At 38.2% G+C, this 576716-nt stretch overlaps 2 protein-coding genes, 1 long non-coding RNA gene, 1 other non-coding gene and 1 pseudogene across 12 annotated transcripts; 3 read left to right on the forward strand and 2 right to left on the reverse strand.

Moving 5' to 3' along the window:
* The first annotated feature begins 19307 nt into the window (after nucleotides 1-19307).
* Nucleotides 19308-20421, forward strand: LOC470637 (alpha-endosulfine-like; annotated as a pseudogene).
* A 28818-nt stretch (nucleotides 20422-49239) lies between these two features.
* BARD1 (BRCA1 associated RING domain 1) lies at nucleotides 49240-133457 on the reverse strand. 5 transcript variants are annotated; one of them, XM_526019.7, is made up of 11 exons: nucleotides 132961-133457; nucleotides 120579-120635; nucleotides 115806-115954; nucleotides 104089-105038; nucleotides 92732-92812; nucleotides 90979-91151; nucleotides 75915-76023; nucleotides 69215-69347; nucleotides 68556-68648; nucleotides 54008-54105; nucleotides 49240-52605 (listed from the first exon to the last, which is right to left on the reverse strand). In XM_526019.7, exons 1-11 carry the CDS (start codon nucleotides 133116-133118, stop codon nucleotides 52273-52275), a joined length of 2334 nt encoding a protein of 777 aa, XP_526019.3. In that variant the 5' UTR covers nucleotides 133119-133457; the 3' UTR covers nucleotides 49240-52272. The 5 variants fall into 5 exon arrangements, 3 of the variants coding, with proteins under 3 accessions (XP_526019.3, XP_063646806.1, XP_054535295.1); XR_010149871.1 differs by having other exon boundaries at nucleotides 51896-52605; nucleotides 53832-54105; nucleotides 132961-133363; XR_010149872.1 differs by lacking the exon at nucleotides 49240-52605 and adding an exon at nucleotides 61594-62608 and having other exon boundaries at nucleotides 54080-54105; nucleotides 132961-133363.
* A 130-nt stretch (nucleotides 133458-133587) lies between these two features.
* LOC112208398 (uncharacterized) lies at nucleotides 133588-288712 on the forward strand. Of its 3 annotated transcripts, none has more exons than XR_008546686.2 (6): nucleotides 133588-133982; nucleotides 157555-157671; nucleotides 170192-170287; nucleotides 286472-286537; nucleotides 287043-287240; nucleotides 288460-288712. It is a non-coding gene; the product is annotated as an uncharacterized LOC112208398 (long non-coding RNA). The 3 variants fall into 3 exon arrangements; XR_002942862.3 differs by lacking the exon at nucleotides 170192-170287 and adding an exon at nucleotides 285616-285760 and having other exon boundaries at nucleotides 133666-133982; XR_002942863.3 differs by lacking the exon at nucleotides 170192-170287 and having other exon boundaries at nucleotides 133666-133982.
* On the forward strand, nucleotides 174405-174539 carry LOC112208479 (small nucleolar RNA SNORA70). Its single transcript, XR_002942957.1, has one exon. It is a non-coding gene; the product is annotated as a small nucleolar RNA SNORA70 (small nucleolar RNA).
* Nucleotides 258331-465009, reverse strand: ABCA12 (ATP binding cassette subfamily A member 12). 3 transcript variants are annotated; one of them, XM_016950439.4, is made up of 53 exons: nucleotides 464590-465009; nucleotides 438359-438452; nucleotides 390875-391028; nucleotides 381378-381469; nucleotides 379292-379389; nucleotides 376435-376620; nucleotides 372642-372820; nucleotides 363756-363868; nucleotides 358630-358705; nucleotides 353646-353764; nucleotides 352499-352605; nucleotides 346115-346371; nucleotides 345911-346023; nucleotides 344583-344707; nucleotides 342071-342244; nucleotides 338564-338728; nucleotides 338033-338243; nucleotides 336925-337064; nucleotides 334326-334445; nucleotides 330805-330895; nucleotides 328159-328338; nucleotides 327306-327621; nucleotides 324297-324411; nucleotides 317322-317651; nucleotides 316173-316242; nucleotides 315950-316084; nucleotides 314258-314404; nucleotides 313152-313338; nucleotides 310278-310496; nucleotides 308819-309015; nucleotides 307132-307292; nucleotides 305458-305694; nucleotides 304970-305120; nucleotides 302435-302687; nucleotides 301427-301513; nucleotides 300595-300688; nucleotides 296918-297045; nucleotides 295364-295451; nucleotides 293500-293605; nucleotides 285679-285733; nucleotides 284932-285109; nucleotides 283325-283440; nucleotides 281871-282030; nucleotides 280520-280773; nucleotides 277534-277738; nucleotides 275711-275820; nucleotides 275267-275408; nucleotides 274094-274228; nucleotides 271666-271769; nucleotides 269584-269676; nucleotides 264189-264294; nucleotides 260756-260893; nucleotides 258331-259420 (listed from the first exon to the last, which is right to left on the reverse strand). In XM_016950439.4, exons 1-53 carry the CDS (start codon nucleotides 464656-464658, stop codon nucleotides 259313-259315), a joined length of 7788 nt encoding a protein of 2595 aa, XP_016805928.3. In that variant the 5' UTR covers nucleotides 464659-465009; the 3' UTR covers nucleotides 258331-259312. The 3 variants fall into 3 exon arrangements, with proteins under 3 accessions (XP_016805928.3, XP_063646805.1, XP_063646804.1); XM_063790735.1 differs by lacking the exons at nucleotides 363756-363868; nucleotides 372642-372820; nucleotides 376435-376620; ... (3 more) ...; nucleotides 438359-438452; nucleotides 464590-465009 and adding an exon at nucleotides 358907-358998; XM_063790734.1 differs by lacking the exons at nucleotides 363756-363868; nucleotides 372642-372820; nucleotides 376435-376620; ... (3 more) ...; nucleotides 438359-438452; nucleotides 464590-465009 and adding an exon at nucleotides 358907-358998 and having other exon boundaries at nucleotides 314249-314404.
* Between the last annotated feature and the right edge of the window lie 111707 nt (nucleotides 465010-576716).

Genomic DNA, 576716 nt, shown 5'->3' on the forward strand with positions numbered 1-576716 from the left:
AAGTTAAACTTAATACTATATAGTCTGTCCATTTCAAGGTCAAAATGCCATCTATCTTGATGACTACCTTACTAAAATGCTGTCCCAGTAGGAGCCAGTGAATTATGTACTTAGGGAATTTGACTAGCATGAGATAGTCACTTGCCTAAATATCAATACTTCAAGTGTCTTGTAAAATATAATCTTATATATTATAAGGTTTTTTATAATGTAAAATATTATATTTGTATTCCCAGCTATATATTATCCAAATTGCCTTCATCAGTGATTCTCTTTCTCTATCTCTGTCTATATATATACACACACACACACACACACACACACACACATCTATATATATAGTTTTAATATATGGGATGGGTGATATTCACATGTTCACATTCCCATGGTTACACAGATTTTGATGAAACAAAGAAACAGCTGGGAACTAAAGCATTTCTAAATAGTCCTATGGATGTAATGTAGATGTAAGATTCACATTCCTATTTACATTTTCTTTATAATTTTCTTCCTTATCATAAATTTATCCACTTGGTAAAATAAAAAATAATTAAAATTGCAACTTAAAAGAATTTAAGTGATTCATAATCCCTCAAGTATTATCAGTACATTAATAACAGTTGCATTCCATGAAGACTGAATTATGAACAATTTCCATCTAGCTAACTAATTATAACTCAGTCGTTTTCCTTCCATACCAGAAAACAAATGAGAGAGACATACTTGGATCCACCTTAAGTTTTAACAAAAGGTATCTCATTTATAAAACTTCAGTATTCTCATTAATAACAAATGACCATACCTTGGTTCACAACCTATTTTATCACATACATATAAGTGTGGCTTGGCATCATTTTTGAGAACTGTCTATTAAATGCAAACTAGTGTGTGTTTGTAAAAGAAAAAATGTTCAATTTTATATGTTTGTGCTTTTGGTTAAAAAAAATGTGCTCAGCATAGTAATTCTGAGTCATTATAGAACGTGCATTTGGAAAGTAGGGTCAGTATATATTAATAATTTTTATTACTTTATATCTCCCAAAGTCACTGCATTGATTCTACCTATGGACTAGAATTTAACGGGAATGTGAAATGCTATTGTAGAAGAAACTGCATAAGAAAATTCATTTTTTATGCAGATCCTTTTTTCGGTCTCATTATGACCTTGATATGCAATTGCTAATGTTCCTTGTGCCTGGTGATACACAATGGTAGGGGGCAGGACAGTGGGAAGAAGTACCTTAAAGGACTTAGGGCTATGAGTTGATAGTAAAGCTCAATGAGTCAACAGTGGCAGGAGGCAATCAAAAAGATAGCACACGTTCTTTATTAGAAACGTAATATCCAGAATGAATTCTCTTCTCTGCCTCTCAGACTATGCTTTGATTAATATGTGCTGTCTGAACTCCACTTTCTTGAATGGGCTATGAATAAACAGTTTTCAGAGAAGAATGACTGAGATTGGGAAGGAGCTAGAAATCCTGTTATAAAATAAACTGCTTGAGGACATTAAGTGAAGTAAAATGAGCCGGTCACACACAAAAAGAGAGAAATTATTCATGATTCCATTTATTTGAGGTATTTAGAGAAATCAAAACATAGAGACAGAAAGTAGAATGGTGGTTGGCAGGAGCTGGGGGTAGGAGGAATGGGGAGTTGTTGTTTAATAGGTATAGAGTTTCAGTTTTGCAAGATAAAATGATTTCTGAAATTGGATATTAGCGATGGTTGCGCAGCAGTGTGAATGTACATAATAAAACTGAACTGTGCACTTAAAAATGGCTAAAATGGTAAATTTTATGTTACATATATTTTACTGTAATTTAAAAGATTTTAAAAAGAAGCTGCTGAAGGAAACTGCTCAATCAGAAAAGAGAAGCAACTATGGGGTGGAAGATAAAGAAAGGGGAAAGTATGCTAATGAAGACTTACTACATGGAAAATAATTATCTTTATTCTTGTTTCTTCAAGGAAAATCCAGCACCAACCAGTGTTAGCTACTGGGCTACAAATTTCAGCTCAACATAAATAAGAGAAATTCAACAGTCAGAATGTAAGACTGAAAGATACATGGAATGAACTATTGATACAGGATCTGTGGTCCATGGTATTAGTGACCCTGGGATAATATATGTTCTAGGAACCAGTCAGTAGCAAGACAGGGGTAGTGTAATACAAAAGAGAATTAGGAGGGAGTCAGAAGCCCTGAGTGTAAGTCTATCTTCCCCACTCATTAGCCATTTTCTTTGCTGTTTCTTAATGTCCTTAAGACAAGAGCTTGTCTCAATTAATAGCTTGTCTATTCATTTGCCAGGACTTCCATAACCAAGTACCACAGGCTGGGTGGCTTACATAACAGAAATTACACAACAGAAGATATAATTGTTAGATGGTTTTTTAAAAATCTAGAGATAACTAGTATAGCTACTGAGTGTCTTAGTGCCTTTCGGTACAGCCCTCCTGTTTCTGACACTTGACAAAAATAGGCAGCTCCCTTAACACTCAGGCTGAAAGAAGCCTGGTGTTACTAACTCTACCCATAAACAGAGTTCCTACCCAATAATCCCTCTTAGATATTAAATTTGATTCAATATCCAAGGTCACCAGAAAATGAGAATAATATATAACATTAAAGAAGAAAACCAAAATAAGCAAACAGGAAAACTGACCCCAGATGAAACTGAAACTATTTTGTATCTTCAAAGATAGAGAAGAGGATATTGCCTGCATAAAACAAGAAATTTGTAACATTTGGAAAACAAGAAGAGTGCCTAGAAATCAGTTTTTGAAATAAACTTTTAAATAAAAAAGATAGAAATAAAGCAAGGAAATCTCCCAGAAGGTAAACTAACAGACAGAAGTTTGAATAATTTAAGGAAAACTGTTTTTAACAAATAAAAAAATAGCTGGGCGCAGTGGCTCACACCGTAATCCCAGCACTTTGGAAGGCTCAGGTGGGTGGATCACGAGGTCAGGAGATGGAGACCATCCTGGCTAACACAGTGAAACCCCGTCTCTACTAAAAATACAAAAAATTAGTCGGGCGTGGTGGCAGGCACCTGTAGTCTCAGCTACTCGGGAGGCTGAGGCAGGAGAATGGTGTGAACCCGGGAGGCGGAGCTTGCAGTGAGCCGAGATTGCGCCACTGCACTCCAGCCTGGGTGACAGAGCAAGACTCTATCTCAAAATAAAATAAAATAAAATAAAATAAATAAAATAAATACATAAGTAAAAATAAAAAATAAAAAAAATAAACCCAGTAGTTCAAATTTTACTATCATGCCTTGTGCAGTGGCTTGAATCTGTAATCCCAGCTACTTTGGAGGCTGAGGTTTTTGAGGCCAGGAGTTTGAGACCAGCCTGGATAATATAGCCTGGGCAATATAGTAAGATGCCCATTAACATTAAACATATATATATTTATTTAAATACATGTACACATATATATTTACTATCAGGTATATAAAGGAAAAAAACAGAGAAAATGTGTATATACTGGATGGAATTTTTTAAAATACAGATTTGTGTAACTTCAAACTCAGAGATTCTGATTTAAGAACTCAAGGTCAGACCCTGATAACTATAATTTTACAAATGTCTCATATGATTTTCATTCCAGTGCAGTTGCTGAAGAAAGCTGATGCTACTTGAAATTACCTTCAATTAGAAGGTTGGGTAGGAGAAGGCATAGAGAACAGAAGGAAATTGGTGAACCAGAAAAGCTGAGTACTCATCTCAAAAGCATTTCTCTTCTGATCCTCTACCCATATATCCTGTAAAACTTGTACCATAAGGAAACAAAAAAGCTTATATTTCACCTCAAGGCTAAAGAGAGGTGATCCAATATCCTGCAGAGTTTATGCTTTATTTTTCTGAGAAAGATCTCTCTGCAAAAGGACAAGACTTGAGAAGTGCATTTTGTTATAGAAGATGCAGAGTTCCAGGAAAAGCGAAATATGGTGGAGAGGTTAGTTAGTGGAAGAGAGTAGGAAGTGTGCCCTCCTGGAATCATATAAGGATGCATCCCATTCATTAAAGGCAACCCAAACCTTTGGAAAGATATTGATTGTCCTGTGCTTGATTAAACAAGGAGAAATCAGACCCTATTAAGTTGACGAATCTCTTTTCTAGCCAAATATTCTAAATTCTTCTACTATGGCATGCTGCCAGACACCCAGAATTTATAAAAATTTCTTCAAGAAAAGCTATGAATGTGATAGTAAAAAAGTGAGAGGATGGTAGGATGCTAATGGTTAATCATGCAGAAATTCTTTAAAAAATATTAGAATACTAACTTCCAGCTTATGCTCTTACTGAAAGAAAATTATATGTGAATCATAGTGACTGACTTAATGGATAATACTAATAAGAGAAATAAGCGTTAAAGCTGTTGAACACTGTATGCCGAACTCTGACGAAGCATTTTACATGTGTCTACTTATTTAAGTTCACAATAACCGTGTAAGGTAGGTTTAAGTGGTAAAGTAACATCCCCAGGTTCTTACATTTCGGGTCAGTTGTCAGAGAAAGAATTTGAATCTAACAGTCTGGCTTCAGAATCCATCTTTTTTTTTTTTTTTTTTCCACGTTTAACCTACTTTTATTCATGCTTGCCTTGGGATGGTAAATAGATCACTCAGTAAAAACATACAGTAAAAACAAAATGTCTTATTATGTACAACCTTTAAACTACAATAATAATGTACCTTAATTACTTCTATGCACACCAGAATCCATCTTAACCACTAAACTTATAAGCTTTACGCTGACCATGGAAATGGAGAAAACACCATAAAAATATGACAAGATAGGGAAGGTCAACAGCTAGGACAAAAAGAATAAGAATAGGCGAAGGATAGAGTAAAATGATAGGAATAATACTATTAACTTCAAATCTACTGGGATACAACATGAAAAATAACAGGCATAGGATTTTACAGCAAAATTACAGACGCTATCTTAGGTATCCCCAAGATATGGTGGCATGTAAATCATGGCCAGAATGTGGATAATGCAATAAACAGATCTAATAGAAAGAAGAATTATAGTATCAAACACTCTGGAAACCAACACATTTTAAAGTGGATCATCTGGTGGAGAACATTTAGTTGAGAATTAACAGATAATTAAAAAGTAAAAACTTTGAGAAAGTAAAGAAAGATTGTAGAGCCTGACATAGCTACTATGTTTCTAGTGCTAATTATAAAACTCCCCAAATCTAGCAGTGATGGGCCTTCTTTGCTCCTCAGGAAGCAGATGCAGTGGAAAGAGTATGAGCACTAACATAGCACAAAACTGGGTTTAAATCCCATGTCTATCATTTATCATTTTGACTTTTTGCAAAACTACTGACATTTCCTGAGTCTCAACTGGAAAATGGGAACAATTTTCTTTACCATATTCTTTTGAAATAATTAATTCAAAATAACACATAAATACATCACAGGTCCACTAAATGTCAGTCTTCTTCTGCTGGAACTCTTGTTATGCTGAAAATAGAAAATATAATAAATGTTTGACTTTCTTTGCTAACCACACGGCCTCCTGAAGATGAAGGAGAAAAACCACCGTGTTGCACTGATTGCTGAACAATTAGAGAAACTGAAATTGAATCAGAAAAAATAAAGGATATTGTAGGTGGTGAAAACATAATGAAAACCTTGAGAAGATCTACCCACACCATCTTGGAATATGTGATAATAAACACAGGCGTGAGGTGAAAATGAGCAATGGTATGTTCTATTAAATGCAAGTAATTTGTTTTCAGAGTAGGACCTACTTCACACTATAAATTATTAAAATTTCCTTTCAATATTTTCCCCAGTATACTATAATTTGACATCAATGGTAGGCACCCTCCTAACTAAACAATGGATCAAAGAAGAAATTTCAAGGGAAATTAGAAAATAATTTGATACTAATGAAAATAAAAACACAATGTACCAAAACTTATAGGATGCAACTAAATCAATACTTAGGGGGAAATTGATACCTGTAAATTCCTATATGAAGAAAAGAAAGATCTCAAATCAGTAAGTTAACCTCATAGCTTAAGAAACTAAAAAAGGATGAGCAAACTAAGTCACAAGCAAGCAGGAAGGAAATAATAAAGATGAGAGTGGATATAAGTGAAAGAGAGACTAGAAAAACAATAGAGAGGGAGGAGCTGGTCTACAGCTCCCAGCGTGAGCAACGCAGAAGACGGGTGATTTCTGCATTTCCATCTGAGGTACCGGGTTCATCTCACTAGGGAGTGCCAGACAGTGGGCGCAGGTCAGTGGGTGCGCGCACCGTGCGCGAGCCGAAGCAGGGCGAGGCATTGCCTCACTTGGGAAGCGCAAGGGGTCAGGGAGTTCCCTTTCCGAGTCAAAGAAAGGGGTGACAGACGGCACCTGGAAAATTGGGTCACTCCCACCCGAATACTGCGCTTTTCCGACGGGCTTAAAAAACGGCGCACCAGGAGATAATATCCCGCACCTGGCTCGGAGGGTCCTACGCCCACGGAATCTCGCTGATTGCTAGCACAGCAGTCTGAGATCAAACTGCAAGGCGGCAGCGAGGCTGGGGGAGGGGCGCCCGCCATTGCCCAGGCTTGATTAGGTAAACAAAGCAGCTGGGAAGCTCGAACTGGGTGGAGCCCACCACAGCTCAAGGAGGCCTGCCTGCCTCTGTAGACTCCACCTCTGGGGGCAGGGCACAAACAAAAAGACAGCAGTAACCTCTGCTGACTTAAATGTCCCTGTCTGACAGCTTTGAAGAGAGCAGTGGTTCTCCCAGCATGCAGCTGGAAATCTGAGAACGGGCAGACTGCCTCCTCAAGTGGGTCCCTGACCCCTGACCCCCAAGCAGCCTAACTGGGAGGCACCCCCCAGCAGGGGCACACTGACACCTCACACGGCCAGGTACTCCAACAGACCTGCAGCTGAGGGTCCTGTCTGTTAGAAGGAAAACTAACAAACAGAAAGGACATCCACACCAAAAACCCATCTGTACATCACCATCATCAAAGACCAAAAGTAGATAAAACCACAAAGATGGGGAAAAAAACAGAACAGAAAAACTGGAAACTCTAAAAAGCAGAGCGCCTCTCCTCCTCCAAAGGAACGCAGTTCCTCACCAGCAACGGAACAAAGCTGGATGGAGAATGACTTTGACGAGCTGAGAGAAGAAGGCTTCAGACGATCAAATTACTCCGAGCTATGGGAGGACATTCAAACCAAAGTCAAAGAAGTTGAAAACTTTGAAAAAAATTTAGAAGAATGTATAACTAGAATAACCAATACAGAGAAGTGCTTAAAGGAGCTGATGGAGCTGAAAACCAAGGCTCGAGAACTACGTGAAGAATGCAGAAGCCTCAGGAACCGATGCGATCAACTGGAAGAAAGGGTATCAGCGATGGAAGATGAAATGAATGAAATGAAGCGAGAAGGGAAGTTTAGAGAAAAAAGAATAAAAAGAAATGAGCAAAGCCTTCAAGAAATATGGGACTATGTGAAAAGACCAAATCTACGTCTGATTGGTGTACCTGAAAGTGATGGGGAGAATGGAACCAAGTTGGAAAACACTCTGCAGGATATTATCCAGGAGAACTTCCCCAATCTAGCAAGGCAGGTCAACGTTCAGATTCAGGAAATACAGAGAACGCCACAAAGATACTCCTCAAGAAGAGCAACTCCAAGACACATAATTGTCAGATTCACCAAAGTTGAAATGAAGGAAAAAATGTTAAGGGCAGCCAGAGAGAAAGGTCGGGTTACCCTCAAAGGGAAGCCCATCAGACTAACAGCAGATCTCTCAGCAGAAACCGTACAAGCCAGAAGAGAGTGGGGGCCAATATTCAACATTCTTAAAGAAAAGAATTTTCAACCCAGAATTTCATATCCAGCCAAACTAAGCTTCATAAGTGAAGGAGAAATAAAATACTTTACAGACAAGCAAATGCTCAGAGATTTTGTCACCACCAGGCCTGCCTTACAAGAGCTCCTGAAGGAAGCACTAAACATGGAAAGGAACAACCGGTACCAGCTGCTGCAAAATCATGCCAAAATGTACAGACCATCGAGACTAGGAAGAAACTGCATCAACTCACGAGCAAAATAACCAGCTAACATCATAATGACAGGATCAAATTCACACATAACAATATTAACATTAAATGTAAATGGACTAAATGCTCCAATTAAAAGACACAGACTGGCAAATTGGATAAAGAGTCAAGACCCATCAGTGTGCCGTATTCAGGAAACCCATCTCACGTGCAGAGACACACATAGGCTCAAAATAAAAGGATGGAGGAAGATCTACCAAGCAAATGGAAAACAAAAAAAGGCAGGGGTTGCAATCCTAGTCTCTGATAAAACAGACTTTAAACCAACAAAGATCAAAAGAGACAAAGAAGGCCATTACATAATGGTAAAGGGATCAATTCAACAAGAAGAGCTAACTATCCTAAATATATATGCACCTGATACAGGAGCACCCAGATTCATAAAGCAAGTCCTGAGTGACCTACAAAGAGACTTAGACTCCCACACATTAATAATGGGAGACTTTAACACCCCACTGTCAACATTAGACAGATCAACGAGACAGAAAGTCAACAAGGATATCCAGGAATTGAACTCAGCTCTGCACCAAGCGGACCTAATAGACATCTACAGAACTCTCCACCCCAAATCAACAGAATATACATTTTTTTCAGCACCACACCACACCAATTCCAAAATTGACCACATACTTGGAAGTAAAGCTCTCCTCAGCAAATGTAAAAGAACAGAAATTATAACAAACTATCTCTCAGACCACAGTGCAATCAAACTAGAACTCAGGATTAAGAATCTCACTCAAAACCGCTCAACTACATGGAAACTGAACAACCTGCTCCTGAATGACTACTGGGTACATAACGAAATGAAGGCAGCAATAAAGATGTTCTTTGAAACCAACGAGAACAAAGACACAACATACCAGAATCTCTCGGACGCATTCAAAGCAGTGTGTAGAGGGAAATTTATAGCACTAAATGCCCACAAGAGAAAGCAGGAAAGATCCAAAATTGACACCCTAACATCACAATTAAAAGAACTAGAAAAGCAAGAGCAAACACATTCAAAAGCTAGCAGAAGGCAAGAAATAACTAAAATCAGAGCAGAATTGAAGGAAATAGAGACACAAAAAGCCCTTCAAAAAATTAATGAATCCAGGAGCTGGTTTTTTTGAAAGGATCAACAAAATTGATAGACCGCTAGCAAGACTAATAAAGAAAAAAAGAGAGAAGAATCAAATAGATGCAATAAAAAATGATAAAGGGGATATCACCACCGATCCCACAGAAATACAAACTACCATCAGAGAATACTACAAACACCTCTACGCAAATAAACTAGAAAATCTAGAAGAAATGGATAAATTCCTGGACACATACACTCTCCCAAGACTAAACCAGGAAGAAGTTGAATCTCTGAATAGACCAATTACAGGAGCTGAAATTGTGGCAATAATCAATAGCTTACCAACCGAAAAGAGTCCAGGACCAGATGGATTCACAGCCGAATTCTACCAGAGGTACAACGAGGAACTGGTACCATTCCTTCTAAAACTATTCCAATCAATAGAAAAAGAGGGAATCCTCCCTAACTCATTTTATGAGGCCAGCATCATTCTGATACCAAAGCCAGGCAGAGACACAACAAAAAAAGAGAATTTTAGACCAATATCCTTGATGAACACTGATGCAAAAATCCTCAATAAAATACTGGCAAAACGAATCCAGCAGCACATCAAAAAGCTTATCCACCATGATCAAGTGGGCTTCATCCCTGGGATGCAAGGCTGGTTCAATATATGCAAATCAATAAATGTAATCCAGCATATAAACAGAGCCAAAGACAAAAACCACATGATTGTCTCAATAGATGCAGAAAAAGCCTTTGACAAAATTCAACAACCCTTCATGCTAAAAACTCTCAATAAATTAGGTATTGATGGGATGTATGTCAAAATAATAAGAGCTATCTATGACAAACTCACAGCCAATATCATACTGAATGGGCAAAAACTGGAAGCTTTCCCTTTGAAAACTGGCACAAGACAGGGATGCCCTCTCTCACCACTCCTATTCAACATAGTGTTGGAAGTTCTGGCCAGGGCAGTTAGGTAGGAGAAGGAAACAAAGGGTATTCAATTAGGAAAAGAGGAAGTCAAATTGTCCCTGTTTGCAGACGACATGATTGTATATCTAGAAAACCCCATTGTCTCAGCCCAAAATCTCCTTAAGCTGATAAGCAACTTCAGCAATGTCTCAGGATACAAAATCAATGTACAAAAATCACAAGCATTCTTATACACCAACAACAGACAAACAGAGAGCCAAATCCTGAGTGAACTCCCATTCACAATTGCTTCAAAGAGAATAAAATACCTAGGAATCCAACTTACAAGGGATGGGAAGGACCTCTTCAAGGAGAACTACAAACCACTGCTCAAGGAAATAAAAGAGGATACAAACAAATGGAAGAATATTCCATGCTCATGGGTAGGAAGAATCAATATCGTGAAAATGGCCATACTGCCCAAGGTAATTTACAGATTCAATGCCATCCCCATCAAGCTACCAATGACTTTCTTCACAGAATTGGAAAAAACTACTTTAAAGTTCATATGGAACCAAAAAAGAGCCCGCATCACCAAGTCAATCCTAAGCCAAAAGAACAAAGCTGGAGGCATCACACTACCTGACTTCAAACTATACTACAAGGCTACAGTAACCAAAACAGCATGGTACTGGTACCAAAACAGAGATATAGATCAATGGAACAGAACAGAGCCCTCGGAAATAACGCCGCATATCTACAACTATCTGATCTTTGAAAAACCTGAGAAAAACAAGCAATGGGGAAAGGATTCCCTATTTAATAAATGGTGCTGGGAAAACCGGCTAGCCATATGTAGAAAGCTGAAACTGGATCCCTTCCTTACACCTTATATAAAAATCAATTCAAGATGGATTAAAGACTTAAACATTAGACCTAAAACCATAAAAACCCTAGAAGAAAACCTAGGCATTACCACTCAGGACATAGGCATGGGCAAGGACTTCATGTCTAAAACACCAAAAGCAATGGCAACAAAAGACAAAATTGACAAATGGGATCTAATTAAACTAAAGAGCTTCTGCACAGCAAAAGAAACTACCATCAGAGTGAACAGGCAACCTACAAAATGGGAGAAAATTTTTGCAACCTACTCATCTGACAAAGGGCTAATATCCAGAATCTACAATGAACTCAAATAAATTTACAAGAAAAAAACAAACAACCCCATCAAAAAGTGGGCGAAGGACATGAACAGACACTTCTCAAAAGAAGACATTTATGCAGCCAAAAAACACATGAAAAAATGCTCATCATCATTGGCCATCAGAGAAATGCAAATCAAAACCACAATGAGATACCATCTGACACCAGTTAGAATGGCAATCATTAAAAAGTCAGGAAACAACAGGTGCTGGAGAGGATGTGGAGAAATAGGAACACTTTTACACTGTTGGTGGGACTGTAAACTAGTTCAACCTTTGTGGAAGTCAGTGTGGCGATTCCTCAGGGATCTAGAACTGGAAATACCATTTGACCCAGCCATCCCATTACTGGGTATATACCCAAAGGACTATAAATCATGCTGCTATAAAGACACATGCACACGTATGTTTATTGCAGCATTATTCACAATAGCAAAGACTTGGAACCAACCCAAATGTCCAACAATGATAGACTGGATTAAGAAAATGTGGCACATATACACCATGGAATACTATGCAGCCATAAAAAATGATGAGTTCATGTCCTTTATAGGGACATGAATGAAATTGGAAATCATCATTCTCAGTAAACTATCGCAAGAACAAAAAACCAAACACCACATATTCTCACTCATAGGTGGGAATTGAACAATGAGATCACATGGACACAGGAAGGGGAATATCACACTCTGGGGACTGTTGTGGGGTGGGGGGAGGGGGGAGGGATAGCATCGGGAGATATACCTAATGCTAGATGACAAGTTAGTGTGTGCAGCGCACCAGCATGGCACATGTATACATATGTAACTAACCTGCACAATGTGCACATGTACCCTAAAACTTAAAGTATAATTTAAAAAAAAGGAATGAAATGAAAAAAGAAAAACAATAGAGAAAATCGATGTAACCAAAATTCATTGTTTGAAAGGACTAAGAAAATTGGCAAAAATTTGCTTAGCTTGACTAAGAAAAAAAAAGAGAAAAATATATTAAAATCAGGAATAAAAGAGGGGACATTGCTACTGAGTTTATAAAATTAAAAATCATTATAAGGAAATACTAGGAACAATTGTATAACAAAGAATTAGATTAACCTAAATGAAATGGACAAATTTCTGAAAAAAACACATCTCTGAAACTCACTCAAGAAGAAATTTTAAAATCTTAGTAAACTTTTAAGAGAAAAGAGATTGAACTAGTAATCAAAAAAACTTCCCACAAAGAAAAAGCCTGGGCCCAGATGGCTTCCCTGATAAATTCTACCAAATACTTAATAGACTAACACCAATCCTTTGCCAACTTTTCCATAAAAAATAGAAGAGGAGGAAAAACTTTCCAACTCATTTTATGAGTCCAGATACAAAAACCAGACAAAGACATCACAATAAAACAACAGACCAACATCTCCTATGAATATAGTCAGAAAAATCATTAACACAATACTAGTAAACTGAATCCAGAAACATATAGAAAGGATTATATATCATGACCAAGTGGCATTTGTCCCAGGAATCAAGAGTCTTTCTAATATATGACAATCTATCACTGTAACACATTATGTTAATAGAATAAAGGACAAAACCCACATAATCATCTCAATAGATGGAAAAAAAGCATTCAACAAAACCCAAAACCTTTTCATTATAAAAATACTCAGCAAACTAGGTACAGATGAGAACAGAACTTCTTCAACTTGATAAAGAACATGAATTTTTAAAAAACTCACAGCTAACATCAGACTTAGTGCTGAAAGATTGAAAGCTTTCACCCTAAGATAAGGAACAGGACAAGAATGTCCACTCTTGCCACTTAATTCAACATTGTACTGGAGGTTCTGGTATGGTCAATTATGAAATAAAAATAAATAAAAGGCATCAGAGTATAAGAAATAAGTAAAACTGACTCTATTCATATCCAACATTATATTGTATATAGAAAATCATAAGAAATCCACAGAGAAACTATTAAAACTAATAAATGAACTCATCAAGGTTGCAGGATACAAGATCAATACACAAAAGTCAACTGTATTTCCATACGTTAATAATAAAAAATTAGAAAATGAGGTTAATAAAACAATTCTATTTACAGTAGCATCAAAAATATTGAGGAATGAATTTAACAAAAGATGTATCAGACTTATACATTGAAAAAGCTATAAAACATCATTGAAGTAAGTATTTAAAAACTAACTAGGCCAGGCCTGGTGGCTCACCCCTGTAATCCCAGCACTTTGTGAGGCTGAGGTGGGCAGATCACTTGAGCTCAGGTGTTCAAGACCAGCCTGGCCAACATGGTGAAACCCCATTGCTACAAAAATACAAAAATTAGCCGGGCATGATGTTGGGTTCCTGTAATCCCAGGTACTCGAGAGGCTGAGGCCGGAGAATCACTTGAACCTGGGAGGCGGAGGTTGCATTGAGCCGCGATCATGCCATTGCACTCCAGCCTGGGCAACAGAGTGAGACTCCATCTCAAAAAAAATAAATAAATAAAAATAAAAATAATAAATAGTAAATAATAAATTAAAAAATAAAAGGTAACTAAATAAAAAACCCATCCTATGTTCATAAATTGGAAGACTTAATATTGTTAAGATAGCAATACTCCCCAAATTGATTTACAGATTCAATGTGATTCCCAAAAAAACTCCACCTGCCTTATTTTTTTGGCAAAAATGGACAAGCTGGTTCTAAAATTCATGTAGAAATTCAAAAGACAGAATTGCTAAAACAATATAATAAAAGAAGAACAAAGTTGGGAAATTAACATCTCTCAATTTCAAAACTTACTACAGACTTCAGTAATCAAGGTAGTGTGATACTGGCATAAAACTAGTCATATAAATTAAGGAATAGAATTTGAGAGTCCAAGAATAAACCTTTACATTGATGGTCAATTGATTTTTGACAAGGATGCTAAGGTCGTCCAGTGGGGAAGGAATCATCTTTTCAACAAATAGTGCTGGGACAACCAGATATCCACATGCAATAGAATTCAGCAGAATTCCTATCTGAAACCGTATGCAAAAACTAACTCAGAGTAGATTATAGATCTAACCATAAGGGTTAAAACCATTAAACTTTTAGAAGGTATTATAGGAGTAAATCTTCATGTCCTCAGATTAGGCAACAGTTTCTCAGATATGACACCAAAAGCACAAGTGGCAAAAGCAACAACAAAAAAAAGATAAATAAGACATCATCAAAATTTAACAGGTATTGTTTCAAAGAATACCATCAAGAAAGTAGAAATACAACTCACAGCATGGGAGAAAATATTTGCAAATTGTATATCTGACAAGGCACTTGTATCTAGCATATACAAAGAACACTTACAACTCAATAATAAAAAGGCAAACTACTCAATCAAATCATGGGCGAAGAGGTGAATAGGCCTACCTCTCCAATGAAGATAAACAAATGGTCAATAGGCACATGAAAAGATATTTGACATTATTAGTTATCAGGGAAATGTAAATCAAAACCACAATGAGAGGCTGGGTACCATGGCTTACACCTGTAATCCTAGCACTTTGGGAGGCCGAGGTGGGTGGATCACTTGAGGCCAGGAGTTCGAGACCACTCTGGCCAACATGGGGAAACCCTGTCTCTACTAAAAATACAAAAATTAGCTTGGTGTGGTGGTGCATGCCTGTAATCCTAACTACTTGGGAGGCTGAGGCATGAGAATTGCTTGAGCCTTGGAGGTAGAGGTTGCAGTGAGTGGAGATTGTGCCTCAAACAAAACAAAACAACCCACAATGAGATGCTACTTCACATCTATTAGGATGTCTTGAATCAAAAAGTCCAGTAGTAAGTGTTGTCAAGGATGTAGAGAAATCAGAATCCTCATACTCTTCTGCTGGCAATGTAAAATGGTACAAGCACTTTGGAAACCAGTCTAGTAGTTTCTAAAATTATTAAGCATAGAGTTACTATATGACCCAGAATTTTACTCCTAGGGATATACCCAAGAGAAATGCAAACATATGTCCTGACGAAGATTTGTATACAAATTTTCAGAGCCATTTTTAAATATTTCTATTTATATAAAATGTTGTAAAGTTTTATTTGTATCAACCATTGATTACATATTAGTCATAGTAATGTTAAAGTATTTAACTTTTTACTTGATTTTTATTAGACTTACTCATTTCTTGCTTGAGATTCTCAATAGTGCCCTGATAATCAAAACAATAGACATAAAAGAATTCACTTATTTTGGTGTAGCTTTTGGCCAATTAGTACTTGGCAAACAACAACCAGAATATTATCTGAGGTCAGCTTTAACAATTCTTTAATTTTCCTTGCATGTAAATGAGTACATGTGCACACATACAATATTTCTTTCACTGAAGCCACCAAGTAAGTGGCAGGCCAAAAAGAAAAGAAAAAAGGAAAAAAGGCAAGAATCATGTTTAAAACATCACCCATAGAAAAGATAACTCTCAAAATTGACTATATTTTCATTAACTTCAGAATAGAGAACTTGCTTAGCAGGTGAATCAGTTTGGATTAGGCGTGGCTCCTTACAAAAGCAGTGACAACAAAAATCCCAAATAAAAGTAGCTAGACAAGCAGAAGTTTATTTTTCTCACATAAAAGCAATCCTGAGGTTGGCAGTCAAGGGCTGGCATAAGTGTTCCACAATGTCATCAGGAAACCAGACTATTTTCAGCTTCCCACTCCATATCTGGATGTGATCCTTGTTCAGCAGTATTATCTACTTTGAACAGTAAAATAAAAGAAGACAAGAAGGGCTCACCCAACACTTCTTATGACTGATCACCAGCACTTAGTCATATAACTAACTGCAATGGACACTTGGAAGTGTAATCCTTTAGTTAAGCTAAAAATACATAAATCTACACTAAGGAAGGAGGAGAGAGTGAAAAGGAGGCAATACCTAGAAATCTCTGCTATAAGAGTGGTGTAACAATCATCAAAATTTCTGTCATTTCGAGTCTAACCTAGCAATGAGCATAAACAAGTTATACTTATAAACTGCACTTCGAAATTTTCAATGAGCTTCCATAAATTAAATGTAAACTTTTAAGTTTTTCTTCTACTTTTATGTGCCAATGGTAATTATCCTGCAGCCATGTTACTTATATATATTTTTCAAAAGCTGTGTGCCAGATCAAAAAGTTATAATGTTCAATGCACACAATGAACTCTGTTTTCAATCACTGTGCAAAAAGGAGCAATGTTTAGAAAAAGCAAGTAATCACTTAAGTAATGGCAGAGTCTGAAACAGATTATAGGGTACCATGTCAACTTCTCACCAAACATGGAGACTTTTCCCCTGTAGGTGCTTGAAGATGGCTAAAAATTATTTGATTCTTCCTTCTATTGAGGCTGGATTCTACCTCTCTTCTCAGTAACCTGGCTACCCCTGTAATATGTATCCATTAACAGAATGCAGTACAGGAAATGCTATGTAACTTCTGATGCTAAGTCCCAAAGGATTTGCAGTGTTTTCCTTCATTGCTTGAAATACTTTCTTTTGGAACCCAGTTGCCATATACTTAGAAGTCTAAGCCAAGTTGAGAAGCCATGCGTAGAAGGAACAAAATACAAGCCAATGCTAACTGCCAGTCATGTGCATGAATTATATTGGATGATGGAGCCCAGTCAGATCTGCCCTCAGCTGAGATAAAGAGTAAATAGAGTAAAACAATCCAGATGAGCCTGTCAAACCTTATGAAATATGGTACATTTTTTGGGCCACTAAGATTTCTTATACAATAATATATAACTGACACACACACAAAACTGACACACACACCCTCCCACATTAAATCAGTGATAAAATACAATTTGTTTTCATATGGCGTTAGATTGAAAATATTTGTTGTCTTTCTAAAATAATGATTCTTAAACTTGTTAAATCATTAGGAAATGCCAATTGCTCCTTATGAATCAAGACTATGCCTTCTCACCTTTAAATCCATACTGCATGGACTAGTAGTAGACTGAGTCACATGTAAATATTTATTTAATAAAAGATGCTTTTCAAGAAATACACATTTATAATGTCAAAAGTAAGTGAGGTATAAATAATGAAAACTTTTTGATAAGCAGTGTAAAAATCTCAATAAAAGATTTATTCTTTTGGAAATTATTTTGAGCGTTTTAAGGAGAATGACATTTACGGATAGAATGTTTTCCTTCAATAAAAAAAGGAAGGAATAAAAAAGAAAACCACTTTTGGTAATCTCTCATTTTGTTAGGCATATTAAATTGACCTTTGATTTCTGGCTATTTTTCAAAACATATTTCCTGTGCTGTTTGTAGAGTTCTGCAAGTTTAAAGTTCAGAGCCAAATTTGTATTTCATGTATTTCTACTACATTGTAAAGAACAAGACTTTAGACTACAGACATTTTTTAGATCCCCCTCATGTGATTACTTTGTGAATTTAATAGTCTATACGATTTAAATCTCCCCTTTCTAATTCTAAAAGGTGATATGGAGTCTATGCATGACTAAGAATTCAGTGTAAAGATAAATTTTAATTATAATTTATAATTCTTCTATACTACTGAGAGTATGTAATTATGAAAAACAGCTCAAGAGAATATTCTTTATATTCTTAAAGTTATAAAAATTATGTGGCTTAGAAATAAAGACATTTCATCTAAGAATATCTCCTTATTTAAGAATGTAAATAATTTATTTCAAGAAATTAATTTCTTGAGTAAAAGAGTATGAGTAATATAGAAATTACTCATACCTTAAAACCATATAAAAATATAATAAAGAATATGAACTATTATCAGAACTACATAATCATTGTACCTTTGTATACAACAAACGTATTCCATGATTTTAATAGAATTTCAGGCATGTATTAAAGATATCACTGATTGCATGGCGTCTATAAAACATTTCAATTTAGATAGCTTCGAAATGGCTGACTAAAGGTACCTAGCACTCACCTCCTCCACAAAGAAGGACAAAAGAGCAAGTAGATAGCCCCATGTTGAATGTACCTTCTATGACAGAACACAGGAATTCAGCAAGGAAATGACAAGAAACCTCTGAATCACCAAAGGATAGAGAATCAAAGCAGTCAGCCTAGTCAGTATTGGCTTGGAGCCAGGAGAAACTCCTCATTGAGGGGAAAAGGTAAGCAAAATATCCCCAGTGAGCCACATTCCCATGCAAACTCTGGCAATCCAGCCAAGGGAGAGCCTCTCAGCCCTCATGGGCCCCAAGACTAGTATAGGGAGCTGCCTGGAGTCCACACAAGAGCTTGGTTCCAGAGAGGGACTTTGCATTGGGTCCCACACACTATCGAGACCCAAGCAACTGCAGCACAGCACCATTTTGAGACCCCACCTTCCACCTGACTACATCTTGCTCTACCTGCATCTCCACAACCCTGGAGACCCACTGACATCCCTCAGAGGGTTGCAGTGTTATGATGCCAACTGGACCCAGCAGTACAGCACATTGTCCAGCACTCTAGCCACACAATATCCTAGACCCCAAAGAACAGGAGGTGAAATGCAACAAGGAGGCTGCCACTGGGACAAGGGGAGCTAAAGCATGCACCTCCCAGAGCCTGAGAGCAGCATGCCCAGGGCTGCTGCTACCACTGTAATCAACCACCCTTCCTCTAGCCGCAAAGCCACCGCTCATGTCTTCAAGGGGCCTGGGTACTGGCATGAATGAGCATGTCATCCAGGTGCCCAGGGATAAATCTGCCCCACTTGTGGCCTTCAGTACCTGCACACACTACTGGGGGTGCTGAGGACAGTCCCACTCCATCACCACTGCTGTCTGTGCATGCTCCTGGGGGCCTGGGGGTAGGCCTGCCCTGCTGCTGCCACCAGTGCACACATGCACTGTCCAGGGACATAAGAAATGAGACCACCTTACCCACACTACCAGTACCCGCATGAACCTCCCTAGGGCCTGGTGACCAGCTCATCCAGCCTACCACCATCACTGCTGGCACCTGTGCATGCCACTCAGCAGAGCTCATGTACCACCACCAATGCCATGCATGTCATCCAGGAACACAAGGCCTACCTGGCCCACTACTGCCAGCACCCAAGCAAGCTGCTTGGAGGCCCACGGACTGGTCTGCCTAGGCCCACCATTGCTGGCACTCACATACACTACTCAGGGGCCCGAAGACCTGCACACCCAGCTCGCTGGTGCCACCACTAACACCCAAGGACTGGCCCTCCTGGCATCCCTGCCTTGTGCAAAACCTCACCATAGCCTCTGCTAACCACTGCAAGCTAAGCCACTGAAGAACTCACAGATGCTGATTATAGTGAAAAAAATTATACAGACACTATACTACTGCAGCCACTCAGAATCAAAGCCAAAACATCCTACCTAACCAATGCTATAAATACATGAAAAAAGTCTTTCTCTACAAAAACCAATCCATAAAATTTGAAGGAGTAACTCATACTAAATGCACAGATATCAACACAAGGACACAATAAATATATAAAAGCAAGGAAACATGATGCCTCCAATGAAAAAACAACACTTCTCCAGTAAAAGATCCCAAAGAAAAGAAAATCTATGAAATGCCTGAAAAATTATTCAAAATAATGATATTAAAGAAACTAAGTGAGATGCAAGAGAACACATATAAGCAATACAAATAAATCAGAAAAAACAATTTATGGCTATTTTGACTGAGCAACCCTAGTGACAGGAGCCAAAGCAGCAGGATAGGTTGTCCCCATTTCCCTTCCCCTTTCCCTTGTCAGGTGGACTATATGGGCCCTCCTATGCTCCAGAGACTCAGTCCTACCACATCCCATTAACAAGAAAGAGAGAACCCTGTGGAGAAGACCAACAAGGAGAAACGAAGATGCAGGATAAAGAAGGTATTCTCTCTGAGAGAGTTGAGGAGCCAAAGCTAAAGTCCAAATACCTAAGCCTAGGACAAAAGCCTGGAGGCTCCAACTTCCTCATGAAGAGATTACAGAAAGGGAAAAGGTACTTTGTCTCAGGAGACTACAACATGGCCAAAGCCAAGATGAAGAGTAAGCAGCTTCCAAGTGCAGAACCAAAGAAGAACCTGGTGACTGGTGACCACATTCTGCCCCAGAGAAAGTCCTTGGTTATCATCAGCAAGCTTGCAGGGTAACCCAGGCTGCCCTCTCCTCCTACTCCTCAGCCCACTGGATGTTTATGTATTATAGGCAGGGATGAAATGGACACCTAGTCAGATCTCAGTTACTAGGCAGAAATGACTATGATTCTCCTAGTGGCTTCTGAGAAGGTAATGTAAGTTGAAGGGGGACTCTGAGTCCATTTCTTTGGTTAAATTGAGACTCCTACATCCTCCCTATAATCCACGTAGGGCCCAGAAATAGGAAAGACTAGGACTGGATAATGCTGCAAATGCTTTCTCTTTTGTGAGAAACTGGAGAGATGTGATTTCTCCTTTTGGAGGAGAATATCCCAAAATCGATTAAGCTGAGCCTTGGGAATAATATGGCAGGTTTAACATCCAAAAGCTAACCTGACATAGTTGGGAAAGGTAGATTAAATAAGACATGTTTTTGTGCTTCTAAGTGTTTTGTCCCTTATGCTGCTATTGCTTCATGTTTCCATTACGGCAGGTTTAGAAAATCCTTACAAAGAAAGACAGACTTGCTTGCCTAAAACTACAATGTCCACTTAGCCCCCTTTACTTAGTATCTCTTGCAGTTTGCCCTGGCTCTCAAATAATGTAAAGATTGATGAACATTACTCACAGAAAATGGGCACTTTTTCTCTCTCTTCCAGCATGTTGCTTTTGAAAATGTCGTGGGATAATGGGAAAAGCACTGGTTTAGGAGTCAAGGCATCTGGGTTCTAGTTCTACTTCGTCTCAGCAGAGCTCATGTATAACCTTTAAGTCATTTAGCATCTCTGGATTTCCATTTCCTCATCGCTAAAATAGAGTTAAATATATATAAAATTGATTCTGATTCTAAAGCCCTATAACTTCCAGCAGAAAAACGCTGTATTGATCACTGTAAAATTAAAAGTGAGGAAGGCCAACAGGTGATGAAGTAATACTGTGGTGCTATGAAATACTGGGAAAGTATTACACAGGGGAACCATTTGAGGGCTACATGAGGAGAGAGAAAGTTGAGATTTGGGAGTTACAAATTCAGGCAAGTGAACCTGAACCTCATATAGGGCATGGTCTTCAGAGTCCAAAAAAAAAAAAAAAAAAAAAGCAGCAGCAGCAGCTACCCATGGAAGCTTCTTGCCTCTGACCCAGTCCACTTTTCCAGTCTACATCGCGGCCTTAGCTTCTTAAAAGCTGCTCTGGCAGCAGAACTGTGCACCTGGGAAGACATGCTCAATCATGCCTGCATATGTGCTGACCCATGGGTCAGATATAATATGATGCCAGGTGTATTTTGGGAAAAAAGGAAGAAAAGGGATAAACTAAACTAGCCTTTGGGGCTTATTACTACAGGGGAGCTGGATGAGGAGGTACTTAGGAGATGATTCACCTTGGAAGAAGCTGGGGAAACTGTTTAGGGAGACGAGGAAGACTGAGAAATCTCTGCCTTCCCAGAACTCAGCAACCCAGCTCTTATGTGATGTGGAGAAGCAGCAATGCTGGTGATTCATGAACAAGAGGAGGAAAGGACTTGAAAGGGACCAGCATCTACAATCTAGTTCGCCAGTTTGCACTGAATCTTACTGAATACAACCTGCTAGTTATAACAGAGAAGGCCAGGGTGAGAACTAACTATTCAAGAGAGCAAGATTCTGTAATCCTCCCTTGCCCCCTTACATCACAAATTCCAATATACTAAACATTTGGCCCAGTGAGAATGTCTGATGAACTAGCTGATGGGCATGTAGGGGGATAAGGTGTGTATGTACTTCTCTTCTGACTGGCCATTCAATTGTCAGGCTGTCATTCAGATTGGACATGAGAAAGTTGGTAAGGAAGGAATGAAGAGAGCAGGATCTCTGGAGTCCCTGGCCCCTAAACTCCTTGGCTGTCACTTGTATATAATTTTTGTATTTCTGGCTCCATTTCCTCATGCTATCATCCTTAATCGAAAGTCCATATGGGAAGGGGAAAATGCTGAGCATCACTGTATAGTTTCTTCAATGGTCCTAGCAATGTTGCACATAGATATGTCATATTATTACATATATAAACTTTAAAAAGTCATGATCTAGATGAGAAATTCAACAAAAGTTATAAAAAAGCTAAACAGAAATCCTGGAACTGAATAATTTAATCAATGAAATTTTTTAAATGCACCTGAGAGCTCAACAATAGATGAAGTCAAGCAGAAGCATTTTTGACATTGAAAACAGGTTTATAGAAACAAATCAGACAAAGAAAAACAATTTTTAAAAAGAAGAAGAAAGCCAAATAAGATATGGGACACTGTAAAGTGATTAAATATTCAAATTTGGGGTGTTTTGGAAGAAGAAGAGATGATCAAAAGTACAGAGAACCTATATAATTAAATAATATCTGAAGACGGCTGGGTGCAGTGGCTCATGCCTGTAATCCCAGCACTTTGGGAGGCCAAGGTGGGTGGATCACGAGGTCAAGAGATTGAGACCATCCTGGCTAACACAGTGAAACCCCACCTCTACTAAAAATACAAAAAATTAGCCAGACGTGGTGGTGGGTGCCTGTAGTCCCAGCTACTCAGGAGGCTGAGGCAGGAGAATGGTGTGAACCCAGGAGGCGGAGCTTGCAGTGAGCGGAGACTGCACCACTGCACTCCAGCCTGGGGGACAGAGCGAGACTCCGTCTCAAAAAAAAAGATACAAATAATAATAACAATAATAATAATAATAATATCTGAAGATATCTGCAATAGATATAGACATCTGGATACAGGAAGCTCAAAAATTCTTAAATAGACTCAACTCAAAAATCTCTTCCCAAGGCACATCATCAAACTGTCAAAAAAAGATAAAGATTTCTAAAAACAAGAGAAAAGTGTTAAGTCTCATATAAAAGAATCCCTATCAGACTAACAGCAGATTTCTCAACAGAAAACTTAAATAAATCCAGTAGAAACTGGAATGATATACTCAAAGTGCAGAAAAAAAAAAACCTGTCAGCCAAGAATACTACATGCAACAAATCTATTCTTCAAAACCGAAGAAGAAATAAAGTCTTTCCCAGACAAGCAAAAACTGATGGAATTCACCACCATTAGATCAGTGCTAAAAGAAATGCTTAAGAGAGCCTCTCTTAGTCCATTTGTGCAGCTATAAAGAAATACTTGAGGCTGGATAATCTATAAAGAAAAGAGGTTTATTTGGCTCTTGGTTCAGCAAGCTGTTCAAGAAACATGACACTGGCATCTGCATCAGGTAAGGGACTCAGGCTGCTTCCCCCAGTGGCAGGAAACAACAACAACAACAACAAAAAACTGGCATGTGCAGAGATCACATGGTGAGAGAGAAAGAGTGAGAGCAAGTAGATGCCAGGCTCTTTTTAACAACCAGCTCTCACAGGAACTGGTAGAATAAGAACTCACTCATTACCATGAGGATGGTACCAAGCCATTAAGGAGGGATCTGCCCACATGACCCAAACACCTTCAGGCCCCACCTCCAACTTTGAAGATCAACTTTCAACATGAGATTTGGGAACAAACATCCAAACTATAGCAGAGTCATACACGTGGTTGCAAAAAAACAATATCTACTATCTTGAAAACACACAAAAGTATAAAATTCACTGGTAGAATAGATACACAAATGAGAAAGAGAAGGGTCTGAAATGTTACCACTGTGGAAAACCACCAAACTGTAAAAGTAAACAGTAAAAGAGGAAGAAAGAAACAAAGGATATTTTTAAAAATTAGAAAAATTTCAACAAAATAACAGGAGTAAGTCCTCACATATCAATAACAACCTTCAATGTAAATGGTTTAAATTCCCCAACAAAAAATATAGACTGGCTGCATGGATTAAAAACAAAAACAAGACCCAACTATATGCTGCCTACAAGAAACTCCCTTCACCTCTTAAGACATAAACTAAAAGTAAAGGGATGGAAAAAGATATTACACACAAACGGAAACTAAAATTGTATAGAAGTAGCTATACTTACATCAGACAAAATAGACTTTAAGTCAAAAAACATAAAAAGAGACAAAAAAGGTCATTACATAATGACAAAGGGATCAACTTAGCAACAGGATATTACAAATGTAAATATATATGCACGCAGCACTGAAGTACCCAGATATATAAAGCAAATATTATTAGAGTTAGATAAAGCATAACATAATAATAGTTGAGGACTTCAACACCCCACTTTCAGCATTGAACAGATCATCTAGACAGAAAATAAACCAAAAAATCCCATCATATTTAATCTGCACTATAGACCAAATGGACCTAATAGACATTTATAGGACATTTCATCTAAAGCTGCAAAATACACACTCTTCTTATCAGCACATGGAACATTCTCCAGGATAAGCTACATGTTGGCCTACAAAACAAGTCTCGACACATTTTTAAAAATCTAAATCATATCAAGTATCTTCTCAGACCTCAATAGAATAAAACTAGAAATCAGTAATAAGAAAACTTTGGAAACGATACAAATACGTGGAATTTAAACAAAAAGCTCCTGAATGATCCCTAGGTCAATGAAGAAATTAAGGAAACAGTGACAATGGAAACACAACATACCAAAATTAATAGGATACAGCAAAAGCAGTGTTAAGAGAGTTTATAGCAATAAACACCTACAACAAATAAGTAGAAAATTTTCAAATAAACAATCTAACAATACGCCTCAAAGAGCTAAGAAAGTAAGAACAAACCAAACCCTGAGTTACTAGTGGGAAAGAAATAATGAAGATTAAAACACAAATAAGCGAAATAGAGTCTAAAAAAGACACAAAGGATCAGTGAAACAAAAAGTTAGTTTTCGAAAAAGATAAAATTGACAAACTGCTAGCTAGATTAACCAAGAAAAGAAGATCCAAATAAATAAATTCAGAAACAAAGAAGGAGATATTACAACTTATAACACAAAAATACAAAGGATCATTAGAGATTATTATGAACAACTATCTGCTAATGAATTGGAGAACTTAAAAAATGAATAAATTCCTAGAGACATACAATATACCAAGATGAAACCAGGAAGAAAGAAAATCTGAACAGACCAATAAGGGGTAATGAGATTGAATCAGTAGTAAAGTCTATCATCAAAGAAAAGCTCAGGACAGGATGGTTTTACTGCTGAATTCTACGAAACCTATAAAGAAGACCTACCACCAATTCTTCTCAAACTATTTTTTTTTAAATTAAGGAGGAGGAAATCCTATTTTATGGGACCAGCATTACTCTGATACCAGAACCAGATAAGAGCACAACAAAAAAAGAAAACTACAGGCTAATATCCCTGATAAACATAGATGCAAAAATCCTCAACGAAATAACACTAAAGCAAACTAAATCCAACAATACATCATAAAGATAATACACCATGTTCAAGTGCAATTTATCCCAAGGACACACGGATGGTTCAACATAGATAAATCAATAAATGTGATATATCATATCAACAGAATGAAGGAGAAAAACCATATGATCATCTCAATAGATGTAGAAAAAGCATTTGGTAAAATTCAACATCCCTTTATGATAAAAACACTCAACAAATTAGGCATAGAAGAAACATACCTCAACATAATAAAGGCCATATATGAAAAGCTCATAGTTAACATTATACTGAATGGGGACAAATTGAAAAGCTAAGAACTGGAATGAGACAAGGATGCCCACTTTCACAACACTTATTCAAAATACCACTGGAAGTCTTAGCCAGAAAAATCAGGCAAGAAAAAGAAATAGACATCGAGACAAACAAATCAAAAAAGAGACATCAAAATTGGAAAACAGGAAGAGTAACTGTTCCTCTTTGCAGACAACATGATTTTATATATTAAAAAAACTAAAGACTCCACCAGAAAACTTTTAGAACTGATAAATGAATTCAGTAAAGTTGTAGGATACAAAATCAACATATAAAAATCAGTAGCATCCCTATACACCAATAACAAACTAGCATAAAAAGAAATCAAGAAAGCAATCCCAATGATAATAACTACAAAAAAAACCCCACAAAATACCTAGGAATAAATTTTACTAAGGATGTGAAAGACCTGTACAATGAAAACTATAAATCATTGATGAAAGAAATTGAAGAGAACACAAAGGAATGATACCCTATGCTCCTGGATTACAATAATTAATATTGAAATGACAGTACTACCCAAAGCAATCTACAGATTCAATGCAAACCCTATCAAAATACCAATGGCATTCTTCAAAAAACTAGAAAAAAAATCCTAAAATTTTTATGCAACCACCAAGAACTATAACTGGCCAAAGAAATACTGAGCAAAAATTAAAAAGCTGGAGGCATCACACTACCTGACTTCAAAATATACCACAAAACTATAGTAATCAAAGTAGCATGGTATTGGTATAAAAACAGACATATAGACCAACGGAATGGAATAGAGAACCTAGAAATAAATCAACATATTTACAGCCAACTGATTTTCAACAAAGGCACCAAGAACATACAATGTGGAAAAGACCTCTTCTTCAGAAAACGGTGATGAGAAAACTGGGTATCAATTTGCAGAACAATAAAACTAGACCCCTATCTCCCACCATATCAAAAAGGATTAAAGCCTTAAGAGTAAGATCTGAAACTGCAAAATTAATAGGAGAAAACACTCCAGGACATTTGTCTCATCAAAGATTTTATGGCTAGGACTTCAAAAGCACAGGCAACAATATAAGAAATAGACAAATGAGACTATATTAAACTAAAAAGCTTCTGCACAGCAAAGGAAGCAATCAAGAAAGTGAACCTGTAAAATGCGAGAAAAAATTTGCAAACTATTCATCTGACAAGGAGCTAGTATCCAGAATATACCAGGAACTCAAACAACTCAACAGCAAAAACTCAACTAATCCCATTAAAAACTAGGCAAAGGATCTAAATAGACATTTTCCAAAAGAGGCATAGTAATGACCAATAGATAGGTGGAAAAATGCTCAACATCACTTACCAGGGAAATACAAATCAAAACCACAGTGAGGTATCATCTCACCCCAGTTACAATGGCTATTATCAAAAAGACAAAAAATAAATGCTGGTGAAGATGTGGAGAAAAAGGAACTCTTATATACTGTTGGTGGGGATGTAAATTATTATTGCCATTATGGAAAACAGTATGGAGTTTTCTCTATAAACTAAAAATGGTACTACCATATGATCTAGCTATCCCACTACTGTGTATTTACCCAAACGAAAGGAAATCAGGATATCAAAGGATACCTGAACCTCCATGTATATTGCAGCACTATTCATATAATAGCCAAGATATGGAATCAACCAAAGTGTCCATCAATGGATGAATGGATAAAGAACATGTGGTATGTATACAAAATGGAATACTATTCAGCCACAAATAAGAATGAAATACTGTCATTTTCAGCAGCACAGATGAAACTGGAGGTTATTATGTTAAGTGAAATAATCCAGGCACAGAGAGGCAAATATCACATGCTCTTACATGTGAGAGCTAAAAAAGTGAAACTCACAGACGTAGAGAGTAGAATGACGATTACCAGAGGGTGGGAAGTGGGGTAGGGGTGTAAAGAGAGGTTGGTTAATGGGTACAAACATACGATTAAATAGAATAAATAAATTCTAGTGTTTGATAGCATGGTAGGGTGATATACAGTTAACAATAATGTATTGTATATTTCAAAATAGCTAGAAAATAAGATTTTAAATGTTCCCAACACAAAGAAATGATGAATATTTCAGGACCGAATATCCCAAATACTCTGATTTAATCATGCATTGTGTGCATTTATCAAAATGTCACATGAACCCCATAAATATGTATACTTATGTATCTAATAAAAAGTGTTAAAATATTTTAAAATTTAGGTAGGTTGTAAATATTCTGACAGTAATATTATAATTATTGCAAGTCTACATCTCAGAACTAGGCCGTTTCTGAAGATGCTACTCACCTCTAAGATGTCAGATTTATTTTAAGTCAAAAATTCTTCCTGTTTCTCATGACAGCCAAAAACTGTTTGCCTTGGTCAAGTACATCCATCAGCTTTTTTGTCCTTAGGTAGAAAAGCTCCGAATAATGGATAGTTCGGTGTCAAAAATGTCCTAAATTATAATCCTGTATGTCCATGGAGGACCTAATAATTTATACAGGTATTATCTTATTTGATGTTCAAAGTAACCCCCACAAGATGGTTAAAGATTATTATTTTTGTAATATAAGTCAAGAAAATGAGACTCTAAAAAGCCTTGTTCAAGTTGACAGTAAATGACCCAGTGGGGACTCAATCCAGAACTTCCAAAACCTGCAGCTAATGCACTTGCTGCTATATCACTCTGCTTCCGATCACACAATATACTTTAACTTGAGGGATTGATAGCAGAACCTCAACTGCTGTCTTTAAAAGGAAAGTATAAATGTATTTTATGGTGTATTAGAAATTACAGAATATTGTAAAGGACAGAGATATAAAGTGTGGTTATTGTCAAAAAGAGCCTTTGCAAAACAGTGTCTCAGAAGAACATTTATTTCCTTCCCATGTGTCTTCTGATTCACATCTGCTTAGTTTACTCAGAAAAATAAATATTTTACTACCGTCTGCCCTGCAGAACCAATATTACTACAGAAGAGCAAAATACATGCTATTCTGCTTCATAAATCAAAAATATCGCTGACTAAATTCTGATTGCAGTCACCATTGTTGGCAATGAAATACAAGGCAAGAGGAATCCTTTTTTTTTTAATGTTTCCAATGCTATGTTCTTAATGTAAAGAATACACATAAATATTTGGCAAAATGTTACATTTGAACCCTGTTTCAGAAATACCTGAATTTATCCTGATAGAGACAAAAATGTTTGACATCTCAAGTAATGAATGTGGGAGTGTGCTCTGATATGAGTGGCAGTCACAGATCTCATTATTAGGAGATAGAGATTTAATTTAAAAATCCTTGATTTTTATGTGACAGTAATATGCAGCAAGTCTCCAAGAAATTGAGAAACATTGTACTGGTCCAATCATGCCTAACAGCGATTTGAAATTAGGTAAAGTAGAATTCTTCAGCCACAGAAAGTACATCTACATAAATATCAGAAGCCTCTGCAGGATTGCGTCAGCTCTTATCTTTATAATGGCAAAGACCCAGCAGCTGAAGCCAGCAAAGTCAATCAACACCACAGTGAAACTGGCTCAACTGTTAACTGCAGGACACAAATGCCTATCTTCCTCCAAGGGCAATAATGACTCTTAAACCTGCAACATTAAAGGCTTGGTGAGGAACTTTTGGTACAGTTCAGACAAGATCAGGCACATTCAGGGTGGTACAGACGTAGACAACTTTTGGTACAATTGAAAGGCAACCCAGCATTTAAATAGTTCTCCAAATTTTTGAATGTTCTTTTGCATCAGATAGAAATTTTTGCCTCCTTTCTACATTCTTTTGTCACTAGTACATTTAACTTAATAAGCAAGAATCTTCTCTGAAATGTCCTATCTTGTGAAATGGCAAAAATGAACTTTATCAGACCAGAGGCACAGAAGCAAAAAAAAAAAAAAAAAAAAACCTCACAAAAAACCCGTTGAATCCAGGCCACTCTCCTCTCTTAAATTCGGGCATATTAAAATCACATTACTTTCATATTTTAAAGCAGATGGGGGAAAATCATAGTTTTATTTTTCATCCAGTCCATTCACCTGAACATTATAAGATATCTACTCTTAGCAGTGAACCTGGACACTATCCTTCATGGCTATATTTCTGTTTCATTTGTCTTCCATCAGAACTCCTGAAGATTCTTTTTTTAAAATCCATTAATTTTACAATTACACAGTTATTAAAAACTCCATTTATATATTGTTTACCATCTTACATATTAAATATTGACAACTGGATTTTTCAAATGAAACTCAGTATCATTAAAAAATTACCTTGTTCTTAGAGTTGCCATTTTCTTGTTTATCTCAACCTTAGAAATGTGCTTGGAATAACTGTATCTGCATATGTCCTCACATGAATTCAACTTTGCCAAACAAAATGATACCAAAATGCTATCTATCTAAATGTACTCCAATCATGCATTCAAGGTTAAATTAACCTTTGATTATATACTTGGTCTGAACAATGGAGTCTGAGCATTGAAAGTCTTTATTTTCCACTGCAGATCAATAAAGCTAATGAAATCAACCATTTGCAGGTGAAATGCCAAGTAATTCACCAGATCAACTCAGGGTTAAGGAGACCTGTGAAGTGAAAGGGTCACTCCAGTGTGCAGCGGGCTGATGACAAATGGGCCCCCTATGATGGCTCCCACACTACAAGCCAACTATGTCAGCCCATCACCATATACTAACTCTTGTCTTTTAGAGAGGAAATGATGCGATCAGCCATTTTCTATTAAGTGAGTGTTCTATAGTTTTGGTTTGCTTTTCCCCTGGGAGTGGAAAAGCACTGTTGAGGTTGAGAAAAACAAAAAATACAAATTATTGTCTGGACTTACCCTCAAAGGGTAAGAGGGCAGGTAATTAGTACCTGCAGAGTCCAAGCCCAATACAGAGGCTTTGTTATCACTCTGTCTAACCAATTAAGGTAACTTCTTAAGACCTGAACGTGACCTTCTTTTATATATTTGCATGCCATTCTTTTGAAAGGGCCTAGCTCATATTTTCCTGTCTTAAACATATTTTAATGTATGTAGCAGGAACATCTCATTCTCCCTCCAGCCTTTATTAGCTGCTTAGGATTGCTACTGGTGGTAGGCCCTTCTCTTTTTCCCCATTTTGTGTTTGTTCTTTCTGCTCCTTCTTTGGTATATAATACACACATATAATCACCATGTAAACACACACACACACACACACACACCTTCTTTCTCACTAATAGTCACATTTCTTGTTGTTAGAGTCAACACTTTGATGTTAGTGATCATGTGCCTTTCTAGCCAATAAGATATAGAAAGTAGTTTTTGGGTGTGGCTGACAGAACTAGTGGGCTCTTTTGTCTGCCTCTCAGTCTCAAATGACGTGATGGTCAGAGTGTCAGTGGACACCATGTAACAATGATACAAGGTAGAAAATGGGAGCCACTGCCCTAGCCTCTAGACTTCATGTTACAGAAGAGAAAAACAATCCCCTACCTGCTTTAGGCTGCTGACTTTCAGATCCATGCGACTGATCTGAGATACACCAAGTATTTATTGCCCTCCTTACGCCAAGCACTTTATAGGTTCCCATTTCATCTTCATAGCCCTTCGAAATATCACTTTCCCCATTTTACAGATGAGGAGACTGAGTATCAGATGTGAAGCTGCTTGTCACAATCATGCAAGTTAATTTTTCTAACAAAGTTAGCCCAGTATTAAACACTATGGTGTGTGGCCTCTGACACTGCCTTTCATAGTTAGTTCTCGTTAGATGTTGCTTCAGGGAGATCAGGGGCTGATTCTTTGTGGCAGACTCTTTCCTAACCACATCTAGGTTCAAAATTGTTGTGGAAGGATAAAGTGGTAGTCAACAGTTTGGGCTCTTGAGTCAGATAATCTGGGCTCAACTCTCAGCAAGACAAGGACTACCTGCGTAACCCTGAGAGCTAAGTTACTTAAACTCTCATCTTTAAAACGGGACAAAAACACTACTAAGAAAATTAAGGCTGTTGTGAGAATTATTTAATACATATAAAAGAGTGAAAACAGTGTCTATTCATACTAGGCAGGCAACAAGAAAGCATTCGTTGCTATCTATGATTACTATACAGTACGAGCTTTAAGGAGTTTATACAAATTAGAGCACAGTTGCTTTACTAATAAAAGACAAAGGGCCATTTACTTTCAACACTAACTGGAAATAAAAATTTTCCTAATTTTTTGATAGTGACAGTGAGTGAATGTTGAAGTAAAAGCCAAATTCTGGGGGCAAGGAGGGGAGAAGAGAGAAAGAAAACAAGCTAATAATGTAAAGGGCAAATGGAAAAAAAAAAGTCGTGTTGCATTCATTGAAGTGGATGAACTTCTGATGGCTTATAAAATAGGCAATTCCAAGAATTCTGCAGAATATTTTTTTTTCCTGTGAGACGACAAAGCTGGAAAATAACCAGAGAGCATCTAAGCTCAGAGATTTTAAGACTGAATGCCATTGAAGGGTCAGTAAGGGGTAAAAATACATAGCAAGGCAGGAGAATGGTGGTATGGGGTGAATGGAAGTCCAGCACCAGCAGAAAAATAATAATGGTAAGCCAAAGACAATGTGATGAGCCTTTTGTTCAAGATGCTAAGACAGGGATGAAGGCAGAAACCCTTCTATGAGGGAAGACCCTATTAAAAGCAAGAAGAAAACACCCAAATTTAAGATGGAGAAAAAAGGAAAATCTAATAATCAAGGGAGAAAAAAAACTTTGAGCTCCAATTCTGTAGCCTTTTAGCTTACATGTGATATAATATTTAAAATAAGAAGACAACGGAAGCAGGCTGTTATCTTTAGTAATCCTGATGACCACCTACAAATGCAAAAGATTTATAAAGAAACAAAATTTTGGAAAAGCTTCAAAACAAGAGAAGGAAATGGCTCAGGATTGATATTTTATTTCACTGTTTCCTGACACTAAGCACATGCTGAAGATTTTAGTAGGCATGATCCCATTGAGGACAGCAAACTCTTAAATTCCTTTTTTTGTTACATGAATTCTTTTCCTTCAAATATTATAATATTTAAAATATTCCCCAGAGGTAACCACCTGAGTATAATATTTCTATAGATTATTTACTACTCAAAGAAGGATAAATGGTTTATTGTCTCTAATTCCCACAATGTACAGATATAATGAAAATTGAACAGCTGTATTTCCTTGCAGATGAAAAAACCACAAAACCACAAGCTTATCTTTCAGTGAAGCAAAATAGCTTACCTGTCAATTCTTAAGAAATTATAGAATAACATAAAAAGACATAAAGCAATTATTATATATACTTCCATTTGTTTGTTCTTTCTTCCTCTTTCGACTACGGTCATAGGAAATTGGTTGGATTTCTACTTGATATCCGCTCCCCCCAAATGTCTAATTGATAATCATCAATTGATAGCCTTATATTTTTGTATCATAATTAACATGGCTTTTAAGAGTATATTCTTCTTATGCCTTTTAAAAAATCCCCATCACCCCCTCTACACCTACATGGCTTACATTTGCATTTTAGCAGATTTCCTATGAATACTGCCTTTACTTGTGGGTTATAATACCAAGATTTTTATACATCTCTATAGCATTACCAAAAAGAGAGTGTCCGGCCAGGAAACATTACAAAGACTTGCTGCTAAAAAGATTAACTATCAATGTACAGTTTTTTTGGTATAGAATACTATGGATACATCAGTAGCCATTTGGGCAGGGGATGACTAGTCATTTACAGTGATCATTCACAAGCCCACGTCTCATTTGGAAAGGAAAATGCTTACTAAGTTTTGTCTGCAAGTTGTCCCAAGCCTCAAATGACCAAGTTGCCTTATTTTATCAACTATTCCTTTCAAAGGGCCAGGTTACACCATTTTAAACAAGTCTATGCCAATTATTTTCAAATGGCAAATGTAATCCAATGCACCATTTTATACAGATAGATAGATAGATAGATAGATAGATAGATAGATAGATAGAATGAGTTTCTGGTTTTCAGAAGAATGGGTATGGATGCTAAAGGTGTTGTTCCCATTGACTGTTCCTTTCTCTGCCTGAAAACCACAGTAAAATAACATGATGAACAACCTGATGTAACTCTCAATACAACATATGATGAGTGAAAATGACTTAGGTGGAGGTACGGTCAAATCCAAGTGCCAGCATTGGGAACATAGACCATAAGGAAGAAGCTGATTCACCCCTCAAAACCCCACTAAGAGGAAACAACTGCCACCTTATAATTGCCAAGCCAAACAGTCAGGTGTGATGGCCAAATGAAAACCTTTTGCAGACAAAATATTTATTGATTGTATTCTTTCTTACAAACCAACTGATACACTCCATCAAAATATACATGTAAAGCAGAAAACAGCGAATCCAATAGAGAAGAAAAGCAACAGGGTTCCCAGCAATTGGGAAAGAAGGGGAGTCCCAGGATGAAGGTGAGCTGGCAGGTCTCACTGGCAGCCAGTCCAGATGGGAGTGGGAAGGCATGGGGGTGCCAGGAGAAGTATTTCCAGGAAAAAAAAATGAAACTATTCATCTACTGCCTGAATAGGTTTGTCTTGCAGAAAAAAATGTATTGTAAGACTGTGAGACTTTTTAGAAATATCAAAGCCATGGAAGATTTAGACATGAGTTCAAAAATTTAGACAAATTTTAGCCTCTCCCTCTCCCTCTCCCTCTCCCCACAGTCTCCCTCTCCCTCTCTTTCCACGGTCTCCCTCTGATGCCGAGCTGAAGCTGGACTGTACTGCTGCCATCTCCGCTCACTGCAACCTCCCTGCCTGATTCTCCTGCCTCAGCCTGCTGAGTGCCTGCGATTGCAGGTGCGCACCGCCACGCCTGACTGGTTTTCGTATTTTTTTGGTGGAGACGGGGTTTCGCTGTGTTGGCCGGGCTGGTCTCCAGCTCCTAACCGTGAGTGATCCGCCAGCCTCGGCCTCCCGAGGTGCCGGGATTGCAGACGGACTCTCGCTCACTCAGTGCTCAATGTTGCCCAGGCTGGAGTGCAGTGGCGTGATCTCAGCTAGCTACAACCTCCACCTCCCAGCCGCCTGTCTTGGCCTCCCAAAGTGCCGAGATTGCAGCCTCTGCCCGGCCGCCACCCCGTCTGGGAAGTGAGGAGCGTCTCTGCCTGGCCGCCCATCATCTGGGATGTGAGGAGCCCCTCTGCCCGGCTGCCCAGTCTGGGAATTGAGGAGCGCCTCTTCCCGGCCGCCATCCCGTCTAGGAAGTGAGGAGTGTCTCTGCCTGGCCGCCCCATCTGAGAAGTAAGGAGCCCGTCCACCTGGCAGCCACCCCGTCTGAGAAGTGAGGAGCCCCTCCACCCGGCAGCCACCCCGTCTGGGAAGTGAGGATCCCCTCCACCCGGCAGCCACCCCGTCTGGGAAGTGAGGAGCGTCTCCACCCGGCAGCCACCCCATCTGGGAGGGAGGTGGGGGGCAGCCCCCGCCCAGCCAGCCGCCCCGTCTGGGAGGGAGGTGGGGGGCGCCTCCGCCCGGCCGCCGCCCCGTCCGGGAGGTGGGGGGCACCTCTGCCCAGCTGCCCCTTCTGGGAAGTGAGGAGCCCCTCTGCCCGGCCACCACCCCGTCTGGGAGGTGTACCCAATAGCTCATTGAGAACAGGCCATGATGACGATGGCGGTTTTGTGGAATAGAAAAGGGGGAAAGGTGGGGAAAAGATAGAGAAATCAGATTGTTGCTGTGTCTGTGTAGAAAGAAGTAGACATGGGAGACTTCATTTTGTTCTGTACTAAGAAAAATTCTTCTGCCTTGGGATGCTGTTGATCTGTGACCTTGCCCCCAACCCTGTGCTCTCTGAAGCATGTGCTGTGTCCACTCAGGGTTAAATGGATTGGGGGCGGTGCAAAATGTGCTTTGTTAAACAGATGCTTGAAGGCAGCATGCTCGTTGAGAGTTGTCACCACTCTCTAATCTCAAGTACCCAGGGACACAAACACTGCGGAAGGCCGCAGGGTCCTCTGCCTAGGAAAACCAGAGACCTTCGTTCACTTGTTTATCGGCTGACCTTCCCTCCGCTATTGTCCTATGACCCTGCCAAATCCCCCTCTGCAAGAAACACCCAAGAAAGATCAATAAAAAATAAAAATAAAAATAAAAAAATAAAAATTAAAAAAAAATTATAGACAAATTTTAAAAACTAATAAAAATGAAGAAAAACAAAGTTTACAAAAGTGCAATTATTGCAAATGACTTGGAAGAGCAATGAATATTTCCATAGTCATTGTGGTGAAAACCCCGGAAAGAGATTTAAATTACCCACTAGGAAGATGGGGAGAGGGAGACAGAAGGAATCTGAGTGCCAAAATCATCATCTACTCCAACAGGGAATCAATAGATGCTTAAAATGAATGAGTCAAGAAAATGCAGTACAGACATATTTACTAAGTAGAAGGTAAAATACTGAAAACTGTTACAGGAGTACTAAGTGTTTCTGGGCAGAAGTTGAGAGAGCTAGAGAAGGCATGCATTTTAGTCTAAATCTTTTAGCAATATTTGAATTTTTAAACTACATGCACGAATTGCTACAAAATAAAAAGATTTTAAATGCCAATAATCCGTTTTAAAAACCTCTTTGACATAAACAACCACCCTCCCTTTTTTTTCTTTGAGACAGAGTCTCCCTCTGTCGCCCAGGCTGGAGGGTAGTGGTGTGATCTTGGCTCCCTGCAACCTCCGCCTCCCAGGTTCAAGGGATTCTCCTGCCTCAGCCTCCTGAGTAGCTGGGACTACAGGCACGCGTCATCATGTCTGGCTAATTTTTTGTATTTTTAGTAGAGATGGGATTTCATCGTGTTAGCCAGGATGGTCCTGATCTCCTGACCTCAAGATCTGCCTGCCTCAACCTTCCAAAGTGCTGGGATTACAGGTGTGAGCCACCGCCCAGCCAAAAAAAACAAAAACAAACAAACAAAAAACCCAAAAAAACCCTTTCTAATGACTACATCTGACTTTATAGAAAACCAGCATGAATATTAAAAAGACACATTTTTTTAGAAAGGTAGATGAAATAAATCTGGATAGATTTAACTACTGTTTAAATTATCTTCAGATTAAATTTGCTAACTTAGCAAATTAAATACGGACGGCAAAAAAATCATTTCCCATTCATGGTTTCAGCAAACTGCATTTCCTATTTCTGACTTGAATTCCTAATTTTTTTAAAAAAAGGGCTAATAAAATATTGATAAAATGCCATTCTCTTCTGCAAAAGACTAGAAGTACCACTCAAGAGGAATCAAACAATGTTTAGTACATAAGGTGAATATTAACTCATCCGATCCTAAGATAAATCCTAGATACCTTGCCAAAAATTACCTGATTATATCCAGAGCAAACACTGATTTGGTTCTTTTAACAAGTGAGTCATGTGTAGCAAGGTAGACTTTGTTGAAACACAGCAATACCCGCTAGCAAGAAGGTCTCCAACATGATGTTTCTCTTGGACAGGAAAAGTAGGGGCCTGCCTTGCCAAAAACAATACCTGTGCAATCATCCGTTTATTCGTTTGGCTCTTCTACTAGAGTCTAGTAAGCCCATTGAGGACTGGGGCTGTATCTTATTCACCTTTGTTCCTCCAGGTGAGCAACACAGTCTGATACCCAGTAGGTCCTCATAGTCAATGAATCAACATAGTACAAATTACTGGGTTAATTAGTATCAGATTCTTTCTCACCCTCTTAAAATGTAAAGCCAGATCTTTAGGAAGGAAAAGGATAAAATGCATATGTATCACTGCAAGTGAATCTTTGCATAGCAGTTTAAGTAAGAGGATACTTACTGAAAAAGTCAAATGCCTAGTCTTTGTGCTTTCTGTTACATATCTGCAAAAGAAAGGTCAATAGAAAAATAATATCTCAGCCAGGCCCAGTGGCTCACACCTGTAACCCCAACACTTTGTGAGGCTGAGATGGAAGGATTGCTTGAGGCCAAGAGTTTGAGACTAGTCTGAGCAACACATGAGACTCCATCTCTGCAAAAAATACAAAAGTTAGCTGGGCATGGTGGCATGCACCTGTAGTCCCAGGTACTTGGGAAGCTGAGGCAGGAGGATTGCTTGAGACTAGGAGTTCGAGGCTGTGGTGGGCTGTGATCGTGCCACTGCACTCTAGCCTGGGTGACAGCAAGACCCTGTCTAACAACAACAACAACAACAAAATCAAAAAACTCAACAGACTTCATTAATTTTTCAGAATGTACTAATTTTATTTTAATATAAATGCCATAAGTGTTAATCCTTAGTTCTACAGCCCAGAAAATTAATCTGAATTTACTACCAGATGCCAAAATTTCAGCACTTATAGAAAAAAGGAAAGAATTATTACAAAGAGGATGGTAATGTCTTTAAGGCACATCATCTTATTCTACATCCCTTAGCTTTAGAAATGTGTGTGATGGGTAATCAGACACATTGCATACATAATATATAGTTAGAGTTAGTCAAACACACATACACACACATACATACATACTTCTCACATCACAATAGGTGCTAAAATCAAAAATACAATTTCTGAATGGTGTGATGATGTCACAAGTAAATTCCAGCAATAAATGGTGCTAAAGCAGTAGTGACTTGAAACTGTGGCAAATGCAGGCATAAAAATCACCTAGATAATTTTTTTGAACCATATTCCTTCTTTCCACTCTCCTTCTCTTACCCTTTGATGGTGTTTTTTCGTTTGTTTTTACCCCTTCTATCCTCGACTAGGAGGGCGTAGCCTTCCAGTTGAAAATCACTTGTACTGAGCCACAGTTACTGACTGGAATATCATTAACTGGAAAATTACATACTTCTAGTCTGCTGCAGAGGAAAGCAACACACACACACACTTAAAAATTACTTGAGTTTTTAAGCATGGCTTAGTTTAGAAATGGTAAATGTATTCCAGCTGATAAACCAACTTGACCAATTAGATGTGGTTGTCTGAAACAAAAATTGAGAAAGATCTCAAGATCCTTTGCAGTCTCAAAAACAAAGTACAGTGATTAGTAATGTCTGCTGAGGTAGAGGTGGGGTTGCCCCAAGTGTGGGACAGACAGTCTTCCCTTATGGTTGTCCTAGAACAGTCCAGTAAGTTCATTCGAGTAGATATCAGATCAAAGGCTCTATTAAAGCATAACAGCAAATGCTTTAATAGCCTTAAAGACACAGGTGCCCCAGGGGGTAGTATGGGATAGAGAAAAAACACAGGCATTTGTTGTAGGTCCTGCCATTTGTGAGTAGAATGATCTTGGGTGAGTCACTAGTGAGTTCTCTGGACCAGTTTCCTCATCTTAACAAAATAACTTCTCACAAGCAAGATAATCTCTGAGGTCTCTACCAAAAAGCAGATTGTTTCTCTTTTTTCTTTTTATGGTTAGTTTTTAACCCATAAGGTGTTTTTAATCACACAGGTAAAGTTTCACCAACTCATGAGAATCACAGCAGTCAGTTAAGGCTCCTTTTCTAATTGTTGTATTTTAGGTGTAACTGCAGGTTATAATTTAAATATGTAGGCTATGCACCACATTCTGCAGAGATGGTAGCCATGGATACCGACTTAGCTTGACCTTTTAAAGAAACTTTGTCCCCTCCCACTCCAAATTTATTATAAAGATAATAATACTCAAGACCATCCTGGCCAACATGGTGAAACACTGTCTCTACTAAAAATACAAAAGTCAGCTGGGCATGGTGGCAAGTGCCTGTAATCCCAACTACTTGGGAGGCTGAGGCAGGAGAATCGCTTGAACCCGGGAGGCGGAGGCTGCAGCAGTGAGCCATCGAACCACTGCACTCCAGCCTGGGTGAGAGTGAGACTCCTTCTCAAAAAAAAAAAAAAAAAAAAAGATAATAATATAGTAATTGTTTCTATAATAGAAACAATCCAAATATTCAACACCAGGGATTCAGTTAAATAAATCATGATACATCTTGTTGATAGGATACTACTTTTTGAAATTGTGTATAAGAATACTTAATTACATGGAAAAACATGGAAAATAAAAGCATACACAGAGTTTAATGCCTTAGTTATAAAACCTATATATGTGTGCTTAAATAGGGGAAAAAAAAAAAAAGATTCAGAATCCTATTTCCCTAAAAAGGAAAACAAATTCTCGGATCATCATGGTGGGCGGGAGGCAGGACTAGGTTGCAGCTCTGGACAGAGCAGCATGCAGAGGCTCACATCATGAATTTTAGCTCCAGGTGGACTGCAAGAACAAACCAGCAATCCCGAGAAGACCCACAGACCCTCAGAAGGAAGAGAACTGCTCCTGCAGGACCCGGAGACACCCCAAATACTGTGAGTGCCCCAACTGTGGAAGTGGGAAAGGGAGACCCTCCTCTCCTGAACACACACCCCCACTGGAGAAGCTGGAAGTCTGTTTGTGGGAGAAGTTACCGACTTTACTTGGAGCTGAGTCAATTTGGACGGCCAAGTGAAATACAGGGGTAGAGGAAGCAGCAGAAAGACCCTGGGAGCTCACTGGGTCCCCAAACAGCCCATTCCTGCCTGGCTAAAACAGGGATCCATACCGAAGGCAGCCAGAGAAGCAGGGGCTAAAACTCCACAGGGAGAAGGAAATCTCCAGCAGAACGTTGTAAAAATTTGAACAGGGTGAGAAACCTCCTGGCCAGAACTTGGGGGAGGGTGCAAATCTGGTGTGCAGATGCCATAGGTGGGGATAGAACCAAACCCTTTTCTTTCCCAGCTGGGAGGCGGGTAGCCTGGGGCAGATTTTCAGGCCTGTCTAGCCCTCCACCTGGAAACAGACTCAGGGCTGTTCATCGGGGGACACAGTGGGAGTGAGACCAGACTTTCAATTTGCGTGGGAGCTGGGTGAGGCCTGTGACTGCCAGCTTTCCCCCACTTCCCGGACAACCTGCATGACTCAGGAGAGGCAGCTATAATCCTCCTAGGTATACAACTCCTAGGTATACGATTCCCAGTGACATGGGAATCTCATCCCCATCCCCAGCCGCAGCAAGACTTGCCCAAGGAGAGTCTGAGCTCAAACACCGGATGGTCCTACCCACCCTGGTAGCAGAAAACAAAGGGCACACAATCTTGGGAGTTTTAGGGCCCCGCCCACCACTGTTTCACCCACTCATTACCACAGCTGATGCTCTCTGGAAAGTGCCACCTCCCGGCAGGAAGCCAACCAGCTCAAAAATAGAGCATTAAACCACCAATGCTAAGAACCCTCAAGGAGTCTATTGCACACACTGCCCTCCTCCCATCCGCCACCTCCACAGGAAAAGGCACTGGTATCCAAGGTAGAGAGACCCATAGACTGTTCATATCACAGGTCTCTGTGCAGACAGCCCCCAGTACCAACCTGGAGCCAGGCAGACTTGCTGGGTGGCTAGACCCAGAAGAGAGACAACAATCACTGCAGCTCGGCTCACAGTGTGTCAGGAGTTGGTTCCTTCTGGTAGGTTCTTGGTCTCACTGACTTGAAGAATGAAGCTGTGGACCTTCATGGTGAGTGTTAAAGCTCTTAAAGTTGGCATGGACCCAAAGAGTGAGCAGCAGCAAGATTTATTGTGAAGAGCGAAAGAACAAAGCTTCCACAGCGTGGAAGGGGACCCGAGCGGGTTGTTGCTGCTGGCTGGGGTGGCCAGCTTTTATTCCCTTATTTGTCCCTGCCCACATCCTGCTGATTGGTCCATTTTACAGAGTGCTGATTTGTGCATTTACAATCCTTTAGCTAGGCACAGAGCATTGATTGGTGCGTTTTTACAGAGAGCTGACTGATGCATTTACAATCCTTTAGCTAGACACAGAGCGCTGATTGGTGCATTTTTACAGAGTGCTGATTGGTACATTTAGAATCCTTTAGCTAGACACAGAGTGCTGATTGGTGCATTTAAAATCCTTTAGCTAGACACAGAATGCTGATTGGTGCGTTTACAATCCTCTAGCTAGACAGAAAGTTCTCCAAGTCCCCACTCGACCCAGGAAGTCCAGCTAGCTTCATCTCTCAACAGGAAGACACATCCACAGGAAAAGGTGGAGAGTACTACATCAAGGGAACACTCCATGGGACAAAAAAATCTGAACAGCAGCCTTCAGCCCTAGACCTTCCCTCTGACAGAGCCTACCCAAATGAAAGGAAACAGTAAAGCAACCCTGGTAATATGACAAAGCAAGGCTCTTCAACACTCCCCCAAAAAATCACACTAGTTCACCAGCCAGGGATCCAAACTAAGAAGAAATCTCTGATTTACCTGAAAAAGAATTTAGGAGGTTAGTTATTACACTAATCAGGGAGGGACAAGAGAAAGGCAAAGCCCAATGCAAGGAAATCAAAAAAATGATACAATAAGTGGAGGGAGAACTATTCAAGGAAATAGATAGCTTAAGAAAAAATAAAAAATTCAGGAAACATTGGACACTTTTAGAAATGTGAAATGCTCTGGAAAGTCAGCAATAAGACTGAACAAGTAGAAGGAAGAAATTCAGAGCTCGAAGACAAGCTCTTTGAATTAACCCAATCCAACAAAGACAAAGGAAAAAGAATAAGAAAATATGAATAAAGCCTTCAAGAAGTCTGGGATTATGTTAAATGACAAAAGCTAAGAATAATCAGTGTTTCTAAAGAAGAAGAGAATTCTAAAAGCTTGGAAAACATATATGGGGGAATAATCGAGGAGAACTTCCCTGGCCTTGCGAGAGACCTATACATGCAAATACAAGAAGCACAAAGAATACCTGGGAAAATCATTGCAAAAAGATCTTTGCCTAGGCACACTGCCATCAGGTTATCCAAAGTTAACACAAGGAAAGAATCTTAAGAGCTGTGAGACAGAAGCACCAGGTAACCTATAAAGGAAAACCTATCAGATTAACAGCAGATTTCTCAGCAAAAACACTACAAGCTAGAAGGGATTGAGGCCCTATCTTCAGCCTCCTCAAACAAAACAATTATTAGCCAAGGATTTTCTATCCAGCGGAACTAAGCATCATATATGAAGGAAAGATACAGTCTTTTTCAGACAGACAAATACTGAGAGAATTCGCCATTACCAAGCCACCACTACAAGAACTGCTAAAAGGAGCTCTAAATCTTGAAACAAATCCTTGAAACACAGCAAAACAGAACCTCTTTAAAGCATAAATCACACAGGACTTACAAAACAAAATACAAATTAAAAAGCAAATACAAAAAACAAACCAAAAAAAAAAAAACAATGTGTACAGGCAACAAAGGGCATGATGAATGCAATGGTACTTCACATTTCAATACTAACATTGACTGTAAAAGACCTAAATGCTCCACTTAAAAGAACCACAGAATGGATAAGAACTCACCAACCATCTATCTGCTGCTGAGACTCACCTAACACATAAGGACTCAAAGAAACTTAAAGTAAAGGGGTGGAAAAAGGCACTTCATGCAAATGGACACCAAAAGTGAGCAGGGGTAGTTATTCTTATATCAGACAAAACAAATGTTAAAGCAACAGCATCTAAAAGAGACAAAGAGGGACATTATATAATGGTAAAAGGCCTTGTCCAGCAGGAAAATATCACAGTCCTAAACATATAAGCACCTAACATTGAAGCTCCCAAATTTATAAAACAATCACTAACAGACCTAAGAAATGAGATAGACAGCAACACAATAATAGTGGGGACTTCAATATTCCACTGACAGCACTAGACAGGTCATCAAGACAGAAAGTCAAAAAAGAAACAATGGATTTAAACTATACCTTGGAACAAATGGACTTAACAGATATATACAGAACATTTCATCCAACAACCGCAGAATACACATTCTATTCAACAGTGCCTGGAATTTTCTCCAAGATAGACCATATGACAGGCCATAAAATGAGCCTCAATAAATTTAAGAAAATTGAAATTATATCAAGCACTCTCTCAGACCACACTGGAATAAAACTGGAAATGAACTCCAAAAGGAACCTTTAAAACCATGCAAATACATGGAAATTAAATAACCTGCTCCTGAAAGAGCATTGGGTCAAAAACAAAATCAAGATGGAAATTTAAAAATTCTTGAAACTGAATGACAGTAATGACACACCCTAACAAAACCTCTGGAATACAGCAAAGACAGTGCTAAGAGGAAAGTTCATAGCCCTAACTGCCTACATCAAAAAGACTGAAAGAGCAAAAACTGACATTCTAAGGTCACAGCTCAAGGAATTAGAGAAATAAGAACAAATCAAACCCAAACCCAGCAGAAGAAAGGAAATGAGCAAGATCAGAGAAGAACTAAATGAAACTGAAACAAAACAAAACAAAAAATACAAAAGATAGATACAAAAAACAAAAAGCTGGTTTTTTGAAACGATAAATAAAGTTGATAGACCATTAGCAAAATTAACCAAGAAAAGAAGAGAGAAAATCCAAATAACCTCACTAAGAAACAAAACAGGAGATAATACAACTGACATCATGAAACACAAAAGATCATGGAAGGCTACTAACACCTTTACACACATAAACTAGAAAGCCTAGAAGGGATGGAGAGGTTCCTGGAAAAATACAACCCTCCTAGCTTAAATCGGGAAGAATTAGATACCCTGAACAGACCAATAACAAGCAGCAAGACTGAAATGGTAATTTAAAAATTACCAACAGAAAAAAGTCCAGGACAAGATGGATTTTCAGCAGAATTCTACCATTCAAAGAATTGGTACCAATCCTTTTGACACTATTCCACAAGATAGAGAAAGAAGGAATCCTCCCTAATTCATTCCATAAGCCAACATCACCCTAATACCAAAACCAGCAAAGGACATAACCAAAAAAGAGAACTACAGACGGGTATCCTTGATGAACACATATACTAAAATCCTTAACAAAATACTAGCTAACCAAATCCAACAACTCATCAAAAAGATAATCCACCATGATCAAGCAGGTTTCATACCAGGGATGCAGGGATGGTTTAACATATGCAAGTCATGATAAATGTGATACACCACATAAACAGAATTAAGAACAAAAAACACATGATCATCTCAAGAGATGCAGAAAAAGCACTCAACAAAATTCAACATCCCTTTATGATTAAAACTCTCAGCAAAAATGGCATACAAGGGACACAGCTTAATGTAACAGCCAACATAATACCGAATGGGGAAAAGTTGAAAGCATTCCCTCTGAGAACTGGAACAAGACAAGGGTGCCTACTCTCACCACTGCTCTTCAACAGAGTACTGGAAGTCCTAGCCTGAGCAATCAGACAAGAGAAAGAAATAAAGAGCATCCAAATCAGCAAAGAGGAAGTTACACTGTCACTGTTTGCTGACGATATGATCATTTACCTTGAAAACCCTAAAGACTCCTCCAGAAAGCTCCTAGAACTGATAAAAGAATTCAGCAAAGTTTCTGGATACAAGATTAATGCACACAAATCAGTAGCTCTTCTATACACCAACTGCGACCAAGCGGAGAAGCAAATCAAGAACTCAACCCCTTTTACAATAGCTGAAAAAAAATAAAACACTTAAGAATATACCTAACCAAGGAGTCAAAAGACTTCTACAAGGAAAACTACAAAACACTGCTGAAAGAAATCAGACGACACGAACAAATGGAAATGCAGCCCATGCTCATGGATGGGTAGAATCAATATTGTGAAAATGACCATACTGCCAAAAGCAATCTATAAATTCAATGCAATCCGCATCAAAATACCATCAAAAAACCATTGTGGAAGTCAGTGTGGTGATTCCTCAGGGATCTAGAACTAGAAATACCATTTGACCCAGCCATCCCATTACTGGGTATATACCCAAAGAACTATAAATCATGCTGCTATAAAGACACATGCACACGTATGTTTATTGCGGCACTATTCACAATAGCAAAGACTTGGAACCAACCGAAATGTCCAACATTGATAGACTGGATTAAGAAAATGTGGCACATATACACCATGGAATACTATGCAACCATAAAAAATGATGAGTTCATGTCCTTTGTAGGGACATGCATGAAGCTGGAAACCATCATTCTCAGCAAACTATCGCAAGGACAAAAAACCAAACACTGCATGTTCTCACTCATACGTGGGAATTGAAAAATGAGAACACATGGACACAGGAAGGGGAACATCACACTCTGGGGACTGTTGTGGGGTGGGGGGAGCGGGGAGGGATAGCATTAGGAGATATACCTAATGCTAAATGACGAGTTAATGGGTGCAGCACACCAGCATGGCACATGTATACATATGTAACTAACCTGCACATTGTGCACATGTACCCTAAAACTTAAAGTATAATAATAAAATTAAATTTAAAAAAAACCATCATCATTCTTCACAGAATTAGAAAAAATAATCCTAAAATTCATATGGAACCAAAAAAGAGCCCACATAGCCAAAACAAGACTAAGCAAAAGGAACAAATCTGGAGGCATCACACTACCTGATTTCAAACTATACTATAAGGCCATAGTCACCAAAACAGGTACTGGTATAAAAAGAGACACATAGACCAATGGAACAGAATAGGGAACCCAGAAATAAACCCAAATACTTACAGCCAACTGATCTTAGACAAAGCAAACAAAAACATAAAGTGGGGAAAGGACACCCTTTTCAACAAATGGTGCTGGGATAATTGGCTAGCTACATGTAGCAGATTGAAACTGGATCCTCATCTCTTCACTTTATACAAAAATGAACTCAAGATGGATTAAGGACTTAAACCTAGGGCCTGAAACTATACAAATTCTAGAAGATAACATTGGAAAACCCATTCTAGACATGGCTAGACTTAAACCTAGGGCCTGACACTATACAAATTCTAGAAGATAACATTGGAAAACCCATTCTAGACATTGGCTTAGGCAAGGATTTCATGACCAAGAACCCAAAAGCAAATGCAATAAAAACAAAGATAAATAGCTAGGACCTAATTAAACTAAAGAGCTTTTACATGGCAAAAGGAACAGTCAGCAGAGTAAATGGACATCCCACAGCACGGGAGAAAATCGTCATAATCTGTACATCTGACAAGGACTAATATCCAGAATTTACAATGAACTCAGTAAGAAAAAAAACAATCCCATCAAAAAGTGAACTAAGGACATGAATAGACAATTCTCAAAAGAAGATACACAAATGGCCAACAAACATATGAAAAAATGCTCAACATCAGAAATGATCAGCAAATCAAAACCACAATGTGATACCACCTTGCTCCTGCAAGAATGGTCATAATTAAACAATCAAAAAACAGATGTTGGCATGCATGCAGTGAACAGGGAACACTTCTACACTGCTGGTGGGAAGGCAAACTAGTACAGCCACTATGGAAAACAGTGAAGATTCCTTAAAGAACTAAAAGTAGAACTACCATTTGATCCAGCAATCCCACTACTGGCTATCTACCCAGAGGAAAAGAAGTCATTACTGGAAAAAGATACTTGCACACCCATGTTTATAGCAGCACAATTCACAATTGCAGAGTCATGGAACCAACCCAAATGCTCATCAATGAGTGGATAAACTGTGGTGTGTGTATATATACATATACATATGTGTGTGTGTGTGTGTGTGTGTGTGTGATGCAATACTATGCAGCCATAAAAAGCAATGAATGAAGAGCATTTGCAGCGACCTGGATGAGATTGGAGACTATTATTCTAAGTGAAGTAACTCAGGAATGGAAAACCAAACATAGTACGTTCTCATTGATATGTGGAAGCTAAACTATGAAGATGCAAAGGCATAAGAATAATACAATGGACTTTGGAGACTTGGGAGGAAGAGTGGGAGGGGGGCGAAGGATAAAGACTACAAATATGGTGCAGTGTACACCGCTCGGGTGATGGGTGCACCAAAATCTCACAAATCACAACTAATTTACTCATGTAACCCAATACCACCTGTACCCCAATAACTTATGGGGAAAGAAAAAGAGACAAGAATGTTAATAGTTGTTGTTCCTGAGTTGTGGATTAAGGCAATGTTTCCAAGGCCCAACTAAAAGAATAAATGTAAGGGGTGAGACAAGTGGTGAGGATGTGGTGAATGGAAGCTCATGTCCCCTGTCAACAGCATTTGATGTACTTTCAACACTATGAAGGCCACACAAAATAGTTTGTCAGTTTAATGGTCCCTGGATTTTGTGCCTGTTTTCTTCCTTGTGCTTTTGTATTCTGCAGAAATTCTTTTTGTATTTCTGAACTATGTAATATTTTTGTAAACAGATTTGTTTAAAAGCTCAAACATTTACAGTAGTAAGATTCAGAAAAAGACCTTTATTTTTAGGTTACATTATCTTACACAGCAGGCAAATGAGGTGTGTTTTGACAAATTAGTGGTATTAATGAAAATATGAGTCTCACAAACTATGAACTAAGGCAGAAAAGATAAACATCCTTGTTTTAGGCCTCAAGTGGAGGTGGCGGAAGGGTTTATGATATTATGGTAACTGTAGAAGCTTTGCCAGTGCTGTCCAAGGTGCCCCACTTCTGTGTGGAGGCCTAAGCAATCTTGGTATCCACAGTAAATACACTGAGGGGATGAAAGCTAAACATTTTAGTTAAATGAGCAGGAGTGGCTACATAGATGGGCAAACTTTACCAGTGCAGATGGGATGGTGAGAAGTCAGAAATAAGAAACTAGGGCCTGGCTCTGGTTGTTGTTCAGGCTAAAACCAGTACAGTGAATACAGAAGGACACCCAGCAGTCTTGTGCATGGGATACAAGAGCCAGGATACTCAGGACTGACACAAGCTGTGCTACCAACAGTCACTTTTTCATGAGCTTGCTCACAGGGGTCCTGGAAGGCAAGTTGTGAATGCCTACAGTGTGCTAAGCACTTTCACACATCTTTATACTCAGGTGAAATGAACCATATTCCCCCCCTTTATCACTGATGATACAGGTTAGATTGTTAACAAACCCATGTCTAACTTCAAAGCCAATTCAGGATCCTCCCTGGAGCTGGAGTATTAGTCATTAACCCTTTAAGCCTAGTCAAAGAACATGCTTTTCCCACTTCTCTCACATCACCATTCTAATAGAAACTTACAGGTATCAGAAAGTGCACCTTGTGCCTTAGAAAGCTACACAAATAATCAACAATCCCTAATTCATAAGAATGTCTGCAGCTTAATTAGCCAGGCATAAGACTATTAGTTGACTAAAAAAAAAAAATTACAGCTCTTAAACGAAGACAACTTCTCAATATTTATTTATTCATTCATTTAGTTTGATGTGCATATCTTTGAAAAGGGTTGACTTATAAAGACATACATGAAGTTTACAATTTGTAGCTCAATCTATCTTCAAAGAAAATGGTGGCTTTTAGTAATTAAATAAGACAAGCATTAGTTCCATTTTAATGTGTTCAGGGTAGGAAACAGAATAGACAATTGTGACTGTAATGAGGTCCATGAACGTTTAGAATATGATTAATGCATTTTCCACACTGACCCATGGAAACAATAACAGCTAATGTGGCCCCACTCTCACCTGTGAATCGTCTTATTCCCACAGGAAACATCAAACCTCCCCAAATATCATCCTCTAGGCAGAGGTCGCTTAACTATTAAATTTACAAGGCAGGTGCAAAAAAAAAAAAAAAAAAGGGGGGGGGGGCACCGATGAAATAAAGGAAAAATTCTATTTACTAAAAATTCAAGTAGCTAAACTACCTTTTAGGTGAAGTCAGTGAAAACCTTCACACATTGCTCATTTACCCTTATTTCAATCATAATTCTAATATACTTCCCATCTGGTTTCTATTTTTCAGCAAGTCAAAAGAAAAAACAATTGAGATAGATATGGTAAAGTATTAGCAGAGACAGAAAAATAGCTACAAAGTGGCAGCTGTCAAGGAAAAAGGGAAACAGTTATAAATTCAAGTAGAACTAGAAAATAGCCATGAGAATGTGGAAAAGCTACCAGCCTCTCACTTTTATAGAGACACAAAGGAATCAGTGTGTAATTGTTTCTTAATGACTATTCCAAACTATCAAAGTTATATTGTATTCGGAATAATCTAAGGTAATAAAGTATCTTGTACACTTTAGAAACATTTTTATTCAAAATTAATTAAAAAGCTTTATGTTAAAAAAGATAAGCTTTTGTTAGTTAATAGACTTCCTCACCAAGTCATGTTGAGCCTCATTCAACAGCACAGAATAAGCCAATTTTATACAAGACACAGATATATGGAAACACAAATTAATGATTTGTGGTAAAAAAGAAGGAAGCTTGAATCTATGATTGAAAAATAAAAAATAATTACATGTATATCTACACAGAAAGTACAATCACAAGTTTCAAGAGCTTAACACAAACTAACTGCTGTCAAATATTTAACAAAAGCAAAGATGAAACTGCTTAACAGTCAGGGAAAAACAACAAAAAGAAGGGAGGGGTGATAAACCAAGAAAATGAATGACAAAAACTAAGCAAGAGACCTCAAAGGTGTCTTTACAATCAGCAATTCAGATGCAAGGAACAGACACAAACCTGTCTAAAATGTGACCTATGAGGCAACAGAAAGTGACTTAAAGTCCGTTATAAATAAAAAATGACAACCAAAATCCTGGAGAGTCTTAAATTATTTAATCCAGACATTATCTAACGCCTCGGATTTTTGTTTGGTGCTATGGTGTTCATTTTCTATCAGAATGAAATGTGGGACAAATGCATTACTGGTTGTAGAGAGTGTTTCAGAGCTAATTCACCCAGCAAGGTCAGGGTCAAAAGGTTATTATTTTGTTCATGTATTTCTTGATATGAAAAAACAACATGTCAAAGAAAGAATTAAAGCAAAATGTGTTTTCAAATGATAAACAGAATCTCAAACTTTCAAGTAAGTGCATCTTAAGATGTTGATGAACTTCAGAGATTCTCACTATTTTAAAACTAGGGATATTCTATTCTGGTAGTTATCAAACTGTCCTCTTTTGTTCATGAGGAACCAAACTGGCAGGTCTCTCAGTGTCTCCTTCCCCAAGTCTTTAATTTTATAAGTATATTCAATGTCTAGGAAGGAATTATTAAAGAATTCTGCTTCTTAAAAAAATGTTTCAAAATAATCTAATGTAACCTTGTCGATTCGTGAATGAGAGCACCCAGAGCAGAGTAACCTCCCCAGATCTGGCCACTCTCAGGTGGTATCCTGCCCACTCACTGAGGCCTTGCCTATTTGATATTAGTAAGCCCTCCCCATACCTACTTCTATACTTACTGTATGGCCTTTTGTATGATCTGGAAAAAATCTGTTGTAAATCAAGTAATCACCAACTTCTGCCTCCATGCCAACCTAAAAACTTTAAAAAAAAAACTTTTCCTTTTACAAAGGAAGAAATTAAGACCTTCAAAATTATTTTACAAATACCAACAAGGTTTACCAGAAGAAGACTGCTTCTTAATTTAAAGTAATGACGTTGGACTGACAATTTGCTAGACTGGTCAGACCTTTTAAAAAATACTAACATTAAAATGTGTTAGAGAAAATGCTCTAAGTATATATACATATGTAGTAGATAAACATACAAGCAAATGTACAGAATAAAAATATGTACCATGAGCCTAGTGTTGATTTTACCACACACACAAAAAACCAATGTTAATGATTAAATCACAATTTCCTGATGATATACAAGATAAAAAACAGGGATAAAAGTGTAGAAACACACAACAAAGTAAATTACTAAGAAAAGAAATGAACACAATATAGGGATAAAGACAACTGCAGATAGGAGAATTTAACACCTATGGTGGCACATTTAGACCAAATACTCTTTTTTCAATAAAGCCAAAATAAATTGTTTGATAATATTCTGTTTACCAAAAAAAAAAAAAAAAAAAGGCAAGTTTTTTCACTGGTGGCAGGTATGGATTTTATTAAAAAATATTAAAAGACTCAAACAGTAATGATACCACTTGTCTATTTAACCAAGATTCTGTTGTCCTCATTAATCTTTGATACCCAATAATCTCAATAGAAAGACATGATAAATCAAAAACATGCCAATTTTAAAAAGAAAAACCTTTAAAAGCAATCCCAGCTTCTAAATGGTAAACACAACATGAATTCCTAATCTGGCATTAGATTTTTTTTTTTTTTTGATTCAAAGACAAATATGAATGACGCTACCTATTTGTAAAAATGTGAACATTAAAAACAGTACAATGACTGGGCTCTCACAAACCATGCAAATTCAATTTGAAATGTTCATCTGGTATAATATTCAGCTGTCAAGAGGAAGCAACTCAAAGGACATCACACAGTCTATGAACCAGCTCGAAGGAGCCTTCCAGACTTTGCCCTGCCGAACCCTCTCTGGGTGATAATTACACAAATCTTCATAGATGATATACTGTGTGCAGAAGCGCTGATCAGAATCGGGTCTCGCATGGTATGCGACTGTATTCATGGTCTGAGTCACGTCACTGTCTGGCTTGGGCTTTCTACTGAGGATCTGGCCCCCACCTGCAGTGACGAGCTTAATAAGGTTGTCCTTTGGATGGTGTTTGAAGGTTCCCCACAAATAGAAGTAGCATCCATCAAACAGCTTTGGCAACTGAAATAATGAGAAAACATTTGTTAAAGGCAGATCAAAATACTGTATTCAAAAACACTGTATATGAATGAGGAAAATAAAAATACAAGTTGAGTATCCCTTACCTGAAACATTTGGACGAGAAGCATTTCAGATTCAGAAATTTTTTGGGTTTTGGAAAATTTGCATATACATGAGGTATCTTAAGGATGAGGCTCAAGCCTAAACACAAAATTCGTTTGTTTCTTGTACACCTTATGCACATAGCCTGAAGTAATTTTATACAATATCTTCAGTAATTTTGTGCATGAAACAAAATTTTGACTGTGTTCTGACCGTGACCTGTCACATGAGGTCAGGTGTGGAATTTTCCACTTGTGGCATCATGTCAAAGCTCAAAAAGTTTTGGATTTTGGAGCATTTTAGATGTTGGATTAGGAATGCTCCATCTGTAACAATTATGAGCAGCTAAGAAGCTACTTAATGAGGTGCTGGGACAAGTTATATTTCAAGCATACTAACTGGATCAAGAAAAATACTTAGGCAAATAGGGGCTTCCTATTTACAATTTTTTCCCTAAGATTCAGTCACCATCTCGGTTCCTTTTCACTCTTCTAAAATTTTAGATATGCTTGGTATAAAGAAAAAAACAAACTATTCATCAAACTTTTTTCATCAGGATGTTTATGCTTATTTGGTGGGACTTAAAGCCTCCACAACTCCTAGCTTATTTGAAATAGGCTTCAGAGACACCAGGCCAAACATTATTAAATTACAAGAGTAACATCTTTTCCGTGGACTTTTATCCAATTCTGCCCATCCACATTCAGGTCCTTACTTATTACCAACCTAAGGTCTCCAGGGCAGCCACCATGGGGGTGTGCCCTCCAGGGTTCCAGAAATGTATTCACGGGGCACAAAAGATTTTTGTGCTGAGGCTAGGGATCCAATTAGCTATGAAACATACTTCTGTATGCTCATTGGAAATAAAAAAAAGTTTCATAATTCCCTTCTATGGAAATTTTCTTTGTCACTTCTAATATACTTATATATATCAACAGGATAATGCGATATTATCCATTAAAGCTACAATATGTGGCCACAGAGACATATGGTAACTAAATCCAAGCAGCAGCTGTAAGTCTTCTTTCAAGCTACTTCCTGTATCTGAGATTTACCTCAGATTCTGAAAGGTTTATGGCAATGTTCAAGATGCCAAAAATCCATTAACAGTATGAAATTATTACCTTCTGGATTTTACTGCTCATCGTGATCATCTTTCAGAATCAAGTGCTTGAAATAAGCACAATTAAAATTTTAATCAGTCACCTGTAGCTGTTGAAAGGGCAGAAGTTCTTCCTGATGGTGATAATAATAGTATGTCATAATAAGAACAATGAAAGTTGTATTAAAAGAAAAATACCAGCTGTTCTCTGTTGAGCCTGCTTCTGCGTGGACCTTCAGGAATTTCATACTTTTCTTCCTGTTCACATACTTTTCTTCGTAGACATGCTTTTACCCCTGACAAAAACACAAGAATTAAAGCAAACTAAGTATCAAGTGAGCATTATATCTCTCTCATTAAAATCAAGCAATTTACCTAAGTGGTTTTTCTTCTTCATGGCAGTTTTTAAGTATTATTCTAAAATGCAAACAGAAATCTTACTTATGCCAAAACAAAACGTAATACAACTGGTTTTCCCATATAAAGAAAATATTTTAAAAAACTCTTTCTTTGGAGGATTAAGCCATAAGTTAGTACTGAACACTAACTGTAATTTTAATCTCCTTTCTGAAAAACCTAAGCCAGGATACTATTTCAAAGACAAAAATAAAAGTCTACATTTCCACTCATAGCAATTACCCAAAATTAAGGTGAATAAAAAGTCCATGACACAATAACCTAAACTGAGCACTTACCATCTATACTGCTCATTTTGACAGTTATACGTCTAATCGTCTGTTAAACTGTAAGTGATTTGACATGAAGGAATGTGCTTTAGTCTACAGCACCAAGCTCAGCTAGCCACACAACAGGGGTTCAACAGTGCTTGCTAAAATAAACAAGCAGAGAGCTTGGGATAGGTTTGGCATGTGACAGGTACACAACTGAGGTTGCTAGTCTAGAGATGATTTGATTGGGCTTTGCAGGAAAAAAAAAAAGCATTCTTTTGATGGCTTGAGTAAGTCTGTTCATAGCTTCAGGTTAAAAAGCAAAAGCAATAGAGACAGCTCAGCCTGGCACTGTTTAGAGTCATTCCACTGCTTGGCACCTGGGTGGGGGATCCCTAAGTAGGGCCACTGGCTGGCAGCCAGTACCAATTGTCTCGCTAGGCTCTAGAAATGAAAGGAACCCTTGGGATGCCCAGGACCAATCATGAAGGACATGGTCAGCTTCAGCTAGAGACAACATCTTGGATAATGCCTGTTCACCACCAAGCGAGGGAACTGATGGCATGTATATATATTTATCATGCTTCTGTTCTGATGGCACATAACTAAACTAAATTTGAGATTTGCAGTTGAAGGACTTGGCTATCCCAATTACTTGTTCTGGAAGCTTCCTTGCCTATGGAAATAAAAAATGAAAACAATGTTTTTCACCGGGCTTCTGTGGATAAAATGCAAGAAGCATTCTAAAAACTAGATACTACAATGAATTATCTTCATCATAAAAACAAACCCTCCATACAATTTCCTATTTGTCTTTGAGGTTGTTTTGCTCAATACTTCATTTTATCACTGAGGGTAGGAACCATATATTATTCACCTATGCGTTCTTCAGAATTTCATACACTTTCCCATAGAACAGGAGTTTAATAGCAGAGGGTATCGGGAAAGTTGGAACAATAACTCAGGTATCCCCTTCACTGTCTAGTGTTGTTAACATAAAGGAACAAAAGTTTTTAAAAATTCACTATGGACACAGCATTGACAGATTGTATCCACATCAATAAAAATAAATAATTATATAGCACCTGTAAGAGTTCAGAGTTACACATAGTTTTGAATATCAAACTGTTACATCCTGTTATCACTTGATATCTAATGGCTTAAAATGATCAGAAAAAATCTATGGCTGCATAAACATATACTTTAGATTGAGGATTAGACATATATGTTGGATATACTACCCTGTTTTGGAAACCTCTTGAAAAATGCTAGTGATAAAGTTTTGTCCAGCTGATCCCTACAGTTAATCTGCTACCCAGAACTGTCCTGCGATTGCATCTAATATAAATTAAGATTCAGTTGTGTATGAGTAAAATGTCTTTTGACCTCTGATGATTTTTTTTTCTTTTTTTTTTTTCTGAGACAGAGTCTTGCACTGTCACCCAGGTTGGAGCGCGGTGGCGCAATCTCGGCTCACTGCAAGCTCCGCCTCCTGGGTTCACACCTTTCTCCTGCCTCAGCCTCCCAAGTAGCTGGGACTACAGGCGCCCGCCACCATGTCTGGCTAATTTTTTGTACTTTTAGTAGAGACAGGCTTTCATCGCGTTAGCCAGGATGGTCTCAATCTCCTGACCTCGTGATCTGCACACCTCAGCCTCCCAAAGTGCTGGGATTACAGGCGTGAACCACCACACCCTGCTGACCTATAATGATTATCTTGAGCAAAAACTTATACTGGAGAAGAAAAAGAAATGCAATGTTTTCCAAGAGTGAGTAATGGTCCACTTTAGACTGACTCAGACTTTATGGCATAATCGGTTTTAAACTTTCTTCTTTATTACCCCACACTGACACAATAACAAAACTTCAACTGTTTCCAGGAGCCACATCTGCAGAATTTGGAGTAAGCGACAGAACTGAAAAAACTGGTACTTTCTGAGGGAAAAAAAATGTGTTTGAGTCCTCTTTATAAAATGTTTTATTTATTCTAATCTTGTAACTTGAATTTTGAAAATACCTAGAATCAAATAACTTACGAGGTAGAAAAGACCCTGAAGAGCTAGTCCTACCTTCTTGTTTTAAAGATCTGCACAGTCAAGTGCAGAAACATAAAGTGACTTGCTAAGATCACTAATAGCAAAGTTAAAGTGAACCACTTCCTAAAGCAACAGACTTCCACTTCGGCGCTCTTCCTATATCATATTTATAGGCCAAGTATCCCTTATCTGAAGTGTTTGAAACCAGAAGTGTTTTAAAATTCAATTTTGTTTTGGATTTTGGAATATTTGCACGTACATAATTAGGTATATCTTGGCAACAAGACCCAAGTCTAAAAAAGAAATTCATTTATGTTTCATATACGCTTTATACAGGTAAAGCACATATGAAGATAATTTTATATACTATCTTTAATAATTTTGTGCATAAAACAAAGTTGTGTCTGCGTTTAGACTGTGAGCCATCATGTTAGGTCATGTGTGTTGTGCTGGCACTCAAATAGTTTAGTATTTTACAGCATTTTGGATTTTCAGATTAGGAATGCTCAAACTGTGTTAAACACCTATTATGTACAAGAGAAGTCATAATCTCTTCCCTAAGAAGAAAATTCCTGCTGTTTCCTGTCACTTTATTTCAATAATCTAATCCTGAACTTTCATTAATATTGTATGCTCTATCTCAGAGTGCTTAATTTTAAATGAAATTTTATTGCTTTATTTTCCTCTGTCAACAAGCAATCCACTATCAAATTTAATTTTTCAAGCATATTTAAAATTACATCCATGTTTTAAAGATATTAAGGATGACACTGAGATAATCTCAATCATGGTATATCTAATAACAAGAAAACTCCCTACTCTTGTCCAGAAATTCTAAGAACTTCACATTACGTAAACTTCTGTTACAAAGTCAGTGAAAGAGAAAAGGTTAATAGCTTATACATAGACAAACATGAGAAGATTCGTTTTTCAGATTCAGCTTTTCCCTTTTTTCCTACTTAAAATGGCTAACCTTTCAAAGAATAACAAATGTGGGAGCAGATTTGATTGCCAGAAAGATAATAAAATATTCTTTTATATTTTGCATGTATTTCAATGTTAAAAGCAAAGATAATAGGTTTTTTGAATAAAATGTTTGAATGCAAAGTTGTTTCTGAAAATAATGGAGGACCAATATATTTTAAATATTAAAAAAATATATTCTGGAAGTATTAATGATTTACATGTATTAGTGAAGTGGTATTCAAAAATACTAATAAAGCAGGAAATAATACACAGCCAGAGTTTTAGCCATTTATAGCTCTTGTTAAACAAATATGAAATCACAATATTAAATATGAAAAGAAAAAGTAGAATATCACTAAGAAAATATGGAGTAAGTTGTTCCATTGTTACTTCTCTGGGTTTAAATTGAGTAGAACCTGAGTAGAATTTATTTGATTGTATATAAGTTTATTTTACACCTGTAAATACTATCAGACAGAACTCTCTTCTTATAAATTAATAGAGAACCATGAGAGCAGTATCATTTTATAAAAACTATGAATGCTATGTTACCTAATATTCATCCAATGAGCAAAATACTTTACTATAGATTGAACGTGTACATTGTGCAGTGCTCTGAAAACTTTAATTTTTCCACAATCTAGAATAAAATACTCATAAATCATAAGGCCTAACCAATCCAATGCTAAAAATCACACACCAATATTTTCTGGTCAAAGGAGAAAAAAAAATTCTTAAAATACCAATTTATTCTATTCTGTTTTCTTTTTACTTTTCTAACTTTAAATGACCAAGGACACAACTGTTTGTTCTAAGAAAAGATCCTGATCAAAATTACTGTGATAACAGCTACCAAAAGTACTTGTATCCTTCCCCAAATCCAGCAAGAGTAGTATAGTCAATGCTCATTATCTACAGTAGTTATGTTCTATAAAGATGCTATGAACACCGATTAGTGAATAATGAAACACTGCTGTTAAAGGAAATACAGGGTTACATTTCTGTGGGCCTGTGGCTCCAGCATTTCCATCAACTGATCAATACTTAACTTTGTTTTATGTATGTTTCTGTTTATACACATTATTTATTGTATACTGTTGACTCATTAAGATTAAACTTAGGGCCAGCAGTACTACAATTAAGGCCTTAACAAAGCTTATCCTACACAGTATTTAATATTTTCCCTGAAAGGCACATCACCATCTTCTTGAGCTTAGACACACAAAACAGCACTTCAGCACTGTATTATGAGGCCATTTTAAATAATAAAACCAGCAACAAAAACACAAAAATGCAAAAAACATGGCATCAACAGACTGTGAAAGGTCCACTTGTTTACAGCATGAGAGCTGAAAAGAGGAGGCAAAGTATCACCTTGTTTGACCTCAGCTGGGGACACACTTGTTTGTCAACTAAAGTTCTTCACTACTCTGTACATGTCTACAAAAGCACTGTGAGTATTGATTTGGGGATTACAAGAAAAATTTTAGCAAGTAAGAAAACTCACAAACACAGAATCCACAAACAATGAGGATTTACTGTTTATTACTTCCAATTCAGGGGAGGGAACTGAAATGCTAAGAAGTCAACTTGCTTAAAGCTGAATGCAGCCATTAAGTGGCAGAATGGGAATTTGAACCTAAATCTGCTTAGTTTTCTAAAGGCTGTGTATTTCACACTGAAATATAACTTAGTGGTACACAAGATAAACCTTGGGTATTATCTTAGCGTGATGTGAATATGTCAAATGCTTAAAAGCTGCTTAAATTGAGTGTTCTAAGATGTTGTTTATTATAAAAAGGTCAGAAGACTAACAACTGAATACTCCATCTCTCCAAAAGCAGAGGTTTGTCAAGACACTGAGTCTTTCCTGAATTGGGTCATTAATGCAAATTCAAATTCAACACTCACACTCAGGACATCTATGATTACCCATCATGTCAATGTTAATTTGTTAGTTTTATCTGTGTTTTATTTGGCTCTCAGATCTCTCTCCCCCATTTTTTTAATATAAAAGTCATATTCACCCAAGGTTGCTAAGCTGAATTTCTGAATCTTATAATTTTAAATTATCATAAATGTGCTTTGAAAATTGTTTACATATAATAAAAATTATACTCTAAAAAAGGCATAAATTTTAATAACGACTCACTGAATTAAAAACCTTTCTAATAAAGGTAATATAAATATTAACTTTATTATACATTGAAAATGAGACTCAAAATTCTTGACTGGGTCAAAATACCATACTAGAAGCACTGCCAGTGTGCTGGAATTATGTCATATATTGTTTCTATATTAAAAATCAAATCAAAAACCATCAGGAATCCAGTGAAATGGTTAACTCAAATTCACTACTTTATATGTAATTTTTTTATTTTCCTCATTACGTAAGCAGGTATTCCCCTTCCCAAATCTCCTTCCCAATGGTACTTACAGAGTATTCATAATTGTATCTTTAACTGCATATGGTGGCATAGAAAGCCAAGGACTGAACATTCTTATGATATCTACTGTATCGAATGAATGGCTAATGTCTAATTGCAGAATTAAGTAAGCTGTGCTTGTGCCAGCTGCTTCTCCATTTTATGGGTTTATTTGACTGATTATTTACAAGAAACACATTAAAATGGCATCTATTGCTCCTGAAAACATGCTGGCATTAGTCAATCAACAGAATTTAACCTTAATAGATACTACAGTCCAGTAAGTATGGCAATCAAGAAAAATGAGATGGCAGATACCAACAGAGCAGCATGGTACTTCCATGAGAAGGAGCCAGTGTAAGTCTTAATTCATTAAATATTCTGTTTCATGGGAGTTACGTAGTAAGTTTCTGTAAAGTAAAGCAAATCCAATGCTCTAGTTACAATGATTGAGTTAAACAAATACATTTCTCTAATATGCTTTTACTCCAAGCAACAATTTGCAGAATCCTGTGTCACCTAAGACTAACTAAGGAAGAATGAAAGTAGCTCTTTTTCTTTTCCTGAAAACAAAGGATGTTTCCAGGTCTACAACTACATTTGAAGGGTGGCAAAGTGTTTTGTTAAAGTTGCTGTTATAGCATAGAAAATCTCTAGAATTTTTTCAAAGCTGGGAGTGACAACTACTTCAAGGATTGCGACTCAAATGCCTACAAAAGCCAGGTAGATTACATAAATGTGTGAAGAACCTGGTGTGAGGTGCAGAAGCTATGCAGACTGTAACAAACATCATACCTAAATATATAAAAATTAATTATGTTAGACAAAACCAGACACTGTATTTCCTTCAGCCCTCAGAGTCCTCAGCCTGCCAATTTGAAACTTTTGATGCTTTGTCTAATCAACCTCTTTTATAGATAAGGAAACTTAAGTCCCAAGAGATTTAAGTGGCTTTCTCAGTGACATAACTGAGATGAGAACTGAAATATCCTCCATGTCACAGATCAAGTTTTTTTGTTCATCTTTATTTTTAGTTGGATCAATGTGCTTACTCAATCCGACATGCTAAGGTTGCCACTGTCTAACTTGTTATCTGAAACTGTGAGTTTCAGAATGATGACCTACTCCGGAGACAATACCACAGTTACAAATTCATATCAACTTCCTACTGAACCTTTTTTTAAGACAAATCAATTGAGTTGATTTACTGAAAAGTAAATAAGAATGAAATGCTTTAAAATAAACTTTCAGCAATTCGAATGGTGATACATTATCAATGCACTGGAAGAATCTACCAGCCAAACATTACTTAATTAACCCAAGCCTAAATAATGACTAACATTTTAAGGTTTTATTTACTGAATAAAAGTTAAGCAATCTGCAGCAAGAATTCTTAACCTATTTTCCATTTAAAACACAGTTACATTTTAAGATTTAAACTATTTTATATTTGTAATAAACAGTTAATAAAGTCCATAATTATTCCATCAGTTTAGTAGAAAGATGAACTCTTCTACTTCCTTTTGAAGAAAAAAAAAGCAAAAATACAAATGTAAGACCACATTTTAGTTAGCTTTCTTGGCTAATAATTTCCTTACTAAAATCACCTTGCATGAGTAAGTTTACGTAAACATAACTTTTGCATATGCCAGAATGATACATACTTGAAAATGTGTCAAGCCACTAACCTTATAAAATGTATGCTTTATTTCATCTTTGTTACTTTTCATATGTTCCTTTATAGTTGAAGATTTTGACTGAAGCTATCACTTCGCAGAAACAAATGGATGAACTACTTAGCTATTAAAACTAGAGATTCTTTTAGCCCAGGTGTATTCCTGATCATGTTCTCCATTTCATGTAACCTTTCCTTTTTTCCTGAGATCTTATTAATTTTTTACATATAGGTAAGCAGCCCCATTTCTAAAGTACTGATTAACCCAAAGTCATTAAGGTAGCTCTGTCTACCTTAGCAAAGCCTGGAATTTTTGCATAATAATGAAGCTTATGAATTCCAGGGCTACAACACTTTTCTATAAAGAAACTTGTACTGTACAGAAGGTATTCTTTTATTCTAAATTGCTAATAACCACTCTCTCCTCCTACCTCATAAAAGCATATACATCAGTAGATGTATATTTCTGTTTTAGCTGCATGGACCACTGATGATGGTCATGGATTTATATTAAGCTTACTTTTCCTATAATAAAAAAAGATAACACAAATGCAAGGAAATTAAAAAAAGGAGGGGTGTTCCTGAATCCACAGTTATACAAAAATGATGAGAGAATACAATGAAGATGGAAGAAAACTTCAAAATGGAGATCTGTTAAATGTCCAAAGGAGGAGACGATTATTAACTCTGCATGGAAAGCCATACTTAGAATTTTCTCACTCTTCAAATCCCAGAGTAGTAAACAGATCCACATTTTAAAGAATTTTTAGGCCAGACCTGGTGGCTCGCACTTGTAATCCTAGCACTCTGGGAGGGTGAAGCAGGAAGACCGCTTGAAACGAGGAGTTCAAGAACAGCCTGGGCAACAAAGTGAGATCTTTGCCTCAACTAAAAAGAAAAAAAAAATTAGCCAGGCATGGTGGTGAGTGCCTGTAGTTCCAGCTACTCAGGAGGCTGAAGCAGGAGGATCACTTGAACCCAGGAGTTCCCGGCTGCAGAGAGCTATGATTGCACCACTGCACTCCAGCCTGTGTGACAGAGTGAGGGAGGGGAAAAAAGGGTTGTTATTCTTCTGGAATTAATGGCTATTTGTAACTGAAATAGCTTTGGGAATCAGAATTAACCACTTTTAGTCAATACAAAATATCCTAAAAAAAAAATTAAAATACAGAATCAAACATCACTATTCTATATGAAAACAAATGCTCTAATACAATATGTCATTAGATCTAAACTAAAGATGTTTAAATTAGGGATGTGTGTCACTCAAGATAACAGTATGTAAGTAAAATAAAAATTAAAGAATTTCCTTTGATTCTATTAAAAATCAACACCCAGATTGTAAAAGCAAAACAAGTGTTTTGCAAATGATTATATTTTAGACTTTTTAGTCGAGTAAACTATAACAGCACTAAACTTTAGTAAAAAGGGAAATCACAATAGGCAGCCTACAACAATGACAAAAATGAAAAAACAGTAGCATACTATCACTGCAATTTTTGGAAAACTTAAGTAGAAGAACAGAGAAATGAGTTTGAAATTTGAAACTTCCATAGCGAAAAGTGAAAGGACAATGAAATAAAGGCTGAAAATATAAAATAAAGGCTAAATGTTTCCATTTAAGATTTGAGATATCTCATTAAATACTGTCGACAGTCATTAAATTCTGGCTCCATATAAATATCATTTAGCAATTATTTATTTTTGACATTTTAGTAAAAATTCTGGCTATCAGCATATTTATATGTAGAAATATATTTCTTCACATTACAAGATGTGTAATTTGCTATTTTACTTAATGCACTGAGAAGCAGGTTAAATTCTATTGCTAAAATATATTATTATATCATAAATTTTTCTTAGGCAAAACTTGGGTATCAATTCTAAGACCTTGTATTATGCATAATAATATCAAAATATCAAAATAGTCTGTCTCTTATATTATGAATAATATCAAAATTGTCTGTCTCTATATAGGTATGGTTAAAAACCGAACACAGTCTAACGTCCAAAAATTCTCCTAATTATTAGAAAACTCATGCTCAGTGTTCTTTTGAAGTCATATATTAAAAGTTCAAATTTTTATGTAAAAAATTCTGTTCTGATTAGGACAATCACCATATTCAAATGTATTTGCTGGGTATCCATTAAACAGGTATAAAAGACCTGTTGTATCAGATGCAAGGAATAAATACATGCAGGTTCTAATTTCCCTAATTAAGACCAAAGCCCTTCCCTATCCAATTAATCGTTAGAAAAGTGAAAATACTTCCAATTATTATTACAACTTGAAAATTTCAACGTATTAATTTATTCCTAGAGAACTTAAATTTGATCTAACAGGCACACACTATTTTTAAAACTGTTATAAACAAATAGCCCTCTTCAGTAACCCACCAATTTACTGCTCTTTGATTATTTTTTTACCCACATGCATGCACACATTTATATATTGTTGAAAGTGAAGATATAATTTGGATGTGTTTAAAATTTAAACAATTCTATTTTTCATAATCTTTTAGTCTTAATATTTATCATATTAAAAATATGCATTTTTTCCAGAGAGTATCTTCAGGCATTTCAGAATTTTCCTAATCTTTCATATGTAGGTTATATTCTCTACTTCTTGCTGTTAGAAGTAACACTGCAAATACTTTTTCTTTCATCTGTATTTCTTGCGTAGGATAAATTCTCAGAACTGGGACTATTAGATCAAAGGATGTTATTTTTTTTTATTCTTAGACAATCTTTGGTGGAAGCCTTCTGTCAGCATAAAGTTGCCTAATCAATCTTAATTTATACGAATGTTTTGTTTTTTTTTAATAATTAGCAAAGTTTGTATAGAATAAAAGTTGCATTTAATTTTAAAATTCCATAGTACTCTCAGTATCCATTTAAAGAAGCCAATTTGTTAGAATTTGTTTGAAAAGAATTAATGTGTTAGCCTGATTATGAGGTTATTTATTAAATGATGATGTAATGATTGTCTTCTAGGGTCCATCTCTCCTCAGCTAAAACAAAAATGAAAAAATACTCAATTTAGCCCTTCCCCATCTCACAGACATAAATCCAGTGTAAAATGTCTGGCACATTCCTTCAGTAATTCCCTTAGGTACTGGGGAATTTTACAACTTCTACAGCTGCAATTTTATTTAAACTTAGATGAGAGTGGGGAAGAGGGAAAGATTATTAAAGAAAAGATGACAGCCATCTGTTCTCCCCTTCATAATGAGATAAGAAAAGAAGATGTAGAATTAAATTTATTTTAGAAAAAAAGGCTAAGATACAAAAAAATTTTGAAAGCAGTGTACTAAAAGAATAGGTCAGTAGAAAACATTTTATCTTGGCCTAGTTTGCATCTTTAGGATACAGTTTCATCTTATTCATACTCTATGAGATTAGTAAGATGACTTATTTATATACCTTCTATTCTTTCATTCTTATCACCTCTTTAATACCAAAATCAACCTTGTATGAGGGTGGTGCTAATGGCCTGTGAGAAATTAGCACCCAGACTAGGACTAAAGTAGAGTCTCCCTCACCATTTTGATGTTGAAGGAGGGACTTTTCTTATCTATAGCTCCTATTTCTGTAAAATATAAAATAAGTATCATTCTGTAAAATATCTGTAAAAGAAATATAAGATAGACTGGATGGTCTGTAAAATTATGGCTTAGTCTCAGAATCCTCATGCTAAGTTCATTAATTATGGCACTGTAAGATACTCTGGATAAACAATGTAGGAAAATAAGAGATATTAACCAACTAAGACAGAACACTTCAACAGAAAACTTCTCATAGTTAAATTTGGACCCAATGGATCCAAATCTTTTGTATAATTCTTTTTGTTAAATGGTTTAGTTTATAAAATGTGTTGATTATCTATAGAGAAAATTACAAATAAAATTCTGCTTGAATCTATTTGGTTTATGAGAAATCCCATGAAAAGTTAATATGAAAGTTCCCTAATAGTTAATCCTGAAGTTTTGTCTACCAGCAAGTTAATGGACAGACTCAAACATGAGACCTAGTTTTAAAAAGTCATAAATCTTTAAAATTAATTTTGAAAGCTTTGGTCCACCTATCATCTTTTAATATGAATGGTTTTCAAATAGTTTTAAATAGCTCTGAAACAGTTTTAAAAATCAAACTGAGCCAGGTGCAGTGATGTGCACCCGTAGTACCAGTTACTCAGAAGGCTAAAGCTGGAGGATTGCTTGAGTGACACCTCATCTCTTAAAAAACAAACAAAGAATCAAACTGAGATGCTTAACACTGAGAACAGTATAGAAACTATGAGAAATATATATTAGGAAAGAACTATTTGAAGGTTCTTGCCTTCTTTTTGTAAACCCAGTGACTATTTAAAGGAAGTATCTCGAACTTTGAATCTGTTTCTCTTTGTACTCTATATTAGAAAATATGACGATATGAACTTCAGTAAGGGATTCCATCCATCCTTTATCCTAAAAGAACCATTGATATTAGAGGATGTTATTCACTACTGTCAGAATCACCAAATAGCACACGATTAAGTTAGTCCGAGTCCATCAGTGGTTCTATAAAAATGACACGGCCAAGATACTAAAGTGACAAAACCCACATTTCCCAAAGAAGGCATATTTTATGGAAATAAATCATGTAGCCTGTATATGTAACCAAATGCCACTTCAGCATATTCACAAGAACTAGACTCAAAAGTTAAGTGGTAAATGTCTTAACATTCAAAATTTCGTATGGCTTCTTTATTACTGCGACCTTACTATGATGAAAATCTATTTCTTCTTATAACCACTGGAAAGGTTTCTGGCACAGGTTTGATACAAAAGCATCCCTAATCATGAAACCATTTTAAATGAATGTTTTAAACACTGAGGCTCAATAAGACTTTCACAGATTTAAAAGGAAAAAGAAAGTTCAAAACTAAGTGAGACAAATTAGTCCAATTACTTATACTTCTCAAACTCGTCATAACTAGGAGGGACTAATTAATAGGGATTGATGAGAACAGATGAAGTGGCATTGCTAGTCACAGCCTCTTAGCTGGATCAGACTGCATTGGTTGAGACAAGCATCACAAGAAAAGAAGTGGTAGCTGTATTTGAAAATGACATGAATACCAATTGATGAAAGGAAACTGTTTTACAAACCAAATCAACTTCAAACTACAGATTAAATTAATAACATAATTAAGATCTTGATAAATCAGGCATTCTACCATAAAACCTTCAAAGCACAAAGCCATAAAACCATTTTTATAAACTAATTTTAATCCATCAGTTGCTTCATAAAGAGTTTCAATAAATATACCCACTGTTCTTTCTTAACATCTTATTTAAAAATAATTACAGTCACAGGAAGTTTCAAAGGAATGTACAGAGATGTCCCACGTACTTTTCCTTCAGTGTCCAATGTTAACATCTAACACCGCTATAACATAATACCAACAAATTGAGTTCAATACGATCCATAGAGCTTATTCAGATTTCACTAGTTATTTATTTTTTTTTGAGATGGAGTTTCACTCTGTTGCCCAGGCTGGAGTGCAGTGGCGCCATCTCGGCTCACTGCAACCTCCACCTCCCGGGGTCAAGTGATTCTCCTGCCTCAGCCTCCCAAGTGGCTGGGATTACAGGCATGTGCCACCACGCCTGGCTCATTTTTCTATTTTTAGTAGAGAAGGGGGTTTGCCATGTTGGCCTGGCTGGTCTCCCTGCCTCGGTCGCCCAAAGTGCTAAGATTACAGGCATGAGCTACCGTGCCTTGCCTGATTTCACTGGTTATAAATGCACTTGTTTGCATAATTTTATCTCAGGTAGTCTTGTGTTACATGAACACCACTAACATCAAGATACGCAACTGTATTGCTCCCCACATTCCTCCGCTGTAACCACTAATCTTTTGTAACTACTAATCTTTTGTAAACAATTAATAAACAAAAAAAGGTCAATCCACTGTTCTATGTTAGCCATAGTATCAAAAGTAGATATGTTAACTATTAAGGAGTAGAAAATAATCGTGTATCAGCTTTCTTTTCATTTTAAGTCCCAAGAGAATCCAAGTAGAAATGTAAATGAGTGACAGCAGGGAAGGTGACAGGCAGCTCTGAAGGTGATGGTGGGTTGACTATCAGCAAGAAGAGGGGAACAGGTATACATTTTCAGTGGAGGTTGAGATAGCTGGTATAGTGACTCCAACTAAAGTAGTAAAAGGCAGTCAATTTCCCAACGGCTTCCTAAAAATACTGGATTAAATTAACTAAGACCAAAAGGGTGTTATGCAGGTAATCATAAAGGAAAAGCAATAAATTGCTTTCATTTCACAGACATGTCATGCAGTATATTTAAAACATGTGTTATTAAATTCAATATATCATTTAACAGTAACATGAATCGCTTAGGCTTAAAAGTATACTATGTACTCCATTTACTTTTCATTGAAATAGTTGGTATTGTAGGAAAAAAGACTTTAAAACCAGAACATATGTATATACATTTACTAAGGACATCTAAATGACACCATAAATATGAGAAGCTTTTTCTTTTTTTCTTTTTTTTGAGACGGAGTCTCATTCTGTTGCCCAGGCTGGAGTGCAGTGGCGTGATCTCGGCCCACTGCAAGCTCCACCTCCTGGGTTCACACCATTCTCCTGCCTCAGCCTCCCGAGTAGCTGGGACTACAGGAGCCCGCCACCATGCCCGGCTAATTTTTTTGCATTTTTAGTAGAGATGGGGTTTCACCGTGTTAGCCAGGATGATCTCAATCTCCTGGCCTTGTGATCTGCCCGCCTGGGCCTCCCAAAGTGCTGGGATTACAGGCGTGAGCCACTGCGCCCGGCCAGAAGCTTTTTCAAAATGCAGTGACTAACCAGAGGTAAGAAAATTAACATCAAGTTCCTTAATCACAGGCATTAATAACCATGAAAAACAAAACTAGTCTAATTCATTTCTTAATTTTCTCAAATCCAACACTTACATTCAAATTTTAGAATCCAGCATCCATTGAGAATCCCAAGCATACACTTCAAGGTACTTTGAACTGCATCACCAGGAACAACAACATGAGTTACTAAAATACAAAAAAAGCAGTGAGAGAAAGAAAGATATAAGCCAAAGTATTTCTTTGGCCTGTTTTTATAACTAATCTGTATTTTGTAAGCTTATATCTGAATCTTCAAAGGTAACAATTTTTACACTTAAGTGTAAGACTACTTCTATTTAGTATCTAGTTCTCTAACCTGGCCATCAATCTGAAAAATCAGATCATAAACCATATATCTTAAAGCCATATTGGCAAACACAAATTTTTATTTTATTTTCAAATTACAGCTAAGGGATTATGACATTACACTGCACAACAATTTATTTGTCATTAGCAAAAGTCACAAATTTGCTCTTCTGAAATACTGTCTTGTCCTAAAATATATGCAAACCTTTAAACTTTACATTTCCTAACTACGCTGTTGTCTATAAGTAGTTTATTACTGAAAAAAAATTTAGATTTATTACAAGATGCAAAGTATACAGCCATCTCCCAATGGTTAAAACATATGTAAATTATCAAAGGTAGTTCTCCAAAAGGATCATCTATTTAACATTTTTTCTACCCCCCATCCCAAAATTCAAAATCCTCACCTGTACTGTCAAATTCAGTATATTTTTTAGCCTTAAGAATTGCTGCAAGCTCACTGAGCATTTTCTGTTGTTCTGAAGACAGCCCACTGCCTATAAGTACAAGAGGTCCATCCCTACGCTGCCCAGTGTTCATCTGTTAATATAAAAGGAGATGCCAGTGTTAAAAACATTAGACGACTAGACAAAGACATTAAACAGACTGTTACTTGATATAAGCTTGAATTTCATTACTTAGTTTACTCTAATAATTTTCAATAATTTCCATTGAATCTACACCCAGAACCTTTTAAATAATTTTTTTCTCTTTATTTTTCCCTCAAGAAAATGTCAATTGTGATAGCTCTCTATAGCCAGGGCATCTCATTTCTTCAATTTTAAATTGGGTCTCTCTAGGGTTTTACTTCATTCTGTCACCAGTAAGTCTTTTTCTTTTCCCAAGTAACTTAAAATATCCACTTAAAATCAGCAATTCCCTATTCCACCTCCACTAACTTGTCCCAATAGAGTTAAAATCAAACTTGGTCTGTTTAGTTTAAACTGAGATTATCTGAAAAAACAAAGAATGCCAAGGCTTCTAGAACAGTGCTGACCTCAAAAATAGAAAACAAATTAGCATCAAAATAGTAACCCCTCAAAACTAGGAAAAGATAAAAACAGACAAGTTAATTCAAAACTTAGGAGATCAGATGCATAAATAGTAAGAAGTCCATGCAGCTCACGACTAAGAAAGAAGTGCTGTAACAAAGACTAATAGTTTCACTTTAAAATCTAGACTTAGAATTCACAGAAGACAAAAAAGACAAAAATAAAGAGAAGGTAAGAGTGGACAGCATTAAAGCTGAGAAGTGAAAGACTCAAGGAAACAATATATGTCCATATATATATATTTCCATAAAAGTGTTTGTAAATGACAGAATTCAGCACTTAAAAGTTCAGCTCATCTTTCCTAGTCACTAAATTGTTAGATGATGTAACCACATCTAACCTAAACGCTATAAACCCTCCTCACATAGACCTAAAACCATTAAAAACCCTAGAAGAAAACCTAGGCATTACCATTCAGGACATAGGCATGGGCAAGGACTTCATGTCTAAAACACCAAAAGCAATGGCAACAAAAGACAAAATTGACAAATGGGATCTAATTAAACTAAAGAGCTTCTGCACAGCAAAAGAAACTACCATCAGAGTGAACAGGCAACCTACAGAATGGGAGAAAATTTTTGCAACCTACTCATCTGACAAAGGGCTAATATCCAGTATCTACAATGAACTCAAACAAATTTACAAGAAAAAAACAAACAACCCCATCAACAAGTGGGCGAAGGATATGAACAGACACTTCTCAAAAGAAGACATTTATGCAGCCAAAAAACACATGAAAAAATGCTCACCATCACTGGCCATCAGAGAAATGCAAATCAAAACCACAATGAGATACCATCTCACACCAGTTAGAATGGCGATCATTAAAAAGTCAGCAAACAACAGGTGTTGGAGAGGATGTGGAGAAATAGGAACACTTTTACACTGTTGGTGGGACTGTAAACTAGTTCAACCTTTGTGGAAGTCAGTGTGGCGATTCCTCAGGGATCTAGAAATAGAAATACTATTTGACCCAGCCATCCCTACTGGGTATATACCCAAAGGATTATAAATCATGCTGCTATAAAGACACATGCACACGTACGTTTATTGCGGCACTATTCACAATAGCAAAGACTTGGAACCAACCCAAATGTCCAACAACGATAGACTGGATTAAGAAAATGTGGCACATATATACCATGGAATACTATGCAGCCATAAAAAAGGATGAGTTCATGTCCTTTGTAGGGACATGGACGAAACTGGAAACCATCATTCTCAGCAAACTATTACAAGGATAAAAAACCAAACACTGCATGTTCTCACTCATAGGTGGGAATTGAACAATGAGAACACATGGACACAGGAAGGGGAACATCACACTCTGGGGACTGTTGTGGGGTGGGGGGAGGGGGGAGGGATAGCATTAGGAGATATACCTAATGCTAAATGACGAGTTAATGGGTGCAGCACACCAACATGACACATGTATACATACGTAACAAACCTGCACGTTGTGCACATGTACCCTAAAACTTAAAGTATAATAATAATAAAATAAAATAAAATAAAAAATTTAAAAATTAAAAAAGGAAAATATTCAGTGTACTTTATGGATTGTTCAATTACTCTTTGATAATATTTAAAAACACTACAGTATTTCAAAAATTCTTACGTTACACAAATACCATAAAAATAGCTCTAAACAGAACACATAACTTCTCAATTTATATAACTCCACTTCAGCTACATTAGTTCTCTGCACAAAACACAAGAGTGAAAAAGATATCATTTCTAAATATAGCATATGATACTATTTCTACCAACCCAAGGAAAGCACCAAAGTGGGTCAAGTATTTTCCTATCATACTTTTAAAAATTTGCATAAAAAATAGAAACTGGCACTAATTTCTCACAGTTAAAGAGTGCTATAATAAAACACAAAGCAAACAGCTGCCAAAGCCACATGTCTGATTTGGGGTGAGGTGGCATGGGGGCTGGGGATTTGACTTGAATAAGCATAGGTCTCTGACCCATGAGGCTCAAAAGAGGTACAAAAAACACCCCAAAGGTTTAATACCCTGATTTTATAGAGATTAGATACTATGTTCATTAGCATTAAATTCAAAGGAATAATTAAGTAGGGTACTTTTTCTTAGATAAAATCATTAGTTTTTCTTAAGTTCATCAAAAATGGGGTTAAAAAATCTAGAAAAAAAATTAAAAAGATAAACATGCTGCTTAAAATGAATCACAAACAGAGAAGTCTCAAAATGAATGAATGATAAGGAGTTTTTTAAATTTTTAAAAGATTAGAGGTTGCTTCTCAAAGCAGATTTCCAACAGCCACTAAATTTTACTTAAAATACAAAAATTCTAAAGAGAAAGGAGAGAAATTCAAACCCCTTCCTTTAGGGAAGCAGTGAGCTGCTTCCCTAAAGCAGCTCACTGGAGATCACTGATTTAAAGGGTTCCCAATGACGCTACCAAGCACTTGTGCTTGTTTCAGAGGCAGGTATGTATCATAAAGAATACTCTAATGCTCCTTCATGCATTCAGCACACACTTACTGAACACTCAGTATGTGCCAAACACTGTTCTCAATGCTAGGGCTACTATAGTAAACAAAAGAGCCAGCCCCTGCCCTCACACAGTTTATATTCTAGTTGAGAGGGGAAAATAACACAAGAAAATAAAAATACATTACATCAAATGAGAAATAGTATGGTACAACACACCAGGGGAAGGGGGTTAGACAGCACTGGGAGGTTGCTATTTACTATGCAGTGGCACAGAGTCCTCTCTGCTAAGACAATGCTAGAGCTGGGTCTGAAGGGTGTGAGGAAGCTGGCCATGGGAACATCTAGTTCCTGGAAAAAAAAAAAACTAAACAAGTGGTGCTGCACACCTGAAATGAGAGTATGTTTGGTGCACTCAAGACACAGTAAGGCAGCCCATGTGACTGAAAAAGAGTGAGTGAAGAAGAGACTGGTAGTGGCCGGGGGAAGGTACATTCCAGAGGTTCCATCTTTAAGGACTGCACATTAAGAAACTACCCTTTAAACCTGAAGGACTTGATATTATCTTTTCCTTAGCCAAGTACCAACCATTAAGACAGTAAATAGTAATACTCAAAAGGCCATGTCTACATGACATGCCCGAAGTATAGGTCTCTTCCATGTAATAAAAACCCTCCTTTTCTGAAAGGCACTGCCACCCCCAGACTCCAAGAATACCATAAAGATATCTTTATTCTTGACACATTTAGAATAATCATTTTCCAGCTTTTACATAAAAGGAACATCAGCAAAGGACAACTTGGTTATGCTATGCTCTGTCAGACTTCAAGTACAAATGAAGAAAACAAGTCAATTTATAGTTGCTGAGTACGGTGGGACTGAATTGAGTACCGACCTAAGTTTTAAGAAATGTGAGTTCTAACTGGTCCATTAATAAAGAAAAAAAAACCTTTTTTTTTTTTTAAATGGCTGGTTAACCCTGGGGCAAATCATAGCCTCTTTAGGTCTCACTTTTCTCATTTGTAAAGTGAGAAAATTAAACTGCTGATTTCTAGCTTCTCTTCCAATTCATTACCAAAACTATAGTTTGGAACAGATTTATAAGGCTGAAGTCTAAAGCAGAAGACATAGGGTTTTCAAGATATGAAAGCAACTAGCTCATGAAAGCATCTATGAGAGTATCAAACTGTAGCTACCTTAGGCTACCTCCTTATCTTAAACAGTGGCATCTACTACTACTCTTGTTAATGATCCTTGACCTCAGCTCCTCCCTTTCTGTTACTTTCCCCCATCTGAGCAGTACTGGGATCTGGTGAGTCTACCAACTCTCTCTAAAACTCCTCTTCTTCTCTCCATCCCCACATAACTACCATCTATAATTCCAGTCCTCAGCATTTCAAACCTGGTCTCCACTACTGCAGCCTCCCAATCAGCCTTCAGTCTCTTCCCACTCCCAGATAGCCTGCAGACAGTCCTATTTCAGTTATAAACACACTGAAGGTGCCCTATTAAGTCTAAACTCGTATCAGGGAATTTAAGGCTTTTCACAATCTGGTCCCAACCTAGCCCTTTACCCTGAATCCCTCTTAAACACACGTCATACTCCTCTCACAGTAAATGCTACAGTTTCTCAAATTCCTAAGGTCCTTTATGCCTCCTTGTCTCTGAGCAGCTGTTCCTTAGATTTGGGCTGCCATTCTCACTTTGTACACCTGATTGCAGTGGGGAATGTTGGCTGTTACACTCAAAATCTATTGCTCACTTCCTCCACACTAACAGAAGCCCAGTTTTGTTCAGGTAGCCTCCCTTTCAAAGACTGACCCTATCCTCCAGCCCCAGGAGGGGCTGTCAAAATCAATTTCTGACAATAAGACACAGGGGAAGTCCACGGAAAGGCTTCAGGGAAAGACTTTAGTGTCTCTTTTTCAGTTGGCCACTGTCATATCTAGAATTGTGGCAATCATTCGACAACCATTAAAGGAAACTTCTTACTGAGGACAAATCCCCCAAACTGAGGATGGCAAGGTAAAGAGATACAAAGAATTTGGTTCCTTGATGCAACCACTAAGTGCTAAATTAAGCAAATGCAGAGCTACCCTGCATTGGGATTAATTCTATATAAAGTAATAAATTGTCTTCAAGCATTTGAGAAAAGGTTTTCTGTTACTGGCAGCCAGCAGCATTCTATTAGACACTCTGCTAAAATGTTTACCCTGAAAGACTTAGGACACCTTTCTCTGTGAAATTCTCTGTGTGTATACATATATATATACACACATATGTGTGTGTGTGTGTGTGTATATATATATATATATTTTTTTTTTGAGACAGTCTTGTTCTGTTACCCAGGATGGAATGCAGTGGCGTGATCTCGGCTCACTGCAACCTTTACTTCCCGGGTTCAATCAATTATCGTGCCTCAGTCTCCCTAGTAGCTGGGACTACAGACGCGTACCGCCACACTCAGCTAATTTTTGTATTTTTCATAGAGATGGGATGGGGTTTCACCACGTTGACCAAGCAGGTCTCAGACTCCTGACCTCAAGTGATCCACCCACCCCAGCCTCCCAAAGTGCTGGGATTACAGGTGCGATCCACTGCACCTGGCCTTTCTGTGAAATTTTTCCTGACATCTCCTGTAGTTTCTACTTACTTTGATTCTACTGTATATTTTTATAGCTTATTTTGCAAATTTATTACAATGTACAGTAAAAGTTTTTATATCTGAAATCCCTGCTAAGCTATGGGTTCCTAAGAAACAGGCATTCTTTCCACTTTATCTCTAGCTTGTACCTCTCTCCTAAGCTCCAGACTTTCATATGCAATGATCTATTCGATATCTCCCTTTCATGTTTTACAGACATCAAATTGGCACATAGAACTATTGATTTCCTTCTCCATGGCAACAAATGGCATTACCATCTACTTCCCTGCTAAGGTCATACTTATTCCATTCTTTTCCCACACTTCATATGTAATCTATCCGAAAGTCCCGTTTAGATGCTCGCTAGTCTCCAGCAATAACAAACTTCTTTCTAACCTTCCAACATACCAGCCTCATTCACTGAAGGGCCTATACACTGTGTCCTCCAGATAGTCACCTGGCAGCCTCCTCACTTCAACATTCAGGTTTCAATTCAAATCAGTGCTTTAAGGCTCCACTCTGTGACCCTAGCTAAAGCAATGGCCTTGCAGAAGCCCACTACCTCCATCCAACGACACTCTACAACATCTTCGAAACACTCATGTCTAAGTGTCTGAAATTATTTTATTTATATTAGTTCAATATTTACAGTTTGTCTCTTTCCTACCTCTCACCAGATGGTAAGCACCTCCCTGAGAATAAGAGTTCTACCAGTCATATTCATTGTTTTATGAATGCTGCCTAAAATACAGAGCGGGCTCAATAAGTATTTCTAGATGGTCGTACTGTGATTATGTCTTTGAATCCACAGTAGCTAATACTCAGGAAGTGCTCAATAATTGTTTGGTGAATGTAAGCAATTGGTCAAATGGAAATTTTTCTATTATGTTCCTTTCATAACCAATTTTAATAAAATATATAAATGTCCCAAAGCTAAATCCATACTTACTACTGAGCAGTGGCTAGCTGAGGATGATTCATTCTTCTCTGGTAGCAGCAATAGCGATTTCATACTTTCATCGTCTGTATAATCGACAGGCCGCAGACCAAATATATTACTGGTAAAATAAGTGCAGATGTGTTTAAGTAAGTCAAATGTGTGACTCGACTCAATTTTTCAACATCCTTAATAATATACAATTTTAACTAAAATAAATTACTCAGAACTCATATTAGGCAGAAGAATCTAGAATCAAAAGCTGCTGAACTCAAAGGAGAAATGATGTAAAATTTCAGTTTGACATCAGATTATAGGGATTGTTTTTATTGAATATAGTATTATGAATTTTTCACAACTGTATTTTGCATTCTTATTCATATTAAAATATGGCTTCATAATCACCAATCACTATGAGTGACAGACTTTCAAATGCCAATAAAAATCATTTACTATAGCTATTATAGGCCATATAGTCTTTATAAACCAATAAAAAATTAGATAAATTCACAGGACAGGGATTTTGTTCTACTAGAAGGAAAATTATGCCACATAACAAACAGTTTAATAATATAGTGAACAGGGTACTTTAAAAATTAATTTAAACATGTGTGCATACAATAACCTATAATAATCACAACCATCGCAGAACAAAGTATTATGGCTCAGAGAGATACAAACTTCTCAGCATGTACTAATTCACAAGTCACAGAATGTTACGCTGGAAGAGATTTTAGAGATCCCAGTTTGATCCTGTTCAAGATAAGAAAAAAAAGAGAGAAGAACAAGTTCCAATGGCTTAACTAAGGTCATATTCTCCTTGGTCAATTTCACTGAAATTAAATATTGCCCAGCCTAAAGTCTTTCAATTATAAGTAACTTGTTAAAACTAAAGGACTTCTGTCTACTATTCTGTTCCTTACATATGGTTTCAGAATATGATTTAAATACACTATACCATGGCAATAAGTTTTCAAAATGAGCAATTCTTTTATAGTCTTCTATGTTTTTTTTAAAGATTATGCTATATTCATATAATGGCCACAGAAGTTCATGTGAAAATCCAATGCGGTAAATGGGACATGAAGTTATAAACATGGTATAATACTAATTCTGTAAATTGTATCAAATGTATAGAGAAAGATCTGGAAGGAAACAGAGAGAAACATTAGGGGAAGTGAAAGGTAGAAAAATGCCAATTCCGTTTGATGCTGCAGAGAGATCATGTAGATGAGGGATATAAGCATCTACTGAGTTCACAGACAAGGTCACTAATGACCTTGGTGAAAACTGTTTTGATGGCAGAGTGGGAAAAGAAAGCTAATGTATTAGAATAAGAAATGAACCACAGCAAATGTTTCTCTAATGACTGCAATTCGTGACTATCAGGTCCAATTGCTTTCTTCTTTGGATAGTCCTGGGTAAACACCGACAAGTTTGTATTCTGACTCTTCTTTATGTCCAAGTCCAACAACCTTCCTCTGGCAACAGTCTTTCTCCAGCCAAGATATAATACAGTGGATTGCATTTCAGCTTTATAATTTAAAACAAAGTGACACATGTCACAGTATACATTTACAGCAGACAATCTCAGGGTATTTTAAAAGAAACTCATCCACTATTCTTGATACTTCCTAATTCATTCTCTAAATTATTATGCTCATATACCAACTACACAATCTCCTCACCCACATATGCTATACATATGACAATCAAAAAATAGAAATCTGAGTTGAAGAACCAATGTTCTAGGTCTTAAACCACCAAGTGCAAAAATGAATAAACAAAACAACAACAACATATAATGGCCACATTATATGCCATCCAAAAAAAATAATAATAACTGCATAGCCATGATTGCACCATGGTACTCCAGCCTGAGCAAGAGATACTGTTCCAATGAAAAAAGAAAAAATGAGAAAAAAAAAAATCCATGCACACACTAGGACTTTTTGACAGAGACAAACATAGACCTTACACCTCAAAAAAATAAAATCTAAGAGCCCAATCAAGTGCACTTTAATGCACAGCAACTGAATCACATTAGCATAGTTATTTTACACATATTTGAAAAAAAGTGCATGATGACAACATGAAAAACTGTTCAAGTGCTTCTCAAAGTACCACCATCAGCAAGGGAGGAATATAAACCAAAAATCAACCAGTAAAACATGGTCTAAGCCAGTAAGATGATTTTACAAAGTGACTACCAGAGTTCCAATTTACATTTAGGATCCTTACTATACAAAGCTTATTATGTCATATGGTCTTAAAACATGTGGTTTCTCTGCTTGGATTATGGATGGCTTCTGCTCACACACAATTCACTAAACTCTTAGCCCTCCTGTAACGCTAATGAACTGAATGGCACATTACAAGTGCTACAGATGGAAAGATAATCAGTTAACCTCAGTCCTGCATCATGGGAAATAGAGCCTATTAAATCCAGTCATGTTGCTTCTGCTTTGTCATGAACCATTAAAATTTGGAAGTAGACGTAAGTTTACATGTGGGACATTCAAAGACCATAGCAAGAGAAGATGGGGCATGTGTAAGATTTCTTATTATTTGGGCACAATAATGTGTGCTTTCTTCCCATTGATGTATTTTAACAGACTAACACTTTAGTTAGAGAATTAGTGCGAAAAATCAATTTAAAATACACAGAGGTGGATTTTATTTACATTGTAAAACTAATAGGTACTACATACAGGAAAAGTTATGTTGAAACGTATCTCAGGAACTATTAACATGACTTATTACTAAATAGAGAAGTCAGTGATAAATACATTATTCTTCATCACTATACAAGGGAAGAAGACTCTTTTTTAGATTTACTACATCATGGACTCAAAATAGACATCAATAACTTGATTTGATATTTATTAGAATGGGTTACTGGGGAAGCTTATAAAATGGCTTTTTCTAAACACACTTAAATATAGTAAATTCTCTCTTTTCTAGCATGATTTAACCTAAAGTTTTACCAAACTAGGTGTTTTGGAGGGATACATAAGACTTAGAAAAACATTGTCCTTGCCTATAATCCTACTGAGGATAAACGTTCATTCAACAAACAGGTATCAAACTGATAAAGTATAAACCCAAACAAGTAATGAGGTGAAATAGAAGATAAGATTTAAATGGCCTTGATCCCAGGACTAGAAACTGGAATATGGTGGTTAACTGTTAAGGGGCCGTGTAGGGAATAAGCAACATGATTACTGAAATGGATGCAACTGATGGAAGAAAGCTTTCTATCAAACCTTCTAGGCACTGTGTGCTCATGTGTAGAAACCAAACACAGTATGAAAAACCAATGAAAAAATCAGGTATAAAGCAATGAACATTACAGACACAAAGTGTATGTTGCTGTGAAAATGGAAAGGCACGTGTCTACTAGCTAAATGACGTGGGTCAATGCAACACCAAAATATTTAAAACTATTTTGGAATATATGAAAATGTCGAGATCTTAACTGCTGAATTTACATCTAGTACACGACAGTATATTAATATCTTTTACATGTACCACTTTCGACAGTCAGTTCTTTTAATGCCTTATCAACGGACAGTCGCGAATTCAGTGAATTACAAATGATTATATGTAGATAATATACTTTACCTATACTGATAAGGTTTCGATTTGTGTCCCTGCCCAAATCTCATGTCAAATTATAATTCCCAATGCTGGAGGTGGGGCCTGGTGGGAAGTGACTGGATCATGGGGGCGGATTTCCTCCTTGCTGTTCTTGTGATAGTGATTGAGTCCTCACCAGATCTGGCTGTTTAAAAGGGTGTAGCACTAATGACCAGGAAAATGCAAATCAAAACCATATTGATACCACCTTACTCCTGCAAGAATGGGCATAATTAAAAAATAAAAAAATAACAGATGTTGGCATAGATGTGGTAAACAGGGAACACTTCTACACTGTTGGTGGAAATGTAAACTAGTACAACCACTATGGAAAACAGTGGAGATTCCTTAAAGAACTAAAAGTAGAGCTACCATTTGATCCAGCAATCCCACTACTGGGTATCTACCCAGAGGAAAAGAAGTCATGATATGAAAAAGATACATGCACATGCATGTTTATAGCAGCACAATTTGCAACTGCAAAAATGTGGAACCAACCCAAATGCCCATCAATCAATGAGTGGATAAAGAAACTGTGGTGTATATATACAATAGAATACCACTCAGCCATAAAAAGGAATGAACTAATGGCATTCACAGCAACCTGGATGGGACTGGAGACTATTATTCTAGGTGACGTAACTCAGGAGGGAAAATCAAACATTGTATGTTCTCATTCATAAGTGGAAGCTAAGCTATGGGGATGCAAAGGCATAAGAATGACACAACAGACTTCACGGACTCAGGGGGAAAAGGTGGGAAGGTGGTGAAGGATAAAAGACTACAAATTGGGTTCAGTGTGTCCTGCTCGGGTGATGGGTACACCACAATCTCACAAATCACCACTAAAAAACTTACTTGTGTAACCAAATACCTATGGAAATAAAAAAATTATAATAAATAAATAAATTAAAAGGCTGCAGCACCTCCTCGCCTCTTCCTCCTGCTCTGACCACGTAAGATGTGCCTGCTTCCCCTTCATCTTCCACCATGACTGTAAGTTTCCTGAGGCCCTTCCTGTATAGCCTGGGGAGCCATGAGCCAATTAGACCTCCTTTCCTTATAAATTACCCAGTCTCAGGTGTTTCACAGCAGTATGAAAAGGGACTAATACATATACTGAATCCTAAAAATTCGAAGGTTCTAATTTTTTTTCTGTTCCTTGACAACACAGTACACTGGCAGATTTCACCAGTTTTTTTTTTTCTAATGTACTCTTGCGCTATTCCTTTACCTATGATTTTAAATCATAATGTGGAAAATATGCTTTATAAAATCTTTAAAGATATGACTGGAGATTTTAAATTTTAAAATCTTGAACAGACAATCCAGGTGTTCATGTGTCATTGCTTTTTGCTATCTAAAATGTAGTATGAAATACTGGATGATTTGTTACTGATGTTGATAGATCCTATGTGAAAATGGATATATGTATTAATATACATAATGCATGATATATATATTGCATATATCAAAAGTAGCAATAATCGTTTATTTATTTAACACACATGGAATGAATATATTTGTATAAACAAGTAGGGGGAAAAGTCACAAACTCTGTTTTGCAATTAGTTTGGAAAATAGTCATCATTCAGCAAATACTTTGAAAAAAATGTACCAACAACTTTTGGCACTATAGAAACAATGTCCTCACAGAACTCAGAGGAGGAAAGCAGAGAGGCACACAGAAAAGGTTTTGCAGTCTGGTAAAGCTCCCCAGACCTGAAAGGGTAAGGAAGAAAAGCGGGTACACAAACAGAATAAGAATATCCTAGCAGACAGAAAAGTGTGTGAAGGACTTTAAGTGAGATAGCACTTAGAACTTTTTAGAACCACCAAAAAAAAAAAAAAAAGGAAAAAAGGGGGGAAAGGGAGAGTGAGAGAAAGAGAGGGAATGTACCACAGGAATATGAGGTACTCTCGAACTGTAAGCTATGGACAGATTATATAAGAACAAAGAGGAGGTGTTAAAGAGTTGGACTTCCTTCCAAAGGCAATAAGAAACCCTGAACAGCTTCCTAAATCATTGTAAGCAGGAGGGATGGCATCAACGCAGCATGGTAGTTAAGAGTTGGGGTTACCGAATAAGACTGTCTGAACTTACATTTCAGCCCTGCCACTCAAAAGTCTTATGACTTTACATGAATTACTTAAATCCCCTGTGCCTGTTTCCTCATTTATAAGATGGAAATAATAACACTACCTATTTTACAGGATTGTTGCCAGAATCAAATGAATACATCAAAAGCATTTAAAACAGTACCTAGCATATACGAACAGCTCAATAACTGCCATTATATTACTGTATTGGATTTGCATTTTTGGGAGACAGATACAGAATGAAGATAAGGGAACAAAATAAGTTATGTCTGGAGCATTAACCTCTTATCTTCATTTTCCCCAATTTTATGATACAATTGATGCATGTTTTTCATGATAATCTGGAAGTTTACTAAGGGAAAGTATAGAATTATGTCTTCTTAACAACATTCTAAGAGTAGATTTTCATTTTCCCATGTGGCACTACCTAAAGAGTATGAACCACATAACTCTGAAAATCCTTTTCCTAACTAGGAATCTTTCTGATCCTGAAGATGAGGAAAAGGAAGTACTTATGAAAGGGCTAAACTGTGGTGTTCAATGTTTCAGTTTTGTCCCAAAGGCCACATTCAGGATGCAGTATAACCTTTTAATATCCTTTTCCCCTCAGTAATAATATGGCAGACACCTGCCTACAATGGTGATCTGAATTCATTACACCACTAATAAAAGAGAGAAAGGAGAGATGGGCAAATTTAAACTTGTACTTGAATGTACAGACCATCCAAACTGCAAAAACATACGCAAAAAGGCATTTTTACTAATACTAAATCTATCACGCATGACAGGATACCAAGAGAGTTCATGAATGAAACCCTTCATGAATAACTACAAAACTGCAAACATGTAGATTTAATTTTTCAAGTCACTTTGCTTGCTATGGAGCAGGATAAAGCAGAGTAATTCAAACTAGCAACATGGGTTTTTAAAGCTATAAAACAAATTATCTCTGGCAATTAATTTTTTAAAATTAACCTAGGGCAGTGGGACAATTAATAGGTCCAATGGCCCATGTAATATTTTCTACTTCAGAATTCAACATCCTTCCAAGGAAAACTGTTAATGGCAGATCAAGTATCACATTCTAAAATCCTACATATCCATTAAAAATAAAAAAAAAGAAGCACATGTTATTCGCCACACACTCAAAATGGTTCTCATGTGACCGTAAGAGCTGTGGTTCTAGCTTCACACTGGGATGTACAGAGGGCAGTGGGGAAGATAGATTACCAATGATGTTTTGAACAGTTATAAATATTCCCAGACAACAAAGATTATAAATCTTTTTTTCATGATCTAGGGTTAAAACAGAACTGACTTTCTTATTGTTTTAGCTCACAAAAGGTACTTTTTTTATGCAAAAAAAAATTAAGGGTTAAATGACTTAATACTGTTATTTAAATGCAAGACATATAAAAACAGTAAGTTGCCAGAATATTAGAGTTAAATCAAAACAAAAGAGAAAGTCTGAAGTAGATATATGACTTTCCACTGTACATTCGAATCCTCCATAATTATAAAGATTTAGGGCCCAAAAACATTGCAGTAGGAAAATTAATAAAGAACACAGCCTCTATGGGAAAAAATAGGATTGGGAGACTTCACTGGTGAACTATAAAAGCTCGTTTATTTTAAAATTAAATAGTGAAGATGGCAAATAAAGAGTATCATTGACTTTAAATTCATACCACAATATGGTTAATTATTAGCTATTTTGCCTTGCCTTATAAGGTTTCAAGATTTCCCTCCACCAATATTCAATAGGATGCTTTTAAATTCACTTGGCTTTGCAGCAGATAATACTCCATTCTTTTTCCTATGTCTAGTCTTCCACACACATTCAATGTCTAACTTATATGACTGAGTTGCTTACTGTCCCCACTTCCTGGGCTACAAAAAAAGCTCTCAGTTATCTTTATATTTTATATGTCACTACTGAAAAGGTACTTCTTAAGCCTGGTCTCCAATATTTAAAGTCGCATCTTACTTAGCACCATTCATGATACATTATTATTATTATTATTATTATTATTATTATTATTATTATTTGAGACCGAGTCTCGCTCTGTCCCCCAGGTTGGAGGGTGGTGGCACGATCTCGGCTTACTGCAACCTCCGCTTCCCAGGTTCAAGCGATTCTTGTGCCTCAGCCTCCCGAGTAGCTGGGACTACAGGCACACGCTGCCACACCCGGCTAATTTTTGTATTTTTAGTAGAGATGGGGTTTCACCATGTTGGCTAGGCTAGTCTCGAACTCCTGACCTCAAGTGATCCACCCGCCTCGGCCTCCCAAAGTGTTGGGATTACAGGCATGAGGCACTGCGCCAGGCCCATAACTTATTAACAATGCCAGAACATGTATCAGGATAAAACCTGGATTACTTAGCCCTCTTATACAAGCCTTCCTCTCTCCCAGTGACATCCGAGACTAACTCTACGGCTGGATTTTGTCTTAAGTTTTTCTTCTCTCTCCTAGGGCTGCATTACAAAAATATTTACTCTTCTAATTCAAACTAATATTCTTACAGTAACAGGAAAGTTATAAAGTTAATCAAAATCACAGCCTCAGATAAAACGTCAAAATAGGTAAAAGTTTTACAGTTCACAGGGACTTTTTTTTTTTTTTTTTTTAGATGGAGTCTCGCTCTGTCGCCCAGGCTGGAGTGCAGTGGTGCGGTCTCGGCTCACTGCAACCTCCGCCTCCCGGGTTCACACCATTCTCCTGCCTCAGCCTCCCGAGTAGCTGGGACTATAGGCGCCCACCACCACGCCCAGCTAATTTTTTGTATTTTTAGTAGAGACGGGGTTTCACCGTGTTAGCCAGGATGGTCTCGATCTCCTGACCTCGTGATCCACCCGCCTCGGCTTCTCAATCCACAGGGACTTTTTAAGGATGAACTTGATGGGATAAAAAAAAAAAAAAGTCCATTTTCTCTTTAGTGTCTGTATTTTATTATGAATACACTGGTATATCAGAGTGATCACTACTAATAACAAAACTAGAGAGATCTCCAAAAATTATATAATATGTGAGTTATCAAAATAGATACTGTTATGCTAAGTTGGCAGGGGGCAGGATATTTCCAGAAGATATTCTCTTCATGTTCCAGAGAAGAGGAAAGGTAAAAAGAAAAAAAAAAAAAAAGCATTCTGATTACTTTTTAGAAACTATGAGTATAATTTTGGTATCAAAATCCGAGGCAAAAAAATGAAAGATAAAAATCACAAATCACTCTAACTTATAATCATAAATGCAAAATTCCTAAAACCCTAGCAAATTCATGTAAAATTTGTGTTTAAATGATACACAACACCAAGTCAAGGTTATCCCAGGAATACAAGCATTATTTAATATTTTTAAATGTATTAACAACATCAATAGTCAAAAAAGCATAAGCTTTGGGAGGCTGAGGTGGGAGGATCACTTGAGCCCACGAGTTCAAGACCAGCTTGGGCAACACAGTGAGACCCTATCTCAAAAACAAAAACGAAAAAAGTATAAGATCATCTCTGCAGAAGCTGAAAATCATTCAATAAAATAAAATACAGTCTTGTTAGAAAATAATAAAGGGAAGAAAGCTTCCACAGGGCAATAAAGAACATTAATCTTTGTATTTAATATGGATATTAGTATTGACTATAACTCTATGGGTCAGTACTTTTTTAAAAAAGGAAGAACGAAACAAGCAAGCCAACTATCACCATTATTGTATCATTCTGGAAGCACTGACAAATGCAATAAGAAATAGAAGCTAATAAATGATAATTAGATCTTTAGAATTAGGTGTTGACTGGATAGAAATGTACTAAATCAACAGCTCTCCTATATATCAAGAATAACAAATTATATTTATTAACACAATATCGAGTTTACTAGCAACAAATAATCAAATACTATACAGGTTGAGCATTGCTAATCCAAAAATCTGAAATTTGCAACGCTCCAAAATTGGAAACTTTTTGAGCACCAACATGACACAACAAGCGGAAAATTCCAAACACAGTACTTAAAAAACCATTTTAATGCATAAAATTGTTTAAAATATTGTATAAAATTACCTTCAGGCTATGTGTATAAAATGTTTATGAAACACAGATAAATTTCACATTTAGTCTTGAGAACCATCCCTAAGACATCTCATTACGTATATGCAAATATTCCAAAATCTGAAAGAAATCCCAAATACTTCTGATCCCAAGCATTTTGGGCAAGGGATACTCAGTCTATACCTAGAATAACCTCAATTAATAGGTATATGCATGTGTATACCTACATACATATATATGAAACAGACTAAAAACTTTACTAAGATATATATAACAGAATGCTTAAACAAATGGAGACATGCAGCTTGGTCCTGATTACTTTTTAGAAGCTATGAGTCTAACTTTGATATCAAAATCTACCGACAAGAAGTGAAAGATAAAATCACAAATCACCCTAACTTTTAAAATGCAAAATTCCCAAATAAAAACCTAGCAAACTGATGTATTCATTTAAAGAATAACACACGACATGAAGTTTATCAATCGACTTGATAGAAACCAACTTTATTAATCCACTGTATATACTTACCAATTTCAATCAACATCCTAATCGGTACTCCACTAGAATCTATGTACGTACCCAACTTCAAAACATCCTAATATGGTATTTTTGAAACAGTACAAAGTAAATCAAACTTCATTTGAAAGAATAAATTAATAAATATGGCTAATTCTCCACCCCACCCCCCTCCCACCACTACTGTCACTACTTTGATTTGACTCTCATCACTCCTTTCCTGGATTACTGGACAAACCTCTTAACTGAGTTCCCTCCCCAGTGTGAAGGAGGAGCTTTTCAACTTAAAATCAGCACTCTGTTTAGCACACACAGCCTTTCAAAGACCCTGCCCATCTTCTCTGGCCTCTCATCCTCCTCCATCCTTTTATTCCACTTACATCACTAACGGAAGTTCCTAGAATGAATGAAGAAGCAGTCTGGCCTTGAGTACCTTAGCACCCATATCTTATCTTTCTCAAAATCCCATCCTCCCTTTCTATTTTTTCAAAACTCGAAGTTCTTCTTCTTCCAGAAAGCCTTCTGTGACTTCCTCTGGTCTTACTTTCAGCCCTAGTTGAGACTTTCATACTACTGTGAGCACCGTGCTATGAAGGCATACCTCACACCATTCTATAATCAGTACTTTAACAGACTGTTCACTGTTCACTCCTACTAGAACAGAAGCAGGCAGACAACTGAGGAGATGATGAGGCAAAGGAGCAATGGAGGGACTATGAGAAGACTTAAGAAGAAAGGAAGGCATCTAAGAGAAAACTTCAACCTTGAGGTGATGAAGAACACAGCCAAAATGTCTATGCTAGAGCTAAAGGAGGCCACTTAGAAATTTACAGTAAGCAAAAAGGACTTTACTTCTTCAATCAGCCAAAGTAGCAAACCCTAAAGAGGGTCAGACAGAATGGTGTTTGCCCTTGCTGGTTCTTACCCTTCTTCCATGGGAAGAGTTTAGGCCTGGTTATTGAGAAAAGAGTTCCACCAAGAGTATAAGAGATACAGTAAGCAGAGACAGAAAAAGTTTGTTTGCCAACTCAGATTCCAGAATTTGAGATGTTAATGGCTTTTAAGGAGTAAGAGCTTCAGGAAGAAGTAGAAGAGTAGTAAGAATCCCATAGTCTCCATGCTCCAGACCCCCTTCCCATGATCTCCTTAAGAAATGGAGGAAAGGGCAGGAATAAATTTCATCTATTCTCACCTGTTACTACCTAATTCTAGAAGACAGTATCTAGAACATTGAGACAGCATGCACTTAAAAGTCAAGGCTATAGGAATTACTTTGGGTAGCCACAATCCCACAAAAAGTAACATGCCATGGATGCCAATTGGGCAAAAGCTGCCAGGAACCAGTTCAACCACCTTAGAAAAGGCACAGATATGGGAAACTTGGTTTTAGACATCTTGTCACACAGTAAAGATAGTGGCAGAAGGAGGCAATTCCCATTTTCATGTCATCTGACCTTTTATCAAAAAAGAGGAAAAAGTATACCATAATCTTCATTCATTCAAACACTAATTCACTCTACAAACAAATGTGGATACAGACTACATTAGGCACTTGGCAGAACTAGGGAGGGCAGACATGATCCCTGGCCCATACAGCTTACAGCCTCACAAGAAGGGAGGAAACAGTAAGTCCTACGACTGGGGAGAAGTACCACATCAGGAAAGGTGGCCAAAAGGACAGGATAACCCAGGTGAAACTCAAATGAGAAACTGGCTACCAAAAACAAATATTCTAGACAATGCAAAGACATGTACAAAGGCTAGGAGGTAAAAGACCCTACATATTTTAAGGAAACAAAAATTCAGAAAAGCTGGTGCAAAAAATGCTTGAAGGAAAGGGGGAAAGGAGAAGCTGTGGAAAGACTGATGAGAACAGAGAGGAAAGTAGCACCAGACCATCCAGGGTCTTATAAACCATATTTTGGGATTTAACCTTTATTTTAAAAACATTAAGAGGAAGCCACGGAAGGATTTTAAGCAAATAAATGACTTGGCCAGACTCGTGTTCTTCTGCAGGTGCTCTGGCTGCAGGATGGAGAGTGAAAAAAGAAAAGTAACCTGAAAAGGAGGAGAACAGTCAGGAAATTTGTAAAGCCAATCAGATGAACAACAATGACTACGACATGTTTTTAAGAGGCAAAAAACACAGGAAAAAAGTATGAAGACCAATAGTCTGGAAAGGAAATTTTTAGAAACAGCTACCATACTCTTGTAACCTAGGATTAAATCTGTCCCTTCATCTGCCCTACTATCCTTTATCCAATATCAATCCCAACCTCTTGGGTGAAATAAACCCTACTTCCCAACTACCCAGCTGTATCAACCAGCTGTCCAACACAGTAGTCACTGGCACATATGGTTAAAATAAAATACATTTTAAAATTTATTCCTTGGTAGCAATAGCTAATTTTCAAGTGTTCAATAGTAGAGGTGACTAGTGGCTACTGAATGTCCAGCATAGATATAAACATTTCCACCACCACAGAAAGGTCTACTGGACAGTGCTGAGGAACAGATATACCTAAATTTGCCACTTCACTAGGTAGTCCTACTTAAACCAACATTGAAGGCACCTGTGAAGGCAGACTCACTCACTGTCTCATGCCACTCCTTGTATATTAATAAGCCCTCACAGCGCAGTGACGAATCATGGTGTACAAACCACAAGACAGGCTCTGTGTTTTGGCTCATTAATCCTCACTACGCTCTGAAGAAATAGAAACGCAGCAGGCATCACCCATGTTTTATAGGTGAGGACACCAAGGCACAGCAATTAACCTGCCTGAAGCTATAAAGTCAGTAATGGAGTCACAAATAAAAGCTAGATTCCCTAACGCCCTGACCAGTGCTCCATCCATTAAAGTAGTCATGGCTGATTTAAGAACCCTAGAATGAAAACTAGTCAGTTTCACCTGACCCAAGCAATAATTTGCTTTACCAAATAGCTTGCAACACATATGGGAGGGTCATATCGGTTAGGTCCTTACAAAGAAATAGGTCCATGTATATGGAGACACACACAAACACGCACGTGTGTACACACACACACACACACACAAATAAAAACCGGAAGAATATACACAGCCCCTGAATTTGCCCCAATTATCTTATAACCTGTGATGAGAGATAAAAGAGATTAGACACATTTACTGAAACTAACAGCACTAAGGTATGGTACATTCTTGCATTATTAATTTGGTTTTCAATTATGTTAAATAGTTACCAATAAAAAATTACAACCTAGAAGCCCTGCATTTTATAATTCTTATTTGCATCTGTTACCATTGAAAACTTAATTTTTTTGTGCCCTTTTCAAACCTATAGAAGCAACAAGGGCAGAGACGCAATACCTGCATTTTCATTTCAACTACTTAATTAACTGGAAAGAATAAAATACTACATAGGGAGACATGAACCAAGTTACAGATTAAAGATACAAAATCTACATACAGCATTTGCTTGTGACACTCTTGACAATGCCAATTTTAAAATCCAGCTGCTGGCATTCACTAATGCATCTCTGTGTCCTGACACTGCAAAAAGTTCACCCAGAACCTCATGTGAATGATGTAAAAAATTTAAGAAATAATTCAACTGCCCCGGCCCAATATTTAAATTCTTATATGCTTTACCTGTTGTAATAGTAAATACACAGAAAAAATAAAATGGGAATGAAATATTTAAAATAATTCCGAACTATTAGGAAGCATACAAAATAATTATTTCTACAATAACTGCTTATTAAAGTGTAAATCAATCTACAGAATATAAACACTAAGTAAATTTTTCCATTAAATGAAAGCTTCCAAAACTGACAACTGTTTCTGAATTAAGAAAGTAAATCTCCCCCAAATATGTCAGCACAGTTATCCCCATTGCTATCCATGGGGAATTGGTTCCTCAACCCCTGTGATGTCAAAATGTGCCGCTGCTCAAGTTTCTTACAAAAGATGGCATAGTATCTACTTGTAAACTACACACATCCTCCCGTATACTTTAAATCATCTCCAGATTACCTGTAATACCTAATAGTATGAAATGCTGTATAAATATTTATACTATATTGTTTTACCTATATTACTTATTATCGTAGTGTTACTTTTTTTTCCCTTTTTAAACTTTTATTCTAGGTTTTTATTTAAGTTGTGAAGGTTTGTTATATAGGTAAACTTGTGTAACGGGGGTGTGTTGTACAGATTATTTCACCACCCAGGTATTGAGCCTAGTACCTAATAGTTACTTTTTCTGCTCCTCTCCCTCCTCCCACCCTCCACACTCAAGTAGACTCTGGTGTCTGTTGTTCCCTTCTTTGTGTTCATGAATTCTCATCATTTAGCTCTCACTTATAAGTGAGAACATGTGGTATTTGGTTTTCTGTTCATGCGTTAGTTTACTAAGGATAATGGCCTCCAGCTCCATCATGTGCCCACAAAAAAACATGATCTCATTCTTTTTTGTAGTTGCATAGTATTCCATGGTATATATGTAACACATTTTCTTTATCTGATCTGTCATTGATATTTCGCAATTATTTTTGATCTGCAGTTGGCTGAATCCTCAAGTGTAGAACCCAAGAATATGAAGGACCAACCGTATCATAAAGAGAAAGGGCATGAATGCTGATTATGAGTGCAGAATGTGATGATCACATCTAATTTTAGTTGTGAAAGTGAAGAAAGCCATCAACTTGACTATTAAAGTCTGCTTTATCACACACCTTGATTCAAGAATATAGGTCAATTTTAAAAATAATTTTTACGTTGAACTACTTACACAGCATTTCTGGAGGCTCCATAGGAAAGTAACAGCTTGACTATATCCACATGCCCATTCTTGGCTGCATCGTGAAGTGGTGAGTCATTTTGATACCCGGTGGTGTTCACCAATGCCTTATGCTGGAGCAATAATTCCACTACCTTCAGGTGCCCATGATTGCAAGCTTCATGCTAATTAAATTTTTTGAAAAAGAAGTGAAAGAAGTGATAAGAAAGAGCAATGGATGATATTATAATATCACACTTTAGAAAAATAAATGTAAACGTCAGGCAGTAAATTTATTGTTACCTAAATACTCAAAAACACTGTAAGTTGCTGACAGAGTGAAAGTTACTATTAATAATCTTTCAATCAAGATCTGTGTAACTCATAAAAAAAGAAAGGCTATTCTCATTTGAGCCTTGGGTCAAGCACTTTTCTTTTTTTTTAGAAGAAAATGTAGTTTTAAACCAACGGTAGCTCCTTAAATGTTCTACAATAAATGTAACACATTAAGAAAAAAAGTCTACATATTTAATAACAAGATGATACATAAAATCTGTACCAGTACATACACATATCATGCAACAAAGTAAGTATCCGTGAAGGAATGCTTTTAAGACAAGCTATTTGCTGAACCTACAAAATGCTGTATGGCTGCTGTTATTGATAAGAGAAATAACACGAGTAGGAATACAAAAAGAGCTTGCTGAATGACAGAAATGGCAACAATGGAGTGTTCAAAGATGCCTTACATCCAAATCTTTCCTTATGTCTAATGAACTACAAACAATGCTGTATTCTAATAAATCTCTGGCATTCTATACTTTTTAAGTACATCAATTTCAATTCATAATAAGTGATATCACACTCAACATCTGTAGGTCTATTTTTAGGAGAAAGGAATCCAAATTAGGCACTAAACCCTCTAAATCACTAACCAATCTTTACTACAACTTGCCTTAGTGGCTTTGAAGAAAAAAATAAAATTAACCTTTCTTTGAAAAGGTTAGCCAGCCAGTAGAGTCCAACCAGCAAAGCGACTGATCTAGACTAAACTCTCCCAGCTTTCTTGCACCTAGCCTATTGAGAGTCTCCTAATTTCTGGGCTGAATTTCTCGTTTACAGGATGAAGGCATCTACTTCATTTGCTGACACTTCTGTGGCTGCATTCAAATCTCATGTTTGTCCTAATGTAATTGGCCTACATACCAATTGTTTCCAAGTATTTGTGTCATTCTGTTTCCAGATTATGCTTCACACTTTTTTAGTAATAATAAGCAAAGACCTTTAAAAATGTTTAATGTAAGCAAAGATTTCTACTGCCTTATATATCTACAATTGGATAGGGTATAAGTGAGGCTAAGATAGACCCTCAGTGAGAATTACTTCCTTGTGATCATCTTCCTATACTCAGTTCCTCCGACCTCTTTTTGTTCCAAGAAATTTGGTTCCAGTGACATGCAGTGCTACAGAATGGAGCCTGATGTCAGCTGTAGCTGTTACCTCTAGACATTAGCTAAATTCTGCAGTACAGTACAAATGGATTCCTAAATCTAAAGGTAGTCTGTCAAAAGGTAACCAATTTCTTGCCTGTCACAAATGAAAAGCTAGAAGGAAAGTAATCATGTTCTCATACTTGATGAAAACATAAGTTCTTCAGACTAAAAAGAGTGTATGTGGCAGAGGATGATATATAGACAACTACATAACTATAAACTATAAGAACTGTAAAACACAGAAAGAATGAGAATAAAAACCAGACAACTACCAATGGTGTCCATCCAGCATGGTCTTTAACATTTGGATCACTTCCATTTTGTAAAAGGTATTCAACAGAAGGTATGTCGCCCTAGAAAAATGAACAAAACGGAAATTAAAAAGCATTAAGAAAGGAAAATATTGAGTTTTTTTAAATGCTGTCTTCTTCAATATAAAGTAAAACTTAAATCGTTTTCTCTTAAGGCTACTGTTCATGAGTTAATAAATTATTAGGCCGGGTGTGGTGGCTCACGCCTGTAATCCCAACACTTTGAGAGGCCGAGGCGGGTGGATCACCTGAGGTCAGGAGTTTGAGACCAGCCTGGTCAACATGGTGAAACCCCGTCTCTACTAAAAATACAAAACTAGTCGGGCATGGTGGTGCCAGCCTGTAATCCCAGCTACTTGGGAGGCTGAGGCAGGAGAATCACTTGAGCCCGGGAGGCAGAGGTTGCAGTGAGCCAAGATCATGTCACTGCACTCCAGCCTGGGCCACACAGCAAGACTCCGTCTCAAAAAAACAAAACAAAAAAGAAATTGTCTGCGTATAAATTATTCTGAGAGATCAAGAAGTACAGTCATGCTTGAATATAGACTAAAAAATCTATTAGAAAGCCATATTCAAAATTCATTTCAGGTACCAAATAAAGGACACTGGCCAAAGATCATGTGCTCATAATGAAGTTTTAAAAGCCATAATTTCACTTGTGAAAAAAACAATTTTTGAGCATTTGTAAATGGCTTCTGAGTATTGTTTAAAACAACCAAAACTGTTTAGCCCAGAAGACTACTCAGTGAAACCAAAGTTAAAAAACAGCCAAAAACTGCCATTTCATTGGCAGTTACTCCATCCTACTACATTTAGTTTATATTCACCTTATTTGTTCAACATTTTCTAGGAAGCAACAGTTGCTCTGTTTAAAATGGCAAAAAAAGAGATCAGTACAAACCTATTCAAATCAGCCCACACAATCAGCATTAAATTTTTATCCCCCTGCTCCCCGCCCAGTTCAAGACTAAAATCACCACCCATTATCAACTAATTCAACTATATGAAATAGAGCTTCTGTGATGTAGCCTTACAAGTCTTTTCTAACAAGTGGTTTTCAATTTCTCTATTTCTCTATTCCAGTACTCTGGAGAGCTATGCAACAATGTTGTAACAGTAGCAACAGTAGCACACTGATGCAATGGAGAGAGAAGGCAGATGAGGAATAGTAAGAAATACAATAACTTTACTTTAGAAATCACAACCTCTTTTTAAATCAGATGAACAAGATCTGGGGAATAAGTGAATTAAAATGAGGCACAAGGCAAGGAAAATACTCTGAAGGCAGACAATATTAATTCGACTTTCATATTAAGACACTGTCAATTATTAAATAGCATTAAAATTGAAGACCCCTTCCAGTTTTGAACTTTCTGTGTCTTGTGTGTCATGATCCAACTAAATCCTACTATAAATGAGTAGACTTTTAAGGTCACTTTAAAGCTGTCTTGAAGTAAGAAAAAAAAATAGCTTCCCTCTGCTGCCAGCCTCCAGCGAAGGTAGACTGTGGCAAAGGAGTTCTGGGGAACTGGTCTCAGGTAGTCTGCCCTCCCACTCTTCTTTTTTATTCATTTTCCTAGAAGTGAGAGATAATAATCCTCCAGCTATCTAATACCAGGGTCTCTTAAATTTGGCCCTTCATGTAATGTGGAAAGATCTGACATCTATCATTTATGTTTAATTACATATTACGTTTTAAGTATCCGTTAACTCTTAAAGCCTTTTTAAAAATCTCTAGCTGTAATATAAAAGATACTGTCCCTTTGTAAAACAATGTCAGGCTTTAGGAAGAAGGAGGCATTTATGCAGCGGGATGAAGGTAAAAATTTTCTTGAAATTACATTATTATCACCACTCACTGCAAATGTAACTAATCAGTTCTTTTAGGATAACAGGACAGGGTACAGTACCTAAGTCCATGAAGATAAAGCAAAAATATCTAGCAGAGCATACTCTCAAAAAAGACCGAATAAAAAGCTATAGACAGAAGTTACATGCATAACATTGTGTTCAATGAGTTTCGTGAGTGCTTCTTTAGTGAATAAATCTCTCCCCACCCAACCCCTCTCCCAATACTTTTTTCTGAAATTTTTTTCCTCTGTTGGTTTGATAATGTAGAAATCACTAATTCTCCTAAATATAATATTTGATTTTTTTTTCTTTTTAAAAAATTTTGCTGGCCAGACGTGGTGGCTCACACCTGTAATCCCAGCACTTTGGGAGGCTGAGGCAGGCAAATCATGAGGTCAGGAGTTTGAGATCAGCCTAGCCAACATGGTGAAATCCCGTCTCTCCTAAAAGCACAAAAATTAGCCAGGCATGGTGGCGCACGCCTGTAATCCTAGCTACTCAGGAGGCTGAGACAGGAGAACTGCTTGAACCCAGGAGGCGGAGGTGGCAGTGAGTTGAGATCACACCACTGCACTCCAGCCTGGGCGACAGAGCGAGACTCTACCTCAGAAAAAAAAAAAAAATGCTTTTTATATCTAATTGTCTCTGTTTCTGTGCTCTGGGCTGTTTCTCAAATCTTCAGTTTTCTAAAAAAGTAAATTCTCATGCAACATACATTTTTATATTCCTAAATTAACAAAATGACCTTAAATGCTCAATGGGTCTAAAAGGATTGTAGGTTTCAAATTAATTACCCCAGTTTCAAGAAAAAAAAAAAAAAAGCAACATTTTCCCAGATTTCTTAACAGTGCAAATTCTACTTCTAGAGCAAGTTATCATGTATTTAGCAACTGGAGTGCAATGGCATGATCATAGCTCACTGTAACTTCAAGCTCCTGGGCCCAAGCAATTCTCCTGCCTCAGCCTCAGCAGTATGCTACTGCTAGGCATACATCACCATGCCCGGCTAATTTTTTTTTATTGTTTTGTAGAGATGGGGGTCTCACTATGTTGCCCAAACTAATGGACTCAAGCAATCTCCTGCCTTAGCTTCCAAAATTACTGGGATTACAGGTGTGAGCCTCTGCAACTTTTGCTTTATATTCATAACGGTTACAAATGAATGCAGGAATATCTGCCAAGATACAAATTTGATTTTTTTTCCAAAACAATCCTGTAACAAGTGAGCAGATAAACTGCCAGAACCACACACATTCCCTATCTTTAACATGAAAGTACTCACACACAAAAACCTTCTCAAAGATTTCCCCATTCTAATTCTACATGGTAATGCAAAAAATATATATATATATTAAAGAAGCTTAAAAAATAATATAAACACAATTGTGAAATGGAAGAGTCTCATGGGAATAGTCAAACAGAAACGGAGTGACAATTTAAAGAATACAAGTAGACTCTCTTTTAAGGTTGTTAGACGGTTGCTATTTTTCTTTCATGTCACCTCTTCATATTATCAAAGTGTCTTCTGTTAACATTCTCCCCACCCCTGAACTGTATAGCTGATTAGCAAACGGCTTGCTTTTTATAACCAATCTGCTTTCTCCTCTCTAGTACTTGAAAGTTTTGTCATATTTTCATCTTTCTACTTCATGTAAATGTAATGTCATGCGCATAAATAAAATTATGATAATTAGATAGAGTCTACAGTAACTGGAATAGCTTGGACTGATATGAAGTAGCCAGGAAATAAATTAAGTTTTGATTCTGGCTTGTTTAAATTACTTTCAAGTACTCACTTTTGGGCTCCTCACAACTTGAAAGAATAATTGAACTTTTCTTAAACCATAGCAAAAATAATTTATCTAAGGAAAGTATTTGCCAAGGCTTATTAAAAATTTTAAATGAATTTGGTATTTTCAAGTAATACACTGAAGGCTGAAAATAAGAGTGCGTGTGTGCCCCATTGAATCTTTTATTGCTAATCTTTCAATCAAAGGAAAGATCCTTCACACATTTGTACATATTGCAGATCCACACATATTCCAGCAATATAAATTAACTTTCCAAAAACACACAAACAAAATTTTTCCTTATTATAAATGTTAGCTCTTCTAAAATACCATTAATAAACATATTCATAAAAACAATACAGAACATTACAATTAAGTATAAGACAAATGACTTGCCTAGCATGGTTAAGCCTTTCCATGTAAATGAACTGACCAGGAACCAAAGACTTCCCTTCTTGGCAATTAGATGCCATTAAAACAAACAAACAAAAATGAACCATCTGGAATGAAGCTCTAAAATATGTTAAATATCTCTCTAGCTTCTTAGAATTTACTGAATAAAATACAGGCATATCTCGGAGATACTGTCAGTTCAGTTCCAGATCACTGCGATAAAGCAAATATTGCAATAAAACAAGTCACACGAATCTTCTGGTTTCCCAGCACATATAAAAGTTATATGTGCACTATACTGTAGTCTACTAAGTGTGCAATAGCATTATGTTTTTAAAAAAAAATGAACAGACCTTAATTGAAAATAACTTTATTGCTAAAAAATGGTGACAATCGTTTTGCTGGTGGATGGTCTTGCCTTGATGCTGCTGGCTGCTGGCTGCTGACTGAGCAAGCAGGTAGTTGCTCAAGGTTTGGGTGGTTGTGACAGTTTCTTAAATCAGGACAATAAAGTATGCCACATCCACTGACATTTCATGAAAGATTTATCTGTAGCACGTGACGCTGTTTGGTAGCATTTTATCTGCATAGAACTTCTCTCAATATTGGAGCCAATCCTCTCAAACCCTGCTGCTGTTTTATCCACTAAGATGATATAGTTTTCTAAATCCTTTGTTGTCATTTCAACAGTGTTCACAACATCTTCACCAGAAGTAGATTCCATCTGCAGAAACCACTTTCTTTCTCATCTATAACAAACAACGCCTCATCCATTGAAGTTTGATCATGAGGCTGCAGCAATTCAGTTACATCTTCAGGCTCCACTTCTAATTCTAGTTATCTTGCTATTTCTACTACATCTATAGTTACTTTCTCCACTTAAGTTCTGAACCTCTCAAAGTCATCCATGAAAACTGTAATCAACTCTTTTCCAAACTACTGTTAACATTTGGACATCCTCCCATGAATCATCAATGATATTAATGGCATCTAGAATGGTGAGTCATTTCCAGAATCATCTGTGGAATCCCCATCTACAACAGCTATAGCCTTACAAAATGCATTTTTTTAAGTAACAAGACTTGAAAGTAAAAGTTACTCCTTGATCCATGGGCTACAGAATTGATGTTTTGTTGGGAGACATGAAAACAGCATTAATGTCCTTATCTTCATCAGAACACTTGGGTGACTAGGTGGCACTGTCAATTAGTAATATTTTGAATATCTTTCCTGAACAGTAGGTCTCAACAGCGGGCTTAAAATATTTAGCAAACCACGCTGTCAAGATGTGCTCTCACCCAGGCTTTGTTGTTCCAAATGGTAAATGAGCACTGGCTTCCACTTCAAGTCACCAGCTGCATTAGCCCCTAACAAGAAAGCCTGTCCTTTGAAGCCAGGCATTGACTTCTCCTTTCTAGCTATGAAAGACACAGATGGCATATTCTTCCAACAAAAGGCTGTTTCAACTTCACTGAAATCTGTTGTTTAGTGTGCCACTCTCATAATTATCTTGGCTAGATCTTCTGGATAACCTGCTGCAGTTTCTCCATCAGCACCTGCTGTTTCAACTTGCATTGTTATATTATGGAGACAGCTTTTTTCCTTCAACTTCATGAACCAACCTCTGCTAGCTTCCAACTTTTCTTCTGCAGCTTCCTCACCTCTCTCAGCCTTCACAGAATTGAAGAGATTTAGGATCTTGCTCTGGAGTAGGGTTTTGCTTAAGGAAATGTGGTTGGTTTGATAATCTATCCAGACCATTCCAACTCTCCTCATATCGGCAATAAGGCGGTTATCCTGTCTTCTCATCTCATTTGTGTATTCAACAGGGTAGCACTTTTAAATTCCTTAAAGAACTTTTTCTTTGCATTCACAAATTGGCTGTTTGGCAAGAGACCTAGTTTTTGGCCTATCTCAACTTTCAACATGTCTTCCTCACTCATCATTTCTAGCTTCTTATATAAAGTAAGAGATGAGTGACTCTTCCTTCCACTTGAAAACTCAGAAGACATTGTAGGGTTGTTAGTTTACCTAAATTCAATATTCTTGTGTCCCAGGAAACAGGGATTCAAAGGGAGAGAGATGGGAGAATTCTCAGTAAGTAGAATAGTCAGAAAAGACATTTATCAATTAAGTTTGCCATGTTACATGGCCAGGGTTTGTGGTGCCCCAAAGCAATTACAACAGTTACATCAAAGATCACTGATCACAAATCACTGTAACAGATACAACAGCAGTGAAAATATCTGAAATATTGTGAGAATTACCAAAATGTGACACAGAGACACACTGAGCATATGCTGTTGGAAAAACAGCACTGACAGACTTGCTCAATGCAGGATTGTCAAAAAACACAGAAACAAAACTCTCTGCAAAGCACAAAAAAGTGAAGTGCAATTAAATGAGGTATGCCTGTAATTCAACAGATAATTCTGATAACCTGGTCAATGGCACAATAAATTACTGGTATTACAAAAGCAGACTTATACATACGTGGTGAGTGACAGAGAAGAAAAATAGATACTGCCTCCAGGAGGTGTTTTAGAAATTAAACTCTTGAAAATATCACATATGCCAAGGCTGCTTTTGTTTCCTTTGCTACCTTCTCATGAAGCTACTATGAAGGATACATAATTTCACACACAATATAACATGACTGTGTTCAAGTATAATAAACTACAAAGTTAAACTCTAAATGAGACTCCTCACAAGGGATCTTCTCTCTCTCCAGGGGATCTTCATCACCTTTGTTATGTTCTAAGCATACCATGCCTTGTAAGTTGCATTCAAAACATTATCTATTATGTCTACATCACTAATAAATCGTGGCATGCCAGCTTCAAGCCATTCTTCTATTCCGCAGTAAGTCATTGCTGTGGCATAAATTATGAGTAATCATTGCCATTTTAAGAATTTTGCTAGAGAACTTGGTAGGGGGGTGTGGGGGAAGAAAAGGGGAACGTCGGTATGGCACAAATTCTCAAGCAAAGCTGACATAATAGAAAATAAAAAAATTTTCTCTATATCCTTAGTATTTTGTTTTCTATTGGGTTGGTGCAAAAGTAATTGTGGTAATAAATCAGAAGAATAAACAATGAGTATCTTAGTTTCTACTTAGGCACAAAGCTTTCTCATAAACTCTTCCATTCATGACACAGTGTTCTCAATAGCAGTTTAACATAGGTGATGCAGACATTCAAATAGGAACATGAGTTATGAAGATATTCAAATAGGAAGAGGGGTATAAAAAAGACTTACTGATAGGAGAGCAGAGAAATGATAATTTTGATTTCGGTCAGATTACTCTGGCTGTTACATAGAGAACTGAATGCAGGAAATACAAAGGGAAATTAGGAAGCTACTTCAGTGGTGTGGTCAAAAAATTACGACCTCCAAAAATGTCCACATACAAATAATCCCCAGAACCTGTGACTATGTTACCTTACGTGGTGAAAGGGACACTGCAATGTAATTAAGTGGACACACCTTGAGATGGGGAGATTATTCCGCATTTCTCAAGTTGCCCAATTTAATCATATGAATTCTTAAAAGCAGAGGGTCTTTCTGGCTATGTCAGAAAGATAAGATGTGAGAAGGACTCAATCTGCTGCTGCTGGATTTGAAGAAGAAGAGGACCACGAACTAAAGGAATGTGACAGTCTCTAGAACCTGGAAACAACCCTCAGCTGAAAACCAGCAAGAAATCTGGATCTCAGTCTTACCACAGGAACTATGAAGTCCCTGCCAACCATCCAAGCAAAAATGAAATGGGTCCTTCCTGGAACCTCCTGAAAACAGCTGAAAACATGATTTTAGCGTGATGAGACCCATACTAGACTTCAGGTGTACAGAACTGTAAGAAAATTAATTTGCATTGCTTTGAATCACTAACTTTGTGGTAGTTTGTTTTGGCAGCAATAGAAAACTAATGCAAGTGGTAGGGGCAAGAAAAGAGAAGTAGCTGCCAGTAGGGTGGTATCTATGGAAAGGTTATGGCCAATGATGATGCCCAGAGGTAGTTTGGGGCAAGGTATTATACAATGTTTATTAATAATGTTTCCAAGCTCAGAAATCAATCAGTAAAGCCCTACCTGCAGTGGGGGAAGGTAACTAGTGCAGGAGAACAAACTCCTGCTGGGTTCTCTGCCCTCGGTGCATACACCAAGGATGCTCAGCGCAAACATGTGCTCAAACTGTAGAAACTGCAAGTTTACCAACATGCTTAAGAAACAATACAATGCAAGTCTAAATAACTTTAGAGCTACTTGAAATCCTTTTCTGAAGTAGGTGGGTACAAAACATAAATAATCACCACCAAAAAAGATGCATTATCTTTTGACAGCACAAAACCTGGTCCTTCCCCTTATTTGCTTTGGCTGCCTTAAAGGTCACCAAAACTAAATTCACTCCAGTTGTAGTAACTCTTTCCTCTTTACCAACTCCTTGTTCCATTTTATAGTAGCTTTAACTTTAGAGCCACTTCAAATCCTTTTCTGAAGCAGGTGGGTGCAAAATATAAATAAGATAGCAGAATTGCAATATGTGTACACATAGATTTATTCATTCTTGGCTGCAAATGAGAAAATTAGGATAGGAATGAAATGAAAACTGTTTCTAAAAAGATTGGCCAGGTATGGTGGCTCATGCCTGTAATCCCAAGACTTTGGGAGGCCGAGGAGGACAGATCACCTGAGGTGAGGAGTTCGAGACCAGCCTGGCCAACATGGTGAAACTCCGTCTCTACTAAAAATATAAAAAGTAGCCTGGCGTGATGGCAGGTGCCTGTAATCCCAGCTACTCGGGAAGCTGAAGCAGAAGAATTGCTTGAACCCAGGAGGCGGAGGTTGCAGTGAGCTGAGATTGTGCCACTGCACTCCAGCCTGGGTGACAGAGCAAGACTCTGTCCCCTGCCCCTCCCCCCACCCCCAAAAAAGAAAAAATATATAAATATATGAGAATATATTTATATAAGCAAATCTGATTTTAAGGATATGTCTATTAAAATAAAGCTAAGGCGAGAGGCATACATTCAACTCACAAAAAAATTTAAAAGGACACTATTAATTGGTGATTTTAAAAACAATAAAAATTAACTTTTAAAAAATGTACCATAACATAATCTGACAACTGGTGACAATAATTGCATTTAATAATTAAGTTCAAGGAAATAAAAATGGATTTAATAATTCCGGCAAAACTCTAAGTAAACTGACAAAACTCATATGAAGTAATCTTGAACGTATTAATAGAGAAAATTCACCAAGACAGGAGCATGCCATCATTTTATCCTGACTTAATATTCTATTACGGTTTCTTCACATGCCTACACCAAGAGTAGGCAAACTATAGCCTATGGGCCAGTCACCCAATTTTGTACATAAGTTTTATTAGTTTGCATATTGTCTATGGCTACTTTTGCACTAAGAAGGCAGAGCTGAACAGCTATGATAGAGATTTCATGGCCTGCAAAGCTGAAAACGTTTACTCTAACTGCCCCTTTAAGAAAGAACTTACAAAACTCTGGCCTAGACCCTAGGGATCCTCATTAATAAAGATAAATTATTCTTATGGTTAGAAGAAAAAGTCGCCACCAATATAAGTAAATGCTTGCCTGATAGTCCAAAAATTTCCCAGAAAGCAAAATATATAAATTACTATGTATTAGCCAGCAAAATGAACAAAAATAATCATTACACTAGCTACTTATGTCTATAACTTTATGTTTACAATAGCTTATATGTACATATAATATACATATATATAACAAAGATGACAAAAAATGTCTAATTTTGTAAGTCAGGCTTTGCAAAAATCAAACTAAAACACAACCAGAGCCAAGTGCAAAAATTCAACATGTCCAAAGGATATGTGGTCATGTTGTAAGGTCCCTGCCTCATTGGTATCAGAAATAGAGTATAGTCATCCCTCAGTATCTGTGGCGGATTGGTTCCAGAATCCCAGCAGATACCAAAATCCACAGATTCCTCATATAAAATGATGTATTTGCAAATAACCTACACAGATCCTCCAGTATACTTTAAATCATCTCTAAATTACTTATAATACCTAATACAATATAAATGCTATGTAGATAGTTGTTATATGATATTTTTTAATTTGCATTTTTCTATTGCGTATTGTTATTGGCTTTTCTCCCAAATATTTTTGATTCGCAGTTGGTTGAACCCGTAAACATAGAACGCACAGATACACAGAGCTGACTGTATTCCTCATTAATCTGGAAGAAAAGCAAGGAAAACAAACCAGCAGCAGCTGGGATAAGCTCAGTTTATGCTATTCCCTTTCTCCACACAGAAATACAGGAATCTTTGGACCACACTCAATGTCTACTCCATGTTCTTCTCAAATGTTTTATGTTGCCCACCAGCCTCATGTTTGTGGGCCTCCAAGTGGTTCCTCCCAGGTGTCCCAAAGTTCTCTACCCATCCAGAAGACCAAAGGATTTCCTGGGTGAACTGACTACGTACAGTCGCTGAGACTGCACAAAAGCTATCCTAATTTAGTACTAAGGTCTACCATACCATACTTTCCTAACACTTGCATGAAATCACAGAGCAAAGCTTATAAAGCTATGGTGCCTACTGCTCTATTTCACATGTACTGTTTGTGTCAATTTCAAAGATTAACCACTGCCAAGTGTTCAGAAAACAGGCCAGGTTCCATAAAACGCTGCCACATCTCAGGTGTTGAGGCAATAATTAAAGAGAATGAACGTCAACGAACAGGTCGGTAAAAGGAACGGCTGATTGTAGGGCAAAAAGCAGCTCCTTTGTGGTGAACTGGAGGAGCCATTTCTGATAGTCAAATGCCCCGGTCATTGGAGAAATGTACAGACCACATCTTTCAACCTTCCAAATTTTGGTTGAATTTGGATGGTAAATATGGGCTTTTTTACTAAGTAAACATTGTTGCCTGTAATAACTTAGCAATTGTCTACATTCATAAAGCATGAAGACAGGTAAACAAAATGATAAAAACTGAAGGTAAAATAGACAAAAGCAAAAGCACTTGGCAAAATAAAAGTTGAAATATTCAAATATTGGTTTTCTCCTACAAGATCATGCTGCCCAGACTCAGGGGCCACTGCTCCAACTGAAGTAGAGATGCTCTCCCTGTGAATCTGGCTTCTCTGGTTCAGAGGAAGTATCATGTCTGTGAAAAGTTAATTATCCTAGTAATCCTATGCCATTTTTCACAAACTCCAAAGAAATTGCTTTATAGTTGGCCTCATTCTGAGATGGTATTTCAGAGTAAGCATCCTACCTTAATAGAAGCAATATGGAGCAAAGTCTCTCCTCTATGATTTCTTTTCACAGCCATATTGGGCAACAGCTTCACTGCTGAGGGACTAGACATCACTCGCCTGTAACTTGAACTACTTAATGTAGAAGGTGGTGTACCTGGTGAAAGACTAATGAATTCATCGGACATATTACTGTTTTTCCTCCCTGATGTACCACCAACTTTACGTTTGCATGAAGGTGGTGAAGAACATTCAGGCAATGGTATATTTTCTGAGGGCACCGTTTGCTTAACAAAATCTCCACTGGTGCTCAGAATGCTGGTTCTACATCTCTTAGAAATGGGACTGGAAAGTCTACTGTGATGGCCACGTTTTCCATTATTTTCTAATGGCAAAGATTTCTTAGATGTAAGATAATTTTTGCAGACCTTCTCAGGAGTCACTACTTCATTCCTGCTCTTAGTGTCTGGAGACTCTATTTGCTCAGCCAATGGTAAAGAGACTTCAGTTAAACTTCCAAAACATTCAGATTCTGTCAAGGACCCACTTGCTAGTAAGTCTATTTCACCATTTATCTGAGGACTGGAGATAACAGATGGTTGGCTACAGAAGGATACCAGCTTTTGCTTAGATTCCTCTTTGGAGTCAAATTCACCATCTTCTTTTTCTGCCTCTAAATTCCATTTTTGGTTGATTTCAGCTAAAGTTTTCTTTTTTTGCTTTTTTCCAGATCTTGCAGAAGCCTTTTTAGCCCTCTCAGAAACATCTGCAGGAGGACTTGGGGAAACAAATTCATATGAGTCTTGCTGAGCACTTGCATCTTTTTTTATTGCAGGCTGGGTTTGCACTGAAGCTTTACTCACAACATATCTGACTTTCTTACTTCGAGGGCTAAACCACATTTTAATTGAATTCTTCTTGTTTCCTGCATCATTAAACAAACTTTTCCTAGGTTTATCTTCTTTCAAATCTGACAGAAAAAAAGAAAAAGAAATCTGTTACATGAAATTTATTGCTCCCACATGGAGCTCCCGAAGAATTTTGTTTACAGTTCCCCTAAAGTGTATCATCTTTTAATTATGTACTTCTTTCTCAGCTCCTAGAGTGTGAACTCTTTGATAGCAGATATTCACTCATTCAATACTTACTGAATCCGACTTTGTGCCATATCCTAGAGACTGAAGATATAGCAGAGAACAAAACATGAAACTTATATTCCAAATATAGTACCCAAAAAAACCCATAAAATACTAATCTAACAGAATGTGTAAGTTCTGTTTGCTAAGAATTACAAAATACTTATTAAAGAATTCTACACAAATGGAGAGATATACCATGTTCATGAACTATAACAATATTGTTAAGATGCCAATTGTTCCAAACAGATTTACAGATATAACAAATCCCAATGTAATTTCCAGTAGGCTTGTTTGTAAAACTCGACAAGCAATTATAAAATTTACACGGAAAAAGAAAGGTATAATTTGAAAGGCAAAAGACTTAGAATGACCAACATAATACTGAAGAACCAAGTTGGAGGACTCATACTATATGATTTCAAGACGTATCTCTGACAAAATGAATAAAGGGGATTAAAGACAATAGTCATGACCCTTTAGGTATCATCTAATATTAACGTCAAGCTGTATAACCAAAGATTAGTAAGAATAAATGAACAATAACTACATATTCAAACATAATCTCTTAAGCAAAATAAACTACATACACATTATATGTTTTCACTTACATCAAATATAAAACAGCCAAAACTAATTTAATGTGTTAAGTCAGAATAGTAGTTGGTTACCCCTATAGGGAAAAGTAGTGAATGAAAGGGAGCACAAGAGGGGCCTCCAGAGTATTGTTTTTGTTCTGGGTGAGTTCAGTTTGTGCAAATTCATTAAACTATATGGTTAGAAAATATATATTTTTTCTACATATATATATAATACTTTTTTAAAATTTGAAAAATATAGATTTATAATCAAGAATTAAAACACAAAGATTCCATTGAGGGTAGACAGAATATACAAAGATTCAGCAGAGTTCTTAAAAAGAAAAAAAATTGTCTCTATGTACACAAAGTGCCAGATTTTGTGAGAGATACTCTTCTTTACAATCACCTGCTACTTTAATTAAGGTCATCAAGGAAGGCATCAAGGAGAAGTTGATTTTTGAGCTCAGATGTAAATGATGTAAAGGAAACAGTCCTGTGGATCTCACATCCAATGCAGAAAAGGGATACAATGTTTTATATTGTAGAATTACCACTCTGACTGCCATGTGGAGGAGGAACTTTGGAAAGAAAAGAGTAGAAACAATAGCCAATTATGTGGCTATCATCCAAGAGGAAATATATTGGCTCTGACAAGTGTTACAGTAATAGAAATGGTAAAAAGCATTCTAAAAGATCACAAGTTACCAAGAGGCAAGAGCAAGATGATAAAATGTTCAAAGGCCCAATAGCAGAGAGCATATACAGTTGTTCCTCCATATTATCAGGGGACTGGCTCGAGAACTCCCTTGGATACCAAAATACCCACACACTCAATTCCTGTACTCACTCCTGGAGAAGCAGAGTGTAGAAAAAGTCAGCCCTCTGTATACTTGGGTTTTGCATTCCATGAATACTGTATTTTCCATCTGCATTTGACCAAAAAAAATCTGTATATAAGTGGACCCATGCAGCTCAAGCCTATGTTATTCAAGGGGCAACTGTAATAAATTTAAGGAACTAAAGGATGGCCAGTATACCTCACTTACAGAGACCACGGAAGAAAGTGATTTTTAAAGAAAATGTGGCACATATACACCATGGAATACTATGCAGCCATAAAAAAGAATGACTTCATGTCCTTTGCAGCGACATGGATAACACTGGAAGCCATCATTCTCAGCAAACTAACACAGGAACAGAAAACCAAAAACCACATCTTCTCACTTATAAGTGGAAGTTAAACAATGGGAAGACATGGACACAGGGAGGAGAACATCACACACCAGGGCCTGTCAGGGGGTGGGGGGCAAGGGGAGTGAGAGCATTAGGACAAATACCTAATGCATGTGGGTCTTAAAACCCAGAAGACGGGTTGATAGGTGCAGCAAACCATCGTGACACAGATATATAGACCAATGGAACAGAACAGAGCCCTCAGAAATAATGCCACACATCTACAACCATCTGATTTTTGACAAACCTAACAAAACAAGCAATGGGGAAAGGATTCCCTATTTAATAAATGATGTTGGGAAAACTGGCTAGCCATATGCAGAAAACTGAAACTGGACCCCTTCCTTACACCTTATATAAAAATTAACTCAACATGGATTAAAGACTTAAACATAAGACCTAAAACCATAAAAATGCTAGAAGAAAACCTAGGCAATACCATTCAGGACATGGGTATGGGCAAAGACTTCAAGACTAAAACAATGTCCTGAAGTCTTTTACTGCAATGGCAGTAAAAGCCAAAATTGACAAATGGGATCTTATTAAACTAAAGACCTTCTGCACAGCAAAAGAAACTATCATCAGAGTGAACAGGCAACCTACAGAATGGGAGAAAAATTTTTGCAATCTATACATCTGACAAAGGACTAATATCCAGAATCTACAAAGAAATTAAACAAATTTACAAGAAAAAACCAACCCCATCAAAAAGTGGGCGAAGGATATAAACAGATACTTCTCAAAAGAAGACATTTATGTGGCCAACAAACACGAAAAAAAAGCTCATCATCATCATTAGACAAATGCAAATCAAAACCACAATGAGATATCATCTCACACCAGTTAGAATGGCGATCATTAAAAAGTCATGGAAACAACAGATGCTGGAGAGGATGTGGAGAAATAGAAACACATTTACACTGTTGGTGGGGGTGTAAATTAGTTCAACCATTGTGGAAGACAGTGTGGCGATTCCTCAAGGATCTAGGACCAGAAATACCATTTGACCCAGCAATCTCATTACTGGGTATATACCCAAAGGATTATAAATCATTCTACTATAAAGACACATGCACATGTATGTTTACTGTAGCACTGTTCACAATAGCAAAGACTTGGAACCAACCCAAATGCCCATCAATGACAGACTGGATAAAGAAAATGAGGCACATATACACCATGGAATACTATACACCCATAAAAAGGATGAGTTCATGTCCTTTGCAGGGACATGGATGAAGCTGGAAACCATCATTCTCAGCAAACTAACACAGGAACAGAAAACCAAACACTGCATGTTCTCACTCATAAGTGGGAGGTGAACAATGAGAACACGTGGACAGAGGGAGGGGAACATCACACACCGGGGCCTGTCGGATGGAGCGGGGTCAGGGGAGGGATAGCATTAGGAGAAATACCTAATGTAGATGACAGGTTGATGGGTGCAGCAAACCACCACGGCACGTGTAAACCTATGTAACAAACCTGCATGTTCTGCACATGTATCCCAGAAATTATAGTTAAAAAAAAAAAAAAAAGAAAGCCATTTGTTCTTTCCATAGAAGCCTTTTCTTCCCTCTACCTCTTCCCCTTAATTTAGGTTTATAAGCTCCCATTTTTACCTGTTTGAAGAGTCACATTTTTCTGTGAACTCACATGTATATTCATAAATAAAAATCTATCTTTTCTCTTGCTAATCATTTTACAGTTTAATTCACAGGCCTCCATACAATGAACCTAAGAGTGTAGAGGAAAAGTTTTTCTTCACTGACAAATCATACAAGTCATCCACTTTTCTGATTTTGACGATCAACTACCTTCAAGTTGTCTTATGTTGTTTTTGTCTATGGGATATTCATTTTCTTCAAGAAAAAAAAAATTGCCTTAAAATTCTCTCCCACCCCATGAAAACATAGGTAAAATCAACCCAGCTCAGCCCAGCACAGTGGTGAGCACATGAATAGACAGTACTCAGTAAGTACTAGTGAATAAATTATTTGATATTCTCTTAAATCTTTCCAAATGTTTATGTAAGAGATGTTAGAATTAATTTTAAGAGCTAGAAGAAAACTTGAAAATAATTTAGTCTAATTCTTTCATTTTAACAATGAAGGACTATAGTTAAAACAAAAAGAAGGAGTCCCCTAACTCCCAATCTGGCGCTCTATCTCTCCACACAAACTGGATTAGCAAAAGGTAATTTCAGGCCCAGAAAAAAAAAGAAAGAAAGAAAAAGAAGAACATTAGAAACGGAGGAAAGTTGGAAAAATAACAATAATCTGATAAGATTAAAAACAATAATAACAAATGATTTCATGCTGCCTGACAAACATTCTCCTAATTAACATAGACAATCTCCTCTGACCAACCAGGCTTCTTACAATATGTTTTGTTATTCCTATTTTAAAAAGAAAGAGAAGAGAGACAGAGACAGAGAAAAAGAGAGAAAAAGAAACTACCCAAATTTTGTTTTCCTCCTTAAAAGTCACTCTTCATTCAAATCGAAAAGAACTCTGCATAAAACTTTACCTACATTACAGAACCAAAGAAAACTTTTAATGGAATGGAGTTCTAAACCTAAGGTACTTTAAGAAGAAAACCAGCGGCCACTAGTCTTATTCCTAAGGGATATAACATCTACCATATAGGAAATAAACATCTGATGTTACAAGGTGTTCAATAACATTTTCAAATGGTGATTATTCTTGAGAACTTTTAATACTTAAGAGATACAACATTATTTTCATTTTCTTACGTTTTGGGGAATAAATTTCTTTTCAACATTCTCATGACTTTATTAGCAAAAGAAAAGTACATCATCGATTATTTTTTATTTCCTTTTAGTCATTTTTTATCCACATAGAACAGCTTGTTTTATTGTTTTACCAGCTTAAAATTATTAATACACCAGAAGATTGTTAATGATCATCTCAATTCTTTCAAGTTCAAAATTGCTTCTTCTGCCTATTCTTTCACCTCATATTTCTTGAGTACAAAAGTCCTATCTTCAAAAATATATTTACCTGGTAAAAGAACCTTAAACAGGTAAGAAGAAATGGGAAACAGGCTTCGAAAAATAAAATAATTAGTACTTAACTCTAGAAATTACAGACATGGTCCCTCTCTAGCAAAAGAGTAAAGATTTTCTACTCCAAAGTGTACCATCACTTCCTGCAGATGAAATGGAAGCACTACACTGAAAAGGCAGTAAAATGATAAACCTACTGAAGGCAGGAGTATGTATATGAATAAGGGCAGATTCTCCTTCATAAACTTTTAAATATCATAGCTGAACACGACCTGGTCCACAAAGTGTTATTAAGACAGGATCTTGGAAAGTATCAGAATGACGTATCCATTCACATAGAGACTTTATGTCTAGATTCAACAAGGTCTTTTCTTTGCAATGGTAAGTAGATTTCAAAACCCAGTCACTTCTGATATAATCTCAAGTCTATAGGAAAGGTCAAAATGAAATGTTACCAGGATTACTTTTCAAGAAAGACTCAGGATTACAAAGACATAAAGGTTAATCCTCTGATAGTCTGTAATAACTTGTATTTGATTTTTTTTTAAATTATTTTAAACACAGATGACATTTTCAATTAAAACCATGTCAAACCCTGAGGTTCTCAATTTTTGAAAAACTTTAAAAATGTAGAATTGAGCTTTTAAAGGAAAATTAAGGCTTATATATAGCAGCAACATACTCAACTGACTAAAAAACCTCAATATAAAAAGAAGAAATTTCGTACTCAGGTGTACATATTTCCTACCTTATAAATGAGTAAATGAAGATAATATACTCAATGTAATTGATATGAACACAATTTTACTATTCATCTGGTAATAATTTTACTCAAAAGATTTTAATTATGTATCTTGCATAACTAAGCAAGGAGCACAACAAAGATGACTGTATATTCTGAATTTTATTAGATATTCTGAATATCTAAGATAATATTCTAAGATAAAACTGTAAAAAGCAAAACACTATTGCTGGAACATAAATCACATTATTAACAGCTACCAACAATTTTTATGGGTGAATGCTTCTCAGCATGATAAATCAACATATTCATTTCATGAAGAAAAATACTGGTCCTTCCTCTGCACAGAAAATTCCTTAATGATAATATTTAAAAGAATTCCATTCTCTGAATTTCAGAGTACATCACAAAATATTGAGGAACAGAGATGCATGTGTTACTAAGGAGCTGCTTGGCCAAGTTTTTTCTTACAATTTAATAATCAACTATAGAAAAAAGAGGCAATTAGAAAATGTGATTTAGCTATCATTAATCTACATCAAAGGATTATAATCATGTACACTGTGTGCCTTTCAAGTTATTCTCTATTATAGGTTTCACAACAGAAGTTGAGAAATCTCTTTGACGAACCAGTCCCTTATTAAAAATCAAAGGAAAGTCCTTTGCTACCATCTGTGCAACATTAACGCCTTCACTGAAGAATGATTATTTTGTAAGTTAGGAAGCATTTAGTTCTATTTAAGAAAAACAACAGCAACACAGCTATTCAAACATTCATCTTCCTCTATTATAAAAAAGTCATAGCACATATGAAACACTATGTAATCGTTACAGAAAGACGAGCATCTCTCTCTAAAGCAGAAAATAGAAAAGGAAATTGTAATACTATAAAAGCATAATCAAAGTATTTTTTTTTTAATGTCACCAACACCGACATGTTTCACAGAACCTGACCAGCACCTGCAAGGTCTGACTTAATATGATAGGGTTGAAGAGAAAATAAAAACTTTTAAATTTAACTCCATTAGTAAAAAGAAGATCATGTTATAAAGGATAAGGTAAAATTATCCATAAATGGTTGTCAGCAAAATTTGACAATCTCCTCTTCAAAGTACACTGAACCAAGAAAAATCTGTTCAAGTATTTAGAAGCTCATTTTAGAAAGTATTACTACAAATTAGGCTTCTTTATCTCCAGTATACCATACACTATGTCCATGATTTGACAAGTTCTTCCTAATTGCCCACCTTAATTACAGTAATTATATATATTATAGTAAATGCAAGTAACAAGGTTCATTTGAAAGATAAATTGTGAACTACAGGGTTTTTAAAAGAGAAAATGTGAGAGATGTTCACCATTCCACTTAATTCATCATCTTCTACACATGACCATTTAACAGAATCATACAATTTTGGAGAGACAGCTTAGGAATCACTTAATCGAATACCCTTATCCTAATGAGATCATTTTCCAATCTCCTTATTATTATAAAGAAGACCAACTGTCATTTGTCCCCAACTATCAGTTCCTGGTATATAGCTTACCTTCTAACCTTTTAGTTCTAGAAGTACTTACTAGATAATCAATTACCACAAAGGTACTGCATAAAATACACTGAATAGACAAAGTATAAAGAAACAAAGGGAAATGTTCCAGAAAAAAATCTCAAATGCCCTTCAAGGCTAGTTTGTTTTGGGAAGAATTTGGGATGAAAAGGTGGGGGTCTATACAACTTATATTAAAGTAGAAAAAGCTCTACACCATGGAATTTAGAGATCTGGACAGAAGGTTATAATTCAGTATGTTTATACTCTAAATTTATTGTCATTTCCTATCAAAGTAGCAAAGAAAGATACTACCATTATAATTTTTTAAGAAGGCCTATGAATGCATAGATGTTATCATTATGAAATGAAATTATTTAAACCAAATTCTAAGAATGTATTTTAAAATTATTTTAATTAGGTCAGGCACAATTAGCTCATGCCTGTAATCCCAGCACTTTGGGAGGTCGAGGTGGGAGAATCATTTAAGCCAGGAGTTCAGGACCAGCCTGGGCAACACAGCAAGACCCTATCTCTTCTAAAAAAAAAAAAAAAAATTAATTGGCAGGGTATGTGGTGGTGAGTGCCTGTAGTCGTAGCTACTTGGGAGGCTGAAGTGGGAGCATCTCTTGAACCCAGGAGTTCAAGGCTTCAGTGAGCCATGATGGCCCCAATGCACTCCATCCTGGGTAACAGAGCAAGACACTGTCTGTCTCAAAATAAATAAATAAATAATTTTAATTAAGTTTAGTCTCTAGCATATAAATTAGCACTGTCAATTTTTATCCAACTCAATTCAACAAACATAATGAATACCTACACTTCTAACCAAAAAGTTGTGTAAAATAGAAAAACAGTAAGAAATTTACAACACAACTGCCCTGTGTAGCCTGGGTCCTCAGTTTCCTTACCTACAGAATAACGGGATTAAAGATGACCTTCATGTTCCTAAATTTCGGATTATGTGTTATCTAAACAGGGAACTTCAACTCAGTTTAATATAAGTAACGTAGAGGGCAGCAGTGCTTAAGTCTGGTAAGGACTAAAATAATTATTCCTAATTATAATAAGGAAAACAAACACAAAATGGCCTTTGGGAAATTAATCAGTAGAATTATCTCTCCAATCTCCAACTCTACTTAGATGAGAAAGACCGCATTCTTAAAGGCCTCAGAAACTTGTTCTAAACTCAATTTTCCTAAATATCTTTAATGATGAAATATGAAGAAAGCATTTCATATTCCATAGTCCTCAAAATATAAATGATTCAAACATCACTAGCTAGAATAAAATTTCTGGAAAGGAGTCTATCTTACTCTTTTTTGCACCCCTATGGTATGCCATAACTGACAACGGTAAATCCATCAAGGGTTACCCTGCTCTCCATTTATCATCATTAAAAATGTTATATTGTTATAAATTGTGTTCCTCCCCCACCAAAATTCACATGTTGAGGTCCTAACCCCCCAGTAACTTAGAATGTGACTTTACTTGGAAATAAGGTCATTGCAAATGTAACTAGCTAAAATGAAGCGATACTGGAGTAGGGTGGACCCCTAACGCAATATGACTCCTGTCCTTTAAAAAGGGGGAGACTTGACACAAACAAGGAGAAAACCATGTTAACATAATGATGGCCATCTACAAGACAAGGAGACTGGCCTAAAACAGGTTCTGTCTCACATACCTCAACAAATAACCAACCTTGCATACACTTTCATCTCAGACTTCTAGTGTCTGGAATTGTGAGACAATAAATTTCTGTTGTTTAGGCCACTCAGTTTGTGATACTTTGTTACAGCAGTTCTAGCAAATGAATACATTACTATACAGCAACTGGTGAAGAACCAAATCAAAATATCATCATAGCCACAAATCCCAAAGTAGCACTCCAAATTTCAATGCAAAGCCAATAATCCTAACAGACCACACACTCCTAAGAATCTAACAGAAGTCACTTTCACACAAACATGAACAGTTTTCATACTGCACAATTAACTCAAGAAGCTCACTGATCCCTTACCCACTTCAACTCTGAACACTGCCAAAGGTGCATGGGCCCTTGATTAAGAACCCCTGCACTGACCCTTGGTATCTATGTGGGGACAGAAAGCTAGATCACACACCAATCTCTTTTAACTAGAAAATGAACATTGTCAGTACTGTCTTTAAATAAGAAGAGTTCAGATGAACTAATGACACAATTTTTCTTCAGTGTGTTCTTAAAGAGGTTTACAACTACAATATCATTTTTAAAAAAGGGCAACTTTTAAAAATGTGTGTGTATAGTTACATCTGAAAGTAAGAAAAACTTCTGCACTACAGCACATTTTATCATAAAAGAATGGAGTTGAATACAATGATGCAGATAACTAGCTGAAGGAAAATTTTCATAGGTATAAAGTGATGTAAGTTCTAATTCTTAAAAATATGGACCTGTGGTAAGACTCAAAGTTTGTGCCACATTTCTTTATTTTGTATAATCAACTTCATCTTTAGTTGACAGTAAGACATCATGGCAGGATTCTAAGAACAAAAGATTTAAAAATAGAAATCTAACAATTTTATATGAGCATTATCAATCATCCATGGCATCCTGCCAGTCAAGAACAGGTTCTTCTACAAACACACACTAAAATAGCATGATCTGGTCAATAAAAAGACAACTCTAATATCCAATTATGAAGATACAAAACATTTTACTTTCTTTCCACAGTTAATTAGTTCTCAGCAGAAAGCACAATGGAAAGATACATAGTTAATACACAGAGTCTAAGGACAATTTGAAAAACGTTAACCCCCACTTAAATAGAAAAGAAAATGAATATTAGATTTCTGCTCTTTCAAAATGTGCTCATCTAATTAATTCAGTCTAGAAAAGTGATCCATGGAAAAATGTCGTATTCTATCTTGGGAAAGGGTATTTAAGTGAGTTAAGTGCTATTAAGGCCAAAATCACTATTCCATATATATTCTGCAGAAGTTATCATAAATGTAAAAAGCAGGCAGTGTAAAGCAGCAAAAAAGTTCCTGGATTTACAGTCAGAAATAGACTTTATTTCTCCAGCTTCTAGTACTAACTACACATGCGGCTGTAGGCAAGGTTATTTCACCTCTCTGGACCTTGATTTCTCAACTATAAAATAAGGGGGTTAGACTTTAATTATCTCTATGGTTCCCGTCATTTCTCAAAATGATCTTCCAAAAAACCACCGGGTGTGTCACATGCATGTACCAGGGAGGCTGAGGTGGGGGGAATCCCTTGAGTGCAGTTCAAGTCCGGCTTGGACAACATAGAGAGACTCAATGGCTAGTAAAAAAAAAAAAAAAAAAAAAAAAAACCCTACAGATTTTAAAATCTGAAATACGTATTCCAGAACTCCAGATAGATGTTTTATATACTTTATCAATATGAATTCATCAGTTTTTAACTGATGAATTTAACTAAGAGAGATAGGGATAGTTCTTACCTGACAGCTCATTGTCATGTAGCAAATTTCGAAGCTTACTACAAAGTTGAATCATGCTGTCCAGTTGTCTATTTATCTTCAAGTCTTGTATCCAGGCCGGGGTGTAACACACTGGACATCCAGTTCCAATGCAGTCACTTACACAATTACTTTAAAATAATTAAAAAAAAAAAAAAAAGCAACCCATTCAGCAGAATTTAATTCCAAAAACTAAACAGTTTGAACAGAAATAAATGGAGCAGAGGTTATTCTAACATACAATGGTCAATTGTAATATGCTTGTTGAATACTGTTTTAAAGAGTAAAATACATACATCAAATCTAAGGTTGCTCATGTAATTTGCTATGAAGAGACTTTACTTAGCCTGATATTAGTCTGCATAATTTTCCCTACAAATAAATCTGTAGCTTCTAAAGGTTACAGATATGTAACAGAAAGACAGAATGCCTAATGCATAGTAGTCGTGCATCCTAACTTTTTCTATGTTAACATTCCATGAAAATATCCAAAACTACTGCAGACTGGGAAAGACCTTTTGTTTTGTTTTGGGACTAGTATCTCAAGGCTTTAAAGTAGCTTTTGGGAAAAGATCTTTGACTTTTTCAGACAATTTTAAAACCTGTAGACTCAATTACCTGGGTTATCTAAGGACTAAAGTTTCAGAGTTACAAGAGTTTTTCTAATTTTGGGGTTTATAGACCTTTTGCAAATCTGATGAAAATCTATACATACTCATGTAAAAAGAGGGATTCACGATCCCCCCCACAAGCCCATCTGTGAATTCCAGAATAAGAATTCTATAAATCTCCTCCTTCATTGGCCTCACCAGATGGGTTCCAGTAGGACTGAGTAAGTAATGTAACAGTTGAAAAGCCACATCTTCCCCAAGCACCACAGGACATTCCTTGTTACAGGACCCAATCCTCTGTAGGCAGAGAGGATTCTTACTCAATATGAACTATCTTCAGACAAAACCTATGCCATTTCTAATTTTTGTATCCTTGGCTTCTAGCATGATTCCTGACAGAATGTAACTCAAAAAAAAATTGTAAAATGAATCTGTAACCCATACCAGAGCTGGAAGAGACTTTTGGGACCATCTAATTCAAAAAATGTCACTGGGGTCAATAAATGTCAACTTTCTTTAGCAAAAGATCTTCTGTACATTTGTTTGCTAGTAGTTAAGAACTCTAACTTGGAACCCCAACACAAAAAATTATGTAAAACTGATTACTCATGCAATTTAAATCATTTGTGCAATACTTAATTGTCAGTAAAATACAATCTGAAATCAACTCATCAAGAACTACCACCTCATTTTTGGATGAAGAAAATGAGATCCAGTTATTTAAGTTACTTGTCCAGCACTGCACTAGTACTCAGATCAGACTAGTATTTTATATTTCTATAACATTTTATAAACTATTCCCAAATTATTTTATATACATTAATTCGGAATTCTGAAAAAAATGTCATTTTTCAGTGGATCTGTATAGCTCAGTGAGTATTTCTCAAATGACCCATGTGTGATGTCATAAAATCATGCTGAGTAAAAGATAAATTCAAAGTACTAGATAAACCAATGAAATTTCATGTAACAGAGTATAAAAATTTATTGATATAGTTTCAGATTCCACACTGTGATGAACCTAAAGAAAACAGCACTTGTTGGCCAGGCATGGTGATTCATTCCTGTAATCTCAGCACTTTGGGAGGCCGAGACAGGAGAATCGCTTGAGCCCAGGAGTTCAAGACCATCATGGGCAACACGGCAAAACTTTGTCTCTACAAAAAACTACAAAAATTAGCCAGGCGTGGTGGGGCGCACCTGTAGTCTCAGCTACTCAGAAAGTGAGATTGGATGATCACCCGAGCCGAGAAGTTGAGGCTGTAGTGAGCCATGATCGCGCCACTGCACTCCAGCCTGGGTGACAGAGTGAGACTCTTGTCTTCACAAAAAAATAAAAATAAAAAAGCACTTGTCAGGTTTTGGTGTAGTATTAAAGAAGAATAGCCACAATTATCTAAAAAAGCTACTGAAAATACTTCAATACTTCTTCCAACTACAATTATGTATAAAGCCAAATTTTCTTCAAACAAAAAAAATCACAATAGACTGAATATATAAGTTGAGAATGTAGCTGTTTTCCATTCAGCAAGACAGAGATTTGCAAAAATGTACAACAGTGCCACTCTATTTTTTTCTTTGATTTGTTAAAATTGTTATTTTTCCTTACAAAGTGTTGTGTTTGTATTTATGGGTTTATTATTTTTAAATTAATTCTTTTTTTAAAAAGTCTCAGTTTTGTACAGTAAATGCATGAACACACAAAAGCTCTTTATGGTTCTCAATTCTGAAGAATGCAAAGTGGTCTGAGACCAAAATGTTTGAGCACCGCTGCCACATGTCTTAAATTGTATCTTAGAGAGTAGATGAATTACTTTTATCAGTTGAACTGAGCTATGTCAAAATCATTTTAAAACCTCATTGCTGAGCAGTTTTAACTCAAAATCTGCATGAATAAAAACAGCTACCATAATTTTTGGCATTATATAATCAAAACAAATCAAAACTGCACTGAATGAATTCTTTCCTATGTTCATGTCATATACACATAATCATTTTCTCTTTTAAGATGTTCTCGTGTCTCAAACCTTTTATTGGTTGTTTTAAGTCACAGAGTCCTTTAGAATCTGATTAAACGTATGGATCCCCCACCCCACCACACACACACACCAACTTTGCATAAAATGTCATGGAGTTCATTATGCTCTAGCAGCTTTGTGACTGACCTATTGTATACAGTGAGCAAACCCATCATCCGTCAGCTGAAACAAAATACATCTGCTTGCTACAGAGTGGGGACAGGGAGTGGGCATAATTTCGTAAGCAGATCCATGGGAGGCGTTTTGGAGGCAGTGACATTTCAGCTGATATATAACTGGTAAAAAGTAAGCCTCACAGAAATCTGGCATAAGTACATTTCACGTGGAAGAAATAGCAAGTGCCAAAGTCCTGGGGCGGGAGTGAATTTGGTATTGAATGAGCTAAAAGGAGAAGTGCTGGAACAGTGTGAGCCAGAGGTAAATGACGTCCAAGAGGAAGACAGGTTCTAGGTCCCATACAGGGTTTTGCAGACCAGAGGGCAGAGCTTGGATTTTATTTTAACTGCAATAGGAACCCACTAAAGAGTTTAAGCAGGGTAATGATATGGATATTATCGTGATTTTTCAAAGATCACTGTCAAGAATGTAGAAAATGAGGAAGGGGTGATGATGCCAAAAAGGGAAGACCAGCTATGAACCTATCACAATAATATGAGCAGAGATAATACAATGATGGCTTGGAACAAACTATAAACTGTAGAAAATTCAGAAAAAAGGTGGAAAAATTCAAGATTCAGGATACATTTTGAGGCAGAACTGACAGAACTTAGTGATGTGGGATAAGCAACCTAGCAGTAACTGGTACCATTTACTGTGATGAAGATTACCCAGGCAGGAAAAGGCTGAAGAGGAGGATGATCAAGAGGTCAGCTCTGAACACACCAACTTTAAAATGCCTTTTCTTTCATCATCCAAACAGATGTATCTGGTAGGCAACAGGTTCCATCTCCTACCCCCCGTCCTCCTGCTGGATATCCCTCATATAACAGAACTGTTTTTCCAGGAACAAAATTGGGACCCAAAACATAGCTGCCTCCCAGACAACCTTAGCCCTTGAAGTAATACACAAGGTTATTTTCATATATGCTCAAATTTCCGAATGTATTTGTTCATGCCAGACAGTAACATACTCATAACTGGAAATAATTAAAAGATTAATTCAAAGGAGACTATATTTTCCCTGTCTCATAGGCAATTAAACTAAGACACTTAATCTCTCAACTGATTTCTCCTGAACAAGAAATAAGAGATAAAAATCTAATCTTCTGACCTATAAGCCAGGGCCGTCACATGGATATAATTTCACAATAACTGTTATGCACTGAATTGTGTCCCCCAAAAAGATGTTTGAGTCTTCACCCCTCAGTTACTGTGAATGTGACCTAATTTGGAAAAAGAGGCTCTAGACGATCAAGTTAAGATGAGAACATTAGGGTGAGCCCTTAATATAAGTGGTAATCGTATGAAAAGACGAAATTTGACACAGAGAGAAGCAAGCACTCAAGGAAGAATGCCAGGTGTACATGAAAGCAAAGACCAGAGTGATGCATCTCCAAGTCAAGGAACAGCAAAGATTGCTAGGGGAAAGGCAAGGAGCAGATTCTCCCTCACAGCCCACCGAAGGAACCAACCCTGTCATCATCTTGATCTTAGACTCCTAGCCTACAGAACTAGAGAGACAATACATTTCTGTTGTTCTAAGCCACCCAGTTTTTGGTTCTTTGCTATGGCAGCCTTAGGAAACTAATATAATAACTGTAAGACCTATACTTTCACAATTTTGAGTCTAGATTCAAAATTTAACTGGAAAATTTAAAAACATCTATTTGAATTATATAAAAGGTATTAATTTTTTTCCTCCAATTTGGCAAAGCTGTCTACTAAGCTTTGTAACTTGGACAAGTCATCCTCTTTGAGCTTTGGTTTTCTTATTTGTGAATTAAGACACAGTTTTAAAGATCAAACTAAGATAACGTACAGTAGGTTACTTTGCAGACTTTGAAAGTTACACAAACATCAAGTACCATTATTATCAACAAGATTACATGATTGTTATCTAGTAAAAAATACAGTTGTACTATATACATCAAACCGTAATTACTTACCTACAGAAGATGTGCTCACATCCTCCTAAACACACAGGCTCTCTCAGAATGTTAGTACTGTTTGAAGAAATTAAAACAATCAAGATTTGAGTCATTGTTAGATGAACATCTCACACCCAATATTTCATCCAAGGCCCAACACTACCATATTTCTCACTTTCTCAAAGCAGAAGGTATTAAGGATGCATTCATTTGAAAGGCTGTTACTCCCTGGTTAAATATTATACCATAACATACCTGCTGATTTTAAATAGTAACTACCAAACTGGGTACAAGTTGTAATACATTTTAAAATGTATTTTCTAGAAAGTTGGAGAAAGGAACAATTTTGTTCAAGTATCTCTAAACCTCTTAAGGCAAAACCAACTACTGGCTACTTCTTTCAACTACTAAGGTGTATCTTCCCCTTATGATTCAAAGTGTAGACCATATACCTCAAAATGTGACCCACACGTAGAATGACCATATAACGTATCATCCAAATGAGAAAACTTCTGAGAGTGAAGAGGAGTGATAATTGAATAGGATGCTGGGACAACAGGAATAAACCAGGACTGCCCCAGACAAACCAGGATATCTAGTCATTTTGACTGTAAGAATCCAAGGTTTCCCAATTAAAAAAAACATGTGTTTCTTACTACTGTAAAGTAGCCATCAATTTTTCACAGATATATTGTGAAAAATGCAGCCATTCTTTCAGTTCACAGAAAGTTAATTGTTCTTTAAGCAAATGTAAACAGAAATCATCAGATTAGCAGTGTGTCTGCAGATAGAATGAAGTTCCCTGCAGTGAGTGAGCAAAGAGACACAGAAACAAAATATTTCTAATACTGTCCATCAAAATACCTGCTACATTTGTTAATCCTAACAAGGTAATGATACTAATAAATACACACCAAGACATTATACTCAATGGATGTAATGTACCCAGAGAAGTAAAGCCTTTTAAATGACGAGCACTTTTTGTGCTTGGTTTATTATACTAACTCTAAAACCTTTAGATATTTACACCATTATTATTAAATTACCTCTGTACACATACCACATATCAATAAAAACAATTCTTCACATTTCTTGAAAGATTGAAAGTATCACACTGCACATCTTAATAGATATGAACATTCAAGTGAAATTGAGATTTTCAGAAAGATTGCGAAAAACAGAGTACACACCCACAATGTTATTCTCAAGATACTGAAAATGGTGCTCACCGACATTACAAAACCTATTACTTTTTAAAAACTCACCATGTCTGATTTTTGTATCACAGTATGTAAAACGTACAGATAAAAATATGACTTGTGACTCTGCCAATTAACATGATCTCTTTTAACATTCATACTGTGTCTATAATTTTTGTTATTTGACCTACCAAACCTAACCTCCTTTTCCCCATCAAGTGTACTGAATTCTATTTCGTGGCAAGCTCCTCCTATCATAATATCCTTCCTTTACCTCTTTTATTACATCGCCCTGGCCAAACCTCCACCTTCAGGTTGCTCTCTACCTTGAAAGAAGTCCATTCAGTTTCCTAACACCTTGGATTCCCTATCCAGCCCAGGCCAGAGTTAACTATTTCCAAGCCACCTTCACCACTACCTAATTGTGCTGACCTCTTAGACACTCATGGATGCCAATCTATAATGCTAGATAGGCCCCAGAGTCTACTTCTTCCCTGCCCACTCAGGCTGCGAATAACCACTGTTAAAAAAAGAAAAAAAAAAGAAAAAAGGAAAGATGTATAAACTTCTCTCTATAAATTCATTTGGTAGCAACTGGGTACTGAGGCTCATGCCTGTAATCCTAGCACTTTGGGAGGCCGAGGCGAGAGGATCACTTGAGGCCAGGAGCTTGACTGGCCTGGGCAACATGGTAAAACCCTGTCTCTACTAAAAATACAAAAATTAGCCAGGTGTGGTGGTGCATGTCTGTAATGCCAACAACTTGGGAGGCTGAGGCACAAGAATCACTTGAACCTGGAAGGTGGAGGTTGCACTGAGCCAAGATTGAGCCACTGCACTCCAGACTGGGTGACAGAGCGAGACCCTGTATCAAAAATAAATAAATAACATTTTAAAAATATAAAAATTAGCCAGGCATGGTAGTGCACGCCTGTAATCCCAGGAACTGGGGAGGCTGAGGCACAAGAATCACTTGAACCCAGGAGGCACAGGTTGAGGTGAGCCGAGATTACACCCCTGCACTCCAGCCTGAGTGACAGAGCCAGACTCTGTCTCAAAAATATAAAATAAAATAAAATAAAATAAAATAAAGACATAAAATTTATTTGGTAGCCTCTTCATTTTTGTATCTCTACCAAAGTCATGTATTCGATATTCTATAAGTAAACAAACAAATGAACAGATAGATGGCTATTCAAAACAATCTCTATGCTTCCTCATCTCATTAACTTTACTGGAACTTAATGGTGTAAGTTTTTTAACACCTAAATACATTTTTATCTCTTCACCAGTCATCTTACCCCTTCCTAGAGTCTAAGAGGAAAATTCGATCTCCTTTAGTCACTCTTCCTAAAATGTGCTACTCTATCTCTAGTTCCCATATCTTTTCTGCCTCCCAAAGCACTAGATATTCATAATAGTTGCCTTTCTTCTCTCATTTGCATCTACACATGAACAGGTAATCTCTCCTTTGATGCAGAAAAAAACACTGTTTTGATCATACCTCCCATTCTACCTCCTGCTCCATCTCTTCCCTTTCTTGAACAGACAAAAGTTCTTAAATGAGTGCTCCATACCAGCTACTCCCATCTCCTCACCTTCCTAGCTTTAACTCCCTCCACTCTGCTGAAACTGTTCTCCAAAGCATTTTTGGTCCCCTTCTCTCTGACCACTCTGGGAAACAGCACTGACCTCATCTTCTTTCCTGAAACCTTTCCTTCCACCACATTTTAATATTTTTATACACATTGATCTGCCTATTTCAGCATTTCCTTAGCTGCTTTTCCTACCTCTCCATGTAGGCATACCCCCAGGATGCAGTCCGTAGCCTTCCGGCTTTCTCTGGCAATACTTGACTCAACGCCTTGATTCTGTTTCTCAACTTTAAATTTCCTTCCTAAGATGACTGAACTCTTTAGCTATAGTTCTTAACCTTCACTCTAGCAATAAGGTGCTATCACATATTAGTAATGATTTAACATGTGGGAATAATTGATCAGTTGTACTAATTATTCTAATTAGTGAGTTAGAATATATATTTGTGTTGCTGTTAACGGATAAGGAAAGATAATGGAAATGTGAATGAGAAGTATGTGCACTTGTGTGTATTGGCGGAGGGAACAAGAAGGAAGTGTGTGAGCCAAGCTGAGAGAGAAGGGAGTGCCAAATTCAGTGGCACATGCCTGCAATCCCAGCTACTCAGGAGGCTGAGGCAGGAGGATCGCTTGAGCCCAGGAGTTCAAGGCTACAGCGTGCCATGATCGTGCCCGTGAATAGCCACTGCGCTCCAGCCTGGACAACACAGCAAGAACATGTATCTTTAGAAAAATTTTGTTTAAAAATTATTACAACTAGGAGATACCTATCAAGAATATAAATGCATCCAACTTTAACTCAGCTATTCCACTGCCAGGAATTTATCTTTCAGCAACACTAGATACTTGGAAAAATGAAACTTTCAAACATCAAAGATACCTAGACAAGATTCTAAAACCTTCCAGAGATTTAAGAAATAATAAAATTAAATGTCATACTTTTTTTTAAAAAAAGGAATCAGGATAGCCTAAGACTTCTTAAGGGTAATAAGAGATGCTACAGAACTGTGGAACGAGGCCTTCAAAATAATTATTGAAAATTACTTTGTACTTTGAATTCTACATCCACTAACTTCCACTGTCAAAGTTAACAGTAGTAAGAAAATTCATCTTTGAGAATAGTTAGGAAGTTAATAACATCTAAAATAGAAAAAAAATAGCAATATAAACATATTTGGAAATGCAGAGGTACATGCTTGTAAAACTAAAAAAAAGACAAAAGATGTTTCTGATGCATAGAACTCAGGGGTGATGAAGGATGAAGCAAAGAATGTTTTCATTAATAGTCTGTCCTATTGACTCTGTCAACTATTCATGTATAACTTTATTTAAAAACATTTTAAATGTAAAGGCACATGACATCAGTATCACTCCAGCACTGCTTGTTACAGCAAAAGACCACAAACAACCTACATTTTTCCAATAAAGAAATGGTTAAATGAATCATGCAACAACTACATGGTGTTTAGTATCTGCTTATCTGAGGCAGTACAATGCTTATATGAACACAGAACCTCTTGAAGGATACACAAGAAACTGATAATTATGAGTTACTGAAGAAGATTCACACTTATCTGTCGTTCATTTAACAAATACTGAATGGCCATATACTGTGTTATTTTAATTCTTTTCACATACTGTTTACCATTAAAAAAAATTTACTATTAAAAAATTCTTCACAATTTGTAACACCTAAGCCATGCAACCTTTTCTCTCATTGCTCCTCAACAAAAACTCTGCTGTGGTCAGGCCAGTGTCTCTTACAACTATTATTAGCCTATGTCCAACTCTTGGATTTCAGTCTCCAGCCATCACTTCTGCAAAATTCATGCCATGTAACATCTAAAGAACAAAGTTGACTGTGTTCCACTCTTTTCTAAGGGACTTATAATCTGGCCAATTAATTATATAAACCAAATTAATATGACTTAAAAGATGTACAAAATGCTGTAAAGTTACAAAGAAGTGAGCATCTAGTTGGGGCTCTGGGATTCAATGTTGAAAACCAAATATTTGGCGGTGGTGGGGGGGGGGTTGTTTTTGTTTTTTTGAAACAAGATCTTGCTCTGTCACCCAGGCTGGAGTACAGTGGCATGATCACAGCTCACTGAGCTTTGAACTCCTGAGCTGAAGAAATCCTCCCATCTCAGCCTCCCACATAGCTGAGACTACAGGTGCACACCACCATACCTGGCTAATTTTTTGTAGAGGTGGGGTTTCGCCATGTTGCCCAGGCTTGAAAACTAAATATTTTGTACAGATGATCCCTGACTTACAATGGTTCGACTCGCAATTTTTCAGCTTTATTATCCTGCAAATGTAATACACATTCAATAGAAACCACACTTTGAATTTTGATCTTTTCCCAGGCTAGCAATATGCAGTACAATGCTGGGCCACAGCAGGAAGTCATTCTGTTTTTCACTTTTAGTATGGTATTCAATAAATTACATGAGCTATGAAACACTTTATTATAAAATATGCTTTGTGTTAGATGATTTAACCCAACTGGGCTAATGTTAGTGTTCTGGGCATGTTTAAGGTAGGCTGGGCTATGCTATGATGTTTGGTAGGGTATGTATATTAAATATATTTTCGACATACAATATTTTAAACTTACAATGGGTTGATCCAGACATAACCCCATCTCAAGTTCAGGAGCATCTGTATTTTAACTTCCTGATTTTCTATTTCTCTTGTCTTGAAATTAGACTCCAGCCCTACAGACAAGAGATCTTAACTTTCATTTTTTCTGAGCTCCCCAACCCACCATTACCTACCTAGCATGGTGCTAGATTAACTGCAGGATTGCAATAAGTTCTTAGTGAATGAACCAAATGGAAGCCTAGATACAAAAATGCATTTGTATTAACAATTCCATTTTATCCTTACCCTATTTTCTGTTTGATATACATATATATTAGATAGAAAAAATCCAAACAAATAAGAGAAGACATTTGCATGGTAACAGGATTTCTGTACCTCGAAAATTCAGCTACTCTACTTTTTCCCCATCTACAGTCATACTTCTGTAACTTTACATGTAGTTGATTTAGAAAGATCAGTGCGGGGAAAAGCAAGAGAGATCAGATTGTTACTGTGTCTGTATAGAAAGAAGTAGACATAGGAGACTCCATTTTATTCTGTACTAAGAAAAATTCTTCTGCCTTGAGATTCTGTTAATCTATGACCTTACCCCCAACCCCGTGCTCTCTGAAACATGTGCTGTGTCAAACTCAGGGTTAAATGGATTAAGGGTTGTGCAAGATGTGCTTTGTTAAACAGATGCTTGAAGGCAGCATGCTGGTTAAGAGTCATCACCACTCCCTAATCTCAAGTACCCAGGGACATAAACACTGCGGACCTCTGCCTAGGGACCTCTGCCTAGGAAAGCCAGATATTGTCCAAGGTTTCTCTCCATGTGATAGTCTGAAATATGGCCTTGTGGGAAGGGAAAGACCTGACCATCTCCCAGCCCCACACCCGTAAAGGGTCTGTGCTGAGGAAGATTAGTATAAGAGGAAGGCATGCCTCTTGCAGTTGAGACAAGAGGAAGGCATCTGTCTCCTGCCCGTCCCTGGGCAATGGAATGTCTCGGTATAAAACCCGATTGTACGTTCCATCTACTGAGATAGGGAAAAACCGCCTTAGGGCTGGAGGTGGGACATGCGGGCAGCAATACTGCTTTGTAAAGCATTGAAATGTTTACGTGTATGCATATCTAAAAGCACAGCACTTAACCCTTTACCTTGTCTATGATGCAAAGACCTTTGTTCACGTGTTTGTCTGCTGACCCTCTCTCCACTATTGTCTTGTGACCCTGACACATCCCCCTCTCGGAGAAACACCCACGAATGATCAATAAATACTAAGGGAACTCAGAGGCTGGCGGGATCCTCCATATGCTGAACGCTGGTTCCCTGGGTCCCCTTATTTCTTTCTCTAAACTTTGTCTCTGTGTCTTTTTCTTTTCCAAGTCTCTCGTTCCACCTTACGAGAAACACCCACAGGTGTGGAGGGGCAACCCACCCCTTCAGATCAGTGCTGTCAGAGGATAACTTAGGGAAGAATTAAGTAGTGAGAACAATTTTTTTTTAAAGTTCTTACTGATACAAAATTTTCTTCGAAAAGAAAAAAAGGTAAATCCATCTGAGATTATAATACCAAGGCAGATCTATTTCTTAATAGAATGGCTCCCCTATATCTCCATGAAATATCAACTGCTATTTAATATTAGGCAAGACAGCTCCCACAATGCTCTTACATTTTAAAGAATCCTCAAGATAATTTTAACGTGTGGACCAACATGTTGAACACCTAAATGTGCAGGCTCACCAAGCCAATTAAACAATTTTTCTTGTGTTTATCTTTAGAAGAATAAAGTGTTTAACAAGTAAAGTATATGGATAATGACATGGAACCTATAGGGGATTCTTAGCGATTCATGTAAATTAACTAGGTCTTCTGGTATTACCACTTGCAAAGGCCCTTCAAATGTGATCCTACCTTAACCTAAGTTCTTTCATACATCAATTTAACATACACTAAGAAACTATGTGTCTGGCATTGTGGCTACAAACGTGAACCTAGTTTTACTAAATATATAACTGAAGGAGACAGACATCACTCAAAATATTCCATAAATAAATAAATCTCACAAATAAATTCTAACTTGGAAGATACGATACAAGCTGAACACCAGCGATTTGTGCCTTTTCTGTATGTATGTTAAACTTCATCCAGTGGACACAAATAACTATGAAATCTGCAAACTGGAGAGAACTTTACAAATCAACGAGTCCATTTTCCCCATTTTATAGATGAGGAACCAGAGTCCAGGAAAGCTATACAAATTGCTCTCTTTAGGAAGTTAACTATGTAAACCAACTGAGTATTCTGTTGTTAGGCTACTAATCACTGATTTGACCCTGTCTTAACTCTCTGTTCACCTGACCCAGTCCCCCTTTACCCTATAATTCTTTATAGCTAGTTATTTGCAAATAACACCCATCACCCCAGCTCCCTGCAACCTGGCTCCATTTTAAAAATCTATTCGCATCTCGGCCTGGTGTGGTGGCTCACGCCTGTAATCCTAGCACTTTGGGAGGCCAAGAAGTGCGGATCACAAGGTCAGGAGTTCGAGACCAGCCTGAGCAACATGGTGAAACCCCGTGTCTACTAAAAATACAAAAATTAGCCGGGTGTGGTGGCGCTCACCTGTAATCCCAGCTACTCAGGAGGCTGAGGCAGGAGAATCACTTGAACCTGGCAGGCGGAGGTTGCAGTTAGCCGAGATCACGCCACCGCACTCCAGCCTGGGTGACAGAGGGAGACTCCGTCTCAGAAAAAAGAAAATCTATTCATATTTCAATTTAAAAGCCCACGAAGCTTCCTTCCACTGGCCCTACCCAAGTACTCTTCTCAGCACTATGTCGACCTGCACGACAATTTACCCTGAACTTGTATTTATTTTATCCCTTATAATTAAGCATACACTCCTTAAAGGCAGAAGTAGAAAATGCATCACCTTATCACCCCTTACACAGTGTCTCAGTGATTTCTTGTTATTCTAATGAATAACCAGTGCCAGGGAGAAATCATTCCATTTGGGGATCACTGCTCTGTGAGAATGCCTCTGAACATTCAAAACTCATGAAGAAAGGCAAAAGCTGAACCCGAAGTCAGAGAACCTATCCTTTATTTCACAAATATTCATATAGTATTTAGTACATAACAGACACAGCTCAAGGCATCTTATGAATATCAACTCATTTTGTGCAGATGAAGAAAAGGAAGCATAAAAAGATAAAATAACCTAAATAATGGAGCCAGGATTTGAACCCAGGGAATCTAACTCCAGATTCCACACATTTAACATCTACACTATGCTGCCTCAAAGTATGAGAGAATACAAAATTAAGCTTGATCATCTCCTAAACAAGAGCTCAGAAAAAAAAAATACCTATCATAAAGGTTAAAAGATTACTTTCTAATTTTTCATAAAAAGTTGATTAAAATGGCCCACGTTACAATTGTCATAGATGTCTAATCCCACTCTCACCCTCAAAAATATGCCAAGAGGTACCTATTAATTCACAAAACAGTGTTATATGACACCTGGGGCTTCTACACTGCAGCTCCTATTACCATTTCCTGCTTCCTTTAGGAACACATTATTACTGTGCTTTCTGCCAGCCTCTCAAATAATATGGTCTTCCTGTCTCATTTTTCCAAATCCTTAAATAGCTTCTTTCTGGTTGTGAGGCTTGGTCCTAATATAAATGTCACATCTGGCCTCTTGAACACTTTCATCGGCTTCACCTTGAAGCCAGATTCATGTTAAAGGTCAAGAAAGGATGCCCGGTTATGTACCAATCCACCCTCACCAGCAAGTAATGCTTGCTGCAAAACAGATCCATGTGCAACACAAGACAGATGTCAGCTGCAAGCTGAATGTGAGGGTAATCGGGGTAATCACTAGCCCACTGGGTAGAACTCTGAAACTCTGTAAAAGGACATACTGACACAATTTCAAATAATATGACACTGCTTTTGAATGGAGGGTAGCAAATGGAAGAAGCAGACCATTCTGAGTTGCTCCTTGCCAGCAATGTCAGGAGGCTACCAGGGCAAAGGCAGAGGTAGGAACAATGCTTTTCCTCCTTGAGTAAGGTGCAGCTGGCCATGCTTTTTTCACTATAGATAGTGCCAAAGTTGCAGAGACATCTACAGAGGAAAGCAAAATCATTTCTAAATATTAAAGCCCATGTAAAGGCCAGGCATGGTGGCTCACGCCTGTAATCCCAGCACTTTGGGAGGCTGAAGTGGGCGGATCACTTGAGGTCAGGAGTTGGAGACCAGCCTGGCCAACATGATGAAACCCCGTCTCTAGTAAAAACACAAAAATTAGCCGGGCATGGTGGCATGCACCTGTAGTTCCAGCTACTCAGGAGGCTGAGGCAAGAGAATTGCTTGAACCCGGGGGAACGAGGTTGCCGTGAGCTGAAATCATGCCACTGCACTCCAGCTTGGATGACAGAGTGAAACTTTGCCTAGAAAAAAAAAAAAAAAAAAAAAGGCAGCCCATGTGATATAAAATTGTATACCAAAAAGGATTTTTAAACTTGAGACATTAAGTTTATCAAGACTTTATCGACAGTTTAGCAACTATTGCCTGTGGGCCAAACCAAGCCAGCAGCCTGTTTCTGTACAGCCCTTAAGGAAAGAATGGTTTTTACATTTTTAAGAGATGTAAAAATAAATAAGAATAAAAACTATTTGCGGGCAGAAAGGCCTAAAATATTAATTACCTGGCCCTTTACCGAAAAAATTTGCAGACCCCTACGTGAAAACATGCAGTCTAAGAGTTAAGATTCAGTTCATTCATAGAGGTTCGGATTAAAAAAAAAAAAATCAATAGCATTCAATAGCATTCTGTAGTCAAATGGGTGAGCCATGCTAAAAGTCTGGGCCTGGTTACTGATGTCTGTTTACACTCCGTTGCCTCTTACTGTCTACTCACTTCAGTTAGAAACCGGAAAAATATTTGGTAGGGGATAAAAAGTGAAACCGGCTTTGTTATTTTTCAGGACAACATATATTCATACATATTATCTATTTTGTCTCTCCCAAATCATGTAGCAAGCAAACACCACATTCTTTTAGATTAAGACACACATTATTTATCATTTATTCTATCACAACCACCAAACTCAATACTTTACATACATGTAAAATTTCATTTTGTTTCTTCCATAAAAGCTCCCTAAGAGATGGAATTTATTGTCTGCTTTGTTCACTAACAAATCCCCAATACCCAGAATAGGGTCTGGCACTTTATGGGTGCTCAATAAATTTATGATTATTAATGAATCCTCACAAGAAAATAAGCTAATCATTAGTATTACTCATATCCGGAAAATGAGGCTCAAGAGAGATGAATAACTTGGCCTACTCAATAGTGACAAAGCTAGAACCTGAACTCAGGCATTCTGACTACAGTCCAAGTGAAGCCCTATGCTTCCACATAGGTATGTGCCAAGGGAATGTCTAACTTTCGTTGGACTATCAAGGTGTGAACTATAATGCTTCTGTTATTGCAACTAGCAGTGCCAGTTTTAAATTTCCTATTCTCAGATGACCCATGTGCTACAGGAAAACACACACACAACTCAAATGTCTTCATGTACTCACTTATCTGAGTGTCACTTTTCTAAGAAGTGCAATGTCATTTTGTCACAGATATTAAAAGTTTTCGTCGAAGAAAATATAAGTGCAAAACTCTGACAGTTAAGTCCTTTTCATTTTTAAAGAAAAAGTTTGGCCGGGCACCGTGGCTCACGCCTGTAATCCCAGCACTTTGGGAGGCAGAGGCGGGCGGATCACGAGGTCAGGAGACGGAGACCATCCTGGCTAACACGGTGAAACCCCATCTGTACTAAAAATACAAAAAATTAGCCGGGCATGATGGCGGGCGCCTGCAGTCCCAGCTACTTGGGAGGCTGAAGCAGGAGAATGGCGTGAACCCGGGAGGCGGAGCTTGCAGTGAGCCAAGATCTTGCCACTGCACTCCAGCCTGGGCGACAGAGCGAGACTCCGTCTCAAAAAAGGAAAGAAAAGAAAAAGTTGTGTTACTTATACTTTATGCAACTAGGTAACTTAAGTTCTGCAAGTTAGAAATCAAAGGGGAAAAAAAGTCCAAAAAGGATATAAACTTTTGACAGCTACAAATAACAAAAAAACTGCCAGTGATCTTCATACAGAAATACTTAGCTGTACCCACAGCAAGTGCTCAATAAAAATGCTTTTTAGAAGAAATGAAAATGAGACAAACCTTTCTTGGGTTTTACAAACCTTCTTGGTTTGTATACTAGAAAGAGCTACACGAAAAAAAGCAAGAAGTAACACTCATGAAAATGTCTTTGGACGGAATGAAAACCCTGAGAGGACTCCCATAATGTGACAGCATGAAGGAAAACAATAAACAGCATCACTAAGAGCGGGGACACCAGACATACAGTCTTTTGAGCAAACTAAGAAAATGAGAAATTCCGTGCCATCTTCAATCTACAACTATGGTAGATATCCGATGCTCCATCCCATCTCACTCGAAAAAGCTGGCACGGAGAAAATGTCAAAAAGGCCAGTTTAACTTAGAGTGGCAGCTGCTTCTAATTTAGAGGGTCTCCGGGGCGGCCCGCCAGCCCAATGCGCCACAGCTCCCGGAAAGCAGCGGGGTAATCCAGGGCCGGGTAAAAAATGCAGAAGCCTCAGCCCCACCCCAGCCCGATTCAAACTCTGGAGGCGCGACCGGGATGAACATTTTTTTAGCCACACCTCCAGACGGTTCTTCAGCCCGCTGAAGTTCAAAAACTACCGTTTCAGGTGGATTCAGGGCAAGGGGAGGCTGGTAAGTCGCCCAAAAATAAAGTGAATGAGAAGCAGAAGTTGTTAATACTATATCCCCGGGCAGGTGCTAACCGCAGGCCGACCCGACTGCAGCGCGGGAACGGAAGGAGGAAACGGGAGATTTGAAAAGATTCTCCCGCCCCCAGAAACTGGGCGACCCGTGCCCTCGCAGCCACCCCCTCGAGGCTCCGTCTTTACCAACGCGAGCAGCGCAGCAGCTTCTCCAGGCGGTCGAGCGCGGCGCGACTGTGGGCCCAGGCACCGCGACCATCCGGTTCCATGGCGGGCGCGGAACGAGGCTCGTTCCCGGAGCGGATCCTCGGCTGCCGGTTCCTCGGCTGCCGATTATCCGGCATCGTCCCGCCTTCGGATGAAAGGCTCCTCGGAGAGCGGGAAGCAAGGAGGCCTCGGGAAACCACCGGGAAGCTGCAGGCCAGCGACTCGAAACCGGCCAAGCTCTTCCCGCGTCTGGGACGGCGGGCCGCCAGAGGGGCGGGGTGCGCGGGGCGGGGCGGGGCACGGCGGCCGAAATGCTCCCAAAATAGGGACGCGCAGGGCACAGGGGCGGGGCGGCGAGGGCCAGCCGCTGGCCGAGTGGGCGGGACCTAGGGGTGGGGCTGGAGGCTGAAACTTGCCAATGTCCCGGCGCGTGGGACTCAGGGGCGGGGCCGCGAGAGCCGTGGGACCGAGGGGGCGGGGCCGGACGGCTGAAACTTGCCAAAGTCCCGGCGCGCGGGTCCTAGGGGCGGAGCCGCGAGAACACGCCGCGGGACAGAGGGGGCGGGGCCTAGGAGCCTCGGGGCGGGACAGGACGGTCGAAACCGAAGTCCTGGCGCGCGGGGCCCAGGGGCGGGGCCTAGGGGCCTCAGGGCAGGACAGGACGGCTGAAACCGAGGTCCCGGCGCGCGGGGCCCGGGCGCCGTGCAGTGAGAGCACGCCGCTTGACCGAAGGGGCGGGGCCTGAGGGCTGAGCGCAGTCGCGAGGCTGTAGTTGGCAGGAGAGCGGGCGGGGCCTGAAGCCCCTCTGGGCTGCCTGGACGGATGAAGTCCAGGTGGAAAGCCAGTCGACGTTTCCCGGGAGCTACGACTCCAGGGACCCTCATCCGAGCTTAACCGTTGGAACAATCACAAACCCAGAAACTTTTAGCTGAGTGTTATTTATAAAAAGCGCTGTTTTGACTACTGTTGGACTTGGAAAAGCTTTGCCCACGATACTGAAGGTACTACTCTTTGTTCCTAAGAAAGCAACCTTTTCTTTCCTCTCACCTCAGCTGTGGCGTATATTGTAACTGAGTAAAAATAAGGAAAGTTTCTAATTCTAACTAGTTAACAAATATCAGCTCAAAGGCATGTCTGAAAAGATCTGGTTTACTTTTAAAATATTGGTATAAAATTTCAAAAAGGGTTTTTTTGTTAGAGAGTGTGTCCACCTTCCTCCTCCAGATCTTTCACTGATCGCCGTAATTTACAGATAAGACCTACAGAGCAACCCGTCATGCCTTCCTGCCGCTCCCCAAGTTCATTTCCAAGTCCTTGCATTTTTCCCCCTAACTTGTCTCGAACGCACCCATTTTCTCTCCGTCTCTGCTCCACAACATCCCCAGTTGCCTCGTCCTCGCCTGGTTTCCTGTCGTAGCTTCCTAGCTGATATCCAAGTGTCTATCCAGGTCCCAGCCAGTCCCGAGACTGCGGTGTGGCCGCCTAAAACATTTTGAAACACAAAACTCATCGTGGCACTTCCCTTTCTTAAAACTCTTTAAAGTTTTTCTCTGCTCTTTGACTAGCTTCTTGTCAAAACCTCCTCTGGCCATCATGGTCCCAACCCCACAGTGCGTTCCCTTAGGTCATTAAAAGCCCCTGCACCTTGCTGCCTCATGGCTTTTGCACAAAGATTCACTTTGGAACCTGGAATTGGCCTCCTCTCCATTCCTCATCCTTCAGAATACAGCTGAAATATCACTCCTTAAAGGTTTTCCTAGTTCCTAGACTGGATTCTCTCAGGTGCATCGTATCACCTGTGTATGTAGATACACACACATACGATTATGTGCGTGTCCCCTTCTAGTTCAAAACCTCCAAAAGGCCAGAGGTTGGCTGCACGTGACTCATTTCCCAATATAGCTTCATGTGGCACATGCAGTGCTTGGCTCCAGGTAGGTGCTCAGTGTTTGTTGAATCATTGAACTACCTACCCAAGCCAGACCCAGCTTTAAGTGCTTTCCTATGTTAATACCTGCCTTAAGCCTTATAGGGACCGTATGAAATGGGCATTAGTATCTGTAGTGTCACTCCCAAATTCATATATTAAAAGTTGTAACCCCAACGTGATAGTATTTGGAGGGGACCTTTGGGTGGTAGTTAGATTTAGATGGGGTTATGAGGGCAGAGCCCCCATAATGGGATTAATGACCTTGTAAGAAGAGAGAGTTCTCTCTCTCTCCACCACATGAGGACACAGCAAGAACGCAAAAGAAGAGGGCCCTCCCCAAAACCCAGTCATACTGGCACGCTAATCTCAGACTTCTAGACTCCAGAAATATGACAAATTTCTGTTGCTTAAGCCATCTAGATTATAGTATTTTGTTATAACAGCTAAGACAGTGCTCTTTAATAAGAGGAGGCAGGTGTGGCTCAGAGATCTTAATTTACTTGCCCAAGGGGCTCAGCACATGCCTGTAGTCCTAGCTACTTGGGAGGCTGAGGCAGGAGAATCACTTCAGCCCCGGGGTTCAAGGCCAGCCTAGGCAACATAGCAAGACCCCCATCTTTAGAGAAAAGTAAGATTTGTAAAAAGAAAAGCATACTTGTCCAGGATGGAGGCACAGATAACAACAGTGGCAGAATATTAACCCAGATCTTTTTGATTATTAATGGCCCCAGTAAATTATATTTTTGGTCTTTTGGGGGGTTTTTGAGACAAGGTCTCACTCTGTTGCCCAGGATGGAGTACAGTGGTACGATCTCAGCTCACTGCAGCTTTGAACTCCTGGGCTCAAGTGACCCTCCCACCTCAGCCTCCCGAGTAGCTGGGACCTGTGCAGGTGCACCCCACCATGCCTGGATAATTTTTTTTTTAATTATTTGTAGAGACAGGGTCTCTCTATGTTGGCCAGGCTGCTCTAGAACTCCTGACCTCAAGCAATTCTTCTGCCTCAGCCTCCCAAAATGCTGGGATTACAGGTGTGAGCCACTGTGCCTTGTAGCTCCACTAAATAATGAAAACTCAAGGAGTTTAAATGATTTGGCCAAAATCACACACTTGGTTAGTTAGAATAAGCACAACTAAATAAGGCTTTATTAAATGTTTTAACTGAAACTATGATAGCACACAAACGAACCAATTTTTTTTTTTTAACTCAGAGGCACCTAAGAAGTTAGTCCTTATTAGTCCTGTTAAGCCAGTGCTTACTCTTTGTTGAGCGTGGGAGAAATCAAGTTCTAGAAAACTTAAAATGGGTCAGGCAAGGTGGCTCACACTTATAATCCCAGCACTTTGGGAGGCCAAGGCAGGTGGATCACTTGAGGTCAGGAGTTCAAGGCCAGCCTGGCTAACATGGTGAAACCCCGTCTCTACTAAAAATATAAAAATTAGCCAGGTGTGGTGGCATGCACCTGTAATCCCAGTTCCTCAGGAGGCTGAGGCAGAAAAATAGCTGGAAGCCAGGAGGTGAAGGTTGCAGTGAGGCGAGATGGCGTCGCTGCCCTCCAGCCTGGGCAACGGAGTGAGACTGTCTCAAAAAAAAAAAAAAAAAAAAAAAACACAAAAGGAAAAGAAAGAAAAAGAAAAAGAACGAAAACTTAAAACGTTAAAACCTGGAGAGATACTATGGTGTTAATGGGGTAAATTGAGGATTTCAGGAGATAGATTGTCCTACTTATAATCCCACTTTCACTAAATAATTGTGTGATTTAAACCAAGCCTTAAGCTCTCTGAGCATTAGTTTCCTTGCCTGCAAAATGGGGATAATATTTATCGGGTAGATTTGGAGGACTGTTAAATAAGATTAAATGTAAAATCACATACACCATAAGTACTCAATAAATGGTAACTGATTGAGGATGATTATATATAATCAGTACTGTTAATGCTTTATTTACTAAAGAATAACACTGAACATTTTTATCAATTTTTTTTTTATTAAGGGCACAGTTGTTTTTTTTTTGCGGGGGGGCGGGGGAGACAGAGTCTTGCTCTGTCACCCAGGCTGGAGTGCAGTGGCACAATCTCAGCTCAGTGTGGCCTCTGCCTCCTGCATTCAAGGGGTTCAAGCGATTCTCGTGCCTCACCCTGCCGAGTAGCTGGGGCTACAGGCGTGCGCCACTATACTTAGGGCACAATTTAACTGTGATCACAGTAAATGAAAATTTCACATTTTGGTAAAATGATTTGGGACCAAACATTTATAACTGGCGTATTCATACCATGCTATTAAATGAATTATGATGCAGATACAATTAGTTCTTTCTACTGTTTATTTGCTTTTTTCCTTTCTTCTGCCATTGTCCTGTTCCATCTCCCCAGGGGTCATGACATTCATGGCAGCTGTTTAATAGTGGCCATAATGAAACTCATAAAGAGAATAAGCAGGGTTACTCTCCGATGTGCAACTTCCCATTCCATTTTCTTCCTTCCAGCCTTGCTTTTCTACAGCTTAGCTTGCTGGTGCTTTGCCTTTAGTGGAGATGAGATGTTTGTTTTGAACCAACTCTTCCTCTTAACCCTGGATCCTGAGTTTCAAGGGCAAATTCCTTCTCCCATGGGGTACACCCAACAATGTGTAAAATCCTGGAATTCTTGTCCCAGAGAAAAAGTTCTGCAGGGAACTCCAGCCATCAGCAGGGTCTCAGTAAAGCCATGGTTTAGGACATGAACAATGTCCTCCTCTTCTCACTTTAAAAAGGGCTAAATGGTATTATTTCTTTTTCAGAGTTTTCCCTGCAAGGACCTCCTGTGTACATAAAAGTTTAGACTTGTTGCTCCATTTCACTCCTAGTCTGTTCTCTTCCTAGTAAGCAGTATTCCCAAGTATCCTAGACTCAAAATCATCCATCCCTCCCCCACTGTAACACTCTAGTCCTGGGTGGATTCTGAGGCGTGCAGATAAGCTTGCTTCAGCCTTATTTACCCATCCTCCTCTCTCCAGGCCCACTTAAACCCTCATCCCCCTGACTGCTTCAGTTGCCCTCTGTAGTGTTACCATGCTATGAAGGCATCTCCAGCCTTGATTTCTTTTCTGATCTTCAGGCTTATATAATGGTTTGTTGAAAACAGTCAAAATGCTGTTTTCTCTTCTGTTGTGTTATGGAGTGTTTTACAAAGAGGTAAATCTTCCTCATATTCACTTGGATAAACATATATAACAAGCAAAATGGGATATCCATAATACCCAGACTCTACTCCCAAGGAGTGTAAAGATATCTCACAAATTCTTACCTTTATATTAATTCTTCTCTGATTTTTAATTATGGTATTATGCACTGGAATAGGCCACTTCGACTTCCTGAGAGCATTCTTTTTGTCAGATACAAATTTTGTTTGCAAGCACCCCTCTATGAAGTATAGTCCCCCCCAAAAAAAATGCAGTTTGAAACATTTGATAAGGAGCAATTGAATATGGTAATTGATGGAATAGAGCAGACCATCCCAGCATCTAGGACTGTGGTGTGTGCTCTGCACATTTGACTGAGCTTGCCTTTATATGACGCTATTAAGGTAAAGTCATATGCTTTGTGCTGTTTTTTTTCTGAAATTCAATGTGGCGTAATGATTAAGTATACGGTGATCTGGAGTCAAGCAGAACTGAATTATAAACCTAGCCTTGACATTTCCTACAATTTTGTCCATTGTGTAACCCATCTTGGAACTTAGTTTCATCTTTTGTAAATTTAGGATTAATGTATGTCTATCTCATACTCAAAGGGTTGTGGTGAGAAAGGAATTACAGTTTATGAAACTGTCCTAAACCAGAAGTGCAGCACAACCAATGGACATCCCTTTGCAATGGACTGTCCTAAACTTTAATATATATATTAAAGCTTAAAACACAATAAGTGCACAACCTATTTTTCCATTGTTAGGACTGGCATTGTTGAGTTGCATGAAGCCAGCTACACTTGCTTATGATTTCTCCTATGAAAGAGTACGTATTCTAAGCAAAGAACCACTTATTCTGTGGCTATTGGAACAGAGATACTTGCAGTAGCAATTCCTATGCAAATATAATGCAATCACCTTGAAAGGAAGCTTAAATCCTATTTACTGATTATAATCTCTTTTAGTATCATCTCAGATAAAGTATCTACCTGATTCCTAACACCATCGTTGGCATAATATTAGGACGTGACAATGAAAATGTTTATAATTTTGTTTCATTAACTTAAACATCTTTTATTTACATCATTTTGTTGCTCATTTAAGAACAAAAAAAAGGCTAAGCAATTAAAAACAGTAATTTTGTCCTATGTACTAGAGACAGCGTATATGAAGCAAACAAACCACCCATGAATATCATGATTAATGTGTATTTCAATCAGTTCAATTGTGTGTGTATGTATTGATCAAGTTATTGGCTGCAGTGTACTGTACTGAACCGTTTTAGCATGCCACAGTCTCTTTGACTAGTACATACAAACTCAGTCCCTATGTCATGTACACGTTGGCATTTAGTTTAGAATTACCCAAGTCTCTGGAAGCATCTAGATATTTTAAGATTGTTTTTGAAAGGATGTTAACTCCATTCTTGTGGGCACCTGCCAAATTTCTGTCACAGGCTTAAAAGTAACTAGTCTAAGGACATAGTTACATTACTATGACCCCACAGTAGTTGTTTTAAAGGTTTTGGTATCTTCTGTACTTCCTGATCATTTATCAAATTCAGTCTGACACAGATATTTCACTGGTCATTGTTTTTTGTTCGATAGACTTCAGAGTTCAGCCCATTCCACTGCCTTTTATTGCTTGCTATTTTTAAGGAGACACCTCAGTAGAAATCCTCTTTTTCTGTACAGTGTAATTACTGAAGCACATAAAGTGGTTATAACAGGAATTTATCACTTTCAGGTGGAAATACTTCCAGCCAAATAAAAGATAGAGTAGGAATGCCAGAAGCAATTTATAACAGGCTCACTGACATTTTGTGTTGAGAAGCTCTACCACTGAATAAGCATCAAGTCATAAATCTCTGTAAACGTGATTAAAGCAAGCAAGTTATACTTTGAGGGGATACTATAATAAAAGGATGCTGTGATGCAAAGCAGGAAAATTCTGTTGACAAAAATCACCAAAAACAGCTGTCAGTAAAATTTACAAACAGCTTGTTTTATATTCTGTTGGATTCTAGCAGCTGTTTGTTTGCACATAAAATGTTCATTTAGGAAATGAGCATTGGCCCTAGTTTGGGTTCCATTGTGTTTCAAAATTCTGTAATCAGTTTAATCAAAATTCATGCAATAATTTAAATTTCATTCAAAGCACAAGTGAGAAGTAACCAATATATTTAAATATGCCTCATATACAATTTGTGTTCAATAAATATGGGTATAAAAAAAAAGAATGACTATATACCATTATCTGTAAAAGCAATGATCAATTACAACATGCATTTCAGCTTAATTTTTCTTCATCCATATATATTCTTTTAGAAATTATGCCTTGTTCATATTGGACTCATTTTACTCTTATTGGTAATAATCCTTAAGAGCCCTTCAGCAATATATTTAGAATTTAGAAAGCTGACTTAAAATTTAGTTACAATTATCAGACATAGTCTATTAAATTTCGCTCATGCCTTTAGTTACTTTTCTCACTATCTCAAAATATAGCTTACATATTTTTTCATCTGTAAAGTAGGGATAACAGAAAATACTTTACTGCTATTATATGGATAAAATAAGCTAATACACTTAGAAAAGTGCTTGGAACATATTAAGTTCCTAATAAATGCTAGCATTTACCACTGTACAAAAAACTCTAGGTTCAAGAATAATAAATTGATCAGAATTTTTTTTAGGTAATAAGAGCATGTGTGTATATATATGTATGTGTGTGTGTATATATGTATATATAAGTGTGTGTGTATATATGTATATATGTATGTGTATATGATATGGTTTGGCTGTGTCCCCACCCAAACCTCACCTTGAATTGTAATAATACCCACATGCCAAAGGTGGGGACAGGTGGAGATAATTGAATCATGGGGGTGGCTTCCCCCATACTGTTCTTGTGATAGTGAATAAGTCTCATGAGATCTGATGGTTTTATAAACAGGCATTCCTCCACACAAGCTTTCTTGCCTGCTGCCATGTAAGAAGTGACCTTGCTCCTCATTCACCTTCTGCCATGATTGTGAGGCCTCCCCAGCCGTGTGGAACTGTGAGTCAGTTAGACCTCTTTCCTTTATAAATTACCCAGTCTTGGGTATGTCTTTATTAACAGCTTGAGAACAGACTAATACAGTATATGTATACACACACACAATACACACATACCATTTTTAGGTATTAATTTGGGAAATTTGGAAGCCGAGTCAAACCAAAAAATACAATCATAAAAATAAATATAACGTTGTGTTCTCTTTATTCTTAAACCAAACACCATGATCATCTTTCCTTCCCTGATTTTACTCACATCATTGAGAAAAATATATTGCTTTGGTTATATTTTCTAGAAAAAAGTCTGTATAATCCAGATTCATCATATAATCCTAACAATCACCCAGTAGTATAGACACCATTACCCCGTTTGACAGAAGAGGAAAAGGGACTTCAAGCTATTTAGTGACTTTCCTAAAAACATATAGCTTACAGATAGCAGAGCAAGGAAATAGTTCCAGGTTTGCCTGACTCCAAAGCCCAAGCACATAAGTAGCACATAACCTAGTTTTAATTACGTTCAACTTCAGAAAAGGATGTTATTTAAATCCCAATCAGTTGAAATACGAGTTCATACCCATTTTCAGCACAATTATACATTGTTAATTACAGAAAAAGTTTGTTATAATCTTTCCTCTCAGAGAATTTAGTTCCTAGTTATTAAGACTATGCAAGACACAATATAAATAATGTGAGACATTATAATTAAGTGTTCAATTCTGTGATCCACATAAAGTATCACAAAAGGTCATGGGAGAGAATCCTTACAGTTGCTTAATGAAGATTGGAACGATCATGGATATCTGTGGGAGAGGTGAAAGTGGGAGTTAAGTCTTAGGTTTGAGTAGTAGAAGGGAGGAGGAAAATTATTTTAGATGGGCAAAATCATAGGAATGCAGACACACAGATGATAGGGGAACATCACTACCAGTTTGACTAGAGCAAAAGTGTTGATTGAAGCATATAAAATTACTGGTTTTGTAGATCAAAAATGGTCAGACAACAACAATTTCATCTGGCTCAACCTAATACCTATTATATAGTAGTGATTATAGTTAGTACACAGCTAAATGTAATAACGAACTCCTAGAATTTGGGGAAGGATCAGTGAAAAGTCACTTTCTGAGAGGGAAGCTAGCAGCTATCAATAAATAATGGCTGAGATTTTTATCTGTTCATATATGCCACCCTAAGAGATTTGGAAATATGGTGCTTAGCTATTCAAAGAAAAGCCCCGTTGCGACCAAGCAAATAGAGTAAAATTAAAGCCCTGAAATATTTTTTTAAAAGCTTGCCTTTCAGGGCAACTTGAGCCAGGGAGTAAATATTAAGTCACATTATTAATAACAACCCACATTTATATAGCTTTACCATCCACCAGTGGTGTGTGCTAGCTGGCATGTTTAGGCTCACAAGAGCCATTTATTAAATTTTCAGGAATTTTTAGGAGTTTTGCCAGCTGTTTGTTAAATGTTGTCATTATTTAAAATTATATTATGTGAACTTAGAATAACTTTTTTAAAACAAAGGTAATATTAAAAACTCACTTCCTAAATATTTTACTGCATTTACTTATTATCTATGCTCTTGAAGTTATTTACATTTTTTTCTGTCCCTATAGTAGAAATGCTATAGTATATGATAGTGTGCTCTTGCACATCTTATCAACTTCACATTCAGTGACATCACTTTGGTAGCTTGAAATCAGCCACAGTGAGAGTATTTACAACAGGAATATCTGTGTAAGGCTTAATTAGGGCTTAATATATTCTTTCGTTGATTGTTTATTCCAGACATAGATGAATAAAATGTAATAATACAGAATACATTTACTTCAGTATCTTGAAAGCAGCCATGGTGAGAGTATTTACACCAAGAATATTGGTGTAAGGCTTAATTAGGGCTTAATATATTTCATTGATTGTTTATTCTAAACGTACATGAGAAAAATGTAATAATGCAGGTTACTTTTAAATATATGTCCTGTCTGCCATGGCAAAAGAAATATATTATGGACTTTGGGGACTCAGGAGGAAGGTGAGAGTGGGTGAGAGATAAAAGACTACACATTGGGTACAGTGTATACTGTTTGGGTGACGGGTGCACCAAAATCTCAGAAATCACCACCAAAGAACGTATTCATGTAACCAAAACCACCTGTTTCCCAAAAACTATTGAAATAAAATAAAATACATTTTAAAAATGTTTAGAAAGTATGTCATGTCTATAGATGTTGTATTGTGAATAGGTACAAAAATTGGTGATATATATCTATATCTATCTATATGGGTAGATATAGATATAGGTATTTTTGAGAGGGAGTCTCACTCTGTCGCCCAAGCTGGAGTGCAGTGGTGCCATCTCGGCTCACTGCAATCTCCGCCTCCTGGGTTTAAATGATTCTCCTGCCACCACCTCCCAAGTAACTGGGATTGCAGGCACCTGCCACCACACCCAGCTAATTTTTGTATTTTGGTAGAGACAGGGTTTCACCACGTTGGCCAGGCTGGTCTCCAACTCCTGACCTCAAGTGATCCGCTCACCTTGGACTCACAAAGCACTGGGATTACAGGCATGAGCCACTGCACACAGCCTAAAATTGGTGACATATTCTTTCAGTATTCAACTTGCAAGCAAGTCACATCATTGATGAACAAGTTTCACTTCTGTCTGACTCTAATACAAATATCAACCAACATATATGTTGCAACTACACTCAGAATGCTCATTGTTCAACATTTACCAGCATGTCAGTGCATCTACCTATTATGTCCGATTGTGTCTACCCTGCCTACCACCGTGTGGAAATCTCAGGCTGTGTTTGACATTTAGTCGCAAACACAGTGCTGTTGGCACAACATGGGATCCAGACTTTGCCTCCTCTCAGGATCTGTCACTGAGCTCCATAGTGATGTTTACTGCCTAGACTCAGAAGCTTGGCATGCTGGCTGGGCACAGTGGCTCACGCCTGTAATCGCAGCACTTTCGGAGGCTGAGGCAGGCGGATCACCTGAGATCAGGAGCTCGAGACTAGTCTGGCCAACATGGTGAAACCCCGTCTCTACTAAAAATACAAAATTAGCCGAGCGTAGTGGCGTGTACCTATAATCCCAGCTACTCGGGAGGCTGGGGCAGGAGAATCATTTGAACCTGGGAGGTGGAGATTGCAGTGAGCCGAGATCATGTCATTGCACTCCAGCCTGTGCAAAATGTGAAACTCCTTCTCAATAAATAAATAAATAAAAGAAGCTTGAAGCTTGGCATGCTCTGAGGTCATGAGCTCCTCACTCCTTCAAGCCCCTCAACCCCTCCAGTCCAAAACTCTCCCTAGGTGCTGCCTTTACAAGGTACTCCATTTCCACACAGCTCTACTAAAATAGGGATTGTGGCTTTTCCCCATTTTTGTGTCTACTCAAATAATTTAGTGCTGCCAATGCCTTCATTATTTCTCAGAAGCGTGCAAAATTGGCTCTTATGGTTTTGTGCTTTTTCCATTCATATCACAAATCCATGAGGGGCTGGTTTGGAGGAACACTTTCTACCCCACTTTTCCTTCTTTATGTGTTTCACCAACTCGCACATTATATATTTCACTTGTGTAATTTATTATTTATATTTATTTATGCAACACCTGCTTCAAGAAAGCATCAATTGTTGTCTGTACATTGCTATATCCCCCGTACCCAGGACAGCACCAGGGATGTAATAGGTGTAGGAATGAATGAATGAGGACAGAGTGAAGACACATGCCGTAATCAAAATCAGCTTGGCCCTTAGATGCTAAGGTATTATTTCCAGACCAAAATTGCTCTTTTCTCTTAGGAGAAGGCTTCCCCACTGCCCCCAGAGATTTCCAGATAGCCAACCCTTTTTGGGATGGTTTGTGCCCTTTAAGTTCTCTAAAATGACTAAATTTTTCTGGCTCTTGGTGAGTATTGCTTAGGTTTGTATAGGTGGAGAGAAAGCTTCCTCTCCACCTGCTGAAGTTTCACTGCAATAGACAGATTAATAGGATAAAAAGGCATACAAATTAATTGAAAATGCATAAACATAGGAAACATTTAAAGTACGAGATTCAAAGAAGAGCCAGATGGTTGATACTACCCTCTTCATAACAGACAAGGAAATATGAGATATAGTCAATCGTGAGGAGTAATAAATGATTTTCAGGGGAAATTAATGAACCCCAAGAACAATGGCCTGGAATGAAGTTTCTCAGAGTTCTGGGGGAGGTGGCAGGATGATGAGTGGCTGAACTTCACTGGGAAAATATGCAAATAGTCTTGTAGGTAAGTAATCTCTTGGAGCTGCCGTCAGAGAAGAAATGAAAAGCCTAGGCATGGTGCTGACTCCCAGTCAGTTCTCTTCTTCAATGGTTGAACTTTCCTGGTCATTTGATGAGATTTGTAGGAAGTGGGTCTTAAGACAATTGCATTTCTGTTGGAAAGAAGCTTCCTTAGTCAGATAAGGAAATCTTAGAATCTCTCTTGGTGCTTTGAGCAAGGAAAAAGGTCAGAGAGAGAGGGTGGTTGGGGAAGGTCAGAGAGAGACCTTAGTTCTGAGGCTTATTTCTGAGGCCTTTCAGTTTTCTTTAATTCAAAGCACTTAGCTTGCCAATGGGGCATATTTTAGGGTATTGTTTTCTGCACCCCAATAGATTCAATCTACTTCTTCTCTTCCCATTGTCTGAAGAAAAATAAAACCTAGGAGTGTATAAAATCAAAAGTTTAAAAAAATTCATTTTCTTAACATGTCAGACCAGATTTCTTTTGTGAGATGGTTTGGGAAAATTCTTGATTAGATGCTTGGCTAAGGCTGGGTGTGATGGCTCACACCTGTAATCCCAGCACTTTGGGAGGCTGAGGTGGGCAGATCACAAGGTCAGGAGTTCGAGACCAGCCTGGCCAACATGGTGAAACCCCGTCTGTACTAAAAATACAAAAATTAGCTGAGCATGGTGGTGGGCACCTGCAATTCCAGCTACTCGGGAGGCTCAGGCAGGAGAATCACCTGAACCGGAAGGTGGAGGTTACAGTGAACCAAGATCACGCCACTGCACTCCACTTGGCCAACAAGAGCAAAACTCCATCTCAAAAAAAAAAAGATGATTGGCTAAGAGGGGAATTAGCAGAACCCAAAGTAACTTTCCATGAGGCAAAGAGAGAAATTAAGTTTAAGCCATGGGAAGGAGGAAGAGAGGAAAGAGGGTGGTGGGGCAGAGAGAGGAATCAATATGTCATAATCATAGACTGGACTTGAATCGATTAAAATCAGCCAGGGAAAATCCCAGGACTGGGGTGGCTGAGAACTTTAAGAACAAGAGTCCTTAATTATGGAATGTTTTATAGCAGAATATAGGATTGCTATGGAAACAAATCTGAAGTCTATGGATTTATGAGGGCTGGCCCCTGGAAAATGCCATGTTAGCCATGTAACTGAGTGTAAAGGTGAAGATGTTTCTTGCCTCACCAGGCCTCTTTTGTACAAGTGAAGTAGCTGTATACATTATATATAGCTCATCATGATGTGATGAAAGAAAGGAGGGAGGGAAGGAGGAAAGAAAAGAAAAGAAAGGAGGGAGGCAGGACCCAGCAATCCAGAACCTGGAAATAATTGGGAAAGTAATATTGCCAGCAAAGATGGTGCCTGCTGAAAGCTCAGATTTGTGAGAGCCAGGTTTGAAATCCAATCTTTTGTTTTATCTCAGTAAGACTGGGTGAAGGCTTCTATTTTTTTGTTATGTTTTTTAATATCAGAAAAACAATACATCCTGCTCCCAAGGGGAAACGTTTTGCTCCCAAACAAGGTGGGCAAGATAGATATGGTACGAGGTGTTTCAGGTTTCTATTTACCTCACTCTCCAAACTGCCCAGCCAGCCTGTGAAATGCATGCTTATCATTCCAGAGGCAAGACATGACAGTCCTTATGGGTAAAACATATTACCTGAATTTGTTTCTGATCATATGATCTTCTCAATAGAGTTCTGTTTTCACACTCAGTGGCTTGATGTCGAAGATTTTCACATGTTTCCAGCTTATTGCTTTAGGTGAAGGAGGATGCTGTGATAACAGTAATTATAAAAACCAAGAACAGAAAAAGGAAAAATATTCTTTGTTTTCCAACTATTTTTAATGGTTAGGAGTATTTAAAAATAAAAGGAAAAATACATTTTAAAATGTATATGTTTTTAAAAGAATTTATAAGCATTTTGAGGGGGACAAAAGAGAAACAAAAGGGATGGGATAACTACTAATGAGTAGGAAAAAAAAGAAAAACTAGGGCAGCAGTGTTCTTGGAGCTGTAACATGTTTATTCAAGCCCTGGCCCTCCCATTTACTTTTTTTTTTTTTTTTTAAACCATTAAAAGTTTTATCAGGTGGAGCGACCTTGGCAAAAAGAAAAAGTCTTAGCATTAAAAAGCCATTTAATGCTAAAATCTTTCCAATTAATCTCATGCATCAAATAGTTCCTGAGAGCTTATCATACGCCAGTTGCTATATTAGGTGCTGGAATTAAAGGGGCGAATAAGACTGACCTGACCCTGTCCTCATAGAGTTCACAACCTGTGCTTGCCTTTTATTAACTCTAAAATGGAAAAAATAATAATTGCCTTCTCATAGTGTTGCTGTGAGGATCAAATGAGAATACCTATGTAAAAGTAGTCTGTAAAGCGTACATGTGAGAGGTTATTATACTTCTCTTTGTCCAAACTCAAAATAAGAGGTACTCAGCCAACCTCACATTTGTTAAAATTAAAACAAAATTATTAACTTCAATTGTCAGTGCACAATTGCCTCCGTAGAAAAGAAATACCTTCTTTAAAAAACCTACCAAGGTTTTGAGTAATTCCCATTATGATCAATAGATAATGTGGCTTGCTTTGAAATTTCTCCTCTATATTTCATTTCCAAGTAGGAATTAAATTTCCTTTCTTGAATTATAGGGTGCCCGAATAAATGGTTGAAGCATTGGGTGAGAATCACAAAATCTAGCTCATTCTGTCCCAGGAGGTAAACTGCAGCCAAAAAAAAAAAAAAAAAAAAAAAAAAAAAAAAAACCTATAATTTAAATAAAGATGTCCTAAGACTTAAGGTAATTTTTTTTATCATACAACATCAGTACAAGATGGTAAAAAATCCATATCTAAGGATAATTTCTTAAAATATTGAATTAAAATAACCATTTTATCTGCCCATTCAGAGGATAATTTTAATATTGGATCAAACAGAATCATAGCTCTATGTCCCCTTCTAGTCTCATTTATATACTACGTGTCTTTCAATCAAATTACAGCAGTAATATGTTCATAGATGAAACAATTTTGACAAGCTTAGCTCTGCTAAGTGTTTGTAATTATTCAAAAATTGTGAAGTGTTACTTGAGTATTTCTTGAATGTCAAGTTTTACTTGTTGACAAGCCACACCAGTTTTGAAGTAGTGGTGATACCAGCTTAAAGGGTATTTGATTCATTAATCTTCTAAATAAAGTAATTAACTTTTGAAAATAAAGGATACAAATATAGACCTCGCAAGACAATAAAATAGATAAATACATCATCTTCTTTTACACAAGCTGAAATGTTTGTAGTTTTTGTCCATAAGTCAATTCATAGATGCATTTCTCTGTTGTACTTTACCTAAGTTTATAAGTAAGCCCAGAACAAAACCACTATACATTACAACTAAAATCAAATGTATATAAATATAATAGGGCATACATACAAATATATTATTATACTAGGATATAAGGTTAAACTGACTCATTCTTAAATTTATAAGATTAAAGAGTCACAGATTGTAGAACTAATAGGAGTTTTTCTGCAGTAAATAATTGCGGATCACAACATTCTGAAGTGCAAACAACTTGGTCCATGCAAGCATGAAAAATAAACAGATCATTAAATTTGGTTTATGCGGTGTTTAAACACAAGTAATGCAGTTTTTTACTTTATAAGACAAGTGTATTTTAAAATCAATTTGTAATGTGACAAAGCTAGTAAAATAGTTTTGGTAGTGATATGATATATTTTGATAGCTTACTTCTATGCAAACATGAATCAAGACTTTCATGTTCTGTCAGAGCAACAAAGAACCTCGCCTTGCTAAGAGAGAAATATGAATTACCAACAATACACTTCTTTTTCTTTCCCTGACTACAAAATCCCAATAAAGACCAAACAATGTACTTCCTAAAGGAAAGACTTAAGGTGAAAAATGCCACCATGCTTTATGGAAAAGAAGGGAAGTACAACGATATTCCGAGTACTTGCACAGCAGCCTCTATGTTGTAAAATAACTCCGCAGGTTATGTTTTTCATGTGATACTTAGTACAAATGGTTTATTTATTAAAATACCTACAAGAGACTTCAAATAAAAATATAGTATTCATTATTTTACAAGTTTTGGCATTTTTTTAATATAAGTTGAAAATGTGAAAATCAATATTTTAGCTCACAGAAATTCAAGTACAGAAAGAATAACTTTAAAATTGTGAATTTGTTTTTAAAATGATAAACCTGGGCCGGCCGGATATGGTGGCTCACACCTGTAACCCCAACACTTTGGGAAGCCAAGGCAGGAGGATTGCTTGAGACCAGTTTGAGGCCAGCCTGGTCAACATAGTGAGACCCTGTCTCTACAAAAGAAAACTTTAAAAATTAGCAGGGTATGGTGGCATGCACCTATAGTCCCAGCCACTGGGGAGGGTAAGGTGGGAAGATCACTTGAGCTCAGGAGGTCAAGGCTTCAGTGAGCCATGATTGCACCATTGCACTTTAGCCTGGGCAACAGAGCAAGACACTGACTCAAAAAAAATAAAATAATGAACAATTTTTAAATTGCTTTCTGACATGACTTTAGAGAGGATGACAGCTCCTTTTCCACAACACATTACTCATATTCTGCATAAGTGAAATGAAGAATATCATGAAACATTTTTTAATCACAGTTGATGAACTACATTTTACCTAATTATTTAAGTTAAATATAATTTTTAAATCTTATAAGGCATGTTTTTGTAAAGAGTAATCATTTCATATTTGGAGCTATATTACTGGTGAGATTTTCTTTAAAATAATCTATTAAGATCAACTGTAAAGTGTCTGAGGAATACAGTTTACAAATATAGGTCCTCAAGTTTCAAACTTAGCCTAAAATTTATGCCTAATACTCATGTCTATTAGGCATCTATACTAGAAGCAGAGATGACCAGAAGGGCAAGTACTAATTACCTATAGTTCATTAAAATGAACTGGGAAGATATGTACCAATATTTTTTATTCCTCACTTTTATGGATGGCATTGGCTGAATCATAATTAACAAGGCTGTTCAGTCATATACCGCTTTTCAATTACTCAAGCCAGAAAGAAACTGAAAATTTATTCAGGCAGTGGGGTTCTCTGATACCTAGACTTTTAAAAAAATAGTAATACATTGGATAGGGAAGAGATCAAGTTTCAAACCTAGAATGAAAGAGATTTGTTTTAATACACCACAGAGTAATAATACAATAAGAAATGCCTTCTGAGATTTTTGCACATTATACATGTTAGATTGGTTAAAAACTTGATTTTTTAAAACAAAAAAATAGGATTTTTTGTTTGTTTTGGTCAGAAAGTGTTTAGAAAGGTCTCTGAAATGATAAATAAGCAATTCAAAAGCATGGTTTCTGATTTCTAGGACATTCCAGGAGAAAGTATGCAGAAAAGGAAGGGCAAGCACTTTCAGAAACACCTACTCCTATTTAGGAGATTGGATGGAGCAGCATGATCATCTAAGAGAACATCCAAGAGATGTTGATTCAAAAGAAAAAAACAGAGTGATGGCTCACAACCGTAATTCCAGCACTTTGGGAGGCCATAGTGGGAGGATCACTTGAGCCCAGGAGTCCATGACCAGCCTGGGCAACAAAGCAAGACCCCATCTCTATTAAAATAATAATAAAGTTAAAAAGATTAAAAAAACTTCATTCAAGGATAAGCCATAGAAGGAATATTCTTTAGGCTTGAAAACCCTTATTTTGAAGAAGACTTGGGATTTTAGGTGAAGAAGATGGTGCAGGGAGAAATAGACTGAAAATGTTTACTGGTTATATTTTTCTTTTTAAAAGGCTTTCTCCTCCAGTGATAAGACAGCTTAGGGATTGAGAACTGAGAAAAGGCCACAGAATTTGGAGCAAGTATAATTATTTCTGTCCCAAAGGTGTCTGCTCTTTCATCTTTTTCCAAATATTGAGATTCCGGATGGCTCTGGCTGATTTCCTTTTTCCGATTTTGCACAGAAGTTCCTCATGATCTGACACTATTTGGGACTGGGAAAAGCTCACTTAAGGTGGACCATCTTAACTGCTGGGCCAAAATTTTATATTAAATACTGGAGAAAGCGAATGGGAAAAGAAGGAACAAGAGGAGAAGAAGGAAGGACAAGAAGATTTTAAAATATTTGATAGCTCTTTAGCTTGAAAAAGGAAATAAAAATTGTGAAAATGAATTACATTTAATAATATTCGGCTTATAACTGCAATTATGTATTGATTTTTAGAATGAATTAAAAATGAAATCTCATAGTTTGGGAGTGTAACATTGCAAAACAATGTTTTTTAATTTTTTATTATTATTATTATTTTTTAAGACAGAGTCTCACTCTGTCACTCAGGCTGGAATGCAGTGGGGTGATCTTGGCTCACTGCAACCTCTACCTCCCGGGTTTAAGAAATTATCTGCCTCAGCCTCCCGAATAGCTGGGACTACAGGCACCCGCCACCATGCCCAGTTAATTTTTTTGTATTTTTAGTAGAGACAAGGTTTCACCATCTTGGCCAGGCTGGTCTTGAACTCCTGACCTTGTGATCCACCCGCCTCAGCCTCCAAAAGTGCTGGGATTACAGGCATGAGCCACTGCACCCGGGCAAAACAATGTTTTTGATAGTAAGACATGACATTCTTAATCCCCATTTTCTTAAGGGCCTCTCTTAATCTTCTGATACTCAAATTATTATCTTTTGATGCTCCTAACTTGTCATCATGGCTCTTGCATTTCTCTTTAGTTGTTGAGTGGTTTAATTCTTATTTGCTTATGATTCTAATAATTCTCCATATCACTTTCAATGACTTTAAGAAAGTTTGCATCTTGTGCAATATTTGTATTTTGAACTTTGAATTTGATTTGCATTGTATTTTATATCATACTGTCCAGGTACTGGTGCTTTAAGCAATGAGAATTATAGAGGCTAATGAGAGGCAGAGAGTATTCCATGTTATTTGATGACTGATTTTGTAAGTGGCCAGTTTTGTATTATGTTTTATAAATCCAGGAATTTGATTATGAAAACTCACTCTGATCTCTGAATAGTCAAGAATGGCCTGTTTCCAAACATCCTATAAATAACTAAATTTTTATATGAAAGAAACACAATCTTTTAGAAGTATGTTTTGATTTTACCCTTAGAGATTTTACCTTCCTAAACTTTGTTATATGTATATATAGGGAAAACATAACTATAAATTAAGACAATTTAAAATGTAATTATGATCTTATAATTATAGGAGACCAGAATATGCCACCTCAAAATATACTCCTTTGGCATAAGGATTATTTTGAGCTGATGGCATTTGAGAAGAAGCAGATATAAGAAAAGCTCTTTGCCCTTCCTTAATTTGCCTAAAAGCAAGACATAAATTTATAAAGACAAAAGGGTCTTCTTCCTTTCTCAACCAGGAATGATTAAAGTTCATCACTGAAGACAACTTTAGAATATGTATATGTATGAATTATATAACACACACACACACACACACACACACACACACATAAACTTAGTACATAAAAATTACCGAATGATTTAAAAGTTCCCAAGGAGGATTGAAAAATTGTATATTACTATGAGAGGTGCATGAAAAAAAAAGATTATGAAAATTCTGGACCAAAGTAACTGCCATGTCTTTCCTCCAGACAATCTCTACGGATTGCAAACAACCACTGACATTTTTTTTTTTTTTTCTTTTAGGAGTGGAGGTTTAATAGGTAGAAGAGAAGAGAAAGAGAAACAGCTTCCTCTGTAGAGGAAAGGGTCTCTGAGCGGAAAAGACCTCCTTGACATTTTACTCTACCTCTCTGAAGCTTTCAAATTCATGACCATAAAAATAGCAGGCATCAGATTATGATGGAAAGAACCCTGAATTGTGGATGTGGATTCTGGGGTTTCAAATTAGGCTTCCACTCAGAGAAGTCACCATACTCAGAAATTTCTATTGAATCTTCACATCTGCTTTGCTCCAACTTAATTTGTTTGCATAAATTGGACAAATTGCAATTTGGTCTTTCTTAACGTGATTCTCTCACTTTTACTTGATTCTGCATTTATTCCTACCCCCAGCCCTTTCCCCCTCCTTTCCTCCAAAAGGGAAGAACCTTAACTCCTGCAAGAAAATCAATAGAGATATAAAAACTCATTGATAGTTTTCCTAAAGTCAACCTACCTTCCTCTTTACCCTAAGCACTTTGCAATCCTCTTAGCCTTGCTGTATACAGCTGTAACTGATAATGAATAAGATTTAATGAATTTGGGTATTCTCCCTTGGATTTATCATATTTCCTCAATTGTAATTATTTGTACCCTTATTATTCTATAGGCTCATAGAGTCAAAGAATCCATTCTCCTTTCACTGAAGAAATTATGCAATTAAACTTGCAATTAGACTGCCCACCGCTGAGAAACTGCCTACCAGGCCCAGAGCCTCTTTTTAAAAGGCACTTCTGTAGGAAGTTCTTTATGTAGAACTAGACCTTCTGATTCTCATTCTGTAACTGTTAGACCAGTCCTGGGTGCCTGCCGATAATGTGATAGTCTGAAAAATCAACTGATACAAACATGTTATGGATCACTGGGATGGCTACCTTATAGCTGAGCGCCATCACACAATTTCATGCTAGGTCTATACCGTAGATCCTGTGTGCCTGTGGGTTCCATGTCTGAACCATGGGTTGATTCACACAACCATGGATTGAAAATATTCCAAAAAAAGCTGCAATAATACTAATAATACAAACTAAAAAAAAATACAGTATAACAACTATTTACCTAGCATTTACATTGTATTAGGTAATATAGGTACTCTAGAGGTGATTCAAAGTATGTGGGAGAATGTGTGTAGATTATAAGCAAATACTATGTCATTTTATGTAAGAGACATAAGTATCTGACGATTTTGGTGTCCACAGGGATCCATTAAGGGATGATTATATTTACTTTTTTTTGTTCCAAGATTACACGATATAAATTCAAGAAATACGAGATGATGGACTATTAATACATGGTGTTGTTAGATGTCAGAAATATAAACTCCATAATCCTGACTCATGTCTGAAAACTCAGCTGCTTTATCGCCCCCTCCAGGAAGTCTTTCTGTGCTCCCAAGTTCCCCTAATGAGCTCTTCCTTTATACTCTCATGTTACCTGTCCTTGCTGTGCTATTTCGCCAGTAAACAGTGGGGAGAGGATGGGGTTAGTGTTTGGTTCTTTTAGATCTAATCACTATCTCTATTGTCTCGAAGGCAAGCCCTCCTTTTCCCCCCATACCAGCATGCCTAGTATATAGTAGGCACTCAGCGTTTGTTGAAATGAGTCTAGCTTCTGAAAGTGCTACATTCTGGCAGGAGGTGTGCTTTTAGAGAGGCACTTTCTCAGGGGCAACTCAGAAAATGTCAAACCTTTTAAACTGCTGCTTAGAAAAGTCTGACTCTGGTGACATTAACCTTTAGAAGCCATATTAGCATTTACTTTAAGGCCATGTTTTGCAATGAACAACAGGCTACATCTAAGTCTAATAACTTGTAACCTAATAACACAGATTTAATAAAAGTATAAAATGGATTGAGAAATTATCAGAAACCATAAGCTCCCAGATTATAACTGTATAGCAAGGAACATATTCTCTTGTTAATCTTCCACTTCCCGGTGATCTGTGTTCACTTCATCATCCCTAGAATTCAGTCAGATTAGTTATAGCACTAATTCTTATGGCTTCCAGACAGAAATATTCTTCATCTGCCCAAATCCCGATGTTCACTTGTGGATCCAGGTTTCATTGCATCACCTGGTGAAAGCTTATTGAAAAAGTGACATTTTTGTTGAGAGATTTGCCTGTTTGAAAAATGGAAAAAAACAGCAGGCTTTGAATAACAAGTAGTACAATCAAACTTAATCTGTGTCTATTAAGCCGTTATCTATGCTCACCACTTTGCTAAGCCATGGAGCCTATAAAAGAGGGACAAGACACCAAACTTTATGTAGCCCTATGGCACAATCATGTTGCAAAACATTTAATAACATTGTAAAGCAGACTGTGATTGTCGAAATGAGACACAGTCAGACAGTTCTTCTGAAAGACATCTTCAGATATCTTCTGCCTTAAGAGGAAGATGTCAGCAGAGCTCTAAGGTAGTTAGCCCAAGGCAGATGCAAGACATAGATTGTTACCATGAGACAATGGACTTGGGTAGAAGACAGCCTTGGGGAACTCTGAGCAACCAAGGTAGCATGAGCACAATCAGAAGAGGGTGAAGAATAACTTACAAGGAGAAAATGAGAGAAGAGAGAGCTAGGAGGATACTAGAGAACTGTCTTTACTTCACAGTTACTCTTCATTTGGAACAAATATGTGTCCGTTAGTATTACTCCTGTTACAGTTTACTATCATTTCTTATTTATTTATTGCTCAAGGAATTTTAGGTGGGTTATAAAAAATGCAGGCAATAAAATAGGCAACTACAACTGAAACATAAAGAGTCTATCATTTCATAGAATGGAAGAAATAGCAGGAATTTTAGAAGGTCAAGACCAAGGAGCAAAATCAAACTGAAAAGTAGACATTTTAGGATTTTACACAATTATTATTTTAGAGCCACAGATCTGGGTCTGAGCTTCCTGGCAGTTAAAGAAAAAAAGAGACATCAGTATAATATTTTAATATTGTATTTGTTTAACCCAGGGATTCTTAAGCTGGGTCCATGTAATCCTTAACAGTTCATGAACACCCTTCAAGGGGCCCATGAATATCCTGAAATTTTATCCAAAATGTCACTTATATCAAGTTGTTTTGAGGAAAGTATCCATAATTTCATCAGAATCTTGGAAAGGTGTGTGACCCAAGATGTTATGAACCACCGAAAAAATGGTGTTTAGTTTACATAGCACTGTCACATAATTACATCATCTGAGGCCTGGGAAGATTAAGTCCAGGTCAGAATTAGGAATCCAAGAGCCAAATTTGGCCAGGTGGCATTTTCCGAATAATGGAATCACCAGTGTTTAAAAGTCTTGAAAAATGGAAACATCTGGCAATATGGCACTCTCAATCCAATGTGATAATGACTGAAATTGCTGAGAAATATCTGCTCCTGAACCAAGCAAGTGTCCTCTAGTTTAGTCCATGCTCAACACTCCCAATGGTTCCAGTACCTTTGCTCAGCTATTTCCTGACTGGCTGCTTTAGACATTTGTGTTTCAGAGTCCCAAATTAAGTAATTTGTGTAGAACTGATAACTGAATCTAGTTTTTACTACAGTTCAGAATGAATTATTTTGTCCGAGTGATTCTCAAACTATATGTCTTCCAGAAGCCTGCTGTTACAGGTTCACCATTGCTTTTTGCTACCATTTGTCTAATAATCAAGTGTTATTAACACATCTCTAAATAGTTTATGATGCGTAGTTGCCTTTTTCATGCCTTTCATGAGCATATGTACCCAAAATTTTGTATTTTATACATCTTTGCATTCATTCAGCAAGTGTTTCTTGACAATATACTATACTAGTATATATTAAAAGTGCCAGGCACTTTTTAGATTTTATATATATATATGATTAAGGTCATGAGGTCAGTTGGTTGAATTTGAAAAATGATTGATTGGCCGGGCGCAGTGGCTCTCACCTGTAATCCCAACACTTTGGGAGGCTGAGGCAGGCAGATCACTTGAGGTCGGGAGTTCGAGACCAGCCTGGCCAACATGGCAAAACCCCATTTCTACTAAAAATACAAAAATTAGCTGGGCGTGATGGTGTGCACCTGTAATTCCAGCCACTTGGGAGGCTGAAGCAGGAGAATCACTTGAACCCTGGAGGTGGAGCTTGCAGTGAGCCGAAATCCCACCACTACACTCCAGCCTGGGTGGCAGAGACGTTGCCTCAAAAGTAAACAAATAAGTAAATAAATAAATAAATAAATAAATATAAATTTTAAAAAGAGAAAGAAAAATGATTGATTATTCTTAAGGGTATCATTGTGAGAAAAACTCAGTGGCTTATTTGAGTTGTGTTCACAGGGTATTGCCTAGCCACGTAAGCAGCCATACTCTTGCCTAGTGTATATCAATTTAGTAGAAAATAACTTTACAGATTTTTTTATTTCTTTTTTCCTAGCATAATTAGCTGCCTACTTTTCAAAATTATGTGATGACTTCATGGGAAAAGAGATTCACAAGAACCAGTAACAGGAAAGCTTAAATAAGCTTGGAAATCTTTAAACTTTCAATATGGGTAAGCAATGATCATTTTTAATCATCCAAATTCATAAGATTTGATCAAAGGAAAAATGTAGTATTTTGGTGATATGCAGGAAGTATGAAATGCATGCTACTAATGATTGAACAGTACATCTTTGATATGGCAGAAAAATGTAGTTTTATTTGTTTTGTTTTTGACTTAAGGTATGTCAATCTTAAATAATGAGAGTCAGAAAAGATTATTAAGAATAGCATTTATTCCAGTGCAACGCTTAAGGATAGCCATCCAGGAGACACAACTCCAAACAAATGAGATCAGTGTTTTAACGTGGGAAAGGTAAAGTTTCATTTATATAGGCAGCAAGAGAAATTTTAGCAGGTTACATGCTTCATGTGAGACCAGTGCATATGTTACAGTGATTTGATTGGTTATAGATTGCTACATTCTAAGGAAGATTACTTTATTATTTCCTAAGGATGGGTGGACAGTGATCTGAGGGACTCTAATCTCTGGCACTCTTTGGTCATAGTTATTTACAGGAAAAAAAAAAAAGTCAGAAGTTGCAGCTGCATGCCATGTGACTCAGACTGCATAGCCACATCTCTCTCAAAGCTCAGAATAATTTAAAGTTCCAACAGCCTTAAGTTTGAATTTCTTAATTTCACAGACTCTAGAGATCAGTGCAATTCAACTGTAAGAAATAATAAGTAAAACCTTTTCCCCTAATTAATTAAAAGATAATGGTGGATTTAATTCATTTTCATTGAAAATGAAGAGATGAGTTATTTTAATATCACATTTTAGCTCTTGGGGCAGAGAGAAAAAATATTTTAAGTTATACAGACAAATAAAATGCTCTATAGTGCAAAAGTAAGAAAAACATAGACGATTCCCCTGAGACAAAAGATTTTGAAAAAGATTACAAGAAAAATTATTGCAAGACATAGGTATTGTTTTATTCTTAGAGAAATATGCTTTCTTACTTTATGAAACTAGTCTGAAACTGTCTGTAAATCTACATGGAAGTATACTGAATGCAGCAACTTAGAGAGATCCAGGCATTATGAATAAAGGGTGTCCAGATTTGCCTTGAATGCCAATGGATGTTAAGTTGGTAAAACTTAACTAATAATAGCAATAGCATTTATGTAATACTTTGTAGACATTTTCAGATACATTATCTCGTTTAGTTTCCAAAGTAATTGTTGGGAAAATCAGAATACATGCAGCATTATTTTACTGATAGAGAGAGGTTGGGGCAGGCCCAAAGTCACTTAATATTAAACTGCAGTAAGTAAAATCCTTCTTCCTGCAGCTTAACATCACTTTATTTGGGAACAAAGTCTCTCATTCCACCAGAGTATCTTGGCTTAGCCTGAATAGCCCAGGAGACTTAACACATTGATTTACATTTGCACTAAGATGGAAATGAGCAATTAATGATCCTTTTCTGTGGGAAGACTTTGGGAAAGGGTAATGGAAAGGGTCAGGAGCCCACAACCCTTGAAAAGGTGGATGCCTTTAAGAAGAGGAGGTTGCAGGAAGGAAGTAGGAACCCCTGAAGGGAAATCTCTCTTTATTTGCAGGTCTTGGGAGGCCACTCTCTCCTTAATTTAAGCTATGGTAGTGAATATCATATATGAAAGTATATTTATGTTCTTGAAATCTTTCATCTGTGTTGATTCTTTGAAATAATGAATTAAGGCATAGTTTAAATTTGCTAAGTGATGTTTAACCTAAGATATGAAGAGTAGGAGGTAGCCAGTTAAAGAGGAGGGGCAAGCAGCATATTCCAGGAAGAAGCAGCAGTATATGCCAAGGCCAGAGGCAAGAGATGGTATGATCCATTTTATTACTGTGTTCCAGAATAATCCACTGAAATATGAATTTGTGTTTTGTTTGCACAGCTTAGGCATGTGAGAAACACAAGAGGTCTTTATTTTTCTCTCTCATACCCCTTTGTCTCAGTTCAGCTTTAGGGTGAATGGAGATCTGGGGCTTGTCTTACAGAGTTAAGAAAAGTTTGTAAAAGAACACAGTCCAGCCAAGGAGATGGGCTTTGGGACTCTAAGATCAGGAACCAGACATGACAAAAACTGAAAAAGGTTCCAGATCTTGAAGGGTTGGTGATTAGAGGTTCTGGAAGCAGCAAATTTGTACTCCATCTCCTTGTGGCATCCCAGGGAGGTGTCAGGGGCTCCAAGAATGACTGGACCCAACTACCAAAGCTGCCACCCTCCAAAAGGATGTCAGTGCATGAGCGTGTTACCAGCACAGGGGAAGCAAACTTACCTCTACCCATCTTGAGGTTTTCTTTTTTTTTGAGACACTGTCTCTCTCTGTCACCCAGGCTGGAGTGCAGTGGCGCGATCTCAGCTCACTGCAACCTCCACCTCCCAGGTTCAAGCAATTCTTCTGTTTCAGCCTCCTGGAGTAGCTGGGACTACAGGCACACGCCACCACACCTGGCTAATTTTTGTATTTTTTTTAGTAGAGATGGAGTTTCACCATGGTCAGGCTGGTGTTGAACTCCTGACCTTTGGTGATGCACCTGCCTCGGCCTCCCGAAGTGCTGGGATTACAGGTGTGAACCACCGCACCTGGCCACCCATCATGGGTTTTTAGCTGGGACTCATTAACCAAAAAGACAGATTAAGAAGAGAAAAACAGTTTATTATAATGCATGCAATGCACATCACACAGGAGAAACCTCAACAGAGTAACTCAAATCAGTGGCTTAGAACTCTGGCTGATATACCATCTTCAAACAAAGAACAACAAATTTGTCAAGAAATGACAGGACAAAGAAAAGTGGTTTTAGGCTTCCAAGGGTGGCAAACAGTAGGAAGGTAAAAATATGTGAGGAAATGAATGAAGTAAGGTTTGTTTGCAGATTTCTCTGGTGTTATCTCTAGGCTGGTTTAAGTGTCTAGAGCTGTTTCTGGTAAAGGAGAATTTATATCTTTCCTTTAGGCAGGAAAGGGGGAGGGTAGAGAGAGCTTTTCCTGCATTTGCTGCTGCTTAATTACCTTCAGCTCAAAATAATTTTTATGTAAATTAGGCATATTTTGGGGTGACATATTCTGGTTTCCTTCACCAGCAAAGCCTCCTTCCAAAGGAAATTAAGACTTGGAATATAAGCTGTGCCCTGGGTGGGCCAAAGGTAAGACCCAGTGAATCTAAGAAAGATGGAGATGGGATTGAGAGGGGGATATATGTTTTGTTTTTCTTAGAAGCGTGCAATTGCTATAAATACTCATGTCTTCGTCCATTTGTGTTGCTATAAAAGAATACCTGAAGCTGGTACTTTGTAAAGAAAGGAGGTTTATTTGACCCATGGTTCTTCAGGCTGTACAAAAATCATGGCACCAGCATCTTCTTCTGGTGAGGGCTTCTGGCCGCTTCTGCTTATGGTGTGTAGAGATCACATGTCAAGAGAGGAAGTGAGATGGAGAAGAGGAGGTGCCAGGCTCTTTTCAACAATCAGTTCTTGCGAGAACTGAGAGTGAAAACTCACTTACTGAACTCAAGAATAGCACCAACCCATTTATAAGAAATCTGTGCCCATGATCCAGACACTTTCCATCAGGCCCCAGCTCCAGCATTGGGGATCAAATTTCAACATGACTCTTTTAACAAACCTTATCCAAACTATAGCATTTCTCCCCTGGGCTCCCAAATCTTATGTCCTTCCCACATTGCAATCATTCTGTCCCAGTGGTTCCCACAAGTGTTAACATATTCCAGTGCCAACCCAAAAGTCCAAAATCTGTTCTGAGACTCAAAGCAAGCTGTAAGTCTGTAAAATCAAAATCAAGTTACATACTCTCAAGATACAATAGTGCAACAGGCATTGGGTAAACATTCCCTTTCCAAAAGGGATAATTTGACCAAAAGAAAGGGGTAACAGGCCTCAGGCAAATCTGAAACCCAGCAGGGCAGACATTAAACCTTAAAGACCCAAAATAATCTTTGACTTCATGTCCCATAGCCACACTAGTTCACTGGGTGGGCTCCCAAGGCCTTAGGCAGCCGTGGCCCAATGGCTTTGCTAGGCATAATCCATGTGGCCACTCTCACTGGTTAGAATCCAATGCCTGTAGCTTTTCCAGGCTAAGATTGTAGGCTACTGGTGGCTCTACCATTCTGGAACCTGGAGGACAGCAGTACTGTTTCATGCGCGTCCGTGTGAAGAGACCACCAAACAGGCTTTGTGTGAGCAACATGGCTGTTTATTTCACCTGGGTGCAGGCGGGCTGAGTCCGAAAAGAGAGTCAGCGAAGGGAGATAAGGGTGGGGCCGTTTTATAGGATTTGGATAGGTAAAGGAAAATTACAGTCAAAGGGGGTTTGTTCTCTGGCGGGCAGGAGTGGGGGTCACAAGGTGCTCAGTGGGGGTGCTTTTTGAGCCAGGATGAGCCAGGAAAAGGACTTTCACAAGGTAATGTCATCACTTAAGGCAAGGACCGGCCATTTACACTTCTTTTGTGGTGGAATGTCATCAGTTAAGGTGTGGCAGGGCATATTCACTTCTTTTGTGATTCTTCAGTTACTTCAGGCCATCTGGGCTTATACATGCAAGTCACAGGGGATGCGATGGCTTGGCTTGGGCTCAGAGGCCTGACATTCCTGCCTTGTTGTATTAATAAGAAAAATAAAACAAAATAGTGTTGAAGTGTTGGGGCGGCGAAAATTTTTGGGGGGTGGTATGGAGAGAGAATGGGCGATGTTTCTCAGGGCTGCTTCAAGCAGGATTGGGGCAGCGTGGGAACCTAGAGTGGGAGAGATTAAGCTGAAGGGAGATCTTGTGGTAAGGGGTGATATTGTGGGGTTGTTAGAGAAACATTTATCGTATAGAATGATTGGTGATGGCCTGGATACGGTTTTGTATGAATTGAAAAACTAAATGGAATAAGAGAAGGAGAAAAACAGGTATAAAAGGTCTAAGAATTGGGACGACTCAGGATATCTGATTAGAGAGTGCCTAAGGAGATTCAGCATAGCCCTGCCAGCAAAGATTATTTATTTACTTCAAGAGCTAAGAGTGGCAGTTTGGGGATAGCACCAGGAGATATCAGCTGTGATGGCTTGGAAAAACAGTGTAAACCGACAGTGTAAACAAGAGCAGGGCATGTATGAGTAGTTGAGAACGGTGAATAGGAGTATGACTAGACAGAAGATAGTAGGGATGACAAGTTTTTTGGGGCACAGTCTAAGTTGGTCTGGTGTCTGGAATGAGACTGGGGCCTAATAAAAAGGAGCATCTATACAGGAGCTTAAATGGGCTGTACCCTGTAGCATTCCGAGGACAGGCCTGAATTCTGAGAGGGGAAAGTGGTAAAAGTATTGTCCAGTCCTTTTTGGTGGCTGAGCTTGGTGAGGTGTGTTTTTAAAAGACCTTTAGTCCATTCTACTTTTCTTGAAGACAGAGGACCGTAAGGGATATAAAGGTTTTTTCATATGCGTCCGTGTGAAGAGACCACCAAACAGGCTTTGTGTGAACAATAAAGCTGTTTATTTCACCTGGGTGCAGGCGGGCTGAGTCCGAAAGGGAGATGGGGTGGGGCCATTTTATAGGATTTGGGAAGGTAATGGAAAATTACAGTCAAAGGGGGTTGTTCTCTGGTGGGCAGGGGTGGATCTCACAAAGTACATTTTCAAGGGTGGGGAGAATTACAAAGAACCTTCTTAAGGGTGGGGGAGATTACAAAGTACATTGATCAGTTAGGGTGGGGCAGGAACAAATCACAATGGTGGAATGTCATCAGTTAAGGCTGTTTTTACTTCTTTTGTGGATCTTCAGTTACTTTAGGCCATCTGGATGTATACGTGCAAGTCACAGGGGATGCGATGGCCTGGCCTGGGCTCAGAGGCCTGACAGGTTCACTGAATACTAAGAGCCTGAAAAACTGCTTGGCTGATTTGACTAATAAAGGCTCATCTGTTATCAGACTGTTATCTGTTATCTGTTATCATCTGTTATCAGAGGTGAGAAGGCTTAACTGAGGAATTATGTCGGAGAGAATGGAAGAAATGACTGTGGTGGCCTTCTCAGACCCTGTAGGAAAGGTCTCTACCTATCCAGTGAAGGTATCTACCTAGACTAAGAGGTATTTTAGTTATCTGACTCAGGGCATGTTGAGTAAAGCTAATTTGCCAGTCCTGGGTGGGGCAAATCCTCGAGCTTGATGTGTAGGGAAGGGAGGGGGCCTGAATAATCCCTGAGGAGTAGTAGAATAGCAGATGGAACACTGAGAAATTATTTCCTTCAGGATAGATTTCCACGATGGAAAGGAAATGAGAGATTCTAAGAGGCGGGCTAGTGGCTTGTACTATAGCATAACATGCCTTTGCTGGTGTGTGGCGATTAGGCCTGGTGGAACCGCCATCAATAAATCAAGTGTGATCAGGGTGAGGAACAGGAAAGAAGGAAATTTGGGGAAATGGGGTGAACGTCAGGTGGATCAGAGAGATACAGTCATGGGGGTCAGGTGTGGTATCAGGAATAATGTGGGAGGCCGGATTGAAGTCTGGGCCAGGAATAATGGTAATTGTGGGAGACTCAACAAAGAGTGAGTATAGCTGAAGGCGCCGGGAAGCAGAAAGTATATGTGTCAGGTATGAGGAAGAAAATAGATTTTGGAAGTTATGAGAACTGTAGAGAGTGAGTTGAGCATAGTTTGTGATTTTGAGGGCCTCTAAAAGTATTAAAGCAGCGGCAGCCGCTGCACGCAGACATGAGGGCTAGGCTAAAACAGTAAGGTCAAGTTGTTTGCACAGAAAGGCTACAGGGTGCAGTCCTGGCTCTTGTGTAAGAAATCTGACCGCGCTAACCATGCCTAGGAAGGAAAGGAGTTGTTGTTTTGTAGAAGGTGTTTGGGTTTGAGAGATCAGTCAGACACGATTGGCAGGGAGAGCACGTGTGTTTTTATGAGAATTATGCCGAGATAGGTAACAGATGAGGAAAAAATTTGGGCTTGATTGAAGTAATGGGGGCTGTTTGTGAAGCTTTGTGGCAGTACAGCCTAGGTAATTTGCTGAGCTTGATGGGTGTCAGGGTCAGTCCAAGTGAAAGCGAAGAGAGGCTGGGATTAAGGGTGCAAAGGAATAGTAAAGAAAGCATGTTTGAGATCTAGGACAGAATAATGGGTTGTAGAGGCAGCTATTGAGGATAGGAGAGTATATGAGTTTGGCACCATGGGGTGGATAGGCAAAACAATTTGGTTGATAAGGCGCAGATCCTGAACTAACTTTGTAAGTCTTGTCTGGTTTTAGGACAGGTAAAATGGGGGAATTGTAAGGAGAGTTTATAGGCTTTAAAAGGCCATGCTGTAGCAGGCGAGTGATAAAAGGCTTTAATCTTTTTAAAGCGTGCTGCGGGATGGGATATTGGCATTGAGTGGGGTAAGGGTGATTAGGTTTTAATGAGATGGTAAGGGGTGCATGATCGGTCGCCAAGGAGAGAGTAGAGGTATCTTATACTTGTGGGTTAAGGTGGGGATGTTACAAGAGGAGGACGCAAAGGAAGCTTTGGATTGGGAAGGAGGGCGGCAATGAGATATAGCTGTAGTCCAGGAATAGTCAGGGAGCAGATAATTTAGTTAAAGTGTCTCAGCCTAATAAGGAAACTGGGCAGGTGGGGATAACTAAAAAGGAGCGCTTTAAAGAGTATTGTCTAAGTTGGCACCAGAGTTGGGGAGTTTTAAGAGGTTTAGAAGCCTGGCCGTCAATACCCACAACAGTTATGGAGGCAAGGGAAACAGGCCCTTAAAAGAAGGTAATGTGGAGTGGGTAGCCTCCGTATTGATTAAGAAGGGGACGGGCTTACCTTCCACTGTGAGGGTTACCCGAAGCTCGGCGTCCGTGATGGTCTAGGGGGCTTCCGAGGCGATCGGGCAGTGTCAGTCTTCAGCCGCTAAGCCGAGAAGATCTGGGAAGGAGTCAGTCAGAGAGCCTTGGGCCAGAGTTCCAGGGGCTCTGGGAGTGGCTGCCAGGTGAGTTGAACAGTCCGATTTTCAGTGGGGTCCCACACAGATGGGACGAGGCTTAGGAGGAATCCCAGGCTGCGGGCATTCCTTGGCCCAGTGGCCAGATTTCCGGCACGTGTAGCAAGCTCCTGTGGGAGGAGGTTCAGAGGAACGCCTGGCCGCTGCGGTTCAGGCGTTTGGAAGTTCTTGTGTGCTGGAAATGTGGTTGGGGTTTGTCTCACAGTGGAGGCAAGGAATTGCAACTTTTTTCTATTATTGTACACCTTGAAGGCGAGGTTAATTAAATCCTGTTGTGGGGTTTGAGGGCGGGAATTTAATTTTTGGAGTTTTATTTAATGTTGGGAGCAGATTGGGTAATAAAATGTATATTGAGAATAAGACAGCCTTTTGACCTTTTAGGGTGTAGGGCTGTAAAGTGTCTCAGGGTTGCTGCCAAACAAGTCATGAACTGGGCTGGATTTTTATATTTGATGAAAAAGAGCCTAAACGCTATCTGATTTGGGATAAAGAAAAAGGAGCATTAACTTTGACTATGCCTTTAGCTCCAGCCACCTTTTTAAGAGTAAATTGCTGGGCAGGAGGGGGAGGGCTAGTCACGGAACGAAACTGTAAGCCAGACCAGGTGTGAGGAGGGGAGGTGATAAAAAGATTATAGGGTGGAGGAGCAGAGGCTGAGGAAGAATTGGGACCTAGCTCGGCCTGGTGGGGAGCAGCCTGGGGAGGAAGGGAGAGGTCAGATGGGTCTGTAGAAAAGGAAGATTAGAAAGACTCAGCGACGCTTGGGGTTGGTACTGAGGGGACAGGCGGGAGGGAAAGAAAGAAGATTTGGGACGAGTTGCACTGGGTACAGAGACTAGGAAGGGACTGATGTGTAAAAGAATGCCTGGACGTCAGGCACCTTAGACCGTTTGCCTATTTTAGACAAGAATTATTTAGATTTTGCAGGACGGAAAAATTCAAAGTGCCATTTTCTGGCTATTTGGAACTACTGTCGAGTTTGTATTGGGGTCAAGTGGCATTGCAGAAGAAAATAAGGCATTTAGGTTTTAGGTCAGGTGTGAGTTGAAGAGGTTTTAAGTTTTTGAGAACACAGGCCAAGGGAGTAGAAGGAGGAATGGAGGGTGGAAGGTTGCCCATAGTGAAGGAAGCAAGCCTAGAGAAAAGAGAGAGTAGAGAAATGGTGGGAAGGGGTTCGGGGGTTCTTACCTTCCAGAAAAGTGGGAAAAGGGGTTGGGGTGCAGAGATAAGAGGTCGGGGTACAGAAATAAGGGATTGGGGCACAGAGATATAAGAGGTTGGGGCGTGGAAATAAGGGATTGGGGCGCAGAGATATGAGGTTGGGGCGTGGAAATAAGGAATTGGGGCACAGAGATAAGAGGCCGGGGTGCGGAAATAAGGGATTGGGGCACAGATATAAGAGGTCGGGGTGCAGAAATAAGGGATTGGGGCACAGAGATAAGAGGTTGGGGCATGGAAATAAGGGGTTGGGGCGTGGAAATAAGGGATTGGGGCACAGAGATAAGAGGTTGGGGCATGGAAATAAGGAATTGGGGGTTCTTGCCCCATAGAAAAGTGGGACTTGCCGCTAAGGGTGAAGGAGAAGGGGTTGAGGGGTACTTGCCCCTCTCCCGGAAAAGCGGGACTTGCCGCTAAGGGTGAAGGAGAAGGGGTTGAGGGTACTTGCCCCTCTCCCAGAAAAGCAGAGAAGGGGTAGAGATAAGGAGAGAAGGGGTTGAGGTACTTGCCCCTTCCCCAGAAAAGCGGGACTTGCCGCTAAGGGTGAGGGACCAAGGCAGGCGTCCTTGCGTGGTCTGACACCCTTGAAACATGGGTGTATAATCAGAGAGGCATCCCTGCAATGATTAAACACCAAGGGAAGCCTGCCTTCCCAGTCCGTGACCGGCGCCGGAGTTTTGGGTCCACAGATAAAACGTGTCTCCTTTGTCTCTCCCAGAAAATGAAAGGAATTGAAATTAAGAGAAGGGAGAGATTGAAGAGTGGAAAGGAGAAAGTGGTTGAGGGACAGTGAGAGAGGTTGGAGAAGAGAGTAAGAAGAGGCCGCTTACCTGATTTAAAATTGGTGAGATGTTCCTTGGGCTGGTTGGTCTGAGGACCTGAGGTCATAGGTGGATCTTTCTCATGGAGCAAAGAACAGGAGTACAGGGGATTGATCTCCCAAGGGAGGTCCCCCGATCCGAGTCACGGCACCAAATTTCATGCGCATCCGTGTGAAGAGACCACCAAACAGGCTTTGTGTGAGCAACATGGCTGTTTATTTCACCTGGGTGCAGGTGGGCTGAGTCCGAAAAGAGAGTCAGCAAAGGGAGATAAGGGTGGGGCTGTTTTATAGGATTTGGGTAGGTAAAGGAAAATTACAGTCAAAGGGGGTTTGTTCTCTGGCGGGCAGGAGTGGGGGTCGCAAGGTGCTCAGTGGGGGTGCTTTTTGAGCCAGGATGAGCCAGGAAAAGGACTTTCACAAGGTAATGTCATCACTTAAGGCAAGGACCAGCCATTTACACTTCTTTTGTGGTGGAATGTCATCAGTTAAGGTGTGGCAGGGCATATTCACTTCTTTTGTGATTCTTCAGTTACTTCAGGCCATCTGGGCGTATACGTGCAAGTCACAGGGGATGCGATAGCTTGACTTGGGCTCAGAGGCCTGACATACTGGTCCCACACTGCCCTAGTAGAGGCCCTCTGCAGTGGCTGTGCCCCTGTGGCAGACTTCTGCCTGGGCACCTAGGCTATCTGATAGGTCCTATGAAATTGAGGTAGAAGCTACCAAACCTCCACTACTCTTAAATTTTGCATACTTGCAGAGTTAATATCACATGTAAGCTTCCAAGGCTTATGGCTTGCACCGTCTGGAGTGGCAGCTAGAGCAGTATCTGGGGCCCTTTCAACCATGGCTAGAGTCAGAGTAGCTGGCATGCAGGAAGCAGCAACCTAAGGTGGCATCTGGCAGTGGTGCCCCAAGTGTGTACCCCAAACAATTCTGTCCTCCTAGGCCTCTGGGCCTGTGATGGGAGGGGCTGCCTCAAATATTTCTGAAGTGGCTTTTGGGCCTTTTTCCCACTGATTTGACTGGAAGCACCCAGCTACCTTTTATCTGTGCTGATCTCCCTAGCAAGTGGTTGCTTGTTAACACCCTTGGATTCTTCTCTTGAAAATGCTCCTTTTGTTCTCTACCACATGGCAAGACTGCAAATTTTTCAAATTTTTATGCTCTGCTTCTCATTTAATTATAAATTCAAACTCCACATCATTCCTTTTCTCCCACATCTGATCATAAGCTGTTGAAAGCAGCCACATCACTTCTTAAACACTTTGCTGCTTAGAAATCTCTTCTGCTGGATACTGTAGATTGCCACTCTAGGGCATGCATGCAATGCATCCAAATTATTTGCTATATTGTAACAAAGGTGACCTTTGCTCCAGTTCTTAACAGTTTCTACATTTCCACCTGAGACCTCATCAGCACAGCCTTAACTGTTTATATGTCTTTCAGCATTTTGGTCACAACCATTTAACCAGTGTCTACGAAGTTCCAAACTTTTTCTTATCTTTCTATTTCTTCTGAGCCCTCCAACCTTTTCCAACCTCTGCTCATTACCCAGTTCCAAAGCCTCTTCCACATTTTCAGGTATCTTAATAGCAACACCTGACTCCTGGGACCAAATTTATGTCTCAGTACATCTGTGTTGCTATAAAGGAATGTCTAAGGCTGGGTACATTATAAAGAAAAAAGGTTTATTTGGCTTGTGATTCTTAAGGCTGTACAAGAAGTATGGTTCCAGTATCTGCTTCTGGTGTGGGCTTCAGGCTACTCCTGCTCATGGTATGTAGAGATTGTATGGCAAGAGAGAGAGCAAGAGATAGGAGGAGGTACCCGGCTCTTTTCAACATCCTATTCTTGTGGGAACTAAGAATGAGAACTCACTCACTCTCCCAACAATGGCACTAAGCCATTCATGAGAGATCTCCCCCTACAATCCAGACACCTCCTATCAGGCCCCAGCTCCAACACTAAGGATCAGATTTTAACATGAGACTTGGCGGAGCCAAGCAAAGCCTATCCAAACTATAGCAGCTCACTTGGGAGATGTCAGTTGCTTAGCTTAGACTCAGAGATCCTAAGACTCTGAGGTCTGGTCCAAGCCTTTAGAATGTGAATGGCTCATACTTACTCTCCTCTCCAGAATTTGTGGGATTTCCGAAGGTTTCAGGATTATTATTTCCTACACATTCATACATTTAGAATTAGAAGTATAGGCCAAGTGTGGTAGCTCATACCTTTAATCCCAGCACTTTGGGAGGCTGAGGTGGGAGGATCACTTTAACCCAGGAGTTTGAGAGCAGTCTGGGTGATATGGTTTGGCTCTGTGTCCCCACCCAAATCTCATCTCTAATTGTAATCCCCATGTGTTGGGGAAGGGGCATGGTGGGAGGTATTTGAATCATGGGAGTGGGCCTTCCCCTTGCTGTTCTCGTGATAGTGAGTTGTCACAATATCTGGTTGAAAGTGTGTGGCACTTCACCATTTATTCTCTCTCTCTCCTGCTTCAGCATGGGAAGATGTGCCTTGCTTTTCCTTCGACTTCCTCCATGATCATAAGTTTCCTGAGGCCTCCCAGTTATGCTTCCTGTTAAGCCTGCAGAACTGTGAGTCAGTTAAACCTCGTTTCTTCATAAATTACCCAGTCACAGGTAGTTCTTTATAGCAGTGTGAAAATGGACTAATACACTGGGCAACATAGCAAGAACTTGTCTCTATTTAAAAAATGAGCCAGGCCTGGTGGTGCATGCCTATAAGGCCCAGCTACTCAGACTGAGGCAGGAGGATCCCTTTAGCCCAGAAATTTGAGACTGCAGTGAGCTATGATCACATAACTGCACTTCAGCCTGGGCAAAAGAGTAAGATCCTGCCTCAAAATAAATAAATAAATAAATAAATAAATAAATGAAGGGGAAGGAAAGAAAAAGAAAAAGATTAGAAAAATCCATGCTCACAATGGTTTGTTAAGTTCCATATTTTTTATAGTCACAAGTAACAGAAACTCATGTAAAGATAGGCCATACAAAAGTAAAACCTGATGGAGTTCAGGAAATACTACCCCTAAACATGACACCTTAGCATTTGAGAAATCAGCAGAAGGAAAATCACCTTTACCTTCCACTCACCCTTCTCTGCTGAAGCAGGTCATAAAACCTGGAAAAGTCACCCTCTGACCTTCTTTCACTATTCTCCCCTGCAGCAGATCATAAGACCTTCATTTCTGAGGTACCCTTTCTATAACTAGAGCAAAGGAACATATTTACCTCTGAAGCACAGACATTCAGAAAAGAATCTGTACAAACAGCCTTTGCTAAGTTCTCCCCAGTTTATTACCATTAGATCATACCCCTTTTTGTTCCAGTCATATTTGCCTATGACGGTACACTCATCATCAAACCTAAGCATAAAAATACACACATTTACCTGTTTCTTTGAGTCTTCATTTCCTTACAAAGTTTCCTGTGTTACATAAAACTTATATTAAATCATTTGTGTGTTTTTCTCTTGTTAATGTGTCTTACGTTATAGGACCCTCAGCCATGAACCTAACAATGGATGAGGAAAAGAAATCTTTTCTCCCCCTAAACATTTATCATGTAAAACGAAAACAAGAGGTAACACTCATATGCAGAGCACAAGCTCTTTTCCAAGTACCATCCTAAGTGATTTAGCTAGATTAAGTTCCATGATCTTTTTAACAATCCTATAGGTAGATGCTGTTTTTATAACAAGTATGACTGTTGGCAAGGGAAGGATAGTGGATGAAAAAATGCAAACACTGATCAGGCAACATTTTCCATCAGGAGAGAAAATGACACTGAGCACTGGTGAAGTAAGCTAAAGGTAATTGCTAGACCCAAATCAAATGCTATCATAAGAGAAGAAAAAAATCTATTATTTGTAACAAAGGTAAAACTAGCCACAGAACAACTTTTCGCCAGAGAGAGAACAGATGAAATGGACTTATTTTTGCCCCCTACCTGTCTGGGAGTCAGTTGCTTTTTGTGTATAAGGCTTTTTTGGCATTATCTCTCTTGGGCTCTCATTGAACAATTAGGGCTTACTGACAGATAACTTTCAGCATTACTGTCAGGTGGCTGTACCAGCCTGAACTCAGCCATCATTTGGGCCTCCCGTTGATTATAACAAGCCAAAACACTGTGCAGTTGGAAATTGTAGGTACTGTTGTTCAATATAATCTACTGTCTATTTTACAGCAAAATTATCACAAAAAGCATTCAGTAAATTAACTAGTTTGACTGCCAGGAGATTCTAGTATTATTGTATTTTTCCCACCAGGGCACCCAGGGGAGTTTGCTCATCTGTAATATTATTATTATAATCATATTATTTCCAATGTTTTATTGCCAATGTCATGGCTGACCTTTGGCAAAATTGCAAAGTATCCAAAGTTCATTTTAAGAGTTCTTTTCATGCATACCTTCCCCCATCTTTTTGAGAAAGGCTGCATTGTATTCAGCCTCAGGAATGCTCAGATATTCACTGAACCTCACTGGAATTAATGAAGTGTACTTCATAATATCTTTGAACACCAAAAAACATGTCCCTGGGCTTCAGCTGATCTTCCCATCACTAAATCCACTCATAAATTCCCAGTCCTTATTTGATCTGACATATCAGCAAACCTTTAAAAAACATGTGATCACATCCTTTTTTATATACCGTATTTTTTGGTCCCATTAGCCTCCTGGATATCCCATTTCCTGGGTTTTCTTCGTATCTCACTGATAGAATTTTTAAAATCTCGTTTGTCTGTTCCTCTCCTTCTTTCCAGCTTTCAACATTGGAGGGGTCCAGTGCTCAGGCATTGGTCCTCTTCTCTTTCTCTCTACATTTACTTTTTGGGTGATCTCATTTGGTCTTATTGCTTGAAATATCATCATATGCCAATGAGTCCCAAATTTATATCTCCTGTGTGAGCCTTCCTCCTGAGCACTAGACTCATGCACACAGACTGCCTACTTCAAAGCTTGTCTTGAATATTTACTAGGTATCTCAAACTTAAGCTGACCAAAATTGAACTCCGTATCTTCCCCAGAAAATCTGTTCTTCCTGAAGTCTTTTTCCATCTCACTTGAAAGAAACTTGATCATTCCAGTTAATTCAGGCAAAAGCTTTGGAGACATCCTGGACTCCATCTTTCTCTCATCACACATCCAACTTCACACCTCTAACTTCAAAATACATCCAAAATTCAACCACACTTGACCACATCCAATTACCTCCAGTGTGTTAAAAGACAAATCTTGGCACGTTAAAATTTTTTAAAGTTTATTTGAACAGACGACAATTCACAAATGGGGCAGCTCAAGACTGCAAGCAATTTGGGGCTCCAACAAATGGGCATAAGGGGAAGGCTTTTAAAGGGTAGACGAGGCCGGGCACGGTGGCTCACGCCTGTAATCCCAGCACTTTGGGAGGCCGAGGCGCTAGGATCGCAAGTTCAAGAGATCGAGACCATCTTGGCCAACATGGTGAAACCCTGTCTCTACTAAAAATACAAAATTTAGCCAGGCGTGGTGGCATGTGCCAGTAGTCCCAGCTATTCTGGAGCCTGGGGCAGGAGAATCACTTGAACTTGGGAGGCGGAGGTTGCAGTGAGCCCAGATAGTGCCACTACCCTCCAATCTGGTGACAGAGTAAGACTCTGTCTCACACACACACAAAAAAGGTAAATGAGGAAGCAGGGTAAAAAAATTGATTGGTTAAAGTGATCTAGTTAGAAGTTAGTTAGATGGTTTCAGTTGGTTATGCATAAGTAATAGAATGTTCTTCTTATATATGTATCTATCATATATACATATGTATATATGTATAAGTAATAGAATGTTCTAATGAGGACTTAGACTCATTATACCCACTGTGAGATAGACTTGAGATAGGAAACCCATTTGTTACCTTGCCTCCATACAGCCACACTCTAACAGGGGCCATCATGACCTTATGTGTCCTCCTAATATCAGTGTCATCTTTTTCTCTATTTTCAGAAGCCCTTGAAAGATCTGTATTATCCTTTCTCCAGTGTACAGTTAATAAGATGAAAGGCCCAAGGTTCTTTTGATTAAGATTAGATGTTAGTTGACAGTTTCAGATTGGTTAAGAGTGTTTACACTGAAGTAGGTTTTGGTTTGCTTAAGTGGGAATCCATGGTGCTGGAGCTGCCTCATTCTAATGGCCTCCCAATTTCTTATTGGTGCTTCCACCTTCATTCATACATCATCATCTCCTGCCTGGATTATTGCAATAACTTCGTAAATATTGTCCTTGTTTTTACCTTTATCCACTCTCTTGGTTTAGGTTCCTCCAATAGCAAATCCTGAACAAGGATTTCAGTGTAACTTATTTAGGAGGTGATCTCAGGGAGCATTGTAGAGAGTAGTGCAGAGATAGGAGTAAGGAGAAAAGCCCATTAAAGATTTAGTGTTAATGAGGTGGTTACTGTTGTAGACAGCCAGGCTCGATCTTGCTAGGGAACCTCTGAGAGACTGAGTAGAACATGTCTCTGAATTGTGACACCAAGGAGCACAAGAAACTTGAGACAGGGAACCCAAGTGGTAGAATATCTCCCATATCTAAAGAGAACTGAAGCACTCTGCCTTTTTCTTTAATATAGGAGGTGCATGGTGTAATAACTTGTCCTTTACATTGAAGGAATGTCCTAGTTTGCCTCAAAACATGGACTATAAAAATGTCACTAATGTTCTGCAGCCAATTAAGCCAACTGAGTTCCTTTCCTTGTGGGGGCCCAGTGTGCAATGGCTGCACACAGCAGCTTCCTTGGTAGTGTACACAGCCTGTTGGTTGTATGGGTTGCTCTAAGGGACCTTGGAGACAGGCCTTTCCAATGGATGTTCATGTTTCTGACCTTGCGCTACCCCAATGTAGGCTCCAAACGGGCATGCGAGGTGCCTTTGGAATGCCCCAGGGCACTGTGGCCAGGGTTCACATTGGCCAAGTTATCATGTCCATCCGCACCAAGCTGCAGAACAAGGAGCATGTGATTGAGGCCCTGCGCAGGGCCAAGTTCAAGTTTCCTGGCCGCCAGAAGATCCACATCTCAAAGAAGTGGGGCTTCACCAAGTTCAATGCTGATGAATTTGAAGACATGGTGGCTGAGAAGTGGCTCATCCCAGATGGCTGTGGGGTCAAGTACATCCCCAATCATGGCTCTCTGGACAAGTGGCAGGCCCTGCACTCATGAGGGCTTCCAATGTGCTGCCCCCCTCTTAATACTCACCAATAAATTCTACTTCCTGTCAAAAAAAAGTCACTAATGTACCCTAAATTTTCTTTTTTATTTTTATTTTTTATTTATTTTTTTTTTTTTTTTGAGATGGTATCTTGCTCTTTTGCCCAGGCTGGAGTGAAGTAGCATGATCTTGGCTTACTGCAACCTCCACCCCCCAGGTTCACCCTATGATTCTCCTGCCTCAGCCCCCTGAGTAGCTGGGATTACAGGTGCCCACCACCAGGCCTGGCTAATTTTTATATTTTTAGTAGAGACTAAATTTTCTATGGTTTATCCACCTTGCAGTTCACATATGGCTTGTCAGAACATCTGGAGCATTTGCTACTTCATGCTCACTAGTTTGATTAATATAATGTCATTTAACTCGTGGACCAGCAGATTCTGTGGAGTGTCCCTTTAGACTCTATTGCAACAGAAAGCAGCAGAGTTAACATAGACCTGGGGCAACTCTCTGAACTTGCACTGCTGTCCAATCAGGTAAATGCTAAGGGCTTTCAGTCCTTTTTCCTGATAACAACTTTTAAAAATTCATTTTCCAGTTTAATAGCAGCTGTGTTGATTTGTTCTGTTAGCAGTACTACATACAACATAGCAGCTATGATTAACACTACCACTTGGTCAATTTTATGGTAGTCCACTATTGTTTGCTGTGATCACCCTGATTTTTGTAGGGGCCATATCAGTGAATTAAATGGGAATATGATGGGGTCTGTCATTCATCAATCTTTTAGACTTTGAAGATGGCACAAGTCTCTGCCATTCCAACTGACCCATAGATTGCTTTTGATTTATTATTTTGGCCAGGTTGCAACGGTGATTTCAGAAACTTCCACTTGGCTTTTTCTATCACTGTGGCACTTATCTAGCTGGTGAAGGAACTAATGTGAGGCTTCTGCCAGCTACTAGGAATATCCAATTTTGCATTTATAACTAGGAAAATATTCATCTTGAAGGCCTTAGACTCATTAGACCCACTGTGAGATAGACTTGAGATAGGACACCCATTTGTCACCTTGCCTCCATAGAGCCACACTCTAACAGGGGCCATCATGACCTTATGTGTCCTCCTAATATCAGCGTCATCTTTTTCTCTATTTTCAGAAGCCCTTGAAAGATCTGTATTATCCTTTCTCCAGTGTACAGTTAAGAAGATGAAAGGCCCAAGATTCTTTTGATTAAGGATTAGTGAAATATTTATTTCATATACTTGCTATAGCATTGCAAAGTCCTTTTGAAGGGGAACCTGACCTCTTCTTTCTCAATTGATGAGCCGTATGACTAAGAATTGGCTCAGATCTGGACAGCAGATAAGGGAGCATGATTTTCCATTGCAATGGCCATTGCAGTGGCCGACGCCAACCATTTGCTTTCCAGCTCTTGATTATTTATGTTTATAGAAATCAAGGAATAACCTTTATTAGTTGATAACTTATTTAACCCCAAGGAACACCCTGGTCAATTTGCCATTACCACAGACCCCTGTGGGTCAAGTTTCCTTGGTGACATTATGGCCTGTGTCTGTTATAGTAATTATGTCAGCCTTACCTCTGATAGTTAAGTGGTGCCACCTGGCTTCTGTTATTTCAGAATCTTATAACATCTCCATTATCACTAGGAAGCTCAATTTTATAGCCATCTCCTCTCCTATCAACCCTGGTCTAGAGATGACATCTATCATCATTCATTTTTAAATGATGCCAGCACTCCCTCGTTAGTGCATTCCTTGTAGTTTTAGGGGAGTGCCTACCCAGGTCCTTCCAGGTAAGAATCAGCTAGTGTGTTCTCAGGTCTTACGAAATGAGCCCATGTCTTTAAGACCCCTTCCTCAATACTCTGCCAAGGCAGTGCTGGCATCTCCACTATAGACCATCCTTATTTCCAGACTTCAAGGAGCCAGCCAGCAGTGTATTAGAACTGACTCCAGGCAACCTTGTCAAGGTATTATCATCTAAGTCTCAGGAGACTATCCGATATCAATGAATTCCCTATATTCTGTCCCACCTCACCCCTCATTCCCCATTCAACACTCTCAGCTTATATATATATGTATGTGTGTGTGTGTATAGATAGATAGATAGATAGATAGATAGATAGATAGATAGATAGATAGATAGATATCTCACATATACTCTGCTTGTTCTTGCTAATACCCACTAGCCAGGTTCTGAGACTTTGGGGGTAAATTATCTATTTACTTAAATAACAGGGACAGTAATTCCCCACTTGAACCATGCTGAGACCTGACCCCAGTCATTTGTCTAAAAGCAATGAGAGGAGGTGAAAGGAGATCTTGAGGAGGGCAAACATTGTTTTGTGAAGCCCCAGGAGAGATTTTTCAGTGGTCCTCAGGCAATGGGATGCAACAGGGAGAGGGTTGTCCATACCAGCCAGAGATGCTGAAGAGTTAATGCCAGTAGTATTAATACAATTCTCAGCAAATAAGGGAAGGGGTTGCTTGGGACTCACCTCTTAATGGCACAGTTCTGAGGTGTATTATACACATTCTCTGAGAAAGGCCACAGCAACACTGAACTCTGTTTTCTGAAAATGGTTACCAGTTGATAATGGTGCTGAATAAGCGATATACATATGCATGGCATTCTGGGCACCTGTGCTAAGCATTTTCTAAGAATCACTCCTTTTATTCTCCCAAGGAAGGAAGGAAAGTCAATAAAAGGTATATTACCACCAGATATTTGCTCCTAAACACAGAAAATGAAGGTGATTTTCTTTTCTTTTTTTTTTTTTTTTGAGATGACATCTCGCTGTGTCACCCAGGCAGGAGTGCAAGCTCCACCTCCCAGGTTCACGCCATTCTCCTGCCTCAGCCTCCTGAGTAGCTGGGACTACAGGCGCCCACCACCACGCCCGGCTAATTTTTTTTTTTTAATTTTTAGTAGAGACGGGGTTTCACTGTGTTAGCCAGGATGGTCTCAATCTCCTGACCTCGTGATCTGCCCGCCTCAGCCTCCCAAAGTGCTGGGATTACAGGCGTGAGCCACCACACCTGGCCTGAAGATGATTTTCAAAATGGCTTTGGGTTTATTTACATTTATTTTTGAAAATAGTATTTCATAATCTTGTTTTTACTTTTAATTTGAAGATTTAAGCTAGTCTGTAATCTCTTAAAGTGCTGGGTTCTATGAATCCTTGTCTGTGCAACAGCTAGCCCTTAACCTGGTTCATTGTTGATTTGAGGAACAAGATGTGGGAAGGTAGATGTTAGAAAGGCAAGATCATTTATTTCAAGTTATATGTGGAATTTTAAAATATTTTAATTGACCACGTTAAAATTCTATTATAAATAAAATACATATTTTATGTACTAGTATTTGAAAAATTATCAATTCAAAAATATTTATTGATAATCTGCTATTTGCCCCAAAATGTGATATAAAATATTAATTAGATACAAAATATTAATTCTTACAATCTGTGTCAGTGGAAGTTTCCAAGGTAGTTAATTCTATTTCTGTCTTTCTTTGTTTTCCTTCATAACATCATTCTAATAGAGAAATGATCCATTCTCAAGAGATTTGCCACAGAATTTTTTCTAGAGAAATGTCCCCATATCTGTGATAGAAGTTCCAGAAATTATGAAAGAAAAATTGCCTACTGAGAGTTTTAGTTTTTGTTGTTACATGTTCATAAATTGTATTTTACCAGATGGTTGTCCCTCATGGGACACCACTGAGTTATACAGGAGAGCATTGATGTTTTCTACCTCTGTTCTCCATTAGCTGCAAAAACTTGCCCCTTCACAGACTCCATGAGGGGAAAGATACCACAGAAAGAGACTGCATACTATTTTACTTTTCCTTGGACTCTGAAAGTCGAACTTTAGCAAAGTAAACTTACCAAAGACATAGTTAAGATAAATGAATGTGTCCAAAGCAAATCGGAAAAGGGTGGAAGATTGCTCATCAAATGCTTTAAAAGAAGTCCTAGCTATAATTCGTTTCTTGGCCTTGGATGGCCTCTCAGGAAGTGGTGTGTTGGAGCCAGTTCTTACCTGCTCTTGCTGGTCACATGCATCTCTTCCCAGCTCTTCATTCGGTGACATCAAAATTAGTAGGTTGAAATTAGCCATAGGTGAGAAGTATTTACACCATGGAGATCTAGCAAATGTTACAAACTCTGACCTTTTTTTCCAGTTCTTAGACATTTACTAGCACACCACTGAGACCCATTATTTACCAAGTATGAGTGGTTTTGGTCCCTTGAAACCAAAAAACTTACTGACAAGAATCAGAGTTCTAGTTACTTATCACTTGGCCAAGTTACTTATTCTCTGCAAAGCCCATTTCCTCATCTGCAAAAAAGAAAGGATGATACCACTCTATTTACTCATCTACATTATTTTATTGTGAAAAACTCAGAATATAATAATTTTATGAGAATATTTTAAAGCTATAAGGCACCCTATAAACAAATGATGAAACAGGGATTGATGGCTGTATTTCTGAAGCATTATATTTCTCATGGGGATAGGAGATATATATATATATATATATATATATATATGTATGTATGTATTTATTGTGAAAAATTGGCTCATGTGTTTATGGAATCTGAGATGTCCTATAACCTGCCATCTGCAAGCTGGAGGCCCAGGAAAGCTGGTGGTGTAGTTCCAGTCTAAGCCTTGGGGTCTGAGAACCAGGGACCCAATGGTGTTAGTCTCAGTTTAAATTTGAAAGGCTGGAAAAGAAGGAATGCTGATGTCTAAGGGCAGGAGGAAACAGATACTCCAGCTCAAGCACAGAGTGAATTCTTTCTTCCTCCGCTAATTTGTTCTAGTTGGTCTGTCAAGGGATTGGATGATGCCTGCTGGCATTGGTAAGGGCAATTTTCTTTACTCAGTTGACTGATTCAAATGCTCATCTCTTCCAGAAACACCCTTACAGACACACCCAGAAAAATGTTTTAACAGCTATCTGGACACCCCTTAGAGAAGTCAAGTTGACACATAAAGTTAACCATCACATGGGGTAACTCAATTACCTGGCAGACAACTTGTTCTGAGTTCCTCCCACAAACAAAAAAAAAAACAGAACAACTGCCATGAAGGCATTAATTGGAAATGTAAGATTTAACATTGATTTTATAACAGAGCTGGAGGAGTTTTACTTTATATGTCACTTAGCCAACAATTCAATAATACTGTCTTAGAAGTTTGTCTTTTCCCCAAAGCCTGTTAGATTGGGCTCTTCTTTGTGGAAATTTGCCTTCTCAGCTCCTAAGCTCTTCCCCTCCCTTCATATTATTCAAATTAGCTTTTTACCAATAAAACTTGGAGGCCAACAGGAAGCTTCTTTGGACTTTACTACTGACATCTCTCTAAGAAATCTGTGTCTTTTCTTGTGATGGGATTCTCCTAACAGCTACTGAAAAACATGTTCTCTAGTTACTATATGTTCCCTTGAGAAAATATTGGCTATCCTGACAAATAATTATACTAACTCTCTCCCTTAAGGTCGAATGAATGGAAGAAAAACACAAGGCTTATATGTGGTTCTCAAGTCTTATTCAACTCAGGGCTCAGCCACTCCTCCTAAGATGGGCAAATATGTAGATACAGGAAATATTTTCACCTCTTTTTGTTGGGCATCTTCCCCACCATGATCCTTCCCAGTCTGGAGAATATGGAATGCATAATAAGTTTTTATTGGTTCATCACAGGTATCCTGGGACACAAAGTTGTCTGGGAGAGTAGGTGCAAAGCCTAGGCTGGATCTTCAATTACCCCACACCCAGGACTCTTGTCTCCATGATCCCCTCCTTAATCCCCATTTCTGTTGTCTCTGAGGGTCATGGTCTTCTTATACCAGCTCCTACCTCAATTTCTGGAAGACTAGGGTAGAGTTTGCCTCACAGATATGCTCTACTTTGAGATGCCTATCCTTCCCACAGTAGAAACAAATCCTGATGTTACTTTCAGCAGAGTCCCCAGTACTCCTTCATTTCTCTCTTTTTTTTTTTTTCGAGATGGAATCTCACTCTGTTGCCCAGGCTGGAGTGCAGTGGTGCAATCTAGCTCACTGCAAGCTCCGCCTCCTGGGTTCACACCATTCTCCTGCCTTAGCCTCCCGAGTAGCTGGGACTATAGGTGCCCACCACTATGCCCAGCTAATTTTTTGTATTTTTTAGTAGAGACGGGGTTTCACCGTGTTAGCCAGGATGGTCTCGATCTCCTGACGTCGTGATCTGCCCATCTTCGCCTCCCAAAGTACTGGGATTATTTTTCTTGGAAAACCAGGTATTTGTGTCTCCCTAAAATTCATAATTTGATATCCTAACCTCTTATTTGATGATATTAGGACATGGAGCCTTTGGGAGGTAATTAGTCATGAATGGGACTAGTGCTTTTAAGAGAAGAGATATGAGAGCTTATTCTTTGCTCTCCAACATGTGAGGACACAGCAGGAAGATGGCCATTTGCAAACCAGGAAGCAAACCCTCACTAGGACCGGATCTGTCAGCACCTCGACCTTGGACTTTTCAGCCTTCAAAACTGTGGGGAATAAATGTTCATTGTTTAAGTTACCCAGTCTATGATAATTTGTTATAGCAACACAAGCGAAGATACCAGGAAACTGGTTCTTAGTGTTTACCTATCCTGTCAGTGAATAGCCAGGACTACACTACTTGAACATTAGTGAGTAAAGCAAACCAGGTCTGAAGCTTTTTCTGTGCATCCTTCTGGGGCTTGCTTTTCCTCTCTTTCAGAAATCTTGTGGGGAATTGGACTGGAGCTAGGAGAATGAATCATAACATGCAACCCTCGTTCCCCAAGTCTGGACTAGTAATTCTCTATGCAAACTACTTTTTTGGTTTTATAATGGAAAAGCAGCCAGAACTCTCCCTTTCTCTTTGTCCTTCTAAATTACCTTCATTAATAGTGAAATTTTGGCAGACTTCTTTCCCACATTGCTTCTGCTGCTTAGGGAATCTGAGCTTCCTCAGAAAAATTTCACTATACTTCTGCAAACTACTGTCTTAGTCCATTTTGTGCTGCTATGAAAGAATACCTGAGACTTGGTCATTTATAATAAACAGAAATTGGTTTGGGGTCCTGAAGGCTGGGAAGGCTAAAATCAAGGGACTAGTATCTGGTGAGGGCCTTCTTGCTATGTCATCCCATGGTGGAAGGGCCAAGAGAAGGTGAGAGAGAGCAAGAGATCAAACTCACAGCTTCAAGCCGTTTAATAATCAGCATTAATCCATTCATACAGGTGAAGCTTTCAAGACCTAAACACCTGCCATTAGGTCCCACCTCCCAGAACTGTTGCGTTAGGGATTGAGTTTCCACCTCAAGCTTTTTGGGGAACACATTAAAACCATAGCAACTCTCCACAGCTATTGGGATTATCTTTCTGACTTTGTCTCATAGCATCTGGGTTTGAATCCATATTGACAGTCTCTCTAGTTCTGGTACATGGGCTGAGGTCTTGTTTCCTTCTTCTAATTGCATAGTCAGAATTGGCATACCAGTCCTGGGAAATTCCTGTATTCCTGGATATCTGTATCCCCAGATACCTGTTTGAAGTAGTAGGAGGCATTTCAGGCCTTGAGATCTTTAACAATTCTGAATGCCAGGCCTTGAAATTCTTATTTTAATCAAAAAACCATTCCTTCAGTCCCTGTCCTAGGTGCCTTGAATATGCTTATATTTTCAGTAACATATAGCTTTGGCTTAATAGATAATTGCTGTATAGTCCTATTTCAGCTGCTGAATAACAGAAAATATTAGATTACCAATCTCATTATAGTTTCCATGATCATTATAGTTTCCAAATTGTGGAATTTGGAAGGGTGTTCTAAGAACTGACAGTCTCCTTGAACTCTTCATTGTGAGGAGTTTAGAGTTTATCTGGAGAGGGTACACTTCTGACTCATTTCCATGAAAGCATCAGGTCTCATGGAATAGTCACAGAAGAAAAGAACTCAGAAACAGAAGCATTCTGTTCCAGCTTTAGCTTTGTAACTAATTAAATGGTGTAACTAAAAACAAGCCACTTAACATTTTGTGTCTCATTTTCCTCATATATCAAAAGAAAAATAATAACAACTAGATTTGTTGTGAGACAGAATTCAATAAGGGGAAAGTGCTTTGAAAAATATGAAACTGTACCAGAGTAAGGTAATTTTATTATTTTATAGCCTAAGTTGCTTTGGTCTTCCAATTTTAGTTGAAATTGTACAATTGAAGATGAAACATCAATTTCATAGAGGGAATATAGCAGAATGAACAGTAGTAGAAAGATCAATTTAATCTAGACTTCATATTTTTATTATGTGAAATCACTTAAAAAGTAACAGCATCTTTACTCATAATTTTAGTGTAAGAAAGAAAATGTATTGCAGCAATTGCAAAGAACAGGGCCATTAATTTTATTAGATTTTTGACATCATTTAAATGTGCTCCAAAAAGGGTTATGTTTGTTTCATGCTACAGAAATGATAAATTCAAATGATAACATCACATAAGCAAAATCTAAAAGGGGGAACCTCTCTTAAAAAATATTAGTACTGTTAAAAGATCTTTATAAATTTGCCTGTGATCTATTACAAGGTACAAGAACATCAAGTAATAGTTTTTATATTTATAATTCATTATGATTAGATAATTTTTAATTCAGTTTTTAATTTTTTCTAAGTACACATTTCAACTGAATTTTTAACCTCTCCCCCTTCCTGGTTGTTGCCACAAGTTTGGAAGCCTGCAGTCAAGGTGGTGATTCAGCAACTCTTCTGCTTGCTTAAAATGATTTGAATTCCATTCACAATCACCAGGGTGAACAATCACAGTATAAAGAAATCCCCAAACAATCTTGTTTTCAGGCAGCCTTCCCATCTTAATGCCTTGTATCACTGGGATCAGAACACCTCCTCAGAGCAGCGTGGGCACGTTGTGCTATGCCAGAGTTTTTCTGTCAGGCAGGATATGCAAACAGTGTGTTTTTCCAAGTGAAATATACCATTGTTTCCAAATTTGGTGGAAGAATGAAGTGAATAAGAAAATTTAATATGTTTATAGTTATTTTATGTCTTAAAAATGAAGAAATTAGGCTTTATTAGTAACAAAACACCTTTTGACACTGGTGTCCTCACGTAATAACCAGTGCAGCATTTCATATATTTCGGACCTGAAAACACACATACAACAAAGGGAGAGTGCTCATATATTTTTATATTAATAGATAGGGCCGTGCTGCCGGCATATTTGGAGTTCACTTATTCAGAGCACTAGGAAACTTACTTGATGACTGGTGAGAGTACATAGAAACTTACACTTTTAATTTCTCCCCTTTTCCCTTTCCTGTCATCCAGGTTCTCAAAATTCTGAACAATTCAGCTTTGTATATGACATTCAGCAAAACAAAAGGCCTGTAGTTAACTTACTGTACCCTCTTGAGGAGATATTTCAGGGACCATCTCATTCTTTTTTCTTTTTTTTTTTGAGAAGGAGTCTCGCTCTGTCGCCCAGGCTGGAGTGTGCAGTGCGCAATCTGGGCTCACTGCAAGCTCCATCTCCCAGGTTCATGCCATTCTCCTGCCTCAGCCTCCCGAGTAGCTGGGACTATAGGCGCCTGCCACCACACCCAACTAATATGCCATTTTCATAAAGGGTAATATATGCCTTACTTTTAGACAGATAAGAGGAGAGCACAGAACCCTTCCTGTATTTGTTTATGCTTAATTACCTCTAACTCCAAATAATCCTTAGGCCAAAGAGGCATATTTTGGAGTGGCATATCTTGATCCTTTTCACTATCAATATCTACAGTGGATCAGCATATTTAACTTCCAGGTAGACACTCTGGTCAAATGATCCACCAACATTTCCCCAAGCCCTCTCCCTACTCTTCTTCCATATAGGGTGGTGAAAGCTAAATACTCTTTTCCCAGGATCCCTTAAAGCTGGAGCAGCCATATTTTTAATAGTAGATAGTCAGATATGTGCAGGGCAGGAGAGGACCCCTCCTACCAGAAATGTCTGGTGCCCATCAGGTGATGGTCAGGTGGTTGTTACACTGTCTCTCTAAAATAGTATTAATAATTGGTTGCAGCCAGTGCCAGGGAAAGGCAGTCTCCCAATAGATAGAAACACCTGAATCTGGTGATCAGCAGCTTCCTGATAAGATCTCAGGAGCTGAGCAAATGGGCTCAAGCATGTGCACCAAGAGGCAAAATGGCAGAGTTTAACTGGTAGGTGACCTTTCTCTGGGAACACTGAACGGGAAAAATGCCTCAAGTGAGCATGTGCACAACTTCAGTAAACACACTGCGCATTGGGCCCCTCTCAAGTGCTGGCAGACCACTGTGCATGTGGACAGCCCACCCCAAGGGAAGAATCAAGGGAGAAGAGATGCAACCCCCTAAAAGCTTGCCAGTGTATAAGACCCCAAGTCAAAGGTCAAACAGCGCACTTGAATCTCTTAAGATGCCCGCCTGGTGTTCTTCCAAGTATACTTTACTTCCTTTCATTCCTGCTCTAAAGCATTTTAATAAACTTTCACTCCTGCTCCAATATTTGCCTCTGTCTCTCTCTGCCTTTTGCCCCTCAAATTCTTTCTTCTCAGGAGGCAAGAACTGAGGTTGCTGCAGACTCATATGGATTTGCCACAGCTAACAACATGACATGAATTGGGGTCAATAAGGCATATTAGAAATCTTCTCTGGCTTTCATACTATGAGAGACAGAAATGACTTGCCATCTCTTCTTATTGTGATAATCAACATGGCTATATCATCAGAGGCAGCAACAGGCATCCTCACAACCATGAAATGCTAAGCCTGAGAGAAAGGCCAAGAGAATTGTAGAAACACTTGTTCTGACATATCAAGTTTCTGGATCAATATCCAGTAACTTCTTTCCTCCAGAATTGTTATGAAAAAAAAATTCCCTCTGTGAGTTGGATTTCTCTAGTATTTGAAGCCAAATGTGTTTCTTAATTATACAGCCTCTCCTTGAACAAGACAATAGTTTGCTGTTAGTTACACCCTACATTCCTTTCTCATCATTTCCCATGGTCAAATTAGCTTTTTAAAATATTGTACAGTAACCATTCAGGCGTCTTTTCTTACCTCTGTGAAATGGAATTATGTATTTATTTTCTCTTACTGGAATTTCCCTTTAGGAATTCTTTCAGAAAGAACTTGTAGATAGTAACTTTTTTGAGCCTTGTATGTCTGAAAAAAAAAGTCTTTATTTTGCTCTCACACTAAATCCAGTGAGTATAGAATTCTAGATTTGAAATAACTTTCAGAACTCTGAAGTCATTGCTCTATTCTCTAGCTTTTATTGTTAGCAATGACAAGTCAGGCTGGAGTGCCATATTCTGCAACTGCAGGAGGGACCGTCTACTTCGGTGTCTTGTTGGATTGGCCTCTCGGCAGCACAGTGTGAATTCTGCATGATGGGGATTGTAAAATTGTGGGGACCATGAGTCTGACACTAACTTGATTTTCATTCCTTCATAGATACATGTTTGTTTTCTTTCTGAAAATCATTGAATGCTTTATTTTATACTTAGGGCTTTGACATATTTTTAGAATGTGTCCGTATGTGTTTTGTTTGTTTGTTTTTTTGGTAGACAGAGTCTTGCTCTGTTGCCCAGGCTGGAGTGCAGTGGCGAGATATTGGCTCACTGCAACCTCCACCTCCCGGGTTCAAGCAGTTCTCATGCCTCAACCACCCAAGTAGCTGGGATTACAGGCATGCACCACCATGCCCAGCTAATTTTTGTATTTTTAGTGGTCTCAGCATGTATACCCCGTGGTCTCAGCATGTTGGCCAGGCTGGTCTCGAACACCTGACCTCAAGTCCACCCACCTCGGCCTCCCAAAGTGTTGGGATTACAGGCATGAGCCACTGCACCTGGCCATGTGGGGTTTTTTTTAACATCAGTACTCAGACACATGGTGGACTTTTTACCTGTGGAAAGTTACCTTTTCCTCCACCCTATCTCCTCCGTTTCCTAACCTTTTTTCTCCTTGCTTTTCTCTTTTTCTTCCTTCTCCCCTCTCCTTTTAAATGTAATTTTCTCCCATTTATTTCCTCTTCCTTCTCTTTCTGGAATGCTGTGGGAACATCTGAATGTATTCTCCATTCTTAACGTTTCTATTGTACTTTCTGCTGCTTCATTCTCCTGAACTTCATGAGAATCATATAGATCTCAAATCACAAATTTAAAAATGCAACTTAGCCAAAAAGAAAAATTGCATAATTTCACTACCCAGAGACAACCAATATTAATATATTAATATGTATGTTTTAGAGTATTCTGTTGATATTTGTTAAAACAAAAACAGAGTAATTGAAAACCTATTTATGTGTAATGAACATTTAGTAAGTAACAAGTGCAGGGATGGTTGAAAGAATGATAGGTCAGTTGGCCCCCTCAGTAAGTCAATCTTTATTTGTTTCCATCCTCCTTTGCTAGACTGCCTCTCTAATGAATGTTTTATTTGAGGGATCATATTTTTCATTTCTATGATCTCTACTCATTCTTTGCATAGTCACTTAGTCTGGTTTTCTCTATGAACTGTACCTTTGAATGTGAGTTTTTCGTTGAATCTTGCACCTCTAGTTCATGGTTTTTTTCCTTAAGTGTTTTATAATTCTGTTTTTTCCTCTATGCTAATATTTGAAAATTCTTATTTTCCTTTTTGGTGACTGTAGGTTCCATTTACAGAAGCTTGCCTCTGGTGATTTTAGGGGAGGGCAGTACCTGAAGCCAGGCTAGGCACATGGGGATGGTTTGGCATCAGAGCTTTGAGTGTGCATTTCCCCCAGAGATCCTCAGTTACCAGGACATTGGCTTCCTCCTCCATCTCTGGTACCCACTCTGTGCACCTCCTATTTGAACATTTCTACTTTAGAAAATAACACGAATAGTTGAGTTTAGACTAGGGAGAAGTCAAATTCTCTCTCACTTTTTCTTTAGTCCTGCTGTTCTTGTAGAGGACTATGGGTAACAAAGAGTTACCTCTCTATCTTTCTTCACCCTTAGCACTCATACCAGGAAAATGTCTGAGCATACAGTTTGCAAGGTTTAGAAAGCAGTTATCAGAATATTGCCTGGAGAGCAATATCCATTCTTTCCACTGCTGTTCCAAACACAGTTAATTAATACCCTGATGATATTTCTATGCCTTCCCATTCTCTTTGTATTTGCTCACTTTAAGCTTGGAACATCTTTGACTTTCTCTTATTTCTCCAGATATTTCTTCTTGAACATGTTTTTTTCAATCTTGTTTCTCTGTCAACATGATCCTGTCTGTTTTCTATTACTCAGGACTTTCTGTTCCACTGATGACACCCTTGTTTTCTAGCACTGTGATGGAAATACATTTTTTTAATAAATTACTCTTATTTGGGGGCATAGATAGGCTCTCACTCTGTGGCCCAGTCTGGAGGCCAGTGGTGTGATCTAAGCTCACTGCAACATCCATCTCCTGGATGTGATCTTCCTGCTTCAGGCTCCTGAGTAGCTGGGACTACAGGTGTGTGCCACAATACCTGGCTAATTTTTGTATTTTTTGTAGAGACAGGATTTTGCCATTTTGCCCAGGCTGGTCTTGAACTCCTGGGCTCAAGTGATCTGCTCACATTGGCCTCCCAAAATGCTGGGATTATAGGCATGAGCCACCACACCCAGCCGAAATACTTTTTTAAAGATGCATTTTCTGTTATCTAGAAGAATTCTGGACAGGAAGATAAGTGGATGCTATGATTAGTCTTGATTTTAGTAGTCTTTAGTAATCTGTTACTAATCTTTTCTGGTAATTAATTACAAATTTGAAAATGCAACTTAGCCAAAAAGAAAAATTACATAATCCCACTACCCAGAGACAACAATATTAATATATTAATATGTATCTTTTAGAGTATTCTGTTGATATTTGTTAAAACAAAAACAGAGTAATTGAAAACCTATTTATGTGTAGTGAACATCTAGTAAGTAGCAAGTGCAGAGATGGATGAAAGAAATTTAGAGATATGATGAGGATGCAGACAAAAAAATTTATCTGCTTTCAAGTAGCTCTTAGTTCAGTGGATACAAAAAAAAGTAAACCATTGGAGGGGCAGAGCAAGATGGCGGAATGGATGGTTCCACTTATTGTCCCCCTGCAAGGACACCAATTTAACAACTAATTACACAGAAAAAGCACCTTCACAAGAACCAGAAGTCAGGTGAACACTCACAGTACCTAATTTTAACTTTTGTGTGTGCGTGTGTGTGTGTCTATGACTATTTTATTTTATTTTACTTTATTTATTTCCATGGGTTTTTGAAGAACAGGTAGTATTTGGTTACATGAGTAAGTTCTTTAGTGGTGACTTGTGAGATTTTGGTGAACCCATCACCCAAGAAGTATACACAGAACCCAATTTGTCATCTTTTATTCCTTACCCCCTTTCCTCCCTTTTCCCCTAAGTCTGCAAAGTCCATTGTATCATTCTTATGCCTTTGCATCCTCATAGTTTAGCTCCTACTTATGAGTGAGAACATATGATGTTTGGTTTTCCATTCCTGAGTTACTTCACTTAGAATAACAGTCTCCAGTCCCATCCAGGATGCTGCGAATGCCATTAATTCATTCCTTTTTGTCGCTGAGTAGTATTCCATCATATATAAATACAGTTTCTTTATTCACTTGTTGATTGATGGGCATTTGGGTTGGTTCCACATTTTTACAGTTGCAGATTGTGCTGATATAAACATGTATGCGCAAGTATCTTTTTTGTATAATGACTTCTTTTCCCCTGGGTAGATACCCAGTAGGGGGATTGCTGGATGAAATGGTAGTTCTACTTTTGGTTCATTAACGAATCTCCACACTGTTTTCCATAGTGGTTGTTCTAGTTTACATTCCCACCAGCAGTGTAGAGTGTTCCCTTTTTCACTGCATCCACACCTACATGTATTTATTATTATTATTATTATTATTATGGCCATTCTTGTGGGAGAAAAGTGGTATCACATTGTGATTTGGATTTACATTTCCCTGATCATGAGTGATATTGAGCATTTTTTCATATGTCTTTTGGTCATTTGTATATCTTCTTTTGAGAATTGTCTATTTATGTCCTTGCCTACTTTTTGATGGGATTGTTTTCATCTTGCTAATTTGTTTGAGTTAGTTGTAGATTCTGGATATTAGTTCTTTATCAGATGCATAGATTGTGAAGATTTTCTCCCACTCTGTGGGTTGTCTGTTTAGTCTGCTGACTTTTTCTTTTGCCATGCAAAAGCTCTTTAGTTAAATTAAATCCTACCTATTTATCTTTCTTTTTATTGCCTTAGCTTTTGGGTACTTGGTCATGAAGTCTTTGCCTAAGCCATTGTCTAGAAGTGTATTTCCAATATTATTTTCTAGAATTTTTGTAGTTTCAGGTCTTAGGTCTAAATCATTGATCCATCTTGAATTGATTTTTATATAAGGTGAAAGATAAGGATCCAGTTTCATTCTCCTATGTGGCTTGTCAGTTATCCCAGCACCATTTGTTGAAAAGGGTGTCCTTTCCCCACTTAATGATTTTGTTTGCTTTGTTGAAGAAGAGTTGGCTGTAAGTATTTGGGTTTATTTCTGGGTTGTTTATTCTGTTCCACTGGTTTATGTGCCTATTTTTATACCAGTACCATGCTGTTTTGGTGACTATGGCATTATAATATAGTTTGAAAGTAGGTGGTGTGATGCCTCCAGATTTATTCTTTTTGCTCAGTCTTGCTTTGACTATGCAGGCTCTTTTTTGGTTCCATATGAATTTTAGGATTGCTTTTTCTAGTTCTATGAAGAATGATGATGGCACTTTGATCGGAATTGTATTGAATCTGTAGATTGCTTTTGGCAGTATGGTCATTTTCACAATATTGATTCTACCCATCCATGAGCATGGAATGTGTTTCCATTTGTTTGTGTTGTCAGTGTTTTGTAGTTTTCCTTGTAGAGATCTTTCACCTCCTTGGTTGGGTATATTCCTAAGTATTTTATTATTTTTTTCAGCTGTTGTAAAAGAGGTTGAGTTCCTGATTTGATTCTCAGTTTGGTCGCTATTGGTGAATAGCAGTGCTACTGATTTGTGTACATTAATTTTGTATCCTGAAACTTTGCTGAACTCATTTCCTAGAACTCCTAGAACTCAGTTCTAGGAGCTTTTTGGAGGGGTCTTTAGGGTTTTCTAGGTATACAATCATATCATCAGCAAATAGCGACAGTTTGACTTTCTGTTTACCGATTTGGATAATAAAAAGGCTTCCAGCAAAGAAAAGCCCAGAACCTGATGGCTTCACTGCTGAATTCTACCAAACGTTTAAGGAAGAACTTATACCAATCCTACTCAAACTAGTCTGAAAAACTAGAGGAGGAGTGAATACTTCCAAATTTATTCTACAAGGCCAGTGTTTCTCTGATACCAAAACCAAAGACACATAAAAAAAGAAAACTACAGACCAATATCAACTAAGGAATAGTGATGCAAGAATCTTTAGCAAAATACTATCTAACAGAATTCAACAACACATTAAAAAGATAACTCATGACAACCAAGGGGGATTTATCCCTGGGATGCAATGATGGTTCAATGTATGCAAATCAATCAATGTGATACATCATGTCAACAGATTGAAGGATAAAGGCCATATGAGCATTTCTACTCATGCTGAAAAGCATTTGATAAAATTCAACATCCTTTCATAATAAAAACCCTCAAAAAACTGTGTATAGAAGGAACACACCTCAACATAATAAAAGCCATATATGACAGACCCACAGCTAGTATCATACTGAATGGAGAAAAACTGAAAGCCTTTCCTCTAAGACCTGGAACATACCGAGGATGCCCACTGTCTCCACTGTTATTCAACATAGCACTGGAAGTCCTAGCTAGAACAGTCAGACAAGGGAAATAAATAACAAGCATCCAAATTGTAAAGGAAGAAGTCAAGTTATCCTTATTTGCAGATGATATAAACTTGTATTTGGAAAAACCTTATGTCTCCACCAAAAAACATTAAAAGTGATGAGCAAATTTGGTAAAGTTGCAGGATACACAATCAACATATAAAAATCAGTAGCATTTGTGTATGCAGCAACATACAAAAATCAGTAGCATTTTTGTATGCCAACAGTGAACAATGTGAGAAAGAAATCAAGAAGTAAAGAGTACAGACAACTCTGGAGGGGAAAATCTACGAATCTGATTAAAAATGGGCAAAAGATCTGAATAGACATTTTTTAAAAGAAGACATACAAATGGAAAATGTATATGAAAAGGTACTTAACATCATTGGTCATCAGAGAAGTGCAATCAAAAGTACAATGAGATAGCATCTCACCCCATTAAAGTGGCTTTTGTCCAAAAGTCAGGTAATAACAAATTCTCACAAGGATATGGAGAAATGGGAACCCTCATTCACTGTTGGTGGGAATGTAAATTAGTACAACCACTATGGAGAACAGTTTAGAGGTTCCTCAAAAAACTGAAAGTAGAACTACCATAAGATCCAGCAATCCCACTTTTAGGTATATACCCAAAAGAAAGGAAGTCAATCTATTGAAGAGGTATCTGCACTCCCAAGTTTATTGCAGCACTATTCACAATAGCTAAGATTTGGAAGCAACCTAAGTGTCTGTCCATCAACAGATGAATGTGTAACGAAAATGTACATATACGCAGTGGAGTACTATTCAGCCATAACTAAGAATGAGATTTGGTCATTTGCAACAACATGGATGAAACAGGAGGTCATTAAGTATAATAAGCCAAGCACAGAAAGACAAACATCACATGTTTTCACTTATCTGTGGGAGCTTAAAATTAAAACAGTTGAAGTCATGGAGATAGAGAGTAGAAGGATAGTTAACAGAGGCTGAGAAGGGTAGTTGGAGGGTGGGGGGAAGGAAGGGACGATGGTTAATGGGTACAAAAATATAATTAGAATAAATAAGATCTAGTATTTGCTAGCACAACAGTGTGACCATAGTAAAAATAGTTTAATTGTTCATTTTAAAATAACTAAAAGAGTACAATTATATTGTTGGAAACACAAAGAATAAGTGCTTGCGGTGATGGATATCCTATTTACTCTGATGTGATTAATATGCATTGTTTGCCTGTATCAAAATATCTCCTGTAGCCCATAAACATATATACCTACTATGTACCCACAAAAACTGAAAATAAAAAATTAAAGGAATATATATGTCTACTAAATAGAATGACACATGCTGTCATAGACGTAAGCATGGACTTCTCTGGAAAGCACAGAGGACATGGACTTAGCTGAGATGATGGCAGCGCCATAAATGAAGGCTCTCTGGTGGCTATGTGGAGGAGGTGATATCGCCAGTTTTGAATAGGACAGTTAACTTGGGAAAAAAGGACAGTGTTTGGATGATCAAGGCTTTCCAAGAAGAAAGAACAAGAAATGGAAGGTCTGTAGCCTTTGACTGGATGGCAAAAAAGGATGAGATCATGAAGAATTTGTATTACATGGTAGTAAGAGTAAAGGTATGAATGCTGTACATAACTAGGCAGTTACTTTAATGAAGGGAATTACATCATCAGAATTGTGTTGTAGAAAATGTGGTCTGTCATTTGTGTGAAGTGTATATTGGAAGAGGGCAAAACCGGAAGTGGTATGGTAATCTAGACAAGAAGGATAATGCAATAGATGAGATAAAGCATCCATTCCCTTCTATTGGATAGAAGAATTTGTCCCCCTAGCTCCTGGGAGTGCTGCTGACAGGCAGTTCTCAGCTGTCAGCCCTCTACATAATTGCCTTAGCTAAATAGATTTCTCTCCTAAGGTCATTTTGCCCTCTCATGACAGCCCATATCCAATAACTGGTTAATGCAAATGAATAAAAACCCTTCCCCTTTCCTCCTGTATGAGGCAGAATTCCAAGATGATCCCCAAGATTCCAGGCCCCTGGTATATACACACCTTCTCCCAGTTATTCAATCAGATACTAATGTAAGTATTGCTGGGAAGGAATTTTGCAGGTATAATTAGGGTCTTAAATCAGCTGACCTTAAGATAGATTATCTAGGTGAGTCTGACCTATACAAATGAACCTTTTAAAAGAAAGCTTTCTACAGCTGGTTGATGAAGGGGAAGTCAGTTATTAAAAGAAAGAGAAGGCTTTGACACAGCAAGTTGCTATCTTGAAAGGTGAAGGAGTCCACATGTCAAAGAATGTAGTAGGCTTTTAGTTGCTGAGAGAGGCTCCAGGTTGGCAGCCAGCAAGAAAATGAAGACCTAAGTCCTACAACTTCAAGAAATTAAATTTTGCCAATTGTAAGACTGAGCTTGGAAGCAGATTTTTCCCCAAAGCCCCCAGAAGAGAACCTAATCTGGCTTACACCTAGATTTCAGACCTGTTATACCCTAAGCAGAGAACCCTGTCACGCAGTGCTGGACTTCTGACCTACACAACTGTGAGTTAAAAAATGGGTCATGTTTTAAGCCACTAAGTTGGTAGAAATTTGTTTTACAGCAAATAGAAAACTAAAATAACCCTTAAACTGCTGTAGGACTTAGCCAAAATATATCGACAGGAGTTGGGGAGTACATATGGAACTGGATTGTGAGAGTGCTGGATTAAAGGGACAAAACATAAAGTTGTTTATTGATTTGACAGGTCTCTCCAATATACGGGATTTAATACTTGGAAAAGACTCTAGAGTATGGTAGTTTTTCCTAGAAGCATGGAAAAGTGATGACCCACAGTAAATGAAGTATTAAATACCAGAATTGCCATAGTAGGCAATGGAAGAAAAGATTTAAGAGGCTCAGAGAATTGGACATGCTCTGAAACTGCTCCCCTCCCCAGGCAATATAGTAAATCAAAAGCAATCTTGCATCCCAAAGAGATGGCACAGACTAGTGTAACCCTTTAAGACCTAAAGAATGCAAGAGTGATGTTCCCCTTCATATCTCCACTTAATTCACCAGTCGGCCCCTGTAGAAACTAGACAGATTTTGGAGGAAGACAATTGTCTACCACAAACTCCACTAAATAGTATTCCCAGCTAGGCACGGTGGCTGCTCACGCCTGTAATCCTAGCATTTTGGGAGGCCAAGGCAGGCGGATTGCCTGAGGTCAGGAGTTCAAGACCAGCCTGGGCAACACAGTGAAACCCTGTCTCCACTAAAATACAAAAAATTAGCCGGGCGTGGTCGTGGGTGCCTGTAGTCCCAGCTACCTCAGAGGCTGAGGCAGGAGAATTGCTTGAACCAGGGAGGTGGAGGTTGCAGTGAGGTGAGATCACACCACTGCACTCCAGCCTGGGCAACAGAGACAGACTCTGTCTCAAAAAATAAATAAATAAATAAATAATTATATTCCAAATTATGGCTTCTGCATCAATGTGGAATGCTTGCTATGTATTGATGTGGCTTCAGGTAAATGATATATAGCTAACAAGCTGGTAAATATATTTTTCCCACCCCTATCAAAAACAGAATCAGGGATAATCACTGTCGTTCTTCCTGTGTATGCACGTTAAACAAATTTATACGCCTTTTCTCCTAACAAGCGTAATGGGGGGAATCAGAAAACTTTTCGTTCACCGCTAACTGACAGGTGTATACGTTCACAGTCTTGCCCCAGGACTACATCAACTCTTCTTCCCTCTCTTATAATATAGTCAGGACAAACCTGGACCAGCTGGACATCTTGCAGAACATCACACTCTTTCACTTAACAGTGATACATAACATCAAGAGGCCTTTGTAAGACACCAGTAAAATGACAGATTATTGCATGTTGAACTTCCTACCTTGAAGGGGGACAACACAAGGCTTATTAGGCCCCCCTTTTTTGTCAGAAAATTTCCACAGCTGAGAATACTGCTCCAACTTGCATACTAGGTGACAGGAAAAGCTACCAGCTTCGGGAAGAAAGTGGCTTTGTAGCAAGTCCGTGCTGTGGTGATAGTAGCCCTACCTCTTTGGCCATACAACCTTGGGTTCCCTATTGTATTAGAGGTATCAGAAATGGGAAGAGATGCTCTGTGGTGTTCTGGAGTAGAGACATATGCAAGTGGGCACCAAATGTGAAAATATTTCTATCACATGTCATGCACTTAGAAAGCATTCACCATGGAGGAGGCATTAAACAATCAGACCAAAAACTCACCTAGTTGATATCAACTGATCTCTTCTTCACCCTACACTAGTGCTATTACAATGGGCATATGAATGGGTGACCATGATGGCAAAGCTGGAGGCCATGCATGGACCAAGCAGTGTGGACTCTCACTTACCAAGACTTACGAAGCCACTGTTGCTACAGATGCCCAATCATCCAGTAGCAGAACCTAATACTGAGTCTGTCAATATGGCACCATCCCTCAAGGAGATCAATCAGTTACTTGGTAACAAGTTGATTACATTAGTCCCCCTTCACAACACTAGGAGCAGCTATATATCCAGGTACTGATTTCCCTTTCTTGGCTACAGAGCCTAAACTGGCATTCTCATCTGAGGGTTTACAGCATTTTCTCCATTTATGTGGCATTCTAACCTACATTGTGTTAGACTAAAGAATCATTTTGATGGCAAACAAAGCGTGGGAGTGGGTGTATAACCACTGGACCCACTGGGCACATTACATACTGCACCCCCCAGAAAGCTGACAACCTTATAGAGCAATGAAATGGCCTACTGAAGGCATAGCTGAAATGTCAACTCAGAGGCAATGCCTAGCAATGGTGGGTCATCATCCTCCAGTATATCCCTCCTGTATGCATTTCAATGAGTGGTTCTCCACCAGGAGCAGTTTTGTCCCTGGAGGAATATTTGACAATGTCTGGAGACATCTTTTGGTTGTCGTAATGTAGTGGAGTGGGGGGTCTTGGGGAGGTGAACTGGGGTGGGTTGTGTTGTACTGGTATCTAGTGGATAGAGGAAAGAAGTACACTAAACATCTTACACTTCATAGAACAGCCCCCCCCCCAACAAAAAATTATTCCGCTCAAAATATTAATAATGCCAAGGTTAAAAAACCCTGCTTTAAACCAATGACCTTTACATGATGCTGTTTCCCTATAGTTGAAATTCATTGATCTGGGACTCATGAGTTAAAAGCCAAGGAGCCCCACTGACCATCACTACCATTGACCTTCTTGGGGAGTGTTTCCCATTTCTACAACTCTGGGCTTCATGAGTTTAGAGGTTTGGTTTCCAAATACACAAGAGTCTTATTGGACTAAAAGCTACAGCTGTTTCCTGGGCACTTCAGGCTCACCTTACCAAGGGAGAAGCAGGCAAGAGGAGGAGTGACTCTCTTGGCAGGGGTAATTGACCCTAATCATCACGAGGACTTAGAACCGTTTTTAGTTAGTGGGGTAGGAAAAATACACTTGACTTCTACAAGGACTTAGAGCTGTCTTTACTTCACGGGGCAAGAAAAATACACTTGGCTTCTAGATATCTACTTGAGCATCGTCTCTTGGTAACCGCTTCCCCAATTTTGATGTTTAAAAGGACAAAGGCAGCACTTGGGGCCTGGGAAAGGCACAGTTACTGTAGACTTAGACCTTTGAGGATGAAGGTCTCAGTCACACCACCACGAAAAACATCGAGGCTAGCAGAATGCTACCTGAAGGCAAAAGGAATCTAGAATGCATAATAGAAAAGAGAGACGTGAGTATCAATTGTGGTCTGGAGACAAACTACAGAGATAAAGGTTATGTTTTGTTCTATTGACATTCCTCCTGTAAGTTTCTTTAGGAAAAGATGCCCATGGAATCCTGGAGGAACTGCTTCTGGAACTTATGGTGAAGAAGTGGATATAAGCATTACAGGGGATGAACTTTAGTGGATATTGTGATGTGCTACCCAGATGCCCCTCCAGAACTGAAAAGTTTCCTCTCCCCTCTGGGAATGCTGCCAGCAGACGGCCTTTAGCTTCCAGACATCTTAGAGACTGCCTAGGCTGTAGAGCGTGGCCTCTCTTAATGCCATACTTCTTTCCCAGACCATGTTTGATGACTTGTTGATGCAGAGGTATAAAGGCCTCATCCCTTTGCTCCAATTTAATATAATTCAGAATGGCCATCTCAACTGTAAAATTCCTTGTGGGCTGGGTGTGGTGGCTTATGCCTGTAATTCTAACTACTTGGGAGGCTGAGGCAGGAGTATCGCTTGAAGCCAGGAGTTTGAGACCAGCCTGGGTAACCATTTCTAAAAATAAAAAAAAAATTTTAAAAAAATAGCCAGACGCAAACTACAGGCGTGTACCTGTTGTCCTAGCTATTTAGGAGGTTGTGGTGGGAGGATCATTCGAGCCTAGGAGTTCTAAGCTGCAGTAAGCCATGATTGTACCACTGTTCTCCAGCCTGGGTGACCGAGTAAGACTCTTATCTCTTCAAACAAAACAAAGAACCCCAACAAACTCCTTATAGAATCTGCTGAAGCTTTTCTTGAGAGTGCATCACAGCCCAACTTTTCTCTCTGCTCAGTCCTGCTTGACTCCCTTCCCTTCAGCATGTTGCAGCCTTAAGAACCTTCCTTCTGGCTATAATCCCTGTCTCAGTCTGCTTCCTTGGGAACCCCATCTGTGGCAGATTACAAATTGAGCCAAGGCAGTAGCAATGGAGCTAGTGTAGACTTTAGGATATCTTAAGGAATAATAGCATTCACTACCAATTGGATGTAAAAGGAAAGGAAGATGGAAGACTTAATTATAACTTCCACGTTTACTTGGACAACTGGGTAGTCAATGGTGCATTCATCAAGATAAGGAATATAAAAAAGTAGGAGCAGAGTTTGGGGGAGAAAATGACCAATTTCTTCTTGTACATTTTCATCATGTATATAAAGGAAAATGCAACAAAATAATATGTGGAAAGTTATTAGACTAAACCATAAAGTGCCACTTTTATAGGTCAAATTTGTTAAATATTGGCAATTTCAAATGGATGAAACTAATAATTATATATTAGCTTCTACATGGGAAAATTTACTATTTTTATTAAACCTTATGTAGGTCATATAAGATTTCAGAAAGGCAATATGTGTCAGATTCAAAAGATAATCTTTTGGATAATATATCATTTACATTTAAGCTTCTGAAACAAGAATATAAGTCACATTGTTGCTTTAAGGCACATTAGGGGATCTTGATGAGACTGGGAACTTTGATTTACATCAGTTTTCTTGAAGAATTTGAGACATAATCACCATAAGTAGAGCTAGGAAAGGTCACAGATAACTTAATTTCTATGCCAAAGTTTTCTATAGCATGCTATCATCTGTCTTTTTTTTTTTTTATTTAAGTTTTAGGGTACATGTGCACATTGTGCAGGTTAGTTACATATGTATACATGTGCCATGCTGGTGCGCTGCACCCACTAACTCGTCATCTAGCATTAGGTATATCTCCCAATGCTATCCCTCCCCCCTCCCCCCTCCCCACCACAGTCCCCAGAGTATGATATTCCCCTTCCTGTGTCCATGTGATCTCATTGTTCAATTCCCACCTATGAGTGAGAATATGCGGTGTTTGGTTTTCTGTCCTTGCAATAGTTTGTTGAGAATGATGGTTTCCAGCTTCATCCATGTCCCTACAAAGGACATGAACTCATCCTTTTTAATGGCTGCATAGTATTCCATGGTGTATATGTGCCACATTTTCTTAATCCAGTCTATCATTGTTGGACATTTGGGTTGATTCCAAGTCTTTGCTATTGTGAATAGTGCCGCAATAAACATATGTGTGCATGTGTCTTTATAGCAGCATGATTTATAGTCCTTTGGGTATATACCCAGTAATAGGATGACTGGGTCAAATGGTATTTCTAGTTCTAGATCCTTGAGGAATCGCCACACTGTCTTCCACAATGGTTGAACTAGTTGACAGTCCCATCAACAGTGTCAAAATGTTCCTATTTCTCCACATCCTCTCCAGCACCTGTTGTTTCCTGACTTTTTAATGATCGCCATTCTAACTGGTATGAGATGGTATCTCATTGTGGTTTTGATTTGCATTTCTCTGATGGGCAGTGATGATGAGCATTTTTTCATTTGTCTGTTGGCTGCATAGATGTCTTCTTTTGAGAAGTGTCTGTTCATATCCTTCGCCCACTTTTTGATGGGGGTTGTTTTTTTCTTGTAAATTTGTTGGAGTTCATTGTAGATTCTGGATATTAGCCCTTTGTCAGATGAGTAGATTGCAAAAATTTTTTCCCATTCTGTAGGTTGCCTGTTCACTCTGATGGTAGTTTCTTTTGCTGCCACCACCTTCTTTTAAAAGATAAGGCATGGGTTCAAGGACAGAGGCAGTGACATCATTCCTCTGGGTAGGTTAGATAATAAAAGTGAGAGAGGTGGAGAAAAGTATTAATACATATACTAGTCAGAATAGCCTAGGTTATTCTGAAGTAACAAAAACCTTGAAAATCTTCATGGCTTAAAACCACCAAGTTTAATTCTTGCTCACATTATATGTCCATTGCAAGTTGGATGTGTCTTCCACTCCCCATTGTTTTGTTTGTTTGGTTGGTTTTCCAACCAAGAAGTGGTACCAATTCTCCATGGATTTTACTACAGGATCTGCATTGAACAAGATACTACTGCCTGTAACACTGCAAGTCATACAAAGTGAACAGAGAGTGTGATGAATTACATACTGGCGTTTAATGCTTGTGTGCAGAGTAACACACATCCCTTTTGTTAACCTTCCACTCACACTTTGTTGTCTAAAGTAAGTTCAAGGCCACAAATAACTTCAAGAGACATGAGAAAGCATACTACTACAAATACAAATATTTGGTGAGCAGTACTAATGACAAACTACTATTGCCACTTCTATTACCACTTTCTTTCTTTTTTTTTTTTTTTTTTTTCATGACAGAGTCTCTGTCACCCAGGCTGGAGTGCAGTGGTGTGATCTTGGCTCCCTGCAACCTCCGCCTCCTGTGTTCAAGCGATTCTCCTGCCTCAGCTTCCCCAGTAGCTGGGATTACAGGCATGCGCCACCATGCCCGGCTAATTTTTGTATTTTTAGTAGAGACGGGGTTTCACCATGTTGATCAGGCTGGTCTCGAACTCCTGACCTCGTGATCCGCCTGCCTACAGACTAGAAAGTAGATTGCCACTTTCTAATCTGTAGTTAGGTGAGATCAAAGAACAGCAGTGTTGGGGGAGAGGCAGATGTGAGAAATCTTGAACAGGGTGATGACAAATATAGAGTAATGAAAGAGCTATGCAGCTAGAATATACATAAGGCTTTGAGTTAGTTTCAGTTTTTTTGTTTTTTTGTTTTTCTTTTTTGAGACAAGGTCTCACTCTGTTGCCTAGGCCGAAGGGCTGTGACTTGATCTCAGTTCAACTGCAGCCTCGACCTCCCAGACTCAAGTGATATTTGAGCCTCAGCCCCTGAGTAGCTGGGATGGAGTACAGGCACAGGCCACCTTGCCAAGGTAATTTTTGTATTTTTTGTAGAGGTGGGGTTTCATCATGTTGGCCAGGTTGGTCTCAAGCTCTTGAGCTCAAGTGATCAGCCCACCTGAACCTCCCAAAGTGCCGGGATTACAGACGTGAGCCACTGCACAGGGCCTTAGATAAGGCTTTTAAGTTTCAGATACACAACCAGCCTTTTCTGCAGATGCGAGAGGAACTATTTTTCTTGTATAGGTGCATAGCTTCCTAGATTTTGTTGTCATCAGAAAAGAGAGGAGAAGCTAGGATAGGGAAAGTAAAGGTTTAAAAGGAAAGTGGTGTCCTAAAAGACTTACGGAATCCATTTCTCCTTTTTTAGCAACATCTAGAAATTTATAGTTCAAGATCACTTTTTCTTTGTTTTGCCATTTCAAATCTGCTATCAAGTTTATCTAGTGATTTTTTTACTTTAGTTTTTGTATTTTTATCTCTAGAATTTCTGTTTTGGTAATTTCTATTTCTGTGTTAATGCTACCTGTATTTTAACTTATTAACAGCATATCTGTTAATTACTTAAACATATTTTTATTTAATTCTTTTAATATGTTGATAATAGCTACTTTGAAGATTTTGCGAAATACAACATGTAGGCCAACTCAGAATCTGTTTCTACTGATTGCTTTTGGTTTTTCTGAGAATGGATAACCTCTTCTATTTCTTTGCCAGTCTAGCAAATTTTGATTGAAAACTGGACATTCCAGCAACTCTGAAATTTATCATTTTCTGAGGATTGTGTTTGTTCTAGTAAATAATTAACTTTTTGTTCTACATGTTATTTTTTGTTTGTTTGTTTTTTGTTTGTTTGTTTGAGAGAGGATCTTGCTCTGTCACCCAGGTTTGAGTACAGTGATGCAATCATGGCTCACAGCAGCCTTGCGCTCCCAGGCTCAAGTGACCCTCCCACCTTAGCCTCCTGAGTAGCTGGGACTACAGGCATGCATCACCACACCTGACTATTTTTTGTAGAGATGGGATTTTGCCATGGCTGGTTGCCCTGGCTGATCTTGAACTCCTGAGCTCAAACGATCCTCCCTTCTTGGCCTCCTAAAGTGCTAGGATTACATGTGTGAGCCACTGCACCCAGTCTACATGTTGATTTTTAAAGAATGTATTCTAAATGCTATTTTTTTCTATCTGTCTTTTTTTTAATTTCAATATTTTTTTCAGAAAAGGTAGTTTTGGTTACATGGATAAGTTCTTTAGTGGTAATCTCTGAGATTTTGGTGCACCCATCACCTGAGCGGTATACACTCATGTAGTCTTTTATCCCTCACCCCCTTCCCTCCGAGTTCGCAAAGTCCATTATATCATTCTTATGCCTTTGTGTCCTCATAGCTTAGTTCCCACTTTTAAGTGAGAACATGCGATATTTGGCTTTCCGTTCTTGAGTTACTTCACTTAGAATAATGGCCTCTGCTTCCATCTAGGTTGCTGCAGATGCCATCATTTCATTCCTTTTTATGGCTAAGTAGTATTCCATGGTGTATATACACCACATTTTATTTATCGACTTGTTCATGGTCGATGGGCATTTAGGCTGGTTCTGTATTTTTGTGGTTGTGAATTATGCTGCTGTAAACATGCATGTGCAAGTGTCTTTTCATATAGTGACTTCTTTTCCTCTGGGTGGATACCCAGTAGTGGGATTGCTGGATCAAATGGTGGTTCTTTAAGGAATCTTCATACTGTTTTCCTTAGCGGTTATGCTAGTTTACATTCCCACCTGTTGCCTATCTGCCATCATGCCCCCTCCCCTTGCCAATCCCATCTGTCTATCTATCTCAGAGATTTATTTATTTCAAAAAAATTGGCTCATGCAACAGTGGAGGCTAAGAAGTCCAAAATCTGCAGAACAGGCTGGTCAATTGGAGACACAGGAAAGAGTTATTTCACCTGAGTCCAAAGGCAATCTGCTGGCAGAATTCCTCCTTCTTTGGGGGACGTTAGTCCTTTTGCTCTTAAGGTCTTCAACTGATTGAATGAGGCCCATGCACATTGTGGAGAGTTATCAGCTTTAGTGAATGTCTGGTGATTTAAATGTTAATCTCACCTAAAAATACCTTCATAGCAATATCTAGTCCTAGCCATGTTGACACATAAAACTAACCAACACAAGCCCACTCCATGTCAGTTTGACACTGATACACATCTCCTTAAACTATACTTACTCTCCAAATAAAAATATATTTTATTTGTTATATTTAGTTACAAGATATCAAGGAGAAGAAGTTCACTCTTCTCCTTGATATCTTATAACGTTGTATTACTTGATGTAAAGTTTACGATACTTAAATACTATAATATAAAAGTCAGTAAATTTTATGTTATATGATAAGGAGAAAAGAAAGGGAAAAAACAAAGATATCTGATACATGCCAGACACACACACACACACACGAATCAATCATAATTTATTCAGTGAGTTCCTTGGTGATAAATATTGTTTGTTTCCAAATTTTGCTTCAAAAAATGCCATAATAATAACCTATCAATAAGTCAGAGTACTGGCAGGAAAGAGATGGCACACTCAAACTGGGTTATTGAGGAGAGGCTAATAAAAGTATTATTCAAAGAGACATAAAGAACGGTCAAGGGAAACAGAAAAAGTGCTAAGACAAATGCTAGTAACATTTGAGGGTCATTTCCCCTCCATTTGGCCTGAAGTTATAAGAGTAGTTACTGAAATCTGGAAAACTACTATCATTGAAGTGGTAGCTGTAGCTGTTGGACAGCACTGCCTGATAGAAGCTGGACCCTAGGTAGAGGAATATTGACTTGGCCCAGAAGGAGGTGAGAAATAAATACCCCAAACTTAACTTTCCTCCTGGCTTCCAGTCTCTGGCTGATGCCTCCTATGGGCCAAACCTATGTCGAAGCCAGAGGAATCTAGTTAATGTAGTCCAATGGTTAATGAACTATGGCCTGCTTTTGTAAACAGAGATTTATCGCAACTCAGCCATGTTCATTTGTGTATGTATTATCTGTGCATGCTTTCACCTTTCACACTATAACAGCAGTTTAGTAGTTAGAGATTATATGGCCCTCAGTTATCCTTCTGGCCCTTTATGGAAAATGTTTGCTGACCATTGACGTAGGTCAATAAGTTCAGTCTCTCAGGCTCAGAGCAGAGTGGGGAAGGGTGGAGAAGAGATCTGGAGTGGCAAACAAAAGCTATTCAGCATAAAAAGTAATTTCACGTTATGACAGTATGTATTAGAAGTAGATTGCTAGAAGTGTGATTGCTGGATCAATGGTAAATGGCTGTGTAAATTTCCTAGATATCACCAAGCTCACCTTCGTAGGTGTTATACCATTTGACGTTGTCACTGGCAACATAGGAGTGGTCCTGTTTCCCCACAGCCTGTCCAACAGAATATATCCAATATGTATAGGCTCTTTGCCTATCTGGTAGGTAAGAAGTGGTATCACAATATATGGCTGAATTTGCATCTCTTATTATGAATAAAATTGAACAAGTTTTTGAATATGCAGGGGACCTTTTCATTTCTTCTCTAAACTACTATTTGTTTATGGAAGATATATATTTTTTTCATTGGAGTACAACATATTGTAAAGTGCACTACATATGTAAATATATAGCTCAATGAATCTTTTTTACAAAGTAAATATTCTCTTGTAACAACCAACTAGGTCATATTATAAACATTATATCTCTGAAGACTTCCTCATGCTCCCTCCATTTGCCCTCCTAAAATTAATCACTATTCTGTTCACCATTAATTAGTTTGAGTTGTAACTTTCTACAAACAAAATTGCACAGCATATATTCTTTGTCTGGTTTATTTCACTCATCATATGTCTGTGAGCTTTATCCATATTGTTGGTGAAGTTTCCTCTTTTTTATTCCAATATGATAACTAATTTTAGAAATACACAATTTATTTATTGATTATATTGTTAGTAGCCATTTAAATATTTCCTTTTTGCATTTAAGACTAGTACTGCTGTAGACATTCATGTACATGTACTTTGGTGCATATATGTATACATTTCTATAGGAAATATACCTAGCATTGAACTTGTAGATCATGAAGTATGATTTTGGCTTTAGTCAGTACTGCCAAAGCTTTTCCAGATTGGTTATATCAATTTTCAGTCTCTTCAATAGTATATTAGAGTTCCAGTTGCTACATGTTCTTGCTAGTACTTGGTGTGGTCAGAATTTTCCATTTAGGCCTATAAATTTTCATATCCATGTATGAAAAAATTAACTGAAGTCTCTAGCACAGTCCACTCACAAAAATTTATTACAGATGAATTATAGATATAAGTGTGCTTCCAAAAACCCTTCATGAGAAAAGATTTATGGTCCACACCAGAGTAAGTTATGCCTTTCTTTATAATTCACTTCAGTACATTATCTATCTATCTATCCCTCTATCTACATTTATATCTATATAATCACTATTTCTATCTATATCTAGACATGAGTTGTGTCATTTTTATTTGTTCCAAATTCCTTGTGGTTGTAAGATTAAAGCTTTCAGTTCTTAGTGGTCACCTCACTTTCCTGCCATGTGGCCCTCTCCATGGCTGTTCACATCATAGCAGGTTACTTCTTCAAGGCCAGCCAGAGAGTCTCTGTTTTTCGGTTGGCTAAGACAGTCATGTAAGGTCACATAATCATGGCAGTAACATCCATTACCTTTGCCATAAAACATAACTGAATTGAGGGAGTGACATCCCATCATCTTTACCATATTCTGGGGGTCAGAAGCAAGTCACAGTTTCCACCTGCAGTCAACTGGAGGGCCTTATATAAGCTTATAACTCATTGTGTATATTCACCAACGTTCAGTTATCACAGTGGGTACACAACATCCCTGAAGGCAAGGGAGATGAGCAGCCAATCAGGGTGTTGTTCAAACTATAAGTTAATATAAGTCAAAAATAGATGAACAGAAGACTGAAATAAACTACATAAAATATTACAAAGTCACATTCCATTTCCATACTTGTGTCAGTTTCATATCCTAAACTTATCAATTGAAAGAGGGACCCTGTAACACAGAGACAAGTCATTCTCCAACAGGAATGATACCCATTTACACGTATAACTAAACTCTGGGGAAAAGGGAATACCCAAACATTTCGAGAGCTGTTTGATGTCAGGCCTGAGTTGACATTGAAAACTGGAGACATAAAGCATCATAATCCCCATGTTAAAGTGAGGGTATACAGAAGACAGATGATAAATGGAATGCTGGCATTGGTCCAGCTCACAGTAGTGGGTTCACTGGGTTCAAAGGCTCACAAAGTTATTGTTTCCTTGGTCCCAAGATATATAATTGGAATAGAAATGCTTGGTAGTTAATGATTTATTAAATTGCAGAATAAGAGTTACTCTAGTGGGAAGAGCAAGTGGAAATTTCTAATATGCCCCTTCCTCACATGCAATATTGCATCCCAGGGGAAACAGCAGAGGACCTAAAAGATGCAGGGGTCATGGCCCCATTATATCTCCATTTAATTCACTATTTTAGCTCTTAGAAAGCCCAGATGGATCTGGAAGATGAAAGTAGATTGCTGCAAACTCAACCAAATGTTGCATTAATTGCAGTTGCTCTTCCAGAAGAAGCATCTTTGTTAGAGCAGATTACCACAACTTCAGGTACATGGTATGAAGTCATTAATGTAGCAGTTTTATCCTTTCTAAAAATCTCTATTGGAAAGGAGGATCAGGAACAGTTTGTATTCATATGTAATAAGCATAATTTTGCCTAAGTTAACTGTTACCTAGGTTAACTAGGTTAACTGTTTTACCCTCTATCATGATATTTTCTGGAGGGATCTAGACAGATCAGCTATGTACACAACATCCCATTGGTCCATTATATTGATGGCATCATATTGGTTGGATCAGATCATCAAAAAGTGGCAAGGTAAGTACATTGGAAGACTAGGTAAGAGGGTAGGAGATAAGCATTCTGAAGGTTCAAGGACCTGATTCAATCAGTTAAATGTTAGGGATTCATTGGTCTGGGGCATCCTAGAACATCCCCTTCAAAGTAAAGGGTAAATTATCACATCCTCACATCTTTCATCAAGCAAGAAAACATGATACCTGGTTTCTTCTTTGGGATCTGAGGCAGTTTATTGCATACTTGGGAATACTGCTCTGCCAGCTGTGAGTGGAACCAGAGCAGATAAAGTCTGTGCAGTAGGTCCAGATGCAGCAAGCCCTGTGGTACAGAGGCACTTGTGTTAGGGTAGCCGTGAAGTTTGTGGTAATAGGAAAATCATAATCCCAGAACTCCTAGAGTTATAGAATAAGTCCAGGTCAAATACAGTGGAGAAGTATACTCTTTTTAAAATATTTGTCTTCTGGTGTGCGAGTGGTAGATACGGAGTGCCTAGCTGTGGGATTCCTAAAAATAGGTGTATTAATGATTTGACTATACTACCTTTTAAAAAAGAGAAGATAAAAGGATCAGAGTTTTATTCAGTCACACAAAAGACTCTAGAGATTATGGGCATACCTCACAGATTTTTTATTGAACAATAGGGCCTCCAGGAAGCTTCAGAACTTTGTTCTTCAGGAATCTCAATAGAAGCCCAAAGCCTCCCCATTCCCACCCCAGAAGATGTATGGATGTGATTTGTCTAATAGGCAAAATGCCAGTGACATTCACAGAAGACCCACAACATTTTTGAGAAAAGTATATAAGCAAAAACATTGCCAGCATGGGCTGAAATGAACAGAAGCAGTACAAAATGCATCGCATCTCCCAATGTTCTGCTGTCTTGAACAGAAATGTCTGCATCTGTTATTTTATGTCTACCTCATCATTGTTTGTTGGGTATCAGATAACTTGTCTTTCTGGGTTCACAAGTTCACAGATACAGAGGCGCTGTACTCCTAGAGCTGTACTTAAAGAACTACACTCAAGGAAATTCCTTCATATACTTGGACATAATTTAGATGAGGAGATACTGGACTTTCATCTGATGCCATAATGGTGTGAGTTTTACAGAGACATGAGAGATGGTACACATATTTTTCATGTGGAAGAAATGAGAATCACTGGGGGCCAGAGGGAAGACAATAGTAGGTTGCTTATAAATTGAATCCCTGTCTTCCCTACCTTCTTGTATTCAGTCCCATGTGTAACTCCTTCCCCTAGAGTATGGGCTGGACTTCATTACTCTCTTCCAAAGAACAGAACATGGCAAAAGTGATGGATGCCAATTCTGAAATAAGGTTACAAAAACTATGACTTCCATCTTGCTTATGTTGATGGCTGATGTGATACCTCGGTTCTTGTCTTCTTAAAATAATTTAAACAAGAGACACCCAGCAAAGGGGGTGTAGTATAGAGTAATTTATTTCAAAAAGAAAAAGAGTATTTCGAAGGTTAGGTGCAGAATAGGCAGTATACCCTGAGAGAGAGAGAGAGAGGATTCAGAGCAGGACAAGACAGCAAAGACTGGCACTAGGGAGGCTCCCTTTATGGAGACCTACATGATTATTCATAAAGAGGTGGAAAGAGGTGTTACTAGTAAGCATGTTCTGGGTTGTCCTCTGGGTGCACATGCACAATAGCTGTACATGCTTGTTGATACATCGCATGTCTCATTAGCATCTTAAATCTCCACCCAGAGGTGTGCTTTTTACTATTAAAATGAGCAAATGGTCAGTTTGAGGATAGGTAAAATAAAAATGTGCATGCTCTTTAGACCGGAAAGTCCCTACTGAAGATAGCTTTGCTTGAATGAGCTCAACTACATTGCGAATGTCATTTATTGTGTGGATTATGCAGTCACCATGGTTGCTGTGCCTCGAGAACATGGTCACTTCCTTGACTACCTATCCTGCCTCACTTACACTCTCTTTCCCTGGTCCTCCTTGTTTGCTTGCTTGCTTTTAAGATGCCTTACAAAGAGGCCCATGTGAAAAAGGAACTAAGTGCAGCCTTCAGCCAACAGCCAACAAGGACTGAGGCCAATAAAGAATGGAACCGTGCCAACAATCATGTAGTGAACTTAGAAGCAAATTCTTCCACAGCTGATCATTGGAATTACTGCAACTCAGATGATACCTTGATGGTAGCTTGTAAGAAACCTGAAGCAGACAACACAGATAATCAGGGCCCAGATTCCTGACTCAGAGTAACCGCAATAATAAATGTTGTTTAAGCCACTTAATTTGGAATAATTGGTTGTGAAATCATAGGTTACTAATACATAGCACAGCATTGTACAGCTGAAGAGTTATCAGTTCAAGACCCTTCCTCATTTGACAGCAGAGGAAAATGAATCCCAGTGATAATTAAGAACATAAAGTATGCCAGTATTATGTTAGTATGATGAATGGCCTTTTTTAAAAGATAAAAAAAATTCAATCATATGGAGTTTTTAAAATAAATTACTGAATCCATCATAAAGCTGGAGGGAATTTAGAGATCAGTTAGTAGTATCCACTTATTTTATAGAGGAAGAAACTAAAATATACTTTTAAAAATTCCCTTTTGTGATTGGCTTCTAAACTGGTTTATGAGCTACATGAGAAAACCAGGCTCATAACTTTGTAGCTCACCTTATTTTTGAAACCCAAACATTACAATCCAATTTAACCAACGACTTTATTCACTAGTCTTGACTTTTGGCAAGCTCTAAAAAATCAAATCCCCTGTCAAGGGATGAAGATTTGCCACTATTGAGGATAGTCAAAGAAATTAGCTTCAGGCTCTGAAAGCAATTTCAAGAGGAGTTCTAAAACTGTTTTAAGAAATGGCAGTACTGCTGGAATAAATGTATAGTCTGTCAGGTCAGCTACTTTGAAAGGGATATAGTAATTTGGATCTGTAATTTCTGCATTGTTTCTTGAAGAGTAGAAACACATTATATAACAAGTGTTCAGAAAATGATGGCCATCCATTCCACAATAACTGCAACAACAAAAATTTAAATAAAAGGTTTCAAACAGTGTTTCAGTCTTTGCTCAGCCATCTGTACCTGTGATCTTGAATGTGACCTCTTTGCATTTTGTAGTTATTGACAGTTTGGGTCTGTGACACTCTTACCAGGAATTGTCATTAACTATTGAATTATTTAATATTTTCCTTCAGTATCATATCTGATAGCAGAACTAGATTTACAATTATATGAACTATCTTCCCTCAGTCCCTTTGATCATTCCATATATTTCATACTTTCTGTGTGCATATGCATCTTGATTGATATTTAAAATGTTACTATTAGAGTTTTATGACATAGCTTCTGAATTGCAAATAAGTTTTAAGTGGCTTACTTTGTTCAGTTGTTTGTGGCAATCTGGAACACCAATATTGAGGAAGATTCTGTGGCTAGATCTGGTATCAGTGGGAAATAAGTCCATGTTTTGTTATGTCTGCCATCATCAAAGACGAAGGGTAACCACATATATATTTGATGATCCTTCTTAGGATAACTGTCTTGGCCCTTATTGCAATAAAAATATCTCTAGAGTAGATAATGTTTACTAGATTGTCATCCAATTATACCTTAGAGATAATAAAAGTCCTCCATGATGTAGAAGGAGAGAGCATATTCAACTGGTCTGTATTGGAAATGGGGGATTTCATCACGAGGGAAAATGAAACAGAATTGTTGCAAATATGGTCTAAAGATCCATACTTCAGGCAGATCACGAGGTCAGGAGATCAAGACCATCCTGGCTAACATGGTGAAACCCTGTCTCTACTAAAAATACAAAAAAAAAAAATTAGCCGGGCGTGGTGGCATGTGCCTGTAGTCCCAGCTGCTGGGGAGGCTGAGGCAGGAGAATGGTGTGAACCCAGGAGGCAAGTTCGCACTTGCAGTGAGCCAAGATCGCGCCACTGCACTACAGCCTGAATGACAGAGCAAGACTCCGTCTCAAAAAAAAGGTGTTTCTTCAATTTGATATAACTGTCTCTTCTCACCATTTAGGAACACTGCAGGAACCTGAAATATTCATATTATTACTATGGTCTCAGGTCACTGATTTAATCTCAGCTCCATTGTGCTAAGACAGTTAATTTTCCAAGCTATGATTTGCCTGGAGGAAGGGCAGAATTTACTTTGGTCCTAGCACATGTCAGAAACCCTGGGGGGAAGTATTTTGTGGTATTCCTGGATAATGAATACAGGAAGTAATCCTATAGTCCTCTATCCCACTCACATCTATGGTCAATGTCCAGTGTCAAATGCACAGTCAATGCCCTGTGTTTGGTTTCCACTGTCCATTCACCTATACCTGGATTTTAGAGATTGTGAATTTGATAAATCAAAGTTCCTTTCCCTGTGTATAGTAATAACTGAGTACAAGACAGTAAGCAATCAGAAAGCTGAGGACAACTAATAGAGATAAACTTGGCTCCTAAGAACCTGAATCAGTCCATGATACTCTAGGTTTATCTTAGTATTACCTGTATGGCTTCTTCTTTCCTATGTTCTCCTTTTCTTTCTCCTCTCAATGGTCTCTACCTAAACCTCCTATTGATACTCCTTTCTTTTTCTTATTTTTCTACCTCACTTTTCTGTAGTCATTCAGAACTAAATAGAGTGTCGACCTCTGAACCAATCTATAGTATATTGCTGTGACCTGAATCCCATTTTCTCAGCTACCAATAAATTGCAATTCATTCCTCACAGCTTCCTGACATAACCTCTGACTGGTTCATACTAAATCTTTACTATATCCCAGAAATGTAACCTGGTCTAGACTCTAGCTCACTTTTATGGTAACTCAGTATGCCTCTCTAGGAGGACAGTTATCCTAGTTTTTTTTTTTTTTCTTAAAGTTTGGGATGATATTTCAAAATTTGGGAGGAAATATTAACTGTGAACAAAGAATTTTAAAAATACCTTCATTCTAATGTCATTCTAGCTTGAAGAAACATGATGCTTTTTAACAGAATGACTGAACTTTACTTTTTTCCCCATTCAATTAAGAACAAAGTTGAAAATTAACAAAGTATACTTATTTTCTGAAGTCAAGGCTTTGCTTTGGTGTATTGGGAACTTTTCTGAACCCTTTCTATGAGAAGTAATTGGATGTGAGCATAAGATGAATTACAATTCAAATCAGTCATTGGAAGCATACTGATTGGCTCATCTAAAAGTGTAACTAATTCACTACTAGTAAATTCTCAAAACTTCTTAAAAATTCACGACTTTGGCAAATCTCAGTTTGCCAAAGTGAGGTAGAAAAAAATAATTACAACTTTTTATTTCTGATTATGTAATATAAGTGTATAATTGAGTATCAGTGACAATTCAATTATGCTTAACAGATAGTGATCTGACACTACTAACGCTACTTTGCACCATGACTACCACCTGTCCCTGCCAGTGAGAAACACCACAGACTATCACCATCTTTCTTGGAATCCTTACCAAATAGAGAGTTTACTCTTAATTTTATGTAATAATCTTGTTTCTGGTGTCTGTTATGGAGCTCAGATAGAAGACAGGCTATGAGTTATCTCAGTGGAGAATGGAAGAGAAAGATACACTGTGAACAGTTTATTCCTATAACATCGACAGATAATCTTCATCTCCTAATTATAGGAGTGATGTTAGCTATACAGCGGCAAATTGATAGCCATGCATGTCTACCCTCCCAGCAAGAGTAGAGTCCTGAGTTTGCCTAAGGGCTACCTAGCTCCATTGGAAACGCTCTGCTCCCTTGTTCAACAGCTATTTTGGTTTTGGCTAGTCTCAATTAACACACATTTAAAAGAAGTTGCATGGTCAGGAAAAGCTTTCAAAAAACTTCCAAAGTGGCATTTATGTCTGTCTCAAAATAGAACATCAGTGACCAAAAGGATGCTTTAAAGTGAATGAAAAAAAATGACTCTGAAAAAAGAGAGGGGTCTAGAAAGCAGGGTCTCTTTGAGCAAGTTGGTCTATTGCTAAATGGCCACATCTCTTCCCATTATTACCAAGAATTAAGGCTACTGGAAGAAAGAACCAAAGAAAGAAACATAAAAGGTACAGCTTGAGGGCAAATGTCAGCAAAAAGAGGGAAAGCCTGCAGGGAGAATCAAAAACAGCACGGAGGGGATAGACTGTAGGAAATAATAAATAAAAACATCCTTGAGTCATAGAACTAAAAGCATTAAGGCAATAAGTGGCAAAAAAATTTTTTTAAGGAAGAAAAACTGAAAAGCAGGGCAAACTTACATGGATTTGCAGTAAAGGCAGCTGAGGTCTAGTAAAAAATGGTTCCATCTAGACATTAAAATAGTTGCAGAAGGCATATTCTGTATTACCACAACAGGAATATGGATAGAGATAGAAAGTCTCCTAAAGATGGTAGATGGGCAGCTCAAATACTAGAATGAATGAGGATATTGTCAGAGAAGTAAAAGAGAAAAACTGATCTAGGAGACAGAATAAAAGTCTTACCCAAGATCCTTGCAAAAAAATCTTCCAACGGAAGTCTAAGAACCTGTTCAATGACATTTAACACAATTTTTCCTTAAGAGAACAGATTGAAGTAACAGATATTCAATGCAAAGAATCTCCTTTATAAAATATCTGCTAAATATTGGCCCTAAGTCTGAGTAACATCTATAACTCTTCTTAAAAAGTGCCTTTGTTAGGGAGTCTCTTCGATTACTCTCTGTATCTGTATGTCTGATAGATGAGAAAGAATCTTTCTATTCTCAAATAAGGCACAAGAAGTTGTAATTAGATTTTACCAAACTCACATATTCTACCTAGAGGAAACTAGTTTAAAAAAAAAAAAAGGCCAAAATTCTCTGTGCTGGAATGATTTTAGGTCACCTTGTGTTGGAGATTGGATGGAGCTTCTAAGTAGAGGCAGATTTATCCTAAAGCTAATGATGAGAGAGCTTTAGGGCCACCTCACTTGCATGACCTCAAAACAGAAGTTAATACTTTGGGTATGATCTGGTTTTTTTGCTCTTATTTGAATGTTCTTTTTGATGTTAGAATAATCTTTATCATTCTTCATCCTTTTTGCTTCTTATACCAGTATTTTTATCTGAACTTTCTTAGTTCTTTAATAAATTATGTAAGACAAATAAGGTACCATTTATACAGTATAAGTCAGTGTGTCTACTTTCTCATTATTTTTACTGAAACATTTAAGAAATGGTTACAGAATGGGTACCTGAACATCCACAACAGGCCATTTCTTTCTGTCTTTTAACAGGTTATATGTGTGGACTTTATTGAGTTCTAAAGAATTCATGCAATACCTCTGAGAACCCAGTTACCAATAACTCCCTGGCTCATATTTTCTGGTTTCACACCACCTGAGAGGTATATTAGTCAGGTTTCTCCAGAAAGACAAAACCAGACATCTAGGCATCCCTCAATCCAGTCAAGTTGACACCTAAAGTTAACGATCACAAGAGAGATTGTGCCTCTTATTATATTCTCATTAAAGGAAAAAAACTCTGCTGGGCACAGTGGTTCACGCCTATAATCCCAGCACTTTGGGAGGCCGAGGCGGGCGGATCACGAGGTCAGGAGATCAAGACCATCCTGGCTAACACGGTGAAACCCTGTCTCTACTAAAAATACAAAAAAAAAAATTAGCCAGGTGTGGTGGCGGGCGCCTGTGGTCCCAGCTACTCGGGAGGTTGAGGCAGGAGAATGGCGTGAACCCGGGGGGCGGAGCTTGTAGTGGGCGGAGATCGTACCACAGCACTCCAGCCTGGGCAACAGAGGGAGACTCCATCTCAAAAAAAAAAGAAAGTCCACTCTTTTCAGAACACTTTGGACATCAGTTTGCCTGTAAATGTGTATTCTTTTTCTTAAGGAGAACTCTGAAGTTTTAAAAGTTTCAGTACCACAAGGCGTACATCAGCTCCCAGCTCAGATTCCAGCCTCTCATTGCCCACTCTTAAAGAGTTAAGCAGTGCTACCTTGAGGAATCAGAGCAGTTCAAATGATTTCAGAGCCTACCTTCAGCCAGAAGGCTGAAAGTATTTTGGTTATCATCCGGACATTTATTGACATTGCAACTGATAGAGAATAAACAGTGATGAATTATTGCAGACCCATCCTTTTTATATTGTTGTAATGAAAAGATTTAAAGTACTATACTGTCTAGACCAGAACATGGAGTCTTCTCAAATATTGGCAGATCTTGGAACGTTATGTGATTCAGATGTAAGGAATTACTGTCAGAAGGGATTGGGAGTTGGGGAAGGGGAAGAGGTGGTAGAGATTCAATGCAGTATTTATTAACTTCTTATAGAATAAAAATAATTAATTTTGTTTGGTTATTTTAATTAATTATAATTCCCCACCAGATACTCATTAAATTATTTTCTGTTTAAAAATCTCAAGTTAAATAGTTTTCTATTAAAATCTCACCAGGCATTTCTTATAGGAGAAACACCTATAAGAAATACAGGGACCAATGAATACCTGATTAATACAGTATTGCTTAAGAAAGGATGAAAGAAGGTAGAGTTTCAGAATTAACATAGTAGTGAAGGTTATATCTCTAAGACTTTTAAACTTTTGTGAAGAAAATGATTGGGCCGGGCACAGGGGCTCATGCCTGTAGTCCCAGCCCGTTGGGAGGCAGAGGTGAGTAGATCACCTGAGGCCAGGAATTCAAAACTGGCCTGGACAACATGGTGAAACCCTGTCTGTACTAAAAATACAAAAAATTAGCTGGGTGTGGTGGCGGCATCTGTAATCCCAGCTACTCAAGAGGCTGAGGCAGGAGAATTGCTTGAACCCGGGAGGTGGAGTTTGCAATGAGCCGAGATTGCGCCATTGCACTCCAGCCTGGGCAACAAGAGCGAAACTCCGTCTCAAAAGAAAGAAATAAGAAAGAAAATAATTGGCAAACATTCTTCTCTCCACCCTAGAGGGAGATGGTTAAAGTTTAGGAATTAATCATATCTGGGAGTCACTCTAAGAAAAAAATAGGAGTCAATATTAAAGGCTAATGTAATTAATTTATTCAAGTAGAACCTTCAGGCTGAAGAAGAAGGAAACTAAATGCTATTCAATATAATTATAGGACTCAGAGAAAGAGAAGGTAGGGGTGTCTTGATAATTAAGAACATTACTTTCTCGAATTTTTTTCATCTGGTGCCCCCAGTTCAGTGGATAGGTATATTTTCTTTGACCTCCTCAGCATTCTAAAAATTGGACATTTCATATGTAAATCTAGATTTCTGAAGAGAGAGAAAAATGCAGCAACACTGTCTGCATTCCTGCAAAACAGCATTTGCTGGGAGGCATGTAACAACTGTGCCCTTTGCAAAAGCATGCAAGCTCATTCTGCTTTGCCCTGATTCCCGTCTCTCCCTATTAATGACACCAAGTCCATCTCACTCATTTACATTACCTGCTTGAAGTCTGAATGCCTCAATTATGATTCTTAGTTTGGAATGCCCTATTCCCCCCAAAGTAATGAATTTTCTTGGATATGTGTTTCACTTAAAAGTTACTTAATTACGGGGATCTGCTCAACTGTATCACATACTGATGCAAATATTGAAGAAAAAAAAAACCAGCTGGGCCCAGTGGCTCATGCCTGTAATCCCAGCACTTTGGGAGGCCAAGGCAGGTAGATTGCTTGAGCTCAGGAGTTCGATACCAGCCTGGCAACATGGCGAGACCTCATCTCTACTAAAATTCAAAAATATTAGCTGGGCATGGTTGTGCATGCCTGTAGTCCCAGCTACTCAGAGGTGTTGAGGCTGGAGGATCACTTGAGCTTGAGAAGTTGAGGCTGCAGTGAGTGCTGATCATGCCACTGCCCTCCAGTTGTGGTGACAGAACAAGACTGTGTCTCAAAAAAAAAATTCCAACAAGGAGCTTCCTTCTTCCCCATTAATAATGGTTCAGAGCTGTTACTCCTCACCTGTTCTATGTAGGAGACTTGGTATCCACCTGCTTCACTGACATCCTGTCAAACCCTGGGGCTGCTATTTCCTTTCACGCATCAGACTTGGGTATTTATGTTAAAGAAGGAGGGGGAATGGATTCAGGAGAGATGGAGTGTTCTGTGTAGGTGGTTGGGAATTTAGGCAGATGACTAGAAGATGGAGATGCTTGGAGGAGTGCATGTGTGTACCTGAGGGGCATGAGATGCAAAGAAACCCCGGAGGGGACCTCTTTTGCAGGACCCAATTCTTAGGTGCCTTTTCTTTCAGTACTTAAGTACAACCTTTCACCATCTATGTTATATGTGTCTCCTGAAATTGCCCTAACCTTTTAGTAGGCAAATTTGCACTTGGCTAAATATCTAGTGTGGTAGCCTCGAGACTAAAATGATGAGTTAATAAAAGCAAAGCAGGCTTTTTTATTCTATGAATCTCTGGCACCAGTGAAGAGTGGCAGTTCTGGCTATGTCTTGCTACATACCAACCACCTCCAAAACTTAAAGCCATAAGATAACAACCACATTATTATGCTCGCAACTCTGCTAATTGGGCAGGGCCTCTGCAGGGATGCTCAAATGGCTGAGGGGTAGAGCAGCTGACCATGTATATCTCTCTCTTATGTGGTCTCAGAGCCGCTCCACATGGTCTTCTCATTTTGTCTTTCCAGGAAGGCAGCCTCAGGGAGATCAGGGTTTCTGTATAGCAGCTGAGGACTCCAAGAGTGAGTGCAAAACTTTTATACCCTCACCTTAGAAATTCTAAAATGCTACACTCCATTGCTCAAGTAAGTCTGATGGATTTAAGATCAGAGGAATTAAACAATGCCTCTCAATGAGAGAAGCAGCAAAAAAAATTCGTGGACATATTCAATCTACGACTATGGCCTTCTAAGCTTACTGAGTGCACTATAACGTAGGTTTCCGGCAGTTACTGGCATTACAGATGGGTAATCCAGGGCAGAGTTGGGAACTAGGGGACTACAGGAGAACTCTGTCGGTGAACCTACCTGACCGAGACAGTAAGATCAAACCTTCCCATTACTCCTAAGAGGGAAAGAGTGCTACCATTAGAAAGGGGAACGGAGTCAGGCAGAATCATTTCTGTGGAATTGTTGTCAACATCTCACTTATTTTGCCATCACAACTAGTTTTTTTTTTTGGTTTTTTTTTTTTTTCTTTTTTGAGACAGAATCTCGCTCTTGTTGCTCAGGCTGGAGTGCAGTGGCAGTATCTCGGCTCACTGCAACCTCCGTCTCCTGGGTTCAAGCGATTCTTCTGCCTCAGCCTCCTGAATAGCTGGAATTACAGGCACCCGCCACCATGCCTGGCTAATTTTTGTACTTTTAGTAGAGACGGGGTTTTGCCATGTTGGCCAGGTTGGTCTCAAACTCCTGACCTCAGTTGATCCGCCTGCCTCGGCCTCCCAAAGTGCTGGGATTACAGGCATGAGCCACCATGCCCAGCCCACAACTGGTTATTTTAAATATATGATACAATGTTGAAGAAAACTGAAAACATTTCAGAGCAACCAAAGCAGTAGTACAAGTTCTAGTTGGGAATGTGTATTACTTATTCATAAGAGGACTGTTCGAGGTCTCATTTAGAGAGCTTATTCACTCTTACTTTACACACAATTAGAATAAATAGGTTAATACAGCTTTTGGTACATTAGTGGATAACAAATTTAAAGTACCTTCGTAGATTGGTAGAGAGAGATGCGTAATACTGTCAGAGGTAAGTTCACTGACAGCAACAGGAAATTACTCAGCTGTTAAGCCTAAATAGCTTCCAAATCCCAGTATCTTTCCCCTCTTTTCCATACTCTATACCCTATCATACAAAGCTCTAGGATCAGCTGGTCTTCCTGTATGGGCTCATCTTCATTCTCAATTCCAAGAACAATGGAAACTTAAATACTTAAAGAACCACTTCCCGAGGATCAGCATTTAGTTATCTCTGGTGTGGATCTGACCCTGAAGTCTTGTCTCTGTTGTAATGACTGGGAATCCCCTTATTCCTGAGCCCCCACTTCCCTTAATTCTCCTAACTGGGCTTCATCCTGGATTCCTGTTTTCAGGGTGTTATTTGATACCTGATGTAGAAATTCCTCCTAGATTGTGGTCCTTCCCATTCAGCGGTTAGCCACAGCACATGAATGAATCCTGTTTAGACAGTAGAGCTGTTTTACTTGGTGAAGGACATTTCTAGTGCCAGCTTCCTGGAAACTACTAGACTACTAAATGTCCCTAATCCAAGCCCCCTTTGTCAGTTTTTACTCATGTTAGGAATTCATGACCCTTCATCATGAAACCCTGTGGCTGACTGTCCAGGCCGCAGCTGAAGAACTGAGGGAATGGCCAAGTGTTGACCCTACATTTGTCGCCATCTCAACATCTGGTGTTGGCACTGTCTGCTGGCTGAGCAGGTTGAATGCTGACAGTGTAGATACTGTTCCACTGCCTGTCTCCCCCATCCTGGTTGGCTAATGGCCATGCCTTCTTGATGCCCTAGATATGACCTCAACATCCTTAAATTAAAAGAGCAGAAGAAAAAAAAAATGAATGTCCACTGAACAAACACAACATCAAAAGAAAGTGTGGGACTATTTTGTGAACAACTAAACACCTCAAGAATAATGGTAATAGTAATGCACGTTTATCAGGCACTCTTCTAAACCTTTTACATGTATGAACTCATTTCATCCTCACAACAGCTTGGTGAGGCAGTACTATTATTATTCCCATTTTGTGGATGAGGACACCAGAGTGCAAGTAACGAGTCTAGGTACACTTAGTAGAGTTAGGGGGAGGGCTAAATTTTAAACCTGGCCATCTTGCCCCAGAATTCACACTGTTACCCATTTTTTCTGAGGCCCCTAAAGATGTCAGTGCATCCTAGCCCAGTATAATAACCCAAGCCTACAATGATGGTCCTGAGTCACCAAGAATATACAATTCTGTTCCAGAGGGCAGAAAGAATTCTCTCAAAACCTAATGGGGGTGGTTGGGGGGAGAGCATCAGGAAGAATAGCTAAGGGATGCTGGGCTTCATAACTAGGTGATGGGTTGATCTGTGCACCAAACCACCATGGCACACTTTCACCTGTGCAACAAACTTGCACATCCTGCACATGTACCCTGAACATAGACTAAAAGCTGAAGAAAAATAAATTATTAAAAAATAATGGCACTTTAAGGGGCCAGCTATTGTTATCTGGAAAATTAACTTATATGGGGCACTCTAAAGTGTTGTTACTCTTTTATGGCCATTCACTTTTTCATGATGTTTACTGAATACCCGAGTCATACCACATCTTTAATTTAGACCTAAATTTTTATAAGCCATGGGTACATACACTAATATATGAGGGGGCTTGTTCATAGAAAAATGGAATTAAAAGTTCATGGAAAATCAAATTAAAAGATAAAAACAACAAAAAAAAAGACTTTATTTCTCAACTTGGGCTTCATCAAGTTCAAGACACCTTTCTAAGCAATATCAGCCATTTAGTCCATCCCTAAAGAACTGAGGGTCCTGGGAATTTAACCATGTCAGTGCAGTCTTTTTTATATTACTCACAAAAGAAAGGGTGCTTTCTAAAGATTTTCTAAGATAAAGGAAAAAAAACAAATCAGAAGGAGCCAAATCAATACCGTAAGTTTAGATGTCTGATGATTTGCTATATAAACTCTCACAAAATTGCCCTCATTTCATGAGGGGAACAAGCAGGAGCATTGTTGTGGTGGACAAGGACTCTTCGGTGAAGCTTTCCTGGGTGTTTTCTGCTAAATCTTTAGCTAACTTTCTCAAAACGCTCTCATAATAAGCAGATGTTTTCATCCATTAGCCTTCCAGAAAGTCAACAAGCCAAATAACTTAAGCATCCCAAAAAACTCTTGGCATGACATTTGCTCTTGACCAGGCTATTTCTACTTTGACTGGACCACTTCCACCTCTTGGTAGCCTTGTGTTGATTGTGCTTTGTCTTCAGGATCATCCTGGTAAAGTCATATTTCATCACCTGTTCCAATTCTTCAAAGACATGCTTCAGGGTATACATATATCTATCTGTCTGCCAAGGTGAAAGAGTGCTTCAGGATCTTGATCCCACTTGTTTAATATTTCCATTGAAAGTTCTTTCTGCACCTGATCTGGACACAATGCTTTTGGCACTCATTGAATGGAAAGTTTGCTCAAGTTTAATTTTTTAGTCAGAATTGTGTGAGCTGAAGCAACTGAGATGTCTATGGTATTGGTTATTCTTTCTGCTGCTAATCATCAGTCCTCTTCAATTAGGGAACAAATGATTAATTTTTCCTCACGAAATGATGTGATGGTCTGCTGCTGTGGGCTTCATCTTCAATGTCATCTCATTTTTTTTTTTTTTTTTTTGCGACAGACTGTTGCTCTGACACCCAGGCTGGAGTACAGTGGTATGATCTTGGCTCACTGCATCCTCTGCCTGCTGGGTTCAAGCAATTCTCCTTCTTCAGCCTCCAGAGTAGCTGGGACTACAGGTGTGCACCACCATGCCCAGCTAATTTTTGTATTTATAGTAGAGATGGGATTTCCCCATGTTGGCCAGGCTGGTCTTGAACTCCTGACTTCAGGTGATCTGCCCACCTTAGCCTCCCAAAGTGCTGGGATTGCAAGCATGAGTTACCATGCCCAACCAGAGTTTTTTTTTATAATTTGCATTGTCCATGAATTTTTTGAAGACCCCATTTCTATTTCTGGATTATGCCAGCAACAATTTTAGGTATGGCTTAGCACATTTTGATGCTATGTAATTTTTGTATTACACAGCCTTTTAAAGTTTTTGATCAAGAATAATCAAAGTGGTATATATTAGATCCACATTTACAGCCCCAAACTGAAAATGAGTTAACATTTTCCCCTGTAACACATCCGTAGAATTAACATGATAACTATCAATTCCATTTTTCTGAAAGTTTGGCCAGGTGATTAAAATAAACTTTGTTTTTCCATTATATTTTTTCAAATAAAGGAATTTCAATTACCTCACAATTAAGGCACAGTTAGTTTGTCACAGGTCATGACTTAATTGCCTCAATCTGGAATTTCCAGCCAAATTATCTCATTAGCATTCAGAGCCTTTAAGCCCCTGAAAGTCTAACTAAACAAAACATGGTGTCATAAATTTTTGTCTGAGAAAGGGCAGTTAGGGGTATTAAAAACACATACAAATAGAAAAGAAACCATCCAGGACATTTAACCATTTCTTCCTAAGAAATTCCCAAGATTGACGATGTTCGAAAAGTAAGCTAATGCATGGAAAGCATGTTTTTTTTCTGGCGTCACAGAAGAATTATAGTGAGACATTTTAACAAATATTTGGGCTCTACCCCAGCTGATTAAATCAGAAGCTCAGGGTGTAGGCCCTGGTCATTGTATATTTAAAATTTCCCTAGTGAATTCTGATGTGTAAAAAGCTGGAAAACACCAATCTAAACCAGGGGCCAGCAGACTATGGTTGATGACCTGGCCACTATGTAAATAAAGTTTTATTGAAACACAGCCACATCCATTCATATTGTGTTATCTATGGCTAATTTTGGGCTACAAGGGCAGAGTTGAGTAGTTGTGACAGAAACCATGTAGCCCTAGAAACCTATGATACTATCTGACCATTTAAGAAAAAGTTTGTCGGCCGGGCACAGTGGCTCACACCTGTAATCCCAACACTTTGGGAGGCCAAGGCTGGTGGATCACCTGAGGTTGGGAGTTTGAGACCAGCCTGACCAACATGGAGAAACCTCTGTCTCTACTAAACATACAAAATTAGCCAGGTGTAGTGGCGCATGCCTGTAATCCCAGCTACTCAGGAAGCTGAGGCAGGAAAATCGCTTGAACCCGGGAGGTGGAGGTTGCGGTGAGTCAAGATCGTGCCATTGCACTCCAGCCTGGGCAACAAGAGTGAAACTCTGTCTCAAAAAAAAAAAAAAAAGAAAAGAAAAGAAAAAGAGAAAGTTTGTCAACCTCTGCCATAGGCTAATGTATTGATAATATTGCATTTGGGTGGTAGTATTCAGATGTGTTAAATTTGCTCAAAAGAACTGAGGGAAGAATTATGTGAAGAACTGAAGAATTAGATGTTTTCCTTCCTTAATTATTCTTCCAGAAAGTTGAACACACTATCTCTGCTTATATCTCATTGGTTGAAACTGAGTCACACAGCCCTATCTAGCAGCAAGAGAGACTAGGAAATGTAGTCCTTATTCTAATGGCCATGTGCCCAGCTAAAATCCAAAGATCTATTATTATACTAAGGGAAAAGAACACAAATATTGTGTGACTAAAAGAAGTCTCTTTCACATTGGTCTGCTTCCTATTTAAATACCACACCCAAAGTGCTGCAACAGGAACAGGAAAAAACACGCCCTGAATGGGAAAACAACTAATGAACAGGTTAAGACTCCATTTGCTATTATCTCGTGTTAAAACATTTGATCCCTCAACTTTTTGGGATGATATGCTCACTGATTAGCCTCTGATGCAGCACAGAAAACATTTTTCAGTCAGAAATCTCACTATATCGGGTGTATTTGATCCAGATATCCAGAACTAATTGAACAGAGTCACCGAACATTTGCTGCCATATTGCTGGGTGGGGTGAGCATGTAATTTATGTACAAGGTAGACAGGTGAGAGCAAAAGGGGTGCTGTTAATAGTTATACTTGGACAACAGGTAAAATCTGGGAAGCTCAGACGATAGTCATTCTAATTTTGATCTACTATTTGAATGAGCATTTTAAAATATGAGATAAAAAGAGAGAGAAAAAACAAACCTCAATGTGGAAGGCTGACCTTTGTGCCAGACAGATGTTATTACTTTAGTTGAAAAGTAGCAAATAACATCATTACTCACGATGATATAAATACACTTTAATTACTTTAAATTTTAAAAGAGTATATTTTATCATTGAAAAACTTATCTGTAAGTTTACCTAAAATTGGTGGTCTTTGTGAAGCCTAACATCATCAAGGTAGTTCATAGATACCAAAAACTTGAGAAACAGTGTCTAAAAGATAAAATTATTTTGAGAATTCAAGGATTTTTAATATCAATATAGGATAGATAACAAAAGGCATGTCAACAAGTCTTGGCAACTCTAACTCTTAATATTTCAAAATCTACTTCCTTCTACCAAGCAACATCCCTGTTGTCATCATTATAATTGGATTCCTTTACTCCAATGTACTTGCCCCCAAATCTAGGGACCACCCTATTCCCAGAGCAAGCTTTCTAAAGCACAAACTCAGTCATGTGATTTTCCTTTCTGATATCTTTCCATGATACCCCATGCCCCATTGTCCTTCAGGGTCAAGTCCAGACAGGGCTACATAATTTGTGGGGCCCATTACCAAACAAAAATACGGGGCTCCTTGTTCAAAAAGCAGGAAAAATTGTGCCATTTAAGGTAATAAAATATAAAAGATTTTTCCTTTCTTCTCTGGTTTGTCTTTCAACTTTTCATGGTATCTTTATTTGCTATTTAATGTTCTAAGTTTAAACATTAAATATTTAAATTATTAGAATAAAATTTACCATTCTTCATATTGTGGCACTGCCAACTTTAAATATAAATATAAAAGCATTTATCTTAAATGCAGAATCACCCAAATTACACAGGTTGTGTTTTATATATGCATATGTGAAAATGCTGCACAAAACCAACTCAGCTGTTTGTATTTCACTTCTCAGTATGTGCACATCCCACTAACACTCTCTAGTGGTTACCCCACTTTTCCTTTCTTTCTATGTCATCATTTTCTACATAATACAGGCAAGTAATGTAAGACAGGATATGACTGGGCTCCTCAGTCGGTCCTGCTTTTATTGAAGCAGCTGTGGTTTGAACAGAAAGTCTGGCTTCTCAGGGCAGTCAGTGTCCCATGTATTTAGCTGTACAGATTATGCACTTACCTTGTACATTCTTTCAGTCATGTCATATTCCCGTGCACTGTGGGTCTACCTGAATTCTGTGCTCATGGGGCATCATGTATGCTAAATGTGAATGGGACAGCAAGAAACAGCAGATACACACAGTCTGTAGTCTTTTATGACCATTTCCTTTTCCTTATCATAATGCTTTTGAGATTCACACATAGTTTAATATCAGTAGTTCATTCCTTTTTATCGATGAGTGGAATTCCATTGTATGGATATGCCACAGTTCGTTTAATCCATTCAAGAGTTGAGCGCTTGCCTTGTTTCCAGTTGTTAGCTATTATAAATAGCTACTATGAACATTTGAATATGAGTATTTGCAGACATGTTTTCATTTTCTTGGGTAATTAACTAGCAGTGAAATAGTTGAGTCATTTGGTACGTGTATTTTTAACTTTTAAATAAACTTCCAAGTGGTTTTCCAAAGTGTTGTACTAGTTCACATTTCCACCTGAGGTGTTTGAGGGTTAATAATTACTCCATGTCCTCACCTACACGTGGTATTTTCAGTTATTAATTTCTAGTGACTAGTGATGTTCATTGTAGTTTAATTTGCAGTTCTCTGATATTGAATTGAATAGTTTCTTAATTCCTTTCAATACTTTCAGAATGTCTGTCTTCCCTCCCTGACAGACTGTCAATCCCATGACAGGAGAGACTGCGTATTTCTTTTATCTTTTTGTTATTTCTGGACCTCTGTGGTCTTTATTAATTTAAAATATTTTAATGGGATATTTTAAAGATAAATAAAACTAGTGAGTAACAAACCTTCATGTACTCACCACTCATGTGTAAGAATCATCAAAACAAGCCCCTCATATTTCATCCACTAACACCTTTCAAATTCACCCCTCCCCTACCCACCCACACACTGAATTATTTTACAGAAAATCTGGGACGATATCTTTCTTGTGTATCTCTAGTGTTTAGAACAATACCCCAAAAGAGGGAGATACTCAATATTTATTGAATGACTAAATATTCTATGTATGTTTACCCTACTTTATCTTATGCTCTTACCTTAAAGACAGACCATTACTTTGAGGCAGTTAATTAATCACATTGAGCTTTTTCAGTAAATTTAAGCAGTAATATCATAAGATTCCTTCCAAAACTACCAAATTGGCATCTGGTCTCTGACTGTTGTCAGAGGGATGCTAAAAGCTGAGAAATAATAAAGTTTTCTTTGAGCTGATCAACATCTTGATTACTTGCCAAGATTTTTTGGTTGTGAAGCAGTGTCTTTGGATAAATCAGCCATGAAAACAAGCTTCAGCTATGGCAGATTTCTAGCCCTTAGAAGCTGTTTATGAAACTCTGTATTAGGTTGAATACTGAATAGTCCATCACACCAATAATGGGGCTAGAACAAAATTGCTTGACTCTGGTTCGATGCTACTTTAGAACACTAAGTTGTAAAACTGGCTGTCAGAATGGAATAAACAATCAGAGTAGCCTGCAGCAGAAAACCATCAGAGCTTGATGATTGGGCTAAAGTAAAGCAGATACAAGTCACATTTCTGGAGGCATAATTCACAATGTAAAAATTCTCTAAGAAACCTGCTCTTGTGCTGGTTAAGAGCTAAATAAGACTGCCTGAGATGTCAGACAGGTAAATATATCTTTCATATTGCTGTGGTGTGCTCCTACAATTAACCCTGGAACAAAATACTTCTGAATCTTCTAGAAAGTTTTGAAAAAAACAAAATGCCTAAAAGGAAGGACGTGCTTTCAAAAACATAAATTGTGTGTGAGAGCCACAGCTTTGTTTTCCCAGAGAATAGCAATTGGATCACTCCAAAAGCTTAATTAACAGGTTATATTGCTTCGTGACTTCCAGTTTGTTTCTGTTTGTTCGTCTCTAAGGTGAATCAGCCAAGGTAAGGTGTGCGCATCAGTTGAAACAATTCTTTCACGTAGTTGGCTTTTCTTGCCATGGGCTGTGAAATATGTGACAAAAAATATCACATTTTTAAAGTGGCAGTGTAACAATTTCTGTTGATCCTTATATTGTAGTTAGATGCCAATAGCTCCACGAAGGCTACAGTTTAAAATAGCAATTATTTTAAAGTATGTCTCTTTTGTACACCACTAGGAAATTGGATTATGTTTTCTGAGCCTCCCCGGAGCATTAGCCAAAGCATATCTAAAGCTTTTCCAGTATTATAAATCATCTTTGTAGGCTCACAGATATTTTATAATAAAGGTTGGGATTTGCCTAATCTTTTTAATGTGAAATTCATGTTTCTTTTTCTCCATTAATCCCTATCCCATTTCTGTGACTCCACTCACACATTAAATTTATCTAGGCTATCAGCCAAAGTGAAGTGCTTGTTTACCTTCTTCCTAAAGCCAGTCTCTTCATCCAAATTACCCACGGTAGATTAGAACTCTATTTTGACCTTGCTACAAGAAAAGAAGTAACTCAGTTATTGTGGATCATGGGTAGGTGATAGGCTTATAAATTATCCACTTGTTTTGTTGGTATTAACTTTAAAAAGGAAGCTTTTCTTTTAAGAAACATATATTAAGAGTTATGAGAAAAATAAGGGCACTGGCTCAGGCCTGTAATCCCAGCACTTTGGGAGGCTGAGGCGGGCAGATCACCTGAGGTCAGGAGTTTAAGACCAGCCTGGCTAATACGGTGAAACTCCGTCTCTACTAAAAATACAAAGTTAGCCGGGCATAGTGGCACACACTTGTAATCCCAGCTACTCAGGAAGCTGAGGCAGGAGCATCACTTGAACCCGGGAGGCGGAGGTTGCAGTGTACCATTGTACTCTAGCCTGGGCAAAAAAAGCACAACTCCTCCATCTCAAAAAAAAAAAAAAAGAAAGAAAGAAAAAGAAAAAGAAAAGAAAAAGAAAAAAAGTTGCGAGGAAAATAAGGTAAGACTTCTTTATATACTCAAAATGAATCAGACTATTAGCACACATTTAAAAAACTGGTTATCATGGGGAATTTGTAGTTTTCATTGTTGGATGTATGCCTATACAATTATATAATATTTTCAAAAACAGATGTCAATATATTCAATTGAATTGAATTGAAATATATTCAATTCTGAGTTCTGTCTGACATTGTGGAAACTCTCCCTTAACCTCATCCCTAAGTAAAAACCAAAAATAAGCAAATAAATAAATAAACTAAAACCACTCTAAAAAGAGCCTCAGCTGAATTATCAATACCATATTTGAGGGGGAGAAATGTCATTAGGACTAGAATCCATTTAAAAGTGATTTTTAGTACAAAATTAGAAAAATAATTGTTATTCAAGAAGTTTGCTTTAATTTGGTAAGGGAATAGAGTAGACACCATTTCAATAAATGTAATTTAGGTTTTTAGTTACATATTATTTGGTACAGATATAGTTCTGCATTGCATAAAAATAATCACATTTCCTATCAGTTAATGTGGTGATTTTCCATTGTATTCTTTTGGTTGTAAGTAATAGAATACCCAATTTAAAAAGTTTAACAAAAGTAAGTGTCAAAGTGCTTTCAGGATTGGTTTGACAGCTTAGTAATATTATAAAGGATTCATATCTTTCTATATTTCAGCTCTTCATCCTCAGAATATTGTCTTGGACCTTAGATTTATTTAAACCTCTTGAATGTAAGGGTGTAGCTGTAGTTTAGGTATCACATGTAGAGATAACATCATCTGTCATAAAAGATGGACAGTTTCTTCCCACGTATCTTTTTAATAGGAAGGAAAACTTTTCTCAGAAGTTCCCTGGCAGACTTTCCTTTGGGTCTCTTCTGCAGGATTGGTTCACAACCCCATAACCTAGCTGCAAAGAAATTTAAAGAAAATGATGTATGACATTTTAAGACTCTGTCATTGAATGACATCTTGGCCAGGAAGGAAGAAGTGGGAAGGAGGAATGTGACAGTTGGAAAGACAACAGTTGTCTATCAGTAGTTTATACCACATTTTATTACTGTTTTGGTAAAATAAAGTTAATAATAATTAAGTGTAATTTATTTAAAGTAAACTTTTGTTTGCTTTTGCGAAGGAATTTGTATCAATACATTACAGATACTTTTTATGGGATATTCATAGATTAATTCTAACTAAACCTCTTTACTTTCTGTCATAGAAATTTTAGAAGTCTTTTAAAAAACATTCTTAGACAAAGAAAAGAAATCTTACTGTGACATTACAGTTCCAAGTCATAAAAAACAATAAGATATGATGAATCGAGAAACCAAATCACACTCTTTCAATGGAATGTGGCAAAGACCAGCTGGCTAGTGAAATGACTCGGAAACAAGGCCCTGAGCATAGACAAAGACACAATGGAAACCAATCAGATTAAACGGGCATCAATGCTATAATTAGATTCTGCAGCAGATGTAGAACTGAAAACACCAGGGCACCTGTTTTGTTCAAACCGAAGCTAGATTTTATAGACACTGAGAGGCAGAGGGCAACAGCAAATCATCACTCTTCATTTGTCTTGATTCACCTGGGAGGCAACTGGATTTTCCAAGAGTGGGGTTCCATTCAGAAAAAAGTAGCAGTGATAAAGACACAACCAAAACAACAACAAAACAAAAATTTTACCTTATTTTGAATGTTCCTATTCTGAAATACTCTGAAAGCATATTTCTCTTTTCCCAGGTTTTTAGTTTTATCTAGAAAGGATACAGGCCCTCTCTTCAAAACAGACTTTGCAAAATATTACTCAAGCACACTGCATTAACAGGGATTTATTAATTCTCACGATGATTCATTTATTGTTTCCCTCTTTTGAGAGAAAAGAAAACAACTGAGAGCTGGGTTGTGTAGTAAGATGGCTTGTGTAGTAAGTCCCTAACTAAAGGAGCAGAATCTAAGGCCTCTTATACTTTTACCAAAGACAAAGGAGAGCTTCAAAGTTTATACTAAGTACCAAAATGAAAATAATTCTGGCTGCATTAAATTGGGGATTAACAGAGAATGCAGAAATTACAACACATTATTAAGGAGCTATTCCACCCTCTGAAAAATAACATGCTTTTCTTACAAGAAGCACAGTACATTGAAATTTACTTAAAAAAATAAGACAACTCATCTTAATAAAAAGAGAAATGCTATTTTATTAATCTGTTAATTTTTCAGAATAAAGGCTTTTTATATTCTTCATTATTCTAAAAGTCAAAATCTCCATTTCAATAGAGCATTTTTAAGAGGAGGTGGAGGGAGGTTCTAATGAATATTTATGCTCAAATCCACCCAGATTTGCTTGGTGATGGGACATAGAGCCTTTTAATGTGCTTTTAAAAATGTGGATGAGGCCAAGCGCAGTGGCTCATGCTTGTAATCCCAGCACTTTGGGAGGCCGAGGTGGGTGGATCACGAGGTCAGGAGTTCGAGACCAGCAGCCTGGTTAACATAGTGAAACCTCGTCTCTACTAAAAATAGAAAAAATTAGCCAGGCGTGATGGCAGGTGCCTGTAGTCCCAGCTACTTGGGAGGCTGAGGCAGGAGAATTGCTTGAACCCAGAGGCAGAGGTTGCAGTGAGCTGAGATTGCGCCACTGCACTCCAGCCTGGGCGACAGGGTGAGACTCCACCTCAAAAAAGAAAAAAGTGTATGGAGCCCAACGTGAAAAACAAGATTGGCATGACAATCAAATTGCTAGAGTTGAATGTACCCTAGCAAGACACTTCAAGGGTCTTAAAATCATTATTTTCCACAGGAACAAATGGCTTTCACTTAGGAAGAATAAATTTTTGAGGTCTATTGCATAGCATGGTGACTATGGCTAATGGTAATATATCATATTTCAAGATTGCTAAGAGTACATTTCAAATGTTTTTGCCAGAGAAAAGAAGCATGTGAGGTAATAAATATGTCAATTATATTGATTTAATCATTTCACATTGTATACATATATCAAAATATCCCACTGTATTCCACAAATATATACAATTAAGGCTTCTCAATGAAACAAATATAAATGAAAAAAATACATTTTCTTCCTTTTACTTAAACCAGAGGAAGGATCATGACTGGGAAATTAATAGTTTTAAATATGCTTCTAGTGGTCCATACTAAACTCTCTGAATGATCTTAAAAGTCATGTTAATTACCATCAGTTTAGATCCCACTGTTTTTATATTGCAGGCAGTGAAGTGACCAGATACAAATAGACCAGAAGCTCTGTTGGATTTTTGTTTCTTTGAATGTAACTTCTTTCCTCAAGTCCTTTACATAAGGTCATGGGCATACAGAGAAATATTTCTCTGCCTTGTGAAAAACAATAATGCAGTCACGATGATAACAAGTAGTTATTGTCATCTAACAAATAGATATTGTTGTGCCAAGTGGTATTCTAGGCACTGAGAATACTGTAGTCAGTAAGACAGGGAAGCTGTCTGCTAGCTTGGAACTTCAATTCTAGAGTATAGTGGAATCAGAGAATAAACAAGTAAACAAGAGGACAAGTAAGATTCTTTTAGAGAATGATAAGTATCGTCAGGAAAAGAGAAAAGAGTAAAACTGTAACTGGCAAAAGGATCCAGCTGCCTGCAGCTTGTGGAAAGAAGTCAAAATAATAACGAATTGTCATAATAAAGAGTGATATTTCTTTATTATTCATGCCAGCAATGGGAAGAGTAGAAAGGAATTCCACTCTTCAACTTGTGGAGGGAACACGGGTTTTTAAAGAAAGGGTTTGGAATGCAGAAGAGGTAAGGAGGGAGCTAGGAGGTGCCAGGTGGCCTGACTTGCTCCCGTGGCTCACCTTGAATTATTGTCCCATTTGGTAAAGGAGCTGGCGCCATCGTGGGTCCTGCCAGGTCATAATAGGTCAATTCTGTAGTCACTCTTCAGTCGGGAGTGACTTCTGGACTTGAAGTAATCTTTTGTTGGAGAGAGAATTCTGGAGCTGTCTCGTCCCTATCAGGATCTGACCCCTGACACTTCTAAGGAAATATGTGACCAGATAAGAGAGCATGGTGTGTGGTTAACAAGCATCAAGATAAATAAACGTGCACAAGGCATGGGAGTATAGTATGGAAAAGGAAAGGGAGTCGAGGTTCACAGCACATTCCAAGGCTGTATTTTGAGATGAAAGGTAGCACATATGCAGTTTGTCTTAAAGTTACATCTTTAGATTTGGAGGGGGAAGAGAAAAGGGAAAAGAAAAAAAAGTTTAAAATGTAGTCTGAGGCTAAGCTGCTATACTTTTCAGTTACAAAATGGGGTAGAGTCACCAGATTTAGAGATGGAGGAGTTTCAATGGTCAGAAAAGCCTCTTAATGGTATCAGACATTTAGCATCAGGGTTGGGAGAAACTCAGGGATGGAGGCAACCGTGACCAACTGGAGAGTCTGTGTTTCATTTGAAACAAGCAGTGCCATTGGATTCCTGCAGAATCCACTTGGCATTGGGGAGAGACAGGCAATGTTGCCAGATCTGGCCTTTCAAGAGAAACTCAAATTTAGATTTCAAAAAGAAATTGCCTTTTTATATGTTGGTACCTAAGATATAGGACATTTGCCAACCAACACTATATCACTGGTAACGGAATACAAGGGAGGTCTAGATCAGGGTGGAGGGACACCAGTGCCTTGAATCTCTGCTCTAGAACTTTCTTCTAGTCTAGAAGGCTAATCTAATAAAATAATGTGGCCTAAGATATTAATGCAGATGATAGCTTAATGTATATATCTTCCAGAGATGATAACTGACAAATTAACCAGGACTTTCCACCAATTGTGAACAATCAGGCATGCTGGAAGGAGAGACTGCTAAGAGTGGTCTGGCTCACAGTCCCTTGGATCACAACTAGGGGCCTCGGCATATTTTTCACTTTGTAATGCTCCTCCTATGAGTAGACAAGTAAAAACAATGGGAACTAAACTGATGGCAATGAGCATGAGAATTTAAATTATTCAGATATGTTATTATGAATAACATAGGTATATTTCCAAATGTATTGATTTCCCAGTCATAGTCTTTCCTCTGGTTTAAATGAAAATAAGTGGAAAGAAAGAAAATGAAAATTGGATACATAGGTTCTTTGATCAAATAAGGGAATTATATGTAGATATTATCATTAATGCTTTATAAAATTAAAACATATCCTTTCTGGCAAGAAGCAAATGATATTTAGAACTAGCATTTTCAGTTATTCTCTTTTTTTAGGTTTGCTTGGAATCATTTCCCATTGCCTCTTTATCTAACTCCTTCTTCACATCTCAGCATAAATGTCAGAACTTGGCTATGATTCATGGAAAAATTATGCCACATAGTGTTAATGCCACACCATTTCTAACTAGAGCCTTTATTTTACCAGCCATGAAGCATAAAGAATATTATAAGTAGTTCTCTATTTGTTTTTTAATGAAAACATTTAGCAGTCTCCCATGTATTCATATAATTAAGTTCAGATTTTTTTCCATTATGTCCTTTATGTAATCAGATGATGATTTCTTAGACATTTGACCAAGTTTTATCTTTCTTTTAATTCTGAAACATTTCAGATCCATAAAAACTGATGAAAATAAATTAGATTTTACAATATACTAAATGATGGACTATTTAAGAATTACTTAAATTAATTTTTGGAAAACAAATTCTTTACATTAAAAATATATTTAAAAACTAAAATAGCTGAACTATTTAGATTTTATAACTTACCAAAAAAAAATAAAGTAGAAGAGAAAGGAGTATTAAACCTTTTAAAGGAAATCTTTCTTTACTGGGAAACCTACTTAAGAAGGACAGATGACACTGGGAAAGGGTAATGGGATCTTCTGTAATGCTGATGACAGCAATGAGATGGTGATGGTGATGGGGATAGGGATGGAAATCCCCCATATGGTTAGGAAGCTAAGATGTGAACCAACTCATTTTGAATTAAAAATTAGAACCATCTTCTGTAAGACTTAAACACAGGAAAATCACACCAACTCAGCGTCCTTAATTGCTTTTAGTATCTCTGTTCTAGTTCATGGTCTTTCTTTCACTTTCCTGTATTTTCAATCTTATGGTCAGGACAGGTGCATGCTGTTTTAATTAGCATATTCACACCCGGAATGCAACCGCTTAGAAATTACCTGCAGTCACAAAGAATGTCTCCATGGTAAAAAAACAAACAAATAAAAAATAAATTACCTACAGTATATTCCTTTTTTTCTTTTGAAAATCTTAGTGAATGTTATGTACTTTGAAGAGGTTAAAACCTAAAACTATTGATCCAGGGAGAAAAGTACTTTTTGCATGGACTTTCCTTTCCAAGAAACTGAAGGAAACTGTTTGTTCTTGAAGAATGCCATTTGGCCTTTCTCTTATATTGTCTATTTGGAAATATAATAGACTACAAGCTGTTCTTTCTGCAAAATGAGCTTGTTTTGAAGTTAGATCATAGTTCATAGAGAGATCTTGTACAGCTATTTCAAGAAGCGAGGACTCTGGAGGGCGAGCCATAGGTGTGGATTTCATTGCAGGATTGAGTTGCCAGGTGAGTTTAGATATTGGCTGTAGAAGCAGATATTTGAGTAACTGTACTCTTTCCAGTTTGGCTGCTGAGAACATAGTTTGTTTTTCTCAAGTCACTTACAGAAAGTAAGCAAATAGCTCAGGTAACCTCTTTCTTAACTCCCAGACTTCCTGTGTACAGTCCTATAAGCTCTCTGAAAGCCACCCTCAAATCTCAATATTCAAACTACATTATATTAGTCCGTTCTCACATTGCAATAAGGAAATACTTGAGACTGGGTAATTTATAAAGAAAAGAGGTTGAATAGACTCACAGTTCTGCATGGCTTGGGAGGCCTCAGGAACTTACAATCATGACAGAAGACACTTTTTCACAGGGCAGAGGAGAGAGAATGAGTGACAGCAGGGGAAATGCCACATGCCTATAAAACCATCAAATCTCGTGAGAACTCACTGACTATCATGAGAACAGCATGGGGGAAACCACCCCCATGATTTAATTACCTTCCACGGTGATATCAGTGGGATATCAGTGATATCAGATCTTGCCATTTTCAGAGTAAAATATTTGAATTTCAAGTCAAATATCTAGAATGCAACATATTGGCTTTCTATTCTTTTCCATGAAATGTATAAATTATGTAAAATATATCTTTGTATAGAATCTGGGTTTTGGACTACACATTTGTGACTTCTGGACTCATTCTAATTTCATTACTTAAAAATTTAGTAGGGTAAATTAGTTCCTTTCAGATAAATAATGCTAGGAGTATTAACCTTCTCCTTCATTCTCAATTTAGAAATAATGGGTTTTACTGCAATAACTTTGCATCTATCAGCTTCACAAACTGGGAGGTTTGATGGTGGGATGAACAGGGACTCACTTAACATATCTGACTTTTTAAGGGTGGATCTTTTCCTTTTGTTTTTTAGAGATGGAATCTTGCTATGTTGCCCAGGCCAAAGTACAGTGGCTATTCACAAGCACAGTCATTGAGTACTACAGCCTCAGACTCCTAGGCTCAAGCAATCCTCTTTCCTCAGCCTCCCAAATACAAGCACGACAGGTGCATGCCACAGTGCATGGCCTGTATCTTTTTCTTTGACACCTCCCTCCTGTATATGACAAAATTATTTTTAATAATTATGAAATAAAACTAATCATAGTAGCTGTGAAAGTGATGAAAACAGTGAAGATTTATCTTTTATTGAATTTCATATATAGTCATGTCAGTTAAAAATTTAAAAATTAATAAATTTAGAGACTAAAATAAATACCTTCAACAAAGGAAAACATAATGAATTGATATTTAACTAATGCATTTTTTAAAAAAGGAAAAATAATATCTACATAATGATCTGTCGCTAAATGAATAATATAGTTTCTGTGTTCAAGCCCTCTGTCAACGGCTTCAGCGAAATAGATTTTTGCATATTTAAGTTTATTAGCAAGTATAGACAGATTGCTTAATCTATCTTCACTCTTAGTTGATCAAAGGTTACTTTTTATTTTCAGTTTGATATATTTCTCTGACACAAAGCAACAGTTATACAAATAGTTAGAAAAGTCTTTAAAATAAGGATAGTTTGGCAGAGATTTTTATAAAAATCTTATTTCACAATAAATTTCATTGCTCTCCATGTCTTTCTTTGGGATTGATTCTAGCAGCTTTCAAATGTCCCTACAGTCAAAATATTTTAAACATAAGAATTCCAAATGGCTACATAGAATGACAGAATTGAAGTAACAAGTTCTGTTTCTTCATCTTTGCAATCACAATGCTATCATTGCTTGTTTAAAACCTACTAGTTAGCTGGCATGGTGGCTCACACCTGTAATCTCAGCACTTTGGAAGGCTGAGTCAGGAGGATCGCTTGAGGCCAGGTATTTGAGACCTGCCTGGGCAACAAAGTGAGGGCCCATCTTTATAAAAACATAAAAATAGCCGGGTGCAGTGGCTCGAGCTTATGATCCCAGCTACTCTGGAGGCTAAGGCAGGAGGATCGCTTTGAGTCCAGGAGGTTGAGGCTACAGTGAACTATGATTGTGCCACTGCATTCCAGCCTGGGAGACAGAGCAAGACTAAGACCCTGTCTCTACAAAACAAAACAAACAAAACCAAATAAACAAAACAAATCTACCAGTTAAATGCAGAAATATATAGCTTCAGAGGTAATGGAGGTAGAAATTGCCCCCCAAGCTAGCTAGAAAGAGATTCCAACTGTCTTCAACTTGGAATTCTGTGATGAGTTAGTTCCCCAGTTTCCAGGTAGTGTATAACTGGGAGTTCTCCTAGTTTTCCTTCATGAAGAATACAGTGTTTATCAAAGAATAAATAATTTTTTAAAAGCTCAAATTTGCAATTTACCAATATGTTATTAAAATTTAGTAGCAACCACATCACTTCTTTAGAATTTACCCTGATGAAAGATTTTTTTTTTTGATAGGAGTATTTGATCACTGTATTAGTCCATTTTCACACTGCTGATAAAGACATACTTGAGACTGGGCAATTTACAAATGGAAGAGTTTTATTGGACTTACAGTTCCACGTGGCTGGGGAGGCTTCACAATCAGGGCTGAAGGTGAAAGGCATGTCTCACATGGTGGCAGACGAGAAGAACTTGTGCAGGGAAACTCCACTTTTTAAAACTATCAGATCTCATGAGACTTATTCACTATTACGAGAACAGCACAGGAAAGACCTGCCCCCATGATTCAATTACCTCCCACCAGGTCCTTCCCACAACACGTGAGAATTCAAGATGAGATTTGGGTGGGGACACAGGCAAACCATATCAATCACTGACTTTGTTTAGAAGTGCCTTTGCTGGAGCTTGGTGAAAATAAGTTGATCCTGTTACTATTTTTAAATTCTCTACGGACATTGTACACCAATTTTGTCTGCACTGGGGCTGACAGATCCCTTTACCCACCCACCTTGAGATACCACAGGAAAGGAGTTGCAAACAGAGGGAAAAACACAGATTGAGGAAGACTGTGTTTTGTACCATGCAGTCACATAACCCATCCCATAAACCTCCCTGCCCCAATTGCATGAGAGATATTAGCAAATTGTCTTATGTTTGCCCTCTGAATCAGATTTCCTACTTGTGCTGAAGTAAATCATTGTTTTTATTTGAGGAAGAGAAGATTCACTGAGGATGCTTGAGTAAATGAACTCTGGCACCCTGTACCTCATTTGGGTGAGGTTTTAGTCCCCTCATCCCTTTAGTGGCTGAATTCCAACCACTGCCTGCTGTTGGACCCAGAGTTTTAGCAACCTGTGGCTCTTATTTCAGCTCTGTCTCTGGTCCATGGGCCGGTTTATCTCTTTTTAAAGTCCAGTTATGGTTTTGTTTTTACTTCTACATTTTATCTGCCATTGTTCAGTTTTTACAGTAAAGATAGGGCCAGCAGAGCTTGGATTTAGAGCCAGTTTCTCTGTTTTCTATTGGTATGTACCTGTGAATGTATATTAATGAAACAAAACATAATGAAAATGAGGGGAGCATTTTATAAATACCCACTGGTTTATTCTTTTTAGCTTTTTACTTAGAAGCATGATTTTTATGTCTGTTAAATCTTAATCCATCTATTTATGTGATATTTCTTTAATGGAGTTTTAATATAAAAATATATATTGTTGCCCTTCTTGCTTTGTTTAAAAGATGTTTACATTTTAAAAGTTGGGAAAGCATTCAAAGTATAATTTGCTGAAATATTGTAAGGAGACATATACTTTTCCATTGCTAAAATCTACAGAAATAGAAGTCTACTTCTGTGTTGCCATTTTTCTTAAGTAATCAATTTACTAAGAAAACTCATTTCTCTGTGGTAGTTTTTTACTCGCTGATACATAACATAATGCCTTCATGCCTTAATTGGGTTGTTAGGTGGGACTTAAATGATTCACATATGATGCTGAACATGATTCATATTCTGTGCTATATTTTAAGAGAACAGAAAGAATAGAGCAACAACTACAAAAGCAGATGGGACAAATATGTTAGAAGCTGTTTCAGTACCTATAAGTATTGTAGAACCACCTGGCTAAAAAGCAAAAGGATGTTCATCATAATAGTTTTATATAGTATAGTTGTTGAGAACTTCTTTCTGAAAATAATGACCCCAAACAGGCTCAGCTGTTTCTTCCTCTTGTATATGGCAGTTGGGCACATATCTTATTTTTTTATAGCTGCATTAGTTTTTAAATATGAGTTTAAAAGAAAAAAGGCTAGAGCATAACTTGATTTTCACATCATTTAAAAGCATTATTAGATCTCTCAAAAGACTCTTCTTTCCAATTCTAATTATACTGGCATGATTATAATACAAGTTTTCAAGGGGCATTAGTACCTGGGATCTATATTGAAGCAATACAATTTATAATTGTATCTATGGAGCCAAAGTATAATTCAAATTCAGTAAGACGTTCAAGAGTTATATATTGTTTTTGAATTTACTTCTTCAGTGAGATATCAATTATCCATAGTAGATAGAACTGTGGATCCCAACCTTGGCTGCACATTAAAAACACCAGGGGAACTTCTAAGACTCCCAGTGGCCACACCACACCCTAAACCAATTATTTTAGATTTTCCAGGGAAGGGTAAAACCCTGGAAGCAGTATAATTTCCCCAGGTAATTTCAATATGCAGCCCAAATTGAGAATCACTGAATTAGAAAGTACCATAATGGAGAAGTATGTCTAAAATCATTTTCTTCTTCTGATAAAATGCTGTATTGTAAAGCTCAGACTTAGATTTTGTTGACAGAGGAAAGTTGAAAAAGGATTTTTAGGAATATTACATTTATTTCTTCATTTATCCATCCATCTATTTATACATTCAGTAGCACTTATTAATTTCCAATATGTGCCAAATTGGGCCGAGTTTATAATCTTAAGTTATGGAAAATATGTTTTTGAAGACAAGTTGATCATTTCTTGTGATAATCTAACCTTAAGAGATAAAGCAAAGGAACAGTTTTCTAACAATTGGGGTTCAGGCTACAGTGAAAATAATTTTGTCAATTGGAGAGCTTGTTAACACAAGATTCTTTTCTGTTTGAGTAGATACATTAAGGGGAACGTGCTTAATGAAACCCAGTTAAGGTGATTCCTGGAATCAACAAAATGCAGAAACTTCATCTTCCCACTGTTAGGTGAAAATAGTCATCTTATTATTTATAACAATTTTTGCTTTGAGAATTTTTGTTTTAGAAGATATACCTATGAGCAACAAAGTCTTTAAATCTGCATTCATTACCTGTTTTGAGAGCTGAAACCAAGCCGTGGCACCAAAATGTTAATGAGAGTTGTCATTTATGCAGAATTTACCATGAGTACTCTGCTAAGTACTTTTAACATCCATAAAATCTTCATAACAATCCTCTGAGGAAGATATTAGCATTATCCCCATTTTAAAAACAAGGAAACTGAGTTTATAGAGAGGTTAAGTAAAACACACAAGGTCACTGTATTAGTCCATTTTCCCACTGCTGATAAAGACATACCCGAGACTGGGTAATTTATAAAGAAAAAGAGGTTTAATGGACTCACATTTCCAGTTGGCTGGGGATGCCTCACAAACATGGCAGATGGCGAAAGGCACACCTTACATGGCAGCAGACAAGAGAAATGAGAATCAAGTGAAAGCAGTTTCCCCGTATATAGAACCATCAGATCTCGTAAGACTTATTCACTACCACAAGAACAGAATGGGGGAAACAGCCCCCATGATTCAATAATCCCCTGCCAGGTCCCTCCCATAACATGTGGGAATTGTGGGAGCTACAATTCAAGAGGAGATTTGGGTGGGGACACAGCCAAACTGCATCAGTCACTTCCTGAGGGCAACTGGGTGTGAACCTCAAAACTAGGGGGTGACTTCAAAAGCGGTGCTTAAGTTTAAGAAGCAATTATTTAAATCCCTGTGTTATGCTCCCTCTCAGACGTGATGTGATTGATTTTATTTATTATTATTATTATTGTTTTTTATTGAGACGGAGTCTCACTCTGTCACCCAGGCTGGAGTGCAGTGGTGCAATTTCAGCTCACTGCAACCTTCGTCTCCTGGGTTTAAGCCATTCTCCTGCCTCAGCCTCCCAAGTAGCTGGGAGTACAGAGGCCCACCACCAAACCCAGCTAATTTTTTGTATTTTTAGTAGAGACGGGGTTTTACAATGTTGGCCAGGCTGGTCTCAAACTCCTGACCTCAAGCGATCCACCCGCCTCTGCCACCCACAGTGCTGGGATTACAGGCGTGAGCCACCGCGCCCAGCCTGATTTTATGAGGGCTTATATAAGTATACACATAATTAGTGTAAATGTTGTGAGTATATGTTGTCCATAGTGGAACCTTAGTGAAGAGCATAGAAATAAGATGTATTAGATTGTTCTCCAAATTTCTCTGAATATGAAAATCCCCTGGGTACCTGTTAACACTGTCACTTATTCCCTAGTCACTGACTCCCTGAATTAGAATCTCCAAGGGAAGAGCCTGGAAAGCTGAATTTTTTCCAACAACGAGCCCTAAGTCATTCCTATTGTAAGGGAAGTTTGGAAACATTGCTCTGAGTTAAGCATTATAATCGACAAATAATGAAGGCACAAAATCTTTATACCTGAAAAAATATCTTGATATTTCTTTCAGGTGTAAAGTGCTAGATTATCATGTCTAAAGAAATAAAGATCCATTAAAAGGGAGTTCCTTGGCCAAAGAAGCATTGAAAAAGAGTTTCTGAAGGACAGAGGATGGTAGACCTCAAGGCCCACTCAGCTCTGATGAGGGAAGAAGGTTTCCAGAGTCAAGGATATATCTTTTGAAGGTGTATCTTACTGTGGAGATGGATGCTTCAGGCTCAAGAAGCCTGATGACATTAAGCATTGAAATCACATAATTATCTCAACTTGCCCCGAGTCTCTCCGCTCGGCAAGTAACCCTCTGATTAAAGCATGACTTCCTATATAGTGTGCATGAGGGGAGATAAAATTTGTTGGCTGGGGGATAGGAGTGTTCCGTTAAAGTTCTCATTGTAAATCAATAATCTGACACTCAGATTTTAGCCATGAGTGTTTTGAACTTTAATGCAAGTCCACCCATAAGAGCTGTATGCCCTTTGTGCTATTAAGTTATGATTCTGAGGCTGCAGAGATGAGGTCTGGTGAAAGTCTTGCTATTCTGTGTGAGAAAGACCTGCCTGGATAGACCTGCCATTATAACCTCTCTCCTTTGAAGCTTGTTCTCATTTGCCTCTCTGATTTCTGTGCCTGTGCCCTGTAGTTCAAGGTGTTTATCTGCTGGAGGGTAGGAGTGGGGGCACGTTGGTGGAGAGGGAGGCAGGAGGAGTTAGGGAATTGGAAAAGTTCCAGAAAGTGGAGGAAAGGCCAAGGTAACATTCAGTTTATGACAAACAAAATAGGAATACAGAGCAGGATAGTAACTCTGAAAGCCATGGTATTGTTTTAAGAATGGATTTGCTGAATTTCTTTGACTTTCCTCCCTCCACCCCTTGTAGTAGATGAACAAGTCTAGCCTGGAAAACTAGAGAATGAGTTTAAGATCACAGAGTTCTCTTATAAAGAAAAGACACTCTTTGTCTTAAGATTTGTTGTTCATTTGTAGAAGGAAGATCAGATGTAAAGAAAGCATACCTGCTTTCTATCCTTAGGATTTAAGGGAAAAAGAAAGGAGAGAAAGTAAGAGGAGAGAGGGGTGAACAGAGTGCTAATTTTCTACCTCAGGGCTTTGACCCGGAAGCATGTGTATCCATTAAATGAGCTTAATGTGGAAGGCAAGGTATTTTAAATATTCATTAAATGAGTTTAACATGGAAGGCAAACTGCTGTAGATCTCTCTTGTACATGCCACATCAAAGTAAACGATCCTGCACAAGATGGTACAGTAAAGGAGACATTGGGTTCCGGATTGGTCACCTTCAGTTGAGTGTGGCATGGTCACTGACTTGTGAACAGTGTTCTGTCATGGATCCCACTCTGGTGAACTGGGTGACCTCTGAGCTAAGTGTGAGCTTATGTGCCTATGGGAAAAATGGAAGATGTAACAGACACTCGAGGGTGAAAATGAGTTGGCCCAGAAGCACTACCATATTGTAACTAAGTCAAGAAAGAGACCAGATCACAAGTTATGTCGGCCCCTAATCCTGACATAGAAAATATTACCCAGGGAAAAGGGGACATTGTCCACCCCAGAGACTATCAAAGGTACAGGACGCTACCCTTGGCAAACTTGACCTTTTTCTGCCCCCACTAGAATATGTGAGATCCCTCTTGTGATATAATTAGGAATTCTCCTCCAGCTACCACCTATTTCTCTGCTCCCCTTTCCCATCCTCCCTACTTTCTCTCTTATTTTTTATTCAACTCATTCATGAGGTTTTCTTTATGTCATTCCCCAGAAACTTTTTTTGTCAAGGTCATCCCTGAATATGTCAGATCCAACTGTCAATTTTCAGTCTTTATTTTAATCTAACTAGCAGCTGCCTGGGCAAGGTCGGCCACTCTCTCCTTTTTAGAAACAATTTCTTTTCTTGGCTTGCATGTTACACATTATTTCTGGATGCTCCTTCTCTACCTCAAAAATACTGTGCTGCCTTGGGATGCTCTGTTTAGATTGCTTCACTGATCTAGCCAAACTCATCTCCCCGCATAATCTCATTCAGGCTTGTGGCTTGAATTTTCATCTGTATGCCAGTGCCTTCCACATTATTTTTTTCTCCAGCAGAGATCTTTTCCCAAACTCCAGACACAGAGATCTATAGTTTAGTCAAAATTTCCTCTAGAATGTCTGACATCTCAAACGTAATGCATCTTAAACCCAGCTCTTGATTTTATCGCCTTAAACTGTCTTTGTGTCTCCAATTTTCTCATTCTCCAATAAATAACAATTCAATTTATCCAGTTGCTCAGGCTAAAACCCTTGGATTCATTCTTGACTCTCCTTATCTTATGTATTCTTCATTAATCTGGCAGCAATTTCTATCAGCTTTTCCTCAAAAACGTACCCAGAATTTAACCTTTTTTTTTTTTTTTTTTTTTTTTTTTGCTATCTCCATAGCTACCAAGTTATTCTGCTGCACTAGTTTTCTAGATTGCCCTGACTTCTGCTTTAGATCCCTACTGCCTGTCCTCCATAGCCGCCAGAGTGGTCCTTTGGGTTTTGCTGGATTCTATGGTAAACAAACAAACAAAAAAGGCAGCAGGACTTTCTTAGGAATTGTATTTTATTTGTTGGTTCTGCTTGTCTCTGCTAGGCTTTATTAAATACACAAGCTCTTTCCATGTTATGAACAAGACAGCAACTGGGAGCCCTACACTTGTCCTAGACTTGTCTTCTCTCAGTTCAGCAATCCCATGAGAAGGAAATGTCTCTTCCAAAATTTAAATATTAATTCAGGAATGATTGACTAACTTTGCTAGGGTCTTGTGTCAATCTCTAAACTAATCAAAGTGGTGAAGAGAATTAAGATGTTCTGGCCATCTAGGGTCATATGCACACCTAATTGCTGGGATGAAGAGGGGCCACCATAGTCACCAGCTTCATTGAGACAACCTGGAATGGGAACAAGGGAACCACAGAAATAAGAAAAGAGACTAGGGGCCAGGCATGGTGGCTCACACCTGTAATCCCAGCACTTTGGGAGGCCAAGGCAGATAGATCATTTGAGGTCAGGAGCTGGATTTGAGGTCAGGAGTTGGAGACCAGCCTGGCTAACATGGTAAAACCCCATCTCTCCTAAAAATACAAAAATTAGATGGGCATGGTGGTCCGTGTTTGTAATCCCAGCTACTTGGGAGGCTGAAGCATGAGAATCACTTGAGCCTGGTAGGCGGAAATTGCAGTGAGCTGAGATTACGCCATTGCACTCCAGCCTGGGCAACAGAGTGAGACCTTGTCTCAAAAAAAAAAAAAAAAAAAGGAAAGAAAAGAAAAAGGTTGAGATAGAATTTAGGGCAGATAAAAAATATAGCTTAATACCATAATTTAATATATCATCTTTTTTGCTATAAATCAATTATTTAACCCCTTTGATACTTGTTCCCATCTAGGGGCAGTAATACTGCACAGGGTTGCTATGAGGTTCAAATGATTTTAAACATGTAAAGTTTTTTCATAAAAAGTGAAATTTTATACTTACGTAATTGTTAGCTATTATTAAATGTAGATCAGTTCATCAGTGGCTGGCAAAATGTGAACAGATACAGAAGCTGACCTTCCGTGATTTGTAACAATAGCATAGATGTCAACAAGAGTCAATCACACAGGCTTTTACCACTTCTACTCAATGTAGTACTGGAAATTCTAGCTGGAACAATTAGGCAAGGGGAAGAAAAGGCATGCAAATTAGAAAAGAAGAAGTAAAATTATCTCTGCTTGCGGATGATATTATACGTGGAAAACCTAAAGTTTTCACATAAAAAAAATCCTGTTAGAACTAATAAGTGAGTTCAGCAAAGTAGCAGGATGGAAAGTAAACACAAAAATAAGTTAGATTTCAATACATTAGTAATGAACAATTTGGAAAAGAAATTAAGACAACAATTTTAGGCCTGGCACATTGGTTCATGTCTATAATCCCAGCACTTTGGGTGGCCAAGGTGGGAGGAACGCTTGAGATCAGGAGTTCGAGACCAGCCTGGCCAACAAGGCGAAATCCTGTCTCTATTAAAAATACAAAAATTAGCTGGCCATGGTGGCAGGCACCTGTAATCCCAATTACAGGAGAATTGCTTGAACCCGGGAGGCGGAGGTTGCATTGAGCTGAGATTGTGTCACTGCACTCCAGCCTGGATGACAAGAGCAAAACTCCATCTCAAAAAAAAAAAAAGAAAGAAAGAAAGAAAAAGGAAAGAAAACAATTCTGTTTACAGTAACACCTACTATGATCTGAATGTTCATGTCCCTCCAAAATTCATGTGTTGAAACTTAACAATCAGTGCAGTGGAGCTGAGAGGTGGGACATCTGGAAGGTGATTAAGTCATAAGGGCAAAGCCCTCATAAATGGGATTAATGTCTTTGTAAAAGAGGCCTAGGGGAGCTTATTTGTCTTCTCTGTCATGTGAGGACTAGCAAGAAAGTGTCATCTATGAAGTGTAGGCTGCCAACAGATACCTGTGAATCTGCTGGCACCTTGATCTTTGACTTCTCGGCTTCTAGAACTGTGAGCAATACATTTCTATTGTTTATAAATTATTTAGTCTAAAATATTTTGTTAGGGAAGCCAAAATGGACTAAGATAGCATCAAAAAGAATAAAATACTTAGAAACCAACTTAACCAAGAAGGAGAAAGACTTGTGCAATGAAAACTATAAAACAGTACTGAAAAAGTAAAGATACAGGTAATTGGAAGCACATCTCATGTTCATAGACTGGAAAACTTACTATTGTTAAGATGTCAACACTACCCAAATCTATCTATAGATTCAACGCAATTCCTATCAAAATCCCAATGACATTTTTTGCAGAAATAAAAAACGCCAACCTAAAATTCATATAGACTCTCAAGGGGTCCCAAATAGCCAAAACAGCCTTGAAAAAGACAAACCAAACTGGAGGATTCACACTTCCTGGTTTTAAAACTTACTACAAAGCGACAGTAATCAAACAATGTGGAACTGGCATAAAGACAAGTATACAGACCCATGGAACAGAATAGGGAACCTAGAAGTAAACCCTCACATATATGATCAAATGATTTTTGGCTAAGGTGCCAAGTCCATTCAGTGGGGAAAGAATAGTCTTTTCAACAAATGGTGCTGGGAAAACTAGATATCCATATGCAAATGAAAGAAGTTGGAATACAAAATTAGTTCAAAATGAATCAGGAACCTAAATGTCAGTCCTAAAACTATAAAGTCCTTAGGAAAAAAAACATTGAGTAAAAGCTTCATAGCATTGAATTTGGCAATGACATTAAAGGCATAGAAAACAAAAGGAAAAACAGACAAATTTGAACTTCATGGACATTTTAAAAAATCATGCATCAAAAGGCACTATCAACAGAGTAAAAAGGCAACTGACACAATAGTGAAAATATTTGTAAATAATATATTTTATAAGGGATTAGTATCCAGACTGTATAGAGATCTTCTACAGCTCAACGACAAACAACCCAATTCAAAAATGAGCAAAAGACTTGAATAAACATTTCTCCAAAGAAGATATAAAAATAGCTAATAAAAACATGAACAGGGCTGGGCGCGGTGGCTCACGCCTGTAACCCCAGCACTTTGGGAGGCCGAGGCAGGCAGATCACAAGGTCAGGAGATCGAGACCATCCAGACTAACACGATGAAACCCTATCTTTACTAAAAATACAAAAAGTTAGCCTGGCGTGATGGCGGGCACCTGTAGTCCCAGCTACTCAGGAGGCTGAGGCAGGAGAATGGCGTGAACCTGGGAGGCGGAGCTTGAGATGAGCAAAGATCGTGCCACTGCACTCCAGCTTGGGCGACAAAGTGAGACTCCATCTCAAAAAAAAAAAAAAACAAACAAACAAAAATCATGAAAAGATGCTCAACATCACTAATCATTAAGGAAATGCAAATCAAAGTTGCAATGAGATACCACCTTACACCCATTAGGATGGCTACTACCAAAAAAACCAGAATATAATAATTATAATAATTGTTGGTAAAGATGTGGAGTAAATAGAACCCTAGCGCAGGGTTGATGGGAATGAAAAATGCTACTGTTGTGTGTGGAAACAGTATTATAAATTAAAAATATAATTATGTGATAATTCATATGACTCAGCAATTCCGTTTCTGGGTATATACTACAAAGAATTGAAAGAAGGGTCTTGAAGAGATATTTGTACATCCATGTTCATTATTAACAATAGCCAAGAGGTAGAAGCAACTCGGGTATTCATTGACCAATGAACAGATAAGCAAAATGTAGTATATACATACAATGGAATACTGTTTAGCCTTAAAGAGGAAGGAAATTCTGACATATACCACAACGTGGATTAACTTTGAGGATATTATGCTTAGTGAAATAAGCCAGCCACAGAAAGACAAATACTGTATGATTCCACTTATATTAAGTAGCTGGAGGAGTCAAAATCATAAAGAAAGAAAGTATAATGGTGATTGTTGAGTTGGAGAGGGGAGAAAGGAGATTATTGTTGAATGAGTATAGTTTCAGTTTTACAGGATGAAAATAGTTGTAGAGACAGATGGTGATGGTTGTACAACATTATAAATGTATTTAATACCAGTTAATTGTACACTTAAAAATGATTAAGATCATAAATCTTAGGTGTATTTTACCACAATGAAATAATTAGCAGAAAGTCAACCAAAGAGTTAGTGCCTTAAACAGAGAGGAATAAAAATTATCTCGAAGATCGGGGTGGACAGAATTATTAATTAACACTTAAGCAAATACTGACTAGAATCTTTTGGAAAGGGTTCTTTGAGGGAAAAATATTATCAAAGAAAAAAATGGAAGTTAAGGCTGCATAGGCAGTTAGATTTGAGTCTACCTATGAGTTTTAGCTATCTATTGCTGCGTAATACTATTGCCACAGACTTGGTGGCTTCATACAACACATGTTTATTATCCCCCATTTCTATGGGTCAGGAGTCTGGGTGCATCTTAGCAGAGTTCTCTGTAAGGCTGTAATTAAGGTATTGTCTAGGGCTGAGTTCTTATCTGCATGCCAGACTGGGGAAGAACCTGTTGCCAAGCTGAGATGATTGTTGGCAGCATTTACTTGCTGTTTGTGAGACTAAGGGTCTCAGTTTTTTGCTGGCTCTCAGCTGGAGGCCATCTTTCGTTTCTTGGCACTTGTTGGCCAGAGGCTGCCTGCCATTCCTTGCCAAGGAGGCCTTTCAACATGGCGTCTTACTTCATTAAAGCCAGGAAGGGAGAGAGGCTATTAGCAAGACAGATGGTACAATCTTTTGTGACATAATCACTTTTGTTATATTCTGTTGGTCTGAAGCAAGTCACAGGTTCTCTCACACTCAAGGAGAGAGAATTTTTCACTAAAGAACATCTGTACCAGGAGGTAGGAATAATTGGGGGCCATTGTAGAGTGTCCATTACACTTTAACCACCTATTTCCTCTCCTTAGTACATTCACAAAAGAATAATTGAAAAAAAAAAAAACCTCAATTTTCTCAAATCTCTGTGCTCAATAAATGATATGCTTTACATATGTAAGTTATGTTACAGATTCAGTATTCATGGAGGGATCTCAAAATGCTGGATAGGTTACACTGGTCAAGGATGTAAGCTGTCTCTTTAATAAAGATAAATTATTTAATAAGATAATTTATAGTTTAATTTCATTATCAAGGAACAGTTTTAGGAAGACCTTTATAACAGAGGAGTACTTTTGAAGCTCTACCTAGGAAGAGATCAGATATGTTCCTTTTTCTTTTTTTTCACATACATGCTTTTATAATCTTCATTTAGATTTAGTTCTGCGGACAAATAGATGTTTAATGCTCAAAACTAGTCTTTATGTCAATGTTACTCCCATCATTTTGTTGTCTGAAAATTGTTTTTTGGTAGGTTCCTCAGGAAAGGGTTTTGAATTTTCCCGAATTCTCATATCTTCAAAATAATCTGCTTAAAACCTTTATAATTCAGTTTCATTTTAATTAGATACAAAGTCTTTTGTTTATGTTTTCTCTCCTGATATAAATCATTACTGTCAAATAATATTATGATTACTTAATTTTCTTTCTCTAAAAAGGGTCTTGGTTCTTTTTTCTGACTATCCAAAGGGTTTTTCCTTTACATTTCAATAATTTTACAAGAATATTCATCTCAGTGAAGTCCACCCAGATACACAATATATCATTTCAATATTTAGCTTTGATGTTTATTTTTTAAGGTAAGTTTTTTTTCAGTCATAGTTTTTAACATGTGCTCTCTTACATTGACTGGTTTTCAAAAACAAAAGGAACTTCTATTACATAATGTTTGATCTTCATGTGTATCTTTTAAATCTATTATTGTCTGTCAAGTCCTATCAGATAAGTTTTTAAATTAATAACTTTATTTTTTATTTTTATGGGTTCATAGATGTACATATTTATGGGTACATGAGATATTTTGATACAGGCATACAATGTGTAGTAATCACATCAGGGTAAATGGGGTATCCATCACCTCAGACATTTATCCTTTCTTTGTGTTACACACAAATTCTGTTATACTCTTTTACTTCTTTTAAAATGTCTGATAAATTATTATTGGTTGTAGTCACCCTGTTTTGCTATCAAATACTAGATCTTACTCATTCTATCTAACTATATTCTTTTACCAATTACCCATCCCCATTTCCCTCCTGCTCCCCCTCCCCCACTATTCCCAGCTGCTGGTAACCATCCTTCTGTTCTCTGTCTTCATGAGTTCAATTATTTTAATTTTTAGCTCCCACAAATAAGAGAAAACATGCAAAATTTATCTTTCTGTGCCTAGTTTATTTTACTTAATGATCTTTAGTTCCATCCTTGCAAGTGACAGGATCTCGTTCTTTTTTTATGGCTGAATATTACTCCACTGTGTATAAGTACAACATTGTCTTGACCCATTCATCTGCTGATTGACACTTAGGTTGCTTCTAAATCTTGGCTATTGTGAAAAGTGCTGCAGTAAACATGGGAGTGTAGATGTTTCTTCAGTAGACTGATCTCCTTTCTTTTGGGTATATACCTAGCAATGAGATTGCTGGATCATATCATACCTCTAGTTTTTGTGTTTAAGAAAGCTCTCCATAGTGGTTGTACTAGTTTACATTTCCACCAACATTGTATGAGTGTTCTCTTTTCTCCACATCCTTGCCAGCATTTGTTATTATCTATCTTTTGAATAAAAGCCATTTTAAGTGGGGTGATATGGTGTCTCATTGTAGTTTTGATGCACATTTCTCTGATGATCAATGATGTTGAGCACTTTTTCATATACCTGTTTACCATTTGTATGTCTCCTTTTAAGAATTCTGTATTCAGACATTTCGTTGTTCAAATAGACATTTTTTTAATCGGATGAGTAGATTTTTTCTTATTGAGTTGTTTGAGTCCCTTATATATTCTGGCTATTAATCCCTTGTCAGATGTGTAGTTTGCACATATTTTCTCCTATCCTGTGGGTTGTCTCTTCATTTTTGTTAATTGTTTCCTTTACTGTGCAGAAGCTTTTTAACTTGATGAGATTCCATTTGTCCATTTTTGCTTTGGTTGCCTGTGCTTGTGGGGTATTACACAAGAAATCTTGGCCCTGTACAATGTCCTAGAGAGTTTTCCAATGTGTTATTTTAATAGTTTCATAATTTGAGGACTTAGATTTAAGTCTTTAATCCATTTGATTTGATTTTTGTCTGTGTTAAGAGATAGGGGTCTAGTTTCATTTTCTGCATGTGGATATCCAGTTTTCCTAGCACCATTTATCAAAGAGATAGTTCTTTCTTCAATGTATGTTCTTTGTACCTTTGTTGAAAGTGAGTTCACTGTAGATGTATGAATTTATTTCTGAGTCCTTTTTTATTGTGTTCCATTGATCTGTGTCTGTTTTTATGCCAATACCATGCTGTTTTGGTTACTATAGCTCTGTAGTATAATTTGAAGTCAGGTAATGTGATTTCTTCTGTTTCGTTCTTTTTGTTCAGAATAGCTTTGGCTCTTCTGGGTCTTTTGTGGGTCCACAGAAATTTAAGGATTGCTTTTTCTATTTCTGTGAAGGATGTCATTGGTATTTTGATAGGGATTGCATTGAATATGTAGATTGCTTTGGATAGTATGAACATTTTAACCATATTGATTCTTCCAATCCACAAATATGGAATATCTTTCCAATTTTTTGTGCCCTCTTCAATTTCCTTCATCAGTGTTTTATAGTTTTCAGTGTAGAGATATTTCACTTCTTTGGTTAAAGTTAATTCCTAGGTATTTTATTTTATTTGTAGCTATTGTAAGTAGAATTATTTTCTTGATTTCCTTTTCATATTGTTTGCTATTGGCATATGGAAATGCTACTGATTTTTGTACATTGATTGTGTACCCTGCTACTTTACTGAATTGTTTATCAGTTCTAACAGTTTTTTTTTTATGGCGTCTTTAGTTTTTTCCAAATACAAGATAAATCATCTGCAAACAAGAATAATTTGACTTCTTTCTGACTTGGATGACTTTTATTTCTTTCTCTTGTCTGATTGCTCTAGCTAGGACTTCCAGTACTATGTTGAATAACAATGGTGACAGTGGGAATCCTTGTTTGTTCCAAAGCTTAGAGAAAAGGTTTTCAGTTTTTCTCTGTTCAGTATGATACTAGCTGTGGGTCTGTCCTATATGGCTTTTATTGTGTTGCAGTGTATTCCTTCTATACCCGGTTTTTGAGGGGTTTTTTGTTGTTGTTGTTATCATGAAGGGATGCTGAAGTTTACCAGATGCTTTTCAGCATCAGTAGAAATAATCATATGGTTTTTGTCCTTCATTCTGTTGATATGATGCATCATATTGATTGATTTGCATATGTTAAATCGTCCTTGCATCCCCGAGATAAATCCCATTTGGTTATGATGAATGATCTTTTTAATGTGTTGTTGAATTTGGTTTTGTTAAAGCAAACTAAATATGTCCTGAGAAGGACTCTATACTTCTATATTTGAGTCCTTGTGGATAAACTGCAACCTAACTTAATAGGTAGACAAGATTGAAAACCTAACTTAGGAGTATGCTCCTGTAACAATCACTGAGTCTTGGCCAGTCCCAGCAGCCATACTTCAACCACTCATACACTGCTGAGTGTTCAAACTGTGTTCAAATAAGGCAAACATGGAGCTGTAACCAATCCAGCTGTTTCTGTACCTCACTACCAGTTTCTGTGCGTCACTACTTTTTTTGCCTATACATTTTTTCTGACCATGAGGCATCCCTGGAGTCTCTCTAAATCTGCTGTGATCCTGGGGGCTGCCCAATTCGCGAATCGTTCATTGCTTAATTAAACTCCTTTATATTTAATTTGGCTGAAGTTTTTCTTTTAGCAGTTTGCCAGTATTTTGTTGAGGATTTTTGCATCATTTTTAATTAGGGATATTGGCCTGTAGTTTTCTTTTTTTAAATGTATCTTAGATAAATTTTTAAAACAGATTAGTGTGAAAAGAAAATCTTCTAGCTTAGTTAGTGTGTGCTTATGCATTTTACCAAAGAATATGATGGAAAGTTTCAGGATTTTTCTGGAGTTATATCTGGTTTGCCTTTAGTAGAACTTTCCATTTATTTCATTCTTAAATGATATATGCATTGGTTGGAGCATCTTGCCTACAATTTTTTAGCTCAAAATATTTCATGAATATCTTCTTTAATGACTGGACTGCTTTAAATAAAAGAAAGTTAAACTTCTCTGGTAATACTAAATATTTCTTTTGGGCTGATTAGTGAAGCTTTTGTCTTTGAGAAGAATTCGGTTTGCAATTCTGTTGAGTTGCTAAGAGCATTAACTTAAGTGAAGGGTTTTCCTCTTCCACTAGAAACTTTCAGTGGATCCCATGAAATAAGAACTAAAAATCTGTTTTGAGGTGTTGAAAGAGCCATCTTGGCCATAACCTGTTTAGGGCATAGACCATTTCACATTGTGGGCTTCCTTACACTGGAAATTATAGCTCCCATTTGAATGCAATAATAAAGCATAAAAATGAAAATAGATATAAACTGAGGAAAGAAATCAAATAAACAGAATAGCAAAATTATCTGCTATATTGAAAACAACAACAAAATCTCAGTAAGTACAAACCACAACTCTTTTGAGTTAAAATAAATGGAAATTATTAGTAAATCTTTGTATATCTAATGACATTGTTGGTTTTCTCTGCGAGATAGTTCAGTGGAGGCGGGCGGGGGCAGGAGGTAGGAAGGTGAAAGAAGAGGATCCTTCCTAAGGATTTCTAAGGAAAGAGGATAGTCAGGGACAGAGTCTTCTTGTTTGGGCTAGAAGCAGTACTGGAGATAGCTACAGTAGACAAGGGAACAGTTTTCAGGGCCCACAGGACCAGTGATTCTCTTGCCAAGTCAGCACAGACATAAATACAGCTCATCACTAAATTATGAATGGATTTTAAATATGTAAGTTGACATAGTCAAGTCTTTTTGTGAGGGAGGGGTCTGTGTCAGAATACAGTCTGTGGCATCAAATTCATTCTTTGGCTATATGATTCTGGGCCAGATAGTTGCCTTTTTCCAACCTTCAGTAACCAATTGAAAGTTTGTTGTGAGAATAAGAAATGTGGCAAACTTGACCTGTATCTCACAGATAAAAAATTATGAATAAGTGGTAGGTCCTGCTATTTTAATTGTAACTTTTTCTTTTTTTTTTTTTGAAGAGACAGGACTCACTCTGTTGTGCAGGCTGGAGTGCACTAGTGCAATCATGGCATACTGCAGCCTCAACCTTATGGGCTCAACCAATCCTCCCACCTCAGTCTCCCAAGAAGCCAGGACTACAGATGCACACCACTGTACCCAGCTAATTTTAAAATTTTATGTAGTGTCAGGGTCTTGCTATGTACTCAGGCTGGTCTTGAACACCTGGCCTCAAGGGATTCTACTGCCTCGGCCTTCCAAAGTGCTGGGATTACAGGTGTGAGACACCACATGCAGCCAACGTAACTACAACTGCTTTCTTACCTAGCTTTTCCACTTGTGCGATGAGAGTGATTAAGTATAACTCTGTCTCATTGAAAGTATTTGATTTAAATAGCATTTTTATTTTCAATATCCTTGGGCAAGCCGGGCGTGGTGGCTCATGCCTGTAATCCCAGCACTTTGGGAGGCTGAGGTGGGCAGATCATGAGGTCAGGAGTTAAGACCAGCCTGGCCAATATGGTGAAACCATGTCTCTACTAAAAATACAAAAATTAGCCGGGCGTGGTGGCTCATGCCTGTAGTTCCAGCTACTCAGGAGGCTGAGACAGGAGAATCACTTGAACCCAGGAGGCAGAGGCTGCAGCGAGCCGAGGTCATGCTATTGCACTCCAGTCTAGGTGTCATAGCGAGACTCTGTCTCAAAAAATAAAAAATAAAAGAAAATCCTTAGGCAAATGCCATAATAGGCAATAGTGTTACTAAAATAATCGTATGTCCAATGCTTGGCATTTTAATGAAATGCATTTTATGCAGAATCAACATTTTAACTTAAAATGTTGGTCATCTGCACATTTTCCCCCAGCAATTAACTTTAAACTTTAAAACTAAAACAAACATGATTACAAAAAAGTTAAAGCAAAAATCCTACAAGCATTTCTAAGTTGAAATAGACCTCTTTGGCTCTTCAAAAATTTATTGAGCAGCAACAATATGTTGATATTTTGCTGGATATGGGAGGTACAATGATGAAGAAAAATAGGTCACTGCGCTTAAGGAACTTAGAATCAGGGAAGAGATATGTACAGAGATGATTTATAATGTGATATGAAAATACTTCTGCAGAGGCATGCACAAAAATGCTTTTGTAACAAAGGACAGAACAATTAACTCTGCCTGAGGCTCTCTTGGAAGTCTTCCTTAAAGATAAGGCCTAAGAGAAGTGTAATGAAGATGAAAAGGAGATTCTGGATAAAAGCTGAGTAGGGAGGGAGAAAAGGTCTTCCAAGAGAAAAGAGCAGTGTGAGCAAAGTTGCACAGAATTGAGAGAGGCTCTGACATAAATAGGAAGTAGCGAGAAATTTATTACAGTAAGAGCATCAACTGCATGGGGAAGAGAGATTGAAGTGTTGGAACCAGATTATTAAATACTTTGAAGATCAGTTAAGGGGTTTGTATTTTATCCTGCAGATTATGGAAAACCAATCTGGATTTACAAGCAAAGGAGTGATAAGATTAACCTTGAAACAAATGATGCCAGAGGAAATAGTATTCATTTCTTTGTAGCTTGTTGTCTTCTTACATTGAAAAGCTTAGGTTAATGAAACAAGCAGACTTCTGGTGTCAGGTGAAGGTAAGAGGACGGAAGCCTAGTTGGTCATTCCCATCTTTACCTAGGTCAGCATTTGCTGTTTGTCTAGAAGTCGATCAATAAGGAAGAGAGCATACTGTGCAGAAGGCTGTCTGGATCATTTTTCTATTTTTTGAGACAGGGTCTCACTCTCTTATCCAGGCTGGAGTGCAATGGCGTGATCAAGCCTCACTGCAGTCTCAGCATCCTGGGCTTAGGTGATCTTCCCATTGCAACCTCTTGAGAAGCTAGGACTACAGATGTGCACCACAATTCCCAGCTAATGTTTTGTGTTTTTTTTTTTTTTTTTTTTTTTTAAGAGTCAGGGTTTTGCCATGTTGCCCAGGCTGGTGTGAAACTCGTGGACTAAAGTGATCCACCCACCTCAGCCTTTCAAAGTGTTGGCATTACAGGTATGAGTCACTCTACCTGGCTTATCATTTTTCCATTCTTGTGATTTTTGTACCCACTGTATAAATATTATGAAAATTAGGTTTTATGCATGAAGTAAAAATTGCCACTATCCTCAGAGGTAATTCAGGTAACTCACATTAAAAAAGTAGATTCTGGGCCAGGCATGGTGGCTCCTACCTGTAACCCTAGCACTTTGGGAGACCATGGATGGAGGATTGCTTGAACTCAGGAGTTCAAGACCAGCCTGGGCAACATAGTGAGACCTCATCTCTACTAAAAATAAAAAATAATTAGCCAGTCTTGGAGGTGCACACCTGTAGTCCCAGCTACTCAGGGGGATGAGTTGGGAGGATCACTCGAGCCTGGGAGATCGAGGCTGCAGTGAGCTGTGATCTCTCCACTGCACTCCAGGCTGGGTAACAGAGCAAGACCTTGTCTAAAAAAAAAAAAAAAAGAACAAGAACAACAAAACAAAAACAAAAAAGCAAGCAGATTCTGTAGGTATTATCCAGAGTGCAAGTTCTGGGAACTGGGAATTCTCTAAACATTTCCTCTACTGCAGAGAAACCCAAAGGGATATGGGTTCAAATATTTGTTCATATATGTTCCTTAATTACATATAAAAATGTGCCATGATACTCTTAAATAGTACATACTAACAGAAAAAAAGAGGAAGAAAAATAAATGTCCAAAAATGTGCAAAAACAAAACATAGCATTCTCATTCTAAAGAAGATACCCAAATCCTTCCATCGCAGTAGATTCATTGTAATATCTGTAATATGGGACTATGTATCATCTTTCTCTTTGCTTCCCTCAGAATAAACTACCTCATGAGAAACCTCACTGTATTTCAGAAATTTAAACAAAATCAGGTTGCTTGGTTTTCATATCAACCATGCCAGCCTCTCTTGTTTCTCCTTCATTTATTTACTCATTTAACCAACAAATATTTATTGAGTGCCACGAATATTTATTGTGTATATAGGTACCAGTTGGAGAGCCAGGAAGATCAAAATAGATCTCTGTCCTCATGGAGTTTCAAGCCTAGTGAGACAGAGAAATACTAATCACTCAAATAATGGTGCTACTATCATGGTCCAGAGCCCAGCTGGGGCTTCCCTGCCCATTGAGAGGTAGATGAGATTGGCTGGAGTCCCTGATCCATGTCCTATGGTCAGAAGCTCTGCTCCACACATGGCCTGGCATCTCCCTGTCTCATGGTCTGACAGCTTCTGGGATGAAGCTGTCACTGTACTGCACCTCTTTCAAAAAAGGAATTAACATATCTTCATTCCAGTCTCCACAAGACACTCAGTCACACAGAGCATTTGTAAGTGTGTCTGACTTCAATGAAGATTCAGTGGTAACAGGGACCATCCACAGCATGGCTGCACAGTGAGTGAATATGCAAAAAGTATTTGAATACTCATAGTTTTAAATGTCCATTCAACCACTTCTCTTTCTCACTGGGCTTCCATCTGTTTCAGTACTTAGCCTTCTGCCATCTCACTGGTTCCACCTTTCTCCATGTCCCTTCTGTCCTTTTCTTTTGCTTCCTTTCCTACCATTGCTCAGAAACAAGCAGACAACCAGCCAACCACAACAAAGGCAATGAACAGCAAACAAATTCCTTTTATTCTTTCATGGAGCTCGGCTATCTATTTTGTCACTTGGGACCCTAGAGACACCCACGCTCTCAGAGTTATACCTTCTACTCCAAAAGGCGTGTCTACATATTATATTCAGCAAAGACATTTTCCATCCTGAAAGAAATTGTGTTACCATCTGTTAATGTACATATATATATATATATTTGTAGTTAGTCAGTCAGTCTGGATATATTACAAATGATGATGCATGCTCTGACAGAAAAGTAGGAGGTTGGGAGGAACAACAAAGTATAGAGTATTAGAACAGCAGACCAGATTTAAAATGAGAAAGCCGGGCAGTCTGGGTTCTCTGAGAAAGTATGACATTTCTGGAGCCTGTTAGCCAGGTAAAAAGTGTGGGGTGAAGAGCATTCCCAGCAGGAGAACAGCATGTGCAAAGGTCTGGAGATGGGGAAGACTGTGGAGCACTGGAAAAAGTGGGAAGGGGCCAGCATGGCTAGATCCCAAAGGGCCAAAGAGAAAGATGGGGATGAGGGTGGAGAGGCCAAGAGGGGCCAGATCAAGTGAAACTTTGCAGGCCACATGACTCCCATTTTTAGGTTCCTGTCTCTTCCCTAACAAATGAAATGACAGCATGAATGAGTTTTTCTAAACTTTGAGTTTATTGGTTTTCGAAACAAACAGTCATGCCAAAGCTGACAAACTTGTATAGATACACACCCACACATACACACACATACACACACACACGGTACATAAAGCACCTTTCCCCAGGGCCATGTCACTTGCCATTATTAAGAAGTCTATCCTATAGCCATATACACGATTCTGGGTCACCCAGATAATTAGCTGAAAATTATCTTCATATTTGTTTTCCCTCCACAGGAATGTTTCCTGAAAAGAAACCCTTGTTCCACCCTGCAGCTTACTATTGGCAAGGCATGGCAGGAGTGAATCTAGGTTCCGTTTACCACCAGGGTAAATTGCCCTCTCTATCGCAGTCCTTATGGAAAGGCACTTTTTCGGGTTCAGCACGTCCCCATGCATTCACAGGTACCGAAAGTGACATACATATACATTGTAAACATTGTGCCCACTGCTCTGCAAATGTTCATTTGGCCCTTAGCAGTTCACACATCACAGCAGATTCATGTATTCATGTATTCATGATGATGTTCATTCTGTTGTTTTCTGGAAATAAATTATGTTGTTTGCTTGCCCGGTGGCACCTGCCACAAACCATCTGACTTTTCTTCTCCACTCTTATATTTCAACTACCAAAATCCATGCCTTTTAAACTGTCTTTTTATTGAAAGAAATAAATTAAGATATTCGTCTTGAGGTGGCTTCACCTTTGCATAAGAATCACCAGCATATACATTAGCATGCTCACAGTGTTGAGTATACAGGAATTCATTTCAGTAGCAACAACACTCACTGAACTTAGAAGGAAAAATTTCCTTTTATAATTACTTGTTAGTCTAACACAGTTGTAACTGTCCATACAGTATAATACTTTACTTTAAAATGAAGATATCTTGCGGAAGTGTATCTTCTGTGGCTTTTCTTCAAAATGAAGCCATTGGTCAGGTCACATGCTGAGATTGAGTTTGCTGGAAGTGTTAAGACTCCATCTGGTCATCTTGTGAGTCAACACTTACAGTGGAACCTTGGCTGCTGGTATCAGCAGTTTCATAGGACTTCTGGTCTTTGGCAAAGTTGATGAAAACCTGATTTTTCAGGGAAAATAAAGCCATTAATGCCTGGTAAGCCAAAGGAAGAAATAAAGTTAATTCATTCTCTCTCTCTCCCCTTCCTCTCTCCTAGTGCAAGCGTGTATATATGTGTATGCAGGCCCCTATAAAATCCAAATCCTAGTTTTATACATGCTTGCACTAGGAGTCCTTTCAGAAAATCAAATTTAACTGGGGCTTGAAAACAGCACCTATATCTATGACCATATTTATGACTATGATTTTATTTATAATCATGTCAATCTTAAGCCATAGTTGACTATCTGTAGCCACATTTCTGCATTCATATGACCTACATCAATATCTCTATCAGGTATAAACAAGGAGCCCAGCCCTGTGCCCTTATTGAATGATTGTGTAGAAATGTTGAGAGAAGTTTCACTAGTTTCAAGAGTTAATGCACTGAGATAAAATTTGTATAGAAAGCCCATGTTAACACTGTGTTCAGTAAGCCAATTACTTAACAGGCAGATCTTTTCACTTTGTTTAAAGTCATTAAATCTATTAGTCATAGTTTCATCCAAAAACTATCGAGAGTCTGTATTTTGCCATGGTGCTGGTAGTTGGTCATAAGTCGAAGACTAAGTCTTCATTTTCAGGAAAGTCATGATTGTCTAAAGCCCCCATTAAAATGCCTAAAGCCCCACAAGAAGAGTTGTCCATCAAATGCAGCACCATATACTGATCCCTAAAGGCCTTACTTTCAGACCTAGTCCAATGACAGATATAATCAAACTTTCTATATGTCATGTTGGTTGAGCTGTGCAAAATTAAGACAGTACAGAAGTGATAAAGGATGACCTAATAAGTTTGTAGTTATTAAATGCAAATGTAATTAAGACAGATGATGTACGTGAACGGAAAGGATTCTGCATTTACCACTTTAATTGCCTGAATTTAACAGATCTAAAGGTCTGGCACCAAATTCTAATTACCCTGTCCAACCCTAATCCAGGAAGCCAATCAATAGAAATGTTCTTTAAGAAACCTACCATGGAAGAAGGAAGGAAAGTGTTAACAGCTGTTTGTTATGTATGTGAAAATAGTGGGGTTTTTTTCTTTATGTATACATATAACTTTATGGGTACAGATGTCTTATCAAATGGAAAAGTTAATGTCTTTCACATCTATTTTTTTAATATCCCCAAATTAAGTGAGAAATTGATTAGGCTCTTTGCTAAGTTTTTCAGGTGCAAGACTAGATATTAATTCAATTAAAAACAAATTGAATGTCATTAAAAAGAAATAACCAGAATGAATAATAATATTAATATGTGACGTTGTGCACACGGATCGTGGTATATATCTTACCTCTTCCAGAGTGGTCTGACTCACTAAGAAATTTGTAATATTTAAAGCAGTCTTGTTGGTTTCCAGCAGATCAAAAATGTTTGCGACTCCTCCTGCTGTGACTGGTACATGATACTCTAGCATGCTGAGGTGCTGATCCTGTGGGAACCAAAGGAAAAAAGTTTATTTTGCAATGTCTGGTAATATTGACATGACTAGACATAACTTTACCAAGAGTTCAGGAAAATAACTGAAGTTCATTCCACTGAAAATGATGCTACAGTATAAATAACGAGTATATTTTGAAACTAACGGCTTGCAAAGATGAGATGAAAGTTTTGTGAATGTCAAAGAGAAAACAAATTTAAAAGTTCATGAAAACTCCAAAGCATTCTATATTCATGTGAAGTTATACAGTCATTATAATCTTGCCTGGAAAAGAATTTGTGGAATGGTATTTCACATGTGACATTATGCTCAGCTCACATAAGCTTTCTCAGTGCTCAATCTTAAGAAATTTCATTTTTGTGTTAGAAGTGTTCTAAAACGCTAAAAATTAGCAGTTCCATTTATATTGGCTAAAGACAGTAGACTTCAAAAGCATTGAAGCTCCTTCAAATGACAGCTCATCCTTTTCCCAACTCACCCTAAAATTCTTCCCAATTTCTTTATTTCGGTCACCAGTATCACCATCTACTTAGTTTAATCCATTCTAGTTGCCTTGGAGTATCTTTAACAATTTGCTTTCCTGGATATTTAATCAGTTACCAGATCTTATTTATTTTTCCTCTAAAATACCTCTCAAACTTAACCTTTTCTCTCTATTTGCACCACCAGTATGATTAACTTAATGCTTATTACTCCACATCTTAGTTACTGCAACAGCCTCTTCAGAACCCCAGAAACTCTGTACACTTAACTTTCTTGCAGAAAGCAGCTGGGATAATCTTCGCTGATACTAGTTTGATTAGGATATTTTCTTATTCCAGAATCTACCCCTGTGACGCCAGTGCATCAGATCATGACCATGTATTTCAGATCCTTCTCCTCCCGCTTTGTGCATTGCTTAGCATCTCCCATTGACATGTAGTTGCATTATATCTGTTACTGCAATTGGGCCATCTTGCCTACTTTTGCTCTCAGATTGTTGTTTTGGCTATTTTCCTTCTAGACATCTAGAAACCACCACAAATTTGTAAAGAATGGTCTGCTACGGAGAAATCAGACTTTTTATTATCACTGCATTTGCCTTGTATAGCTCTGGTCCCATGAGGAACAGACCAGGGAGAATGTAATTTCATCACTCAGTGAAACAACACAGATTTCAACCCAGAAATCCACTAAAAGAGAAAGCATTACTACCAACACAATTTGTGCAAGAAAGATGTCCTTTTACTTTTAAATTTGATTTAAATTTAGATGATAGAAAATGAGCTTTGATAAGAATCATGAAAGCTAGGCCGAGTGTGGTGGCTCACAGCTGTAATCCCAGTGCTTTGGGAGACCAAGGCAGAAAGATTGCTTCAGGCCAGGAGTTCAAGACCAGCTTGGGCAACATAGTGAGATTCTGTCTCTACAAAAAATCCAAAACTTAGCAGGGCATGGTGGCACATGCCTATATGCTTGGCTACTTGTGAGGCAGAGGTGGAAGGATTCCTGGAACCCAGGAGTTCAAGGCTGCACTGAGCTATGATCATGCCACTGCACTCCAGCCTGGGCAACATAGTGAGACCCTGTGTCTTAAAAAAAAATTTTTTTAAGAATTAAGAAAGCTATTCTTTCCTAGAGAAATAGAGAAGTTAGCCAAACTTGGGGAGGCTGAGGCAAAGGTATTTTATGAAGATAAAATAATTATTTTTAAAATGCAGTTTATTTTCTCTAAAATCACTTCAAATTAACATTGTGCCTTATAATTTATGGAGTATCTTTGTGGACACTTTATCATTTAATTCTCACATCAGTTTTGTGAAGTAGATGTTACTATAGTAGTACTCCCTTATTTGTGGTTTTGCTTTCTATGGTTTGTTACCTGTAATCAACCAAGTTCTAAAACTATTAAGTGGAAAAATACAAAAATAAACAATTTATAAGTTTTAAATTGCATGCCTTTCTGAGTAGTGTGATCTAATTTTGTACCACCCGATCTGGCATGTGAATCATTCCTTCGTCCAGTATATTTATGTTGTGTAAGCTACCTGCCTGTTTCTATATAAGAAAAAGCATAATGTATACCAGATTTGGTACTATCTATAGTTTCAGGCATCCACTGGAGGTCTTGGAATGTATCACCCATGAATAGTGGGACACTCCTGTATTCCTATTTACAAATGAGAAAAATGAGGCTCAGAGAGTAATGGCTTGCTGGGAATCACATGGGCACAATTGGACCTCAGCCCTAGTCTTTCCAATTTCTTTTTATCATTCCACATCTGATTTCCTTTCAAAAACAATCATTTGAAATCATCTTCTACAAATTGCCTGTATATTAAAGATGTAATAATGACAAATTTTCCTGTCAAGTACATTTATTTTAATTAAGTATGGGCTATGTTAGGTATATATGCATATATCTGTGTGTGTCCATCCCATGCCTATGCATATGTGAGATGAGATCAACTGTACAATATTTCATCTAGTCTAGAACTTGAGGACTTGATTTCTACTCAGTCCTGCTCCAACTTTTGTGGGCTTCTCTTTCAAATGAGGGGGACAAACCAGATAATCATTCTGGAGCTCTGTAGTTTTTTGGGTTTTTTTAAGAAGAAATGACCTTGGTCATATAATACCTGTCATCCCTCAGTTCCCTAATATATATAATGAGTAGATCAGCAAGGTATACAACTTGGAAACTAATACAATATGATCATAAATCCTTTGTGAGGAAGAAACAAAAATACATGTATGTGAAAGGACTGTGTTAACTTTAAGTAAGTACAAAAATATATAATTAATTGATGCTATTTGTTCATACTAAGTATGCTTTGGCATATCTTACGCATCTTGAACTAATCAATAAATTAAGATTAATAATAAAGCTGTAGTCAACTTGGAAATCACAAATGTCGCTATGACATTACCATCAAAACTAGTGAAGATCAAAAGGCAAGATAATCACTTACATTGTTGGTTTTTTGTTTGTTTTTGTTTTTGTTTTTGTTTTTTAGACGGAGTCTCGCTTTGTCACCCAGGCTGGAGTGCAGTGGCATGATGTTGACTCACTGCAACCTCCGCCTCCCAGGTTCAAGCAAGTCTCCTGCTTCAGCCTCCCGAGTAGCTGGGATTACAGGCATGTGCCACCATGCCCAGCTAATTTTTGTATTTTTTGTAGAGACAGGGTTTCACCATGTTGGCCAGGCTGGTCTTAACCTCCTGACCTCAAGTGATTGCCCGCCTCGGCCTCCCAAAGTGCTGGGATTACAGGCGTGAGCCACTGCACACAGCCATCATCACTTACTTTTAAGTATGTTTTTGGAAAGTGCAGCTGCATGAACTTCGTGAGGGTCTCCATGGTCACTTTGTTATTCTTCAAGTGAACTTTGACAGTAAATCCTCGTCCAAACCTAGAAAGAAAAAGTGCAAAATATGATATGAGTTACATTTTGCTGAAATAGCTCTTCTGGAATTCTAGATAATGAAACAGGACCCAAGCCAACTATTATATCACCTTTTCTTTATATAAAGACTATCATTTTGCCCTAAAAGTTCAGGACATGTTGCAAACTGGAAATAGTGCACTGCTATGATTTTTTATTTCTACCTCTATATAAAATCAGAGTCTTTGGGCAAAAATTAAGTTGAAAAGAAAACATAAAATCTTGGCTTTCTATGACATTCATAAATCGGCAATGGATGTTAATTTCTGCAGTTAAATACTTCCCTTTTTTTCTTATTTTTTGTGTTTATTATTATACTTTAAGTTCTGGGATACCTGTGCAGAATGTGCAGGTTTGTTTCATAGGTATACATGTGCCGTGGTGGTTTGCTGCACCCACCAACCCATCATCTACATTAGGTATTTCTCCTAATGCTATCCCTCCCCTAGCCCCCCACCCCCCAACAGGCCCTGGTGTGTGATGTTTCCTTCCCTGTGTCCATGTGTTCTCATTGTTCAACTCCCACTTATGAGTGAGAACATGCAGTGTTTGGTTTTCTGTTCCTGTGTTAGTTTGCTGAGAATGATGGTTTCCAGCTTTATCCATGTCCCTGCAAAGGACATGAACTCATCCTTTTTATGTGGCACATATACACCATAGTATTCCATGGGGTATATGTGCCACATTTTCTTTATCTAGTCTGTCATTGATGGGCATTTGGGTTGGTTCCAAGTCTTTGCTATTGTGAACAGTGCTGCAGTAAACATACATGTGCATGTGTCTTTATAATAGAATGATTTATAATACTTTGGGTACATACCCAGTAATGGGATTGCTGGGTCAAATGGTATTTCTGGTTCTATATCCTTGAGGAATCGCCACACTGTCTTCCACGATGGTTGAACTAATTTACACTTCCACCAACAGTGTAAAAGTGTTTCTATTTCTCCACATCCTCTCCAGCATCTGTTGTTTCCTAACTTTTTAACGATCACCATTCTTACTGGCGTGAGATGGTATGTCATGGTGGCTTTGGTTTGCATTTCTCTAATGACCAGTAATGAGCTTTTTTTCATGTTTGTTGGCAGCATAAATGTCTTCTTTTGAGAAGTGTCTGTTCATATCCTTTGACCACTTTTTGATGGGGTTTTTTTGTTTCTTGTAAATTTGTTTAAGTTCTTTGTAGATTCTGGATGTTGGCCCTTTGTCAGATGGATAGATTGCAAAAATTTTCTCCCGTTCTGTAGGTTGCCTGTTCACTCTGATGATAGTTTCTTTTGCTGTGCAGAAGTTCTTTAGTTTAATTAGATCCCATTTGTCTATTTTGGCTTTTGTTGCCATTGCTTTTGGTGTTTTAGTCATGAAGTCTTTGCCCACGCCTGTGTCTTGAATGGTATTGCCTAGATTTTCTTCTAGGGTTTTTATGTTTAAGTGTTTATGTTTATGTTTAAGTCTTTAATCCATGTCGAATTAATTTTTGTATAAGGTGTAAGGAAAGGGTCCAGTTTCGGTTTTCTGCATATGGCTAGCCAGTTTTCCCAACACCATTTATTAAATAGGGAATCTTTTCCCCATGGCTTGTTTTTGTCAGGTTTGTCAAAGATCGGATGGTTGTAGATGTGTGGCATTATTTCTGAGGCCTCTGTTCTGTTCCATTGGTCTGTATATGTGTTTTGGTACCAGTATCATGCTGTTTTGGTTACTGTAGCCTTGTGGTATAGCTTGAAGTCAGGTAGCATGATGCCTCCAGCTTTGTTCTTTTTGCTCAGAATTGTCTTGGCTATAGGGGCTCTTTTTTTGGTTCCAGATGAAATTTAAAGTAGTTTTTTCTAATTCTGTGAAGAAAGACAATGGTAGCTTGATGGGGACAGCACTGAATCTATAAATTACTTTGGACAGTATGGCCATTTTCATGATATTGATTCTTCCTATCCATGAGCATGGAATGTTTTTCCATTTGTTTGTGTCCTCTCTTATTTCCTTGAGCAGTGGTTTGCAGTTCTCCTTGAAGAGGTCCTTCATATCCCTTGTAAGTTGGATTCCTAGGTATTTTATTCTCTTTGTAGCAATTGTAAATGGGAGTTTACTCATGATTTGGTTCTGTTTGTCTATTATTGGTGTATAGGAATGCTTGTGATTCTTGCACATTGATTTTGTATCTTGAGACTTTGCTGAAGTTGCTTATCAGCTTAAGGGGATTTTGGGCTGAGAAGATGGGGTTTTCTAAAAATACAATCACGTCACCTACAAACAGAGACAATTTTGACTTCCTCTCTTCCTATTTGAATACCCTTTATTTCTTTCTCTTGCCTGATGGCTCTGGCCAGAACTTCCAATACTATGTTGAATAGGATTGGTGAGAGAGGGCATCCTTGTCTTGTGCTGGTTTTCAAAGGGAATACTTCCAGATTTTGTCCATTCAGTATGATATTGGCTGTGGGTTTGTCATAAATAGCTCTCATTATTTTGAGATACAGTCCATCAATACCTGGTTTATTGAGAGTTTTTAGCATGAAGGGGTGTTGAATTTTATTGAAGGTCTATTCTGCATCTATTGAGATAATCATGTGGTTTTTGTCATTGGTTCTGTTTATGTGATGGATTGCATTTATTGATTTGCATATGTTGAACAAGCCTTGCATCCCAGAGATGAAGCTGACTTGATCATGGTGTATAAGCTTTTTGATATGCTGCTGGATTCGGTTTGCCAGTATTTTATTGAGGATTTTCACATTGATGTTAATCAGGGATACTGGCCTGAAATTTTCTTTTTTTGTTATGTCTCTGCCAGGGTTTGGTATCAGGATGATGCTGGACTTGTAAAATGATTTAGGGAGGAGTCCTTCTTTTTCTGTTGATTGGAATAGTTTCAGAAGGAATGGTACCAGCTCCTCTTTGCACCTCTGGTAGAATTTGGCTGTGAATCCATCTGGTCCTGGGCTTTTTTTGGTTGGTAGGCTGTTTGTTAATTAGTGCCTCAATATCAGAACTTGTTATTGGTCTATTGAGGGATTTGACTTCTTCCTGGTTTAGTCTTGGGAGGGTGTATGTGTTCAGGAATTTATCCATCTCTTCTAGAATTTCTAGTTTATTTGTGTAGAAGTGTTTATAATATTCTCTGATGGTAGTTTATGTCTCTGTGGGATCAGTGGTGATCTCCCCTTTATCATTTTTTATTGTGTCTGTTTGATTCTTCTCTCTTTTCTTCTTTATTAGTCTGGCTAGTGGTCTACTTTGGTAGTCTTTTCAAAAAGCAGCTCCTGGATTCATTGATTTTTTGAAGGGTTTTTCGAGTCTCTATTTCCTTCAGTTCTGCTCTGATCTTAGTCATTTCTTGTATTCTGGTAGCTTTTGAACGGTTTGCTCTTGCTTCTCTAGTTATTTTAATTGAGATGTTAGGGTGTTGATTTTAGATCTTTCCTATTTTCTCCTGTGGACATTTTAGTGCTCTAAATTTCCCTCTAAACACTGCTTTAGCTGTGTCCCAGTGATTCTGGTATGTTGTGCCTGTGTTCTCATTGGTTTCCAAGAACTTATTTATTTTTGCCTTAATTTCATTATTTACCCAGTAGTCATTCAGGAGCAGGTTGTTCAGTTTCCATGTAGTTGTGCGGTTTTGAGTGAGTTTCTTAAATTTGATTGCACTGTGGTCTGAGAGGCTGTTTGTTATGATTTCTGTTCTTTTGCATTTGTTAAGGAGTGTTTTACTTCCAATTATGTGGTCAATTTTAGAATAGTGATGTGGTGCTGAGAAGAATGTATATTCTGTTGATTTCGGGTGGAGAGTTCTATAGATGTCTATTAGGTCCACTTGGTCCAGAGCTGAATTCAAGTCCTGAATATCCGTGTTAATTTCCTGTCTTGTTGATCTGTCTAATATTGACAGTGGGGTGTTAAAGTCTTCCCCTGTGATTGTGTGGGAGTTTAAGTCTCTTCGTTGGTCTCTAAGAACTTGCTTTATGAATCTCGGTGCTCCTGTATTGGGTGCATATATATTTAGGATAGTTAGCTCTTCTTGTTGCATTGATCCCTTTACCATTAGGTAATGCCCTTCTTTGTCTCTTTTGATCTTTGTTGGTTTAAAGTCTGTTTTATCAGAGACTAGGATTGCAACCCCTGCTTTTTTTTTTTGCTTTTCGTTTGCTTGGTAGCTATTCCTCCATCCCTTTATTTTGAGCCTATGTGTGTCTCTGCACATGAGATCGGTCTCCTGAATACAGCACACTGATGGGTCTTGACTCTTTATCCAATTTGCCAGTCTGTGTCTTTTAATTGGGGCATTTAGCCCGTTTACATTTAAGGTTAATATTGTTATGTGTGAATTTGATCCTGTCATTATGACGCTAGCTGGTTATTTTGTGTTAGTTGATGCAGTTTCTTCATAGTGTTGATGGTCTTTACAATACACTTGTAAAGTTAAATGCATTCTAATTTAAAGTAAGCAAGGTCTTGATAAGCAGGTCATTGGAGATTTGGTGTCATCAATAAAAATTAATGTTATTGGGGTTTTAAAAATAAATATTAAATCAATGTGCCAGCTAACGGTTTGCACCAAGAATAGAGTTTGTAAAGAAGTCACAACAGACTCTCTAAGAGCAACACAATGCCTCTTTCATCCTTTTTTCCTTATCTTGGTTAATGCTATCTTGCAAGAAAGTCAACTTGTTATACAGAAAAGTATAAAATATTCTGAAGTTTGGAGATTAACATGGATATGTATAAATGCATATACACTCTGGTGTATACAAACTATTAAATTTGATAGTATGATATTTATGCACATTTCTCCAATGTATTCTTGATTAAAAGGTTTTGAATGTGGTATGAATGTTAGGTAGCTTACTGAAAGACTGTGCAAATGGCAAATGAACATGCTAGATACAATCTATGCCTTCATTTACTTGTCAAGGTCTAATTTATTATTGGGTAAACTCTAGAACTTCCACCTGAGAGTAATTTGGTTATGAATTGTTTATTATTTATTCATTTTTTCATCTTTGGCCTTCTAAATTTATGCATTAACTAAAATACATTTATGAGTTAAATTTATGAGTTAACTAAAATATTTAAGTAAAAATTCATCAAATCCCCAATAAAATAATTTAAATTTAAGGTGAGTCAGTGACTAGCTTCCAAAGATTAGCTTGTCCATTCTAGTTTTACTACTTAGGCTGCTGAGATAATCCTTGAATCTGAGTGAGCACCATTAGATAGATGACCCAACACTATCTGTTAAACAATGCATTTGTTCTTCACCTGCTCTTTATGTGCTGCAAAGATCCAATACATTGAAACTTTCCATTCACCATAATGGCCAACCTGGTACAGAGAGCTTCACATTCTTCCATGCTAAAAGACAAAGCAGGATCATATTAGCATTCAGGATACAGAAAACTTGGGTTGAAGTTCATGAGCATAAGCATAATTGTTTGATTATGGCACTTGGAAATACTATTTTAGTTTTTTTCTTTTCTTTGTTATTTTTTTGAGATAGGGTGTCACTCTGTTGCCCAGGCTAGGGTGCAGTGGCTTGAACATGGCTTACTGTAGCCTTGACCTTCTTTGCTCTAGTAATCCTCCTGTCTCAGCCTCCTGAATAGCTGGGACGACAGATGTGCACGACATCTGGCTAATATTTTAATTTTAATTTTTTTTTTGTAGAGATGGGGGTCTTGCCATGTTGCCCAGACCGGTCTTGAACTCCTGGGCTCAAGTGATCCTCCTGCCTTGGACCCCCACAAAGTGCAGGGATTACAGGCATGAGCCACCGTGCCTGGCCTAGTTTCTTGATTCTCTTTTAGTTTTTAGTTCTTTTAAAGGAGAACAAAAACCAATCTCTTAAAATATAAATTAAATGTCTTCAGATAGGGTTTATTACTGTTTCTTCTAAAACCAAAGGCCATCTCTCTCTCACCTGGAATACCCGCTCCATCAAACCTAGTATTTCTTTCAATCTTTGATTCAAGACCTACACTTCCTTAGAAGTGTTTTCAAAATAACACTAAGCCTTTTCCATTATGCTACGTACCCCATATTCTGTTGGCTTTCCTATTTTTGGATTTATAACTAGTTGGCCTGTACTTGATTATACAGTCTCTAATTTCATGGTCTATCAATCATAATTGGAGGTGATTTTAGGCATTACCCTGTCCACCTCTTACAAAAAAGCCAATGGAAATTAAATGATTGGCTCCATTGTGCTGGGGCAAACTATGATATAAACAAGTCTCTTGATAATAAGCAAATCTAATACTTTTTCTACTATATGACAATTATAATGCAAACATAAACTTAATACAAATTATAAGACAAGGCCATCCTCATAAGAGAGGCATGGATAAAATGATTTAGTGTCTCTTATACTTAGCTGATTGGAAGTGTCTGCTTCGTGGAGGAGAGGCATGTGAGCTGGTTCTGGAAGGACTGGTAAGATTAGAAGTTGGAGACATTTTGTGAAAAGACCATTTCAGGCCAGGCGGGGTGGCTCATGCCTGTAATCCCAGCACTTTGGTAGGCCAAGGTGGGTGTATCATTTGAGGTCAGGAGTTTGAGACCAGCCTGGCCAACATGCTGAAACCCTGCCTTTACTAAAAATACAAATATTAGCTGGGCATGGTGGTGGGCACCAGTAGTCCCAGCTTCGTGGGAGGCTAAGGCAGGAGAATTGCTTGAACCCGGGAGGTGGAGGTTGCAGTGAGCAGATGTTGTGCCACTGTACTCCAGCCTGGGTGACAGAGTAAGACTCTGTCTAAATAAAAATAAAAAAATAAAAAAAAAATTTCAAATAGAAAGCACAGCCAAAGGAAGGGGCTTGGAGAAGGGAAAGGGTATGGAGATGGGAAGAATGCAGAACCAGGAAGGAGTCATCCAGATTGACTGATAGGAGAGGGTGTTGCAGGGGAAAAAGACTGAGCATTTAGATGAGGCCATAGAATGGAGAGCCTTGCATGTTGAGCCTAAAGATTCTGAACTTTATTTGACAGGCAATAGGGAGCCACAGACGAGTTAAGAGGGCCATAAGTCATGAGAAATTCGATGTTAAAAAGACTGCTTAGACCTTAGACTCCGTCCCACCACAGGAACTATATTCTCACCACGAAACCTGCCTGACTTGCTCCTACTACTATAAACATAAAATAGTTTGATTGAACTGTGGGCATTCGTTGTCTATACATATACATATACGTGTGTGTATATATTTTGTATGTGTGTATATATATATATACACACACTTATATATGTATGTGTATATATTTATTTATGTTATACAGGATTACCTTTTCCCATCTGTCATCCTAAGATTGTGTGGATTCGCTTTAAAGATTCCACTCAGTTTACCTGTGAGATGTGAGGATGACGGAACATTTGTTCTGTACTTCTTCTGAAATGATCTTCCAGAGGTGCCGTTTCGACTTCGGATCCATCCCAGAGCTCGGCTCATCCTTAATAGAAAGTTACAACAAAAATTTATCAAATTAATTAATTTTTGATGAAGTTCTTTTCATGAATTACTGCATTTCACTTCCCTAGAACAGAAATACTTTTCGAGGTCCTGTGACTAACTTGTTTTATACTTAATAGACTTCTTTCTGCTGCTGTCAAAAAGCTCAAAATTAATCATTTAAAATTGTCAATCTGTTTTAAAAAGTGTCTAAATGAAGTTGACACCCTGTTACTTTACATCCGTCTCTTATGTTTCTTTGGAAAAAAATTCCACTTCAATTACTGGCAAATTCTTATATTTAATTCTATCTTGCCACATATATAAGCCACATCAACAAGATTACCACCCTGTTCCTGGTAGCAGAATTGTGGCTATGAGTGATAATATGCTATGTGAAACAGAAAGAACATAATTTGATATTTCAGTTAATTTGTTTGAGGTATATTTTTAGTTTTCTGTTATTAATTGAAATTTAACACTCCTTGGGAAATAAAAACAAGATTTGTAGAAATTGCCAAGTAGAAAGATGTATGTTATTTTTCAAAGTAAATGATGTTATGAAAAATCATTCAGACATAAAATTAGAAAATGTAGCAGTAGATAATCTAAACATACAATAACAAGTTTTGACAGATGGTTAAACAAGCTATAGGTCAAGATTAGGTAAAAATTTAAAAAATATACTTGTAACAAAGAATATGTACATAACTAGAGGCTTGTTTTTACAGAATGATGTAAAATCTAAAGAAAGGAATGGGTTATGTGGAAGCTAACATAGTTGAGCTCATAGAAGTGGAGAGTAGAATAATGGTTACTGGAGGCTGGAGGCATAGCGGGGAGAGGAGGATAGAGAGAGATTGGTTAATGAATACAAAATTACAGCTAGACAAGAAGCATAAGTTCTAGTGGTCTGTAGGGTGACTATAGTTAACAATAATTTATTGTATATTTTCAAATAGTTAGAAGAAAGGATTTTGAATGTTCCCAACACAAAGAAATGATACATATTTGAGGTGATAGATAAGCTAATTACTCTGATTTGATCATTACATATTGTATACAGGAATCAAAATATCACACTGTACTCCATAAATATGTATAATTATTATGTGTCAATTAAAATGGTAGTTAAATAATTTTTTAAAAAATAAAGAAATTAGTCTTAATTTGGGGAAACAAAGGATACACATTGTCACTGCTCCTGTTTTTGAAGAAGATAGCATATTTAGTAAATGCATATAGAAGAAAACTTGGTATCTTTCATGTCAATATTTCATTTTGGTTCATTAATGCATAATGTTTACATAAAATGTTTAACATTTTAAAGTACTTTACATTTGTTATTTCACAGAGGTGCCTAAAGATTGTTTTGTTCAATTTAAGGAACATTTACACAATAGAATTCCATTATAAGCATCGATTGGCAGAGATATAATGCATTATAAGCTTCTGGTATTATAGAAAGATGGGCTGTGCATCACTCTATCTGGCAGTTGAAATGATTTGATCCACTGTATGACTTAATCCCTGGAATAATGTTGTGATTTATAGCTGCATTATGATTCCTTATAGTTAAGGCTCTTTCAGAGTTTGGAGGTGCTTGAATGAACGGCATTTTCCAAAATAAGGGCAAGTATATTTTTCTGAAATAAACACCCTTTGACAAAGTTAGACTTGGGGTGCAGAATATTAACATTACTACTATGTGTAATTTATATTTCCAGGTAATCAGTTAAATTTTCCATCTCTTAAGAAAAATGTAAATGTGGAATGCATTTCTTCCCCACCCTGTACCCCCCACATTCAGATGACATAGGATGGATCCATCACATCCTAAGCTAGATAACTCATATTTTAAAGTAACAAGGAAATAAAATTTTAGCACAACACATTGTCCTAAAATGTGTCTGTCCTCCCTAGTAGAAGCTGGAAAATGTGAGTTTACCTACTCAGTTCCTAACAGAAAAAGAGAGATGATTTCTTCAATAGGTGGGAATCAAATGCTACCATATTCCGTAACTTACTCATTTCAGTACCCTGAATTTGTTTCACTTCCCATTTCCATGCCAGTGTTTCCTTGGAAATGCACTAAGCTATTGCTTTCCGATAAAACATTTTTGAGGGCATATTGTGGTAACAAATTATTTGCTGATATAAAATCCTTTATTGAGATAGTATACATAAAGTGCTTTGCACAATAGCTAGCACATAGTGAGACCTCAATAAATGTTGACTGCAATCATGATGATGAAATATTAACACATGCAATCAGATATGCTCTTCTAATTATGGAGTGGCCTGTTTAAATAATGATTCTCTTACCAGCAGTAGAATGGAAGGTTTCCCTATCAAGGCCAGTGCAGTGGATAATTTTCTTTTTGTGCCATAACTGCACATAGAGGTAGCTCTGTCCTTGAAGGGCATCAGGTGAAGTCTCCTAAGGAGTTTATGAACAGTCTGTGGGCAATAAAAGAGGAGTTAGGTTGACCTTCCTGTGCCAAAACCCTTAAAGCACTAAATGGAAAAAAAAAGATGCTCATGAAAAGAAAATTTTATCATGGAGAATATATCTGGAAAAAAATGAAAACACTTAAATTCAACATAGATTTTATTTTCAAAGAATCACTTAAGGATTAATAGTTTATTTAAAGAGATTCTTTGGAGGCTCATTTTCAGATGGGATTCCCTCCCCCACCAAATGTGTGTGTGTGTTTACAATTGCAGATTGAACTTTTTGCTGCATTACCACAAGATTCTCTAGTAAGACTTAATAGAGCTGAAACAGAATTCACAAGACAGGGTTCTCACTGACTGTTACCACTGCGTCCTCTTTCTTCTTACTGAGGGGTGAGTTGTCACAAAGGCTTTCAATCTATTTAAAACTGACCCAGTATCAAAACGTTAGCACATTAGGAATCATGGGTTCTTGCAGTTATTTCTGAAGTTAAATAGTCCTGGCAAATAATGAAATCCTAGTTGAACTTAAACAACAGGTCCTCAGGATTTCAAAAGTAGAAGAAACTGCCCTAAGGGTCAGCCATCTCATTAAAATGGCAAATAGTTGCAGTGAGATCTAAAGCCACAGATTAAAAACCAAAGTGGAAACGAATCTATTTTACTTGGGCATTTTGCCGTTAACTCTGTGTGTCAGTGCTAATCCAAACACTAAAAGATGTATAGGCATCACCACCCAGTGCTCAGCCCAGAGCCTAATGCAAGTGTGATCCTGTATTTGACAGTTCTTAAAAGGGTAACTGAACAAACACGGGCCAAGGAGTTTCTAAAGCTAATTTCATAGGTGCATATATAATGCACATGACCAAACTAAGAGGGACTCACTGCCATTGCCACTGCCAGAAGGAAAATGACAATGTTTTCCAGGTGGTTTTGAGGGGAAATGGTGGGGCAGGGGGGATAGTGGGTGTGGTGGGGTGGGGGATGGAAGTAGAAACAATAATGGTTTCAAATTAAGTAGTTTTTCACACTTGTACTCACTTCTTTAATATCCTTTTCTGGAATTCCATGTACCCTGGCATAGAAATACAGATGTTCTTCCACAGTTACCAGGTCATCTAAGGCATCTTCCTGAGGACAGTAGCCAACTAATGAGCTGTGAGAATCAACGTGACCCAGAGATCTGAATTGAGAGAATCAAAAACACAGATGAATTTCAAAAGATTTATCCCTCCTGGTTCCCAAATGCTGGGAAGGTAGCTCTATTTTGGTCATGGTGGTCAGTGACTTTGATAAAAAGGGATAAAATAATCCCACTATCAGATTCACATTTAAACATTTAAACATTTCCACTCACCTTAATAGCTTTGTTCTTCCCTAAGGATTGAATAATGTAACCACAAAGTAACATTAAATGTTCATTTCAATTATTTTTCTCTTTTAAGTATGTTGTACTCGCTAAATTGAAGCATTAGTTTTTCATACCCGGTCTTATTTCTGATCAGAATGTTTCCACTTGAAGGAATGATGTCTCCTGTCAGCATCTTGAATATAGTGGTCTTTCCTGCTCCATTCACTCCAAGAAGCCCAAAACACTGGTTTGAGGGAGAAAAAGAAGATATAAACCTTAATCCAAACCAATGAGACATGGCTTTTGTATCTCTCCCTCTTCTCCCTGGGTGAAATAAATTACCGAGAAAAATAAATCTCTGGAATTATTCATGGATAGTGTAATGCTCTTGATAAAACTTTCTTTTTTAAAACAAATGGATACTATGTATTCTTTTTCCTTTAACCATCTGAATATACACACACACACACACACACACACACACACACACACACAGGACCTATTTTACATGTTATGTTGTATCATCCCTCTATGTGACATGATAAAATACCCTACAAATAAGATCTGCTAACCCAACAAAGTAATTATATTTATACATTTCACATTATTCACACAAAATCACAACTTTACTGAATAAACTATCGCGGCAATAGTTTCTTCGTACTGTCAAATTTGATGCGTGTAGTTTGCAGCTCTGCTTGGAAAACCAAGTGGCACAGCCAGATTTGCTTTCTCTTTTCAAAGCTGCCTTACTATTGCTTCTGTGAAAATGGCAAGAATATAAATAAATAGATGCAGTCCTAGGACCTCACTTCTGAAAACTGATGTCTTTATGATGTTTTTTGGGGAGGACTGGAAATGAAAGGGTGAAGACAGCACCCTGAACAGGCTTCCTGACCAAAGCCTACCCCACAGTAAGGGGACAGTAGTTTAGGAAGGGGCTCAGAACTTGCTGTGTGGTAGGACTTGTTGAATTCCCTCCGCCAAGCGGGAAGACTCATAGTGTAAATAATATTAACTTTTGCACCAACCTAATACCTGGACATGTGTAAATTATATATACAGTCAGCCCTCCTTATCTGAGTTTCTAACCTTTGGATCCAAAGGTTTGATTGAAATATATTCAGGGGGAAAAAAAGCATCTGTACTGAACATGTACAGACTTCCTGTGTTCTTATTCCCTAAACAATACACGATAACAACTATTTACATAGCATTTACATTGCATTGGGTATTATAAGTAATCTAGAGATGATTTAAATATACAGTGGGATGTGCATAGATTATATGCAGTACTACATTATTTTATATCAGGGACTTGAGCATCTGTGGATTTCTGTGGATTTTGATATCCTTGGGGGTCCTGGAACCAATCTCCCATGGATATGGAGGGATGACTCTATATGTGTATACATATACATATATATGTATATATGTGTGTGTGTATATATATATATGTGTGTGTGTATATATATGTGTGTGTGTGTATATATATATGCATGTGTGTATATTTTCCCATGGAAATATTCAGATTAACATTTATATTTCTAGAAAAAAAATTGTGGGAAAATAATTAAGTTTTTTTTTTTTTTTTTTTTTTTTTGAGGCAGAATCACTCTGTCACCCAGGCTGGAGTGCAGTGATACAATCTTGGCTCACTGCAGCCTCCACGACCCAGGTTCAAACGATTCTCGTGCCTCAGCCTCCCGAGTAACTGGGACTACAGACGTGCGCCACCATGCCTAGCTAATTTTTCTATTTTTAGTAGAGACGTGGTTTCACCATGTTGGCCAGGCTGGTCTCAAACTCTTGACCTCAAGTGATCCGCCCACCTCGGCCTCCCAAAGTGCTAAGATTACAGGTGTGAGCCACTGTACCTGGCCAATAATTAAGATTTTAATTTGTCACATAGTATGCCAATGAAAAGGACAGTTAGAAACAAAACACAGTTTCTTACCTCTCCAGCAGGTATCCCAATGCTGATGTTGTTTACAGCTATAATCTTTTTGTGGATAAGTTGGTAGGTCTTTGTGAGACGATAAAGTTGGACCAAGTCAAATTCAGCTGCACCACTCTCAACTCTTAATCTCTCAGCCCGCACATCTTCATCCTCATCTATTGTCTCCCTTACATGTGAAGAATTAAATTTTCTGAAGAAAAGCCTAAAAATGGACCCAGTGATTTTACGTCAATGATTTTGAAATGACAGCATTCAATTTTGACATGTTTTGATGGGTTTTCATGTCACTAACAGTGTACTAGTCATCATTAGACTTCTTTTACATTTGTAATGAATTATGCTACTCAGATAACTTAAATCAGTATAGACCCTCCTCACTGTATTCACTATGATATTTGTGAAACAGCTTTTGTTCTCCATGCCTTAAATGTTTACAGATCCACTGTTAAGATTTATAATTCTAATTTCAGTAATAAGGAATACAGTTAAGTATATGTTTGAAGGTTAGTTCCTGACAGAGGAACTAAGGAACTCCAGAATCATTAGGAAAACTCATCATCTACAAACCTAAGACCAATGATCACCTTTTAAAAAAATCCTTTCAGCCGGGTGTAGTGGCTCACACCTATAATCCCAGCACTTTGAGAGGCCGACGGATCACCTGAGGTCAGAAGTTCAAGACCAGCCTGGCCAACCTGGCAAAACCCTGTCTCTACTAAAAATACAAAAATTATCCAGGCATGGTGGTGCACACCTGTAGTCCCAGCTACTCAGAAGGCTGAGGCAGGAGAATTGCTTGAACCTGGGAGGCAGAGGTTGCAGTGAGCCAAGATCACGCTACTGCACTCCAGCCTGGGCGACAGAGCAAGACTCCGTCTCAAAAAAGAATTTTTTTTTTCAATTAAATTTAAAAAGCCTCTCTTCTTTTTAATTTTAGAAACAGCATAAGATCTACCCTTTTAACAAAATTTTAAGTGCATAATACAGTATTGTTAACTATAGGCACAATATTGTACAGCAGATATATCTACTTTTATAATCATCAATAATATGAATACTATTGTTATTCTGTACTTGTTTTACTAATGTCTCACCTAGGATTTAGCCAATATTTTAAGGTTATCAGCCCTCCAAACTCATTAAGTCCCAAACCCACCTTGATATATTGGCTAACAAATACCAAAAAAAAAAAAAAAAAAAAAAAATTTAAAGAAATCAATCCAGGCTTTCTTCCCAATGTCCCTGTTTCTTCTGATGAGATCCCCAAAGACCCCAACTGTAATGTTTCTTCTAATCTTCCTTATTCCAAAATCATGTAGTCAGTCTCCAAATACTGGAAATGCCTTTTTTGTTGTTGTTTTTTTTTTTTTGAGACGGAGTCTCGCTCTGTCACGCAGGCTGGAGTGCAGTGGCGCCATCTCGGCTCACTGCAACCTCCGCCTCCTGGGTTCAAGCAATTCTCGTGCCTCAGCCTCCCGAGTAGCTGGGATTACAGGTGCGCGCCATCACGTCCAGCTAGTTTTTGTATTTTAAGTAGAGATGGGGTTTCACCATGTTGGCCAGGCTGGTCTCGAACTCCTGACCTCAGATGATCTGCCCGTCTTGGCCTCCCAAAGTGCTGGGATTACAGGCGTGAGCCACCGCACCTTATAACACCCTATCGTGGATTATTTTCTGCCTAGTCCTATAGGCTTTTATTCTTCTCACCTAGATTTCTCCAGGAGCTAAAACTGCTCCAGGGTCTCTGACTCTTCCATTCCAATCTGCACTCCATCTACAAAATTACACTTCTTCAAGCACAACTTGATCATGTTTCTCTCTGTTCAAAAACTCTCAATGAATGTCCATTTGTTTGTTGAATAAAGCCCAAACCATATTTCTTTACCAAGCATTTAAGAGATTCCATAATCTCCCAACCACATGTTAAACTGTAACTCCTACTTTTTCATTACATTTATTCTGTTCTGATTAAATTGTAATACTTCTTTCTTAAATATGCTCTTAATATATTTCTCTATCTCTGCTCTTTTATTTCCTCTCATTATTTACTTAAAATTGTATTTTTCAATAGGTGATACATGTACATGTCATTAAAATTTAAATGGTACCGAAGATGACAGTAAAAACTGGTCATCTTCAACTGTATATATCTCTCATCAGCAGAGGCACTCACAATTAGAGATAGTCTATGGATATGTCTGCATAAATATTTCTTTTCTTTTTAACTTGAATGGCAATATACTTTACACATAGTTCTGAACCTTGCATTTTTAAATAAGTAAATATTAAAGACACTTCCAAATGTTACATAGAGAACTATATCATTTTTTTTTCTAATGGCTGTTTAATGTTCTATTAGTGAATCTATGTATATAATTAAACTAGTCCCTAAATGAAGGACGTTTATGTTGTTTCTATTCTTTTGGTATTAGAAATGGTTACCATGATGAATAACTTTAAACATACATAAGTCTGTGTATCTGTGACCATATATGCAAACATTCCAGAAATGGAATTGCTGGGTCAATGGCATGTGTATTTCTTCTCATTTATGATGCTGTCTTCACTTTTTCTTAGTCTTCTTTTCCCAAACTCATTGCCAACATGCTCCACACTCAATCCTCTTTCCCCATTTCTGCCTTGAAAGTGTTTTCCATTTTCCCAAACTCAACTCAAAGACTACATCTTTTGTTCATTTACATATTTTCACTTCACCACGGTACCTTAATCTATTTAAGGTTAACAACTGTGCTTATTTAATTTTATTCCCTCACTCAACAGCAATAGTTGCAGTCACATATTAAGATTTGATAACTACTTACTAGAATAAAATAGTGAATTATGCTAGAATTTTTTAAAAGAAGTTTTTGAGCCAAACATTTCCATATTACCAATGGAAAAGCTTAGACTATTGACTTCTTTCTCAATAGGTTGAATTGAGTTCTGTTTTAGATGTCAAACGTTATGTTTTCATTATATTTACCTGAGTTTCTTTATCAGGGATTCATTGATTAAGAGTCGCAAGGAAAAAAACATGGTGCCCTGAGAAACCAAAGCCACAAACATTGCACCTAGTTTATTCATCTCAAAGGTTTCATTTGGGTATTCCACTCCATATGCTTTTAAGAAGTCTAGGACCGACTGTTGTTGAGAAAGTTCAATCAAACCGTAGCCAAAACAGAATTGTGGGAAAATCAGGAAAATGCGCTTGAGGGTTTCAGAAATAAGTTCTAAAGTCTGAAATAAGAGAAATAAAAATAAAACTCAGTGTTAAGTTTCCAAAAAGCTGACAAAAATTTAAAACTAGATGGATGTAGACAAATAGTGAAACCTAAAAAGCTTATCTAGATTGGCAATTATTTCCCATATAGGCTGAATTTGCATACAAATATTTAGTATACTAAATGGTGGATGTTGTTTATCACTGAAATACAAGCAGAAAATCATTATATGAGGCCACCTATAATGTTGGACCTAATCCTGGAGGCAAAATTATTTCTAGACCTGCCTTTAAGCCCAGGAATGTAGGGCTAGCCAGTGTGTTGGGGTCTGTTACACGGTATCATTATGTGCCTGAGGGAGGGAGGTACTTGGTACAGTAAAGTTTTGGAACCCAAGGTAATCCCTACTTGGAGAGGGACTAAAATGCTGAAATGAGGTAGAAGAAGAGCCAACATGTCTCCAAGAGGGACAAATAGCTCATTTTCACATTATTCACACATGGGCCAACTACTTCCACTTCATGAATTTTCTTCCTTCTCCCAGAGTATGCTTGTCTAGTCCTCAGTTCACTTCATTTCCTCTCTATTCTTTTCTGTTCAATTGCCTGACACTGTTAGTGCTTCTCTTCTCACTAATCGTAATTGTCAGCTCTGAATGGAAAGTGATGCTTACAATGAAGTAGTCTCCAATACATGATTGAAAGGGGATGAATTAGGTTTTTTCTCTATGAATGTTCAAATGAATCGAAGCTCACAGTCATATAACTAAGTCATTGTCCTTGTCACCACCATACCATAAGAATTTGTTAATGAGTAAGATGTTTAGCTGACCAATGGTTGCGTGATTTATGTAGTGCCGCACAATACATCTGATTTCACCTCTGTCACCACATTCAAGCCCTATCAGGTGTCAATAGTTTTGACACTCAATACATACAATGATAGGCATTAACTTAGATGAGGCCCAAAAAGAATTTTAAAAGCTGTAGTTTCTCCTCTCCCAAATTTAATAGAATCAAATTATATTCTTCTTTTTTATGCAGAATAAATAAAATCTTTCCACCTGGAACATGTTGAAGCTTTTGATAAATTCACTGAAATAAGGGACCTTACCGGATCATTAGGCTTTTCCTTGGAAAGAAAGTATACCACTGACAGGGAAACAATGGAATTAATGCCAAAAAACAAGTTGACACAGACATAAGTGATGAAGGCCATTCCTGTTTCATGGAAGAGCCCAGCCAGCAAGTACATCCAGGAAAATGTTGCATACCTGCAGGTTAAAAACACAAAGAATTAAAATTATGCCTCGGCCAGGCATGGTGGCTCACACCTGTAATCCTAACACTTTAGGAGGCTGAGGCAGGTGGATCACTTGAGCCCAGGAGTTTGAGACCAGCCTGAGCAACTTGGCAAAACCCTGTCTCTACAGAAAAATATGAAAATCAGCCGGGTGCGGTGGCACGCACCTGTAGCCCTGGTTATTTGGGAGGCTGAGGTCGGAGGATCAAGCTGTGGTGAGCTGTGATCATGCCACTGCACTCCAGCCTGGGTGACAGAGTGAGATCCTGTCTCAGAAAAGAAATGCCTTAATTATTCTATTTTACAAAAAATAACAATTTAGATGGGCTTCCAAAGTAAAAATAACCATTAGGGATGAGTTGTCAAGCCTTCTAACTAGATCTCTCTTGCATTCCTTTTTGACAAAAAAAAATCCAAAGAGTGTTTTTTAAAGACAGTAAAAAGCCTCTTTAAGAAACCTTGAGTAGTTCTACATCATTAAAACTACAAATTAATCCCTTCTGAATATGGTATTATCCCGCCTAGGCAAGCCTTTTAGGTTGCTCAGAAATATGAGTTTAATCAGTATAAATCTTATAATTTAAAGTTGAGGAAAAGTAATGACACTGTTCAAGTCTAGCTGAGCAGAAAGAGCATGCTTAGAAGCTGGCTAGCCTGTTTTGAGCAAAACCTTGAGCAATTTGGGGGGCAATTAAATAGATCTAGAGACAGAGTTCCTGCATTAGCTACAATTGCTAATTAAGGGTTACTACCATGTATTCAGGGCAGAAAGATTTGTTATGCTAAGCATTGATTATATCAGCCTGTATTACCTGTATTAGCTTAAGATAGAAACAATATTATGTGTGTGTCCTTATACATCTATAAAAAGATAAATATAAGTAAGTATACATGAATGTATATGCACTTCATAATGCTACGTATACTCATATAGTCAATACATAAATTTATACATGTATACACATTTTCTCATCATTCTAAAGCTTTCATTTTTCTGTAAATGAGATCACATATGTAAATTAGAAAGCATGACACTTGGCACCCAATAAATGCTTATTAATTTTAGGTATTACTATTAATAACAACATTAATTTTCAAAAGTATTATACTTTATGGACTAGCAAGTGCAATGTGTTGTTAGTCATCACTCATGTCAAATGAAACCCCAAGACAATTGTAATTTAGCTAATGAGATTTAGTCCTATTTGTGTCTAGGGGCATTTAATTCTATTAATTCTTCTTTCATTGCTTAATCAGCAGCTTACCCAAACAGGAGAAGTAGGAGAGATACAGCGCCTAGGTTGTTTTCACTGTAGAATGCAGGTAATTTGAAAATCGCAATGATACCAATTGAAAACGCTACAGGCACCAAGTAGAAAACCTATGGAAATATTTAAAACAATGTTTAATACGTGACAAGCATTTTTCAAAAAAAAAATCAATAACCCATCTAGTTTAAAACTGCAACAAGTTGACCTAGAAAAATTTGAAGAAATGAATTCTTATTTATGTTCCCATTGCTTCTAACATTCAACTTATTTTACATTGATTTCACTTTAGAATTTGTCTCCTGCAATATGAGGTTAAGCCAATCTCCATCTTTAACAGATATACAAGGAGTCCCTGGTGTTCCTGCCTCTAGGCTTTGAGACTTGGGATGGTTCAGTGATAGAGGTTCAGTGAGAAAGATAAGACAGCCAGGTATCTTGGTATTACATTCAGTCCTCAAAGTATTGATTTTGTTTTGAATGCTGAAACTCTCTCAGATGGTTGATTTCTAAAGCTTGGTTATCAGTGTGAACCACTCTGTGCAAAGCAGCAGGGCATCGGGTCCCACATATCCTCATAATCACAGGTATACGAACAAAGAACTTAGCATTTTGTTGGCAAGTAGAAATATTAAATGCTGAGGAGTTTGCAGGAAGATGGACACAATGAAGGTGGTGGTAACTTAATTTGCAGGGTGGGGAGGAATCTCCTAAATTGGAATGAGCTCCAGATATAAGACAACAGAATCCTAAAGTACTAAGTAGACCTTCACAGAAGTATGTACTTGAAATTTTCTTAACATTAAAGCTCCTGTTAAGTCCTGAGAAGTCATTACTATTCTTTTAGATTTGACTTCTACAACAAACACATTTTAGACCTCACTGGATACATTAACAAAATGGATATGCAGTTAATTACTCTCCAACCCTTTAAGCCGATGATCTTGACAGCAACTCAGACAATTTCACCATAATCACCAGGCAAATGCATACCCATCCTGGGCTTTTGGCCAACATTGGTATGCTTGGAGTCAAGAACAACCATCTGAACTTGGGACTATTTTATGCAAATGAGAGAGCTATCAATGAAATACATCCCTTCTTTTTCCTACTAATCTTCTCTAATGTGTCATTAGCAGGGGCTACTACTTCGCATTTTCCACTATTAGTTGATTAAATTTTTATAAGCTTGATTGTTTGGCACAATTACGTAAGGATATTTTGCTGCTAAGCTTCTATTTCTCCACCGTACTGACTGTAAGACTTCAGCGTGCTTAGAATCACCTGGGGGATCTTTTTAAAAATGCATGTTCTCCACGCTCCCCTCCTAAGATATGGATTTAACAGATCTGGAGTGAGGCCCAGAAATCCTCATTTTAAGTGCCCTAGGGAATCTGATATAGTCCACAGAGATGAGGGCAGGTAGGTTATGTTTCCTCGAACCACTGGATGAAGATAAGCCTGACTCAAGTCATTTTCTTTATTTCCTGTCTTTGTGATAACAATTTGAACAAACTAGAGTAAATAACTCTTGAATAGAAAACTGATGTCTTCTATCCAAATTGATCTTTTATTCCCTGCAATGAAGGACATAAGTTACTCACCATGTCATAAATGAAGTTTGTTACCCAGTAGCATGTCACGCCAATGCCTGAAATGTGCTGCAACTGTTTGGCTTTGGTTTGATGTTCCCTTACAACATAGGTGACAAAGCTGGCGGTGGTGACAGAGTAGCCCATCAAGATAGACAGTGCCACTAAAATATCGATTAAACTGCTGATTCTAGAGTGAGCAATAGGGAGAGGAAAACACACATAAGTTTTTGAAACTCTTTTCCTTTCAGAAAGATTCATAACTAAAACCATCAAGAAAACAGTACAAGAGTTGGCTGTGACACAAATAAGGCATCCTGCAAGGCAGCCAGATAATATTTCCAACGTGACTCTACCGTGACCCTAGAATAAATGTAGTTCTAGTGCATCTGAATTGACTAGGGATATTTGATAGAAAAAGCTCGGTCTCCAATGGTTACAGAGTCTATGCAAGGGATATATCATTCTTGAGCATAGGAACCATACTTAATTGCTATGCAGGGAAGTTGAAGTGATGTAGCACTTATCACTTGACTTATAAAAGCAGCAAACGCTGTAAGTCTGCAGTCAACAAGCTCTACTTGGCAAGCCCACTCTACACCCTTGCAGAAACTTCCTTTGATCCCAGTCAGTGACATATTACCAGCCCTTCTAGATTGACATTCATTCAGATACAACTGTGATTTCCAATTACAGCACTTTATACAAAGGCTCAGCTATGTCAAGGAGAAAGTAGTCGTGCTAGAGATATCTGCTTACGTGGCTTGTTCTTGGTCTTGCACTCCTGGATAAGGATGGCTATACATGATGATGCCTTAAAGAAGAAACAGTTCTTCTATTAGTAGGTATTCAGTTAATCAGAAATACCAATTTTTAGATGAATAATATTCAACACTTTCCTCCTTATATTATTATCTAAACAATTTTATTTGGGGGACCTTTTTTTTTTAAAGGAAAATTATTTTCCCCCTAATCCCATTAATGCCATACAACTGGTGGCACTCACATAAAAAGAAGTTTTTCACATTGTGTTTAGAACCTTTGGGAAGGGAGCAAGAATTTGTATTTCTTATATTGCATTTCTCTCTAGTGTGTTATATTTAAATAAGTATGTTCCATTTTTTTCCTTCTATCTGGTCATATCTATGTTTGTATTTCAACAGCACTTCAGACATGTATTACATTTAAAAAAGCAATTCAAAGCAGGACCAATTATTTATATGAGGATCCCTTAAAGAGCAGACAGTTACTTCCCCCATCCCTCTTTAGTGCTGTCTGTGGTGGGGAAATAGTGTAGCCTGAGTGGACTCCTTCTTCCCCTTTATTGCTTCTAAGATGCTTATTTTTCTAGAGCTCTACCAGAGTAGGGCTTGGGAACTTCAGCCATACCCGAGGCCTTTTCATTGAGACATAAATGTCTAAGAGGATTCAGAGATATTAGCTGGCTTCAGAAAAGTGGTCACTTAATTCCAATACAGTCCCAAATTGCTGGGATCTCCCAGTGTTGTTTATACTTGAGTAAAAAACAAGGCTCTTTTCTTCCCTTCCTTAGGGGACCTTGGTTAGCCAAAGTCAAGAATGAGCTGTCAACAGTTTCCCAAAGGAAAACAATGTGAAGGTAAAGTGTGTACTGTCTGAGCGACTGTGGAAAAGAGTGGTAGGGGATGCCACTGAAGAAAGCTCCTAAATACTTGTTCCTATAGTGTCATAAACTAAGTGAGAGCTTTCTCACTTAACTGTTCATATAGTATTTGTTCATTGTACTAGGATGTTAAGGCCCTTGCACAGCACTGAATATTATAGACGATTCTAAAGGCAGATTTTCTCAAGTTACATTTATAATTTTCATTAAGTAGAATGTAACATCCTTTGAATTTGAGTTCTGTAACTCTTGTATATTAAAGAAAAAATATATGGTTAAAGCAAGAAACTAACAACAACAAAAACCAAGTTGATTTATAATGTTAATCACATCATTGGAGGGATATACTTTTCTTATCTTTTGTATAAATTAAGGGGCCCTTTTTAACTGAGATTCAGTTTTCCTGGGGGCTCTACTTAAACCCTAATGGTAAATTATTATATAGGTAAGGGAGAACTTTTATTTCTGCTTTGTATTTCAGAATCAAGAAATACTCTATTTCACCAGAGGAATCCTTGCAAATACATTTTACTCCACTATGCAAAATCCTGTGGAACCAGTTTTTTATACATATTTTTAGCTGAAAGATCAAGGAAATGTGTCACAGTTGGGGACCTGTATCATAATTATCTCTGTAGGTTCTACAGCATCCAGCATGATGTCCAAAGTAGAGAGATTGGTCAGTAAATGCTTTTAAATGAACTCAAATCTTAAAATTTCGATTGATATTTTTCTCACATATAATGTATATTAAAAAGAAGACATCTTCTGATGTCTCTACAGTTATAAACCTTAATTTAGATGCTTCCCATGGGCCACTGCTTCTAATGCAACAAAGTAAGAATAAACACTGGAGTGGAAGGGACAATATGTTAGTATTCTTGAAAAAGAGCCTAGTTTTATAACATTTGTTAAGGAAAACAAGCAAACCTGTATTTTTTGAGAAGAAAGAACAGAATTTTCATGTTATATTAACCACTAGAGGGAACCACATGAATAGAATAGATATTGACATTGCAAAGGAAAGCTAATTAAAAGATTTTTATTAGCATGTTAGAATTCAAAGAAAATCAATTTTATAGTTAAAGTAAAAACCCAATTCATGCAAAATCTAACAAAGATGCCTTCAAACAACTAGTGTGTTAGAGGGAGGCAGTGGGAGAATAATTGAGTTGATTTTTAAAACCAGTAATATTATTACAATGGTAGATCTCATATATGCATTAAGAAACAATAAAAGTAAGTTAGGGTGATGTAGCACTTCTTCTTTGAAAGAGATCGAGTTCCTTCCAGAGAGAGTGGAAACTTACCACTTCCGTAAGTCTATTTAAGAAAAATTATTGGAGGCTAGAAGACATACTATTACTAATTTCTATATAACTCAAGCTACATCTTAAATTAGTTTTAATTAAAATAAACTTCAGTTTAGGGTCAAAATAAACTTTTATGTTTTAGAATTCTTAATTCTTTATACTCTGTAACTTAAAATGTAATGTTAGGAGCTACAACAAGCCTGCTGGAGTCTAGAGTGACTCAGATTGCCTTGGTCTAAATAAAGAGCACTAATTACAAAGGAAGCCAGAATACAGGTTTTAAAAAGCTGACCCTTCAAAAGCAGCATTGGTCTCTTGTTCTCTTTATCTTTGCTACATTTTCCCCTAGTTATTTCTATAGTTCTTATACTTTCATTATCTGTCTCAACAATAAATGTCTTTTGCTCTGAATAAAACACCCTACTGAAAGTACAGCATCCAGTAGTATTTCACACCGGTTACACTAGACCCAATTCACTTTAGTCATCATTTAATTTAATTTACCACTTTTGACTTTGTTCTTTATTGATGCTCTAGATCTAAGGACTATCAATCTTGTATTTTCTTCTTGGTTTCTCCTGATAGGAAAATGCCAAAGCAATTGGGGAAAAAAATACTGTTTTCTCTGAAATGAAGACTCCTCAAGATCCTGTTGCTGGAATGAGTATTGGACTCTTCTGTCTACTTCTACAGTCACCAGTACATCTGGCATACACTATGATGCCCAACAGTAGGGTGATGAAAGAAATGTAGATGTTGGCATTTCTAAAAGAGATGTTGTATCTTTTTTCCTACTTAATAGACTATTAGGCTATAAATCTCAATCTTGGCCAGCAAATGTGTTTGCCAGCTTTTCTTTATTCTTTTTAATTTATTTTTAGGTTCAGCATGGAAAAACAATTTGAGCAAGGCTCAAGAAGATGAGATGATCTTATAAACAGTAATTGAAATATGTATATTTTTTAAAAGTCTCTTTCGAATTTCAAACCTTATTTTAAAAACTATGTGAAAGCCTCTTGTGAAACTCAACTGAAGTAGGCATGGCTGAGTCCAGAGGAGCAGTGTGGAGGATTAGAAAAATAAATAGGCAGGAGTCAGACAGTCCTGGATTCAAATCCCACTTCTAGGCCTTAGAGAAATAATATAATAGTAGGGGATAATAATATTCACCCTGAAGAGTGCTGTAGGGATCATCAATATTTCATATAAAGCATGTCATATGGGCAGTGCTCAATGAATGGCAATGCTTTTGCCCAGGTATAGAACTTCTTAGTATAAAAGTTTTGTCTTTCAGAAAATTAACAAAGATATTCAGGACCGGAATTCAGCTCTGGATCAAGTAGACCTGATAGATATCTACAGAACTTTCTATCCCAAAACAACAGAATGTACATTTTTCTCATTGCCACATGTCACTTACTCTAAAATCGATCACATAATCGGAAGTAAAACACTCCTCAGTAAATGCAAAAGAACTGAAATCATAACAAACAGTCTCTCAGACCACAGTGCAATTAAATTAGAACTCAAGATTAGGAAATTCAGTCAAAACCACACAACTACATGGAAATTGAACAACCTTTTCCAGAATGACTCTTGGGTAAATAATGAAATTAAGGCAGAAATCAAGAAGTTCTTTGAAACTAATGAGAAAAAGAGAGAATGTACCAGAATCTCTGGGACGCAGCTAAAGTAGTGTTAAGAGGGAAATTTATAGCACTAAATGCCCACATCAAACAGCTAGACAGAGCTCAAGTTAATAACCTAACATCTTAACTAAAAGAACTTAGAGAACCAAGAGCAAATAAACCCCAAAGCTAGCAGAAGATAAGAAATAACCAAGATCAGAGCTGAACTGAAGGAGATAGAGACACAAAAAATCCTTTAAAAAATCAATGAATCCAGGAGCTGTTTTTTGAAAAAATTAATAAAATAGACAACTAGCTAGACTAACAAATAAGAAAAGAGAGAAGAGTCAAATAAACACAATGAAAAATGATAAGGGGGATATTACCGCTGACCCCATAGAAATACAAACAACCATCAGAGAATACTATGAACACCTCCATGCAAATAAACTAGAAAATGTAGAAAAAATGGATAAATTTCTGGACACATATACCCTCCCAAGACTGAGCCAGGAAGAAATTGAATCCCTGAATAGACCAATAACAAGTTCTGAAATTGAGGCAGTAATAAAAAACTTACCAACCAAAAAGAGCCCAGGACCAGATGGATTCACAGCTGAATTCTACCAGAGTATAAAGAAGAGCTGGTACAATGTCTGCTAAAATTATTCCAAATAATTGAAAAGGAGAGACTCCTCCCTAACTAATTCTATGAGGCCAGCATCATCTGATACCAAAACCTGGCAGAGATACCAAAAAAAAAAAAAAAAAAAAAAAGAGGCTGTGCATGATGGCTCATGCCTGTAATCCCAGCACTTTGGGAGCCCAAGGTGGGTGGATCACCTGAAGTCAGGAGTTCAAGACCAGCCTGCCCGGTAGAGACATGGTGAAACCCTGTCTCTACTAAAAATACAAAAAATTAGCCAGGCATGTGGCAGGCACCTGTAATCCCACCTACTTGGGAGGCTGGGGCAGGAGAATTGCTTGAACCCGGGAGGCAGAGGTTGCGGTGAGCTGAGATCGTGCCACTGCACTCCAGCCTGGGTGACTGACAGAGTGAGACTCTGCCTCAAAAAAAAAAAAAAAAAAAAAAAAAACTTCAGGCCAATATCCTTGATGAACATCGATGCAAAAATTCTCAATAAAACACTGGCAAACTCCAGTTTGCACATCAAAAGGCTTATCTGCCACAAGTTGGCTTTCATCCCTAGGATACAAGGTTGGTTCAGCATATACAAATCAATAAATGTGATTTATCACATAAACAGAACTAAAGACAAAAACTGCAAGATTATCTCAATAGACGCGGAGAAGGCATTTGATAAAATCCAGCATCCCTTTTGTTAAAAACTCAAACTAGGTATTGAAGGAACATACCTCAAAATAGTAAGAGATGTATACGGCAAACCCACAGTCAATATCATACTGAATGGGCAAAAGCTGGAAGCATTCCCCCTGAAAACTGGCACAAGACAAGGATATGCTCTCTCACCACTCCTATTCAACACAGTATTGGAAGTTTTCGCCAGAGCAATCAGGCAAGGTAAAGAAATAAAGGTATTCAAATAGGAAGAGAGAAAGTCAAATTATCTTTGTTTGCAGTTGACATGATCCTATATCTAGAAAACCCCATTGTCCAGCCCAAAAGCTTCTTAAGCTAGGATAAGCAGCTTCAGCAAAATCTCAGGAGACAAAATCAATGTGCAAAAATTACTAGCATTCCTATACACCAACAGCAGGCAAGCAGAGAGCCAAATCATGAATGAACTCTCATTCACAATTGCTACAAAAAGAATAAAATACCTAGGAATACAGCTAACAAAGGAAGTGAAGGACCTCTTCAAGAGAACAACAAACCACTGCTCAAAGCAATCAGAGAGAACACAAACAAATGGAAAAACATTCCATGCTCATGGATAAGAAGAATCAATATCGTGAAAATGGCCATACTGCCCAAAGTAATTTACAGATTCAATGCTATTCCCATTAAACTACCATTGACATTCTTCACAGAATTAGAAAAAAAAATTTTAAATTCATATAAAACCAAAAAAAGAGATGGAATAGCTAAGACAATCCTAAGTAAAAAGAACAAAGCTGGAAGCATCACACTATCCAACTTCAAACTATACTACAAGGCTATAGTAATCAAAAAAGCATGGTACTGGTACAAGAACAGACACATAGACCAATGGAACAGAATGGAGAACTCAGAAATAAGACCACATACCTACGACCATCTGATCTCTGACAAACCTGACAAAAACAAACAATGGGGAAAAAGATTCCCTATTTAATAAATGATGCTGGGAGAACCGGCTAGCCATATGCAGAAAATTGAAACTGGACCCCTTTCTTACACCATATTCAAAAATTAACTGGAGATGGATTAAAGCCTTAAATGTAAAACCCAAAACTATAAAAACCCTAGAAGAAAATCTAGGCAATACCATTTGGGACATAGGCACGGGCAAAAATTTCATGATGAAAATGCCAAAAACAAAGCAATTGCAACAAAAGCAAAAATTGACAAATGGGATCTAATTAAACTAAAGAGCTTCTGCATAGAAAAGGAAACTTTCATCAGAGTGAACAGACAACCTACAGAATGGGAGAAAAATTTTGCCATCTGTCTGTCTGACAAAGGTCTAATATCCAGAGTCTTTAAAGAACTTAAATTTACTGGGGCGAGGGGGGAAGAAAACATTAAAAAGTGGGCAAAGGGCATGAACAGACACTTCTAAAAAGAAGACATACATGCAGCCAATAAACACATGAAAAAAAGCTCAACATCACTCATCATTAGAGAAATACAAATCAAAACCACAATGAGATACCATCTCAAAATAGTCAGAATGGCTATTAGTAAAAAGTCAAAAAGCAATAGATGCTGGCGAGGTTGCAGAGAAAAAGGAGCGCTTTTACACTGTTAGTAAGAATGTAAATTAGTTCAACCATTGTGGAAGACAGTGTGGTGATTCCTCAGAGATCTACAGGCAGAAATACCATTTCACCCAGCAGTCTTATTACTACATATATACCCAAAGGAATATAAATAATTTTGTTATAAAGATACATGCACATGTATGTTCACTGCAGTACTATTCACAATAGCAAATATATGGAATCAACCTAAATGTCCATCAATGATAGACTGGATAAATAAAATGTGGTACATATACACCATGGAATACTATGCAGCCATAAAAAGGAACGAGATCATGTCCTTTGCAGGGAGATGGATGGAGCTGGAAGCCATTATCCTCAGCAAACTAATGTAGGAACAGAAAACCAAATACTGCACGTTCTCACTTATAAGTGGGAGCTGAATGCTGAGAATACATGGACACATGGTGGGGAACAACACACACTGGGGCCTGTCAGAGCGCAGAGGATGGAAGGAGGGAGAGCATGAGGAAGAATAGCTAATGGATGCTGGGCTTAATACCTAGGTGATGTGTTGATATGTGCAGCAAACCACCATGGCACATGTTTACCTATGTAACAAACCTGCACATCTGGCACATGTACCCCTGAACTTAAAATAAAAGTTGAAGAAAAATAATAATAAAAATAAAAAAGTAACCACTAACATATGTCAAAAAAGAAAGAAAAGTTTTGTCATCATATTTAGATTTGTGAACAGTATTTGTAAACATTAATTGTTTTTAAAAATTGTTTAGCCTATAGACAAGCACATCGTTTAAAAATATTTTTCTTTGAGCTGTAACTACTTGGTTGACAGCAGACATGCACGTGACGTCAGCATTATTATCCTGATTTGATAGATGAGAAAACTAAATTGACCTGAAGTTAAGAGGATTATCCAGAATGGTGCATCTGGCGATAGTTACTACTTCTAAACTCCTTTTAAAGACCTGTGATTTAGATACCATAAAATACCTGCCACCTGTGAAGAAACAGGATATAAAGTGCATTTTTATACAAAGAGTAACAGAAGTTGCAATACAGGACACTTTTGTGTTAGTAACTTTACCATGTCGGGCAGCATCGTATTTTGACATGTTAACTCGCAGAAGGAAATTATTCAGGCTGTTGAGGTAAGCTGGAAGGGAGTGATAGCCTTCTGGATCATACCATACCTATTAAATTCCAAAAGAAGGCAAGATCAATATTGCGTTCAAATAAATTAGGCTGTCTTAACATCTGACAGCTATCTTATTTATATTTAAAATAAGAGCATCAATTTTCCAATAATTTATTTTATCTTGGAAGATTATGCACTGTTCTCTAGAGTATTGACCATAGGCCTATAAATTTCCAATTTAGAAACAGGCAGAAATTGGGAAGAGTTGTTCTGTGGATAGCACTAAATTATTAGTTATTCAGGATCTCTTCTAGGCAAAGCTTGAAATAAACTGGAGAAATCATTATCTACATCCCTGTGGCAGATCCATGGGATTCTGAGACTAGAACTAAGATATCCTGGCTGCCAATAATGGTAATAAAAACTAATGGAATAGACCAAGCTGGAGAAATAAATAAAATACATATACACGCATGGTGTCCTTAGCACAAGATTGAAAGCCTTGACATTCCTCCACTAATTTTTGATTCCTAATTATAACCTACCAAATGGGGCGCGATTTTACCTTCTATGTCATAAACAGAGAGATTTAATATACTGGTGAACCTCAATTCAAGAAACCCAATTACTAATTCAAAATAGCAAAGTTGATTTGGAGAGAAATGATTTTATATTAGAAATTCACGTTTGTGCAAGAATATTTACTGTGTGTGTGGAGAGAGAGAAGAGAGGAAGAAAAGGAAAGCACTGAAATCCCCAGCACCACTAATTACTTTCTATATGATTTACTGTAAAAATCAGCTAAAATAGACTCAGTAATATTTATCACACAGGGATGCTGTGAGCAGAAAATTAGGTAGTTTGTGTAAAAGATGATACTCGTGGTTGGCACATAATCGTCACGAAATGGACATTAGTTCCCCCACTTTCCCAAAGACTGTGTATGTCTCTTACTACCAGATGAGAAATATGTGTAGACAATTTTAAATCCCTATGACTACCATTGATCACATAGGTAAGAATATGCATCTGATCCCGTGACTCTACCTCATTTTAGGTATAATCTAAAAGGAAAAATAAGTGAGCAGAATTATTTATCTCCATTAAATTTGGTTAAAGTTTCCAGGTTCTTTAAGAAGCAAGGCTAAACATATACGTTTTCATTTCTAAATAGTTATGACATATACACAAGAAAAGTGCAGGTAATAAAGTATAGTGTTACCAAAAAAATTCTGAAGGAAGTACATCCCTTAAACTATACACGGGTTGAGAAATAAGAATTGCCAGCCTCCAGAACGCCTTTTCCCTGACCCTCTGTGTCCTTCCAAATCACAATACCCTCCCTTTCCCCTAAACAAACGGTTGAGTTTTGCCTATAAACTCTCAAAGTTTACAGTAAATGTAATCATAGTCAATGTATTCCTTTTTGTCTTTTCTTTCCTTATTAATAATGTTCAGGAGATTTAACTTGCTTGTTACATGGAGCTGAGTTCTTTCATTTCCATTGCTGAAAGTTTTATTGAATGAATATGAAACAGTTTATTTCTATATTCTGCATGTGGGCATTTTGGATTGCGTTTTTGGCTATTATGAGAAATGCTACTATGTATACACATTTGTACGTGTGTCCTGATGCTAATGTGTACATGTTTCCCTAGGGTACATACACAGAATTGGAACCACTGTGCCCTGGGTTATGCACAATGCCAAATCGATTGTACCCATATTTTGTTTTCACTTCATGAAAATGATTAAACATATCAATTTCACCTTCTCATTTGTATGACATTCCAGAAAAAAGATCAAAATTTACCTTGGCAAGTGTTCTATTGGCAGGGACTCCTGTTATATCAAAACGAAGGTCTTTTGTCAAAGGCAGCCCAAAACTCCAACCTCCATATCTACAGAGAGTAATAAAAATATATCTTTGGTTTAGTGGAGAAAATCTTCTTAAATAGATCTAAAATACTTAACGAGGAGCTCAACTTTTTTTTTCTGTTAGGAACACATTTACAGTATAAAATGAATACTGCCTGACAAATATTTTACATTTCTATCAATTCTTTTTATCATATTTCAGTCTCAAGTGTACCTTATAACTAGAGGCAATAAGTCCTAAACAACTGCATATGTTTAGTAGTCATCCTGAAAATGAGTGGCATATAATGTAATCAGTTTCTCCATCTTAACTGACCCATCTACCATCTCAAATATCTTAATATTTTATTACTCAAATATTCCTTTTAGGTAACTAATATGGAAGTGATATAATATCAGTTCATATCTTTTTTCAAATGGCTCAATTTCTTCTATATAACAAATTTTCCCCTATATTGTCCCCAGACATTATACATTTTTTTCTCCCTGAATATTTGAGGGCAAGTTGGGTCTTGTCAATTCATGTCAACTGCTTGTCAATTCATGGTATAAAAATGAAAAGTTGATTTTTAAAATCCAAGTAGTAATTTTAAGAATAGGTTAATTTAACTGCCTACCAAATTAAGGACAGACTAAATAAATAATGGTGCAGTCACACTAGAATAATCTTGTGACTGTCATCCTAAATGTAGTGCTATAGAGCTATATATTTTTGACATGCAAATAACATCATAGTATGTAATTCACTTTTTTCAAAGGCAGATTTTAAGACAGTTGGTTTATAATAAAACCCATTTTGTTAAAAATATTTACATGTATATCTGTGACAAAGAAACTTCTGGAAGGATATACACCAAAATATCAATAGTGCTTATATCTGTGTGGAGAAATAATATTATTTTTCTTCTTTTTGCTTATCTGTAGTTTCTAATTATTTTTTACAATATTAATCATGGATGTATATTGAGAAACAAAGGAGGGAAAAGATGGAGGAAAGAAGAAAATGGCAGCAATTGAAGGTCTACCAACTTTGTGTCCATGACAAATGCTTGGGTGGCTTAAGTACAAGCACATTTCCTTGCTACACATGAACAACACATTTTGTCCATATGCAGATATCACACTCTTAAGTTTTGAGATATTCATATTGGAACTGAGGCCAATTGTCATCAAAAGTCATGCCTTAAACCTCTCCAAGTTGGTATAAGTCAGTCAATAAATTCCCTTTGGCTTCAAGGAAAAAAAAAATATGTACAAACTTAACAGTACATTTTTGAGGCCTAATATAACCATTGGTTTTCCATTTGCTCAAATAAATCTTAATTTAGAGTCATTATTTACATTTCAATATATAAGGCTGTTTAAATAAAACTGAGAATTTAACCATGTAAAATGTAAACAATAGAAATTTGTATCTATTGTCTCTTTAGAAGGCAGCTACCATTAAAATTAGCAAGCAATTAAATATGTTATAAACAGATTATTTTACCTTTTTTGGACAAACTCATTTGCAGTTGATATAAGATAATTTTCCACTCGTTGCCCAGTGAGGTTATAAATTACCTGGGATGAGTAAGTTCTTCTGTGCGGTGGGGAATAGTTAAATTTAGGACATTCCTGGAAAATAAAGTTAAAAATGAATTTTTTTCTGGCCAATGCTGTGCAAGTTAAATAGACAATGTCAAGGAGCTTCAGTCTCATCATTTGTCTATTACTGCAACTGGTAGAGTGTGATAAGACTGTCCTTTGACTCTAAAGAGCTTTGAAAAAGAAGTCATCTCACCTACACCAAGAAATTAGAACAAATAGTTATTATTCATGTAGAGCAAATCCCTATGTTTAGGACTCACTTAAAGGCCTGAAAGAACACAAGTTAACAAATGTGTGATATTTCCTTCACTGTGCTGAGGCTTAATATGTTTGGACAATAATGTTAAACATTAAGATGATAAAATTTCCTCAATAATTCTCAAGGAAGGAAAAAAATATTTGCCACAAATTGAAAATATAACACTTTTCAAGGATTGATAGCAGTGGATGAAAAGTTTATGATACATTAGTTTTAGTATGCAACCTAAGACTCAGCTTAGTTATATGTATATTAGTTAATATTATATATGTATATATGTGTGTATGTATATTAGTTTGATATATATAAACTTTTAGTTTGGGATTATTTTAGATTTACAGAAAAGTCACAAAGCTAGTGGAGAGTTCCTGTGTACCCTGGTCACTTTCCCTTGTGGGTACTTACATTACCAAGTATATTTGTTTAGAGCTTAGTTTAACCATTTATATTTATGCCTGTAACTTTCTTTGCTTCCTGACAACTTAATTTTCAGTGTAGCTTCTCATGCTTCATTGCAATGAAGTTTAGTATGGGAAAAGTCTAGCACGTTTTTATAGTGCCACCTGTCTATCTCAAGAACATAAAGTTCCAGCTTGCTCTAAAGAAAATCGGTGCTGGATTTTATCTTATATCAAGTTATATCAACATGAAGATCACATTCCAGAGTGACACTGCTTTCACAAATAATTAAAAGAGAATACTCTTATGTATTGGTGTAATTTTTTAATTATACTATACATAGAGAAATGCACATGTATTATCTGTACTGCCTGATGAATTTTGACAAACTGACACACCTGTGTAACCAGTCACCAACAACCAAGACAAGATACAGAACAGGACCACTACCTCAGAAGCCCCCTCATCACACTCCCTTCAAATTACTATCACTCCCAAAGTAACAGACACAGCGTAGTTTTGCCTATTTTTATATTTTATATTAATGGAATAGTATAAATGTGTTTTCTTGTGTCTGGTTCTTTTCACTCATTATTATGATTATGAGAATCTTCCATATGTTATGTATGGTGGTCAATCAATCATTCTCATTTTGTTTATATACTACTGTGGAAATATATTATATTTGACATTACCTATTCTGTTAGTGAGCATTATTCACATTTCTGATGGGTATATAGTAAGAGTGGAATTGCAGGTCCCACAGATATGCAAATTTTTACCATTGGGATACATTGCCAAGTAGTTTTAAAAACTGTTTGCACAAAATTAAATTCCCAGAGCAGAATATGAGAGTTCTGGTTGCTGCATATTTTTGTTAACACTTAGAATTTTTCCTCTTCTTCATTTTAGCCATTCTGGTGAGTGTGGAGTGGTATTGCTTTGTGCCTTAAATTTGTATGTCCCTGATGACTACCTTTTTATATATTTATTGGCCATTTGGATATGCTCTTTGTACAGTGTCTCATGGTTGTTGCTAATTTTTCTGCTGTGTTATTTATCTTTTTCTCATTGATTTGCAGTTCTTTGTACACACATTTATTCTGGATATGAGTCCTTTGTTGTATATTGTGAATATCATTCTCTACTCTGTGGATTTCCTTTTTACTCTCTTCATCTTTTGATGTATATACAGTAGAATTTTTTTTCTCTCTCAAAAAACTTAGTACTTTTTCCATATTGTATGTCTGGTATACAGAGCATCAATTATGCAAAGTGACCTCATTGTTATTAAATAGTTGGAAATAGATTTAGGGATGTTAATTAAATGACAAAATTGGTTGGAAAAAATTGAAGATCTACTGGATTTTTAATTTATTTTAATTTATTTATTTTGAGACAGGGTCTCTCTCTGTCACCCAGGCTGGAGTGCTATGGTGCAATCACAGCACTGCAGCCTTGACCCCGTGGGCTCAAGCCATCATCCCACTTCAGCCCCACCAAGTAGCTGGGACTACACGTGCACACCACTACACCCAGCTAATTTTTAAATTTTTTGTAGAGATGAGGTCTCACTATGTTGCCCAAGCTGGTCTTGAACTCCTGGGCTCAAGCAATCCTCCCATCTCCCAAAGTACTGGGATTACAGGCATGAGCCACTGCACCTGGCCTAGATTTTTCAGATTAATAAAAACTATACAAATTTCAATTTTAAATATTAAGTTAGGTAACTTTTACTGTGAACTAAAGAAATACATAAAGAACTTCTGAAGTTAGCTAAATTCGATAAAGGATTTTAAAACTTTTAATACTGGGTTAAGACTAATTTTTTTTTTACCACCCAGGCTGGAGTGCAGTGGTACAGCCTTGAACTCCCACCAAGGCTCAAGCCATCCTCTCACCTCAGCCTCCTGAGTGGCTGGGACCACAGACGCGTGTCACCATGCCCAGCAAATTTTATCTTACTTTTTATATTTTTGGTAGAGATGGGGTTTCACCATGTTGCCCAGGCTGGTCTTGAACTCCTGAGCTCAAGCAATCCACCAGCCTCAGCCTCCCAATGTGCTGGGATTACAGGCTTGAGCCATCACACCTGGCCAAGACTAATTTTTAAATATGCAGGGATTCCAAAAGACTCTTTTTGGGTCCCAACTCTTATTGTTAGTAACTATTTTGCATAAGAACACCAAAATGGGTTGCATTCACTGAAGATATTTTCATTATAAACTATTATACCAAGACACTTCAGTGTACAACCATATGTCACGCTGAAGAAAATATTGCAAGAAATTTAGTTGGCAATATAGTAACTATTAGAAACTAATAGTGACCTTTTTTCTTCAACAATCTTGAACTTCTCTAGTGAATGTGGTTCTCGTACAAGTGTGGTGAACTGATAGGCTTAGAAAACTAAGGTCCACATCAATAGAATACAGAGTAAGTGATAAATAATTTTTTTGTTTTTTCAGGAAATGATTTTTTTCCTGAAGCCTGGAGGTGTTGCTTAGAGACACATGGAGTTCTGTTCTAGACTTATACATTATTGACTTCCCAGCCGACCACTACAGTGGCAGTCTTGCTATATTTCAAATATGACAGTTATGGTCGCATTTTTTCCTGTGAAGCATAGAGCCTTCTACTTAGTTCTAAATTGAGACCAAAAATTCATTTTCGGTTGGTTTCCACAAAGACCATCATAGAATTATCTACCTTTGGAAATTGGTCCCGAGATGGATTTATAACAGTAAGCTGATGTTCAAAGTCAGTATTTTTTGAGCTGCCCAGATCCATATTTCTGAGCTACTAGCTTCCATAAAATGAACTTATACTGATTCTTTGGTAACCTAGAGAGATCTTTCGAGCTTTCGATATTTATTCCCGTATTTTTCCCATTTCACTGAAACTGAATTCCATCTTACCTGGACATTTTCTGAGCAGGAGCAAACACCAAAATTAGTGATGGGTTCTCCACTGGTGTTCCATTTTTCCAGACTGTCTTTGTTTAAACACTGTCTGCAAGTTAAAATGATATTGCTATGAGGTGTGTATGTCTATGTGTTCTCATGTTTACATATGAGCATGTAAACAAGTATTTGGTATTAAGTTCATGTGTGTAGTCACAGAACAATTTAATGATTTTTCATAACTTCAGTGTACATTGCTCCACCATTTCCAAATGATTTGACATTTTGTGATGGGGGACAAGGGAAAGCATTTATTGATTACATAGTATTGAGACCAGTGCTTATTGAATTGTCTTACTGTGTCAGGATGGGGTTTCTTCTCTCCTTTATACTCTTTGCAGAGAGGAAGGGATACTTTAGCATAATAATACACCAAGGTCATGTTTACATGAGTTATGTATTAATACTATCTTAGACGTTCAAATAAGCAACACTATATAGTGCAAATGAGAACTGGAGTCTCAGCTAGATAAGTATCTTAGTCTCTGTGGGCCTCAGTTCTTTATCTGTAAAATGGGATGAATAATCCACAAGATTGTGATAATTAAATGAAAATATGTATACAAGAGAGTTGTACAAATCATAAGACATCTAATATTTATTGGTATAGCATAGGATAACTAAGAAATGAACTAAAGGAGATAGACAAAATCTGTTAAACAGGGATTTCTATCAGGGTACAGCTTTCTTCCAGGCAAATAACAGACACACACACCCACATACACGTGCACACACTCAAACTGGAATGCTGAAAACAACAAAAAATAGAAGAGCAAGAACCACTTACAGATCACTGGTGTTCAGACACATGTTGTCAATTCCAGGGAAGTCCCACATTGCTGAGACAAGTGCTTCCGTGCTCGGGTGATAATTACTGCAATATGAAAGGACAGAAACAAATTCATGATTTTTCTACTAGTCTCCCATATTAAAATCATGCTTGAAGAAATGAAATGTGCTGTATATAGAAGGGTTTTCTTTTTCTTTTTTGAGACAGAGTCTTGCTGTGTTGCCCAGGCTGGAGTGCAGTGGTGCAATCACACGGCTCAATGCAACCTCAGCCTCCCGGGTTCAAGCAATGCTTATACCTCAGACACCCGAATTGCTGATATTGCAGGTGAGTGCCACCAGGCCTGGCTAATTTTTGTATTTGTAGTAGAGACGGGGTTTTGCCACGTTGGCAGGCTGGTCTCAAACTCTGGAGCTCAAGTAATCAGCCCACCTTGGCCTCCCAAGGTGCTAGGATTACAGGCGTGAGCCACTGCACTCAGCCTAGGACTGTTTTCTTAATCTAAGAAATCTGAAAAAAGACACAGTCTCAGGAAAAGAAAGAAAGGTATCACAGGAAAATGCACATGTCTCTATTTGGCTGCCTTCTTATTCACCCAATTGTCACATGCATCAGTGATCACCTATTGTATATGTAACATTATATTACACAGGATTCTGACATTGCTATTTAATATTTGTGAGACCAATAAAAAGTTATGTGCTGTATATTACAACAGATTGGGAAGCCATACCTAGCCTGGATTTCTTAATTAAAGTCTAGTCATTATAAATAAATATCTACTATAACTTTAGTTTTAGATGAATGCAAAAACTCTGAAAAAACTATTTGTTGGCAATAGAAGTAACATAGTGCAATCAATCAAACTGTTCATTCCTTTAGCAGAATCAGGTACCATGGCTTCTAAGTACTTTATTCTCCAGATCTCATGGCATTCATTCAGGTACAACCACACTCCTGGAAGCATTTTGGAAACATTCTTTTAGTTAACAGAAGGAAACTTACGCATAGAAGGCTGTCTGTTCGGAGGTACCATAAAGAGAGGGGGAGATCTGAATCTCTGGATAACTGTTGCTGGAATTTCTCAGTGTGCCAAGGCCCATGGCAGTGGTAACAAAGACGATGGGGAGGATAACCTGAGCAATGAGACCTTTCCAGTTCCTGCGGGTGTGGTGGAACCTCTTGATGAGTATAGCCATGATCTTCTTCAGCAACAGTCCAAAGCCATCCAGCCTCTCTCCTCTTGTCAGGATTTTGTCTGATTAAGAAAAAGAGATTGGATATGGTTCTGGGAAATCTTGATAAGCAATAAAATAACTTCAGAAACTATATATAAATGGTATAATACACTGTGGTGGGAAAAGCTTTTAAAGATTTGGATTTGAGGTTCAGCAATGTTATTTCTCAGCCTTAGCCTTGGACCTTCCATTGGGAAAACTGAGAACTATAATATCCATCTCACATAGAACTGTGTGTAAAGTGATTTGAAAATTCTAATTCACTCTACACAAAATACTATTAGTCACAGGCATAGTAATTTTACATGTCAAAGTTAGATATCTAGAATTTCATAAATGAATATTGACCTCAAACCCTAAAGTCTCAATGCAGACCCAGTATATATTACTAATACTCAAGAGATAGTTTATATGAAGAGACTAAATACATGTGAGACAAATACAAACTCAAACACCAACCTAATCTAACAATTTGTTCCTATTGTGAGTAACTTAGTGACTGTAAGTCTAATTGGCTCTGATTCTAACATGAGGTCCAATTAATTCACACTAAGAGTAGGAAAAGGGAAATCCTCTCTTCCAGAGTACAATTCTGGTTCAACCACATATTTATTACATTCTCTTTAGAAATTTGGAATGATTATATGGCCTTTCAAAACTCCATTTTTGCCACTAGAGTTATTTAAAAAAAAGAACTCATTAGAAAAAATATCTACCATCCCCCTACTTTGAAATGCTTTTCTAGTGCTGAGAAAAATTCCATGGCAGAGCAGCTATAGAGGCCATAAACCATTGCTTCCTCAATAGAGCTCTATGGCTAATAATTTCAGCACTCCCTCTAAAAACAGGTTCAAATATGGCATTCTCTCCGAAAGCCTGCCACCACGCACACCTTCATAGGTGATAAGATGATGGTATTCATCAACTCTGCGCATATTTTAAGTTTTCCATCAGAAATTATGCAGCGCAAAAATCATGATCTTCATTTAGCTGATAAGAAAAAATACAAAGCTGCTTAATTTAAAATGAATTCCAATTAAACAGAGTGAACAAGTTTAAATGCAAACTCATATCTCTGCAAAAGGGAATTGTAGAAGGAGCTGAATATTTTCAGTTAATTAGTATGCTTTTCTGTTTCTTGAGAAATTACATGTGGATGACTTACAGGTGTATCAAATGAAATAAATGTGCTTTCTAAAAGATAATGTCAATGAAGGGAACATTTGGACTGAAGAATAGTTTCAAATTATAAGACACATGCAGAGGCACATACTTAGCCTTTGCTTCCTGCAGCAGATGACCACTTTCTAATAAAAGTCCTCAATGCCATGGAGGCCACAATTATATTCCCCAAAAGAAAAGAAATGAGAACTATGACAGAGGACAAATTAGCCTCCAGTTCCAGAATTATACAAACATCAGAGATTATCTTTCCTGACTTTGAGAGCCAGGCAAATGTTTAATTAAAAGTTCTGTTCCTAGAGATTTTTTTCTGTAAGCAAAAACTGTTGAAATGACTACTCCATGATTTATATATCATTTTACTCTATGCTTCCTTAAGTAAATGGTGTTTCCAGAGGTATAAATTAACTGTCAGAAAGAGAAGAGACAATAAAAGTTATTTTCAAAAGAGCCCAATCCCACAAAGTCGTGTCAAGCAACATGATTTTTTAAGCATATCCTATGTTAAGGATTAGGGGAGGAAATCTACTATTACAGAATCTTAGCCATCAAGTCCAAATTAATTAACTCAGAAACTCTCCCCAAAAGCAGTTTCTCAGCACCTGAAAGACTCAGAGTCACGTAGGTTAGACATGTTTTCCATTGAGGGTACCATAAAGAGCGGCAACTCCTTTTTTTCCTTTTTTTTTTTTTTTTTTTTACTTTTTTTATGACTATTGTCTCTACTTCAATATGTCTAATAACAAGGAGTGAACTACCTTACATGGTAATCTTGTCCATTGTTAGCCCCGATTACAAGAAGAATTTTACCTTGCTGAACATGAACTGAAATTGTAGAAGTTACTTCTTGAAAACAATTTCTGGTGGGGAGGTGGAATACTCATCACCATGCTATCAAGAGAGTTCTTTCACATTCTTCAAAGTACTTTTGAAATAGACAATTCAATTTGGTTTAATGAATATTTTATATCTTAAAAAAGGAGGCTTAAATTTCCTTAGTGTTTTTTGAATTTAGAATGAAACTTTAGAGTTGAATTTTTAAAAATCAAAGTCTGTCTGTGATTTTTCTCATTTATGTCATCTATTGGAATTAAACAAAATATCCACATTAGATTCATACCATCTCTGTCTGTGAAATTGCTGCTGCTCACAGATAAATCGTCAGGAGTTGAGATGCCATTGGCATTGGAATTCCCAATTTTCTTTTGTGTTAAGTGCTCAAGACTCATGGCACTATTTTTTTGTGACTCTTTGGTCAAGTTCAGAAAGACCTAGAAAGAGAAGCCAGATCACTTCATTAACATGAAAAGTGCATGTCTTTTCTCATTTCTAAGCTTACCTTTGATTTTGAACTTTTATCACATTTACTGAGACAAATTTTTCCCGTCTGACTTCAAGTGAATATTTCTGTATGTAAAAGATACGTGCTGTCTAGCTGGGGCAACATTTTATTCTCAGTCTTACATAAGAATAGTACTGAAAAAATGTTAAGCTTTTCTAATTTTGTGAACTATTTTAAAAATTTTTTTAGAAAAATGGCACATATTCCTTCAAAGGGAACAGCAAGTTATATCAGCTTGAAGAAAAAAAAGAAATATTGAGGTATACCTCCTCCACGGTGGTATCTGAAATGCCGTAGCACCCGATGTTGAGGTCACCCATGCCATTGTCGAGTGCCCGTAGGAGTGACAGGTAGGCCCCTGAGACTTTGGTGCTGAATGGAGGAAGTACATAAACAAGCTCTCCCCCAATATCCTCCTTGAGGTAGGCTTCGGGGAGATGTGATTGGATCATTGCTGTCACGGCCATGGTGTCACATACTGCATTTGCATTTAAATTTGGACTCTAAGAGAGAAAAGTAGGAATTAAAACACTCCCCTCTCTTTACACTATAGTGCCCCAGGCCCTAATCAGAGGGTGAGGTGATGAGCTCTTTTAGGCCACTCCACACCTGAGTCAGATCATAACATCACTGCTCTAGAGACCCCTTTGCCACTTGGGTCCCTATTCTACTGGCCCCATTCTCCCACGTCACGCTGTCCCTTCTCTAACCCCCTCCCTCTCATTTGCTCTACTCTAGCAACAACAGCCTCTTTTCTGTTGCTAGAGGGCTTTGGGTTCAGGCACATCCCCTCCTCAGGGTCCTTGCAACTGGTGGTCCTATGCCTCCAGATAGCGATGTGTCCCATTCTCTCACCACCTCCAACTCTCAGCTCAACTGTCACTTTATCAAAGAACCTCTTTTCTTATTACCCCACTTAAATATTGCCCCACTCAGCATTCCCTGCTTTATTTCTATCCATAGCATAGAAATAAATATTTACTAAAATATTATCCATTAATAAATATAAAAAAATTTACTAATAGAAGTGATGTACTAATTGCCAATATATGAAATAATTTACTTATTGATCGTATCATCTGAATTCCTCACGCTCCATCAGAATATAAACTCTAAGAGGCCAGAGATTTTCATATTATCAGTTCACTGCTGTGTCACCACTGCCTGGGACAGTGCTTGGATATCATAAGGCATAATGCACCTAATACATAAATGTCTGAATGAGTATAATAATTAAGAGTATAACTATTAATAGCATAACATTTTCTTATATTTTGTAAGTCACAGGAGGATTAGATATAAAATAAATGGAGGTAGTTGAAAACTTCCTAATAGCATATACATCTCGCACAGTATTTTTAAATCATATGTTCTGTTAGGTGGTGCAGGGATCTTTAGCCAGCATTTTTGTTCTCCAAAAGATGTAAAGCACCGCTGACCTGTGTAAATTACAGTCCCTGCACTGCCACTTGAGGAGTACTAATCAGAAAGTGAACCCATGACTTCATATTCGTTTTATTTGCTTTTGATAAAGCAGAAAATTGAATTTTTGGCTTTCTAGGTTGAAATATTAGGAGAACTAAAAGGCTGATTCTCCATCAGTAACCTTAAGATGTCAATCATTTTTTACCTAGCACATTGGTTCTGAATGTGCAGTCCCCAGACCAGCAACATCAGCGTCACCTGGGAACTTGATAAAAATATAATACATTCTGCACTCCCATCCCAGACCTACAGGATCAGACACTCTTGGGGTGGGGCCAGAACTCTGGGTTTTAGTCAAGACCTCCAGGATTTCGATGCTCACTCAAATTTGAGAAGCAGTAAGCTAGTATACTAATGAACTTTAGCAATGAATAAAGTTGGAGAGACTCTGCTCCTATTTCATATAAAACTTAATTTATGGCGCCATAATGAGATATATTTTCTCCCATTCCTACCTTCTTCTTGGTGAGCGTGAGGTGATACCCATCGCCAAAGGCTTCCTTGAGGTAAAATGGGGACCCACAGCACCTAAGCCCACCCTGCTCCAGGAAGGCGATGCGGTCACTCAGCACTTCAGCCTCGTCCAAGTGGTGCGTCGACAGAATGATTGTTCTGGCTTGAAAATACAGACAAGAACAACAGGGAATGAAACGTGAAAGTACAGTTCCCAAGACACACAGAGTTGGCCAGAGTAAATCCTGTGACATCTGAGAAGAGTCACATTTTATGAGCTAACTGAAAAACTGACTGACCTCAAAGAGCTTCCAAAACGATGCAAGAAAAATTCAGGGCCAGGCTCACTGGTTCACGCCTGTAATCCCAGCACTTTAGGAGGTTGAGGCGGGCAGATCACCTGAGGTCAGGAGTTCGAAACCAGCCTGGCCAACATGGTGAAACCCCATCTACAATTAGCTAGGTGTGGTGGCGGATGCCTATAATCCCAGCTACTTGGGAGGCTGAGGCAGGAGAATCTCTTGAACCCGGGAGGTGGAGGTTGTAGTGAGCCAAGATTTATGCCACTGCACTCCAGCCTGGGCGACAGATGAGAGTCCATCTCAAAGAAAAAAAAAAGAAAGAAAAAAAAAGAAGAAAAACTCAGAAGGGTGTTCTTAAATATTTGGACGCATTTTTTTCATATAAATTAACAGCAAATAATCCTTTATTATGCTGAGTGACTAAATGTTCACCATTTGTCATGTGGGCATTGGCAACTCTTCACAGTCTATTAGAATTTTGCTCCCATGGGTTCATTTTGCATTGTTTTTCTCTCTCTTTTCCCCTTTCTTCATTATGAAAAAGCAATAATTTAAGACTTTTTGAATATTCCTCTCTGATTATTCCACTCCACTCTGATTACTCCGTTGCTTCACATCCTGTCAGCACTTACTTAGTCTGTTTTCAGTTTATTTTCATTTGTGTATGTTTGGTATCTCTAATTAGATTCTTAGCTCCTCTAAGCATTAAACTTTGAAACTTCTGTTGGATTTGCATGCTCTCAAAAAGGCCAGTTAAGTGCTCAACTCACAGCGGGCAGTACATAGATATTAACCAATTGACCCAGAAAGTTGTCTGGGAGAAAAATCTTCAAAATCTTCAGAAAAGAAAGAGCCAATCTTAGACTTTTAAAAGATATCATACCCGATAAATATGTACAAGCATGATGTATCTATACAAATAAATTTAAAAATTTTAAAAAAGATATCAAACAGAAAAGTCGTCAAGTTGTTTTTTTTTTTTTTTTTTGAGACAGTATCTCACTCTGTCATCCAGGCTGGAGTGCAGTGACTTGATCATAGCTTACTGCACCCCTGTACCCTTGACCTCTTGGGTTCAAGTGATTCTCCAGCCTCAGCCTCCTGACTAGCTAGGACTACACATGCCAGCCACCACAGCCAGCTGTTTTTATTATTATTATTATTATTATTATTATTATTATTATTATTATTAATTATAGACAGCATCTCACTATGTTACCCAGGCTGGTCTCAAACTCCTGGGCTCAAGCAATCCTCCTGTCTTGGCCTCCCAAAGTGCTGGGATTATAGGCGTGAGCCACTGCACCCAGCCTCAGTTTGCTTTTGTATATGCCAGAGGGCAGAAGTATGACTGTTGGGTGGAGAAGTTCTAAGAAACTACTCATACCAGTTTTGTTCTTGGATATAACATCCCATATACTTCGGCGAGAACATGGGTCAACTCCAGTAGATGGTTCATCCAAAATTACTACCCTTGATCCACCAATGAGAGCTATGGATATAGATAACTTCCTCTTCATGCCTCCTGACAGTGTTCCAACTCTCTTATGACGATGGCTATATAGTCCAGTATCTTTTAAAGTCCTTCAAAAACAATGTATGATGGTTATTTTTTACAGATATACTATTTGAGTACTGGAAACATACAATAACCCTAATTGATATGTATTCACTAAGTAACTATTATGTGCTCAGTAAGGTACAATAAACTCTTGAGGATTCATAATATAGTTTTCTATTATTTATCACCTGGATACAAAATTAATACTCAAAAAATTAATTTTTTACAAAGTACAAAATTAATGTACTTCACAAAGTACAAAATTAATACTCAGAAAAAAACACAAAGGAGTATATCATTCATTCCTTTGACAAATATCTAGAGAGTTCCTACCTATTTTGTGCCAGGCTGTGTTTTATGTACTTGGGAAAAGCAGTGAACACATAAAATTTCTATTCATAAGGAGATTATGTTCTAGTAAGTGTGTGTATTGGGAGGGATATAGGGAAATCCAGTCAATAAATATATTCTCAAGTAAGTTTTGATGGTGACAAGTGCAATTAAAAAAATAAAGCAGTGAATATAAGATAAGCAGTGGCTGGGACATGCTATTTTAGGCATCAATTTTATATATGGTAGTCATCTCAGAAAAGGTGACATTTTGGCACAGACCAGGAAAGCGGTCATTTGACCAAGATTAAGTCAAATGGCCATCTAGTGGGGGTAGGTGCTGTAAGTAGAGAGAAGAGAAAGTAAAAAGCCCTGAGGCTGGAGCAGGCCTAGGACAGTCACGTGTGTAGCTAGGCCAGTGTGCCTTGAGCAGAGTGAATGTGGAGGTGAGTGGAAGGACATGAAATCAGAAGTGAGAATGGAGGCAAATCACTTAGGACCTCCTAAGTCTTGATAAGGATGTTATTGAGTATTATACTGAGCATGGAAGGAAGCCACTGGACGATTTAAATCCAGGAGTGACATAGTCTGATTTGCAGTTGAAAAAGATCACCCTGGCTGCTCTTTGAAGAACAGATTTCACAAGAGATGAGTGAAATCCAAGAATCCACTTAGGAGGCTTGGACCAGTGTAGTAGCCATGGAGATCAGAAGCAAAGGATTCGGGGCAATATGGGAGCCACAGATGAAGAGAGTTAAACAATTTCAGTGTAATAACTAGCCGGTAAGGATAATGACCTTAAATGTTTGCAATATTAAAGAAGTAGAAAAACTAAAAAGTAATTATTTCATGAGAAAATATTTCCTATTGGTATCATTACCAGAACTTTACCAACCAAGCTATGGGTCTTTGAGAGGAGTTAGCAACTTAGGTTCTCATTCCTGTCTTAACTTGCCTTTTTACTTCCTCGTGGAGCTGCTTTTTAGTCCAGTGAGGAACTTTGATGGAACCATATAGGAGAAGGTGCTCCTTAGTAGTGAGGTAACTGAACAAAACGTCGTGCTGCATACAGACTCCCATGTTCTTCCGTACCGTGTGTAGGTCTGTTTTGATATCTTTTCCATATACAAAAATGGTGCCTGCTGAGGCCCCAAACAGCCCAGTTAACATGGAACTGGAAATGAAAAAATGATAAATTAGGTATAAGCCAAGCATTGAAGCTAGATATTAGGAATAACTATATCTCAGTTGTTAGAAGGAAAAAATACAGTGTATCTTCTCAGTCAAGGGCAAACTATGAAATAAAATGGTATTTAATGGGAATAAGAAATATTACTTTTAAGTTTTTAATAATTCAGAGTATTACATAAATGCTAAATGATGATGACAAAAACGATCAGGCCTTTTTTTTTTTTTTTTTTTTTTTAAGACGGAGTCTCACTCTGTCGCCCAGGCTGGAGTGCAGTGGCGCGATCTCAGCTCACTGCAACCTCTGCCTCCTGGGTTCACACCATTCTCCTGCCTCAGCCTCCCGAGTAGCTGGGACTACAGGCATGTGCCACCACACCCGGCTAATTTTTGTATTTTTAGTAGAGACGGGGTTTCACTGTATTAGCCAGGATGGTCTCGATCTCCTGACCTCGTGATCCGCCCGCCTCAGCCTCCCAAAGTGCTGGGATTACAGGCATGAGCCACTGCGCCCAGCCATGATTGGGCTTTTAAATTCCAAGTACGTTCTCCCTCCTTGAGCAAACCCATGCACTTTCCTGGCATCCCTTAGCATCTACAGGTTGGCATGTCTCAAATTTACATCTGTAGCCCAGACCTCATAATTCAGCTCCAGGATTGCTCTATATATCTATCAGACAATACCACTTTTCTGTGAGATTTCTTACAGGGTCCTTCAACTCAGTATGTTTAAAACCGAGCTCATGATCTTTACCCTAAAACCCACACCCTCATTGATTTTGCCTCTTTCCCAATGTGATAAATTCATATACTGGTTGCACGAGACTGGAATCCGTAAGTCATTTTTGCACTCTCCTCCTATCTTAATCTCCTAACTACATGCCCATCTCACCGTTTTCACAGCTATCCTCATAGGACCATCACCATCACCACCTGCCTAACCCATCACTCTAAGCTCCTAACTCGACTTCCCGCATGCTCTTTGGTCATCTCTAGTCCTTTTCTCTATACTGTGATTAGAATATCCTCACCTGGATAATTCCTCATCATCTTTCAGATAGTTAGTAAACTGGGCAATTATTTAATACCCATCTCCTCCACTATAATGTAAGCTCCATGAGGTCAAGGGAAGGTCCTGTTTTCTAAGCACTTTGTCTCAGTAACCTAATCAGTGCCTTGCAGTGCAGACTTCTGGATTAAATTATGAACAAAGGAATATGCAGTTTTCTCATATGAACACTGAAATACAAATAACATACTTTATATTAAAGGTTTCTATTTAGAACAATAAAATGGGGGCATTCTCAGCTAAAATTATAGCCTCTTCAAGAGCCTTCTCTGTTCCTTTTCTTCATTAGCCTCTTATTGCCTATTAGAAACATGAACGGAGCTGGAGGCCATTATCTTTAGCAAATTAACACAGGAACAGAAAACCAAATACAAATATGTTCTCACTTATAAGTGGGAACTAAATGATGAGAATACACGGACACATAGAAGGTAACACCACACAGTGGGGCTTTCGGAGGGTGGAGGGTGGGAGGAAGGAGAGGATCAGGAAAAATAAGTAATGGGTACTAGGCTTAATACTTGAGTGATGAAATAATCTGTAAAACAAACCCTCATGATAAATTTACCTGAGTGATGAAATAATCTGTAAAACAAACCCTCATGATAAATTTACCTGTGTAACAAACCTGCACTTGTGCCCCTGAACCTAAAATAAAAGTTAAAAAAAAATCTGGCCTTTTTGGCATTGTATTCTCCCTGGAAAGCCAACTCTGACTTTAAACAGGCCATGCAAATAGCAGAGGCTGTATGCTCACTCATTTCATGACCTCGTTTGTCCCCTTTTATTTACAAAAAAAAATTAATTCCAGTGTTTTTGCAGTCACTGAGCTGATTCGTGATGATACTAAGTAAGATATACAGCAACTGATCCTTTTTCTCAAACAAGGGCTCGAGCACCAACAGCATCTTAGAGCTGACTCAGCAACTAAGTGAATGTGGAGCATTGGAGGCAAATCACATAAAAATAACTCAAAAGAATGTCACTTTAAAAACAGTTGAATCTCTTCTCCATTCTGACACAGGAAAATGCTACATAGGTGAGGAGTGAGAAAGAACAGCTTATGTTCTGCTCCTGGCCTTTTTGATTTCTGTCTGATAGCTGGTGGTTCCTTTGTTTCTTTATGAGTCAAGGCAAAGGGCCAGGTTAGAAATGCAAATAAATGAAACAGGGTGGGTGTATGAAGCAGTGCAGCTTGGTAGAGACCAGGGATGAGCCAGAAAACAGATACTCCCTTTAAGAGATCAGTTACTAATGAGCCCCAACCAATAGTCTCTACCTAAGAATATGAACTCAATGTTGTAGAATTTCCTATTATCTAAGAGGTGCCAAGAATATTTATTTTTATTAGAAACTCCCTATTTTACAAAATTGGCACTGAATTAAAAATTTTTTAAAGTATTACAACCTTTGATTTTGACTCCATTCTATAGCATACAAGTTGAACCATCTTCCTCCATCTGGGAAATGTAATAACTTTATGTTTTATAAACATAGGTTAGTTTATTTTTTTTACACCTGTATTTTTTGTAATATGCTTCCATGGCAATAAGTGTCAAAAAGTTAACATACATGGTAGTAGTTTTCCCAGCTCCATTGGGCCCCAGCAATGAAGTAATATGCCCTTCATAAAAGTTCAGATTGAGGTTATCAACAGCAACTTTTGAGCCATAGATCTTTGTGACGCCATGCAGGGCAACCCCGACTGTGAGATCTTTAGGTTCAGGCTCGATGTTAGAGGAAAACATGTATTCAGGACCTGGAGAGAAATCAAGGGAAGAGTTGTAAAATCACAAGTAAGGTAATGCAGCTAGAGTTAGACTTTATCTTTATTAAAAATTTAAGACTATAAAAATATAACCCTCTAAGTAAAATAAAAAATCCAGAAACAAATGATTTATTATAGTCTTCAGCCTCCTCACTTGGTTGCAAAATGAATAAGAGTGGAGAACCAAGGTTCATTTCACCCTTCTTTGTTGGAAAAAGCAGTCCCAGAATATGGTATTATAATTATAAATTCTCCTTTATTCAACAGATATCAAATAGTGAAAAGATATGTCTAAGGCTTGGTCCTCTGGTTGGGCAGGATGATACCAAATTATAGAATAAATGCCTCCAAAGTTGTGATTTTAGAGTGATAAGACTAGTTGAGATCGCGGTTTATAGAACCCAATTCATTAATAACTATCTACACCTCCTTCAGGCATCACAAAAGGACCACTTATGTGGCCCGTACTCACTTTATAAAGATGACACGACTCACCTAGTATCAGGAAGACACAAGCTTTGAACTATTTTTCCAGTATTTGTGATGGGTTATGCTAAATTACTCAAACTTGTTACTTGGTTACCCCTTATGACTGGTGACAGATGGCTGGAGTTAGGGGTGTAGATTGTGGCCAAGGAACAAAATTTTCCTCTGTGTGAGTCTAACGGGACCACAAAGGGATCTGCAATCTTGGCCTAATTAGCACCATATGCTAACCAACTGAGCTAATGAGCCCAGAAAAAGCCACAATTTAATCCCCATAAGAGTCCAAAGACGCATGTGTAGACATTTTCATCCATGACTAAAAGGATGATAATTTTGCCATTTAGAAAAAAATAATTGAAACTACTAGTCATGTAATTTCATATCATTTCTCTAACAAGGCACGCTGTTGACCGACTTGTCTTACTGGCAGATGGGTTGGTGTTCTGCATCATGATGTTAGTAAACATGAGGCCATTGCTCTTCTGAGGCTTCACCTCTGCACACCCAAATCGCTCCTTCCAATAGGAAGGAAGAATTGGAAAATACCAGGGAGCTGCCATACCGTATGTCCCTGGAATAAAAATATATCAGGAACAGTGAGTTTTAGTTGACTGTTAACATTAAGCAGCAGAAACAAAACAGTAGATCCTATGTATGGTTTAGGAAGTAGTTTTATTTTTTGACACTATATAAAACTAAAAGGTGGTCTCAGTTTCCATAGTAAAGCAAAAAACGATGCTTTTTTTCCTTGTTAGTTTTTAAGCAGCTTTATTTACATTTACTAAAACTTATCTAACTGTACACTTATTGTAATGGAAAAAGCCACTATTTATCTATGAAATAAATGTCTATAAGTTGTGATTTTACAGTGATAAGACTAGTTCAGATTCAGATTCTGGGTTTCCAGCCCAGAAAAAGCCACAATTTAATCCCCACAAGGGTCCAAACAGACATGTGTAGACATATTTATCCATGACCAAAAGGATAATTTTGCCATTTAGAAAAACATAATTAAAACTGTTAGTCATATAATTTCATATCATTTCTCTCATAACAATGCATGCTGTTGGCCTACTAGTCTTATTATTGTAAGTGTACAGGTAGATAAGTTTTAGCTAATGTATAAAGTTGTGCAATTCAGTATTAGAACATTTCTGTAACTCAAAAAATTTGTCTCATGCCCATTTGCAGATAATCCCTGCTCCCACCTCACATCCCAGGCAATCATTGATCTGTGTTCTGTCTCTTTCTGTCTTTCACAAAGATCTTACATAAATGAAATCATATTCTTTTATTCATTTATAACACCAAAAAATGCATACATATAAGTAGGGCTAAATGGAAAACTAAGCATGTTAGAAAGGATGACTGCTTGAGACCTAGAAGGGGGAACCCAACTTGTCTTCTTCCTTTAGAATCTGGTAAATTCTCCTTAGAATTAGGAGATTTGGTTTTTCCCTTATTATCTCTCACACTCCTATTTAGAGAGACTGGATTGATTTGACACTATTCTAAGCTTCTTAATTCACTCCATCTTTTAAAGGAATATCCGAGAGGAAATTTAGCAGTATATTATCTCATCCTGAAAATTTTTTGTTAGCTTTGGGATTTGAGTACTTCTTTTTGGAGATTATATGTGGCAAATAAGATTTTTTTTTAATTAAAAAAAAGTTAAAGGCCGGGCATGGTGGCTCATGCCTGTAATCCCAGCACTTTGGGAGGCCAAGGCAGGCAGATGACTTGAGATCAGAAGCTCGAGAGCAGCCTGGCTAACATGGTGAAACCTCGGCTCTATTAAAAATACAAAAATTAGCCGGGCATGGTGGCACGTGCCTATAATCCCAGCTACTTGGGAGGCTGAGGCAGGAGAATCGCTTGAACCTGGGAGGTGGAGGTTGCAGTGAGCCAAGATCACGCCACTGCACTCCAGCCTGGGCAACAGAGGGAGACTCCATCTCAATACATACATACATACATACATATATATATATATATATAATATTTTTATTTTTTAATTTAAAATTTTTTTGCAAATAAAATATTAGAACATATTATTAGTTGATTTATATTGAAGTCAACCATAAAAAGCATGTATCTGTAGGAAGCACATTCATACCTGGGAAGACATTCCTGACATACCAAGCAATAAGGAAATAAATGAAAGAGTCAGCTAGGATTAGACAGCACAGCCAGCCAAATGAGGTGGTGTCATCCTGAACCGGGGAGGTGTACATATTTTCCCACTGAAGACCTAAAAAGTGAACACAAGTGTTTATTCTTCTGTGACACACAGCACAGTTGTGAAAGATAAAATCCAGTTTTAAAGAAAGGGGACCTACCAATGCCCTGTTCTTCGTATCGTGCAATGTATTGGCTTGCATAGCTGAATGCTGTTGGGGACAGCAGGCTCTGTGAAGAAAGGAAACGGCAATGATAGTTCTTGTAGATTTCATGTATTTCACCCAGAGGTATCCTAAAATACTTAAAACTTTGGACATATGTATAGATAAAATTGATGCTCATTCTCTAAGCATATTTAAAAATACAGCAGTCCCTTACCAACCATGCTACAACTGTGAAGCAAGAGCAGAGAGAACAGCAGAAAACAAAAACAGGAAAATTACAACTTGAAAACCATTCCTTAAAAAATCAAAATATACATTTGAACTCATTAAATGTTGCTCAGCAAGTAATAAAATAGGTAATTATGGAGTAATTCAGTATTAAGACTAAAATTTACCAAAAACTTTAAGGGCCAGAAGGCATTTTCACTCCATACATTTATTTCAGGTAATAGAAGTACTATGAATAAAAATATACTAAAATATCAGTTGATTGAATACTGATAATTGCAACAAATTAGAAATTTAAATATTGTTTAAACCCAAAGTTGTCAATGCTAGATAAAGTTATTCATTACTTTTTATTTCCATAAATAGCAAAGTTTTAATATGATGAAATTTGCTTCTGCTTTCTAAATTTCAGTCGGTAATCTTAATGCTTTAATTAAAATTCTTAATTTAGTGCTTCTGAATTGACAAGGCAGGAGAGAATTTAAGGTTGATTATATGCTGTCGGTGCATTTGTCTTTATACCTTTAAGCTATATTATATGTCATGAGAACCATGAAAATTGTTCACATATGAGAATATTCCAATACTAGAGGCTCCAAGATGTTTCAGGAATTGGTCCAGAGAGAAGTCAGAATTCTTGAAGACCTCTAAAACATGATGTATGACACTTTAACTGTTCTTTCTTTAGGAACTATTTCTTAACAGTATCACATATCATGGTTTTGTAAGCTCTTCATTGTCTTGTATGGTATACAGTGATGTAAGAAAAGCTATCATTAGGACATTAAGCTTACTTTGCTTTCACTGAATTTCAAATTAAGATAAGTGAACTTTCAGTTTGAGAATCCAAAAACAAACAAACAAACAAACAAAAATGGGTAATTTCCCACTCTGCCATTCCAACAGTTGACTTACCATGAACACTTTCAATACATAGCTCAACTCATTCTCCACTGTAACCAGAACAATAAATGGAAAGAAGGCAATGATGTAGATGAGGCTTCCGATCAGAGCTGCAATGTTGGTGTTGTTGAAGAAGACACTGATAAGATAGCTCATGGCAATAACCGAGAAGCTGTAGTCCGAAAAATACAGGAACAAAATGAACCCATTTGTTTTAGGAAGAATATTGCCAAACTTGAGTATAATGATGAGGATCACGATGGTAACCAGTAAAAATCCAACACTCTCTATAAGCCAGGCAAAGAAATGGCTGCAGGAGTTCACACCCATCATCTTCATGTACTGTAAGAAGAAAAAATGTGAGGCGCTTGTTATGCTGATATTCTTCCAAATAAAAATTATTCCCTGTATTATGTCAAAATGTCATGATAGTCTCTCTGTATATGGAACTAGGCATTTTAATAATTTACATAAATCAAGAATTTATCCATGCTTGCTATGTGAAATATGCCTATATACACCAGAACAACTTAGATTATTTGTTCACAGAATGGCACAATATAATAAACAATTTGGATGGTGAGGGTTTAATTACAGTTCAACTTTATAATTGTTATCCAGCTGACATCTCTAGATTAAACTAATTTAGAATAGATTATCAAATTTATGGTATCCCCTGTAGAATTTTACATGATTTTGACATTTGTGCAGGCATGAGCATTTCAAACTGGTAAAAAACCATGGCTTAACTATTAGTTCAGTGTAGAGACTGAGCTCATAAAAATCCATAATTATTTTTTTACTAAACACTAATGAACAACACAATCAGTATTGATGTTCCTGAGAGAAACAGTATACCTGATTCCTAAGAATTTAAAACACAGAACTTAAGGGAGACCTTCTGCCTTTAGCTATAGCCTTCCCATCCTTAACACTTACTGGCAGTCTAGGTCAATATTTGTCATCCTTGTTTTCCAAAAAGCCATTTATACATTCATAATAAACTCATGTATCTGAGATCCTCTATACCTCTCTCTCAATTGATATTCTTTGATACCTCAGTGATATCCCCAGAGGCCAAGGCATTCCACAAGGTAGAAAAATAAACCAGCACAATCTATTTGTGCATTAACTCAAAAGGATTCTGAAAGATTTAAAGTCCCCTGGGAACATCACACACCGGGGCCTGTCGGGGGATGGAGGGAAGGGGAGGGATAGCATTAGGAGAAATACCTAATGTAGATGACAGGTTGATGAGTGCAGCGAACCACCATGGCACGTGTATACCTATGTGACAAACCTACACGCTGTGCACATGTATCCCAGAACTTAAAGTATAATAAAATAATACAAATACAAATAAAAAGATTTAAAGTCCCCTGGACCTTGGTTTGGTTGAATTTTGTGACATGTACTTTGGGGGAACCTGGATATCCTGGTTTCTAATTTTAACAATTCATGATTAATGAGGGCCGATCACGGTGGCTCACGCCTGTAATCACAGCACTTTGGGAGGCTGAGACGGGCAGATCACGAGGTCAGGAGACAGAGACCATCCTGGCTAACACAGTGAAACCCCGTTTCTACTTAAAATACAGAAAAATTAGCCAGGCGTGGTGGCGGCCCCCCGTAGCTCCAGCTACTCAGGAGGCTGAGGCAGGAGAATGGCGTGAACCTGGGAGGCGGAGCTTGCAGTGAGCCGAGATCGCGCCACTGCACTCCAGCCTGGGCGACAGAGCAAGACTCTGTCTCAAAAAAAAAAAAAAAAAAAACCAATTCATGATTAATGTTAAGCCTATGAACCTAGTATCCCCCTTTTTTTTTTTTTTTTTAGAAAAAAAAAAAGGAACAGAAGAAATCTCCACTAACTGGCCGGGCACAGTGACTCACACCTGTAATCCCAGCTGTTTGGGAGTCTGAGGCAAGCGGATCACCTGAGGTCAGGAGTTCCACACCAGCCAGGCCAACATGGCAAAACCCCATCTCTACTAAAAATACAAAAATTAGCCGGGCATGGTGGTGGGTGCCTATAATCTCAGCTACTCAGGAGGCTGAGACAGGAGAATAGCTTGAACCCAGGAGGTGGAGGTTGCAGTGAGCCGAGATCATGCCATTGCACTGCAGGTCCAGCCTGAGAGACAAGAGTGAAACTCTGTCTCAAAATCAATCAATCAATCAATCAATCAATCTCCACTAACAGCTTTATAACCCAATTTTTTCTTTTTTCAAAATCAAGGATAGTCAATGCCCCACCCCCTTAAACCTAACTTTTCCAGGAAAAAAAAATATAGCAAATGCATTGGATCTTTTGCTCTACAAGCAAAATAGTGAATTTTACTTTCTGCTTTGGTAACATCACATTTCGATAACTCTGCTGCTCCAGTTGTTACCAGGGAAACAGCTACCTGGCTGCCAACAGCCTAAGCTGTGGGCTTTAAGCTAATCACCACTGAGAAAGACCCTGTGACTTTCCCTCTTAACTTTGCCCTCTTTCTCACCTTCTTCTCTCCCTAATGTTTTTCTCCTCCAAGGCCCTGTCACCATTTGTAGTAAAGACTCAACCTATGCTTCTGTGGGAATGGAAAATATGGGTCAAAGTAGCATGAAGCAAAGGTCACTATGGAAAGTTTCCCCAATTGCTACGCATGCTATCATTGAAAACAAAACTACATTTTGGTGTGAAAAAGACCTCAGATATCTTATTCCAGCAATTCTTTGCGTGTACCCTACCCCATTTGAAAAAATTACTGTGTCATGTTTGGCGACTATTTCAGAGATATTCACCTGTTCCAATATGATATGTTAGTCCTTTTTATTTCCCTTTCCTACTATTTGTATTTTCAGATTTTTATGCCTATTTGAATATAATTAAGTGGGGAGTTATGGAACCTATAGTACTACTTCCCAAGCTGATATTTACCACAGTTTTATGTAGCCTATACAAACATATTTCCTCCCAGTGGTAACGTATGTAAGTAGGAGACAATGTCAATATATTTCCCAAGGTGGTTTATAAAATATCTAGACCATATCAAGGCCACAAAATAAAGCTGATGTCATGTGTATAAACGTGTTTTTCTACCCTGACAATTGATAGCTTTCTAGAAATCACTTATATATTGAGAATGTTCTTCATTCATAGACTTGTTAAAAGATAATTTGGCAGGCTTGAATACCAGGACTAAAGGTGTTTAATCACTGTAATTTTGAAATTTTTGATACTCAAGATCAGATTCCAGCCCCAGGAATTTGCAAAAGTTAGAGAGACTCATCATTTTGCTTTTTCCTGAAACAGGGTGAGTTAGGTGCTTCCAAAAGCATTCACTATTTAACATTCTAGCATGAAACTTCAGTGTTAAACTTCAGGATTTTATGCCACGAGGAAAACAGCTGCTATTCATAAAGAGAAAGAGCAGTGAGAGCATATAAGTCATCCATAAATTATCCAGATTCACTGCCAACTTTGTTGTAATAAACAAGACCAAATTTGCTGATGGAAGGGGGCCCACCGAGAGCGGCTGGATGTGCTTTCTTGGATGCCATTAGTTCCTCCTCAAAGTGACAGATGTCAGGTGCCAGCTTTGTAATCAGAGTCACTTTTATCAAGCCTCCCAAACCTGCCAGAGCAATTCATCAATATCTGATAACCTGTTGCTCAAAGAAAACCCCTCTGCCTAGTAGCCAAAGTCTGCCCAGTTTATAGCAGAGAATAAGAAAGAGATTCTAGAAGAGTTTGGATAAATGTGTTGCCACATTCATGAGAAGCTTATGCACAGGGGTTGACGTAAATACTGTCAAGAAAAGAAATCAGAAATACTCATATATTTACTTGATAGCAATGTCTTCATTCAATTCTGCAAGAATGTCAAATACTAACTCATAAGGAATAATAACATTTTCTACCTCAATTTCTATAATTCTATTGACAATAGACATTTATATTATTTTTTTTTTAGTATGATATAAAGGATGTTGTGACCATTACTGGAAACATTTCAAATTCCCACTGGTGGGGTGGATTAATGTATGTCAGGAAAGCACAAAAAAATTGTTTAATGTGAAGCACTAGGAGACTAAAAAAATCTTTGTTTAATTCTTGGTAACACCTCTGCGGCCCACATATATTTTAGGCTACCTGTCTGAACTGAGAGAATGACTCCAAAATTCTGTCTCCAACAAAATATAAGCACTGAAAGTCCCATACATGACTTACATTAGATCAAACAGATGAATCGAACTCATAAACCATGAAAATAATGAGAAAAAATATACTCTTCTGTATATGTTATAAAATCAGATTTTTATAGCTTTAGTATTTTAATTTTTAAAAGCAAAGTGCAGAACAAAACCCAATTGAAAGACATTTTTAAAGTACTTTTTTTATACTATGGGCTTACTTTAATAAGTAAACTTATTAGATTTGTGCTAATTTATTTAACAAGGGAAAGAGATTCATGGAATCATACCATAACAAAGTCAAAGATAAGTGGCTTCATTGAGATAGCAATTAACTTGGTTTTCTTGCCAGGACTGAGAATAATTACAGAATGAAAAGGGGAGAATATTGATTTTATTTACCTTTTTGGTTTAATTTGAATGAGAAAGAAGTAGGACTTGGGCAGCTTTAGACTTTATCAGAATATGAAAAGATAGTATTAAAAAGTGACTTTGAGTTTCTGGTAACTTAAGAGATTATCTATCATCATCTGCAAATGTCCTTAGAAGTCTGTGTTACTAAAGTAAGATTCTAAGGGTGAAGGTAGCTATGATCTGGAAGAGGATTGGTTGGAAGTCAAAATACTTCAGTTCTACTGCCAGATCTACCATTAACTAGCTCCAAGGTCTTCAGCAAGTCACTTCTCACTTTCTGAGCTGAACCTTACATCTTTAAAAAGGAGGAGTTTAGATGAGAACTGTGGACAGTGGAGCGAGGCTGAGCAGGAGGCACTAGGGACATCCCACTCCTTCCACGCTCACCTCCATCAATTCATTTCACAAACACACTGTATTTCTTTGAATTTAGGACACCATTGAGGATGTGCCATTATTTTACATGCCACCAAGAAAGAAAGATTACTGCCAAATAAATCGTGACACCCTATCAAATGTATCCCAATTTCCGAGGCTTTAAAAAGGGGGGAAAATCAATGTCTTAGAATTGATAAAATATGAATAATTGAGCTCCTCTGTTCTGGCAGAGAGAGAGAGCTACATTCTGGAAATAAATGTTGAATGAAGTCTAGATGATCAGACTCAAAGGGTTTAAGAGACTGAGCCCGAGTGTATATGGCTGGTAGAATTGGAATACAAAACCTGATATTCTGATTCCAAGTTCAGTGATCTTCCACCATGTGACTTTGACCCCAAGACAAAGGTGGTTAAATTTCAAAGGTAGACGCAGGCCAAATGGAGACACAGAGCTACCAAACAGAAACTGGTTCATAGCTAAAAACAAGTCTTTTGCATTTTCAGTTGAGAAATGACTTTTCGTTATGCTTTGATAATTTTTGGTGACATACATAGATGCATTCAGAAAGCATCATCTTCAAACATGAAATAATACAATGTGTGTGTATTATATACACACGGTTTTATTATATGCATATACATTTGTATATATACTGTATGCATACATGCTTCTATTTACTGTTTCTATCACAATTAATATTTTAAAGGTAGGTATTAATTTTGAAGTAGAAATGGACTCTGTTTCTGTCACAGTTTCTATCTCAAAGATTTTCTTTACTCTGTGATGATTTGCTTCTGAATACTGGGAACCTGAAAGATAACTAGAAGGTAGGGGCTTGCAATCATAATTACGGTTGAAGGCATGGATTCAAGTTTCTAAATTGGAATTAGAAAACCATTGCATACAGTCCTGAAAACAACAGGACTCAAACTAGTTGATGAGAAGTTTACCAAATTATAACTGAAATACAAAAATGCAGCTGTGTGGATCAACCAAAATTCAAACAGAAGAGGTAAAAAATATAAGTTCAAATACGGGGACAACCCTGAAAGCCTGATGCTGAACTAACAGAAATATGTAGCAGCAACTTGTATCTTATAGGGAGAAATGATCAATTGTCTAAAAGCATTGGCAAGGTAAGTCTGAAAAGGACAAGTGGATGAACGGGTTCCCCTAACCTCATTATTTCAGAATTCAGCCAGGCCTTGCAATAATTATTGTGCCCCAGTTTTGAAATGTTTCACCTTTGTTTCCACTCCATGAGTGAGTATAAGAAGGGACTCATTATGGGATAAGTAGATAAAATAATTTCTACTCAAATACAATCTAAAAATCACATAATGCTTTATCATAAATTCTAAAAAGAAGTAAGATATTTTGGATTTGGGGTTAATGATGAAGAACGTGCCCAGAAAGAGGTCATGCATCACACTCCTGGTTCTGTCTTCCATTGTGATATGGTTATTAACCCAATCAGTAGCATAACACGAAATTCTTAGTTTCTATAAGTCAGGAGTCAGTGGGAAATGGAGAAGGTAATTGAAGGAGACAAGGTATACTGGAAAGAGAATTTTCTTTGTGAGAGCCGAAATAAGCCATATGTCTATGTCTATGTTTATAGCTCTATCTATATCTACATTTGGGTTATTTTAGTTACCATGCCAACAATCTCTCTGCCTGAACAGTTGTTATTGTTGTTATTTAAACTTCCTCTGTTAGATCGTAAGTCCTATAGGTAATTTCTTGGGCAAAAAATTACTCTAAGAATTATCATTGTACTCATATTTTATTCAGATGTTGTTTTTCAAAAGCACTTATTAAGTGACTTTTATGTCACTTTTTGAGAAAATAAAATATTGCCTTATCAGCTGCTTTTGTGATTTGTAAAAGGTTTTTCTTTCTGTTTAATTCACAAGGGATAAGTTAGGCTTTCTGAAGTTTATAAAGGCATGATGAAAATCATAGTAATTGTTCTATGAACAGGACTTATTCATAACAAGAAGTGATTTTCAACATACCTCATGAAGCCGGAGGTCTTTCTCATAGACAAGCTTTTTTACAAAGGCAGCTATAAATACAACCCAGGCAACCATAAGCACAATTGGAAGAGAATAAGAGACACTGGTTAGGAAGCTGTAAAACAAACAAAAAAAGAAAAATTCAGTGACCAAAATGAATGCCATACTTGCAGAGAATATAATATATAAAGAACTCACTCTCTCTTACATTGAAGTTATGATCGTGTTTTGAAATTGAAAATAATCAGTATTACCCCATTATTTATGAAGCATGAAGCTGATTTAACCATAGGTCTGTGATTTTTTTAGTGTAATGTTTCAAGAGTAAGAAAAAAAAAAGCTCTGGATTATTACATAAAATTGCCATATTGTTTAAATTGTGTTTGAGTATGTGTCTGGGAAAATAATTACTATATAGATATAATTGCAAGGCTCAAAACCTTTATGTCTAAACTAAATTCTTATCTAAAAGGCAGATTTAAAATGAGATGATGATTGGTTTACCTAACTAAAAGCTATATCTTCCAAAATTACTGTATTTATAGCTACTCTTAGGAAGATCATAGTTATTATGAAACTAAATTTCTAAAAATGAAATAAAATCTAAAGCATTCATTTGTTTTTGTTTGTTTGTTTGTTTTTTAGTAGAGATGGGGTTTCATCATGTTGGCCAGGCTGGTCTCGAATTCCTGGCCTCAAGTGATCCACCTGCCTCGGCCTCCCAAAGTGCTGGGATTACAGGCATGAGTCACTGTGCCCGGCCCAAAGCATTTGATTTAAAATGCAGACAAAGAACTTGGATTCCTCAAAGTAATGCTCTGGAAGATGCTTTATACATGGTATAGAAATGTCTATTTTGATGATGTGCTCAACTAGAGAATCACTGGAAGACATCCTCAAGCCCAGATGTATTCCTCAATGTCCTGCTCATGAAGCCTGAAAGTTAAATTGGAGTGGTTCTCAAAGCACCCAAAGAGATTACTAAAACACAAGTTTCTGGGCCCCAGCCTCTGATTTATTATATCTGGGTGGGACCATCTATTTGCTTTTTAAACAACTTCCCAGGTGATACTGATGCTGCTGGTCCAGGGACCACACCTTAGGAGCCATGGTTCTGACAATTGATGCCCTTATTTGAGCTGAGGCAAAGGCAGTAGATGTCGATGAGAGATTCTAAGTTGCTCTGTTTATGTGTTGGGCTCTGCTCAAGCTTTCACTTGGAGAAAGGTCCCAAGGCCATTTCCTTTTTTAATCTACAAGACTAAAAATTTACCTCCAAGTACCCCAAGAAAAATGTAAATATTAATGAAGCATGAGATCACTATCATTCAGTATCACTTTAGCATGCAGAAGTGTATCATTATCAGAGAGATGAGGTGTTTTTTGGTGAGGGAGCAGTGGGAGTTGAGGCCATATTCCATTTTTTTTGTTGTTGTTTCCTGGGAAACTGTATGGCATGGGGTAGCCATTTACAGACTACTTCTTGAATGAATTTTGTTTTGGCTCAGGTACAGCCCTGAAGTGATTTCTGGATCTAGAACTAGGCAAAGGCCTTCATTCATTAACAACAAATCCCCTGTAATGTTTCTTCCAAGTGATAGTGTATTTTAGATTTGGTCTAGTATAAAGCAGAAATGTTGGTCTTATAAACAGGAGGACTAGTGTAGTACCAGTTATAGCATCTTGGGCAAGTTAATTAGCCTTTCTGGATTTCAGTTTTTTCATCTGGAAAGTATGGACAATAATTCCTGCTCCTACTTACATTATGAGGTTGTTGGGTGAAACAAATGAAATAATTAATGGGAAATCACTTTATATGCAACAGTGTATATGTATGTAAGGCATAATGAACATATTCCCATAAAGAATACAGACTGCACACCCAGGTACCCACCATCCTAGGTACCAAAATTTATAAGGGGAACAAATGAGCAGGGAACTAGATAAGAATTTTACCTTAATTGACCCCATAGATCTTTATAATTTGTGCAAGCCATGGCAGTTCACACATAGTTCAGGCAGCAAAGTCCCGTCCACAACAGCCTCCACAACAGCCAGCTAACCTTGACAGTCCACTTGATGGACTCCTTACCTGCTTCCTCATGCTACTGTTGCACTGGGTTACATTACCTCATCTCATTTATAACTCTTGAAGTAGCCAAGGGAGACAGAAGCATTGAAAGAAAGAAAAAAGAAGAGAAAAGAAAAAGCCAATACCATCTGAATTGTATATAAACTGCAATAACTGGGTTGCGTAGCATGTTCAATTCCTTTAAAGTAATATTCAGCCTCAAGCTTTTATATAGGAAGGTGAGCTTGAAAACCATAATCTGCTTATTTTTTAACCATCTACAGAGTGAAGGAAGCATTCAGTGCTACCCAACTGGCAGATTTCTCGAACATTCAAATTGAATTGTCTAAAAGCATTATTGTTACTTTTTTATTCATCTAGAACAACCATTTTAGATATAGAGGATTCCTAGCAAATGAACTGATAATACATGAAAGTTTCAGGTAGCACAATATTTATCTGAAATAGTTGATCAAAATGTGTTCAAGATTTCTTTTATCAATTTGTTTTCTTAAAATTGATCATGCGCTCAGATTTTTTAAAATCCAATTTGGGAGTTGGAAGGGATTTTAAGATCGTCTTGTTCATCCCTTTCATTTGACTAGAGGGAGGTAAGCCCAGTAGACAGTGGGGAACATCAAAATCATGCAGCAATGTACTCAGGTCTGAAGTCCAATTATTCCAATTTTAGGGCCAGAATTTTTGGAGAGCTAAGGGTTTTTATAGATCATTTGGTAAACACTTTACCATCATTTTGGTATTGATGAGCAGTTATGAGGAAGCTATGCCCTGTAGTGTGAACCCTTTCTCAAAACAAGCATATTACAAAAGTTTGGTGAATGTTGTTCCTTTCATCTAATACATCTGAATGAATGGACTGAAGTGAGTTCTCAGAAAACTTGTTGATCATTAAAAAGGCTGAAAGTGCACACACTTACTTGTCTTTCATGAAGCAGGGATAAGGAATTGCTTGAACCTGGACTGCTATTTCCTGGGAGTTCCTTCCAGTTTGCAATTCAATGATTGCTCTTTCAATACTATCCTGTAAATAAATAAAAGCCCTGCCATAGATCTGGTTGTGTGATGGAGAATTGTGTGGCCCTGGAGCCCAAATCTTGGTTCTTAGGCTTCTTGTGGTCTGTGCGGTCTTGAGACTCATGCGGATGGTATATTTTATGACAGGAGGAAGAAAGACATTTTCAGAGTCATAGCCTCTGTGCCAGCTTCTGTTAGAAGGAAGCTTAAAAATAACACCTAAAAATAAAATGGCAACAACAGCAGAAAGGTTATTTTATGGTTGACGTTATTCATTGTTTGGAGAGTACACAGAGGGGACAGCCAAACAGTCAATTGAGTTAGTAATGTGACAGTAGGTTCAGGTTCTTAATTTACAGAAAACATGGTTAATTGGAGGTGTCAACCTCAGAAATTCAAAGCTGGAGTTTAAGAATATAATCACCAACTAAGTAGACAGATTAAATGCACCATTCTAAGCCACTTATTAATATAAAAACACTTTTAGATAAATAATGACTGATTATGAGGATGGACTGAACTTCACTCTGTAACTGTGTAATCCTTTTCAATCTTAATTTGAAGTACACCAACAAAATTAGACATACTTAGAGATTATAGTTGGTTGCCTACATGAAAGGTTCTCTTTTCTAAGGACATCAGAGGACCTAAGGACCCCCACACTAGTTTTCTGAGTTCTGGATGAAAGACATGAGGAAAGAATTTGGCCAATTTTAGCACAAAGAGATGCTCAAACCCTAATAGAACAGCACTTACTTCCAAAGAGTTCGTTGCTTTTGTAGAGCCTTTTAGCCTCTCTCTCCATTTCATCTATGGTTTTTGCTGCCTGAATACGGTCATATAATACACAAGAGGAAATATTTACTGTCAGGGAAGATAGTGTGTTAAGCTGATCGATGATGTCAATGTTGTTCTCTAATTTCAGTCTTAGAATATCTAAAGAGGCAAAGCAAAAGAGACAAAAAAAATTATGGTCTTGATTCTGGTCATAATTAGATGAAATACTGATTTTTTGTAAATACTAAACTAGATTATAAATAACAAAAGGCTGCAGAATTTACTCTAAAAATATCTAGTATTCTACACCAAAGAAAATGGGTCGTTATGCAAATATTCATTGAGGAGCCAGGCTAGTTACAAATACAGTAAACCTAGGTTCTAAGAAAGATACAAGATAACTTAAAAGTATATTTTGTTACAATTTAATAACAAAGAACTAAGACGAATAAACTTTTAAAAATGTATCTACATGTAGTTAGGACAAAAACTATAAACCAGAGATGCGAGTTTAGAATAAACTAAACAGAAATGCCTGCTTTGTACACGGAATGTGAATGCACAAACTGAAACAAAGGAAAGTCTATGTAGAATGCATAGGATAAATAAACTGTATTATTACATAAGCTGTGATATAGAAACATTTAAGATACCTGAAAATATATGCCACATAGTTGTGAGTTTCTAATACTGTTTGACTTAAAATCTTATGTGTATATCTTAAAATTAATACTTTTGATATCTGTATTAATCTGACAAAATGATCAGGATTTTATTTTGGGTAATTACTCTGGAATAAAGGGGACTTAATTTCTCTTCAATTTTATGATTCTTTGTGAGGAAATCAACCGGGACAAAGGGTAAATATGAAATTGCAAGTTAACAAATCATTTGGCCAATTAAATTTTTACTGACTTGATCATCATGAATACTGAGAAGGCTGTGAATATCATAAATCCCTCCTTCACAGAACCCAGACATGTCTCTTACATCGTCCAAAATAGGACTAAATTTCTCACAGAAGACAACTTCTTCAATGCATTTCTCATTAGAATTTAAAGTGAAATGTTTTACTTGATGTAGATGTTGGTGGGGGAGGGGTAAATTGTGGTTGAACAGTGGCCTCCAGCGGCCACTGGAAATCAACACAACACCAAGGAATTATTTAGAAATTCTGGTAGACAGGATCATAAAAACACTTCAAGGGGTCAGAGTCCCCCGAATTCAAACTATATAACCTCTTCAATACTAAGTTACATGTGTAATTATACAAACATAAGAGTCTCAGTGCTACGTTCATTTTAATCTTATTTTAAATTCTTAGCCTCACTTCCTAGTTCAGAAGTTAGAAATGACAAAATTTATCTAAGAACTTTGCAGTTTAGCCCTGATGTGTTAATCAAATAGTTCCTTGCCCAAATGATACTTTTAGAGAGTAAATCCACTAGTACCTTTATTTAATCAAGCTGGGTTGACTATCGTAATATGTGTACAATCATATACAATACAAATATAGGCATAATTCTTCCCCAGTGGTTTAGAACCTAAATCATTTACGTCCCAGCAGTGCCAGGGAGGGGGAGGGGCATTTGCTCTGCTACTGCCAAATTCTGATGCTCTCAATCCGTTTCTCATACCCATGGTTGCATAGCAACAGTGAATCAGACACAGCCTGAATAAGATGTCTTGCATCCCTTAGGTAGAAGGTGGGGACATGGCAGAGGCAATGCATAAGTTTAGACAGCTTCCTTTGATCTTCTGCAGCCTCTTCCTTTTAAACGACCATGTGAGGAGGACCCAACCTTGAATACTGATTTCAGTGTATTTTCTTTTGAGTCTCCCCATTGCGTTTTTCTTGCTTTTGCTAACTCTGTATCTCTTCTAATTACATTCTGGGTTAGTCAAGTGATACTGAGGCCAGTGGAGATAAAAATGTTAAATGTAGCCATAAATAAATAATTTCATTTTCCCTTGTCCTTAAGGACTTGCCTTTCATCAAGTCACTAAAATAAAGTGCTCCCTTACTTCTAACAACCTACCTATGATTGAAGAAAAAAACTGCATTTATATTACATTATAATAATAATAATAATTTTTTTTTTGAGACAGGGTTTTACTCCTGTCACCCAGGCTGAAGGGCAGTGGCATGATCTTGGCTCACTGAAACCTCCACCCCCCAGGTTCAAGCAATTCTCCTGCCTCAGCCTCCCAAGCAGCTGGGATTACAGGCATGCACCACCATGCCCAGCTAGTTTTTGTATTTTTAGTAGAGATAGGGCTTCACCATGTTGGCCAGGCTGGTCTCGAACTCCTGACTTCAAGTGATCTGCCCGTGTCTGCCTCCCAAAGTGCTGGGATTATAGGCGTGAGCCACCACGCCTGGCCTACATTATAATTATTGAAACTAACTACAGACACTGGGCATCCAAATAAACATGACTGCTTGTAATTGTACAACTAACTCGGAAGAAGACAGGGGGGATATATCCAGGGTCTCATTTTTCTTTGAGTAGCTAGCTACAAACTAAGTACAGGAGAAAAGGGGGAAAATGTAATCATATGGAACAATGTTGTTTATATTTCCGACATGACTCATGAATAAAAGCTTTGTGAATTTGGACTCACCGAGTTCATCTATCTGTTTCAATAGTTCAACAGCATCGAGTCCCACGGAGAACTTTACAAAAACTTGCACAAAAGGGTTCCTTAGAGTATTCTAACAAATAATAATTAAAAATCAGTTTCAATACAAGAAAAATCATGTTTGACATTGTCTCTCTAATAACCACCACAGTGAAGTGCAGTAACCACAACTGGGCATTATCAATGCACTGTCTTGCAAAGGCTCACAGAGAAATCCTTGAGAAGAAAAGAGAAGACTGGGGGTTGGTAATGACTTGACAGGCTGGGCTGTTGCTTGTCTATAGATACAAATTGGTCAGCATGCACAGTGGCCAGATGTGACTACAATTATCAACATTAGAAATTTATATTCGATTTAACAGGATTTTTCCTCATGGCTATATTATTCCTTTTTAATGTATACTATACACAATGTTGTGATTCATGGTTGAACTTTGTTCACTTGAAACAAAACTCTTAAAAATCATGATGTCTCCATGGAATCTGACATCACAACTGATTTGTATTCAAGTTCTACTACTTCCTAGCCTGAAGCTTTTAGCAAGTACCTTTTCCAGTCTCAGGTAACCTTTTGGTGAAGTAGGTCTAAGAATGCCTCATCACATCAGAATAGTCCATTTCAATTATTATAATAATATTTTTGTACTGTCGTAAGTGCAACTATGTGAATATGAAAGAATAAATTGATGATAAAACTTTAAATTCTATCAATGGAAAGGCTGAAAAATTAAAAGAAAAACATAATTGCTTTAAAATATAAAGGCCTTTATAGCTATTTGCCAAATTAGAAGACATAACTTCTATCACTCTGGGAGTACTATTACCTAATATTTGTTGAGCTTTTATAATACCATGTGCTGGGCACCGTCTTATAGAGTTTAACTTGACTTTCTCACTTTGTTTACAACAACACTTTGAGGTAAGTGCTATTATTACCTCTAAGTAATAGATGACAAAGCTATGGCTAAAGAAGCTATGTAAATTCTCCTAAGGACACACAATTAATAAGGGCTAAGGGAAAAAATGAAGGAGAGAATTCAACTCAATTAAAGAAATGTTTTTTCATCATATGCATAAATTCATGGCCTGGTTTTTATGTAAGTGAGGCTTGATTGTCCTTTTAGAGCCCCGTTTGGTACAATATAGTCTCATGTCCTTCTTACCAGTGTCTTTTGTTTTATTGTCATGGGGATGAATGACTAAGAAAAACATATTAGTTGAGCACATATATAATAGAATTAGTTTGCTAAATCCATAGCTACTGAGGGTTCTAAAAGCAGCTGGTGGCATGTAGACTGATGGCTAGCTATCATGCAGCTACATGCTGTGATAACAGTCCTTTAAGATCTGTTTATCAGGAATTAGCTTCTGCATCTTGGAAAATCTGTATCAGAGCATCACTAACAAATAAAGTACTGTGTTAGTTGCAATGTGGAGACAATCCATTAAACCCTATTTCAATTCTCCCATCACTCCTTTTACAATCAATCATATGACATCTAATAATAGGTACAATGTATATTATTTGGGTGATGGATATGCTAAAAACCCTGATTTGATCAGTACTAATCCATGCATGTAGCAAAATTGCATTTGTATCACATAAACGTATACAAAATTTAAAAATACCAAAACACCAAATGCTTCCGCATATGTGATCTTCACAAGTCTGTCATTACCAATATACTAATTTTAGAGATCCATAAGCTGCAGTTCACGTACTTTAAGTCATTCACCTAAGGGTTCACAGTGGCAAAGCCAGTTCTTGTGCCAAAAGCTTAAAATTTCAAATTCTGTGCATATTTACAATATTAAGTATTTCCTCAATAATTGAAAATAATTAATTTTGCTCTGGACAGAATCAAGATCCTTCCATTAGATGATGATCCCTTTATGAACACAATCTCAGAGATTCCAGCAAATTACAGTACTTTGAAACTATTATGTATAGAACACATCCTGTTAATTCACCACTTTAGCTAACAAAACTTTTCTTAAGAAAATCATGTGTGGCTTTTTTTTCTCCTCCTGGAGAAAAAGTCTTAGGAGAAAATAGCAATGTGTTGTTCAGGAAAATATATTTGTCATGAAGTACTATCTAAGTAGCCTTCGTTTTCTGAGACTCACTAGAAAAGGCCACTTAAAATGAGCATGCTTAGAATTAGAACCAAAAATTAATAGGAAATTGTAGGGAAGACATTTGATGAAAAGTTTATGTTATTAAATGTCTATTTTAGAAATTTATTTAATCATTTATGATAAAATTTGGGTTGTAATTATAACTATGCATTGTTAGTCAAAACAAAGACTGAATAAAAGCACCTTTGGAGTATAATTTTTCTGACCATCTCATATCATATAATATCCTCCATTCTAAGTTTAACTTCCTAAGCATGATCATACAAAAGGGCATTTTTTTCCCAAAAATATTTTAGGGCTCCATTACTCTTCCAAGGACCTCTCTTTGATATGCAAGCCAGTCTCTTGAAGCTCCTAGGTTGTCACCATTCCTGCCAATTTTCTTTTCTCCAACTGATTACTGGGCTAATTCTGCTGCTCCATCTTCAGTTGCCAATATCTCTGTGATTGGAACATTTCCCCACATTATTTGCATCATCTTCAGAAATTCCTGCCTTTTTTTTTTTTTTTTTTTTTTTTTTTTTTTTTTTGAGATGGAGTTTTGCTCTTGTTCTCCAGGCTGGAGTGCAGTGGCGCAATCTCAGCTCACTGCAACCTCCACCTCCCGGGTTCAAGCGATTCTTCTGCCTCAGCCTACCGAGTAATTGGGATTACAGGCGCCCGCCACCACATCTGGCTAATTTTGTATTTTTAGTAGAGATGGGGTTTCTCCGCATTGGTCAGGCTGGTCTTGAACTCCCGACCTCAGGTGATCCGCCCTCCTCAGCCTCCCAAAGTGCTGGGATTACAGGCGTGAGCTACCGCACCTGGCCTAGAGCACTTTTTCCAATTATAACTTTTGCTTCCTTAAGTGGCCTTAAACGTAAATTCAGATAAATACATTAACGAGAACACCTTGTGTATAACATGTCAAACTGAATTTGGAATTTATTAACACATGTGTCATAAATTTCTACCATGGAATTCCCCAAGTTTAATGTTCTCTAGCCTATTGGTATTTTAGGAATTCTGGTTAAGATAGCAAAGGAGAGTAATTTAAAGGAGAGAAATCAATAACAAACATTTTTGTAGCATTTTAAACTTTTGAAAAACTGATTTACATCACTAGTTATGTCTCTAGATCAACTTGTAAGATGTCTTCTCTGAATTACAGACAGAGGAGCTGCAGTACCAGAGGTGAAGTTAGCCAATTATGAATATGAGTGATAGATCAGTTACCCTGTCTCAGACCTTCTCTCTGGAAGAGAGGCAATTTAATCTGTTGAATACGGAAAGTTACCCTCTTCCCATTCACATATTGAAGGCAATTAAAATCTCAAAGAATTCAAATTCCTACTAAGTTGAATGACAGAAGCATCTCACACCTGGAGCATTGGAATTGCCTGGTTTAACAGATGGAAGGAATTCATGAAAAGTGGCGACTTATCCATCCACTCTTGAGATTTTTCTCTTAATTCCGCCAGCTGTCTCAGAGTTACATTGGACTTAATGACAAAGAAACAAAAGAAGTGTGATCCATTAGTATTTTGTCTATATTTTAACAAGGTATCTTAAGATTGTTCTGTTACGTAACTTCAAAAGACAGTTCTAAAACATGAAGTTAGTACAAAAAATTGTCAGAAATTTCCCACATGGTCAAAAGTTTCAAATGACAGCTTTCATAGGGTCAAGTTCATTTATAAAAATTCTGGATAATTTAGGGTTTGATTCATGTCCAGAGTGAGTTTATAGCCAAAATGAAAGCCTGACTTCTGGAGTTCTTACCAGTTTTTCATTTTCACCAACGATACACTTAACTTTACTATTAAAGAAACATCCTAGTTCGAGGATAGCAGAAGGATATTCTCAGGTATTGCTGCTGAGAATAGATGTTAGAGGTATTTGGAAAGCAATTTGACAATGGCTATTAAAATAAAATACAATATCCTTCAACCCCTCAATTCTGAACATTCATCTTATTGAAATAAAAATACTGCTACATAACACCAATACACAAGAATATTTATTGCTACGTTGTTTATATGAGCAAGAAAAAAAAACACACACACACACAAAACATTGGAAACAAAATTAATGCCCAACACCTGATGATTGGATGAGTAAATTCGGTGTTATAAAAAAAAATGTGCAATCTCTAAAAAGAATGAATTAAATTATACCTATTGAGTTGGAAAAATTTTCACAATGTATTCTTGTATGAGAAAAACTATATATAAAAAAGGATTAAAATGCAGTATCATTTTAATGCAGTGACCTCAAAGAACTCTGCTTATGAATATATGTGGTATAATAATCTATAAAGGATTGGAGTAATAGAATAAATTATAGGAAGATGCATATATGAATGCTAACATACATTAGTTTATATGAAAGGAAGAATAGGATCAAGAGAAGAGGAAAAGGGGAGGTGAGAACCAAATACAAAAGGGGGAAAAAAAAAAGACCACGCTTAAAACATAAGCTCATATGCTGCTGAGGTTGTGAAGAAAAAGGAACACTTATACATTGTTGGTGGGAGTGTAAATTAGTTCAGCCATTGTGGAAGACAGTGTAGCAATTCCTCAAAGACCTAAAGACAGAAATACCATTCGACTCAGCAATCCCATTACTGAGTATATATCCAAGGGAATATAGGTCATTCTATTATAAAGATGCATGCATGCATATGTTCATCACAACCCTATTCACAACAGCAAAGAATCAACCTACATCCCTAACAATGATAGATTGGATAGAGAAAATGTGGTACATGTGCACCATGGGATACCACACAGCCATAAAAAAGAATGAGAGCATGCCCTTTGCAGAGACAGGGATGGAGCTGGAGGCCACTATCCTTAGCAAACCAACACAGGAATAGAAAATCAAAAACCACATGCTCTCACTTATAAGCAGGAGTTAAATGATGAGAACACATGGACATAGAGAGGGGAACAGAAGGGTGGAGGGTGGGAGGAGGAAAAGGATCAGGAAAAATAACTAATGGGTACCAGGCTTAATACCTGGGTGATAAAATAATCTGTACAACAAACCCCCATGACAGAAGTGTACCTGTGTAACAAACCTGCACTTGTAACCCTGAACTTAAAATAAAAGTTAAAAAAAATCAACAAATAATTGTTTATTTAAATTGAAAAACAAAGTTCATATATAACTCAATTTATGCAAAACTACATAGGAATATATAGTCAGTAAAGCAAATAAGGTATTAAATCACAGTTTTTATAAAAATGGACAGAGATTAAATTGAATATTCTTTGATAATAATGATCGCTGTCCATTATTCTGTAGCATATAAAAATAATGTTATGTTCATATAATTATAGTTGAATGGCCAAGTAATGGTAAAACAGAGATTTTTCTTTTACTTTAGCTTCGTCATTTTAAAAGTACTAGGTTTATAAATTCAAATAATTAAAGCCAACTTTAAAGTGAGAGGGAAATACTATTACGGTTAAATGAAGTAAATGGTAAGTATAGTTAATAATGTTGTCTTATTCGACATCTATCTTCTATATAAATGAGACGTTAAATTGTACAACTAAATATGAAGCCAAGAATCTATACTTCAGGGATTGTTTTTGTTCCAACTAGTTATATAATGCTCAATATTACTTTTTCTAGTACAATAATTTTTACATACTTTGAAAGTTAGACACCAGTTGCAGAGGACTTTTCTGCTTTTTGAGATAAATGGAAAAATCTGAGGTCTTGCTTCAACTAACCTCATTCTCAAATGTTAACATGGTTCATTTCTCTTCAAAGGGCTCCCACCCAATCTGTACTGCTTGCACATATCCAGGGCAGAAGTTGAGAATTTTACTAACAGTTTCAGAAAGCCAAGGATAATAATAATAGTAGGTAAGATAGAAAGAAATCAGTCAGCTAAAGTAAATTTGGAAGTTGACTACTTTAAAAAACATCTTAATAGTCAAAATAGAAACTGAGTTATAATGGTCAAACCTTTTCCATTATTGCCTTTGTGACTGGGTTATATGGTGCATACAAAATTCTTCCCAACAACATAGGTTTCAAGAAAGCCCAAATCACAGGTCCAGCGGGCATGTTAATGATGTCTTTATAAAGGGAGAAGCAAAATGGTGCTGGAAGAAAAAAGTGAAATAAAACCATTTAATAGATGTACTTCAAATCCATTTCCTCATGGCAAATTGACAGAGATTATTCTTATCACACCCACAAATACATGCTCTAGTACTTCCTATATTATTAACAGATGTGAGGCATCTGGTGTCAAAGTAAGAAAGCACAGTAACAAATCTTTTTTAGGTGAGAAAGTTTAACCCAATAAGCAAGCCCAGAGTAAGTGATGGCATTTTGCCAGGAGGAAATAGAAAACGTGAAAGCCACATTTCAGAATGGCTAACAGATTCATTTCCCGGCATTTACTTTTTTAAAAAATACACAAAAACCAACCACTGGGATAGTACCAGATACATAAGAGCTGTTCAATAAATGCTTGGTGAATGAATAAAAAGATGAATAAATGAATCCAGTTGCTATACTAAACACCCATATATTATTTGAATGAGCTCACTCATCACATTTTGCATCTCCAAGTTTATAGAGCAAGTAAATGGTTTTGATGTGCCACTAGACATTTACAGTTCTGCTGCAGTCATGCAACTCTACCATGTGTGATAAAAATTCTAATTCTAGAAAGTTAGGAAAAAAATTTCAACCCAAACAGATTTAAGGCAAGTTTTTATATTGTCTAGAAGGCTCAGTGATGACTGACAAAATCTAAGTGTAGTATTGTAGTTAAGAGAATAGTCTTTGTAGCAGAGTACCTGGGTTCAAATGACAGCTCAGGCACTTTCAAGTTGAGCGACACTGGCCAGGTTACTTACCCTCCTTGTACTCCACTTCCCCGTACTAAGATGAGTTAATGTATATAACATTCTTGACATGTGGTAAGTGCTGTATAAGTATTTTCTATTTTTATTCTTGGGGAAAATTAATACTTCATTTATCATAAAAAACTAAGACAGAATAGACAGTATTCTTATTGTCATTAAGGGCAACTGTCATGCTTATTTTAAAGTATACTCACTGGTATTTATGGGAATTCCATATTTTGAAGCAATTTGCTCTTTAGTTAATTTATAAGTCAAAAAATCCTTGGTGTGGTTGCCTTTTGGCCTCTGGGAAGAGGGCAGCATGGAAGTTAAATATTCAGTGGTAATTCCTTGAGAACATAATGCTTGGGAGATGGTGCTAAATGATCCTTGCGGTGTGTTCATTCGGTTGCTTCTGTACATTGCCTGTGAGACAAAAATCCACAATTTATTGACACTATATGAGCTTTAGAAGCTACTGAAAACAACAGAGAAAGAGAACCTGATAATACTTAGAGTATCCTTACAGTTTCCATAATTCCTTTTATATGTTTATTCCAAATGTAAATGAAGAACAATAAACTTCACTAATTAAAGTGGCAAAAATTGTTGCTAGGTAGAAGACTTTTCTTGTAGGTGTTGTTTTTTTTTTTTCAATGTACTACGATTGAAGCTGAATGTATTATAACTACTCAATATGACAGAAGGCATTTTTCAACAAGAACATTACTGGGTGACTTTGCTACCTGTGTTAATGGAACACTTCTGGGCAGATGCATTTGCTTCAGGGATCTCATTTTGTCTAGCAGCGGATGTGTGCCAGAAGCCATCTGATTGAGAATCTCTTTTAGTCTTATGAAGAGCTCCATCATCTTTTCTACTGGCTTTTGATCTTTCCTCGGGAAAAACACCTAACAGAAACAGAATAAAAATAAATGCTTTATGTGGAAAAATTGAATCCTCATGCATTGTTGGTAAGGTTGTAAAAAGGTACAGCCACTTTGGAAAACATTTTTGAAGTTTATTAAATAGTTAAATGTAAATTTAACACTCAACCTGACAATTCCATTCCTGGGCGTTTACCTAAGAGAAGTGAAAACATGTCCACACAAAGATTTGTATGTGAATGTTTATAGCAGCATTATTCATGATAGCCAAAAAGGGAAAACAATCCAGGTGAGTGGACAAAGTATATATTCTTAAAATGGAATACTATTTGGCAATAAAAGGAAATGAAATACTGATACATGTACAATATGTATGAAACAAAAAAATTATATTAAGTGAATGAATCCAGGCAAAAAGACCACATATTTCATGATTCAATTTATATGTAACATCTTTTTAAAAAGGCAAATCTACAGAGACAGAAAATAGATTAGAAGTTGCTTGGTCTAGAGATTGAAATGAGACGTAACTGCAAATAGACATGAGGTTTCCTTCGGAAGTAATGGAAATGTCCTAAAATTAGATTGTGGTAATAGTTGCACAATTCTGTATATTTACTAAAAAAATCATTGAGTTAATCACGTAAAATGAGTGATTTTTATGGTATATAAATAATACCTCAATAAAGTTGCAAAAATAGATGATTTTATAAGTCATAAAGGCAAATGTCAACTACATATTTCTTCATGTATACTATTGCTCAAAAATGATATAATATGCACCTAAAAATTAAAATAAAACTGTCAAAAGGCTTACATGATTTATCAGGCTAAGTCATTTTAATCCCATAATGCTTATGTGCTACAAGAAGAAACATTGAAAATGTTTTAAAATTTTAATGTAATTTTTTTATCCTCTTATTTCATTTATTCAGGAACATGAATTGAGTGCCTGCTGTGTTCCCAGCACTGGGTGAGGTGATGGCTATGCAGTGGTGCTGAAGCTGGCACCATCTCGGTACTCACAGAACTTTGATTTATTAGGAGGAACAGATATCAAACAAGCCAATGAACCAAAGGCTGGGGCATATGAGAAGGTAGGGAGTGTTTAGCTAGGAAATCAAAGGAGACCTTTCCAAAGCAAAATCTCAAAGAATGAGAAAGAAGATACCATTGGAAGAACAAGAAGAGGAAGGGCATAGGCAGAGGGGCAAAGCTGTTTGAGGTCCCTGAGAGAAAACCTGTGATATTTCTAAGGAAGTCAAAGACCAAGATTTTGAGCACAAGATTCAGTTAGAGAGGTAGCTTTGTGTTCGTATCTCCCACACCGCCCATCTCTCAGTCATGAAGATATGGTTACCTCAATAGCAGAGCTCCTGATTCCAATCATATTTTAAAAATTAGAACCAACATTTTTTTCTATTTTCTATTGCAGTTCTGCCAGAATTCTAGGCATTCCCACATTAACGTGAAATAAATTGGCATGCCGACGTTTAACGGCTAGACTCAACAGCAAATATTTAGTTTGATATCTGCTCTGTAGAGGCATTATAAAATTAGAGTTAAAATTTTAGGCGAAGTAATAATAATAATTTCATGTCATATGCATTGTAGGTTATAGTTTATGTAAAATAACCATTGGCTGAGTTAATGGGTATTTGCTTCATTTCCCTATGGGCCAGACACTGTTCTTTGCATTTAAAATATTTCAGTGAACAAAGAGGCCCTTGTGGAACTAACATACTAGTGGTGCAAACGGCAAATACATTTTAAAAATGGGCGAAGCACGATGGCTCACACCTGTAATCCCAGCACTTTGGGAGGCCAAGGTGTGAGGATCACTTGAGGTCAGGAGTTCAAGACCAGCCTGGCCAACATGATACAACACGTTCCCTATTAAAAATACAAAAATTAGCCGGGTGTGGTAGCACACATTTGTAATCCCAGCTACTCAGGAGGCTGAGGCACAAGAATTGCCTGAACCCAGGAGGTGGAGGCCGCAGTGAGCCGAGATGGCACAACTGCGCTCCAGTCTGGGTGGCAGAGAAAGACTCTGTCTCAAAAAAAAAAAAAAAAGTTTAAACATGAAAATTTAATAAAATATATAGTTGGCTGGAAGCAAAACAGAAGCCAGAATAGGAAAAGGGGATTTGAGAGTGCTGTAGGTAGCACTGGTTGCATTTTAAATAGGGTGGTCAGGGTAGACCTTACTGAAAAGGTCAATGTTAAGCAAAGACAAAAAAAAAAATAGCCTTGCAAATCATGTGAAGGGTTGTCTCTGGAGTTGTGCCACACAGCAACTCTGGAGCCAGGGTCCAGAAAGTAGCCAAGTAAGAAATGAGATTTTAGTGATGAGGAATCATTGTGCAGATCATAAGGCACTTGTAAAATTTGGGGGTTTACTTGAATCAAATGGAGATCCAGTGGAAAGTTTTGAGCAGAAGGGTGATATAATGAGACTTTTAAAAGGATCAGTCAGGCTGCTTGCAAGGTGCTAGGGAGAGGGGTAGAGGGTAGGTGTGGAAGCAAGGGATATGGTTAGGAGACCACTGAAGAAATATAGGCGTGAGATGACAGTAACTCAGAACAGGATTATTTATAACTAGTCCAAAACATTTTTATCCCTGTGGCTATGTCTCAAAAATATGTCAGCTATTTCCTTTCGATTGTGTTTACTACAGAGAAGGATAATTCTTCAGTGTTTTTAAGAACATGTAAATATTTTTGACCCAGGTTAAATTTGGGTGAACATAGGTGCTTAATTTTCCTATGTTTATATTTTTCTTTCGGTTATTTAGTAAATAAGTACTCATAGAGCATCTGCATATTGCAAGATGAAGTCAATGCTGACTTTACTAAGCTCTTATAACAACCATTTGTTTTTCCTTCTGGGTATGTAATGGTAGCCTCTATCTAAATTGATGAAGGAAACAGGAAATTTTTTTTTTAAGAACGCCAAAAAAAGCCTATTTTTAATTAAGAAAACCCTTTTTTCTAATCTTTTTTAACCCTACCAACTTCATGTCTGTTCACTGTTAAAAAAAATAATAATTGCAACATTTGCATTTAACACTTTTGAGATACAACATTTGTATTTCACAGTAACAGTACGTATTAAATTTAATAATTGGTCTCTGATACACAAACCGAGAGTTAGTAAGGAATAATATCAGTTTCCACATCTATAAAACGTGCAAAATTGCAATAAATGATCTCTAAGGTTGCATTTAGCTTTAACATAATGCAATAATTCCAAAAGCTGAATAAATGGATCTCATCCCTCATAGTATCAGAGAACATAAATGTATAATTAAATAGTTTTATATAAACCATGAATATAAACATATTTAACCAGCAGCAACTTGCCTTGTATGTGAAGTTGTAAATGTTTAAGTAGTGCAGAAGGGTGAGTCCGATGAGGTAAGACTGCCGGGATCTCTCTGAAAGAGACAGGTTGCAGAATTCTTTCATTGCATCTTCTAGTTTGGGAGTGGTGATATTAGTATCACAGGAATGTAGCCAGAACACCTGAGAAATAATCTGCAAATGGAGGAAGAAAAATATTTCAACTGTGAATCATTCGAGAGTCAACTGTTCATTTTGTGAGGTTTTCTGTATACTCTAAATTTTAAACTAAAACAAAAGGTCCTCAAGAATCAAACAACTTTTCATCTAAAGCACTAATTACTATTAATAAAACAATAGAGAATTAATAGTTCACTTAAGAAATAAGATGGGAGGCCGGGCGCGGTGGCTCACGCCTGTAATCCCAGCACTTTGGGAAGCTGAGGCGGGTGGATCACGAGGTCAGGAGTTCGAGACCAGCCTGGCCAACATGGTGAAACCTCATCTCTACTAAAGATACAATAAATTAGCCGGACGTGGTGGCGGGCGCCTGTAATACCAGCTACTCGGGAGGTGGAGGCAGGAGAATCCCTTGAACCCTGGAGGTGGAGGTTGCAGTGAGCTGAGATTGCGCCATTGCACTCCAGCCTGGGAGACAGGGTGAGACACTGTCTCAAAAATAAAAGAAAAAAGATGGGGAAAAAAGAGACAAGGAGACATTCAGGATGGCCCCTGGATTTCTTGCCTGAACAGCTGTGTGAATGATGATACCAAGAAAGACAAGCGGTTTGGAGTAAGTTTGGGGAAAACATTAGTTTAAGACTTTGCTCCCTGACTGGGCGCGGTGGCTCACGCCTGTAATCCCAGCACTTTGGGAGGCTGAGGCAGGCGGATCACGAGGTCAGGAAATCAAGACCATCCTGGCTAACACAGTGAAACCCCGTCTCTACTAAAAATACAAAAAATTAGCCGGGCGTGGTGGCGGGTGCCTGTAGTCCCAGCTACTCGGGAGGCTGAGGCAGGAGAATGGTGTGAACCCAGAAGGCGGAGCTTGCAGTGAGCGGAGATTGTACCACTGCACTCCAGCCTGGGCAACAGAGCATGACTCCGTCTCAAAAAAACAAAAACAAAAAAAAAAAACTTTGCTCCCTTTAAAATCTCACTCTTAATAAATTCAAATTGCATTTAATTTTTGTAATCATTAAAAGTTATAATCTTAGGCAATATACTCTGTGGGTCCAGAGATGTAAAGCAAAGAAAAAGAGCTTCAGATCCTACAATCATGTGAATCACCCATCTTGAACAGTAATGCTCCTGTAGATAGTGAGGTATGATTACGCAAAATAAGATGTCATCTTTATTGCCACCGAGTTGAAATAAAGAGAAAAGCGTATAACATTCAAGGCCATAGGAACTTTTCACTCTTTCCTCTTGAAAGTAATAAGAATGTAGACTCTCCATTTACATGTTTTATTTACTAAAATGAACCTGCTCTATAGAAGCCAAAAACTTGATTGCTGAAATTATATCTTAGGATCAAATAATCAAAAGGTGAGATTAAAGAGAAAAGATCAATGAATATTATCTACTAGTACAGTAAAGGCAAAGCTGTTTTAATTTTTGTATGGGGGAACCAATTAAAATGACAAGAGATAGCTGCAATATTTTTTAAGGGGAACCTTAAAGGCTTTTTAGAAACTATCCAATATTGGAAAATAACTGGGCTGTGCTTAGAAATGACACACTCTGTCACACATAAGGTTTGAATGGATGAGGCCTTAAGCTCTGCAGCTCTTTTGGAAAATTTCCATGACACTTCCAGACAATGGACTTGGAAAAAGAATAAAAGATAAGACATTTTGAGTGGAAAACCCTATTACCAGCATATGAAGAAATGACATTATTCATTTTCACATCAAAAAATATTTACTACAACCACAAACTTACCCTTAGTTCCCTTGACCACATCTATTGTATATGCTATGTCTTGCTGTAGGACTTTTAAAAAGTAAAAACGAATATCCATTTTAATTTTAGTTGCAAGCAATAGTAAGTAGTCTCCATATATTTTCCCCCAATTAGGTTACTGAAGTTTGACTTTGATAGCATTTGAGTAGGTACAAATTCAACTCAGACAATGTAATTGCGACAGTGAATATAATTCTTTTTTTTTTTTTTTTTTTTGAGACGGAGTCTCGCTCTGTCGCCCAGGCTGGAGTGCAGTGGTGCGATCTCAGCTCACTGCAAGCTCATTGATTGAGGAAGCCATCTGGGGGTAAGGAAAAGGAAAGAACAAATGGGGCATGGGAAAGGACAAGGAAAAATAAAGAAAAAAGGGACACATAGTGATAAAATTCTTGCTTCAGAATTTTTCTTCTATCTTTAATGAGGCCTCCAGGTTTATCACTTGCATAGAAAATTCACCAGATTAGCATGCAACTTCTCAGTGTTTAACTGGTAAGCGCTCAACAAATGCTAAATGCTATTTAAATTTCTAAGAACTGCATATAAGTACAAACACATGACACCCCACCTCAGCTCTGTTATCAGGGATGGGAATGGCCAGCAACTTGTCAATAGTCCTGTTGGACATTCCTGTTGTTCTCCTTAAATCTTCTTTCAGCTCTTCAACATTTTTAAACATTTCTAGTAACTGACCTGCAAGAAGAAAAGTGTAAAAAGAAAACACATGTTGGTTTGTCAGGTCACTCTTTTTAGTATGACTAACATAGAGAAACCTTCTAGACTAAGACATACGTGCCTTCTCAGGGGCAGATGTCTCCCAGTTTTGGCAAACGTTGCATATTTAGGATCTATTTCTATCTGATTTAGGTTTGTTCTTATTATTATATCATAAACCCGAGGTAACAGATTGCTCTGAGTTATAAATTTTCCTTAGGTATCTACAAGTCAAGGTTTATTTAAGGGAAAATATGCTTTCCTCAAAGATTTTGATCACATAATGCACTAAATAAATATCTCTCCATTTGATTTAAAATATCACACAGATTCAATATGTTTTTTAATCTGGGATCATGTAATATTGTCAATTTAGGACAAAGTTTGATAAATCCACACATAATGCCACAGAGCATTTTTCTTTAACTACAGTCACACTACAGTTATAAAGGGTTTTTACAATCATTATCTCACTTTTAAATAGGATGTGTTTAACTTCAAACTCTTTTAGGACGGTGATTATAATTCTTTTATTTCTGGGTCATTTATGGCACAATAAACAATATTTAGATTTTGGCAGATTGTAATAATCATCCTGCAAATGCCTTTCCATCTAAGTATCCTTCATGCAAATATATCCTTTTATTTTTGAATCTAGTGCCATTCCAATTTTGTGGCTGCCCGTTGTCCAAAATTCTGAACGCCTTTCCTTTCAGTATTGAGGAATTATGCAAAGAAGAAACGTATTGCATGATACCTCATGCTTGGAATACTAATAGAAAGTTCTGAATTGAGATTTCTGTAGACAGCAGTGCATCCTTTTGGTTTTTTTTCCGTCAGGTTATTTTCACAGAAGCAAGTAAATTTCATTGTTGCCCTTGCAGCTGACTATGGGATGCACTTTAATATATCAGAGAAACGAAAGGTGAATGGTCTAACTAGTTAAACTTTTGAAGATCTTTTTGCTGTGAAATCAGATTTCCCTGTTTCATTCTCTGCTAGCTTTCTGTGTGTTTACTTTAGATTTGAATGGTTATATTTGAATGCTTCAGGTTTCTCATGTGTAAGGGCAGATAGCAAAGGGAGTTTGGTTGGGAACTTCAAAAAAGCCTTCTTCAACTGCAGCGTGAGAATCACATGCATTCTAATAAGACAAGATTTAAAATGTGGATGGGGAAACACCTGGCTTTTCAGAAGCATCTGCACTGTTATTGACATGCAGCATGGCTTCTATGATCGGTATTAACTGAGTGATATTTTCCAAGTAATTCATTTGCAGTGCCTGTTCTAGAAACCTGGAACAAAACAGAAAAGAAGAAATTCAACTAAGTATATCAATATTTTGAAAGAGATTTCACCAAGGAAGAAGACAATGGAAAAACTTACTGATCCATATTTAAATTAATTTTGCTTGGATCTCCAGTCAGCAAATCTCTCACTTTTTTAGATATGACATTGTCATGGTACAGTAAGCTGGCTGCTATTTCGGTGCCCAGCTCTGCTGCTTCGAGGAGTTGCAGATCAAACTCACTGTCTTCACACAGGCTTCCAAAGCTCATATCAGAGAGTTGGCATGACTTCTCTATCAAACTGAAAGTTTCAGATTCACAAAGAAGTTCGGTCAAGTTTCGAAGTTGAGACAGCTTTCCAAAAAGGCAAAAGAGTGGGAAATAGATTAGTTACATTTTTCTACATATATAGTAGTTGATAATAAGCAACCACAATCGATTTCCTTTAAGAAAAACATTCTGCCTATGTATGTGGTTAGTTGGCATTTGGCGTTAGTTTTATTATGAAGTACTACCCTCTGTCATTTGAGTTTATCATTCTCATAAGAACCTGGTAAAACTTTTGGGCCTATTAGACCTGTCTTTCTCTGTGGAGTCACAGGTTTAAAAAATGGAGTTTAGTTTTATCCAGCTTAACTCACAAATACTTTGACTAATTTTATATTTTGATTTATATTTTAAATCATATGTAAGGGCAGATAAAAAGCAGGTTTGTTTTAGAACGTTTAAAAAGTATTTCTCACACCCATTAAGATGACTACTATTTAAAAAAAAAACAAAATAACAAGTGTTGGAGAAGATGTGGAGAAATTATAACCCTTGTGCACTGTTGGTGGGAATGTACATACACACACACACACACACACACACACACACACAGAGTGGTATATTATTAAACCTTAAAAAGGAAAGAAATTCTGACACAGGCCATAACATGAATGAACCTCGAGGATACTACGCTAAGTGAAATAAGCCAGTCTCGAAAATGAAAGGTGAATGGTCTAATACTATATGATTCCACTTATATGATGAGGTACCTAGAGTTGTCAAATTCATAGCGACAGAAGCAAAATGTGGGTTGTTAGGGGCTGGGGAAGTAGAGGATGAGGAGTTGTTTAATGAATATGGAGTTTCAGTTTTACAAGATGAAATGAGTTCTGGAGATTAGTTGTACAACAATGTGAATGTACTCAACACAACTGCACTATATAGTTAAAAATGGTTAAGATAGTAAATGTTATGTTTATTTTACCACAATTCTTATTTTTATTTTTATTTTTTGAGACAGGGTCTCACTCTGTCACCCAGGCTGGAGTACATTGGCACGATCACAGCTCACTGCAACCTCGGCCTCCAGGCTCAGGTGATCCTCCCACCTTACCCTCTTGAGTAAGTAGCTAGGACTACAGGCATATACCTGCACTCCTGGCTAATTTTTTGTATTTCTTGTGGAAACAATGGAGTACATTGGCACGATCACAGCTCACTGCAACCTCGACCTCCAGGCTCAGGTGATCCTCTCACCTTAGCCTCTCGAGTAAGTAGCTGGGACTACAGGCATATACCTGCACTCCTGGCTAATGTTTTGTATTTTTTGTAGAAACAGGGTTTCACCCTGTTGCCCTGGCTGGTCTCACTCTTGAGCTGAAGCCATCTGCCGGCCTCAGCCTCTCTGAGTGCTGGAATTACAGATGTGAGCCACTGTGGCCAGTCAACAATTTTTAAAGGTTAACAAAAAATTTTAAAAGCCTTTCTTGAACTGCAGCATGAAGATCACATTCATTCTAATAAGACTGTATTTAAACTATGGATGAGAAGACGCCTGATTTTTTGGAAGTGTCTGCACCGTTATTGACGTTATTTTCTCTCTTAGGTATTACAGGATACTGGGTGTTTTTGTCTTTCAAAGTGCTTTAAAAAGTGCTTTTTAAACCCTTTTAAGGGTTTAAAAATCCCACACCCGGAGGAAAAAGAGGAAAATGAAAATCAAATAATTTCCTATCCTGTCAATGATATTCCTCTCACTATCAGTTCACTGTGTTCTATGTGTTCTGAGAATATATTCCATGCCCTACATCCTGGGGAAAAAATAATATGTGCCCCTGGGAGAGAAAATTCTATTGTGCTTGGAGGCTACCCTAGAGCTGTTTCTTTTAAGAAGGGAAATAAATTGGAACAACATCCTAAGAAACAAATATATGTGTCATTCATTGCAGCTCAGTTTCCAATCAGAAGTTAGTTTGACCAAAATGAAGTATTTTATGGTACCGGCAAATGTTTGGGAATATTTATTTCTATGTTATCAAATAAGAAAGGCACAATGATGTGTCTTTAATGAGAGGTTTATAACTACACATAGGTTATAGCAATTAAATGTTGGTGATCTTAGATAGTAAATATCAATGGTCTATTTTCCATTGTACTTAATATTATAGTTGACCTCTGGGTTTGAACTATTCAAAAATAGGTTTATATGTACAAAAATTCTACTTACTAGTGTTATTGCTATGAGAGATTTTCCATTCTGGAATAGACCCAATCACTGTACCACCTATAACTGCATTTGCCACTCTAGTCTTTCTTTTGATTTTCCAGCTACTAGCTATGATTAAACCTGTAATAAATGGAGTGAAGCCTCTATATTACATTCTCCAGTGAGTTTTTTGTGGTAATTTATTAAATAAAAAGATAAATTCTGTTGGGCTAATATATTTGTTTTAATTGAGCTTTGAGGGTGTTGTACATTTGAATGACTTTTACCCAGTAGATACTGAAATATGTTTTTTTAATTATAAGTTTGGTGTACATATGTGGGAAACCAGCAAAGGTCCATATAGTATAGTCTTGGCTTAGTGAGATAAAAGTTACAGAAGAGGACATTGGAAATCTAGCCACACTGTGGCTAATAGGCTTGGTTCTCTGAAATAAAAGTATAATTCAGGGCCAATAATGTGGAAGGCATTGAGAAGCATATCCACCAAGGAGCAACATTATGGTCATTTCGTCTTTGTTATTACTTACTACTTTATTCTGAGAACAATACAGGCATTAAAGTTCTAGAAGCTTCACAGATCATTAATCATCAACATAAATTCAGTGAATTAGAATTCTTTCTCAAAAGTATGTGTCAACTTCAGATTGCAGATTTGCCAAAGCTTCATGTAGAGCCCTTCTCTCTTTCATCACGAGTAAAAGTTCAGGTTTAAAATAGAACAACAGATGACTAATGCCATTTCCAGCTGTGACTGAATTCTCCACTGCCTGATGCTTTTCAAATGTATCTGAATCAGAATCGTAAGTGACATGATGGTACTGACCTCACAATAGCAATGGGCATAAAATGATAAAGCAGCAATATTCCTGAGCTCTTGGTGGGTAAATAGAGGGAAAAATGAGTCTATTTAAAATTTTACAGGTTTTACAATAAAAATATTGTGTTATTTGTATTTCTGCCCAGTACGGGAACACCCACTTTATGCATAGCTCCCTAATCAGAAAGTTATTCTTCCCATCAAAGCAACTGGAAAGAAAAAAGATAAAACAATGAAGGGAGGAGAAAACACAAAAGTTCAAGAAGAGCAGAATGTTCCGGCAAGGAGAAAAAGCTGGGAAAAGTCACCAATGAATGCCAGCGTTCACCACCATCTTAGGAATATCATGAATAAAGCGTTAGATTGGGTGTGCCCTAACTGATGGTCACAAGCATGATACTAATTATCAGGGTGAACAAAGCAGGGGAGTAACAGCATCAGTAACTGTGAAACTCTAGGAGTTTGTCTTCATTCTTTCAGTGATAGGTACTGAGTGTTTCCCATGTGTCATACCCTATGCCAGGTGCTGGGGATGCAATGGTAAAGGAACAGACCTGGCAATATTCCTCATGGAGCTTGTGGTCTAGGACTGAATGGGTCCCGTCAATTTCAAATAACAGCCATGCTTGTTATAAATGATGATAGATTTTCTACTCAAAAGAAACAAATGTAGTTTATTTCCACTTCTGTGGCTTCTAGAACTTTTTCCATAATGTAACCCTGAAGGAGAGCATTATATTCAAATTGGGGATGATGTTTTAAATTATTTTTAGCCCCAGTCCCATCCTATTAGTATAAATGTTTGAGACTGTGGTGTTTCCATTTCCCTAGTGTATATTATGTGCTTCCTGGTGACTTTCTTTTTTTTTTTTTTTTTTTATTATACTTTAAGTTTTAGGGTACATGTGCACATTGTGCAGGTTAGTTACATATGTATACATGTGCCATGCTGGTGCGCTGCACCCACTAACTCGTCATCTAGCATTAGGTATATCTCCCAATGCTATCCCTCCCCCCTCCCCCCTCCCCACCACCGTCCCCAGAGTATGATATTCCCCTTCCCTAAGTCAAGAACTGTAATTGCCCAGGGAGCATGATTACATTCTCAGTGCTCTACTTTAACACCCTCACTTTTTCATACATTCATGAATCAAGGCTTAAGCTCCTACTATGTGGGGCTTTAGGGGTGATGAAAGCATAATTTCATCAGCTTAAACTCTAGTGAGGAAAACAGACCTGACATATGCAACAAATTATAATGCCAAGTAATGAGTTCCAAAGGCCAGAAATCTCACTGTCACTGGAGATGTCATCTCATTAGAGATGTCTCTTTCTAAAATGCAAATTTCACCTTCTTCAAATTTACAACTTTCATGATCAAATTCAAATTCCTTGACGAGGAAGTCAGGATCTAGGCTCAGCCTCACCCTGCAGCCCTGTTTTCTGCCTATCACATGGGCATCTTCTGTTCCAGCTGAACACATGACTGCAGATACCCCTATACCTGTCTTTCAAGTTCACGCCTCTATCTTCTTAAACTCAGGACTCTATGTCTAGAATGCACAACTAACCTAATTCTATGCAGCCTTCAAAACTCAGAGAAAGCATTATTTTCTCTACAGAATTTCTTCTCTCCACCTCTATCCCTTACAATCCATGTTAGATATCCCGCCTCCATGCACAGAAGCCTCTATCCACCTATCACAACACTTATCTCACTGTATTACAATTGTTGGTCTGCTTTTCCATCTCCTCCAATGGATTGACAATAAGCACTTTGGGGTAAGAGGCTATGTCTTACAAATAAATAGATTAGTATTATGGGAGTACATATAATTGGTAAAAAAAAAAAAAAGAATGGATAAATATTATAGGAGCACAGAAGAAAAAGTCATTATCCTGGCTGAAAAACAGCAAGAAAGGTGATACTCTAATATTATCGAAGAAGTGGTATTTAAACTTGTCCTTGAGGGATGAGTAGGAATTTTCCAGATGAATGCACAATTTCCTTCTCATTTGCACAAACAAATTAAGATAATGCTAAATTAAGTATATTAGAAATTTTGATGCATGTAGAACACTAGGGCTAAAATGTAGGTAATGGTAACTAGTACATTTATTTGTAATATACATGGACATAATGTTTTGCATGCCTGCTTAATTATACCATGTTCACTATACAAGTCATCTTGCTTGCCCTGAATAAACCAGTTCTAATTTCACTTTATTCCTGACTATGTAAATCCAATTAAATAGCTATTCTTTCTAGGAAAACAGCTTTCAAATTTTAATAGGGTTATTTAAAAAATAAACTAAATTTCATGATAACCTGTATACTATATGCATGAGATAAAGAATAATAGACAAATAAGCATAAAGTTATTCCCACATACAGTTATATATTTTTTGGTTGCCTTTTCCCACATTCTCTAGTATCATAAATTTTAATATAAATTATTCATTTTAGCTTCTGATGACAACAATAAAAGTAGGGTGAACCACATTTTGAGATTTTTGTATGCTGTGAAATCTAAAACATCAGCTTTCAAAATCTACTTTTACAAATTTTAAAACAAGACATCTCAAATTAGAAATTATTATTACGAATCCTTTTTCAAATCTCTTTCAAATTATGAAGTTTAATACAATAACTATTGTTAGCCATTCCCTTATAAATGTGCATACAGTAATTAGGCTCTTTTGGGTCATTTCATGCCGAGATCTCCACTGATTAAAAAAAAAATACCATTATATAACATCAAACTCTTTAAAAACTTTTTTTTTAAAGACAGGGTCTCCCACTGTCACTTAGGCTGGAGCACAGTGTGACAACAGCTGACTGCAGCCTCAAACTCCTGGTCTTAAGTGATTCTTCCCACCTCGGCCTCCTGAGTAGCTGGAATTACAGGCATGAGCCACGGCATCCAGCCATAAACTCTTTTGTCACCATTTTTCTAGAGTCATAAGTAGGGCCATTATAAATCTAGAGTTAAAATAGGATCATTATTTACAAAGATCAGATTTAAAACTTAAAAGTGTATCTTGCCAAATATACAAGTGTTGTTTTTTATGTTATAAGTTTATTTATATGTTATATGTTATTTTTTATGTTATATTGCCAAATATACAAGTGTTAAGGTTTTTTTTTTTTTTTTACTTTCATGGCTTACTTTTGATTTTAGGACTTCAGGAACTGGAGGAAAGTAATCTTCATAGGAACCATTGCGAAGAAAAGATTTTTTAAATCGTATTGTAGACTGCAGGAGTCTTAGATTTTCTGTAAAGGAAGGGAGAAGAGTTACTTTATGTGAATTGCAAGGTCATTTAGGAAACCAGTTTGAAAGACACCTCTATCCTGATTTATTACTAAATTTTTCCTAAGATAATAGCCTACCTCAATATAAATATAAGATGAATGAAAATTTAACCTTTATTTGAACCATGGGGACAATAGAGTTCATTATTTTAAAAATATCTGCTTAGAGATAAAAATATTTCTAGCAAAGGTGCTACATAGTTTTGGCTCTTTGTGAACTGACTATGCTTTCATTCCTGACTTTCGGATATACTATTAAGTTGAAGTATCTTGGAAAGAATAGGCTATAGAATCACTGTGATATAAATATGCCTTTCCAACCTTGATTAATTCATACCTTGTAAACAAAGTCTGGACTTAAATATTTGTTGTGCTATTTGCTTGCCATTAACTCTCAGAAAACTATTTTTGGTGTAGGAAAAGAGAATGTGTGTGTCCTAGAAAATGTGAGAAAGTAGGTCTTTTCTCTCAAAAAAAAGAAACATTTGATTAAATATAATCTTTATGGTTGCCCATGTAGGCAGAAAATTGCCAATAAAGTGTGTAAGAGTAGAAAATAAAAATAGTCTGCCACAAAAATGCCTTTGTTTATGTAATTTACACCCGCTTTTAGAACTCTATATTATCATTCCTTAACATTTTTTAACAGCTAAGATTATTAAGAGCATCGAAATGTCATGAAGGGTCATATGAACCTCTAATGACTCTGGACAGTTGGAAAATTTGTCCCAGTGGCCATTATCATATTATCCATTATATGGCCATTATGTATTAAAGTTTGTCCAGGTGGCCAGCTAGTGCTAGCAGCAGCAACAGAATAATATGATATTATGACAAGACATTCCCTTTGTATATCAAATCACCAGACTGAAACTGATGCATATGGAAACTAAGATTTTACAAATTTTCTTTCCTGTGTAAGCAAATGCTTCAAAAACTCACTACTTTAGAACAGAGGTAGAAACCATGAGCAGCATTTTGACTGTTAAGAACAGTATTACCTGGTGAACCTCTGGCCAAACTGTCAGTCACATTTCTCACACATGCCAAGTAAGGAATATAAGGACTATTTGCTGATATATTTAAGAGGGCATCTTCAAAGTTTTCCAGAATTAGGAGCCTGCAGAATTAGAAAAGAATATAGAAATTAAGACATATAAAAGTAAAGCAAAGCCGTTTTGTTGAGATCATTTTGGTCCCTGGTTGTTTGGCATTGGTTGACTTGGACATTGAAATACTCTGCAGTTGGCCGGGCGGGGTGGCTCACACCTGTAATCCTAGCACTTTGGGAGGCCGAGACGAGCGGATCACGAGGTCACGAGATCGAGACTATCCTGGCTAACACGGTGTAAACCTCGTCTCCACTAAAAATACAAAAAAATTAGCCGGGCGTGGTGGCGGGCGCCTGTAGTCCCAGCTACTCTGGAGGCTGAGGCAGGAGAATGGTGTGAACCCGGGAGGCGGAGCTTGCAGTGAGTCGAGATCGCACCACTGCACTCCAGCCTGGGCGACAGAGCAAGACTCCATCTCAAAAAAAAGAAAAAAAAGAAAGAAATACTATGCAGTTGGGTGTCTTCCCTCACCCAGTTTAACTGTACAAGGGCAGCACTTGCCTTTTCTATGTGTACTATCTTTATATTTAATTGTTTTAATATGCCATCATAGGTCATCTTAAGGCAATTTCTAGGCACACTTACATGAAAGAAAAAGGTCACTGGGTGAGGGTTGCCAGGTAAAATACTGGACTCCCAGTTAAAGTTGAATCTTAGATAAACAATGAATAATCTTTTTTGTGTATAAGTACATCCCACGAGTCCTGCAATTATTTTTTTACTTTTCATTTTCTAAATCTGGCAACCCCCTTCTGACTCTCCGATTCTTCTCTTGTCAATTGAAAGCTAGGGGGCTAGATGATCTGCTAGGTCCTTTCCACCTATAATATTGAATAACTAGATTTGAATTCATTTAATTTTGAATTAATGGGATCCCATTGACCAATATAAGTTCCTTTTTTCTCTAATCAACCAATTTAGTGTTCCCAAATTCACCACTTTCTGGTTTCCTTTCAAAGTGATTGGCATGTAAGGAAAGGGCCTAAGATTTTTCAGGCTACATGAGTGAGTAAGGCTATGTGAATGAATATGTGTGTATTATGTGTGCTCTGTCGCTTCAACTGTGAGGCTACATCTCTATTTATTTTGTAACTTCTTCCCTTAGTGTCTACTATTGAATTTTCTGTAAAGATAGAATAAATGTCAATGGCTGATTTGGGGATCATCTGTTTTGAATCAAACTGTACAATACACAAATTAACTAGTCCTACTGGATGTTTAACTTAGATTTTATTAAAATGCGAGTGGGAACGATTAACCTTGGCATAGCTAGTAAATGCAGGAAAATATTTTCATCAATATTAAAGACTCAGGGTGTTTAAATGTGGGTTAACAACACTGGATCCTTGAGGAACTTTAAAAGAAAAAGAAATACATGGCAAGAAAAGTCTCTCTAACCTGGCAGTCAGAGCACAGCAAAGTGGTCAGAGGGCTGACTCATTTAAATACTATTCATAGTCTTTATATTTTTTTAAAAAGTATCCATTTTACAAGCGCTCATGCTTGTGCATAGGCATTTCCTTGACTAGAGACTCTTGGTAATACTATATTTGGTGGACTCAGACCTTAGAGATTTTAGACAGTGAGCTTCATTGTTTATCAAAGCCTCCTTATAGATAGTTAATGCCATTGATCAATTCACAAATGAAGGACCAGGAGAGTGTATTCTTAGAGTAAGTTTTCTGTCCTAAATAAAAGAAACTCTATTAGGGAAATTTCTAAATCACATTATTACTGTTAAAAATGCAACAGGAGTGTGACAGGTGACAAAACTAACCCTATTATACAGGTTATGCATGTAATATGAAGTCATGCCTACAGTCAAGTTTCATGGATTGTAGTCTACCTATGACATCAGTGAGTCAAGTCAAATCAAATCAAGCCAAGGTCTAATAATAACCAATATACTCACAGCACTTGCTCAAAAAACCCTGAGCAGGTATTTTGAAATGATAGTTTCAGAATGTTGAGGGTAGTGGGAAGCAGTGTCTGAAAGAATATTCTAAAGATAAGCTGGAAGATGGGATTTGAGAATCCAAGACGTCAAAGAAGAGACAAATGAAACTATGAGAATAATTATAAATTTACTACATCTATTTTGGGAAGAGGAGGGTAGAATAATCCATCTATTTTATTTGGCTATAGTGATAAGTAGAGGTTTCAAGATAAACATTTCTCCTCTGAGCAACTTGAAAGAATGACCCATTTAGTTTTGTATCCCATTCCCTGTTCACCCCTGACCCCATCCCCATCACAGAATATCTAGCATTTGTATTTCGTACATCATACACTTGAGTTAATATCTGTGGAAAGGATAAATACATAAGGAAAAGAGATGCAGGAAGCTGCAGAGACACTGGCCATTTATCTGAGAAGTGCCCAATGAGGCATCACCAGATAAGCACACGTTGGGTCGTTCTCCTGCTTCAGTAAGGTGGTTCTCCCTTCCTCTCCTCACCTTTCCCCACACTTCCCAATATTGCCCTTCCTTCTTTTGTGTTTGTCTTTCTGTCTGTCATCATTGTTACAACATAGAGCTATTTCCACTTGGTGCACTGCTCAACAGCAAAATATTAGCCTTATCTACTAGATGGACTGGAACAAGAGAGTTTCATGGTGTATTGTCAAGCTTAAAATAGAGGACAGTTGGGCTAGAATTGACCTTGATAAGCCATTCTCTTAGTTTCATGAAGAACATTTGATTACAAAAATTTCTGAGAATAGACTTAGTATACTCCAAAATAAGATCTTATATCTGTGTGCCACAATTTTGGCATAAATACCCAATTATTCCCTTACAACACTGGAGTAATCCTTTATACAAAATCTTACCTACTCTCCAAGAGTGCTTACCATAAAAGGTAAGTGTCTGGATGTGCACGTTCATGTGCATAAGTACAAACACAAAACGATAAAAATAATGACTTTAGAACAAAAATAATTAGGAGAAAGTAGAGCTATGAGGAAAAAGTATTTTTGAGCATCTTTCTTTAGAAAATTCTGAGCCAAAATAACTTTTTACCTTATACCAGCATTGCCACTCTGTGATTATTTTAAAGCTGGAGTGGAAAGGAAGTCTGAAGATAAGAAATCCCTTAATTTCATCAATCACAACAAGAGCCAACTTAGAAGTATTGAATTCTTCCTAATAAACTGTCAACTAGCTGTCAGCAACTAACTACATTTGCTGTGGAATTTGCAGGTCTGTGGCGCTGACATTATCAATGCTATGGACGCCTCAAGGCTCTCATAAAAATACCTGGCTTCAGCAATACGCATGCAGTTATCTCAGTTTAAAGGTATTTTGCTATTATTATTTTTGATGGCTATATAGGGAATGTGTTTAAAAGACATGACTATTTGGCCGGGTGCAGTGGCTCACGCCTGTAATCCTAGCACTTTGAGAGGCCAAGGCAGGCGAATCACGAGGTCAGGAGACCAAAACCATCCCGGCTAACATGATGAAACCCCGTCTCTACTAAAAATACAAAAAATAAATAAAAAATTAGCCAAGCGTGGTGGCAGGCGCCTGTAGTCCCAGCTACCTGGGAGGCTGAGGCAGGAGAATGGCGTGAACCCGGGAGGCGGAGCTTGCAGTGAGCCAAGATGGCGCCACTGCACTCCAGCCTGGGCGACAGAGCCAGACTCCGTCTCAAAAAAAAAAAAAAAGACATGACTATATGAAACATGGCAGCCTGGCTAGGGTGAAATTGCCTAAGGGCTTGGTTGCTCTGGGAGAAGCACCTGGGTCAGCCACCTTAGAGGATGAGAGAGATGGCGGCAGAAAGAGGAGGTAGTTGTTTATGCAAGGATTTTGGCCAGAATCTACTCAGAGGTGGAGAACTTCTCGTTAAATAATAGAAAGTTTGTAAACAACTATGTACATTCGATTTTAGAAAAAGAAAAAAATTGGTTAAACCTAAGTAATCCTGTTTGTTTTTTTATTTGTATAGATTTCCGTTAGCACACAGATGTATCCTTTGGGACTAAAATAAAATAATTTCAATAGTATAATTTACAGGCTAAAGCAATCTTTACCTAACAGGCAGGCCATCTCGTCTCTAAATTTGCCTTGAACTACAGAAATTTGCGTCAATTAACTACCATAAGCAACTGTTTGCATTTCTTACCATAATTATCACAGTTACTTCAGGATCTGCTTACATTAATGGTCTTTAGACAGCATGGTTGCTGCTGTTATTTCCACTGCCTATTCCCGGGACTTTATATATGCCAATAAAAGTCCCAAATTAAATTACCTACAAACAGTTTTGCCTAACTGAATACCACTGAAAGCAAACAAATTTTGCATTATCTTGTTTAAGCATAAAAAATATTTTTATTCTCTAGAAACCCAAAAAATAGTAACAAAAAATTGGAGGCTGCTATGGTATGAATGAGTATGTTCTCCCGAAATTCATATGTTGAACTCCTAACCCCCAAGATGAGGACGGTATTAGGAGGCTTGTTTATAAGCTGCTCAGATTATGGTATTTTGCTATAGCAGCCTGCACAGAGCAAGACAGATACTTATACACTGTTTGTGGTGAAAGAAAAGTGTTGACAGCCCTCCAGCTAGATCATCCTCATAGGCATAAAGTAACCAATCCAGACATGACACATTAGATCTAGTTATGCAAGCTCGGAAATGAAAAAGAGATTTTCTTGTGCAATGCTAAAGTATCATTAAATAATATCAAAAAATAAGTTTCAACTTTACTACACTTGGACTATGCCCTTTCCTTTGCTCAGTCAATAGTTGATTTTTCTATTCCATGCTTATGTACACTGATAAGCGAATTATGTTTAGAAATTGTTTTGATTGTTTATTCAGCCAAGTTATCTACCTATTTAGAAATAAACAAAGACTTACTGTGCAGCCAGACTGCTTGGAGATAAGGTCTGTCCATCATCCTCATTCCACACATGCGTTACATTATCGGAGTCACCTAAAGTAATAATTTTTATATAGGTAAACATTTAACATGTTTGCTTAAAGATTTTTTTCCTCAGTGAAAACCATCCCAGGTCAAATTAATGAGGAGAAAATGCAGAAATCTGCAGAATCATTCTCAAAAGAATTGTATAAAAGACATCTATGCTCTTTTGTTGGAAAATATGTGTGATATTTATAGGAAATAGATGCCTACTGATCAAAATAATCCCGATGGTCAAGCATATGCATTTCTAACAAGTTCTTTGTCTGTGCATCAAGCCACTACATTATTTTATCCCAGGACCTGCATATGCAGATGACTGCTAAGTACTATAATGAAGATTGACTACCACGTGATTTGTTAATCAAATGAAGCCAATTTTAGTCTTATGGGTCACTGGATTTTTTTTTTTTGCCTTCAGTTGTCTAGAATGTAGCCTCAGGAAACATCTGCCATCACTAATCTATATTTTCTATCTTTCAAAAAGCAGCCACTAATCTCAATTGAATGCAGCTGTGAATGCAAATTGACTGATGTTAACAGAACTGTTCTGAGAGTTCTCAAATAATATGAAGGTGCATAGCGTGGAAGGCAGTCACTAAGTTTGGTCTAATGGAAACCACATACGAAGATCTAATTCAACACCATGAGTTACCCCCAGAAGTTAAATAGGTCCCTAATTCAGCCTGCTGCATAAGGTTGTATCATAAAAGAGTAAGTGTGCAACAGCATTCACATAAAAATTGAAAATGAAAATGCTTTAAATGGCCCCTGCATAAATAAAAACATCATAAATCCAATACTTTAATTCAGCTCCTTTAGGGAAATGATATCACTTATTTCCCTTCTCTTCAGACTCTACTCATTCCTTATAAATAATCCAGCATGTCTCAATGCTGTCATTTTTAACATTGGCCTAATCATTTTCAATGGGATATTTTATTACCAGCTTCAATAGTTCTTGTATTGTCTCTAGTTAGTGCAACCTAAAGCCTTCTAAAAAGGTACTAGCACAAAACTATGCAATCGCCCATTTTTTTGCTGGTCCTGATTATTAACTTTATTTAAATTAGTATGTGTATAAAAAGACTATCCCAGAATTAAAAATCTCCTTGTCTGTCACCTGTATCAGTCATATCTAAGTAACGTTTGTACAGCCCCTGCTATCTGGCAGAGTGGCTGTCTCAGTTTTTTTCTGTTCAGCAGAGTAGAGTTTTCCTGTGCTCTGTTCATGATGCAGCTGAATATTATTGCTCTAATAACAGTAATGCATCAGTGAGTTAAAGGGCCAAGAATGAATGGGATGCCCAGAATAAACAAACCTAATTAACAATAGTAATACCTATTATGTATTGACATCTATATATAGAATAACTATAGATTCAAAAACATGTTGAGATTTTTGCCTTTGCAATGTAAAGGTATATAAAACTCATTTTCTAAGATCAAATTTTGCTCACTTTGAACTCCTATGTGATGCTCAGAAAGCTAATTGGTATTTGTAATACTATGTGGTTATAGAGTTTCTCTTTTTCATCAAGCCATTAAAATAAGTAACTAATAGAAAATTAACTTTATATTATCAATGACAGACTTGACCCTGAAGTTAAATAAAGACTTTTCCCTCTGGTCACTAAGGACTATAAAGTATATTGAAAGAAATACTATACTAAACAGGTCTTAATGAAATAGAAAATGTTACAGACCCTTAAAAACTGAGATTTTACTTCTTTTTTATTTGTAAGATTAGGCATACTTAAAATTGTATTCACAGGCCGGGCGCGGTGGCTCACGCCGGTAATCCCAGCATTTTGGGAGGTCGAGGTGGGCAGATCACGAGGTCAGGAGATCGAGATCATCCTGGCTACCACGGTGAAACCCCATCTCTACTAAAAATATAAAAAATTAGCCGGGCGTGGTAGCAAGTGCCTGTAGTCCCAGGTACTTGGGAGGCTGAAGCAGGAGAATGGCGTGAACCCGGGAGGCGGAGCTTGCAGTGAGCTGAGATCACGCCACTGCACTCCAACCTGGGCGACAGAGCGAGATTCTGTCTCAAAAAATAAAAATAAAAATAAAAATAATATATATGTACTGGGATAGACACAGCTAAAAAAAATTGTATTCACAGACACAGAAATATGGTGCATAGATGACCTCTTTTTATCAGTAAGGATTTCTATCCTAAATTACATCCTAAAAATGTAATTTTATATAATGTACTATTTTGCAAAAGAGCAAATTCCAGTGAGTCACAAACATAATCTCTGCTCCCAAAACTCAGTATTTATAAATGGACCTACTATGGAGTGTATTAACTGTGTAGCAAGGATCCTAGCTGGAGCCGAGCTGAGAATTAGGTATCTTGAGATAGGAAGCTAGGAGGCAACTTTCTTCCCAGGTGTTTATTAGCAACTCTCTATTTTCACGGTTGCTAAGGAGGCTCCTGAAGAAATCTTGAAGTGTGCTCATACTTCAGGGTGGATCAGAGATAAACATGGTGTGAGGAAAGTGGGTAGAAATCAGAATGTGGAGAGGAATGGGGGAAGGCAGTGGAAAAAATGTAGCATATGGTCCCACAGAATAAGTGTGGATGGGGAGCCAAGCTCCATCAGTGACTAAAAGTGTGGGCTCTTCTGAGGTTAAGCAGGTACTTGCATGTCCCAGTGAGATACCTCAGAAGCAAGTATGTCCCAGAAGGTAAATGTTTAAGTGAGGTTGTTCATAAAAGAGCTCCTGGGGCCTAGATTTGGAGATACACAGATCCAAGTTCTAATCTCAGTTTGGCCACTTGCTGGATGAGTAACACAGGCCAAGCACCCAGCCTCCTTAAGCTTCTGTTTCTTTGTCTATAAAATGGGATAATAACTGTATCTCACAGAGTTATTTAGATGATAAAATGAATTTCAGATACTAAAATACTGAGCATTGATACAATAAATATTACCTATTGTGTTCTTTACTTGAAAGAGTGGTATGAAGCCTACAAACCTATCTTAACCATTATATTAGAGAGAATACAAGCAACTCTGCTATGAGATACCACCCCACTCCAGCATAACAGAGTAAAAACCCAAGGGAGAAAGGATGTTCATTTTCAAAAATACTGCTGAACACTGTGAAGACTAAGAATGAGGTGGTCTGGGTTACGGGGCAGGTATCTGTACTTGGACCAGAGACCCCAGTGCTGTTGAACTGTAGTCACTAGTTCTGCCTTCAATGACAAGTTTAAGTTCCCTGAAAGATTCCTAGAAATACTTAGGAGGGTTTTCAAAGTCTACAAAATTTCTGCTCAAACAGGTAGGGTTTTGAAGTTAGTAACTTTTAGGAATTGACATTAATACATCTGCATTGATATTCTTGGCTTGATGAACTCACAGTGCAGGAAATTTAAAAAGAAACAAAAGGTAAGTGTATCAAATTTTATGAATAAAAATACATTTCCTTGGTGTATGTTCTTGTCTTCTTGACCATCCAATGACGTGTTTTAAGACTTGCCAAAAGCCGGGCGTGGTGGCTCATGCCTGTAATCCCAGCACTTTGGGAGGCTGAGGCGGGTGGATCACGAGGTCAGGAGTTCAAGACCAGCCTGGTCAAGATGGTGAAACCCCATCTCTACTAAAAATACAAAAAAGTAGCCGGGCGTGGTAGGCGCCTGTAATCCCAGCTACTCGGGAGGCTGAGGCAGAGAATTGCTTGAACCTGGGAAGCAGAGGTTACAGTGAGCCGAGATCGCGCCACTGCACTCCAGCCTAGGCGATAGAGCGAGACTCCATCTCAAAAAAAAAAAAAAAAAAAAAGACTTGCCAAAATGATTAGCACAGTCATAGACATAAGACATGGTCACTGTTAAATATTGAAAACGGAATTACATTTTTCACCAGGAAACGTGTTCTGCTCCCTGCTTAATAAGAAATCCTGCTTACTTCTCCAGCTTTTGAAGCACAGGTGAGCTTTGTACTTAAAATTTTTTAAAATGTAACTTTATTACTTTACTTTATATTAATTATAAAGGATGAGTCTGAAAATAAAAAGGAAAGGGTAATAAGGAGAAACATTAAGTTCTTAAGCCTTTAAAATGCAGATATGAAAAGAAAACAGAGGAAATAATTATGTTTGTTAGCACATTGTCTGGTTTTCTAGCCTAAACTTTTTTTTTTAAGAGTAATCCTGTTTTTCTAATGGACGTCAAGACCACCAAATTTAATAACAGTCAATCCTGCAAGCTAACCATCAATTCTGCAATTGTAGATATAAAAAATGCTCTAGACTAACAGAAAATGGCATCCAAGAGTATTGTTGGACCCTCCAGTGAGAATTCTTCAAAGCCTTCACAGGCATGCTTTCTTTTTATATGAAAATTGATATTTCAATACTATGTAATGAACAATCAGATTTTGACCTGATGATCTCAGGATGCTTATTTTGTAATCTAAAGGTAAAAGCTGAAATATGTAAAAGCTGACAAACTCAGCTGAGAAAGCATAATTCTAAATTTATTCACCAGAGATAAATTGTTAACCAAACTTGGCAAGTAGGGATTTATTCCTTACATCTCCAAACCTTTGTCTGTCTGTGTCTGTGTGTATGTAGCTGTATGTCTCCATGTGAGTGTAGACAGTACTATTCTAGATATGCCAAAGGGACATTTTGTGACTCACTACCAACATGTTATACCTTGTCTTACTGGAAAATCAAAATTTGAAAATGAATTTTAAAATACTGCAATTCGCTTTAGGCATTTGTTTCAAATAGTAAGGTAGAAATCTATTTGTTGAGGCATAGCCCCTGATTTTTTTTTCTATACCAAGTATAAACAGTTTTACAAGCTAACAGAGATCATCTTCACCTAACTAAAAACCCTAGAAAGCCACAGTTCCCTCTTCTTGGCCATTTCTCCCTTTCTCCACACTTTGATTAACTCCAGATCCAGATTTATTCATAGCATATGTCCCCACCTAAGAATAATATCATCTCTACATGATTACTTTCATTGCACTCTGCTTTATATTTCCAATGGGCTTTGTGACACTGAATTTAACACAGTAAGATGGAAATATAATACCTTGAGCTGGGGAGTCCAGAGTGTACAGCAGATGTTTAACAGACTTCTGGAGGGTTCTGAAACCTTCGTTAGTTGCAAAATGCGGATAAACCTTCTGCACAACCAGCAGCACACTAAGGAGTCAAAAAACAATTAAACCAGATTCTGTTTCAAGGTTTGCAGACAGAAACAAAAGGTTATTCAAGGAGAAAATGGCTACAGTATAAATTATTCTTATAACATAAAAGACAAGATGCTACTTTTTGTAATTTAATTACTTGTTTGTCTGTTCATGCACAAAATCTCAACAAAATATTCTTAACCAGACAGAGCAGTTTATGTTTCCAGGTTTCTAAAACATCAGGAATCACCAGCCTTAAAGTAATGGAGCAAGGTTCCCATCAATTTTTTTCTAAGACTTAGAAATAAGTAGTTAGGAAAAGCAACTTTCAATTAAAGAATACATCTTTTTTTAGCTAAAAAGAAAAATTAAATATTAGAAAGTATTTTCATTAAAAACCAAACCCAAATAAAGGATCTAGTTTCAGGAATAATTATTATTTAAGCATTTATAATATTTATCTTTTGCTAAACAGATAGTAATGTTTTTGAAGAAGAAAATGGAGCTTGCCCTAATTAAAGTCTATATTCTATCTTCTAAGTGGTCTATAGGCACTATTCCAGAGGTAGTTCAAAATTAATATCCATACTCTGTTTCTATAGCTTTTATGTTACCGATAAGATGGGCAGTCTACACTGGGGATAGAAAATCAGAAAATTCAGTTATGCTTGAGTTCATCCTGTATTTGGAAAACGCAATTAATTTCTCAAAACATGTCTTTTAGTTCCTTTATAGCCATTAGTGCATTTTAAAGAAATATTGTTATTGCACATGCATTTCTACATTATATAAGTACTGTGATTTATATCAACAGTTGACTCAATGCTTTAGTTAAGTAGTAGGCTTTTGTTAAAAATTTGACATTGTGAAGTTAAATGTAGTACAAATTAGCTAATAGTAATTTTTCCCTATCTAGTTTCTTAGTAAACTCAATGTGTATTCCAGCAATAGATAGTATTTGTGTACACTTTCATGGCATTCTATAATGTTTTTGGAATTTTTGAAATTTAGATTAAGATGATGTCTTAATTTTAGTCCCCTCGATATGAATGATAGCTGTTTAGAGAACTAAATTTTAGGTGCCATCTGGGTAGTTCCTAGTATAACATAAGGATATACATGTGGATATGTGTGCATGTTTATAAACATACATAAAAATATATGCATATATATTTTCTAACATTTAGTTTTCTAATAATTCTATAAAATCAATTTATTTGTCCAGTTTTACAGATGGGAAAACTAAAGTTGAAAAAAGTTAAGTAACTAAATAACACAAGGTTATTTAGTTAATAATAAGTACAGCTGGGGCCTCTCTATTTCAAAGTTTATGTTCTATCCACTCTATATGTTGCCTCTAGCACAAAAGCTTTGCTTCAACATGGTGGGGAGGAGGAGGGCAGAACATTTCTGCACAGAGCCCACAGGCATTTTTAACTTGTCACCCAGCTGTGTTCCGAACAGTTGGCCACAGAGGTATGGCTGTATTTTTCTCATCTCTGCTCTGTATACATGACTGGTGATACCTCAGGCATTTTTATGTTTGCCCCAAGAATCTCCTGGTTCTCAGGTGTTGGGTTACTTCCAAACCCTAGCAACCATGGAGATCAGTTAGACTGTCTCAGGGCGTAAATCTTGGTCAGCCTTCAAGCCTGACCCTCTGCCTAACTCACCTGACCTATTGTCCCAAAGTAACATCTTCAAAGACTGAACATTTGACAATCTCATTAAATCTTTCAGCATTATTATCATTAACATTATTAATTAAATGTCAGTAGACTTCATTCATCTTTATCTAACAAAATGTAACTTAATAAATAATGACACCTGGGCTTCCATCTTCTCTGAAATCCTTTACACCATTGATACTTGATATTTATTTTACTTCATAGATTATTTTTCCTCTCTTCATCATATAAAAATGGAAATTATCAAAACAAAACATCATCAAAACAAAACATCATCAAAAACAGGTTGCTCTCTGAGTAAAGGTAATTTTTAAAAAGAGTTTTTGTGATTTATGTCTCAGCATAGCCTTCATCTCAGTAAGGCAACAATCCTGTGTGTCCTTTCATATGCTTTTCTCGACTTTTGAGATTGCTCATTTCTGCTTATTACTGTCTTAACTTTAACATTATATAATCTGATTTCGGTGGTTGGTTTATATACAACATACAATGTAAAAAAATGCTGGAGAAATAATAAAAATTCCTGTGGGGTCCATTTGTCTCTATTACTTGTTCAACAAAGATTAAGATAAACCAATGAGACCATAATGTTGTGATAAAATACAGTCATTTGTGAGAAAATTATGGCTTTTAGTGACACTGTCGGCTTTATCATAATAATAAACAGCTGACTTTAAAAAGTCCAAGCCATGTATTTAATTTAGAATTTTCTAGTAGTCACATTAAAAAAGTAAAGGCCGGGCGCAGCGGCTCATGCCTGTATTCCCAGCACTTTGGGAGGCCAAGGCGGATGGATCATGAGGTCAGGAGATCGAGACCATCCTGGCTAACACAGTGAGACACCGTCTCTACTAAAAATACAAAAAATTAGCCAGGCGTGGTGGCGGGCGCCTGTAGTCCCAGCTACTTGGGAGGCTGAGGTAGGAGAATGGCATGAACCCAGAAGGCAGAGATTGCAGTGAGCCCAGATCCCGCCACTGCACTCCAGCCTGGGCAACAGAGCAAGACTCCATCTCACAAAAAAAATAAATAAATAAATAAATAAGTAAAAAGAAACAGATGAAATTAATTTTAATAATATATTTTAACTCCATACATCCAAAATATTAGCATTTCCATATTTAATAAATATAAAAATTACTAATGAAATAATTTAGGTCTTTTACTCTACTAGGTCTCCAAACTTATGGGGCATCTCAGTGCAGATGCTAAATTTTAATTGAAAAGTCTTCACCTGTATTTAGATTTCATTAAATTTACAGATGAAAAAGTAGATTCACATACCTAAGCCATTGTTAACATACTAAAAAGTATTACAATAACTGAACCAAGTATCAGTTTTTAAAATTTAAATTAATCAAAGTTAGTAACGTTACACATTCAGTTCCTTAGGCACACTAGCACATTTCAAGTGCTCAAAAACCACATTAACTAGGGGCTATCATGTTAGAGAGATCAAGTATTACTGGACCACTAAAAAAAGAGTTGTTCTGACTAAATAAAAGTCAGATGCTATTCTATCAAAAAGGCAAACTATACAATGGTAGAAAATATTTGGAAACCATTTATCTGATAAACAGTTAATTTCCAAAATATAAAGAAAACATATAAATAGCCAATAGACGTATGAAAAAATGTTCAATCATCAGAGAAATGCAAATCAAAATCTTAATATCATTGCACAGCTGTCAGGATACATATTATTAAATAAAAAAAAGACAAAAAGTATTGGCAAAGATATGAAGAAATCCAAACCTTCCATGCTATTGGTAAGAATACAAAATGTTGGCTGGGCGCGGTGGCTCACACCTGTAATCCCAGCACTTTGGGAGGCCAAGGTGGACGGATCACCTGAGGTCAGGAGTTCAAGACCAGCCTGGCCAACATGGTGAAACCCCATCTCTACCAAAAATATGAAAAAAATTAGCTGGGTGTGGTGGTGCATGCCTGTAATCCCAGCTACTTGGGAGGCTGAAGCAGGAGAATTGCTTGAATCCAGGAGGTGGAGGTTGCAGTGAGCTGAGATCATACCACTGCACTCCAGACTGGGCCACAGAGGGAGACTCCGTCTCAAAAAACAAACAAAAAAACAAAATGTTGTGTGTCCCAAACCTTTTTTTATTTCTTCTACAAAAAAAGGGGGGGGGGGTGTGAATATATGTGCAGAACGTGCAGGTTTGTTACATACATATATGTGTACCATGATGGTTTGCTGCACCTACTAACCCATGCAACCTGCAGGCCAAATCCAGCCCTAAGGCCTGTTTATGTAAATAAAAGTATATTAAATACAAAAAATTTGTTAAGCTAGTAGATTTCAAGTGTTCTCACCACAAAAAAATAAGTATATGAAGGAAACGTATATGTTAAATAGCTTGATTTAGCCATTCCACAATGTAGATATATATTACAACATGTGGTATGCCATAAATATATACAATTTTTGTCAGTTAAAAATAAATAAAAAGAAATACTGCTGAATTAAAGAAAATTGAAGATAAAAAATTTACCAAAAGAATACAAAATAGGCCAGGTGCTATGGCTCACACCTGTAATCTCAGCACTTTGGGAGGCCGAGGCGGGCAGATCACAAGGTCGGGAGTTTGAGACCAGCCTGGCCAATATGGTAAAACCCCGTCTCTACCAAAAATACAAAAATTAACCGGGCATGGTGGCACGTGCCTGTATTCCCAGCTACTCGGGAGGCTGAGGCAGAAGAATCGCTTGAACCCAGGAGGCAGAGGTTGCAGTGAGCCAAGATCGTGCCACTGCACTCCAGCCTGGGCGACAGAGCGAGACTCCATCTCAAAAAAAAAAAAAAAAGGAATACAGTGGAGTTGCTATGGAGAACAGTATGGAGGTTCCTTAAAAATTACAAATAGACTATCATATATGATCCAGCAATCTCACATCTGGATTCTTATCCAAAAGAATTGAAATTAGAATCATGAAGAGATAGTAGTATTGCTGTGTTCATTGCAGCACTATACACAATAGTCAAAATGTGGAGATAACCTAAATGTCCATCAACAAATAAATGAATAAGAAAACATGCTATATAAACACAATGAATACTACTCAGACTTAAAAAAGAATGCATTTTGAAATATGCAACAACATGGATGAACCCTGAAGACATGATGTGAAATGATAATGCATAACCACTTAAGCCAGTCACACAAAGCAAAATACTACAAAATTTCTTGTATGGGAAGTATATAAAATAGTTAAATTCCTAGAATCAAAGAGTCAAATGATGGTTTCTAGGGTCTGATTAGAAAGGGAAATGGGAGTTGCTAATGAACAGGCATGGAGTTTCAGTTAAGCAAGATGAATAAGCTCTAGAGATCTGCTGTACAGCATTGTACCTATAGCTTACAATTTAAAAATGTGTAAAAAGGGCAGAGCTCATGTTAAGTGTTCTTATGAAAATAAAATAATTTTTAAGTCAAATGTCATTTGCTTCATAATAATTTGAAGCTATTTCTCTTTAGGTTTTATCTTTGTTTGGGATAGAATCTCATTCTGTCACCCAGGCCAGAGAGCACTGACATTATCATGGCTCACTGCAACCTCAAACTCCCAAGCTCAAGCGATCCTCCCACCTCAGCCTCCCAAGTAGCTGGGACCACAGGTATGCACTACCATGCCCAGCTACTTTTTTATTTTATTTTATTTTTTTGTAGAGATAGTATCCCACTATGTTGCCCAGGCTAGTCTTGAACTCCTGGGCTCAAGCAATTTTCTCATGTCCACCTCCCAAATTGTTGGGATTACAGGCATAAGCCACTGCACTCAGCCTCTTTTAAGTTTTATTTTATTTTTAATTGACACATAATTGTTCATATTTATAGAGTACAGTGTGATAATTTGGTACATGTATACAATGTGTAAAGCTCAAATTAGTATAATTAACGTATCCATTGCCTCAAACATTTATTATTTGTTTATGATGAGGACATCTGAAATCCTCTTTTACCATTATTTTGAAATATACAATGGATTACTATTAACTGCAATCACCCTGCTGTGCAATAGAACAGTAAAATTTATTCCTCCTATTTAATTGTAACTTTCTACCCCTTGATCAACCTTCCCTCATCCTCTCCCCTTTCACCCAACCTCTGGTAATCATTATTCTACATTCTACTATGAGATCAACTTTTTTAGGATCCACATGAAAATGAGATTATGTAGTATTTGTCTTTCTGTGCATGGCTGTTTTAATTTGTTGAGGAACCTCCATATTATTTTCCACAATAGCCATTCTACTTTACATTCCCACCAAGAGTGTGCAAGAGTTTCCCTTTCTCTGTATCCCTGCCAGCATCTGTTATTGTTTTTGTCTTTTTGATAATAGCCATTCTAACTGCAGTTAGATGATATCTCATTATAGTTTTGATTTTCATTTCCCTGCTGATGAGTGATGTTGAGCATTTTAAAAATACACGTGTTGGCCATTTATATGTGTTATTTTGAGAAATATCTATTCAGATCTTTTGTCCATTTTAAATTACATTATTTGCTTTTTTGCTACTAAGGTGCTTGAGTTGAAGCCATTTATTAATAAGCTATTTTCATTATTATGCAGACTCTTTTACATTTATAATCATTACTTGACAACATACTCTATTGCATAGTGCCAAAATATGCAATAATTTTATTTTAAAATTTTAAGGGAATTAAAATAGCTGCAGAACTTGGATCAGAGGTTGTTGTTAAAATAGCCACAGCACAATGTTTTTGCCAGTGTAATTTGCTCCACCAAAATAATGCCTATTTTTAGATCTTCTGTCTTTTACTAAATATTATTTTGTGGAATTTTTGTTGTTGTTGTTGTTGTTGTTGTTGATTTTTTAATCAAATTTCATCGAGGTATAATTTAAATACAATAAGATGCACCTATATTAGGTGTACAATTAAATGAGTTTTTTTTAAGTTGTAAAGTGATAATTTTAATTGTATAAACTTACGGGGTACAAAGTGAAGTTATAAGTTTTGACAAATACACATACATGTAACCACCATGCCAATTAAGATACAAACATTTCAATCACCCCAGAAAATTTTTCTCATGCAATTGCTCCTGAATCCACTGATCTGATTTCTAACATTATAGATTAATTGTGTCAATTCTAGAACCTTCTATAAATAGGATGATACGCTATCTACATACACAGTATATATTTTTTGTTTTGATGTTTTTGCCAGCATAATATTAATGAGACTTATTTACCTTGTATGACTCAATAATCTGCTTATTTTTATTGTTGTGTTGTATTTTAATATATGAATAAACCACAATTTGTTTTGCCATTTTGTTTATAGAGATTTGATTACCTGGCTCCACTTTTAGCTATTATCAAGAAATAAACATCAGCATACAAGTCTTCATATAGGTGTACATTTTCATTTTCTTGGATAAATACCCAAGAGTAGAATGCAGCCTCATATGGATCTACTGTTTTACTTCATTAGAAGCTGTCACACTGTTTTCCAAATGACTGTGTTGTTTCCCATGCTAACTTGTAATATATGACCGCTTCAGTTGCTGTACATTCTTGCTAACACTTGGAATTATCCATCTTTTAACATTTAACCCATTCCAGTGAGTGTGTAGTGATATCTTATTTGGGGTCTGAATATTATTTTGACTCTTTTCACTGCTAAACTATACAAGTCAAATAATTCCCCTTCTCCTTTTACAGATTCACCTGTTTGCTTCCTAAGACAGAAGATAAATAGGAGGAAAAGGATCAGAGTCAAAATTCTGAGTGAATGAAAATTTCCCTAAGAGATAAAATGAGGGTTAACATAGAGAATCAAACTTCCTAATATCTTGCTTCTTCTGTATTCCAGTTATGGTGTGTTACCATGGAAAGAGTATAGGACTGGGATTCGAATTCTTTAAGTTTAGGTCCTGGCTTTGCCATGTACTAACTGTAGAACCTTGGGGAAGCCATTTGACCTCCATAAGGATTTGTCTCCTCTTCTATAAAATGGGAATCCATTGTCTCCAGCTCAAAGCACTATTCTGAGAATCAAATGAGATTGTTTTATCAATACAAGGGCTTATTATAAGGTCTTTGAACAGATATAAGCTCTTAAAAGCATTCCAAAAGTAAAAAACAATCTCTTCTGACGCTTTAGACATATAAAATAGACTACATCATGCTATTAGTGACATATAAGAGAGGCAGCCTGGGTTCTGGAGTTAGAAAATCTAGTTGCAAACCCTTCTAGATGCAGGATCTGCAAATACTTAATTTTTAGGACTGTTAATCTAATTTATAAAATAAATACTGTTTGTTGTAAGATTCAATGTGATCATGTGTACAAACGGCTTGGTAACATGTCTAGCATGTAATAGGCACTTAATAATCGAACATCATTGATGCAGTAGTTGGATTTTTAAGGCACATTTTCAAATTAGCTATACAGGGCAATCAAAACCTAAGTACTGTCCATTAAACTCTAAATACTGGCCATGCCCAGATCTCTTTTACGAATAAAGTAACCTTTAAAGGTGTTTCTCCTGCAAAGGTTTTAAAATCTTTATAACATATATACCAAGGCTAGCTGATATGCAGGCTTGGAAAGGTCATTTCTAAGCTGACTACACATGAGGGAGGCCAACCTCTTTGAGGTGGCTTGGAACAAACCTGTTACCAATATGGTTGTTTTATGTTGGATGGTACCAAACAAAACTCACTGAGATATTTTATTCCTGGATAGTTTAAATGCTAGTTGCATAGTTTAAATGCTCAGGTTGTCCCTGAATGAACTGGAGTCAGTCGTGCAATATACTGTTGGTCCTGCTGTACACCTCATTCTTAGAAGCTCTGTGATACCCAGTAACAATACAACAGTTAGGATCAGTTCCTCGTGGATGCTTCCATAACCTTGATGACCACAGTGTATGTTTCTTCTTTGCTTAACTAATACACTCACCTTCACTGCTAAAATCTGCAATAAGAGGCTGAAGGATTATTTGCTCTGTGTTTAAATAACCCAGATAACAGTAATCATCACAGGTAACATTTTTTAAACACTTCTTTGTGAACACTAATATTACATTTAATTCTTACATTTTCTTACCTGTTTGCCTTTCGAAGAACATCAAATAGATTGCTTAGTGATGTGTCATTCTGAAACACATTTGGAAAACTAGACAGAAGCTGCCACACAGCTTTCTGCTCTTGCACTTGTGAGAAGAAAGACAGCATTCTGACTATTTCCTGAAACACTATCTTCTGATTGTTGGGGTCACTGGATAGCTTAAAATATAAAACCACAAACAGAGTAAAATGAGACTTTAACATTCGTAATCACGTGGTTTGCTGTTTTTAAAAGCATCAAAAATCTAGATTTTCACATAAGCAATTCTTTTAGATCTTCACTCAGTTTGAAGCCAATCTTTTATTTGGAAAACCAGCAACTACTTCTAATGTTCTTAAACATAATTGGATCTTTTCCCTGTAACTCCAGAAATTGGCATAAAAGTTTGGTTAACAAAGCTGTATTTATATAAAATATTTCAAATTATATATTTGGAAATTAAAATTAAGTTCCTAAAATAATATTAGCTCTGAGTAATGTCTTTTTTTCTTAGGACTTGGTTTAGGGTTGCAGATATATCTTCCCTATACTTATTACTAGATGTTATATTGTTTGGATGGAGTACTCCTTAACTAATATATAGATTAGTAGAGATACGGATAGATTTTTTTATATATATAAAATATAATATAATATAATATATATAAGAGCGTGTGTGTGTGTATATATATATACATAATTCAGGAAAATGTTTACTATTACAATTACACATACTTAGTGCTATGTGATTTTGAACAATGTCTTTTTTACCACATGTTCTATTCTACATGACTGCCAATTTTGTTAAAAAAAAATTGTAAGTACTTTACATTGGATTGGGGATTATTATAACTGTACTTTTTTGTGATCTCTCATTGTATGTGGGGTTGCATTAAATGTAGATTATTGGTGTCTCATTTTTACCATTGTTGTTTAAGGCTAGTGTATGTACTATTCATAATAGCAAAGACATGAAATCAACCCAAATGCCCATCAATGATAGACTGGATAAAGAAAATATGACACTATACACCATGGAATACTATGCAGTCAGAAAAAAAGGAATGAGATCATGTCCTTTGCAGGGACATGTATGGAGCTGGAAGTCATTATCCTCAGCAAACTAACACAGGAACAAAAAACCAAACACTGCATGTTCTCACTTGTAAGTGGGAGCTGAACAATGAGAACACATGGACACACAGAGGGGAACAACACACACTGGGGTCTGTCAGAGGTGGATAGGGGGAAGGAAAACATCCAGATAAATAGCTAATGCATTCTTGGCTTAATACCTAGGTGATGGGTTAATAGGTGCAGCAAACCACCATGGCATACATTTACCGATGTAAGAAACCTGCATGTCCTACACATGTATCCTGGAACTTAACATTAAATTAAATTTGTTTAAAGACTAATGTATGCAAACACTCCATAGTAGAGTGTTCTTGCTTCTAATGTATAATATTTTGGTGAGAGGGATATACTGTTTTATCAAAATCTAACTTATTGCTGAGGAATCACATTACCTAACTTCAGACTATACTGCAGGGCTACAGTAACCAAAACAGCATGGTACTGGTACAAAAACAGACACATAGACCAATGGAACAGAATAGCAAACCCAGAAATAGGGCTACACACCTACAACCATCTGATCTTCAACAGAGGTGACAAAAACAAGCCATGGGGAAAGAACTCCCTATTCAATAAATGACATTGGGATAACCAGCTAGCCATATGCAGAAGAATGAAACTGGTTACACCATACACAAAATTCAACTCAATTAAAAAATATACACCTTGCTTACACCATATACAAAATTCAACTCAAGTTTGATTAAAGACTTAAATGTAAAACCCCAAATTATAAAAACCCTGGAAGACAGCCTAGGCAACACAATTCTAGACACAGGAAATGGTAAATATTTTATGACAAAGATGCCAAAAGCAATCAAAATAAAAGCAAAAGTTGACAAATGGGATCTAATTAAACTTAACAGCTTCTGCACAGCAAAGAAACCATCAACAGAATAAACAGACAACCTACAGAATGGGAGAACATTTTTGCAAACTATGCATCTGAAAAAGGTCTAATATCCAACATCTATAAGGAAGTTCAACAAATTTACAAGAAAAAAAAAACTCCACTAAAAAGTGGGGAAAGGACATGAACAGATGCTTTTCAAAAGAACATATACCTACAGCCAACAAGCATATGAAAAAAAGCTCAATATCACTGATCATTAGAGAAATGCAAATCAAAACCACAATGAGATGCCATCTCACACCAGTCAGAATGGCTATTAAAAAGTCAAAAAATAACAGATGCTGGTGAGGTTACAGAGAAAAGGGAACACTTAAACACTGTTAGTGGGAGTATAAATTAGTTTAAACATTGTGGAAAACAGTGTGGTGATTCCTCAAAGACCTAAAAACAGAGCTACCATTCAACCCAGTAATCCCATTACTGGGTATATACCCAGCAGAATATAAATTATCCTACTATAAAGACATATGCACACATATGTTAACTGCAGCACTAGTCACAAAATAACAAAGACACAGAATCAGCCGGGTGCAGTGGCTCACGTCTATAATCCCAGCACTTTGGGAGGCCGAGGCAGGTGGGTCACTTGAGGTCAGGAGTTCGAGATGAGCCTGGCCAACATGGCAAAACCCTATCTCTAGTAATAATACCAAAAAAAAAAAAAAATTAGCTGGGTGTGGTGGCCTGCACCTGTAGTCCCAGCTACTCGGGAAGCTGAGGCACGAGAATCACTTGAACCCAGGAGGCGGAGGTTTCAGTGAGCTGAGATAGCACCACTGCCCTCCAGCCTGAGTGACAGAGTGAAGCTGTGTCTCAGAAAAAACAAAAAACAAAACAAAACAAAACAAAAACAAAGACATGGAATCAACCTAAATGCCCATCAATGGCAGATTGGATGAAGAAAATGTGGTACATATACACTGCGGAATGCTATGCAGCCATAACAAAGAACGAGATGATGTCCTTTGCAGGAAAATGGATGGAGCTGGAGGCCATTATCCTTAGCAAATTATGCAGGAACAGAAAACGAAATACTGCATTTTCTCACTTATAAGTGGGAGCTACATGACGAGAACACATGGACACAAAGAGGGGAACAACCGACACTGGGACTTACTTGAGGGTGAAGTGTGGGAGGAGGGTGAGGATCAGAAAAAAATAACTACTGAGTACTAGGCTTAGTACCTGGGTGACAGAATAATCTAGACAACAAACCACTGTGACATGAGTTTACTTATATAACAAACCTGCAATATGTGCCCCTGAACTTAAAATAAAAGTTTTTGAAAATTCACAATTAAAGAAAAATTAGCTTTTCAAACTAGGTTTGAAGTCAGTGAGAAAAATAAAAGGATTTTACCCATTATTCTAAATTCTGGCAGTTATATGACTGTGACAGTTTAATTATTAAACTTGTATCACAGCCTGAGTAATCTCACCTAAAGATCTCAGAGAAAACAATCAAACTTCAGTTACTGTAGAGCAAAGCCATATTTTATTTATAAAGGTGTGTCCACATTAACCATAATGTAATATTTTTGGTTTAGCATTGAAATCGTTTCAACCTTTCACATTAAATAAGTAATACTACTTAAGATTAAACTTTGTGTGCAAATGTCTATGTGAGGAAAACATGCCTAAGGTAAACAAATATCCCAGTCAGCATTTCCCAGTCTACATGGGCTATAGATTCACCCTTTAATTCACGTTGAGTCACTTTGTGGATCAAAGAGCTACACTCACCTGGGAGAACTGTTTGTTTAGTTCTTGGAGAGAAGACTCTAAAAGGGTCTTGTTAGAAAGGCAAAATTTGTTAAAAACATTTCTTCCTAGAAAGGTCCAAGAGAAGGCATCATCCACAATGTATCCTGGATAGCTGTCACACAGTTCTCTTCGTATATCTTCTGAAGTTGAATTTTGCTTTAACAGCTAAAAGCATGTGTGAAAAGAGTAAAATAAGAGTGTTAATAAATGTAGATGTTCAAATATTCTATTCTTCAAGGAATCTAAGCTGTCTTCAAAATAGCCATTTTGAGGTCCTCCATTATAGCAGCTATTAAAATAGCAATAAAGTAGATAGAGTTTACCCATGAAACTTGTAGAGTGAATGCATGAATGTGGTAAATTCTTGTCATTGTTATTATTTAAATGATTTATATATGAATTGTTTGACTGAACTCATTTCTTGTCTCTGACCAGAAAACCTCAATGCACAGAGTCTTTGCTTACAAAAATCTTCATGCATAAAAATCTTATTCACTTTTTCTGGACATTGAGTAGCAGAAACTCAGGTGTCCTAACTCTTCATGGCACTCATAGGAAACTGGTTGTGATCTTTGGAAGACTTCCAACAGAAGGAGCTTCGAGGTCTATTCCTAGGATGAACAGTGTTTATTTACAGAAGTGTACAAATATAGATTGCTTCATTTGCAAAGCAATTCTTCCATCTAAGTCTTATATATAGAAAGAAAAAGGAAAACGTATGTGAAAGTATATAATAGCAGGCATAACTACTAAAAGTAGTCATTGGAAATCATTTACATAATGGAATCATCATAATCTCCCTATATATGTCATAATTCAGGCCAGTCACAGATATAGCAGTATTTTACCCATAATATCGATCATATTTACCATTATTAAGTTGTTTAGATATTTACAGAGCTGATGACAGTTAGTTGTCAGACTTAAGGGGTCCATCTTAATAATTAATTCTTATTACTCCATGAGGTGAGGTCAATTTCATCCTCCCCTTAAGTGTGTATTACAAAACCTACATGCTACCTTCTAGTGACTCAAATTCTAAAAGTAATAGAACAAGACAGAATCCACTTATCTGGATGTACTGTAAGTGTTAGGCCTTCTAGTCATTCATCCGTATCTCTCTTCTAACATTCCACATAAACTCACCCAAAAATGATTTCTCTACTCATTCTTGCAAGTGTTGCAGAAAGCAGTAAAGAGAAAGAAAGAGGAATCAGAGAGATTGCTGACATAGGCATCAATATATCATCCTAATTTTTACATCCCTTCCCTGCTCCAACTACTCTAAAAATATGTATCCATACATAGAAATTTCATTTTTGGCTTATCTCCCCTGGATATATAGCTCTGTGCTGCCTCACAAAATTCTGAAATTCTATTCCATATGAGAAAGATAACTTGGGAGTTTCAATATGACAAAGTAGCATTTTGGAGAATAGCATTGCTCTTCTAGATATTAAAGAATTTATCTGATCCAATGCAAGACTGTCTACTTCTAGGAACCAATATGTAAGAATTGGAATGGAATAGAATAATGTTCTCTAATTTATACACTGTGCTTGATTGGGGGAAGCTTTAGACTGGAATTAACTGGGCATATTGAGAGACTTCTATGCCAGACAAAAAACATTAGAAACCTCAAATATTATGTAAACTAGACTTTCAATGTCTAGATTGGACAGATTGAAAGGTCCGTCTATTTTGGCCAGCATGGGCAGAGTTGATGAGTGTGATGCCATTTCCTGGAGTCCGCTTTTGTGCTGGCCTTTGGCTCATTTATATAACTCAGTTTATTGAAATGCCTCAGTTAAACAGAGTATTAATTTAAGTATAACTAACAAAGTCATATTAAGTAGCAGTGGTTATGGTTACTGGAATGTTAATAAATGTTAAAGACATGTCTCATGATCAGATAAAAGAAATGGTTGCTATATAAGATATAGATATATTATTAAAAATGCTAGTGTGTGTGTGTGTGTGTGTGTGTGTGTGTGTGTGAAGGTGATGGGGGAAGGAGAGAAGAAAGGTGAGTGGGAGAGAGAGAGAGAGAATAGTATCTCTAATGCCAAATGTTGAAAATGAAGTCTTTTCACTTCTAAAGAGCACATAAAACAGGACTTAAATACCTATGGGACCAGCCAAATAACTTAAATATATTAATCTGGCCAGATGAAAGACAATAAGGGGAAGTAGAGATTGTAGTTACAAAGAGCACGTGTTCTGCCTAAAGGCATTCACATTCAATTTCTTAAAATCTCCGTACACACACTCACACACACATTTAGCTCACAGGCTGCCAGTTTACACCTCTGATAGAAATTATGTTCATTATCTTGCAATCTGGGAATTCTTAAAGTAGATGATCTCTAGGAAACAGAGAAATTGATAAGTAAGCTCTCTAAAATACGCTAAGAAAAAGGATTTTCCTACTTTGGGGCAATATTTTCCTTAGCTCTAATTTTTCCCAAGACTTGATTAGTATGGATGAGGCAGCAAATTCGAAGGGCATTATAACTTCATTTGGTCTTTTTTTCTTTCCTGCTTCAGAAAATTAAAACATCACATATTATGCCACCCTAATTTCTTACTAAGTGAAAACTTTAAGTTCAATTAAGGGACTTAACAGGGAAGTAAATAAATACTCAAGATATTAAGGAATTCAGAATGTCTTAAAATTAAGCTGTTTATTGAAGGGTTCCTAAGAAAAGAAGTTGCCTGAGATATTACCCTAAATAGGAAAGGTGCTCCAAACATCTTGCCATTTGAGAGATCCTTCTATTAACCTAAAAGGCCTATGTTGAATCACTCTACCCATTACAAAATTGAATCAAGTTACCTTTTCCAAGCCAAGAATTCGTGCGAGCACTTGACTGCCATTGAAAGTATATGTTCCGGGGATTTCCAAATCAGAACTTGGACTGGGAAATACTGTGGCTGTAATCAAAGAAGGAACAGATTAGCATTCCACACACACACCCACAAATGCACAGGACCACATGAGAATCCATAAACATCGCTTGTGACCTCATATACCCTACAGCAAGGATGTGCTCAAACATGCCTCTTCCATGGAAGTTTTATACTGGAAAAGTGGCAAATTCCATGAGTTTTTCTTTTCATATAAAATTGTGATGACTTTGGTCTGTTCTTGTTTTTTATCCAATCATTTAGATGTCATTTGCTTTCACTCCAGTCTGTGACATTAAACTTCATCACCAATATTATTGCCCAATAAACCGAATCATTTCTGTGCAGGCCTGGAGGATTTGAGGTGCCTATACTAGCTCCACAGATCCATCATATCCAACATCTGTTCAAAGGATCTGCCAATGCACATCTGGTGATAATCGTCTTTTCTTTTAATTATCCAATTGGGACACCGAAATCTGCTTAGAATCATAAATTCTCTCCTCAAAGTGGTTTCTGAATGATATTTTAGATCAAATAAATGGGATAAAGCCATTAGCCTGGACTACATACAGTATACTCTAATTAAGTAATTCCCAATGCATCTACATCTAGTATTATTTATTTATGATGTGGCAGAGTTTTCTGGGTTTGGAGCATTAGCTAGAAGACGACATTCATATCTATAACATGGATGTTCATTAAGCCAGTATATTGACCTTTATAAATTTAATACAGAAGTCTTTTGTCATCCTCAGAGCAAAGAATCTTAATATTCAATGGTACCAGTGACTCATCAGCAGTAGGGCCTAGGCTTTATTTTCGTGCCCACAGGGCTGAAGAATTTGCCATCTGATTCCTTTAGACTATGGCAATATATTTGTGAGATAACTGGCCAGAGTGAGAAACATAATCTGTGGCTACCAAGCAAAGCAAAGCTTACTGGACCATAACATTATAACCTTATTTCTACGGTGCTTTAACCTACTCAGCCAAAGACCCACAGATCATTCATAACAGAAAAGTAACTCCTCAAAACCATTCACCACCATGTTCCTACTACATTAACACAGGACTTTTTTTTTTACTTGCTCCATCAACTTGCATTGGAATGTTATTTAATATCATGAAGTCTTAAATATCCCATGGCCTTTTAAAGAAACTCCCTTTTTATCCAGAGCACCAACCATATTTCAACGTACAGGAATCTTGTTTTGTGCACTAATATATCCCCAGCCCCTAAGACAGTGGCTGCTTAGTATTAGGGACTCAGTAAATATTTGTCAATGAATGTTAGCCAGTCGTGCTGTTTCGAGCGTTTATTTTTTTTAACATGTGGCTTCTAATCAGTGTTTCTCAAGTCCACTTGCAACTGAATCACTCGCACCTAAGGCTCAGAAACGCATGTTTTGAGGGAGCAACTCAGGAAGAGTCTCTGCACGTGAAAATTTGAGAGCTACTGGCCTAGACGTGAAGCAAGTCCACAGTCACACTGAAGACTGTGATACTAAGCCTTAAGTGTGAGGAAGAAGTGTACAGCTGAAAGAGTACTGGCCTGGAAGTCCTTCTAATGCCAGCTCTGCTGTATGGCTGTAGATACAGCACTTAACTTTGTTGAGCCTCATATTCCTCATCTGTAAAATGGAAAATCTGGACAAACCTCTGAGATTCTTTCCAAAAATTTTTATTAATGGGCTTTCTAACCCATCCCAGCATCATCTAATTGCAGACAACTAAAGAGTCTACAGTCAGTTCTGGGAAATGGTGCAATTCTCAACATGTAGGCTTTTGCTCCTGTGGAGTATTTCAGTAAGAACTTAATTTCTAATTATTTTCAACACCTTTGCGTAATTGCACCGCCATACTCAGGCAACCATGAGGAACATTTAGATCTCTCAGGGCTATTCTAAGCATTCCTTCTTTGTTTGAAAACATTAAAGTATAAACCTTTCAAAGATTAGACCTTTACTGTTCCATAAGGCTTGCTCTGAACTCTACAGAAGAAAATAGCTTACCTAGTGATGCATGCCTTCTTTCTGGAACTTGGGTGCTCTGGAATGATAAACTGCTGTCCTTATCCAGGTTGGATGACTTTCTCAGAATCTCACTAGAGAAGAAAAAGCAAGAACTCTGTAACTTCTCCCACATTAATTTTAGTTACAGTAATGTATTATGTGGCAGATTCCAGGGCTGTCTGAGGACTTTCAAATATTTAATATAGTTTCCAGGATTTTAATGGAAGAATTCACCTAACCACACACCAATGAATATATAAGGTCTCCTACAAAGTATATTTTTATTCAGAGAAAATGGCCTAGATGAAGTTTAAAATAGTTATTTTTACTTTAATCTTGTAGAAAGGACATTTTAAAAGACATTAGAGATAAATACTTAAAATATGTATGATACATATTTTTCTTTTAAAAAGTTGATAGGTCCCAAATAAATGAGAATCCAAGAGTGCTTTGGGGACTGAAACAAAGGTCTGCTTATTTGTCAACATTAAAAGAAAAATAAGTTTTCTATGTTAAATTATAGATGGCCTTTTAAAGATTTTCAACACAGGTTCAAGGAAGAAGAGAAAGGCCAAACATTTATTGAATACCCAGTATGTGCCAGGAATTGTGGTTGATGTCATCACAGATGGCACCAAGTATAAAAGGAATAACATTAAAATAAATTTTCCGTTGCATTGAATGTGTCAAGGCAGTAATGATTACATTGTGGTGCCAGGAATCCCTGTGCAACATGATCACACTAGGTTTTGGAAGAAGACATTGCTGGGCCTTCCCACAATTAGTAACCCCCTCTTTTCTAAAAATTCGCTTTTTGTTTAGTTTATTATTAAAATGGAGATGATCACATTTTCTTGAAAACTGGATGTATCTAAAAGCTTGTGCCTAAAATAAGTATGTATGTTTCAAAAATAAAATCAGTCTAAATGCCAGGATGCCAATAATTTTTAGAATTCCAAAAAGTTGGTGAATTTTATGTAGTTATTTATAAAAACCTTAAGGTATGTAACAATGGCTATAAAAAGATAATGGAAAAGCAAGAAATTCTGCTTACTAGCATGGTTCAATTTGACTTCTGTTTTAGAAACAAGATCTGAATCCTAGTTCCAGGGTACTTTGTGTTTATAATTGGAAAAAGAAAAAGAAGTGATATTTGTTTTCATTCCCTAGTGTTTTTCCAATATTCTCCATAAAATGTATTTTTTGCTCCAAAAGTTCTGCATTCTTAATATATATTTGAATTATTCATGACCCTGACTGTATGCCCCTAATCTTTTTACATTCCTTATGCTGACTACGTGATGGGAAAATTGTTCAGGTAAAAATAAGAACTGACCTGAACATTTTCCCTTTTCTCAAAAAGAAGTTTTAGAAAGTTTGAGAAAGTTGAGTTTACTTTTCTTTTTCTCGACATTTTTTTAGTTTGGCTTGAAATCCTATGAGGACTACTGAATATCAACACATTTTGAAAACAAAAGCAAAAACTGCCTTCATAAAAATTTAAGGACTAGGGACAGCAACAAAAACAAAAGGGAGGATGACAAAGATCAAAATGAGCAATGAAAGAGCAAGAGAAAATAGACTCAATAATGAATGGTGGCGAGGAAGTGGGAAAAAAAGAAAGAAGAGGCAATAGGAAACTAAGCAAGTGTGCTCTTGGAGAAGCAAAAGCTGCATCTGCTCCACGGAGGACACTTTACTCATCTTCCCACATTCAGATACGAAACCTAAAATTACTCCTACAAATAGCATTTAAACACCATGGAAAGACAAACTCATTCCCTTCTCAGCAAGCAGCTGGCTCTGCAGCTCTGAGCTTGCTCAACAGTAAAATGACTGCTCCTAGACAAGGACGCACAGCAGCTCCCATTCTAACAGCACCTTTCTCTCACCAGGAAGTGCCCAGTGTGACATGGTTGCCCACATCTTTTATGTAGCCTTAATGTGTCTTTTCTTTGGAAGCGAGAGTTGGATATCATGTGTGCTTTGCTCTTCCCCTTCCTGAAAATATTCTCCAGCTTCATTTTGCATTGACAAGGTGTGGTGTGACAGCACGTGTCTACTCCCATCACACATCAAAACTGTTTTCTTTAAACTCTTAAAATGGAAACCACAAAATAAATGTACAACAGAGTATGTGCATAAAAAGATGAATTAATGCTGTAAATTGAAACACAGCTTACTTTCCCCCCAAACAAAGGTAATTAATTCTATTAACTCCCTATTAAATTACTTAAAGAGGGCAAGCAAGTAGCTGGTCTTACTGAGTTAATGGCATTCCTTGAAGTTTCTAATGAGCAGGATCATGTTTATAGACAAAGCACTACATGCTTCTTAGAACAGTGGTTGAGAAATAGCACCTTCCTGTTACTTCACACAAGCACTTAGTGCACACTTATTTCATATCTATCTGTACCTATTCCCACCACTTTTTCTATTTCAGCTGTGACATCTTTAGGAAAAGCTGCCATGTCTTATTTATCTTTATATTCCCAATATCTAGCATAGTATAGGACCATAAGATCTGATGGCTGATTAAATAAAAAGAGACCATATTGTTGGGGTGTGGCAGAAAGTACTTTATAGAGTTAGAAGATATCTTTGGAATTTCAGCTCTCTCTTCTAAAAGATCTCAGCCATCGTCTCCCTCACAAGCAAATTAGCAATAATAACACCTACTTTGCAAGGTTGTTATGAGTATGATATGAGGTGTGTGTACCAAGAGTCTCTCTGGGCCCTGTTATCATAGGTACTCATCAATATTAGCTCTCGGTCAGAGTACCCACAAAAGAAGATGTTGCAAAGATGCAACCTTCACCATCAGTATGGAGCTGGAGGCCCATACTTTAGATGTAATCCCTTTAGAATCCTAGAAACTTCAAAAGCTCCGGATACCAAATGGATGTATCCCATTATTTTATAGATCTGGAACCTACAAGTATTGACTAGTGATATGGAATGAGGCACAGGCCCTCACCCAGAGCCGTGTAACCCCTTCCTCATTTTATGAGTTTATGTAACTTCTTTATCTATTTATGAGATAAATATTCCACCAGTAGTGTTTACCAATTTCCCCCTTTTTAGAGTGTTAGGTTCTTAAGAAAAGCCTACAGTGTATTATGTTGGCAAATAGTAGGATGTTTAGCACATGACAAGCACTGGATACTTGATAATGAGGAACATTACTTGGAACAACTTACCACTAAAGCAACTTTTTTTAAATGGCTGTGGCCTGCTCTCCATTGTTGCATATCTGATTCTGCAGGGATCCTTAGAAAAGGAAACTCCCAGCCACAGCCCCAAAGTTATCATCTTACATCGTACCTACCATATTCATTCATTAACTCACCAACATTGATTACATTCTTATTATATGTAAAATAATGGGCAAGTAAAATAAGGAAACCAGGGATTATGGTACATTAATGAGAATAGCTAAGTAAGGACATGTGCAAAGGAGGACTGGAACACATGACAGGGCCCCTAAATCTGAGTTAGTCCCATTTGTGTTTGTTATAGAGCAATATCCTTACTCACATCCTTAATGCAAGCCTCTTGCAACCAGAAACATTTTTCCTTCAGCCTTCTATTAGCCCAGTGGTTTTCAAGTGTGGATAATTCCCCTACCCCAGGGGACATTTGGCAATGTCTGGAGACATATTTGGTTGTCACAACTGTGCGTGGAGTGTCACTGGCATCTAGTGAGTAGAGGCCAGGGGTGCTGCTGAACATCCTACAATGCACAACACAACAAAGAATTATCTGGTCCCAGTTATGAGTAGTTGAGAATCAAGGTTGAGAAACCCTGTACAATGACAGATAATGGAATTATTCAATTCATCCCCACTTCCAGTCCCCATGACCAAACCAAATCAGGAGAGATAAAAATCCTATTCAGGAACTCTAAATAGCTCCAAGGAAGCCTCAGAGACTCTATCTCATACTGGATATCTCTGGGAAGCATATGAAAGTATTCCACAAAACTTAGCTGTCCACTGAATTTGGGACATAGGCTCATCTGATTCCAGAAAATTCAACTCTCTGGGTGAACCAACAAAACCTGAGTCAAATCACCAAGTGGCCCATGGCATCAGTTTACTAACTTTTACTGGACCCAGCCACATGCACGGTACGATGGGCATGGCTAAGGGCTGCTCCTATAAGATAGTGAAGATGTAGATTCTGCCTCAGTGACATTTATAGGGCTCTATTTTGGAGTGGAATTCAATACAGGAAACATTTTGGATTTAAGAATTCCATCATTCTGAGGGAAAAAAAACTAAACACTGAATAGATTTTACTTGTTCTCAGACATGTCTACCAATAGTTACGTTCAGGAAATGTCACATTTATATATATCGTCTTAATGGTAAAATGCATGTACTTCCACTGGGTGTCTTTTTCCTATGAGTAGGAAACGTCACTACCTGTATAAGTGGTACTGTGTGCCATGGCATAATCTATTTATAAGAGGAAATCCTATCAGGAAAGGGACATATGGCAAATCCTGGAAAGAAAATTCTGACATTATTTTTTGTCTCTAAGGGTTAGTTAAATTTGTATACGTATTTTTTCTCATTTCCCAGAATTAGAATTACATGAGTATGTAGTGGCACCTGGAAACATATGAGATTTTCTGCAAGTCTAGTTCTGATCCCACTTCCAGATGACATTTGTCATTAACTTTTAACTGCAAATAAGGACGAAGGACACTGTAATGGTCTTGAGGCCCCCTCAGTGATTTGACGCAGTTGTCCTTCCTGGATATCCCAAACAGAAGTCACCCACAGGAGAATTTTAATTGTTTTAATTATTCATATTTCATCCTGACCCTCATTCCCTAAGGGTCATCCATACTTCAGCTATGGATATCTGTCCACATTCCAAACATATATCTCTTATAAGTGGCCCAGTTACAATCCAACAACCCATATCAGTTAAAACATTAAGATTTAGAAATGACTTAATATGTTACTGTGTCTTAGGGCTTTTTATATTCTTAGGAAAGACTTTGGAGTTAGTTATAGTATATAGTGAGTAGGGGCTAACTAATACATTTCTAAAATTTGTCAGGCTATTATTATGGGCAGATTAGGGGGTATCCTACATGTGTCAGGAACGCATAGAATATGGGGAGAAGGAGATAACACCACTGTCTCTCTCAGATGACACTGTGCAGATTATGTTCTACCTAACCATGAAACAAGCAGATTAATTTGGCAACACTGCAAGGAAATGTGTAATCTCTCCATCACAGTCAGTAGCAAAGCTGTCTGCCTATTCCTGTAAGCCAACTATGCAACTGCCTCTATTTTTCCCTTTCACTGAATTCTGGCATTCTTTCTCCATGACCTATCTCAAATATACATTCTGCTATTCTGGTAACCACCACCCTATCTGTTCTCAATGACCACACTCTTCAAAGCCTCTGAAAGAACTCTCCTGGCATCTGCCCACCCACACTTATCTCCACTTCACTAATACACTCTCCAGTAAGATCCATATTCCTCAGGCAGAAACAATGTCTTACGGTACCTGTGTAACTATTCACCATTTGTTGTCTAATATTCTGGGCACAGTGATACTTAAACAGACATTCAATACATTTACCATGTTATATAGCAGTTTACGTGTTATCTTGTCTCTCCGTCTCTCTTTCCCACTTGAACTGTAAGTTTATATAGGGCAAGACATATGCCTCATGCATTTCTGTATCTATAGTGACTTGCATAGCCTCCAGCATGCTGTACGAATTCATTATATTCTTATTGAATGAATGGTTGGGCTTACATAATAATTAAGACATTCTTCTACTTTGTTTTTTGATAAATAAAATTTTAACCATTCTTTTTTCACTTTTATCAATTTTATTTCATAATGATCAATGTTTCTGTTTAAATTACATGTAATTATGTTCCAATTCATGTATCTCTTTGTGATTTTAACTATGTAGTAACAAAAATGTAATACTAAAACAAGCTAGAGGAAAGTTTAAAACTCTTAAATTCTTATTGCCCTTTCTTTTTATGCTGATTTTAGCTAAAATGGTTACTAAATGGTTATAAATTAATCTAAAATTAATACAAGAAGAGACCTCTACATCCTTTCTCATCTATATAACCAAATGAAGGCAAACACCTGTTTTACTTCCAGTTATCTTACACTCCTAATAATATCTTTTGGTCAGTTTCTAAGTTCATCCATATTTTTCAATATTAAACAAAAGCCTTGGCACTTTAAAATTTGACCCGACTAAACTCTGATTAAATATTTTTTCAAGTTCTGCAGGAGCCATATAATAGGAGCAGAGGTACGAATTTAGAAGCCGCAGGTCATGAATGAGTGTCAACAGAAATAGGGAGCAAATCCACAGAGGCAACTGCCCCCAGGAGCTCAGGAAAGCTGAATCCCTTCTCCAAATAATGACCCTGTGCGCTCTAGGGGATGATCTTTGCTATTCGCCAACTGTGTGAGCAATGGCACATGGCCAGGGGCTCCCACTGTGCTGATAGATTCTGAGAGGCAGTGTAAGGAGGAAAGAAAAGGGTAAGATCTGTGATGTTGGATCATCTGTTGTGCAAATGAGCAAGAAAACCATAAACGTAATTGTTTCTTTTTTCAGACAGCTAGTTAGAGTCGATGCTGAGTACAGTGTTGGATTTTTTTTTAAACATCTCATCCTGAAGCTAATGCTTAGAGATGTATAAATTTAATAACAGAAGGCTGGTGCCAGATGCAAAATCACATCAAAACACTTGGCGACTGGCCAACAAGTAGTGACTGCAGTGTGATCATGTCTTTCAGAAGTGCATTCTATTAAAAGAAACATGGCAGGCCTCTTTTGGTGAGACCAAAGGTGGCATTTTTTCCCCTTACTTATAGAACAGAAAAGGAAGACTGTTTTGTTTCCTAATGAGGCTATGCTGGTGAATCTTCCTTCACTAAAGGGAAGCAATTTTAGTGGAATTGTTTATCCAGTAAAATATATGCCAGTTTCATTGCACAGCTATATAAAGCATAAAAGTTAATAGCATGATGGGAAATATCATTAATGCAACTTTATTATTGTACATAATTTTATAAATTAAACTCCAATTACTTAGTAGTTTAGAGAAAATAGTGAATATACAGCAATATACAACTTGAGCTAGATAAAATACCTGGAGGTAAAACTAAAATTAAGTAAAGCAGACATGATCAGCCATCTAGAGAATAATCAACAGATGAAAAAATACACCTGGACGTTAATCCTACTTCCAAAACCAACTCAGTGTCTCATCTCATGCAACCCCATGAATTTGGTTGTCTATAATATTAGGTAGACAAATACTTCTTTAGAGGGAACTATAGTTATGTACTTCTTAGATACTGTTAATTATGTCCCTTACCGTTCTTTGTAAAATGGTAATCCAATTTGTAAGTGATAGATATTAATTTTTCTCACAGCTCCTCTAATGCCTGGTTCACAAAATGTCTGTCTCAAGTAAACCTCTTTGTGAAGATTTACCTGATTACCCCAGCTGAAAGCTCTCTTTCTGCTTTAAGTATAGAGGGTGTCTTGCTTCAGCTTCCCTCTGGCACTCTTCATTGTACTATCTCCTATTATTGTTATTGATTTAATGTTTTCCCTCTGCTGCTAGAACATCAGCATACATTATTCCTAATTCATCACTCACTTAGTGAAAAACATAGAGACCATCAACATTGGAACAAGAAGGAATGCCATTCTTCTTCCATCCCACCTTTGCACTGATTATACAAGAGGGAATAGACACTAGCTGGCAGTGGTCTTCTTACAGAATTAATTGCACACTGGTGCTCATTGAGGTCATGCTTGTATATGCCTAGAACTGTGCCGTTCTCATAGACAATGTATCATGTCATTTCCCCACTCAAAACTTTCAGATGGCTTCTCCTTACACTAAACACACAATGTGAATCCCCTTACCTTTTCTTTCATGATCGATTCTGCATGCTCTGGTCTCTGAGGTTCCTTTTCTACGTATCCCAATCCGTTTCCTCATCCCTTGCCATGTTGCAACCATGTTAGCTGACTTTTTGCTCTTCTAAATGGTTGGGTTTGTCCCCACCTCAGGATCATTTGCTGTTTCTCAGCATGCAACACTCTCTTCCAGATATTCATATGCTGCTGCTGATTTTTCCTTGTCCTTGTTGGTCTCTACCGAAATGTCACTTCTAGCAGAGGCCTTCTTTTGACACTCTATTAAATCCCTACTTTATAATTTCTACCTGTTAACCTGCTTTATTTTCTCACTAGCACACTCATTATTATTTAATTATGCTATTTATTTATTTGATCATGCTGTTGCTTTCCCTTCCTTTAGAATGCAAAAAGGATAGAGAAATTGTTTTATTCACCTCTGTATCCCAGTGCCTAGAATGGTGCCTGGCACATAGAAGCCTCTCAGTCTATTAATCTATTTTTTAAATAGATTAATAAATGAATGAATGAACATCAGATTGTTTTAAGCATCAAGCCTAATTATTGAGACAACAAAATCAGTGTGAATCAGCATCCCAACAATTAGGGGTCCCAAGTTGTGTCTCATGACAATTCTTAACATGTTTATATTTTTTGATAAACGAGTTGCAGTTCCACTCTTAAAGTATCACCTAGATTATTTGATGACCAAAATAATGAGAATGGTATTAAAGGAGAAATTGTGCTACATGCTAGGGAATTTAGTGTTAAAGTTTGGCAACTAAATATCTACGATTATAGATAAATATAATATTTTCTTGAGAGATACTCAAAAAATATCTCTAACAGAATTAGCGCATGGTTGATTCAAGATTACAATATTGTTTTCAGTTCTGAAGACAGATAGGCTTCCGGGAGTCTTTTTAGGTTTAGAATCCCAGCAAGGAAAATTGAAGTTGTAAATGGTCAGGTTGTTAATGGCTTAGATTCCCTATTCATTCTTCACCTGCTCCTTACACCATAAAGTAGAACATGCATTAACCTCATTTAAAGGTTGTCATTCAATTATGTATACTTTTAACTTTATTACTTTGAATTTCAGGACCCTTAATTTCCTTTTTTGCACTTCCTGGTTTTTATTGTATCTGAAAGTATCACACATGGTAGTACCAGTATGTGATTCTTCCAGGATGATGGCCCTGACACTTATCTTACACTTACGACATCTCATGCTTGTGATGAGTCTCAGGCAATGTGTCACTGATAATTTAAGGTTGGATAGAGAATCTTTGAGGGATGTAAAGGAGGACTACCTTAGTCACCCATCTTATAAAGCAAATTTGAGACATTCACCCAAAGTAGATTGTACTCAATCTCACATAAACACAGTTATTCCAGTTTGTACCTACTTTGTTATTTCATATTTAGATCATCACATTTATAGACATAGAAAACAAAATTGCATATCTAAGCTTGCATGGCTTCCTGGCTATCTCAGAAGGAAACAAGATTTGATCTCTCAGAACAATTGAACACACTTGAGAAGTGCCCCCACCTGTCTTTAAATAGTGCATCATCAATTCCTTTCCTACGAAGCAGATCTTGTGGGCCATAGGGTGTGTCTTTGCACTTAGAGTCTGTGTCACAGAGTAGGGTCTGCAGGAACGGGAAGAATCCAGTACTAGGAAGGTTTCGAGGTGCGAGGTAACCTAAAATTAAAAGAACAGTCATTACATCACTATGGCACATTTGTCCGGGAAAGAACATAAATGCAGTAACTCCACTTTGTGAAGTTACCTCCTGGATTACCACTGTCCGGGTCCCCCAACTGAGCCCCAACTCTGCAACTAACACTCACCACTGAGTAGGAGCAGTCTTGGAGGGTGTTATGTTTAACTTCCCTTTTCCGGATTTGCTAATATGTATAAAAACATTTTAAAATGCCTGGTTACCTCATGAATTCCCTTCCTGGGATTTATTCTAAGGAAATACTTACAGGTAGTTGCAAGAATGTTTGCCAGAATGTTTTAAAAATAAATCACAGTGTATCCACATGATAAAACACAAAGCAGCCAATACAAATGTTGTCAATTAATACAAAAAGTGTTTGTGACACATTGTTAGTTTAAAAGAACAGATCAGAAAACAGATGAACAGAAGAGTCCTAATCTTTTAATACATGCACACACACACACACACACACAAACGTGTACTAAAAAATCCAAAAGACTGTATCACCAAAATTTGATTGATGGCTTTTTTCCTGGGTAATGTATTTCATTTTATTTTCTTCCTTTTGACTGTATATTAACTGTGTTTTATCACAATTTACATGTCTTCTTTTGTAATCAAAGTAGGTATAAATGCAGCCATTCTTCCAAAAACCAGGAGCTATTTTTGGTCTCTTTAAAATTTAACATTTTAATTATCCTATATACACAACTTCTTTTTCCCATTTAAAAACCAATAGTGAATGGTATGAATGAAAATGCAAATTTTCTCCAAAATTAAAGTCATACAAAACAGTAATTTTCATAGTGAGGGGTTTTGTAAACTTTAACATTTCCTTTATAAAATACGATGATGGCATACACACGAGTCATGACAATAGGCAAGCTGGGAAATACACATCTTTTCACAATTAGGTTTGCTATGAAAACACTAGATTTCTTCCTCTGGGGGAATACACAGACAATGAACTTTCAAAAAAGGCAAGTTTAGGAAAATTAGGGCTAAAAAGCAAAACTTTAATCTCCACATGAATGTGTAAAAAAAAAAAAAAAAAAAAAAAAAAAAAAAAAAAAGAGTGCCCGTACAGGTCTGTTTTTATTTTAAAGAGAAAGGAGAAAAGTAAAAAAAGAGAGAGAGAGAAAGAGAGAATGGTAAGAGCAACATGGCCATGCATTAATTTACCAGTAGAAAGAATAAATAGGTATTTGATTCCAGTAACTTAAATATAGGTCTGTATAAAGAAAGAGCTGGGGGAAAAAAATAAAGAAGGGAAAATATGAAAGCTTGCCAGAAGAAAAGCAAAGAGGGAAAAAGAGAGATTGGAGAATGCTCTACTGTTGACCTTAAAGATGGCGGAAAAAACTGCAAGTCAAGGAATATGGGGAGCCTCTAGAACTTCTAACTAGAACAATCTAGAAGACAGCTTTTCTTCTAGAGGGTCCAGAAGGAATGCAGCCCTGCTGACACCTTGGATTTTAGCTCGCTGAGACCAAATTCTGGACTTCTGACCTCCAGAACTGTAAAATAATAGGTTTGTGTTGTTTTAAGACACTCAGTTTGGGGTAATTTATCACAGTAACTATAGAAAAAAATAGTTTAAAAATTAATACCAGTATGAACGAAAGATTTGAAAACTCAGAAGAAATTGGAGAGAACTGAAGCCCACCAAACTATTCACTAGTTCCTTCCATGTGGACCCTCTTTGACACCAGAGAGACTGGTGCCTTTCCTAATGTTAAACCTAAGTGAAAATTGCAGTGAACCAATAATAATTTCCCAGCAATGTTTTCACTGTATGCAATTCCCTGAATAAAATAGAGAGTAGCTGCTAAACCGCCTGTTAGCTTTTCATGTCATCCCTCTGAAACAAAATTTTACCACAGTGAACTGCATATGGCAAGACCTTTAAAAGTCTGCAGTGGAGGTTCACCATTCATGGTAATGCACTCTGTTACACAGATCTCCACTGTAACCTCTCACTCAGGGTATACGGCTGCAAATGAACTTATTACTACTCTCTGTCAAACACATGGAGTGGCTGATTTGAATGGAAGATAGATGGAAGGGCAACAGAAAGATGACCAGATGACCCCTCTGCTCTATGCCACTTATCAGCATGATGGCGTGGCTGAGTCAGGCAGTACTGAAAAAAATGAGACACTCAAGAAAAGCCATATTGCAATACAAAGAGAGGGAAAGAAGGAAAAAGATGTCATGGAAAAAAGAGCTTTCGGTGACATCCAAATTACCTTTCCTGGCATTCATTACAAATTGCAAATGATTTGAGAGGAATTTGAAGGAATTTAACCCACAACATTCTTTGGTATGATATCTACAGAGGACAAACCTAATTTATAGGAAAATTCATCACAGAGTTTCTTTAAAAATAAACTCCCATGGTGTTGAAAGTATAGACAGTCTATGCTTTGCACAGTTTTTTGATAATGGATTTTTAACATGTTACATGGGATCGTGCAAATGAGGAATTGATTCAGGCATGCACAAGTTTCAGCTAACAGACTGCCATGCAGAGCATGGATGGCTTGCGTTATTTGTTTTGCCGTAATCTTTTAATCAAGGCCTATACCCTCATCAATGTAAGGGTGCCTGTTGCAACAACAATAACAACAGTGATTTATTAAGTATCTACTGTATCCCATGTGCTGTGCTAGGCATGTAACATTTACTTATGTTATTCATCCTTCCTTGACATCTATAATATACTTTCTCATATACATCAACTTTTCATAAATTCTGGAAATCCTCTAGAAGTAATGTCTGAATTAAATAGAATTAAATTTCCTGTAGCTTTCTTGTAAAAAAAAATGATATTTTTTCCATTCTCTTCGCATCTCAGTTATGTATACAAATAAAAAGAGCAATGGTGGAATCAAACCGTTACACATCTTAAAGAGCTGCTAATTTTGACTTCAGCGCATTCTATCCTTGAAGGTGTTTCTGGCACTTTCAGTTCTGAAATTACATTCCCCTTTAAGTTCCCCAGTGCTAGGATAAAGAAAAAAGAGAAGCCTCTCTCTTTCTTTCAGGAAACTTCCATGCAGCAAGCATAGGAATTGCAAAATTAAAGCTAATAATTGAGTGTCTATGTTCCCAGCCAAAGCACAAATTTAAGGACAGAAGTAAAGGAAGACCATGATTGTGCAAACCATGGCAGCCCCATACAAGTAAAAATAAAAATAAAAGAATCTGAGGCAGGTTTTTGAGATAGAGTGTTTAAGCAGGATAAAGTCCATGGTACCATGATTCCCAAAAGTCTCATCCCAGGATAACATTCATGCCCATCTCCAGGAGAAAAGCTATTGAAGAATCTGCCAATTTCATAGGGTCGAATTCAGAAGATGTCAGCATCCTCTGGGAGTAGGGTGAGGTATGTGTTGGTTGGCAAAATCCTAAGCTGGTTATGGCTTAGTTTCTCAGGGGCCCCAGGCAAAGGCAGTGAGCAGCCAGCCACCCATGGGTGGAGAGAGGTCATTCTCATTGAATGGATACAGTCTACCTCATTGACACCATCCAATCATAACACTGACACAGTCCACGTTATTTCAAGGAGTTGAATCAAACCAAACTATGACACAATTTTGGGAACAAACCACCAATTAACTCAACTTTAAAGTAAATCAGATTCATTTTTCATTGCTATAAGAATGAAACTAGAATTACAAAAAGAATCAGTTCTAAGAATTTTTTAAATGTATGCTTTGTAAATAATTGTGATATCAATGGATATATGTAATGTTTACCTCAAAGGGAGATCAATTTTGATTTTCCTTTTTCTTTCCTCTCAAAAGAATCTATTCTGAACACTGTCAGTGTGACAGAATGTAAAGATTAGAGTGATGGTTCTCCAAGTTTGATCCTTGGACCAACAACATCAGTGTCACCTGGGAACTTATTAGAAATAAAAATTTCAGATCCCACCCTAGATCTCCTTAATCAGAAACTCTGGGGGTGGGGTTCATCAATCTGTGTTTTAATAAGCTCTCTAGGTAATTCTGATGCACAGTGAAGTTTGGGAACCACTGGATTAGACTGCAAAGCTTTTCATGAGAATCAGTAAATATTTTAAGCTTGTGGGCCATACTGTCTCCATTACAATTACTGAATTTTGCAATTATAGTATGAAAGCAGCCATAGACAATGGGTGCCTCAATGAACCTGGTTGTATTCCAATAAAACTTTATTTACAGAAACAGGCAATAGGCTGGAATTGGCCCACGGGCTGTAGTTTGCTGACTCCTGGAAGGATAGCCTTTCTTACAGGCATCTCCCTCCTTCTCCTGCCTTGTTCACTTCCTGTTTTCACTTTCTCCCCCAGCCTTCTTTTCCTCTTCCCTCATTGCATCTAATCGACTTAATTCTTTTTCCTCTACTTCTTAATGTTTTCTTCTTTCCTTTTCACTCACTGCTTCCTCTTTTCATTCAATTTCCAATTCTTCTTTTCCCTTTTCCTCCGGCTGCTGCCTTTCCTCCCTGCTCCCCTCTCTGTATTCACTGATGCAGCCAAGAATGCAGTTGTCTCTCAATGTCTTCCTTTACTTTGTCTTTTTCACCACCATAGAAGAATTTTGACTCACTTCCGCAATAAATTCAGGAGCACATTGCTCACTGGCACTGTCTAGAGAAGTGCTATTTTCTACTTATTTTATTATTGCAGAAAGTTATGCCACGGTCTTTTCAGGAATGAAGCTACTTCCATTTGAAATCATTAGGCTCCAGAAATATTCTGTAGGCTGCCTTGGTGACATTTGTACATATTATAGCAATGGTAGAATCGGACACTTTCCACTGTTTTATTCTGTTTTTCTCAAAACAGTTCAGAAGACAACCTAGTTGGTATTTTTATATTTCCAGGTGAAAGGCATTTAGTCTTTACCCCAGTGAAGAATAGAATGATACATTTTGGAAGGAAAATTCTGACTTTTTTAAAAAAAATATGGAGTTACTCATTTGAGAGCATTTTTTTTTTTCTTAATTTCTTTGGATACAGGGTCACAGTGGCAGAATAAGCGTCAGGCCTTCTGATCGTGCAAATAATGTCTCCTTGTCAAGCACCACAACAGGGACTTAACACCATATCAAGAGTACAGAATGAGAGAAGCATATCAAAAACATCACCCGTAAACAATCAAATACCTAAATGTGAATTTTCAAAGCATAGGAAAGGAAATGAATCTTAGAAACATATTTGTAATAATTTATTAACTTTTTTTTTAAATCTTCTTGTAGTTTTCAAGCACATTTTGTTCTCGGTTACATTTGAAAAGACAAGTTAAATTGTAAATGATATAAACTTGGCCTTTCAAAGTAGTTCGTAACATTACATCAGGAGCCTGTAGATCTGTTCCTGTTCTCCTTCGCATGCACCTTTCATTTGAGGGATCAGTCTACTTACTGAGGGGAGGTGTCCTGTCCACCACCCACCTTCAGATAAAATCAAATACACCAGTTCTTCCTGATTCCAGTCCCTCGGAATGAGGGCTTCTACACCTATGTGGCCTAGAGTGACTTCAGCCTAGGGCTGAAAACCAATATGACTTCGAACCTGCTAATAGAGACTCTAACCTAGTAAAATTGCGTCTTTTTAAGAGACTGGATAAAAAAATAAGCTATTTAAAAGAAAGAAAAAACCTTACATAGTTCTTAGCACAATGCTTCACACATTGTAAACAATTTTAAATATGTGAATAAATGCGTGGCTGTAGGAACCCCTGGGGGAGTCCAAGGAAGACTGCATGACTCAAGACTCTAACCTAATATACATCGTTATGTTTATCGTTTGTAGGACAAAGATTCAAATTGAATTCCAATCTTATAGTAAGTTCAAGGGATAATATTGCATTATATTCACATGCCTTGTAAAATAGATAGATTTAATTAATAAAATCAATAATATTTATTGTTGTAGGGCCTTTCAGTATTGATTTTTCTGAAAATCTAACTAATATACATTGACATCCATAAATGTCAACCTCTGGATTTATTATCCACAAAGTGAATCCATTTGCCATCTATTCAATAATATTTACTGGGCAGGTATTGTGTGCTTGGCACCAAGAAAGGTGTTAAGTAGGGTTCATTCTTCTATTTTTTAAAAAATCGTTCATCTTTTTTTAAATTTTTTTTATTATTATTATTATACTTTAAGTTTTAGGGTACATGTGCACAATGTGCAGGTTAGTTACATATGTATACATGTGCCATGCTGGTGTGCTGCACCAATTAACTCGTCATTTAGCATTAGGTATATCTCCTAATGCTATCCCTCCCCCCTCCCCCCACCCCACAACAGTCCCCAGAGTGTGATGTTCCCCTTCCTGTGTCCATGTGTTCTCATTTTTCAATTCCTATCCATGAGTGAGAACATGCGGTGTTTGGTTTTTTGTCCTTACGATAGTTTACTGAGAACGATGATTAAAAATTGTTCATCTTAACAGTTAAAAAATATTACTCTGGGTTATTATGGAAAGACAGAAAAAAGAGAGAGTAGGTGAATCTGGTTTACAAGGTCATCACAGTTTTATTAAGTAAAATGCATATAGAAATCATTTGTCTTCCTGAACTGCCAGAAATATTGTGTACTAAAAAGTGTATGTTTGAAAACAAACAAAAGACATTGGTTAAAAAATAAACCTTCGGCTAGGAGCAGAGGCTCACACCTATACTCTCGCACTTTGGGATGCCAAGACGGATGGATTGCTTAAGCCCAGCAGTTCGAGACAAAGCCTGGGCAACATGGCGAAACCCTGTTTCTACAAAAAATACACACTCAAGAAAACCCACAAACTATCTCCGCATGGTGGTATGTGCCTGCAGTCCCACCTACTCCAGAGGCTGAGGTAGGAGAATCTCTTGAGCTCAGGAGTTCAAGGCTGCAGTGAGCCATGATCATGCCACAACACTCCAGCCTGGGCAACAGAGTGAGATCCTGTCTCAAATAAAATAAAATAAAATAAAATAAAATAAAATAAAATAAAATAAAATAAAATAAAATAAAAAATAAATCTTCATGGTTTTGAAGGAATTTAACATACATCATTTCATACAAGCTCCATGACAATTCTGTAAGATAGGCAGGGTGAGGGCTTATGCCCATTTTGTAGATAACCTCCGAGAAATCAAGCAATTTGGTCAAAGTCCAAATAAATAATTAATAATAAACAAACATAAACAATAAAATGCCAGAGATGGATCTAGAACTATATGATAGATTACAGTGATGAAAACACATGTTCAGCTGAGCTTCAGAATCTTGGAGGAGGAAAGAGACTGAGAATTTGAAAAACAGGTACACTTCTAGTTTTGCTGTTGAATCACTGAATCACCAGGGGGTAAATTAACCTAGGACTCTATTTCCACATCTCCCAAATTGAAGATAATGGATTTTGCCATCTCACAGGGCACAGGGAAGATCAATTAGGCAATGCTTGTGTAAGGTACTATAAGCATTGAAGACACAAGGCCCCATGGAACCATGAGTTACCATTGCTCATCGGGCTTCTCTTGCATCATTCCTCTTATTTTCCACTTGCTGGCTGTGGCTTCTCTGCTCGACCTGGTCTCCCGGCTCATGCCTTGAGCCAGTGAATGGTTTGGAGTGTTGCATGATGATGCACTTCTCTTCCTAGTAATTCATAATATGTACCTGTATCAACCGCTGTAGTGTTTAAATTACTGTGTGCTCAGTGGGTGTGGTGCCATGATACATTCTCCCTCCTTCTCCCCAGGCAAGTCTTACTTCATAGCACAGATTCTTTTCCAAGTTCAAATCCATTGGCAAAAAGGTAGACCGTAGGTGGTAATGAGGGCTGAGGCAAGACGCCTAATCCTGAAAGCAGTGATTAAGGAGTTCCTGTACTCAAAATGTTGGCACCTGAATATGTTCAATTGCTACAGCCACAAGGAACAAGAACAAACCTTGGGTCATTTGGGTGGGTGTCCTACAATGTCGGGATCTTTCTGACATCCTCTGCCTCCCTCATAGCTGCTGCCAAGTACCACAGCCAGACGGATTTTGAAAAGTACAAAAAGTGTCCCTATGGATAGGACATAGGGACATTTTTTGTACCTTGAGACTCTGGCTATGAAACTATAGGCAAGAGGCATTGGGGGAAGATCTCTGCCCTCTTTATATTGTTGGCTTATTGCTATTATTATTTTTTAAGGGAAGCAGAGTTTTTAGAAGGCAGTCTGGACTCAGGACCTTGCTGTCTCTTTGGATGTTATCTCTTTGACCCTTTAGTGTACACTTGAATTGATGGTCAGCCCAGAAGACTCCATAACCCCGCCTTCCTGCATGTCCAGACCAAAATGTAGCTCCTTCTTTTCTGAATGTTAAGGAGACCCTGCTGGGTGATGGGTTCCAAAGATCATGGCCTGGTCTATTTAAATTTTAAACAAAATGTTTTGATTCAAGGCTGGGAGATATAACAGTAACAAATACATGGCAGATAATAAACTCCCTTGTGAACTGAATCTGGGGGAAGTTTAAAAATAAAAATCTCACTCATACTTTCAAAACATTTCCACTTAACAAAGAATGTTGAGTTCTTCGCCAGGCGCGGTGGCTCACGCCTGTAATCCCAGCACTTTGGGAGGCCAAGGTGGGCGGATCACGAGGTCAGGAGTTCGAGACCAGCCTGGCCAACATGGTGAAACCCTGTCTCTACTAAAAATACAAAAATTAGCTGGGCATGGTGGCAGGCACCTGTAACCCCAGCTACTTGGGAAGCTGAGGCAGGAGAATTGCTTGAACCCAGGAGGCGGAGGTTGCAGTGAGCCAAGATCGTGCCATTGCACTCCAGACTGGGTGACAGAGCAAGACTCTGCCTCCAAAAAAAAAGAAAGAAAGAAAAGAAACAAGGAATGTTGGGTTCTATGGCTCATCTGGGGTGAGTAGGGTTTATTAGTCTTGTTAGATAAGCCTTACAGTAACTGACATTTTGCTTTTCTGAAACTTGTCTTTTAGTAACAAAGATTCGCGATTGCATTTTTAAAAAATCTCCCTGCTATGGCCATTTGCAAATAGAATCCTGGCAACTATTTTTCCCCTCTAAATATACATTAAATTTTTTTTAAATAGACCCCTAGAATCTCATTTCATTGTAGGACATTCTCCCTCTAAAATTTAGCCTCCTAATTCTCCTTAGATGCCGCTAACCAGGAAGATGGTTTTTAGCCTCTGGGCAGGTCTGAATTAAGCTGGGTATGCATACACTGGGTATGACCGTGCTGATTGGTCATATCAGAAAGGCCTGGTGCTGGTGGGTAAAGAGCCACTATCCTGAGCCCCATCAGTTGCAGCCCCCCCACTCCGAGATATTCTCCCTTTCCACAGATCCAGCAACACCACTTAGCATCCAGGAAAGGAGGGGTACCCTGGAGGAATGGTACACTGGGGGAGTGGTACTTCCTGCAGTGCCACTGCATCTGTTCTGATTGAGGAGGGAAGAGCTGTGCTCATAGTTAACTGTGTTGCTGATCACCTAGGCATCTAGGAGTTAACTCACAAAGCCTGCACCGAGAGAACGAGTTGAGGATTTAATTCCTCTCCTGTTACTATGATCTCCAATGTGATGTTGGGGTTTGGAGGAGTAGAGTGGGGAAGCATCGGGGATTCCTCTAAACCAGACTCTGGGGCCAAATGAGTTTAGGAAACTAAACTCTATCTCCCCTTCTGGGAAAGCCAGAATATATTTGCATATTAAAGACTCTGAAAAGTTTTTCAGTAAAAAACCTGAATAACTTTGGTTAATTCCAGATTTCCATGATCTGATTACAGAACATGTTTTCCTTTCCTTCTTTAAATTTTTCTCCCTGTTTTTTAGGGTAATATCCTGGGAATGAATATTCCATGGGGCACACTTTGGAAAACAGAGCCTTAATCCATGATCTCACATATTCCCAGCTGAAAAGATGCCTGGAATTGAAAAGTTGTTTTTCCCCCTCTCAGGAAGAAACGTCTTACATAAGAAAATATTTTGGTTTCAAGTCTTAATGTACTAAAACTTATTTGTAAACTGTCACCTTACTAATATGGCTTAAAGATGGTAATTCAGCAAGCACCTTAGTGTTTGTGCATTACTATTTGTGGGAGTCCCTCAGCAAAACCTATCTCAGACATTGCCTGAAGAAGGGAGTTTCATTCTAGAAGGATTTTAGGAGGCTTATTAAAGTACACACTCTATAATAGGGAAAAATAATGAGGGACTCAGAATGAGAACAAACAAGGATAGGAAAAAATAAAGCCAATACAATAATATGGGCCAGAGGTCTGTGTATTGATAGAGGTTGGCCACAAATTTGGATCTGGGTGTCAAAGAAATACAGAAACATGATCATTTACCGAGTTCACAGTGTCCATAAAATAAAATAAAAATAAATAAATAAATCGGCCAGGCGTGGAGGCTCACGCCTGTAATCCCAGCACTTTGGGAGGCCAAGGTGGGCCGATCATGAGGTCAGGAGATCGAGAACATCCTGGTCAACATGGTAAAACCCCCTCTCTACTAAAAATACAAAAATTAGCTGGGTGTGGTGGTGCATGCCTGTAGTCCCAGCTACTTGGGAGGCTGAGGCAGGAGAATCACTTGAACCCGGGAGGTGGGGGTTGCAGTGAGCCGAGATCATGCCACTGTACTCAAGCCTGGGTGACAGAGCGAGACTCTGTCTCAAAAAATAAAAATAAAAATAAATAAATAAACAAATGTACTGGGATAGATATAGCTTTTACTATACAGAGAGAAATCACACTTGTCAGGCACTTTAGGGCTTCACTTTAGTGAGTCAAATGTGAGAGTGTATTTACCCCCCACCACCAATGCATGGGAGCTTCAGTGAAAGTGATCCATTATTCCAGTGGCCAATCCTTAGCAGGAGGGAGATGGAGGTGTTTACCACTTGCAGGCAAAGAGGGGGGAAAATTGAGTAATGTTCTCCCTTCGCCACTTCTAAAGGGGTCACTGCCAATTTGGGCCACCATCATCATGATACCAGTGTACAGAATACCAAGAAAGATAATGAAAACAGTGTAAAGTTGTTAGGAGTTAATCAGAGAAAATGCCCTTTTCAACTTCTTCCCCAAATCTTTGCCCTTCTAGTAACCTGAGCTAACTTATGAGTTATTGCCCGGAACTATATATTGGCAAAATTTTCAGGAAGTACTCTAGTGAGTGAAGGTTCAGACAGGAGCGAGAGTCAAAAAGCATCCTCTTAATCCTAGCTTTGCAAATGATTTATTGTGCAACCATAACCCTGTATCTTGAGTCAGCTTCCTCACTTATGCAGGAAAAAAAAAAAATCTGGGCCATCCATCCATCACAACTGTTCCAAGTAGAAGAATCCCCTATAAAAGGAGATGAGCATGTTCAAGTATTAAGCACTTAAAATGAAGATTATGTTTGGAAATCAAAATATAATTTTGATAACCCATTAAAAGTAATGAAATGGAGAAAACAAATTTTAGTAATTACCCCAATAGAGGTATGTTACTAACAACTATCTTTTCACTTGGAAATCTGACTCAGTTATTATCACAGTGAATTTTGTGTGCTATGGTGTAAAACTAAAAGCCAATGAAATTTATTGCTGGGATCATTGTATGGAAAAAAATAGACCTCATCAAGGCAGAAGCTTAGTCACTTCTTTAATTCAACAGATGGTCTATTCACTCGGGAGGCTCGAAGTCTGGTTCCAGATCCTATCACTCCTCAACAGTTTGTGTAATATTTAGGTCTTTGGTATTCATATTCCATCTATTTACAAATGATACTTGTGACAGCCCACCAGTGGAAAATGTGTGTCACAACCTTTTCTTTCCAGCAGCACTGCTGACAGGTAGCAAAACCCCATCTTCTCATCAGACTTGACTTTTTTCCTCAACCAAAGATTTCCTTACCAAGACCTCTGCCAATCGCAAAGAGACAATTTATGTGACCCGTGGCTTGCTTTGTATCCCACAACATGTTACTGGCCTTCTCCCTCTCTCTTCGCAGATCCATTTTTCGTCAAAGTTACTGTCTCATTAAGGGGAAAAATAGCAGAGAAAAATTCCCTGGTGGTATGTTCCCACGTTGTACAGTTAAAATTTATCATTAAAAATATTTTAACATAGCAATTAGTATTTGTTTTTTTTAAGAAAAAGTTCTTTTTTTTTTCTGAAAAGAAAACACTTCAGAAAAATACACAGGAAAACCAAGAGATTCCATTTTACATCTATCAGATTGGCAAAAGTCTAAAACACAAGTGTTGAGAGGATATGGAGGAATGGGAACTCTCATCCCATGGTGGGGAAAAGTAAATTGATAAAGCTAGTATGGAAAGCATTTGGCCACATTTGACAAAGTTTAAAAATGTGCCTAAGTCTAGAGAGGTACTCTAGAAAAACACACACACGTGCAAAAGGAGAAATATAAAAGAATATCCATTATGGTAATAAATTGAAAGTGTTCATCAAAAGACCATGGACAAATAGATTGTGATATATTTATACATGGAGTAGATGGGTCAAAGTGAATAAACTCAAGCTGCCTAAATCAATGGAGATAAACTACACAACACAGTGCTGAGCAAAACATAATGTTGAGCCCAAAAAGCTTAATACAAAAGGATGTGTGAGTGGGATGCCATTTACATAACATTTAGACACTTGGAAAATAATACTATGTGATGTAGTCAAGTATATAAGCATATAGTAAAAAATATAAAACAAGCATAAGAATGTTACACACTGAATTAGTGATAATTATTTCCTTCAGGAACAGAAGGAAGGAGGCAGGAAGGGAGGGAGAAAATGGAACCTACTAGGTTTACACAGGGGCCTCCAAGGTACCTTTAATGTTTGACTTCTTTTAAATGATAACACAAATAGATGCTGAAGCAAATATGACATCAAAATATTAGAGTCTGATAAAGTTGGGCAGTAGATACATGAAGGTCTGTTATTTTTGTGCTTGCCAATGTGTTTGAAATATTTCACAATTTTCTTAATAATGATGTATTGGAATTGCATTCGACCATAACTAGGTTTTAGTTACAAAGTACCAGAGACAGCGCATTACAATGTAAGCTTACCTACAAGCCAGTTCAAGAATAGCTTTATAACAATGCTCTCTGAGTTGATAAATTCCATTCTTTGGTTTTGTCAATTTTGTGGGTAACTCATTTACCTAGGTTTTATTTTTTTACTCACTGTCCTCCTTGCCCTGTTTATTATGATACTAGCTGGGATTTCTCTTCCTGAGGGGTAGAGCTAATTCAGAGCTCATTAAATGCATAACTCCAAACTGTTCCATTATATATTACCTCTATCTACTCTCCACTGAGCATCATCTGCTATTGTGTTTACTCCATTACCGAGCTAAATTAAGTCCTGCAAGAGTTTCTCATAATCCTTCAAACTTCTGGTTGTTGGCAGACATGTGCCATTTATTTGTATTGCTTCTGAATTATTAACAAATATATTTTTAAATTGTCTCTAGGTTTCTAAAAGTCAACTCACTGTTCGATGAATGCTGTGCTCTCATTTTACATATTTGCCCATCTCAGCTGGTTTTTGGAATCCGAGATCGGACCTTTTATCTATTATTAAATTATACCTCAAATTACTTAATGCAACAGTTGTTCATAGCCTTGTGGGAAGATCACACACAAAAAACGTAAAGCACTAGATGCTCCTAACCACAGATATTCAGTCAATCCTTTCAAGGAATTGCCACAGATTAGAAAGACACAACCTAATTTATTTAAACGATACCATGTTTGCTGCCTGTGCAGTCATTGCTTTTTCCTGTGAAAGGTAAAATTTGCTCAACTCCTGATGTGAATTCCCAAGATCTCTCTTCTCGCATTTTTAAAAAACAGGTTAGCCATTAGCCAGATGGCAGCTCTTGAAAGATATTCTCACAATTAATAGTAAATGATACCGCTTTATTAGTGGTTCAGTCTTATTCTGCAGTTTCTTAAGATTTTTAAAAACAATAGCCAGGGAAAACAATCCCATTCATTCCCCTTGACTCCTACAGCTTTCATTGGCAAACTCAGGCCAGCAGTCTGCCACTTGGTAGAGCAAAGTAACTTGAGATCATGTAGCATTGTGTTTAGCCTTTGTCTTCCTTGAGAGAATACTGATCTAATAGTTTCATATGATTTTACTGTATGGATGCTATCATAGAATTCTTGTTACTCTTTCACATTTCGGGTAATGTTGCCTTCAAATTCATTTTGAATCTTAAAAGTCCCAGTTCTTATGCAGTCCTAGTTGATAAGTATCCCCTTTGTTGTTTATTCCTGTGTAGATATTGATCCAGTCTGTGTGTCTACACCCACAATGGAGAATCATTACTCATTCATTCATTCATTCATTCAATCCAAACATGGCTATTGAACATCTTCTATGTCCATAATGTGGAGATACTGCTGATGGACAAGAAAACTATAACTGTTTCTACCCTTAGTGAGAATAATGAGAAACAGGAAAAAAAACACAAGGTTCATAGCGAAGCAAAACAAATCCTAGTTACTCTATCTTTATTTTGGGCCATTATACCTAAGAATTAGATCTAAATTAATACAATACCTTTCAGGCAATTACTCCTCTTTTCCTAGTTTGAAACTCCCAAGACTAGACTTCTCTAAGGCAACAATAAAATTAAATCCTACCCACGGGTCCAAAAATTAAAAGAAAGTGGGATGTGAATCAGCACATGATCTAGGTAACACGGTATATTTTGCCTCTTCCCTCTTGTCCTTTTTTATGCATATTTAGTGAATCTTCAGTAGCCCCTTCTGTGTCTCAGGCAGACAGATGGCTTTTATTCTTTTAGCCTAATGATATGGAGAAAAACAGAAGGATGGGAAAAAGTCTTCAAGTGCTTCATCTGCAGAGATAACAGATACTAAAATCGCAACCCTCATACCATCTTTTCTTCCTGGTTCAATATATAGAAAAGGTGAAAGATGCAAGAAGGTGCAATATAGCACACAAGAAAATCTTCCTGTAGACAGTGGTGGATTTCTTTTTGGAAAAATGTGACTATGTGAAACAGAAGGATGAGAACTCAGAAGTCATAGCACTTTTTCCTGGCTCTAAAACAATAAAATGTAAGTGAGGGAACCTTACTAAACAGCCAGTGTTCGGTATCAACTCCTTGGTGCCTGCTGTGGAAAATATTGATGGATAAATAATAGAAATGAAACGTGGAAGATATCTGAAAGCTTGAACTGATCTCCAATTTTCAAACATCAGAATTGGTATAAGTTTATCATTGACTGCTTAGTATGCTTAAAGGAACAGTTAATTCAGGGCAAATGTCATTAATGTCTCCCAGTCCAATTATTTCTTTCCCTTTCTATTGCCCCTCTTGTTTTGTTTCACTCAGGTCAAAATGAGCTGCCAGCTTTTGCTTATTGCTCCTAGACATTCACAGATTCCCCCTGAGCATCAGACCCTTTTAATTTTTCCTTTTGGTGAGGTTGTACAGTTTTTAATCTTGCGTTACTTAATAAAATGTTTAGGGAAATAAATGAACAGAAGTGTTAAATTCCAGGCAAGTGGCTTTCAACATTAAGATAGGCTGATGAAATCAGACACAACATAAAAAGCTGAAAAGAAATTAAATTTAGATATATCGATAGGATTAATACCAAAATACTGGTTGGGGATAAATAGACTAATGGCTACCATTTATTGTATTCCTAATATGTTTCCCTATATGTGACATGTATTGTCTTTAATTCTTATAACAACTCGGCTAGTTGGGGATTTTCTTTCTGCTCTATATGGTAATTAGAGGAATCCCACATGTAATTGAAAAAACTTTGCATCTTTATTCCTAAATCATTTTTCCTGCTCTGCTTGCTTACAGGAAAATAAGGTATGTTATTAGTAACTTTAATGTAGTTACTTAAAATTCCTTTAAAAATATACAGTGATGAATTCCCTGAACTAAAGGCCAGGTGCAGTGGCTCATGCCTGTAATCCCAGGACTTTGGAAGGCCAAGGCAGGTGGATCACCTGAGGCAAGGAGTTCAAGACCAGTCTGGGCAACATAGTGGGATATCATATCTACCAAAAATACAAAAAATTAGCTGGACGTGGTAGTGCGTGCCTGTAGTCCCAGCTACTCAGGAGGCTGAGGCATGACAATTGCTTGAACCCAGGAGGCGGAGGTTGCAGTAAGCTGAGATTGTGCCACTGCACTGCAGCCTGGGCAACAGAGCAAGACTTGGTCTCAAAACAAAAAAAAAAAAGATGCAACTGAGTCAGAAATTTATCATAGGATTTATCATAGAACTAAGACACATTCTTACTTAAATTTCAAAATGCTTTAAATATATATATTTATAAATCTAAGAAACAATCACCCTAGGCTGTTTAAGAGAGAAAAAATCCCTTATTTACACTTTATAGGCTAGAAAAGGAAGACACTGTAAGAGTAAATGATATGCCGGAGGCAGCCCAGTCAGCAGCCATAAATAACACCCACTTCTTGTCACATCCAGTGGGCCGCTCCATTGGGAAGTCAAGACGGTATCTTAAGTGCTGTATTCCACTCGATGCTCTATTTTCCTGCTTGCTGCAGTAACTGTGGTTTCATACAGAGTACTAGAACTACCAGGTAATCCTTGAAAAATGTTCTAAGTCCCTCTTTCCTCCCCCTCAGAACCATATTATTTTAAATCTTTTCTCAACCAGTGCTGGAAAATTCTCCTGTTAGTTGACCAAAAAGTTGAAAATCACTTGGTTTATTATTCATTTTTGCTTCCTATATTAATAGTTTTATGATGCCAGTTTCTGGCCAGGAAAGACAGAAATCAATTACCCTCAGTTTCATGTTGCACATATTTGTATTCAAAAGCTTCAGTTAAAGTTTATGTCAATTGACTCTCTTTAGCCTGTTTGCCTTCACTTCTTAACAACACAAGCAAACAGGCCAGCTGCAGTGGCTCACGCCTGTAATCCCAGCACTTTGGGAGGCTGAGGCAGTCCGATCACCTGAGATCAGAAGTTCGAGACCAGCCTGGCCAACATGGTGAAACCCCATCTCTACTAAAAATACAAAAATTAGCAAGGCATGGTGGTGCACGCCTGTAGTCCCAGCTACTCTGGGGGCTGAGGCAGGAGAATTGCTTGAACTCTGGGGAGGCAGAGGTACAGTGAGCTGAGATCGTGCCACTGCACTCCAGCCTGGGCAACAAAGCAAGACTCTGTCTCAAAAAAAAAAAAAGAAAAAGAAAAAAGTAAAAGAAAAAGAAAAGAAACAAACAAAAAAATGGGGGAAGGGATTTAGATTTAGTTTCCCCCCTAAATAAAGGTGACCAAATTATTACACTGCTCCTTGGATTACTTTTAAACATTGGAATGCTCTGATACATACTACTTTATAGTACATTACCAAACTAACACATGAAATTATACATTTAAAAGTATGTGTATATAGATATCTTAAATATATACACACACAATACATATGTTTTAGGAAGCCCAGGAGAGAATGTCAGGACAGGGAACAGAAAGAGACCTGGAAGAAAAGATTGACAATGAAGTTTTATTTCCCTATAAAACAATTAAGAGGATCTTGAATTTTCAGATACAAAACTGATATCAAAGGAGCATTGGGGATTGCGTTTTGTTACTAGAGGATTGGAATTATTCTTATTAATAGTGTTACACACACTGTATTGACCTCAGATGAAAGTATGACTCCCACTTCACAAGTCCATATGCAGTTACATATTATTTACTGAAATTGTTAATTCTTTTTTTTTTTTTTTTTTTTGAGACGGAGTCTTGCTCTGTTGGCCAGGCTAGAGTGCAGTGGCACGATCTCGGCTCACTGCAACCTCCACCTCCTGGGTTCACGCCATTCTCCTGCCTCAGCCTCCGGAGTAGCTGGGATTACAGGTGCCCGCCACCGTGCCCAGCTAATTTTTGTATTTTTAGTAGAGATGGGGTTTCACCATCTTGGCCAGGCTGGTCTCGAACTCCTGACCTTGTGATCCACCTGCCTCGGCCTCCCAAAGGGCTAAAATTGTTAATTCTTCCTGGTATTTTAATGCTCTTTTTTCTGAACTGCCTTCCCACCCTCAGGATAAAACCCACCCCTTAGCGCTAAGCAGGACTCCCACCAGCCCTCAGCTGGTACTAACTTTCAACCATAGGCTGTCTCTCCTGCCTACTAAACTGAATCACATTGTTTATATTTTGCAATAATACTTTTATAATTGTGCTACAGGGTTCAAAGGAACATAGGCCCAGAGCAATCAATATTCTTTGTTCAAGCAATTGCCTTCTTTCTCTTCACCATTTAGCAGCCTGATGGTCTTAAGCCTGGGTGGACAGGAAGGAGGACCAGTGGCCTGTGAAGAGTCATTAAGGAGGCTGATGCATAAATATTCAAGCCTGTGACCCACCATTCCACCTCACACAAGCCCCCTGCTAACTGCCAGTCCTGTCGTAGTTTTCTGGAATCCATATAACCTGTTATTTATCTTAAAGAGTTTGCTCAAGGGATCTCCTTTTCAATTACTGTAATAATAACATATGTAACAGAATGTGTTTTAATGCTTTTTAGCTTTAAAAGTACTTTCACGAATAATATCCTTTTGAGCTTCATTCACATAACCATGGAAGATAAACATCATTTCCCTTCTTATGGATTAGGGAATAAAAGCTCAATGATATTTGTAAGTAAACAAAGTTGGAACTTGAAATAAGAGTTGTAATTTCAAGCCCCACACTCTTTCCACGAAGTCATTCTGTATATATTGTGTGAGCTGAAAGCTGATGGAAGTCTCCTCTAATTAAAACCTCTTCCCTAACTTGGCTATGTAACAGGCATTTCCATACAGCAGTGGTTCTCTGGAGACGAGTACACTTAAACCAGACTAATAGATCTTGTTACTGAGATGTGTAAGATACTGGATACCTGACATATCTATAGAAATTACTGCCTGTTAGTCAGCAACACCTAGAGTCACCCAGCAGAGAACAGGTGTTTGTGGTAACGGATAGTGGAATGTGAAAGTTTATAAGGAAAGGAGGCTGCATACTATCCTGAGTATGAGGTCATTCCTGAATATGACATCACAGTGACAGGTCAAGACATCAGGGTTCAGTACGAAGGTATCAGAGAGGGCTTGGACTCATCATAGGAGACAAGGAGAAAAGCCAGAGTGTCCGATGGTTTTAGAGCATTGATTGCATTTGGGTATCATAAGCAATTTTACGTCAAAGTCTCTATACACCAAACAAGCGGGACAGAATTTACAAAAACAAAAGAAAAAAATTAACCACACTAAGTTTCTTTTGGATGAATGTAAGATGGATTTTCATTGTTTATCTAGAGTATACTAACTATTAATAGAATTTCTATACACTTTACCATCTTGGTGCTCTCTTGGGGACAATGAGGTTGAAAACCACAGTTCAGATGGGTATACCAAGGCAGAGTAGCCCACATGACATAACAAGCAGCTTTATCTTGGGTATTCAATTCACTGAAAAGCTAAGTGGCATGTCATGCTGGGTGCCCTAGCTTTAACTCATGTGCATATTTTCCCCTTAAGCTACCATTAATCCATCAAAATATCATTTGGTATGGTTTGGTCTTTGTGATTTTCAAGTTTATTATTATGAAGTTTCTCTTTCTTCCTTTTATCTTTTTTATAAAGAATATCTTTGACCTGTACCCAAGATAGCAATTTTTTTTTGAGACAGGGTCTTACTGTGTTGCCCAGGCTGGAGTACAGTGACATGATCATAGCTCACTGCAGCCCCGACCTCCTGGGATCAAGTGATCCTCTCGTCTCAGCCTCCTGAACACCTGGGACTACAGACACGTACCACCACACCTGGCCACATTTTTTTGTTTGTTTTGTTTTGTGTATAAACCATATCACATTATGTTGCCCAGGCTGTTCCCAAACTCCTGGGCTCACGTAGTGCTCCACCTTGGCCTCCTAAAGTGCTGGGATTACAGGCATGCACTACCATCCCTGGCCAGCAAATGTTTACATGTGTTCACAGTTTCAGCTTACAGACTGCATTATTTCAGAACCACCCCCCCACCAAAAAAGTGCAAATAACCCTTTATTTATCAAGTGGCAATCTGAGTCACAACACTTGATTTTCTTATTACTCAAATTAAACAAAATATTTGAACTTGTTTTCCAGTAATTCTTCAAATCCAAAGATATAAAACTGGACAAAGAACTACAAATGCTAAGGTCAAAGACACTCTCCTACTGACCTCAACAGCCTTAACACTAAAACTTTTCAATTCCCAAGGCTGAATGGAGATCCTTAACCATCAAAAGGGGGAAACTTAGCCAGAAGCTTCTCGTAACTATTATCATCCCAACTGCATAAAAGTTGATGTGTTCCTTTGAACTTAGGAACCACGTAATGGTTACAATTCTCCATGAGGGTCAATTTACCTTACTGGCAAAGTTTTATATGTATGCCATGCCATATATAGACCTGTCACAATATGATTGGAGAAGGAACTCAAAAAACCACTGTTGAAGGGCTGGGTACAGTGGCTCACACCAGTAATCCCAGCACTTTGGGAGGCCGAGTCGGGCAGGTCACTTGAGGTCAGGAGTTCGAGACCAGCCTGGCCAACATGGTGAAACCCCGTCTCTACTAAAAATACAAAACTTAGCTGGGCATGGTGGCACACACCTGTAATCCTAGCTACTTGGGAGGCTGAGGCAGAAGAATGGCTCTACCCCAGGAGGCAGAGGTTGCAGTGAGCTGAGATCATGCCACTGCACTCCAGCCTGAGCAACAGACCCTGTCTCCAAAAAAAACAAAACAAACAAACAAACAAAAAAACAAAAAAAAAACACATTGTTGACTAAAATGAGTGAATGATACAGTTCTTCATGCCTGTGTAAGAAGCTTGTGCTATAAAGCCCAATTCTCAGTAACAATGAGCTTTCTATTCTTTTGATGCACAAGACTTTCACTGTTTTAAATGTTAACTGAAAATAAGTGAACTGAATCAAGATTTGGTGAAAAAGATTTGGTGATAGGTTGCAGTGAAGATTTGTGTGGTGTTAGCCCAGGCCTGGACTCAAAACCTGGTTCCAACTCTACCACCCTAAGACCTTGGCCCACTGACTTTACTTTCTCTTTTTCTTAGGGGCAAACCAGAGACAACAACATCTACCTCAGAGTAATATTTTAGAGATTAAATGAAAACCTGTAGGTAAAAGATTTACCATTCTCCTGGGTACAGTGAGTGCTATTTCATCATGCAAAAATCTCAATTTTATAATGGGATTTATTTCAACAAGTCCTGGCCTAAAGTAATTTGCTTTTATATATGTAACAATTCTGCCTTCTCCATTTTAGCTTTACGTACACAAGGATAAGATTCTTCCTTCCATAACATGGGATGTCATTCATTCATTCATTCTATAGACATTTTGGCACTTTATATTTGTAAGTAACTGCAGTAGAATTATTGGGGCAGGGTGGGGAATGAAGAAGGGAGGAAGAAGGGCAGAAATGTTCAATAAAGCATCAACCTGCTTCCACAAGAACATCAAATACATAGGCACTTGAAGAGTCAAATAATGTTATGTAATCGCAGATACCTAATATGAATGAAAAAATCATTATGTAGTTTTTATATAAAGAATAAAAAGTAACAGTGGTGGAAGAAGTCAGGATCTCTGGATTCAAGGCCAGACAATGACAGAGGGGAAATAAATAATGGCAAGTATTTTAAGCCATGGGCAAGATACTGTTTGCTCAGCTAATCAGTCATTCTGGCTAGCATCCACTGCTGTCAACTACATTCATTGCACACCAACTATTGGAGTGGGGATGGCAAACCACCATCATGACTGGCCAAAGGATCCAAGATTGTCTATACTTCATTTTAAAATACATTCAGATACAATGGGTTAAGTACATTAGTCAATTTTAACCTATAACTTAGCAACTATCAATTAACTTTTGTAGTTACTTCTAATCTACAATCCAGAGGCTGTTAGTAAACTTTTGAAGTTACCAAATCAGGAATACACAGACCAGGGATACTTAAGTCTAAATGAGAGCCTCTAGGAGAATTCAAGCCAGCGAAGCCCTTTGCATGGAAATGCTTCTCCTGTCTGTACCTTCAGTCAGTCCTGGGATGTGTTAGGTAGCATGAGGGGTGCTGGAAGTAAGGTTTTATCCGTGAAATGAAAAGTAGTCAGTTAATGTGGCTTGACTAGAAATACTGTAAATGTACCTCCACCTTTACATGAACACAGCTAAGAATCAGCAAACCCAGGCTCCTAATACCATCCTGAGCCTAGAAGTTCCATTCAGCCTTGTGTCCCATCACTCACCGTATGATTCTGGAGCTAATGCCCACTGCTGCTAATGTATTGTTGCGTGTGCCTCTAAAACATTTTTCCAGCAAGGTCCTTATCAGAGTGCCTACAGGGTCAAACAGCTGGGTATTTGCAGAGCTTCATGAGCAGGTTTGTGTGACTGCTTTTGTGCATGCTTGCAAATAAATATTTTCATGTGTGGCAAACTGTGAGGCTTGTTTTCACTGTAAACACACCAACTGCCAACAAGACTGTAGGGGACAAAGACCCACAGAACTTACCTTTCTCTAACTACCAGTTAATTATTATTATTATTATTATTATTATTTTATGACAGAGTGTGGCTCTTGTTGCCCAGGCTGGAGTGCAATGGCGCAATCTTGGCTCACCACAACCCCCGCCTCCCGGATTCAAGCTATTCTCCTGCCTCAGCCTCCCAAGTAGCTGGGATTACAGGCATGCACCACCGAGCTCAGCTAATTTTGTATTTTTAGTAGAGACTGGATTTCTCCATGTTGGTCAGGCCTGTCTCAAACTCCTGACCTCAGGTGATGCACCCACCTCGGCCTCCCAAAGTGCTGGGATTTCAGGTGTGAGCCACCATGCCCGGCCCAGTTAATTATTAATATTGTCTATTAAGATGAACCTGACAATCATGAATGTCCAAACTGGATCAGGATATTCTTCACGGATTGGAAAGCGCTGTCAAATATTTATTAAAATGGTTTACTGCAAATACAGATCTTTAGCTTCGATTAACACACAAATTTTTACTATGTGCTTGTCAACGGACTGAGTCTTAAGAGCAAATATAGATATGAAAAATAAAATTCTTAACTAAATGTGCATACAGGCTTCATGTGTGTGTGTGTGTGTGCATGTGTGTGTGTGTTTTGTGGTGGGGGAAGTTCATAAAGATAGGAGAAAAAAGACAAGTATATGTACAAAACAATTTCAATTGGCATGATTCTTCTTACGCTAATAGAGTCATGCACAGGGTATGATATTAAAGTACGAAATTTGGGCTCCTAATACAACTTGGTGGCAGACAGTAGAGTGAGCAAGTGAGTGCTAGAGAAAGTGGTACCTGCCATGTGTTTTGAAGGATAAGTTGGAGCTAACTGAGAGAATGACAGGGAAGGGAGAGAATAATATATTCAAAGGTATAAATGTAAGAAAACCCTTGAGGAGCCTGAAGTACCATAAAAGCCCCATGATAATGCAATTATTTGAATTCAGATATAAAGCAATTGGCTCACCTGGTCATTTCATTACCCTTGCAAGACAGCTGTCTGCATTTTACATGACTGAATGTTCTAGATCCCATTTATGCTGCTATGGCAGCATTTCCTTCAGCTCATTGAAAGTGGCTGGAGTGTGATGTATGTGACAATGAGTGATGGAGAGGGGGCTGTGTAAGAGATGACTCTGAAGAGTTAGGTCATGAAAAATCTTAGGTGCCACACATTAGAGTCTAGATTTTATCCTGAATGTAATTTTGAGTTAGAAGAATATTAAGCAGAGAAAATGGCATGTACAGATTTCTGTTTAGGAAAATAACTAGCATTAATATATAAGATAGACTGAAGGAGCTAAAACATATGCATGGAGATGGGATAATATAATGAAGATCTGAACTAAGACAATTGTAGCAGAAATGGAGACAGAGGGTTTCAAGAGACATTTGGAAGGACAAATTGACAGAACTTAGTGACTAAAGGATGTGGACATGAAGGGAAAAAATGGCTGCCATCTTACTGTTTTGAATGACTCAGTAGAAGACGAATTCATTTCCCACATTAGGCAACGGCCAGTTTGGGAAAAAGGGAAGATAAAGGATTTAGTATTAAATGTGTTGAAAATGTGTAATATACCCACATTTCCTTGATTATTTTTCTTTAGGTATTGCAATTGGGTTAGTCTAGTGTAATGAAAAGCTATTAGATTCCAATAGCTGGAAGTGAGCTGGATTTGATTCATTTTTCATGAGTTGATGGGGAGACTGGAAACAAAGCTGTCAGAGGCTTAGTTTGACATTATTTGTCATCAGCTTAAACTAGAATTTTAATAAATGGGAAGAGGCAAAATTGATTTCATTAAGGAAGAGGAAATGAGAATGGAGACACCTGTTCTTGGAAAAAAGACTGCTAATTCCTGGTTAAGATCGTGCATTTGTCATTAGGAATGCTGAATTATGTTAGTGATGTGATACAGTGTCTCCTGGAATGAGCTTTAGTAGCAAAAAAGGGTTAATTTTTTTTGAAATTTTATTGATTCATTGATTTAACCATTCCATTAATCATTCATGTATATCATTCATATATGTCCATCCATCCACCCCTCCCTCCCTCCATTTAATAAATATTTATTGAACATCTGATAAATGCCAGGCACATTGAAAGAGCAGGGAGAGTTTAGGAAATTTTTAAACAGAAAGGATAAAATTGTGGTCAGAATATTCTCCTGGAGATAATATGGGATCTAGGAAACAAGATAGCAATAACTAAAGTAGATTAACACCTACTTTTTGTTGAATTAGTTTTAGCTATGGCTCAAGTTTTGCTTTATTTTTTTTCCCAGGCCTTATCTATGCTCAGTTTCCATATAAACCCTATAATCTTTCCTTGCTTACGGTTTCATGAGATTCATATTCCTTTTCCTAAGAATGGGGAACAAAAACACGTCAAAAGGAAAAGCATTACTAGGCTAAAACTACCAGGAACCGCTACATTCACAAAAATCTAGACCTTTACTAGCAAGGATATAATAATAAAACAAGAGCTACATTTTACTAATTAGTGCACAGGCCAAAAAGCCTCTGAATATTTATGCTCTCAGAAACCATTTTCTCATCAATTTACTTCTGTGTGATTGCTATTTGGTTACTACTGCAGGGAGCAGAATTCTTTCAAATGTTGGTTCTATGAAGCATCTTTAGTGCCCTCTCTTTTAAAGTTCAAAAAGAAACAAAGTCCATTAACAGTGGAGGTCGCTAAAGATTTTAGGACTAACTTAGCATTCAGAGGATTTTTATCCATTGTTTCTCTTAGCACAATTTCACATATATGATTCAGTACATAAGTATAGCAACCAAAAAACAATTTGTGTCCTTTCTCAAATCTTAGGATAATTTACATTAGCAGAACTAATATAAGAACCATTGATTTCCTTTTTTCCTCCAAACACTAGACCAGTTTTTTAAAGCATGAACTGCAACAAACAAGTGGTGTTCTTTGACTAATAAGCAACTAATAGTTCAGTTCTACCCCTGTGACTTAATTTTTACCTCCAGTAGCAACATGATATGTGTCAGGCCTCTGAGCCCAAGCCTGCCTGTATATATCCAGATGGCCTGAGACAACTGAAGAACCACAAAAGAAGTGAAAATGGCCGGTTCCTGCCTTAACTGATGACATTACCTTGTGAAATTCCTTCTCCTGGCTCAGAAGCTCTCCCACTGAGCACCTTGTGACCTCTGCCCCTGCCTGCAAGAGAACAACCCCCTTTGACTGTAATTTTCCACTATCTACCCAAATCCTATAAAACTGCCCCACCCCTAACTCCCTTTGCTGACTCTCTTTTCGGAATCAGCCCACCTGCACCCAGGTGATTAAAAAGCTTTATTGCTCACACAAAGCCTGTTTGGTGGTCTCTTCACATGGACACGTGTGACATTTGGTGCTGAAGACCCGGGACAGGAGGACTCCTTTGGGAGACCAGTCCCCTGTCCTTGTCCTCACTCTGTGAGGACATCCACCTACCACCTCGGGTCCTCAGACCAGCCCAAGGAACATCTCCCCGATTTTAAATCAGGTAAGCGGCTTCTTTTTATTCTCTTATCTAACCTCTCTTGCTATCCCTCCACCCTTCAATCTCTCCCTTCCTTAATTTTGGTTCCTTTCCTTTTCTGGTAGAGACAGAGGAGATGTGTTTTATCCATGAACTCAAAACTCCAGCGCCGGTCACAGACTCGAGAAGACAGTCTTCCCTTGGTATCTAATCACTGTGGGGATGCCTGCCTGATTATTCTCCCACTTTTCAGAGGTGTCTGATCACCACGGGGATGCCTGTCTTGATCCTTCACCTTAGTGGCAAGTACCACTTCCCCTGGGTGGCAAGTACCCACTGCCCTCTCTCCATGTCTCTACCCTCTTTTATCTAGATTTACCTTTTTACTACGGGCAATCTTCCGCCCACCATTCATCCTTCTTCTCCCTTAAGGCTAAGTGTTCTAAAAAACTTAAAACCTCTTCAACTCTCACCTGACCTAAAACCTAAGCATCTTATTTGCTTCTGCAACACCACTTGGCCCCAATACAAACTCGACAATGGTTCTAAATGGCCAGAAAATGGCACTTTTGAATTCCCTAGCCTACAAGATCTAGATAATTTTGTCGAAAAATGGGCAAATGGTCTGAGGTGCCTGACGTCCAGGCATTCTTTTACACATTGGTCCCTCCCTAGTCTCTACTCCCAATGCACCTCATCCCAAATCTTTCTTCTTTCTCTCCTGTCTGTTCCTTCAGTCTCCACCCCAAGCAGAGTCCTCTGAATCCTCCTTTTCTATGGGCCCATCTGACCTCTCCACTCCTCCCCAGGCTGCTTCTCACCAGGCTGAGCCAGGTCCCAATTCTTCCACAGCCTCTGCTCCCCAACCCTATAATCCTTCTATCACCTCCCCTCCTCACACCTGGTCTGGCTTACAGTTTCATTCTGGAACTAGCCCTCCCCAACCTGCCCAATAATTTCCTCTTAAGAGAGGTGGCTGGAGCTGTAGGCCTAGTCAAGGTTAATGCTCCTTTTTCTTTAGCCGACCTCTCCCAAATCAGTTAGTGTTTAGGCTCTTTTTCATCAAATATAAAAACCCAGCCCAGTTCATGGCTCATTTGGCAACAACCCTTAGACGCTTTACTGCCCTAGACCCAGAGGGGCCAGAAGGCCATCTTATTCTCAATGTGCATTTTATTACCCAATCCACTCTCGACATTAGAAAAAGCTCCAAAAATTAAATTCCGGCCCTCAAACCCCACAACAGGACTTACTTAACTTTGCCTTCAAGGTGTACAATAATAAAGAAGAGGCAGCCAAGTAGCAACGTATTTCTGAGTTGCAATTACTTGCCTCCACTGTGAGAGAAAGCCCAGCCATATCTCTAGCACACAAGAACTTCAAAATGGCTAAACTGCAGTGGCCAAGTGTTCCTCCAGGACGTCCTCCCCCAGGATCTTGCTTCAAGTGCCAGAAATCTGGCCACTGGGCCAAGGAATGCCCACAGCCCAGGATTCCTCCTAAGCTGTGTCCCGTCTGTGAGGGACCCCACTGGAAATCAGACTGTCCAACTCACCTGGCAGCCACTCCCAGAGCCCCTGGAATGCTGGCCCAAAGCTCTCTGACTGACTCCTTCCCAGATCTTCTCAGATTAGCAGCTGAAGATTGATGCTGCCTGATTGCCTCAGAAGCCTCCTGGACCATCACAGACGTTTTTGGTAACTCTTACAGTGGAGGGTAAGTCCGTTCCCTTCTTAATCAATATGGAGGCTACCCACTCCACATTACCTTCTTTTCAAGGGCCTGTTTCCCTTGCCTCCATAACTGTTGTGGGTATTGATGGCCAGGCTGCTAGACCCCTTAAAACTCCCCACCTCTGGTGCCAATTTGGACAATATTCTCTTATGCACTCCTTTTTAGTTATCTCCCCCTGCCCAGTTCCCTTATTAGATCGAGATGTTTTAACAAAATTATCCGCTACTCTGTTCCTGGACTATAGCCACATCTAATTGCCACCCTTCTCCCCAACCCAAAGCCTCCTTCGTGTCTTCCTCTTGTATCCCCCGACCTTAACCCACAAGTATTGGACACCTCTACTCCCTCCCTGGCAACCAATCACATGCCCATTACTATCCCATTAAAACCTAATCACCCTTACCCCACTCAATGCTAATACCCCATCCCACAGCAGGCTTTAAAACGGTTAAAGCTTGTTATCACTCACCTGTTACAACGTGGCCTCTTAAAGCCTACAAATTCTCCTTACAACTCTCCTATCCTACCTGTCCAAAAACTGGACAAGTCTTACAGGCTGGTCCAGGATCTTCACCTTATCAACCAAATTGTCTTGCCTATCCATGCCATAGTGCCAAACCCATATACTCTCCTATCCTCAGTACCTCCCTCCACAACCCATTATTCTGTTATGGATCTCAAACATGCTTCCTTTACTATTCCTTTGCACCCTTCATCCCAGCCTCTCTTCGCTTTCACTTGGACTGACTCTGACACCCATCAGTCTCAGCAATTTATCTGGGCTGTACTGCCACAAGGCTTCAGGGACAGCCCCCATTACTTCAGTCAAGCCCTTTCTCATGATTTACTTTCTTTCCATCCATGTGCTTCTCACCTTATTCAATATTTTGACGACCTTCAACTTTATAGCCCCTCCTACAAATCTTCCCAACAGGACACTCTCCTGTTCCTCCAACATCTATTCTCAAAGGGATATCGCACATCCCCCTCCAAAGCCCAGATATCTTCCTCATCCATTACTTATCTCAGCATAATTCTTCATGAAAACACATGTGCTCTCCCTGCTGATCATGTCTGGCTAATCTCCCAAACTCCAACCCCTTCTACAAAGCAACAACTCCTTTCCTTCCTAGGCCTGGTTAGGTACTTTCACCTTTGAATACCTGGTTTTGCCATCCCAACTAAACCATTACAAAAACTCACAATAGGAAACCTGGCTGACCCCATAAATCCTAAATCCCTTCCCCACTCCCCTTTTTGTTCCTTAAAAACAGCCCTAGAAGCTGTTCCCACGCTAGCTCTCCCTAACTCATCCCAACCCTTTTTCATTACACACAGCCGAAGTGCAGGGCTGTGCGGTCAGAATTCTTACACAAGAACCAGAACCGCGCCCTGTAGTCTTTTTATCCAAACAACTCGATCTTACTGTTTCAGGCTGGACCTCATGTCTGCGTGCGGTGGCTGCCGCTGCTTTAATACTTTTAGAGGCCCTCAAAATCACAAACTATGCTCAACTCACTTTCTATAGTTCTCATAACTTTCAAAATCTATTTTCTTCCTCACACCTGATGCATATACTTTTTGCCCCCTGGCTCCTTCAGCTGTACTCACTCTTTGTTGAGTCTCCCACAATTACCATTGTTCCTGGCCCAGACTTCAATCCGGCCTCCCACATTATTCCTGATACCACACCTGACCCCCATGACTGTATCTCTCTGATCCACCTGGCATTCAATCCATTTGCCCAAATTTTCTTCTTTCCTGTTCCTCACCCTGATCACACTTGGTTTATTGATGGCAGTTCCACCAGGCCTAATCGCTACTCACCAGCAAAGGCAGGCTATGCTATAGTATCTTCCATATCTATCGTTGAGGCTACCACTCTGCCCCCCTCCACTACCTCTCAGCAAGCTGAACTCATTGTGTTAACTCAGGCCCTCACTCTTTCAGAAGGACTGCGTGTCAATATTTATACTGACTCTAAATATGCCTTCCATATCCTGCACCACCATGCTGTTACATGGGCTGAAAGAGGTTTCCTCACTACGCAAGTGTCCTCCTTTATTAATGCCTCCTTAATTAAAAACTGTTCTCAAGGCCACTTTACTTTCAAAGGAAGATGGAATACTTCACTGCAAAGGCCATCAAAGGGCCTCAGACCCCATTGCTCAGGGCAATGCTTATGCTGATAAGGTAGCTAAAGAAGCAGCTAGGGCTCCAACTTCTGTCCCTCATGGCCAGTTTTTCTGCTTCTCATCAGTCACTCCTACTTGCTCTCCCACTGAAGTTTTCCACCTATCAATCCCTTCCCACTCAAGGCAAATGGTTCTTAGACTAAGGAAAATACCTCCTTCCAGCCTCACAGGCTCATTCCATTCTATCGTCGTTTCATAACCTCTTCTATGTAGGTCACAAGCCACTAGCCTGCCTCTTAGAACCTCTCATTTCCTTTAAGACGTTTGCCCTGCATTTCACTCCATCCTTAGCTACCTACCCCTTGTTCTTCAGACTCTCCTCCTAGCCCCTCCTCTTGCTTGCTTATACTCAGCCCCATGAATAGCAGTGAAAGGTTACTCATAGACACTATGTGCTTTCTAATACACCATAAAAATCGAACCACCCCCTCTACCCAGTTGCCCCATCAATCCCCATTACAACCTCTAACAGCTGCTGCCCTCGCTAAATCCCTAAGGGTCTGAGTGCAAGACATCGTCTCTTTTGGTGCTCCCTCTCATCTTTTCACTTTACAGTTCCAGTTTTGCCTTACATAGTTCTCTTCTTCCTCTGTGGCTTCTCCACCTACATGTGTCTACCTACCAATGGGACAGGCACATGTACGCTAGTTTTCCTTATCCCCAAAAATCAATTTGCAAATAGGACCGAACAGTGCCCTGTCCCCCTCATGACAGCAACACTTCACTACTATTTTGTTTTGTTTTGTTTGTTTATTATGAATACAAGACGACAGGAATAGGCCTTGACTTACTCATTGCTGAAAAAGGAAGACTCTACATTTTTAAATGAAGAGTGTTGTTTTTACCTAAATCAATCTGGCCTAGTATATAACAACATAAAAAAACTCAAAGATAGAGCCCAAAAACTCACCAACCAAGCAAGTAATTACACCAAACCCCCTCGGGCACTCTCTAATTGGATGTCCTGGGTCCTCCCAATTCTTAGTCCTTTAAAACCTGTTTTTCTCCTTCTCTTATTCGGACCTTGTGTCTTCCATTTAGTTTCTCAATTCATACAAAACCGCATCCAGGCCACATCAATCATTCTATACGACAAATGCTCCTTCTAACAAACCCACAATATCACCCCTTACCCCAAAATCTTTCTTCAGTTTAATCTCTCCCATTCTAGGTTCCCACACCTCCCCTAATCCTGCTCGAAGCAGCCCTGAGAGACATCACGCATTATCTCTCCATACCACCCCCCAAAATTTTCGCCATCCCAACACTTCACCTCTATTTTGGTTTGTTTTTCCTATTAATATAAGAAGACAGGAATGTCAGGCCTCTGAGCCCAAGCCTGCACATATACATCCGGATGGCCTGAGGCAACTGAAGAACCACAAAAGAAGTGAAAATGACCGGTTCCTGCCTTAACTGATGACATTACCTTGTGAAATTTCTTCTCCTAGCTCAAAAGCTGTACCACTGAGCACCTTGTGACCACACCCCTGCCTGCAAAAGAACAACCCCCTTTGACTGTAGTTTTCCACTACCTACCCAAATCCTATAAAACTGCCCCACCCCTATCTTCCTTTGCTGACTCCTTTTTCAGACTCAGTCTGCCTGCACCCAGGTGATTAAAAGCTTTATTGCTCACACAAAGCATGTTTGGTGGTCTCTTCACACGGACGCGCATAACAATATGTATAACAAATACACCAGAAGACCTGGGTTCAAGTAGGAAGCTCTGCCGTTTACCAGCTGTTTAATCTTGGGCAAGTTACCTACTCATAGTAATCTTTTATTGAGCCCTTACTATATGCATCTATAGACTGCAGGCATCCTTTTGTGTGATACCACAAATTATCTTATTACATGCTATCTTATTAGTTTTATTCTTATTTTACTCCCCAACAATGCTATGAAGTAGGTTCTTTGATTATCCCCAACTGAGGCACAGAAGAATTAACTTCCCAATGACACAAAGGTGAAGCTGAGATTTGAATTGAGTACCCTGATCAAAGGCCCAGGGGTTTGATCATTAGGCTCTACTTGCTTCTCTAAGAGTTTTGATTTTTCTCATCTGGAAATGGAAATCACAGTAATTAATCTCTCAGGTTTGGTACAAGAATTGAAAGACAAGTTACATGAAAGAAATCATTATTGTCACTATTCTGTTTTCTCAGACTCCCAAATCAAAAGCCAGGAGAGTGTTTTTATTTCAAACCATTCCTTTGTCCCCCAGATCCAGTCTCTACCATATTCTACTACTTCCTCTTCCCAGTATCTTTAAGACTTACTCATTCTTCTCCATTTTTGTTTCTCCAATTACATTAGAGTACCCACTACTTTTTATATTATAATTTCAATAACTGTGTAATTCTTTTTCTTGCTCTAGCCTTTCCTTGCCCTGATCTAGTCTTCTGACACTATCTGATTAATATGCACAAAACTCCATATTTTTATTGCCATGGGTCATTCTTCATTGCTTATGGAATAAAGATATTCCTATATCTTCACCCTGGTATTTACGACTCCGGGTCTCTTGGTCTAATTTTATAGATTCAAACTCATTTCCCAGTAGAATCTAATGGAATTTAGGAAAAAGGGGGCATTTCCTTAACTGTTAAGTATCTGATACGCTAGGCACTGCTTGTATTTGTGGGAAAAACAGACTTAGGTATAGATCCTATGAAGGGAAGACCAGAGGCACAAACATCAAATAAATGCATACTTAGTCAATTACAATTATAAAGGAGGGCTGGTGTAGGAGTGAAAACTAACCTGGTATAGAGGTTCAGAGAAAGTTCCCTGAAGCAAAATAAACCCTTCACCCCCACCTTCACGAAATTGTTCATTCTCTTCCTTTCCTTATAAAACTCCCCACTCTTCTCCATGCAAATCCAAGTATCCTATTAGTTTTTTTTTTTTGAGGACATAGCTTAAGTCTTATTTATGCTATTAAGCTTTACCTTACTTCTCTAGCCTCCAAAAATCTTTTTTTTTCTAAAAAATCTTAGTGTGTTGATGGTTCTTTGTTCCTGCTATCACACTTGATTATGTAATAGATTGCGGATTTTACAGTTACCATAATTTGATTATCCATGTTTTTACCTAAAAATCCTGCGTTCTTTCCCTTTAGAGTCCACATGATGCTATAATAAATAAATATTTGCTTAACAAATAGCCGAGTGTTTTGGGGTGTGCACATCTAGGTGCTAGAAATCTATGTAACAAAAGCAGGGACTGGAATCACGGCTGTAATACATTGAGCAACCTTCCTAAAGCTTGCGATTAACCTAATCCCACTCTTGTTCGTTTGCTTTCAGTTGTATTTGAGCTAAAATTTAATACTCTTTGCACTAACATTGCAGAAAAACTGATTGCTTATTGTTCTGGGAGTTTGGCTACATTAATACTATCTAATATTAACAAATTCCATAAAAGCCCTAACGTTAAACCTGCCTATGAAATACACTGGTCCCTGTTATTTACCTTCTGGATTATATATTTAATGCCAAATTTCCACATAAAACCACAGATAAATCAACAAAATAAAGACCTTAAGTATCAGTTCTTGGGTATATCTCTGAAAAGAATGTAACCTGCATAACAAAGTTCTATAATTTTTTTTCCCTGATTTTCAGAGCTCTGCTTATCATAAAACCTAAAAACAGCTAATTAAAGCTAACAGGATTCAGTGGAGGTAAGTCAAGTTTTCACAGGAGTTAGGTTCAATTTTGGTCCAAAATTTTTCCAGAATAAACCATGTTAGAGCTGCGTAGAGAGGTGTATGAGAGTTTAGGTATGCCATGTGGCATCCTAATTCATTTGTTTCTCTTTGCGGTTTAAATGTCAAAGTACAACACAACTCAAATGGGAGGAATTCCAGCTGATCCACACTTATCCCAGCCCCCACACCCCCTGCAATATTACTGCTCTTGAAAAGACTATGTTCAAAACAATGATTCAATGATAGGAAGTTCATTTGCCATAGAATCCTTCTGTGTGGTTATCACAGAGCTTCTCAAACTCCAGGAGTTCCATCTCTTCTATATCCAGAATATCTAACTTCTGCCCTTTGAACATGGTGCCCTTTCAGCAAATATGACAGAATAACCTGCACAAAAGGCAACCACTCCAGATTGTATTCCCATTTTCCACTGACTTGTAAGTAAATTTGAACAGACTTCTTTAAACTTCCAGCCTTCAATTATCGTTGCACCAAATTCACTCATTTGTTCAACAAATATTTGTTGGGTGACTAAGTGCCAAGCAATATTCCAGAGAGTAATTCTGTTAGCTGTGCCAACAGCAAGGTGAGCATCTCTACAGACATGAGTGACTCTGTTTGACAGATAGCATAGGGAGTAGAAAGAGGATATGGGAAGTAAGAACAAATTAAATCTTGCTTCAACACTTAGTAAGGACTGTCACTAAAATCTTTGAAAGTAAATGTCTCCATCTGTAAAACAGTAATAGCTCAAAAACATGTAATGAGTGCCTCAACGTGCAGGCCCTGCTAGGTACTAGGAATTCAGTGTGGCCCAAAGCAGATAAGGACACTGCGATGATGGGGCTGAATATCGTAAGCACGTTTATGCCCTTTGTTATTGCACCATTGAATCTTGTTAGGCTGTGTGGTGGTTTTAAAATGTATCCACAGAATCTTCGGCACTTTTTTTCAAAAGGTGGAGCCTAATTCCCTTAAATATGAGTCAGGCTGAAGCACTTGTTCTCATGAATAGAATGTGGCAGTGTGATGCTCTAAGACATTTAAGGGCAGGACAGAAAAAGGATAGTTTCTGCCTATCTTGGATTGCTTTCTCTGGGGAAAGCCAGCCACTCTGTCTTGAGGACACTCAAGTAGCTTCAAGGCCCAGCTGGGGAGAAGCTGAGGCCTCCCACCAACTGTCAATGCCAACGCACCAGCCGTGTGAGCTATCCACCTTGGAAACAGATCTTCCAGCCCTACTTGAGTTGTTGGATGACTGACGTCCTAGCCCAAATCCTGACTGCAAACTCATGAGACACACCGAGGCAAAGCCATGTGGCTAAGTCACTCTTTAATTTCCGACCCCAGCTGGGCGCGGTGGCTCACGCCTGTAATCCCAGCATTTTAGGAAGCCAAGGCGGGCAGATCACAAGGTCAAGAGATCGAGACCATCCGGGCCAACATGGTGAAACCCCGTCTCTACTAAAAATACAAAAATTAGCTGGGCATGGTGGCGTATGCCTGTAATCCCAGCTACTCGGGAGGCTGAGGCAGTAGGATCACCTGAACACAGGAGGTGGAGGTTGTAGTGAGCCCACATCACGCCACTGCACTCCAGCTTGGTGACAGAGCGAGACTTCATCTCAAAAAAAAAAAAAAAAAAAAAAAAAAAATTCTGACCCCTAGAAAATGGAGGATGATAAATGTTTATTGTTGTTGCCACTAAGTTTTGAGGGGCAATTTGTTATAGAGCAACAGATAACTAATACAGCCTGTGATATAAACATCTGGATGGATATAAACAATTATGGTGGAAAACTTAACAAACTTCCTTTAGTTTACCTCCCATGCTGTAAAACACAAAATTAAATAACTCTTCACAGACTTCCAATGTTTCCATTACTACAGGATAAAATCTAGACTCCTAGTCTAGTATTCAAAACCCTACATGACGAAATTGATCTCTCTCTCTCTCTCTTTTTTTTTTTTTTTAAGAAACAGGGTCTTACTCTCTTTCCCAGGCCTGGAGTACAGTGGCACAATCATGGCTCACTGCAGCCTCGACCTCCCAGGCTCAAGTGATCTTCCCACCTCAGCCTCCCAAGTAGCTGGCACCACAGGCACATACCACCACATGTGACTAATTTTTTATTTTTATTTTTTTGTAGAGATCGTGTCTCCCTCTGTTTCCCAGTCTACTCTCAAGCAAAACACTCTACTTTGGTTAGACTAGTCTATCTATCTTTAGCCAGTTAAGCCTGAGAAGTTCTGCCTCCAAGATCTCGATCATGCCCCTTCTGCCTCTTGAAAGCCACTTCCTCTTGTTGCATATTCACTTTTTTTCTTCCGAGCTTAATTTAATCCTGAAGTAATTCTCAATTACCCTAATTCGCAGCCATCTTTTCCTTTTTAAACATCCAGTAGTTTTCATTGCCAATGCTGCCTATTTAATATTTATTTTCCTATTTGCACAATTGTTACATGTCACTATTAATCAATGAATATTTGAGTTCCCATTATGTGCAAAGTACTGTGCCAAGATCTATATTTAACACTTTTACTTTAATTATATTTAATTTTTTGTTTTTAAAAATATATTATGGCCCATAATCTATCTTGTGTGTTTCTTCACTTTACAATTCCATCGTAAGCAACTTGAGGTCAGAACGCAGTCCTGCTCTTTACAGCCCTAGGCACATCCTTGTAGAATATAAATCTCCAGAAGCATCTTTTTTTAACCATCTCCACATAGGGCAGCAATTTCAAAATAATGAAAAGATTTTAACATTTCTCATTCTTCTGATATTTATGAAGCCATAAATGCAGTGTTATAAAGCTAGAGTGGGAAGTGCTTGTTTGCATGGACCTGGGTTCCCTGGGCATGTAACTCATCAATGAAATCATCTTGGAAAAGCACCAGTTCAGGAAATTGTGAACACGTCCTTCTTTAGACACTGCTCCAACAGTACTCTCTGAGAGGAGGTTTGCTCCTCTTCGCAGCTGTCCTAAAAACGTGTCTTCAATATAAGACATGAAGAATGGTGTGAGACTTCTGATATCCTGAGGATTACAGTGAAAGACTGAGTGCTGAAAAGAAGAATAGGGTGCTGGCAGCCACTGAAAGCCTGCAAGCTAACTCAGGTGAAAGGCAAGTTCTTCTCCGTGATTATTCAAAGAATTAAATCCATTCTCTGGTTTGTTTTCACAGTGATGAGCTGATCTAAAATTATTTTTAAGTTGAAAAGAAAGGAAAAAGTAGCTCACAAACTTGAAGTAGCATAAGAATCACCTGGCGAGTTCTTCAAAATTTAAACTCTCTGGTCCTCAACACCATCCCACTCACCACCACCTCCAACTCCACCTCCACCTCCAGATGCCAACTCAGAAAGCCTAGGGTAATACTCTGCCATTTGTCTATTTCAGCAGACATACTTAGATCATTTTGATTGAGGTAGAGTAGCTGGGTACATCTGTTTGTAAATCCCCAAAATAGAGAAAAGACAAAGAAGAAAAATATTGATAATAGCATGTGATTTCTATATTATTTGCTCCATTTTCACTTCCCAAATTTCTCCTAAATTGTGTAAATCTTATTTTGGACAGTATGAAATTAGAGGGTTATGGCTAACCTTGCACTGAAAACCTTCATAGTACAAAGAGTAATTCTCTATTTTTAAAAGAAATCTGCATTTTAAAAATCTGAAAAGAAAATGGAGGATTGAAGGAGGGGGTGTTTAAAAAGCCTAAGGAAATAGCTAGCTCTGATAGAGAAGTATACAGATTTCTTTTAGCCTCAGTTACTATTTCTCTTGGGCAATCAAGAGATCATGAAAAAGAAGACCGAAGTGGAAGTCTTAACTCCAGAATTCCCAATCCAGCCACCAGCTCCTACTCCTTAAAACCATCTCCCACACAGCTGCAGGAACACCTTCTAAACTATTGTCTAGTCCCAATGGTCCTATTGTATTTGTTTGTACACGTGTGTGTGTGTGTGTGTGCCTATGTATGTGTATTTGTGAGTATTTGGTACATGCATAGAAAAAAGTCCTAGCAAATGTACACTGAAATGTTAACAATGGTTCTCTTTAGAGGTTGAGATTATGCATGACTTCCATTTTTTACAGTATGCACACTCGTACCTCATTATTTAATTTTTAATAATGAGCGTGTATATCTATAGTCAGAAAAATCTATAAACATTTAAAAATAAAACTAATTTAGTAAAAATAATTCCAGTGGCTTCTCATCACCTTTAAAATAAAGTCTAGGCCTGATGCAATGGCTCACGCCTGTAATCTCAGCACTTTGGGAGGCCGAGGTGGGTGGATCACTTGAGGTCAGGAGTTCGAAACCAGCCTGGCCAACATGGTGAAACCCTGTCTGTATTAAAAATCCAAAAATTAGCCGGGCATGATGGCGCGCACCTGTAGTCCCAGCTGAGGCTGAGGCAGGAGAATTGCTTGAACCCAGGAGGCGGAGGTTGCGGTGAGCTGAGATTGCACCACTGCGTTCCAGTCTGGGCGACAGAGCAAGACCCTGTCTCAAAAAAATAAAAATAAACTCTAATACTTTTGGTTTGGACCAAACAGCCTTATCTTTCAGTACTCAACAAGCATCTTCCTTTTTCAGGCAAAAGAGATTCCAAATTCCTGGCACATCTAACTCTTCCACATTCTATGTCCTCACTCATGTAAGTTGCTTTCTGTAAGAAATGCAACGACACTGGTTATCTAACTGACGAACTCCTACTCATTCTTCAAGACTCATGCTAAGTCTTAGCACTGAACTCTACGTTGGAGCTAAGGAAAAAGAAAAGTTGGTAACCCCGATCCTGTTTTTACTTTGAATATTGATATTTTGTTCATCATAAGGTTTTGTATTAATTTTGATGTTGTAAAATTCTCTCTTGAACTATTATTGATCTTGATCACTGAGTTTTTTCCAACTCTCTAATTTTGTACTGCACTTGCCTTGGTCCCAGGCAGTTGCTGACTCCAACTTCCTTGCTTCTGTCTTGGACTTACCTCCACTGTGGAATTTTTCACATTGCAATAGTTTCTGATATACTTATTGCTCTCTTATAGGCTTGATTGCTGTGAGGGCTCATGGCTTTCTTAATTAGTGCTTAATAGATGCAACAGGTGCCCTTTAAATATGTGATCATGGCAAGAATAAATGTGAAACTTTAACAATGTCTCTTAAAATTTCTTTTTTTTTTTTTTTTTGAGACAGAGTTTCACTCTTGTTGCTCAGCTGGAGTGCAATGGTGTGATCTCAGCTCACTGCAACGTCTGCCTCCTGGGTTCAAGCAATTATCCTGCCTCAGCCTACCAAGTAGCTGGGATTACAGGTGACCACCCCCAGGCCCAGCTAATTTTTTGTATTTTTAGTAGAGACAGGGTTTCACCATGTTGGCCAGGCTGGTCTCGAACTCCTGACCTCAGGTGATCCACCCAACTCAGCCTCCCACAAGTGCTGGGATTATAGGCATGAGCCATGGCACCTGGCCCCATAACATCTCTCAAAATTTCTGAGCTTCAGTTTCCTCATCTGACAAATAATGACAAGATACTAGATTAGCTTCATGATACTCAAGGATAGATGCTATACTCTATACAAATATAGTATCATAAATAATACAGTATAGAAAATAATGTCCAACACTTTTATAGCTCTTACCATATAGCAGGCACTAATCTAAGTATATCAAGTTTTTGTTTAGTTTAGTTTTGTTTTGTTTTTGCTATTTACTTCTCAGATCCAGGTAAATCTGACATTAGCCAGGTATCTTGGTGGATGCCTGTAACCCCAGCTACTCAGGAGGCAGAGGCAGGAGAATCACTTGAACCCTGGTGGTGGAGGTTGCTGTGAGCCAAGATTGCGCTACTGCACTCCAGCCTGGGCAACAGGGACAGATTCCATTTTTTAAAAAAAATGTTATAAAGATGTTATAAATATTCAACCATTCATCTTTACTTATCGGATAGACTTGGACATTAGCACTCCCTATCTGAGAGGAGGCCCTGTCTGACAAAAGGCCCTCTGCTCTTATGAAGGAAAGAGAAAAGGAGTAAAAACCAGAAGACATTTGGTTCCCATGGCCGATTTCACTGAGACGATCACCTTTGGGAAGCTTGCAAGGTAGACCACACAATGTGGGGATGATACAGGATGGAGAGAAAATACCCTTCCTTATTCTTAATTTTTCTACTTGTTAAAATTAAGTTTTATTGTACTTCAGAGATATTTCCTATTCTCTGTGCAATTCTATTTACTGAGCCTAAGAGGGCATTAGCTGAGAAACCTTGTCATCGTGTTAGCTGGCATTAGGGTGTGCCCATCCACATTGCATGAGAGTCAGGCCAGGAGCTGGGGGAGATGGACCACTGCCAGCAGGAGCTGTAGTCATCCCTGTGAGTGATGCAGCCGTGTCCACATCTTCGACCCCTCTGTGTGCTTCAGACAGCTCTGCACGGGACACTGGAGGAAACAGGGTCCCAATCAAATCCCAATTTCAGTTTCTATGGCTTCCACAGAATTTATCTCCATGTTGGTATGTGAAGGGTCAGTAATGTTTCCCAAAAAGTCACTTACTACAATTTGCTGATGGAGGAAGTACAGGATGGGTCTTTGGCCGTGAAATTCAAAAGCTGTTCCAAAATGTTCTGAAACTTCTTAAGCAAGAAGCAGGCTGTTAATGCTCCTACACAAAAATCTCTTCTACATATTTGGAACTCTTTCGTATTTGTGATGGAAATTCCCAGGTGGATGTAGCTGGGAAGGAGTGACGGGGCTTTATATTCATTTTCTTTCCCCCATATGGGCATTATAGACATTATTTTGATCCCATAATCAGATTTACCTGGATCTGAAAAATAAATAGCAAACCAAAACAAACTAACTCCTTGTCCCTTACCCATCTCAGACTCACATTGAGTTTCTTTTACTATCTATCATTGAGTGAATTTTGTAATCCAGTCACCCATATAAATCTTCCAAACTGTATCAAATTTTTACCTGTTGCATTCTGACTGTGTTCCCTGTTAGGAACCATGCTATACCTTGTGCGTACAGTGGTATGATGTGATTTCTGCTATTAATGTACTATCTATCCAATAAGTGAGTCAAGACTGAAGCAGCAAACACTTAAAGACCATTATAAGCCAATACTTCAACAAGAGAGATATAAAGGAAAATTGATTGGGGTTTGAGTGATCAGACAAGGCTAAATGGGAGCACCCTGGATGTGAGCTTGGCTTTTAACTGGCATGCAGGGAAGATAAAAGGACATGCATCAACGTGGGAGTGAGAATGAGACGTGTGGAGGACATTCAGACACCTCCTCCTTAAGCACAGGCATTCTACTGCAGAACAGAATGAACACAAAGTTGGAAGAATCCTGATTATGCAGGTCTTGAAAGTCAGACAAAGAGAAGGTGAAACCTAATGGGCCCAAATAGTATTCTAGGGAGATTATCTGATGAACAAACATGGAAAGAGTTGGAGTTAGGGCTTCCAGACACACACACACATGCACACACACGCACTTTCACACAGTCACAAAGCTATGGAAGCAATCCAAGCATGAGACAATGGGATCTTGAACCAAGGGGTGGCAGGAAGGATGGAAGGGCAGCAGTAACTCTGGGACACATTTCACAAATGGATTCTGACTTGCATGCCAGCGGTTATGGGAGGTAAAGGAAGGGAGGAGTCATGGATGATTCAGATGTTTCTAACCTGAAAGACTAACTAGTGTTGCTGGTACTCATGAGAATGCAGAAACTGGATTGGGCCATCCACAGCAAAAGACAAATGATGATGAATTCTGAGCTCCTCAGAACAACAACAACAAAAAAACCTATGTAAATTTTTAGCCAATCAAGATAGCAAATGAAATTATTTCCTGTGGGTCCTTCAGTTTTCATCATTAGATCATGGGTATGCTGGAGAGCAAGGTGCAGTCTGGAATCCTGCACTCATGCCCTTGTCCTCACTTCCCTGAAAACATACCACAGGAAAAGTCAGCAGCAAGAGCAAGGCCAGAACACACCTCACTCCTCTGACTTTCACAACCCTCATCAGTGAGATGCCCCAGAGGCTCTTTCAACATTAAGACTGTACAATAGCTCTTCTTAACAATTCCGGCGCTGGAGTCATAACAACTTGCATGGATCCCACAAACCACTTGCTGATCAACAATTTCAATCCTCCTTCTCACATTTTTTTTTTCCCAGAGCTACTAACAAGTAGAAAAACAACTTGAGTTCATTTTTACAGCAATGCTCAATCTATGATAGTCCTAATAAGTGGTATGAGGAAGAAAAATGAGTTATTATAATGAACCAGACCTCAGGACCGCCATCGGTGGCACCCATGACCTAGATAAAACCACCTGTCTGCAGGTATCTTATCCAAAAATCCAGGTTCCAGCACGTAATAACCATGTGAACCTTGGTAAATTACTTAACACATTATTTGTGTCTCAATTTTCTCATCTTTAAAATAGGGACAATTCTATTACGAGGTCCAAAGAAATGATGTGAGTATTAACTAAGGCATGCAAAGTACTCAGCACAGTGTCTGACACATAGCAAAGTGTTCAATAAATGTTCATCCCTGTTATTACTTGTATGCATCCCTGAAGATAAAGGGTATGCTTTGGAGGCAAAAAAAAAAAAAAAAAAAAAAAAAAAAAAAAAAAAAGTCAGGCTGAAAATGTTGGACGTTCTTGCATTTACCAAAGCTGTTGAGTAACATCTGGATGGGTGCTATTTAGTATAACTCTGTGATAATATAAATTTGGATATAATTCAATTCGTGGCTGGCTCCTGCCTTCCACCAGCCCTGATTTTCACATGCGAGATGGGCTGAATTTCTTATCCGCAGAGGGCCCAGGAGTGTTCGAAAGTGACAGCCTTGAGATAGTTGGGGCTTAATGTAATGTATAGTCATATTTGCACAGTATGATTTCCATTGTACTTTTAGAGGTATTTAGGGAACAATAGAAAAACATTGTTTTTCATTAACTTCACAAAAGTGTGACTCCTTATTTGACATGACTACTTTTTTTGGAGTCTACTTATCTCATTCTGTCAGGGTTTTACTGTACTTGAAAAATAGTTGTACAGTAATTAGGGACTGCTTGCCTGGACATTCATGGGTATGTGTGTATTAAAGGGAGACAAAATAAGCTTGCTGCACATTACATCTTGGCTTAGTCTAAGTGTGTCTTGTAGAGATTTGTGCTGTTTTGTTGGCCCTTGATCCTAAGCAGGGTTTTTTGGCTTTAACATTTGCCTCTTGACAAGCTGCTGCATGTGGAGATTATAAGAGATTGAAACTACTTCAAACTTGGCACCTCAGCTCATTTCTTCCCTGTTTGAATGAGAAGAATTAGGGCCTGCCTGCCAGGCTCAAAAGGTTTTCTTTACCTGGGATTTATTCTTTGCAGAGGCTAGTTACCTAAGCCGTTTGTTGCAACACGAAAGGGAGTGAGTGAAGTCAGGCGATGTCAGGAATATGTATGTTATCTGGACCAGCACCAATGGTGTCAGGGATTGCAGCTGGTTCCCGCTCATCAAAAATGCAGACTTCTCCAGATGCCCAACAATCAAAAAGACTATGAAGGGAATCCTTTACGTCACTAATTATATTTGTTCTAAATGAGTTATCAAGTCCTACAGACCTGCCTGACTCTTCTGGGAGCAGAATGTACCCACAGTATTACAGAACAGAAGTTGTTGTGGGATCCATGCATGTTGTTATGACTCCAGTGCCTGAATTGTTAAGAGGAGCTATTGTACAGTCTTAATGTTGAAAGAGCCTGTGGGGCATCTCACTGATGAGAGTTGTGAAAGTCAGAGGAGTAAGGTGTGTTCTGGCCTTGCTCTTGCTGCTGACTTTTCCCGTGGTATGTTTTCAAGGAAGTGAGGGCAAGGGCATGAGTGCAGGATTCCAGACTGCACCCTGTTCTCTAGCACACCCATGATCTAATGATGAAGACTGAGGGACCCACCATGGCTGTTTCATTTAGAGGTGGACTCTAGAGTTTCATCTTCACTTCTCTATTGCCCAGCTAGCACTGTAGCCCACAAATGATTTTAACTCTATTAAAGAGAACCTAATTTCTATGATACTTCAGCTACAATGCTTCATGAAGAATTAGTTGGACACAGGTAGCACTGAATACTAATAGTTAGGATAACTCTAATACATACATTGGAATGCACTTACTCCCCATATTTCTTGATTTCATAATTGAGGCAAAGCAGGGGTGCTTCCAATCCTAGTTTCTAATTTTAGTTCACTTTTACAAAATGTAAATGATGCAATGTGAAAAATTAGTACTGACTACTAGATGTAAGAAATGTGAGTTCATGAGCTTAAAACCAGATTCTGGGGCCAGACTGCTTAGTTTCAAATCCTGACACCACCACTTATTAACGGTACCATCTTGGTCAAGTTACTTAAGTTCTCTGTGCATTAGTTTTCTCAACTGTGAGATGAATAATATAGTCACCACCTTACTAAGTGTCTGGTACACAGTATGAGATCAAGAAATATTTTTATTATGATGAATTATTGGCCAATTCTAATCTTTCAGCATAAAAGACATATATGAGAAACAAAGAAAAACAAGAGCCATTTAAAAAAACAGGATAAAAGCATCTAAATCCAAACTGTCATCTCAAAGTTATTCTTTCTACGACAAAAGAGGGGCAAAAGGCCAGGTGTGGTGACTCATGCCTGTAATCCCAGCACTTTGGGAGGCCGAGGCGGTGGATCCTGAGGTCAGGAGTTCCAGACCAGCCTGGCCAAGATGGTGAAACCCCGTCTCTACTAAAAATACAAAAATTAGGCGGGCATGGTGGCGGGTTGCCTGTAATCCCAGCTACTCAGGAGGCTGAGGCAGAGAATTGCTTGAACCCAGGAGGCAGAGGTGGCAGCGAGCCAAGATCGCACCACTGTACTCTAGCCTGGGCGACAGAGCAAGACTCTGTCTCAAAAAAAAAAAAAAGGGGGGGGGCGGGGGGAAAAGTAACTGCTTCTCTACCAGTCTTACATTCTTCAAATTACTCTATAGCACCTCTGATTACAAAATTACGTTTTATATTCTATTGATTATAGAATGTATTGAAACTTTGGGCATAATTTTTACTTGGCTCTTATTTACCCAAATAGGAGTTTCAGACTTAGAAAAAATTTGTGTATAAAAGGGTAAGATGCGGTAAATCTCATGGACAAAGAGCGGTTTTCACCACCTTTCTTTCGTATCCCACATGATTGAATTTCAGCAAACTGTAATCTCCCTGTGTTGCAGGTTTCTCATTTGTAAAGTGAGAGGGTCACTTCTACTTGTAATAACAAACCAAAAAACTATTTTTTAGACTGAGTCTGATAAGGTCTAAGAGACTAACAAACATACTTTCAGTGTTTGAACCATCCTATAATTTTGTACTGTCCTACCGATAAACAGAAAGATAATCACTTCCTTGGCTAGTTATTATTAGAGTATGATAATAGGTCCATAGTAAAAAGTTATTCATCTCCTCCCCAATACAATGTTTTTTCAGAGCCCTTTAGATTAAGGCCTAAGAGGCACATATCACATTATTTCTCTAGCATTTTTTTTTCTTCCTAATTTAGTAGAATTATAAGAGCTTTCCACAGTTTTTTCCATGAATCTCTAATGCTATCAGGTAATATCAATTAATTTAAGACTGCTCATTCAAAGACCTTATATTTCTCTCTTGGAAGTTTTACAAGAGGAACTTTATGTAACTGAAAAGTCCTTAAAAACAAGAAATTGGTGAAAATAGGTGTTGAAAGGAGCTATTAAAATCCTCCCATCACTATTGTTAGAAAATTGATAGTTAGCATATTAAACCAGAATATTTAAGAGTATTTGTCCTACTTATATGGTATTCCTGAAGCCCATGCTACTTAAGATATGTACAAATATATAAATGGATTATTTCTGAGACCCATGCTACTTAAGATATGAACAAACATATAAACTCCAACAGTATACGGTGGAGTCAATCTGTTATAAATAACTAATATACACATAATATGAAGAGAGCAAAATTATGCTGTTTTTATGAACAATCAAATAAAATCTCATCAATAACTCAAATGACTTGAGAAAACATCCTTTAGAAGTAAGGTACTATTCGCTGGGTGCGGTGGCTCACGCCTGTAATCCCAGCACTTTGGGAGGCCAAGGCGGGTGGATCACAAGGTCAGGAGATCAAGACCATCCCGGCTAACACAGTGAAACCCAGTCTCTACTAAAAATACAAAAAAAATTAGCCAGGCGTGGTGACGGGTGCCTGTAGTCCCACCTACTCAGGAGGCTAAGGCAGGAGAATGGTGTGAACCCAGGAGGCAGAGCTTGCTTGCAGTGAGCCGAAATCGCGCCACTGCACTCTAGCCTGGGCGACAGAGTGAGACTACGTCTCGACAAAACAAAACAAAAAAGAAATAAGGTACTATTTAAATGTAAGGAATTGTTTATTCTAGCACCAACAGTTTAAATGCTTTCCACTAACTGAGTTGACATTTTCTTTTGAATTAGCCTGTTGAGCATGATTCACGTCAATTCTGCTATGGTTCTCATCTGATTTCTTAGAACTGGGTGATTCAAAAACACTAATTATTTTTAAAAGTCACTAGCTTTTTACTCTCTTTACAAAATAATTCAGCATTGTCTTCTTTCACATAGCAAATTACCATAATTTATGTGAAATACAATCTAATTTATAGAAATTTGATTTACAAGAAGCTTTTTAGGAGATGGCTGCTTTGTGAAGCAAGAAGCATCTGGTTTGACTTTTCCTCCTCTTTTAAGTAAACCGGCTTCACAGGGAAAAAATAAAAATGAAAACAGCATTCATCAAGCCACTGGGGTTAAAACCCTCATCCCCCTCAGTTCTGAGGACTTTTCTTAGTCCTTTCTACTTTTTCATTCTGGATCCAAAAGAAAATAACGGAGTGTCGGGCATTCTGCCCATTTTACAACTTGACAATTACTAAATGTAACTGAAAGAGCGCTAATTAGAGAACAATCTTCTCTTGAACTAAATGTGTTGACACATTTACACAACTCAAATATCAGCCCTAAAGAGAGAGAAGGGATTTGTATACTACTCTGGATTTTCATTTGTTCAGTTGATCAAATACAAGACTGTGGTTTCCATTACAGAAGGAAAGAATGATATAGCATGAGATTGCTGCTTGTTTGTGCTGTGCATATCATGGCAAGATTTATGAAATGAATAATAAATGGGTCAAAATTTTATAAAGGCTAAAATATTTTCTGGCTTCTACAAGCTTCATATTTTTCTAGATAAATATTACAAACTCAACTTTCTGACTAACTTGAAAATCCAGGGTAAAAAACACACAAATTGTTCATATTAATCCTTCCAAGTGAAAACACTATACAAAAAAAATTTTTTGAAATGAAACACTAAAGTGGTACCAAAATAAATTTTAACTAGAATCCAAAAATTAAGGAAATAAACAAATGTCATTTACTTACAAGTTGGTTTTGCAGTTGGAGGAAATTTGGTCCGAGTAATAGCCAAAATTATGAAAATAATGACTGGCCATAAGATCAAGACAAGTGTCCAAAGCTGCAAAATAATGGTAGAAAAAATTGTTAGTTTTATTGTTGAACCAAAGATTTTTAAAACCTGACTACAAAAAGTGTGTCATACTATAATATTTCAACACAAGCTGAATATTTGACCAACTGTAGATATTATTAATAAAAAGTGAATGAGAGATTTTTTTAATATGTAAAAGACCTGTAAATGCACAGAAGAATGATTTTTCCAGGCTTAAAACCATGAAATAACCTCCTGAGGATTTATTTTGGATCACCTCTCATGACTGCCCCAATCATGATTATATTAAAATTAACCCTGATTGGTTACTTCATTCCTTAAAAATCCTTTAGAGTTTCCCACTTCCCTATTGGATAAGACACAATGTTCTAAACAGGCCATACAAAACCCAAAATAATTTCAACCTATGCCTATTTTAGCCCTTTCAATGTCAGCATTCTATGCTCAGTCATAAAGACTGGTGTGTGAAGTGGGTCGTGACCCATAAATATTGTTGAAAAAATGAACCTAAGAATGAACCAAAAAAGAAATAATTGAGTCAATGAGTGAAGAAGTAAAAAGGAACTTCAAGTCCCATGCAGTCCCATATACTACTTAATGTCTTGTGTGTCTACTTCTATCATAGAACTTACACCATTATAGTCAATGATTTTTTTTTTTTTTTTTTTGCCCAGTTCCCAAATAAACTGGACGTTCATTTATGGTAGGGGCAGTGTCTTATTGATACCTAAATTTCCACCACTCGATGAAAAATAGATGCTCAAAAACACATACTGCATTGAAATTTCTTTGTTTTTTGTTTTTTGTTTTTTTGAGACAGAGTCTTGCTCTGTCACCCAGGCTGGATCGCAGTGGCGTGATCTTGGCTTGCTGCAACCTCTGCCTCCCAGGTTCAAACAATCCTCTGCCTCAGTCTCCCGAATAGCTAGGATTACAGGCACCCGCCACCACGCCTGGCTAATTTTTGTATTTTTAGTAGAGATGAGGTTTCACCATCTTGGCTAGGCTGGTCTTGAACTCCTCACCTTGTGATCCACCTGCCTCAGCCTCCCAAAGTGCTGGGATTACAGGCGTGTGAGCCACCGTACCCGGCCTGAAATTTCCATTAGAGAATTTCACTTTAAATACTTTAGGAGCTGCTTTTCCTCCCCGTGTAGAAGTGATTCAGTTTGAAAAACACTAACTGCTTAATATTTTATAGACCTATATAATTGGCTCCAGAACCATGAAAAACATATTCACAAGAACATTAACTGTGATATGCAAATAGTTATGGTGCTAAAACCAAACCACAGGGACAAATTTTGCCTGTACTTAATAAAGTGAAACTTGGAACTGTATAGTTTTGTGGTCAGACTTATCTTTTCTCTCCCACTTTTCAGAGACAATTTGCTTCAGCCAAATCTCAAGCTATCTACCTGGAGCTCTTCAATTCACCAAAGCAATCCAAACCCCATGAATTACTGATCCTTAAATAACTCCTAATCTACATTTGCTACTAAAATCTCCATTTTGTGTCCAAGAGTGCTGCTCTCCTTGCTGGTAGGCCTGTCACCAACTTCTTAGACTTTGGGTATAATGGTAAGTTTTCAAAAATGGAAGTTCACAAAGTTCACTATAGATCCAAGGACTCCTGAGGCACTCGGTTTGAACATAGCTTGAAAAGCACCCATACAGACTGAACAACTTAATCTAAAACAGCACTTCTCAAACACTAGTGTGGACTTCCAGATCAATTTGGGATCTTGTAAACATACAGATTATGGTTCAGTAGATCTGAGGTGGGGGCTGAGATTCTGCATTTCTAAGAAGCTCCCAGGTAAGTGATGCTGATGCAGCTGGTCCATGGACTGCACTTTGAGGAGAGTGGATCTAGATGTATGCCACCCTACCTATCTAACAGGAGTGTTTACAAAGTCCTGGAATATTTTTGTTGGAAAATTTCTTTGGGATCACCTAATCAATAGAATTCAGGGCATTTGTAAATTTGAATGGGAGAAAAAGAGATTACATTTTTATTTTCTCTAGCTTGTTATTAACATTTAGTATTTCCATTAATGATGAATATAGGCAATGAACCACAGTGTTATTAGAAGAACCTGTGACTTTGTCACTAATAGAAATTATGGATATTTAAAAATCACATTAGAGTTGTTGCAGATATCTTAAAGCGCTGTTTATACTCATTACTACTTAAAATTAGTTATGAATTCACCACTAGACCTTTTATTTAATATTACAATAAAGAGACACACATATTACCATATCATAAACTTGCTTTTTTTTCTTTGAGATGGAGTCTTGCTCTGTCGCCAGGCTGGAGTGCAGTGGTGCAACCTCGGCTCACTGCAACCTCCGCCTCCTAGGTTCAAGCAATTCTCCTGCCTCAGCCTCCAGAGTAGCTGGGACTACAGGCACATGCCACCATGCCCAGCTAATTTTTGTATTTTTAGTAGAGACAGGGTCTCACCATGTAGGCCAGGATGGTCTTGATCTCTTGACCTTGTAATCTGTCCGCCTTGGCCTCCCAAAGTGCTGAGATTACAGGCGTTAGTCACCGCACCCGGCCAAATTTGCTTTTTTAATACTTTGATAACTGAATTTCAACATAATTGGTTTTATTTATAATCCTTTTTATTTTATTTTACATGATGAATTTTAAAACATTATTCTTAAAGGAGCTGTAGGTTTGACCAAACTGCCTAAGCCATCCTCAGGTCCTGTAATCTGATCTAACTCTTTTTTGTATTCTCTGGGTGCAGAAAGTTAGCATAACTTGTCCAAAGTCATATATCCAATTGTGAGGCAGAGCAGGAGACAAGGATCTGAATCCCAAGATACATAGGAGGCCAGGATTTTTTAAAAATAATTATCGTGCTGTTCCGAGCAGCAAATAAGAAAGCATTACAGAAAGTGTATTGCAAAAATATGAGTGCTACAGAAATGTAAGATGTGTTATTATTCTAGCCTCATCTCTGATTTATTTCAAAATTGGAGCTTGTTCTTTAAAGATCCTGAATACAAGGTATCGTCTTTATTTTATGTTTCTCATTTGAAATGTAGACTAGAAAGAATTAAGGTTAAAAAATTAATGTTTGTGGATTTATCAGTTTTGTATTTGAGGTCATAGTTATGAAAGTATTCATCTGAGTAGACTTAATGCCCCATAGCTACTTTTAGGAACTTCTATTCATTTTCTATGGCAACTTCATGAGAATTCAGTGACCGAGATCAACTATAACAACATATCCACATTCAGATAAGGGGCATATATTGTATGGTATGTATGGTTTTCTTTTGCTTGATCTAATTTGATGATTTCATGAGGATGTTTTGGTGAGTTTTAAAATTAATTTTAAACATATTTTGAATCCAGACAAAAATGCAATCTATACCAGAGACGTTTAAGGCATTTTAGACTCTGTTGAAGGCAAAAACCACAGCCAGCCTATAAACGAATCTATTATTACAAGGTTTCCCTGGGATTTCAGGTCAGAGAGAGATTTAGAGAACATTTCTGCATAGTGCATTTTAGGGGCAAAATAAATACAAAGCCCTCTACACTATGGTCTCACGAATATTAAGGTTGACAGGTTAATCACAAAAGCAAGAAATAAATAAAATTTAAATTTTCATAGCAGCAGTGTTGCTCACGACACCATTCTAAATATGTTCATAAGCAACCTAGAAGCAAATGCGGTGTCAAGGATTCAAACTCTAAACCAATAAGCCATGACTTTTTTCTGTTTGTTTGGAGAAAGGGATGATATATTAATTTTACACATATAGACACAGGAGCTACTGGAGATGTTTGAGGAAAGCAGTGTTTAAAGGTTTAGTATTTTTGCTTAGAGTGTAATTATTTCACACTGTCTCTACATCTCCTTGGCATTCCACCCCCCTATACTCTTGGCATAAAAGGGTATGTGCACACTAAATAGTTTATGATTCCTTAGTGGGCCAGGGCATTTGTGTCCTTCTATTTCTCCAGGATTTATTTTCTACTAAGATGCACCATTCTGTTCTCTTTTTCTTCTTCTTTTCCTGAAAAATTCAATCCAAAAGTCTGTAGGTAGGTCCTAGCAAGGTAAGTGTACATGCTAGTACTTGAGGAGCCACAGCGACCCAGTGAGGGAAGTGGGGCCTTAGAAGGGTGAAGAGGACATGGGCACTGAGGCAGTGAGATGTGGGATGTCAGAGACCAAGTGGGGTGAAGAAGGTGTCAGTGCAGGGAGACAGGACAGAGGCAGTGGCAGGCGACTGATTTCATAAGAGCAGGTTGATGATAAATGTAGATATATCCCCCATTAGGGGAGTCAGGCTTCTCACTGTCCTTCAGGGTAATTATAACAATTGGAAAAGAAGGAAACTAGAATGATCTTGGTAGTGTTAGGTTAGAATGAGCAAAATGGGCATAAACTCCTAATTCCCAAATGTATAAAGAGGCATAAAATGCAGATAAAAATGCGTGTGTGTATTATTTATTTTTTACTTTCTGGTTCCACAATTTGTTTCTGCCTCATTGTGTACCTTCTTTGTCCAATTCCTGAAAACACCTATTTTCCAAAAAAAAATGCTAGCTTCTTTTAGTAGACAACTGAGTTCTAGGTGTGATCATTGCTAGTGGGGTCTCAATATTTTCAATACTTGACATAGCTAAAGATGATATGTAGAAGATAAAGAAAGAGACAGATGATACAAAAGGATAGATAGTTATATAGCTTGCTTGCTTGATTGATATAGATAGGTAGGTAGATAGATTGATAGAAGGGTGATGGATTTACTGCAAAGGGATTGGCAATGAATGATGAGGACACATCCAAGAATACAGATACCAGCCTATGGCTGTATTTAAACATTAAAATATATTTGAAAATAGAATATATTTAATTAAATAAACTAGGAATCCATGAATCTATGCAGATGGAAACAAACACATAGGTAAACATAAATAAATTGAAAGCTTAATGAGGAATGGAGTATGTACCTACAAAATATTTCTCTATAAAATGGGACAAAATGTCATCATGCACAACCTAATGTGATGAAATGGAAAAAAGAGCATAATTTCTGTGACATTCTTGCCAAAGATGAAAAATAACCTGACTCAAAAAATAAAGAAACAACCGATACTTTACAAGACAATTGGTCATGAAGGTTCAAAAGTGTCAGGGTCATGAAAGTCAAGGAAAAATTGAGAAACTGTTACACATTAAAGGAGACAAGAGCCATGAAAACTAGATGCAGCAGGTAATTCTAAACTGGATCCTTTTGCTATATAAAGGCCACAGTTCCAACAACTGGTGAACCTTGAGTCTAAGGATTTGATGGTGGTATTGAGCTATGTTTACTTGTAGAAAATGTACATTAAAGTATCTGGGGGTAATGGAGCACCAATTTCAAATTGTTCTAGAAAAAAAGTTATTTGCACTGTTCTTGCAACATTTCTTTAAATTTGTTTTAAAATAAAAAGTTTAGAAATTATTTAAAAGATTTCTGCATTCCTTTTTGAAAATCTAGACTAATTTTTAAAAGAATGCAAGAGATGAAGAAACAGAAAAAGAGATAAAGACAAGCTTCACATCAAGAAACTCTATCCTGTTGCATGCAAGTATTGAGGTTTGGAGAATTAATGATAACGCCAGGGCACATTTCAGTGACCTTGTAGTCACTAAGTCACCAACTCAAAATTACAAGCTTAAATCTTAAGCAAGTCCTTGAATTAATCAAATGTAAACTCAATGCAAAATTTTCATTTAAAGCTAATCTGCAGTATCTATTAACAAAATTGAATTATCTAGCAATATTTTCCTCTGCACCTGCTAAGAACTATTATTTCAAGTATTTACAAATTTCAAAAACCTGATGTTCTAAAAAATTTGGGCAAAGCATATAATTTCAACTTTAGGTCATCACTACTTTATTACATTGTCAGAACCCTTTATTCTAATTAATGCTAGTCTATCTGATGCTATTTTTGTCTACCATTGTTATTTTCTTACCATTTTCACTAAACAGTAAAGAAAATAAGATACAGGTGAATTTTAAGTAAACAAGTCTAACTATATATTTTTAAATTATATGAAACTGAACTACTGTTTGGAGACTCTGTGAATTTAATTACTACATCTTATTATCCTAGAGCAGAAGTAACAGACTGGTGGTAGAAAGATCACATCAGACTCATGGAGGTGTTTTGTTTCTTGCACACGGTTTTGTTATTGTTTTCGATGAAATGTGAATGCCTTTAAATAGGGAAAGTACTCTCTAGTTCATCACAGATGTCACCATTCCCCACTTTTTAATGAAGTGCATGGTGTACTTTACCTATCACATTACATATTTTGCCCCTACAGATATTTGAGTCTGTGCCTTTACACTAGAGTAGCCTGAGGCTGGTTATGTCAAAAATAAATGATACCCAACAGGGCATGGTGGCTAATGCCTGTAATCCTAGCACTTTGGGAGACCGAGGCGGGCAGATTGCTTGAGGTCAGGAGTTTGAGACCAGCCTGGCCAACATGGTGAAACCCCGTCTCTACTAAAAATACAAAAATTAGCCGAGCATGGTGGCACGCGCTTTTAGTCTCAGCTACTGAGGAGGCTGAGGCAGAAGAATCATTTGAACCCAAGAGATGGAGGTTGCAGCGAGCCGAGATCTTGCCACTGCATGCCAGCCTGGGTGACAGAGTGAGACTCCGTCTCAAAAAAAAATTAATTAATAAAAAAAGAATGATATGATACTGAATATCAATACAATTTCTATATTTCAATAGGATTTCTTTTGCCTCACTCCAAAAACAAAAACAAAAACAAAAGGCTAAGATGAAGAGTTTTCATTCCCCTTCATAGTGTCATAGTTTTGGAGAGTTTTAAGGAAATTTAGAGTATAAATATAAATATATATAAAACAGTAATCATTTATTTAAGATTTATACATAAATACAAAAAAAAAAATTGTTGAGCACCTACTATGTACCAGACAGTGGGGATACAGCAATGTAAGTTTTCAGTCTTTTGAGAAAGGGAAACAAAGAAAAATTACAGCTAATTTGCATTTCTCTATGATTGGTGAGGATGAGCATTCTTATATGTTTTTTGGCCTCTTGTATGTCATCTTTTGAGAAGTGTCTGTTCATGTCTTTTGCCCGTTTTTTTAACGGGATTATTTGTTTTTTGCTGTTGATTTAAGTTTCTTATAGATTCTGGATATTAGACCTCTGTTACATGCATAGTTTGAGAATATTTTCTCCCATTCTTTAGGTTATCTGTTTCCTCTATTGATAATTATTATTTTATTTTTGAGACCGATTCTCACTCTGTTGCCCAGGGTAGAGTGGCACGATCTCGGCTCACTGCAACCTCCACCTTCCAGGTTCAAGCAAGTCTCCTGCCTCAGCCTCCCAAGTAGCTGGGATTACAGGCATGTGCCACCACGCCTGGCTAAGTTTTGTATTTTTAGTAGAGACAGGGTTTCACCATGTTGACCAGGCTGGTCTTGAACTCTTGACCTCAGGTGATCTGCCAGCCTTAGCCTCCCAAAGTACTGGGATTACAGGCATGAGCCACTACTCCCTGCTGATGATTTCTTTTGCTGGGTAGAAGCTCTTTAACTTAATTAGGTCCCATTTATCAATTTTTAGTTTTGTTACAATTGCTTTTGGGGACTTAGCCAAAAATGATTTGCCAAGGCCAATGTTGAGAAGGGTACTTCCTAGATTTTCTTTTAGGATTTTTAGAGTTTGAGGTCTTACAGTTAAGTCTCTAGTCCATCTTGAGTTAATTTTTATATATGGGGAAAGGTACGGGTCCAGTTTTATTCTTCTGCATATGGCTGGTCAGTTATCCCAGCATCTCTTATTGAATAGGGAGTCCTATCCCCCATTGCTTGGTTTTGTGAGCCTTGTCAAAGATCAGTTGGTTGTGAGTATGTCGCTTTATTTCTCTGTTTCCAATTCTGTTCCATTGTTATATGCACCTGTTTTTGGACCAGTGCCATGCTGTTTTGGCCTCACATGAGTCAGAATGGCCATAATTAAAAAGTAAAAAAAAAAAAAAATATGAAAACAAAACAAAAAAAACAGATGCTGGCAAGGCTTCAGAGAACAGGGAACACTTATCTACTGTTGATGGGAGTATAAGTTAGTTCAACCACTGTGGAAAGCAGTTTGGAGATTTCTCAAAAAAACTTAAAACAAAGCTACCATTTAACCCTGCAATCCCTTTACTGGGCGTATAACCAGAGGAAAAAAGATCATTATACCAAAAAGATACATACGCTCACCATGCTACTCACAATAGCAAAGACATGAAATCAACCTATGTGTCCATCAATGGTGAATTGGATAAAGAAAATGTGGTACATATACACCATGGAATATTACATAGCCATGAAAAAGAATGAAATCATGTAATCATGTCCTTTGCAACAACATGGATGGAGCTAGAAGCCATAATCCTTAGCAAGTTAATGTAAGAACAGAAAACTAAATACTCTGTGTTCTCACTTATAAGTGAGAGTTAAACATTGAGCGCTTATGGACACACACATGGGAACAACAGACTGCAGAGTACTAGAGGGAAGAGGGAGGGATGGAGACATGGGTTGAAAAACTACCTATTTGGTACTATGCTCACCACTTGGATGCAATATACTCATCTAACAATCCTGCACATATACTTCCCATATCTAAAATAAAATTTGAAAAAAATAATTACAGCTAGTTGGAATGGATAATATGACATAGGAAGTAAAGAATGCAAGAGAAAGATAAATCAAAGAAAGCTGAATCTAAAACATGAAGGATGAAAAAGGGTCAAACAGAAGAAATAAATATGTGTTGGATGGAGCGTAAGAAAGAAGTGGGAGTCTTTCGAGCAGAAGCAGCGTATGTGTGAAGATCCACAGATGGGGAAGAGAGGGGGATAGTCCAGGAACAGAAATAAGTCCAGAATGACTGGTACGTTGAGACTTAGGGAAAATATATCTGCCATATGGTTATCCAACCTCTATTTGAATGCTTCTAGTGACAAGAAGTTTACTATGAAACTCTTCATCATTGGACAACTCATATTGTCTGATATTTTTGCTTATATTAAGGTGAAATCTTTCTTCCCGTAACTACTGCCTATTTGTCTAAGTTTGGCCTCTCTTCCACATGAGAATTCTATGAATATTTGAAGAGAGACAAAATCCCTTCTTCCCCTGGGCAACTTTAACAATTCTGTTAAGTACTGTTAAAAAATGTGTTCCCCAGGACGAATTCTTGTTGTCAGGTGGTCTTCTTATAATTAATGTCAGCATTCAATACAATATTCCAAATGATAATAGCTAATATATATTGACTGCTTAGATTGTGCAACATGCTTTGCTAAACACAACATGCGTTATCACTTTTAACATAATAACCTCCTTTCCTCTTGCAGATGGGAAGACAGGATCTTAAAGTGACTAAATAAGCTTTTCTTCCAGAAGCCACTAAGCAGTAGAGCTGGTGTTTGAACCCAGGGAGTCTGGCTACACTAGCAGAGTTAATCACTAAATTATAGAGCTAACCCACTACAAAATGGTTTACTGGCTGTCTTTGATTTGAATACTATACTTTTATTAATTGATTCTATGAGAGCATTGAAAGTCATTTAAAGGACTTTCTGTAACCTAGAACTTTTTATTGCAAACTTGAAAATAAAAATTGCTCAAACTTCCATATATAAAGTATACTCTTTTTTCCTTTTTTATTTATTTCTTTTAGCATTGTCCTATAAGACAAGAATGACTGTTATTTGATGGTAACAAGAGGATTCCAAAGTTTACATTGCGAAGTAAGAGCTTGGTACCTAAGACCCAGAATAAACCTTAGTTCCCATGAGGAACCTTACTTTCCCAGTGAGGAAATAAAAATGGCTCGGAGGTCTCAATTAATTAGTCTTTCTGGTTGATATGATTTGGCTGTGTCCCCACCCAAATCTCATGTTGAATTGTAGCTCCCATAATCCCCATGTGTTGTGGGAGGAAGCCAGCAAGAGGTAATTGAATCATGGGGGCGGGTCTTTCCTGTGCTGTTCTCATGATAGTGAACAAGTCTCATGAGATCTGATGGTTTTATAAATGGGACTTCCCCTGCACAAGCTCTTGCCTGCTGCCATGTAAGATGTATCTTTGCTCCTTCTTTGCCTTCCACCATGAATGTGAGGCTTCCCCAGCCATGTGAAACTGTGAGTCCATTAAACCTCTTTTGCTTTATAAATTACCCAGTTTCAGGTATGTCTTTATTAGCAGCATGAGGACAGACTAATACACTGGTGTACCTCACTGCCATCTAAAGAAATGACTCATCTAAAAACTGGAATCAAGAAAGTTTTGTGAAATCCATACTTACAGATTTGAACTTTAAAGATTGGTAAATTTTTTATGGTGTTTACAGAAGCAATGGATTTTTATCAGACATTAAGTCAATTAACTCCTCTATTGCTCCCATTTCTGAAACCTCTTCACCTCAGTTACTTTTTAATGGTTGACTACATTCATAAAATTTGCATGTCTACTATGTGGCAGGCACCATAATCAATAGGTAGAACTAAAATTTCTAGCAATTAAAAGGGATTAAGGGAGTAAATGATACCAATTCAGAAGAGATAAAAGGAACTGGAACATTGATCACATAGTTGAGTAAGTTGTGCAGGACCTAGTTTATTTCAATCTGATTTAGGATTATTTTGAAATTAGGGTTTAATCCTAAATTGTTTTATTCTAAAAAATATTTTAATGCATAGACAAACTTGTCCTTAAATTCTGAAGCAAAGTTTTCCTCTTTCTCTAGTCACTGTGAAAGGTGGTAATATGAGCAAGTTGGGGATTGCAGGAGGGTATGTCAAGCTTGATCCAAAATGTAAGCCTTTAGCAAGTTGTGACAACATCTGAGTGGAAAAGCTAGTTCTATCATCAACTGAGCTACAGTGTGATCCAGTAGTGAAACAGTTGCCACAGAAAATAAACAACTAAAGTTAATTTCCCTCCTTTAGGTCAGAAGGCTGGAATTAGACCCCACCTCTGTTGAAATTTGAAGTCACTCCTTGATATGCCTATTTAGGAACCATCTTCTTTTTTAAAAATTTGCGATTTGGGGGTACATGTGCTTGTTGGTTATATGGGTATTACATGTGTAATGGTGAGGACTGGGCTTCTAGTGTGCCCATCACCAAAATATTGTACATTGTATCCAGTAGGTAATTTCTCACCCATCATCCCTTCCCTACTATGGCATTCCCAGAGTATTTTTTCTGTCTTTGTGCCCGTGTATACCATTTGTTTAGTTTCCACTTATAAGTGAGAACATATGATATGTGATTTTCTGCTTCTATGTTAGTTCACTTAGGATAATGGCTTCCAGCTCCGTCCATGTTGCTGCAAAGGACATGATTTCATTCTTTTTTATGGCTTTGTAGTATTCCATGGTACTTATATACCACATTTTCTTTTTTTTCTTTTTGTCTCTTTTTTAAGATGGAGTTTTGCTCTGCTGCTTAGGCTGGAGTGCAGTGGCGCAATCTCGGCTCACTGCAACCTCCACCTCCTAGATCCAGTGATTCACTGCCTCAGCATCCCGAGTAGCTGGGATTATAGGTGTCCGCCACCACACCTGGCTAACTTTGCATTTTTAGTAGATATGGGGTTTCACCATGTTGGCCAGGCTGGTCTCAAACTCCTGATCTCAGGTGATCTGCCTGCCTCAGCCTCCCAAAGTGCTGGGATTACAGGTGTGAGCCACTGCACCTGGCCTGCCACATTTTCTTTATCCAATCAACTGTTGGTGGACACTTAGGTTGTTTCCATGACTTTGCTATTGTAAGTAGTGTTGCAATAAACATACGAGTGCATGTGTCCTTTGGGTAGATACACAGTAGTGAGATTGCTGATTCAAATGGTAGTTTTATTTTCAATTTCTTGAGATATTTCCATACTGTTTTCCATAGTCTGAACTAATTTACATTCTCATCAACAGAGTATGAATGTTTTCTTTTCTCTGCATCCACACCAACATCTGTTATTTTTTGGCTTTTTTGTTTTTTCCTTTTTTAATCTTTATTTTAATTTTTTTTAATAAGTTATTGGGGTACAGGTATTAGAGTTGGTTACATGAGTAAGTTCTTTAGTGGTGATTTGTGAGATTTTGGTGCACCCAGCACCCAAGCAGTATACAATGCACCACATTTGTACTCTTCTATCCCTCGCCCCCCTCTCAGTCTTCCCCCAAGCCTCAAAAGTCCATTGCATCATTCTTATGCCTTTGTGTTCTCAGAACTTAGCTCCCACATATTAGTGAGAACATACAATGTTTGGTTTTCCATTCCTGAGTTACTTCACTTAGAATAATAGTCTCCAATCTTATCCAGGTCACTGCAAATGCTGTTAATTCATTCCTTTTTATGGCTGCGTAGTATTCCATCACATATATATTCCACAGTTTCTTTATCCACTTGTCGATTGATGGGCATTTGTGTTGGTTCCACAATTTTGCAGTTGTGCATTGTGCTGCTATAAACATGTGTGTGCAAGTACCTTTTCGAATAATGACTTCTTTTCCTCTGGGTAGATATCCAGTAGTGGGATTGCTGGATCAAATTGTAGTTCTACTTTTAGTTCTTTAAGGAATTTCCACACTATTTTTGATAGTGGCTGTACTAGTTTACATTCCCACCAACAGTGTAGGAGTGTTCCCTGTTCACCTCATCCATGCCAATGTCTACTCTTTTTTGATTATGACCATTCTTGCAGGAGTGAAGCGGTATCACATTGTGGTTTTGATTTGCATTTCCCTGATCATTAGTAATGCTGAGCATTTTTTCATATGTTTGTTGGCCATTTGTATATCTTCTTTTGAGAATTGTCTGTTCATGTCCTTAGCCCACTTTTTGATGGGATTGTTTGTTTATTTCTTGCTGATCTATTTGAGTTCATTGTAGATTCTGGATATTAGTACTTTGTCAGATGTACAGATTGTGAAGATTTTCTCCCACTCTGTGGGTTGTCTGTTTATTCTGCTGACTGTTACTTTTGCTGTGCAAAAGCTGTTTCATTTAATTAGGTCCCAGCTATTTACCTTTGTTTTTATTGCATTTGCTTTTGGGTTCTTGGCCATGAAATCTTTGCCTAAGCCAATGTCTAGAAGGGTTTTTCCAATGTTATCTTCTAGAATTTTTATAGTTTCAGGTCTTAGGTTTAAGTCCTTAATCCATCTTGAGTTGATTTTGGTATAAGGTGAGATGAGGATCCAGTTTCATTCTCCTACATGTGGCTAGCCAATTATCCCAGCACCATTTGTTGAAAAGGGTGTCCTTTCCCCACTTTATGATTTTGTTTGCTTTGTGGAAGATCGGTTGGCTGTAAGTATTTGGGCTTATTTCTGGGTTCTCTATTCTGTTCCATTGGTCTATGTGCCTATTTTTATACCACTACCATGCTGTTTTGGTGACTATGGCCTTATAGTAGAGTTTGAAATCAGGTAGTGTGATGCCTCCAGATTTGTTCTTTTTGTTTAGTCTTGCTTTGGCTATGTGGGCTTTTTGGTTCCATATGAATTTTAGAATTATTTTTTCTAACTCTGAAGAATGATGGTGGTATTTTGATGGGTATTGCATTGAATTTGTAGATTGCTTTTGGCAGTATGGTCATTTTCATAATATTTATTCCACTCATCCATGAGCATGGGATGTGTTTCCATTTGTTTTCATTGTCTATGATTTCTTTCAGCAGTGTTTCCTAGTTTTCCTTGCAGAGGGCTTTCGAGTCCTTTGTTAGGTATATTCCTAAGTATTTTATTTTTTTACAACTAGTGTAAAAGGGGCTGAGCTCTTGATTTAGTTCTCTGTTTGGTCACTGTTGGTGTAAAGAAGAGCTACTGATTTTTCATTAATCTTGTATCCGGAAACTTCACTGAATTATTTTATCAGTTCTAGGAGTTTTCTGGAGGAGTCCTCAGGGTTTTCCAGGTAAACAATTGTATCGTCAGCAAACAGTGACAGTTTGACTTCCTCTTTACTGGTTTGGATGCCCTTTATTTATTTATCTTGCCTGATTGCTCTGGCTAGGACTTCCAGTACTAAGTTGAAGAGGAGTGGTGAGAGTGGACATCCTTGTCTTGTTCCAGTTCTCAGAGGGAATGCTTTCACCTTTTCCCCATTCAGTATTATGTTGGCTGTGGGTTTGTCATAGGTGGCTTTTATTACATTAAGGTATGTCCCTTGTATGCCGATTTTGCCATGAGTTTTCATCATAAAGGAACACTGGATTTTGTCAAATGTTTTTTCTGCATCTATTAAGATGATCATGTGATTTTTGCTTTTAATTCTGTTTATGTGGTGTATCACATTTATTGACTTGCGTATGTTAAACCATCCCTGCATCCCTGGTATGAAACCCACTAGATCATGGTGAATTATCTTTTTGATATGTTGCTGGATTCGGTTAGCAAGTATTTTGTTAAGGATTTTAGCATCTATATTCAACAAGGATATTGGTCTGTAGTTTTGTTTTTTGCTTATGTCCTTTCCTGGTTTTGGTATTAAGATGATGCTGACTTCATAGAATGAATTAGGGGGTGGGGGTTCCTTCTTTATCTTGTGGAATAGTTTCAAAAGGATTGATACCAATTCTTCTTTGAATTTGCGGTAGAATTCTGCTGTGAATCTGTCTGGTCCTGGACTTTATTTCTGTTGGTAATATTTTAATTATCATTTCAATCTCCCTGCTTGTTATTGGTCTGTTTAGGGTATCTAATTCTTTCTGATTTAAGCTAGGAGGGTTGTATTTTTCCAGGAATTTCTCCATCTCTTCTAGGTTTTCTAGTTTATGTGCAGAAAGGTGTTCATAGTAGCCTTGAATGATCTTTTGTATTTCAATGGTGTCAGTTGTATTATCTCTTGTTTTGTTTCTTAGTGAAGTTACCTGGATTTTCTCTCTTCTCTTCTTGGTTAATCTTGCCAGTGGTCTATTTTATTTATCTTTTCAAAAAACCAGCTTTTTGTTTCATTTATCTTTTGTAATTTTTTTTTGTTTCAATATCATTTAGTTCTGCTCTGATCTTGGTTATTTTCTTTCTTCTGTTGGGTTTTGGTTTGGTTTGTTCTTGTTTCTCTAGTTCCTTGAGGTGTGACCTTAGAGTGTCAATTTGTGCTCTTTCAGTCTTATTGATGTAGGCATTTAGGGCTATGAACTTTCTTGTTAGCACTGCCTTTGCTGTATCCCAGAGGTTTCCATAGGTTGTGTCATTATTGTTGTTGAGTTCGAAGAATTTTTAAATTTCCATATGATTTTTGTTTTTGACCCAATGTTCATTCAGGAGCAGGTTATTTAATTTCCATGTGTTTGCATGGTTGTGAAGGCTCCTTTTGGAGTTCATTTCCAGTTTGATTCCACTGTGGTCTGAGAAAGTGCTTGATATAATTTCAATTTTCTTAAATTTACTGAAGCTTGTTTTATGGCTTATCATATGGTCTATCTTGAAGATAGTTCCATGCACTGTTGAATAGAATGTGTGTTCAGCCATTGTTGGATGAAATGTTCTGTACAGCTCTGTTAAGTCCATTTGTTCCAAGGTGTAGTTTAATCCTTTGTTTCTTTGTTGACTTTCTGCCTTGATGACGTGTCTAATGCTGTCAGTGGAGTAGTGAAGTCCCCCACTATTACTATGTTGCTGACTATCTCATTTCTTATGTCTATTAGTAATTGTTTTATAAATTTGGGAGCTCCAGTGTTAGGGGCCTATGTGTTTAGGAATGTGATATTCTCCTCTTGGACAAGGCCTTTTACCATTATATAATGTCCCTCTTTGTCTCTTTTAACTGCTGTTGCTTTAAAGTTTGTTTTGTATGATGCAAGAATAGGTACCCCTGCTTGCTTTTGGTGTCCATTTGCATGAAATGCCTTTTTCCACCCCTTTACTTTAAGTTTGTGTGACTCCTTTTGTGCTAGATGGGTCTCCTGAAGGCAGCAGATGTTGGTGAGTTGTTATCCATTCTGTGGTTCTATATCTTTTAAGTGGATCATTTAGGCCATTTGCATTCATTGTTGGTATTGAAATGTGAGGTACCATTGCATTCATTGTGCTTTTTATGTCCTGTGTACTTTCTTTATTTTGCTTTTTAACTTGTATTTTTGTTTTATAGGTCCTGTGTGATTTATTCTTTAAAGAGGTTCTGTTTTGATGTGTTTCCAGGATTTGTTTCAAGATTTAGAGCTCCTTTTGGCAGTTCTTGTAGTGGTGCTTTGGTAATGGTGAATTTTCTCAGCATTTGTCTGAAAAAGACTATATCTTTTCTCCATATATGATGCTTTGTTTTGCTGGATACAAAATTCTTGGCTGATAATTGTTTTATTTGATGAGGCTATAAAGATAGGGCCTCAATCCCTTCTAGCTTGTAGGGTTTCTGCTGAGAAATCTGCTGTTGATCTGGTAAGTTTTCCTTTATAGGTTACCTGGTGCTTCTGTCTCACAGCTCTTAAGATTCTTTCCTTCATCTTAATTTTGGATAACCCGATGAAAATGTGCCTAGGCAAAGATCTTTTTGTGATGAATTTCCCAGGTGTTCTTTGTGCTTCTTGTATTTGCACGTCTAGGTCTCTAGCAAGGCTGGGGAAGTTTTCCTCAATTATTCCCCTAAATGTGTTTTCCAAGCTTTTAGAATTCTCTTCTTCCTTAGGAACACCAATTATTCTTAGGTTTGGTCATTTAACATAATTTTAGACTTCTTGGAAGCTTTGTTGATATTTTCTTATTCTTCTTTCTTTGTCTTTGTTGGATTAGATTAATTCTAAGACCTTGTCTTTGAGCTCTGAATTTCTTTCTTCTTCTTGTTCAATTCTATTGTTGAGACTTTCCAGAGCACTTTGCATTTCTAAAAGTTTGTCCAAAGTTTCCTAATTTTTTATTTTTTTTTCTTTAAGCTATCTATTTCCTTGAATATTTCTCCCTTCACTTCTTCTTTCATGTTTTGGATTCCCTTGCAATGGGCTTCGCCTTTCTCTGGTCCCTCCCTGATTAGCTTAATAACTAACCTCCTGAATTCTTTTTCAGGTAAATCAGGCATTTCTTCTTGGTTTGGATCCATTGCTGGTGAACTAGTGTGATTTTCTGGGGGTGTTGAAGAGCCCTGTTTTGTCATATTACCAGGGTTGGTTTTCTGTTTCCTTCTCATTTGGGTAGGTTCTGTCAGAGGGAAGATCTATGTCTGAAGGCTGTGGTTCAGATTTTTTTGTCCCAAGGGGTGTGTTCCCTTGATGTAGTACTCTCCCCCTTTTCCTGTGAATGTGGCTTCCTGTGAGCCAAGAGCAGTGATTGTTGTCTTTCTTCTGGGTCTAGCAACCCAGCTATCCTACCCGGCTCTGGACTAGTACTGTGGGTTGTCTGCACAGAGTCCTGTGATGTGAACTGTCTATGGTCTCTCAGCCGTGGATACCAGTGCCTTCAGCTTCTCCTGTGGGGGTGTGTGATCAGGAGAGGAGAGTCTCCCTTTCCACTTCCACAGTTGGGGCACTCACAGTTTTGGAAGGGTCTCGGATCCTTCAGGAGCAGTCCACTTCCTTCAGAAGGTCTGTGTCTGATCTCAGGTCTCCGGGTCATATCCCTGGTGCTGCCTGATCTGCATCCAGTGCGAGCAGGAGTTGCCGCGGGCTCCACACTGACTTTTTAAGTAATAGCCATTCTGACTTGTGTAAGGTGGCATCTCAGTGTGGTTTAAATTTACATTTCTCTTATGATTCATGATATTGAGAATTTTTTCATGTGTCGGTTGACCACTTGCATTTCTTCTTTTGAGAAATATCTGCTCATATCCTTTGCCCAGTTTCTAATGGGGTTGTTCGTTTTCTTTCTGTTGATTTGTTTGAGTTCTTTATAGATTCTAGATATTAATTCATTTTCAGAGGCATAATTGGTAAATAATTTCTCCCATTCTGTAGATTGTCTGCTTATCCTGTTGATTATTTCTTTTGCTGTGCAGAAACATTTTGGTTTGATTAAGTCCCATTTGTCTATTTTTGCTTTGTTGCATTTGCTTTTGGGGTCTTCATTATAAATCCTTTGCCTAGGCTAATGTCCAGAAAAGTTTTTCCAGGCTTTCTTTTAGGATTTTTATAGTTTAAGTCTTATGTTTAGGTCTTTAATCCATCTTAATTTTTGTATGTGATGAGAAATAGGGATCCAGTTTCATTCTTCTGCATATGGCTAGCTAGTTACCCAGCACCATTTATTGAACAGGATGTCCTTTCTGCGTTGTTATTTTTGTTAGCCTTATTGAAGATCAGTCAGTTGTAGGTATGTGGCTTTATTTTGGGGTTCTCTATTCTGTTCCATTGATCTGTGTCTATTTTTGTATCAGTATCATGCTGTTTTAGTTACCATAGCCTTGTAGTATAATTTGAAGTCAGGCGATGTGATGTCTCCAGATTTGTCCTTTTCCTTAGGAGTACTTTGGCTATTCGGGCTTTCTCTTGGTTCTATGTAAACTTTAGGATTTTTTTTTTTAATTCTGTGAAAAATGATGTTACTAATTTGTTAGCAATTACATTGAATCTATAGATTGTTTTGGGAATATGGTCATTTTAACAATATTGATTCTTCCGACTCATGAGCATGGAATGTTTTTCCATTTATTGGTGTTATCTACAATTTAAAGAAATTAAACCATCACTGTTTTGTAGTTCTCCTTGTAGAGATCTTTCACCTCCTTGGTTAAATATATGTCTAGGTATTTTTTGTGCGGCTATTTTAAATGGCCTTAAGTTCCTGATTTGGTTCTCAGATATATCATTGTTGGTGTATGAAAAATGCTACTGATTTGTGTATGTTGATTTTGTATCCTGAGACTTACTAAAGTCACTAATCAGGCCTAGAAGACTTCTAGAGGAGTCTTTAGGGTTTTTTAGGTATATGATCATGGCATATACCTGTTCTTCTCATTGAACAGAGATAAGTTGACCTCCTCTTTTCCAATTTGGATGCCTTTTGTTTCTTTCTCTTGCCTGATAGCTCTAGCTAGGACTTTCAGTGCTATGTTCAATAGGAGTAGTGAGACTGAACATCCTTGTCTTGTTCCAATTCTTAGGGGAAATGTTTCAACTTTTCCCCATTCAGCGTGATGTTGGCTGTGGGTTTGTCATATATGACTCTTATTATTTTGAGGTATGTTTCATTTATGCCTAGTCTGCTGAGGTTTTTTTTTTTTTTTAATCACTAAAGGATGTTGGATTTGATGGAATGCTTTTTCTGCATCTATCGAGATGATCATATGGTCTTTGTGCTTAGTTCTGCTTATGTGGTGGATCATGTTTATTGATTTGTGTATGTTGAGCCATCCTTGCTTCCCTGATCATGGTAAATTATTTTTTCATGTGCTGTTGCAGTTTACCAGTATTTTGTTGAGGATTTTTGCATCTATGTTCAGCAGAAATATTGGCCTGTAGTTTTCTTTGTTGTTGTTGTTGTGTCCTTGCCTGATTTTGATAAGCATGGTGATGGTGGATTCATAGAATGAGATGGGAAAGGAGCCCTCCTCTTCGATTTTTTTTGGAATAGTTTCACCAAGATTGGTACCACCTATTCTTTGTACATCTGGTAAAATTTGGCCATGAATCCATCTTGTCCTGGGCTTTTTTTATCGGGAGTTTTTTTTTATTATTGGTTTAATTTCATTACTTGTTATTGGTCTGTTCAGGGTTTCTATTTCTTCCTGGTTTAATCTTGGGGGTTGTATGTTTCCAGGAATTTATTCATTTTCTTTAGGTTTTCTAGTTTGTGTGAACAGAGGTATTCACAGTAGTCTTTGATGATCTTTTCTGTTTCTCTGGTAACAGTTGTGATGTCATCTTTATCATTTCTAGTACTTATTTGAATCTTTCTTTTTTCCTTAGTCTAGCTGGTGGTCTGTCAATTTTGTTTAGCCTTTCAAAGGATCAACTTTTCATTCATTGATCCTTTCTATTTTTTTTTTTTTTTTGGCCTGAATCTCCTTTATTTTTGCTGTGATCTGTGTTGTTCTTTTCTTCTGATAGCTTTTATTTCATTTTGCTCTTGTTTTTCTAGTACCTTCAAGTGTGATGTTAAATTGTTAATTTGAGAGCTTTCTATCTTTTTTGATGTAAGCATTTAATGCTATAAACTTTTCTCTTAGCACTGCCTTTGCTATATCCTAGGAGCTTTGCTATGCTGTGTCTTTATTTTTATTTGTTTTGCATTTTTTTTAATTTCTGCCATTATTTTATTGTTTACACAAAAGCTGTTCAGGAGAAAGTTGTTTAGTTTCCATGTACTTGTATAGTTTTGAAAGCTTCTCCTTAGTATCGATTTCCAATCTTACTCCACTGTGGTCCAAGAAGATACTTGATATGATTTCAATTTTTTTGAATTTATTGAGACTTCCCTTTTGGACAAGCATACAGTTAATTTTGGAGACTGTTTCATGCACAGATGAGAAGAATGTATATTCTGCAGTTGTTGGGTATAATGTTCTATAAATGTCTATTAGGTCCTTTTGCTCCATAGTCCAATTTAAGTCCAGAGTTTCCTTGTTGATTTTCTGCCTTGATTATCTGTCTAGTAATATCAGTGGGATGTTGAAGTCCACCACTATTATTGTATTGCTATTAATCTGTTTTCCTAGGTCTAGTAGTATTTATTTTGTAAAGCTGGGTGCGTCAGTATTGGGTTCATATATACTTGAGATAGTTAAATCTTCTTGTTGTATTGAACCTTTTATCATTACACAATGCCTTTGTCTTTTTTTTTTTTAACTGTTGTTGGTTTAATGTCTGTTTTATCTAATATGAGAAAGGCTACTCCTGCTTGCTTTTCTTTTCCATTTGTGTGATATATCTTTTTCTACCTTTTTACTTTAAGTCTGAATGCATCTTTACTCAGTAGGTGAGTCTCTTGTAGACAGAAGATGGCTGTGTCTTTTTTAAAATCCTATTTGCCATTCTACATCTTTTAAGCAGGGCATTGAGGCATTTATGTTAGAAGTTACTGTTGATACGTGAGATTTTGTTCTTGATGTAATGTTGTTAGCTAGTTCTTTTGAGGTTTCTATTGTGCAGTTGCTTTACAAGATCTGTGAGCTTTGTACTTATGTATCTTTTTCTGTGTTGTCCTTTTGTTTCTATGTTTAGAAATCCTTTGAAAATTTCTTGTAGGACCAGGCTAATGATGACAAATTCTCTTAGTGTTTTCTTGTCTGGGAAAGACTTTCTCCTTCATTTATGAAGCTCAGTTTGGCAGGATATAAAATTCCAGCTGGCATTTTTTCTTCTTTAAGGAGGCTAAAAATAGATCCTCATCTTTTCCGTTACAGGGCTTCTGCCGAGAAGTCCACTGTTAGTCTAATCAGTTGTCCTTTGTAGGTGCTTTGACTCTTTTCTCTAGCTGGCTTTAAATTTTTTTTTTTTTTAGTATGTACTTTGGATGGTCTGGTGACTATATGAGTTGGTGACGTTTGGCTTGCATAAACTCTCACAAGTGTTCTCTAAATTTATCCGAATCTCTGGTAATATCTGGATGTCTACCATTCAAGCAAGATTGGGGAAATTTTCTTGAATTATTCTCTAAAATATGTTTTTCAAGTTGTTTACTTTTTCTCCTTCTCTATCAAGAATTCCAATAATGTGTAGGTTTGGTCACTTTACATAATCTCATACTTCTCATAGACTTTGTCATCTTAATGGAAGACAAACTCTTATATTATCTAGTCTTTCAGCCTGCAATCTCTTTGCTGTCCCAGGACTCTTCCCTGTCATTAATTAGCATCTCATTAGGTAAGCCTTCCTATTGCTAACCATCTCTGCTGGAATATTTCTTCATTATTTCATTATTTTTAAAGTTAAATTACAAGCCCAGCAGGTTAGCAACTGCACCTGGTTGGCTTTCTCTATTACCTAACATTTCTATTAGTACTTAATGTATTTTTCTTTACTTTCCTTTAGTATTCATTTCTTTGGCAATACAATTGAGAACTGATATTACCACAGATATTAAAAATCATCAATTTCTAAGGCCTCCTTAGCAGATATTATCTGTTCTTTGGTGGGCTAATTGTTAAGTGGGATCAGAGAATGTTAGAGAAAAAACTCAACTCAGCAGCAATAGAGAAGCATCAGGAAGTAATGGAAAGAACAAATTCATGCTTGGAGAAATCTGACTTTGAGCTTTAAATTTGCTGTGTGACCTTGGACAAGTCCCTTGAGCATTCTAGGACCCTGTAAAATTAAGTCAGTTAGATATGTCCCAATATTCCAGAATTCTGATATCTTACTTTACAAAAAAAGAGAGACAGACATTTACTCCAAGAATAATTTTGAGGGAAGTCACCACCAAAATTAAAGATTCCCTTTTTTTATAGCCAAACTAAATATTTAGCTTATGCTATTCTCATCCTGTTTCTCAGATTGTATAGCTGTTTGTAATTCTCTTCTCATTTTCTATTTAAGCATATATATGTATATGTGTGTATATATGTATATATGTACATATATATGTATATGTGTATATATGTATATATGTACATATATATGTATATGTATATATGTGTGTATATATATATATATATATATATATATATAGAGAGAGAGAGAGAGAGAGAGAGAGAGAGAGAGACAGAGAGACAGAGAAAGAGAGAAAGAGACAAGGTCAAACTTTTTTGTCCAGGCTGGAGTACAGGGGTTCAATCTAGGCTCACTGTAGCCTTGACCTCCCAGGTTCAGGTAATCCTCCCACTTCAACTTCCCAAGTAGCTGGGAATACAGGCATGCACCACCATGCCCAGCTAATTTTTGTATTTTTAAATAGAAACAGGGTTTACCATGTTGCCCAGGCTGGTCTCAAACTCCTAGGCTCAAGTCATCCACCTGCCTTGGCCTCTCAAAGGATTATAGGCATAAGCCACTGCACCTGGCTAGCATATACTTTTTTAAAAATTATTTATTTTTCTTTTTTTGAGACAGAGTTTCACTGTTACCCACGCTGGAGTGCAGTGGCACGATCTCGGCTCACTGCAACCTCCACCTCCCAGGTTCAAGCGATTTTCCTGCCTCAGCCTCCCAAGTAGCTGGGATTACAGGCACCTGCCATCCCGCCCAGTTAATTTTTGTATATTTTTAGTAGAGTTTTGCCATATTGGCCAGGCTGGTCTTGAACTCCTACTTAAGTGAGCCACCTGATTCGGCCTCCCAAAGTGCTGGGATTACAGGCATGAGCCACTGTGCCCAGCCCCAGCATGTACTTTTATAATCAACACATTTCCTCATCTATCTCCAATCTACCTTAATATTTTTACTATATCTTTGTTTTCCTTTGCTTTTTTCATGTGTCATTTGTTTCTCCATTAATAGATTCTTAACTTCTTCCCTTTTGAATTAGTCTTCCCACCACCTTGCTTTGTGGTGGAATTTCTAAAAAATATTAGGCAAAGTTGTCATGGTGGTGATGCTTCCATTTTTCTTTACCATTAAGTAAGGACTATACATTTCCTGTGTCCATAGCTTAATTTCTGTTTTTCTGTGAGTAAAAGTATATTTTGAAAGTACAATTTTTAGAATGATTATGAATGTAGAAATATAAATGCTTGCATTTTAAATTATTATTTGATGGATAGCCAAGTCTAGTTCCTACAAAAACACTCTTCTCCTCAAATTCATATGTACCTTCATTTCACATTTTGTCTGTCTTCTAATTTGCCTATAATTTCTCTTTAGACAATTTTTTTCATTTTATCCCCCTTTAGATCTTTAATTCCAACTTTCCAAACTCTTATCCCTCTCTTCCTTTTTAAGTGTAATGCCATCACACATATATCCTTCCCACACGTGTCTTCAAGTCTTTTTCCCAACATGGAGAGACAGAGCTGACCCTAGGCGAAACTGTGAGGGAAATTTCTCTTTCTTTGCCCTTTCCCCCTCCACTCAGAATTGTCCTTCCTTTTCCTTTTGCATCACCATCTTCTACAGGTCTCTCTTGTCCCTCTGGTTGGTTATAATGGATTCAGGTTGGCCTTCTGTATTGTCCCAAATTTTGGACTTTTTCTGACCTCACTCTGCCGTGAAGACTTATCTGTTCTGGTTTCCATTTGTTCAAGGTGCACTTAAGATCTGAATCATTCCCTGTCCCAAAATGAACTAATGGCTCATGTATTCTCCCTCCCTAGGAAAAGTATAGTTACCAGAGTTTATTTAGGGGTTTTGACTAGATGGGAATAATGCAAGGTGTCATGCTTGAAAAACTTTTAATATCTGACTTACATCTCCCCTAAATATTTCACCATGGCCACAAACACTGACTAAAATGAAGAGAAACCCCAAAGGAGAAAATTGATATACCTACTACTTTCAAAATGAGGAAAAAAATTTGTCATTAAAATTTCTAAAGATAAAATTTCTCAGTGAAAAACAAACATCTTCACCTGAGATTTGGGTGTTTTTTTTTTCCTATAACTTTTTTTACACAAAATAGAGTTGTAAAAGAAACAGACCTCAGCATTCAGATTATTGACAATAACACATACAGATTTTAGTTCCTCTGTGTTTTTGTTTTTAGCTATTGAATTTTTATCACTTACAAACTTGACTGTACGTGGATTTCTTCCTTTTACCCACAGTATCTTCTCCTGAATTTCCTTTCATTATTAATCTGCATAAAATATGACACACATTGCCTCAAATCCCTCACTAATCTATTTGCTAAGTGTGTCAGTATTATAAAGCACTTTGAAATACATTAGCACATTTGGTACTTCCCCCAATATGAGTTAGATGTGGCAGGCTTCATGCCACATCTAACTAATCATGTCACGTCTAACTCATCATGCCACATCATGGTGGGAAAAACAGTGCTTAGAGAAACTGTTTTAAGCTACTTAAGTCACATGAGGAGCAGTGGCAGGGGCCCCAACTCGCATGCTCTGACCACATGACCACATCCACACACCCAGGATCCTTTCCCTGCTTATGCCACACAGAATCAACCACATGATAATTATGGGGAGGTTTTCTTCTGTGCTTTTTTTTTTTCCAGTTAAAAAACAAATAAAAACATGAATGAGTTTATAATTTTACATTCAAACCCCACACCCATGCAATCACATGCCTTAGAATTTTAAAACCCTACCCACAAAATTCACAAGGGTAAATGAACATCTACTTCCTCCTCTTACTACACATATCAAAACACTCAAGTAAAGTGTCAGGCACTCCAAGCAAGCCTGGAGCGAGATAAGGTGCATAGATAAAATGCTGGTTTCTGTGTGATGCATATTATTTGCATAATATTTACATTACTCATTCAAGGCTGGGAATTACCACTTTAAAATAAAGTATATTGAATACCTTTTTGGATTTCCCTGATTTTCAAACATTCTTCTGAATATATAACAATTCCCAGAAACCAATTCCTTTCTCAATCATCCTGGGATCCATCTGATGAGGATCTAATAGCTAACTTTGTAATTAGAACGCAAACATTAATGTAAGAGTACAAGAAAGACATTGCAATGAGCAAGAGAAGATAGATTGTAGTAGTAAAGCTAAGTGATTCAATAATATTCTTAAAACATAGCACATATACATACTCTTGTTTGGTATTCCCAGTAAATGATTTTTAGATACTAAAATTTCTCAGTAGCTTTTCTATACTAATAGCCTTCAAACTATTTCTGTTCTGTATTTTACCTTTCAACCAAACTTTCTATGGCTTTCAGTTTTCCAGTACATTTCTTCCCATTTATTGTACATTTCAAATAATACTTTTCTTTCCTCTATCCCATTTTTAACTACATTAAGAAAAATTCTGAAAGCCTTTTGGCTTGAAACCAGAATTCAACGTTCCAGTTCAGCCAGTAACGACTCATGTTCTTTTTTTTTTGCCCAGGGCATGTCCTGGTTTACTCTTTAATTTACTGAAATGAAAAGGCTGCTTTTGGGGGCATGTTAAGACTCGCTCCATTAGCTATAAGACAGATAGGGGGATGAATTCTAAATATCTTACTTCCTGCTTTGGAAAATGCCTTTAAACCCTTCTGTTTTCACTTCTCATTAAGATCACATTTTAGGATTACCTGGCGTATTGCCCCATGACCCATACTCCCACACTTTTTTTTTTTAACTCACCGGCTGCCTTTTTACACCTAGCCAATTTTTCCAGACCAGGATCTGAAGCTGATGAAACAGGGAAGCCATCCTTCAAATGCCCCAAATGAGAGATTTCCTCTTCTTTTCTCCACTCCACAAATGAAGAACTGATGCCCCGTCCAACTTGCTGTATGTCAGTGTATCAGCACCCCTTTCACGGCATAGCTTCCTTGAGGGCTGGGGTAAGAAACCCACAGTTCTTCTGTTTCTGCTGGATTTTTCCCTGTGGTTAATCCTTAACCAAGAGGCACTTCTCAATCAACTCTTCTTCCAAAAGAAGGACCCAGATCAGTATCTTTGGGTGGCTTATGCTTATTTTAAAATAATATCCAGTTGCTGCTTGTTGCACGAAGTCCAGACTCAAGAGAGAATGAGCATCATTCAGATAATGCCTCACTGAAAAAAAAAAAAAAAAAAAAAAAAAAAGCAGCAGCTGAACCCACACCTCCTACTCTCCATGAAATTAATTGCCTATCCACACCTTAGAGAACATGTCACCTGCACTGGATGCGTCACAGGGACTAGGGGGTGGGACCCTTGCAAGGCCAGTAGGACTTGTCCGACATTCTCTTGTCTTCTTTCCTGCACACAGTGTCTGCTCTATCAGAGGCAGGGCACAGAGAGCATTTCACAGACACTGGGCCCAGTGACTCTTTAATATTAAAGTGTCATTAAAATGATTTAAGTCAATAAGGCCAGAGCTTAGCTGCAAAGCTCTGAGCCTCAGCCCATCATTAGATATACTGGGGAAAGTATCCACCTTTAACCTCAAGTTGAATGTTTCGATTTTGGGGGAAGAAACTATGTTGGCCAGGTCCCACCTTTCATCACAATGTACTAGGTTAAGCACAGGGCAGAAAAGGAAAGGTAGGCTGTAGGGGACATAAATTACAAACTGGAGTCCCTCAATTCGTGAGTGGAGATTCACGTGTCTATTACAGGCAATCCACATTGTTTCAGGCTCTTATAGTGAAAGGGGACACAGGCTGATCCAAGACATTTCTATTTCCTCTTTCCATGATACATTCCTCCCTCTCTAAGATCCTGCCTTTCAAAGTTATCCCCAAGTTGACATCTTCAATGAAGCCTTTTTGGATATATCCAGTAGGATAGATTCTCTTGCCTTTGAATCATTCTTTGTTGCCCTCTCTCAAGGAACTTAAAGTTTTTGCATTATTTTTATTTGTGTATGTCTTATTTTTCCTACAAGATTATAAATTATTTGAGGACATGGACTATTTTATATCACAGTACTTTACATATCATTAGTGTTCAATACTTGCTGCTGAATGTAATTGAATAAACTACTGGAGCCAAGGCTAGTAGGGTGAAGCTCCCCTTTGATCCTCACACCTACCCTGACTAATCCAGACTCTACTTGCAAAATCCGTTAAAGCATTAAGAGTTCTCCCTTCGCCAGGCGCGGTGGCTCATGCCTGTAATCCCAGCAATTTGGGAGGCCGAGACGGGCTGATCACTTGAGGTCAGGAGTTCAAGACCAGCCTCGCAAACATGGTGAAACCCCGTCTCTACTAAAAACACAAAAATTAGCCAGGCATGGTGGTGGGCACCTGCAATCCCAGCTATTTGGGAGGCTGAGGAGGGAGAATCGCTTGAAACCGGGAGGCAGAGGTTGCAGCGAGCTGAGATGGTGCCACTGCACTCCAGCCTGGGCAAAAGAGTGAGATTCCATCCCCCCTCCAAAAAAAAAGGAATCTAGCACAGGTCCTGCCTCATAGTAAGTAGTCAACTAATTCTTATTAATTGGGTAGCAATGTTTGCTAAGGACTTATTGAATCATCCTAGGAGTCCTATTATATAGAAACTGTCATTATTCCCATTTTCAGTGAAAGAACGTGATATTTAGAAGTGCCATAACTTGCTGGATTTCACCTAGTTAGCAGTGAGGACAGTGGGAACAGCAGAGAAGGAACTCGAACCTCGTTTCTGTACTGTTAATCTCTGTGCTATGTTTTCTCCAGTCCCATGTATTACACTTCACAGGAAGAGCTGAGAAACAAATGAACATCAGGGATTTTCCCTGTTTCTCTAGGCGGGTCTATAAATCACTTGTAGAGATTTTTTTGTAAGTACACGCATGAAAAATTATGGCCAAAATGAGTTCACAAAGAGTAGTTGCTCCAGGAATTCAGGAGAAGGAAGGCTGCTCTTTTAGGCTTCTTGATAGAGCCTCACGGCACTTCCCAGCCTGGCTCTTGCCAGCTTCATCAGTTGTCTCTCCACCTTCAGCCCTCCCTCCTGCCATCTGCTAGAATACTTTAGATGAGGACTGTTCACTTTCAGGCTTTGGTCATGCTGTTCCCTCTGCCCAAAATGAAATTGTGCTCATTCTCAAATGACTGACTCAAGTGTTACTTCCCCTCTGAAGCCTTTTCCAGCACTTCCACCCACCACACCCCCACCCCCGGCTGAATTAATCACCCCTTCATCTGTTTTCCCATAAAGCTTTGTTCGCACAGATAGCCAACTCCCTTATTACCTTCTAGTATAGTCAGTCTGTCTCTCTGTCCATACTCTGAGCCCCTTGAGTACAGGGACCAAGTCTCATGGAACACCACAATTTTGAGATAAATTCTGTATTCCTGAATGGTGAGAATTCTGACCCAACTAAATCTAAGAGCTGGTCTGAAGTAGTAGAAGATAAAGTTGGAGAGTCAGGGACCTAAAGCCAAAGAGGAGGAGATGTCATATTGCGGATTTAAAATGAAAAGTTCCTGGAAACTCTTCTTAAGAGATAGAGTATGATAAAGCCGATGCTGTGGGATGATGAAAATGTTAGTAGAATGAGAAACTGATTGAAGTTGAGACTTGAAACCCTTTTTTTGAATAGAAAAAACAAGTGAATTGAGTTAGTGATGATATAAAACAGTTCAGAAATTTTAACAGCAACCAGATTATAATTTTACTCCTTTGTCTCAGCACTGGTTGTTGTGTATAGCATCAGTGACAACTTTGTTTGTTTGTTTGTTTGTTTTACCATCAACTGACTTTTACATTAAGGTGCTATGGGATACTCATTGCATACAGGACCTGATCTTTATAATAAACCTGTGAGGTCAACATTATTTTACCTGCTGTATACATGAAGATGCATAGGACAAGTAGCTTCCTGAGGTCACACAGATAATGAGTGTCAGAACAGTAATTTGAACCCAGGTTTCTGTGTCTGCAAAACCTGTTCTCCAACAGGCCCTAATAAAGCAAGCATAGGTAAGAAAACACAGCAAGTGCACGCATTTAACCTAGGTGGAAATGTGCAACAAGTTGGGAAATTGAAGCTAACTCATGGTAAAAATAACAGCATCCTTCTTTTATAAGAAGGGTGGGACTCCACCCAAGGATTACAATAATGAGGCACCAGTTGCTAATACCTCATTGCCTAAGATCCACTTGCGATGTAAGAGGTCGATAGCTGATGCTATGAAGCAGGTGGGTGTGAGGAAGGTATCAGATTCAGGATTTTCAAGTTTTCAGCACTGAGACACTCCAATGATAATGTAGACAAAAGAATTGTGTCAAGAAGCAACTGGTAAAAATCTTATCCACAAAACCTGAAAAGAAGACATATTTCAAGGGAGCTTTAAAAAGTCTCGCTCACTCCAAGCTGTTACAGAGCACCTTATCCCTCCAAGGTGATTTCAATGGCATGGAATTTCTCATCACAAATAACACAGTCATATCAGGGACCAAGTTTGATAAATCAATTGATTATCTTACATTGAGCCATGTGAGTATGGCAATTTCAGGGTGATTTCCCATCTTGTGAAGAATTATTCATCCACTCACTCAGGGTGAGTAATCATTTTCTTAAACTGGTGATGTTGAATTAATTTTACTATATGTGTAGCTATAATCTTGTGAGGCTAAGAAAAAAAACTGCCTGTAAAATTTAGAATTTTTTGGCCAACCTATTTAAACTGATGGAAAGATATAGGGTAGAGTATTCAGAAAGATCATCTCCTCCTCTTTGCAATGTAAGTTTTAATAATCAATTCTCCATTTTAAAGGAAAAATGAAAATGAAAAATAGTATTTTTTTCTTCTCAATTTATGTTTTCCCCCCTCATAAAACCTTAAGCAGCTTAAAAGACAAATCTATATATTTATCTACTATCGCTTGTTTCTTCATGGAAAAAATACAACGAGCCAATTTTTGCATGTGTTTTAGTCTTTGATGACTGGCCTGTTCCCAGAGCAATTTAAAAAAGAATATCCCAATAGTAAAGGTTTCTATGGCATGCATTCTCTTGGGCACAACAAAAACTATCTTAGAAAAGATTAATTTTATTAAATAAGCTAGAAAATGATCATTTCTAGCATTTTCAAATTCCAACATATAAGAAAAATAAGTCACCCAGTTATCTGTCCCCTCAATCTTGAGCAACACACAGGTTTTCTTTCCTTTTTTTTTTTTTTTTTTTTTTGAGGTGGAGTCTTGCTCTTTCACCCAGGCTGGAGTGCAGGGGTGCAATCTCGGCTCACTGCAACCTCTACCTCTCAGGTTCAAGCGATTCTCCCACCTCAGCCTCCTGAGTAGCTGAGATTGCAGGCGTGTGCCACCATGCCCAGCTAATTTGTGTATTTTTAGTAGAGATGGGGTTTCACCATGTCATTCAGGCTGGTCTCGAACTCCTGACCTCATGATCCACCCCCCTCAGCCTCCCATTTTGTATGTGCAACTACTACTGTATTACTTTGAAAGCATAAGGCTAGGGGGTAAAGGAACTAGTCAATAATTTCAATTCAAATCAATAATCAAATATTTTAGTTGAGAAGTCTCATTCAAGCACCAACTGATCAGCAATATTTTTTTGTTTTTGTTTTTGTTTTTGAGACGGAGTCTTGCTCTGTCACCCAGGCTGGAGTGCAGGGGCACAATCTCAGCTCACTGTAACCTCTGCCTCTCGGGTTCAAGCGATTCTCCTACCTCAGGCTCCTTAGCAGTTGGGATTACAGGCATGTGCCACCATGCCTGGCTAATTTTTTGTACTTTTGGTAGAGACAGGGTTTCACCATATTGGCCAGGCTGGTTTTGAACTCATGACCTCAAGTGATCCACCCGACTCAGCTTCCCAAAGTGCTGGAATTACAGATGTGAGCCACCACGCCCAGCCTGATCAGTAATATTTTGGAAGCAGAGGAGAAGGAAAGGTACAGGGGGAAGTGAAAGGGAACAACTGATGGGCATGTATAGTGGTAGCTGATAGCTTGACTCTTGAACAAGAGAATGTACAAATAGAGTAGGATAAATTCACAAGTCCACACTCAAAAATATCCATTTTTGTATGTGTTTATATAGATGTAAATATGTACCATATATGCTTCTTTACAAATATGTAGCTAGAGATAAAAAGTATATTCAAAAGTATGTAAAAAAATTCACAAAATTTCAACCATTAGATAAGCACATAGGGATTGTAAATGGGAAGAAAATGGTATATAATAAAAATGAAACATCTGGCTCTCCAGATATGCATTTTAATGAGTGTTTTAATGACAGCATGTGACAAGCAGAACATATGGCCATTATATCAGTGAAGTCTTGCTGCAGATAACTGGACAGAGATTTTGAATCAAATTTTGCAGCATATAGTTTCACCCATGGTATTTTTCTAAACATATCAACTTCTAAATTAACTAACTGTGCATTCATTAATTTGTATTATGATTGGGAGCACCAAGTTTACATTTTAACCCTTTTCCAAGGGGGAAGTACTCCCATATAACACACAATAAATATATCTCAATCTAAAATAATCATGTAAGTGGCAGGAATGACGTTAATCTTCCCCATTCTGTTACTACCTGTGGTTTTTTTCTGGACCATGGAATTGTTTTGAAAGCTAGTTGTGACCTATGTATAGACAATAATAAAAGAAGAAATTTGTCCAAAACACTCTGAGAGACTTGCACAAACTTCTCTACCACGGAGACTTTTATGGGAAACCTAATCTCATTCTCACCTACAGCTTGACCCTCAAATCATCAGCCTTCTTCCAATAATGAAAGTTCACTGCTTAGAGCCAACAACCATTTTGTGTAGCACAGGGAGCCCATGAAACAGAATTCTGTTGACACCATGGCTCTGCAGCATCAGAAGGTCATTGGCAAGATGCCACTTTGATATAGCAACTTCATTCCCTAAACTAGGGGCCATGTGAGAAATGTCAAATCACATTGAAAGCGAAGGTACAAACTTACTGCAAGGGGAGAGAAAGCCATAGGGCTTATTGAAAGAATTGTTTTGATGCACAAGGAAGCAGAGAATGTGGAGGGAAAGAGCAGAGGAGCCCTACTGACGAGATAGGTGTTGAGGCCAAGCTACCACTTTCTGAGGGTCAATTGCTTTATCTAGAAAGTGAGGTGATAATTATTCTCGGCCTACAGGTTTACTGCGGAATTAAACTAAAAGATCAAACAAATATAAATAACCTAGAGGATAGCTGAGACTCCTTCTGCCTCCCTGATTCCTGCCATCTGTGCAGTGGCTTGGGTTAATACCCTATACAACCCAGATGGAAACTCATTGGTGGTGTATATTAATTGAAAGCAAAACAAAACAAAACAAAAACAAAAACAAAAAAACCACACACAAAGTATTCTGTGAGTTTAGCACACTTTTTTTTTTTTTTTGAGACTGAGTTTCTCTCTTGTCGCCTAGGCTGTAGTGCAACGGTGCAGTCTTGGCTCACTGCAACCTCCGCCTCATAGGTTCAAGCAATTCTCTTGCCTCGGCTTCCTGAGTGGCTGGGATTACAGGTGCCTGCCACCATGCCCGGCTAACTTTTGTATTTTTAGTAGAGATGGAGTTTCACCATGTTGGCCAGGCTGGTCTCAATCTCCTGACCTCAAGTGATTCGCCCGTCTCGGCCTCCCAAAATGCTGGGATTATAGGCATGATTAGCACACTTATTAATGATTAGGGGGTGAGAAGTAGTTGCATGTATATGGCCTCTCACAATCTCCCCAACTCAACCTTTTTTCTCTCCCCCTTCCATTTCCTTCTTCTCTTTACTCCATTCTTCCTCGTCCCTTTCTAGGAAAATTAAATTCCTCTCATTTCTGCTGAGTAGTTTAGAACCCTTCTCTGAAGCTATAGTGCTTCCTGACCTCCAGACTCCAGAGGAATACATTCACATCCAAGCTTCTCAGTCACTAGAATAAAAGCTGTTCTCTTTTCACTACATGAGAAACTCTGGTAGCAGCTCCTAAAGTAGTAAAAATTTCACCAACTCTTTACACTTAATTACTATTATTATTGGCTAAAATAATGCTTGATCAGAACCTTCAGAACAATGACAATCAAGGAAGATAATGAGATTAATTCCACAGCAATTATTTCAAACTCAAAGTAATATTCAATTATACATCAAGACACATGAAATACTGTAACTTTCTATTTTTTCTTATACTCAAGACAGTGTGAGGAGAAGTGTAAACCTCTCTGGGATCCCTGACATATTCTCAGGAGCCCAGAAATTCTTTTTGAAGATTGAGTATTTTGTTGCTTTCATATTTATAACACTCTTTGAAAAATTAAAGTTAGCCTACCCTGCTTCATCTGGATGACCCAGTCTGAACAATTAAGTATGAAGCAATCCATCTGTGGTAGAAATGTTTAACCTCTCCATGAATTCATAAGATTATCTAGCTTCTTAATATGGCAACGTAAAACTGACAGCAATTGTTACATAATTGCTATTGTAACTCACACTCAAAAGAATTGCTCAATTCCTTTAATGGAATAAAAGTAATATCTCTCTTTAGCAATGATATTTCCTAACTAAAATGTTTCTTTTTTTTTAAATAAAGTCTTTGATTTTGAATCATGATATGGCAAAGCAAAGTAAATACTACTTTAATTGCAGTAGGTCAGTGAGAAAAGGAGGTGAACTTAATACAAAAATTATACATGCACAGTAGCATTGAACAAGTACATACAAATGGTTTTTTGTTTTGTTTTCTTTTGTTTTGTTTTGAGACGGAGTCTCGCTCTGTCCTCCAGGCTGGAGTGCAGTGGCACGATCTCAGCTCACTGCAACCTCCGCCTCCTGGGTTCACGCCATTCTCCTGCCTCAACCTCCCGAGTAGCTGGGATTACAGATGCCCACCACCACACCCTGCTAATTTTTTGTATTTTTAGTAGAGACGAGGTTTCACCGTGTTAGCCAGGATGGTCTCAATCTCCTGACCTCGTGATCCACCCACCTCGGCCTCCCAAAGTGCTGGGATTACAGGTGTGAGCCACTGTGCCCGGCCCAAGTGTTTTTTTTTAAATTATGTTTCAGCACAGAGCTGGCCTGCAGACTGCTGAAAAAGTCAGCAATAAATAATTTATTCATGATATTCTAAAAATTGTTTGAACATAAATGGAAGTTTCTTAGTTATAGTTTAAATCAAGAGGCGATTTCTCTTTGGAAGGTTCTTATTAAACATAAAGTCTGAACTAGCAAACAAAGCCTAAGAGTATTAATGCCATTATGTATAACTTATATACACATGTATTTCCTACATTTAGAATATTCTGACTATACTAACTCTTCCTTGTAGGTTCGAGTCAACCATTTAAATATCCAAAGATATCAGGTAAATATTCACAGTTAATCCCTATGATTAAAGGGATAAAGAACAGAAAATTAGATCATGAGCAACATTGGAAAAACTCTGGGGACAAACACTTTGAGACCTGTGATGATCTTTCAATGTGTCAACTTGGCTAGGCTAAGTCTCCAGTTATTCAACCAAACGCTAATCTTGGTGTTGCTGTAGGTGTGATTAAAGTTCATAATCAGTTACCTTTAAGTAAGAGCCTAGATTATCTGAGTGGGCCTGATCCAATCAGTTGAAAGGCTTTAAGAGTGGAACTGAGGGTTCCCTGATAAAGAAGCCATTCTGCCTGTGGCTAGAAGATTCAGCCCCAAAGTTCCAGCCTGCCCTTCCTGATATCCAGCTCTACAGATTTCAGACTTGCCTATCTAGCTCCCACAATTACATAAGCCAGTTCCTTTTAATAAATCTCTCAATATATATCTCCTACTGGTTTATCTTCTTTGGTTGAATCTTGACTGTTACAGGGCCCCAATGACGTGATGACTTGCAGATGTTCTGCACTCATAAAGTACTGATATCTAATACATATTTTAATCCAGCAGAACTTTGTAGGTATTTAAAAACTAACATTTCATTTAAAAACATTTTTTACTTTTTAAAAAGTTTCTGAGACAGTTATGCCCGTATCCCAATACTTGAAGGGAAAAAGGCACTTGCATTAATTTTTTTAAATGGCATCTACTTCTTATGAAGTCATGTTGTTGATTATAAAACTGGGAAAGCTTTTTCAAGCAATTGCTGTAAACTTTACTGAACAATAAAGAGATTGCAATTTAGGAAAACTTCAAGCAAGACAAATGGTCTTAGCCAATGGCCATTAATGGTAGGTACCAGCATGATGTCTCAAAACATCAGACAGAACTGACACAGGGGTTACACATCCAGAGAAGAAACAGAATTTGTCACTCTAGGAGAAACCAAGGAAGATTCAGAATGAATGTGGATCCATGATCCTCCCTTTTCCCAAATCTCACCAGCAGCTTGGCCCCTGATATTCCAAGATTATAAAACCAACCCTCCATAAATCCCATTACCATCTGTTAAATTTTTTTATTTTTAATTTTTGTGGGTACATATTATGTGTATATATTTATGAGGTATATGCGATATTTTGATACAGGCATACAATGTGTAATCACATTAGGATAAATAGAGTATCCATCACCTCAAGCATTTATTCACAGTGTTACAAACAATCCAATCATACCCATTACCATTTTAAAGAGAATCATAGTGGGTGAAAGAAATGTAAGACACTAAGCATTTATACCAAAGACACTGAGCCATAATAAAGAGGTTATGTAAACTGGAAAAGACTGTTAAACTATAAATTACCAAGTTTCTACAATTGTTTTTCTTCCACATTATCCAGTAAAGCAAAATCTTGTAAAGAAGATCTGATCTAGGGGCCGGGCGTGGTGGCTCACCCCTGTAATCCCAGCACTTTGGGAGGCTGAGGTGGGTGGATCACAAGGTCAGGAGATCGAGACCATCCTGGCTAACACGGTGAAACCCTGTCTCTACTAAAAATACAAAAAATTAGCCGAACGTGATGGTGGGCACCTGTAGTCCCAGCTGTTCGGGAGACTGAGGCAGGAGAATGGCGTGAACCCGGGAGGCGGAGGTTGCAGTGAGCCGAGATGGCGTCACTGCACTCCAGGCTGGGCGACAGAGCGAGACTCCGTCTCAAAAAAAAAAAAAAATCTGATCTATTAAAAGAAGAAGTTATATTTTATTGGCACATTTAAGGCAGTGTAAATACATTTTCAACCATGTCATAAAAGGGCTCTTTTAATGAAAGGCCTGGGATTCAGAGTTTAAATGATTTCCCAAAATGTCCAGAAATATGCCTTTGATTTTACAACTGTAAAAGGAGTGAGAGTAGGGGAGTGGTTGTTGAAGATGAGTTAAGGTAGAAAAATAATGGAAGGGAGTACATGGCATCTATTCCTTTTCAGACAAACTGGTCTGGACTGAGTTTGGATCCCTGGACAGGGTTCAGAGTAAAAAACTAACAGAAATGCTTACAAAATATTTTGTAGAACTCAGTACAACTAGATTTTCTTTGATGCCCAGGTGATAAATATATAGCATAAAATTAAAATAACAAGACTGGTCTTTCTGCAAAATAAAAGTTAAGAGCCATTTACCATCAGGAACTAAGGGTCTGAGTCTTCAGACACCAAACCTTCTGGCAAAGTGCAAACGTGGAGAGAGGAGAAAACAGGCAAAGGGGATCTGAAACAGTCCGGAATGCATCCTTAAGACAGCTGCAGTTTCTGAAGGTTTAGCAGTACTTTGGTAAGGAGGAAATTGATCTTCATGTCAGAATTCACCAAAGGCCTTATGTAGTGGAACTGTACTGAGGTTTGGCTTTGGCCTCATTATTTGACACAAATCTGTTTGGGACAGCCTCAGCCTTTGGAAGATGAAGAGTCGAATACCTGAGTAAATATCATTTCAGACATCCCTGAACCTGTATGTGATTAATGGTTATGTCATCATGTATGTTACCAATATACCTAATCAGAATTACATTGTCATAATATAAATAAGACAAGTCATTTGGATTTACTATTATTCACTAAATCGTTCCTTTCAAATATTGGTACAATTTCAAGATATACTTTGAAGCAAAACCTGTTTATATGTTTGTTGTATTGAAATTCTATGTCAACTGAAATATAAAGGTATGTTTATCATAGCAAGGGTAAAGATTTACTATTGTCAACCGAAACATCCCAAGATCTACAAATCTAGAAAAGGAGACTTTACCTGTAAAGGGTTACAGCCTACAAGGGGGCCATCCCACAGGCTGGGAAGCACAGCCTCCAGCAATGACCAGAGACAGGCACTTTGAAGGAGGAGGAGTTGGGAGAGAGCTTTATGCTGAGCTTATTGGCCAAATATACACATTCAACAGCTTACAGGAGGAGCTATGATTATTCATAAAGGTGGTCCTGACCCATGTGTATTGAACAAACATGCATATAACATATGAGCCATGTTCACTCTGGGTTGATGACTTAACATTTAAGTATTTCATAGTCAGGCCCTACACATCCAAAGATCTTTTCAGGACATAAAGGCACTCAAGTGCACATCCTCTGTAAACCCATCAGAACCAGTCCTGGTTGGTGATCTTATCAGGAGAAAATTATTAAGATCAGTCTCTTGTCCAATCAAAGCTGTAGTTATGGCTTGTGAAACAGGGAGAGTTAGTTAGTTAGTGTCTGGTGGTGAGCTACAATTGTTCTAATATTGCTTATCTTGAGGCCAGTGCTTGGTTAGCTGCTAGAGAAAGAGGAAAACCTTATGGCAGTTAGAACATAGTCTATCCTTTAAGTGTAGCGGTGTGTGACTTAACCCTACCTGGCATTGCCTCAGGTCTTGCTACATTATTGTCACAAAGAGTCTGTTTTGTCAGTATTATGATCTCAATTTTAACATTAATGCTGGTCAGTTGTTCTGTCTAAACTGGAAAAAAAGAGGATATCATGAAGTGTGTCCAACCTCCCATGCCAGGGGTCACCTTGGTCAAGAGGGTGTTTTTTCAATCCATGAGTGAACTTAGGATTTTGTTTTTATACTACAATGGTATGTTTTGAAAGCTGTTAATTTAATGTACAAGAACAATTATTAGGAATTTTGAAGTAGGTAAATAAGAAAAATATATTGAAAGTTAATATGAACATTAAGAGAAAATACACAAGCTTGTTACCTTTAGGAACACTATAGTAGTAACTAGCCTCCAAGATGGCGCCTAATGATCCTTACCTCCTGGGATAGTATCTTCCCATACTGAATAGGACTGACTTCCATAAATAATAATTGCATTAAGATTTCCAGGGCTATGTTGAAATAGATATTGAGGCTTCCAACTTCTCTCTCTTTAATTACCTTTTCTAGAGAAAGTCAGCTACCCTGTTGTAAGGACACTCAGGCAGGCTATGGAGAAGTTTGGGTAAGGAAGAAATGAGGCCTCCAGCCAACAACCAACACCAGCTTGCTAAGTTATTCATGTGAGCCAACTAGGAAGTAGATCTTTCAGCCCCAGTAAAGGTTTCAGGCAACTGAAGCCCTAACCAACATCTGGACTGCAATCTCGAGAGACCCCACCCCCACCCCAAGCCCAAACTGTAGGATAAGACATTTTGAGTTCCTTTTGCTGTGCAGATGCTCTTTAGTCTAATTAGATCCCACTTGTCAATTTTGGCGTTTGTTGTCATTGCTTTTAGTGTTTTAGTCATGAAGTCTTTGCCCATTCCTATGTCCTGAATGATACTGCCTAGGTTTTCTTCTAGGCTTTTTATGGTTTTAGGTCTTACATTTAAGTCTTTAATCCATCCTGAGTTAATTTTTATATAAGGTGTAAGGAAGAGGTCCAGTTGCAGTTTTCTGCATATAGCTAGCCAGTTTTCCCAACATCATTTATTAAATAGGGAATCCTTTCCCCATTGCTTGTTTTTGTCAGGTTTGTCAACGATCAGATGGTTGTAGATGTGTGGTGTTATTTCTGAGACCTGTATTCTGTTCCATTGATCTATATATCTGTTTTGGTACCAGTAGCATGCTGTTTTGGTTACTGTAGCCTTGTAGTGTAGTTTGAAGTCAGGTAGCGTGATACCTCCAGCTTTGTTCTTTTGGCCTAGGATGGTCTTGGCTATGTGGGCTCTTTTTTGGTTCCAGATGAAATTTAAAGTAGTTTTTTCTAATTCTGTGAAGAAAGGCAATGGTAGCTTGATGGCGATAGCACTGAATCTATAAATTACCCTGGGCAGTATGGCCATTTTCATGATACTGATTCTTCCTATCCATGAGCATGGAATGTTTTTCTGTTTGTTTGTGTCTTCTCTTATTTCCTTGAGCAGTGGTTTGTAGTTCTCCTTGAAGAGGTCCTTCACATCCCTTGTAAGTTGTATTCCTAGGTATTTTATTCTGTTTGTAGCAATTATGAATGGAAGTTCACTCACGATTTGGCTCTCTGTTTGTCTATTATTGGTGTATAGGAATGCTTGTGATTTTTGCACATTGATTTTGTATCCTGAGACTTCTGTTTTTAAGGCATAATCACTATTTACATTAATTCTAATATGGAATTGGGTGGTATATATTATACAAGTCAGTTTCAACAATAACAAAAAAATTCTTACTATTGTACTTTGTTGATAGCAATACCCACGTAGCAAGTCTTATTAGCAAGGAGTGACTGCAAAAAGCACTGTGTGGCTGGGACTTGCTGAAGAAGTAAGCATCCTGATGGGTCTTGAAACTGTAAAGGCTTCTCACATGCTGCCAGCTCTCAAAACTCTCTCATCATTCTGCTTTAGGGAAAATGCTGAAATTGGTTTGTAGGCAATGAATGCAGAGATACAAGTGGAAATTAATAGAAAATTCTGTTATCTTTAAAGACAGTTACATTATGCCATCCACATATTTCTAAAATCCAATGTTTAAGGAACAAATGTGTTTCAAGTGGGGGAAATGGAATAGAACACTAGAATGTTTCAGAGACATGCCTTTCCTCAATATATTTGTACTACAGTGAATATAGTGCTCAATTCATAGTGTCAACTTCAATTTTTACTGTCTTTTAAGACTTTTTTAGTTTGAAATAATTTTAGGCTTACAGAAGAATTAAGAACACTGCACAGTGAGTTCCCATATCCCCTTCATCAGTTTCCCCAGTGTAGCATAACCATAGTTCAATGATTGAAACTAGGAAATTAACATTTGTACAATACTGTTGACTAAAATACAAGCTTTATTCAGATTTTCCTCGTTTTCCTACAACAGTCTTCTTTTCTGTTCCAGGATCCAATTTGGAATCCTACATTGCATTTAGTTGACATGTCTCCACACTCTCCTCCAAACTGTTGTTTCTCAGTCTTTCCTTGCCTGTCTTTCAGGACTTCAAAACTTTTATGTAGTACTAAGTTACTATGTAATTTAGCTAATCTGTAGGGTATATCTCAGTTTTCGTTTGTCTCATGCTTGCTCATGATTGGAGTGAGCTTTGCATTATTATTGGGAAGGATAGTACAGAGACAATGTACACTTCTCAGGGTACCATATCAGAAGGGTGCATGATGCCACCTGTCACTATATCTTATTACCTGTGATGTTAGCTTTGAGTACTTGATTAATGCGGTGTCTGTCAGATTTCTCCCCTGTGATGTTACTATTTTGGAAGACATAATTTGGGGTGCAAATATCCTTTTTCTCCTTAAAATTTTACCCAAAATTTCAGCATCCATTGGTGAATCTTGCCTGAAACAATTATAACTGTAGTGTTGTAATGGTAATTCTATATTTACCACCTTTCTTCTAGAATTACTAATTGGATTCTTTTTCTGTAAGGAAGTGTTATCTCTTGTCTACCATTTGTATATTTATTCAGTTATTTATTTATGTCAAGATAAATACTTATTCTTTTTTGTCTTCCTACATGATGGGTAGCAGGTAATTTTTTAAGACTGTATTTTTTAAAAGCAGTTTTAGCTTCACAGCAAAATTGAGAGTAAGATACAGAGACCTCTCATCCATCCACCACTCCCACACATGCATATTCACCCACAGAGGAGCACATTTTTAAAAACTGATGAACCTATACTGACATATCATTATTACCCAAAGTCAACAGTTTATATTAGGGTTCCTTCTTGGATCTGTGCATTCTGTGGACTTGGACAAATGTATCAAGGTGTGAATCTACCATTATAATACCATAAAGAGTAGTTTTATTGCCCTAAATATCCTGTGTGCTCTGCCTATTCATCCCTCCCTCCTCCCAAGCCCCTGACAACCACTGATGTTTTTACTGTCTCCATAGTTTTGCCTTTTGCAGAAAGTCATATTGTTGAAATCATACAGTATGTAGCCTTCTCAGATTGGCCTCTTTCTCTTAGTAATCTATACTTACATTTCCTTGTCATCTGTTCATGGCTTGAGAGCTCATTTCTTTATAGCACTAAATAATATTCCATTGTCTAGAAGGACCCCAGTTTATTTATTCACCTATTGAAAGACATCTTGTTTGCTTCCAAGTTTTCACAATTATAAATCAAGTTGCTATAAACATCTGTGGGCAGGTTTTGTGTAGACATAGCTTTAAACTCCTTTGAGTAAATACCAAGAAGCATAATTGCTGGATCATATGGTAAGAATGTGTTTAGTTCTGTAAGAAATTGCCAAACTGTCTTCCAAAGTGGCTGTACTATTTTGCATTTCTACCAGCAATGGATGACAGTTTCTGTTGCTCCACATTCTTGCCAGTTTTTTGTGTTGCCAGTGTTTTGGATTTCAGATGTTCTAATAAGTGTACAGTGCTATCTCATTTTGTTTAATTTGCATTCCCCTCCTGATGACATATGATATCATGTGGAATATCTTTTCATACACTTACTTGCTATCTATATCTTCTTTGGTGAAGTGTCTGTTAAGGTCTTTGGCACTTTTTTTTTTTTTTTGGAGATGGAGTCTCAGTTTGTTGCCCAGGCTGGAGTGCAGTGGTGCGATCTCGGCTCACTGCAAGCTCCACCTCCCGGGTTCGCGCCATTCTCCTGCCTCAGCCTCCCGAGTAGCTGAGACTACAGGCGCCCGCCACCACGCCCAGCTAATATTTTTTTTTTTTTTGTATTTTTAGTAGAGACAGGGTTTCACCATGTTAGTCAGGATGGTCTCAATCTCCTGACCTCGTGATCCTCCCGCCTTGGCCTCCCAAAGTGCTGGGATTACAGGCATGAGCCACCGTGCCTAGCCATTTGGCCCATTTTTTAATTAGTTGTTTATTTTCTTACTGTTGAGTTTTAAGAGTTCTTTGTATAATTTTGATAACAGACCTTTATCAGAGATATAGTTTCTCCCAATATGTGGCTTCTCTCGACAATCTTTTTTGCAGAGCAGAATTTTTAATTTTAATGAAGTCCAGATTATCAATTCTTTCTTTCATGGATTGTGCCTTTGGTGTCTTATCTAAAAGGCCATTGCCAAGCCCAAGGTCATCTAGATTTACTTTGATCTTACCTTTTAGGACATTTATAATTTTGCCCTTCACGTTTTAGGTCTCTGATCCATTTTGAGTTAATTTTTGTGAAAAGTGTGAGGTCTATGTCTAGATTCTTTTTTTTTTTTTTTTTTTTGGATGGATATCCAGTGTTCTAGCACTATTTGTTGAAAAGGTGATATTTCCCCAATGTATTGTCTTTGCTCCTTTGTCTGTACTGTAGTCTTACAATAGTGAATTTATATTACCACCTTCCTTCTACAGTTACTAATTGGAACTCTTCTGTAAATACATGTTAACTCTTGTCTACCATTTTTCTATTTATTCAGTTACTTATCTATATCAATATGGACTCATTGATATTTATTTTATTCTTTGGGTTAACTTCAATTATGTTTAACTAATTTATGTTGGTTTTATAAATCCAGAGTTAGAGATAGCTAAACTAGTAGAATCCAATGTGAATATTTAAGTCAAAATTCTGAAATCCAGTGTAGTCTCAATCATGTAACAGAATTCTTTAAAGAGTTGTTTCTTGGCCGGGTGCGGTGGCTTACGCCCATAATCCCAGCACTTTGGGAGGCCGAGGCAGGCAGAGCACCTGAGGTCAGGAGTTCGAGACCAGCCTAGCCAACATGGGGAAACCCTGTCTCTACTAAAAATACAAAAATTAGCTGGGTGTGGTGGTGGGTGCCTGTAATCCCAGCTACTCAGGAACCTGGGGCAGGAGAATCGCTTGAACCCAGAAGGTGGAGGTTGCAGTGAGCCGAGATAGTGCGATTGCACTCCAGTCTGGGCAACAAGAGCGGAACTCTGTCTCAAAAAAAAAAAAAAAAAAGTACTTTCTTAAATGTGTGAAATGTGTGTGTGTGTATATGTGTGTATTCCATACTAGATTTTCTATAAATGTTTAATAAATGTTTGCTTTTCAAATGAGTAAGTAATTTCTTATCACTGAACACTTACTAAGTGCTCAAGGCATAACAAGTAACTATGTCAGATTAAGATTATGCCCCTGATAGGCCGGGTGCGGTGGCTCACGCCTGTCACCCCAGCACTTTGGGAGGCCGAGGTGGGCGGATCACCTGGGGTCAGGAGTTCAAGACCAGCCCAGCCAACATGGCAAAACCCCATCTCTACTAAATATACAAAAAAATTAGCCGGGTGTGGTGGCAGGCACCTGTAATCCCAGCTACTCTGGAGGCTAGAATCACTTGAACCCAGGAGGCGGAAGCTGCAGTGAGCTGAGATCATACCACTGCACTCCAGCCTGGGCGACAGAGTGAGACTCTGTCTCCAAAGAAAAAAAAAAAAAAAGTTTATGCCCCTGATGATAAACATTATGGAGCTTACATTTTATCACGCTTTTATTTCATCATGAGTATACATGATCAAAGAACACAAAATTTTTCTCTAGGACACACTGTTAACATCACCATTATATCTTTTGCCAAATGTTAGTTATGAGCCTTGGTTGAAGTAATGCATGCCAAGTTTCTTCACTGTAGAATGACTATTTTCAGTAGGACACTTTGAGACTCTGCAGAAATCCTGTTCCTCCTTAAACTTTTCCCACAATTTTACTCACTAAGTTAATCTTCCAGACTTTTATTTACTTGATTACTGGATCCAAAGAGTTCCAAATACTTTGACTAAATAATGGTAAAATTAGAAATCTTTGCCAAAAAGAATGTACTGGCCTAATAGAATATAAAGGTTTAAGTAGAAATACATATATATAATTTCAATCAAGCCCAAGACTTCTCCCCATTAGTAGGATGTTTTAGTTAAAAACACATGAAAGGCTTTTGCCTGAATTTACCCAGATAGTTACAGTTGAATGACTAAGATGGAAGGTTAAATGCTTTGTCAGCATTTCAAAGATGAATTTCAATATCTATTATAACATCTTTATGATATGAAATATTTTCTTTTCTGCTAATGCCCTATTGCTGTGAATAATCAAACCATTCAAACTACTTTCTCTAATGCAATTAAAAAAAAAAACTAATAAAAATTCTGAGTTTTGATTCTAGGCCAGAAGTCTGCCTGTAGTGGGGGAAAAAAAAGGTGGGAAAGTCATTCATTGTCATTCTCCAGGAATTTTAGAAGATAGTACACTTTTAAAGCTTCTTGGAAACTCTAGATAATAGGCAGCCAATATTACAAATACAGGTTAAACAAGAGACGTTAATTAAAACCGTCATTTAGGGAAGAACATTACTGTTACCATTAATTTAATTTCTGAAACAATTTATAGATTTTACCTTTTATCACCTTAAAAAGAATGGAGAAAGATTTTATTAGAAGGCCACAGTTCATATACATCATTTTCTATGGGGCTAACATGCATCAACTCTCAAAACTCCCTCACGTTCATTGCAGTAAACACACAGCCTTTGGCAAATCTATATGGGGTAGAGTTGAGAACTTAGTGGCATCCTTATAAGTTCATAAAACTACTGTGTACAAACCTAAAGGACAAATAAGTGACATGAAGGGATTGATGAAATTAAGTGAAAAAGTGAACAAAATGTGTATGTAAAGTATAAAAATTGAGGTCAAGTGTGCAGTTTCATGCTTAGAATAACCTTAGGGAGATGTGTGCCAAGTCTACAATATTATGCTTAATTGTGGTCTAACTTTAAGCGCTCTGAGACATTTCTGGTGAATGCCAAGTCATCTAGACAACTCAAGGAATTGAAAGCTTGAGAAGAAAGTCAACAGTTAGCACTGCTATTCAATTTTTTCATGACCCAGGACAAGTCACTAGGTCTCTCTGTACCTAGGTTCTTAAACTCCACATCTGTAAAATTGAAATTATGCTCCCAAATTGCTTCTCAATATTGTTGTGAAAGTTATCCAATAAAAGGTATGGCATTTTAAAGCACTGAATGGGTTCCCCTGTAATAGTCAAATGTCAGTATCTGTTCCCAGGAAATATAGTAGATTTTCTCTTCTGAGAGATTTTTTAAGTCATTTGTCCTGAAAGTTTTCAGCAGCCACTAATCTAGGAGAATATCAGATTGAATTTTTTGACATCCATTAGTTTTATTCTCTTATAAATTAAGTGCTGCTTTCATGTAACAGTTCTCAATAAGGCTTGACCAGTGATACACGATCTACACACAACTACACATCCACTCTTGCCTTTCCAAGTTATTCTCCAAATTGCAGCCAAAATGATCTTTTCAAAGCACAGGTCTAAAGATGTCACTCCCTTTCTTAAAGCCCTTGAATGGCTTCCCTTTGTGTTTAGGACAAAGACGGAACTGCTTAATGGTCCACAAGACTGTCTATGGTCTAATACTTAGAGTCCACAATCCTCCAAAACTCTCCCTACCTGTTTTCTTTCACTGTCTCTTCATCCCACTCTTTCCCTTCCCAGGGTCACGGTCTTGCACACACTTCCCTCCTGCCCTCTCTGAGTTTCATACCCACTCACTCTCTCTGGCAGTCATTTTCTTACAAATGTCTACCCTAACATCCACAGCACTGTGCTTATCTCTTTGGTAGCCCTTATAGAGTTGGCATTTACATTTTTTGTGTGTGATTATTTCATTGCTCTTTGTCTCCCTCATTAGATTGTAAACATTAAAATCCTTCACATATTGGCATCGCAGTGTATCCCTAGGGCCTACACAGTGCTCGACTCAGTAAATTTTTGTTGAATAAACAGTATTTCCTTAAATCAATATTTTCCATTGCAGCCAGTGGTGGTCAATGACCCTAGGCAGGAAGAAGCTCCATTTCTGGATGACATTCGTTCACATTAAAGATAAACAAAACAGTTTATTGGTAATGACGCTGATCGCTTTTGCAAGAGCTTCCTTTCAATAAGCTATTTTAAGAAAACCAACTTATTTCCAAGCCTGGGACCTCTACTGAGAATACAAGCTTCTCTCATCACAGCAAGGAATAGAAATGCAGTGATGATCGCAGTCATTGTTGAAATGCATTAGTAGGTCTCCGAGTTGTCCCTCAAAGGACAACAGCCCAGCCTGCTAAAAGGTTTAACCTAGTTTTCTGCCATTTGATATCATGTGATAATGCCTTTTTCCACACTCTTTAATTCTCTTGTGGGATAATACTGATCATTTTAGCTTCCTACTGTCCTCTGGGTATCCTGTTTCTTTAAGGACAACAGAAAACAGCTGAAATACGTATCGGAAGTATATGAGATGGCATATGATTCCTGTTTCTATGAAAATAAAGCCTGTCCATAAACATTAGTACATCTTTAGAAATACAAATATATTAAAGAGGAAGCAAACATTTGAGTGACATCACCTCTCAGGGGAAATATTTGGGTTCTGTGAATTAAAGGACTTCACAGAAGATTTCTGGAGTAGAATAAAAACCAAATCAGATGTATACTGGTTAAAGCCCCAGACACTCGAGATGAAGGAGCCCTGAATTCTCTTTGAGCGCAGAAAAGATTCTTTCTGCCCTAGAAGAAGGTGACTTCTTTGGATCTCTGTTACTCTCTTCAATAACATGGATTTCATCTTGTTTCATCTGTCTTTTTTTCTCAATTGTTTATCAATTTTTCAAGTGTCTTTTCTAGGATATAGGCTAGTTGAGAGTAGGATTTTATTCGAAGTAAGGACCCTTTTAGCAAAACTGTAGGTAAAAAAGTGGTATTTATGTAACAAATTGATGTTAAATAATGGATAATTGTGTATCTAATAATAGTTCCTGTGCCAAGAACTACTTTAAGTGCCTTACACATATGTTAAGTCCTATCTTGTATCTTCTGTCTCGTAGCTGGAGGCTCAGCAATGTAGTCACTGTAATGAAAGAGTAGGCCTTTCTAGCCTGGCCAACATGGTAAAACCTAGTCTTTACTAAAATACAAAACTTAGCCAGTTGTGGTGGCACACGCCTGTAATCGCAGCTACTTGGGAGGCTGAGGCAGGAGAATTGCTTGAACCCGGGAGGCAGAGGTTGCAGTGAACTGAGATTGTGCCACCGCACTCCAGTCTGGGCAACAAGCAAGACCCTGTCTCAAAAAATAAAACAAGGTCAGGCTCAGTGACTCACGCCTGTAATCCCAGCACTTTGGGAGGCCAAGGCGGGCAGATCACAAGGTCAGGAGATGGAGAGCACCCTGGCTAACACGTGAAACCCTGTCTCTACTAAAAATACAAAAAAAATTAGCCGGGTGTGGTGGCAGGCGCCTGTAATCCCAGCTACTTGGGAGGCTGAGGCAGGAGAATGGTGTGAACCTGGGAGGCGGAGCTTGCAGTGAGCCGAGATCATGCTACTGCACTCCAGCCTGGGCGACAGGGCAAGACTCCGTCTCAAAAAAAAATTAAAAAAATAAAATAAAATAAAATAAAACAAAACAAAACAAAAAACAGAGTAGGCCTCTCTATTGTTGAAGCTTTTTATCCCCTTTCACAGTTTCTAAAGGGACACCCATGAAGCATGAAACAATCACTTAAATCAACCCTGACAAATAATAGTGTGACAAATATCCCAGCCAAACTGCCAACATCTTTATGTCACAATATGCAAGCTTTCTAGCTCATTCCCATGAGAAATGCTACAATGAGTAAGATCTGGCTTATTCTCCAAAGAGCACTTAACTTTTGGGGGCTGATAAAATTGGCTGCTCCTTCCACTCCCACTCCCTTCACCAACAACTTTTTCCTGCTGGACTCCCAAAATGCTTACAGCAAAGTATATATCATTAGGTAGGAAATTGTAGACTTTAGTTTTGAGAAAATTGATTTAACCAAAAGAAAATACTTCAAATCTTATTTGGGGAGCATCCCAGTGAGATAGCCAGACGCTCCATCCAATCACTCTGTGGCAAGGTCCACAAATTGGCAAACTGTGCCTAGAAACAGAGCTCTCAATAATATTTTATTTAAAAATGAACAGCCAGAGACCACCAGGCGTCTAAGGGAAGTTGAAACTCAAAGATGGAAACTGAACAAACAAAACAGAGAAAACAATGATGAGAGAGAAAACAAATGGAAACTTTAAAATGCTTACATGATTTTACTTAAAATGTAAGAGCGGATACTGCAACCATCTAAAAAAATTACAGATTACTGAGGGATCATGGCAGATGGGAGGCAGGACTAGAATTGCAGCTCCAGACAGAGCAGCGACCGGAGGCTTGCACTGTGAATTTTAGCTCCAGATCGACTGCAAAAACAGACCAGCAATCCTGAGAGGACCCACAGAAACTCTGAAGGAAGCAGACCGCTCCTGCAGGGCCCAGAAGACACCTCAAATATCATGAGTGCCCCAACTGCGGAAGTGGGAAAGGGAGACCCTCCTCTCCTGAACACACACCCCCACTGGAGAAGCTGAAAGTCTGATTGCAGGAGAAGTTTCCGACTGTACCTGGGGCTGAGTCAAGTTAGAGAGCCAAGCTGAGTGAAATACAAGAGTAGAGGAAGCAGCAGAAAAGCCCTGGGAACTTGCTGGGTCCCTTAGCAGCCCATTCCTGCCTGACACCACGAGGATCCATCGGGATGGTGGCCAGAGGAGCAGGGGGTAAAACTCCACAGGGAGAAGGACTTCTTTAGCTTAACTTTGTAACAGTGTGAACGGGGCGAGAAGCCTCCTGGCTAGAACTCACAGGCAGAACAGAAGCCTCCTGGCCAGAACTGCACAGGCGTGCAGACTTCACAGGCAGGGGAAAGAACTAAAGCCCTTTTCTTTCGCAGATAAGGAGGCGGAAAGCCTCGAGCAAGTTTTCAAGCCCATCTTGCCCTCCACCTGGAAACAGACTCTGGGCTGTTGGGGGAGGTACGGTGGGAGTGAGACTGGCCCTTCAATTTGCATGGGAGCTGGGTGAGGCCTGTAACTGCCAGCTTTCCCCACTTCCTTGACAATCTACATGACTCAGCAGAGGTAGCCATAATCCTCCTAGGTACACAACTCCAGTGACCTGGGAATCTCGCCCCCATTCCCCACAGTAGCTGCAGCAAAACCCGCCCCTAGCACCACGCTTATCTAATGGTTCTTCAAAATTCACCCTAGTAGCCAAACACAGAGGGCATTTAATATTGGGGGTTCTAGGGCCCCATCCACCACCAGTCCCTCTCCACACTACTACAGCTGATGCTTTCTGGAAAGCGCCACCTCCTGGCAGGAGGCCAACCAGCACAAAAATAGTGCATTAAACCACCAAAGCTAAGGACCCTCATGCAGTCCACTGCACCCTCCACCACCTTCACCAGAACGGGCACTGGTATCCACGGCTGAGAAACTCATAGATGGTTCACATCACAGAACTCTGTGCAGACAACCCCCAGTACCATCCCGGAGCCGGGTAGACTCGCTGGGTTACTAGACCCAGAAGAGAGACAACAATCACTACTCTTGGCTCACAGGAAGCCACATCCACTGGGAAAAGGGGAGAGTACTGCATCAAGGGAACACCCCGTGGGACAAAAAAATCTGAACAACAGCCTTCAGACATAGACCTTCCCTCTGACAGAGCCTACCCAAATGAGAAGGAAACAGAAAACCAACCCTGGTAATATGAAAATACAAGGCTCTTCAACACCCCCAGAAAATCACACTAGTTCACCAGCAATGGATCCAAACCAAGAAGAAATCCCTGATTTACCTGAAAAAGAATCCAGGAGATTAGTTGTGAAGTTAATCAGGGAGGGAACAGAGAATGGTGAAGCCCAATGCAAAGAAATCCAAAACATGATACAGAAAGTGAAGGGAGAAATATTCAAGGAAATAGATAGCTTAAAGAAAAAACAGGCCGGGCGCGGTGGCTCACGCCTGTAATCCCAGCACTTTGGGAGGCCGAGGCGGGCGGATCACGAGGTCAGGAGATCGAGACCATCCTGGCTAACACGGTGAAACCCCGTCTCTACTAAAAATACAAAAAATTAGCCGGGCGTGGTAGCGGGCGCCTGTAGTCCCAGCTACTCGGGAGGCTGAGGCAGGAGAATGGCGTGAACCTGTGAGGTGGAGCTTGCAGTGAGCAGAGATCATGCCACTGCACTCCAGCCTGGGCGACAGAGCGAGACTCCGTCTCAAAAAAAAAAAAAAAAAAAGAAAAGAAAAAAAAAAGAAAATAAGAAAAAACTCGGGAAACTTTGGATAAACTTTTAGAAATGCAAAATGCTCTGAAAAGTCTCAGCAGTAAAATTGAACAACTAGAAGAGAGAAATTCAGAGATCTAAGACAAGGTCTTAGAATTAACCCAACCCAACAAAGACAAATGGACTTAACAGATATATACAGAACATTTTATCCAAGAACCACAAAATACACATTCTTTTATTTATTTATTTATAGTATTTATTGATCATTCTTGGGTGTTTCTCGGAGAGGGGGATTTGGCAGGGTCATAGGACAATAATGGAGGGAAGGTCAGCAGATAAACATGTGAACAAGGGTCTCTGGTTTTCCTAGGCAGAGGACCCTGCAGCCTTCCTCAGTGTTTGTGTCCCTGGGTACTTGACATTAGGGAGTGGTGATGACTCTTAACTAGCATGCTGCCTTCAAGCATCTGTTTAACAAAGCACATCTTGCACTGCCCTTAATCCATTTAACCCTGAGTGGACACAGCACATGTTTCAGAGAGCACAGGGTTGGGGGTAAGGTTATAGATTAACAGCATCCCAAGGCAGAAGAATTTTTCTTAGTACAGAACAAAATGGAGTCTCCCATGTCTACTTCTTTCCACACAGACAGAGTAAAAATCCGATCTCTCTTTTCCCCACATTTCCCCCTTTTCTATTCAACAAAACTGCCATCGTCATCATGGCCCGTTCTCAATGAGCTGTTGGGTACACCTCCCAGACAGGGTGGCCGCCGGGCAGAGGGGCTCCTCACTTCCCAGACGGGGTGGCCAGGCAGAGGTGCCCCCCACCTCCAGGATGGGGCGGCTGCCGGGCGGGGGCTGCCCCCCACCTCCCTCCTGGACGGGGCGGCTGCCGGGCGGAGATGCTCCTCACTTCCCAGATGGGGCGGCTGCCAGGCGGAGGGGCTCCTCACTTCCCAGACGGGGCAGCTGCCGGGCAGAGGGGCTCCTTGCTTCCCAGAGGGGGTGGCTGCCAGGCGGAGGGGCTCTTCACTTCTCAGACGGGGCAGCCGGGCAGAGACGCTCCTCACCTCCCAGACGGGGTGGCGGTTGGGCAGAGACACTCCTCAGTTCCCAGATGGGGTCGCGGCCGGGCAGAGGCGCTCCTCACATCCCAGACGGGGTGGCGGGGCAGAGGGGCTCCCCACATCTCAGACGATGGGCGGCCGGGCAGAGACGCTCCTCACTTCCTAGACGGGATGGCAGCCAGGAAGAGGAGCTCCTCACTTCCCAGACTGGGCAGCCAGGCAGAGGGGCTCCTCACATCCCAGACGATGGGTGGCCAGGCAGAAACGCTCCTCACTTCCCAGACGGGGTGGCGGCCGGGCAGAGGCTGCAATCTCGGCACTTTGGGAGGCCAAGGCAGGCGGCTGGGAGGTGGAGGTTGTAGCGAGCCCAGATCACGCCACTGCACTCCAGCCTGGGCAACATTGAGCACTGAGTAAGCGAGAGTCCATCTGCAATCCCAGCACCTCGGGAGGCCGAGGCTGGCAGATCACTCGCGGTCAGGAGCTGGAGACCAGCCCAGCCAACACGGCGAAACCCCGTCTCCACCAAAAAAATACGAAAACCAGTCAGGTGTGGCGGCACACGCCTGCAATCCCAGGCACTGGGCAGGCTGAGGCAGGAGAATCAGGCAGGGAGGTTGCAGTGAGCCGAGATGGCGGCAGTAGAGTCCAGCCTTGGCTCAGCATCAGAGGGAGACCGTGGAAAGGGGAGACGAGGGAGATGGAGACCGTAGAAAGGGCAGAGGCAGAGGCCAGAGGGCAGAGGCCAGAGGCCAGAGGCAGAGGCAGAGGACAAAATACACATTCTATTAAACAGTGCATGGAACTTTCTCCAAGATAGACCATATGATAGGCCATAAAACAAGCTTAAATAAATTTAAGAAAATTGAAATTATATCAAGCACTCTCTCAGACCACAGTGGAATAAAACTGGAAATCAGTTCCAAAGGGAACCTTTAAAACCATGCAAATACATGGAAATTAAATAACCTGCTCCTGAATGAGCATTGGGTCAAAAACAAAATCAATATGGAAATTTAAAAAGTCTTTGAACTCAACAACAATGACACAATCACACAACCTATCAAAACCTCTGGGATATAGCTAAGGTGGTGCTAAGAGGAAATTTCACAGCCCTAAATGCCTACATCAAAAAAACTGAAAGAACACAAACAGACAATCTAAGATGATACCTCATGGAACTATAGAAACAAGAACAAACCAAACCCAAACCCAGCAGACAAAAGGAAATAACCAAGATCATAGCAAAACTAAATGAAATTGAAACAAAAAAATACAGAAGATAAATGAAACAAAAGCTAGTTTTTTGAAAAGATAAATAAAATTGATAGACCACTGGCAAAGATTAACCAAGAAAAGAAGAGAGAAAATCCAAATAACCTCACTATGAAACAAAACAGGAGATACTACAACTGACATCACTGAAATACACAAGATCATTCAAGGCTACTATGAACACATTTACACACATAAACTAGAAAATCTAGAAGAGATGGATAAATTCCTAGAAAAGTACAACCCTCCTAGCTTAAATCAGGAAGAATTAGATACCCTGAACAGACCAATAAAAGCAGCAAGATTGAAATGGCAATTTAAAAATTACCGATAGAAAAAAAGGTCAAGTACCAGACGGATTCACAGAAGAATTCTACCAGACATTCAAAGGATTGGTACCAATCCTTTGACACTATTCCACAAGACAGAGAAAGAAGGAACCCTCCCAAATTCATTCTATGAAGCTAGAATCACCCTAATACCAAAACCAGGAAAGGACACGACCAAAAGAGAAAACTACAGACCAATATCCTTGATGAACATACCAAGTGGGTTTCATACCAGAGATGAAGGGATGGTTTAACATATGCAAGTCAATAAATGTGCTACACCACATAAACAGAATTAAAAACAAAAATCATATGATCAGCTCAATAGATGCAGAAAAAGCATTTGACAAAATCCAGCATTCCTTTATGATTAAAACTCTCAGCAAAATCAGCATACAAGGGACACATCTTAATGTAATAAAAGCCATTTATGACAAACCCACAGCCAACATAATACTGAATGGGGGAAAGTTGAAAGCATTCCCTCTGAGAACTGGAACAAGACAAGGATGCCCACTCTCACCACTCTTCTTCAACATAGGACTGGAAGTCCTAGCCAGAGCAATCAGACAAGAGTAAGAAATAAACACCATCCAAATCAGTACAGAGGAATTCAAACTGCCACTGTTTGCTGATGATATGATTGTTTACCTTGAAAACCCTAAGGACTCCTCCAGAAAGCTCCTAGAATTGATAAAAGAATTCAGCAAATTTCCAGATACAAGATTAATGAACGCAAATCAGTAGCTCTTCTCTATACCAACAGTGACGAAACGGAGAATCAAATCAAGAACTCAACCTCTTTTACAATAGCTGCAAAAAACAAACAAACAAAACAAACAAACAAGCAAACAAAAACTTGGGAATATACCTAACAAAGAAGTCAAAAGCCCTCTGCAAGGAAAACTATGAAACACTGCTGAAAGAAATCACAGACAACACAAACAAATGGAAACACATTCCATGCTCATGGATGGGTAGAATCAATAATGTGAAAATGACCATACTGCCAAAAGCAATCTACAAATTCAACACAATCCCCATCAAAATACCACCATCATTCCTCAAAGAGATAGAAAAACCAATTCTAAAATTCATATGGAACCAAAAAAGAGTCCGCATAGCCAAAGCAAAACTAAACAAAAAGAACAAATCTGGAGGTATTACACTACCTGATTTCAAACTCTACTATAAGGCCATAGTCACCAAAACAGCATGGTACTGGCATAAAAATAGGTGCATAGACCAATGGAACAGAATAGAGAACCCAGAAATAAACTCAAATACTTAGAGCCAACTGATCTTTGACAAAGCAAACCAAACCATAAAGTTGGGGACAGGACACCCTTTTCAACAAATGGTGCTGGGATAATTGGCTAGCCACATGTAGGAGAATGAAGCTGGATCCTCATCTCTCACCTTATATAAAAGTCAACTTGAGACGGATTAAGGACTTAAACCTAAGACCTGAAACTATAAAAATTCTGGAAGATAACGTTGGAAACACCCTTCTGGACATTGGCTTAGGCAAAGATCTCATGACCAAAAACCGAAAAGCAAATACAATAAAAACAAAGATAAATAGCTGGCACCTAATTAAACTAAAGAGCTTTTGCACAGCACAAGGAACAGTCAGCAGAGTAAACAGACAACTCACAGAGTAGGAGAAAATCTTCACGATCTATACATCTGACAAAAGACTAATATCCAGAATCTACAACGAACTGAAATAAATCATTAAGAAAAAAACAAACAATCCCATCAAAAAGTGGGCTAAGGACGTGAACAGACAATTCTCAAAAGAAGATATACAAATGGCCAACAAACATACGAAAAAATGCTCGGCGTCACTAATGATCAGGGAAATGCAAATCAAAATCACAATGCGATACTGCTTCAGTCCTGCAAGAATGGCCATAATCAAAATATCAAAACAGAATAGATGTTGGCATGGATGCGGTGATCAGGGAGCACTTCTACACTGCTGGTGGGAATGTAAACTAGTAGAGCCACCATGGAAAACTGTGGAGATGCCTTAAAGAACTAAAAGTAGAACTACCATTTGATCTAGCAATCCCACTCCTGGATATCTACCCAGAGGAAAAGAAGTCATTATTCAAAAAAGATACTTGCTCACGCATGTTTACAGCAGCACAATTTACAATTGCAAAATCATGGAACCAACCCAATGGTGTGTGAGTGTGTGGGTGTGTGTGTGTATATATATGTATATTCCATCATACATATATAATGGAATACTATGCAGCCATAAAAGGGAATGAATTAACAGCATTTGCAGTGACCTGGATGAGACTAGAGACTACTATTCTAAGTAAAGTAACTCAGGAATGGAAAACCAAATGTTGTATGTTGTCACTGATACGTGGAAGCTAAGCTATGAGGATGCAAAGGCATAAGAATGATGCAATGGACTTTGGGGACGTGGGGGAATAGTGGGAGGGGGGCAAGGGATAGAAGGCTGCAAATATGGTGCAGTGTATACTGCTTGGGAAATGGGTGCACCAAAATCTCACAAATCATCACTAAATAACTTACTCACGTAGCCAAATACCATCTGTACCCTAATAACTTGTGAAAAGATTAAAAAATTAAATTTAAAATTAAAAGATACAGGATCCATAAAACAAAAAAAAGGATGCTATACTACTTTGAAAAAACCAACAAACAAAAACAAATACTCTTGAAAATTAACAGTATGATATAGAAATAAGCACTTCTTTTTGTTTTCTTTTTTTTCATTCTTTCTTTTTTTTTTTTTTTTTTTTGAGACAGTCTCACTCTGTCACCAAGGTAGGAGTGGAGTGGTGTGATCATGGCTCACTGCAACCTCCACCTCCCAGGCTCAAGCGATCCTCCCACCTCAGCCTCCTGAGTAGCTGGGACTACAGTCGCGCACCACCATGCCAGGCTAGTTTTTTGTAATTTTTGTAAAGATGGGGTTTCACCTTGCTGCCCAGGCTGGTCTCGAACTCCTGAGCTCAAGCAATCCACCAGCCTTGGCCTCCCAAATTGCTGGGATTACAGGTGTAAGCCACCATGCCAGGCCAGAAATAAACATTTCAACAGAAGCATTGAAAAGTAAAATAAAGAATAGGAATAAAATATGGAGATACTGCAATCGAGGGAAAAATTTATTTATTTAGCCAATCCAGAAAGCCTAGCATCTAAATAATAATAGTTGCTGATATAGAGAGCACAGAAAACAGAAGAGATTATCATAGGATAAAATATAAATATTTTCTAGAACTAAAAGTCATACATTTTTACCTTTAAAGAGACCCATTGATAAATCTCACCTCAAGCCACAACATATAAAATTCATGAATAACAGAGACTGAGGATAGACCTTAAACATGGGGAGGGGAACGTCAGGCACCGGGGCCTGTCGGAGGTGGGCGGCAAGGGGAGGGAGAGCATTAGGACAAATACCTAATGCATGTGGGGCTTAAAACCTAGATGACGGGTTGATAGGTGCAGCAAATCACCATGGCACATGCATACCTATGTAACAAACCTGCACATTCTGCACATGTATCCCAGAACTTAAAGTAAAATAAAATGAAATTAAAATAAACAAATAAATGTCTTCAGAATGTAAAAAAATATATATATTTTACAGTGGATCAACAATCAGTATAAAATTATCACTCAATAAAGTTATTAATGTATAAAAAGAATCATTATAGCACCAAACTTCCCAATTGCAACACTGAAATCTGGAAGAATGCATTTGAAAAGGTAATTTTTATCCTAGAATATGTACTCAGCAAAATTAGCAACTGTGAAAATAAAGATATTTTCAGTCAAAAAAAAATTAAATGTACTTACCACAAACTCTTTCCCAGGAAACTACTGAAGGATGTACTTCTGTAAAATTGAGGAGTAAATCAGGTAAGATAAAGATACAAAGAACAGAGAGCCCCAAAGAGGAGGGAGATGGAGAGCCTCCCGTGGATGGGGAAGAGGCGTAGTCTTGGGGCGGTAGGTGCGTTGCCAGCTCTGGAGCAGCTCGTCCCCATTACAGCAGGACAAAGTCTTAAGGAGGCCCATCTCCAAGAAGAACATGCAGATGACAAAACTGCAGTATGTTTAAAATTTCAGAGGAGGTTGGGAAAACATAAAGATGAAGAGCGACACCTGTTAAGGAAACTAAGACTACAAACTCAGAATTTAGCAACAAACCTTTGTCAGTAAGAGCTCTGCAGAAAGAGAGGAAGGGCTGGCTCACCAGTCAGAGGCCAGGGACGATGGAATCACAGCTCCTAGGCACATCAAAGTTTGCTTTTCTTTTGTGCTTGGATACAAGCTGAGGTCTCTTCCAAGAATTGTAGTCCATAGGATCTCTAGAAGCGAGAGCTTGGAATGCAGGCCTTGTAGGTGCTGAGCTAAATTTCAAAATGGGCATTTGAAAGCATTGTAGACAACAAAAACTCTTTAACTGTCTACTATACAGAGTGATGTTATGGGGTAGCAGGTCCCTTCATCAATATAAATTCTAGAAAAAGCAAAAATTGTGCAAGAAAATGCTCATGTGCACAACTATAATACTCATTAATAATGTCTCAGCTATGAACAATGTTTTCATAACACTATAATGATTCAATTGTTCTAAAAATATAACTATATAGAAGAGTTGTATGTGTGTGCGCATGCGTGTGTGTGTGCTAGGTGCGTGGATATGTATCAGTGTGTGTAAGCTAGCAACACCCTCCTCTTTCATCTGAAGAGATAAGTAGAAAACATCTAAAACTTTAAAAATCAAGAAATCAATACCAGAGGCATGCAATTCAGAAATATGGGGGTAAATATCAGAAGAAATAGCTTAAAGAATTCAAAGCAGCTGCCTCCAAGTAACAGGAATTGAGAATTTTCCATTATAAGTCAAATACTTAAGTCAAATACTTTTTATTTTTAAATTATGTCCAGCCATTACTGTAATAATGATTAAACGTAAACTTTAATTGGGTACGCAGAAGTAGAATAGTCTAGAAAGAAGTCTCCCTGGGTGACATTCCTTACCTCGCTAAATGTATAACCTTCAGCTGCTAGTCCTTCACCTTGCAGGCTCAAAAGCTTAATTTCACCTTTACATAAAGAGCAGGTCTGTCTCTGGGAGAAGCAGTGAAACTCACTTTAATTACAGTTATGAAATGAGGTATATTAATTTAAGACGAGACCTCATTGCACCAGTAGACAGCATGCCCATTCTGGATAAATGGTTCGTTCTTTTTCTATGTTTAGTAAAGCAACATGGTTAGGTAAATGAGAATCACTGGTTTACACTAGGAAATGACTGATAAGATCTAGAAGCCCATTTGGTCACCACAAAATCTGGAGATACCTATCAAGAAAACTATACATAGTTAGAAGGTTTCTTGGAATCAAAAGAAATTCAATACATTGAATGTTTAATGGCTTCATCCTAAACTGTTAAAATGATTCCACAAGGCAGTGTTATTATCCCCTGCCCTGGATATTTGGAACATTATCTTCTTCTGAGAATAAGAAACTGATGCTCAGGAAATTAAATAGTTTGCTCAAGGTCACACAACTAGCTGGGATTTAAATATAGGTTTGCCTGATAGATATTATTTATGTTGTGCCACATTGCCTTTCCAAAACAAACCAGAAAAAGGGAGGTCCAAGGAATAACTTTTCTTATTAAGCATTTTTTATTCTTTTTGCCATGACTAGGTCATTAACAAACCTATCTTCTAAATACAAAGGGTTAAAAATGAAAGAAAACAAGGGCAATTAATAGTTAATGAATTCCTACTATGTAAGGCTCTGCACTAGGAAATTTTCAATTCTTATCTACTTCTTTTTACACAATTTGTTTATTAAGTACATTTATGGGTTTCTATTTATTTTTACACACCGTTGTTTATTACAAATAAGTAGCAGTTATTTTGTATTATTAAACCAGACTTGAAAATTTGTGTTGTCATATTTTGGAAACTTTGTTGGTATTTTTACTTCTATGAATTTGATTGGGTAAAAACGTATCTAAAATGTCTAATGCACCTCCAATGAGTAATGCCACAGTCATTTCAGAAAATGAAAATGAAAGGAATAACATATCATATTTTGTCACCACCACTGCTCTACGGCCAGATTTTAATGAGCCCAGCTCTGTAATCTGCCTGAGCATTTATAGACCTTAGGAGGGGCACTCTGTGGCTTTGGGCTAGAAGCAGCTGAAAAGAATGTCTCTCACTCATGTAAGAACAGCATTGAATATGGCTGTTCTGTGTGCAGGCTCACCAACTGTGCTACTTGCAGTGGGGGCACTGTTCAGGGAAGGAGTAAGGCTGGCCAAGTTTGCCATTAGACATTAAGAGGGTACGTAAAATCTATCAATATTTCTCCATCCCGTTGCGAAGAAATGGAAAAGAAGACAGTAGCCAGCTACTGCATTGCCACTACAGAAAAGTAACTTTACAGATTTTATGACATTTTTCTTGCAGAAATCCAACTATATACCTTGGGAAGACAGGGAAAGGGTTGCAGGAAAGACAGAAAAATAACATTTAAGATGGTGCCAGAAATTTCACCTGCCATCCCTCTCAATATGCTGAGTAGGTGCCCAAGATGAGTACGAGCGGGAGACATAAGTCTGTTCCCTCAGTTTATCTCACTTTCTCTGAGCCACTCATAGCATGAGAATCAGATGCACTTAATAGAATTGTGGTACTCAGGTGCCAAGGATTGTTTTCTTACCACATGGTCCCTACACACACACAAGCCAATTCCTTCATCTGGTGCTCAACTGAAGAAAAAGTCACTCGTTCCAAAGCTGGAGGAAAAACTGGCAGAACTGGATTCAGCTGTGAGACAGCATGCTGTGGCCTCCAACGTGGCATTATTCTAAAAGAAGTTCAGGAGTAACTTTGACTATAAATAGTTGTTCCTTAACTCCCACTTAAGATGTAACCCAGCCACACTAGGCTCTAAGCAGCTTCAAGAAAGGACAAACCAACAGTGCCAAGCTAGTCTAGTAACTGAGGAAGTCAGTAAGATTTTTTTTTATTATATTTTAAGTTTTAGGGTACATGTGCACAACGTGCAGGTTAGTTACATATGTATACATGTGCCATGTTGGTGGGCTGCACCCATTAACTCGTCATTTAACATTAGGTAGATCTCCTAATGCTATCCCTCCCACCTCCCCCAACCCCACAACAGGCCCTGGTATGTGATGTTCCCCTTCCTGTGTCCATGTGTTCTCATTGTTCAATTCCCACCTGTGAGTGAGAACATGCGGTGTTTGGTTTTTTGTCCTTGCGATAGTTTGCTGAGAATGATGGTTTCCAGTTTCATCCATGTCCCTACAAAGGACATGAACTCATCATTTTTTATGGCTGCATGGTATTCCATGGTGTGTATGTGCCACATTTTCTTAATCCAGTCTATCATCGTTGGACATCTGGGTTGGTTCCAAGTCTTTGCTATTGTGAATAGTGCTGCAATAAAGATACGTGTGCATGTGTCTTTATAGCAGCATGATTTATAATCCTTTGGGTATATACCCAGTAACGGGATTGCTAGGTCAAATGGTATTTCTAGTTCTGAGGAAGTTAGTAAGATTTTGAGATGCCATGAGGACAAAAGTCATAGTGAAGACATTAGCTATTCTAATGCATGGCTAAGACACTGCAAGCCTGAGGCTCAGCCCACTTCAAAGACCAGGAGTTCCATGTAGTCACTAGGTAGTAGGAGAGAAAACAATTCCAAGAAGAGTCAGGTCTAATTCTTGAAAATACAATGGTACTAATGGTGTGGGTAGTTCTATATTTTAACTTGTTCTATAAAGCAAAGATTTGTTTGTTTGTTTTTTAAGTATTCCCTAGTTGTATAGTAGTGTAATCTGAGAGGTCTTCATTATTTTTGAACTCTTGATAGTGGGCTCTACCAGGACGGGGAAGCTAATTTAAAGCTATGTGTTCGCTTTCTACAGTTCAATATGTGTAGTTTATCATTGTGGGGTCCTATCTTTGTTTGGGGATAGATCTCTCATACGTCTTTTTGGCCAAGCAGATGTAAATCAAATGCCTACTCATGGTCCTTTGATCCTTGGGATTGCTTCAGATATTGGTAATTTAATACAAATGTAAATATACTAGACTGCAATGTTAAGTAGTCTATTTCATAATGTAAAAGATGTTCTTGTGATTTAAGAAAAGAGTACATTTCACTATACACCTATTGGTATGACTAAAATAATAAAACCCTCGCTATATCAAGTACTGACAGAGAAATTTCTGCAACTCTCATTCAACACTAGTGAAGATGCAAACTGGGACAGCTACCCTGTAAAACAGTTTGGCAGTTTCTAAGAAAATCAAACATATGATTATTACATGACCCAGCAATTTTGCTCTTAGCTATTTTCCGAAGAAAAATGAAAACACATATCCACACAAAAATCTGCACATGAATATTTAGAGGAGCATTATTCATAATTGCCCCAAACTAGAAACAACTCAAAAGTCCTTCAGAAGGAGAATATATAAACTGTTGTACATCCATATGGTAGAATACTACTCAGCAACAAGAAGGAACAAACTATTGATACATGCACCAACATAAACGAGTCCTCAATACATCACACGAAGTGAAAGAAACCAGACTCAAAAAATCAATACTATCTTATTTCACTTACATGACAGTCTAAAAACACATAACACTTTAGGGTCAGAAAACAAATCAGTAATTGACAAGGTTTAGGGCTGAGAGTGGGATTTGACTCCAAAGAGGCAGCTCAAGGACATTTTTGGTGTAAGAGCACTATTCTATGTCCTGAGAGTGGTGCTCAGGACTATGCATTTGTCAAAACTTATATAACTACACGACAAAAGAAGACTAATTAAAATCAAATTTTAAAAAATGTACAGATCCACAAGAAGACTTGCTTAAAATGCAGAGATTCGCTAATTCCCCTAGCAGTGTGAATGTAGATAAAAAGGTAAGAGAAGTGGTTATGAGACAAAAATGAACACGTCTAAGAACTATGGTGCCAGGCCTGGCCCAAGGAAAGGATTATCAGAAGTGAGTCCTCTGTGAGATGGTCTACACATCACTGCAGGACACAGAGCCGCTAGAAAAAATGGAAGTATTTCTGTATTTAAGAATCAGCTCCAATTTATAAAAGATAAAAATAGAAAATCATTTCAGAATTGTTCATTGCTCTTTCTCTCTGGAATGCGGGCATGCAAAGAATTTTTCATGTAACAAATCTGTGGAGCCAGTGAGCACAACAAAATGTGTGTGGAATTGACTTTAAATGAACCTTGCATTTTCTCCAGCATTCCACACAATAATTTGATAGAAAAATAATTTTTAGTAAAAATATAGAAACACAATATATTAACAGAAATAGGCAACATAATTAATTTGTAAAAGTTCTCCTCACTTCTATGGGCATTTCTATAAGTTACTGGAGGACAGCTGGTAAGAGAACAAGAAGGAAGTAGATTTCAGATGGGGACAGAATCTGAGAGGCCAATATAGCCTAAGGTGAGTAATGCTGACTGGCTACTCAACTGGGTAAGGAATTAAGAAGCTGGAAAGACAACTTAAAGCTCATCTAAGAATCCCTCTTATTTTATGGATGAGGAAAGCTGTGGCTTAGGGATATGTAGCGGCTTACCCAAAGTCCAGAGTTACTAAATTGTAAAATCTAGTCTTCTGCTTCCAAGTCGAGAGTTTTTTTTTTTCTTTTCAGCAAAAGTGTGATTTGCTGTTCTTTTCAAAAGGGGAGAATATAGACTGAAATGTACAATTTAAACCCCGATGTGACACAATGGGCAAAATGGTGTATACTTGGGAATTTTATTGAAGCAATAAAATGCAATTCTAAACAATGTCCTGTTACTAATAACTATAATTCTGTAATTTTCAGAACTCAACCAAGTGGAAAAAAGTCACTATTAGTTCTCAGAAAGGGTAAGTCTCTTTTCCCCACCTCTAGTAACAAGAAAGTCATATCAACACCAAGGAGACAGAGACATGAGCTCAGTGTCACAGTTGCATATAGGAATGTATAGCAGGTACTTGATTTGTTCTGGAAGGTTTGCCCTCTGACCACAACCTGTTCAATTAATTGTGTAACCAAAGCTCAATACTTGTTATGCATTTATCCATTCCTTTAACAACAACAAACCGTATTGCCCGTAGAAAGAGGGCAGACAAGGTCCTAACGATTGGGTAAGGGGTTAAGGCCAGAAATGGCCCTCCTCCTGTGAATACTGACCCTTGCCTTCAATTTGCCATTATTTTTTGTTGATACATAATATTTGTACATATTTGTGGAGTACATGTGATATTTTCTTACATGCACAGAATGTGTAATGATCAAGTCATTAAACGTATTAAAGATATTCATCACCTCAAGTATTCATCATTGCTGTGTGGTGGGAACATTTCAAATGCTCTCTACTAGTTATTTTTAAACATGAGGTACATCGTTGTCAACTATAGTCACACTACTCTGCTGCTGAACATTTTAACCAATTACTTCTGTCTAATTATATGTTTGTACCCATTAACCAACCTCTCTTCATGCCCTCTCTCCTATCCACACACCTTTCCTAATCTCTGGCCTCTATCATTCTACTCTCTACTTCTATGAAATCCACTTTCTTTAGCTGCCACATGTGTGTGAGAACATATGATATTTCTTTTTCTCAGCCTGGCTTATTTCACTTAACATGATGACCTCCATTTCCATGCACATTGCTGCAAATGACATGATTTCTTTTTTACAGCCAAGTAGTATTCTATGGTGTATATATACCACATTTTCTTTATTCATTCATTCAGTGACAGATATTTGGATTGATTCTGTATTTTTGCTGCTGTGAATAGTGCTGCAGTGCAGGTATCCCTTTGATATACTGACATCCAAAAGAAAGGACATCAGTATATTGATATCAGTATTTCAAAGGGATACCTGCACTCCACTCAAATATTGGGATTGCTAAATTGCGTGGTAGTTCTATTTTTAGTTTTTTGGGAAATCTCCATACTGTTTTCCACAATGGCTATATTAACATACGTTCCCACTAACCATGTATAACAGTTCCCTTTTCTCCACATTTTCAGCATCATCTTTTGTTGTTAATAATACTCAATCTACCTAAGGTAAAATGATATCTTATTGTGGCTTTGATTTGCATTTCCTGTTGATTAGTGGTGTTAATTTTTTATATACCTCTATGTCTTCTTTTGAGAAATGTCCATTCATGTTAACTTTTTAATGGGATTCTTTGTTTTCTTACTGTTGTTTTAGTTCCTTGTATATTACGGAAATTAGTTCCTTGTTGGATAAACAGTTTGCAAATATGTTTTCCCAATCAACAGGTTGCCTCTTCACTGTGTTATTTTCTCTTCTGTGCAGAAGCTTTTTAGTTTAATATGGCCCTATTTGCCTACTTTTGTTTTTGTTGACTATGCATTTGAGTTTCTAGCCATGAAATGTTTGCCTAATGTCTTGAAATGTTTCCCCTATGTTTTCCTCTAGCAGGTTTATAGTTTGGGCTCTTACATGTAAGTCTTTAATGTACTTCGAGTTTATTTTTGTATATGGTGAGAGATAGGAAATCAGTTTCATTCTTCTGAATATGAATCCAGTTTTGCCAGCACCATTTATTGATGAAGATATTCTTCCCCCAGTGTATGTTCTTGGTGCCTTTGTCCAAATCATTTGGCTATAAATATATATTTATGTTTTCCCTATTCTGTTCCATTTGTCTATGTGTACGCTTTTATACCAATACTATCTGTTTTGGTTACTATCACCTCGTAAAATATTTTGAAGTCAGGTAGCGTGATGCCTCCAACTTTGTTCTTTTAGCTTAGGATTGCTTTGGCTATTTGGGATCTGATATGGTTTAGATTTGTGTCCCCACCCAAACCTCATGTTGAATCGTAATCCCTAGTGTTGGAGGAGAGGCCTGGAGGGAGGTGATTGGATCCTAGGGGCAGTTTTCCCCTTGCTGTTCTCTTGATAGTGAGTTCTCATGAGATCTTGTTGTTTAAAAGTGTGTAGCACCTCTTCCTTTTCTGTCTTCCTCCTGCTCAGGTCATGTAAGATGTACCTTCTTCCCCTTCGCCTTCTGCCATGATTGTAAGTTTCCTGAGGCCTCCCAAGCCATGCTTCCTGTTGAGCCTGTGGAACTGTGACCCAATTAAACCTCTTTTGCTTATAAATTACCCAGTTGTGGTGTTTCTTTACAGCAGTGTGAAAACAGACTAATACAGGCTCTTTCTTGGTTCTGTACAAATTTTAGGATTTTTTTTCTGTTTTTATAAAAAATGACATTGATATTTTGATAGCAATTGCCTTGAAACTATAGATGGCTTTGGGTAGTATGGGCATTTCAACACTGCTAATTTTTCTGATCCACGCGCATGAGATGTCTTTCCATTTGTTTGTGTCCTCTTCAGTTTATTTTATCAGTGTTTTGTAGTTTTCCTTGTAGTCATTCATCCACTTGGGTAAATTTATTCCTATGTATTTTTTGTAGCTATTGTAAATGGTATTGCCTTCTTGATTTTTTTTCAGCTAGTTCATTATTGGTGTATAGAAATATTACTAATTTTAATTATTGATTTTGTATCCTGAGACTTTACTGAATTTCTTAGTTTTAAGAGTTTTTTGGTGGGGTTTTTGGTTTGTGAAGAGTTTTTATCATGAAGACAAGTTGAATTTTATCAAATGCTTTTTTTTGCATCTTTTGAGATGATCATATGGTTTTTGTCCTTCATTACTGTATTAGTCTTTTCTCACACTGCTATAAAGAACTACCTGAGACTGGGTAACTCATAAAGAAAAGGGGTTTAATTGACTCACAGTTTCACAGGCTGTGCAGGAGGCATGGCTAGGGAGGCCTGAGGAAACTTATAATCATGGTGGAAGTCGAAGGGGAAGCAGGCATAATCTTCACACGGCAGAGCAGGAGAGACAGCATCTGGTATCATAGAATGAGTTAGGGGTAATTCCCTCCTCTTCAACTTTTTGGAATAGTTTCAGGAAAATTAGCATTAATTCTTTATACATTTGGTACAATTTGGCAGTGAAGCATCTGGTCTTCAGCTTTTCTTTCCTCAGAGACTTTTTATTACTGGTTTAATCTTGTTACTTATTGGTCTGTTCAGGTTTTCTATTTTTTTTCTGATTCAACCTTAGAAGATGGTATGTGTTCAGGAATTTATCCATTTCCTCTAGGTTTTCCGGTTTGTTAGTGTATAGTTGTTCATAATAGTCTCTAATGAGACTATTCATTTCATTAATCCTTTGTTTTTTGTTTTTTGTTTTTTTTTTTTTTGAGATGGAATCTTGCTCTGTCGCCCAGGCTGGAGTGCAGTGGCTCAATCTCGGCTCACTTCAAGCTCCGCCTCCCAGGTTCACGCCATTCTCCTGCCTCAGCCTCCCGAGTAGCTGGGACTACAGGTGCCCACCAACACGCCCGGCTAATTTTTTGTATTTTTAGTAGAGACGGGGTTTCACCGTGTTAGCCAGGATGGTCTCGATCTTCTGACCTCGTGATCCGCCCGCATCGGCCTCCCAAAGTGCTGGGATTACAGGCGTGAGCCACAGTGACCGGCCTGTATTGTTTTTTTAAGTCTCTATTTTATTTAGCTCTGCTCTGATCTTTATCGTTTCTTTCCTTCCACTAATCTTGGATGTGGTTTGTTCTTGCTTTTCAAGTTCCTTGAGGTGCATCATTAGACTGTTTATTTGAAATCTTCCATTTTTCTGATGTAGGTATTACTGTTACAAATGTCCATCTTAGCACTGCTTTTGCTATATCCCATAGTTTTGGGTATGTTGTGTTTCAATTTTCTTTTGTTTCAATACATTTTTAAAATTTTCCCTCTTAATTTCTTCATTGACCCAGTGGTTATTCAGGAGCATGTTGTTTAACTTCCATGTATTTGTATCATTTCCAAAGTTACTCTTATTGATTGCTAGTTTTAGTCCACTTTTATTCCAGTTTTATTAATAGTGGAAAACTTCCCGAGTCTAGCAGGATGTTTACACATCTGCATACAAGAAGCTCAGAGATTCTCAAATATTTATAATGCAAAAAGACATTCTCCACAGCACATTATAGTCAAGCTGTAAAAAGTCAAAGATAAAGAGAATTGTAAAAACAGTAAGAGAAAAGTATCTAGTCACCTGTAAGGGAATCTAATCAGATTAACAGTAAAGATACTTGCTCTGAGAACATACTTGATGTGATTTTGATTTTTAAAAAATTTGCTGAGACTTCTTTTGTGAACTAATGTGATTTATCCTGGAGAATGTTTCATGTGCTAATTAGAAGAATGTGTATTTTGTAGCCATTGGAAACAGTAAAGGTTAAGTTCATTGGTCTAAAGTCCAGTTTAAATTCAGTGTTTCTTTTTTGTTTTCTGTCCACATGACCTGTCTATTGCTGAGAATGGGGTGTTGAAGCCCCCCACTATTATTGTACATTGTATTGGAGTCTATTTTTTCCTTTACATCTAGTAATATAATTTTTTTTTGAGGCCGAGTCTCGTTCTGTTGCCCAGGCTGGAGTGCAGTGGTGTGATCTCGGCTCACCACAACCTTTGCCTTCTGGGTTCAAGCAATTCTCCTGCCTCAGCCTCCTGAGTAGCTGGGACTACAGGCGTGTGCCACCATGCCCGGCTAATTTTTATATTTTTAGTAGAGACGGGGTTTCACTATGTTGGCCATGCTGGTCTTGAACTCCCGACCTTGTGAAGCACCCATCTCAGCCTCCCAAAGTGCTAAGATTACAGGCGTGAGCCACCAATCTAGTAATATAATATTTATATATCAGAGTTCTCCGGTGTTGAGTGCATATAAATTTATAATTGTTATATCCTTTTGCTGAATTGATCTCTTTATCATTGTATAATGACCTTCTTTGTCTTTTTAAATGTTTTTGAATTAAAGCCTGTTTTGTAAGTACAACTACTCCTGACTGCTTTTGGTTTCCATTTGTATAAATTATCTTTTATCCATCTCTTTACTTCTTTTAGCCTATATGTATCTTTATATATAAACTATCTTTTACATATATTTTAGTCTATCTTTACATATAGACTAAAAGGTAAAGTTAGTTTCTTGTAGATAGCATATAATTGGATCATGTGTTTAAAATCCATTCAGCCAGTCTATACAATTTAAGTGGAAAACTTATTCCATTTAATTCAAGGTTATTATTGACATATCAGGTTTTATTCCTATCATATTTTAAATTGTTTTCTGAACGTGTTATATAACCTTTGTTCCTTTCTTTTCCTCTTAATCATTATAGTTTGGTGGTTTTCTGTATAAAAGATACATTTTGTAGGGGTAACATTTCAGTCATTTCTCTTCCTCATTTGTGTGTTTGCCTGCCCAGTGTGTTTTACACTTTTGTGTGTTTCATTATGGTAGATATTGTCCTTTTGCTTCCAGGTTTAGGACTCTCTTAAGCATTTCTTGTAGGTCCTTTCTAGTGGTGATGAATTCCTTCAGTTTTTGCTTATTTGGAAAATATTTTATTTCTCATTTGTTTATGAAAGATAACTTAGTTTGGTATAGTGTTCTTGGCTGGCAGTTTTTTCTTTGAGCACTCTGAATACATCATCCCATTCTCTCCTTGCCTGTAAGGTTTCTGCTGAGAAATCCACTGTTAGTCTGATGAGATCCTCTTATAAGTGACTACATGCTTTTCTCTTGCCATTTTTACAATTCTCTCTGTCTTTGACTTTTGACAGCTTGACTATAATGTGCTGTGGAGAATATCTTTTTGTATTATAAATACTTGAGAATCTCTAAGCTTCCTGTATCCAGATGTGTAAATGTGCTGGTAGATTTGGGAAGTTTTTCCACTATTAATTTATTAAATGTACTTTCTTTCTCTTTGGTTTTCTCTTCACCTTCTGGAACACCAAAAATTTGATTATTTTATCACTTACAGTATTCCATATGACATGTAGGCTTTGTTCATTCTTTTTAATTCTTTTTTCTTTTTTTCATCTGACTGGGTTATTTTAAAAGGGCTGTCTTGAAGTTCTAAAATTCTTTCTTCTGCTTGATCTAGTCTATCATTGAAGCTCTTTAATATTTTGAATTTTTATTTTATTTAATGAATTATTCAGTTTCAAAATTTGTCTGGTTCTTTTTTTACTTTGGTAAATTTCTTATTTATATCCTGAATTGTTCTTCAGATTCCTTTGTATTGTTTATCTGTGTTCTCTTATATCTCACTGGGCTTCCTTAATATCATTATTTTTAATTATTTTCCTGGCATTTCATAAATCTCTTTTTCATTGGAATCTGTTGCTGAAGAATTATTGCATTCCTTTGAACATGTAAGAGTTCCTTACTTCTTTTATGTTTGTTAGGTCCCTATGTTGATACCCGCTCACCTAGCACAATAGTCACTTTCCCCAATGTTTTGGATTTGCTTTCATAAGGGAGGATTTTTTCCTGAATATGTATCTCTGGTGTTGGTTGGGTAGCGCACTTTGGTTTTGAGTCTGGGTGTGCGCAGTAGTGTAGCACCATATAATTTTGGGTCAGTGGTATCTGTTATTTCCTCAGTGTCTTAGGGTATGGTTGTTAGTGGAAGCTGTGGTGAAATTTTGCTGGAGATGGGGATGCCAGGTGGGCTGATCGCTTGTTCCCAGTGGTGGCAGTGGTTGGCTGAGAATGCCTCTCCTTGAACCTAAGGGCAGCATACACTGGCAATGGTGTTAGTGGGTTCTGGAAGGCTAATTCTTAGGCTTCCAGGTAGCTTCCTTGGGTGCCAGCAGTGGTAGTAGTGGGCTGGGCAAGTGAGTGGGTCCTCAGGCCCCTAGATAGTAGGCATGGTGTTGGTGATGGCAGTAGCAGTGTTGGGACAGCTCTTAGAATGCCAAACGGTCCATGCTGGTTTTGGCAGTGTCTGCTACAGTCCAGGTGGACCAGTCCACAGGGCTCTGGGAGGAGTACTCTAGTGCCAATCAGTGGTGGACATGACAGAGTGATCCCTTAGCCTTGCATACTGTGCTCAGACACCGGGGGAGGCAAAGCTAGGCTGGGTGGACCTGTCCTTAGGTCCCCAGGCATGTATATGTATGGGTACTGGCTGTGGTGAGTATTGTTGAGGTGATCCCCTGCCCCCTGTCAGAGTGCTCAGGTGGTGAAGGCAGCAGGTGTGCTGCAGCCCTGCTGCTGGGGAGGTCAGAGCTGCTGTAGGTTGGTGGCTGTAGGATGGTGGCTGGGGATCACAAGCTTCAGGCCCAGGTGGTGGCTGCGGGTTGGGTTTCCTGGCTTCAAGGCACATGAAAACGTGCAACAGCCCCACTTCTTGGGGGTAGGTTTGCTGCCAGTGACTCCTGCTTCAGCCCAAGAAGTGGCAGCCAACAGCAGTGACAACTGTAGGCAGGGGATGTCAATGGGGTACCAGGGATATAGAGATGCAGGGACTATTGGGCCCTAGGGAAGGATTCAGTCTGGTAGAGACTGCACTCTCAAAATCTCACCATGCTGTAGCTGCTTGGGATCTTGGGGTGTGTGAGACCCCACATGAGATCCCTTTCTGGAGCAATGCTGTCGTGCAGTCTGCAGGCAGCCCCCTATGCTAATTTCAGGGCCTGCAATGGTGGAGGGGCTTTCCCATGGCTAGGACTGGAGGAGCCCATGGTGGAAATGTAGACGACTGGGGACGTCTCACTTACCCTTTTCTCACGTTGGGGAGCTTCTCTGGGCTCCCAGCTGATCCTGCCAAACAGACTGCCTCACTTCCTTCTCTTTCCTTTTAGGTGTTTCTTGTCACTTCACTTTTGAAATCCAGTATTTACTCGCTATTTTGATTCTTCTTTATGGAGGAGGTGACTGTCAGATGCCTCTAGTCAGCCATCTTTAATCTCCTCCGCACAATTTGTCATTCTTGAGAGACTATTGTGCTAATGAACATGAGGGAGAGAGGGAGAGGGAGAGAGATAGACTCAATCCAACCAAGAACTGATCATAAATTTTGCACTTGAGTACTAACAACTATAGTTATTGGTTACAGGACATTGTTTACAAAGTTTGCAATGTGTAATTTTTATTCATTGACCAAATAAATGCGTCACTGATCAATAAAATATTTTTTGTTTATAGGCTTTTATACGTGCTCCTTGGTCCCTGGATATTTGCAAGAGCAAAGCATCATAAAAGGACCAGACACATAATAACAGAATAGCAGCATTATCTTTCCAGAATTAACTGTTAACCATTCTTGATCAAGCTCAAGCAAGTCCAACCAGTCAGATACTTATAAAGATAACACCAGTAAAAATTTCTCCGTGTCCTTTTAAATTTTCTCCTTCCTCCTAAATCCACATATGCCTGTTAGAAAATTACTGCTGAAGGCTGGGCATGGTGGCTCATGCCTGCAATCCCAGCACTTTGGGAGACCGAGGCAGGCAGATCACAGGATCAGAAGATTCAGGAAATTGAGACCATCCGGGCCACCATGGTGAAACCCTGTCTCTACTAAAAATACAAAAATTAGCTGGGTGTGGTGGCTAGTAATCCCAACTACTCGGGAGGCTGAGTAATCTCAGTACTCAGTACTCAGTGGTAGTAATCCCAGCTACTCAGGAGGCTGAGGCAGGAGAATCGCTTGAACCAGGGAGTCGGAGGTTGCAGTGAGCTGAGATCACACCACTGCACTCCAGCCTGGCAAGAGAGCGAGACTCTGTCTCAAAAAAAAAAGAAAAGAAAAGAAAAGAAAAGAAAAGAAAATTACTGCTGAAATTCCATCAATGAAAAATAATTTAAAATGATAGATGATGTTGATCAAATTAATCACCAATGGTGGATTAAGTGGTAGGAAAAGGAAGCTGAAACTCAAGCTCTGAGATGTTTTTATATTTTTTTAAAATTTATCTTGTTTGTCTCATAAATTCTAATTCTATTCACATTCAAATATAAGCTCGCCAGAAACTGTCCTTGCTTCTCTCGTTCATTGCCATGTCTCGGTCTAACACTAATAGACATTTATTTATAGAATGAACAAATTGATGAATTAATAGGGTAAAAATCTATGATTAAGAGAAACTTCAGGTGTTTATTAGGTCTTCATTTAAAAAATGAAGTGTCTTTTTTATGACTTCAATAAAATTTTTTGAAGAGGTTAATATACGAATGAAAGATATTGTCAATATAATTTCAGGTTGAGCATATTCACCTTTGGTATACATCGTCTGCACCACATTTGCTTTAAGACAGTATGACAGTTGTCTATGCCAATAATTTTAATACTCACTACATCACTCCAAGTATTAGTCCTTCTAAATATGAAATCTCATGACATTTTGACAGAAGGCTACCTACAAATGTGTCTGAATTATACATGCAAACAAACCTGAATGAATATCAAAGGCAAAGAAGATCTTTTTCTCAGAGGGCAAGAAGAGAATTCATACCAGTCTATCATTTAATACTTTGGCAAAGGCTTTTGCTAGAAGACTTTTAATGTTCTTTTCAGTATTCAATCATACAACTGTCTGAAGAGGATGTTGTGATTTGGATAATAATTTTCTCAAACACATTTACATCCCTAATTTCTTTTTGAGCTGAGTCAATCAACATGCCATTTGGGATGCACCTGGAGGCCACTTGTTTGAGGGTTGTTTTTTTTTTTTTTTTAAAGTGAGAACTATTGGACATCCATTTGCACTCGAACTGCCTGTAAATACCTCCCAAAGCCCCTTAGCTCTACAGAGGGAGAACAAAGGAAACAGCCATATTCAGTCGGCGCTTTGTGATGTTTGTATTCCATAGGCTAGAGAATAGAATAGAGGAGGCACTCGACTCTTTTTGGGGTCACTGTCTGGAATAGAGAGAAAGAGGCCGTTTTCCACATTTTCAAATGCTCTCCCTCTCAGTTTGCTGCAACTTCCTCTGACAGCCATGTTCGTGCATGGCACTGCCTCATAGGAGTTTCTCCTGGTTTTGCACTCATACGGCAAGTGAAAAGTATGGTACATATTACACTCTGTAATTACTTATTAAATGTTGAGCCCCAAATCCTTTTTTTGGTTTTATTTTTTCTCCTTTCACTCATACTCAGGGTTCCTAGACCTTCAGCTCAGAACTCAGAGCCAGAACCTGCATTCAAAGCTTTAACTGCAGCTCAGACTCGGCACAGTTCTTTGGGGAGGAGAAAGGAGGCTGAGTGATGTGGTGGATGGGTAGAAATGAAAATAAAAATACAACACCTAAGCTGCTGTGTTCATTCAACCAACTCCTCATCATCCATCATTACATTCAAGGATCTGTAATATGGCTCATGCCCATCTTTCTGTCTCAATGTTCCATAGGTTACCAACGTTAATTTTAATGTTCAGCCATTCTAGAGCAATCTGTCTTCCAAGATTGTGCGCTGCACTTATCTCATCCCTGTGCTTTGGTTCATGTTAATCCTGCCCCCTGAATTATATCCAGTCTATCTCAGCCCACTCTAATCCTACTGATTCTCCAAGAGCTAGTTCAAATCACCACTAGCCTTTTATTTCTGATCCCCATCTAAATAAAACGGATTTAATTTTTATAGCTATATGGGAAAACACTTGGCTAACCTTCTTGAGATGGAAAGTGGTATCCAGAGGCGTAAGCCCAAAAAACAAAATGAAACCTATCCTGCTCTCACAGGAAAAAAAGAGAAAGCTCACAAAGAGGAGGTGAAATAAGAGACCCTGCAGGGAAACAGCCAGTAGAGATATCTAGTGGCTGAGTAGCCAAAGGATATTTGAAGAATGGAGAAACCAACTTCAGATTAAAATTATTTGCAAGGAATGGGAATTTTTGTGTCAACTTGGCTAGGCCTCGGTGATTTAATGGAGTACTAATTTAAGTGTTGCTGTAGAGGCATTTTACAAATTTGGATAACATCTACAATCAGTTAGATACTCCTTTGAGTATAAGAGGTTACTTTCAATAATATAGGTGGGCCTCATCTAATCAGTTGAAGGCCTTCCCAGAGTTGTGGGTTTTCTGGAGAAGGAATTCTGCCTTAAGACTGCAGCATTAACTCCTGCCTGAGTTTTCAGGCTGTATATATGTATCTAATGTATCTATATCTACATATATGTACATTGCAATGTATATGTATATATAATATATATAATACGTTCATATTATGTGTATACACGTATGTAATATATGTATGCATTATATGTACATATTCTGTAATATATACATATAATAGATGTTTATATGTGCAATATATACATATATAACACACACATATATATATATAACATGCATATTGACAGTCAATCCTTATTATTCATGAATTCCATATTTGCTGTTTTGCCTACTTACTAAAATTTATTTGTAACCCCAAAATCAATATGATATTTTTGCAGTCATTTCTGGACATGCACATAGTAATGAAAATGCTGAGTTGCTCCTCAGGTACGTTCCTACTCAAAGCCAAACAAACAGGCAACGCTCTGCCTTCTTGTTTCAACTCCTTTTTTGAAATGGAGTCTCGCTCTTGTTGCCCAGGTTGAAGTGCAGTGGCATGATCTCGGCTCACTGCAACCTCTGCCTCCTGGGTTCAAGTGGTTCTCCTGTCTCAGCCTCCTGAGTAGCTGGGATTACAGGCACACACCACCACACCCAGCTAATTTTTGCATTTTTAGTAGAGACAGGGTTTCACCATGTTGGCCGGGCTGGTCTCGAACTCCTGACCTCAGGTGATCTGCCTGTGTTGGCCTCCCAAAGTGCTGGGATTACAGGAGTGAGCCACCACGTCCAGCCTTGTTTCAACTCTTATACTGTAAACAAGTCTCCTTTCTGTGGTATATTTAATGCCATGTTTTTCACATCATTGTGCTTTTTGTTGATTTTGCTGTTTAAAATGCCCCTCCCCCAGCACAGTGCTGAAGTGCTGTCTAGTGTTTCTAAGTGCAAGAAGGCTGTGACATGCCTTCCAGAGAAAATGTATGTGCTAGATAAGCTTTATTCAGGCAAGGATTTTAGTGCTCTTAGCCTTGAACTGAATGTTAATAAATCAAAAATATATAGAGAGTCATGCATTGTTTAGTGAAAAGCTATGTTCTGATAAATGCATCATATTTTGTTGTTTTACAAACATCATAGGGTGTGCTTACACAAACCTAGATGGCACATGCACATTTTATATTAGTTTTTCATATGGAAAACCAAACATCCCAGCACCATTACTGAATATTAATCATTTCCTCTATTTGATGTGCAATGCCAATATCAAGTGCCATATATCGGTTTTCTATATATGGTTCATTATAATCTTATGGTACCACCATCATATAGACAGTGTGCTGTTGCCTGAAACATCATTAATCAGTGCATGACTATATTAAGTAAGGTGTCTTTAAACAGAAACACACATAAAGCAAGGTTATATCTTGATCAATTGATGACAATGTTGTGGACAGAGAGACTCTATGAATCCAACCCTGTATTTGCCATTGTACTTCTTATTATTCATACAAGCGACCATTCAATATTTGCTAATTCAGTGTTTGCAGCAACATAATAGAACATAATTACTATGAATTGTGAGTAACAATAATTGACTGTGTATCTGTATACATGCATACATGTATCTATGTCTATCTATGTATCTATCTATATATCCCATTGATTCTGTTTCTCTGGAGAACCTGAGTGATATACATGGCTACTGTCTCAAGTTGCAAACTGCCCCCAGTGCTCCCAAGAGAAACTGGAAAGGGAGTGGAGGAGGCAAGTGAGAGAATGAGAAGCCAGACACAGAAGTAATTTCAGATCAAGTCCCTTCCATCTGTCATTGGCTATAGCCTCCCTTGGGGGATATAAGTGCTCCCTGCACTTTCTGCTCTGGGTTAGTCCTGGCAACAGGCTTCCATGGCCCAAGCATTGTCCTCTGAGGGAGAACGCAAGGCCAAGACCACAGCAGTGAAGCAGCCACAAGCTGATAGGCCAGAGGAGGAACTGACTAATAGATATCACAATGGCGCTAGAAGGAGGAATCACCCTTTTTCTTTGTAAACCTCCCACCCTGCTCCAGGAGCTCACCAGTGCCTGTGTATACACAGTAAATGCTGAATAAATGTTGAAAAAGAAAGTGATCTGTCCTGCTGCATTTCACTAAGATGCAAGATGCACAGGGACAAACAAAGCAGAAAATCAACCATTCTCAGGAGTACTTTTTTTGATGCTTCTCTAGAGCACAGCTGTTGAAAAATATTTGTGAAAAGAAAGAGTTTTGAAAATATTTTCATGGTTACTTGACAGATAATTCCTTTTCCAGAACCATATGATATAATTAAAGTTGTTAGTCTTTTGCCAGGAAATTTTGAGAGCTTGTCCTAACAGTAAGTCAGGGAAGAAAGTCATGCATAATCAAAACAGCTTTGAGAAAAACAAAATGGACTTTGACAAATCAGGAAGCTCTTCTTCTTTTTTTTTTTTTTTTTGAGATGGAGTCTCGCTCTGTCACTCAGGCTGGAGTGCAGTGGCACGATCTCAGCTCACTGCAACCTCTGCCTCCTGTGTTCAAGAGATTCTCCTGCCTTAGCCTCTCAAGTAGCTGGGATTACAAGTGCCCACCATCATGCCTGGCTAATTCTTTTTCGTATTTTTAGTAGATACAGGGTTTCACCATGTTGGCCAGGCTGGTCTCAAACTGCTTAACACAAGTGATCTGGCCACCTCGGCCTCCCAAAGTACTGGGATTACAGGTGTGAACCACCATGCCCGGCCTAAATCAGGAAGCTCTTCTAATCTCTCTTTCTCTCTCTCTCTTTCTCTCTCTCTCTCTCTCTCACACACACACACACACACACACACAAAGGTGACTTTTGCCATAAAAAATTTATACTCACCATAAAATTCAAATACAAGTAAATAAATAGAAGAGCAGGGAGATCTAAGCTATACTTTAAGGTATATTTTTCTACAAGGTATCCACAGAACAAGGAAAAATATTTGTGTGTAAAATGTGGGAAAATATATTTGTAGAGCTATTTACCATGGCACCTGCCTTCTGGAAGAATCACACCAGTCTTATGTAACTTTCAGAGCACTGGACTCCTACTGTTTTCTTAAAACACTGTGAATACATTTTTTGGCAGTCAAGAAGGACTAGATTATTCCATAAGGCAGTTGAAGAATTGCTCAACTGTCAGGGAGCAGTCCTATCACCTGTAGAATCAGGTCCCAACTTTTTAGCATAGCATACAAGGTCTTTCATCAGAGGTCCTCAACCTGTCTCTCTAGCCATATTTCCTGCCCCTCCCATTTCAATGCTGCTTATACTGGAGCCATCCAAGTTATTCATGCTTCCTCCAGTGGAATGGGCCATGCTCTGACATGCCTGGGTACCTTTCCATTTCCTGTTTCTTCTGTTAGGCATATAGTACCCCCTATGGCAAACTCTTACTCAGTCTTTAGGAACTAGCTCAAATTGGCTGTTAGGCAACCACTGATCATTTCACTGCAAAGGAGGTAAGTCAAACTCACCTCTGTCGTCCCAGAGTTCCTTACACATCACACCTGGTAGAACTTTTATTATATTGTATTGTAATTGTGTAGTGAGTAAGTTCCTTAAGGACAAGGACTACATCTTATTTGTCATTAAGGATCTTGCTGATTGTTTCACTGCAAGGCAAACTCACCTCTGTCCTCCCAAAGTTCCTTACGCATCACACCTGGTAGAACTTCTATTGTATTGTAATTGTGTAGTGAGTGAGTTCCTTAAGGACAAGGAGTATGTCTTATTTATCTTTGTACCCCAGGTGCCCAGGCAAATAACAAGTTTTTTTTGTTTTTTGGTTTGTTTTTTTGAGACAGAGTCTCACTCTGTCACCCAGGCTGGAGTGTAGTGGCGCTATCTTGGCTCACTGCAAGCTCTGCCTCCTGGGTTCAAGCCATTCTCCTGCCTCAGCCTCCTGAGTAGCTGGGACTACAGGCGCTCGCCATCACGTCCGGCTAATTTTTTGTATTTTTAGTAGATATGGGGTTTCACCATGTTAGCCAGGATGGTCTCGATCTCCGGACCTCCTCAGCCTCCCAAAGTGCTGGGATTACAGGTGTGAGCCACCGTGCCCGGGCATAGCAAGTTTTTAATAGATTAATATTGTATAACCTTTCCATTTGAGGAACAATCATGATATGACATTTTTTGACAGAGACAGGTAGTAGGTGACTTATTTGTTACTTTAAGGACACTTAAGAGCAATATAGAGTAGACAAAACAACAAAAACTCTCCCAAAATAGATTAAATATTGAGAAATAAACTCAAAAAAGAGTGGAGACTGGCTGCAGTGGCTCACCTGTAATCCTGGCACTTTAGGAGGTCAAGGTGGGAGATCACTTGAGCCCAGGATTTCGAGACTAGCCTGGGCAACATGATGGCAGGAACCTATCTCAGACAAAAAAAAGAAAAGAAAAAGTAGAAGACTGAAGAATGGTAGAATAATTAAGTAATTAAATAATAGTTTAATAATAATAATTAGTTTAATAATTATATAATATTAATTAGTTATATAGTAGTAATAGTTTAATAACAATTAAATAAAGGTTTTGTCAAATTTGAAATTTGAAGTTAAGGCTTAATTTGAGACTTGGACATGGAAATCACTTCCCAGAATTGAGCAGGTGCTAAAGAGTGGTGCCATTGTCAAGGAATGGAAAGAAGCATAACTTGAACTATGACCTACTTGGAGAAGAGTGTGGGTGCATGAGGAAGGAGTCTAGTCAAATGCTCAATGCCTGGGAGGTTCAATGAAAGATAAATGGTGGTTCCAGTGGACAGGGAGAACCTGGAGATTGGTGATCAGGAGTAGGTAATACTCAGAGGTCTAGCCAGGCAGGTGGCTGATAGACATCAAGAAACTCTGGAAACAGGAAACAGGGTCCTAGATCTGAGGCTAGAGTTCAAGGGCAGCACTAAGCCCTTTAAGAAGGCTGACAAAGCAGTCTTAGTGAAACACAAGTACCAAACATGCTCTCAAAACAGAAACCCAGACAAAAAAAGAATACAGAATCTGGAATGAGGGCACACTATGGAACATTTATCAAGGCACAAGCCTAAACACAATTGTCACACCAAGACACAATACCAGCATGGAACTGGCAGCAGAATTGATGAGATGCTTAGTCATTGGAGAACTTCACTGAGAGCTCCTGGAATTAATCAACCAGGAATGGGACTGGTCCCAGCCAGAGTTGGGCTAAATTTCAGGGTATCAAGAGTTTAAATTAGGGCAAAGAGAGGAGAAGAAGCAGGGAGCCAAAAAGGTCAAGATATGTTTCAAAGGAAGGTAGTGAGAGCACTCACAAGGACAACTGGGTGCTCCCTTCAGCATGCCAATGAATATGTGACATATACAAATGTCAGCAAAGATTATAGGTGACTCAGGATGGGAGGAGAGAGGGAGGACAGAGGGTCACCCATAATCTGAAGAGGGAGGACACTTTGAGTCAGTAGGAAATGGGAAGGAGAAAAATAATACTTCAAAGAAAAGCCTAATTGATGCATAGTTAAGCAGCTCCAAAATGGCACATTGATGACTACCAGAGACGGAAAGAAAGAAGAAGAAAAAAAATCAAGGGGAGGACTGTGGAAAAGCAGCCCAGGACACATCCATACACATTGTTTTGATTCTACCTCAGGACCCAGTAGATATTTTGATCCTGTGTAAAATATTTTAAGCAGAATTATACAAACATGATCGATTTTAATTTTCATCAAGAATGTATTTTCTAGAGCTCATTCCATTAAGCCAGTTTGATTCTTTGATCAGTTTTCTATACAGCACAGTTTGTTTTTTTCATTTTTATCTTTAATGTAACTGAAATTACTTTTATTGACATTGATTCTTTCTAACTTAAATATTACTCTGAGACTATGATTATTCGATTGGATTTCTTGAAAACATAATATTTTTCCAATTATGGCTTCCACCATGTGGTTTTTCTCTGGCAGCTCTTCCTTCTAACAAGCTCAATTTCCCCACATCAAATTTGACATATCTAAACTTTGTTAAGAGTTGCTTCTGATATTAGTTTTTAGTCAATAATAAACCTTACCATGTGAAGTTTTAGCTTTTGTTTTTTTTTAAGGCTTATTTCTACCAACTCTAACTTTGGCTAATTTTTCCAATGTGCTTCTCCATAAGTTTTTAATATTTAACAACTTTTATGAGGTGCAATTTCCATGACTGTAAATTTTCTTTGGGGATACGTTGACCAAAAATCTTTACTACAATATCTACATAATGGAGTACTATGCAGAAACAAGCAAAAAGTATAAGAAAGATCTCTGAGATTATTATTGTTAATGAATACATATTGTGATCTATATAGCATGTGTAGTATATAGCTATATGTATATAGAATGTATATAGTATGCTGCCTTTTATATAGGAAAAATGAAAACAAATATATATAAAAACACACACATACACAAATATTTGCTAATTTTGCAGAAACAGACGTATGAAAAGTAAGCCAGAAGCTAATGGCAATAGTTATCTATATAGATAGATGGAAATGGGCCAATAGGAGTGAGAACTTCTGTTGAACATATGTTTCTGTTTTGAACCATATACAAAATGATATAAAATAAAAAGAATATGAAAAAATGAATCCCAAAATTGAATCAAAACAGAAGCAAATGAAGCTAACAAATGACCACTCCAAAAATATTATTCATTTGTATTTAATTCCAGACTAACTCATTAGACAATTAGGAGCAACTCCTCTCAAATGGTCTACAAATAGTGAATTCAATGAACCTAGGTCTGATCGTTTGGTGGGCTCTGTGCTAATTGTTTATCCTCCTGGTGGAAGAGCAGAAGCAGAGCTGCGTGTCCTTCAGTGACCAAACGGCAATTCAGCTCAGGAAATCTGTCCAAACAAACACTATGTTCTTATAATGGGAGCAGGACTAGCCCAAGATTTCCCCAAAACAGAATAAAATGGCAGAGTGGCTGGGTCAGTAGCACTTGCAAAAGAAAAAACCCTGCTTTTCCAATGTTGGAAAAATCTCAGCTTTGATCTTAGAGCAAACAAAAAAACACAGCAACCAAAGGAGCACTGTAAGGAATCTTCATAATCAAGAGAAAAAAAAACTCACCAAGCTATATGTTCAAGTCAAAACAACAACAACAACAAAAAAAAAACAGAACACTAATCTCAGTAGCAAAGACATCATAAGCCGCCCTGTGAGAGGTTAGGGGAAAAGGAATGACAGCAGCTGGAACGGGCTTTCTCAGGCTTTCTGTGTAGGCCAGGCTGTATAACCCTTATAGGATAAAAACACATGCACTTGATCTAGTAAGAGAACAATTATCAGCCGGGCACAGAGGCTCAAGCCTGTAATCCCAGCACTTTGGGAGGCTGAGGTGGGTGTGTCACCTGAGGTTGGGAGTTCCAGACCAGCCTGACCAACATGGAGAAACCCTGTCTCTACTAAAAATACAAAATTAGCTGGGGGTGGTGGCGCATGCCTGTAATCCCAGCTACTCAGGAGGCTGAGGCAGGAGAATCGCTTGAACTCAGGAGGCAGAGGTTGCAGTGAGCCAAGATCATGCCATTGCACTCCAGCCTGGGCAACAAGAGGGAAACTCCATTTAAAAATAAAAAAGAGAGAGAGAGAGAAATTATCTCGTTGGGAAGCAAAAGAACGTTGAAGGAACAAACCAGAAAGACTTAATTGGCCATGGTCCCCAGGGAAGAAATTCCCCATTTCTCACCAAGTGGTACCTCTGAAATTTAACCTTAAGAGTCCAGGTGTGGTGGCTCACGCCTGTAATCCCAGCATTTTGGGAGGCTGAGGCGGGTAGATCACCCTAGGTCTGGAGTTCAAGACCGGCTGACCAATATGGTGAAACCCCATCTCTACTGAAAATACAAAAAATTAGCCAGCCGTTGTGGTGCATGCCTGTAATCCCAGCTACTTGGGAGGCTGAGGTAGGAGAATGGCTTGAACCGGGGAGGTGGAGGTTGCAGTGAGCCAAGATCCCACCATTGCACTCCAGCCTGGGCAAAAACCAAAACTCTGTCTCAAAAAAAAAAAAAAAGAAAAAGAAAAAAGAAAAAAAAGAAATTTAACTGTAAGAAACAGCAAAGAGGAATTTGGCCCGTGGGTTAAATGAGTAGAGGGTGAAGGTTATGTAAAAGGAAAGATAGATTTTTTTTGAAAGATATCAAATTTGCTTCAAAAGTTAGGTTTCAAAAATTCTATATACAGATTCATTTTCTTATATTAGCTTTTATCTCAGCTTCATTTGTAAATAGTGAAAACTTTCGTGTTTTAGGGATTTATTGCAGAACTTTTTACAATTACCAACATGTTCATGCAATGGCCCTCTCTTGAACTTCACTCGTATTGATTTTAAATTCCATAATAAAGCTCCTAAATGTAGAGGATTAACTACAACATTATTTCAATTTTAATAGAACAATTGTGTAAACAGTTCTTAGCTTGCAGTGAAACGTAGATTGCTGCTTTATTCTAAAGTTCTAAACTACAAAATATCTGCACTCTCTCAATCCTTTCTGATGATCTCATCCTTCCTTGCCATTTCTCCCTACAGTCTTTCACATTTACAAACTGATTATATATATATATATATATGTAGTGGCTGGTTGGCTACTCACACTCATGCTTTAAAAGTTAATTTGAAGTCAGGCAGTGTGATGCCTCCAGCTTTGTTCTTTTGGCTTAGGATTGACTTGGCAATGCGGGCTCTTTTTTGGTTCCATATGAACTTTAAAGCAGTTTTTCCAATTCTGTGAAGAAAGTTGTTGGTAGCTTGATGGGGATGGCATTGAATCTATAGGCTACAGTAACCAAAACAGCATGGTACTGGTACCAAAACAGAGATATAGACCAATGGAACAGAACAGACCCCTCAGAAATAATGCCACACATCTACAACTATCTGATCTTTGACAAATCTGACAAAAACAAGCAATGGGGAAAGGATTCCCTATTTAATAAATGGTGCTGGGAAAACTGGCTAGCCATATGTAGAAAGCTGAAACTGGATCCCTTCCTTATATCTTATACAAAAATTAATTCAAGATGGATTAAAGACTTACATTTTAGACCTAAAACCATAAACACCCTAGAAGAAAACCTAGGCAATACCATTTAGGACATAGGCATGGGCAAGGGCTTCATGACTAAAACACCAAAAGCAATGGCAACAAAAGCCAAAATTGACAAATGGGATCTAATTAAACTAAAGAGTTTCTGCACAGCAAAAGAAACTACCATCAGAGTGAACAGGCAACCTACAGAATGGGAGAAAATTTTTACAATCTACCCATCTGACAAAGGGCTAATATCCAGAATTTACAAAGAACTTAAACAAATTTACAAGAAAAAATCAAACAACCCCATCAAAAAGTGGGCAAAGGATATGAACAGACACTTCTCAAAAGAAGACATTTATGCAGCCAACAGACACATGAAAAAATGCTCATCATCACTGGCCATCAGAGAAATGCAAATTAAAAACCACGATGAGATACCATCTCACGCCAGTTAGAATGGCGATCATTAAAAAGTAAGGAAACAACAGGTGCTGGTGAGGATGTGGGGAAACAGGAACACTTTTACACTGTTGGTGGGACTGTAAACTAGTTCAACCACTGTGGAAGACAGTGTGGCGATTCCTCAAGGATCTAGAACTAGAAATACCATTTGACCCAGTCATCCCATTACTGGGTATATACCCAGAGGATTATAAATCATGCTGTTATAAAGACACATGCACACATATGTTTACTGCAGCACTATTCACAATAGCAAAGACTTGGAACCAACCCAAATGTCCATCAACGATAGACTGGATTAAGAAAATGTGGCACATATGCTGGGCATGGTGGCTCACGCCTGTAATCCCAGCACTTTGGGAGGCCGAGGCGGGCAGATCACAAGGTCAGGAGATTGAGACCATCCTGGCTAACACGGTGAAACCCCATCTCTACTAAAAATACAAAAAATTAGCCAGGCATGGTGGCGGGCACCTGTAGTCCCAGCTACTCAGGAGGCTGAGGCAGAAGAATGGTATAAACCTGGGAGGCAGAGCTTGCAGTGAGCCCAGATTGTGCCACTGCACTCCAGCCTGGGTGACAGAGCGAGACTCCATCTCAAAAAAAAAAAAAAAAAGAAAAAGAAAATGTGGCACATATACACCATGGAATACTATGCAGCCATAAAAAAAGATGAGTTCATGTCCTTTGTAGGGACATGGATGAAGCTGGAAACCATCATTCTGAGCAAACTATCACAAGGACAGAAAACCAAACACTGCATGTTCTCACTCGTAGGTGGGAATTGAACAGTGAGAACACTTGGACACAAGATGGGGAACATCACACACCAGGGCCTGTCATGGGGTGGGGGGAGGTGGGAGGGATAGCATTAGGAGATATACCTAATGTAAACGACGAGTCAATGGGTGCAGCACACCAACATGGCACATGTATACATATGTAACAAACCTGCATGTTGTGCACATGTACCCTAGAACTTGAAGTATAATAAAAAAAAAATAAATAAATAAATTTAAAAGAAAAGTTAATTTGAAGGTTCAGATTGAATCTATATGTAACAAATTGCCAGAATGGAAAAATTTCTGGATAGTCTAAAAGTATCTCAGCATCTGCAATTAGCCTGGAGAACATATTTCTTTTTTTTTTTTTTTTTTTTTTTTGAGACGGAGTCTTGCTCTGTCGCCCAGGCTGGGAGTGCAGTGACATAATCTCGGCTCACTGCAAGCTCCGCCTCCTGGGTTCATGCCATTCTCCTGCCTCAGCCTCCCCAGCAGCTGGGACTACAGACGCACGCCGACACGCCCGGCTAATTTTTGTACTTTTAGTAGAGACGGGGTTTCACCATGTTAGCCGGGGTGGTATCAATCTCCTGACCTTGTGATCCACCCGCCTCGGCCTCCCAAAGTGCTGGGATTAAAGGCGTGAGCCACTGCGCCTGGCCAGCCTGGAGAACATATTTCAATGCAGAGTTTATTATATGTAGCAGGATGCTCAATTTTTGTTAAAATAGTTTCTTTAACTTCAGACACTGTAGGAATGGCTATCAAGTTACATATTGGAAAAAGTGACCTTGTGTGCAAATCATTTTACCTTCTATTTCTTCAAGGAAAGAGTTACAACAATTATATTTAATCCTCTGGCAAACAATAAAGTGTGTTAGAAATTTCTGGAACAACAGGGGCTATCGAGCTCAATTATTATATTTTAAATGTAATTAGTATATCACTACAAAAATAACAAGAGCCAAAATATAACAAAAAGTCAGAAAGAGAGAGAGAGAAAGAGATAATTCATTTCTGAAAGATTTCACAGAGAATCAATTTGGTAGACCCAATGAAATATTCTTTATATCCTCACTTCTAAAATTCTTCTTCCACCATCTTTTAAAAGGTGATTAATGACTGTATATAGTTTATAGATTGTCGAGGCGTCTTTTACTCTTCTTCTTTCTTTAGCCTACTGCCTGTCTTATTGATACTGGCTATTCACTAACTTCCACTGAAAAGAATTAAAGTCTGCATCATTGGAGAACAGCCGGAAAGAAGAGCATGATGAATGTGAGCTAGGACCTTTGCCAAGCAGATGCCTCTGCCTCCGTGGAAGTCAAGAGCTCAGTTGGTGTGTGGGTAACTCAGAGACAACAAGGAGGTACAGGAAAGCACAGGAGTAGACACAGAAGAGTTGGTAACTCAGAAATGAGAGAGACAAAGATGCTGTGTGATGGACAGGCATGTAAAGCAGGTCCTTTCGTGTGTAAACCATAGAGGCCATTCATGCGCGATTTGAAGGAAGAGGGCTCAGGAGTTATCACTGTGTAGATCTGGGAGGCATTATGCTAAATGAAATAAGCTGGACACAGAAGGACAAATACTGCATGATCTCACTTATAGGTAGGGTCTAAAATAAAGGCAGAGAGTAGAATGATGGTTACCAGGGCATGGAGTTGGGTGATGTTCTCGAGGGATGCAAAGTTTCAGTTATGCAAGATGAATGAGTTCTGGAGATCTAATGTACAGCATGGTGACTTGAAGTATCACTACTGTGCTGTATACATGAAACTTGCTAAGAGGGTACTGTTTTCACCACATACAAAAACAACGGTAATGATGCGAGGTGACAGATTAGTTAATTATCTCAATTGTGGTGATTATTTCACATTGTATGCCTGTATCAAATCATCAAGCTGTACACCTTAAATATATACAATTTTTTAAGAAGTCATCTCTGAAAAATTAAGCAGTGATGTTCAAACAGTGATGGGAAGACATAGCTGGGGTTGGTACATAAGAAGTCTCACCAAAAAAAAGAAAAACAAAACACACAATTTTAAGAGGTATTTCATATTTTCTCCAAACTTCTAAACATTGGGATTTTGTTTTGATGGTAAATTTAAGGTAACCTGAGTAGGCGGTCTGGACACATTCCCATCATATTTTATTTCACCTCTGTAGCATTTCCCAAAATATAGGACATCTTTGCTCTTTTGTCCCAAATTTTTTAAAATGCAAGCATTTCACCACATGCTCTATGACAATGCCTTTTTGTCCTACGGGTAGACAAATGTGAGTATGAGAAAATTTTGACATAAAACCAATAACGAGCACGAGAATAGGAGAGCCAGCAGTGTTTTTGCGAGTATTTCTTTAAGAAAGGTAACCAGCAACTAATACCTGGAGTGTACATAGTCAGTCTACGCCATTTGATTCTTCTGAATCTTTTTCCACCACTATGGTCTTTACTGCAGATACTACTTTGAGAATGTGTCTGTGCTCTGCACTGAAGGGAGAGCCAGGTCTGTCAGCGAGCCTGTCAACATCGCTCCAGTGTGAAGACTGATCAGCCCTAGCTTTTGTTTCATAAAGAATTACAGTGATGCCTTATATAATCGAAACAACAAACTGCCTTGTTTGAAGGTCTGAAATTCCAGCACGTGGGTGTCACTCTGTCTAACCTCACCTACTTTTCTTTGAGCAGTTTATTTAGGAGAAACCATTCCTCCTGCCTATTAAAATTATCATTTCTTAATGTTTCAGCTGACGTGTTTCCTTTAATATATTTTTGGTGCATCTGTTCTTTCCTCACCTTGACCAAGCGTTGCCTGAGACAGAGGCTGGTGGGTGGTGGAAGTTCTTAGGCAAATGAAGATAGATCAAATGCCCTCTCCAGCTTTGAATTTTAACTAGTAAAAGAATGATGTGAGATATAATAATGCCTCCTGTTTTGTTCCTGCTTACCTGAAAACCAAAATACTTGTAGATGAAGAGGATAAAATGCAATAAGAGGGAATCAATGAACTAGATTGGCATTTAAGAGACCTTGATTCAAGACCTAGCTCAGCCATTAATTAGCCCTGTAGTCGTTGGCTAAGAGCTTGATATCCAAGGCTCTCAATTTCCAATCTCTCTCTCTCCCCCCCACCCCCACTTCTGTCTCTTTTGTTCCATAGATTGCTACTATGTTGTACTAGGATGCTGACACTATGCTAGGTGGTGGAAATATACATACATGCAGGAGGTGGATTTGACAAGTCTTAGAAATTGATCGAACCTGGGGGATGAACACAGGAAGAGTCAAAGGTAACTCTCAGCTTCCATCTTGGGAAATTAGTTGGGTGTAGCAATAATCATAATGGAGAATATAGAAAAAAGTCAAAGGTTTTTCTTGTTTTGTTTTGTTTTGTTTTGTAAAGATGAGGTCTCACTATGTTGCCAGGCTGCTCTGAAACTCCTGGCCTCAAGCGATCCTCCTGATAGGATTACAAGCATGAGCCACTGTGCCTAACCAGAAAACACAGAAGTTTTGAGGAATAATAAAGAAGTAGAAAAATGACATGTTAATTTTAATTCTAAAGTTCCTTTCCTCCAGGGGATGTATCTCTACTTCTCTAACTCCAAAAAGAAAGAAAAATAAAGCTGTAGGAATTGAGGTAAATGTCTTATATTTATACCATTATTAGTGGATTGTTTTCACTGACATCTCATTTCTTCTCCTTTTTCATGCTAGATATCCTCTTTCTTTCCACTTAGGTGATTCTAAGAACATCAGGAGGAGGAAGGGAACAGACCCCTATAGGGTTTGTTTATAGATAAAATGCTCTTTTCTGTATGGACTGTGTATCCAACTTGTTTCTGATTTCTCTTCCTGAGAAGTCCATCCTCCCTGGCCCAAGGGAAAAGCTTTAAGAAAACAAACATGAGGCTGGGCACGGTGGCTCAGGCCTGTAATCCCAGGACTTTGGGAGGCTGAGGAGGGTGGATCACGAGGTCAGGAGATCAAGACCATCTTGGCTAACATGGTGAAACCCCGTCTCTACTAAAAATACAAAAAAATTAGCCAGGTGTGGTGGCGGGCGCCTGTAGTCCCAGCTACTCGGGAGGCTGAGGCAGGAGAATGGTGTGAACCTGGGAGGTGGAGGTTGCAGTGAGCCGAGATTGCGCCACTGCACTCCAGTCTGGGCGACAGAGCGAGACTCCATCTCAAAAAATAAATAAATAAATAAATAAAAATAGCCGGGCTTGGTGGCTCACACCTGTAATCCCAGCACTTTGGGAGGCCGAGGCAGGCGGATCACGAGGTCAGGAGATCAAGACCACAGTGAAACCCCGTCTCTACTAAAAATACAAAAAATTAGCCGGGCACGGTGGTGGGCGCCTGTAGTCCCAGCTACTTGGGAGGCTGAGGCAGGAGAATGGCGTGAACCTGGGAGGCAGAGCTTGCAGTGAGCCGAGATCGCGCCACTGCACTCCAGCGTGGGCAACAGAGCAAGACTCCTTCTCAAAAAAAAAAAAAGAAAAGAAAACAAAAGTGAGAAAGTGAGGAAGAAGGAGGGACCTGCCTGGTCAATCAGACCAGGCATATTTTTCCTGGCAATCAGTGAGATAATCAACAGAATAGACCAATCACTCTCAGCTACCGAGGGTTCTAACTCTTTGTTCTGAGTTACCAAGCGATTTTGTCTGATGCTTTTCTCTCCAGACTGTTATACGGTGGGGGATAGTGTTGGGACATTGAAACAAGTAGAACATGCATTAAATAATTCCCAAGAAACTTAACAAGTCAAAGCTCCTCAGGATGGAAAGTTGGAAAATTGTTACTTTAAATGATTGTTTTTCACTCACTCAACAATAGTGTTTATAATAATGGCCAAGTAGGTGGGCTAAGGCAAGAAGACAAGTAGCCACAATATGTATGTAACAAAAATGTAAGATCCCAAAAAAGAGGGTTCAGAGAAAGTATTATGGTGGTTTAAGAGAGAGAAAGAAAGAGAGGCAGAAGAAATACCCTTTGGGGAAAGGCGAGGATTGTCTTTATGAAGAAGACAGCATTTGACCAGAAACTTGAAATACATTGCCTGGTGAAGACAGGGGCTGGAGAGGCCATGGCAAATTGAGAAAAGAGCATAGTAACAAAAGGTACTAAAGTTGGAAAATGGAAAGCAAAGTTGAGGGTAATACTTTTACAGTATGGCTGAAATATATGATTGACTTGGAACATGCTGGAAAAGGCTGGGATTGTGTTGGAATTCCATGTAATCTGGATGTGTCAGGGGCTCTCACTTTGTTCTGTGGTATTTGTATCTCTTCCTCACTAGTGGGGATCAGAGAAATCAGCCTTATGGCTTTGCAAACTTAAAGGCTTGTCTGCCGATAAATAGTTCCTCCACCTAATGGTTCTCAGGGGAGAACCAGCACCTACCCTTTCCTTATAAGACCTATCTTGTCAGATCCCTGGGAGTTATCAGGAAGCAACTGTGACCTTCTTCCAAATCCAGCAATGCTCATCTTCCCCAAATCAACACACTCGAAGCTCCCACAGAGGTTTAAGCATTAATTTTTTTTTTTTGGTTATACACACAGAAGTGTTCATAAACACATATGCAGAGTTTAAAGCATAGTTATAAAGTAAACACCTGTATAATCATTCCCTATGTAATAGAAAACTGTAGCTCCCAGAATCCCCCATGCACTCTTTTTGTGGCGGCATTGAAGTACACTTCCAAATTTTTTGACACCGTTGCCAATTACAAGGTGGAATCTATACCCCTTTCTCTTGTACCTGAGGTCTGTGACTGCTTGATCAATAGAATATGGTAAAGTGGTGCTTTATGAGTTTCCAGGTCCAGGCCTGAAGCTTCCACTTCCTGCTTGTTGGGCCACTTGATCTTGAACGCAGGCATCATGCTGTGAATAATCCCAGTGAGGCTGGGCACGGTGGCTCATCCTTGTAGTCCCAGCACTTTGGAAGGCCGAGGTGGGTGGATCACCTGCGGTCAGGAGTTCGAGACCAGCCTGGCCGACATGGTGAAACCCCATCTCTACTAAAAATACAAAAAATTAGCCAGGTGTGGTGGCAGGCATCTGTAATACCAGCTACTTGGGAGGCTGAGGCAGGAGAATCACTTGAACCTGGGAGGTGGAGGCTGCAGTGAGCCGAGATCATGCCACTGCACTCCAGCCTGGAAAAGAGCAAAACTCCATCTCAAAAAAAAAAAAAAAAATCCCAGTGAAACAGGAAATTTCCTTTGACGCCCCCGTGGGCCTTGCAACAGGGGTGCCTGGCTTACTCAGCCCACAACTCTCAACCCCTTGCAGGAGGGGGAGCATGCAGGTGAGCAGGTGCAGGAATCAGGACAAGTGGAAACTCTGTGCAGCTCCACATGCAGCATCTAGGGGGGAATTACCCACAATCCCCAAAGCCCCAGAGGGGTGTGTGTTGCAGTGCACTCTTTTAGCTCTGCCATTCGTGGATAGCTTAAGTGTTGAACAGGTCAGACCCTCTACCTTTTCATGAGAGCAGAGAGTCGGTGAGACAGCTTTCCATATCCCAAGCTCTTGTTCAGCATCCAAGAAAAATCAGGTTGCCCAAATGAATTGAAGGGCAGTGAATACAGAGGCTTTTAAGTGGCTCTCAGCTGGAAAGGGGATGGAGCAGGAAGGTATTCTTCCCCGGAAGTCTAGCCATCTCCTGCTGGACTTTTCTCCAAAGTCCCACCATTAAGCTGTCCCTGTGAAGTCATCCTACTTCTCTCTGACCTTCAGCTGCTTCTTCTCTTCTCCCCTTCTCTACTCTCCGCCAGTGGAGCCTGGGGTTTTTATGAGTACAGGATGGGAAGTGGGGTGGGCCAGGGGTGGTTTTGGAAAAGACAACATTCAAGTGGGAAAACAAGATGTTCTCATATTGGGCTGCAGTTTCCAGGCTTGAGAGTAGGGCTTCACCAGGGCCCCTGCCCTTTTCCTGCCTAGAATTTCTCTGCCTCCTGTCCCTATCACCAGGGCAAATAGAAAGGCCACATGTAAGTGTTTCAGCCAAAAGCATAGCTGAGATCCCAGCTACAGTTGTGAATGAAGATGCCTCCGGGCATTCTTGGCCTTCATGGCTTTCCGTTGAGATCCCAGACATTGTGGAGTACAGGCAAGCCGTCCCTACTGTACCCTGCCTGGATTCTCAACTCGGAGTCTGTGAGCTTAAGAAAATGTTTGTTTTTACATGACTAAGTTTTAGGGTGGTTTGTTATGTAATAATAAGAACTTTCCAAATTACTAGGGGAATTATTCAAGATACTTTCAAGTTCCTGGAAAGGTCAGAATAGCACCAACTGATAGCAACCTCTAGAGCTGGGTGGGTATATACTGGCTGAGAAATAGCCCAGCCAATCACACTTTCTTTTCTATTCTCATTATTCTGAAATTTGTGATAATCATTTCTTTGCTGTTTTAAGAAAATAGTCTTACCAACCATAGTGACATCTTTTGACAATAGAGTTTTGTCTTTTTAACTTCATCTAAATGAAATCATATTACATGAATTCCCTTCTGTCTTACTTCTTTTGCTGTACATTAAGTTTGTGAGATCCATCCATGTGAAAGCAGTTCACTTTCTAAAAGATCAGGTAACTTCTCAAAGCAGAATATTGTAGAAGGACAAAGTCCTTGGCCCCTTATAGTGCACAGGATGGAGAAGACATGATGGATTGTGCCTTCCGAAGTTTTGCTATGCCTTCCTTCTTTCTGACTGTGAAAGGAAAATAAATCTTGGGGCCGCAAAATCACTAAGCTAAAGGGAAAAGTCAAGCTGGGAACTGCTTAGGTCAAACCTGCCTCCCATTCTATTCAGTCACCCTTCTGCTAACTGAGATAAATGCATATCTGACTGCTTCCTTTGGAGAGGCTAATCAGAAACTCGAAAGAATGCAACTGGTTGTCTCTCACCTACCTGTAACCTGGAAATCCCCCCCGCCACCTTGAGTTATCCTGCCTTTGCAGACCGAAGCAATGTTCATCTTACATATGTTGATTGACGTCTCACGTCTCCCTAAAACGTATAAAATCAAGCTGTGCTCTGACCGCCTTGGCCGCATGTCATCAGGACCTCCTGAGGCTGTGTCACAGGCGTGCACACTCAACCTTGGCAAAATAAACTTTCTAAATTAACTGAGACCTGTTTTAGATATTTGGGGTTCACATTTTGGTAACCACAAAGGGATACTAAGTGGAGGTGCTCCTGACCTTTGATAAATCTGTGAGTGCTTGGCGCCAACTTGAGCTATCTTTCATTTATTTATTTATTTATTTTGAGATGGAGTCTTGCTGTTGCCCAGTCAGGAGTGCAATGGCGTGAGCTTGGCTCACTGCAACCTCCACCTCCTGGGTTCAAGCAATTCTCTTACCTCAGCCTCCTGAGTGGCTGGGACTACAGGCACGTGCCACCACGCCCAGCTAGTTTTTGTATTTTTAGTAGAGGCAGGGTTTCACTATGTTGGTCAGGCTGGTCTCGAACTCCTGAGCTCGTGATCTGCCCACCTCAGCTTCCCAACGTGCTGGGATTACAGGCGTGAGCCACCGTGCCTGGCCTTTGAGCTATCTCTATGGCTCAAACCAATAGGAAAATTTGCTGAGGCCTGGAAGCACCACCTCCAGAGAATCTCTAATCTCCCAAAATTTGATTGAGATATAAAGTTAATTTTGCCATTCAACTCCTTTTTTTGGACATTACTTGCTTCTAACACAAGGAAGGCAAGTTTTCCTGCTTCCCTGATGATGGAAGGCAGGTAATTCCTTTATTGAGTTTGGGCTTGCTTCCAACAGGAAAGACAAGTTTGAATTTTTTCCTGCTTCTAGGATGGTAGAGAGCAGTCTTCAGCCTGAGACCCATCGCTAGGTAAGTAGATGACTTGGGGTTTGTCTCAGCTAAAGTTAAAATTAACAACGAGCTGGTCTTAATTTCTCCTTATCATTAAAGCACTAAGTAAGTTGTGCTACCATTTATTTTCCTTAATTTTTTTGTTGTTTCTTTCTGTTTTTGTTGTTGTTTTGGTCTTATTTTCCACTGGGTTTGAACAACTCTATCCCACTTGATGAAATCCAAAGGAAAGTTCCAAATTACGGGGAACAAGTCCTCTGAAGTGGCTAAATTCTGCCACCCCACCTCACCCCCAACACACACACACAAAAGGTAGTGTGGTTGGGGGAGGAGAAAAACCGCTAGCTAAAGCTAAAAAAAAAAAAAAAAAAAGGAAAGATTTTTTTTATTTTGACTACTTAAAGGGCTTTATTTATAAAACAAGGCAACTTTTTGCTAGCCAGGCCAAACTGAAAGAGCAATGGCTATCACCCCACGCTGCAGTTTGATAGCTAAGGTTCTGCTTTCTTTGTTTCCACCACCATAGCCTGGGTTTTGTTCCTAAATCAAGCCCTTTCTAGTTTGATACTTTGCAGTTCTGAAATAGCAGCTGTTTGTCCTAGCTGAAATATGGTAAAGAGATTTTAAAGGATTTTTTAAAAACAGCTCAATGGTTAAAAGTCAGCTTAATTAAAAGCTAACATCAAGGTGTGTGTGTGTGTGTGTACACATGCGCGTGCACGTGTGTGTGTTTGTATTTAAAAGGCTTTCATATTTTTGTTTTCTTTCTCTCCTAGGACCTTGTCTTTTTTTTTTGAACAAAAGTTTTTTTTCTTCTCAGTTGACTGAATTCTGCTTTCTTCATTTACTTTTGCTGTCTCTCCTTTCTCTTGCACCCTCTGCTGCATGAGGGACCTAAAATAGTTTATAATAGCCTGGAATTCCTTAAAGAAAATGAGGAAGGCACCAGACTCCTTTTGGGAGAGAAACCTGTTTTTCCTTATGGAACCATAAGAGTGTAAACAGACAAGTTTGTCACAGCTCTTAAACTGCTTGATTTTGTATTGTGTTGCCTGATTTTTTGACTAAAATAGTTATTGCAACAGAGGCTACTCTTGGGTTTTTTTGTTTTGTTTTTGAGATGGAGTTTCACTCTTGTTGCCCAGGCTGGAGTGCAGTGGCACAATCTTGGCTCACTGCAACCTCCGCCTCCCGGGTTCAAGAGATTCTCCTGCCTCAGCCTCCTGAGTAGCTGGGATTACAGGCACCCACAACCACGCCTGGCTAAATTTTTGTACTTTTAGTAGAGATGGGGTTTCATCATGTTGGCCAGGCTGGTCTTCAACTCGTGACCACAGGTGATCCACCCACCTCGGCCTCCCAAATTGCTGGGATTACAGGTGTGAGCCACTGTGCCCGGCCAGAACCACTGGGCCCAGCCTACCCTTGGTTTTTTAAGGAAGAATGTCATTTAGACACTTACAAATGTCTTTGTTAGAAAAAAATTTTTAAGTGCACTGTAAAAGCATCACATGGTCTAGCCTCATAAGAATTCTCCCTTTTTAGAGACCCAAGATTTAGTGTGGGCCATGCCCAGAGCTCAGAGATCCAGTTAAAAGATAAGTAGTCCTTATCTAAATAAAACTGGCCTCCTTGTACAATCCTGTGATAGATTTCTGTAATTTTATGTTTGATTTGGCATCCATCTTTAATCTCCTTCTACACCAGCAGATTATTTATCTCTGTATCTTGAGATGTAAATTTTGCTATCTGATTTCTCATCTAAGAGTTGTTTCCTTCAATATACAGATTTAGGACTATTTAGCCAACAACTGCAAGGGTAATAAAACAGGTTATCAAGAGTTTGCAAATCAAAGATAGGAAAAAAAAAGAGGTCTTAGGGATCTATAAAATGTACTTTTATCAGTATGACTGATACAACTATGTATTTATGTGTTGTGTACACAATGTTTCACTACTGAAAATACATAAAAGAGCTCTAATTAATTGGCCTGAGAAAAATAAAAGCACTTGAATCACATACTTTATCAGGAAAAAAGAAAAGACTAATCAAATGTTTTTTCAAGTTTATGTGACTTAAGTAAAATCTTTAATAAATAAGCTAATTTTAAAAGTATTGGTAAAGTAATATTAGAAATGTCTTAAGAATTGCCAGCATACATTTTTGTTTGCTTTTATTGATCAAGTAACTTCATATTTATCCCTGCCAAATACTATTGAGAGGTGACAACGTGCTAGCAGCCCTCGCTTGCTCTCGGCACCTCCTCGGCCTCGACATCCACTCTGGCCACGCTTGAGGAGCCCTTCAGCCTGCCACTGTACTGTGGGAGCCCCTCTCTGGGCTGGCCAAGGCCAGAGCTGGTCCCTCTGCTTGTGGGGAGGTGTGGAGGGAGAGGTGTGGATGGGAACTGGGGCTGTATCTGGCGCTCACAGGCCAGCGTGAATTCCAGGTGGGCGTGGGCTCAGCGGGCCCCGCACTTGGAGCAGCTGGCCAGTGCCGCCGGCCCCAGGCAGTGAGGGGCTTAGCACCCGGGCCAGCAGCTGTGGAGGGTGCACTGGGTCCTCCAGCAGTGCCAGCCTGCCAGCACCGTGCTTGAATTCTCACTGGGCCTCAGCTGCCTCCCCACGGGGCAGGGCTCAGGACCTGTAGCCTGCCATGCTTGAGCCCCCCGCCACACCCCATGGGCTCCTGCGCAGCCCGAGCCTCCCCGACGGGCGCAGCCCCCTGCTCCGTGGCGCCCAGTCCCATCAACCACCCAAGGGCTGAGGAGTGCGGGCACATGGCGTGGGACTGGCGGGCAGCTTCGCCCGCGACCCTGGCGTGGGATCCACTAGGCAAAGCCAGCTGGGCTCCTGAGTTGCGTGGGGACTTGGAGAACTTTCATGTCTACCTGGAGGATTGTAAATGCACCAATCAGCACTCTGTGTCTAGCTCGGGGTTTGTGGATGCACCAGTCAGCACTCTGTACCTAGCTAATCTGGTGGGGACTTGGAGAACTTTTATGTCTAGCTCTGGTATGTAAACACACCAATCAGCACCCTGTCAAAATGGACCAATCAGCTCTCTGTAAAATGGACCAATCAGCTCTCTGTAAAATGGACCAATCAGCAGGATGTGGGTGGGGCCAGATAAAGGAATAAAAGCAGGCTGCCAGAACCAGCAGCGGCAACTTGCTTGGGTCCTCTTCCACGCTGTGGAAGCTTTGTTCTTTCACTCTCTGCAATAAATCTTGCTGCTGCTCACTCTTTGGGTCCACACTGCCTTTATGAGCTGTAACACTCACCGCAAAGGTCTGCAGCTTCACTCCTGAGGCCAGTGAGACCATGAACCCACCAGGAGGAATGAACAACTCCAGATGGGAGGAACAAACAACTGCCGACATGCCGCCTTAAATGCTGTAACACTCACCACGGAAGTCTGCAGCTTCACTCCTGAAGCCAGCAAGACCATGAACCCACCAGAAGGAAGAAACGCTGAACACATCCAAACATCAGAAGGAAGAAACTCAAGACACACTATCTTTAAGAACTGTAACACTCACCGCAAGGGTACGCAGCCTCATTCTTGAAGTCAGTGAGACCAAGAACACACCAATTCTGGACACACTATAACATGTCAAAATTTGGCATAAGGGTTACAAAACTATAAACCCAGCCCAAAACAGAATGATCTTCATTTTATGTAATGTTTTAATAAATAAGACATTGATATTGGTTTAATAAAAATAGCTACATCTTGAATTTAGTAAGGCTACCGTAACTTCTAATCTTGTGGCTTTAGGCAGTCTAGTCCACATGCAGGAAGGAAGTTTGTTTTGAAAAAGGACTGTTAACACTTGTTTCAAAGCTAACCTATAAACAAAGTTCCTCCAAAAGTTAGTTTGGCCTATGTCTGGGAATGAACAAGGAGCTGGAAGGTTAGAAGCAAGATAGAATCAGTTAGGTCAGATCTGTTTCATGGTCTCAGTTATAATTTTGCAATGGTGGTTTCATAACTTTATGACATTCAGTTTTCATAAATAATCTCAGTAAGTGATTAAAATAATTAGGTAAGTGTAATGGAATAAATACTTGTAGACAAACTTGTCATAATTTAGAATCTAAAGTTATATTAAATTACATAGCAGATATTTCATTATTCGGGTATTTTCCAATAAAAATATATTGTTGGAAAACATTCTTTAAAAAAATGTGTTCTTTTTAAAAAGGTGAATAATTTTTGTCTAATTCAAAGTTTATTTAAAGATTATGTATAAAACAAGGTAAAAAGAACCAGGAAGTAAGAGAGATATAAATAAAGTTATAGAAATAAAGAGGTGGCCGGGCATAGTGGCTCATGCCTGTAATCGCAGCACTTTGGGAGGCCTAGGCGGGCAGACCACAAGGTCAGGAGACTGAGACCATCCTGGCTAACACAGTGAAATGCCATCTCTACTAAAAATACAAAAAATTAGCCAAGTGTGGTGGTAGGTACCTGTAGTCCTAGCTACTTGGGAGCCTGAGGCAAGAGAATGGCATGAACCTGGGAAGTGGAGCTTGCAGTGAGCCAAGCTCGCACCACTGCACTCCAGCCTGGGTGACAGAGTAAGATTCCATCTCCAAAAAAAAAAAAAAAGAGGTTTTTTTAAATAAGAAAGCTTAAAGAGAAATAATTTTATATGAGAAAGAACCTTGTATGGTAAATTTTGTCCTAGAATAAAATGACGGTTGTTTAAGAAAGAGGAATGTTCAGGACAGACGAGAAAGTCCAGGCATGTCATGAATGATCTGTGTAAGTCACAATAATAGGATTAAAAAAAAACTTTTATGTGATAAAGTTGTCTATAATTAAAAAGAAATGATAATGGTCTATCTAGAGATTGGGCTTGATGTAAAAAAAATTTATACACTAAATAATTGGTTAGAACAATGAAATTTTGTTAAGCAATTGATTTAATAAATTATAAGAGATTTTCATTTTTTTAACCTGAAGTTCAACTTTTATAGCATCTCACCATTGTTTGTTTTCTCTCTCCTTTTAAAGAGTGCTAAATGGTTATGCTCTCCTTCAACTCATTGTCAGCTCATATAAGTTTTTTTCCATGAGCTCTGTTTGTTGGGGCCTGATGTTAACAATGTTTTCTTAAAGGTCTAAAGGAACTATTTTCTTCCATCATAATATTCTGTGGATTGAAGAAGGTCTTTTCTTTTGCCTTTTGGTAACTGGCCTAACAGATTTTACATTTTATCAAAACAATTCCTATACCATTAAGTTTTGGTTTGCTTAGAAAAAAACTTAGATTAAAAAAATTTTTTTAATTAAGGTTATTACATCCATGTATCTTTTGGTATGTGCTTTTAAAGTCCTTGTGACATTGAGTTACTGGGCTTTCATTCCTGGGTCTAAAACAGACACCAATTCCTGCTAAATCTTAAACACTAACAGCAATTAAAGCCTCATCCTCAGGTCTGGTAGAAGATGCCAATCAAAATAAACTGCATTCCTAAGACACAGGGCCAGAAATTAAAGCTATTCAACTCTTCATGGCCCAGGGACTATCATGGAAGAGGTGGGCATGTGAGATTCTTATGGCTGATTTTGAGAGATAAAATAAGTTCAGTTTCTCTATAAATTAATCATTAATGTCAAAGGCACACTGATGCAAGACCAGCATATGGGCCACTGTGTCTGACTGACAAGGTTTTCTTGAAGCATTAACCAACTTCTTAATAAAGGTTATAAAGATTATAAAAGGCTTATGGAAGTTATATCTTGTGGTCAAGATTAAAATTTTATAGATTATTTATAAAATTTTGAAAAATAAATTTCATTGGCTTCATGCTGTTTGGAAAATTAAGTCTCTCTGAAAGAATAAAGGTTTTCTCCTTTTTTTGAAATCCTTGAGTTATCACTTTTGTATAAATGAATGACTTATTTTACAATGACCTGTGATTCTGTTTTGTGATATCAAATATTTTAAACCCTTGATATTTAACAAACTTTCCAAAATCAAATTATAAATTATATTTTTTTCTGACCTAAGTAATCCTTTAAGATATTAGGTTCCCTAAAGTCCAAAAAGGACATAATTTGGCTTATTTGGCATAAAAATTACAGGAAGCATTGTCAAATATGAAATGGTATTTGGTTTTCTTTGGGCTGTATTTGTATAAATATGCTATTGGTATGTGTTCCAAAATCATGGGAAACTCCTATAATTCTGATATGACCTAGTGTACATTATCAGTAAAAATTACAATTGTTATGTTAAATTATTGTGTGCCACAGAGGTAACAAATTTCCTTGTCAATTGTGTCTTTGACTATGGCTGCCCTAAAACCTTTTGTCATCCACAGAAAATTGCTGCTTTGTTTTGATCCTCCTTAGAAGGTGGTTTTATAATCAGCTATAAAACTCTAACAGGCTCTCTTGAATGCAGGTTTCCAATAACTTTGGAGATTGTGGTATCAGAATAGAGGAAAAAACATTCAGGACTCATGGAGAGCTGAAATGTTCATGAATATCAAGCAGAACAGGAATTAACTGCATGGACTGAACTAACAGAAGATGGAATTAATCTCTTTGACTTTTTGCTTAAAACATTGCTGATCCTTTGTTTTGTTTTTCAGAGTCAAGGCAACTTTTCTTTGAGCTATTGACAGCTTTTAACAATTTAGTATACTCCTATGAACAAAAATTGGAGCATATTTGTTTCTCTCTACCTGATTTCTCCAGAATTTGGAAAATATTTTTGAGTATTCTTAACTTATGACAATACAGTTATTTGCATAAGTGCAATAAGAATCTGTTTTCATTTGTAACAGGACACAATTGGAGAAACTGGTTATTTTACCAAGGCTTTGACTGGAATGGCATGCTTTCCTTTAAGGAGTCAAACTTGACTTATGGAACCAATAAAAGCCCCTTGGAAAAACTGGCCTCATACCTTGTCTACACAGTCACTGCACAGGGTTCATGACCTGTGGTAAGCAAAGAATGCAACTTTCTGACAGGGCTTGGAGCCCCCAAGTTTATCTTGGGACCTCAAGAGGAGAGGAATTCACCCAACTCATAGGTGTTTGATGGTACAAATCCATGGCTGGGCTCAGCTTTAAAAAAGTCTTATCTGAGGTTCCTTCTATGAAACAAAGTTCCATTAAAGCCAATTCTAAAAGCCTATGTGAAAATAATTATTCTTGCTGTACTTTATACAAATAATATGGCCAAGTATAACAAAGCAAATCAGTTCTGTCATGATTTGTCTTTAGTAAAAATGGGAAACTGCAGAGAGAAAAATTGTGTTTCAAAAACTATAGTACACCAGTTGTTAGATTCTAGTTTTGCCTAATGTTTTTTAATTTTTATTATTTTATACAGTTTGGACCAAATTCTAATTTTTTCCAGTCTACAAGTCTCCAAAATAATGTTTTAAATTTTTTTCTTTCCTTTTCCTTTTTCTCCAATTTTTTACCTAAACTGAAATCACTGAAAACTAAGCTGTGCTTTCTTAAAGCCCTGCAAACTGAAGCTAAACAACTTACACTTCAGCAGAAAATAACAGCATTTACATACATAAGCCACTTTCATACCTGCCTACTGATATAACGGACTTCAGAGTAATGTGGCCTATATCAATTTTCCAGGATTGTTCTTTTGTTTGTTGTTGTTTTTCTCCCTTCCTTCCAGTATTTTCTCTTCACAGGACATGAGACTTCACAACCTGCTAAAAATGAGCTTTCTAATAACTCAGAACCTACCCATCTAGGACTAAACCAACTTAGTCATAAGAGAGAAGATGAAACCTGAGACCAGAGACTCATTTTCTTCTAAAATGTTTTCTCCAAAAGACTTTTTAAAAGAAAAGGGGGGAAATGTGAAAGGCAAATAAATCTTTGGGCCCCCAAATCAATAAGCTAAAGGCAAAAGTCAAGCTGGGAACTGCTGAGGGCAAACCTGCCTCCCATTTTATTCAAAGTCACCCCTCTGCTTACTGAGATAAATGCATATCTGATCCCTCCTTTGGAAAGGCTAATCAGAAACTCAAAAGAATACAGCCATTGGTCTCTCACATACCTATAACGTGGAAACCCCCTCCCCATTTTGAGTAGTCATGCTTTTCCGGACCAAACCAATGTTCATCATATATGCATTGATTGATGTCTCATGTCTCCTTAAAATGTATGAAACCAAGTTGTGCTCTGACTACCTTGGGCACTTGCCTTCAGGACCTCATGAGGCTGTTTCATGGGTGTGTGTCCTCAACCTTGGCAAAATAAACTTTCTAAATTAACTGAGACCTGTCTTAGATATCTGAGCTTCACATGACCAACCTTCATTCATTCTACATATATTTATGGAGCACTCAATTTATTCCAGGCTCTATTCTAGGCTTTAGGAAGAGGCAGTGAATAATGTAAAGTTATTTGTCCTTGTGGAGCTTACATTTTAATAGAGGGAGACAGACAATAATCAAACTGATTTATGAAGACGTGGAGGAGGAGAGGAGGAGAGGAGGGGGATGAAAGAGAAGGAGAAGAGGAGGAGGATGAGAGAAGGAGGAGAAGAGGAGGAAGTGTAGAAGGAAGAGGAGGAGAAGAATACTTTACAGTGTGGTTGAAACATATGGATTCCATAGATTATATTGATTCCATACAATTCTTAGAATCCCATGAAAAATGAAGAGGGAGAGAAGGAGAAGGCAGATAGGAAGAAAGGGGAGGAAAAGGAAAGAAAAGAAACATCACAATAAAAGCTTATACTTACAGAGAGTGATAGAGAAGGAGGTGTTCCTCTCATTCCCAACTGTGGTTTATCTTTTAAATCCCTCTCACAATCATCCCATAATCCCTTTTCAATCTTATTCTCAACATCTGGAATCTCAATCCCCTTCACTCTTAAAACTCCACCCCTTTCCCTGTAGGGAAACAGCTGCATCTTGTATTTGTCATGGAAACCTCAATCTTCAATCAAATAGAGTAACGCAGCCCTTCCTTTGCTTAGGAGTTTCAGGCTGTCAACTGGGATAGGTGGGTTCTGGTCTCTTGAGGTAAGGAAGAAGCTGAATCAGCAAAGGCTACTGCTGTCATCCTCCCAGGTTACCTAAAGGCAAACAAATCTCACTAGAGCAAACATTAATTTTCTTTTCCAAACAACACAATTTAATCTCCTATGGGGAAGTCATACTTCTCTTTGCAACATGGCTTTGATTGCACTGCTTGTGAAATAGCAACCTGGGACTCATTATGATAACAAGCATGTGACTACTTCCTGTGGCTGCTTGAATGTGAGGGCCACAACCTTAGTGGATAATGGCTCTCTCTGGTTGAAAAAATCCTCACATCTTTCCCGATAGCAGTAGGGAATAAGATCTCAATTCATCTCCCCACAACCTCAAGTGAGAAATTTGGACATAATTCCATATACAGAAGACATAAAAGACTTGTTTTTAAAACTCAGAGGAGAGGAATTATCATAGCTTAGCTTTAGGATGAATATTGGCATAATGATAGGATAGACCAAAATAATAATAATAATAAAGGAGGTAGGAGAACTAGTAAGAAAATGACGTCAATTTTCCAGATGAGAAGCAATGAGCACTGAGATCAAGTCATAGGAATAGACAGGAAAAGTCAGAGATAGACTCAAGGCACAATGCACAGGAGAAGCCACAGAGCTGTGCAACTAATTAAATACTAAGAGCAGTTGAGAGATGTCAACATTTCCAGCTTCGTGACCATGTGAATTGTTGTCCTGGTAGAAGAAAGAAGAGAAAAGAAAAGGGAAGAGAAGAAAAAAGAAAAGAAGGAGAGAGAGAGAGAGAGAGAGAGAGAGGGAGGGAGAGAGGGAGAGGGAAAATCAGGGTGGATGTGGGGTGGGAGAAGAAAGGGTCTATTGTGAACATGTGAAGTTTTAGATGTTCACAGACATCCTATACTGTGTCAAGGTTTCTCAATCCTTGAGACAATGAAGATTTCTCAGAAGCAGTTTGGGAAGTTACAGATGTGGACCTTGCAGTTTGATAGATGTTGGTTTGAATCCTGCCATCACTCCTTGCTAAGGGTGTGACCCTTGGCAAGGCACTGTCTGCTCAGTGTCTTCATCTGTAAGATGAAATTAATAGTGCCTATCTCATAGAAGGATTAAATGAGAAAACTCAAGTAGGCCACTTTGAACATTTCCTGGCATAGAGAACAATATGTAAAAGTTATAAATTGTTCGTCTTTGATCATTGCTTTATTCAACCCTTCTTAAGATAAAGACCTGTTAAAAATATTCTAAATTATTTTTACATAACACATGATCACTTCCTCTTTGTTTGCCTTCACACTTCATTCAAGGTTGGTGGTCAATGACAGTTTGCAAACTGTCCCAGGCAGTCTTTCCTATGGTAATGAGACCACCAATAGAGTGTTTAGCAAAAGTGTTTGCCTAGAGAGATCAAGAGGAGTTTGTGTAGTTTGCACTTTGTAATTATAATGAGAATTACGTCAATTCATCACACTTTTAAACCCAAAGTCTTGCCCAAAATGACTGCAGTTGAACATGTGTTTATCATAGTGTTACTCTAAAAAGAAGGTACCTTATGTAAGCAAGAAGGAGTCCCCTCGCTCGTAGGTGTAAGGGGGCAAATCAATGTGCTGTGGAGGAGGGGTGTGTGAGCAAACAAGGTGTATCAGAATCGCTAGAACATATCCAAAGCTTGTAAATGAATGTAATACCTGGATGTTTACTCATATTAGAATCAAAATGTCCATCTCAGAACATGCCAGTAGCTTAAGTTTGAATGCCCATTAGTTCCTTAAAATTAAATGCAGACCAGGCAATTATCATATGATTTATAAATACTATATTTTAAGAACATTTATTTATCCAACATGTATTGAGTGCAGACCCTATTGAAGAAAGGTAGCAGACCTAGAAGAATCTGACAGGTCTTCTCCTTGAAATTTGGCTCTCATATCTTCTAGTTAGACACCTATGCCTCCCTGAGTCTAATTCTCCCCTTTAAAATGGAGATAACGAATCCGCCTTGCAAAGATGTTGCAAGCATTAAATACTGTAATGTGTTTAAAATGTCTAGAACCATGCTTACATTAAAAAAGCAGAATTTATTCAATTAACATTATTAATGTAATGGCTGATCATTAAATAAATGTTCAATAAATAGAAATTACTGCTACCCTTATTATACATGCTAAGTACTGTAGTATGCAAGAGACAAATACAGTGCCCACAAGGGACAAATGTCCCTGTCCACCAGTGGCTCCCATTCTTGTGGAGAAATGCATAATGTCCTGTAAGGTTGGTCCACAGTTTTGCAAATTAAGAAATTCAGGTAAAGTATATTTCACAGATTTTGCTCTAAAATATATAAACTTCCTGAGACTGAGCTTGTCCTACAATCCACAATTAATGAGATGCAATTCTATCTGAGCGATTTGTAGGTATCAGATTGGAAATAGTTTCAACCTTTGACAAATACCACCAATAAAGTACTTGTTAGCTAAGACTCTGTTGACAGATCACATTTGCCTGTGGCTTGGACCAGGAGAGATTCTGCTTATATTATGGTGTTTACTGATAGGTCGTGATAACCTGATCTCAGTTCCAAAAGAAACCTGTCTAACTTTTAGCCATTCTAGTTTTCCTTTTTACAAATTTGACCCTGTAGTACAGTAAATGTAACTTTATAAATCCTATATACAAAACAGCTATAAAAGTTCTGAAGCAGTGCTTATAATTGTTTTGTTATATATTACAAGCCCAACATTTAATTAGATGTACAAAAGCACCACATAAATATTAATATTTATCTTTATCATTAAAATTCTCTTTAATAGACAAAAGGAAAATATTCACAACAATCTATATCATATTTCCCATTCTCACTGTATATAAGGAAGTCAAGGTGCAATTCACTGTTATTTTTAATGTCACATTATCTTCATGCCTTGTCATTCTTTGTTAACATGTGAAGATAACTCCAGTAACATAGGCTGAACCTATTTCTGAAGAGTGTATCTTACAAGTAACCAATAAGCAATGTAATACACACAATGACTATATGCTCCATCTCAGAAGAACTGGGAAGTGTTTTGCCATCATCAAGTGCCTATGTTAAGGCAATTAGAAGCCTTAATTCTAGCAGTGCACTTAATTCTCTTTATATATTAACGGCTAAGGCACTTCAGGTTAAAAAAGATGAATGATACTTGATTATCTAAGGGCCCTTATACAGTTGAGGAAGGAAACAGACTGACCTACTGGTCATTGTAATAGAAGATTGACTGTGTGCCCTCTATCCACGTAGATGACTGTCGACTTAAAATGAATCTTACGGGTCCCTTCATGACACCTTTTGTAACTCTTATTGGTTCTGTGCACTTAAAGGAACAAAGCTTTCTACCAATTTCTACACATTTTAGAAATGAAGATTCACTTCGATTTTAAGTGATTCAATCGAAGTACCTATTCTCTTTTCAGATTTTTTTTTTTTTGAGACAAAGTCTCACTCTGTTGCCCAGGCTGGAGTGCTATGGTGCTATCTCAGCTCACTGCAAGCTCTGCCTCTCGGGTTCATGCCATTCTCCTGCCTCAGCCTCCCAAGCAGCTGGGACTATTTTTGTATTTTTAGTAGAGATGGGGTTTCACTGTGTTAGCCAGGATGGTCTCCATTTCCTGACCTCGTGATCTGCCCGCCTTGGCCTCCCAAAGTGTGGGATTACAGGCATGAGCCACCTTGCCTGGCCTCTCTTTTCAGATGTTCTTATGCTTATCTGTGGCATCATATTGTCAAGTATTCCACCATTCAACCTACTTAATGTAAGAAAGCCATCAAAAATAATAAAATTATAGCTACCTGGAATTAACACTAAATTTTCTGAAAAAGTCTGAAGAAGCTTTATGGCATCAGTAGATTTAATGCTATGCCTTCTGTTAGGATGATTTGAATAGCTGAGGGAAATGTGTAGGAAACTTTGTTATATTCCTGTTTCAGGCATGGATTTGCTTTGTAATGTTGGACGCTTTGTAAAGCTAGGAAAGAGAGTGGCTCTTCAGCTGAAATTCTGCAATTCTAGGATTCTCAATAGAAAAAATATAAATAAGACCCCTTCCTTCAACTCCAAGGCTCTCTTCCATTACTATGAGAAAGTCATCCCCCCTAGCAGGTGAAGTGACAAACCCCTGTGCCTAGAACAATTGACTTCTTCCTGATGATTTTCCTGAAGTGCTTCTCAAGTGTGAAAAAAAAAAAAAGGAAAATTAGCTTCTGGCTATTGCTAGCTGGATGCTGTCCAGAAATAATTGCCTAATTGTATCTCTCAGAATCCAAAACAAACGATGCCAGAAAACTGGCAGCAGAAGTAGTAGATATGAAACAGTCTGTCACTAAACTTTATTTAAACGCCTAGGCATCAAGAAATACTGAGAGGTGACAGTGTGCTGGCAGCCCTGGCAGCCCTCACTCGCTCTCGGTGCCTCCTCGGCCTCGGCACCCATTCTGGTCGCACTTGAGGAGCCCTTCAGCCCGCCACTTCACCATGGGAGCCCTTCTCTGGGCTGGCCGAGGCCGCAGCTGGCTCCCTTGGCTTGTGGGGAGGTGTGGAGGAAGAGGCACGGGTGGGAACCGGGGCTGCGCGGGCGCTTGCGGGCCAGCTAGCCATGTCCGGGTGGGCGTGGGCTTGGTGGGCCCCACACTCAGAGCAGCAGGCCAGCCCTGCCGGACTGGGTAGTGAGGGGCTTAGCACCCAGGCCAGCAGCTGCAGACGGTGTGCTGGGTCCCCCAGCAGTGCTGGCCCACCGGCGCTGCGCTCAATTTCTCACTGGGCCTTAGCTGCCTCCCCATGGGGCAGGGCTCGGGACCTGCAGCCCGCCATGACGGAGTCGCGCACCAGTCCCATCGACCATGGAAGGGCTGAGGAGTGCGGGCCCATGGCGCAGGACTGGCAGCCAGTTCCACCTGCAGCCCCAGTGTGAGATCCACTGGGTGAAGCCAGCTGGGCTCCTGAGTCTAGTGGGGACTTTGAGAATCTTTATGTCTAGCTAAGGGATTGTAAATGCACCAATCAGCACTCTGTGTCTAGCTCAAGGTTTGTAAATGCACCAATCAGCGCTCTGTGTCTAGCTAATCTGGTGGGGACTTGGAGAATCTTTATGCCTAGCTAACGGATTGTGAATGCACCAATCGGCACTCTGTATCTAGCTCAAGGTTTGTAAATGCACCAGTCAGCACTCTGTGTCTAGCTCAAGGTTTGTAAATACACCAATCGACACCGCATCTAGCTAATCTAGTGGGGAGGTGGAGAACTTTTGTGTCTAGCTCAGGGACTGTAAACGCACCAATCAGCACCCTGTCAAAATGGACCGATCAGCACCCTGTCAAAACAAACCAATCGGCTCTCTGTAAAATGGACGAACCAGCAGGATGTGGGTGGGGCCAGATAAGAGAATAAAAGCAGGCTGCCTGAGCTAGCAGTGGCAACCAACTGGGGTCCCCTTCCCCACTGTGGAAGCTTTGTTCTTTCGCTCTTTGCAATAAATGTTGCTGCTGCTCACTCTTTGGGTCCACAATGCCTTTATGAGCTGTAACACTCACCGTGAAGGTCTGCGGCTTCACTCCTGAAGCCAGCAAGGCCATGAACCCACCAGAAAGAAGAAACTCCGAACACATCTGAACATCAGAAGGAACAAACTTCACGCCACCTTTAAGAACCGTAACACTTGGAGGGAGGAGCCAAGATGGCCAAATAGGAACGGCTCCAGTCCACAGCTCCCAGTGTGAGCGACGCAGAAGATGGGTGATTTCTGCATTTCCAACTGAGGTACCAGGTTCATCTCACTGGGGAGTGCCATACAGTAGGTGCAGGAGAGTGGGTGCAGCGCACCATGCGCGAGCTGAATCAGGGCGAGGCATCGCCTTACCCGGGAAGCGCAAGGGGTCAGGGAATTCCCTTTCCTAGTCAAAGAAAGGGGTGACAGACAGACGGCACCTGGAAAATCAGGTCACACCTACCCGAATACGGCGCTTTTCCAACGGGCTTAAAAAACGGCACACCAGGAGATTATATCCCACTCATGGCTCAGAGGGTCCTACGCCCATGGAGTCTCGCTCTTTGCTAGCACAGCAGTCCGAGATCAAACTCCAAGGTGGCAGCAAGGCTGGCAGAGGGGTGCCCGCCATTGCCGAGTTAGTTGTTTGATCAGGTAAACAAAGCGGCTGGGAAGCTCGAACTGGGTGGAGCCCACCACAGCTCAAGGAGGCCTGCCTGCCTCTGTAGGCTCCACCTCTGGGGGCAGGGCACAGACAAACAAAAAGACAACAGTAACCTCTGCAGACTTAAATGTCCCTCACTGACAGCTTTGAAGAGAGTAGTTGTTCTCCCAGCACGCAGCTTGAGATCTGAGAACGGGCAGACTGCCTCCTCAAGTGGGTCTCTGACCCTCCGAGTAGCCTAACTGGGAGGCACCCCCCAGTAGGAACGGACTCACACATCACATGGCCGGGTACTCCTCTGAGACAAAATTTCCAGAGGAACGATCAGGCAGCAGCATTTGCGGTTCACCAATATATGATGTTCTGCAGCCACCGCTGCTGATACTCAGGCAAACAGGGTCTTAAGTGGACCTCTAGCAAACTCCAACAGACCTGCAGCTGAAGGTCCTGGCTGTTAGAAGGAAAACTAACAAAAAGAAAGGACATCCACAACAAAAACCCATATGTATGTCACCATCAGCAAAGACCAAAGGTAGATAAAACCACAAAGACGGGGAAAAAACAGAGCAGAAAAACTGGAAACTCTAAAAAGCAGAGCGCCTCTCCTCCTCCAAAGGAACGCAGCTCCTCATCAGCAACGGAACAAAGCTGGATGGACAATGACTTTGACAAGTTGAGAGAAGAAGGCTTCAGATGATCAAACTACTCTGAGCTACAGGAGGAAATTCGAACCAATGGCAAAGAAGTTAAAAGCTTCGAAAAAAAATTAGATGAATGGATAACTAGAATAATCAATGCAGAGAAGTCCTTAAAGGACCTGATGGAACTGAAAACCAAGGCACGAGAGCTACGTGACAAATGCAGAAGCCTCAGCGGCTGATGCGATCAACTGGAAGAAAGGGTATCAGCGATGGAAGATGAAATGAAGCGAGAAGAGAAGTTTAGAGAAAAAAGAATAAAAAGAAATGAACAAAGCCTCCAAGAAATATGGGACTATGTGAAAAGACCAAATCTATGTCCGATTGGTGTACCTAAAAGTGACAGAGAGAATGGAACCAAGTTGGAAAACACTCTGCAGGATATTATCCAGGAGAACGTCCCCAGTCTAGCAAGGCAGGCCAACATTCACATTCAGGAAATATAGAGAGCACCACAAAGATACTCCTCGAGAAGAGCAACTCCAAGACACATAATTGTCAGCTTCACCAAAGTTGAAATGAAGGAAAAAATGTTAAGGGCAGCCAGAGAGAAATGTCGGGTTACCCACAAAGGGAAGCCCATCAGACTAACAGCTGATCTCTCAGCAGAAACTCTACAAGCCAGAAGAGAGAGGGGACCAATATTCAACATTCTTAAAGAAAAGAATTTTCAACGCAGAATTTCATATCCAGCCAAACTAAGCTTCATAAGTGAAGGAGAAATAAAATACTTTACAGACAAGCAAATGCTGAGAGATTTTGTCATCACCAGGCCTGCCCTACAAGAGCTCCTGAAGGAAGCACTAAACATGGAAAGGAACAACCGGTACCAGCCACTGCAAAAACATGCCAAATTGTAAAGACCATCAAGGCTAGGAAGAAACTTCATCAACTAACGAGCAAAATAACCAGCTAACATCATAATGACAGGATCAAATTCACACATAACAATATTAACTTTAAATGTAAATGGGCTAAATGCTCCAATTAAAAGACACAGACTGACAAATTGGATAAAGAGCCAAGACCCATCAGTGTGCTGTATTCAGGAAACCCATCTCACGTGCAGAGACACACATAGGCTCAAAATAAAGGGATGGAGGAAGATCTACCAAGCAAACGGAAAGCAGAAAAAGGCAGGGGTTGCAATCCTAGTCTCTGATAAAGCAGACTTGAAACCAACAAAGATCAAAAGAGACAAAGAAGGCCATTACATAATGGTAAAGGGATCAATTCAACAAGAAGAGCTAACTATACTAAATATATATGCACCCAATACAGGAGCACCCAGATTCATAAAGAAAGTCCTTAGTGACCTACAAAGAGACTTAGTTAGACTCCCACACAATAATAATGGAAGACTTGAACACCCCACTGTCAACATTAGACAGATTCAACGAGACTGAAAGTTATCAAGGATACCCAGGAATTGAACTCAGCTCTGCACCAAGTAGACCTAATAGACATCTACAGAACTCTCCACCCCAAATCAACAGAATATACATTCTTTTCAGCACCACACCACACCTATTCCAAAATTGACCACATACTTGGAAGTAAAGCTCTCCTCAGCAAATGTAAAAGAATAGAAATTATAACAAACTGTCTCTCAGACCACAGTGCAATCAAACTAGAACTCAGGATTAAGGAACTCACTCAAAACCACTCAACTACATGGAAACTGAACAACCTGCTCCTGAATGACTACTGGGTACATAATGAAATGAAGGCAGAAATAAAGATGTTCTTTGAAACCAATGAGAACAAAGACACAACATACCAGAATCTCTGGGACATATTCAAAGCCGTGTGTAGAGGGAAATTTATAGCACTAAATGCCCACAAGAGAAAGCAGGAAAGATCTAAAATTCACACCCTAACATCACAATTAAAAGAACTAGAAAAGCAAGACCAAACACATTCAAAAGCTAGCAGAAGGCAAGAAATAACTAAGATCAGAGCAGAACTGAAGGAGATGGAGACAAAAAACCCTTCAAAAAATTAATGAATCCAGGAGCTGGTTTTTAAAAAATATCAACAAAATTGATAGACCACTAGCAAGACTAATAAAGAAGAAAAAAGAGAAGAATCAAATAGATGCAATAAAAAATGATAAAGGGGATATCACCACCGATCCCACAGAAATACAAACTACCATCAGAGAATACTACAAACACCTCTACGCAAATAAACTAGAAAATCTAGAAGAAATGGATAAATTCCTCAACAGATACATCCTCCCAAGACTAAACCAGGAAGAAGTTGAATCTCTGAATAGACCAATAACAGGATCTGAAATTGAGGCAATAATTAATAGCTTACCAACCAAAAAAAGTCCAGGACCAGATGGATTCACAGCCGAATTCTACCAGAGGTACAAAGAGGAGCTGGTACCATTCCTTCTGAAACTATTCCAATCAATAGAAAAAGAGGGAATCCTCCCTAACTCATTTTACGAGGCCAGCATCATCCTGATACCAAAGCCTGGCAGAGACACAACCAAAAAAGAGAATTTTAGACCAATATCCCTGATGAACATCGATGCAAAAATCCTCAATAAAATACTGGCAAACTGAACCTAGCAGCACATCAAGAAGCTTATCCACCATGATCAAGTGGGCTTCATCCCTGGGATGCAAGGCTGATTCAACATACGCAAATCAATAAATGTAATCCAGCATATAAACAGAACCAAAGACAAAAACCACATGATTATCTCAATAGATGCAGAAAAGGCCTTTGACAAAATTCAACAACCCTTCATGCTAAAAACTCTCAATAAATTAGGTATTGAAGGAACATATCTCAAAATAATAAGAGCTATCTATGACAAACCCACAGCCAATATCATACTGAATGGGCAAAAACTGGAAGCATTCCCTTTGAAAATGGGCACAAGACAGGGATGCCCTCTCTCACCACTCCTATTCAACATAGTGTTGGAAGTTCTGGCCAGGGCAATCAGGCAGGAGAAGGAAATAAAGGGTATTCAATTAGGAAAAGAGGAAGTCAAATTGTCCCTGTTTGCAGATGACGTGATTGTATATCTAGAAAACCCCATCGTCTCAGCCCAAAATCTCCTCAAGCTGATAAGCAACTTCAGCAAAGTCTCAGGATACAAAATCAATGTGCAAAAATCACAAGCATTCTTATACACCAATAACAGACAAACAGAGAGCCAAATCATGAGTGAACTCCCATTCACAATTGCTTCAAAGAGAATAAAATACCTAGGAATCCAACTTATAAGGGATGTGAAGGACCTCTTCAAGGAGAACTACAAACCACTGCTCAAGGAAATAAAAGAGGATACAAACAAATGGAAGAACATTCCATGCTCATGGGTAGGAAGAATCAATATCGTGAAAATGGCCATACTGCCCAAGGTAATTTATAGATTCAATGCCATCCCCATCAAGCTACCAATGACTTTCTTCACAGAATTGGAAAAAACTACTTTAAAGTTCATATGGAACCAAAAAAAAGCCCGCATCACCAAGTCAATCCTAAGCCTAAAGAACAAAGCTGGAGGCATCACACTACCTGACTTCAAACTATACTACAAGGCTACAGTAACCAAAACAGCACGGTGCTGGTACCAAAACAGATATATAGACCAATGGAACAGAACAGAGCCCTCAGAAATAATGCCGCATATCTACAACTATCTGATCTTTGACAAACCTGAGAAAAACAAGCAATGGGGAAAGGATTCCCTATTTAATAAATGGTGCTGGGAAAACTGGCTAGCCACATGTAGAAAGCTGAAACTGGATGCCTTCCTTACACCTTATACAAAAATTAATTCAAGATGGATTAAAGACTTACATGTTAGACCTAAAACCATAAAAACCCTAGAAGAAAACCTAGGCAATACCATTCAGGACATAGGCATGGGCAAGGACTTCATGTCTAAAACACCAAAAGCAATGACAACAAAAGCCAAAAGTGACAAATGGGATCTAATTAAACTAAAGAGCTTCTGCACAGCAAAAGAAACTACCATCAGAGTGAACAGGCAACCTACAAAATGGGAGAAAATGTTTGCAATCTACTCATCTGACAAAGGGCTAATATCCAGAATCTACAAAGAACTCAAACAAATTTACAAGAAAAAAACATATAACCCCATCAAAAAGTGGACGAAGGACATGAACAGACACTTCTCAAAAGAAGACATTTATGCAGCCAAAAAACAGATGAAAAAATGCTTATCATCACTGACCATCAGAGAAATGCAAATCAAAACCACAATGAGATACCATCTCACACCAGTTAGAATAGCGATCATTAAAAAGTCAGGAAACAACAGGTGCTAGAGAGGATGTGGAGAAATAGGAACACTTTTACACTGTTGGTGGGACTGTAAACTAGTTCAACCATTGTGGAAGTCAGTGTAGCGATTCCTCAGGGATCTAGAACTAGAAATACCATTTGACTGAGCCATCCCATTACTGGGTATATACCCAAAGGATTATAAATCATGCTGCTATAAAGACACATGCACATGTATGTTTATAGCGGCAATATTCACAATAGCAAAGACTTGGAACCAACCTAAATGTCCAACAACGATAGACTGGATTAAGAAAATGTGGCACATATACACCATGGAATACTATGCAGCCATACAAAATGATGAGTTCATGTCCTTTGTAGGGACATGGATGAAACTGGAAACCATCATTCGCAGCAAACTATCGCAAGGACAAAAAAACAAACACCGCATGTTCTCACTCATAGGTGGGAATTGAACAATGAGAACACATGGACACAGGAAGGGGAACATCACACACCAGGGACTGTTGTGGGGTTGGGGGAGCGGGGAGGGATAGCATTAGGAGATATACCTAATGCTAAATGACGAGTTAATGGGTGCAGCACACCAACATGGCACATGTATACATATGTAACCAAACTGCACGTTGTGCACATGTACCCTAAAACTGAAAGTATAATAATAATAAAATTAAAAAAAGAAAAAAAAAGAACTGTAACACTCACCGCCAGGGTCTGCGGCTTCATTCTTGAAGTCAGTGAGACCAAGAACCCACCAATTCCGGACACAATATGATCTAGATTAACAAGCTTCTTGTGATGGTTAGTTTTATGTGTCAACCTGTCTAGACTACAGTATTCAATTATTAAATCACCTTTTGCTCTAGGTGTTGCTGTGAAGGTATTTGGAATACGTGGTTAACAGCTACAACCAGTTGGTTTTGAGTAAAGCAGATTATCATTGATAATCTGGGTGGGCCTTAGCTAATCAGCTGAATCCTTAAAAGCAAAACTGAGGTTTCCCTGAGAAAAGGAAATTCCCATTAGTTGTGGCCCAAGAGTTTTCCAGCTGGCTGACCTGACCTATGGATTCCAGACACACCTACCCCATAGTCCTGTAAACCAATTATTTGAAATAAATCCCCTCCCCACCTCTCTCTCTCTCTCTCTCCCTGTCTCTCCCTCTCTCCCTCTCTCCCTAGTTCCCTCTTTTTTTTTTTTTTTTTTTTTGAGATGCAGTCTCACTTTGTTTCCCAGGCTAGAGCGCAGTGTCATGATCTTGACTCACTGCAACCTCCACCTCCTGAGTTCAAGCAATTCTCCTGCCTCAGCCTCCCAAGTAGCTGGGATTACAGGCACGTGCCGGCATGCCCAGCTAATTTTTTGTATTTTTAGAAGAGATGGGGTTTCTCCATGTTGGCTAAGCTGATCTCAAACTCCTGACCTCAGGTGATCCACCCGACTCGGCCTCCCAAAGTTCTGGGATTACAGGCATGAGCCACCACGCCCAGCCTCTAGTTTTCTCTTTATATAAGTGTGTGTGTGAAGTGTGTGTGTGTGTGTGTGTGTGTGTCCTACTGGTTCTGTTTTTCTGGTAGAAGTCTGACATATATTATTCTTATAAACTTTTTTTTGATATCTATCTATGACATATATGTGTGTGCATATATATGACATAGATTTTTATGTTTGTGTATTGAATATATTGGAACATCTATTATTGATGGAAACTTTTTTTAGGCCTGATCTTGTGAACTAAAACTGTCAACTTAGAATTAAAACTAATGTGACCAGGCATGGTGGCTCATGCCTATAATCCCAGCACTTTGGGAGGCCGAGGCAGGTGGATCACCTGAGGTCAGGAGTTTGAGACCAGCCTGGACAACATGGTGAAACCCTGTCTCTACTAAAAAACTGCAAAAAAATTAGCCGGGTGTGGTGGCAGGCACCTGTAATCCCAGCTACTCGCGAGGCTGAGGCAGGAGAATCACTGCCTCGGTGGAGGTTTCAGTGAGCCGAGATTGCACCATTGCATTCCAGCATGGACAAAAAGAGCAAAACTCCATCTCAAAAAATAAAAAATAAAAAAATAGAATTAAAGCTAATGTATATAATGCTTAACAGATGTCAGGGATGTTTTAAACATACAGATTTATTTAATCTTCACTTCAACTTTATGAGAAAGGTACAACTATTGTCCCCGTTTTACGATTAGGAAACCTAAGGCAGAAAGAATTTGAGCAACTTACCTAAGGCTATGTGACTAATAAAAGATAAAATCAAGATTCAAACCCAAGGAGTATGGCTACAGAACTAGAACCCTTAACCACTTACCTACAGTGACTCTTGGAACCCAAAGAGTGTAAAACAGCACTAGAGCATTAAGAAGTTTAGAATGGCCAACTGACACCAAGCCTGAGTTTTAGATTGGATTGCTGGAACCAGATCGGGCTAAATCTCTGATCACGCTAGTTAGTCCCAAATTCATCAAACAGGGGTCCACAATCTCTGATAGGGACAAGGGCAACCAATGTAAGTAAAAAGAACCCTTGGGCACTATGAACAAAAGTACTTCAAAAGTCATTGCACATTTAGACACATCTCTTTTCACTACTCATGGTTTTCTTTAATATTAGCCGTCAAACTGGGAGAAGCCAGGGTCTTCGGGGATGTTGAAGTGCTAGACTAGCCTTTGGAAAAGCAGTGAAACCACTGTTATGTTAGAAAATATCATCATTACTGAATAGGCTGGAGAGTTTTTTCTTTTCCAAGACTTCTGCTCAGAAGTTGAAGGAAATAGAACTCTTAACTCTCACAATTGAAAATTGAAAACGTTTATGATTTTATAAAAAGTGTGGCCAATGTGTCAGCTGTGGTTATGGTCACCTTGTCCATTAAAATCTAGATGACATTTATAGGCCCCTGTTCACATCTCATAAGCAGTCCAACATCCTCCCCTGAGACTTCCCAGTTGGTTTCTGTCCTTATATTCACCTAAGTGGTGAGTTCCAGCTTCCACGGAATTAGATCACTGTATGGGTTGTCACACCATTCTGCCCATGCTACTTTTTCCTTTAACACATCAACTCAAGATAGGTATTTCAATCCTCTTCCATAATTGTCACACAATTTAGTGTGTGTCTACACATCTTTTCTGCCAAGAAAAATTGTGCATGACTTGGAAATGGGCAAAATACATCACTGTATGTCCTTTTACAGGTCTCAGTATGGCCTAGTAGATCCTCTGGGAATTATGTGATTTTATACGAGTGTGCACTTTTGATTTTCTTTCCCTTAACAAGGTCATTTTATAACTCTCTAGGGGTTGTAGAAGACGGATAGTAATACGAAAGATTCTCATCCAAAGCAATGCAAGTAAATTTGAAAATATTACTGTTAGATAAGAAATTAAACAGTTTTTCATCTATTACCAAATTTAAGCATCTTGAGTGTCTATTTATACCTGTTCTTCAATTCTCATCTGAACTAGTCTTAATAGCATACAACTTCCTGCATTAATGAATTGAATACATTTTTTACATGTTCATTTTATATTTGCACAAAAGCCATATTGCTAACTTTCCAAAAGTACACTGTAACATTCTGAACATTTGAAAAATGCAGGATATTTGTATTGAACAAACATGAAAGATTTTAAATTAAATATTAAGCATCCTCTTTAGAAAACATGTTCTGTGTTTTCATCAACTCACGCTCCAAACTCCAGCTAGGTTGTTAGGCTCCACATTCTTCTGTTGTCTCTGCTCTCCCCACCCTTATGCAAAGCACTTTTCCACATATCCCCTCCCTGTGTCCCCATTAGCAAAAGGAATTATTTTCCAAAATAAAGATCTTTTCTCCCTAAGAAGAATGGTACTGCCAATTTTGTTTATCTTGAAAGATATCTGAGTAAACAAGACTGGCAAAGATTGAGAAGGAAAATAAACTCAGGTACCAGCTTGCTTCATATGAATGAAAAATCTGAGTCCCAGAAATAATTTGTTCACATATATCCAACTACCTAATTTATTATTAGAGAAAATAGGCTTTTTTTCTCTAATATAAAACATTATTTTAGAGAGAATTCAAATTAAGTATTAAAATTTACTTATTTCAGCCTCATTAAAACTTTTGTAGTAGGACGGTGGAAGAGTTTTAATCAAATAAAGCACAAATTAAACACTGTGTACATAGTAATATTTGATCCAATTTTAAATTGTGACTTCAAAACTGAGAAGGTGTTTTCCTTTGGATGGAAAATGCTATAGATGTTCACATTAGTAGATTAGATGTATTATTTAAACACTGAGAATTTACCATAAACAATTATGTAAAACACTATTGTTATATTATTATTATTATTATTATCATTATTTTAAGACAAAGTCTTGCTCTGTCACCCAGGCTGGAGTGCAGTGGCGTGATCTTGGCTCACCACAACCTCCGCTTCTGGGGTTCAAGTGATTCTGATGCCTCAGCTGCCTGAGTAGCTGGGATTACAGGCGCCCACCAACACACCTGGCTAATTTTTGTATTTTTAGTAGAGACTGGGTTTTGTCATGTTGGCTAGGCTGGTCTCAAACTCCTAACCTCAAGTGATCCACTCGCCCCGGCCTCCCAAAGTGCTGGGATTACAGGTGTGAGCCATCACATGTGGCCTTATAATATTATTTTTATGGGGAAAAGATATCTAAAAGGGGAGAAACTTTCCAAAATTTGTCTTTTTTTTTTTTTTTCTTGAGACGGAGTCTTGCTGTGTTGCCCAGGCTGGACTGCAGTGGCACAATCTTGGCTCACTACAACCTCCACCTCCCAGGTTCAAGTGATTCTCCTGCCTCAGTCTTCCAAGCAGCTGGGATTACAGGCGCCTGCCACCATGCCCAGCTCATTTTTATATTTTTAGTACAGGCTAATTTTTGTATTTTTGGTAGAGACGGGGTTTCACCACGTTGCCAAGGCTGGTCTTGAACTCCTGACCTCAAGTGATCTGCCTGCCTTGGCCTCCCAAAGTGCTGGAATTACAGGCATGAGCCACACACCCCATCCAAAATTTGTCTTAAATGATTCTTTAGGAAAAATTTTCAGGTTGATGGAGAAAATATGAACAGTTTTAGTGACTTTGAAAGAAACTTCTACACATTTTCAAAAGCTCTAAGAAATAAATGAAATAAATATCTGGAATATATAATAATGGTAACTAGAATCAAAAGGTAATGATAAGAGCTAAGATATGTTTATTCAATTTCACAAATATTTACATGGCTTGTTTTCTACAGTCTTTATTGAGGCTGCCTTTGACCAAGAGTATGGAAAGTTACCTCCAGTACTCTTCCTACTTTATTTTTCCTCCTTTTCCTTCATTGCTATCACATGTACAATATGCTTCACTTTTTTTATTTTGTCTTCTATTTCCTTCCCTAGAATATGCTCTCCCAAAAAGGAGGAATTTTTTCTGTTTGTTGACTGCTTATTCACATCAGCTAAAACAATGCCTCAATGCCTAGCACACAGTATAGGTCCTCAGGAAATTTTTGTTAACAGAATAATCATTATATCTGGCAATAGCAGAAATCAATTTTTTAAACAGACATATAAATGATATAAAAATCGACCATGAGCTAGGCCATAAAGTAGCCTCAAGGAATTTCAAAGATAATAAACACATCACATTTGCTGACCACAGTGGAATTAAATTAGAATTACTCACCAAAAGTTAACTAGGGGAAACACACACACACACACAGACACATACACACACACAGAGCGATAGAAGGGGCCTGACTTTCTGGCCAGTCCAGTGGCTCATGCCTGTAATCCCAGCACTTTGGGAGGCTGAGGCAGGCGGATCACTTGAGGTCAGGAGTTTGAGACCAGCCTGGCCAACATGGTGAAACCCCATTTCTACTAAAAATACACAAATTAGCTGGGCATGGTGGCAAGTGCCTGTAATCCTAACTAAATCCTATAATCCGGAGACTGAGGTAGCAGAATCGCCTTGAACCCAGAAGGTGGAGATTGCAGTTAGCTGAGATCACGCCATTGCACTCCAGCCTGGGGGACAGAGGGAGACTCCGTCTCAAAAAAAAAAAAAAAAAAAAAAGAAAGAAAGAAAAAAAAAGAAGCCTGACTTTCTTCCTAGTGATGCAGCTGGCTTGTGCAGGGTTGCACAGTGAAACAGCAAGGGAAATAAAGATCCTACCTTTCTCCTCCCTCTGTCTGCTCTCCTCCCTCTCCTGCCATTGATCCTCACTGGCTGAAAGCAGTAGGAGCCCATGGAAGCCAAAAAAAAATCACTGAAGTGGCCCATAAATGTGGGCCCCTCAGGGCACCAACCGGTGGGAAAAGTGGAGCGATATCTGCAGTGACCATGAAAACTATGCAGCACGAAATGGCGTCTAGAACAACAGCGAAATGTAAGCAAGCACACAAAGTACTTAATGATAAAAAGCTGAGCACATTCTTTCTGAATCAGCGTCAAAACAAGATACTGGCTGTCATTGATCCCACCTGAAATTGTGTTTGAGATCTTTGCCAGGATATTAAAGTAAGAAAATGGGGCTGGGCGTAGTGGCTCACGCCTGTATTCCCAGCACTTTAGGAGGCTGAGGCAGGTGGATCACCTGAGGCCAGAAGTTCAAGGCCAGCCTGGCGAACATGGCAAAACCCTGTCTCTACTAAAAATAAAATACTTAGCTGGGCATGGTGGGGGGCACCTGTACTCAGGAGGCTGAGTGAGGCAGGGGAATTGCCTGGACCCGGGAGGTAGAGGTTGCAGTGAGCCGAGATCGCACCACTGCACCCCAGCCTGGGAGACAGAGTGAGACTCCGTCTCAAATAAATAAATAGGAAAAAAAAAGTGTAACAATCAGAAAGGAGGAGAAACAATGTCATTATTTATAGATGATATGATAGTCTCAGTGTAAAACTCACATGATATGCAGATTAAATATTAGAACTGAACAGGTCTAGAGAAGTTGTATATATAAAATGAGTATTTTTAAAATATATTGCATTTTTACATAACAAATTTACAATAGCAACACATATATTGTATCCATACATAAATCAAACAAGATGGAAAGATCTCTGTGGAGAAAATTATAAAACATATTAAGAGATACCAAAGTTAGACCTAAATAAAATGGAAAGGTAGACCATTTCCTGGATAAGAAAACTTTCTATACTAAAGAAATCACTTCTTCCTAAATTGACCAAGAGATTCAATATAATTCAGATTAGAATCTCCAAGGGTTATTTTGGAGAAATTGTCAAACTCATTCTCAAAATTTACATAGAAGAGCTTAGGACCATGATGAAAACATTACTGAAGAAAAGTAAATGGAAGAAACTTGCCCTACCGGATATCAAGCCTTATTATAAAGCTAAATAATTAAGACATGCCATGATATTGGCACAGGGATAGACAAATAGACAAATAGAACAGAACAGAAAGCCCAGAGACAGCCCTATGCAGAAAATATAATAAAATTGGCACTACAGATGTAGAGAAAAGGAAGGCACTGCAGGAAATAGTTCTGAAACAATTGAGTATATCCATATGGACAAAAATGAAAGTGGGTTACTATTTCACACTATATGAAAAAAATCAATTTCAGATTGATTAAAGATTTGTAAGGCAAAATATGCAACTGTTAAGAGATTATAGTTGACTTTTGAACAATATAGGTTTGAACTGCATGAGTCCAGTTGCATGTGGATTTTCTTCTACCTCTGACACCCCTGAGACCACAAGGCCAACCCCGCTTCCTCCTCCTCACCAGCCTACTCAACGTGAAGACGACAAAGAAGACATTTATGATGATCCACTTCCATCTAATGAACAGCAAATATATTTTTCACTTATTTTCTTAATAACATTTTCTTTTCTGTAGCTTACTTTATTGTAAGAATATAGTATATAATACATTTAACATACAAAATATGTGTTAATTGACTGTTTATGCTATCGGTAAGGCTTCCGGTCAACAGTAGCTATTAGTAGCTAAGTTTTGGAGGCATCAAAAGTTTTACATGGATTTTTAACTGTGTGGGCGTCCGCATGCCTAACCTCTGCATTGTCTGTATATGAGAACATATACAGACATATACTGTATATGAGAACATCTTCATGAACTCAGGGTAGAAAGAGATTTCCTGAGACCTAAAAATCACCAACCTTAAAGAAGATTGAAAATTAAAATTCAGGACTTTTATTCAATAAATGACACCACTATAAAAGTAAGAAAATAAGCCACAAACTGAACAAGATATGAAAGCTTGGCATCCAGGATATGTAAAGTATAGCTATGAATCAACAAGAAAATGACAGACCAATTGAAAAATAGTCAAAGGAATGAAAGATCACAGAAACAAGCACAAAGGGCCCAGGAACATATGAAAAGATGCTCAACCTTATAGAATGAAATATAATCCCACACATGGAAGACTGGTGAAAATTAAAGATTGGTCAAATCAAGCAGTGATAACTAAGCATAACAACTGAAATCTCCCACCCACTGTTTTTAGAGAATAAATGTGGAAAGCAGTTTAGCATCCTCTAATAAAATTGGACATGTGCTTATATAGCAACACACTACTTCCACTCCTGTGTCCATATCCGAGGGCTGTACATTTCAGGCTGTGACTTGTAACACAGTCACTTAAAAGTCAATAGAAAGAATGGAAATATAAGAATTGAATAGAGATATCAGAATGCATTGCAATTAGTAAGGATATGTATTGTTTCCTTCACACATTATGTAGGTGTGTACATATGTGTACTGACTGAATTATGATAATAAAGATTTATTTTAGGCCAGGCCCAGTGGCTCACGTCTGTAATCCCAGCACTTTGGGAGGCCGAGGCGGGCAGATCACCTGAGGTCAGGAGTTCGAGATGAGCCTGGCCAACAGTCAAGACCCCAGGGGGGGTCTTGGACGTCAAGACCCCATCTCTACTAAAAATACGAAAATTAGCCAGGCGTGGTGGTGCACACCTGTAATCCCAGCTACTCCAGAGGCTGAAGCAGAAGAATCACTTGAATCCAGGAGGTGGAGGTTGCAGTGAGCTGAGATCGCACCACTGCACTCCAGCCTGGGCAACAGAGTGAGACTCCATCTCAAAAAAAAGAAAAGATATATTTTTACTGTGTATCTCAGGCAAAAATCTTTGAATATCACTGTCTACAGGAAGTCTTGGTGTACATATGTACACCAAGAGACAAGTAGAAAAGTATTTATTGCAGCACTATTATGTTACGTCAAGACAGCAAAAACCTGCAAATGACAAAATAAAATGGGATATATACATTGTGGTATATTTGTGTAATACAGTGAACAATCTACTGCAAACATCAACATGGTTGAATCTCAAAAATGGAATGATGGGCAAAAGGAATAACCCCAGAAGCATGCCTACTGTATGATTCCATTTATATATAATTCAAAAATAAGAAAAGTAAATGTGCTATTTACAGCACATACCTAAGTAACAAAACTATAAAGAAAACCATGAAAATTATTAATACAATCTACTATAGAGGTGACCTGTAGTGGGGGATGGAGCAGGAGGAGAAACAGTCAAGGCAGAACACTAAGGTCTTCTAGGGAACTTATCAAGTTTATTTCCTAACTTGAGTGGTGAGTACACATGTGTTCATTTTATTATGACACTTTACTTTGTACATACATGCTGTGTACAACTACATATGCACGATACATGTCACAATTAAAATTTAGAATAAAATGTTACTTCCTATTTCATTTAACTGCATCTCAACAGAAGTCTAATATTAGAAGAAAATTTACTACTATGGTCAATGCATAGAAGGCTTAAATGAATATATAATTTGTTTAAAAATATTTCAAAACTTAACACAGTTGGAGAAAATCAGTCATCCTAAAGCTAGCAAACCACTTTGTGACCTGTAGCAACTCAAATAGTGGTTCAAAGAACTCTGTAAGGAGAGGATACAAGGTTTACCTCAAAATCTAATTAATGTCAAGTCATTGGTATCCCAGCTCAGCATCACACTAAACACACTAATTTTTTTCTCTAGAAACATAATCAGAAACTTAAAAAAATTAATTGGATGAATAATTTTACAACTAGGGAAAAACAGAGTTAGAGAACAGCCTCAATACAGAATTATCGATATAAATGATAGCATCCAGAATACCTCACACTCTGCAGTCACTAAAATCAACCGGGTAATGTGTGCTACATGAAAAGATGCCCCTGATACTATGTCAAAGTGAGTAAGTTTCAGAAAAGTTTAACGTTTTAGGCCAGGCACGGCAGCTCATGCCTGTAATCCCAGCACTTTGGGAGGCCGAGGTGGGCAGATCACCTGAAGTCAGGAGTTCAACACCAGCCTGACCAACATGACGAAAGCCCATCTCTACTAAAAATACAAAAAAAAAAAAAAAAAAAAAAAAGGTAGCTGGGTGTGGTGCTGCATGCCTGTGATCCCAGCTACTTGGGAGGCTGAGGCAGGATACTCCCTGGAACTTGGGGGGCAGAGGATGCAGTGAGCTGAGATTGTGCCACTTCACTCCAGCCTTGGCGACAGAGCAAGACTACTCTCAGAAAAAAAAAAAAAAAAAAAAGTTTAATGTTTTACTACTACTTCAGGCTGGGCACAGTAGCTCACGCCTGTAATCTGAGCACTCTGGGAGGCCCAGGTGGGTGGATCACCTGAAGTCAGAAGCCTAAGACCAGCCTGACCAACATGGTGAAACCTCGTCTCTACTAAAAATACGAAAAAAAAAAAAAAATTAGCTGGGCGTGGTGGCGCATGCCTGTGATCCCAGCTGCTTGGGCTGCTGGGGCAGGAGAATTGCTTGAACACGGGAGGCAGAGGTTGCAGCCTGGGAGACAGAGTGAGACTGCGTCTAAAAACAAATAAATAAATAAAATAAACTACTACTTCAGGGTTTTCTTAATATTATATATTGGGAGATACACAAGCAAATATGTGAAAAAAAATCTAAACTAAACTATTAATACTGGTTGAAATTGAGACTTTTGTTTTCTACTTTATACATTTCTGAATTGTCGGAATATTATTTTGTAATGAGTCTGTACTATTTTGTAATATATATTATATACAAATTATATTACATACAAATTATATATTTAAGATATATATATATTAACCATCAGATAACGATGATATGGAATAATCAATTTCCTGCTATGAAATAAACAGAAAATGAAATGGTGGTAGAAGACTTCAGTTTAATAATAATTAGGACACTAAAATTGCAGCTATCTATCTTCTTTCTGAACATGAAAGACCTTGTTCTAGTCTGTGAAGAAATAGTTGTTTATTTTGCCATGTTTGTAAAACACTGACCCAAATATTTTTCAGAAATAGCCACAGCCACACTATTTACCATATTGGCATTCCTTATTGATGGATAATGCATTATCCCTCCCTCTCTCCCACACACAGAGCAAATGCTCTTTTTACATTATTGAGTTGACGTTTGAATAAACTGTCATTTGACTGGTTTGCCCGCAAGTGCCTCTAGGTGAGTATACAGCCCTGAGAATATAAAGTTTAGAAGTTTTATCTGCCCCCATTGTACTTTCAATTTAGTACATGTCTGCTGTAACTTATTTGAACATAAAATACAGCAAAGTGAAATTATTAAGACCTTTTCTTTTCCTTCTTTCTATAGTTAGCACTAAGAATAAAAAGTTACTAATTGCCTCAATTCTATGAATATGATGCAATAAAGTTGCAGCACAAGAAAAAAATAAAATTTCTCTAAGTAAATTTTCTGGTGGCTGGCCCAATAAGCCAAATATCTCACAAATTTACAGACCTATGCTTTCTACATCATCACACCCCTCATCCACCCCCTTACAACCGAGAACAGGAAGTTTAAACAGTTTCAAAGCCTGAAGACTTACTTCTAAATCTAAAAAGGTTACATTAAAATGATTTCCCACCCCCACACCCCCCCCCAAAAAAAAAGCCGGCCAGGTGCAATGTCTCATGCCTGTAATCCCAGCACTTTGGGAGGCTGAGGCAGGAGGATCACCTGAGGTCAGGAGTTCAAGACCAGCCTGGCCAACATGGCGAAACCCTGTCTCTGCTAAAAATCCAAAAATTTGCCGGGCGTGGTGGCAGGGACCTGTAATCCCAGCTACTCAGGAGGCTGAGGAAGGGAGAATTGCTTGAACCTGGGAGGCGGAGGTTACAGTGAGCTGAGATCGCACCACTGCACTCCAGCCTGGGCGACAGAGCTAGATTCTGTCTCAAACAAAGAAAAAAAAATAATAAAAAAACCATCTTTAAAAAAGTACATTCTCTAACTTTAGGGAAGATAAGAAAGAAAATAGGGGCATGAATATGGCATAGTTGCCATAAAAAGCACTATTGGAGATATCTACCTCTCTAACAGCAGCATATTTCCTTGTTGAATTCCCTATTATCCAATAGTGTTTGTTCTCCAATTTGGGTACATAAACAAAGCTCAGGATATATCTGAGTAATTTATCCCACCTATTGAAATCCGCTTCTTGTACTACTGGTATCTCTACCACAGCTTTGCCTCATGGGCAAGAAAGATTACATGTCACTCTCCCAGTGTCACTGTGCCAAGCCAACTCTACCTAAAATTCTCCTGCATTCTATTCACACCATGCAATCCAGTAAGTTATTTTTTGTAGATCAGGCATATCATTAGGGAAGGTAATAATTTAGTACACGTAATGTTCATGGAGCTATTAGTTCACACCCTGTGGCTTTGGGACTGGGACACAATCTCAAGGAGGATAATGAAATTGAAACAGAGTATTGATGATTTATCAACACTGTAGGTAAGATAGTAACATAGAGGCATCACTCTTTCATAGTCTCCTCTTCTCTAATAGCAGTTGTAGCATAGATAAAACCCAGATCTTTGGAACAGCAGTTGAGACCTGGTAATAGACACATTAAAAACTGTGTAGGGAAGATCAGCAAAGTCTCTTACTCAATCCCACATGCTAGGCTAGACAAGTAGTGAAAAGACAATGTACTCTGAGAATATTAAGCAATATTTATTTCCGTCTACAAGAAATAAGATACATTTCTGATTCTAATGATGTCATGATTGAACTATATTTCAAACTGGCACAAGGCTACAGCAAGGAGATCTCAAATTTTTCCAGTTTTGTATTCCCTGTTTATTTTGTCCACTGCATTTATTTTTATCTGCATTTTTCTGATTAATAAAAAGAGCAGGAGGGCTGGCTTGATTGACAGGCATCCTCGGTGCAGGATCTCCTCCTGACTGTTAAATATGCACCTCACTGCTTACAACACAGTGTTTCCAAGCTCTCCAGAACACAGCAGTCAGAAAGCCAGGAGACAACTTTCATCATTAGTAAACTTGCTGCAAGCTTTGGCAGAATGTTACAGAGTGAAAGAGCCATTAATGTTGAACTTAACTTTTTGACTGGAAAAGTTTGAAATGTAACATAGTTTACTACACAGCTTGTTTGTACTCATACTTGGCAGAAAGTAACAAGAATACAATATAAAATGGATACATATTCAATATCTACAAGTTTGTTTAAACTATGCATAAATTAAGTGCTTTGAAACTGATTACTAATGAAAATAAGGTGTAAAAAGCTTTTTTTTTGTTTTGCTACAAATCTGCATTACCATCACGCATTAAAATTCCTTTTTAATTAAATGAGTTCATTGAATTGTCTAGCAGAATGAATTTTACTGTTGTATTGAGTTGAAAGTCTGTGTTTAAAATATATCCACTGGAAACAATGATCAATAGTTCAAAACAGGCTGCAATGCCTGTAATCCCAGCACTTTGAGAGGCCAAGGTGGGCAGATCACTTGAGGCCAAGAGTTCAAGACCAGCCTGGCCAACATGGTGAAATCCTGTCTCTACTGAAAATACAAAAATTAGCTGGGTGTGGTGGTGCATGCCTGCAATCCCAGCTACTCGGGAGGCTGAGGCAGGAGAATCGCTTGAACCTAGGAGGCAGAGGTTGCAGTGAGCCAAGATCGCGCCACTGCATTCCAGCCTGGGCGACAGAGTGAGACACCATTTCAAAAATACTGGTTCAGTATTTCTCTCAATTATAAGCATCAGTTAAAAATTTTAAAATATATATATATGTATGTGTACATGTGTTTTATGTATACAGATATACACTTTTTCATATTTTTTTCTTAAATAAGCAAATTTCATCACATTTTCTTAAATGCTTTTGAAGTTAGGTGTAAGCTTTTAAGACTTTAAGACACTGCTTAGGCCAGGCGCAGTGGCTCGTGCCTGTAATCCCAGCACTTTGGGAGGCCAAGGCAGGCAGACTACCTGCGGTCAGGAGTTCAAGACCAGCCTGGCCAAAATGGTGAAACCCCGTCTCTACTAACAATACAAAAATTAGCCGGGTGTGGTGGTGCATGCCTGTAATCCCAGCTACTCAGGAGGCTGAGGCAGGAGAACTGCTAGAACCTGGGAGGCGGAGGTTGCAGTGAGCCAAGATCGTGCCACTGCACTCCAGCCTGGATGACAGAGCAAGACTCTGTCTTAAAAAAAAAAAAAAAAAAAAAGATACTGACTTAATTCAGTAATTTACTAAATTTACCCCACTCATGCATTTGTAACTTACTGAATGCCAATCATGTGCTGTAGAAAATCATACAGGTCATTTTCCTAGATCTGGATTTCCCAAATGTGAATTTTCCAAAGCTTATTTCTATTACCTGCAACAAGAATATCTGCTTAAGGACTCAGATGAGTCTTATTTCCTCTCTCTCTATATATATATTTTAAAGTTTTGACTTGCTCAGAGCTCTTTAAGTTCTTTGGTTGACACCATTCATTAAGCTTTCATTGGTCTTTCTTTTCTCAATACTGTAAAATTAATTTCATTTTTAAGAATTTTACTTTGATATTGGCCCTCATAGTCTTTTGGTATGAAAGTGTCCTTTCCCTATAAAATGTTAGTGAGAATGGATGGTGGTGATTGTTTCCTCACATTTTTCTTGTATGTAAATTACCCCACATTTTTGTCAGTGGTGAAATTTTGCCACTCAGGTCAGTCCAGAGTCTGGGAAACATAGCTCTGCAGTTTTTCTTATTCTCTGATGTTCTTTTATTGTGTTGTAGACAATTTCCGTGATTGTGTGATTTTGTCAGAGCCTGACAGTCACATATCCTGGATGGCCATACTCAATTCCACAGCCCCTACAACGTCTAGCAACCAGCACTACACTTACAACTACCTCTATGTGTGTTACCTGAATCTAGTTAAGTTCTCATGTAAGAATACTGTGATGAGTTTTGACAGAAAAAGTCATCTTGGCAATTTTAGCAAAATGTCTTGTGAAGGAAAGGTCATAAAAGGTACCTTTCCTGGTTCTTCTGTTAACCTCTGAGATTAGACTTCAGATTATATTAACGGCCATAGATGAATGCTGTTCCTAATAGTCAGAATCTCCAAAATCATTTTACCTAATCTGTATATGATACATTTTTTGAATAATAAAGATTAGTAGATGATGTAGAGCTCTGAGTTCCTGAATTTTTTATATGAAAAAAATTAATTTGCAGAAAAGTTGTAATAGTCACTAACTGCTAACATTTTACCACATTTGTTTTGTCTCTGTGTGTGTTTGTATATTGTATGTGTATATACATGTTACTTTTGGCTGGGTGCAGTGGCTCACACCTATAATCCTAGCACTTTGGGAGGCCAAGGCAGGTGGATCACCAGAGGTCAGGAGTTCGAGACCAGCCTGGCCAACGTGGTGAAACCCCGTCTCTACTAAAAATACAAAAATTAGCCAGGCATGTTGGCGCATGCATGTAATCTCAGCTACTCAAGAGGCCGAGGCAGGAGAATTGCTTGAACCTAGGAGACAAAGGTTGCAGTGAACCAAGATTGCGCCACTGTGCTCCAGCCTGGGCAACAGAGTGAGAGTCCATCTCAAAAAAAAAAAAAAAAAAAAAAAAGTGTATATACATATTACTTTAGCTAAACCATTTAAAAGTAAGTTGCAACTTCTTTACCCCTAAGTATTCAACGTGTATCTCCTAAGGACAGGTGTTCTCTTACAGAACCAGAGTAGAAATACCAAATACAGGAAATTTTAACATTATAACAAGAATATTATATAATACCCAATCCATATTCAAATTTCATCAATTTTCCCAAGAGTATGTTTTATAGCATTTTCCCCTTTTTGGATTCAGAATCCAATTCAATATAGTGCATTGCATTTAGTCATGTGTCCGTTTAGTACGCTTTAATTGGAAGCAGTTCCTCAGACTTCCTTTTCCTTTCACAACATGGATTTTTTTTTAAGAGTACAGGATTTGGGTTTGTCTGGTTGTTTACTCATGACTTAATTCAGATTATGCATTGTTGGCAGAAATTCTACATAAATTACGTTGGATCTTCTCAGTTAATCACATTAGGAGGCACAGGGCGTCCGTTGATCCTATTACTGAATGTGCTAACTGGAATCACTTCGTTACAATGGTGCCTGCCAGTTCCTGGTACTGTTTCATTCACATTTTGGAATCTGTACGTAGAATTTCAGAATAAGCCTCCTCCATTCCTAAACAGACATTACTCTGTTTGATCAAATCTGCTAATTTCCAGAACATACCCTTCAATCCACTTCAGTCTGCCATCTACCCCCATCACTACCCCACAATTGCTCTATCCAACATCAGCACTGATTGTCCCACTGCTCTTTATTTTTTAGTCCTTTTTTGCTAGTCCTCAGCAGCATTCAATACTGTTGATAATTCCTTTCTTCTAGAGAGACCTCTTCCCTTGATAGCCTCCTGCTCTTCTGCTACTTACTCTCTTCAGGTTCTGCTCCCTTTGCTTGGTTATTACGTGTTAAAATTTCTGAAGACTCATTATAAAGCCTGCATTTCTGTAGCCTTCTTATTCTATAATCTCTATACAAACTCATCCATGCATACGGCTTTCATTACCACCTATATACATTAATAGTTCACTCTCATATTTACATCTGTAACCCCAAAACCCTCCCCTGAGCTCAAATCCAAAATAGCAATCATCTCTTCACAGCTCTACTCAAAAATAACAAAGCGACTTCAAACTGGAAATACCTAAACAAAATTCCAATCTCCTCCACAAAACCTGCCCCTTCTCCCACTCTTCCTTGTATCCGTGAAGGACATATTCAGTGAAAATCCATGAGTTATTCTTGACATTGCTTTGTTCATCACCCTTCCCACAAACCCAATCCTGTAACAGATTCTATTAAATTAATCAGGAAAATCTATCTACTTCTCCCTAAACCCATAGTCATCACCTTAGTTCCTTAGTCCAAGCCAGCATTCTTTCTTTTCCAGATGACTGCAATAGCTGCCTAACTATCTCCTATCTCCCTGCACTCACTCTTGCTTCCTGTACCCCATTCTCCAAATTGTGGCTGGCCCTGGGGACTTGTGTTTTTCTCTTTTCAATCTCTCTCTCTCTACACACACACACACACACACACACACACACACACACACATTCACTGTACTTAAAACTTCTGATGTCCTTCAACCGATTTTAAAACGAAGACCCACATACTTATCTTAGCATGATTTACAAAGACTTGCATAAAGTGGCAACTACCTACCTTCTGCAACCTCACTGTAAGCCCCTCTAACCAACATTCTCTTTCCATCAGCCAAATAAATCTGCTTGCATTTTCAGAAAGATGTCATTTTCATTCCTAACTTAGAGAATGAACACAGGCTCTTTCCTTAGCCTAATTAATTCCCATTCGTAACTCAGAACTTAGTTTAAATGTCAGTTCCTCTAGAAAGCCTCACTAGACTATATCACTACATTCACTAAACTATATGTGTTCACTGCATCATGCATCTTTTCCTCCTCACTTAAAATTAATTGTACCTTATTTATGTGAATATTTGAGTATCTAATATTTTCATTAGACCCTAAGTTCCATGAAGGCAGAGACCTTCTACCCCCAGGACTTTACTTATTGTCTGTTATGTAGCAGGTATTCAATAATAAACTAATGTGTGTGGGGTTTTCTGTTGTTGTCATTTCTTTTGGAGACAGCGTCTTGCTCTGTTGCCCAGGCTGGAGTGCAGTGGCACAATCTTAGCTCACTGCAGCCTCAAACTTGTAGAGTCAAGTGATCCAACTCAGTGTCTTGAGTAGCTGAGATTACAGGTGTGCACCACCATGCCTGGCTAATTTTTATTGATTTTTTTGTAGAGATGGGGTCTTGCTATATTGTCCAGGCTGGTCTGAAACTCCTGGCATCAAGTGATCCTTTCACTTTGGCCTAATAAATATATACATTTTATTGAATTTGTTTTCTCATCACATGCATGTATAGTGTTTATTTACTCTGCGCCAGACACCATTCTAAGTATTTTTTAAATACTAAGTTATATAGTCCATGTTCTATTAGCCCTTTTCAAGCACTGGCTTCTATTTGCCTATCTTGGACTTCATTTTAATCTACACTACTTTAAGTTTGTGATAGTAGTGCACACTCTAATTGGACAGGGTATTTTTCTGACCCTTTATAAAAGTGAACTTTTAGAAGATTTTCTTGTGAACTCTACATACTATCCTAAATTACCTAATACCCAAATTGTAAGTGTGGAGAGAGACGCTAGAACTCTGCGATGTTAATGACAAAGCATTTGCTTCAATATGATCCCATTTGTGAAATGTTTCTCTTTAAGTAATATTAATAATGCTGGAAGAAGTATGCCTTAAATTATCTCACAAATTCATTAGATGAATAATATAATTACAGAGTAAACAAAAAATCTTCCGTAGGTTTTTTTTTTTTTTTTTTTTTGAGACAGCGTCTCGCTCTGTCACCCAGGCTGGAGTACAGTGGCGCGATCTCGGCTCACTGCAAGCTCCACTTCCCGGGTTCACACCATTCTCCTGCCTCAGCCTCCTGAGTAGCTGGGACTACAGGCACCTGCCACCACACCCGGCTAATTTTTTCTATCTTTAATAGAGACGGTGTTTCACTGCGTTAGCCAGGAAGGACTCGATCTCCTGACCTCATGATCCGCCCGCCTTGGCCTCCCAGAGTGCTGGGGTTACAGGCGTGAGCCACCATGCCGGCCCCGTAGTTCTTATGAACCCAGAGATTCAAGTGGTAAATCTTACAGCAGTATTGAGTTCAACAAAACATGGTTCAGGACAGGCGCAGTGGCTCACACCTGTAATCCCAACACTTTGGAAAGTCCTGAGGCAGGAAGAACACATGAGGCCAGGAGTTCCAGACCAGTATGGGAAAGATAGTGTGTCCGGAATTTGTGGGTTCTTGGTCTCACTGACTTCAAGAATGAAGCCGTGGACCCTCGCGGTGAGTGTTACAGCTCTTAAGGTGGCGCGTCTCGAGTTTGTTCCTTCTGATGTTCGGATGTGTTCAGAGTTCCTTCCTTCTGGTGGGTTCGTGGTCTCCCTGGCTCAGGAGTGAAGCTGCAGACCTTGGCGGTGAGTGTTGCAGCTCATAAATGCAGTGTGGACCCAAAGACTGAGCAGTAGCAGGATTTATTGTAAAGAGTGAAAGAACAAAGCTTCCACAGTGTGGAAGGGGACCTGAGCGGGTTGCCACTGCTGGCTCAGACAGCCTGCTTTTATTCTCTTATCTGGCCCCACCCACATCCTGCTGATTGGTCCATTTTACAGAGAGCCGAGTGGTCTCTTTTGACAGGGTGCTTATTGGTAGGTTTACAATCCCTGAGCTAGACACAAAGGCTCTCCACAGTCCCCACTAGATTAGCTAGATAGAGAGTGTCACACAAAGGTTCTCCAAGTCCCCATCAGAGGAGCTAGATACAGTGTCCATTGGTGCATTCACAAACCCTGAGCTAGACACAGGGTGCTGACTAATGTGTTTACAAACCTTGAGCTAGATACAGAGTGCCGACTGGTGTATTTACAATCCTTTAGCTAGACATAAAGGTTCTCCAAGTCCCCACCAGAGTCAGGAGCCCAGCTGGCTTCACCCAGTGGATCCCGCACCGGGGCTGCAGGTGGAGCTGCCTGCCAGTCCCACGCCGTGTGCCCGGAATTCTCAGCCCTTGGGTAGTCAATGGGACTGGGCACTGGCAGAGCAGGGGGCGGCACTTGTCGGGGAGACTCAGGCCGCACAGGAGCCCACAGAGGGGGAGAGGCTCAGGCATGGCGGGCTGCCCTGCCCCGTGGGGAGGCAGCTAAGGCCTGGCGAGAAATCGAGCGCAGCGCCGGTGGGCTGGCACTGCTGGGGGACCCAGCACACCCTCTGCAGCCGCTGGCCCGGGTGCTAAGCCCCTCACTGCCCGGGGCTGGCAGGGCCAGCCGGCCGCTCCGAGTGTGGGACCCGCCAAGCCCATGCCCACCCGGAACTCCAGCTGGCCCGCAAGCCCCTCACCCGTGCAGCCCCGGTTGCCGCTCGTGCCTCTCCCTCCACACCTCCCTTCAAGCTGAGGGAGCCGGCTCCGGCATTGGCCAGCCCGGAAAGGGGCTCCCACAGTGCAGCAGTGGGCTGAAGGGCTCCTCAAGTGCTGCCAAAGTAGGAGCCCAGGCAGAGGAGACGCCCAGAGCGAGCAAGGGCTGTGAGGGCTGCCAGCACGCTGTCACCTCTCGATAGCAAGACCCTATCTCTATAAAAAAAAAAATTAAAAATAATAAAAATAATTAAATTTGGGAGGCAGGAGGATCGCTGGAGTCCAGGAGAGCTATGATCCTGCTTCTGCACTACAGCATGGACGAAAGAGCAGAACAAGACCCTGTCTCTAAAATAAACAAACAAACAAGCAAAAGAACAACAAAAAGACGAAAGCCACAGTTCCTCCACCAAAAGAAATTTGGGAAATATTCTAAAATCATTAACTTGAGTTTCTTTAAGAATGCTAAAATTAATCCACTATATTCCCAACCCTTTCAAAAAAAAAAAAAAAAACTCAAGACTCAGACAACTTCCTGAAGACTTTTATCCCCCAAACACAATGACATACTTATCCTTTCCTACTCTCAACTCTCTTTGCCATGCCCTCTGGCTTTCTGGGATATGTACCATGCTGCATGCTATAGTTTGTCTCAACTCTCATCATTTCACTATTTTCTCAAAAGAATCACAATTATTTTGGGTGGAAGGGGGCAAGATTAGAACACTCACATGTTAATATGTTTTTATACTTATTCTGGTACATCTCAAACTTTAGCATGCAAAAGAATCACCTGAGAAACCTGTTAACACAAATTCCTGAGTTTCAGCAAGCAGTGGTTACGACTAGGTAGGTGTGGAATCAGGCTTGTGAATTTGCATTTCTTTTTTTTTTTTGAGACAAAGTCTCATTCTGTCACCCAAGCTGGTGTGCAGTGGTGTGATCTCGGCTTAATGCAACCTCCGTCTCCCAGGTTCAAGTGATTCTCCTGCCTCAGCCTCCCAAGTAGCTGGGACTACAGGTGTGTGCCACCATGCCCAGCTAATTTTTGTATTTTTAGTAGAGACAGGGTTTCACTGTGTTGGCCAGGCTGATCTCGAACTCCTGACCTCGTGATCTGCCCACCTCAGCCTCCTAAAGTGCTGGGATTACAGGCATGAGCCACTGTGCCCAGCCGAACTTGCGTTTCTTTTATGGTTTGTGTTTTCTGTCCTTTTGAAAAATCTTTGCCTAACCCAATGAATGTTAGAATTATTTATCTTATATTTATTTTTCCCTGTTTTCTTCTACAAATTTTATAGTTTAGCTCTTACTTTTACGTCTATTTCAAGTTCGTTTTTGGTATAATATCGAGTAAGAGTTGAGGTTCATTTTTTTCCATACATTTATCAAATTGTTTTACCACCATTGAAGTACCCTAGAATCTCTGTTGAAAATCAGTTGGACCATGTATATCCAATGATTTCTGAATTTCTCTATCTGTTCCAAACTGGGTTGAGACTAGCTTTACAGTAAGGCTTGAAATCAGGTACTATAAGACCTCCAGTTTCAAAATTGTTTGACTATTCTGAGCTCCTTACATTTTCATATAGTTTTTAGAATAAATTTTATCAATTTCTTTTAAAAATAGCCTGCCAGGATTTTTATTGGTATTGCATTAAATCAACATGGAGAGAATTGCCATCTTAATAATATTGAGACTTCCAAATTATTATGGCAAATATTTTTCTTTGTTTAGATTTTTATTTCTTTAGCAAAGTTTTGTAGCTTTAGTATAGAGTTTTAGGTATGGGTTGTCTATAATTATAGGGCTATTTACATTTTCTGTTTCTTCTTAGGTTCATTTTGGAAATTTCTATCTTTTTAAGGTATTTGCCTATTTTAAAGAACATTTGACTTATTAAAAGCTCCAATTTCTATTAAGTACATTCTGTTTTATTTGCTGTAATATACAGAGAAAACCTCAGAATATATATCTCAGGAAACAGAGTGAAGAGCAAATTCCTAAATATCTCAAATAGACATTTTAAGTCACAATTTGTTCAAGTTTTAGAGTGGAAGTCATATTCAACTGCCGCTAATAACCAGGAGCGACTTTTTATATCTACTCTTGTCCAGCTTTTAAAAAATATTGAAATAAGATTGTATTATTCTCCTCAGAAGGTGTTGTCTCAGGATGAAAATAAAACGACAGGCCAAAACTGGAACTATTTTTATATATTTGAGCAAATGTGCCATTTTTACCTATTCCAGAAGACTGGAGCAGCAAATTGATTTTTTTAAATAAATACCAAATTACTACAGACTGTCATACATAAAACTAAGGAACTCGAGGAATTAACTCAATGGTAAATGAGTGATTAGTGGCTAAATACGAGTTTGCATTGACTCATTTATCATATTCAGGGCAAGATATGTTCTGCATCCTTGTTAGTTAATATTTTACATGAGTCTGATTCTACCACTATTTTAGCAATTTCCTGAGAAAACATTAGTGGATTTCTATTATCATAGCATAAAGGTATCAGGTTTGTGTTTGGACCAAGTAGTTTGATTGCTAACACTTTTAAGAACAATGTCTGGCTCCATGTAAACCTGAAATTTTAAGGAAATTTTAAAAAACATAAATCAAGGGTGGGGCATGGTGGCTCACGCCTGTAATCCCAGCACTTTAGGAGGCCAAGGCCGGTGGATCACTTGAGTCAAGGAGTTCAAGACCAGCCTGGCAAATATGGTGAAACCCTGTCTCTACTAAAAATACAAAAATTAGCCAGGCGAGGTGGCTCGCATCTGTAATCCCAGCTACTTGGGAAACTGAGGCAGGAGAATTCCCTGAACCCCAGAGGTGGAGACTGCAGTAAGCCCAGATTGCACCATTGAACTCCAGCCTTCCAGCCTGGGTGACAGAGTGAGAATCTGCCTAAAACAAAACAAAACAAAGCAAAAAAAAAAAAAAAATCAGTGACCATTAGTAAGTATAGGGACTTGGGTCTAGTTGTCATGTAACAGAATCCTCTCATATCCCTCTATCTTCCTCCTTCTCCAAACTCTTTCTGACTCCACATCTAAAAGAAGAACTAGAAAAAACAATGCAGTGTGGTGTGGAAGCCATAATTTCACTGCAGGAAGTACAGAGCAATTGTTCAGAGACAGAATATTGGCCTTCTAAATTTTTTTTTTTTTTTTAGATGGAGTTTTGCTCTTTTTGCCCAGGCTGGAGTGCAACGGTGTGATCGCGGCTCACTGCAACCTCCGCCTCCTGGGTTCAAGCAATTTGCCTGCCTCAGCCTCCCAAGTACCTGGGATTACAGGGTCCCGCCACCATGCCCGGCTAATTTTTTGTATTTTTAGTAGAGACGGGGTTTCATCATGTTGGCCAGGCTGGTCTCGAACTCCTGACCTCAGGTGATTCATCTGCCTCAGCCTTCCCAAAGTGCTGGGATTATAGGCCTGAGCCACTGCCCAGCAGGCCTTCTAGATTTGTTACAAAGATAAGAAACTCCTATAGAGAAAATAAGTTGGTAATTAGGCAGTATGTCAGGTCCTTAGCATCATGACAAGCCACAAACTGTTGTGTAATGACTGAAATAAATTTCAAAGGTCTATCCACTTTACTATGGTCAATCAGGAACCTGAGGCAATTCAATTAAACAGTAATAGCCAATGAATAATAAAAAGTAGGTATCAGTTGCTGAAGGAGCAGACTTCTAAATTATCTCTGAAGGAATAAGGTGTATGTGACCAACCATACTAAGAAACTACAAAGGATAAAACACTACAGATACAAGTTAAGTTGAATGACCAGAAAGCATTTTGTGCATACCTTTCTCAGGGCACTTATCACTTTGTTTCAGATACTTGTTTATAGGTTGGTTTCCCAAGGTGGCAATAAACTTCTTGAAGTCAGGAAAGTTATTCTTTGCTTCTCTAGCAATTAGTTCAAAGTCT

Source organism: Pan troglodytes, chromosome 13 (assembly GCF_028858775.2).
Source record: "Pan troglodytes isolate AG18354 chromosome 13, NHGRI_mPanTro3-v2.0_pri, whole genome shotgun sequence".
In the NCBI taxonomy this organism is placed as follows: domain Eukaryota; kingdom Metazoa; phylum Chordata; class Mammalia; order Primates; family Hominidae; genus Pan; species Pan troglodytes.

Excerpts from the sequence above, each read along its gene's own strand:
- ABCA12 (XM_016950439.4), bottom strand. The coding sequence starts at position 464,658 with ATGGCTTCCCTGTTTCATCAGCTTCAGATCCTGGTCTGGAAAAATTGG. Across the intron at positions 307,293-308,818 it reads TATATCCAAGAACAAAACTG|CCAGAACAATCATTCTGTCG; the intron begins GTATGAGTAGTT and ends TGTATTTTCAAG. Across the intron at positions 305,695-307,131 it reads TCACGCTCACCAAGAAGAAG|AGTCCAAATTTAAATGCAAA; the intron begins GTAGGAATGGGA and ends TTTCTCTCTTAG.
- BARD1 (XM_526019.7), bottom strand. The coding sequence starts at position 133,118 with ATGCCGGATAATCGGCAGCCGAGGAACCGGCAGCCGAGGATCCGCTCC. Across the intron at positions 105,039-115,805 it reads ACATGACAATGAGCTGTCAG|ATTTGAAAGAAGATAAACCT; the intron begins GTAAGAACTATC and ends TTTTTCTGTCAG. Across the intron at positions 76,024-90,978 it reads GGAGCCTCCAGAAATGCTGT|TAATATATTTGGTCTGCGGC; the intron begins GTAAGTAGTTCA and ends TTATTTTACCAG.